This window comes from Andrena cerasifolii, chromosome 8 (genome assembly GCF_050908995.1).
Source record: "Andrena cerasifolii isolate SP2316 chromosome 8, iyAndCera1_principal, whole genome shotgun sequence".
NCBI classification, from domain to species: domain Eukaryota; kingdom Metazoa; phylum Arthropoda; class Insecta; order Hymenoptera; family Andrenidae; genus Andrena; species Andrena cerasifolii.
The window spans coordinates 14,407,174-14,983,889 of record NC_135125.1 but is presented as its reverse complement, the minus strand read 5'-3'; the positions used below and the strand labels follow the sequence as shown (position 1 = coordinate 14,983,889).

The window sequence follows — 576,716 nt, the reverse complement described above, 5'->3', positions numbered from 1 at the left end:
GAACGATAACGGCCCGTTTTCCTACCGATAACGGCGAAACTAAGTAGAGAAAATCATTCACTGACGCGATTGCAAGGGGAATTTACAATATCTGATCCTCTAAGAGAGCGCCGTTCCAATTGGTTCATCGGATCGCCGCCATGTCTGGCCTCGAATGCATCTACTCCGAAAAGGTAGACGATATCTTCGACTCGATGCCCTCGTTCCCTATTTACGGCGATCTACGGATCGGCCGCGTCCATATCCACCGAATTTCAAAGGGGTTCATGGAATCTGGAGACCGAACGATCGCTTCTTCAGATTCCTCGCGAGGCGTACAGAAGATCCAATAGCTTTCACCGTAACTACACAAGATCCTGTCAGATCAACAATAGGTGGCGACATGCGCGGTTGGAAAAACGCGATTCTAACCGCACTTCCGATAGAAACCTTTTTCTCGCTCCTCTCCTCGCTTCGTTCGCCTCGTTTTCCGCACGGCTCCTCGTATTTTAATCTGCCATGCTTTACAGCGGGATCGAGTGCTGCGATTAATCGGCGCGGCCCGATCGAATGAATTTTCACTGTTACCCGCAAGAGAGAAATCTAACCTTAGTTCGAGAGAAGCTTCAACAGAGGACACCACCTTAATTCCAATTTGCAGTACGTCGTTTCGTCGGTACATATTTTTTCAACATGTACCATCGTGTCAATGAGGAATGATCGTTATAAATACAGATGAAAATTATTCAATACCTTTCCCGTGTAATTTATTTAACGATAGATCTCTATTAAGAGAAACATGCGACGAACGCGACATCTTCACAGTTCCAACACTAGAATTCTGTCAAGTTCAAACCCGGGATCTTGCATCGTCTTTTATTATACATCTTGCAATTACCCGTGCCTTTATAAATTCCCAATAACACGCATCTCGCAGGATCCATCGCAAATTCTACAAAAACAATGCTTCTCTAATGTATTTAGCTAGAGAATTGAACACTAGTCGACGTGACTAATCAGGGGATTACACGAGCAACGTCCGCAACGTAAATAAATGTTTTTCCAAAAGACAAATCTACCGAATGATTAAATGAAAACAAAGCTGCCCGTCAAAACTGCAGGAACGCCAGAAACGGTGCGACAAATTTGAAGGATATTTCGATCATCTAAGTTCTCCCGATTATCCCTATACAACTAAAAGGGCCGCTCAATGTCACCCGAATATGTCAATAATTACGCTACTATAATACTCGAGAATATTGCGCTTAAACAATACACCAAAGAGTCTCGTAAATAAACAACAGATGATCCTCGGCATAGTGTAATTTTGCGAATAAGTTATGGCGCCATCTTTGAAACGGATGTCGTATAGCCGGGATATCGGCTGTTGCCGCGGGGCGGGCGGGGGCAGGGTGGATGAATGAAAAATGGCCGTCCAGCGAAAATCGAGAAATACGAGCGACGAACGAGAGTGCGACAATCGAACGTGAGACCGAATTATCGAGTTTTTTTTTCCCTTCACGGATTAATACCGAGGGAACAAGCGAAATGCGCGACGAGATGACGATGTACGCGTTGAAACCGATCGTTTCCCTGCCCGGCGCGTTGGCTCAGACGAAAACCATGTACGAAATGCGAAATATTCACGGTGGACGATCAACGGACGGCGACCATACGGGACCCCTGTGCAAGAACGTGCCTGATATCACTGAGCAGGTTATCAGCTTTTTGAAGGTTCCCATCAATTCTGTTATCCCGACGACGCCTAGGGACGCGTGGCCGCTAAGTTATTGTAGAAAACGACACCCGTACTCACGCGTTTATCGTGCATGGTGTCCGCGAGCCTCTCCTCTGTCCCGGGCTTGTTGTGCATGACTCCTCCCAAAATTTCCACAAGCACTAATCACGATCGACCGGGAATATGGTTCTGCCAGGCTTGATCGATGCCTGCCCCTCCAATTTTTCGTCTAACAGGACACTACGCGGCCAGCACGCGCGTGAAATTCGGCGTGAAACGCAGGATAAGCGGGGAACGCGGCGATAATTATTATAGAGGAAGGGCAAGCTTACTAAATTAGAACTGCAACCCGAAAGCTGCAAAGTACAGTTGTATAACCAAACACACGTAGAACCTAACCCAGTGGGGAGATGTTCTGCACCTTTGTGGCTGTCCACTGTGGCATTGATCAACAATGTTATTGGTCAACTGTCAAATCCGTAATCTATGGCTCTGTTTTTTCCACATTTTTTTCCCATGCTGAATCTGTAATACCTCTGCTCTCCTGTGCAATGGTTATTAATATTTCTCCAGCTTGAATGATAGTTTGCTATTATAAGTAGAGGAATGAATTGTGATGCTTGAGCTGGCAATCGCTCAGGGATTGCGAGTGAGGGAGAGCGGCTCGAATATGGCTCGCAGCAAAATGTATGTTTCTTCTGTAATTTTCTGTGGACAGTATGTGTAACAAAATTATAACTAGATTAGAAGTACGGTAGTACGCGATTGCGCAGAGATCTTCTCCAGAATCTTGTATTCATTTATATGTTTCATTACATCTGCCTTTCTTCTTAATTCATCCGCTTAACGGAAACCATGTTCTACGCTTTATAAAGAAATAAGTAAACGAGTAATTGGAGAGTCGAGCTTCTCTAAGGAGAATTTATATCCAAATAGCTGGGTAAAATAGCTGTTAAAGTATTTTATTCCAGAGTCCGTTACCAGAGTACAACGCATTGGAGGTGAGGCAGGAAAAGATACTAACGCAACTCGCGGAGCTTAAGCAGCAAGTGTCGATGCTCTCCCAGTTCTTGAAAGAGACAAATCAAACTGCAGTCGATGATCAATGCTGCAAAAGTCAGGTAACGTCGATAGGACGCAAGATTTAAGTTGGACGAATAATCTAGGTGCAGTTAATTTACTTACTACTGATTTTTACAGGAGCCAGTTAATGTCAAACTTATTATTAATGCGAACCCAAAGAAACCTCCTTATTCTATATCAGCGATGCAAAAGCTGTGGGAGGATGTTGATATTAAAGTAGAAACTCATGTTCATTCGAGTATTAGTGAAGAAGGGCCTGTGGTCCATCGTTCAGTTTCAAGTTACCCTAACAGCAACATTATAAACCTGTTACTGATCTGGAAAGATGGTAAAGTATATTCATGTTTACAGAAACGCTCGAGTAATAAAGAATATCTACTTATAAAGAATTTTAATTTCAGTCGAAGATCTGGAGCTTGTATCTGGCTTACATAATTACCATGTAACTGGTGAAACAAATTTTTTAAGATACATAAGTAGGTTATTAAGTTCGCGGAATTATGAAAATTCCATCTGCCCCCAAAGAATAAATACTGCCGATTCGATATTAGACTTGTGTCATTCCTTACACTTTCAAGAGTCGTCGGCAAAGAAGCAAGAGATATTGCGGTTAATAGCTAATAAGTTAGACTCGGATTGGTTTGGTAAAGAAAAGCCTAATATAGCAGATATCGCTGCATGGTGTACGATTAAACAAGTCTTCTCAGAGAAATGTCCGCCGAAGCTGCGCAAGTGGTACGAAGCATGCGAGAAACTTTTTGTGTAAATAAACTTCACTTACTACAACAGATTTATTCTTTGTACGAAAACATCTTTTCCTTCTAATGTTCGTAAAAAATTCTTTAAGATCTACTGAACACCATTGGCTATATAGTCGTAGAGAGACATTGCCAATAAAATTGCATAAATTTTATTAAAAGATTAACATGTATTTGAAATGTCTTGTACATGTATATTATAATTTCAAATGCACCTTGATTAAATACATTATTGGTACACAGAAATGCATGTAGAAATAATTGTATTCTTCAACTAAAAAGGTTTATTGGCAGTGTTGCAGAAATGTTTCAGTTCCTCCATTTCTGGGAATAAAAAAGAATGCTTCGCTATGACACAGGGACGACAATGATCGACGAGCCGATGCTAAACATGTAATAAAGTTAGCGCTACGCGATCGATGAAAACTAGAAAGCAAGTTCTTTAATACGAGAGATAACTGGATAGAATAAGACTATAATTGCTTTTAAAAGTAAAACGGGTACCAAACAACTTGCCGTCTAGTTTATGACACATAGTAATCACCGTTTTCCGATTACAATCGTAATGAACCGAAGTCATACAACGCGTACAAATTTCAAGTATAATTCGACGATTTCGTTCGCCGACCAAGCGCAACGAGCTTGATGAAAACGCAGTGGAATTATAGCTGCCATTTTATTTTAATTTCTTAATCATTCTCAACGTATGTAATTTTTAGTAAGAAATTCCTAGATTTTAGCGTATATTGTCAAAGAATATTCTTTACAACTTATTTTACGTCCCCTACGATCTCCAAACACTTTTATTGTTTCTATGGCTTGTTCCTTATGAAATCTGTACTAAAAAAAGAGGGAAACATTTCATATAAGTTCTGTTATCAGTCTGAAATGTTCTTCGCATTTAATACCTGTTTCTTCTACGGAAGAGTAATTACAGCATGTAAATGTTTCGCGGTAAAAAACATAACTGTCCTAAATTGAGTGGATCCGTGTATGAATGTTTTTCAATACTGTAAGTGTGATACATTATATACTACAAATGAATCGATGCTGATAATCGAACAAAAGCCGAATTGCTTTCTCGATGATTTAAAAAAAAGCTGATAAGTATCTATTTAAAAAGAAAGATAAATACATGATGTCTAGAGGTTATTTAGAATAAATTTTTACCTAACGCTGCCTAAGCTGCAGACTAAATGTACAGTATGTATCGCTAACTTGTAGTTAATATAAGTTTTATGTACATTATATATTATAATATTAAGAACAGATCGCTTACAAATAGTTAGAAATGCACGCAGTCGCATTTTATGTAAACACTCCTATGTTCACCATTTACTCAGTATAATAATATTAGATTCAGATATCTTTCGTCTATGCAAGTTATTCAAGATTGATATGATAGGCCTGACTGTGAACTGTTTATACATCTAAATCGACCCCTTATATCTCGTATATTGTTTCTCCTTTTTACAGTACAAATACTTGCAAATTTGAATTAGAGAACCATTAAAAAAACCGTTTCATTCCAATTGTAAAATTAGTTCTTGTTATGCTGTTCGTATTGAAAGTTTTCAACAGAGATAGTATTAAAATATGATTTTCTGATTAACTTCAATAGTTACCTGGTTGTCTCTGGCAGTTCTCGTTACGGCGTTATCTTCTTGTTAATTTAATAAAGTTATGTTACCGCGATGTTTATTATAGGGCGTATCGACAGAACGCTTCGAACGAAGTGTCAAGTCCTTCGAGTTAAAAGAAGAATGCAAGCACTGCATTACTCGAGAGATCCGTGCGACATTCTGATTCAGATTCACTTAATAAAAGTAAAAAATGTTCATTATACACATTAAGTCCTTATCTAAAAGTATAAATAATATGTATCTCAATATATCACAATATGATGGTGCCAGAAGCATTAAAATTACTATAAGGGATGTTAGCGTGCGTGAAACACCTTCGAATACGCGTTTCAACGTAAGTCTTTTAACTCCGTGTACATCAATTTAAGTGCCGAGCTATTAAAACCCTAACGAACTATTCTACGAGGATGATCAAAATTTTATAACAACCAGTCTCTCTTCACGTGTATACCAATTTCAAAATCTCCACCCCGGAGCAATAATTCCCCCAAAGAAAGTCGGGACGTTAAATCCAATTCGTGCTCAGCACAGATTCCTTTAACATAATACTCGCGTAGCGATCTCGAATGTCGCTATGCCGAACCGGCACCCTATCTACTCAATAAAAGCGTCACTCTTTCGTGAAAAAATGCATTATACAAAGGAGGAAAAGCCAGGCAACGGGGCCCTCGACCTTGCCATATTGTTCATAATAATTTGTCCTCCGTTTAAACTGACAACGGCACTGCCCTCGGGCTCCGAGTCAGTGTACGATGAATAATTTCTAACTGGTTTCTGACGCTTCCATGACTGTCTCAACGAGTCGTTCACATTAGCATAATGATTTACAAAGGAATGTGGATCCGAGTGTACACTTTCATTCTCGCTTTCAGACCCCTGCAACATAAAATACCAGAAACAAAGATGTTTAAGATACTTTACACGTTATATACACACCTGCTTGTATTTGTAAAGAGAATGCTTACCTGCGAATCTGTCGAACTAATTTCCGAAGGTTTCTCCGTAACGCTACTGTCATCAGGATTTTCATCGTACCCCTTAAGGCTCTCCTCGTCGCTGTGATAAGCAACTGAAGCCGGCGACGGTCTAGGGGGCGATTTACCTAGCATCGTAGGTGGAGGAGGATGCATGGACTTTCTTCCTAAAGTGCTCCTTTTGCCCAAAGTGCCGCAGGCATTGGCCATATTCATTGCACCACCACCTCCTTGCCTTGACCTATAAAGCTCTAAATCAGATTCCTGCCTGTCGTCGGTGTCCATCGCCATGGACTCCTCGAGTGTCTTTTGCGCTTCTTCTAAAATATATTTCATTAACGTTAATCGCCGCAAAATGGATTATTCGGGCTGTATTTGGAGAGGCTTACGTTTATACTTGTAGCTTTTACTTTTCACGCATAAGACTGCTATGACCATTATGATAATTATAATTGAAGTGGCAGCTAAGGTGACCATGAACCAAGTTTGCCTGTAGAATGGTTTGTGTTGTAAATATGCATACTCCAGATACAATTTCGATGGAGTTAGTATCTGAAGAAAGAAGAATATTTATTACATCGATGTTCAATGGATGAGGATACGCACCATTGTATTATTTACCGTTTCTGTAGAATACGCGGGGTAACTGATCCCGTAACGATTGTACGATATTACTCTAAACAGGTAAGACGTGGATGGAAGCAGATTTTGATACGACACAGAGTATTCTGTGAGTGGCCCATTACTGCTACGCACTATTGTCTGCCAACGACTGTCATCTACAATTACAAATACGTGGCACTTATATTGCTACAATTATAGATATCAAATGCACTCGGAAACTTCCGCAGGTTTTCTTGTATTTTCATTTTACAACAACAAAAAAAAAACGAATAATACACGTCCTACTCTTCTCGCTTCTCAAGAAACAATTGTCTGCGGATAGTTACACTTCGACGGTACTTGCTACAGACACTTCTAACATTGATGGTTTAATAAAATAACAATCGAAAACTTGCGAAGTTACGCTGTACTATGTTACATGATCGAAGGGCATCGATGAGATGTTAGACGCAGGAATTGGTAAGTTAAGACTGTAGGAGTACTGTTATCTAACAAGTCAAACCTCAACTATTCGTTTATTACAGTAAATTAATAGCGGCATTCAAAGAGTTAAGATCCTTTATGTATCTCTAATAGAATCCATGGAAAATGTCATGCTATGACATCATGCAATCGATAGTATAGGTACCACTAAAAAAACAATATAGTCACAGATCGTTACAAACAGGAAGCCATATTTTTAACACTAACAAATCATATTTTACTGTCTGAGAGACCATCTAATACAATATAACTGACGCTCAATATATTTACGTGCATTGACACTTACAATGCTGCCACTCTTCCATCGCTATATCATTACAAAAAAGGCAATATTAGTAATGACAGTCGTACTATTCTGTGTTTTTTTTTCTTTTCATTAATCATATAAAGTTGAAATAATAAAGCAAATATTTTCGTATAGATTCTCAACGTTCCTTTGACCAAACTTTGCGATATTCTGTCAATGACTTATTTCTACCGTTCCCTTTATTAATTCCTCTACTCTATAACATTAAAAATGTTTTACGCCCTCACCTTTTCTGCGCGTTTCGATATAGTATCCCAAAATAGGCCCTTTTCCAGAAGCTCCATTAGCCCACTGTAATTCGACACTGGACACTGTCTTAGTCACAGCAAGATTGCTAGGTGCCATTGGCGAACCTTCTTGCGGGCCAGTCGTGACATTTCCGGATATGGGTGGGCCAAAATCAATGGTCTGTGCTCGAACCATAAAGGTATACGTTTCTTCCTCCTCCAAAGGCTGGATCAACAAGCTCGTTTCATTTACCTTCTGCTTCACTTGCTTACTGAAACCTTGAGCAACGTAAAGATATTACTTACAAGCGATTCATTGCGTACTGTACATTTAAAAAAAACTTTAGAAACATACGATCATTTTGCTCCGCTGTTTCGTAAGTAACAATGTAACCGATTATTTCACCGTTCCGCGATTTCGGCGCTTCCCACGATACACGGAGACTGGTCATTGTAATTTCTGAAAATTGTAGATTATGAGGTGGCCCGGGTATATCCTGCAAGCAAGACGAATGGAATTTTATATACTAATTTAGAGCCATCAGTTAATTTCATTTCATACTGGACCTACCTGCTTAGTTCTGACCGTGATGGGCGGAGATCGCGGACCATCTCCGGCAGGATTGAATGCCAATACTTGGATACGATATTCCGTGTATTTGTCGAGAAAAACTAGGCTGTGCGTTAGGTACGATGCTGGCACCACCTCTATTTCCTCCTCTTGCTTGTTCTCCAATTCTTGAGGAGAGTCAGTGACCAAATAAAAGATCTAGAACGAAGAACAGCAGACTGTATAAGTAACGGGAACTTGCGACGTTTTTATAAATAATAGAAGGATAACGAAAGTTACTTTGTATCCTAATAGATCTCCATTCTGCATGTTAGCTTGGGGCGGTTTCCATCGCAAGTGGACTTCTGTGGAAGAGATTGGTTGCGCTTTTAAATGTTGAGGCTCCCCTGTAGGAACTGCTTCTCCCACGTACACAGTCACAGGTGGGCTTGCTGGGCCTTCCCCTTCGGAGTTGAAGGGCAGCACTACCACTTCGTAATACCTATCTTCCGTCAGGTCGCTCAGAACGATTTTTGTGGCATTTATCCCTAAAACCTCTTCCTTCGGCGTGTCCTGGAGTGCCGTTGGAAAATCAGAAACTGGTTGGTAAATGACGCGATAGCCGCCAGTCTCGTGGTCTCCACTCCAGTATACTTCATCTATCACATTCCAATGAACCTCTATACTGGATGTCGTTATTGGAACAACTTTCAATCCAGCGACACCTCGAGACGGCGCTGCTGGTAAAGTCTGGACCTGAACCGATTCTGTGCTCCAAGCTGAGGGGCCTATATCGTTGGTGGCTTGTATGCGAAATTGATACAACGTAAACGGCTTCAAGTTGTTCGCCGTGTGAGACGTTAAAGTTGGCTCCACCCTTTCAGGAATAGTTTGAAACGGCCCCGAATTTTCTGACTGCTGGACTGTGTAGTAGCGTAGCGGGGCAAATCCGTCGCGACCAGGAGTCCAGGTGAACGTTATCTGTCGACTTTGTACTTGTGACCTGCTCACTTGTGGCATGGATGGCGCCTGTGGGCGTTCCCTGTTATTTGTCGTGAAAACAAGAGCGTAGGCTGTTTTGCCCCAGCCCAGCCTTGTTTGCGCGGTCACAGAGAACATGTAGTACTTCTCGGGCTCCAAGCCAGTGGCCCTGAAAGTTCTATCCGAAGCAGGAAATTCTTTAGAGAACTGATGGTCTTGGCTACTGTTCAGATGAAACATCACTTTGTAGGCGAGAATCTCCCCGTTCGGGTCCTCCGGAGTGTCCCAAATGATGCGGGCAGTGGTCAAGCTGACATCGGGGAATGATACATTCGACGGTGGCCCGGGGGCGTCTTCGAATGTTTGCACTCTGACCGGCGGGGTGCTCAGAGTACCATCGCCGAGCCTCGTATAAGCTAAAACTTGCACGTGGTATTGAACGAACTTTCGAAGCTCTGTCAAAGTTGTCGTGAAAGTAGTGTTACTGGGAATGTTTTTGTACTGGAATGCGGATCTCGCGTTTGCGCCATAATACACCTTGAACCCTTCTATCTGCCCATTCTGATGCTCTATAGGCACATCGCCCCATTTTACTAGTATAGTAGTAGAAGAGGTCGCGTTCGCCTCGACGTTAATGGGCCCCATCGAAGGCACCGATTCGCGAGTTCTTTCGACAGCTTTGGGGCTCAGTGCAGAGGACCCAACGTCGTTGAACGCTTGCATCACGACTTCGTAGAGAGCATACTCCTCTATGTCCTCTAATACGTAAGAGTTCGCAGTGTGGTCCTCTATGCTTATGCTCTTCGATTTATTCGTCCGCACTTCGGTGTACGTGACGTTGTATCCTCTTGGATTGCCGTACCATTCTATCTGCTGCAGCGGAATCCATCTGACGCGCAGTTCCGTCGCGCTCATCGCGCGCACCGTCACGTTCCTGGGAGGATGCGACGGCGGCGCTTGAATGGTCTGGAACTCCTTGGTCGGCTCGGAAGGTTCAGAGGCACCGACCACGTTGTTAGCGATTAATCGTAATTTATACTGCATGAACGGAGTCAGGCCGGCCACGGTGATTGTACTAGCATCAGGATCCGAGACTTCGTATATGTTGTACCAGGTGGTGTTTCGAGTTGTTTGCGCCTGCACCGTCCACTTGGTAATAGACGAGTTGCCGTCGAATCCAGGTGTAAATTGAAGGACGACGGAGAACGCGTCTATATTGGACAGTGCCAATTTAGTGGGCGGCTCTGGGAGAACAGGCTCGACGCCAGATTGTATGACAGCGACTCTGGACTTCCCGGGGCCCACCGAAGTCCAAGCGATCACTTCGAACTTGTAGTGGGTCATTGCCTGCAGGTGCTCGATTTTAACCGAGAGAATGTCCGCCGTGAAATTCATGGTCCTCAAGGATTCCGGCGCGTCTTTGATCATGTAGTTCAGCTGGTAAGAAGTGAGGATCCCGTTCACCTCTTGCGGGGGACTCCACTTGACGGTAAGCGACCGATCGCTTATGTCATCGAACTGCAGATTCTCCACTTCTTCGGGCACATCTTCGCGTGTACGGATTTGAAAATGTGCGCTCCGCTCACCGTCACCAGGATCGGTGAAGCACAGCACGGTTATGTTGTACAGGGTATACTTCTTCAAACCAGTCATAATGGCACTCTGTTCTGCTAGAGGATCGAATAGGCTAGGCGGCACGGTCGTCGACTTGTACTCGCTCGCTTCTGAGAAGTTGTGGCTAATCCAGGCCTGCAGCTTGTAGCCCTGGTTTATCCCATTAATCTTCTGCGGATTCGGTGGCTTCCACCACACCTTTATCGACGTTGAATTAATAGCTTTCGCTCTTACGTTGGTCGGCGGAGCTTCTGGCACCCCTTCTTTCGTTTTGATCTTCAAGCCTTCTGTATACACCCCCACGCCTTTGTCATTGTACGCTGCTATCTGCACGATATAGTCCTTCCATGTGATCAGATCGGTGATGAGGTAATTCCTCTGCGCCTCGTTCGTAATGTTCTGTATCGTCCAGGGGCTGTCGTTGTACCCGTACAATCTATACCTTAAAATGTATCCTAAAATATGGCCATTTCGATACTCCTCCAATGGCAATTGCCACTGTGTTATTATTTCCGACGACGATCGAGCGGAGCCAACGAATCCCACGGGTGGTCCGCTTGGAGCTGAAATACAGATCAATCATTCTTAATTGAAATTATCGAAGGACTAACGAATACCTCGCGCTAGAGCTTGCTCGGTGAAACTTACGTTCTTGAGGGAGGACTACCACGTTACTCGGGTCAGACGGCGGCCCTTCGCCGACGCTGTTCTCTGCGCTTACTCGAAACTGATACGCGGCAGCGGCTTTCAAGTTATTCAGTAATACCCATCGACTCTGCGCGGAGACATTATCACACTCGGTGATCCAATTGAGCGCAGAATCAGGTATAGGTCCTGCACGAATATCATTATACAGTTGTGTGTATTCTTATTGCAATGGAAGCTCTAGTCTCTGCTATAAAGTGAGATTTGGCGTACCAAGATCAGAAACCTCTCGCCTCTGAACAATGAACTTCTTCGTCGGACTGTTTCCATCGAAGCCTGGAACCCAACTAACGTTTATGGTACGGGGAGAAATCCGCTCGACTCGACTGGCCATTACGTTTATCGGGGCGAATGGTATTTCGATTACACTGAGACGCGCCGATCGAGTCTCATTACCCCCAGGAGAAACCACGGAGCACATGTATTCGCCCACGTCGGAGGCCCGAACAGCAACTATTTCCAACGTACCATCGGTGCGCATCTTCACTCTTTGACTAGCTTGCGTGTTTATTACCCTGCAAGGATTTAGAATGCCGCTTTCAGAACAGAAGTGGCTCGAGCGTGGGATATCCTGTGTGTGCTACGTACTGTGTATTGTGAAACCAAGCTATATCGTACAGAACACTTGGGTCATTGGAAACCTTGCACTGCAGCTCCGCGGTGTATCCAAGAAGTACGGATGTGTCAACAGGTGGCTGAACAATCTGTGTCCGCACTGAAATGAATAAAATGTTTCTGGTAACTAGTACAAGTTCTTCTGATAGCCTTTGGCGTTTAAGGGTCTTTCTTACCTAACACAGTCAGATACGCCGAACCGTTCACGGAACCAGCCTCGTTAGCTCTAATGCAAGTGTATTTCCCTGCATCATTTGGCTTCACAGCAGCGATTAGAAGGTCCCCGTTATCTAAGACCTGTACTCTCCCGGCAATCTCCACAGGAATTGTATCTACGAATCAACAGACTTCGTAAGTTCTTGAATAGTCTGTGTGCACCCTGATTGTTCGTTATTTACCATTGTAAATCCACGTGGTGTTGGGTATAGGTGCTGCCACAGCGTTACATGTCAACGTCGCATCTTTTCCATCTAATATCGTTAGATTCTGTGGACCATTTTCCATAACTGGCCCAGATGCTGCAAGTGACAAATAAATGGGTCATCATTTTAATTACCAATAAGTAAAAGTTATCACATGCACAACAAAAAAAAGGAAGGGAGAAACAAACAATTGGTCACAGATGATAAACTTTTCCCAGCTCAGTGCTTTCCAGTATATAATAAAAGTAATTAGAGTATCCAGCTTATCGGTGAAAAGGGTTTGGGTGATTAAAAATGATTGAAGAATTGCTGCATTGCGTGTGATCGTTCTTATGCAATGGAAAGCACTGAATCTACCCATACCTGAATTATTTATTATGCAATAATGAATGTTCTATTGTCGGGACTTTCAATATACTTTCTATCGGAACTACGGAAACAACTAATTCTTAAAAGTTCTGCTTTCTCGAGCTTATCCCTAATATAGGAAAGAATTAATCGTGTCACACAAACGTGCAGAATTTCGGGATGAATGTATGTTAATGTTTCTTTGCGACGACAAGCAGACTATACTATTTTTATGTACTTCCTATTAAAGTAAACTACTCTTTAACTGTGATTAAATCTAACGACACTACAAGGTACTCTATTTCATTCGACAGTTTGGATATTTCTCGTAATTGTTTGAGGAACAACGTGCTTTTGGCACGATCGTGTCCTCGTGCTTGGTGGATGTCACTATAACTACCAGGGAGACAAAGGGAAAAAACAATCGAGTACAGCTGGAAAAAGCAAACATTGTGGTGTGATATGCATTCGTCAAGCTTGTGCCTAGATAATCTCAAAAAGGTGGGTATTTCGTGGCGTCGGAAATCTTACTGTCTGGGTACTGAGAGAACTTAAAACGGCGATCAGATTGGCGAACTCTGACTACATTGTAGCCAGCTGCCCAGCGGACAACTCTGTTTTTCAGTCTGCTTTCTAATCCTTCTGGCCCACAAAAAATTATGTTACTTACAATGTGTACAAATAAATATCGTTCAACGAACACACGAAAGAAAATTATGATATTTCTGAGTGATTTGTTGTGCCACGGGTATACTAACTTTTGGCCTTCAACCAGGTGTAACTAGAGGCTTCGCCAGCTTCGTTGGAAGCGAGACACTGAAACATCCCCGAGTCGCTCATTGTTAACTTTTTAATTGTCAGTGAACCATCCTCTTCCATGGCGTATCTGTGAATATAGAAATATGGTAACATTAAGGAAACTAAAACTTCTGAAACATCTATAAACATTCCACTTGCACCGCAGTCTTTTATATAGTAATTAATTACATAGAAGTTATATATTTGAAGGTACCATACGAAGAGCAAGGAGAAAAGCAGAGAATGTCCATTTTTCATGATTTTGTGATTTATAGCACAAAGTTGAAATACGCGGTAAGTTAACGTGAAAGATTTGGTACACTGCTTAAGAATAGGAAATGTCCACTCTGCACTGGAACAAAATACGGAATGTCCCCTCTCTTTGGCTAAGCATAAGCTTCTGTCGTTAAGGTAAAACAAGGAAATTATTTAACAAGAAAATGAACCTTGTTTCTTTACTGATTTCTTTACTAAAGTATTACAACTTAATTTTCTCGATAAAGCTGCTTTGTGACATTCCCAGTTTTTCCCCATACCCTTCATATATTCCTACTAACTCATCGACTGTTCCTTATTATCATCTGTCACTCATACCTAGACCCAAGGAGATGGTCAACAGGCTCGGCATTGCGGAACCAACTGATCTTAGGGGGAGGAACGCCAACAGCATCGCATGGTAGAGACACAGTTGAACCGTAATCGCTAAGGGTCTCCCGTTTCAATTCTGTTATGAACGTCGGCTTTTCTGAAGAAGCATAATACACATTTGATTAATTAATTAATCATACCACTACCGGTAACATCAAACAGCTAGAGACTTCTCCGGACAATGCCACTGCTCTCACCATGCACGACAACTTTCGCACTAGCGTTCACCGTTGGATACCCTCCACTCCTCAAGTCCACATGACAGGAATACACGCCCGTGTAGGTGATGTTCGCTGATATCAACGCCAACGTTCTGTTCCAGGAGTCATTAAAGCTATAGGATATCCTAGAGTTCTCAATAGGAATCCCATCTTTCGTCCACAAGGTTCGTAGCTCATAAAGCGACCTGAAAGAGCAAACGAAACCCTCTCTTCCTATCACCACTTCTAGAAGTCTAGAAGTTCTTAGCTCCTGGTTCTTCGCTAACAAAGATTACCTAGCATTGGCAATGCAATGTATATACGTAACATCCTGGTCCTTGATTATCTGCGTGTCCTGCGGCTTCACTATTATAGCGGGTGCCACGTCCACGTTCGAGTCTCCACTAACTTGCAGTTTGAAGAACGGGCTGTTCTCCTCCTTGCCCAGCTGGGTGTTAATAGCTCTGGCCCTGCGCAACGTAGAACGTAAAGGAGCATTCCGCGAGGCATTCCTACGCTTAGGCCTGCTACCGTCAAGCTTCGACACCTACCTGTACAGGCCCTGATCACTTTCAGACGCGTTCAAGATGAGCAACGTGTGGTGAGCGGACGCGTACTTTATGCCATACAACAACGAGCCGTTGGGCATGAACCATGTCACGTCAGGTGCAGGGTGGCTTTCAATCGGCGGCAGCGTTAAAACAGCCGCGCTCCCAGATTTCACGGCTACTACCCTCTCTGTCAGGTCCTCGAACACCCCCATATCTGAAGATAATATTACGGCGTTACTTTGATTCCGCGAGCCTGCTCGCGCTACTAGATCTATAGCAACGTCGCTGAAATTATTCATCACGTTAAAAGAGCATTCTGAACGATGGACCATGGGCACACAGAGCATCCAAAGCACCGCCGTAATTAATACGTACACGCTACCGCAAATGTAATTCTTTCGCTAAATATAGATCCTACATCGTTCGTGGCGACACAGTGGTACACCCCTGCATCCTCCCTGCGCGTACTCTGTATTCGAAAGTAATGCTCCGACGTAAGCTCGTTGCTCAGAGGGATCCCGTCCTTGAACCACTTGTACTTCGGCTGAGGGTGCCCTGAGAAACGAAATGCAGCATGAGAATGTAGAAATTCAGCGTAGAGGCGACTTTAGATTTAAGAGCAACCCTTGGTGAAATTGTATTCGCAGGTTCGGGGCGATAATGGTAATCTCAGCCCTCTGGTCGCTCCAAGCCGAAGACTCCGTTTCTGGGGAGTCGGCGTTGCTTCGCACGTTTCGGGGTGCGAATATTTTTCACGGATACCGCGGGCATTCCTTGTTTGGCCGGGGCATATGTATGTTGCACGGAGATCTAATACTATTAGCACAGGGTCAGGCTATCGCGTTACGGCTGCAGGCCGCCGTTGGGAGGCTTCATCTGGTCACCGTCTCATCCGCCCCGATACTCGATATTTCATGAGAACAATGGGCCAACAATTTCGCGAAGGGCGGTTGAAATTTTGCAGATTTTTCATTATTATTATTATTATTCGTAAACGGCTTTAAACGCATTACGTAACAAGAATATATAACACTTTGGGTGTGCATTTATATGTAAGAAAATAAATATACATAAATACATAGTATATAAAAAATATGTGTATAAAAGAAAAATGAAATTGAATCGTAAAAAAATCGAGGGAAGATTCTCTGCCTGTTCCTTTTTTTTAAATACAGTGGTTTTGTCCAGCAGTCAATGGAGGAGGCTTTACAAGTGCTATGCGCTTCAAAGTGCGTGGGTGTAAGTTCAAGGAGAAGCTTCCATAGTTGCTCTACTTCTAACAGTGCTCTCGCGTACTATAGAACTAGAGGTTTCAAAATCTACGAATAAAATAGAGGATAGCGATAAATACTTCTATTTCTGTAATTGCAGGCTAGGCTTGCTCTGCTGCTTGAGAATGTTAAGTAAGCTTAAGGGTGAAATCCACGAGGAGCTCCGTGATCGCGCTAACTAGCAAACTGCGCAGGATTAACATAAAGTTCAATGGGTAAGGGTTCTTATAATCAATTTCGGATCATCTCTTCCGGGTCAGATCTCTTCAAACGTTCGAGCCGAGCGGATTTCGTACTCACCTCTCGCTTGACACTGCAGAAATTTCGTTCGATTTTCGCTAAGAATATTGCCGCTGCTGGAAGGCTGAGTGGTGAAACGTGGCTCCTGGAGGGTCTCTGCAAAAACGAAGCAGGATTTTAGTACGCTGCCCAACCTTGCTGTGCTATTTACATCGGCAACATGTGTCACAGATAAAAAGTATAAGTAACCCCCCTTTAATTACTCCCTAAACAGCAGTAGACTGTAAAGGCCAGGAAAATTGAAGCTGACACTTAATTGTAGAAGAAGATAATTTAATGGGCGACCTGCACACGGAGTTCTGTAATATTTCCTGAATTTATCAAATCGAAATCAATCGTTAATCAGTGCGTAGAAATCTGACCGTGGGTTTTGGGATAAGGGGTCGTCCTTAAATTATGTAAGGCTTTTTAGTGGAGGCAAAGGGTCGCGAATTTCTCACGTTTCCTTACTGGAGAGTTGAGAGGAAGTCAGGTAGCGTCTTACGTAATATTTGTCAATCTAAGTTTCAATATGAGTAGCCTGAATAATAAACTTGAAAAAAATTAAAAAACCAACTTCACAGATGCGCTAAAAAAGATAAATTATTTTTTTAAATCGGTGCCAAAATAGAAACAAAATTAAATCGACTGGACGCGCGACGTCTCTCTAAATTTTTGCGCGCTCTAATTCGGGCGTTAATGTGCTAATGGACTGTAATCGCTAAGGATTTAGAAATTGAATTAATTTTGTTTGTATTTTGGCACCGATTTAAAGAAAAACTGTTTTATCCTTTTTAGCGCACCTTTGAGGTCAGTTTTTTAATTTTTTTAAAAAAAGCTTATTATTTTTTAATTTTTAGTTACCTTTGTTCGAAGTCGGTTAAAAAACATTTCGTCGCATGCACGAAACCGAGTTAAATGCAAAGTAGAAAATTAAGCAGGGAGGGGGTTGGAATATAAAATCTTACGAATTCTTGTACCGGGCAGGGAGGTGGTAAGAAATCGCGAGAATTACCCTTAAATAATTTAAGAATGGCCGTGAAGGAAAGTGCGAAGAAGCACTTCGTTATCTTTAGAAGAACGATCAACGGTGAGACAGGGGGACAATCGAGGGAAACGCGTTATGCTCGGTAAGTCGGCTCGTTTATGGCGTGAAAGTCCATCGGGTTCGCCCCCATCTTAAAAATCGTCAGACCGTGGCAGAAAAGAGGGTGCACGTGTCGGTTTACGTGCATGTGACTCGGCTCCACGGCATCCGGCTGTTCGCATTCTTTTCTCTCCTCTTCATCCTTTTGGTACCGCCGTAAATTACGCACGCCTCAACCTGATGACTCAACAGCCGTTGTCGCGCGGAATTCGAGCATAATGCTCGTATCCACCGTGGACCGTAGCTATCATAGACTCCTCCGTTGGAATCTGCGTAGCTTCTTTGCTACAGGAATAAACCTTGAGGAGCTTCTCCTTCAAGTTCAAGATCTCAACGAGGGCTGGCTCCGCGCGAAGGGAGGAGTGGAGTTTTGTGGGGAACTCGCGGGTTTGAAACAAGAGTTCCTGGTTTCTAAGCGTTTCTCAATAGAGAACCATCTGTACTTCGGTATAATTCTCGTGGAAGGTGATGCGTTGTCTCGTTTATAGATTCCTGAGTTTTAGAGATGAGAGGCAGTTTATGTTTGGGCAAATTTAGTAATTTAATCGACGTAGTTTAATTTCTTTAATCTGAAGCGTTGGCTAGAACTGGAAAGTTTGAAAATCTGGACTCCGATTTCTGGAGGGTAAGCGGATTCTTAGACTTCCTTAAATTTAGTTTATTCCGTAAAGTGGGGGTGGTCTAATTTAGTAATTTAATTTCAGTTAATTGATTAGTCGAATTAATTGATATATAAATGTAGATTTTAAATTGAAGTTATTTAGATAGTGATGTAAATATAATGTTTAGAGATTTAATTTAATAATGAATGAAAGTTTGAATTAGCTATTAATAAGGTAAGTCAATTTAGAGGGATGAAGGAGAGGGCTTGAGGAAATTTATGCGAGAGGGTACTTGCTTTATTCTTTCATTCTTATATCAGCTCGCGAGCATATGCTGGTATTTTTAAATATTGTCAAAATGGGAACTTCTCTGCACTCAAATTTCCCTGGCCCCTTTAATGCCTAAAACTCAATACAACTTTTACTGAAACTTTGACTTCAATTACATCAGTGGCGGCGCAGGTAAAATTAATTAACTATTCGCCCGTGTATCTAATCATTTTAAATTTCTTGGTCCCATCGGTTCTTCAATTTCCTGTTTCGGAACGAGGTAAATGCTCGCGCAGCATCACTGGCAATAGTAGAATAAATAACATCGCACGACCTTAACGCCAGAAATTACAACCGGCCGAGGCAGTTAAACCTGATTAAAAGCTGATTCGACCATCGCCATAATGCAGCCATAATTGAAGCACCCGCGGAACGATTATTTCCTGGCAAAAGTTACTTCCTCCGCAGCTGTACAAATGACGGAGGCTGTTTTATGCTCCGCGATACATCGTTCGTCTCGAGTGTTTGGATTTCACCGACGAGTGGATAATAATTTTTAATCTGGAACGAGCCAGCCAGGGAACATAAACGTTTCGACGAATATACCAACAGCAGGCACTTAAGTGCTCCACATTTCATGCTCTCGCAGCTTTATTTTCATTTTATCGCAATATCTGATCCTACCAAAAGCCCTGGCTTCATAAAGAAGATTCAATGCGAGCTTAAGGGGGGAGCCTGGTGTAGCGGATCGAAGAAATCGATTTTTTTTTTTGCATAAATCAATAGTTGAACATCACGACAATATGTTCCCAAAGTCGCAAAACGAAATTCGAAAAATTAAAGCGGATATAGCCGGTTTTGCTACGGAGCGCCAGACTACCACAAAACTTTAAATGTGTTTTTCTCGAAACGACAGTTTTATACTTTGCGGACAATGTAACTAAATAAATATTCAACCAATCGACTTGGCCTTGTGCACGGATATTTGTGAACATTTTCTTCATAGTACTAAGTTATTAGTATAATGATATTGTTTAAATAAATAACTTTTTTTTAGACATTTAAGGCAAAATTTCGTTGGAAACAGTGAACTTTTTATTCAAGAGGCCGCCATTTGTTCATTTTGCATCTTTTAAGTTTCAAATTTCTTCATTCTGTGCGTACACTCGTAAACTAAAAGAAAATTGTTCGATTTTTGGTTTCAGATGAAACCAAAAGACGCTACGTTGCCCGCAGTGCAATAATTGCGTCGCCAACGGACTGGGCATAACTTTGTTATTTGCCGCTCTTTTTTAATAATTTTTTTTTGTTATATACCTTAACCTGTTAATACAATATCCTGAAAGTTTCAGAAAGATCTATCAAATACTTTCTTTAAAAAAAATTCCCGAAAAATGCCTCGATTTTCATTTAGTTACACCAGGCTCCCCCCTTAAATTGATTAGGGAATTGTATCTATAATTAGAATAAAAATACTTTACGTACATCCAAAAGTCGTCAATTTTATAAAAACATTCTAAATCTCTGATTTCACAGAAATTCCAAGTTTTGCCAATTACTTTTTAAAATTACACCTTTATTAATTAACAAATAACAATTACAGTGCCATCAGAAATTCACCTTCACGCCTGTTCGCTCGATCATAAACTACAACACCCCTGGCGAGCCTAAAATAAGTGAACCACTAATTCCAAATGAATGTAAGAAAAATAGACTTCTCCAAAACCGACGGCGCAATACGAATTCCAACTACGCCTCGGTTGCATTCCGCAGAATTTTCCTGCGGGGAAAATTTCTGTCGACCCGACGGCGATCAAGGCACTCCCTCCTTCTCCTCCCCTCTCAGGATACGCTCTAAAGCACTCTTGTTGAAAGAAAGCGTCTTCGCATTAAATAAGATCCAGCAAAGGGTGACGGGGGTGGGCCGCGGATCGATAAATTCTAACGACCGTTGAAACAATAATCGATGGCTGTTCCACGGTAATAATTCCTCCGATCGGGGTGCTTCAGGAGCGCGCAGTCGTGGAAAAGAAATAACCCGCTATCACTCGCCGCAAGCAGCAGTTTAGACGGACGACGCCGTGTCTAGTCGATGGTTTCCCTCTCGACTGTATAATCAGTCGCATCAGCTTCAACGATGACGATAAATACCCTCGCATTCCAAAAGACATACACTTTTCCCCGCACGACGAGTGAATTACGTGTACCATGCCAGGGGAATCCTCATTTCCATTCTTTCCCACGGAACTGTCGCTCCATGCTTTATCGAAGCAGAAAATTTCGAAGGAAATTCAGTCCCTGCAAATCTGTAAATTAGTTTCATAGCTTGCATTCCGGAAATAGGACCGGGATCGCTCGAGTGGCAAAGTTCTGCTGGTGATAAAATTGAATTTTTTGAAGTCTGCAGGACTAAAATAAAATGTCGAACGAAGTATCTTTTTCTTAAAAGAATTTTTAAACGATTTAAGCTCGATTCGACAGAATTTGCTTTGATACACTTGAACGAAGGAGCCAGAACTGGGGAATTGTTAGATTAGGGAATGATTGTACAAGTGGAAGAAAGAGGGAACAGATTGGCGTTAAAATAACCGCGCGGCACGCTGCTTCCCAAAACGAGACAAATGGATGGAGGATTCATGACCACGTTTTCTTTGGGCGCCGAAATAAGACGGGACTTTAACGCGCCGGGGCTGAAATAAGAAGCAGAACCGTAGCGCGGCAGCCGTCGGCCACTCGAAAAAGCGATGCTCGAAGAGCTTTAATAAGTGGAGCACACGTGAGGGCTGCTTTTCTCCATGGCGCAGGAACTCTCGAATCTTGCATGCCGTGCAACGGACTTAGGGCGGCCGCGTATTTGTTCCTGATATTATGCGGTCTTTTTTAAATTTCCGATTCGATTCTGAAGCATCCTGCCCCATGGAATGATATTCGAGCCATAAAGCACCTCGACGTCTCCGGAGCCAACGAAATCCTTGGAACTTTTTCGGCGGATAGAAATGCGAGGCTACTCTTCGTATAATAAAATCTCGCTGCCTTAAACTTTCGCTGAGAAGTTTCTTTAAGTTTCCACTGCTGAAAATACTATTACGATGCTCGCACGCTCTGGTAACTAGAGTGTAAAATTCATTCGATTCTACACGCAACTTGGAGGCTTGTAGGTTTACGTAAATAATTAAGAAATCTGGTGAAACTCTTTAAAGGGTTAAAAAGGAAGTTAAGAGTGAATTGTCACGTCAGCCTTCCACGCGTCAACCAGCCATGCAGGGTTAATAACGTAGCAACGTGTTTCGACCGTCTGCAACCAGTCTGCAGCCGGTCGATAAGAATAACAGAAATGATTTCTTTCTGGGTGACTGAACTCGTGGCTCTAGGAAGCTAAGATAATTTCGCAGTTATCGTGGAGCAACTATTAGTAGTCTCACGAAGTTAATTTCAATTAAGCTAGTCGACCCTCCCATGCAAAATATCGAAATACACATTGTATGAGGGTAACTGAATTTGTAAAAATGTATTTAATATGAATTGAATATTAGTTAATGGTTTATTAAAAATATTTTGATTAATTGAATTATGGAGGGTAATTGAATTTTTAAAAATGTATTTAATATGAATTGAATATTATTTAATGATTTATTTAAAATATTTTGATTAATTGAATTATTGTGGGGTAATTGAATTTGTAAAAATGTATTTAATATAAATAAAATATCATTTAATGTTTTATTAAAAATATTTAGATTAATTGACTTATTGTGGGGTAATTGAATTTGTAAAAATGTATTTAATATAAATTAAATATTATTTAATGTTTTATTAAAAATATTTTGATTAATTCGACTTATTGTGGGGTAATTGAATTTGTAAAAATGTATTCAATATAAATAAAATATCATTTAATGTTTTATTAAAAATATTTTGATTAATTGAATTATTGGAGGGTAATTGAATTTGTAAAAAATGTATTTAATATGAATTGAATATTATTTAATGGTTTATTAAAAATATTTTGATTAATTCGACTTATTGTGGGGTAATTGAATTTGTAAAAATGTATTTAATATAAATTAAATATTATTTAATGGTTCATTAAAAACTATTACAGCATGCGTACATTATATCAGTGTATGAATTAAATACAGCATGCATAAAAAAAGAAGCAAAATTAATTATCCACGATAACGAAGCTTTTCGATAAATCAGGCTCGCCGTTTGGGAAGCGATGGTGGGGACGACGAGCCACGTAAAACGTAACAGATTTGCCCAATTTTTCTCATTCATCATCGTCGTTGGCCGCGACTCGGGGCCAACAGGCATCATGAATGGGAAGAATCAGGTTTATTCGGTACAACGATCGGCGGGGTGCAACGGTTTACCCGAGGCAGGCCCGCGTTATCGTGGCATAGAAAAGCCTCGGTGCACGTTGCTGAACTACTGAACCCCTATTTTAAGCAGCGCAGCTGTCACCGCCAAGTTCGAGAGAGCATGTGCATTTGCGCGCAGGGGCGGGATACAGGGCGTGGATAATCTGCTTTTACCAACGTTAAGTGAGAAAACCGGATCTCTGCTCGGAAAACGCTTTCCACCCCTCGCAGCGTTCGACACCTTTTCCGGGGCGCTGGGGGCTTTGTAAACGAGCCTGAGAGCATCGTTTACTGGACTGTGCTACTTATCTGTCGTATCACACGTGATCCAAAGACGATATTTTTAGTACACCTAACAAGGAAAACATCCCCACCCGGAAAATTCTCTGTTCAACGAAATCTTACGCGAATGCAGAGCATATGACAGTGTGCAAGAAGCAAGTATTCTTTTCTCTGCGGAAATTCACTCTGGAGGGTGAAATCAGCCCTTAAAATTATCGCGAGTTCACGTTTTTTTTAATATAAAATTATTTTTCTTTAGGCACTGCGATAGAGAAGAAAGAACTCATCAGTTCTTATATTTGAAGTTCAGTTCTATCTCGCACCGTTACAGAGTTATATTAAAAAAGCTTTAAGGGCTGATTAGACCCCTTCGCAGTGAATTTCCGCAGAAAAAATTGCTGCTTGCATGCTCCACAGTATGCTCTACATACCTAAACGCGAAGTTTTATTAAAAATCAGAATTCACGAGTTGGGTGGGTTTCCTTGTAAGGCTGTTTAGATCTACCCCTTGTAGCAGCAAACGTATCACTTAGGTTTTACCCAAATTTTCGCAACCGCGTTCGACAGCCTTGCTCCTCGGGTTAGAAGGAACGGAAGGACGGAACAAGCTTGTATAGCAGGGAAAAGGGAAACGAGGAGAGAAACACGAGGTTGACCACCTGCGCAGTGCAGAGGGGGTTGCCGTGCACCCCCCTGGGTGCAGTGGGGCGGTCGCTATAGCTGCCGCTGCGTGTTGTAAGACGCAATGCGCAACATTTTGCGGAGGCCCTCCGCCGGTTATCGGCCGAGATATCTCGCGTGAAACCGGCCGAATCGAAGATGAAATCCACGCTGAACGAGTTGCCCGTGCATCGACCAAGTCATTCCTCCTAACCAGGAAGCAACATCGCCCCGCGACACCCCACTCGTCGCGCATTCCTTGGGCGCGCAATTTACGAACGTTCGTTACTTCACTCTCCATTTTGCCGTTTCAGGCACCTTCTTTTTTCATGGAGAGGGGGCGAAAGTGGAGGGTACATTCGGTACATTGAAATATTGATTAGATTTCAGGGTACCCCACATTTCTCGCTCTTCCAGTTGCAGTGGAAATATGGGGCACAGTTGGGGTGCAAGCCCATGATTTATATACGAGCGCTCAATTTATTGTGATTTGAATTTCGCAGAGCTAGAAGGTTGGGGGTTGGAGTATGTTTAGTAGATAGATACCTGGGAAGTGATTTTGGACAAAAGGAACTTGAAGTGCTTTCAGCTAACAGATAGACACTTCTTATATGAATGTTCTGTTGATAGAATTGGGAAGCGTGGTTCGAGAAACCTTTGGATTCTGGGAAACATGTTTTGTTTGGTAGGGAAAATTGTACATACAGTGGCGGACGAAAGAAAGTTTACAACCTTTAAAATAGCATAACTTTTTTAGAGTTGGTCCAAACGACATGGGTTTTTTTGAGGAGGTAGAAGGATTAGTTTGCTGAGTGACGTGTTTCGTGGTTTGGAAAAAATGCAAGTGGTCGGAATAGAAAAAAATATAGTAAAACTCGTTTCTTAAACTTTTTTGTGAGCCTGTAATAAAAATTAAAAAAAAAGGTTATAGATTGAAGTAAGTGTTATACTGCGAAAAGTACGGATATAATGATTACTTCGTACCTAAGCAATCCGACACAAAAGAAACCATCATTTGCACGTGTCAATAGTCCTGTATATACCCCCTTAACCCGTTCGAACCCTCGTTAAATGTGTACATTTTGTGGATTTTTTTACAAGTCAACGGCTTCATGAAGATTTCCCGTTTTTTTACTATCTTTATATAGTATTATGAACTACTTAAAACAAAAGTTTCAGTTAAAAAACTATTGTTTTTCGGAAGTTACGCATACATATCCGAAAGTCCCCCGATTTTTGTCTCGAACGTTCATTCTTTGTAGCTTGTAAACAGAGTCACAAAGTTGCTCCTCTGAACCACTTTTAGCAAGAAAATTGGACGCCCAACTGGCAATGAACACTGCACCAAGCTGCGTATATTTCTCAGAGCAGGAAGCTAAATGGTAACGGTTGCCCGTGTAAATTTCAGCGGAGTTACTTGTGTACTCCCCGCGGTACATCCTTAATGTATGTCTGCGGCAGGACTCGACGACAAAATTCCCCGAGGATTTGGCACAGCTTTCGATTTAGCTGCGCCTAGATTTCGAGCTCGGGAGTCAAGGTTCCGGCGAGCAGATTTTCAGCGCGGAACCTTGAGAATTTTTGTTCGAAAGAACGAAAAGGGTAGAAACGATTCCAGACGCAGCGAAAGGGCGGGCGGGGCTCGCGCCGCGGAATGCAGCATCGGCGAAAAATTGCATCGGAATTGGCAAAGCACAGATGTCTCTCCGCGCTTTGCAGGCAGTCAAGAACGATCGAGGCTATCGCGACGCTCCTTTTTTTATCACCCTGAATCGATATCGCCCATCCGCGCGTCCACGGAATGGTTTTACAACGGTGCGAAAATGGTAACAGCGCTAAGGGACAGCGAACTGTTTTACACACTGTTAATTCGCAAATCACAAATTTATTTTGAAAATAAACTCGTGGAATTTGTAGGTACAGAAATGATAACGAGATTCCAGATTGATTCAATTGAATATTTCTTTCGCCTAAATCTCCGCGCGCAACACAGAACTGCACTAATCCCGGTGCAGCGAAAGCACGTGAGCGCGGACCAACATTAAGTGCACTTTCGTCTTCACAATGGTGCTCCTCGTGATTCGTTACGAGGAAAAAGAGCAAAGCACTTGGTGCAAGTGTTGTTTTAGTCGTTCATAAAGACAGCAGGTTGGAGAGTTGAACCGTTTCAAGCTCTGCGTGTCACCTGCTTCAGGACATTATTAACTCTAACGCTGTGTTTAAACTAATACATAAATAATACAGAAATTCATCAATAATAATTGAAGATAATAGAAAACAGAGGAAATGCCAGAATTAATTTTTTTTCTGCCAATGGTAATACTTTAGTATAGATTTTTAATTCCATATGCAATTCCTCTTTGTAAATAAATTACAAATAGTGCTAAAAGATGGTAAGTCCAACGCCACTTCAGTAGAAAATAATGAAAGAGCCAATTAGCTAGGGACAAACAGGACCGGCACTTACGGTGCTTGCAAATTTAAACGAATGACACATTCAGTTTTCCCTACAACTAAGAGGTGGCACGTACAGTGTTTTCTGCAAATATAATTCCTCCTCTCGTGAGTTTGGATTATATTAATGAAAAGAATAGAAAATTTCGTGTTGTATTTCGTTAATTGTATACTTAAGCATATTTAGCAATGAAAAGAAATCAAATTTCGTAAATAATTTGAAGTCTGGGACGTTTTCTCTCTCTCTGCTGAAAATTTTCATTTCTGGCACTTGCAGTGTTTTCTACGAGGACTCTTCAATTATTCCCAACCCCGCAATTCCACAAATCACAGGAAGCAATTGCCTCGAGGAAAATAGGAAGACTGATTCCTTCGAAAAACGAATCAGAAACCGTAATATTACAACTAATAAAAAGACAACCACCGCGACAGCCCCTTCGGCGCACCGACCCCCAAGCACCCGCCCCCTTTAATCTGAAATTCGCAGCAGCGGCGTCTGCAAACTCAATAAAACGACAGCAAACAGCATATCGCAGTGGAAGTTCAGGAACCTAGTGATCAAAGATCAGGGAGCTTCTGCTGCACGCCCCAGCAAGTCCGAGAGCCGCCATTGATCAAGCAGGGAGAAGAGACCGGATGAAGATTCGAGGAAAAACGTAGGAAGGGGAAAAGCGTGGATCGTAATGACGCAATTTCTAGCGGAGCTGGTCGCTTTTCTTTGACGCGCGCGGGCCGTCCCGCCTCTGCACTATCGCGAAACTGGTTTCAAGAATGCAGCGCGCCGCGGCGTGTATTGGCATTGAGACCCTCCTGGTGTAATGCACTTGAACGCGATTGCACTGGCGAGGCGAGGGTACCGCAGCCAGGCTCTCCTCTGCGTCGTCTGCGCGCCCCAGCTGCCCGCCGTTCCGCCGCCGGTACCGAGATATTTGGCTACCCGCCAATGGCCAGCCGAAACGAACGAGGTTCACGGTCGAGACTAGAATTCAGAAAGCCGCCGGTCGAGCCCGAACGAATTCGTGGCCGCGGCGCCCCCTTTTATCAGCCATGCGGGGCACGCAGTTATCGGGGGGCGAGCGGGGACGTTACCTGGGACAGATATCGATGGATTGTTGTTCCTTACTGACTTCCATTCGGGTGCCGCCCGAAAAGGAGTGTTCTAACTCACTTCAACCCTGCTGGAAGATGTGTACCGTCACATAGGGTGACTTTGACCATTAAGGGGGTAACCATATTAATTTTTGAAAATTTTGTTTTGGGATTTTTGTATATTACGTTAGGTACAGCTTTTCTACGCATTTTAAGCGCAACCGGGACCCGAAATTCAACGAATTGAAGGAATTACAGACAAAAATGTACGAGGATAAAATCATATACATCAACATAAAAAATGGAATAATTTGTTTATCCAAATTTTGCTTCCGACACAAGATGGGGCTGTCTTACGTATTGTAAAAATGCCTTTACTTTGTGGTTTAGGTAATTCACATGGCCGGAATCGTGTTCATCATCAAACGGTGCATCGCGCACACGCTCTCAAATTTATATTTATAACTTTTTTTGTGTAAATATATTTAAAATTTTCATTTTGTGTATTAAAGTCAACGTAATGACGATTAAAAATTAAAACAAAAGTTAAATCTAGGTATATTCATTTATTACTTCAGAATATGCGTTTGAAAAAGAGTCTGATTTTGGGCTGTTGAGGGTTACCTACCCTCTTAAACTAGATTTAAAGCAAATTTCTTTAGCGTCTATTATATAAGAGGTATTATTTATTTTCACAGTGCCTTGGATAGCTTTGCCCATTTTTTTTTTCTTATAAAAAAGCGTTATATTTAAAAATCAAGACGTACACCTTTTTGTGTATTAATTAAGCTGTATTCTCTCCAAAAAGAAATTTGATATCTTAAAAAAAAAATCCCTTACCAGCCCTTTTTCCAAGGTCGTCTCTTCATAGTTACAGCATTTGCTGTACCAAAAATATCACAGAGATTAGTGGACCGATTTGAATAAAATTTTGCACGAATATTCTTCAGATTATAATCTAGCACTTCTCGAAGCCTATTTGGAAAAAAATCCATTTTTTTTTAAATAGCAGCTACTCAAAGTCAAGCGTGTGTTTATCGACCTAAGTTTCCATCTTCTTTTGTTAATAAAAAAAAAGCAAAACATGAATCGGTGAAGTTTTTTACTTGGATCTGCTTCAGAGTAAACACTGGAGAACTCCAGGGCAGCCCTTTCGATGCTTGCAGCAAAACACCGACGCGAAAGCACGCCGACGCCAGTGGAAGCGTTGAATTGTAAATTACGAAGTTCACACGAGTTCCCTGTTCCCTCGGCTACTGGCAGCCTCCAACGCCATGGCTGGTCTGACTCAGCGCGGACGGGCGTTAAGACAAAAGAAGGGAGTCAATTCTCCCCATTTCTCCTTTTTTATTTCAGGGGGTTTGTCTTGAAATAACCACCCGTCGGCAGTCAGCAATGAAGTGCACTTATAAGCGGAGTGCAGCGGCCAGGAAGCGGGCGCATATGGTTACGGAGCGGAGGAACACGGTCGAATTTGTGGTGCCACGTGTTCGAGGGTCGATGCACCGCTCGATGTCCCCCCGATTCCCTCGGGATGTGGGGAAGAAAAAAGAAAGAGGAGCCCCCGGCATTGGGCTAGGTTCGGCGCGCCCTGGACTCTATTGAGCGTAAACAATGCGGCAGCGGCGGCGATTTAAATAAACCCTGGCATAACGAGCCCTGAACGAGTGTTTTGACGCTGGTGCGCGATATGGGAGTCGCTAGGGTGCACCGGGGTGCATTAGTGGTGAATTCTAGTGGGATCTAATGCAATCTCTTTAATTAACATCATCGCGATGTAAATCGATAAATAAATAATTGATTGTAGGCTCGTTGGGCTCATAATTCTATTTAGTTTCTTTAGGGACGTTTTTAGTCACATTCTGCGCGAATGCAGGCAAGTTGGATCGTAGAGATCCTAGATGGGGGAAAGGGTGAAGATTCAGCCGTGGGAATGCATGGGTTGTGAGAATGTGCACTGAATGGTCGGTGATTTCCTTGTGTGCTAATTCAAGGCTTTGCTCCGGTGAACGAGTTACTCTTCGATCCTTGAACAACGAACGTAGCTGCGTGCTGGAGCTTGAAAATGCCTAGATTCACTTTTAAAGTCAATATTAAGCTACGTGAAATAATTACAGGAGTATGCAGGAGTACATTCGTCATTCCATAAAAGAATTAAATGGTTTCTGGGCTGATTGTATCGAGACACTTATAGACACATTTTGTAAATATTCAGTGGAATTATTTTGCTATTTTCGTTAACTGTAATCGTTTAATTTTGTTGATTATTCTATTAAAGCTAAATTTTTCTCTGGCTGTTGAATAGAAGTGAATTAATGGGAGGGTATATTTGAAAGTATCGTTATGCAGTTTCTTGCCAAGCTTTTTCAAATGTTCGTTGAAACTCATACGAAGTTTATGAATATACATAGTAGAATAATTACGGATTATGCGTCGTGGAGAAACTAACAGAACTTTCTTCGTTTTAACGGCGCATGCACGCGAGCGAGTGTATAACGGGCCCGAGCGAATTGTTCTTTCGCGAATTAGCCGGAGGCCTCAGCTAAACGAGCGAAGAGAATCAGTGTAACGATAGGTAGTAATTACGTTAAGGGTGGTTAGCGATTTTCGGTTGCGATAACGCGTGGAAGAATGTCTCGCGCTAATGCACGAGTGCGTTTTAATTGCTTCGCGTATTAGAAACTCCAGTATTTTCCTTGAATCCCCCTTCTTTCGTGAAAGTAGCATTAAGGAGGTGTAGGTAATTGTAATTTCTAAAATTGAAAGTTAGTGGGGAATTATAATTCTTGACTTTGGAAAGTAGTAATTTCCTATTATCGAATCTGGAAATCACGGATTCGTATATTTGGAGGTTTTTGATTCCCAAATTTGGAGGTTTCGGATTCCCAAATTTGAAGATCTCTAGTTCCAAAACTTGGAGATAATTAATTTCCAAATTTAGGGATCTTTAGGCCCCACATTTGGAGATCTTTAGTACCCCAAATTGGAGATCTCTAGTTCCCAAATTTAGGGATCTCTACTCCTCAAATTTAGCGATCTCTAGTTCCAAAATTTAGGGATCTCTACTCCTCAAATTTGGAGATCTCTAGTTTTTAAATTTGGGGAGCTCTAGTTTTTAAATTTGGGGAGCTCTAGTTTACAAATTTGGGTATCTCTAGTTCCTAGAAGAACTATAGTTCACAAATTTGGGTATCTCTAGTTCCTAGATGAACTCTAGTTCACAAATTTGGTGAGCTCTAATTTCAAAATTTGGGGATCTCTAGTTCCCAAATTAGGGGAGCTCTAGTTCCCAAATTAGGGGAGCTCTAGTTTCCAAATTTGGGGAGCTCCAATTTCAAAATTTTGAGATCTCTAGTTCCCAAACTAGAGCTCTAGTTTCCAAATTTGGGGATCTCTAGTTCCCAAATTTGGGGAGCTCTATCTCCCAATTTTGAAAATTCCATATTCCCAATTTTTGAGATTCCACTTCCAAATATTTCAGACTCCCAATTTCCAAATCTCTAAATCCTTAACATCCAATTCAGAGATTTCTAATTCCAAAATTTGAAGGCCCCTAGAGTTCGCAAAATCTGAAGAGACCCCTAATCCCAAAATTTAGAGACCCCTAATTACCAAGTCAGAAGATTCCCAATTCCCACTCTAATAAAACCTAATTCCCACGATTAAAAGTCCCCAAATGTGCCGAACAACCCCAATTCCGCGAACCCCCAAACTCAACCATCAAAACCTCCGACCTCAAACATCTCTCTTCCCCCTCTTAAAGCTCCATAAACTCCTACCACCAAGTGGCGCAAACCGAACAACCGTCTCCCAAAATTCACAGGTGGAACGAGCGAGTAAGCCGCGGCGCAAGTGGGGGGATGCAACGCAACGCTAAAGCTCCGCGGCCGGGGGGTTTGGGGTGGGCCCGGCGAGCGGTGCGGATTTCATTATGCACGTGCGAATGCGCGAGGGGGTGGCGGCGCCGCGGCGCGAGAAACGGTGGCTATGCGACGCGGTGCTTAAAGTTCATTGAACAAACGGCCAGAAACGAGGCAGCTGTCGTGCCGCGGCGTTGCAGGGCGACACGTAAATGGGACGTAAATTTGTAAGCATCGCGTGTCCGGCTAGGGTGGGAAGCCGTTTGAAGGGAAATCCTACAGGAGAAGGGAGGAAACGCGGCGCACGCTATCATTTTTGCGCCAGCGAGTCACGAGTACCACTGTGCGTTCTAATGTCGATCGACCGATTCTTTAACCACCTCTGGAACCTGCTTTATCTCACATAAGGATTCGGTGAACCATCTCTACCCTGCTCCTATTCCACGTAACGAAATCAGATTCTTCACTTCCATCTTTGATAACAGAATTGCCTGTTCTTGATCACTGAACCTCAAGATTCGGTCAAGCACTTCTTGAGTAGCTCTTCTTGTGAAATTCCTTTAGTTTCTTTTAACACGGGGGTGGACCCTTCGTGGTCTGGTTTCTGGTAATGAAGTGAATTGATTTACGTTTCTGCTGTACGGTACTCGTAAAGGAGGCATTTGGTTTTCATGTATTACACGGGCAACGTTCAGAATAATTGGAGGACCGTTTACTAAATCGAGATTGGAGATCTTATAATAATAGGGAATAGAATCTGAATTGGAAATACAGTGGCTTAGAGATACGTAATAAAATGATGAATAAGTAAATTATGTGCTTCGATGTTTCTTGTACGCAGCCATTCAGGCTTGGAAACCAAAGTTGAATCGTGTTCAGCGTTGGATAGGGTCGATCGATACGATTAACTCGAGTATCTATATAACGGTTATTGCACTTTGATCGACTGGAATTAGTTCATCGTTCTCTCAGCCTTTGTTACTGTGCGCGACGCAGTGCGTGCAAGTAAAAGGGAAATAAAAGTAGAAGGAACATCAAGTGTAAAGGCAAAGCACCAACCGAGGTGCCCTCGAAACTAAGTTCCTTAAAATATTTACTTCAAACTTCCCGCCTAGGACACGGTGTAATTTTTCAAATTAATAATTCTGAGCGGAGGAAACAAAATAATAAAAAATAAATGGAAACTTAAGTATTCGTCAATCTGAAGAAATAAGTCCCAAATTAACGTCATAAATAATCTCCCAATTTCTTAAAGAATTAATGATCCTACAAAATCATATGGTAGTCAAAATAATTAGGAGACAACTGAATGACATGCGAAAAAAAAAACGAACGCACGATCCTGTTTATTCATCGCAGTACTTTTACCAAACATTCCGTCTGCATAGTGGCTTTCAAAGCACTGGCCACTTTGCTCGAGTAAGTGATCCTCTAATTACACCAAACTGCATTTACATCGTACACGGTTCTTACAGCCGCCTCAAGGACGCACGAGGAATTAAGTGGCGGAAGATTACGCCCTGAATCGAACCGTCCCATTTTATAGCCTTGGGGAGATCCTGCCTTGCCACGTCATGGTGACAGAGGTCTAAGAGCGTGGAAGTTAAAAACCAGCCCACAGAAACTGAAAACCTTGCCCTCAAGTATATCACACTAGTGGACAAACGCAAGTTCAAACTGTGGACGGTGTCGAAAACAATATAGTTCGAATAGAAAGGATTTTATCTTAAAATTCTCATCTAAAACAGTGACAGCACAACGTAATAGGTGAAACCTAGTATTAACTTTATTATACACGTAAAAATATGAGTTTGATATTTTCTTTTTACCACCACTGTACCATTCGGTGCAGGTACCATTCCACTTGGTTGTTTCATCAACTTTTGGCTTAAGGAAATCCCTAGAACCTAGTGAAATAACAGTGAAATGGCGTCACTAGGGGCCAGAAAGCTGGAAGAATCGTGTCAAGAAGTATGAGCTCTCTTATAAATATAGATTGCCTTTTAGCTACGCAAGAATTTCGAGCTTGTAATGGGCATTACGGTACAAGTTCGAGGGGGACTCCAATTTCCAGGCTGAATAATATGAGTGGTTACTGAAAAAAGTCTCCGACGTCGCCATTATCGTTCGACGCGGTGGCCCAGCAAGGTCTTCTTTATTCATCGAATTAATTTCACTTGGTACGGTTAATGGAAAAACGGAAGAGGGAACGTTCAGTATGCCACGGGGACAGTCCACCGACCAAGTCCAATTTGGCACACGACTACCTACTTCCGTGGCTCGTCTCGAGTGTTCTTGCGGTCGCAGAACTCCGGGCGAATTTCCGTGTGGTCAACTCGTTAAATTAAGTTCGAGCCAGGTTATACTTTCCACGGGACAAAGAAGCTGCAAGACCTTCCGCGAAACGGTACTACGAATTCCACTGGCCACTCCAGCTAAATTAACCCGGCTAATCGCGTTCTAGCCTCTAATTGTGTCCCGCAGGCGGGAGCAGGGTAATGTCTTTGGGTCCGAGGCTAACAATGATTATAGATTTTCTTCTCCCTTTGTATATTGAACCTTTGTGTATTGAACCGTTTCCATTTCATCTGGATGCAGGTATAGAAGAGAAGGTTAAATATGGACCGCCTTTGTGTTTCCAGGAAAACACGTTGAAAATGTAAAAATTGCATAAACAAAAGGTGGAAATGGTAGCTCATAGATCTGAGATAATGTATCAATAGCTCTTTAGCGTGAAGGAAATAAGGAAATAAGGAAATAAGGAAATAAGGAAATAAGGAAATAAGGAAATAAGGAAATAAGGAAATAAGGAAATAAGGAAATAAGGAAATAAGGAAATAAGGAAATAAGGAAATAAGGAAATAAGGAAATAAGGAAATAAGGAAATAAGGAAATAAGGAAATAAGGAAATAAGGAAATAAGAAAATAAGAAAATAAGAAAATAAGAAAATAAGAAAATAAGAAAATAAGAAAATAAGAAAATAAGAAAATAAGAAAATAAGAAAATAAGAAAATAAGAAAATAAGAAAATAAGAAAATAAGAAAATAAGAAAATAAGAAAATAAGAAAATAAGAAAATAAGAAAATAAGAAAATAAGAAAATAAGAAAATAAGAAAATAAGAAAATAAGAAAATAAGAAAATAAGAAAATAAGAAAATAAGAAAATAAGAAAATAAGAAAATAAGAAAATAAGAAAATAAGAAAATAAGAAAATAAGAAAATAAGAAAATAAGAAAATAAGAAAATAAGAAAATAAGAAAATAAGAAAATAAGAAAATAAGAAAATAAGAAAATAAGAAAATAAGAAAATAAGAAAATAAGAAAATAAGAAAATAAGAAAATAAGAAAATAAGAAAATAAGAAAATAAGAAAATAAGAAAATAAGAAAATAAGAAAATAAGAAAATAAGAAAATAAGAAAATAAGAAAATAAGAAAATAAGAAAATAAGAAAATAAGAAAATAAGAAAATAAGAAAATAAGAAAATAAGAAAATAAGAAAATAAGAAAATAAGAAAATAAGAAAATAAGAAAATAAGAAAATAAGAAAATAAGAAAATAAGAAAATAAATAATTTTGTACCAACAGCAGTTAATTCCTTCTCCACAAAATAATCCGCAAAAGAATGAACTGAAAACCCACAATACAGTTTCCCCATACGATCCCCCATTCCCAAGAAGTTCAAATCCGAATTTGAAAGCGCGCGTGTTGCGCGCGCACTGGATGCGATCAGAGTGGGCCGAGCGCGCGGGATCTTTCAAATTCGAATTTCTCGAGAAGGTCGACTGGCCCGGGGAAACCACCTAGCGCATTCCCGACAAATTCTTCCCCGATGAATCACGTCCAAGTTTCCAACGTTTCGCGGTGCTTCGAACGGTGACAAGGATCGATCAGAAATTTTCATAGTCCTGCCAGGGAATAACTTTCGAACATTGGCGTCGAGCCGCGTTACTTTGAATCAGCTAAGCGGGGTTTTATAAGCGCGGAGGTATTAAGCGGCGTTCCGGGAACTCTTAATGAACACCTTTTCTCTTCTTGGTCACACACAAGTCGGGCATTTCCTGCCCGTAGCGTGGAATTAGCGTCGGAACGGTGGAGTAGGATCGCCAGGCGTTCTTGACCGAGCAATTTGTAGGATAGAGGCGCGCGCGTACACGCGTGCCTCTGTCTGCGAGTCGAAGAAACCACGTCTAGAGGAAAGGAGGGGAAGGTCAGCGGGGAAGGGCGGGGTAGGGAGGGGGCGAAGCTGCGAGCCAAGTTCGCGAAGGTAGTAAGGTAAAATGTGGAAAGAGAGGTCGAGGCGAGGGTAAAGAGGAGAAATAAAAGGGGGATCCACGACGGTTCCAGGAATCGCGAAGGGAAGGGACGCGAAGGGACCCAAAGGCTTGAGAAACTGCTATCACGACGGTCTTGTGGAGCCTCTTTACGCTCCGCAAAGACATAACCTAACCCAACCTAGCGTCTTGTCGCTCTGGAATCTCCTACGGAGTCCTGCCGTCCCCGACTTCTTTCTGAGCATTCCTTTTTCGTTCCTCGATTTCAGGATCCCTTGCCGCGCAGAAGGCGGCATGGGTCCACGGACAGATTTTAAGTAGAGATTTTAATATTATTCGAAGCTTATGGATCCTATGCCTTAAGCAGCCTTTTGTTCCTGGCTTGATACGGGGGACGAGAGTTGGACCTGCGAAAGTGCCATTTTAGACTCAAGTGGAGACATTGCCGAGGTTCCAATTAAAATTCTAGGAATTGAATCGAAGAGGAGAATGGTACGAATCGATTTGAAAGCGTGAGTCATTTTAGGAGGTTTCATTGAATTCTAGGGCCATTTTTAGGAGGAAAATTTGTTTAGCGGTAAAATATTCTTGTAAACAAGTGCTTTGGAAGTGTGTCGCTAAGTTAAGAAAGAGAATAGAGGAAACCCTTAATCACACATGTGGATATTATTTTTAAAATTAATATGCGAGCTTCGAATTAAGTCCGGCGCCATCGTTAGGTGCGCGTTTGAGCACCGATGATGATCCCACGTGACGTAACAAGTTGACAATGTAAATTAACAATTATCATTTATCCAGAGAAAGTCTTCTTTTTCCGAAAACACTCTTTAAATATTCGTCGATTCGATTGACTTCGCCACTTGCTATTTCCATTCCAAATACCTGCCAAAGAATTTCAATCTAATAATTTAAAAATCACAAGAAATCAATCAAACAAATCAATGAAATAATTAATAGTACTGGTGCAAGGGAACCAGAGTTGTTCCTTCTCAAAATTAAGACTCGTGCGAGAAAGTCTCATTCTACATTTTCCTACTTGTGTTTTTACTTTTTACAAACAATCATCGCCAGCTCGCGGTCGCGCAGTCATGAGATACCCTGCGCGTTGCGAAGTTGCAAGCCCGTACAGGAAACGCCGTGCCGCGGTAAAAGTGAGCACGGTTGAAGTTGTTGCGCGCGGTAATAGCGTCAGAACTCGAGGCGGCTGTTGCGCAATCGACTGCATTCGCGTGGTGAAATTTGCGAAAACGACTCTATAGGCCCGGCATCGGTTCGTGCGCGACGGCTCGCGGTGCATCACTCGAAAATTGATGGGCAAACACCGCTGATTGCAGCTCTCGGTAATGAGCACATCGCCTTGTTGTAATAAGTGACGTACGAATTAGCTGGCTTCGAGAAACATCGCTTCCTCGAATAATGGGTAGCTTCTCCGCACTGCGGACGCAGGGTCAACTTTGACCCATAAATTCTTCTTTCACGAGCACTTGGAAATAAGCTGCCGTTACGGATTCTGAGCTTTTTACCTACAAATGTGTCAGCAATGATAGTCGTAGTGTAACTATATCTATTAATTAACAGATTACGTCTCGATGGAAGTGAAATTTTAGATTACGACAAAATCCAAATCGCGTGTAAAATCTTATTGACTAGTAAGTAACACGTGGGGATTGATATTTAGGATGGATATTTCTAATTTCTCATCTTCAAATTTTCAAACTATTTTTTAAACATAGTTTTTCATCAAATCGACCATGTTTTTGAAAAATAGTTTTTCAAGAAATTCATAAATAAATAATAATTTTTAGTACCAATAAAGACACTAATTTTAACACTAATAAAAACACTGAAAATCGAGAATATACAATAGAAATCCATGAAGGGTAGAATATTATTGCCAGTAGGTAAATATGAAGTAAAATTGAATTCGTCGAAATCGTAAAATAAAGTGTTATTAATGCGTAGGGTGTAACGAGCCAGTGAAATTGTTACGCTTTTATCGGCGTTTCTGAGTCGTGCCCAAGGAACCGAGAATTTCCGTTGCTGATAGAGACCTTGAGCATGTAGGTACGCATTGCGCAACCTGCTAAGGTACCACAGTCCGTTCACCCGGTATTTTCACTTTTCATGCATCACGATGCAACAAAGCCTTCACTGCTTTCGAGTGCGATCGACTATCACGAAAAGTGTACCGTTAGATGTAGATTCGACTGTTTGTCAAACAGACGGCACTATGTTATCCTCCTACTTACTAACAAGGGAACATCCCGAACCCGGAAATTCAAAAAATTCTGAAACTTTGTGAATACGTAGGGAATTTCTCTCTGATTACTACGGAATTTTTGTTTGCTGCCAAAATTCACTTTAAGGGGGTGTAAATTGACACCTGAAAATCCGGTTATTTTCCGATTTTGTGTCATAACTCGTGAACTGTAAAATATTTTTTTTTACCAAATGATAGAACTAATTAAAAGAAGTAACTTTTGTCGTGAAACTTTTTTTCCATCTCTTACAGTTCCCGAGTTATAACGCAAAATCCGAAAATAGGCAGGAAACAAAAATTGCGTTGTAACCAGGAGGAAATCCCCATGTTCACAAAGTTTCAGAATTTTTTGAATTTTCGGGCTCGGGATCTTCCCTTGTAAGTAGTCACGATTCACTTTTGGTGGTCAAAGTTTGAATACCTTGACAGTAACCTGAATTTTATATGATATACTAATATTTTATAGTATTAATATGAGATTCTGTTATTTCCTTAGGTCCCTGTAATTTAAAAAATAACTTGCTAAGTATATAAGTTCGAACACAAACTGGATGGAATTGAATAACTTTTAACATTCAACATTTACGCTCCACGCTTTTATTTTTAGTCATACGAGGGAACTCTTCAAAGACAGCCATTTAAGCCGGCATCGAAATTATTTAAAAAAAAAATTAACAAATTATTTTATTCTTTTTAGTGAAAATACTGTATTGTCATCTGATCTACGTGTGTATGCAAAGTTGCAAGTCGATCGGATATTTCGAGGTGGTTCAAAATTAGCTTACGATATTTCACTCTAACAAACTCACAAATGAAGCTATATAAAAGCTGATAATTATGAAAAAAAAAAAATAGGGAAGCTCCCTATTTGGAGTTTCAACGCGAACATATTGCCAATGTAGGTACGACGAAATTCGAATTGACGCTTGTTAAAATTTCGAAGCTTCCAAAGACCGAGCACACCTACACAAGTGTGACCAATAAATTAGAAATTAAACGTCCCCGACGATAGACGATACGATACCACCGACACCTCGCCGCCACCGCAAAACGGCATCGAATCTCGCAGACGATGCCGTCGATCCGATCCCTTCCCGCACAGAAACCCGCCGTTTCATTATACGCGAACGCGGAAGATTAGCAAACGGACTAGGCGGGCCATCCATGCGCTCTTAAGTCATGAATTTCAGAGCTGTTTAAGACTGTCTTGATAGCCTGGGCTTCGCTCGATGAAAGAAGCTTACAGAGAGAGCCCCGTCTGAAAGAGATCCCCCTCTCACGCTCACTCGCTCCTCTTTTCTGTTTTCCGCGCATCTATTTCACCCTTTGAGAACTTTTCAATACACCGACAACCCGGATACATCCCGGAGACCTGTTTACAGGCGACTCCCGGCGCGAGAGAGAAAAAGTGGGAGCAGAAAAGAGGATGAGAGGCGCAGAGAGAGAAAGGAGAAGATGAAACTGGCGCGTGCACGCGTGTCATCGGCTGAAAGTACCCTAAAACAATAAGGGCCATTTCGCCAGTCGTCCACGTCCAACACAATGTCCACCTGAAGTTGGCAAAAGGGTCACGGCACGACGAGAAACGGAATTTCCTAACGGGACAGCCCCGCCGAACAAACGGGGCCCTAAAAATGCTACGCCGAGTTTCTCGGTCAACTCGTTTCATAACCAGCAACAAACACGCGGGGGACGATCAATCCCAGCCGACGAGATGCGTCGACCAGCCACGATCCATCCTCGCGACTGCTGCTGCATCCTTGCATCGGGTATGCAGCGAGGTGGATCGCGGATGAACGAATACAATTGGCGAGCTACCAAGGGGCAATTTACTGGAAAAGGAGGGGAAACGCTCTGTGGATCCTGCGGGTCTGACGGGGCAGTGTCTTTTTTCGGCTGCGAGGGGGTTTAAGACGAAGGAGCTGATGAGTATTGGAAATTCTTGGAATATTAAGTAATGCTTCGCTGTTTTTATAAAGAACACTTTAGAGTAGTGAATTTCCCAGTTGAATTTAAACAGTTTGTGGATAGTCTGAATGGAAATTGTCAGTCGACTGGGAGATTTCATGCGTGATTCTAGCTGAAACCACTGACTAGGGGAGGACACCATGTGGTAGACACCGATTAATAATAGATAATATCCGATAATAATAGAGATATTTACATGGAAGTTATTAAAAATTTCATAGTGGCCGTGGGGTTTTAGTTGGTAAAAATTCCGCACTACCCTGGCGCCCCGGGGGATTCCCCTCTGAAGGAGTCGGGGTGCCTTTTGAAGATTTCTCCAAGTTAAAAAAAAATTATAGAAACAAATTTTTAGAAAAAAATTTATAAAAAAATTATAATGTTTTTTTTTAACGCGGAGACATCTGCAAAAGGCACCACGACGCCTCCAGAAAGGAATCTCCAGCGGGCGCCAGGGTTGTGTGGGATTTTTACCCACTAAAACCCCACGGCCACTATGAAATTTTTAATAACTTACATGTAAATATCTCTATTATTAAGGCCTATTGGCTGAAACGCTCGGACACCTATTTACTTATTTTCGACATAGATCCATCGTGCCAAGGCTCATCAAAATCAATGTCTACCACATGGTGTCCTCCCCTTGTGAGTAGTTCCCAGTCTCTTGTTCTGTTAAGATAGGTTTTCCGCGAATGAAATTCAAGAAACTCGAAGTCGATTTTCTCGAAAACGAAGCGCACTATCAAAAAATTGTATTCCTTTTTCTCGACTTATTTACTTATTACAAATCGAAAAGCAACAGTAACTTTTCTTGATATCGCGCTTCATTTTCGAGATAATCGGCTTTGAATTCCTTAACGCTGCGTCCGAACGCGTATTGGAAAGCATACCTTAAGAAGACATTGAAATATTATTAAACTAGCTAGTTCCTAATTGAAACCACCAGTCTGTTTCTTTGGAGAATCAGTTTTCTTCGCGTCGATCCTCTTCTAAATTCTCGGTACCGCCCGCCCAGTCGATTTCTTCGCAGGGAAGTCACCTAACCCGGGGCGCCGAGTGCTTGAAAGGATTCCTTTGAATCGAGTCACTGCACGCGTGCGTCCGTGGTTTAGTCATTGCCAGGAAATCTACTCTCTATTTCCCGCTGGTCTCGCAAGCGTCCCAGCTTCGACCTCGAAAGTTTTATCGACTCAGCCGCTGGGACGATGACGAATTAAACGACGCGCGTAATCCTCCGGATCCCCGCGGATATCTTTCTCTTCCCGTTCATCTCCAAGTCAAAGCAGACAGGCCAGCAGCGAGTGCAACATCAGCTGAACCTCGGCCACGGGCTTCTCCGGACTTAACGATCTGCCGAGTGCTCCTTCTCGCGAGAAGATGGCCGTATTATTCGAGCCGCTCCGCGCGAAAAGGTTCGAATTCCTCGCCCTGTATCTCTTTTCCTCGCCGCTAAGACGATCCGTGTACGCGAACCTCGCGTTTACGAACAGCAAGCTAACGCGCTGGGTCCCACAGCGGATTACAGGCAGAGTTGGGCATTATTCGAATAAATAATGAGTTGGAATTTCGACCGTAAATTTTTTTAAAAAATTTAAAACATAAAATTCCGCCGAAATCATATGTTTTAAATTTTTAAAAAAAATTATTCGAGTAAATTTTTAAAGCTGCACTAAAATTCAGGGGTATACCACATGTTCGCCAGGTACCACGAGCTAGCTACTAGCGGATCCATGCACAACGGGACGCGTTAATTGAAAGAGAAAAATGGCAAACACAGTAGGAGCCGCTACTTCCCTCAAAGGGAACCTAAACCCGGTACACCAGACGCTTCCAGCGCAGCCCCCCGATCGATAGCACACAGATGGACCGTGATGAGGCTACCATGAAGAGTGTCGAGTGGCTGCCAAGGTTCATCGTCCATCGTCATAGTCCGTCATTCCAGTTGGTCGTCTATTCTTCCATAAAGGAACTCGTCCCGATCGGGGCCTGCGCCGCGGCCACTTACGTGCCCCGATGCGTCCGGAGGCACGCACACGTGTAACGCTGCCCCCCTCTAGCGGAGCGAACGTGGAACAAAACCGAAAAGAAGAAGACGAAGAAGTGGAAGATGAGAAAGCCTTGCCGGGGGCGGTCAGTGGCCCCTGCACTGGCTACCACGAGACGACGCGACGGAGACCTCTGCCGGGGCCCCGCTCTTTACGCGCGCAGAGACCTCCAAGCGGAATAATAATGGGAATTATGGCAAACGATCGCTGGGACCCTCCCCCTTAATTCCAAAGAAACTATGCTTCTCGCCCGCCCCGCGAGATAAGGTGGTTTCAACTAGTGGCGAACAATGCGGGGACTAGGGAACCACTGTGCGCCCTTTCCCTCCTCCTGTATCACGCCCCGCGAGCCAGGATCTGCCTCCAGGTGAACGGCGAAGTTTCCATTGAGGAAAGGGAACGGTGCGTCCTGGATTCGCGGAGGTGAATCGGCTATTAGTCGACGAATCTGTGAAATTGTATCGATCAGGAGATAGGTACTGTGCGCTGCCGATAGTAATCCTCGCAGCGAGAGCATCGTGGCGATTGTTTCTATAGGCTTAGAGTTCAGCGAGGCTTCGTGTCACAGAAGGGGCATGGGATGGCCTCCCTGCGAAGTCGGCGAGGCACGCGTATCGATTAGAGATCCCTATTTCACGTGTATTTAAATACACGTGTACACGCGTATTAAACGTATCTGTCCCTGAATCCGTGTATCTTTTAGTACACGGGTACCCGTGCACTATTTCACGTGTATTTAAATGCACGTGAATTTAGATACTCGTGTATTTATAAATACACGTATATTAACGTGTCCGTATTTTGATTCGTCTGATTTTTAATATCTATAGATATCCCAGAACTCTGGGGGATCGCGAAATTCGTAAAAGAATTAATGCATTTAAATATATTTACTAGAATAATACGCGGAAAGTATGGTTTTACAAATTTTCAGATCGCAACTAATAACACAGTTATAAAATTAACAAGATTTATTTAATCGATTACCTATTTCGATACGAAAAATTAAGGCATTACTGGTAATAAGCGAGCTTCTTTTTAGACGCAACGATAATCCTTAAAATTGAGAAACATCACTCGGTTTTATTACACTTATCGCTTAAGTGACCGCCATTGCCCATTCTCCCGTAGTTAATGCCCAATTCTGATGAAAATACACAAATACGTTGATACACGTGTATTTAAACGTGTATTTTGATCAGAATTGGGCATTAACTACGGGAGAATGGGCAATGGCGGTCACTTAAGCAATAAGTGTAATAAAACCGAGTGATGTTTCTCAATTTTAAGGATTATCGTTGCGTCTAAAAAGAAGCTTGCTTTTTGTATTTAAATACACGTGTATCCGTGTACACGTGTCTTTTTACTACACGCACCATACCATGGTCTCTAGTATCGATTACTTCGCTGCTTTATCATCCACTTCCTTGCCAAAGCATCTCGAGGGCAGAATAATTATCCAGAGGACTCCGTACCTACGTATCTTCTTCCCAGCCTAGAAAAACCGTCCTCCCCTACTCTAGATTCTAGACCTCCAGTTCCCACGTCCTCGAAAATCCCAGAGGAGCATCCCGTGCTCGTCCACGCAACTTTTCTCGTATCTCTGGCCTCTCGCGGAGGCGACCCAGCGACGGGGAGGCGCGGGGAGGAACTTTCTTCGCCACTTGCGCGGCAATCGGACACACGAAACTGCTCGTCTCGCGTGAAAGAGTCGAGGCCTCCACGGAGGTGGGCGCGGGGAACGACCACGATAATGAAGATGATGCGGTGAAGAAATGAAAGGAAGAGGAGAGGAGGGACATCCGGTGGACGAGTGCGAGCATTCAGACACGTACTCGTCGTCCCCGTGGCAAAGAGCAGCGCGGCGATACCGGTCGGGAAAAGGGCCTGGGGGATCCCGTACAGGTGAGGAGCCTAGCCGAAGCCGGGGACCCGCGTGCTCCTTGAGATGAGACTCCTCGAGTCGATAGGAAGCGGTTTAGCGCGACGAAAGGCGAGACCAAGGGGTGCAATTGACGGGCGACGTCGCGCCAAGTGGATAGACAACGGCAATTTAACTGTTAGAAAATGCAGCCCCCCTGCCTCCCCGCCTCGGGCCAATTGAGGAATGAAAATTGATAGCATTACGCTCATGTGCCCGAGCTACTTCGTTGCAGCTAAGGAGATTTGAGAATCTTCAGCGCTTTGCACACTTTGGGGCTGGCCAGGGGTTTTGTAATGGCGAGGGACGTGGTGATTTGGTATTAACTGGTGCAGGACCCATTTTTGACACAGTCGAGGTATCGAGGCACATGTGCTACTTACCAGTATCGTTTCTTGAAAGAGAGGATATGCATTTAAGTAACAAGACGAGTAGCTAAGGGGGAACACCACTGTGACGGCCGAAAGTTTTTAAGAATTTTTCTCAGGAATAATTTAACGTTTTCATTGAAGATTTTTATTACCTATATTTAGTACAGTGTCTTAAGGGATTATAGAAAAATAAGTAAATAGAAAATCGTGCATAAATTTTAATATATTAATTAATCTTCTAGACTCCTCACACGCGCTGGTCGAATGTGTAGGAATGTTCCTAAGTATGGAACAGCAGGTCCGGAATCAAATTTCATTTTTTTTTATAAACTATATGAGTGTAGTTTCCGTTGCACGTGCCGATTTCTTAAACAAATTATTTTTGTAAAAATGATGCGCTTTAGAAGAAAAGTTTCGAAAATCCGCGAATAAGATGGACGGTTTTTCGGGCGTATTTAAAAAAATTTGTTTTCAATCAAAGAATCCGCACGTGCAACGGAAACTACACTCATAGATATAGTTTATAAATAACAAAAAATGAAATTTGATTTCGAACCTGCTGTTCCATAGTTACACATTCGACCAGCGCGTGTGAGGGGTCTAGAAGATTAATTAATATATTAAAATTTATGCATGTTTTTCTGTTTATTTATTTTCTTATAATCTCTTAAGACATTGTACTAGAGGTAGGTAGTACAAATTTTACATGAAATATAAAATTTCACAGTGGTGTTCCCCCTTAAGAAGCGTAGGTATCCTGAAGTGTGTGCGAATGAAATTGGGGAGCAGAATGGACTCTGCATCCAAGTCGAAAGTGATAATGGCGTTACGAGTGAATTCTTCAGGTGGGAGAGATAGTAAAGGGGCAAATTTATTTAACACGCGAAGGGTTAAGTAGCTGCCTTTCCACTTATGGGGAGGAACCCTAGAAATAAACACGGGGTGGATTCTGATACCCATGTTCCTCCTTTTTCAATTTTGCTCCATGGATCATGCAGAGATGGGCAAAAAATTATTTAAAGAAAAAAATTTGTGTACGAAATTTTTATTTCACACAATTTTTGCCCGTCTCTAGTGTCACGACAGTCACGAAAAATGCCGAACGGTCTCAGAGATCGCAAGAACCAAGTCAGAGTTCAGTTTCGTTCGTAGCCATCGCTCGGCGACGCCGCGACAGAGAAAAAAGGGCCGGGTAGCCGGGGTTAAAGCGAGAGGAACGCTATAGAAAACGGCAGAGTGGAACGCGGAGGCCAATACACGGCGAGGGGGGTGGAGGGGAGGGATCTGCTCGAGGACCAGGTAAAGGCCCTTGTCCTCTATTGTGCCACGGTTCGAGCTGACGTCAGTGATAGATACCTTTCCTGGCATTATGTGCACCCATACCACCGAACCTGGTCACCTTTTACACGGGGTACAGGTTACAGGGGGCGCGGTGCGCGCCATTTCTTTTAACCAAGGGTGGCTCTGCCCACAGCGACCTCGGTATGTACGCGAGGATCGTATCGTCTTCCTGTCGGCCTCAGTGGTGGTGGAAAGAAAGTTTAGAAGCCGACCAATAAAAAGATACGATAATGTTGCAGAAGAAGCTATATCTATATAGCACAAAACCAACTGATACCAACATTATGAATAGAATCTGGTAAAAAAAATTACTTATATATAGGAGTGGATTCGAAGCTAATTCTTAAGGGTGGAACCTGATTTAGGACTCTAAGAGAATTGACTTTTTTTTATATTTTTTTAATCGATAGTAACTCTTATGGAGAATGTATTCCCAAAGTTACAGACAGAAATTTGAAGTAGCTTCACAGGGTGGATGTACCGTTTGTGGCCATTGCACTGTTTTTGGCCATGTGCTTAATTATCTCATTTTTAAATTGCTTGCAAATCATTATTATGTGGAGAATTTCATATCATATTTTGTTTAGTATACCACCAGAAATTTAAGGTTACATTTATTGCTTACGCGGAAAAATATTATATTTTTTAAGAACTGCCAAAACTGGTACAATATCTTAAAGTGGTCACAAGTGGTGCATCCACCCTAGATACAGCCGACGTAACAGATGCATGTCGCGCAGGCATACTACTTAGGTACCGTCGAAAACTTAAAACGCGTTTTTCTCGAAGCCACGTTTCTTAAAATTGTGTACACGATAGAGAAAAATTTAACTTACCGATTGACTTCGCCCGGGGATTTTTAGTTACACACTGACCACCCATCGTCGATGAATGAAAAACATTTATACAGAAATTAAAATAAACCATTTTTTGCATACAAACGTCGAAACTTTTCCGTCAAAATCGTAACTTTATCTTTAAAGTCCATTAACTTTGTCAATTTTAGACTTTTTTCTTATTTTTTTAATTCATCGACGATACCAATTCATGCCAATTAAGAAAAACTTCGTTTTTTTTATTTCTGGGGGAAAAATGGATCCGCTAGGGTGTTTACAATTTGAAAACTCCGGCGGCGCGGCGCTACGAAGATATACCAACAAAACAATGTTAAATGAATTTTTTTTTAATAAAAAAAAGTGTTCTTGTTGTCTGAATATGCAGTAAAACACCCTCAAAGTTTAGGAAAGATTCGCTTTATATTTGTTGGGAAAATAATTCTTAAAAATCACCGCGCTTTTAACCAGATTCCCCCGTTAAATTCTCGAAACATTCGAAATTCGAAGTGCCGATTCTGTTTTGCAAGTGGAATATTTTGCTTCGAGAAACCCATCCCTGCGTATATGCATACGTACCTATACCACAAATCTTGCACTTTCCTACGACCACCCACCATTATATTATGCACAGCCTTCTCCCCCCACATTAGTAATGATAATAATTTAAATCGTTGTTTCCTCCCCGAGGGGGAGGAGACGTGGCAGCGTATTCCTCCTTTCGTATCGCACATCGCGGGTGGGATCGTTTGCATTACGAAAGTCGGGAAGTCGTTACCGGCAGTGGTTTGCGAAACGAGCGTTTTCAGAGCGGAATATGTAGATCGCCCGATAAGACGTTCTCGCCGGTACGATGCCGCGCGAAAATGCTAATTATTATCGATGGCGGCCTTCCCCAACCCCCTGCGAATATTCTCGTAATGGAAAGTGGCGAGATTTCTTTTCCTTTCGATTTTTTTTTCTTCAGTGATTACGTATTTCTGGGTTTGAAAATTTAGGGGATGAAGTTTTTCGATTGATGGGAGAGGGTCGAGGAGCGTCGAGGCGCTGAGGAAGAATTCTGTTTTCATCTTCGGATAGTTTTCATCCAACGAACTACTCGATCGCGTGGATTCTTCGTTGTTCGGAATAAGAAGTTAACAGGGTAAAGTCGATAGACACGATTGAAAAGCGTAGGAGTGTAGCCAGCGCGAGATTCTACCGTGGAAACGCTGCGTACGAAAAATTGGCATGGATCCTAGTGTTCCCGGCCCAGGAAGACGAGCGTTTCCAGGTCGATGATCGACATAATGTATCCGACTAAAGGGCATATGAATGCATTCTGGTGTAAAGGGTAAATTGGCGAACAACGATCCCGCAGGAAAGGACGCGCGGACAATAGAGAAGTTTCAGCTGTGGCACCGGCTTCAAACAGTTCCTCCGAGCATTATGGAAAAGAGGCATGCGGATCGCGAGCAACCCCCTCTGTTCACACTTGATGGATATAGTAATTGCTTCTGCGAGTCTCCTTGGAGAAGGATTCAGTCGCTTTCTAGAAGAAAGGGATAAGGAAACTCGAGTGGGCCGAGAACGGCCCGAGGAAGGTACTAGATACAGAAATTAAAGAAATATTAGAGTTAAAGAATTTTGTTGAAGAAATTTAAAGTTGAAGAAATTAGAATTAAAGAAATTTTAGACTTAATGAATTTAAAGTTAAAGGAATTAGAATTAAAGAAATTTTAGAGCTAAAGAATTTAAAGTTAATGAAATTAGAATAAAATAAATTTCAGAGTTAAAGAATTTAAAGTTAAAGACATTAGAATTAAAGAAATTTTAAGGTAAAAGAATTTAGTTAAAGAAATTTAAAGTTAGAGAAATTAGAGTAAAATAAATTTTAGAGTTAAAGAATTTAAAGTTAAATAAATTAGAATTAAAGAACTTTTAGAGTTAAAGAATTTTGTTGAAGAAATTTAAAGTTGAAGAAATTAGAATTAAAGAAATTTTAGACTTAATGAATTTAAAGTTAATGAAATTAGAATAAAATAAATTTCAGAGTTAAAGAATTTAAAGTTAATGAAATTAGAATAAAATAAATTTTAGAGTTAAAGAATTTAAAGTTAAAGACATTAGAATTAAAGAAATTTTAAGGTAAAAGAATTTAGTTAAAGAAATTTAAAGTTAGAGAAACTATAGTAAAATAAATTTTAGAGTTAAAGAATTTAAAGTTATATAAATTAGAATTAAAGAACTTTTAGAGTTAAAGAATTTTGTTGAAGAAATTTAAAATTGAAGAAATTAGAGTTAAATAAATTATTATAGAACACGATTAGGTAAAAAATAAGCCGGGGACCACAGAGTTCCTAAGACGAAGTATCTAATATGTCTAATAAACAGCAAGCACTTTCCGGATTCTTTCCTCTGCACTTATCTCGATTCGATGGCAAACGCAGCGATTTCCCTGCAATGAAAATAAGCGCACACTCGAGCGATTAAAAGCGAATTTAGACTTTACACTTTGGATGTGCATCGCGGGTGATTCATCCACGGTGATTGTGAATCTATCCAAAATAAAGACTCGCTCTACTTTATTCACTGGTCACTTTGGCTAAAATACAGATAGAAACAATCTTTACACCTCTCACTGCGGACGAATCCGCGGATGCACATCCAAAGAGTATCTACAGTCTGAACTCGCCTTTACGCATTCGCCTCGCGTTGCACGCGTACACGTTCTCCATGCAGAATCGCTTTCGTTGCTGGTCATACCACCGATAATTAGTATTAAACCGCGTGCATCCGTGTGCCATCTTAATTGCATACGTATGTATCAATGCACGTGCGTGACCCTCTCGCGTGCAACGCGCACCCTCGTTGCAAACTCGACGCTCCGCGCTGCACGCGCAAGAAGCAGGACACGTTCATTCGAACGGCGAAATTTCGCTTCCGTTGTAACGCATCCCGCCATGCATTTTTCAAAGCGGAACAGAGGATCGTCGCTTAAACGTTCACGTCGAACAACGCGGACCATTGATGTTAACACCCTGGTAGATAAGAGGAGATAGAGAGAGATTTCGGGGAACTGGGGCAACGTACAAACAGCTGCAAAAGTTTCCACCTGTTTCCACTGCGAGATAAACAACTGGATCCCATTGTCTATTATATACCTTGGTAATTTCTTAAAAGTGTGTTGGATAAATATTCACAAAGAGAAATTGCATTAAGAAAAGAAAGATAGTATTTTGCTCGAATTTTAAAATACCGTGGGAATTATGTATTCTGCTCGTGATACAACAGTGGTCCCCAACATGTGGGTCGCGAACCCCAAGGGGGTCGCGAAGTGTTTTCTGGGGGGTCGCCGCGGTGATTTTTAATTGAAACTACTAAACTAATAACACTTGTTACTTTTAATATAGTTACATTGCCATATTTTGCTAGATTTTTCGTAAATGAAAAAAGTATTTCTAATTAAATATTATTAAGTTAGACTTGTATTCTTAAACACCTATTTTTAATGTGTTTTCATTACCTTATTAAATTTACCTGACCTTATATATAAGGTTTCTAATTAAATATTATTAAGTTAGACTTGTATTCTTAAACACCTATTTTTAATGTGTTTTCTTTGCCTTATTAAATTTACCTGACCTTATATATAAGGTTTCTAATTAAATATTATTAAGTTAGACTTGTATTCTTAAACACCTATTTTTAATGTGTTTTCTTTACCTTATTAAATTTACCTGACCTTATATATAAGGTTTCTAATTAAATATTATTAAGTTAGACTTGTATTCTTAAACGCCTATTTTTAATGTGTTTTCTTTACCTTATTAAATTTACCTGACCTTATAGAAGGTCAGGTAAATTATATTATATAGAAGGTCAGGTAAATTATATTACATATAAGGTCAGGTAAATTATATTATATATAAGGTCAGGTAAATTTAATAAGGTAAAGAAAACACATTAAAAATAGGTGTTTAAGAATACAAGTCTAACTTAATAATATTTAATTAGAAACCTTATATATAAGGTCAGGTAAATTTAATAAGGTAAAGAAAACACATTAAAAATAGGCGTTTAAGAATACAAGTCTAACTTAATAATATTTAATTAGAAACCTTATATATAAGGTCAGGTAAATTTAATAAGGCAAAGAAAACACATTAAAAATAGGTGTTTAAGAATACAAGTCTAACTTAATAATATTTAATTAGAAACCTTATATATAAGGTCAGGTAAATTTAATAAGGTAAAGAAAACACATTAAAAATAGGTGTTTAAGAATACAAGTCTAACTTAATAATATTTAATTGGAAATACTTTTTTCATTTACAGGAAGTCGTAGGTTATGCGAATATCATAAAAGGTGGTCGCGGCTAAAAAAAAAGTTTGGAAAACACTGCGATACAGCGTCAAAGATTCCTATGTTTCCCTGTTTTCAAAGTTTTGGTACGCAGGGGAGGATGCAGATTTTTCTAATATGGCGGCGGCCGCATTATTTATCGCAGTGCATGCAGAGAGGCGACAGCCCGGCACGTGCTCCGTATCCTTTGCAATCGTCAACGAAGAGGTCAACGGTTTAACTTCGTTCGCACAATTGGGCGGATTAACGTCGTAATAAATCTCAATTAGGGTGGCTCCTACGCCACACGCTCCCGGCCTACCAAAGGGGAGATTTCTCAAGATTTTTATTTGCGGTCGTTCAAAGCGGCACGGCAATCTCCGTGTGAATCGCAGCAGGTGCACCGATTCGGGCCCATCGATATCAATATTTTATTCGCCGGGGATCATTCTCAATTTGGTCACTCCGCGCCCTCCTATTCGCGTCGGTTTCGTTGCACGCGTCGCGCGTGTGCTTCGACGCCCTAGTCTCACTAAATACAATAGATACTTAAGGATGTATCGGACCTATCTTCAAAATGGCAACAAGTTGATGATAATTTGTGAGATTGTTCTTTTTAATCTTCCTGACAAGCTTAAAAAAAATTAAACAAATTCACTAAACGGTTGCTGAGTTATAACGATTTTAATTTTCACTGATTTTACGCGTACTCTTATGGAAAGAGATTTTGACAGATAAAATAACTGAAAAAATGTTGAAGAAATCGTACCAATGTTTTCAATTTTTTTAGAAGGTGAATGTCCCAATTTCTGCTCATTTATGAGGTTACTCGTCATAAAGAAGGTGTAAAAAATTCGTTTGTGATGAAAATTTGCAGAGTAATTGATTAATTCTTTAATAATAAAGCAACCAATTCAAAAACTATTTAAGAAAGATATTTCCAGGTGTTTAATTATTAGTAATTTGTAATTAAATATATAATCCTCTAAATGTCCGTATTTCTGCTCATGCAAAATAGCGAAGTATGTATTGAACCAAGCTCGTGCAACACTCGCGTAAATGTTTAAATAATTTAGAATTATTTTGTTGCAACTATAGTACAAACGTAACGCATATAATAATAAGAAAAATACGAAATGATCAGAAATGGGGACATAGCAGAAATTGGGACATTCACCTTACATGCAGTATATGGATAGATGAAAATATCTGTGGAGTTTCAATTGTTTTCACTACACCGTTTTAAAGAAATAAATTACAACTTGAGAAAATTGTGAATTCAGGGCATTTTCACTGCCAAAAGTTTAGCAAATAGTTACAATATATAATTAATTAATAGTTAATACATATAATTAATTAATAGTTAATACATATAATTAATTAATAGTTAATACATATAATTAATTAATAGTTAATACATATAATTAATTAATAGTTAATACATATAATTAATTAATAGTTAATACATATAATTAATTAATAGTTATTACATATAATTAATTAATAGTTAATACATATAATTAATTAATAGTTAATATATATAATTAATTAATTGCAAAATAGTTCTGATGTATTATTTTAATTAATTAAAATAATAAATGTTTTAATCTGATCGATCCAGTGCGCCGATACCATTGTAGTTAAGTTTTACGGTCGAAATTTAGTTTATTCATAATTCTTTTTAGCAAATAGTGCTTGAAAAATCATTTGTAAAGTGAAAAATACCTAGGAATAAAAACAAGGCTCCAGCTGTCGTTCGAGTTCCTTACATCTACATTTACTATGCATAAGACGTAGGTATTCAAGTATTTCAAATTTCATATACTTCTAAAGGGTCCTCGATTTTAGAAGCCCCGAAGCACATGTGTATTTTCAAGAATTTATAGAAACCTCCCCCTGCAATGGAGAAGAACCTGAGCTCCCCGGTAAAGTTCAAAAATCTTTTATAAGGCGTGCTCCACATAATTCGCACCGTCGCAGAACTCTCGCCAAGAAGTGTGCAATTACGAAAACAAAGCGGCACAAATACCGCTGCAATATTTGGCCGTTGCTCCGCCGCATAAAACGACTTACGGTCCATTAACGGGAGGCCACTTAACGTTACAATCTGCCCTTGATACCGTCCATAATGAAGTGCACTGTACACTACCAGCAGCGCTATGAACGCCGACCCATCGATACCGTGCCAGTAAATCACGGGACCGCGGAATTACCGCTATAATTAAGCGTCGCTATACGCGATAACCGGGTAGGTATTTAGGCGAGCAGTCGTCTATATTTCCCTCCCTGATTCAATAACCCTAGAACAACGTGACACGGTCGAAAGTGAATAAAAATCATCCAAAGATTGTACATACCGTAAGCAGCGGAGAAATTTTTTTCCGAGATTCGAGAGGCCGGTAATAAATCGTACGACCTTCGGGCAATTAAATGAAAGCGGAGGTCGAGTGAGGGAGGCACCTGCCTTTGGACAAACGTTCGTACAGTAACCAATCGTACGTATGTAAAAGCAATTTGGCGATGCGCCAGGGGATCGTTGTTTGTTCCACTCAGCAACGTTCCCAATGTTTAAATCGCCGCATATTAGGCTTGACCCGTTTCAGGGAACGCTCAAAACCCTGTCGCTATTCGCGTTCCTACGTTCATCTTTGTCGCGGGTATCGTAACGGCGGGCCTGTATCCTGTTCTCGTGCCAGTTTTCATGACAAAGCGAATACCGCGCGCGTGTAATAACGACGACAATTACCGGCTACCTCTGCGCACAGATTTGTCATGGAAAAATTCCATGCCAACGCGATTCCGCTAATTAACACGTCCACTGCCATGGAGGCGAGGGCAGTCACCATTCATTCGACCTTGGAGTTTTTACTTGGTATCGTTATAATAAATAAACCCTCGTTTTTGCAAGCTTCCGAACTATAGCACTGCCAACAGGATTGATGTAGAATATTAACGCGCTCCGTGGCCCACGATATTTCTGATGAAAGTTTTAGATAAAGGAAACAGGTGTTTGTTGATGCAGTGTCGAAATCAGAATGGAATAAAAAGGAGCTGAAATTATGGAGAACATTAGACTGCTACTTTTCTACTTTAAAGTCCGAGCTTCCACCGTGCCATGGAACGTGTCAAACATGTCACTAAATATTCTTATTTCTGACGATATAGCGATGGGTAAGCTTGGGGCAATCAATTTGGGGTTATAATATTCCGCAATTAGTATTTCTATTTAGACAGTAAGATTTGGAATTTTCCTTCGTAAGAAAGCATCCCAGTCTTTCCAGCACACTAATGCAAATGATGGGAGCAAAATCTTATTCGTAATGAATATAAAAATGCTTGGAACAAACGAGAATCTAAAGCGTCGTTGTAGGCTCCACGAGACTCCGCCGCCTCATTGTCCGCATTGGCGTGTCGTATTATACGAAACCGACGAGAAATGTCGGAAGAAAGCGTGATACGAGAGACCCAAGTACGCGATGGGCGAAAAATTAGAATGGGAAGGGATGAAAACGGGCGCGAAAACTCACCAGTGGCGCAGGCGCTGCCGGCTATCCAGATGAAGTAAACAGCGGCAAACAGAATCCGCGTCCTCGTGCCGAGGAAGGCCGACAGGTCCGCCAGCGCGTTTCCCCACAGCATCTCCATGGCTGGCTTGGCGAATTTCTGGCCTTCTCGATCTCCTCCGCTCGCACTTCCTTCGTGCACTTCACTACGGTGGACGCGCGCCGTGGCAATCGCACGATGGGACAAACAGTCACGCGACCCAACGCCAACGATTCCTGTACGATCTCCGCATTTTCGAGTTCTCACGTGGCGATCCCAGCCGCGATTACGTTTTCCCCCGACAGCCGTGACGGAAGAGCGTTACGACGACCCTGTACACCTGCGAGACGACATTCCTCTTACTTGCACTCGCGCTCCCACCTTCCGTCGTGAAATCGACGAGCATGTAGCTTCCGAGTGCAGTATCCCATTCGTCGATCCTTCCTCCTCTGCCGTCTCACAACACGCCAGCAATGGTCCGAGGACTATGCAATCTATAAGATTACGTTTCACGTGTCGTTGAACGCTTGCTTGTATACGGTTCGTCGTAGCATTCCACACGCCACTTTTCCGTCTCGATTTACGCAGGTGCGCGTGTGCGTCGCGGCGCAAATGTTTTCGGACCGTGTAAACAAGTCTTTTTGATTGTCGCCGTTGCGAAAGTGCATCAAGTCGGTCAATGAGGTATCGAGAGAAAGGTTGGAGATGTTGCGTGGCAGTACACAATGCAACTACTGTCGAAGAGACGAAGGATGCATGTTTTTCGAAACGTTAATGTCCGATTGTTGTGGACTGGAATTTATTATCCGCAGCGATCGCTTGTTTCCTGACGAATGTGTTTTATATGGTGGTATAGGTGGTATAGTTCCTGATGCTTTCCTCCGTGCGCTTGTCCCTTCAGGTGAATGCCAGGTAACGCGCCACAAACGGTCACATTCACCTGGTAACACCTGGCAACATCGTTGAATTCGATGGAAACTCGTTCACACGCTCCCTCGGCGAAACGAAACACGCGTACGGGAAACTTTCGTTAACGGAACTGTGCCCGAACGCAGAAACATTTATGACGCGACGCGCGACCGACCCGTCCGTGGGTTTCTTTCGAATTATAAAGTTTTGTTGACCGACCGTCACCGCCTGCGTTCACAGCAGGTATAAAGTTGAAATTGAGACCACGCGCATGGCTGGAACGTCCCCACTGGCAGCCAGCCAATCGGGCAACAGAGGCGGCCACCAATCAGGCAGGCTCTGCGATTCGGCACGCGTGCATCCTATTCGCCACGAATTATCGCAAGGAAATATTAAATAAATATTGTTTACGTTGAAACAACTTAACCTAATACTGAATTTTCTTTATCTCTAATTGTAAATAGAAGACTTGTGTTGTTTACATTAAGCTCTGCCTTTTCTACGCTTTGAATTATATAACGAGATATAGTTTGTTATATAAAAGTTTAGGAACTTCTCCCGCGGCTTTCATTCATCGAAATAATTTCGTTCTACTATTAAGAGAATGGCAATTACTTTCGTTAAACTTTTTAGTTCTTTTAACCTCGCGTAACAAAAACTATAGAAAAACTGTTGCGTATATATTTCATATTTTGATTAACACGAGTCCCGCGAGATGGTAGACTTATCGACAAAGGATGTAGGGTGTATTTTTTGGTTACGAAATTTTTATTGAATTAAATAAAAATTAAAAGAAGAATCCAAGTATTTTTCCTCCAAGATGTTTTCTCCTAGCCTCTTCGTGATCCATAATTCCTCCGCTTGTGGTTAAGACGACATACCTAGAGAGTAAACAAATTACAAGAATATTATACGAACTGATCGTCCATAGAATAATATGAACCTCTAAATACATACCCGAACTGACGGGATGGCAAAAGATTGTTGGTCCATTTTTCGATATCGTTAATTGGAACGTCAAACCTGGGCGAGATGACACCACATTTGTTTAGCCTTCCACTGAGATTTACTACAACTTTGCCACTGCGGTGGTCATCGACAATCTCGAATTCTCCAATGTACCCTGTACGGAGCGGAAATAATACAATAAAATCATAGAAACAAAAGTACGTAAAACTCGAACGATAACCTTATTGCCGCTATTGTATAGCACGAAAATAATTCTGCGATTTAATATCTTGCGAAAGAGTTTCTTACCTTTCCTCATCATGACGGTCAGAAACTTAATGATCACTTTTGAGCAGGGCCTTAACAGCACCTGTCTCTTTCCACGCTTCTCGGCGTTATTAATGGATTTGAGGGCATCGCTAAGAACGTTCATACGCACCATGGCTGGAAATGAGAAGGTTATAGGTTATTTTACATTCACAAGTGTTTTATATAAAGTGCAACATTGTTTTCCTCCATCTTAAAGTGACATTCGAACATAACCAAAAAGGGCAGGAATGAACTTGACCGATGTAAATCTACCTGTGCACGAATATAGGTGTACGATATTCGTTGTTGAGTGAAATATAACGATCAACTTTAAACAGTTAACATTACACAATTCTACATTGAACGAACAAAACAATGAGAACGAGAAACTTGCGCTGATTCTACCCGCTGGGCACTTTCAGCTGTGTACGGTTTTCAACGACAACGATACGAAATATTGGCACCAAACGATAGATCATTAAAAATACCATGCAATTTATCATTAATTTAGGCTGGATGAAGTTGAAAATATGAGATTACCTGCGATTTATAATTTTGTTTATCACAGCAACCTACACGCTCGATTATCCGAACGAAAAAGAGAATTGGATGTCAGTGCTACCATAGTAAGCACCTAAACTTCCTTGCAACCCATTGGTTGGAATTCTTGGGATTTAAATAGGGCCGCGATACCGTTACTAACCGCTAGTTTTGTCGACAATAATAATTCGCGCTAACAATCTTCTAGAAAAACCTTGAAATTGTGCAATCATGTGTATTAATTTTCTAATAGAACGCATAATACTGAACACAGAACTTACTTGTTCACCGCAGTGCGTATCGCGCGACCCAGTTGGTGACATTTCGTTTTTCACTAAGCGACTTTGAAAACATTGTTACGAGGTTGACTGCCATGTTCTAGTAGGTTATTTCAAATGATTAAAAATGTTTAATCTACAGAGTTATAAACAGGGATAGATATGTACAAAAGTAGATATTGTAATTATTATCATTATAAATAGTCTACGTTATTATATTGTTTTTAATATTCTTTATCATGCGTCATATATTAATCATAGTTAGGACATTGAACACCCGCTTAGAAACAATTGAAGATAATAGACTCCAAGCCACGTTTTTAATATTCTTTAATTCCATCAACTTTGATTTGTCGTCTCCTATATACTGTATTCACGATTGGCACGGCGAACAGTACGAAACCGTGTCACATACCCGATTCACCCGAAGCACTCCTGTGCACGAAATGCGTTCATTGAAAATCAGGATCTGGCACTCTGTCATTGTTCTGTCGATAAGATAGACAAATTCTTGATCCAAGTTGTTTCGCTGTCCAATAAATGCGGATGTGCGTGGCATCGACGGCGATTATTGTACTAGTGCTTGCCGCAGAAAAGGAGAGATGTGGCAAGTTAACGGTCCCCTGATGCTATATCGTCTTGCCGTCAAAATTGATGAGGAAGGAAAAGATGGAGAGAGTTGTGTGTGACGGGACATGATGCCCACTGATATGGAGATTGCCGAGAGAATCCCCTGGGCTCCATGAGCCGCCTCTGACTTGAAAGGTTTCTTCATTGAAGCAGACTATCAGTTTCTTCTAACCCTGTGATTTTAACGTCAATATTCTCCCCTGATCCCGCGTGCAAGAATCGGGATTTTGCCCAGTGTCCACCGAACCTAAAACGGGCCCTGAGGCTTCAAAAACACCTCCCTGCCCCGGAGAGTGAGGGCCAGTTAAGATAGAGGAAAAAAGGGAGGAAGAAGGGCGGAGGAGAAGGAAGAAGGAGGGATCGGAGGGGGAGAGTGAGTATAAGTAGTTTTACTCTCTCTCTCTCCCTCTACTGTATATTATTTTTATTTCCCCGGCGTTCTCTTCCTTTTTCTTTTGTGTCTCGGGGTGTTTTGGAAAAACTCCATGGTTAACCGGGACTTACACACAGCCAAACTCTGCTCCCGACTGCTCCCAACAATGAGGGACGTTCTTTAAAACTTGTATTTATACGGTTCAGTCATCGAAGCAAAGCTTGTGAGAAATTAGTAGGAGTTAAAAGACCTCTGGAGGCGCTACCCCCGCACTAGCGCCACAGACCCAACGGGGGCGCGACGGGAACGTCACACTAGAACACTAGGTTAGGTTAGGTTTATTCTTTCTATGGTACAGCTTACAAAATATAATATTTCTGAATACACTTACCCAAAAGTGGCATTTCAAGAATAGTCATCTTACATCGCCCAACGAACTCTAGACCCTCCACTAGAGCACTAAAGAGGTGAGTATGCGCATCCGCCATATTGGGTCCTCTAGAGAGAGAGAAGATTATTGAGTATCCGCCTTTTTGGGTATTGTCAGATTCACTTTATAAACAAAATATGCGTTGTTGATATTGATGCATAGTAGCACGCCACATTATTAGAGTATTTTACTATATTTAAGTTTATATTTGGTTTATAAAGCGAATTTGACAATACTCGAAAAGGCGGGTACTCAATAATCTTGTTTCTCCAGAGGATCCAATATGGCGGATGCGCATACTCACCTCTTTAGTGCTCTAGTCACACCCGACTTGGCTGGCACGTTTGCCTCTTGTACACTGGTCATCCCCGGAGAGTACCGCAACACGTATCACAACCAGTGACAACCAGTGGTATCCTCGTGCGAGGTCAGGTTCTCAGCGATGGCCTCGACTTCCAGCACTTCGGCCCAAGTATTGATGAACAAGGGCAAACGTGGTGCAGCTGCGTACATCTATGCAGAATGTAGCAATCCAGCCCTCGACACTGGCTGTCCGCAGCACCTTAACGAGTTGTTGGATATACTCTTGAATCCGAGCAAGGCCATCAACGACTGGGAAACCATTGACTGGTGTAAATGGTTGATGGCTGGTGGCTGCACGCCGGACGAGTTTACTAACACAGGTAGAGAATATGGGCCCCGTTTCCTTGGGTTATGAAAGCAAAGGGATTATCGAATTCTGTGTGCCAAAGTAACTCGGAAATTTAGTTGATTCGTTGCTGTTAATGTTATATTTATTACGGGGTTTCTGAATATTTATATCGTTTATGCAATGTGTTTATTATTGTTGCTTGGATTTTATGTCATTTCCAGTGTACTGGGCTAACTGCTTTATGTACAGTCATTTGGAATGTTCCAAAGCATTATTCGAGGTGCTTGTTGTCTTATTCAGTTTCAAATCCATACAAACGAATATCGCCTATAATATCGTGTATATGCAAGTGGTTTACACGTTTAAGAAAAGGTATCACTCGATCCAGCTATATAGTTGAATCGAAGGGAGTGAGAAATATTGACAAACTTATTATTACCGATTACTCAATCATTGCGCAAGATTGTTAAAGGAAAAAGTTTACGATTGAATATTATTATAAAATCTATGATATAAGCCTAAAGTAAATTGCGTATTTGGCATGAATAAGATTATTCAACATACACACGTCGGAATGTGCAGCTATAGACACGAATGTATAGATGCGATAAGTAGCTTGGCAGATAGAACAATGAGATTCATTAAGCGTAACAATTAGTTTGAGCGCAATTACGAAGAATTATCTAAGAAATGAGTGTTCGCTCGGGGAACGTGTACGGCTTAACCAAATTGGAGGGGTTCTTATTAAATATCAACGTACTCTATTAATATCGCTTTGAGTATGTGAAACTTTCATAAATGTCTCATATATAAACATTTCAGTAAGAATGTACGATAATGCTACAATGTGTGGACTTGTGTGGACACCCAATTTTGTAGCATACCGCTGCCGTACTTGTGGTATATCGCCATGTATGTCCTTGTGTACGGAATGCTTTAAAAACGGCAATCACTATCGCCACGACTTTAATATGTTTCTTAGTCAAGCTGGTGGCGCATGTGACTGTGGCGATACGTCTGTTATGAAAGAAACAGGGTAAGGATTTCCATAAACGATTAACAAAAGACCGCCGAGACTATCTACGAAAGTACTATCTCGTCTGATTATTTCCATAGATTTTGCGACAAGCATGACCCGAAAGCTGCTGTTGATAAGACTGCCGCTCCTAAAGATTTATTGTGCGTGGCGGAGGCAATGATGCCTAGAATAATTCTCCGTCTTATTCAACATTTACGTGAAAATTGGTATGTTTGGTACCGCTAGATAAAACGCGTGCAAGTAGTTTATCTAACACGAATTTTCCTCATCTATTTTAGTAAAGTGGGCGCACCAGACTTTAGGGTTGCTATCCAAGACGCAGATGGATATTTAACCATGCTCCACGATCTGAACAAGATGGGCACGTTAATGAGGCATGTCATGACATCGGCGCTGACAAATCCACAGAAATATAGAGGTCTCATGGATCCTGCCGCCTCAACTGGGCAGTCAGAGTATGAGATATATTGTCAGGACAGCAATAGAATATACCAAGATGCAGTTAATTCGTTGCCGAACCCAGAACCGCCCGATGAATATAAAGGTAGGTGCTCGCACAGATTTTATCGGTAGGCGCGGGTGGTTATGTAGAGAGCATTTTACCTGTTGATTCAGAATGTGCGTCGTTGCAAGAACACTTGGAGCATACGACTTTCTTGGAAGAATTAATGTTCTGGACAGTCGCTTACGAGTTTCCGCAAAAGTTGGTTTGCCTACTGCTAAACATGTTACCAGATCCAGATTATAAGGAGGCACTTACTCGCGCGTTTGTGCTACATTATAGTAGAATTTCAATGATGCTCGAACGTTCTACAGATCCTGACACTTTGAGCAACAGAGTGGTTCACGTTAGTGTACAGGTGGGTATTGGTAAAGGAGCTCCTTGCGAATCGAAAGATTGTGTTCCGTGTACTTACCGTGTTACCTTTCAGCTTTTCAGCAACGAAAGTCTGGCCCTGAGAATGGTGGATCAATTAAAGTTATTACACGTTATGGTTATTAGTTTAAAGTACATGATGAGCAAGATCCTAATTCAAAATACCTTGCACGGTAAGTGTATCTATCACAACGTGTAGCACGTTACGCTTTAAAATGTAATGCGAACCCGTCTGTTCAGATCCAGATAAAAATTTTCATTACGTGGTGGACTGTGGGCGACAAGTGATGAAAGAGCACTGTTATTGGCCTCTTGTGTCCGATTTAAATAACGTCCTTTCACATAAGCCCGTAGCTGTGCGATTTATGAGCGACGATACACTTCTCGAGATGTGGTTCGACTTTCTCTCCATGTTCCAAGGTATTACTTATTTTCATTTGCGATCTATAATTAACCGTCGTGGATACAGACACCTCTAAAGTTGTTCGTTGCGTTTGTCACAGGAATGAACGTGAATCAAAGAGAGTTGAATCAGCACGTCGAGTTTGAGCCCAACACATATTATGCAGCGTTCAGCGCCGAATTAGAAGCTAGTGCTTACCCGATGTGGGCTTTGGTATCCCATTTGCGTGGCCCTGAGAGCGCAACTCTCAGTCGGAGAGTGCTCACGTTCTGTCTTATAGCATTGCAAGATTGGCTGGATGCTGTGAACTACACTCATCCGAATGTGGTAAATATTTAAACAATCGCTTAATACCATTTTTCTTCTTTTTCCTTTTTCTACTAGCATTTGCTTTCAATTAGTTTAATGGCACTATCAATTATAAATAGTATCGTAATGTTTCCTTGTGTTTTTTTTTTGTTACAGAGTGATAGCTTACAAGTGTCGTTTCATCTTCCACTACATCGATACTTTGCCGTGTTCATGTGTCAAGCTGTTCGTCAACAAGGAGCTACGCTAAATCACTTGTTACCACCTACGGATATGTTACACCTTCTAATGATGCATCCTCTGCGAGTTCAGGTGAGTACATTTCTCACTTCTCTGCATTCTCTAATTGCGTCGTAAAATGCAAATTCATTTCTCAAATTCGGCTGAAACCGCATTTAAACACCGGAATGGTATCTTTCACCGTTTGAAAAAAAGAACGTAGACTTGCAAAATGCAAATAATACTTTTCCATTACAAAGTTTCTTTTCAATTAAACTCGATCCAGGCGCATGTATATTGGTTTCATTTTTTTATTTATATTTGGTTAATAATAAATCACAGGATCTCGAGGTATCTATTTAAAAGACACCAGTGACAAGAAATCTTACATTATGTTATGCAATACTTGTACCAGTATCCATTAACAACATAACGTTAAAGAAAGTATAGGAATCCATCATTACAATTAAAAACGAGTTTTTAAAAATTTGATGAAAAATATCAGGATATATATACTTATTTTCCATACATCGAGAAATTATAGTTATTCGAGATTCTTAGTGAAGTGAATTGAAAAACAAAAATTTAATCTCAATTAAATGATACTTCGAATGCCTTATGCTAAAATGGCACAAAAAAAAAAAATAAGAAAAAGCTACTCGAAGAGCTACAAAAAGAATTGTTATTGATAATATAAATAGTAACTGTTCGGAAATTCCGTAAACATGTAAAGAAATGAAACATGCCACATTGTTAAACGTAAATCAACGAACCATTTATGCGATTAGAAGTAACATACGAAGAAATGTCACTGAACAGTAAGTCATTGGAATTGCTTGTATAGAAGTGAATTCATACTGCTTTTATTTCACTCGGTTGTGACGGAGTACCGATAATCGGTGTTTCGGGTGATAAATCGACTTGCAAATGGGAGGTGAAATCGTACGTAATCAGTTTTAACGCCACGTATCCTCCCGACCTCTTTCTGCCCTTATGAAAGATCCCAGCGCCCGCTATCGGGACCGGTCGTGTCGTTTCAAGTGGCTGAATGTCCAGGAAGGGTATTGTATTCTGCGCGGCGTCTGTCACGCGATCGCTGGGCGCGAAATTCAAATACTGATTCGCTTTCGAGTCTGGCAATGTTGGTAGAGAAAGACGGGTTGGTATATCAGGAGTCGCCAACACCAATTCGGTTCTGAAACCCAAAAACAACGGTTAAAAAACGTTGACAGGCAGCAATCCTGCTAACCCCGAAAGGATTTCCAGACTTTACCTATCAGTAACGTCATTGCTCAGCCAGAAACTCTTCTCGAGTGGGTGTATCAGTTTCCCCGTGGTGAAGTTGAACGGTGTTACCATTATCTCTAAATTCAAACGAGATCCCACTGTACGAAACTTGACTCCTGGAAAACGTATTAAAAGTTTAGTTGCTCTGCGAGCAAAGTAAAAAGTTTTATCACAACTGTATACCTGTTAGAAGGTGATCCTGGGCTGGCACTAAATCATCCAAATCCAAGCCCCTCTTTTCCCATGCCAGAGTGTGGTAATCGACGTTACTCTTGACATTACTGTCTAATACAGAGAACGCCTCTATTGGTTTCCAGCTGATGCTAGTTTTATTGATATTCCCACGTGCTATCAGCTCCCCTTCCTGTATTTGCATGTGTATGATCTGATTCACTTTCTTCAGCGCGATGCCTGTTATAACTCTGCAAACGAATGACGTGTGGTTATTCAAAGCCTAAATTCTCGAGAATGCTTGATACTTATGACAGAGATTATTTACTTATTGTTCGCCACGTCAGACATGACTTTCCGTAGGCTGAAGTATCGATCAGAGTTCGCACTATGATCATCGCAGTAGCAGAAGCAGTAGCTGCAATGCCAGAACAACCACCGCCACCAGCTATCCACCTTCGTCGTCCCTGCTCGGCAGGTGTCTTTGCTCCCGAATATTTTACCGTTCTCGTATTGTATGTATTCGTACCTTCGGTCACTGTTCTTGGCCTAAAAATTTATATTACGCACAATATGCTTCCTCTGTGCAGCTGAACATGAAAAAGTAGAGGGGGCAGCTTAATTTACCGAGGGACAAATCCACATGTCAGAGTCAATGTATTCGCAGTTCAATATTTTACCATGACACTTGCGCTGTTGCGCGCAGTATTGATTTTGGTAACAACCGTGCACTTTTGAGTATTGGTAATAAGCACAGTTTTCTTTGCAGTTCGAGTCCTTGTTCAGATCCACCTCATTTACGATATAGCCTTGGAATAGTTTGGTCAATTGGGTGTACGTTTCATCTGCAAAAAGTGTTTCGCTTGCACTTGTCGCATAAAACTATGTAAACATGCGAATGTACCTAGCTTTGGTGTCCGTGCGTCGCATCTCCAAAGGTCTCTGGGAGCGAAAGCCATGGCAGTCTTCACAGCCCTCACAGTCTCAGACGTTCTCACTGCATACTGCTCTTTTACCAGTTCCATTTCCTCGGTGAAGTTAGAACCTAGATTAGAGTCGTTACAGGAATGAGGTGCAAAGTCAATGGCAGCGCGCTTAGACTATTCTACCACATCTGCTACCTGGATGATAGAGTCGCAGTAGCATGTAAGAGAACTGGATCATGCTGTAGCCCTTAATCTCAGTAAGGGTAATTGTGCTGTACAGATTGTAGAGTAGTTGCTGAAGTGACTGTTGCTCGCTACATACTTGCATGGCTGCCTCCTGCGAACACAAAAAAAGTACATCCAATGAAGTCACAACTGCAGTTGAATGGAGCTACTGCGATTTTAGCCAATCGCAGAGGAATGTCTCTTGGGCATTATACTTTTAAAATGGCGTTGGTGTACCTGATAAGCTGAAACGAACAATTTGTCATGCACTATAAATTTAGTGACACGAGTCAGCGTGCCCGTAATGGACGTGTTCGGATCGTGCAGAACAATCTCCAAGAAGTCAGACAACTTTTGAAGATCGAGGTACTTGTGTTCGTCGATGATCTCCCGTTGCATTTGCCTGAAAACGTTGTACAGGCTGTCGATCTCCTTCAATTCCTTCTCTGTGCGGGCCCATAGCCAAACGGAACTCAAGGCATTTAAATAGTCGTAACCGCCGCTAGGGAACTTTTCGTCCAGCTCGTTACCGAAGGTCTTGAAACTCTGTATGAGTCGGATATACTTTTCGTCGCCGAGTCCTATCACGTTCAGGCTCGGGTTCAACAATTCCTTTTCCAACGCTTTTTCAAGTTGCAGCAGTTTGTGCCTCATTTCATCGATTTCCGTAGCGTCGTTCCCAAAATCGCCTCTCACTCCTATTATCGCAGAGAGGAAGAGCGAGTATACGAGAACTTTCATTTCCTCCATTTTCTATTTATGCACTCGATATATCGTCGATACTCTTCCCTTGTTCCTTCGTATAAATGAAATCTATTCAGTCTACTGTCGATCCATTTTGATGGTGCCTTACCTACACGCGAATACGCAAGTTGTAAAGATTCCACTAATAATGGTTGTGAATTATTCAGTCCCTCCGGGTTCCAATTCGTGGCTAGGGTTCCGATGTATTTGTTCGCGAGTAATTACGTTCCTCATTTCATATAAATTTTACCAAGAAGTAAGAAAGAAAGAAGTTTTACAGTATCGTAGAAGTGATTAACGTCGGGACATTTGCATTCGTACGCTCGCTAATAGAATAATGGTCCTTGAAACTTGTGGGAACAAAACATTTGAGTATCATTAATTTTGCAACTTGTATGCACGTGTGGCGCGTGTAGATATTCAGGGGGACGTGTGTGCACGTACCGCGCAGACTGCTTGTAAGGGTCTGGACGACCAAAAGACCTCACGACTTCAAAAATTTAATTCTTTTTGCTCGCGAGTTCACCGCCTGCTCTACTCGGCAAATTACCGTCGAGAGAACGATTTAGGAGTTGGATGATGCGAGGAAAAGGTGGTTAACAACAAAAAAAGGGTTTATTGGTATACCGTGTACTGCTTCCCGCTATGGCTCGAGCCCGAATACCCAAGCGATCGTGCAGCGACCGGCTCGCGCTTGCCGTCCATTTCAATTGTTCGTAAATCTTTGGCCCGGCCGAACGCAAATTGCCTTATATGGTCTGGTCTATGCGGTTTGACTTCTGTGTATCCCTGTTGCTTGAACCTTAATTTCGACAACGCAAAAGCATCGCACGTAAAAAAAATCGGATGTGTACAGCGGGCCTTATCGATGCCGTGGAGGTTCTCAATCCTCACCTTGCGTACAAGGGTTCTCATTCGCGAGGCGCGACAGGGTCGAATGTGATGATTACGTTAAAAACTAGATACGCCGCTACTCGTATTAAAATGTTATCGCATGTTTCCATCGCGGAAAGATCATGTGTCACTCGCGCCGCTGGATTTTCATCGCTTAGACTTTCAGTTCTCGATTAATCTTTTTCCAGGGGATCACATTTAATGAATTTAAAGTGAGCCATATCCGTGGGCAATTATTGGCACTTCCGCTGATTTGCATCCATTTAATCAGAGTTACTGTTTCATCCTACTTCATCTCAGTTTCATTGCAAATGTCTGGTTCGTCGCCGGTAAACATACTTTCGCGGAGAAATGCTTGGAAAAACTTTCCTTCCTCGAGAAATTGAAAAAAAAAGAGAATTTTGTTTGGGACAGATCGTTAATGGGAAAAAAAGTTGGCTCGATCGAATTAGACGCAGGCCCGCCAAAGGTTTCTTTGTACGCGTTGAAATCTGATTACACTGTAACATTAAGGTTACCTGAAAAGGGTCGTCTGTTAAATAATTGTTTAGTTTAAGATTTTCACATCTTCCACGACACGAAATTTGTATGTGCCCTTACGATACCAGTTCCAAGTAAGCGCGAGATAAAGAGCAGTATTTGTTTTACTGCGATGTTACACAAAAGATATATTCTCGGTCAAGGTTAAGCGTCTGTGTAAAGTACAGCACGCAAATTCACGCGACTATGGTGCCAAATCGAACATCGTGTTTAAAATAATTACCGTTAATAAGAAAACATTAATGCATCTGGAATGGAATGTTCACTTATCTACCAATTATTCCAATTACTTTCTTATTCTTCGATTATCTCTAAATATATTCCAAACAATCTTCGTGGAACGCAGCTTTCGCATATTCGAACCGTTCGTATTTACAAACAGAGGCCGACTGGACAAGCATGCGCTCGAACGGTGTAAATACACGGAGAAGACGCGAGAAACTTTGAGACGGTACAGTTATAGTCGAGCACAATATCGTAAAGCAACATCTCCGAAGGATTCCCCATAAAATTTTATATACTCTCGAGCGGCTTTACACGCTTTTTAAAAATTAAAAACATCGAGCCAACGTTACCCACGACGATATTCGTTGTAAATAAATGGAAAGTAGTGTTTCCATAGCGTATGGAGGTCACGGAAGGTCAGTGAGATCGATCGCGCAGTGTTTCGAAAGGCGATAAACGAAAATTGGAACCCGAGAGATTTTGTTACAGTTGCCTTACACTGGGTCGCCTCGTGGCTGCAAAGAAATGATTTTAAGCTGCGCGGAGCCTGTGTCTCACGTTACGCACCGTTGCACAAACATTCGTCCGACGAACGTTTCTCGGAAAACAAATTGCCGAGCGTGCTTTTGACGCGACGGGAGAAAGCAGCAAAACGAACACTTTTCACGGTGGGCTCGGGCACGACTGAGAGTTCTGCATCATTCTACTGTCATTTTACTCTGCGCTCCCCCTTTCCGCCGTTCGCCCACCTCGAGAATGCGCATGCCCTTCTTTATTCTAGCTCAGCTCGTCGTTGAGCTCCGTTTATGCAAAGCGCACTGCATCCAGAGTCGTGCTTCCAACTGCTGTCATTTCGAATGAAAGGAATCGACTTATCCGAGAGATGGGAAAAATCTTTTGCCGAGTGAAACATTCTATACCAATGGACTGAGTACATCGATGCTAAAGGCTGTTTTCATGCAGCATTTCGAATCTGATAAAGCTTTTCTGACGAAAAGAGAGAAAAGCTACAGCTACTATATAATAGTTTGATTATCAGATCACGTTTGTTCAAAATACGGTTTCCGTGTTCTCCGTTTCCATTGTTCCTTTTGTCGAGTTCTCACAAAGAGCGGCTTCGCCAGAACAAGTTGCACGAACAAGGCAGACCATTGTGTTTCGATATTGTTTTATTTACTACATCATTTGTACCCTCTACTATTCTCGTTAGATTAGCAGAAAGTATTATGGACTATTTTACTTTATGATCGATACAGGACCACGTATTACTAAAATTTAGTGTACTCAATGTGGCACTATTGGAACGTTCTACGTTTCCAACGAGCGGTAAATTGAACAGTCGGATGTCACTTGATCATCACAATATCCCTACGCACCTAATACCACTCTGTGCTTAACAGTAACGAGATGGGGTTCTAGTTACGCATACCGAGATTACGTATAGCTCTTCGAAATGTATATCTATCAATTATCGACTACGATTCGTAATTTCTAGAATCTTAAAGAACCGTAGCTTTATTTATTCTACGTGTAAATAACGCGTGAGGGGGGGTCAGGTATTAGGAAATGAAATTTATTTTGCGATCGAGGAGGAAGATGCTTTAAAATCTAAAAGTTTCTCACTACTTACTTGCATCTTATTCGCCAGTAAGACGAGAATACTCGCGTTGAAGTCTGCGTCGGGATGTGGAACGAGCAATCGATGGATTCGTTTCAAGAGATCGGGAAGGGCGCCCGATCTGGAAGAGACACACGTCCTGGCGAAATCTTCCAGTGTGTATCTCTCGTATTTCGTGGTCGCCGTAACGTACATTACAAAGTTATAATACAGATCGTTGATTTGGCCGATGTATTGGTCTAGCATACGTAGATTTTGATCCAGTTTCTCTTGCAAAGGCAGATCGGTTAGAAGCTTGGCCACTACCGCGTCCACTCGCATCTCCATTCTATTTTGATAGATCTCGATATTGTCCGACACTCTTGATATACTATTCCTCAGCTCTTTCTCCATTCTGTAAACAAATGGCAAGGTGTTCTCCTCGTCCCCAGGAGATTTGGGACGTATCATCTCCCATGACTCGAGGACGTCCCTCATGGTGTCAACGCCGAATCGTAATATGTCCTTTATGTCCATAATGCTGAGACCGTCGAAACTGTTGGCGTAACCTCCGAAGCTGAGCATCAGGCAGACGCAAACTATTTTCGAATTACTAATCGCCGCCATTTTCCTCGACAGAACTTAAACCTATGACCGAGATAAGAGGATTCCGATAGAAAGTAGCTTCGCGATCCTGTGGCACATGCAATATCACTGATACAAATCCCGTTCGACTTCTGTTCGCCTTTCCCGGCAGAACGGCGAGAATTCCTTTGTCAATGTCGCGAGAGCTACGAACCAGTCATGGTAAAAGTAAGAGGCATTTTAAGGGAATGCTTGAGGAATTAATCACGCGCGAGAGTCTCGGTCGGGCACCTCCAGGACTGAGAGTATCTCCTCGCTCCTCGTCCATTGACGGCTGTTGAGTCGTACCGAACTGACAACACAGCGTTTGGTAATGCCTTCCAGTGAAGGGATTGGTCGGTTTAGTGGGGGCCATACCACGAAATCTACGAATCAGCCACACACAGCCGACAATGGGAACCGCTCAGAAGCATTCCCGCTATATTTTAGGTTTAGATGTTTCGTACACGTTACCCGTTGCTATGCACATGGCATCCAACAGAATATTATGATTCATCTCATTCTTCCCATGAATATATTATCAAAAATTGATGATTCACAAAAGGCGATGCTTTTTCTCGACCTTGTTCACAATGTTCCAGTTTTTTTTAAATAAAGGTTATTGAGAATTTTATATTTTTTTTTATGCGTTGTATGTATGTGGGAATAATTATGAATCAAACGAATGATTCAAATTGGAGGCGGTGAGGGACTGTAATGAGATAGTCATAGCAGCTGATATGAAAGTCTCTCCATCAAGAAACTGTTTAGGCTTCGGAAGTTCCGTTACATATATACTTACTTATCATGCATACGTTATAAGTAGGAATGGGTTTCTCAAGGCGTCGAAATCTCGAAACCCAAGAAAGTTTGGAAGTTCGAATTTTGAAAATTCGAAGCCTTACAAAATTTCGGATTCGAATTTCGAGAATTTAAGAATTAGGTTCGATCCCACTGCTAGTTATAAGACAACGTCTTCACAGATATTAGATCAACTGACACAGTTAGATAATCTTTATGAAAGCAATTTTTATTTCAGCTGTATATTCTTATCCCTCCTAATTAGTTTCCTCCGAAGCAACTACTTCCTATTAAATCCAAAAATTGTTCTGCCCCGTCTCAGCACTATCATCTAAGATCTTTGCAGCATTCAGTCCGATCCACATTTTTGTTACACCTTCATTTCGAATATTTTGGAAATTTGACCGATACGGTGAATTATTATTCAGGTTGCCTTCTATGAAATTTCAAATGGATTGTGGGTGCGCAATGGACTTCAGATTAAGGGTCAAGCTATGACGTACATACAGTGCAATTTCTGCAACTCCATGGTCGACGCAGACCTGTATCTTCTGCAAGTGTGTGCGAGCAAGCTGCAGCCGGGCGTCTTTCTGAAAACTGTCATCGAAAAGTAACTGTTTCATACGCTAATGAATTTACATTCTTAATATTTCTATGCTTAGAGTGGAAAGTAAGCGACAATTATTTGTTTCATTAGGTTCCACATAAAGGAATGGATGAGCCTTTGTTTGTATCGCACGCCTCAGTATAAATACGTAGAAGGAGAGCATGATACTCCTATGTTAGAAAGCTGCTTAACATTTCTAGCTACATTGGTTAATGTTCGTACGAATCTAGGTAAGTCCTTATATTATGGTCTTGCTGTTACGACAATGTGGAAAGCTTAAATCTGAAATCGATTGTAATATAACTGTTTAGGTTTATCCGACCCCGAGATGTCATGCTTAGAAATGGTTACTTTATTATGTATGGGAGATAAGACTCATAGCCAGTTAATGGAGCTGATGCCAGAACGCTGTGGCACCACCCAAAACAGAGACTTCGAATCTGTATTAGCAGATGTACGTTTTATCATTCATACTCTTCAATTCGCCTCATTTGTGCTATTATATAACTACGTAATACCATTTACAGATAGCACATTATAGAGCCCCGAATCTAGAAGCTAGCGGAAACATGCAGCAAGGAATGTATGGCCCTAAACCACACGTTTGGGATGAATTATTTGATCCCCTACATGTTTCATTGAGAGGGGTGCCTAGAAGAGACTTTCAGATATCAATGGATCGTTTCACTGAATAGTAAGTTACAGATTCTCTCTAAATACGCAATCTGTAAGAGCCTTTCGTTAATTTTACCACCATAAACATTTACTTCCCTCTACTGTTTGTTGCTGAAAATATCCGTTCGTTTTAGCGTGAAACAGTCAGGTAAACTAAAAAATAGCGCAACACCGTGGCCACCATTCAGACACCCTGCTCCTGTCTCGCCCGATTATGATGACCCACGGATTGTATTACACACCAGAGTCTTTCACGCCATGATTTTCATAATTCTTTACAAGGCTGTGTATGGACATAACGTATCGGAGTATGGAATGGCACTGACCATTTACTTATTAGAGATGGCAGTAATTACTGCGGAAATACCTGACAAATCTGTAAGTGACTAATAATTTCTGTCTGTGGTTACCGATTAATATTGTATCCCCGTTCGTCTCCTTTACCAGGCGAATCCTTTGTGTCAGTACAATGTAGACGGGTCGTTTCGAGTGATAAAAGATATGGATCTGTCTAGTTGGTATAAAAGTGATAATTTGTCTGAAAATTTGAGGACAGTGATACCTCGGGTTATTCTAGTCGAAGAGTCAGAGCCGAACACCTCGGACAGTAAGTAAAATAATCGATGAATTCCATCATCTCCGCTTGCATCTGTCGAATTCGCTGTCCATATTTTAAATTCAGTTGTTTCTACTGTAGGTGAATTTGAGTGGGAAAGTTCGGACGAGATGCCTGACATTTTGACTCTTCCATCCTTACCTTCTCTACCCGCTTTACCTGGAGCAGATGGTGAGATTTATATCTTCGTATATTAATTATTGAACCGTCCTTGCATTTTCTTTCGAGCAAAGGTAAAGCTTTGTACATAGATATAAGTATTCAGAACAGTCCACTTATATCTTATGTAAGTCCTCGCAAATATCTTGGCTTGCTTCACAGTGCGCTGTAGCGTACATTATACTTTATGCATGAATTAATATACAGCCAAGATATTTTTGTTATAAGATGGTTGTTTTGGTGTCGATCAGAATTTAATATCGTATTGACGTTAGTTTTATTTCTCTCTTTGTTACTTTATAGCCCAATTTCATATGACTATCGCACCTGAAGATGGAATTGTTGCTATATCAGATGGTAATAGCGCGGATGATTTAATACCTCTACAAAGAGCTCTGCCAGCATCCACCGAAGAATCCATGGCCCTTGCTCTAGAACCACCTCCTTCATTAAACAGTACGTTACTCTCATTCTTTTTCACCCAAAATGTAGTATGTCGCATAAACTAAGAGTGCTTCCGAGAAATACCAATCAGAATAAATATTAACGTCTTTTTTTTAGAAAAAATCAGTGTATATCTAAAACACTCGAGAAATACATCACACTGATACTTTACATTTAATTTTCATCATTTTCATTGTACCATAGTTGGTGGTCAACCTGCACTACCACCTACCCCTCAGCGACCCGCCGTTATGGCTGGCAACGAAATAGTTGCTGCCCAGCCAGCGTATTCCAGACTGAGCACTTCTGGAGTAACAACGATCGAAATTGTCCCGTCTACATCCACTTCCCACAAACTCTTCAAGCGGAGAGATCCTCAGGTAACAGCTCTCTTTCATTTATACCGTAGCTCTTGAGCGTATCACGAGATTAAACTCGTTATTCGTCGATCTGTTTCCTGATTCAGGGTGGGCCGTTGCAGCCGCAGACAGTGAAAGTAGAAGAAAGCATAATTTCGTTACTATTGAAGCTGCACTCGCAGCTGTCCGGCGTCCCGGACAGTTACAACCCCAAACAGAGCGCAATATCGGACAACGAAGCTGGCAGTAGCTCAGCTGCGCAGCCGGAAGAATCACGGATCGGCGACGGCCCGTTCTTCATCGCGCAGCTGCTGAATAAAATAGCCAACCTAGACCCGATGTGTAAGGAAGCCATCGTTGAAACTAGAAACAAGCTGTGGCCGCGGATGCAGGAGTGCGAGGATAAGCAGCGGGAGAGGGAGCACCAAGAGAAGGAGGAGAGACGAAGGAAGGCGAAGGAGAGGCAGCAGAAGCTTATGGCCGAGTTCGCCAACAAGCAGAAGCAATTTATGGAGAAAGCGATGAAAACAGGTGAAACAGCCGGTGGGACTTCAACTATCGTTGATAGGGGGTTTCTGAATTATGTGAATTGTAACGCGCCCTTTGGCTTTTCAGACGAAGCAGGGGTGTCTGGTATGGATTGGGATCAAGACGACAATACAACCAAGCTGACTAGCAAAAAGGAATACGATTGCGTGATTTGCAATCAAACTACTCCCAGCAGCGAAGATGTGCCAATGGGTCTCGTTGTATTAGTTCAGGTAATGTCGATGAACGTATTTGAACGGGGGAGCTGGATTCTTATTATAATAGTAATATAATTGCTATTCTTCTCCTTCTAGGCAACAAGTGTTATTGGCCACGAGCGACAGCAGTCAGAGAGACTGGTTCTACCCACATCCGACGAAGATCCTCCTATATTAAAGGGTGACACGCGCGGCGCCTACTTTGATCGCAGAACGGACGAGCTGAATCGTCATTTCGATACTGTAAGCTGTTAAATCTTAAATCGTAATATCCCCTGGCGATGATAACACAGGCTGTGTAACCTCTTATTCGATCACTATAGCTTTCGTGGCTGCTGGCTGTTAATTTGGGCTGGGAAGGCGGAGTTCACGTTCAAACGTGTGGACACCACCTGCATCTAGACTGCTTGAAGTCGTATTTGCAATCTCTCCGTAACCAACAAAGACAGCAAAGTTTCGCTACAGACAGCGGTGAATACCTGTGCCCCCTTTGTCGGCAGTTGGCCAACTCTGTGCTCCCGCTCTCCCCGCAACTGGGAGAATGCGCGGCAGTGGTACGGTCCCGCCACGCGTCCTCTGCTACGATACTTTCCGAGCTGCACAACTTTTTGAAGGAGATACCGCAGAATCCTGTAAGATTTCTTTTTCAAATTCCAACCGATTACTGGCGGCTCTCGACATTATATCCGTAATTTAATGCGCTACTATTTGTGCTGTTTAGATCTCCACGAATTTGGCTGTGGCAATGGGAAAGGCCATGGAGGATATGACCAGTTGCACATACTTGAAATATAAACAAAAGAACTGTTCCCCTAGTCACCAAAGCTTGTTTCTCTTTGTAACTTCCGTAGCTCGAACCAATTTTGAAGTCGAGCTTGTTCAACGTGGTGGGTCACTGTGCGTTACGCAACCCACTACGACACCTTTAACGCCAAAACGTGATTGCATCGGTAAATACGTCTGTTCCGTTTACAGGGATCATTTAATGTCAATCAAGAATGCTACGTTTCATACTGCTTTTCTTACTTTCAGTTGCACTTTTACACGTGCTGGCGGTGCATGCAAGAGTATTGACAGCCTGGCCGGTGCAGCACACCTTGCAGCAATTATCCGGAATACCTGCCGAGTCTGCCCCTCGACTCGCCATAATACCACACGGAAAGGAAGTACCTTTACTCCTCAGAGATCCAACCGCACTGCTGCTACAATTTATATTGTTGCTGCCCTTGCATTTGGATCAAAGTGAGCACAAAGATAATGCCGTCTGTAAACGGTTCTTCGGCGACCCTGGCATACCGTACTAAATGCTCCATTTGTTTTCAGCGTATTTCTCTAGCGTAGTAAAGGTAATCTACAACTTGTTGTACTATCAAGTGATATTACAAATAAGTTGCGGCCTCACCAAAGCAGAGAGGGAGACGATTTTAAGGAGAGAATGCCTCGAACGCAGCCCCACGTCCTCGGAAGCTATACTCTATAGAATTATCAAACTTTTCAATGATTCTCCGCTATATCGTTCAGACGATACCTATAAACCATCTACTTCATCGTCCACCCCGTACGCGAGAGTGAGAATGCACAATATCGAGCAGCAGGTGGGCATAAACGATCTATCACTTATCTGGGCAGCCTCCATTTAATGCATCATGCCGTTTCAGATACAATCCATGTGCTTACCATTTCTGCGAGTGGCCGCGTTGCTCCGTTACCACTTGTACGAGCAACCTCTGCCCTTAGTCAGGATACCGCACATAGAGTTCGTTAGATTAGTTTATTACCTGGAGTTGGTTTCGGAGGGCATGGACTGGAACATCTTCAACTCGACGGTTGCTTTGAACTGGCACGATAACGAAGCGAGCACCTCGGTGCCTCGCCTGTGGTGCTTTCAATTTCTACTTTTCGTGAATCAAAGCGACACGGCAAGGAATTTATTGATAGAACAACACATATCGTGGCACGTACCGAAGCTGCTCCGTCTTCCGAGGGAGTACGAGAAGATATTCACGGTACCAAGCCTGCTATTTTCTAGTTAAATGTTCCTCACCTCTGCTCGAATTTTATTAGATTGTGATACAATCTCTGTCTTCTCTTTAGTATTACCACGAGCGCCAGTGCCACCAGTGCCACTCAGTCCCGCAAGAAACCAGCATCTGCTTGTTGTGCGGTACCATTGTCTGCCTGAAACAAAACTGTTGCAAGCAGATGAATGTCTGCGAAGCTGTCCAGGTAAATGTTACGTTACACCCCCTTCTATTTTCAACTTTATTTAATTATAATTTATATGTAACGCTTTCTTGTAGCACTCGATCGACTGCGGAGGTGGGACCGGTATATACCTGGTAGTTACGTCCACTTACATTATCGTGATTCGCGGTCGACGAGCCTGTTTGTGGGGGTCGTTGTACCTCGATGACTTCGAAGAGGAAGATGGGAATCTGAAGTACGTAATTCGACTTCTCTCAAATAGTTCTTTGGACGAATTTATAATTGAACACATTACTTTAGGAGCCAGCCTTAAATTATGTAAGGCTTTTTTTGCGGGGGGGAGGGTCGCAAATTTCTTACATTGTCTTACACGGGGGGGAGTCAGGTAGCGTCCTACGTAATATTTTTTAGACCTAATTTTCAATAAATACAAATTCTATCATTAATGTTCCGGAAAAGTAGTTTTAGTTTAAATTTCCCGAAACTGAGTTCAATGAATTATATAAACCTTTAAAAGAATTTTAATAACTGAAAAATGAAGTGTAGAAAATATTACGTAAGGAGGGGGTTGGAATATCAAACCTTAGGAATTCTTATACTGGGGTAGGGAGGGGGTAAGAATTCGCCAAAATTACCCTTACGTAATTTAGGGACGGCCCCTTATCATCGACAGATATTAACAGGCTGTTCTGTTTGTTAATGTCCCATTATAGACGCGGCAAACCTTTGTACCTAAGCCAAGACAGATACCAATTGTTGGAACAGCAATGGCTGGCGCACAGGTTCGACCACACGAAGAAGATGTGGGTAGGGCACCGCGACGCGCTGTGACCTACTTCTACGGCGTTACGAAAACCGATTATTTCTCAAACGAGTCGAAGACTTACAGCACGTTTATTTCCCCGTTAAATGCCTCGCCAAGAAGTAACAGCGCTTTAAGAAATTAACACAGATCGCTCGAGTACTTTACGGATATTATATATTTATTACGATGCAAGTAAGTAGGCACGATATTTGAATGAAAGCATGTATTACAAAAAAAAAAACGAAGAAGAAAATGCGGAAAAAAATGAGACCGATAATGAGGTGAGAGCTGAACTAATATCGCTTATAGTCATTTAACATCTGACAGACTATATCTGAGAAGAAAATGTATGTTTTGAATTATATCTTGTACATTTTATTTAAGAACATATACATATATATATATATATATATAGATATATATACATAAATTACGTTCTAAATAAAAAAAAGAAAAGTACTTATCTAGTGTGTAGCATTTGTACTTCGGAGATGGAAAAACGATTGAATTTCTTGGTCAGAATTTCGGTTGCGCTAGGAGACGGAGAAATTGTTGAAAGTGAACGCTTTCATTTTATTATTCTTATCATGATTATTAACGAGATAATTTTTCGATTGTTAAGGAGTATTGAACTCGTGAGTCTTTTTCTTTTCTCTCTCTTTTTTTTTTAATGTGATGAAAAAATACAAAAAGGGAATCCGTTACGTCCTATAATTTATTACTGTAACTGTTCTATCGATAATTAAAGTCTATTTTAAAACCTTGTTTCTGTATTTTGGATCATTCAGAAATAGAAGTTTCTGGTTTGCCGTTGTTGCTCATCATTTGTAAAATTGCGAGGTGCAGAGCGCGTTGTGCTAGATTTGCGAACATGACAAAATCAAAGACTGACGTCTTCATTGTAAGGACTGCTTCTGAATAAGTTCAAATAACGAACCGCGGGGCTCGATTCTCTGTTCGCATCTCGCGAACCGCTTCATTTCAATCGAGCCTGAATCGTTGGGGCAAGAGCAAGCTACGAGATCTGATTGCGGGCGAATCTTTAATTACAAGGTGAAGGGGATGCTATTCTTTGGTATATACGTTAAATTGGCAGGATTATTATTCTAACCAGTTGCAATTCTGTACAGCGAATATTCTCAATTGTAGGCGAGAATGACGTGCAAATTCTGCTCAGACTATTCAAATCAACACCCTCTCGTTACGAAGAGTAACACGATCAGTGTCGACAGTATTGCAACCAGTGAGATTGTTTTTTATTAACGCGACGTAAATGCTGTGTAACGTTCTCGTGTGAGAGAAAACGGGAAATATGACTTTCTTTCTGATTCGATCGAGCAAGCGAACTGCGCAGCAGTCGGTGGGAAACTAGGATATCTGTCACGGATCCGGTGGCAATATTTGATGCATTATTTTTCTGTATGCATATATTATATGGGCTGTGTATAATTAAACTATATAAATTCATTTTATCGAACGAACTATTTATCTACTTGCTGATTTCTTCGCACCGGTGCATAAATGTTAAGACATTAAGCTGTGGCGAATAAGTTGTTGTCGCTTCGGAAGAAGCAATTTACGCGTACACTTATGTAATTAAAGGCGTAGGACTTGAAAACTTCACTCTGTTATGTATAATTTGATACGCAACGAGATGTTGCTTGTAGGGCGCGAAGCTTCCTTCGAGGGTTCTGATCTTTTTGTGATACCACGATTATTCGAGGCAGGAAATTGCTTCTTCTAGACTCTAGACGTAGGATCACTGTAAATATGTAATAATGATAGAACGCCACATACTAGGATTACTAGTTAACGCAAGATAATCTGTATATAGTCAAACTACTTTTAGGAATATCAACTTATATTAAGGATTTACGAATATCACGTTAGAGTGTTAAAAGGAAAAAAAAAACAAAAAAAGCAGTGACTAATAATAATAGTAATTATCGACTCTGTTCTATGTATAAATAAAAACAGTTCTATTAAATTCAAAACCTTCCCTTGTGATCCGCAAACATTATTTCGTCGACTGTTCTCTTAAGCTGCATGTAAAGTAAATGGAGAAAGACGAAGAATTATTTTTATTTTTCCGATAATTATTACAGGTATTTTATGCTACCGACAGATGTAAACATGATTGTGAAATGGTTGAAGCTCAGTAAACGTAAATCTAATCATTATTACAACGTTGTTTATATCAAAATCCATTTTATGCCTTTATTACGAAAAACGAGAATCTAGTTATATGGGAGCGTTCTTATCATTAAATATATTCTAGATTTCGTAAAAGAGAATACTACTAAAGTAATGTTATTACTATATCTTACTTATTTTCTCTAACTATAAACATGTCTATTATTTAAATTGTTTTCATTGCTGTAAAAAAAGAAGATTACGTTGCTTGAGAAAAGCGAGTCGTTCAAATATATAATAGAAGACGAATGCCGATCAGTTTTTAACACGATAGTAATGAAAACAAAAACTATATTACTTATCTGTACAAGAATAAGTTTTATTACAATTTATAGAAATTTTGTTCCGTCGAATCATCGAGTAAGTACCTATTCTGTAATGGGGATGCCCATGGAAGTAATGTTTCTAAATGAAAATTCCAAGCAGTTTTAGGCAGCAATAATCTGCACGTCTCGAGTCTGAAATTCTAATCTCGATGTTACTCAAATCGCGACCTTGAAAATTGTAAGATAAAGCATCCACATTACTTACATCGAATTAGGTACTCCATGATCCTAAAAAGAAAAAAAAGAATCGAAAAGGAAACGAATTGTTTCTGTTTCATTCGTTCAAGTTTCTCGAAGTTAAAAAAGAGCGCTTTCGCTGCTGTTACAAATTACATTGAAAAGGCAGAGGGAAATTATTACAATTACTTCTTTTATTATAGATGTACCTTAAACGCAACAATTTTGTTAAATCATATTCGTATTATATAATAGTTACCTTGCTCCGATAACAAAATTAAAACATTACTCTCGAAAATTCTCGCGATCTAAATCTAAGAATTCAGAAGTTCGTGAAATGCGGATACATTGGCGGATATTACTAATGGACAAAACGCGCGACATTAACGCATAATTCTTCCTTGCTTTCTTTTTTTTTTGCTTTCCTTTTGGCGTGAATGAATGTATAACATCATATGAAACTGACTGTCGATGGTCCTTAAACTTGCCTCGTTACAGGAATGTAGAAGAGTACATCGAAATGTTACGTAAAAAAACCCAAATTACATAATGTTTCTTTTTTAACATACATATACATACTGATAAACTTGTCCATTTCTTTAGGATAGTCACTTTCACTTTAAAAGGTATTAAAACTGAATAATAGATTTAATTTCTTCAGTAGTGACCACCTGTTTGTTCTTGGTACACCTCAATAACATCATCGTTTTCCATTTCCAGCTGAAAGAAGGAGGTCACATATTACAATGTTTGTTAAAGCACAGCTTCGTCTCGCGACGCTTCATTCTGTAGCTAGTAAATAGTTATTAGAATTAGTCTTTTAAACGAGCCCGTTATTACTAACAAGCTTTCTTATTCTAAGAATTATTTTACAGCAGTGTCTGTACGGCTGTACTTCCGAAAGGGACCGGTGGCCGATCGAGATGAAACTTGGTGGGTATTACAAGGGGTGTGGAAAGACCCCAAATATAAAATTTTAGCTTCGGCAATTAATGTGTTCAAAAGATACAGGGGTAATTGTGCATAAAAGGGTAGACCTTACCGATTTTTTTTAATCACTTTACCACGGTCCCCCTCTTAAAAAAAATTGACAATATTTTATTAATATTTCGGAAACTAATAAATACCCGAAGCTACAATTTTAGATTTAGGCTCTACACCCCCTCTCCCTCCCTCCTCCCAAACCTCATCTCGATTGGCCACCGGTCCATTTCAGAATAATATCCGTATGTATTCACGTTACACCTTTTCCACTACTGTACTTAGAGATATGTGAATTTAAATTACCTGCTTCGGTGTTTCATCATCATTAATTCTTTTACCGTCGAAAAGAAACCTGAGCGACGTCATAGGAACACCCTGAATAAAATTTCGTAATTTATAATTCCCCTCCAGACGCACTGGACGTGTTTAACATTTCAAGCTTTACAAATGTACATGTACGATAAATAATTGTCCATTCCGGCATACTTTCGGATCGTCCGATTTCAACTGCTTCCACTCGTTACAAACATTTATGGACATACCTTGCTCGGCGCGTAACGAAATGCAAGCAGTAAGAATCTCTCGATCAATCGTCGTACATTCTATAAAACATAAAGCTACTTTCTACGAATCTTTGGATCCCTAAAGATCACGTCGAGCATTCTGTCCGTTAAGAAAAATCTATCACTACCGTTTCACCTTACTTCTATAAGCGTTTATTCTGAGAAAAAAAAATAGGCAGAGGACTAACCACACGGTCGCTGTAGGATTTCTTCAGTTTGCCCATTTGAGTGGTCATCTTTACCCTAAAGTGAATTTCATTGCTGTCCTAAAAAGAAGAAAAGAAAAGGAAATGAAACGATGAAGCCGGTTCCCGATTATCGCTGGTGGATAGCGCAGATGCGGTTGACCGAAAGGCGTGCTCTTACATTTCCAACGACTTTCAGCTTGATGTATTCGGAATTCGCGTCGCCTGGGCCGGCTTCGGGTTTTTGCTCCTAGTACAGGCAAGGTTAGACCGATTAGACTCAACGTACGATCGCACGCTCGGATCTTACGCCGTATTTATACAGCGGGGCGTTGTCGTTAACGAATCGCTCATTAAAATGGGGAGACCTACCTGGTTATCGGACATGGTAATTAATTAAATATAACAATTCTCGACCACGCGCCAGAACAGTAACCAAACACAAGCACGCAATATGGCGCCGCGCTTTTGTCAGTTTCACAGTCTTCTAAAAATAAAATTTTAACGTATAGCAGGCGGGTTCGTTCGAAAAGGCATCACCTTCTTGCCGTTCGCCGCGATTTCTGCAAATAGGTGCATTCCCTCGAATGCCGGGCGATAGCGTCGGGTTTTGCGTGATTAAATATTAAGTATTAAGTGGAAGGAAGGGGGGGCTCTTCCTCTTCTTTCATTGATTCTCTAACACTCCGTGATTGCTAAATACTTACAATAAAATGTTTCTACACCGGAGCAGAATTCAAATCGTGCAAATTTCGCGTCGTTATGGTGCTACGAGTTTGAATTTTTGAATTTTTTGAATCTGTAGTACATCGAGGGCGGAGATGGTTTCTTATTCTTACGTTACACAAATCACAAGTTGGTGATTCTTGCAATATCAGTTCCCGCTTTCAAATATGCAATATATTTTCTCATTACTACGGAATTATGTTATGTACATCTTCAAAGTTTTCATTAGCATAGTAATTTCAGCCTGATCAAATATATTTCGAAGTGACGATACCGAATCATTCGACGCCAATGCGCATTCATATGTTTTAACCGTTGAAGAACGATTCCCTGAAATGGATCGATTACGATCGCGCGTTCCAAAATGCCCGAATCGGTGATTTTAATGTAAATCCGTTTCCAAGTGCACATTACCGTAAGTGACGTCGTTCGTTACATAAGAATCAGATTTGAGGGGGCAATGCACTAGGAGATGGACGAACCACCTTGCAAATGAAGAGTAAATTACTTATCTCTAATTAAATAGGAAAATGTGCTAACGTATCCCCACCTCCCACTCGACCAATTCAGAGGAAGGCGATGTTGCCATTTTCTAGCGAATGTTATCTTGCTGATTTACAGTTATCTGTGTTATCAACGAAGCAGCTATGTTCATTTGTGGAGGGGATAGGCAAGCCGGTAAAGCACGACTCAAAGAGGATAATCTTATCCTCTTTGGACAAACCGAGCCAAAGCATAGCGTAGAAAAAGCCTGCTTACTATATCAAACTCTTACTCTAAACAAGTCAGACGTATACAAGCACGCAAACACCTTTCAGCATTTCAACTCATTGCAGAGTAGTTGCTGAGTTGGATGATGTTCATGAGCAGATGCCACTACATTTAGTTCTCAAATTATGGGTCGGTAACACAGTTTGGGTGGCGACAGGAACGTCCACAAGGTCATAGGTCTATCTTATATTTCGTCTGTGCCTTTGATTTCTCGCGAAGTCGATATTTCAGTTCGTGTGGCACAAACTCCCGTAAGATGTTTATCCCATACTTTGCCTGTGTCTCTAGTATTTCTATTAATGAACAGTGATCAATTCAAGAAGCATGCAGAAAGTTGCGTGAACTTAGAACTTGTTTGGAAAGGGTTTTAGATAGAGGGCAGGATCTCGCTATGGCGCGAATTATTTAAACCGAGTGTACAAAGCGTATAAATGCACACGCGTCCACATGTTAAAGATATTGATCTTCTGCAATTTAACGTAAATATTTCACAGAAATTGCAACAAACGTTGAAGCAGTAAGAAGGGATAGTCTTTATTAGAGGAATCATCTTGCGATAATTTCAAGTGCGCATTTACAACTTCGAGGGAACTCGCTTATTTTATGAATATACGTTATAAATAGCCACAATCCATTAATCTAAATTTTATTTCGAAAATACTTATCATTACAGTAGGAATTGTAGTTACATTTAAATAATATCAATACCACGAAAATAGTTTTTTCGATTTTCAAAGCCAACTGTGTCAGCACATTTTATGGTCGTCATATTACGGTCATTTAATATAATTATTTGACTTACGCTAGGCACTATAATTGTGCATCTTGTTTATTTAATCCCCACAATAAGTTACTTAACAATTAAAAATACTGTTGAAACTAATCAGAGAAGATATGAGAACCTTTGTTTAATTTTTCGAAATGATTCCAGTAATTTTCATACGAAGCAAATTACAGAAAACATTTTAAGCGGTGAATAATATTAGAATCTAACAACTTGTGCGCGTATTCCGAATTAAGAACAAGTAGGCTCATAGCGTTGCTTTTGTATTTATTGTTAAGATGCGTTAGAATTTCATTCCTTAAATTATTTAACTATAGTGAAAACTACGCGACCCATTATGAGTTAACTATTACATTTACATCCAATAGCTAGTATCAAGTCAGGTACTCTGAGTAATCTAGTTAAAAGCTTCAAATGCAAATGCGAAAACATTATTCCCTCCATTCTTCCGTTCCTGCGAATATTTCCATTACTTTTACATCGATGATCGTGTTATTTTATTTACTCGTTGCACGCTCCAAGTATAATTATTAAATAGGGAAAGACAGAAACAGACACACGATTAGAAATCTGAAATATATATGACGTTTATCAGTATACATTTGAAGATTGTAACGCATTAGCTTATGTATGTGTCGGAATTTGCAAAATTCAACCAATGTAGTTTCTAATTTACAAACTTATCGAACCGGTTAGTATCCGTCAACGGGTTTATTATAACGCATAGCCTCTATGACAATAAAAAGAAAGAGATTAGCAACCATCCCACTTTTATTTCGTTTTGTTTTTCTCGTTTCACGCGCGGCAATGAGGCGCGCGATTACACGCGTGATCCCATAGTAACATATTCCGCGGTATAGTTTTTCTAAATCATCAACAGATATCCTGTGTATTGCCAGAATCTTAACGATTGATACAATCGCTCTCTTCTTTAATCGTAAATAGCGTACTACCAATGCGGTATAGCGGTATAAATTATCTTCTCTGTTAAAAACGTTGAAAAGATATTCGCGTGCTACTTGTTCTCGTCACTGATGCAGTTTATTACAAGACTAATCGGACATCGAGATTCGGGACAGTCAAACTGTACTCATAAACCGAATGCACGATCCTTTTCCCAAACGTTTCCGGTTGCACTTTCTTCACCAAACCAAAATAGAAGAAAAAAAGATGAGAGAAACCGATGTTATTATTATGTTTTCTAAAGCAACTGTCCGTATGCCGATGAGAAATATTATTCACAATGGTCGTAGGTATTATTTAATATGGACAAAGTTAGCGCAACGTGCCTTCCGTCCACAAATTAGCAGAGATACGCTTCAACAAAGATCCTCGTTTCAATGAAGGAATTCTTGCCCTTTGCATTCGTTATGTCCTCTTTAATTTCTAGGGTGTTTACATTAAAATTATCTTGAAACATAAATAAATGAAGGTGAAAGATCCTATGTCTACGAAAACTAGTTACCCTACCCAGCTTTTGTCAACGATCGAAGCTGTCGACGGCAATTGTCTTTTCTTTCGATTTTCTCCATAACTTTATGAAAAAAGAAAGAAAGAAAGAAGTATATACTCGCGACATCCTCTAATTATTCAGTGTTGCTCAACTATCAGTTGGCAATATTTTAAAATTAATATTCAAATAATAAACGAAGAGATGCGAGAGGTAATAGCTTCTTTTCATATGAACTGAATGAAAGATATTAAGGAGCATTTGTACTAAAAACTTGCAACACCGGCGGTTGCCTGTCCCGGGCAGAACACGATGAGAGTCTGAATCCTTTTCTACAGCCAACATCGGACCTTGATTCTTTCTTTTTTTTTTTTAAAGGCCATCGCGTAGAGTTGTATGTAAAGCATAATAGAAAATGGACAATCAAGTCGACCGATCGCACGGAATGATAAAATGATGTGAAAAGAAATGCAATCGGTCGTCTTTCTTGCGCACCGATATCTGTATACACTACGTGTAATGGCCGTTAAGACGATCCAGTTATCGCGGATCTTAGAATTGCGGGGCTAAAATCTCCACCCCCTCCCCCCCTTTATGTACATATTATAGTTAAATTATCCATTACAAAAATTATTCTTCAATTTGCTTCTTCCTCCTGTGGTAGGTGTTTTGCTAACCGATGTCTTCTGTGTCAGAACCAGGACGTAAATGGCTTCTTAAAGGAGAAACATCAAAGACAATCCTTCGCGGACTCATCCTCCCCGTAGATCTCTGGCAGAGCTGTGGTTTGACCGCAAACTAATCCTGAGATACTTTTAGGTTTTACCGCGTGGCCGAAGGATTTCGCGCAAACGCTAAAATCCTTTGCCATTTCACTGATCTCTTTGCTCTCCTGATGGTCACACGTAGGTGGTGGTAATTTAACAGTCGACATTGGATACATATTATCACCGCCTATACTATTCTTACCAAAAGATGCAAGCGAAGTCGTCGACGTGGTCGTGATCATGTTTCGCGATTTATTGATGTCCACGTAATAATCCTAAAATAATACGGAGAAAGGTCATTCGCGACTCTGCGTTTCACACAGGCACAAATAATTATAAGATAACGGTCTCGTGGCGTGTATATACCTTCTCTGTATTCAAAGGACTGGGAATTTGAGTTTGCGGCGAACAAGTCTGGTTGCATTGCGCCACGGCGATTAGCGTCTTCTGGCTTTCTCTAGCATCAACCAGGAATATGCTCTCTTTCACTTCTTTTGCGTTGTACTCGTCTATTCTGTAAATACCATTCAATCGACGTAGTACACAGTTTCGTTGAATGTGAACAGAGTCTGTGTCCGAAGATCTACTTACTTATCATAAATAACCGCGTGCAATCCAAGCTTCTTCAAATGCTGAATTGTAGCTTTGTCGTTATTGTCATCACCCCAGCAAAAGATAATCAGTCCAGCGTCCTTTACAAACTTGACTTGAGACGGGTCCCTGAGAATATCCTCCGTATGGACGTTGATCCCTAGGATATCAGCAGCCAAGGCGTGTCTGACGGCCATTGGTATTGTTTGACACCTAGGGTCGTGGTAAGTGGGATATTTGGAAGTGACACCTTGCGTCAGAAATACTACGGGGTATTTGTTCTGCTTAAGACGAATCATGGCACAAATATCTGGGTTAAAAGATGAAAAAACTATTTTCCTATCCCCTCCGTATTCCAGCACCACTTTCAGTATAATGTCCAAATACAAGTTGAGATCGAAAGGATGATTGAGCTCGAATGTCCCGTCCTACGTGCACAGATTGTTCCAAATTCGACGAATTAGATCACAGCGAAAAGGATAGGATTATTTAATAAAACTGCATTTTTACTATAGTTACCTTCAATTGCATAGTCCATTTAATCTCGATATTACACCCAACGTGTTGCTCTAGTTCTTGAAGCACGGTTTGGAGTGTAGGGAATGGCTGGTGATCTTCCAGGTCTTCGTCGAAGAATCTCGGATTCTTTTCTCGACCTTCGGCCACGTGGTAAACCTGGAATGAAACGTTCGCCCATGTAGAGGACAGGTGAAGCAGAGTGGCGCTTCTCAACGTAATTCTGTTAGGGAGTAAAGTTGGTACCAATCGCATGATGTACGACATAATATATCTGTTAAAGCCATACAAGGCAAACACACTTGGAAGTCATGTGAATATATTTAAATACCATACCCTTCGTGATATTATTCACATGCTGGTGGTAGTGAAATTTATATATTATCCGATCAAGTGCTCCGCACTTTAACTTCACGCGCGGAAGCAGAGATATATAGAAAGCCAGGGGGAGTGGGAGCTGGCGAAGACTATTAAAAATGAGTCTTAGGATCATTGAAGCACTTCTGATTTTGCAGGGACCATTTGGTGGCATTACGTTGGCAAGATATCATCAATCGAATTACTTTGATTACTTACGATACTACGAAGTAAAACCTTCGGCTTTTAATCGAAGCATAGCGTACGCACGAACATGTCGTAGCCCAATGATGTGATTTTTAACAATCGATTTTAGTTGGCTTTAGGAGAAATTTTAAAGGGGCATGCAGCAAGTGGTTCGGACGGCTGACTGGTTACAAATTTCGACGAGAAGTTAGGCGGCGCAAGCGACATGAAAAGCTCACCAGTTGGTTAACCCCCTGTTCGGCGTTATCAACGACATACAGCACCTTACTCAACGAGTCCCCCGGGTAATAAAAATCCTGTTGAATATTAAAAAGACAAATACGAATAGAATAGGCATGGCATCACCTATCGATTCATGATCGTATGCCTGTGTATCTACGTACACGATACAACCCCTGAGGTGAACGATTTTCTCCTTCAATAAAAAAAAAGCACATAAAAAGCGAAATATCACAACGCGTAGAGTTGTTAGAAAGCCGTATTCTATTGATAGATGTTAGATGGCAGAAGTTGCGTTAGTACATTCTAGCGAATGATTATGTAGTTAGAAATAAGGCTCCATGTTCTCCATTAACATTTCCTTATAACGGGCAGTGAAAGTTGCAGTGTACGTTTCACTGTACTGAAATCTTCACGTTAGTCGTTAAGTTTTGAACAGTTGTTCGAGTTTTCTAAAAGACAGATGTTTCACAATAAAATATAAAATAAAATTCACTAAGTCCATTTGGATAATACTCGTGGTCTGTAAGGAAATATGAATATGGAAGTGAGCACATGACGTCGATGAGTATAATATAAATTATTTTCACGTGTAGAGATGTTGAGTGTAATGAAGGTGTAGGTGTGTAGAGTGTACCTTTAGTAAATGTAGCTGCTCTAAAGTAAGGTCCTTGACAGGTATCTCCAGCATATCCATAGCTTCTATCTGCTTCTTGCGTTTCAGCGAAATAGATACGTAGAAATCGTGATAAATAACTGGTATATGGTCTTTGGATAGTTGGACGTCAAATTCGACCATGTCAGCGCCATGATGCGACGCAGTTTTTAGAGAAGCTATTGTGTTCTCTCGCACGTTGGCGCAGCTAGAAAAATTATATACGACCTCATTGCCCGTAGCTTACAATAAGTTTCGAATACATTATATTTCACTGTACTCCGGTCTGCGAACCTACTTTTTTGTGTGGAAGGATGTACCCAGCCCTCTGTGTCCCACGTCCAGACCGGACCACCGTTGTTCCCAATGTTTCGCGTATGAAATACTCATATCCCATGGATAATCCGGGATTGATTTTATTACAACATATTCCACCGTGAGTTGTCCTGAAATCGGTGGAAAAAGAAAATAATAAGTTATAGTTTGAAGCCGGGAGAAAGATGCTTCTTTCTATGCTGTAGAATTTTAAAGTAATATCGTACCGATTGGTCTATGTTTTGTGCTTGTGATTGGTACTGTTAGAAGCCCAACACTAGATTGTAATGTGCTAGGCAAGATGTAGCTGAAACCGATATGACTTGGCGGTTCTCCTGGGTAACACCTCGAGCTGTAGACGTAGTAGTCCACCAGATACGCCTGGAAAAACAGTCTGCTTAATATCCATGTAAAGATACTACTATTTACGACAACACCAAATGCTTGCATCAGTATTTTTTGCTCATCCGTTATATAGAGCTCGCTTCAATATTAATTAAGTCCAATGATCAAGGACATATTACGAAATTTTCTCACAGCTATGAAACAAGAAAATTAGAAACTCTAGTAAATGTGATAGAATTTATGGCACGTTATTAACGATCCTTGATCACTAAAAAGCGTAGGAATTAAACTACATCGTCTGAGACATTGGTACATCTTTTGTTCCGCATAACAAATTTTGTTTCAATTCTCTTTCCCCCTTTCGGCAGTTTCAAATAATTTGTAGGCAAGAGCAACAAATTACTAGCGAACGACACAACAAAGGTACGATAATTTATTTCCTACATAATCTAGCAATGAACCAGACCAATAATTGCCAAATGCTGTAATCTGCCTGGTGACGCGTATCCCGCAACCACCTATTAAATTTCGATATCAAGTATGCAATAGTTTGTGTAATTCGGATTCAGAAGATTCTGACAGCTTAGTCTGGCATTGGCCGCGCAGCGGTGCCACGTACGGTACGGTAGAGTTGGTCAGAGCTAGAAAATATTAGTAGTACACTAAAAGGATATAGGAGTGATGGGAGCCTCACCATTTTCGACGCACACAGATGGATATGAGGTGTGACAGCGTTGATATCTCTAAATTCTTAGGGTTGCTTAGGATGGCTACGGCTCACGTAAACCGGGAAGGGGGGGAGGGATTGTCGCGGTTACAAGACCATCCCGCGTAATAACGTCTGCCTAATGTGTTCAATAAGAATCAATCAATCAATTTCATCGATCGCAAGAGTTGCACCTTTGGTAATTTGTAAAAGATTCGCGGATTTACGAGAGACTAGCCCAGGGATAGGTGCGGTAGGGTGAACGACAATCAAAACCATCATATCTCTGTGTGATGTCATGTGACACAGATGTAAAGTGGTAGACGATGCTTAGCATCGATACATCAGATTGCATGTTAGCATCATCATTTGCACCAGAGGTCTTGCTTTGTACAAAGCTGACGGTTGTCTTCGTTCCAGGCCAGCGCGCGCGTGACATCGCTCCTGGTTCCCAAGGAGGGCAATAGCTGCTGAACAAGTTTAATTATCTTTTACCAAGTAATTTGAACAAGTCGCGAGAGAAGACGTGGCCGGCCTACTCGTGGTCTACTGAAAACTCACATGGTATGGTCAATGCGTATCTTTAGCGTGTCTAAATTCTCACATGAATTACCACTAGTTCGTCATTTATTGCTCTGCCATGCCTACAATTATTCCTTAACTTTTTCCTCCCTTTACATTCATTTATTTTATATACCGTATACGTTAAACAAAGATGTACATTCGTCATCAGTGCCAAAGGTGATAATAGCTGAAAGAAAACACGTCATGTGTTGTCTCTTTCTGTTGTGCCTAGCTGTTATTATATTACTGAAAACAACGCCTGCGATTCCGTTTGTAGAACTGTTCGTGTAAAAGATAGAAGAAATGCTGATCTTGAAATAAAAGTCGAGGATCCACCCTACGTACATGATGCGTGTCGTAACAATTACAAGCAATGCAAGCAATAAATACCAACTAATGGTTATTCACCGAGTTGTGTATTTACTATGATCTCTTGATGGGGCTCTATGCGATTACTTACGACAGTTTCAGGATATCGAACGGCAACATTGAGGATAATAAAGTCGTCGTCATTATAAGCTCGGCCAAATTGCTCCTGAATCTTGAAACGAGCCTCTTCATCGTCCATTACCTAACGGTTATAATAAAAGTGTGCTTTTATATAGAAAACCGAGGCACGAATTATCGATTGTCGCGGAGAAGCGCATGATCAAGTTATACGTACAGCAATTTCTGTAATACTGAATGCAGGTTGATCAATAATATCTTGTGTATCCATAGAAAGACTATCATCTACGCAATCACCTCCGAATTGTTGTAATTCTAAGGAATTGTGCCTAACTAGATTTACAGGTGTCATCTAGAAAATAAACATAACTCTCAGTCTCCCGTTCCCATACATTAATCTACAAACAAACAGTATAGAGTTCCGAATTACATACCTTAATGTGAACTTTCCTATTTTGTAATCGGTTCTTCCATAGTTTAATTGGATTATTAAAAAGCTTAAATTGTATCACAGTTTCGTCGGTTAGCCAGCCTCGTTCGATCTTACAATAGCCATTATGATAACCAAACGTGTCTGGGTCTGGCAATGAATCACTAGTAAAATTACTGGGTGCTGTAACAGATTTCTTTGCTTAAGCATACAGGTGCGGGCAATGGCATCATTTCATAATTCACAAATTCCTATACATCCAACTATGTACCATTTTTCTTAATAAGATGCGGTTTCATGTGGGTCTCCCATCTCCGAATGATGAGAGTCTTGGCCGAGTTCTTAGTACCATTAGACTGACAGATAACAGCTACAAAATATCGGAATTCTATATCAGCGTCCACGGGAAGTGCAACTTTTCTCGAAAATATCTGTCCACCCCTGAAATTCGTAAATGTCGATATGAATATGGTTACACGTTACTACATTAACACATTTCTCATATCTAATACAGAATAAAAGTATCACTGAATTATTCAAAGAAATGGGTTAAACCGTGTTGGAATATTTTACGAGTTAAAGTACTAGTGTATCGTGTAACTGCCAGCAGGACTTAATTAATGTTTACTTACTCGTCAGCTTCATCGCGGAATAAATGGTCTCCCGCATTGTCGTGTCCATCGTCACTATAACCTTCCCCGCTACTGTTACTATCGAAAAACATAGGAGAATCCCGACTGCTGCATTCCTGTGTCATCTGAATCGCTTGGTTGTGATTCCAAGCGCCCAACTCAGGTAAATTGCCCACCACATACAAGACCTCATTTTTCACCAGCTTATGCACCTGAGAAATACCGAGCGTGTGAATTAGAGAAATTTCTGTAAATTAAACAGAGATCGCTAGTAATTACCTGGACTCTGAAAATCCAGTCCCGTTTAGTTCCCCTCATGTCTGATGTTTGTTCAGCCGCCACCTCGATGAAGCTAGTCTTACGTGGCACCTCTTGCTGCTTGAATTCCTCCCCCTCTTTGCTCTCTATAAACCACATCCGCTGCATATTACTACGTTTTCTTTTTCTCACTGTTTTTCTCTTTCAACTTTCTGTATTTCAAGGTGTGTTCAATTCACATCAGCTAATTTTCTGTAATAAGGGTCTTGTTGTAAGGTATGCCGAGAAGTTTTTACAGTAGCAGTGTCAAGTTTATCGGAATATTTATCAAACGAAATTCGAAGTGATTTTTCTTGAAATTTCTTCTCCACACACTTGTATCATAACTGAATGCCTCTTTAATGAAGTTACTATCGCTGGAGTTTATTAAACAGAATCTAAACACCAGTATGTGAAACCAACAAACCAAGCACTTAACCACCTTCCTCCCCCAGCGATCAAAGGTACCGTTTCCGGATTGTTCAACACCCCAACACTGAAGCAGCACACATGCCAGCAGCGTATAAATATTAGCGACCATGCTGCAATTTGTGCTTTACATCGCGGATATACAGGCAGAAACAACTTCGGCACAGAGGGACAGACGGGGGAGCAAGGTTTACCATCAGCTATCGTGACGGTGCAGACATTTTTGTCATTGTATAAGGTAAACGGCAACGTACACGGGAATGCTCGACGGAAGAAAGTTGCGAAGCAACTTTCGAGTAAAATGTCGGTGAAGAGGAAAAGGGAGGAAGTATCGGAGGCTGTGGAATTGGATGGAATCCTTCTCGTTCCCCAGTACCGAATAATTTTGCACACAGAGACGTGTTACTCCTTCAATATGTGGTTTACCTATTGTTGTGTCGATAGAACTCGGCGGGTTTTACTTGTGAAGCTTGGTCGTGGCTGCCTGGTCTTCACCTTGCACGGGGGTGCGTGTTATTTAACGAATGCCCAAGGCAGTCGCCCTATATCTTTCATCGAATTTGTCATAATTCGTTTTTTCACGGAGCAACACGACTATTTTAACTGACGCGAAACGACACACTGACGCGACACTACACCGCAGTAGTTCTTCTCCTTCCTGAGGCGAAACAAACGGTCGATCTGGCAACGCCGTGTAGACGGAAGTGACGACGCCGATGGCTCAGTAGAGACACCAATTCAAACTGATCGAAACTACCGTCGTTTGAAAACTATTAGTCTTGAAATTTCACACGTAAATAATTAAATATACCATACGTCATTAACGACAGTAGCAAACGCAGTTTACATAGCGAACTCGGACAGAATGCGTAAGTATTCGCGTATGAACGATACCATTTCATATTTCGCGCGGTTAATTCCTGCCCGCCATGCTGCGATCAACGCGATAAATGATTCAATGCCGAATACAAGTAGATGATACCTAAATTGTTTCATAGATTTTTCTTCTAAAATTTCAGAGCTGTCTACTCTACTGGATACACAGAAACGTTATTATGTCAGAATCAAGTTAAAAATCTTTAATTATCTTTATCATTATGATTTTAAATATCTTTATCAGTTGAATTTAAAATTGAAATCTCCTGATATACGTTTCTACGTTGCGTTCTAAGAAAGATTGTGTTGCAAGCTAAATATCACTGGGCGAATCGATACTTTATCGTGGAGCGTTGGGCAAAGAGAAATATTGATACATATGTTATTTAATAGGAAGGGTAATGGTAGGTGACAGGAAAGTACTCGTTAAAAAAAAATGTGCGCACTGACCACGGAGGGGGAACCAGAATAAGAGTCGTGACGCATTAAAAAGAGGAAACCACTAAATGCAGGATGATACGTCAGGCACTATGACTACTTGTTTTTTCGCAATTGAAAGCACAACCAGTGGGCACTCTTCCTCGTATTCTGTAATACTCTTCCAACGCAAAAATTGGAAAAATTTTCCACTGTACAATTGATACATTTAAAAACTTTCAATGATATTTATTTAAGTGAATCATCCTAAATAGTCAACGATCTGCACTAATTAATTATCTGCAACGTCGACGCTTTACACTTAAGGGCTTTATTAACATTTTTTTTTATGTACAAGTGGAATCTATTTTCGTCAATAAACTATTATTATCATTATTTCATCCAAGAGATATCGCTGTGGACAAATGCTTGTAATATAATTAATCATCTGGAAATTAGGAGAATATTATATAATGAATTAGGAATAAAATTGATTTTATTAAGAGTGCTGCAGCTAAGTCTCAGAATAGTGTCACCACAATTTCCACACGTCTCTTGAATTACATCTTATATTACACCCTTGGGCCGAGATAACGTTGCGCCATATTAGCATAGGCAGTAATCATGCAACGTTAGAACTCTTGACTTCGATGCAGTGGAACGTGAAAGGTGTGGATACACTATTAAGAAGCGTATAAAAGATACACAGAGTCAGCTGTCACCGAGCTGTCGAGAATTGCAATTTGTCGGCTGTAAATAATTTAGAGCGCATTGCTAACGATCGCGACAAGTTATTGCGCGAATAAAGTCGTTATCCTTATCTCTAATATTTCTTCAGACATTTCCTCGGCCACGAGCAGCTCTTTCGACCGATTCAAAAGGAAGTAATTATACTTTGCAATATTATATTTCGCAGTGCTTTTATATATTCCGGTAGTCAAACATGCAACGGGATTAGAACAAGTCACTCCAAAAGTATGGATTTCCCAAAAGAAATATGGTGATATAAATAAGGAAGTCACAAGTATGTTATTGTTCGCGATAAAAATACCAACTTCGAAAGTCCATTGCGGGCAAAGAAATCGAAGCGAGGAGACCGAAAAAAATTTAGAGTACCGTCGCCCTGTATCGCACGCTAGCGATAAACACGCTGCTCCAGCTGTCACCCTATCGTTATTAAACTTCGAATTTACGATTGCCACGATGAAACCGTTACTCGAGTCGCAAAGTGACTTCGTACATATTTTTCATACATTACCGCTCACGTAAAGCTACGCATCCGGCTAGTGGTACGATGCATATTGCCTCGTGCCACAGTCGTAGTCCCGCGGTTTCTACAATTAATCGTTGGGTACAGGATTGTGCAGTCAAGCGATAAGTAAGCAATTGCGCAACGTTTTGCATCTTCGTATTATTTTTTTTTCTATTCCGAGCGTAGTCCCAATCCGTTCGTTCTGCTTGGTTCCCAACAAAGAGAGGAGTCCCCCGTGCGCACGCTGTATCAAATTGTGCCACGCGATACCTTCTAACGAACATGCAGCACGTTAATCCGGTTAGTTCGGGACCTGCGGTGATTCACTGCATTCGCAGAGACATTAAGATTTACGCAATCGAAAAGGCCTGGTTCAAAGTACATACTTGCGTCACGCTTGAAATTTTTCTTCTTCTACGCGACTCTCCCCGCGGGTATTTATAAACCGGGAGCCGCGGCACGCAACCCTTCTTGCACGGGTGTACCTGGTTTCCCGAGAACCGCGCAATTCGGCAAGCTGTGAAAACGTTTCACGGAGAAGCGAAATATTCTTCTCTTTTCTTTAAGACCCTTCTCGTCGGATTTCATCGTTCTACGGTGGCAGGATTATTAATTGATATTTATATAATTAGAATTAATGATTAGTCGTTAGGTACTGCTACGGGTAATTGAATATGGTAATAGAATATGAGCTACTCGTGCGTGGTAATGAATTGTTTTATGCTACTTGTATTGCGCATCACTTGCAATTGATTAAACTTGATTATATCGTGGTGGTTTCTTTACTTCTCGAATTTATGACCCCTCGAAGTTGGGCTTGTTTATCGGGGCTTTGGGAAAATCATGAATAGGCTTGATTACGTGCGAGATAAAGTATAACATCCCCACGTGTTCAGGCTTTTCTGAAAAGAAAAAGAAAATTCACGGAGCGCGAGTAGGTATTTATAAATGACAAACGTTAAAAAGTGAAGTAATTGCACGAAAATCTATGTAACGTTCTGTACGATAATTTACCTTTAAGTATATTAAAGGGAAAGTATTCTTCCCAGATATTTATTCTATTCCGCAATGCTCTTTGTGGTTGAATATTATAGTCTTTGTTTCCAGAATGATAACTATAATCTCGTATAGAGATAAACATTCAGGCTCTTCGCGGTGCTACATAGTACTCAGCATTTTTCTTATTTCGTCGTATTTTTACGGATCAAACGAAACACTCGGTGCGCGAATCTGCGCATTTCGTCTCTAAAACAGTCGAATGTTTTTTTTTTAAAAATAAGCATTCTGAAATAGAATTGCAATTTGGATGACTGGATATGTGTAGCGTGTCCCATTTGGACAGTGTTCAATGTGTCTACAGTGCTTCTCGATCTTTACATTCTTCACTGCTTACATATTTAAATGTTCCTTTAAGTCGCGTTCTCACACGCGCAGCACGCAGGATAAAAGATATTTCAATACTCGAAACATCCTCCATGTGTCTTCAAAAAGTGACATAACTTTGCTTCTAAAGTTGAAGTGTACTTTACATGTGGGAACGTAGCTTTAAGTCCCCCTTTCACTTCGATCTACTCTGGTGAAATGGATACTCTTCATTAGCAGATTGGCTATTCATAGATTTCAATAAATGTAAGACTATTTCGTTAACAATAGCAGCTAAAGGAATTATCGAGTGCTTTCAAAATGTACCAGTGAATTCATATAGGTTTTAATGTTATTAATAAGATGTATTATAAATTGTAGGTGTGCTTATACGTTCGCGTTTAACTAGTAACACATTCACTTACGAAAATAAATGAGATTTATAATATTATTCCTAGACTTAAGTTTCTCTAGAAATTATAGTTATTTTATAGTATCTAAAAAAAGAAATAAGCAATTATAAAATTTCTCGAGAAAGCATTATCAAGAAGGAACACTACTTATTAGATATGGCACTACTACAAGGACTGACTTGAATATTCGAGTATAATGCAGAACTATGATAGTAGAAGAAGAGCCTACTGTAGAAGAAACCGATTGGAACGATCCCTCTCTTTCCCCACCAGAAATCTATTCAAGTTTCAACTAATCAGATAGCGTTTAGATAAAAAGAAAGATGTACCCTGCACCTTGTTTGCATTCGTATTACCTTGCTTCGATAAAAAAAAAGAATTTCACTAAAAATTACTTAATCCATCACTCACGTTCCATATAAACGCATCCATTGTAAAATGTACCCAGCGTTTGACCATCCAAACAAAAACCAATATTCCGGGGCCAAAAGAAAGGGTACTAATGCAGCAGAGTTTATCTAAAAAAGAAGCGGGCAGAAATATTCGGTTCGAAGCACACTGCATAATAATCAAGCTCTATGAACGTCGTGGCATGTTACTTATCGATCTGTTCATATAGTATATACACCATACTGGGGCATTCTCAACAAAGGTGCAACAAAAAAAAAGACGGCCGTGCATAACAAATTTGCGTCACGTGTCCGTAATAGCCCATTGTTCTATTATTGTTGACGAACATTTACATTCTGCTCGCGTACGTCGATGTTTTCGATCCACTGCAATTATTGCGCGTCATTTAGCCGCATTCGAAATTACTTGCCAACGGTTTTATCTTATTACAGAAGACCTTGTAAATGGCAACTATATTATAACACATCGTTGTAATTATACGCGACAGGAGCGCGAGCTATAATAAACTGCAATTGCAATCTATCACACTTTAGTGTTCCCTTCCCTATCTGTCAGCCAGATTTCTTTCGCGTCACGTGTTGCATTCTTTCAGGGGCACCATCTGCTCACGGGTGCGCATTATCTCCCCGCATTGGCCGCCATGTTTAGGGTCGGGGAATAAAGCGCGTGTTCCTTTCTCGCGATACGCTCTCGCCTCGTTTTCAAACGGTTATATTTTCCTCTCTCTCTCTCTCTCCTCGCACCGCGCAACGTTGCAGCCGCGCTCGCGCAATATCCGCACGTGACGAAACGGCACATTCACTTTGGCGTCGTTCCACGGATAGCGTGGAAATTAGAGAGAATGCCCCTTTCGGAAAGCAGGACGGTAGTGGGCAAGTTTTTATACTCATCGATCCAGTCGGGACGTGACTATAGCTAGTGCGTAACAATCCACGACGCGTGGCGTTTCCTTTTCTTCTTCTTTATTCGGTTCCATAGAAATTCATTAGATGTAAATATTTTCATTCGTCGACCTTGGGGACACTGGCATTCATTGTATTGTACTTTGCGCTAGAATCTTCGAGCGAAACGCTACGTGGCTATCGGATACAAAAGGTATTTACAGTGCGGCGCAAAATAGGACCGCGAGTTAACAATGATGCAATCGATGCCACCGCTTTGAAAATCGGCTTATCGAATGTTCCGACGTTGGGAAGGCATTTTTAATGGACGGCTGGGAAAGACTGACACCATAGAGGAGATAAAATAAGAGGCGTCACTCGACAAGAACAGGCATGAACTAGGGAAATCACTAGACATCCAATTTAAATGCCCATTCGGCAATGATCGGTAAACCACGGTAAAATTCGGCAATAATCAGCAAACTGCGCTAAGGTACATTTAGTCGATTTGAATATCCCGCTCGAATAGACAACCAATTGAAAGCCAAGGGCAAGTAAGGACTTGAAAGGTTCCGCCCGGAGTGACGTCTCTTATTGGGTGCGTTCCACTTGCACCAAAATCGCCCAAATATTTCCATGGAAATATCGTGCGCAGTGGGCGATTTTGGTGGAACGCACCCCTAATCTCCTCTTTGCTGATACAACAGCCGGCACGGGGCGCGAAACTTCGCGCTTGAATTTTTAAACGACCAATTTGAACGCGTGTTACCTAACCGAGTTTGTCGATATCGTCGGTTGACGCAAAGCCAGCAAAAGTTGTTTGCTACAGCTGTGTCTGTATAACAAGCCCGACACGTGTCCCATAAAAACAGAACAACTACCCCCCTTCCCGCGTTTCGAAATTCAACGTTACGAAACCCTCGGTTGCATCACTTGTTTACGCACGTCCACAATGTTGGAGGAAACTAACAATTCACGGAAAGTATTTGGCATCAGTTTCGTGTAGACTCCACTTTCCTTATTTTCCCTCCAAGGATCTAATAGATTTTTTAAACGCTTTCACCCGCGCGGTGCTATATCGATCCCTCGAGTCGCAGCTACTACACCCGCGCAATTCGAACCTCAGCACGCGCGCTGCAATTACTCAATTCACTCGTTCGTTTCGCGCGATGAGCACAGTAACCGTGATAATGAATCCAATCGTAAATGAGATATCGAGCTCGACGACGGTCCTTGGTAAAGTCTCTTCAAATGCACGCACAAAACAACAAAGGTTTTTCTTATCTCGATCCTTTAAACAAAAGAAGCGTGTAATCGCGAGGCGATTAAAGCTGCTCTCACGTCGCTCTGCAATAATCGTAACGCGATAATTCCGTACAACGTGGGGTGATTGTGAGTCAGCCGCGGACTCTCCAGTTAGTTTCAAAGTATTCAAGCGATTTCGCCATCGCACGGTTTCATATACGGTTTTGCGGCGAACAATGGATCCAATAAACGGGGAAAGCCAGGCGCGAGCAGCTGTTTGAGAAACACTGCTACTATTAGAAGCGATAAATCCTTGAATACAAGCCTTAACACCTAATAAAACAGGGGACAGCAACGCTGGCATTTTAAATTCACGAGCAACGGTGCGCCCTCTAAACACGCTGGCCGATAATTCCTTGGAAACTACGACACACGATAAAAACATGGTCGATTCGTCGTTTGCACTCGGCGAGGAATAAGTCGAACGTTTTATTGACGTTCAGCCGCCGCGAACGTGGCGAGTAACGGGAACGAGGGAATAGAAGCACACCTTGAAAAACAGATCGAGGCGAGCGTGCGATCTAAGTAATCGCGAATGTACCCTTGGCTATTGTGGCGGTTATACTGCGAGTGGTATGCGTCATGGTACTCACTGAGTTTCATACGTGCACCCAGATCAGACCCTTCTTCTGGTTGGTATCATAGCAGGTTGATTAATGGCACAGATGCAGGCGTACGGTGTTTCACGAACGGGAACGTAACGCGTGCACACGCATCGCGACGAACGAAACAGAGGCTTGCTGCCGATGTCAGGCGCGCGACTAATTACCAGCAAGCGATACAGAGACACCGAGTCGCCAAAACGCGACGACGCTATCTTCACGGTCGACGAAATACTACTGACTGCGGCGTCCGGTTTCAATCGGGTTATGCAAACCCCCGAACTCCCCACCGCTCCGCTGTTTCTGTGTACGTACCTTCAGCACGTGACTCGCCGATGCGTGCCACATTCACGCAAGCTCGAGCCTATATAGACGCCACACGACTGTGTACTGCACGCGCGCGCCGGTAGGCATTTTTTAATGAATTGACTGTAACAATCTTTTCAGGGAAATTGATTGCGTACTTCTCGTCTCACCGGCGGAAATAATTGTAGTTGTAATTAGTTGCGATAAAGTTGTGATCGAGTTTATTTTCAAGGCTGATATGTTTGTAGTTTTATGCATCGGCGCACTCGGGATTTAATCTTGAGGGAGCCGAGTGGAACGGATAAAAATATTTCTAATGGAAAGTCCATAAAATTCGTCAGGTGATTTTATCAATTTATTTAAAGAATGAAATCCAGTTTCCTTACAAAGCCCCTTCTTTGGGGGCTACCAGGGTCCCTTGGCCCCCTCTGTGTGCGCCACTGATTTTATTTTTATAGTTTAATGTTTAATTTAGGTACTGCAATTTACTGCCTCGGTATTAATAAATGTTTTACTAGTTTTATGTGGCTGGTTGCCAGTATGACAGCTGAAATTGATTAATCACGGCAATGATTTATCACGAAGATATTTCATAAATGTCACGCTTAAAATCTTGTTTCTGAGGTGGTAAAAATCAGAACGTTTTATAAAAGATTAAGGCGTGGCGTTAACGAACGTCTGCATGTCGTTTCGGGATTAAAGTTTATCTAAAAATGCGTCGATACATCAAACTGTTGGTGATAATGGTCGATTGATTATTCGAGTAGGTACTTATATAATTTTAAGTACACCGCGATCAAGCTCCGGGGGTCTATCTACCAAATTTCTTTACTCTCGGAGCGCTGTTATTTAATTAACGATCTTTATTTCGACTCTTCCAAATCTGCATTACCCCTCCTCTCCAACTTTTGAACCTGATCAAGTCCTGCCACCTATTTTAAACAGGAAGCAGCCGCGTTGCCTGCTTCAAACAACACCAGGCATTAAGTTCCTCCATCTCGATCCGCGGAGATTACGGCGAGCCACAAAGAGCCGAGAGAAATTTCTCTTGCACTCTTATCCCTTCTAATCCGTCCCGCCGATTCGGGTAAAAAGAGTCCACGGCGATAGAGAAATAGACGGTTTAATGCTGCCCGACAAATAAGATAATGCTTATCAAGGCCGCCGCGAAGGCATTAGATGGCGGAAAAACAACGATAATAGAACGATATCTTGGGGGGAGGGGGTACGTGTTTGTTAATTTATCGCTGCTACGTTTGAAAAATACACACAGCCGAGCGATGCGATTTGTTCCGGGTCAACGAATCGCGGCACCAATTGACAGAAGCCGTGATTTTGTATTTAATTAGATAATGCTGGTACATTATCATTAGGCATCGCTGTGGATCGTTTTATTTGGTAGGTTCAGGTACAGTGGTCCCTATATGTTATTTTGGTACAAAAATACGTTTCCTCATACTCGTTCATAGGGAGAAGAAGAACCCCATCGTAGACGAAAGTTACATGTATCGTTAAGGGGGTATACCCGTTTGAACCCTCGGAAAATGTATACATTTTGTGGATTTTTTTACAAGTCAACGGTTTGATGCAGATTTCCCGTTTTTTAACTATGTTTACATAGTATTATGAACTACTTATAAAAAAAGTTTCAGTTAAAAAACTATTGTTTTTCGGAAGTTACGGATACATGTCCGAAAGTCTCTCGATTTTAGACGGCTAAACGGTGGCCCTAAAAACTCGCGCTACGTTCAACCAATTTACTTCAAATTTTGCACGCAGAATCATAATAAGATTCCACATCGTCCAACGAAGGCGATTTTGAAAATTTTGAAAAATAAAGAAATGGTGAGAGATCAAAGGTAAAGTTAAATTTTTCTAAGAGAAAAATCCACCTTTTTCCTTTATAAATAATAAGCGGGGAATCGAAATAAAAAAAGCCTTCGTTGGACGATGTGAAATCTTATTATGATTCTGCATGCAAAATTTGAAGTAAATTGGTTGAACGTAGCGCGAGTTTTTAGGGCCACCGTTTAGCCGTCTAAAATCGAGAGACTTTCGGACATGTATCCGTAACTTCCGAAAAACAATAGTTTTATAACTGAAACTTTTTTTATAAGTAGTTCATAATACTATGTAAACATAGTTAAAAAACGGGAAATCTGCATCAAACCGTTGACTTGTAAAAAAATCCACAAAATGTATACATTTTCCGAGGGTTCAAACGGGTATACCCCCTTAAGTCCCTGGTGCCAAGGTGCTCCAAGCATTTCCACCGTTCTAATCAAACGCACACAAATCGGAAGTCCGCCGTTCAGTCGGCGACGATTTAATGAAATGGATCCAACGCCGGGGAAGCGATTTCTCCCCGAAACTATTTTCAAATGGCCTCTAAAGCTCACTGTAAGTAATCCTACGCTCGGTACAAATAGTGCGAGATCCGCGGTGTTTGCCGCTCGAATAGGAATCGCGTATCTCGGACGGACGTTTTAGCTCATAGTTTGGCTTCGCGATAACGTATCCTGATCGCTCGCTACGACTAAACATGCATATTTACGCGCGCATCTCACGTGCGCTTTAGAATATATTACATCGCTTTTATATACAGCATATTTTTTTTTTTTTGTCAAATTCAGAGTCCTCTTAAAATTCTTTTTCGTTTACCACTTCGACGTCACTTAATGTTTACAGTAATATTTACATTCGCGTAATAGCGTTGCGTATTTCATATATTTATATTTAACCGTTTCTCTGCTGACAGGGATAAGCAATAATTTGAGAACCGTTTGGTCCTTTGGCCTCGCGGTTAGGGTTGCCACCTTTTTTTACAGGAAAATAACGCGAATTTGCTTTAGTTGGGTAGAAAAGAAAGCACGCTCGGAGAAACTAAAGGTACATTTTCTTCGTATTAATTTTTATTTCTTCTGTTAGCAATAATGAAGCATCACCTTGTAAAAGGGGCTGCAAAGTTGAGCTTACGCAGATGCGGCCAGCGTGACGCCTACAGCGACGATGGGCCCGACCAGTGCGACACCATAAATATCATAAATTGGCATCGGGGTCCTTAAGAGTTTTTCCCAAAAGGACAAGAGGGGACTTTCCACGGGACGGAAAGGCAGTCGATTACAGACCGGGACTCGGGAAAGGCCTTCTCGACTCTACCGATTTTTAACAACGGAATAAAACTATAACGATTAATTTAGAAAGCGAGTTAATACTCGCAATTTTAAAATATTCTTACACTTCCAAACATATTTTTTATTGCTCTTAGCATTACAGAGCAACTTTTTATAATTTTTAATAACTTCGTGGAATTATTCCACTGAATATTCATATTGAAATATATAAATAATTCGTTCTTTGTTAAATTAAGAGATGCCCTGCTTCTCTCGTCCCGCCGCTTCACATTCGTGACAGAGAAAACATTCTCAGTAAATGCTGAGGTGGCAGGAACCGTCAGAAGATAAGAAATTACTTCGAGATGATGATGATTTGTGTACGTTTGCCAACTATACATGTACGTAGAATATTATTCCGTTACGTTTCACGTAGTATCATTAAACGTGAAACAAAGTGTTTTCGCATACTTTATTGTTGGAAAGTATAGAGCACAAGTACGTATAATAACGTAAGATACTTTATTTTAAAGCACGGGTGGCAACCCCACTTACGGTCCCCATGTTTGTACAGTATTCAGAAATTTATAAGTTAGTTCATAGACACACATTTGGCAGCGATTTTTAACAGCTACGAAAATTTATAAACCCTGACACATGTGATATTCGTATCTCACATACATAACGTACTTACGTCATTAGCGATAGCTTAGTGTTTCCCAACCTTTTTTGAGTCGCGATCTCCATTTACAAAATTCAAATAACCTGCGACCCCCGTGTAAGGCACGGTTTTAACGAGCTAAAGGCTTAGAAATAGGTATTTCAGAATGTAATTCTAACTTAAAGATATTTAAAAAAAGACCCAAAACCGTGTCACAGGTTGGGAACCACTGCGATAGCTCGTTCAGTCACTGGGACTGAGTAATTATACAGTGGAATCGATTTGGTAGCGCGACTGACGAACAACTTTGCGAATAAGCACGATAAGGGGGGATATCTCCGACATAAAATTCATAAAATTCATTTTACGGGGAAACAACCCAATCCGTTCAAAAGTACATTCAACCGAAATTAAGTTTCCGCGCAACCCTTAGATTAGAATACGCCAATGTTACTTTGAAAAAGACTTCACCCGTCATCGTTCCGCGACGGCGAAGCCAAGTAACTCACAAAACGAAGATGTTTATCGTACGACTCGAAAAAAGGCCCGAAGCTGCTTTATCGCGATCAGGCGTATCTCTAGTGTAGCGAACGAATCACGCGCTTCGTCTTATCGATTATACACATATCTCATTAGAATTCACGCGGAGGAACGATATCTTCCATGTTCCTTTGCTAGACAAACAGGGACAAGTGCCTCTGCTGCTGCTTCGTGTCGACCGTTAATACTGATAACTCATACCTTCCAATATGCCTATCACAATTTCAAAATCGACCGCGCTGCGCACCGCATCACAGCTCCGTCGTGGCTACTCCCCAGTATTGCTGCATCCTCGACGCGTCTTGCTCCAAGGAGTCCAGCCCGTTCCTTTCCTGAATCACAGCGAAATCGTACTCGAGATTGTAAGGCATGAGCCTCTGCAGGCTGCCGAAGTAGGCAGCGTTGGGCCCCCCGTTCAGTAGTCTCCTTCCGCTGCCGAATCGCACGATGGGAGACCTGGGAACGGTAGGGTTGAAGGACCTGGCGCTACCGAATCTCTTCGACAGGAATGGCAGGTTGCTTCCCAACTGGGGGGTGGACCTCGATTGACCTCTGCGCAAAGGGGTCCTCGTCAGGGTGTCCAGTTCCTTGTCGAATAGTAGCTGAGTGTTCTGCTCCAGCATGTACTCCCAGCAACGAAACTGCTCCTCGCTGAGGGCGCCAGACCTCTCCGACACGGTGTCTTCCTGCGTCGCCGGGCCAGTCGGTACCTGTTGTAAAATTTGCCTTTCAATCGATCGTGCCTCGTGGATTCAAGCAGGCCGGGGACTGGGTCCGTGGAAGAATCGATTGGGGATGGGGGTAGCTTCGGGTTAAAGATTCTTCGTTTCCTGTTGGCATCCTGGACCTGGGGATCTTAGAAATTATGTTCTTGGAAACTATAGTTCACTAGCTCAAACAAAAATACTCGACGCCTGCTCGAACCCATTACTACGTTCAGGAAATAATAGGGGAAGAGTTGTCTGGGTTATCAATGGAAGTCCTTCGAAATCGATTCTTCCTTCCTAGAGTAGATGAAAATCTTACCTTTCTCGTGCCATTCTCGTGCACGAAGACGCTTTGGCGAGCTTTGTTCGTGACCCTGGAGGCGGCACTTCCAGACCAGACTCTACCGGAAGGGTGTCTGGACTTGAAGGTGCTGTCGCTGGCTTGGTCGGACTGGCCGCTTGGCGAACTCCTGTCGTCCTTGTACGGTGGACTTTCGTTCTCTTGCGCGGGTCGACGGTTCTTGAAGTATCTTCCTGATCCGTTGTGAGGCTTATTGGACCTGGATCATTCGAGAACGCTACGTTACTCGACCCTAGTGCTCTCTTCGGGTCTGGTCGACTTAAAATGACTTGGCTCGAGGACATTTTTCGTTGCATCTATAGTACACCACTATTTCCCGGTAAATAGAGCCAAAGGGAATGACAGAGTTAAAATATCTAAACGACCTAAGGAAGTACCTACGCTCCTAAAAAAATTCCGAAAAGTTGCAACAGACTAAGATAGATCCGTCTGCAATACCAACAGATTTCCTCACCTATTCACGATACTCTTCAGCACCCCGTTCAAGTAGTAGCCATCGTTCGCGTGACAGCAGCAGGGCCCGGGTGGTTTATGCGCAGCAGGCGGCACGCAACAAGGGCAAGGGCAGCCGCCATCGGTCTGCCCTCTATTTTTACCGACAGCGTGCCTCAGCTCTCTCATCAGCTGATCCAAATCGCCCTGGCTAGGCCCCGTCAGTCTTACAACCACGACGCTCAAATTATCCTCCGCCCCGTAAGCCTGAGCCAGGTCCTGGAGTCTCTTGGCAGCTAGAACAGGACTAGCCTCTGCTCTGGCTTCTCGAACAGCCTCCTGGATGCTCAACACTTCCCACACCCTTCTATTAGCGATGACCACGAACTCGTCGTCGTCCTCCAAATCGACCTCCTCGAACGTCGGGTCCGGCACCACCAAGGGGAACATGGCTGCGTTGCCCAGCTGATTCTTCACGGCGACTTTCTTCGGCGGCGCCAGGGTCAGAGGGCCAGCTGCCCTGCAGAGGACCGCTTTGGCGTCCCCGGAAGAAGCTACCTTCAGGGAATACCGCGTGGCTGCCTTTGGGAATCCTTGCTGGGACTGGACGCGGATAATGTGAACCAGGGTCGCGTCGATCCCGTACTTCTGACCTTTCTCCTTCAGTTCCCTGTGAGCCGAGAGTAACGTGTACTTCAAGTACTCTTTTGACGTCTCTCGGACGGTTCGTTCCTCCAGCAAGAGACGGGGTATCATTTCCTGAAGAGCACAGGGCGCCTCTTGGTTAGAGCCGCCGTCGAACAGGCCGAAGAGGCCCTCCACGTTGCAGAACGACGGCATTCTGACTTGGGAAACGTATAACCTGGGCATCGAGAGGTAGCGATTGAGGGTGGCAGTGGCGGGAAATCTTCTTCTTTTGCGAATATTGTATGTTAGAGTCGCCTACGAGAAATAAACTCCAAATGTATTCACCTTTCCCTCGAGCCTGCGGTTTCTGAAAATCCCAGCCGCCACGGTTGGTCCGCGCCCTTCTCAGCGGAAACGATCTCCTGCTGATGGGGGTGAGAGGGTAAGCTCGGCCGATTTTGTCCCGACACATCGACTAACGATATCGGTCGCTGCGATCTGTACACTTGGAATTGCCTCGGGTCCACGTGCAGCCTCGAATTGCAGGATATGTCGAGGAACTGTAGTTGGGGTGGCACCAGAGTAGCCAGATTCACCCTGTCCAATTGGTTGTGTGCTAAATCCAGCACCTATGCGTAGGTTTATATTACAGCATTTATTACAATCGGGAAGTATTTCCCTTTCTGCCTCGATGACATCGATTTTGTCGATAATAACTATTTAGGTTCACATCGATCTCTACATCCCTTAGGGAAAGCAACTTGAGAATCGCTTATGCTTTCACTTTAACCCTTAACCAGTGATGTGAAGTCATTTGAAAGACTCCTGCTGGATTATTTTTCCTATATTTTCCTTCTTTTCATTCGATCTTGTTTTACAATAAGTGGTATCACGAAGATAACTTTCAGTGGCTTTGTAGAAAACATGTAACAGTATCTTTTCAAATATGTGATAAAGTGGCTAATAACTCCAGTATATGTTAAAAGTAAATTTAGACTTGACAGTGTGAAAATTATTAAAGAGGAGTCTGTGAGACTCGCGTCACCGTTTATGTCACAAAGTGGGACGTCGTCGGCTAAGGGTTGAGATAAATAACTTCCATAAAATAATTAATCTGCCACTTCCGTGTCAGAATGTTACCTTCAATGACGTGGTTTTGTTAAACGTTGGGCAAGTTAGAAGCCTGTTGGAATGAACACGTAACACGCGCAAATGCCTCAAATTGGCTACGTTATCTGGCAGGTACTGAAGGCGGTTCCCAGATAGCACTAATTCCTCCAAGTCTTTCCACGAGGCTATGCAGCTGAAAATTCAAATGTCTCGATTGCTGATCATCAGCCTCCGCGTGAAAATAGCAAGCCGAAGGTGCGGCTATCAGTGGGAGCTAATCGGAACAGCTCAGAATTATACCTTTCCGGAAGCGTGTCCAAAGTGTTGTAGGCTATGTGAAGAGCGCGCAGGGACGTTAGCTTCGCGAGGGTGTCCAAAGCGGTGTCCGTTAAACAATTTGCGGTGAGGTACAGTTTCTCCAAACTGTGACCGTTGTGTCGGCCCTTGCTGCCTTCTGCCATGTGAGGAAGCTCCGACAGCCGATTGTTGGAGAGATTCAGAACCTTCATTCTAAGACACAGGCACTTCTCGATAGAACATCTTATTTTCTTTAATTAGCGATGTCGTTTCAAATTATTTCAATAATTTTCAGAACTCTTCCTGTTTCAAATAAGCACAGGATCATTTAAAAATAAATCAGTATCCCCTGTTGTGAACAGTATAGCCATCGCCACTTAAATATATTTCAGATCACAGAGATGGGGGAACGATTTAATAAAATTTTAAATAGTTTTATAAATACTCAAATCGTTCTCAGTGGTATCCATATTTTGGCTTCTCTAATTTTTGTGAAATAAATGTCTCTTCTATCTCCACCGTACTGGAGTTATTTAGGCAGCAATAGTCACCAATGAAGGTGAGAAATAAAAGTTGTTAGTAATAGTTAGTGGACAAGGGTGAAGAACGAAATTCCTGGCATACTTTTCTGTGTTGACGAAGAAACTCGTCGGCAATGCCGTCAGTGCATTGTCTTGCAGCGTCAAGTGAACGATGTTTAGCGGTTTTCTGGGCGGTGGAAGGGCTTGCAGTCTATTGTGGGGTAGGTGAAGAACTTCCAGCCTGGATGGTTGCGTCAGCAGCCTCTCTGGTAGGGCCGTTAAGGCATTGTGCGAGGCAAAAAGGGCACGCAGAACCGGAAGGTCCGGTGTCCATTCCGGAAGGGCGTCTAAATTGTTGCTAAAATTCATTTTCATCCGATGTAACAGATATTTCACTGTACACAGGATATTCCATTTAACTCGATCCCTTCAAATGTCTTTATTAATCTCGATGGTATAAAAGTCTATCATAGGTCTAAATTATACATTTATAGAAAATTTTATTTCGATGGTTTTATAATATAAGAATGATAAATGATGCTTAAATTTCGAACGATAGGATCTTCAAACAGATTTTCTTTTGATAAAGAAAAATTACGTCCACAAAGTGGGTCCTTTTGAAAGGTAATTCTACATACAGGATCAAGGGACTTGAAAAGATCAAGCTGAAGGGAGTATCATATACACTGGCAGTATTCTGAAAAGCAAAATCTAATCTCTTTAAAAATGAAAAGAAGACTTGCTTGCCATATTCATTTACTAATTACTTTGCCGAGTTCCATATTTACTTACTAGGAGACATCCAGGTGCTCGAGGTTCACCGGCACAGGCTCGATAATCAATTTTTTTAGCTCTGTAAAAATTATAGATTGAATTTCGCGTGGACTTTAATTCCCCAAGGTGAAAGAAGGGGGAGGAATCTTACTGTTATTTCCAGCGATAAGGGAAACAAGATTTCTTCCGCAGACAGTCAGCTCTGTTAAAATATTTCGCGCGCACCGTATGCTCCTTAATTCTTGAAGAGCACTGATGTCCAATTTCTCGATGCTATTTTCACTGACGTCTAGATGCGTTAAATTCTTGATTAAAGAAGAAAATGGAAACAGTAACAGGTCAATAATTATCATCACGGAGGGCCCACGCATTAAATTATATTCTTCGTTATGGTATTAAACGCTTACTCCGTAATTTCCGAGAATAATGTTCCCTTTCAGTTGATTGTTCCGTAGGTTCACCTTGTACAAATTATTCTGATTGCTCTTCTCATCCTTGTAGACTTTAGTATGGTCTGTTTTCGACAGAACGTCCTAAAAGTATTACAATATTTTTAGCTATTTGTATAAACAATTTTGAGTACTTTAACAAGACTTTTAGTCTTTGCATATTTCATCAAATTCTGACTAAGATTATTCTTAGTTGTCTTGAGTTTTATCATTATTATTATCATCAATTGTTATTAATTTTTTATTATAGGAGATATTTCTTATTTTTAAGTATTTTTGAAAATTGTAATACTCATTTGCTTGGAATAATCGAAACAACTTAATGCATAGGGTGCCCAAGAGCATATGTACGGCCCTGAGCACCGGAGCTACTGTACTACGCCGCTAGGTGGCTTCTAGTATAACCGTATACTCGAAAGTAAAGTTTGCACGAAGGTACATATAGAGGTGCTCGAAAGATTCTGTCGTTACTCTGGTTTCCCTTCAAATTACGCATAAATCTTTCGCCTTTTACTAAAGATTTCCGTGGAGGGGAACAATTGATGAGTCTATAGACTAATTTTTTTTGCACCTGGCGTAAGCTAGGTCGTAATAAATAAAAAACATAATTTTCAGGAATATTGATATTACCAGTTATCAGAAAAGTTTGTTAACTGGAGATCATTAGAATAAATTAATGGGAGAATAATTTTACTTTTAAGTAAACTGGATAGTACTTTTACGGAAAAAAATCTGAAAAACAATTCTTACGTAAAATCTAACTAATTAAAAAATCACACACGCGCTAATTGTTTATCACCCAATAAGTTACAGATTTTTTAAGACAAGATTGATAAGATTACTCGCTATAAATGTATTTTTTGTCCATATATCACGATCGATCAGAAACCCCCTTTTTTGCGACGAAGATCATTACATATCGATATTTGTTCTACCAATATTTTGTGCCACTTCTCATTTGAGAAATGTGGGACAAACACTTGACCATGTTTGTCGATTATATCAATAAAAAGTGGCAGACATCCGTTATCACTGTTTCCGAAAAAAGAAAATAAATCGTCAGACTTGATTAGGAAGAATTTTGATCAGCAAGAACGGAAGTTTTTTCCATAAACTTCCACTTAAACCCTGATTAATCGAATTTCTGGAACAACACGTCTCAACATTTTTTTTTTTTTTAAATCAGCACATTCGCTGAACTCGTTAGCTTGGAACCGCAATTTCCGCAACGTGGGTTACTCCATTCCACGGCCGCTCACCGTGACGGCTTCTCTTCGCGAATTCGAAATTGCAAAATACTTTAATAATTCCATGAAACGCATCGACGTACCGTTAGCATGAGGGCTCGCATGTTGAAGAAAGACGGCAGGCTGCCGAGGCAATTGCCAGCCAAGGAAATGTTTCTCAAGTTCTTCAGCTCGACGAGCTCGTGCGGCAAATCTTTGATCCCATTACGATCCAAGATCAGTTCTTTCAGGCTGCAAAAAGGAAACGAAAGTGTACGTTGCAAAAGCAATCGAAATGAAATTTCCAAGTTCTCTGATTTACTCTCATAGCTTAACTGTGGAAATAGCGTAGACTTAGCGTTAAGTACATATCACGTACACCTAGTTTTAAAAGTATTCGAGTAGGTACTTTGCTTTTAACGGCACAGCCGTGTTACGGACGTAATGAAATTCAGCTTAAGCAACTAATATCGCCGTGTTACACACAAACTTCCCCCCAAAAGGCTTCATTCACTTTCCGCGAGGGGTTAACAATCCTGCACCTCAAAGGTGCAGCATTTTAATAACTTCCATTCAGATTAATTATTTCCATGTCTCGCTGAAAGTTCCCGCAAGTATTGGTGTGTCAGAATTCCAGATTCCCCTGATCGACGTCGTTCATAAATTGCGCCGCGCCCCCGGCCCACCGCGTATCGATTGATATAAATTAATCGCGACGGATCGACGTCACGGTTGCGCAGTGCAACGTGGTCGGTGTGCACGCGTTGCACCCTCGCTGCACGGACAAACGAGTCGGTGAACCTAAACGAACGGGGCCGCCCACAGGATGTGCACTTGAGTAGAAAGTTTGAAATTATGGTGAAAACCTTCCTGCCGGTAAGCATCTGTGTCATCGGGCGGACTTTCAGTTTTTAAAGTAAAATCGACATCGTCGCGAGGCAACAGGCGTGGACCGAAGTTGAAAGCTGCACGCAAGTGACTTTGAAAGGACAACTAACTTTTTGTCTGAGAGGTGTAAAATCGGCGGTGTACACGAAGAAAATTCTCTCCAATAAATATACTATTTTCTATATTCTATAATCACTATCCGTAGTTGAAGATTTTATAATTTTCGCAAGATCTATACTTCAGCCTTTTAATTATTTGAAACTCTTCGACCACAGTTGTTACCACGATTTTTCGTTGTCACTGATTTCTCAAACGTACATATTCCTCGAGCACGCACTTCGTGTTCCACGACACGCGGTTCCCTTCTCACCTGTTCCGCCATTCCCGTACGCTCCAGCTGCTGTTCGCGCTGTTTAAAAACCAAGTACCCCTCTGAAGACCTGCAGTATCTTCCCTGGCACACCGAGCTGCTTCCTATCCCAGATATTACATTCTCCACGAAACTTTCCACGCATCTTTCAGATCTTCCATAATGGATCCTGCCTTCTGCGAACGTCCGCTCATCCAGTTTTCAGGTGTGCACCTTCGCGAAAGATTCTCTCAGAGCATCGGCGTCCAAGGTCCGTCAGCCACACGCGGATAATGCGAGACTCCTTGACATAGTCATCCGGCGAATCCTTCGTGACTGCCGTACACTTTCCAGGTACGATTCCTCGATGAACGCGGCAAGTAGCCAAGTCTACAGAACCACCGCCGTTTCCACTTTCTTCGACGCGATAAGACGTCGATAAGAGGAGTTCGGAAAGTTGCTAGGTGGTGCACGCCCGTGCGAGCTCTTCAGGGGGACTAACAACTCCTTCGCCAGGCAAAGCATGTCCGAGCTGCACTCCTGCCGCGATGAAGAAAGAGGGAGACCAAGGATCGCTCGGCTGACCACTCTGACGTAACAGAACAGAGAGATTAGCCGGCGGCGGGCGGTGTGCGCCAAGTGGGACTATGGTGATTCTTGGTGTTGTGGTCTAGTTGTGGGCCAGCAATCGGTGACCAGCGACTGGCCGACGACTTGGGCCGTTCGGCGATAGGTCGGCCTAGTTACGGCAAGGAAGCCGACGATTCCGCCGGCAGCTTCCTCGATCGATGGTTGTTAGCGCCTCTGTATAGTAGCGGAACAACAAGGGATGTGCGCTCTTTCTGATCGGACTTTCTGATCGGGAAGTAATTGCATGGTTTCGCTGGTTGGTCTCTGGCATTGTTCCGCGAATGTGGAGCACGCGGCCCGTCCGCAGACGAAATTCACCGATAAGCAGCTTTCAAATGGCGCGCGCCTTGCGAGGGGCCCACGTCCACGGAGTTGGCAAACTCTTCCTGGGTGCTTCCACCTTTGGCGGATGCAGGGCCTGTGTATATCTGCCCTGTATGCTAATTGTCAGATAAACTCAGATATCCTACACCACTTTTCGCTTGAAAATTCCATACCCCGCAATCAAAATCGAGTAAATTATTATTGTTATAATTATTGAAAATTAAACGGGCATTGCCCAATGCAAAGCACAGTTACATCGACGTGATAGGATTTTCCTGACACAGCGAGGGGCCCACGTCCACGGAGTTGGGAAACTCTTCCTGGGTGCTTCCACCTTTGGCGGATGCAGGGCCTGTGTATATCTGCCCTGTATGCTAATGGTCAAAGCTACTTGTTGCGTTGGTGTCACTTCTTTAAGGAAGTAAGAATTTTTTATCATGACGAGCCTCAAATGTGACACGAATGGGTGTTCTGAGCTGTGGATGAAGGGATTTGTATTGTGGGTCGAAATGGACGCCGTAAGTTTTAAATTCTGGTAATATCGAAAGGTGATATAAAAGATTGTTCCGAGCAAAGTGGTCCCCGTGTCCGCCATACAGTCGACTATGAAGATATGTAGCATTCTTCAGGAAAATGAGAATTTTGATAACGATAATATCAAAGTGTGATGTAGAGGCTTGTTCTAAGAGACTACGCAGGGAAGTTGTATATTGTGGGTCAAAATGGACCCCGTCGTCCAACGCTCAAGAATCAAGATCCTCTCGCAGGTTGCAGTCAAGTAGTCCCTCTTTTCTTTTCCCATTGCTCCTTCCGGCAATTTGTTCAGCCACATTTATTTCTCGCATTTGTAACTGGTATTGGTGGGTGTCCATAGCGAGGGTGGGACTGTTGGATGTTCCTCGATCGTCACAAACGGAATTCTTCTTGCTCTGGCAAATAATACACTTGTCGACGAGTAAAAGTTCTGTAAGGGTCACTTGCACATGCAGTTTTCCAAAGACCTTATTAAATGTTTCAAACGATTCTTTTGTCTGCCCAGGGAAGTAAATGGACAGGTGGAGGAGGGTTTCCTCTGCTCTTTGCTTTGACGTTTATGTATGAAGAATGATGCCCGGTGTGTTTGCTGTTTTAAGGAAATGTTGCTGTCTGAAATCGATACGACAAAAGTCGACCAGCTTTGTGGATTATTCGTGGTAGAGATTGCTCTTCCTCGCTGTAAATGATGAAATAGCTGGATTGTGTTTAGCGTTCCTTCTCAAGAGTTCTTTCTCGAGAAATTTTAAATTTTGCTTATTTGAAATACTGTCTTTGTCGAGAAACTTAAGTCTAGGAAATCGCGAAAGTATGAACACATCTACAATTTACAGTTAGTCTTATTAGTAACATTAGAACCTATATGAATTACAATAGAAAATCTCAGTAGAGAAGATTCGACATTTACTGATGAAGGTGGTCTTAAATTCTTATTTAACAATTTAGAAAAATTGTATACCTACTGAATTAAGTAATGAGTTTCTTGGCTAGGAAAGAAAAAATATGGAAAATAGGAGACAAAATTATTGTATCCCTCACAAAATTTTTGCATATGTAATCCAGAATCTCCAAAAAGATTCAAAAGACGCGTTTTTTTAATTTAATATCCAAGACAGATATATATAAAACGGCAAAACAAATTCTAAGTAGCTAGACTTTTCGGAAAATATAACAGTAACAGAAAATACTGAAAAACTTACGGATCCTCAAAATGAAGAATTACCATTAAGAAAACAATTAGAGTTAGAAATCGCAGAGAGCCTCCAAGAATTTAGTATCAACCAAGAAAAATATAAATTCCGGACTTTAACATAGGAATTTCATATTTTTCAGTCCCATGGAAGAAGAACACTCAATTTACCATAACTTTTGCGTGTGCTACATACGATGAACCCAACATCCACTCAAAACGAAAGATATTTTTCTACAGCTACAAATTTTATCACAAGAAAAAGAAAAGAAATAGATTAAAAACCTACTTTAAAACAAAAAAGTAATGTTTCGCTTTGCACAAATTTTGTATTAAATAAATATCGATTCTATTTAATATCTGTTTTTTTCATTTATACAAGTTTTGTGCAAATTGGACAAGAATGAACAATTAGTTACAGTTTTCCTGTGTCCGATAAATCAACATTATTCCATAAATATAAATTTTGTAATATTTTTTTCAACTTCTCGAGAATTCTCGAGAATTCTCAAGAAGTATGATCTAATTTCTTATTTCTCGAGAAAGAAAAACTATCGAGAAATCAGGAACCCTAATTGTGTTCAGAAAGAATCGTTTATATGTGCACATTTTCCAAGTGGCATTCAATTTTTGAGTCCTTAAAGTTTAAAAATCTCATTTGCCCTTTTAAACGAGTAAAAATGCTAATTTAATATTTGACTGCCATTTCACCACTTTTTATTAGACAGAATGCATACCATAATATATAATACAGAAAGTTTATATGTTTGCGTGCTTAAAAAAATATATAAAATCAGAATCTAAATTCCGGGCGGAGCCATGTAGTAGAGTTAATAGATTTATATAACTTACGGAGTATTTCACGTTCAGGATGTTATAATCAGAAGCTGAATTTTTTAATTGCATTAAAAACCTCTTCTTTCTCTCATCCATAATGCAAAAGTCTATTCACATCGAGCAGGAAGTGTCCATTGCGGTAAAAATAGTGTCTTTTCGATGTTCCTGAATTTTCCAGTAGCCTTATGACATTTAACTTTAATGGTCTCTATTTTAATGCTAACTCAATTCAACCATTCGTATCTTCGAAATTAAAGAAAGTAAGTTATTCAAGTCGCATTTCGGTAACGATTCGAAGCGTTTATTATTCGGTAATAGGTAATCAGCGTGGCTAATTATTTTGTCGATGCGTGCTTCTTCCTTATTAACGAGATACGAGATATTTCTAGAATTGATTTGCACTTACAACTTGCTGGGGGCTTAGCGAACTATATCGAGCAACTATTTTCATATCTTAGGACAGCAAAAAATAATTAATATCAGGATATCGACACTTGAACATTCACTTACAACCAGAACCAGAGGTCTAAAGAAATATCTACCCCTCACTTTCCAAATGGAATACCAAGATTCTTTCTTTGTCTTCAACGAACTATAATAAAAATTCATTGAAGGATCACAAAAGGTGGCAACCCACTCTCCAAGGTTCGCAAATTACTGAAGATCGTCAGTTAAATAATTCAGGCATTATATTTGCCGATGTGTATCAAATTTCACCCCCCCCCCTTCCTTATGATCCCTTTACATTTCCTGCACACCACGCAAACACTACACGCGGACGTTATAATTACAGTTAGCAGGAAAAAGTATTCCAACCGCAAGGTCGGATAAGGGAATCAGTAGCTTCGTCCTTAATTAATGGCACGTGCACGTAACGAAGGCAGAACATGTACGCCTCGTAACGTGCAATTTCCACGGACACGTTTCCCGGCAGCGTAATCGTATCAAACCGTTTCGTCATTTATTTTTCAACCCATTCAGCCTCGCCCCTGTCCAATCTTCCACCGCCCCCTGAATCGTACGCGTGTCTATAAACTAAGCTGCGCGTCACAAGTATCCCTAACTCCAAACAAATTCAATTTTCTCCAGGAAGGGTAGTTCCCTCTGGCTCTAGCCTTCGAATCACTTCCTCGCCACTGTGTCGGATATTCAGGGACCCTTCCCTTAAAATTATTATCACGGGGTGCCTTCCAAAGCTGGAGTGGCTGGGAAGCGAAGTTTTTCTTCACGATAATACTTAGGTACGCGTAGTTCGTAGTCGATGGTAACCACTCGCCCCTGAAGGCCACGCGTAGCGTTCGGATTCGTGGACTGGCAATTTACACGAATAGTGCTTTGTGGCAACATGCCACAACAGGGAAGAAATATGCATTTTTTTGTGGCACGAACAGCGAAGGTAAGTGGATGAAAAATTATTACGAGAATAGACAGAGTTCGATGGTAGATATGGGGTCCATTCTGACCCAGAATACAATTTCGCTCATCTCAGAATGAACTTAAACTTTAAAAATTCCTGTCTCTTTAAAAAAAAGTGTAATAACGATAATTAGTAACACCGGGTCAAAATGGACCCCGTATCTAGCGCCATCAAACGAGATCCATAAGCCAAGTCGCAGGGGTATTACATTCTGTCATGGTACAGACAAACGTGGCTCTGATCGCGGCAAGAGAGCCGCGAATTATTGGAAAGTTTCGCATTAATACGCGGCTCTTCTTCCTCCGTTGTTTCTGCGCCACTGCTCCCCGATGTATGACTTCTGTCGAGCGTGTTGCCCAACTCCATTCTACCGGTAAGTGGAGAGTTGCCTTAGGTTCTGCGCGCTGCAGGTGTGCGTGCAACGTCTTTGTACGAGTTCCTTCTTTTTTTTTGTTGTTTCCCTCAGGTGGAGGCTCTCTGTTCGCGATGGTATGCACGCGTGTGTAACCAGTGTTCGTGTATCGGTAGGCCCGTGTTCACAGCGTAGTTCCTCCTTCTGCAGGGCTTCGGGTATCCCCGTTTCTGGCCGGTGGAAAGCGGTTTTCGAGAAACTTTACGTAATCACCGACTTGATTACACGGGCCACTCGCGAGCATCGCGGCAAGACAGCTTGATTTATTTATTTAATAGCTCGTGTACACCTGATTCTTCCCACTCGGAGTGGGAGTTTGGAATCTCTTTTACTAGATTGGTCCCATTTGATAGTACACTAATTTCTTACGCGTTGCGCAAGTGGCAGCGCGGCTTAAGGAGTAACGCCCACACGATGTTAGGTAAAAAATGGTAGGATAACTTTGGAGGTGATTTTAAAGAAATTTGTGAACGTTATTCAATTTGATTATTGGGGAGGTTCCGGTCTAAAAGTCGATTTTTTTTTATTTTATTTTGAGAATGTTCAATCTTTTAGGAATACGCGTTTAAAAGGATTTATTGAAATCCTGAAAATTCCCGAAGTTATAGGCATTTGAGTAGCGGCAAATGCATGGGTAACACCCGGCCACTCGGCACTCGCGTAAAACTTTAAACGCGTTTTTCTCGAAACAGTGTTCTCAAAACGGTGGGACCTGTATTTCCAGAAGTTATTACCCAATTCGACTGAAACTTTTTTTATTTTGAAGAATACACTTCTGGCTAGGGGGATACCAGAAAAAAATACAAAAAATTGAAAATTTACAATTTTCAAAGGCGTTGAAAGGATGAAAACTATAGGGAAAAAGTGATTTCAAACTTCAAGTGTCGTTATTTTCTAAAAAAATGTAATTTTTGTATTTTTCTGGTTTCCTCGCTAGCTAGAAGTATATTCTTCAAAATAAAAAAAGTTTCAGTCGAATCGGGTAATAACTTTTGGAGATACAGCTCCCACCGATTTGGATGAACTTTTTGACGCTTTGACTTTAACGTATCCCCAGTGCCGTCTACAATGATTAATTATAAAACAAAAAATATACTGCTGTAGCTCAAGATATCCTTAATACAATGCCGAAAGTCCTATTAAATTATATATAGTAGTTTTCCTTTAATTAATTCCTAAATATCTCTAGACCGGAAGGTCCCCTTAAGGGGACTAGGCAGTCAGATCGCTCGAAAATCAAATATTTTTTACAAATTAATTACCAGGAGATGAATACAAATTGTGACTAGTACTTTTAAGTAATGTTTGTTAATACTTTAAACAGTAAAAAAAAAATTATTTGAATAATATATACATATGTATGACAACGCTACAGTTGCCTGATATATAGGTGTTTTTTCTGGAGCCGCTGTAATTTTGCAGTGATTCTGGCCGTAAGAAATTGAATTGTGAAATATCCTCTGAAATTGATACTTTGCCCTGACCCCCATTCTACTCTGAACCTATTGAAAAAGAAAAAATATCAAAATTATGAAAATGACGGCTGCAAAACGGCAAATTTTAAAGAAACTTGATTTTTCTCCAGGGAAAAGAGCCATTTTATTTTTTTTTTTGTCAAAACAGAAGTTTTCACAGACTTACGCGTAGGTTCAGGTCGTAACTAGACATGTTTCACGTATTCTGAATTTTTTTCAAATCGACTCGTATCTCCGTTTTTTCGCAATCACTGCAAAACGAAGAGGAAATATGATTAAAAAAAAACGCGTTTAAAGTTTCGAAAGAGGAATTATGACGCGCTCGACCTTTTCGGCTGTAAAATCCTTAATTTTGCGAATTATGACATAATCCAAACGGCATTTTCCTCGGGAAGGGTGGTACTTTCGAAAAATATAAAAAAAAATCGAGTTTCCGACTGCCTAGTCCCCTTAAGGCATGATGCTTTGCGGTGACGCCAGGTCGATTACTTTTTAGAGTTGATATCGGGGAGTTTGATTAAGTTGATTTGCGTATGATGCAGTTCAAGTGCAATTAGGGGAGGGTTTAAGTCATCACTTTGCTGGTTTCGAATTTGTTTAAGAAATATAGGACTTTGAGTGCAATAATTGCAATAAGTGAACAATTTCACGTGGAATGATTCTCTGATTGGGTTGGTATGTTAGTCTACCTTCTTTTTCATCTTCCTGTCCTACATTTTATAATTGATTCTTATTACAAAGTCCATTTTTTACCGTGCTCAGTGTAACATAACTATATTTATATTAGTTCTACTTCTTCTTTAGTTACCGTTATTTCCTCTTTGTTCTTTCCTCCGCCGTGATAAGTATAGCAGAAATACTTTTATATTACATTTCTTACGTCCACCTCTTAGTTTTAATTGCTTCTTCGCTCGCCACTGTTCTAGAACACATTTCTTCGCAATAACGGGCTTAATAGAAATGCTTTCCTATTACCACTACTTTAGCTGAAAAGGGTTATTCCTCTTCTCACTCGTTCTCTGCTTCCTTCTGCCGTGAAAAATTCTTTTTAATTCTGTTCTGTTGCTGGATGATTTTATACAATGGGCGACTGTTAATGCTAGTTACAGGAAATCGATGCAACTCTGTCACAGTGGGGGCAACTCGCAACTCTATATGTTAGCTGAAGGCTTGCATAACTAAGTAGCAAACTTTCAATTTCTAAGTACAACTTCGCTTCGAATACAACTGCTGCAGCTAAACCAACTCTGCGACTACAGCTTCGCGCTGCTACAAGTGCACGTCTGCTCTTCGTTAGCTTACTAATCATGAACAGTTGTATCACTCGTTCGACAGAAAACTTCAAACGCTCGAAAGCTAATCACAGGCACAGAAACTTTGACCGGTCATCGATTCGTTTTTTTCTAAACTATCTCCTTCGTAACCCAAAAATTACCATTGGATATATACCTCTAATCTTGCATTGAAAATAAATAAAAAATCGGGTGATAAAAAGATCACTACCTGCGATAAAAATTAGTACAGTCTTCGGAAACGTTGCAGCAAATTTTCGTGTAAATAATTTGACTGATTTATAAATTCCCTTGCGTCGCGAATTGAAAGAGGACATCGGTAATTGTCCTCGCAAACTGAATGGAACGATCAGAAATTGCTCCGAAATTTGCACGATCAAATTGATCGAAAGAAAGCAATTTAATTTCTCCTTGCGTCCACAGACGTTTCTCTTTAAAGCAACCGCTCGGATCAACGAGCTTCCGGGCGCCATCGTTCGACTCTCGGTATCGATTCCCTGTTCCACGCCAGCTCCAATTATCCATGGCGGGATAGGCAATTTATCTTAATTAGCACACCGCCGACTAGGCAAGGCCGTTGCGGATGCAAGGAAATCGGCGAATAATATATCTGACTCGTCGGCTCGTTCGATTAATTAACGGATAACTTTCTATTATCATCCGACCGGAAGTCCCGCTGATTTATCGCCAGATCGGCGACACGATAAACCGCGATCACCTCTGAAAATTCCAGCCGCGGATATCCCGCATTAACAACCGAGCAGTAGCGAGTATTTTCAGCCGAGGAGCTCGAACGTTTCCTCGATTATTTAACAGAAGTTAGAGAGAATGCAAGTACCGTTTACGTTGCCTCGATTCCGTTCCCTTTCGCAGGGGGATGAAAAGTGGAGTGTTGTATTTACCGTTGGCGCAAACTTTCAGCAGGTTACCATTGCGATTCTTACGTACCTACAAAGTATGCACTTATATTGACGTTGCATAATTCAATTCCCTGCTTGGCGATAGAATTGAATTAGTCACGAGCAAAGTAATTGGATCCGACGAGGTTCGAGTGGAAACACTTTGCTAATCGTTTTTCTTCATTAACGAGTAGCTGATAGTTCTACCGATACGCGGAGCAAATGTTAGATAAACTCAGATATCCTTCACCACTTTTCGCTTGAAAATTCCATACCTCGCAATCAAAATCGAGTAAATTATTATCGTTATAATTATTGAAAATTAAACGGGCATTGCCCAATGCGAAGCACAGTTACATCGACGTGATAGGATTTTCCTGACACAGTAGTCTGAAGAGCTTCTAACCGAAAGAGGAACTACTACCGGAAAAGAAGTCGACATAGTTTAGATACGAGCTAGCACTGAACATTAAGTAAAACCCCACGGCAACTATGAAATTTTTAATAATTTACTTGAATAAATTTCTATTATTTACTTTTATTATTTCACCTATTTACTTATTTCCGACACAGATCCATCGTGCCAAGGCTCAACAAAATCGGCGTCTACCACATGGTGTCCTCCCCTTGTAAGTAAAGTCATTAACTGTCTTTAATTAGGCAATTCGAAACACCAGTATGATTCTACAACGTCAATACTCGTCCCAAGGATGCCATTCTCAACATCCCCCGATTCAGGAAACTTCAAAGACCGAAACTCAGACAGGAAACAGTCGCTGACTTACATTTCCATGGCATTCCTTCGCCATTCAGGTAAATATGCCACGAAAGCTCCGACGATTAGTTTCGGAATATGCGCGCCGGTTTATTACCGGGGTGGGTGTGTTCTACAACTGAACTGCTCGTCAAAATAATACTTTCCTCTGACAAGTTAATCCAGCTTTACGTAATACCGCACTGTCTACGTAATACCGCTCAGGAACGACGTCAGAAGCATTCCAGATTACGGATTCGTCTACGCGATTGAAAACATTTCATTGGAGAAACGTTCTCCGCCAGCCGGGAATATCCTTCAATGTTCCAGGCAAGGGATCTCCCACGTGAAACCGCGCCCGGGAAAGCCTCGTATTTCTCCGTTTCTTTCATAGTTTTCAGCGTTTATTGATAGTCCCGAGGAACACTGGTTCCTCCGGAAACCAATCCGACCCCCAGCGATTTTTCACATATTAAACGCCCGCGCACAGGGGGTGCAGAGCCCGCGCGCACTCGACCCGGTGGATCCACGAGGCGGCGGAATCGTTCCAGGATCGATCCCACACGCTTTCGGACTAAAAACTTCCGGTCGTCGCGGCGCGTTGCTTTTGTTTCCGTTCGCGCGTCACGTTGGAAAAATACGAGCTTCCTGGGAAACTCGCGTAAAAAAAAAATTGGGAGAGAGATATGGGAGATGTTAGCGGGAGGGTTGCGAGTTCAGTGACTCTGCACGAAAACGGCACTGCAAAAGTGATTAAAACTGAATATTCTGATATTTATCAAAAGTCACGCGTTAAATTGAAGTCGTTCGAACGTAGCTTAAAATGTAAAAATTAAAGCAAGCCTCGAAATGAGCGACAGTGCTTTTAGAAGATGCAAAGGTAGTTTTTGTAGTATTGATTTTGTTTTTAGAAGAAAAGTCACCATTCATTTTATGCACTCCTCGTGTTCAGGGATCTTGGAGTTATTTCACGAGTACCTACGTCGGCCGGCATATTTCTCTTTATGGGAGAATGCAGCGACATCGTTCCTCCGAGCAGCCCCGCGCGTGTTTCCGCGTGCAGAATCTGATAAAACTGACTTTACATACTTGATAAGCTGCCTTACGTCCGCTGGAATCTTCTCGATTTTGTTGTCCGAGAGGTTGAGGTGGGTCAGGCCCCTTAGCTCCAATAATTCCAGAGGAATTCGACTCAGCTCGTTGCTCTCCAAGTGGAGGGTACGAAGTTTAGGGAATCTGCGTTGAAATAAACCCGCTCTTAATTAACTTATCTCCGCGCAATGGCTCCAAACAGGCACACACACCGTTCGAGGCTATTTTCTTGTCTAACTTTCGCTGTTAATTGGCCGGAGACGTTAATAAGATGCAGAATGATCAGAGAAGCTCAGTGCCTACCATTTTATGAAACAACATTTACATTGAAGCATTGAAATGCTGTTTTCAGTTGCATCTGTGATTCGAACGTATTTAGTCTGTTAACTGAGTGAGCGAGTTATTAATTCGCCATTTGGAAATTCAGGGGAATTTCCCAAAACGATATAATTTCACGTGGAAACGCGGTGGTAATTGTGTTTGCACAGAAGTAGGAACGCATATGCAGCCTTCACTGGTAGGACGAGTTAATGCGCGTTCAATCATTTTTAAATAAACTGGGGGCACATATTTCTAGCAGATAAACGGTCCAATCAACAAATCGAAACCCATTAGTGGTCGAATAGAATATATCAAACAGTAAAATTATTTTTTAATAAGCTAAAAATTCTATAAAAAATTAATAAAATTTCTCTCCGTTTTGCAACTAGAAGGACTGATTTTGTTCTCAGTGTGCAAATTCTGCTGTCCTAGAACACCGACGATCCCCCGAGCCGAAGACTCGAAAATCCCTATTTCGATTGTCACGTACCTGTGCAGAAGCGTCAGATTGTTGTTGGTGTTCGTCAGTTGATTTTGGCTCAACACCAGCTCTTCTATGGCGGGGAATGCTACAGCACTGTCAGGGATCCTTGACAGGCCACCGTTGCTCAGATCCAATTGCTTCGGGCACGATGACAATTGCACAGCCTGCAACAACACCAGCACCATTTCGGTTAATGAAGGCGTGCCAAAATTCACTTTCTGCGACCTGTCTGTCGAGAATTGGTCTCTCCACCTTCTAACAGCCCTTTCAAAAACCAATTTCGAGCTTAGAGTACGTGTTATTAAATTGTTGCGTTCGTGGCAGACTACGCGTGTGTGTAATAAAGTCGTCGTTATTATTAAATTGGCGAGTAAAGTAGACTTAGGTACTTATTAGGAGTCAACGAAGCAATTTCATCAATGTCGCTGATGTTAAGCCTCTGAACCTGGGGAATTTCGAAAGAAAAAATTTTCAAAAACAATTTCATCGCCCCAAATATTTATATTTTATCGCCTCAATGAATATTTATTAATTTGATATAACTTCAAAATTTAAATTAAAATATACAGAACGTGTGTATACTTAAACGTTTGCCGAAAGTAAAAGTTACCAATGCTTCTCTACTTTCCGGAAATTTAATGGCACTTCGACAACACGATTTTCTATCGACATTTTAATGGTCGAATTGTAAGGAAGCAGTGTTCCTCTGGTTTCCTTGATTTCGAGGTAGGAGCAGGTAGGTTTTGATTACCTCGAACTCCAGAGAGTCCGTGTCGATGGTGTCCCTGTCGAAGTCACGTTCTTCCATAATGGCGATCAAATCCCCGATGTATACCATTTTTCAAGTGCCTCACGAGTCTCTAACGATAATCATCGATCCGCGCACGTACACTCCCGCGCGGACACATATCTCGCATCTGCGATCGCGTGATCGAAGCTGCTGTGGCGTCGATTAATTATTTCGCTAATTCTAATCGCTAGTCTCCTCCCTCGTTCACCTTCCAACGAGAAAGCCGAGTTCCATGGGATTCAACAGCGCTTCGAACGCTAATGGCACCATTTCCTTCTTAATTCCAGCACGACCCACTAATGGCCTTCATATTCTATTTATAGAATCCTGATACCATAAATAAATTCCAATGAACTTTGCGTCAACGTCGCGCAATGCAATAATAATACTAGCCAACCGTTGGAAGGGATTTGGAGAGGTATATTTTCAAAAGATTTTCAGATTAATTGATGCGCTTCCAACTTGCTTTTAATCACCCGCCGATATTATAGTATAGCTAATCATAAATGAAGGGTAAGGGGGGAAACAGGGAATACCGCGGAACAGCATTATCGAGAAAATTAAGTGTTTTGTTCCCGCGCAGAGTGGACATTACCTGCCTGTTTTTAACCAGGGGGCATTTGAACTTTACAACCCTTTGTGATTCGACAGTTCTGTTGTCCCAGTTACCACCAGCAAAATATCCTATAAATCGCAAAAAATGGGCATTCCTCGTCTTTCCCCTTTCCCCGTCGAATGAGTGCAAACATCGAAATCGAGATGAAACGCTAGTACCTCCGTGGTTTATATTCTCCTGTGATTCTACTCGCGCGCGCATTTACGTCTGGCAAACACCAGCCGCGCATTCGTTACGGTGTCTATCGCTATAATAAATGGTAAGGATGATAATTTCCGTAATGGAACGCTGGCTGCCTCTGTACACATTCAATAAACACGAGGACCAAAGAGTAAAGATGCTTCGCTGTGTATTATGCAATGTGTAAGTCTGGCCATAAGTTGGCCAGTTCTACTGTCGCGGCTGATAGTCGTGGAAAGTTTCGCGAAATTGCGGAACACCGGCTCCCGGGCATGAATTACATACGATCAATGATAAACGCAGTTGCCGGCAGTTTCGCGACGTATGCACCTCATGGAAATGCAGTTGCATTCGCGGGAATGCTAAGATTCATCGCGCGAGTTATTCTATGCACTCGTCGGAGGAACTTTGCCCCATCCATTCTGCCTTCAACTAAACTCTTATATTTCAATTTCTGAGGGCCATTATTCTTGTTCGAATAAATGGTAGGATGTTCTCGACGACAGTATAAGTGGTAGACAGAGTTTCTATTGTTTTGGTATTTTTTATATTTACCGAGGAAACATCCGTTTACCTTTCGCCCTACTTTTGGCCAAGGCGAGGTGTAAGGTAATTCAGACACCTCGCGCAGGGCGATTTTAAACAACTGTTTTAGGAATTTATTATAGTAATAATAAGAAGTTGTATTCTATAGTGTTTCTTTGCTTGCTAACACTGGTACTAGTAGTGCTGGTTTAAAATAAGTGGGACACTCTGACGATCCATTGCTCGGTACCAGAGTTGGGCATTAACTGAATAAAAAATTATTTAAATGACGGATCGAATAAAAGTTACTTTAAGTTTAGATTATTCGAGGAATAAAGTTAATTTTTTTTTAAATAATTTTTGTAACTTTATTCGTTATTTCAAATTTTATTTAAATAAAACAGGACATTGAATAACTCGGGACACACGAACCGCAAACAATCAGAATTGAAAAACTGTAACCCTCTGCACCCCGAAGTAAATTGAAGCGAAATATATTGAATCAACTTGGAGCAAGAATTTTCAATTGTAATACAAAAAAGTGACGAGAAAACTAGATTTCGATATTCAGTTACAGGAAAATATAACTTCTGCTCTATTCCTTACGATTCCTTTCACTTTAATTTCGACGCCGAATTAAAAAGCACCGCGCTAAAAAATAACGATAGCAGAGACAACTCGGGCATTCTTGCCGAATGTTCGCCGTTTCTCTTCCGAATGTCCTCACCCCTTCCCAGCCATCAGCAGCGTGCAGCGACGCGAATTCCGCGCGAAGGTTGTCGCGCGAAAAAGTAGAATAGGAAATGGCACACGTGTATCGGCTCGTTGACACACGTCTGCGACGCCGTGAAAACGCGAGGTGGAAACGAGGCGGAACGACGTGTTTCCACCTAACGGGCGCGTTTCGTGCCCTGCCCGCCGTGACGGGGGCACGGGAAAAAGAGAGGAAAAGAGGCGACGGGACGAAGACAAAGAAGCCGGGAAAGGGAGGGCAGCCCCGCGTGTCTGCAGTCCGCGTCTCTTGGATGGGAGCTAACGAGCGAAGTATATACACGGGCAACTTTTCCTTTTGGGTGGGAAAGAAGAGGAACAGGAAAGTTCTGGCCCCTGTGCTGCGCGATAAAGTGCCCTCCGATACAACGAGGGAAACTTCGATGATTCGGGTCGATACTGTCTCGCGGGAGACGCTCGTCTCGTGTAATAAATTCCATTAACGGGGGCCAGGCTACTTTCAACGGGCTTCTCCAGGCGTCACCATTGCTCCCGCGGGGGTTGGCGCAACGCCTCCATGGGGTGCATGCAGGAATTCGTTAGGAATATCAATTTGGGTGCAGGGGAATCTTAGTAGGCCAGTCCCAGGTCACACTCATCCCTCGATTTACGCGGAGCATTAAAAAAAAAACGTGAGAAAGATCTGGCGTGAGCGGGGGGATTATTTACAGAGTAAAAATGGTACCACGAAAAAAAAACACGTTTGGCATTAATTGTATTTTGGGTGGAGAAATTTTTCACACGTTTTTAAGGGTTGTAGTTTGGAGAATGATACTTTGTTGTATTGCTTATGGTGGAAGATATCAGGCTGCATTGAACAGTGCAATAGCTTTCAGCTTTGTATCTGTGAAATGTAATTTTGTTTCGAATTGAACGTTTCGATGTTTTCTAAATATATATATTACTAGCGTCCCCCATCTCGGTTTCGCCCGAGATATTAGCGTGACTAATTCATGTTTATTAGAATTAATATCTTTTAAGGATATTTCGGAGAAGATAACATTCTTGGTATAATGATTTTCTGACATTAGGATGAATTGTTGTTGCGCATCACCTGCCCGGAGCAATGATGGCAAATATCGCTCTATTTGACCTTCTCCTAAGTTAACATACTTAATTAATTCCTGGATCATAATTCAATGCAAACCTTCCGGTAACATTCACTCTTTTATAAGTCCAGGATTTACCAGTGTATCTTAATATATAAAGCAGAAAGTGTTTGTCTCTCGCCTAAAAACACATTCGAACGGTAAACTCAGAGGGGGGTGTCACGAAATTTGTCTCAGCTCATTTTATTACCCTACCTCTAATCCACATGAACGTGGGGGCTATTTTCACAAAAAAAGATAAATAAAAAACAATTTTTTTTATAAAACCAGAATCTAAAAACTTTGGATGACGGCTGAGTAGCACGTAAAGCTTGTAGAGTATTATTGCATACGTCAAAGCAGGAGCGGATCAATTTCGATAAATTTGATCGAGACCCGGGGCAGAATAACATCCACACGGGGTACACATGAATCTGCGACAGTAATTTCTAACCAGACGACCATTCTAACATATATGTCCCCGGTAATCCACTTCCCTAGCGAGAAAGCGCGCGAAAAGCTTTGCCATCTGGTGGTGACATCACGGTACTGCTGCGGGCAATGTATCGCGCGGACCGAATACGCGCATGCGCGTGCGAAGTAGACTATCGTATACACGGGTCACGTGGTCTGCAAAACAGCCGTACACATGAAACGTTTACACATAAAATACATGTTAATAACGCGTTTCTGAGACACGTTACATAGCCTATGTCGATCCTAGAGTATGCAAGAATAACGTGTTAAAATTTGAGGACGATCGGTTGAATAGGTCTTGAGTTTTGCGCGAACATAAAAATCGGCTCTCTCCTTATATAATAGTATAGCTATAAATTTGCAGTAACGAATAAATTTTTTTAAATTATTCGTCATGCGTCGAATACACTTAATCTTTTTATTCTTCGAGCGGATATAGATAGATAGCACGTCAGAACGTGTCTGTCATCTGTACCTCATCTTATATCCGAGAGTATGAAGTCGAATTCGTGGTAAAGTACACAGAAATGAAAACTCTATTTCTACGCGTCTAAAACACCAATCAGCCGCCGCAAAAATATCCCCCCCTAAAAAGTCCCCCAGTTTCGAGGTGCGACATCCACTCCCGCAGCGTTTCTATCGGGTGGCTGACAGCCAAAGACATTCTACGGATTCCATTGCTACCGAACCCTGTTCCCCCCTCCCGAAAGCATCGCAGACCCTTCAAAGCCCGCTCGGGCTCACCCCCTCGCCAGAAGCAACCGGTTATACTTTTTAACGAGCCCAGCCACCCGACGTGGGGATTTTCGCAGACGCGTTAAAGTATTCATAATTAGCGCCCGCTAATTACCCAGCCGTCATGCATGGCAACGATCTATTACAGCAGAGAAGCGACGACGGTGCTGCGGCGGTGCCCCGTTACTTCTCGTTTCTTCGCTCGTGCGGGAGATCTCTGGTCGAACGCGCTTTATCGTTGCATAATTTTCGCGCGGGGCGAACGGCGCGCCGGCCGCATTAATTTGATTAGTAATGGCAACAATAACCGTAATACGTAGCCGAAACGGAGATAACTGTAATTACCAGCGGAGGGGGATGGCACAGGAGGCTGTTTCCCTTAATCACTTTCTTGCACCGACCTCCAAGCTCCCTAATTTCGCAGACGGCGCGCTGTAAAGATCGTTATCGTCGTTGGTTATTTACATAGGCGAACGTACTCCCGTAGCACGCTTCTCGAAACGCGGAACGCTTCGAGCATCGGATAAGATGCAAAACGGTCGGCTAACGGAGAGTCGGATGTTGAGTTGGGTGGAGTCGCTGGCCTTCGGGGGATGATCTTCGAGTTCAAGGATCTTTGTGGGGGATCTTTTAATTTCGGGGGTGTTTCGCTACGTTTCTGGGAGACGGGGTAATTGGCGGTGGCTTGGATTGCAAGGGGTAGGTGCGTGGGTTCGGAATGATTGGTTTGGATCGAATTTTGATTGGTGCTTGTAAATATCTTTTGCGATTGCGGTGTTAGGTAGGGGGGAGTGTGGTAGCGAGCATTGATATGAAAAATCTACCTGGTTGAAATGTGTAGAGTGGAAAGTGGAAGTACTTAATTTTCTGGAGTGTTTCTTTTTTTTATTAGATCAGTACCTGTATGTTAATTGCAAATGGGTGATGAAGGGGATGTCGAGGTGTGATAAGAGGGACCAGAATTTTTGACAGGACAGTGCGATGGTTAAAATTTTGGGAGAAAATGTATTCGATTGAAATATTATCTACTTATGCACGGAGGGTGAAGATAATTTTCTTAAGAATTCCTTTTCCTACTAGGCATACGTTAATTATAAACGGGCGAGACAGTTTCGCGTAATAAAGAAAATGTGATTTCGAATCTCTCGGTGGTAAAATGCAACATACGTTTTCGTTTACACGACGTGTTCCCGAGTACTCTTTGGATGCAAGGCATTATTCATGACTGTCGTCGATCTATCAGATCATTTTTCATGCACGGGTGACAGTGCAGACGCGCTATTTATTCATTCCTAATACGCGGATGATGCTTCCCGTCCCTAGGATACTTTGCCAACGCATTCAGAAATGGTTCCACCATTCAAAGCGTTATTTATTATTCGCACACCGGTATTTTTCCAGCAAACAGGTTATGCATAATAGGAATTCACGCAACCGTGCAGAATTAACATTACCTTAGACGAGCATCTACAATGTTCACGTCTATATAAATACGTGATTCAATTTTTGTTGTTGTGGTAATTAGTAATTAAACATTACTATAACGAAGAAAATTCGAGTTGCGTTCATTACCCTTTCTGACGAACAATTTCCTGCTCCCAAATACAAGTACCGTATAATTCAGTCAATAGCGTATAATCACATCTCAGATTTATGCGAAAGAATTATACGGTCTATATAAAAAAGAGATGCGACTGCACCGTCTAACTGTACCGGTCTACTTTCATTTGAAAATGATAAACACGGTCATAGTCCAGTTTCCGCGATCCCCAAATATATCTCAAATAATCCAATCGGTTTGAAAAATAATGCAAAAGTGACCCAGAACCACCCGAATCAAACACCAAAAACCAAAGTAGATTCACACCGCGCATATCATTCCCACGATATCAAACGTCCCAAAAATTTCGCACAGATTCCTCTTCAAAATCACGAACACTTTGCTCCACTTTGTTAACGCTAATTAACCCAGACCTACCCCATAGCCCTCGACAGTTATCTAAGCTATTCCTCCCTTAATTGAATCATTCCTTACTGAGCACATTACTTGTTTATAAATATTCCTTCACTGCACAATGAAATTCCACAATCCAGCCACTTCGATCACCGAAATTCCACCCTGCTTTTTCACAACCACCCGCCACAGTAACCAGAATCGTCACAACGATACGTCACTCCCGTTCCGTGCAACTATCGCGAGAATTTCTCAACTTCGCTGGGACACCGTTTCGAAAGCACTTGGACGAGATGCCTGAACCGCGTCTTGGGACGTGGACGCGAACCGTCTCGAACAGTCGCCGGATGCAGGGCATTATTCATGGCTGAGGACGGGATCGTCACTGAGGAGTTTTGTCGCGTGTCCTGGCGGCACGTGAGACCGGAAGAACACGCTCAGCTGGCCACCATCGCGCAACCTGCTCGCCGGTTCGGCTGTTCTTTTTCATTTCGACCGTTTTAACGGACGCCTGCTGGGGAAACGGTACCTTTAGTAGGTACTCGAGGCAGGTGTTCCCGTTGGGTCGATCGTGAAATCATTTTTAAATACTGTAATCCATTGCCGAAGCTTTCGAAACTTATCTACCTCTAAAGTACTTAGAAGAGAACGGATAGAGTTCTCGCAGGGGGTTGGAAACGGATTGGTTGGAGAGGAATTTTCATTTAGATCTGTTTTTTGTTGAGGTTCGATGGAAGCGAGGCTTCGCTAGCGAGCGACAGGTGAAAAGTGAGGGAGAATGAAAATTCCGCGTCGAGTTCCGGCAGATTTTAATACACCCCCGAATCCGGTCCCCAATTTCTTCCCCATTTGCATTCAATCTCCGCGGACGCGCGTCCAGCTTGTCACGCTCGTCACCGCCGATAACGTCCTCTTATCTTCGACCCGCACAATTTTCGCGATGCGGCCAGAGGATTGTCTTAACGACCAATTTCAGGATCAATTTCGCGCGGTCGTACCGTTGAAATCCGCGCGACTAACGGGCTCCGTCCCTCAGCTCCTCCTCCGCCCTTCGCCGGCTCCCGTCCTCCCCGAATCGTCTTCAACAAGGCTCCGATGGCGAAAAATTACCGCCAATTTCGACCGCCGCCGTGCCACCTCGCCTCGTCTCGCAAAACTCTATTATTGCCCTGTCATCTGTCCTGTTACGTTGAAAGGCAACGCTTGGAGAACGGAGAGCGCGTGCGGAAATAGCGCCGGGCATTATCAAATTCTCGATCCAGTTAGGTCGCGAACGCTGGTGTGCTTTCCGCTGAGCCTCTCAATTTTCAGAGTAGATACACACTTGTTTTTTGTGCTGAATTATCTGCATCGTTATTGCCGGGGGGTTGAAGAATTTGATTCATCTCTGCGATTAGGAGGAATGGGTACTTGTCGGGTCTGTCGTTTGCAGCGTAATTCTGGAGTTCTGGGATTGGATTTTAATCGAAATATATTCCGAAGCACTCTGCATTCACTTGAAAAAGTGCTTTTGACACTGGAATCACCCTCGTGGCTACAGAAGTCTCAATATTTTTATGAATTTTCATCGCCTCTGTAATTTACTACACTCGGAGCTGTAATTAAGAGTGATCACTCCAAATCTACTCTCCATTCGGGCAAATGTTCTTCACTGTCTAAACTTTATTCACTGAACCCTATGTTAACTGTAGACAGTCAAATCGCTCGGAGATCAAGTATGTTTTTTGCGAATTAATTACAACGAGATGAATGCAAGCACAGACTTTCCCTTTTACCCAATGTTTATTACTATCTCGTAGAGTGATAGAATATTTTTTTTGTCTACGTGTCTACTTTAGAAATAGCGCCACCGCGAGGTTGATTCGACAGTGTTACAGAAAAAGTGTCTTTGATTTTGCCCCGATATTAAAGTTAAAAATGAAGATAAGACGGTTTCCTTGGAATATGTTTCTCCTAGAACCTGCGATTTCGGAGTGGACCTCCGAGTAAAGAATCGAAGCAAAATTATTAAAACAGCGACTAGGAGAAGGCGATTTTCGGGGTGCACAGATGGCTGTTCCTTTTTTTATCTCGGAAATCAGAGCTTTTACAGTTTAATATTCAGGTGCACTCCAGAAAGGAATATATTTTGAATATGCTGTGAAAATGTCAAGTCGATACGAACCTCGGTTTTTTCACAATTAGGGCAAAACCACGGAAAAATGCCTACGCATCAGACGACTATAGCGCCGTCATATACATGTATATATTATAAAAAGAAATATTTTTTTACAGTTTATAGTATTAATAAACATTACTCGAAAGTACTATTCACAATTTGTATTCATCTCCTTGTAATTAATTCGCAAAGAAATACCTGATCTTCGACGAATTTGACTGCCTAGTCCATTTAACCCACCCTCCTCTCCCCCACGCTTCTTAAACATTACTCTACCCTCTCACCTTCTCCAGGAAAATTCTTGACACCCCCTTGCATTTTTTCGCTTTCCCCAATTCCACTCCTCATTTCTAATCGGTGACTAATTCATCTCCCCACGAGCCTTCATAACCCTTCGAATCTTGGTCATGAATCTTGTTCGCAAGCCCATCCTGACCCCTCGATTCAGTAATCCTCAGCCATTGCAGGGCGAGTAAACCCGCCGCTGACCCAAACGGCTCCCTCTAACGCGGAGAACGAGGGGCAGCTCTCGAACGTGCAGAAGACGGTTCCGTTTTCCGTTTCGCCGTGCGTGTCGAGTGGCGTCGGGAAAAACGCGTCTGGCACCGCGCGGGGAATCGTAACAAACAGACGCGGCGTAGCCGCGTATTGCTTGTTCTGGCACTTGTTCGAGCAACTGGAGATTGGATCGACACGCTTCGCTCAGCGTGAAATGCAAACGCGGGGATATAAAACAGCGGCGCGATACGATATGCCGCGTGCTGGCGAACAACGCCCGACCGCGGAAGAAAGGGGAGAAATTACGATTCATCGGCGAGAGCCGGCTGTAAAAACCGTGTACACGGCTGCGAAATCGGGGCGTGGACTTTATGGCTAGATTCTTTGCGGGGGAAGCAAAAAACCATGCAGTTCTGTTGTCTCGCGAAATCACCGCAAGAAACAAGGTGCGCGCTAAAAAGTTTGTTACTGTATTGCTATTAGAAAGTTTGCGACGTGTGTCTTCAAAGTTGTAGTCTACAGAGTATTACCCTAGACTGTTTAACAGTTAATACTCTTTTTTTTTGTGAAAACATGTGTCTCTACTTTGAGTTTTTCTTTTAAAGAGTCCTGCCCCTTAATAAACTGAATGTTAATCCATTCCTTGGAACTTGTAAGTTGGAAGACACCTGACTTGTTCTATAAAAGAATGTAGCTAACAACTTTAGCCCAATTACTAATCCTCCTCATCAAAGAAATCCCCCGGATCAAATGGATTAGTTTACCGTTACACAACCTGAGCCCTAAAACTTGCAAGTTTCAAAGCCACCTAAGCTGTTCTGTAAAAAGATGGCTATCAGCTGTGATCTGAAAGACGTTAACAGCGTTCGATTCGATGGTAACCCCGATCTAACGACAGAGGAAACTGGAGATCCCTTCGGTATATGAAATTAGACGTAACTTGAGGAACTCTCTGAATCGCGGCCAGTTATTCGATTTCATGGTTCGCGAGGAGTCGAAGTCGCCGCCTCGAGCCAGGCTTATTGTTAGAACAACGCCAGGCGTCGCGACTTCCGTCGTCTTTAGGCACGCGCGACTTCGTTAGCCGGTTTAATTAAACTTTATTCGCCGGCCCTTTTCGCCATGCAGCTAGCCTCGAGGCGAATTTTGGCAGCACGGCGAAACGTTCGGCGAGGCTCGCGCTTAAAATGTAAAATCTGCGCCCCGAACTTTCATAATTCCCGCCTCGGGGCCACGGCAGCGAGTTGTCGACGACCCATCGTGGAGACGTCGCGCGGAACGATTTATAACCATCGTTTCGTAAATATTCCAACGTGTTTCCAAAGTTTCTCGGCGCTGTCCCATGTGACCGTTGTTTCAGTCAACTGCAATGACGGATGGCGTAAGGTATTTAAGATTTCAAAAGGTGGTGGCCATTTTTGTGTGAAGGGTTTCGGGGAGTCTGCAGAGACTCACAAGGGGAGGACACTATGTGGTAGACACCGATTTTGATGGATCTGTGTCGAAAATAAGTAAGTAGGTGTCCGAGCGTTTCTGCCAATTGGCCTTAGTAATAGAGATATTTGCATAGAAATTATTAAAAATTTCATAGTGGTCGTGGGGTTTTAGTGGGTAAAAATCCCACACTACCCTGGCGCCCGCGGGGGATTCCCCTCTGAAGGACTCGGAGTGCCTTTTGAACATATCTCCACGTTAAAAAAAAATATAAATTTAAAAATTTTTAATTTTTTAATTTATAAATTTGTTTATAATTTTTTTATAAATTAAAAAATTTAAAATTTTTTGTATAATTTTTGTATAAATTTAAAAATTTAAAAATTTTAATTTATAAATTTTTTTATAATTTTGTTTATAAATTTTAAAATTTTTTAAATTTTAAATTATAATTTTTTTTATAATTTTTTTATAAAATTAAAAATTTATAATTTTTTTATAAAATTAAAAATTTATAAATTTTTTTTATATATTTTTTTAACGTGGAGATATCTTCAAGAGTGTGGGATTTTTACCCACTAAAACCCCACGGCCACTATGAAATTTGTAATAACTTACATGTATATATCTCTATTATTAAGGCCAATTGGCTGAAACGCTCGGACACCTATTTACTTATTTTCCACACAGATCCATCGTGTCAAGGCTCATCAAAATCGGCGTCTACCATATGGTGTCCTCCCCATGTCAGTGGTAATTTTTTAAAAAAAATTCTGTGGTATTTATAAGATGATTTCCGATGTAATTATTGCTAATAATTACACTGTCAAACAAAATTAATTAATGTCCGACCCTATTTAAATACCACCCAAACTCCACACCCAATTTTCCCCTGTATTTTCCCATGCAACCCCTGATGACCAACGTCCCTTCACGTGCCAGCAGATACTCAATAATCTGATGGTAGGCTTGCCACGAAAAATTCCGCCTCTACATAAAGGAAAAAAGTTTTCAGTCGCAGAGGGGGTGGTTGGAGATAAGACCACCCCGTGGATACGGTATCTCGCGTACCGCTGGCAATTTACGGGGGCGAGCAAACGGGGGGATGGAATACGAACAGCGACCCAGAAAATACAGCGAGTATCCGCGGATATATAGCAAGTGTCCCGGGGATACGGCGGGAACTTCGACTCGACGAGGGGGTTGAGTCGACGACCAAGTCTTTTATCGAGGCTGATGGGGAGGGGGTGGGGCTGTAAAGTTTCCGCGCCAAAGAAGGGTTGCGAACGAGTGCAAGGAGAAATACGAAGGCCGTGCAAGATATTTGATACACGCGCCCCATCGTGAGCGCGGCATTTGAATAACGTGATAAGCATTCTTCCGTGTCCTTTGATAAACTCGTTCCTGGTGTTTCGAGTCCCGTTTTCGAGGCAGCTGGCAGATAGAATGCCTGCGACGATGATTCAGCCGAAGGGTGGCTGAGAAAGAAGGGGCTTGTTAGGGTGGCGGAAAGGGGTGGTATTTGCCACGGAAGACTTAGAACGAAATTGCAAGTGGTCTCTAATTACTTGGCATTGGTTAAACTAGTATCTAATAGGTTTCATCCACTTTGTTTGCTTGCGAGCAAATTTATTATGATTACTCCTTCCTTTTGAAGAACTCTTAACTTTTTTAATTCACGGACTCAGGAATAGCATTACTAGAGTTCTTTCCAGTGTTCTTGTAGGAGAAATTTTATTGTTTGTTGTGACGAAAGATTCAATCTAAACACTGCTTTATTATCATTGAAGAACTATTAAGGAAGTATAGTGCAAAGACTTATTTCGATCGGTGAAACTGTGTTGTTACGGTTTATAATTTTTCTCCTAAAAAAGGTAGGTACAATGGAGGTCAAGCCTGGTGAGGGGTTAAATGGCAGAAGAAGAAATTGCAGCGAGCAGGAAATATTATTTAACCTCCTCAAGAGGAAGAGGAAATGGGCGAGACGTAAGTTTCGAGGAGTTACAGGTCTCTGGAGTATCAAGAGAAATTGTATCAAGCATGGGTAATAAAATATACAAGAAATGTACGAGTTGGACCAAATTTTCCGAAATCGGAAACTCTCATAGTTGAGGAAATAAACGAGCTGATGGTGTAGGGGAGTCAGAGATTTTTCTCGAGATGTTTTTACGTACGTATCATGTAAAATGGAGATTTTTCGGTTTAGTAATTTGCAAGTAATGCAATACGTGAATTATAATACTAGAATTACATGTATACTAATATAAAAGAACGATTTTTAAACTTTGTAGCGACTATCATTATATCGTGTCAGTAATCTTGCGACAATTGTTAATTCTCCATAGTAAAATTCAATTCACAAACTAACGTATTCCGATAATATTCTATGCAAATCATTAATTTATTTATTAATTTACTGAACCTTGCAGATCGCTGCTTTTACAGCGAGAAGGAAGACACTTCCTCCTGCTTGCTCCAAGAGCTGCAGATGGCGCCAGCAATCAGAAATTGTTAATTACAAAAATAATTTACGAAATTACGCTCTTACACTTTCTTAAGTTAGTCTAGGAACTTAGAAAACCCCGTGATCGAAATCCCCTTTGCTCTATCATTATAAAACACTAATATTACACATCAGTTTCATTCTTCATTCTTATTTAAATTTTCACAAGAAAGTCACACACGTCCCCTTGGAAAATGTACACCTTCCATTGTTGCCCTAAACAATCGCCGCAAGAAATAAAAAAAAGTTTAACAATAAACCCTACGACACATCTACGCAAAGTTGCAATACCTTGAAGTCAACCAGAAGCAAGTAGTAATAGGCCTGATAGATCAGACGACCTTTTACAGAGAAGATATTGCATACTTTCGCCAAAAGAATTAGAGAAAGTAATTGCAAAATGAGGCATCGTATTATTGTTCAGCCTCGCCTTCGACGACCAAACGAAAAAATTCGCAAAATGCACAATGCAATTAAATAAAAGCGTGGAAACTAATTACCAATTTCCTTGATGTTTTTCAGCAACCGCGACAGATACAGTCGAAACGTCAGCAGTATCTATTAACACACCGCATACTGTTATATGCAATTTAATCGCTACGCCCTCTGTCAAATTCATTCACTTCGGGCGAGCGTTTCGCGTTGTAACGAGGCATTAAAATTTCGTGTCCGCGTAATTGCAGCTCGCGGCGCTACGAGTGTAAAGTGGAAAACACTGCTAAATATTTCATTCGTGCCTCTGTTTTTTTTTTGTTGTTCACGTTGCGTCACGCGCGATTCTACGCGACATAAATCGCCATTCAAATTTACATACACGCTGAGGTTCGAATACGAGCTTTCATTGCACCTCGCTGTTTATGCGTATTATTTATATGTATGTATCTTGTATGTACTCCTGTTTCTGTTGTTTCGGGAACTGCCTTGATAATGGTATTGTATTTGAGCATTTGTAGGAAGCACAAGGCATTGGAGATAGAAGAGTCAGCCTTCTGAGCGTAGTGAAACAGCACTGCCCTAATTTCTCCTAGAAAGGGGGGCAACCCTTAGGGGGCAGTCGCGGTGAAACGAAACGATCAGCCTCGCGAGAGCTGTGGGAATTAAGGCGGGCCATTTTTGGATATTTATTGCTGGACATCCCGGGCTACCAGAAAGCTTTCAGCTATCCCCCTTCATTCTATGTAACTGAACGTTTGGACAGAGATACACTTCCTCCTCATTAAATTTATTTCCATTATAATCCGCCCTTTAAACTCCCTATACTATTACTGTATCAGTTACCACAATCTACCGCGTACCATAATCCCAATGATCTTCCGCGAACACTTGCATTCAAAGTATCAACGATGTAACGATCTCAAATATGTTATTGATTTGACACTCAGGAGTTTCCCTCTGTTTAAACCCAAACTATATACTTCTACTCACTCCGACAGGCTCACCTTTTTTTTTTAATTTCACTTACTTCCTTCGAAGTACAAGCGCGACGAGTCATGATCGCCAACGCGGAGTCTAAATAGCTTCTCATTCATTTGCTTAAAATAATTTGTGAACCTTTGTATATGAAAGGAGTCATCCGTATAATAAAGTAAAAATAAAATACAAATAAAAACTTCGCGGCCTAACAAAGGAGGAGTGTATTAACAATTTCTTCTCATTATAATTCAACATTAGTCCCATTTTAAATCTCTACACTGGGCTCATTGCTGTCGGAATGCAACGATCCTGGTGTGGTAAAAGTTCTCGTTCTGACCTGCAAAATACTTCGTTACGGTCGTTAAAGTGAAGTTTTCAAATGACCCAGGTATATCGTAATTAAAATGTAAATACACTCGGGGAGTTCGAGATGACTGGCAAAACAGCAGAATACTATCCGGAATAAGTGATATTCAGATGACTGTAGGTTTCCATTGAAGAATTACAAGACTAAAGTGATTCAATAATCGTCGAGTCGAGGAAGGTCGTATATCGAGGGACGAGATTTAAACGTCGAGAAAACTAGCACCGATAACGATTCCCTCGCCCCGATACTTGTATAAGCCCCTCCAATTTCGAAGTTGTTCGAGGGAAGATATAAAGTTCAAATGGCGATTTCAGTCGTAAATCTTCGATTGGATCGTCGAGGTCTGCGGCCGCCTTGCGAAATCCACTGTAAATCGCGAAAGTTTCCTCTTAATCGCTGAAAGGCACTTCGCGAAAGTTACTGGTTACAACCGACCGACCACCCTCCCTGCGCGTGCTCTCCAACCCTTCCTCGCGCCCGAGTCTTAACATCTCGGAGTCCCGGATGTAACTGTGGCCGATAAAGCCCTTCGAAACGGGGGCTCGTTTATAATCAGTCGTCAACAAAACAGTCGTCAAACCCGACGCCCGAACTACTGTTCAATAATTCGTGGTGTCGGTTTTAGGGCTGTGATCGAATCGTTTCACGAGTCCTGTCAAACTTTGGTCGTTCGAGTTTCGAGCAGTTGGAAAGGGGCATTTTATGCATTCAATTTTTATGATTTTACGGGGCTGATTACTGCTTCGAGATTTCTTCCAGGTGGAGGGGTCGGAATGGTATTTGCTGAATATTTTCAGAACGACTGTGTGGAACCAGAGGGTATGGGATGCGATATTATTGATACAGATCACTAGTATTAGGTATTGAACATTGAAGACTGTTTTGGTCTTCATTTAAGGGGTCATGCTCAGTCAGGAGGCTGAAAAAGGGTGGTCTTTGGAAATTTTTTACTCAAAAGCTATAACACATTTCTCAAAAAGTCTTTTTTCCTTTTAAGGATTGCATCTAGTACCGTGCATCGTAATTTTTTTATTTAAAACTATTTATCAATAACTAAGTTATTGTCCATCACTCGAAGGCTCTCTAAAAATAAAGGCTTCTGCGGTAACCACTGCTGCTCGAAAGTCGATCATCTAAAATAAAAAATTCAAAAGAATTTACTTATTATATTATATTATCTAGTATTTGAATCAAGGATCTTTCGAAATATTGATGTGGGAAAAAATGGCTGATATTTAAAGTAAAAGTTTCAATTTTTATCATAAGTGGTGCCTGATTTTCGTGAATTAAAAGGAAACTAAGCATGGGATAAGAAAATCCTTCGTTCAAATACTAGATAATATAATATAATAAGTAAATTCTTTTGAATTTTTTATTTTAGATGATCGACTTTCCAGCAGCAGTGGTCACCGCAGAAGCCTTTTTTTAGAGAGAACCTTCGAGTGGTGGACAATAACTTAGTTATTGATAAATTGTTTTAAATAAAAAAAATACGATGCACGGTACTAGATGCAACCCTTAAAAGGAAAAAAGATTTTTTGAGAAATGTGTTATAGCTTTTGAGTAAAAAATTTCCAAAGACCACCCTTTTTCGGCCTCCTGACTGAGCATGACCCCTTAAATGAGGAAAAAATTTCTCTATTTATGTTATATTCTTTATATGTTATTCGCTATGCTTCAGATAATAATTTGCATGTTCTTATATTCGGATTTAGAAAAAGTCTTTGACAGAATTAATAACAGAATTAAATCTAATCGTGGAGATGTGCCTACGATTCATAAGCTGCAGCATTTTTAAATAAATTCCCCCGCACGCGAAAAATATCGTTGGGTGACGAAAGCTTGACAAAGGATGTACAATTGTTCCAGATACAGGGAACCTTCCCTTCCCCACTCGCCTGTTAATTTCAAGTTTCCTTTTAATTTTTCTGCCAACGACGAGGTGTCTGAGAGCTGCAAAAAGTTAGTTACTGCTCGCTTTTTAGAGCGTTACAGCGTTTCCCTGCGTTATTCCAGGTTTAGCTTTCCCACCCTCTCGTCGAGTGACACTCCGCGTTCTGTTTTTATTCTGCTAGAGAATCTTTCCCGGAGGGAGCGAGGGCCGGTTGCGGACGCGAGTTCACATGAATTTTCGCTCGTTAGTCGGGGCACAAAGAGAAGACGTACGCACACTCCGATCTCTCCTCTCTATTTTTCGCCCAGAGAAATCATCTTCGAGGGCGCTTGAAGCGTCCAACAGCCCCTAGGCACGATCAAAGAATGCGTTCTGATTAAAGCGCCGCTTCGGCGAAGTACACAAGCCACTACAAGCCCCGCAGTATCCACATCGCCAATGCGCATCACTCGTTACACAGAGCTGCAGTTCTCGTCGAGGGATCCTCCGATTCGTGTCCAGCGAATTGCAGGAAATCGGATATTAAAATTCTCGAAACCGCGACTTTATCTCGCGATCGCCTTACGCAAGTTATTTTTCATATTAACAGATAGGAATTGTAACGAAGGAGTCGAGGGATATCTAGGGGTCGCGTGAATTTCATGCGAGAGCGAGAGAGGCGGTGGAGGATCGTTGGAAACTGAGTATTTGGCGATCCAGCGGCAAAACACGAGACAAAAGAGGGCGAAGAAATCAGAAACTTAGCATTCGACGAGGACAAAGGGGAAGTTGTGGAAAGAGGAAGACCTGTCTCCCGTTCCAGTGGATTTTCTAAAGCTCTCCATGAGGGCTAAGAGATTTCTTGAGGTTCTGCAAGCACCAGCAAGGTAATGGCGTGATCATTAACGGAGATCTGGTTGTCATCTACAGACGACAATTTCAACAGTTCGTTAATTAATAAACGTGCTTGCAAATACTTGCAATCTCTAATCGCTTATCAATGATCCTTGTGATACTGTCGGTGTAGTAATTGAAAACGAGATTCCAGTTGAATTAAATCTGGGTTAGGTGGATGTCAACTACGCGCCTGGTACATTAATTTTTTTAATTCGACGTTAATGATGGATTTCTTATGAAAATGTGCGACACGCTGGTTTTAGAGCCAGTAATTTCTTAGCCCCATAGTTAGCGTTGAGATTAATTTTCCGAATATCCCAACACAATTCACTGGTTGTGGGTGGCAGCTGTCCCAGCTTAACGTGGTCGAACACATGGACTTCGGTTTCGACACCACACCCCCAATCCCCAGCGGCATGCTGCCCAATGAATACGATTAATTAATGATGCAATGACACAGGAGGCGCGACTGCTCGCAGCTTCTGCGTTTCTGCTGTATTCCGGGCTCGTTGTACACGCGTGATTCAGCATCTACGGTGGTAGTTTTCTTTAAGCTTGTCACTAATTTTTTAAATCTTCCACAGCGAGATTTCCTTAGATTTTTCTGAGGCTGTCTGAGTCGACATTTTTAAATCTACTCTGTCAACTCTCAACCGCTCCTCTCGAACACTCCTTAAATTCCTCACTCCAAAAGTCCCTCTCGGCCTTTGAAACTCACATCTATTGTTCACTCTGTGCGGAGAACGCCCATGGGCGTCCAATCACTGTGCGCAACAGATACGATTTAACGATCCCCGCACGCCACGCACGTCACGTTGCGAGTCCTCGGGAGCAAAATGCTTGCAGATCAAAGAACTCAACCCCCCTCGGCGACATTGTCTTTGAGTAACTATGAGGCAACGTCTAACGAAGTTACAACATTCCTGGTGCGCTAGCTGGCCGGTCCGAAGCGTCCCAAGCATCCGTGACAAAGGATTAATGCGTCGATCCACGGAAGTCCGTTTGCTCTGTCGAAACTGCAACAAACAGGACTTTGTATTCTCGTGGTCGCGCTGGTGGACTGCGGACCACGCCGCCAGGGGAATTCGTTACGAGGATGTCGCGCTCCGATCACGATCGGGGACCGATCGCGCGACCACGCGAACGTGACACGCCGGCCGAAACGCGACATCATGATTCCGGGATAAATTCATCGCTAAATATTCAGCGATCGCCGAAACAAATAGCGGGCGACACGACTGCGTGTGCCACTGGCCCGCTTTGAATAATTCAGCCCCCGTGACGATCATTTTCCTCGCTTCGGCTCCAAGTCTCCACTCGACAAGATGACGCGCCCCCGCGGGCACGCTCAATTTTTAACTTGGTCCTCCGCCACTGCCAGACCACCTTATCTATCGTGGGTCAAGCTTTCTTCAGAGAGAACATATTCCTCGACGTGGGGGTGAAATGGGAGGAGATCGGGTGGAGAATTTAGGGAATACTCCAACTTTTGTTGCCATAGGATATTGCAGATCGGTTCGATTGATTTCTGGTGGCTATGAAAGTTTTGTAGGGCCTTCTTCAGAATTTTATATTCCACTGTGGGGTTGAATGTGTCGATTGGCGAAGGGGTAGCTGAGGTTTCCTCTTTTTTGCCAATACTTTTTGCGAAATTGAGTTACCTTTTTGTTCAATGTGGCTTAGACTGTTATTGGTCTCAGTGCCTCAAATGTATCCTTGATGTTTCAGCCTCCGAAGTAGGAAGCTCTTTTGTAGTGAAGGGTTTTGGTAGGCTTGGTATCTAATGAGGTCGAGACTATCTTCGAATTGTATTCGAATTTACAGTAATTGGAGAATTGTGCAATTGTTTGTCGAGAGGGAATGATATTGGGTTGGCAACTAAGTGATTGCGACTTTTAAATAAGAAGGAAAATTCAAACATTTTACTTGAAAATATAACTTTATTAAATTAGGTATTGTCCATTTTTGTCGATGACTTTTTGTCATTTTTGAGGCAGTCTCATAATTGCGTGTTCATAAAACTTATGATTTTTTCCAGCAAAAAACTGAATTAAATAAGAGTTTACATCATCAGCGTCATTAAAAATTTTACCATTCAAGGAGTTCTGCATGGAACGAAATAAATGGAAATCTGAAGGCGCAAGGTCAGGGCTATATGGTGGATGTGACAACACATCCCAACCTAGCTCCAATAATTTTTGGCGAGTGACCAAAGATGCGTGGGGCGTTGCATTATCATGTTGGAAAACAACAGCCTCCCGATTTGCCAATTCTGGCCGCTTTTCTTGAACTGCATCGCTCAGTTTGGTGAGTTGTTAAACGTAGACGTTTGAATTAACCTTTTGGTTTCTTGGTAAAAGTTCGAAGTGCAGAATTCCTTTATAATCCCACCAAACTGACAGCATAATTTTTTTTTGTTGAATCTCAGCTTCTGCTGTTGTCTGGGCCGGTTCATCCTGCTTCACCCACGATCTTTTTCGATTAACGTTGTTACAAACTATCCACTTATCGTCGCCAGTAATCAGTCGTTTCAGAAATGGATCAATTTCGTTGCGTTTCAGAAGCGAATCGCAAATACTAATGAGTTTCGTCAAATGAATTTCCTTAAGCTGATGAGGGACCCATAAATCGAGTTTCTTAACATAACCAAGCTGTTTTAATTTCTTCTTAATACACGTATGCGATACATCGAGCTTCTCTGCAATCTCACGCGTTGTGCTATGACGATCTGAATCGATAATGGCCTTGATATGGCTCTCATCGACTTTAACTGGACGGCCAGATCGTTGCGCATTCTCGAGTGAAAAATCACCAGAACGAAATTTGGCAAACCAATTTTGACACTGCCTCTCCTTTAAGGCTTCATTTCCATATACAGCACGTAACTTCATGTATGCTTGCGATGCGTTCCTCCCTTTTCGGAAATAATACAATAAAATATGTCTGATATGCGCGTTTTGTTCTTCCATTTTAAATTGGGATAAAAACGAAACTAAATAACTAATCGATACAATTTTCTTACTAATTAAGGGTGGAATTACAAACAACAAGAAAACAATATAGATTAGGTCCTTTGAACACGTTGACAAAACAACAGAATGTGCTAACACCATTTATCGACAAAATCCGCAATCACTTTGTTGCCAACCCAATAGTTAATCCTGTGCCTAGCCTACTACACATAGTCAGACAGCAAAGAATCGAATTGGAATAATAGAATAGATGCACGAGATTGTATTGTAATATTGAAACGCGAATACAGGGGAACTAATTTACAGTCCATTTATAGAGCGTGAATTATCATAAATTCGTGCTGATATCGACGGTGCAGTTTGAACAATTGACGACTGTAAGCTGCAGCGTGAATTGCAACCTCGATATTTGAGACTGTCATAGTTGTTGTTCGACGGGGGGAGGAAGAGGATAAATCTTCCTCCATAATTCACGGTACGTCCAGCATCTAATATCGTTAATGTCGAACGAGCCAATGGGGCACCTGTGCTCGAATACTTCTCCAATTCCACGCGTTCGCATTCATCGATGAAGAAATCTGCCATTCTTACGATACTAAGCCGTTATCCGCTGATAGAAAACTTTTTGCACACTCGAAAAATCCTCTAACATCATTTGCTGCGAAGCAGAATTTTCAATTCCGAATCAAAATTCGGATTAACGTTGAACAGGAAATTCTTGTAGTCGAATCGAAGAGATTTGATCGTGACCCAGGGGAATTATAAATTAACGAAATCGAGTGAAAACCATGGCTTTGACAAAGTAACTATTAAATTATTCACGATCGAAGTTTTACTTCGCAGTCGCGTGTCTCTGCAGCAACTATTTAGAAGCAAGAAATTCTAAAAGAAAGTCAGATAGTTCCGTGAGATACATACGTAAACGCGTGGCTAGATTCGCCAGCCACGAATGGGGAGAAATTATGAAATAAAACTCGTTGCGCTTATCCACGTCGGTGAGGGATACTTTACCGAGAAATATTTTGCCTCGTTGCTCGTGTAAAATGCCTGCGCAAGCTCGTTGAAGTTTCTGTTCCAAGATATCCATTTAAGCTGACCACGATCTGGAAGATGATAAAAGTTACGCCTATCTCGTGCAAACTGTTTAAATATTCCACGATGACGTTCGATATTAATGCTCCATTTGTGTTGAGCTTGGCACTATTTAACTTGCAAGCTGTAGCCGTATCAACATCCACCCTGTTCCAATTCAGTATATAATTTTTTTGGATCTATCGCTAGAGATAAACTGCGTATGACATTCAATTTTAAACTCCGAGCCTCGGATTACTTAACAATCTCGTATAACAAATTAAAACATATGATTTCGGCGCACAGTTTCGGTGAATTAAAAGAATAAAAGCTAATTTGCAAATATAAGAAGTATCAACTTCCGACGTTTCGGTCAATATTTAGATCTTTATCAAGGAAAGTTTGAATAACTAAATACTGCGTATGCTTATATGTGACATGCTTCATAGAAGCGTGCGACGTACGAGTCGGTTGAACAATGACTGAGGCAAACAGTGCACAGAAAGCAAAAACGTCCAGAGGGCAAAACCAATCACGTGGCCAACATCATATCACGGTTGGAACCGTTAAATATTATGAAGTAAATGAAAAGTGCGGAAATCCGAACACCTCGCAACACCACTGCCAATGTACCAAATTTAATAGTTAACGTGGTAAATAATCCGCCACTCAAAGCATTACATAACGTTGACAGTAATATGTATAACCAGTCAACCACAGAAACTGTGAAATCGAAAATTCTAATAGAAAAACACAAGCATACGCAGTATTTAGTTATTCAAACTTTCCTTGATAAAGGTCTAAATACCTACCGAAACGTCGGAAGATGATACTTCTTATATTAGCAAATTAGCTTTTATTCTTTTAATTCACCGAAACTGTGCGCCTAAATCATGTGTTTTAATTTTTTAAAAAAATATTACGGTCGAAATTCCAACTTCATTATTCTCATATAACGTAAAAGAATCTTGCCAAAAAGTGTCACACACCACAAACAACCCCCGAATCCACGAATCGAGCGAATGACAAAGAATGCTCGCGTATCGTTGGACCAAGGGCAAAAGGTATTCCGATTAGCTTCTTATCGTTTCCTCGTGGATCGTCAATACCGTCGCCCGTGATCTACATTTGGATATTAAAGCTTGTTCATCGTGATTTCATATTCAGACGGCGCCTTTAGGCCAATGTTTGCGCCATTCCGAATTCCTCCCATCGCCCACGCGCCTGGCCTCCGACAATCCCTCATCCTTCGGAGCAGTCGCATCAGCCATCGCCCCTCTTCCTCTGAATCGTCGATCTTTTCCACATTACCGGAGGATCTGGCCAGACAGATGGAAAAGCTCCTTTTGATTTCGACCCCGTATTAATCGCGGCGAACGAGTCCTTCTCTTCTATGAACCGATTCTTTGCCTGGGACATCACTAGCCCGGGATTAATCGCCTCTCGTTCCTTCAACCTTCTATTTCGGGCGTGAATAATGCGCCCCGGTTATTGCTTCATCGTTCATCAATTCATTTCTCCACACTGATGAAAGCTGAGTGGAATAATCCAATTTCCAGCGATGGACTCCGAACCACTTGTTAATCTTAGGTTTCAGTGCCGTCATTTATACCACTGTGGCTTGAAAGCGTAACGACACCTCTGTCTCTGCTTTCGCGCTAGTTTTCCCTCATCCACTACTGCTTTATATCCCTTTCGTTCTATCTCCCAACATCCCAGCGTCTAAGGCAGGGCCTGCTGGTTTTGGCGTGCAAATGATCGGCATGGTGTATGACACGCGCGTCAGGAAAACTATTTTTGAGTAAGCCGCTTTCCGTTCCTTTCGTGATTGAATTTTAAGCAAAGCATGTTTTCCTTCGAGACTTTCCTTTACGGCCTCAATAGTTATTGCGGGTATTATAAACCTCGAGTTTCCGAAGGGCCCACGACGCGAGGCCGCGTGGCCTGCACCCGGCCACGTCACGCGCCTCGTTAGCCTGGAGGAAATCCCGCTGCATTGCCAGGAAAATCCGTTATGCTGGAAGTGCGCCGAAGAAATAGGCATCAGTCTTCGCCCACACCTTGGCTAGAGCTAACATCTGGTCCGCAATTTGACTTTGAAATAAAGACTACAACACTGAACTACTGTGTGATTTCTATAAGGGAACTTAGACAGATCATACTCCTTTAAACCCTTACCGATGAGTCCACTAGCGGGCCCGGGGAAAACGCAACTGCTTTTCCCTTCGATCCTACCTTTTACTCGTTCCACAACCCTCGCCCAAAAGAGTCCTCACGATATCAATTGTTTCGAACAGAATCCCAGTATTAGGTCCAATCCACCCACCAAATCAATCTCATTCTTTCATCCACAAAATCCTTCCGTCAGCTTTGCTACCTGCCACAAAAATCCACTCCACACCCCCGCGACCCTATTCCACCCCCTCTGTTCCTCTCGGCAGGCTCGACGCATCCGGTGGCCCGATTAATCCCGAAGCGTTACAACGCCCAAGGTGCTACCCCAGCCGCGATCCAAATCTATCAGCATTTGCGATCCGAGCCACATATTGTTCCCTCTTCTAATCATCGATCGGTACATATCCCGGTTATTGGCCCCCCCAAGTTGCCCAACCACGGGCGCGGGCTTTCGTGCCGCTAATATCGGGAAATATGAGATATTGGGCGGACGATGCCGATTGAATTCTGGAGCGCGAGCGCTTATTGAAGCCCGCGGAGCTTCTTTATTCCTGGCAGGGGCGACGAGAGAATGCAGCCTGGATCCGACGGTATCCTTTTATGGGGTGGACGGCCAGTTGGTTCCGTGGCATATCAAGCTACAAACGAGCGTAATCCCGTGACTCGGGGTCACGTTCACCGGTGTTCAAGCAAATAACACGCGCAAGCGACGCAGGACCACCTCTTCCTCGTGCGCGAAGGGTGGACGACGATCGCTTGCAGGATGCAAACCATCGATCCTAAGCTTCCGGCTGACCACCCTTCGGTCCGGAGTCGGACTTTATTGAATTTCCGCTCCACGAAGCCTGCACGCGTCTGGAGAACTATGGATTTTAAATGAACACGCTCGACGTGCACCGTGCAACCAGCAATATGGCGGTGGTTGATAGGGAATCTGTTGTTCTCCTGTCGAAGAGGGCGGAAGATGGGGTGGGTCCAAGAAGAATCGTTTATGCGAGCTTTTGGTTCGATGCTGTAGCGTGCGTAGCATCGAATTTTCGAGCGGAGTAGAAGGCGACCAGGTAAGGTCGTAAAGTTCAACTGAAGGTTTCGTGACTGTTGAAACCTCCCTTGTTCTCAGAGCCCGGGGTTTTCCCAAATTTGTGAAGGACTCGTGTAGAGCGGTTGTTTTTTTCGTCCGCTCGATATTTTCTCCAAAGCAGATTTTGGTGTTAAAATAAACCATATATCTTTGTTGAGTTTATTAAGAAGTGTAATTTATTACCACCCTCGCGTCTCCCACCTCAATGCTTTAGGCTGTATTTTTAGGGGTACACTTGTTGCGCCGATGCGCCAATCTGCTATGGGTAGGATACTCGTAACCCAGAGGAGATGCATGCTGATTATATTGAAGTAACATAATTGTAGCGCGAGTTGGAATTAAATCGAAATTGGGTCGACGCGAGTCAGAGGTCTTTGAAAGGAAATACGCAACTCTTCGAGATGTATGTACAAGCGTTTGTACATGGGAGGGTTATTAATTCCTCAATTGCAATACAGTCGACCTAACTGTTCTACTGTAGTGGGAAGTGAATACGAGGGCTACCATTGCATTATTGCAAGTGCCTGCTATTTAGACACTTAGAGGTTGGTCCCTTCAGTGGTTCAGAGCCGACAGGACCCTGGGCCTTTCACCATATTACGCAAGCTGCGAAAGAGACGGTTCCAGGACCGGCAATACTTCCTCGAAGCTTAGCAGAAAGTAGCAGTCTAACCACCGGCGGCGATAAAATTCAAGAACCGAAACGATTAAGCGGATCGCGTAATCCCTTTAAAGCCTCGACAGACGTATTAGCGGGTGTTTCCCTTTAGCAGGAAGAGGCAAAGGTTCGCCCTCCAGCGCGACGTTTTCTCAGCAAACAGGAGAGGCTAATGAACCACGGATAAAGACGCACTCTGTCGAGGTTCCCTCGCGCCAAACCTTCCTACGCTCCATTCTCTTACGATCCTCCAGCTGTTCAATATCCTGCCCTGCCCACCCTTGCCTCCCAGCCGCGAAAGACGCCCGATCGTCTTCCCCCGTGGAATAAGAGCTTCATCCCCCGGCGAAATGAAAGTGCTGGAATTTTCTGAAATTTTCCTTATCCTCTCGTCGCTGGGTCATTATTCATGGTCACGTGTAACGTTCAAATTCCAAACGGATGATTCGATAGGAATAAAAAAGGATGGAGGGTCTTCTTCGCGCGGGCGAAGTTTCCGTTCGTAGATTTGCCCTTTGAGACCTGATCGATTCCGGGGGTTACAGGACTCTGAGTAACGGGATATTAACATCTCCAAGGAATTACGCTCTGCGATTGCAGATGGCTATTTTGGTGCTCGCAATACTAATTCAAATATTAACCGCGCCTGTCTTGGGTTTTTTAAATTGTCACTGCTCCGATAGAATAATCATTTTTAATTAAATTTGTGGGACAAAATTGTTTAAATATGTCTCTCTGGCACAGTGATCTTTAATATTTTAATATTATTTTAATCTTTTTTAATCTAAAATATTATATTAATCTTTAATATTATTTTAATATTTTGTAAAAGTGGAAGAATTCGTGATTTGTAGAGCTAAGTAAATTACTTGATCTCCAATCATGTTACTATATTATTCTTCGATTTCAATGTTCGATGTCCTGATCAGTGGAAAATCGAGCAAAATGTTGGAGCGCAAAGAGTGAACATGAAATTAGGGGAAAATAGTTGACACCCTCATAGGGAGGAACTCCCCAGATCTATGCTTCATGTTCGCAACATTTCAACGCTCATTTCCACGATGTCATGGAAAATTCAAACGAGTCACCATCGGGGATAAGGATCGCTCATTCCTCCGCGAGTTACCCAGCAAGCTTTTCCGTAGGAATTGCTTTCAGTCGACGGGGGCTTAAACTTTAAGTCGTTCGCGATTGTCTGGCAAACATTCACTGCCACCCTCTCGAAGATTGATTCCGACTCTGAAACTCCTGACGGAAGCCATCTTACTTTTGACACGTTTTCCCTCTTTTTTCACCCCCCTCCACGCACTCTGCTTTTAAGAGTTCTCTGTGCTTTGTTCCCGATGCACCGTCGGATGCAATCCTATTTGGATACTTTTGTTTTTTATTCAGTGCTGAGCGAGTAAGTGTTTAACCTGACAAGGCTCTGAGATCTCTGATACGGATATTTATTTCAGCTATTTGTATGGTTAGTAACTTTAGTATTTGCAACGATTTTCCAGGCTTGTTAGTGGCTGGATTATTCTTAAAATATGTTTGAAATTAACCAGGATTATTAATGGAGAAACACTGTTGGAGTGTATATTTTGGAAAAAAAGAAATTAGTAGAAGGGAATATACAATAATAGTCTAACCATTGTTTGTTAAAAATGTGTTTATTATTTTAACCGTTAAGAATATCAGCCTCGATTTTTCTAAATCTCACCTCAATCTAGATTGAACATTTATAATTTAATCTAAACGATAAAATAGTAGACTGACCTTTTTAAAACAGAACAAAGGTGCCAGATAAAGTCCTGTAAACTCAAATCACAATCTGACGTGGCCTATAAATAATTCATGCAACAGTAAACACCTATCGAATGCAGAAATTTAACTTCAAGCTCTGCTTTTATTGGTGGGTAGAATATTCTCTGCGGGAAAGCGTTAAAAGTCAGATTGAAAATTAAATTGACCGTGTCCTGAATAGGTTTTCTTCGGAGGAAATGGGGGGAGGTGGTTTCTTCGTAATTGTGCTCTTAATTGAAATTGGCAACTCGTTTAATCCCTCGCCCCTGCTCTCCGTGTACCAGCGATTAAACTATTTGCATTTTGACTAAATACGAAACTAATGGACGGGATATATCGCGATGGCTTTTCGAGCTGCGATAATTAGAACGAATTCAGATCGGAAGGGAATTAAACAAAGTCGATATGTCGGCGTGAATTTTTCATGCACCAGTGGCACTGTTTACTCGAATGTCAGAAATTAAACCATTATATTTCTGAATTATACTTTATATGTATTTTTCATATATTGTATTGTACCCTGAATCTAAAAAAAAAACTCACGAAAAATACCCTCCGAATACCATCGAATGCATTCGTCATTTGAAAAAGCATCCCAGTGGTCTTTTGTAGACGCCGCTGCCATATTTCAACGCGATGAATAGCGCATGATGCACGCACGAGCAATTTGCCACATCTCGTGACGAGAACGTAATTCATCGGGCAATAAAGTTACTGAAAATTTATCGTTTAACGAAGCTAGGTGCGTCATTAGCGCGCGAAAATGCGACAAATTGCCCCGATAAACACGAAATAACAACTTTCGCTTGCGATAATATTTGACATTCATTCAAACTAATGTCTCGCCTGCACTGCTTTATCAGCGAATGTTTCAATTATTCTTGTTTCAGAAAGAACAGTTTATTAAAAATTTAGGAAACTCAGAGCTGATACTCTTAACATTCAATAACTTCCCTCTAAACTGCCGTGCAAGTAATTTAAAATAAATATCCCCATCGGAAATCTAGTCATTCGACAGAATTTTAGACAATATTCAATATGTACTCTAAAATCTAACGAACCACCATTAAAGAAATTTATTAAAACTAATAAAAAAGCATTCATTTTTCGTTCCCTTCTTCTATCCTAATATTTGTATTTACTTTAATAAGTACATAAGATTGGGGGTGGCAATGTTAATATAAAAGCCCAAAGCCCAACAATGCTCCAGAGAATTCCTACTAGGGTACAATTGCATCTACCCTCATTTCCTTGTAATAAACACAATTTACCTTGTTCCATGGACAAGAGGAGAGAAAGATTGAGGCCGGCCCGACATTGTACGGACACGTTGGAAAACGATGTCCCTATCGTAGCTGGGATTGTCTTTGTTTGACTTACTTGTTTAATCCAACTTTTCCACAAGTCCCTGTCCCAGGGGTGGTGAAAGCCGAGATACAAGTGCCTCGTCTCGCGATGGTGACTGTCCTCTTGCTGTTGGGTCTGATGACACTGCTGAGTGACCCTTGGAAATCCAGTGATACGCAGCACCAGTTTGCCCAGACGTGACGGCGCATAACACACCGCACCTCCGCCGCCGCCCAGCTCCATCCATTCTGGTCGGGACTCTGGACAGGCTGGAATCAGGATGATTGATTCCACGCTGTAGTTACTAACAGTTCAGCCCGCTTATTATTGTTCCGCGGCTGGAATTTTGAATTCAACACTGCCGCGTGCCACGCATGGGATGTTTCCGCATGACAGGTCTTTTTAAATTGGACCTCGCAATCGTTTGTACTTAATATTAAGTCTTTATCAAAATTCGAAAATTCGAAAATTGGAAAATTAGAAAATTAGAAAATTAGAAAATTAGAAAATTAGAAAATTAGAAAATTAGAAAATTAGAAAATTAGAAAATTAGAAAATTAGAAAATTAGAAAATTAGAAAATTAGAAAATTAGAAAATTAGAAAATTAGAAAATTAGAAAATTAGAAAATTAGAAAATTAGAAAATTAGAAAATTAGAAAATTAGAAAATTAGAAAATTAGAAAATTAGAAAATTAGAAAATTAGAAAATTAGAAAATTAGAAAATTAGAAAATTAGAAAATTAGAAAATTAGAAAATTAGAAAATTAGAAAATTAGAAAATTAGAAAATTAGAAAATTAGAAAATTAGAAAATTAGAAAATTAGAAAAGTTGAAAAATTCAAAAATTCAAAAATTCAAAAATTCAAAAATTCAAAAATTCAAAAATTCAAAAATTCAAAAATTCAAAAATTCAAAAATTCAAAAATTCAAAAATTCAAAAATTTAAAAATTCAAAAATTCAAAAATTCGAAAATTCAAAAATTCAAAAATTCAAAATTGAGAATTGAAAATTGAAAATTGAAAATTGAAAATTGAAAATTGAAAATTTAAATCCGCTGAAAACGTTCTCGGTCAAGAAGTTACTTAGTTGACGATTAAAGAAAATAGTTGAAAAATATGCGAATACATTTGGAATATCAGTCGCCACTCATAAGTTTCACATTCACTCACTTACCAGTCCATCTACTATCGAAGCATTAATATAGGATGGCTAGCAGCCAGAGGCATTCTACAGATTCCACTATTTCCCTGTTCAACCCTCTTCCCAATTCCTCTTCAAAAGACATCACTATTGCTAGGTCCACCCACGCAGCTTCCCTACAGGAGCCATTCCTGTTCCATTCCTCCCACAGCCACAACACTCGCGGAACGTTATTATTCCAACTAGGATAGCCCTCTGGGAGATTTCATCCAGTGGTTTCGATTCCGCAATTTCAGGGATCACCCCATTCCTCCCCTCCCCTCCCCCCGACCCTCCAACCCCCTCGTTCGCTGCATTTCACGAGCAGGGCGAAATAAATTCCGATTTACATCGGTGTTTTCCCCCTGAAAACCTGTCGGGGAAATTCGATCACGCTGACAAGCGCGTTGTCAAACCGCGGGCTGTTAGGCGTGGCCCGCAGCGCTGCCGTGAAACGAACGCGGGAATTTCAACATCGAATTCCGAGGAGTGGCTGAAATTTCGACGTGGATGGACAGCCATCGCCGCTCGTTTCTCCGTGTAATTAGATGATTGCAGCTCGATTACGTTCGTCAGCGTGAAAAATACCAGGCACTGTTCGATCCTGGAACTTATCGCGCCGGGGATGGACGCTAATTGGTCGATTGGTATCGGTCGGTTCGGCGACGCGTTTCGGGACGTGGGTGGACTGGCAGGAGGCGAACGGTCGGTGATGGCCTCGTTTGACGAACGATGCGCACGGGGCGTTTTATCTCTTGAGGACTTCGGTAATGGAACTCGCGAAGGGGGCAGAATTTTTGGAGCAATGAGAGATTGGCTTTTCAGAGATCGAGGGTTTTTATTTTGTAAATTGAGTCTTTTGTGTAATAGAGCGTGGGCTGAGTGATATCTTGAATAAGTGATGATGGTTTATTGAAAATCTAGACGTATTAGCTGAATGAATTTTTGAATGGGTGGGAGAAGATGCGATGAACTTTTTGACGTTTTTGAGAGGAAAGTACTTTCTGTTGAATCCTGGAGAGAACTTACGAGGAGTTACTGAACCACCGAATACTGAAATTCTAATTGGGAATATTAACTTTTCATCCCAACGAATCAACTAGTAGCGTTTAGTTATTGTTTACTACTATCTGGGATTTGCGTATCAATCCCAATTGCTCGTCCAAAAGTTAACCACACCGTGCCACTGGGAGCGCAGTTTCGTGGTTCCAATTCGAAGCAATCATTTTCGATGCTAGTTGCATGTTGGCCAAAGCACCTCCATTCGGAATACGCGCAACGAACATAAATATTCATTATCATTTTCACGTGAGGCGTGGCACAGTGTCATATTTTAAGGGCAGTCCTTGCGGGATCCTGCTCCCCCTCGCGTACACCCAGGAGAAAATTAATAATTGCCACTGATTCGACCGCCCGCGAAAACAATTGCACGCTAAAATATACATGGGCTTCCGCGAAGCCCTGAGGGGACGATCCCTTCTCTGATTTTTTTTTAGAAAAAAACAAACCCAGGTCGTTTAAAGAATCGCTGCTTCAAAAAGGTACCCTCTTAAATTTAATCTCTCATATTCCCAGAAGTAATATATTTTAATTTTAATTCAAATAAAATAAAATTCCTCTACATTTTTCATTATAAACTAGCTGTTATGCATTCGCGATGCATTTGAACTGCGAATTTTAAATGCCGAAAAGCGAACGAAAAGATATTTAATTAATTTTAAATATAGAAAAGTATAATGTACCACGATACCACGCCGTTCTCTTCTGATTGTATTTTACACTGAGTTCTGTCTGCAAAGAATGGCAATTCGGTAAGAGGAATTTCACGACTTAAAATTTGCCGGGAGGAAATTTCGCGAACAATGGGAAGGCACGGCGAAGGAAAACGGGAAAGTTCATCGAAGGTTTGTTCAGAGGAAGTGCTGTTCGATTGATCGGTAACCTCATCACGACCGGCCAAGAGCAACAAAGAGCGGGGCTAGGAATGCCGGGCAATTAAAAGTTTCCGCGAAGCTTTGGAGTACAGGACCGGCCGACGCTTTAGCTCATTATTAAGCAATCCCCGCAACTTTTCTTTTCTAATGGTAATGACATCGGTTTGGCGCGCTCCGCGGGAGGCGTAGTCGATCGGTGGAATCTGCCTGGATCCAGCAACTTCCCCCATCGGAACTGGGTATATTTCGAGGTAATTAATTAGCATCAATTGAACGATTAATGGAGTGAAACTCGGGGTAATCAGATAATGATGCGGATGAATGGTCGGCAGTTTAGAGATGGGAGAACAGCGGTGGTTCTCTTTGCTGCGAACAAGCGGCGTCATTTCAGCCGCGATTCTTGAGGGATGGAACAAATTAATCTCTGAGGAAATTATTGGGCAAGTTTAATTGGTAGGAAGTTGAGATGGTGTTTGATAACCCTGGGAGGTGGGGGATGTTGATTTAAAACAGATAACGCTGGGAGTGAGTGCAGTAGAAGTGTTGTTGGAAATTGGTAGTGCTCGGTGGTTAAACGATAACTTTGAATTGGAGTAAGCGTGCTTGAATTTTACAGGTGATATCATTAACTGTGTTAATTGCGAGTGGAGGTGAAATATAGAAAGGTTTGAAAATTGTCCCGATATTCAATATATACTGTGAAGAAAATAATACTTTAAGAGACAGATAATTTCGCGTTACAAGTTTAGGAACCTATTCTACGTAAAGTTGCAGCGTAACACGAAACACTGTAGTCTCATTAGCCATAAGTTTCCATCGAGTATAGATGTTTAGCTATAAGAGCCAACTTCTACCACCATCCTATTACGTTAAAACTAGCAAATCCCAATTTTCCCGATCCAAGTTTCCCTGGAACACCTCTGATACACTTAACCTTTCTGCCACTACCCTAGGAGACCGAAACATAGGAGCACCTATTACTAAGTAATAGCAAGTGTTTCGCAATACTTTAATCCTCGCAAATGCTACCGGATCCGATGAGCGATTTAAGCTGCTTCAAGCATGAAATTAGATTCAGACCCGCCAACAGACGTGGGGCTTGATCCCATCGCTAAAAAGGGTGTCGTGTAATCAGAGGAGGACGAGGGTGCACCACGGGATGGTTTGGATCCCCATCGTTTCGCTGATTTAAATTGTGCCCGCGGTCAGTTTCAATTAGGAATTTGCTGGCGGAGAGTCAACCAACCTCGGCCCTTTAACGACATAGAAACAAATTCTGCGGCTTCGCCGGCATCAATGGCAACTACCCTCCCGATTAACGCCGGTTAAAGTTGGCAAAGCCGTTCGATTTTAACGAGTATGTCCCGCTAATCCAGATAGTAAATCGCCGATAAGCTGCTCTATCGACGCCGCGCCGATCGCGGTCTCAAATCTTATGTAACTTTGATATATATTGGAATATATCAAATGACGATCGACAACCACTAATTCTCAATCCCTCGATTAAAAGCTCGAAACGTTTCAAGAAAATCGTGCGACTAAAATTTATGAAATTCCACGCGGCGAAATTAATCCCGAGAACTCCATCGAGACCGATCAATAAGTCGCGTTCAAACAATTCGATAGACAGTTTCGCTCAAAGTGATGGACGATCCAGCTGTATAATTGCGCGGCAAGCCGGCCGATCGAAAATTTCACTTTGAACAACGGTACAGACAGGTGCGTCCGAATCGATCGGCGGTTGATTGCATTCGAGTGCCATTTCGTTGCACTCGCGACCGGTCATTCGCCGGCTGCACTCGAACCGATGCTTAGAGTTACTCTGGAGCTCGGACGCACCCCCTCGTAGATCAAGTTCCATTGTATGCAATCAGAATTTGCGGATCGAACGAATAGTTCACCACCGACGCCAAGAATATTGCGCTCAATCGGGTTCGTAGTGCTGATTGCTGTGGTAGTTTTCGGAACGACCAGCCCCGAACTCTGGCTACGAGATTATCGAGTTACGAATTTCAAATTTCATTATTAAACCTCGCGAATGGATTTCATCCACTAATGTTATTTTTGTAACTCAAGTCGAGTTACAGTGGTTAAGTTCGGTGACAGCTGAGAGATGGACTTCGCCTTTGCACTCTACTTTTATATATGTTATCTAATATATTTTATTTCTACTATTTCACGGATTTCTTTATTATTTTACGGATTTTTATCTCTACTATTTTCCCCTTCTTGTTTTCTAATACGTATTTATGCTTTTTATCTTCTTGTTGTTATTGTTATTAATGTCTACTCTTATTATTGATATTATTATATTATTATTAAGTTTATTATCGTACAGATTGTCGGATAAACATCGCCACTTCTGAATCTACTTTTCCTAGAAAAGTTAGGCGGAGATATTAAATTTATAGAGCGTTGTTAAATTCAAGTAACTACCGGACGAATTTTTAAACGATGCGCGTTCGATGTTCAACGCGTTAATGCCCGATTGGTAGAAAGTTGTTCGCCACCACTGACCAACTATGGAGTTTGCACGGTGCGTGAAAACTGGTGACCAATGGGGATCGCGAGGGATTCGAGGTTGCAGTTAAATGAATTTAAGCGACCCTCTCATTAGAGGATCAAACTTTTCGATGACAGCGGAGAATTCGGCACGTTTAAGCAGAAAACACCCTCGAGAGACCGCGGGAATGCTCGTTTCGATTGGGCGAACTCGTTTTCGCTCTAAACTGACCATTAATGCAATTTGTCCGCCAGCGAAGCTTCCAGCATCGAAGGCTCCTCCCTTGCAAATCGATTTTTATTGCACCACCGATATGGGGATGATCGATCTGGCGGTTAACACGCTCGTCGTACTTGGCCTCGCGTTCTCCAAACTCGTTAATTCAAACGACTTCCTTACGAGCAGCAATCACCGAGAAACTGCGCGTGGAGGCACGAAGAACACGCGGATGACAGTGTAAATATTCACCGATGAGATCGAATTCATAACTCGCTGAACGCAAATCGTCCGAATCGAGCGTTTCCCGCCGCGTGAACGCGACGGCGACAATTAAATCCTCGTAGGAAAATGAGATTTTCCAGTCATCTGACGGAAGCCCTCTCCACTGTTTTCTGACACGAATAATGGCGATGTTTCGCAAATATTGCTCGTTGTAGAATTGGTATTAACTTGGTTGGTTTTGCTTGTAGAGTCTTATAAGTTGCGGGGAAAATTCTGATAGCTATTTTGGTTTGTAAGTAGGAAGAGATCACAGACGATGCAGGAAAGTGGAGGAAATGATAGATAGAAGAATTCCACTTCGATGCAAACCTGTGAACATTGAAGCCTGCGCGTATTTTCGTTCGGTCCTCTCGTGTTGCCAAAGGAAACAGTGAATAAATTGTCTACCCCTAAAACAAAATCAGTTCGTGATTTTGAGTATCTGATCGACCCCCACCTTCCTCGCACGGCGTGAATTTCGCCGAGATACCGATGAACTAGTTTGGAGGTTTGGAATGATCTAGTATCGGGGGATTCCTCTTGGACGCCTGGCGCTTGAACGCTTCTCGCGAACTTTTTCCTTCTACTTCCATCAACTTTTCTTACAGACTCTACTCCTGTTTACATATAGGTGCCACGAGCGAAGCTGAATTGTCTGGGCAACAGGAAAGTAGGTAAGAAAAGTAAATTCCAAATGGCTATTGATTCATTCTCCTCTCTTTCATTTTTTCAAATTCTGTTACTGCAACTACTTATATCTACGTGTGTACCTAATTTTTGCTCTAATTTACCTAATTACTATTTGTGCGCGCCACTATAGCCAGTGGCTAGGGTAAATATCAGTGTTCGGGCCGTTTTCCTAGTCCCAGGGGGAACTAATCGAGGCCAGCGTGATATCAGAGGAAGCCGCGACGTATTTCGATTAATGAACCAGCGAAATACACGAGACCACCTTTCCATCCTTGTATCGCGGGGACGGGCAAGCCCGAAAGTAAATAAGTTGGCAGAAAGTGCTGCCGCGAAAGTCGAACAGCGACGGGATCCCCCGGTGGAGGTTGTTCGCTGTTGATTCAGCGCGCTCGCCGATGGCGAACACCTGTTACCGGCAGCCATCGCGAGTTTAATCAAGCCCCCGAGGAAGCAGCCATCAAAGCATGTCCCCCTTCAAACGACGCGATGCTGCGGAAAAGCTGAATTCAGCAATGGCCACAGCACTCGCAGGGATGCGTCCTTTCTGGAGTCTTCGCGACTGGCGGCTAATGAAAGACTGCGCTTACGATTTGATCGCTGACTGTGGCTTTCGGAGGGTGCGCGGCGGCGGTTATTGGTCGACCGATATCGATATTTCACGGCACACGTTCTTATTTCTTAACGTTTGGCTGATACCTGCCATACACGAGTGGCACGGTTAAACAGGTACAGCTGACGGAGGTGTTACCTTGAGTAATTTTTGTGTGGCCAGAACGAGTCCGTGGGGTAAATAAATATTTATTCAGAAAGGTTAGTTTCTGTTGAATTAAATGAAAAAAGAAGGAAGATCGTGGCGTTGATGGTTTCAGAGGTAAGAATTTAATTACAAAGTCTGCCTTCAACGAGGGAGGTAGAAGTTGTACGTTTTCGACAATCTGTATTTGTTAAACAAATTGAGAGTTGGGAAAATGATGACTTAAACCCTCCCTAATTTTACCTGAGCTATATAATGTTTCAATTTCAACAGAATCCGTAATATCAGGTGGAAGGAGTGAACGATTTAGCGTGGAACGTCCTTGTTACGACTTATTGAATTAAAGGACCGTACAGGAGACGCGATAGATTTTTTTTAGCAGTCCTAAGGCCTGCGAATGGCTCCGAGCGATGTTTACAGAGGCATATCGCGCCCCCTTTTACCCTGTCACAGCCATTTCCCAGGCCATATTGGCCGGTAATTGACGCGAATAGCTCCCGAAATCCATACCAACGTCCATTAATTCAGACATTTTTATCGAACGACAACGAAGCTGAACGTAGCTTTCACGTGTACGTGACCTGAATGAAATCACCGTGCCTCCGCCAGTCCGGAATCCTTTGACATTTTCCAAACCGTGAATGACTCGCAACGCCATGGACAACCACGTAGGACCCCCCAGACCCCCTTCGCCATTGTTCAAAACTGCCTTTTGCCACGATTTTTTCAACGGTACAAACCATTCAGGTCCTCTCTTTTTTCCTCGCTCTTCTCGCAATCGGATCTTAAAATTCATGGGAGTGTTCCCTGTTGTCCCGTCGTTCACAATGTGGCCGTTAACTTCGAAAATGCATCGTGATTCGAGCGCCCGTTTGTTTCGTGTCTCGCCCTCTGCTTCTTTTTTCTATTTTTTTTTTAATTCGAGTTGAGCTGCAAAATACTGGACAAGTTAGCGAGATCGGTTAATTCGAAAAGGGAACAAGATATTTCCCTTTTTCGACAGTTCTGTTTGGCGAATGATGCGCTGATTGGTCTTTTTTCGGGAGGCAATTTAGAATGGATGGGTGGTTCGATCGCCTAGAGCAAAGTGGCGTTATTGGATCGACGTAAAGGGATGTGATTATAAATAGAATAAAATTGGGTGGCTCCTTAAGGTCAGTACAAAGCTATCACTAATTCCTTCCTGAAGGTAGTATTCAAATTTTTAGCAATTACACTTGAATTTTTAAAATTCTAAGACCATTGGGAGAATCTTTTCCACAGTAAAGTTTAAAGAAGGAAAGTCAATCCACTATTGTCACAGTTGCATGCACTATTTAGTTGTAACAGAGTTATCAAAACACCCCCTATAGATAGTACCACTCTTTGAATCAACAAAAGTATGCAATGATTCTGAATATTCAACTAATTACCTAATTCATCTTCCGATCACATTTCCCTGTATTACTGTCCTCATAAAATATGCCTGCATTTTGCACTGCAATGCAATTGATACCATCAGATATTTAAAATCGTTCCTCTAGTCTCAAAGAATTCTGAAAAGAAGTCTCGTTTCGATAAAATAAACGAACATTCCTTTCAAAAATCACGTGCACTCGTGCTATTTTCCTATCCAAATATCGGTCCTTTAAAAACAACCGTAGACAGCGACGTTATCGCCTCGTATAAATCGTTCCCGCGCGGCTGACACTTTTTATAGAATTACAATCGTTTGCCCGTTTACGTAAATGTCCCGAAGCTCTTGGCACCTCTTCGGGAAGATAAAAGCACGTCAGTCCGCGGTAAAGGGAAAACATCCATGCCACGATCTCGCGCGCTACCGACCCACCCTCCCATCCCCACCTCTCCCGATGAAACACCATGATTTATCTACGTCCTGTCCTTTATCCCTCCTGTAGAACGATCCTGTCACCGTACCGAGTGCGTGCCGCGGATCAAGAATTTCTTTCAGCGGGAGGATTTATCGCCGTGACGTGCAATTACGGCATCGAACATCCTGCTGGGGTAGATCAACCGTGGAATATCGTTGATCGAGGAATAATGGTCGCGGGGAAAGGCGCGATTAGAATGGATCTTTGAATACATCAGGGGATGAATTTACATTCTTTAAGGAACAAAGTTATTTTTCACTTTTCACGGCAGATGGAAAGAATCTTTGTAGTATAATTCCTCGTATAATTTGTCAGTATAATTCATTCAAATTCAATGACTGAACTTCGAAGACTTCGCGGTCTACTAAAAAGTTACACGAATGTGTAGATTAAAAATATCAACCGAAATTGTTGCGAATTTTTTTATCTTTCTATAGTCCACATCGATACCGATAACTTTGATTGGAAAGATTCGTGAAAATAACGCATCTGTGATAAGTTACAGAGAGATGTAAGAGCTTCAGTAGTATAGGTCTACTGCACGTCTGACCATGCGCAGGGCTCTTCCACTTGCGCTCCCACACTTTCCCTCTTTCTGACGCCCTAATCGCATGGATCATCGTTTTCTTTTGTACACCATCTGACACATTCGTTCTCCTAAATATTCCCTTGACTAAAACCTGCCTGCACCACTGAAAGCTTTCTACAGCCGCGCGAATTCAGTCAACCTCGTTCAACATCCCTAACGTGTTCGTTCTACGATAAGCAGACCTCTCCGTTTAACGAATTATCTCGCACCGAAAACGGTAATATCTGCTGAAATCGTTTTATACAGTCAACGGAGCATCCCCAGCTCGAAAAGCTTCTCGCCACCGAAACGTGCAGGGAATAAATATTAATATACCCCGGCGCAAATCAGTCGATCCCCTGTCAGTAGAGCGCGCCTGGCCCCTTGCCTCCTGCTGGCCACCCCCGATATCCCGTATCGAGTAGCGGAGAAACGCACGATATCCTCTGTTTGCCTGTCAGAAATAAACGAACTGGCGAAGTTAGCCCGGCTGCCGCAAGAACCGACAGCTGGCCGGACCGTGGAACACGAATCCGCCATTCGAGAGGTTTCCACGGGGGAGCCGCGGCGAAATGGATGTTTTTATTCACGCTGACAGCTTCTTATCTGAGCTGGGCGAAGGCTGGGGCGCCCTCCCCCCCCCCCCCCCGCCGACCGTATTCGCGGCAAAGAAATCCAATTTAAAGTTCACTTATCAGTCACGGAGTTGCTTGTATCGGTAATGTTCCACCTCTTCGACGGGGCAGGCTGCTACCCTCGACAATTCATCGGCTTGGTCGGGGCGCATTCTTCGCTGGGAAGGTGCATCGAAGTTCGAGATGATTCTGGGGGGTGGTCTACAAGGAACGCTGGCGGAGGAAGACGGTGCCTTTTGGTGATACGATTTTACTGGCGAGGGTTGGCTCGATTGAGTGTGGGTTATTAGATGAGTGGAGACTTATGGTGTTTGTCAGGCAGTGAGTTTTGGTGATAGGAGGAATGCTGAGGAGTTGTTAGGGTAAATGGGTGCGAAGGGCAGGGTGTTTGGCAGTCAATGGCTCGTTTTAAGGGTCGGGGTACATCAAGGTTGCAGGTTGCAGGGATCTGAGAGGCGAGGAATATTTGAATGGTTTTCTATTTGCATGGGACTGGAGTTTCACAAAGTATAAGATAATGATTTGTGGGTTGATTAACGTGGAAGTTGCGAGTGCCTGTAGTGGAATAGCTTTTATAATTACGGACACACTTATCCAATTGCAAAAACAGAAGCTTACTGCTAGACTGCTACCGTTTGTCTATATTCATACACCACTTTGTAATGTGACTTTGTAATTTTCATTTGAAAAGTGAAACTTCCACGAACTGGATCCAAGGAAGTTCCAAGCTATAAATCTCGTACCTTTCCACCATCGGCTCTACTTCTTTCGATTGTTTTCCCATCGCCCCCCTCCCCTCCTCCGGTGACTTTTATACCCTCGACTTCTCGCGGGAACATCGTGAGGCGTGTATTCCCGCCGGACGTAAAAACGACGCAGGGAGTAATCGTGATTAGAGAAATCCATTACCTCGTACATCGTGAAAGCAAATCCAGTTTAAAGTTCGTTGCACTATCATCTCGTATTCTGAAAAATTTTAGACTCCTCCTTCAAAAAAGCTCAGAACGTTCCCTGTATCTCGATAAAAATACAATAAGAAGACTAAGTGGCTACTCTACCACCTGCCTTCGTCGACAGCATCCACCCTTTTGCTTCGAGAACAACATAAAACAAGTCAACCGCCACAATTTCCCCTAAATTTCCCATTTCCTATGACAGTGGAATATATACAAGCTCGTCTTAACCGTACCAACTATAATATCTAAAACACCCCCGTAATGATGAAAAGAATCAACCCCTCGATACTCGAGGAACGACCACTTTGAGCGTAACTCGCGAATCCTACATCTCGACTTCCACTTCGATGATATACGTTTCAATAATCGCGAGGACAAGAAACCGTGGCCAGGGGAAGGTAGACAATCCTGGCAGAGGCTTGCGTTCCGTTTCTTGTCAGCTCGACCGGCCCAAGGCTCTATCCTCGTTCCTTGTCCTGGAGGGGGTGGTATGGATTGGCAGAATCTCGAAGTGGAACACTTACCGGGGTAGAGGAAGAGCCTGGATCCGATGACAGCCAAGGGTCGCCGTTTCCATTGGGGAAAAACCAACCCCTTCAACACAAGCGCGTACCCGCAACGGCTGTACCCAGCTAGATCAGACAACGGAGATGCGGGTCCTGCAAGAAAAGGATAAAGAAGTGAGCAACTGCGGTTCTAATCAACGTGTGGAGGGACGGGGTTGCAATATCCCCGTGATTCCAGGGAAACATAAAATGTCCACGATCCTTTTCCTCGCGTAATTTTCTCGTAATGGTACTCGTTCGCACAAATTCATGATCTCTCTTTTGTAGTTTAATGCCCAATGCTAAATGGGGTGGGGAACGTATATGTATACGTAGCGAGGGTTACAGGGGGTGGCAAAGAGAAAGGTGTACGATTTGGAGAGTAAAGGGCGAAGTAAAATGAACGTGGGTCGAGGAATTAATATTACTAGAGTTATAAGGGAATTTTATATATTATTTTTTCACTAAGCAGGAGTCAAATAGAAACTTCATAAATAACAGTTATTTATCGAACTTTTAACTTTTAAATCATTTCTTTTCTGTTTTAGGTAACTTTGTACATTAACAGTTTAAACCTGTTGTAAGAGTTCAGATTTAATAGTTATTTTATGTTCGATTAATAGAGAGTTCTGGAGGGTCGTATACTTTTGAACAGATATTTAAGGGCAGAATATAAAAGTTAGTATTACTTTTTAATTAGTATTACTTAAGGAATTGGAAACAGGATAAATATAGAAGAGAAAGCACAACGTGATTTTTATACAATTATTTTCGCCAAATAGTTTAAGGTTTCAACTTCAGATCTATCTACCTTACATTTTCAGGAAATCTGCTTCCACAACTGTGACTTTTTCACAGCGGAATAAATGTTCCTGTTTAACTAGAACCTTTTCTACCTCGAAGAAAATAAAAGTTGCTTACTTACACAAAAATGTATGGAATAAAAGCTTCAGCTAATACACTGTATTTTATAACAGTTTTCTCGGAACAGAATAGATAATAGTAATAAACTTACAGTTATTTCCTAATTAATTGAACATTTCAACAGTTTCACTCGACTTCTGATTCTCAGTTATTACTGCTTTTGCGGGGAAACGTCAGAATGTTCGTATTTCTCAGGAATACGTAATTAGTTACAAGCAACGTACTTAAGTCGATTCGCGAAAGCTGTTGCTACTTAATGTAAGACGAAGATTTTGTGCAACATTGAAAAATACGAGGTGGAAGGCGGAGTTACCTGGACGAAGCTGTCGGGACGGATTTCAAATTCATGAAATTCTAAGTTCCATCTGGCGCACCGACTGTTGCGAAATATTATGTGCGTGGAATTTAGCAACTCTGTGAAATACGGGGGATGCGGCAAGTTAAGGAAACAACCGACTTTGCGAGTCCTTGGGTCCTCGAGTGTCATTATAATTCTTGTGTAAAATATCGAAGGACGATTTCCTTTGACAAGAGTATTTCAATTTTACAGAAAAACCGAGCACAGTCAAACGACCATTTCATTCAACAGAATTCTGCAAAAAATGAGAAAGGTGTTCCCACAACAATTCGCTCGAAATGAAATTCGTACACGTGGCGCATGCATGCATCTGTATTAATGCAATCCGGTAAAATTCATAGAATTCACTCGCGATCATTGCCGAAATTCACCGCTAAATAACGTTTCATGGCGCGAATCATGCAAATCACCCCCCAGAGACTTCATAGACTGCGTTTCTCTCGAAAGCATCATGTATATTTCATGTGTAAATGCGCATAAACGTTCGTATCGTTCACGAACTATTTCCGATCGTTTTGCGCTCGCTCAGGCTAATTTTTCTCCGTTTCTTTTCGTGCTTAACACTGTCCACTTGGTCAGAATAAATGCACCATTATGTTTGTGAAAACCGTCTGTGATCTACGTTCTGCAACAGCACAACGTAAACCTTAATCCTTAAATGGCGAATGACTATCCACTTATTACGAATACAGGGTAAATTTCAGCCCCTAATATAAGACCTAAAATTCTGATGTTCTAGAAGAACAGCCACTGGAAACCGAGGCATTGAGAGTGACAACGGACCACCCCTTGTAAAAAATAGGATTTCAACAGTGTTTTGTTTTGCCGATTCGAACTTCCTCCTAATGGAAACAGAATTAATTTTCCATTTAATTTTAATAAGTGTTGCACGCGAGTGCCACCGCAGAACTTCAATGCAACAAATGATTGTGTCATACCACACGGTTTTAAATAGAAAAAAATTAATGTTTCCTGTTTTATAAGATTAGTACAGCCTATTGGAATACATTACTGCTACTAACTCAATTTCGAAAAAATTAAGGGTTAGTCCGTTTGTGTTCTCAATGCCTCAACTAATCCCTAGCTTCGCGTGGAAGATGGGTCACGGTAGACCCGGCGGCCGCCGTGCCGAGATTAAATAATTTATTCCCAATTCTGTAATCACAGGGACCTTACAACTTGTTTAGTCGATATCGACGTGGAGGATCCCAGTACTCCCCGTAACCGCGTGTTTGCTCGGCAAGCTAACGTCGGATATATCCGACGGGGTATTAAACGTGGACCTAGCGAATAAATATTGACGTTCCCGCGTCTCCTGACGCAACCTCGCGCTTACTGATAGATGAACAGTGGTTAATTATCGACAACCACGGGTGCACGTAGTATATTATAATCAATCACTATGCGTACGCAAAGTGCCTGCACCTGCGCCACCGAGGGTGATAAAACCAAAGAAACCTCGCGGCAGCTTCGACATTGTGCGTGTTTGCAGGACTTAGCAGGACCTTCCACAGGTGCGAGTAATTACAGGATGCTCTTGGGCTGTGTTACATCGAGGGTGTGCTTTTAACGGCTCGCCAAGCCACGTCGACACCCCCGGAAGGTTAATCACGTTAGTTGAGCACTTCGTCATCCCTCACCCCATTCGTCATCTTACCACCCACTGCGGAAGCATTTGTTGCTACCGTATGCTGCGTCAACTGTCGCAGGCTTTTCGGTAAACATCGACGGTGTCTCGATGATCGATCGACCACGGAATCTTCGGGTAGAAGGGATCGTGCTCTTCTCGTCGTATGCACTGCTTATCCAGCGTTTTGTTAAACATTTGCATCGCGGATTGGGCGATTTATTCGCGACTGGCGAGGATATTGGAGTCGGTGTTTTTGGGGGGACACAATCAAGGGTGGTGTATGAATGTATGGAGGCAGAGATGGGCGAAATTTTTATTTAAATTTTCCGAATAACGAATAAAAGTGATAAAAATTATTCGTCGTGTGTCGAATAAAGTTAACCCGAGGTAGGGTTAAAAAAAACTTTATTCGTCGAATAATCTAAAGTCAAAGTCACTTTTATGCGATCCGTTATTTAAATAATTTAGTCAAAGCCCATCTCTGTATGGAGATAATGCTTCTAGATCACGAAGTAAGCTTTGTATTACATAGCAGGAATTAATTGATCTATTTCGTCGATTATTTCGAGTGCATTTTTTCCCGCATTAAAATGTTTATATTACAATAAGTGCCAGGCGCGGAATCACTTCAAATCCCCATAAACCACCAAAAGCTCGTAATACCAAGAATGTTCTCCTTTTGAAGAGAGACTCGTGACTCAGAGTCGCAGAAGAATTGCGAAACTACACCCCGAAGACTTTTCCTCTAAAAAATTTAATGTACGTCAGAAGCGGAAGCAAAAAGCTCTACCATCTCAGCACAGTGTCCATCGCTCGTTTCAAATGACCGAACTTCTAACGTTATAGCAATTTATCGACTAAGAAATCCTGAAAATGGCGAATAAGGGGTGCTGGCAAACCTCCCTGGCCCAGCAAGTTCGGCAAAGGTTCGATGAATACCAGCGAGGTATCCAGGTGGAATTTCTCCCTGTCAATAAACTATCGGCGAATGTTTACCCGCCGTTACTCGATCTTGTTAAGGCCGGGCCCGTGGAAATTTCGCAGCGACGCAGGAAGTTTCGCAAGTCGTCGGGCGTAATTTTCGAAATGGACGAAGTATCGTTCGCGTCGGCGCGCGTTAGCTCTGTTCCAACTTTCCGCGCCGAGTTCCATTTGTCATTATACTAAAACACCCGTTCCGCAGGGCAACTTTCAGCCCTGGCTGCTCGAAATTGCCCTGTATTAGACGGCGTCGCCACCCCCCGCCCCTCCGATTCGCTAAATATTTATGTCCCTCGTTAATCATTCGCGACCGGCAGACGCAAAGCGTGGCTCGCGTAAGCGCCAATTAATATTTCACCGATTCCAGAAACCCTCCGCTAATCGTCTTACCACGGCGCGCCCATGAAATTTCGCATCGCCCGGCCGAAGTTTCCTGGAATTTTTAATTCCGGCCGAGCGGAGCCTGTCCACCTGGAGGGAAAATTTAGCGGCGGCGCGGGCCGAAATTGAAAGTCTATGGGGGCGGAATCGAGCGATTTCGCGCGGAAGAATTGCCCGGACGGAATATTAATTCAATACTTTGCCCACGGCTCGGGCGGGGGCATTCGGGCCGATATTACAGTCGCCTCGGATTAAGGGAGTAAGTCAGGTAACAGAAGTTTTTAACAGGGCAGTTTCAAGTTTCTGAATTATCGCCGGGGAACGCTTCGCGTTGCGCTGTCGGCCGTCGATTTTCGAGTTCTCAAGAGTAAAGGCGTTTCTCGGCCGTGAAACCTGTATTGGAGGGCGAGGGTGTCGAATTTGGATAAAATGTAGATTTTCAGTAAACTAAGCTGTCGGTATTTAATATCGCAAGTGTGGTGATTTAATTTATGTAAGTCATACGTTATTCGCAGCCTGGAAACCATTCTGTGGGCACAATGTCTCTGCACATTTGAGAGAAATTAATTAACGGAGTGCTTATCATTTTCATTGAGGTACAACTGTTTCTTTAAGTAGGTAATGGTAAAAAAAAAAATATTTGCGAGTCTGATGGCGATACTTCATTTTACCTTTACGTTTCACTGTTTACCCTGTGGAACTATCTTAAATAGAATTGTTTAGAAATTTCTTTGACACGAGGTCCCATAAAATATACATTTTCTAATATTCTTGAATTAATTTTTTCCTAACCTTCTGGTAATCTTTTCCACCACCGCTTCTTTGAATTTGAGCATGTCTTTATTATTTTGCTATTTCTAATTCTTTTTCACGGTTCATACGAGTCTCTGAAATATGTTATGAATAAAATAAGCAAACATAACGAACTCCGTTCAGAAACTTGTATCGACGTTCCAATAGTAATTAGTTCCGAAAACGCGCAAGTGTTAAACTCGCGTAACAGAAGAAAATACAGAGGAATAGAAACTACGCGAATACATTTGAAATAGCAGCAGTCGGCCGCAGAAGTGTCTCATGCGAAAGGGCTATGAATTCCGGCGAGCAATAAGTACCGCCGTCGTTGGTGCTTTTTGAAATTTACCATCACGCCCGCGCGCAGCCACTTTTGGCACGGAGATAACGAAACTATGGCCGAGTTCACGCGTGCCACGGGTAATTATAACGTTATTGCCGCTATTAATGAGCAATTTCAGGGCTTCTGTGCCGTCGCGCGACGCCAGCGTAAACTTCAAGTACATTATACCAAGTTGCCTTATACAATTTGCTGGGCTAATTAAGTTAAAGTGTTATGCTGCGCGTGGTTACGCGATACTGGCCCCTTCTCCGCCGACTGGATCCCCTTTTTCTGGGTTTTAAAGCCTCCGGGAGAAACCCTGTCCCTTCATATATCGCAGGACCTCCGCCGAAGGACAACCAGTTAATTAAATACTTTACTTGGAACGAAGCTGTTGTGCTACCCAACCATTTGAGTCCCTTCGACGGAGCGCTGCTTGGAAGACGAAGGTTCGAGGCAAAGACGAGGCTCGCAGAACTTCTGTACTTTCTATTTCGCGGAGCTGGTTAATTCGAAATATATCCCAACTTCGAAGCAACTTCTATAATCTCGCGCTTCACATTTTCAATTAATCGCGGACGTTGCACACAGGCGTATCGATAACGAGCAAATGAGCAACGTCAATGAATCCCACGGCCGCCGAACGATACATTAATCACGGTAATGGAGAGTCGATCTTCGGCTGGTAGCCACTGCAAAACAATGCATGCCGTCCCGATAACATCGGCAGAGGCTGATTCGTTGTTTGATGATATAGGGAACAATTGACAGCGCGCATGAATGTTGCAACGAACAACCTGGTCGCCGAAGCTGACCGTAAGCCTGCCAATAGCGATGTGAATTACGGCAGCGATAGCGGCGGCCCTAATATGTGGATTTAGTTGGAGGGGGTGGGTTTGCACTATCAGCCGAAAGTGTGAGAGTAGGTTTCGCTGCCTGGCGATGGAAGAAGGGGTCAATTAAGAAGATCGAGTGACGTTGATAGGATAAGTAGTGTGAGACGTTTATGAATTAAATAGAAGATTAAGCATCTATGGATACGAAGAAGTGTTCCGTTCTTAAGGGGTTATTATATAACTTTAAACAAATTAAAAAAATTCTTTTTAATTTTTTTTGTATAATATCAGATTAGCTTAATAAATACCAAAAAGATTTATTTCATTATATGTTGTATTTACTAAGAAAAAAATCTTCAAAAATAGCTTCATTTTTCGGCCCAACAAAGTAGAATGGCCACTTAATATTATAAAATAGTTTAACATTCAATGTTTAGCATAATATTTAGTTAAAATATCGTTTCATTTTTGCGGAGAAAAGAGTATAAGATGCTTGGTACATCAGAGGCAAAATAATAAGATAAATATGATTACGAAGGTGCATGGCGATGAAATATTTAGTACTGATTAAAATGTTCAAGGTTTAATTCCCGCCTGTCTGGCGCAAATGCCAGATTGAAGGTCTAGAGTTTCAGGCAAGACTTGATCGCGGCTTAAAACATTTTATTTTATTTGCAATTTTGTAATTCTCATTACTGCCGAGGAAACGTGCTTGCCAGGGTTCTCGAGACGGACGTTAAAGTAAAGGTTTAGACATGGGGGTTTAACAAATTTTTCAACAGACAGGGAAGAAAATCTGCTCCCTTTTAAAGAAAATTATTGGCTTATCCTACATCCATCTCGGGTTTTTTATCAGAACGAAGTCCAATACAGTTTCAAACCTTCGCTGCTATTATCTCTTCATACAAAGATTCTATCTAGAAGGAGCACTCTCTCTTGCTTAAACGTCCCCTTTTAAAATACGACCGAGGGATGAAACAAAGGAATTCTGTTTTCGCAACTGGACGTTCATACTGCTTTAATAACGAATTAAATGAACTCCTATCAAATACGATTATATTTTAATTACCAAAGGGAAACGATTAAAGCGCGGCAATTGAAAATGGAATCGCCCGTTTGACGAACAAAGGGAGAACAAGGTGGAGCAAGTGAAGCTTGTATCAATTTCAAAGCCCCAAGCGGATTAAACGTCCGACTTGGCGTTTACATCGCTGCAAGCTACAATTTATCTTTATTATTTCAATTCACGCGAACGTTTCAACGTTTATTATGTTAACCTCGCCTGGCCGCGGGGGCGAGGGGAACATGGACGATCGATGGCGCAAAGAAAATAGGTATCGCAATGCTACGGGGAGCTTCGCGAGCTAAGTGAACACTGGCAATGCTCCTCTGCAACTCAGACCAGGTCCACTGCAAGGACGAATACATTTCAGTATCTAATATCTGTAAGCTTTAAACGATAGAGACCTGACCTCGCTTGATTCTTGTTTCCCTAAATGAAAGTGCAACCCCTCCACGTTAATTCGTCCAGCATGGCCACGATAAAACGCACGTACGTACGTTATCAGAATTTATGAAGGTTAAGCTAGCACGGAGTGGTACGTGACCCAGTCAAAACAGATTATGCTAACATCGAAGGGTGCTACACTAATATTGTGCACGCGTGCGCCACACGTTCGACGGCCTTTAAAACAGTAAATTCATCTGGGCGAGGGTCGTGCAGCCACGAGGTCGACCATGTTTAACCATAATAACCGCTAACGACTGAGAGTTTCCACGGCGGAAGTTCCGGGAACGAGGCGTTCGCCTTGCAAGGGAAAACGACCCAGCGGCTGGCTAAGCTGAAACGTTAAATGCCGATTACAGACTGGCTAACAGTTCGGAATTTCTCGGTGAAAGTTTCACCCACTACGAACGGGCCACCCACCATGACTATTCCATCGCCGATGGGTCGTGGGCCTCGAAGCAATCGGACGAGGAATTTTCAATTCGCAAGCATATTCTTAATTATTCGTTTGCAACGTCTGCAGCCCGCTTCATTGAAATTACTGCAAACGCTTCGCGAAACGAATCTCGAGTCTTCTTCCGCTTATTGCGCGTCGCGTTGTGAATCTTGAATTGTCTTACGAGGGAAACATTCCCAACTCGAGAATTCCTGCGAGTGTAGAGAATATTGGAGCATGCGAGGAGCAATCTTTTAATCCGCGGGAATTCACTCTGAAGGGATGAAATCAGCCCCCCAAAAGTTCTCGCGTGTTTTCGTTTCTGTTTAATATAACTTTGTAACGATGCGAGGTAAAAGAAAACTTTAAATATGAGAATTGTTCAGTTTCTTCTGCTCTATCCCACTGCCGAAAGAAGGATAAAGTTATATTAAAAAAAAACGCGGTAACTTTAAGGGCTGATTTCAACCCTGCACAGTGAATTTTCGCGGGAAGAAATTGTTGTTTCATTTAAAAATTTTCAAGTTGCATTAAAATCAGAGTTCAAGGCTGGGGAGCGATTACTTGTTAGCCCCAGAGTCACTGATCACGCTTCGCATACCGAGGAATAAATTTCGGAGCTTCAAAACTCCAGTGGAAAGTACAGTCGGAGATGAGCGGCAAGTTTAATACCAGCTCAGTCGCGGTTCTGATTCAGAGCGGATCTACCGTAATTTTTTATCGATTTTGTGAGCGCACAGGGAACCTCGTATCTTTTTCAATTAGTTGAATAAACGTTGCTTTGAACGAAGCAAGTTTTATTAATTGTCTATAACCTCGCGCGGAATAACATGTCATATTTTGCGTATCGGGGAATTTAGTTCCCATAGTTGGCTCGTGTCGCCACGGAGAAGCCTACGATTCGCGTGTTCCACTTCTGGCATCGATTCCAACACCGTGTCGCGCGCTATAGATTCCTCCCAGGGAGGATCAACTTCGTCGCGAACTGTCATTTAATTACAGCCTCGGAACAGCGTCGATATCCTCTGTGACAACGTGTATCTCTGGGGCGAGAGGCTCGGGGCCGGTCGAATAAGCGTGTATCTAAGGTGGCAGGCAATTAGTGGCGTTATTTGATGGGCAAACAGCGATTAACCATTCCGAAGTGCCAGAGGGAAGGTGGTGGGCAGGGTGAAGAGTAACCGAGGACTTTGTTAAGGTCATAGTCTGGGCCGGAGATTGTGCAGAACTACGGGTTTAGTTCAAACGAGATATTCGGCTACCCACCTCTGCGGGATAATATGTATGAATATTGCCTCGCGCTTCGACATCGAGCCTTTGCTCGACTGTGATAGCGTGACCACCTTTCCGAACGGTTGACACGTCTCGAGTCCCTCCGAATTTGAAGCGTGCAGTGAAATTTTAATAAGGACACAGATGCAATTGCAAAAACTGAAATTTCTTAGCCACCAAAATTTCCTTCTGTCAGAGAAACGAAGAGAAGTTCTAGCCATTAAGCTGTTGTATTCCGTATTTTTCGTATTACTTTTATTTTATTAAATAACTTTATACAAATAACGGAAACTAAGACGATTACAGATAAATACTAGATTATAGATTCAGAACTAGATTCTCGTGTCCAGACTATTCGGACTGAAGTGCTCAAGTGCTTCTGACTGGAAGAATTGCGTGTAATATATATATGTACGGTTTTCGGTAAGCTGAAAAGTGGGGGTTGTCCTGAGTTTAATGGTCGTTAAGGGATGAGGCATAGAGATCGAGGTTCAAGGATGAGTAATAGGGTACGGATAAGGTCATAAAAGAAGGACTTCAGGGTGCTTACTATTGCTATCTGGAAAACTAACGCGCTGACTAATACTTTATATAGATTTAAATGACGTTGGTATACAACAAAGCCTCCGCGTCGCTTGAAACACTGTAGAATTAATCGGACCATTTCTTTCGCGTCTCCTTCCTCGCATTCCCATGAATTTGCCACGATTTACGTCCGAAACGAATACCTACGCGTGGGATAATCATGGACACGCGTTCTTAGTCATGGCGAAAGCACGCGTTGCCTGTGTCATCGTGACGATAGTGTAAAGTTATCACGGACAATGCACATCCGATTTCCGGCGACGGCCATTCACGATGTGGAATTCGGTCGCGTTAAACTGTACGGTTAGTTGGATCGACCGATTAACGTTCAACAATGGTTACGCGGGGAGCCAACGCAGCGAGTTTATCGCCAGTTGATAGTTCATGTGCCGTATATTAGTCGTTTCGATCGGGCCATTCGATCAGCCACAAGTTTCGCGCATTTCAGGGACAGCACACCGATAAAGCGATACGCGTGCACACAGCACCGATCGCAGCGGCGAAGATTGCCCTGATAAAACTTCCTGCTGGTGTTGCAACATGTATGATGACATCCGAACTGCTTAGACTCTATTTTTCAGTACACGTGCTTTTCACTACAAGCCAATTATTCGTGACAGACCTGCTTCATATATACGTGAGCCGAAAAAATTTGCAAGTTTCATACGCTATCCGAACGCAGTGATTTCTGTGGCTTGTGGATTTTCAAATGCATGGTGGTAGCGGACGTGATAAATTATTTCTAAGCGTGAATTGATTGTCCAGAGGAGTTCTGAGAAAGTTATACATAAATGGGGCACGAGGGAAGTTTAAAAAGCAGGCGAATCTCAGAGTCGGTAATTAGCATTACCGCGATAAAGAGATTACATTCATAAGGAAATACAAAAGCTTCTTTAAATTTGAAGGGCTTTCACCTATCTACTTCACTGATTCGCAATATGACACAAAACACATTTATAAGATATTTATTAGGGCCTCGTTAGTAATTTAAGTGGGTACCAGTGGGAACTTGACGTGGAATCTGCGACAAGTGTTTCAAGTATTTCGTCCCTTAAAAATTGATTTTTGAATTTTTAGCTCGCCGAAGCTGACAATTCTAGCAGGGGTAAAAACAGAAGCGATCGTTGTGCTCTTTGTTGATTTCAGAATATGCCAACGAAACGATTGCGATCGTTCAAGCAGATTAATCTGATTAACTTCCCCTTGCAATTTACCAGCCCGTTTGAATTATATACTTTATCGGTATTTTCCGATGCGCATCTAATTAGCATGATTAACGCGTGTAATTATGCACTCGCAAACGATCGATCGGCGAGTCGACTTCAATGGGTTACGCAATTAATGTTTACTACAAAGACGTAATGCTTTCTCATATACTACCATACATTATGCAACGTGTGAGACTGTTTGCCAAATAAAAACTTCTTCCCTCAACTTCCTTGTACCTATGTTTAAACAAATATCCCACCGTGCTGCTCGGAGCATTTTTAATTCAATTACCCTGACCGCGGAACTTTATCTTCCTTATTTACGCTGAAATTAATATTCATATCCCCGATGAAAAAAGATCCTTCGTATGACATTACCCAGTTGCTAGCTTACCCTTCTTTCCGCGAACATTCCAAAAATTCAAGTTTAAAGAATTACCTTAGAATTTAGAATTGAAGCAAATACAGCAAGAAAAATCCCTCATATTATAAATTACATATTATAAATTAACTGTTGTATTATTTCGCACGAAGCCAGATAACGCGATCCCTTTTGCACGCACTAAGATTTCTTTTATACCTAATTAGATGACCTTCCCCTGAGCTTCAGAACTTCCGAAGTCCTAGAAACAGACGTCGAAATGTCGAGTATTCGAAAAGATCCTGAGCCGCGAACGAAATTTAGAATTTCAGCTGAATATTGCTGGGACAAACAATTCGACGCGATCGAAGACGCCTCGAATGGTACAGGCGGACAATATACGCGTATGAATAATTTTCCGAGCCCGACGAGCTTTTCGCCCAGCGTCCCATGGAAACGCCCTTTCCAATAAAGGGGCCAGCCTACGCAATTTCCGTCGGGGTCGTTGGACGCGAAATTTCGTTACACGGCCCGTGTTTTCCCGTCGCGGCTGAGAGTTTGAAAATTTAAAGGGTGCAAATGAGAACTGGCGCGAGGACCAGCGCTGTTCGACGTGGCAGCGCGTTAACCAACGGGGGATGAAGCGAAGCTCGGATTCGCGGCATCCCTTGAGACAACACCGGGATTTTCGAGTTAATTCAACTCATTCCATTCTTTTTTTTATTTTCCTATTGACGCCTCTTTAAGTTACACTCTTGACACACTGTAATAATTATTTTCTCTATATTTTTTATAACCCTTCTGCGAGATTTAAATAAATTTGAATTTTTTAAAAGATTAAAAAATTCATTCTCTGTCCTTTTCTTTGCAGACTGTATATTATTATTAGTTGGGCTCCTTCAATTTTGGGGAAGGAGGATTGATCTACAGGGATAGGGTTGAAAGGTCTCGCAAGGGAAGATCCCGGACCCCGAAAATTTGTAAAAATTCTGAAACTTTGTCAATATGTAGGGGACTTCCTCCTGATTACAACGCAATTTTTGTTTGCTGCCCAAATTCACTCGAAGAGGGTGAAATTAACCCCTGAAAATCGGCTATTTTCAGATGTGGTATAACTCGCGAACTGTAAGAGATAGAAAAAAAGTTTCAAGACAAAAGTTACTTCTTTTAATTAGATCTATCATTTGGTAAAAAAATCATTTTACAGTTCACGAGTTATCACACAAATTTGGAAAATAACCGGATATTCAGGGGTCAATTACACCCGATTAGAGTGCGTTTGGGCAGCAAACAAAAATGGCTTCGTAGTCAGGAGGAAATTCCCTACATATTCGCAAAGGTTCAGAATTTTTTGAATTTCCGGGTTCGGGATATTCCCTTGTCACAAAATTTAGCGGAACATGCTCCTTTGCGAATTTGTTCGTAGGCACGACATTTTTGTGGGTGACTTTGTGAGTAATGCATTTTTGAAGGTACTTCGGCTCTTTTTAAATTAAGTTGAATACGAATATGGAGGTTCTAAGGATTAGAGCATTGGTAATATTTCCCCTACGACGTAGTTATTTAATACCACTTGATATAGTTATCTATCATTAAAAGTTCCAGCCTGCAAGCATCTCGGTTAAAAGAACCCACAGTATATTCTACGTACGCACTATCCACTCGCTTTTTCTCGTACCTCTTATTTTCCAGTCTTTATTTACTCATGTAAAGGCACTCCGTATTACAGTACCTTGCACTTTAGCATTCGACAGATACCTCTATTCTTCTCTCCAGAAGAGAATCGCCCCACGAAGGGATCTGACAAAAAATTCAAGCCAAGGTCGCTCGATGCTAAAGGAACGCTCCCAGAATAAAAGAAATCGCACTCACCCACGTGAAAGGCAATGAGGTGTCGCAATTCAGGATCGACTCCCAGTCGAGATCTTCTTGACACGTCCTGGTAGCCGAGCTTTTGAAGGAATTGGTCCTGTATCTCCAGCGGCTTCTCCTGCGGAGCCAATCTCCTCCCTGCCTCGCCGCCATACTGAAAAATCAACGTAATTTCTTAACGAACCTTATAAAAAAAACCCGACAGATGAAACTCGATTCTTTTCCAACAGATCGATCGTTTTCTCTGCCCCACGGAAATCTAAATTTTATTCTAACACTTCGAGTGGCACAAGGTTTTCAAATACTCTCTTTTAACTTAGTCAACCGAATCCGAGGGGTCACTGACGAATTTCCAGAATTCTTAAATTATTAAAATAAAGTAAGTTGCTCGGTTACAAAGTAAAACGATACTTGGACGATAATTTCGATGTTTCTCAGAAAATATGAACCCGAAAACATGCCAAAAAGGTTCGTGTTGTATAATTCGACTCGGACGTGTGAATGATGCATGTCTCATCTTCATTTCTGCGTGGCAAGGCTGGCGAGAACTGTTCGAGAGCTCGAAAGCTTGTCGAAGCGACAGTGCATCTCTGGGATCGACGCCAGACAGCCGCGCCCCTTTCATCTTCGCTAATTAAAAAACATTCTCTCGCGCGTCGAGCCTGACTTTTCCACCCCACTGCAGCCGCTGCGAGCTATCGTCGCGCCGCGGTTTCCTCTGCAACCGCTGCTTCCGGCTCTACGACGGATTTCTGGCGCGCGTCCGAGCTCTGTCTGCCTGCTCGCGATTTCGTTGGACGTTTCGTGGATCTGGAAATGTACATCCCTCGTTGTTTCACGTTCTTGATGAGCGTACACTGTCTACGATACATCGTAGAGGAACTTTACGATATTAATCGTAGAGACTAGAATTGTAGAGATAGGATCGTTATGAATTTCACCGAATTTCATTTTCTTTTTACCCATTTCTGTTCGCCTCTTTCTTTAGATTCTGGGTAAAGGCAGTTTCATTGCTGACGCTTCGTAATTATTTTCCTAAAATATTTGGGGCTTTCATTATTTGCACTTCTGTTGTTTGAGGTTTCTCAAATCTTCATTGCAGTGGTCTTCGTCGAGGGTTCGAAGGTATATCGATTGCATCAGGTGCGGATTTGGGTATAGGCTAAGAAAGGTGCAGTCTAGGGCGGCAAATTTTGGGACGCGGCACATTTTGCGGAGCATCAAATTTCGGGAAGCGGCAAAGTTTTGAGCGCGACAAATTTTCAGCGCGACAAATTTTCAGCGCAAGAAATTGCAGAAGGTTTAAACACACAAGCTTGAGACAACTGTAAAAACAATTCACTGCTTTTTTTCGTGGAGCGAATTAGCAATGACTCGGATGTGAATTGGCATATTGAATTAATTTTGAAATTGGCTCGACTGTTTTATTTTATTTCGCGGAAAGGGATTTCGCTTGTTAGCCTAAGGACGCAAAATCTTCAAATCCGCCACTGGATAGTATAATGAGACCGAGAATTTTATTGACACTGTGTGACACTGGTGACGTCCGTTTCTAACTCATCACCAGCTTGTAATTCATAGGACACGTTTTACACGCCCGTCGATGTTCGCTGAACAGGGATAAAAGCGAACGCATGGAAATCCTAAAGGATCGAGGGGCTGAAGGGGAAGGAAAAAAGCGATCTCCCGCCTGTACGCGATGCCGGGGGGATCAAAGTTTCCCCCAACCGAGGCTGATTGCACGTAAAAAGGGTGTTTGACCGAACTGCGACTTTTTCCAGCGGAACTTTTCGATTGACGTGACGCTGAAAGCCCCGCTCGATGATCCAGCAGAGCGGTTTCTTATGGGAAACCTGTCTTACAGCGAGGCTGGGCCCTCAAACTTTCCAACTCCCTGGGAAGCTGGGAACACAGCAAAAGTCCATGGGCAGCTTTATCGCTCGTGATATTAAAATCTCGCTGGATCGTGGACGATAACGTGGTTACTGGCAACTGCCACCCCGATCGTCGAACCTCGGATTGCTCGGGCACTTTGCTTTCTCTCAAACCGAAGAAAAGTGCGGGATGGTAGAGGAAACTGGACGGTTTCTGCGAGGCCAATTTTGTGGACCATTGGAAGAAAGGACGATACTAAATTCGCAGAGTGATTTCTGACTAAAAAGTTAGCTTTCGCGAAGACGAATTTTTATGTTGGAAATCAAATAGGAATGCTGTGGATAATGGCCACCGAGTTTGTAGTTTCGAGCATGTGAATAGAAGAGTAGAAGAATTCTTGTTGGTTCTGGTTTCAATAAAGAAAATGTTTCCCGTGGTTGTTGAAGCTCTGCTAGTGATTTGGGTATTTGTGCAATCACAGATGCTTTCTTTAAATTCGAATTCTTTAATTTGAGTGTTTTCTGATATCGATGAAGATATTAGTAACGAACAAGGAAAGGGGAAGTTAACGAGACGATTTCTATGGATTCTGATCTCTGCCTCTGCCCTTCAGAGAATGCCTTGCACGACACAACTAAATTTCTATTAAACTTTGTATTCCTTCTGGAAATAGCTGCAGCTACCCCCAATTGCTAACAATTTAACAGTTACAAATAACCTTCGTACTTTACACTTTTTATTACCCTATACCTAGCATAATTACATGTATTATAATCGACTGAAAATAATTAAAATTGGTCTCAGATCGATATCCACCGCAGCCCTTGTTGTACATGAAAGAACACAGTAAAGTTTTTCCTGCAATGCACGCGCTCCATTTTACAAGCTTCATTTGCGAGCAGTGTCCATTATTGAAATTCCCAGCTTCGTAAAAATCGCGAAGCAATTCAGTCGTGAGTAATCGCGGGCAGGGCAGTCGAAAGTTTTCGCCTCGAATCTTTGTTTATTGGCGCGGAAGCATGTTGCTGGCGGCGACAATAATTAAAAGTTTGTTTCGCGGATTATTAAAAATAATCGGCCGCAAACAACGGGCCCGTGAATTTTACATGGTTTCTCAATCACCGTTTCGATCTCCCGCGTAATTAAAATATTTCGTTTCCGCTCCGAGCGAATACACAGTGCGCGCCGACGAAACCCCGCGTTTTTCCACTGTAATTTTTAAGCATTAGCGTGCGTATATCTGCGACGTCTGTCACGCGAAAATACGCGTTTCGCGGATTACCCTTCCATTGTCAGCCATGCAGAATTACCAGTTTCGCTGTTACTTTAACAAATATGTATCTGTTCACTAACGTGGACGTTTTTTAACAGCAGGATTCTAGAGCGTGATTCAATAGCAAAGCGAATTTAAAGTTCAACCGCAGTAATGAATTGTATAAACTATAAGCTTTAAAAACCTTAGTTGCGCATTCGCCTAAAATATTCATAGCAATTATATCTCTAAAATATTAAATAAATACTCAAAATAGACCAGACTTGTCTGCGCAAAGAATTCCTCGGATACAAAACAGAATTGCTGAAAATATTTAAAAATCGTAAGCTTAAAACTTTCCACGTTCATTCAAACTAGCATCGAAAATATTAAAGCCACTTTCAGCCTCGTGACTGGACTAGTACAACTACGGTAGCTCACCTATAAGTACCCTTAATAATATTCAAAATGGTCGATGAAATATTCCATCGCGTGTACTAAGAGCGGAATTAAACGGTCCGTGCCTCGCGCAGCTAGTGTTTCTGATGCGATGCAGACAAGCCCGTGTTGCAGAGGGGAAATAGTTTCGCTATTACCATTGACCAAATGCCAAAAGTGATGAATGAAACAGTAGTCAATAACGCGGCCAGCGTTGTTCGCGCGACCCTGCTGAAAATGGCTGGACGTATTTACAGAGAGGATGTCTCTAGAGACAGCGGGCTAGCTGCAATACTCTAGAGACGCGAGCGTAGATTATTCCCTTTCTCGTAAGTTCAGCAATTCGACGTAACTGCCTTTGGTACCACTATCATCGTCGACAAAGCTCGTACAGCCATATTCCCAAATTGCCATAAAACGGCGTCCTGGCTGAAGGGAACCGTCTGTCCTTATTGCGTGCAACGGTGAGCCTGAATTAATGAGGACTAGGCGGGAAACACTGTTAAACGACCATTGTGTTTTATATCGACGCATCGATAATAATATTCCCTTTGTTGGTAGCTTCAGCGAGGAATGTGCTTGCAGGGAGAAGCTTTCACTTGATAGCTTTCACTTGGTAGATCGGAAGGTGGATTTGTAAACAGTGGGTGGTGTGAAATAATTGTAGAAGATATGGTTGCTTTGCTGGGACTTAGATTCCTTTAAAATCTCATGGTTTGATGGTGTGTTTCAAAAGTAGAGTGAGATCCTGGTGTTTTTTGTTAAATAGTTGTTCAGGAACAAGTTCAGTTTGAAGTGCATCGATGGAATAAGATTCTTCCAAACATTATGACACTCCTTCATACTATTCTAAACTTTCTCCAAATGCTTTCAAAACTCTTCTAAACTCTTTCAAATTCTACCAATCACTATAAAACTCTTCCAGATACTTGCAGTCACTTCCAGTTGCTTTTTTTCAACATCTTCAAACACTTTCAAACTCTTCTAAATGTTCCTTCTAATTCTTCAAAACATTTTGACACTCCTTCATACTATTCTAAACTTTCTCCAAATGCTTTGAAAACTCTTTTCAACTCTTTCAAATTCTACCAATCACTATAAAACTCTTCCAGATACTTGTAGTCAGTTCCAGTTTCTTTTTCCAACATCTTCAAACACTTTCATACTCTTCTAAATGTTCCTTCAAATTCTTCAAAACATTTTGACACTCCTTCATACTATTCCAAACTTTCTCCAGATGCTTCAAAACTCTTCTGAACTCTTTCAAACTCTACCAATCACTATAAAACTCTTCCAGATACTTGCAGTCACTTCCAGTTGCTTTTCCAGCATCTTCAAACACTTTCAAACTCTTCTAAATGTTCCTTCTAATTCTTCCAAACATTTTGACACTCCTTCATACTATTCCAAACTTTCTCCAAATGCTTTCAAAACTCTTCTCAACTCTTTCAAACTCTACCAATCACTATAAAACTCTTCCAGATACTTGCAGTCACTTCCAGTTGCTTTTTTCAACATCTTCAAACACTTTCAAACACTTCTAAATGTTCCTCCCAATTTTTACAGCTTCCATTTAATTAAAGAATTTTCCAGATCCACCAATCGATCTCTGAACACGTATATGCAGCCCACCACAAGAGGAGACTGAAACGAAACTACCTTTAAAGCAACCTCCCAAAATCCCCCCCGTTTACGAGAACATACAGGGACAAGAAATAAATGGGACAAAGGACAGATAAATCTCTCCCAGCGTCTTTTATTAAACAACCCAGATCGCCGCTGATCCCTCGAGTGAGTTTAGCAATTCGAATCGGACCGCTAGCTCGCAATGGCGACGACGAAAATCCAGATTCAGTGGCCACGAAGCGGAAAGGGCTCCATCGACGTCATTCGGAATAACGATGCTTTTAATTGCGATACCACTATTCATTGAAGTCCCTTCCCCTCGTTCCCAAAGGGAAATTGCTGGCTACGTTTGCTGTCCCCCTATACCACCGCCACAACGACGAACGCGCGCCATCTTCGACGCGAAAGGACGACGCGTTCCGGAATCGATGGATGAAAGATCGTTCGGGCTGATCGAGTCGATGGATCTGGAAAAGGTTGATGAAACAGCGACTCGACTTTTCAAACTCCCAGAGAGGGAGGGCCTCTTCTGTGCTTGGATCGCTACGCGATAGATCTTTCTTCTTTCGGAGATGGTACGTCGGAAGAGGTATTCTTTCAGACGAGGCACGGGTAGTTTTTCCCGCGAGGCAAAACTGATCCCCCAGTGTAACTTAAAGTTAACGAAGGCTATGGATACTAGATGAAAGGACCACTCTAGATTAAACCTATTTCCTCCACGGGGTAACTCGCTCGAAATGTGTTTCCCCCAGTCCCTGTCTCTGATAAAGGAATGAGGAAGTTTATGATAATGTAATGCGGGAGGGGAAGAGCTTTCCAAGTGCGACTGAATCATTTAAAAGGAAGGATTTATTATTTTCTTTTGAGCATGATCTTATAAGAATTTTTGTTGGGGAGTTTTTTTCGAGAATCTGTGGAGGTTAAGTGACTACTTAACTTATTTAAATTTAGATAGTTGTTCTAGGAAATATCTTCCATATTAGTAGTATTAACTTCACGATTCCTAGATTCGCCTCTTTTACTATGACAAAAGGAACGCCACTTCTCCCCTCTGCTTCACAAAGGCGTTGTAATTACTGTCAGCAATGCGAATGCCAGGTCTCCGGCAACAAACTGTTTTATAATCCACAAAATGTCTCTCCCTTCGCAATAATAAATAAGCTCAAATGTTCCCTTACTTTTCCCCTTTGTAATAAAATACCAGAACGGTGACAGTATTATCTCCTGGAAAATTAAACGAATGGTTTATTCTACTCGTCTCATTGCGGGGCAAGATTGTTTTTCACTTCTGCCCTCTTTGCATGTGTAGCTTAATTCCTTTACACAAACAGTAATCGTTTGTTAGAGAGACATGGCTCTCATTTAGCGTGCGCTTCTAAAAAGGGGCATGGAATCGTATCAAAGACTCGGTCGTTTTTACATCCTACTCCCTTCCGCGCGATTGCATATTTCATTTGAAGGAGTCTGGTTCTTTCGAGGGGATCACTAGCGTGCCTCTATATTATTTGCTGTCCCTTTTGCAGCGAGCACGTTATTTTCGTGCCGCTCCAGGATGAATGAAACAGAATATTCCTCCCGGGAGCCCATTGGTTCACCGTTAATGCAGCGAATCCCTGAAAACTTGATTCAATTATGGGCGGAGACCGCGAAGTTTCGATCGTGAATATTGCTCAGAGTTTATCGCCAGTTGCTTTCTGTACCTCATTCGTTTCCACAAGAAGTTGGCCTTTTCGGATTTGCACCGGCGAGCGCGTGCGCGAGTCTCTCGCGATATAATTTCCTCTATTCTCTCCCCGTTTATTCGATCGCGCCATATTAATCGAAATCACGATCGTTATGGGGAGTACCGAGAGGATAAGTTGCAAGTAAAACTGCAATTTCCAAGAAGAAACAATGATGTCTGTTTAATTGATTTTTCTACTTTCTTGTACGTAGGTAATGATAAGGTTGCTCATCGAGTCTCTGCTATTTTTAATTACCGCAACTGTTTAATCACAGTAAAGTGTATGTTGTATTATGAACGTTTAACGTTACTTCAGGTTCGTTGTTTTTTGTTTAAGAATTCGCATTGTTTATGCGGGACAAGCATTGCTTGCGAAAAATGTGGAGAATTAATTTTTCTAGTATTTTAGGAAATTTTGAGATTCTCCTCGGTGGCAAGAATAAATTAAAGATATTTTGTATTTCATTCGTGAATATTTGGAAATGAATTTTTGTACTGTTCCGTGAACGTGTGATAGCCTTATAAAATATGTCCTCGACATGGCAGGACATATATTAATTAACAATTCAGTAGTAATTAATGTGAACCAATACCGCGGCTAATAGTATGTAAACTATTCATTAAAGTAGTAAATGGTACCATTGAATACTGTAATTATCAGGCGCAATTGAAGTATAATTAATGTAACACCGAAATCATTCATTATTGATTTGTTATTATCATCCCTTAAATTCGTTCATTCGACTCAATAAATGCAGCGCGAAGAATCACAGGGTACCCAATGAAATTTCTAAAAATTGCAAAAGAGTACACAAGAAAAACTTTAAACTAATGGAAAGTCTAAGTTAACATCATCGACAAACCAAAAAGAAATATAACATACCTACGTAAATGATTTAAAAGCTACAGAATTCATTGAGAAATCATTATGATAATAAATTGTTTCATACAACAGAGAAACACAAAAACGCGTCCACTCAAAATGAAAATAAAGAAACCTTATATCAGAACGAGACAGATAATAATTCCGAGGCAAACGAGTCACAAAAAAAAGAGAGTGACCAAATCACCTGAATCGAATGGTCGATGGTAAGGAGGGGGATCTTTAAAAAGGGGAGTATCTCTGTTCATCAGCGCCCGTCGCCGGAGCGGGAAAGAAATGAATGGTTACCGATGAAAAGGGAAGAAACCAAGTATCCTTAGAATAAGTGAATTAATAAGGGAGGGGAAAACGAGTAATCGATCGAACGGGGGAAAGAAATGGCGCGAGTAAGTTGGCGAGTTAGCGGACGAATGAGCGAGGCGAAAGGGGGGGTGCAAAGGGGCGATTCCGTGGGTGAAACGGAGGAAAAGAAAGGGCTCGCACAATCCCAACGGTTTTACCTTTAAAATCCTCGTTAAACGTCGTGAAAAGCCTTACTTTCATTCGATAGAAACGACATTATCGATCCACTGGCCAGCGTGCAGGAGAAACTCAGCTAACCTGCCCACCCTGCGGAGGTTCGCACGTAATTAACAAAACTCATTACAGGCGACCAGCACACTCCATGTACCTACCAGATATCGCTGCTCGCCATCGTGATTTCTTTTACTTCGAACATCGAACAAGAAACAAAAAATGCGCTCCATTATTCTCGCCAACGTGACGCGTGATTGTTGAATTTTTTTTCATAAAATCTTGAACGTTTCTTTCTACCTTGCTTCGTAACTCGTTACACTAAACGAATACAGTGGAATGCCGAGATTTTCTATTTTCGCTGGGAATTCTTCGTTCAAGGATCGATCACGAATTCCATTCACGTGTGAACAATTTCACAGAAACGAGTGTTTTGCGCTCAAAGCAAGCTACACTAGAAATAACAACATTTTTCCATTACCGAGGCTGATTGCAGAGAATATTATTAGAGAAACCGTTGGTATGGCGCATTCGAGCGTTAATTCAATTTATAACAGTCTTTGAAACACGCGTCGTCAATAATTTCGCCGGGAACATCTAAAATTTCGTGGAATAATTGCCGCAGTGATAACGGTTTGATATAATTTTAGCACGCCGCTGATTAAATTATATCGTCGATTGATTCCAATTCTAAACGGCAGTTGACTTCCGCCCAATTAGCCGCCAACCAATTAAAACTGCGGAATAGATTGCTGGGCTATTATTAAGGAGAAGAACGATTCGAAAATAGCGAACAGAAATAATGGAGCGTGAATGACAAACTAAGTAGATTCTCGGTCGTGGTATTTTAAGGCAAAACATTTGTTAATCGAAACCAATTATTTAGGTCACCGTTTCCGAAATCAATGAACGATTTCATGCGGGACTGGATGACAATTAACTCTCGTTTTAATTCCACTGCGAAGTTGCCAGCTTGAAACCCGAAGAAGCCGTAAAAAGTGACTTTCAAAACACTAAATTAATCAACCACCCCATCTATTCTATCCAACAGAGTACACTCCGTCTCAAAATATTTTCTTGCCTCGTCAGAAATAATTCATTTCAGATGCTGTATTCGCAGCGACGCGTCGCGCATAATAACGCAATTATTCACCGTCCGCGGTAAAAAGCGCACAAAACCGCCGGATGCGAATAGCATTTAAAGAAATTGCGTCACCGCGCGTGCGAGAAATCCAGCGACTGAAATCCCTCGTTTCTCTCGGGCGCCTGTGGTCGAGTGAAAAAAAAAAGGTTCAATTAGACTTAACAGACCCGATCTAATCTGCCAGCGTTAACCACTTTCCCTTAACGATTGTCATTCTTCACGGCGCGAGGGAAGGTCTCCCCTCCAACGGGGCTGCACTCGGAGGCGGGCGATAAAAGTGCGCGGAGGTTTAGCGTCGATCGAGACGTTTTATATGAAATATAAAGAAGAGGAGACCATCGGCGGAGGGAAATACAACTAAGCCATGAACTCACAGACGTTTCGAATGTAGCGGCCCCTTTTAACAGCCCATTCCGTCACAGTCAACAATTCCCTGTTTACCATCCTAGCCGCTGATCTAAGGAGGCTGTTAAAACGAAGAAAAGCGAGAGGAACAAACGTGCAACAAGTGTTGAAAACTGAGATTCTCTCCCCCAAGAATATATAAGTAGAGGAATGCTCGTAACTTGGTAAATTGAACTGGACGACGCGAACTTTCGCAGGAAATTAGAACACGGGGTTCATAAAGATTCCTGTAGCTTTCAAATATTTAATTATGGGCAATTACTCGCTGTCCTGTTAGCGTTCAAACGACGCTATTCGTCCCTATTACTATTACGATTGTTAGCAATATTGTATTTTTGTTTTTCCTGTGTTTTTACACAGGATGGCGTTTCAAGCATTTTTGCTTAAATTGCCCAACGAACATTAGTCATTAATTTTTCCCTCCTCTCTCCTTCGGGTCCCAGCAGCAGCAGCGCACCGGGAGAAAGGTGGTCACCCATCTTTCCCCAGTACACCGCCCCGTGATGTTTAACTTCGGTGATCTAACGAGAACCGGTGTTTCCATCACGGCTACGGCCGCTGGTTTGTTAGCAATATTGAAACACCACCTTGTAAAAGGGGCTGCAAGGTTGAGCTTAAGGGGAGGTTCTGGTCTAGAGCCCCAAAAAATAGGTGATATTTAGGAATTAATTAAAGGAAAACTACTATATATAATTTAATGGGACTTGTTGCATTGTATTAAGGATGTCTTATGTTATAGAAATATATTTTTTGTTTTATAATTAATCAGTGCAAACAGCCCTGGGGATTCGTTAAAGTTAAGGCGTCAAAAAATTGATCCAAATCGGTGGGACCTGTATCTCTAAAAGTTATTATCCGATTCGACTGAAACCTTTTTTATTTTGAAGATTATTCTTTTTTCTAGGAGGGGGGAACTAAAAAAATTACAAAAATTACATTTTTTTTAGAAAATAACGACACTTCACGTTTGAAATCACTTTTCCCTGTATTTTTCGTCCTTTCAACGCCTTTAAAAATTATAAATTTTCAACTTTTTGTAATTTTTTTTAGTCCCCCCCCTAGCCAAAAGAATAATCTTCAAAATAAAACAAGTTTCAGTCGAATCGGATAATAACTTTTGAAGATACAGGTCCCACCGTTTTGAGAACACTGTTTCGAGAAAAACGCATTTGAAGTTTTACGTGAGCGCCGAGTAGCCGGTTGTGACCCATGTATTTGCCGCGACTCAAATGCCTACAACTTCGGGAATTTTACGAATTTCAACAAATCCTTTCAAACCCGTTTTCCTAAAAGATTGAACATTCGAAAAATGAAATAAAAGAAAAATCGACATTTAGACCAGAACCTCCCCTTAAGCAGATGCGTCCAGCGTGACGCGTACAGCGACGATTTTCGCACCGCTGAGGTCCCAAACTCCCCTGCACCCCCGCGCCAGTCCCCTCGGAAAAACCACCGAGTGCGTAGGGCACTTGGCACTATCGCTCGACTGCCCCGACAATCTCCGAAGCAATACAATAAACGAAAAGGCTCCAACAGTCCTGGCACCCATCCGCTAGTCTAAATGTCCACCCACACCACAATTGTTACGCTGTTGCATCCAGTGTATCGATAACATTCGTTTTCTCCTAATTCAGGTAGAATTTCCGTTTCATCCAGCGGGCAGAGCGAACTTTAAACACCCTCCGAGGTGGACAATAAAAGCGCAAGCTACGACCAGCTGAAATTAAGCCTGAGCTTCGATTTCGACTGTGAAACTTGAAAAAATTCCTTTCTTTACGAAGTAGTAAAATTTTGACACGTCGCTGGGCCGTTCGCGAGCAGCAATTTACGAGCTGTCGCATTTAACGGGTTCGTTTTACGGGTGGACGTTGTTTAACGATTGTTGCTGCTACATAGTGCGACGTTGTCGCCCGATTACTCTCCTCTTCCCTTTTCACAAGCCCGTCCCTTTTTATATTGTTCACTAGGCCAGGGCGAAAGAGAGGGGGAGGCTGGAAGAAATATTCCGTTTAATGGTGCGCGATAAAGCAGCGATCGCTTCGTCAAAAAGCACTTTACGCTTGGCCGGGCCGTCGAGTAACTTTACGATTTTTACGAAAGCGCCAAGCTGCAGCGGCACAGTTTATATTTATTTATGGCGGTAGCCACGCGCGAATTCGACGCTTCTGACTTCGCACTCCGCTCCGCTTTTGCCGAGGGCTCCCCGTACGGGATAGCTGAGGATTGCGGGGCGAGTTTAAGTGCGCGAGGTCTTTGCGCTAAATAGGATGGAAAAGCCTCTTAATGTTTCGCGATCGGAGGCTCCGTTTCCGAAGTACGAGCAGGGGAGGCTCGATGGTCGTCAACTTCCGGCGCGCGATATTCGAAGTGGCGGCTGAGTGATGCATGCGCGCACTTGGGCAACGAGGAATACTAATTTGTGCGTGTTCACGCGCAGGGAATTGTTAAGGGTGGATATTCTAATATTTTGCGAGGTGGTTTTGGCGACTTTAACATTTTTAAAGTTCTTAGTATCCTTTTTATTCCATCCTCTTACTTCTGTGGAAAATTTCTTTCCTTCAGAATTGCAAAGGAACGACGCGAAGCACAGTTAGGAAATTTGTTGAACGTCAGAGGAACATTTATCTAAATTACATCTGCAACGCTTTTCTGGCAACTGGCGCTCGCCGTAAAAGATATTAAGGGCACCCTCTAGGGGGTTGTTTAGGATGATAAAATCAGCCATGATCGTTCGCTTTGATGTCCGTGCTGCCTATCTGAAGCAAGAAATGACGTTCTACGGTAGACTTCACGCCGACGACACGATTAAGGCTAAAAATAAAAGAATAATTGTCTCTTCGATGCGAGAAACCTAGCAGCCTACATATTTTGAAGATCTTTTCATTTTGCAAGTCTATTCATTAAAAATTTGAGAAACTCCGCGATTTCGTAGTGTCTTTAGTAAATACGAAACGGTTTGACTGCGAAGGTCTTCGACGTAACGAGCCCGCAAAAATGACAACAGCTTTTTAGCGGATTAATTAAACAGAATCGTATCCGAACGCGAGCCGTCGATCGCGTGCGATGTAAAATGCTCGCTAATGAAGCCGCCGAGGCAGAGAATGAATTTTGAAGCGGCACGGTTAATTGGAAGACCTGCGATGTTAATTTTCTCGCCGATAAAAAATATTCGTTACGGGATAATCGAGGCGTTCGTTAACCTGAATATTTCTCGCACCTATCCTTCCACTCGACGCGCTCGAGAGGAAACTATGCAGCCAACTGGAGGATCCGTTCGATCTTCAAATATTAATTGACTCGTTGATCTGGGATAATTTCCTATCCCCCATTCTACGCGAAATTAACAACAAGTGCGCGTCGAACAGAGATCTGTTCAGGCGAGGAAAATCTGATTTGTAAGAGAAGAAACGAATTTCGTAAGAAAATCCAAGTAAAACTTAAAGAATTGCAATGTCTGCTTATTTGCTGACTTGTCTTCGCATTTTACTGAGAACTATAACAGATCTGCTAAAATCAGTTAAATTTCATTGACAAAAATGCAAGTGAAGATTTGTACAAAATGGTCGAAATAATGTTTAAAGAATATTCAAATCTAGCTATTATTAATTTCCTATGAAATTTCGTTGATTAATAATTTCCTCGACGTTGATGCCTTGAGTTCTATCGCTGGCGCAGTTTAGTTGCTGTTAACAATGGAAACGTGCAGCCCAGCTGGAACTAAACATTTCCTTCGTATTCCACAAGCAGAATTTAGTCTCTGAACCGTGCGTACAGTTTGCAGTAGAAATTTATCGGAATCGAAGCAGGGTATACCAACGAATTTACTGCGAGGCAGCTGTCGCGTCCGAGAACACCGTTGAAACAGGTGTGTCTCCGACCTGAGAAACTGTGGCAAGGAAGTCAGGTAGTTTGTAACACGTGACTGACCGGTTTACGCCACGGACAGGTGTTTAATTACATAAGGGTGGAACAAGTTCGCATGGGGTTACGCGCCTGATCTCAGGTGCACTTCAGTATCAGGAATTTCACCAAAAAATCATCATTCTCGTACATTCGTTGAATTGCCCAAGTACAAAGTTATTTGTTATAATAATAATAAGTTGTCGGAACAATATTTATCAGACTTGTGCATTATTCGAGTAGAATATTTTAGAAATGGTTATTTAATTTTTCCTTTATTTACAAAAGAAAGGTACTTTTTTATGTTATTTTTAAAACTAATTCATTATTTCAAATATTAGTTTCCATTTCTTTTTTCAAATTATTCTTGCTTCAGCATGCTATCAATAGATTTATTTATCAACTCAACAACGTGGTCTAATTTTCTATACTGTATTGAGCTGCCTATTTCGGGTTTCTATTTTAAAGAATATTAATAGCGTGCAATCAGTTGCACCCTTTCGATGGGCAGCTGATTTTCAAAATTCGATACAATAATTACGATATTACGAATGAAAATTTCGATGCAGCATTATTTTGGATTTATCATGTATCAAATTTATTTTATACTAAGCATATCATCCTCCCAGAGAAAAAAACGTAATTTTTCGTGCGATAGTAATTATCAGAAGCGCGCATCGATCGGTGGGAAATGAAATTAGCGTTTGTCGCAGGGACAGGAACACTTGAGAACGATAAGTGAAACGACCGGTTACCCCAATTTCCGTGGAACAATTTTTCGTCTCCAGCGAGTGGTGAAAATTTTATTTCGAATAAAATTTCAGTTTCACGCATGAATTTCACGGTAAACAAAGAGCTGGTCGACGCCCAAGTGCGTGCGTCCACGGAAATTGATATTTTCTGTTGTTCTTTTGTGCCGCGGCGGTATTTCCATCGAAAACGCCGAAATTTTATTTAATTTCTGCCTGTCGGTGCCGCGAGACAAACGTGTGATCAATACAAACACGCGATTAAACAATATACAATCGAGGGAATCGTGATTTATCGCAGTCGCGCCCCCGCGCGATTTACCTTCGTTCGCTTAAAATCACGTTCCCATCGAAAACTGCTAGCGCAGCTCATCGCTTCGCGCGCTCGAAAAACCCGCTGTTTTTTCCCATATAATTCCCCACCGGTCATTCCTCGAGTCCAGGCAAGAAGCCAGCGAAGATTTCCGAGTCCAGCGCGGGGGAAGTCTTTTTCCACAGATCTTTTTAAAAAAAGGAATTGGTGGAATCGTTGCCTTGCCAAGTGAAAAGGAGGATATTACTGCTTAAATGGCTAAAGATCAGCGCCATTACCTCTGGACATATCAGATAAATTTATCTCGCGTTCCTTTGAAATATAATTCACGTCAAATATCAAATAAAACACAGCAATTCATGTTTGAATAATATTTCAAAGGGCAAAGAAATTCATCTGATATCTCGAGGAGTAACGTTTGCGAATTCCCAGCCGTTAGCAATCAGAGTAGACATATGTACATAGTTCAATCCTCGAGGTAGGAGAAGACAAATAGAAACCTCGACACCTCTGACCACTTTATATGTTAAGTATTCTTTTTGTACCCTAACGAGCAATGCCAATCGAGGCCGATGCACCTTGATCCAGTCGATTCAAGCTGGCAGTTCTTTCATTTCCCCGCGATCGTTGAACCCCAAGCAAAAAGGGTCCTCCCACCAATTTACCATCGAAAAAAGGACCGCCGAGAAAACGCGTCGCTCAGCCCTCGAATGCGTTCCAACGAGCGTAAGAAGGCGGCAGCGTTTCAGCCCTTAAATCCGGATAACAAATGATCTTAAAAATATCCGTCACGTCGTCCCTTTAACGAGGGAGGTGGGCCGCGGCTCGGCAAGTGACTTGAATCGGGGCAAAACGAACGGTGAAAGCTCCATCTAGCTTTGCTGCCACTAAAAGCGGTTCATTTAGTTATCAGCCACATGAATAATACAGATAAATGAAGACCCGTGCCGCGCTTTATTCCGCCGTTCCGCCGGATGGAATTCCGATAATTATTAAATCTTTTCGCGGCAACCCCGCCGCGGGGCCGGCTTATCCGTTCCGCGAAATAAAGCGACGCCGCTGCGAGACGCGGATCGTGCAAAAAGTACCCGACACGAGCAAATGCAGATGAACGAGGAGCAGTCGAATATTGTTTTTCCGAGCTGCCCCAGCGTATCGCTGTTGCAGCTTTTAAAAGCATCTGGGTTTTATTTGGGGGGGGGGGGGTGGGAGTGTTGCGAGAGGGGTGGATGGGAGTGATGGTATCGAATTCACTTTCAGGCCGGTGGAATTAATCTGGGGCCACTGATTCAAGCATTGGGGTTGATGAGATTAAGTTGTATAGGAATTGTATTATCGCGGGGTATTGGAATAATCAAACTGTGGTATTAAAACATTCCATGCCACGATGTTTATTTGCAGTGAAGCTTTCGTTTAATTTAAAGGAAAAACGTATTTCTCAATTCAGAATGAAAAAGCTGGAGCTTAGAAGAATGTAAGACAGTTAATGTTTTTTTTTTTTGCAACTGAATATCGCGATCTAATTTTCCGCATCACTTTTTATAGAAATCTGATTTTCCACCGTGGCATGGAACGTGTTAATAGTGTAATATACTATAGTAAGCTAATATGTAATTCTGTGATCTTTCTGATTAGAGCCCCTGCAATTTGTATCGATGATTCCCATTCGATTTAGAGCGACTGGAGGTTGAATTGGTGACTCCACCGTGCTAATGGATGGGTATTTCGGCGGTGCAGCTATTTGCTACGTGACTTACTATGATAATAATTGATCAGAGATGCGATTGCACTGTAGATTTCGATGTGATAATTATTGCATCGATTCTACTGGCAATGTGGCCGGGACTTTGAGGAATTCCGGCTCTTCGATTATTTACGACGAAACTTGCCACGCTGGTCATGATAAGGGGCGTAGTCCAGCTTGAGAATACGATGCAATAATTATTCCACTCGTTATGGTAATTTGTGCGTTGAACGATACAATGAGGTATAAGGGATGTTGGTCGCGTGAAGTTAATAGTGCAGCAGGGAAATAAACTATAGAGATATGTATAAAATAACAAATGATGGTATAATTTGAGAATATTGTTGCGCCGGTGCGTTTTCACCGCAGGGCAACCCGATGCAAAGGAGTAGAATAATAGACACGGACGCACACACGACATCACTGTATTTGGTACATAGGGCAATATCGGTTATAAAGGCGCGATCCGCATGTCCGAACGCATTGGCGTTCGGTTCAGGACCAGTCTTCTGGTCGGCCTAGCGATCGTCCTCGTGAAGGGAGCCGACCTTCTTCTATCTTCAGCTGCGAGCACCAGCAGCCTATGCACGGGCTTATACCCGGTGCTCGCAACAATATTAAATAAAATTGATGAGAGATAGGTACATTTGTGTGGTGTTTGAGAGTTTCAGCGCGATTATTGCGTCGCCGAGGTGAAGCGATCAGTCGATGGAGAGAGAGAGTGTGATGGAGAGAATGCGTGAGAGAGAGAGAGAGAGAGAGAGAGAGTGCGTTGAGCGATGCGTTGCCACGGTTGCCGAAAAAACGGCGATCGCGATTCGCAAGGAGCGTGACGGGCGAACAGTCGCATGTACGGCGTGATAGACGACACAGTCCAGTCCATTGTTATTCATTTCTTATATTCTTTTAATAAATCTTTTACTTTATTCTCACATTTGTATAATACATACTTCAAAGGAATGTTCATCCTGGAGGATTAGGCAGCATATACGAAGATTCGATTAAATTCGGGTCAGGCATAATAACAGCGATGCTGAGCCTCGCCCTTTCTATACTTTGCGTTTTCTAACCCCACGACGTTGTATTGATTATTTTATAAAGAATAAAGACGATTTATTATCATTATTATTATAATTTGCATGACAAAAGTGTAATAAAAAAATAAAACAAAAAATTCCATGGGATTCGTTCGTGTGCACTTCAAAGTGACTTTCCTCTTTTGCAAAACTTGATTTTACGAAAAGTCTTTTCATTTCACACGGAGGAGAAATTTTCAAAGATTGTTATAATCAGGGAATCTTAAATAGAATTGACAATGAATTCCTACGAATTTATAGAAGGCAAATATAATGGATTTATGCCACTGGAGCGCGGTAGGAAAATAAAATATAGAAGAGCAAGTAGAATAGCCGTGTATGTGGTCAGACGCGCTGGACTAGAAGTATGTATAACTCTCTAGCTTTTCACACACGCGTCACTTTGAAAACTATTTCGAACAGAAGTTATTCAAATCGATAATAACTTTCTAAATCTACACGAAGTTTGCTAGAACTTCATATGAATTCTACATATCATTAAACATCACTTCCAAGCAGCATTTAACATTCTCCCTACGAAAGAATAAACCCCACAGTCTAGAATAATAAAACTTTCACATAATCATCCAATGAACCATAATATTCCCATCGATATACCCCCGGGAAAACTTCTCTATCGTTGAAGAAGCAAGTGAACGAGTTGCATCACCATCGGCATCGATCGCGCGAACAGCTACGACGTAACGAAGCCGTGCCTGGCGAGTTAATACTTAATATTTCCCCGGTAATTGAATAACGACGATAAAGCAGGGAAAGAGGGAAGGCACGAAGTCCATCAGAGTGTCATTATTTTGGCCGTCTGTGCATACACGGGCTGCCAGACTCGAGTACCCGGCAGCAGTTGCAACCAGCAACGAAGAGCTTCTTTTAAGAGGCTGCCCCTGCTATTTAAGTCTTAGCCTCCTTTGATTACTGGCGCGTACCTCGTTATCTTTGAGAAGCCGGGCCACGTCTCTACTCATTATACAACGCCACTCTTGAACCGCCAGCGACAAAACGAGAGGGGAAAGTTTCGGCGGGCTCGTACAGCAAAATCGGTTTGCAGGGGTGGGGGGGAGAAGTAGCGACTCGAAAAAGCAAATCCCCGGAGCTCCGAACGCCCCTTTTCATTTCGATTTCGTACGGCGTCGCTTTCGTTTCGACGCACAAAGGTCGGTTTTGTTAAGAGAACTGAACAAGGGACAGGGAGGCAGACGTTGGGCATCAAAAGATTGAAAGTAAGGAACGTTTTGAAGAGCTGCTGCCTGCGAACCCGTCTTAAGGTGGGTTTTCCTATACGAACTGGACGCAACGTCAAGAAATTCAAAGTCGAGTTTCTCGAAAATCAAGAGGAATATCAAAAAATTTTATTCCTTTTTCTCGGCTCATTTACTTGTTACAAGTCGAAAAGGGACAGTAACTTTTTTTGAGAAAATCGACTTTGAACTTCTTCACGTTGCGTCCAGACGTGTTTAGGAAAACATACCTATAGTTTAGACTGATCGAAAAATGGAATTAGGTTTGCTGCACTTAATGTGGCCTTTGGATGATTTTTTATCGAGGTACTAGAGTTTGGGGTTGAAGGTGTAATACTGGGAAGCGTCAATGAAATTTTAATGAAATTTATCTTTGTTTTATGACTATTGTGTATAATGTTATGAAGAGACTCGAAGATTTTTGTATTATTTACGAGCTCTACTGAATTCTTATTAAGCTGCACGTCGTTGAATTTTTAAGCTCGCCGAATATATGTTTCAGCGTGACCCCAAATGCAGGCAGACGATGTTATTGAACATCGAAAATTCAGAGAACGATCACGTTTCCAACGTAGGTACATATTACCTAGTAACTGTATAAAGGCAAAGTTAATAAAAGCAGCTGGGTTACCGATATTGGTCTACAAATACCACCCCTATATCAAGCACTGCGACTATCTCAAACATGAAATCCGCTAGGACACCGACGTATAAAATGGCCCACTTGTCCTGGTCGTTTTGTTATCGGAATCGAAGCCACTCGGCTAATCTTGAATCGCGAAATGCTTTAAAAGAAACCAAGCCCCGACTAATGGAGTTCTAGAGCCAGAATAGGGGTTGCTTCAAACTTCTCGTTTCGAGGAACTCTGATACACGTGATATCCATTTCCTGCACCCATCAACGCGCGATATCATTCTAACAAAAATATTTTATTCGACAGATTTAGAAAAAGAATTTCAACGCTAATGGGTTAGCTCTGCGTTAGGTGCACCTTGTCAATAAAAGTTTTTCTACCTTGAAACTTAGAACCCCCATAAATTCAAATTTCAGTGCCCTACGATCTGAAATCCCTTTTAATTGAGAACATCAAATTGAAGTGAACAGGGGTTGATAATTTCAATTCTTTCGCGTGTCTAATCTCAACGATGCGCACAGTTCTACCTCGACGCGTGCTTCCTTTCAGCAGGAAGAAGGGGTAGAAAATTACACTTATCCTTTGTTCACCGTGGAAAATGATATTCCCTCCGTATGCTCTCGCGAGAATGACGAAACGCGAAATCGCGAGACTTATCCCCTCGCAGAGGGCTCCTGCGGTTCCCCAGGATTTCCGGTTTGCTCTGTCGCAGACGTCGTTAATGCTCGGCCACGCGATAAAGCCTGCGGCGAGCTATTTCTCTGAAACTCTTCCACCATTTTTTCCCCCACATTTCTCTTCTCTTTCACGTCCCCTCCCTTTCCTCGTGCCCGTTTCCTTTCCATTTCCCCCCCCCCGGCCCGTTTCATTTTTCTTTTCTGCGTTAAATCGCGCTTTCTTATCACGTTTCACTTCGCCTAGCGCCCGTCTCAAGTTTAAACCCGTATCGCCAAAGAAACGTGGCGGCGAGGGTGTGCCAGCTGCCATACTTTTGTTTGGGATGTCAGTCACTGATGCAACGTTGAAAACTGTTCGCTGCTCGGTCTGGGTTACGTCTGATTTCCGAATTTTCATCGTTCCGTCGATACTTTCGGAATAGCACAAAATGGGGAAATGTATTTCTGGAAATGTATTTATGACGAGCCAAAGGGGGATGCATGCTCAGTGCTGTATACTTTAGGCCGCAATTTACGTGCTGTTGAACGCGGAATTGTAGCACTTGTTCGTGACAAATTAAAACTTAAAATCTCTGCTAATTGATACGGGCCGCAGTTTATAAAAATGCCACGAAATTCCATAGGTAAACGCATGGTTCTTCCAACTTTGAAATAAGAAATTACTTCCCGCAAGTAACAACATAAAAAATACGTAGTTAACATGCCCCGCGCGACATCTGTTCAGAGTCAAATTAATCACGAACATCGCCAGCGTCCAAGTTCTAAGACGCCCACCGCGAATGTACATACATCACGAGGACGGTCAGCGGGCACCATTTCGCCCGCCGTTTCTCATTAGTATGTCGGACTCCCCCATTAGATTCAGCACGTAACCTCTGCCCCGTAAATCAGATGAATAATTAGCCGTGGAAGTTGCAGGGGCCGCTTACCTGAATAAACAGAGACAAGTCGTCGCCCAGCAGCATGTCCCTACAGACGTCTTTAGCGGTGGTATCCAGAGTAAGATAGACGAGGCTGCTCTCGATCCCCGTGTGGATCCTGACCCATCCGCTTCCAGTGCCAACATCCACACCAACCCCAGAGTCCCAGGAGGAATTGAAGGTCTCCTGGACCACTTTGGGGCTGCCCGTGCCCGACAAAGGGCTACCGCACTCGATGGAGTCGCTGCTGAAGCTGTCCGCCTTCTGCTTGTCCTGGGGCGCTGCAGCGCTGTCCACCTTCCCATCTGACGTTTCGTTATCGAATCTGTGAATAGTCTCGTCCAGGTCGCCCAGAATCTCCTTCTCTAGCGCTCTCTGATCGATCGATAACCTGCCCCGCTCGCCGGGCCCATCGACGTCTCTCAACTCATCAACACTGTTGTCCAGGTTAATCAGCCTCCTCGACTGACTCCTTCCAGCGTCCTCGTCATCGATTCTAGCTTCGTTAGAGCGACCAGCGTAGGTCTCTGGGTACAATCTGGAGCTCCCCAGGCAATCGGTGTCGTCGTTCACGGCCGCGTCTACGTGACTCCTCGAGGGCTCCTCGTTGGTGTAAAAAACCGAGGAGCCAGTAGTCAGCGGGTCCTTTCTCTCGTTCTTACTCGACTTCGTGCAGTATTCAGCCCCCGTAGCTGGTCGTCGAACTCTGTCCTCTGGCTCGCAGAAGCCAGGCCTGGCCGCCATGATGAAGTTCTCGCTGTCGCAGAGCAGCCTCGACTTCGACATCGTCCTCGTGGATCGTTTCTTATCTAACGTGCCTGGTTGATCCTTGGAGCTAGTTAGCTTGTCGCAGTGCTCCTTGGAGAAGGTGAACTTGTTGATGTCTAGCTTGCGCTGTCCCAGCGAATCCTGGCACCTCTGGACCACGGACTCCGTCTTCGTTTTACCCTTACGCTTCACTTCGGTGTACAGAGGGTCCTCCTTCTTCGACTCCTTTTCATCTTCCGTAACCAGCCGACATCTGCCAGCTGGATCCTTAGCGTCAGGTTTCACTACTTCCTTACCATCCTTCGAGTGATTCCTTTTCGACTTCTGCTGGAACCTCTCGTAGTTCGCCAGGATCTTCTGGTTCAGTTCATGGATCAGCTCTAGCCTCTTTGAAATGGAGTCGTTGGTTTTATCAGCCTTCTTCCGCCCCCACCTGCCATTCGTCCTCTCTTCGTCCTCGTTCTTCGCCGACTTACTGGTCTTCGACGACCCAGACAGCTGTCGCCTCTGCTTAGGCTTCCGCGCCCCCTCGCTGGGCACCCCGATCTCGTACTTGGAGTCGCTCTTGAGCACGTTCTCCTCGCTGGGCCGCTCGATCACGTCGATCTCGATCGACCACGAGCGCCGGCGCTTCTTCTCCGCGTCCTGCTGGAACCCAGACACGTTCATCAGCTCCAGGCGACCCGCCTTAACACCGTTCCTGCTCTCGCGATGCTTGTTCGCGTTATCTCTCGCACCAGCACTGGCTTCGGCCTCGGCCTTCTTCCGATTCCCGCTCAGCTCGATCCCCTTCCTAGCGTCTGGGCGCACCTCCAAGCCAGCGCTGGAGCCGCTGCTCAGGCTGATCCTTTCGTTTAATTCCCAATTGATCGCGGGCCGCCCCTTTGTATCGGCCACGTTCCTGCTAACGATTGGACACAGACCCAGCTTCTGATTGAGATCTTGCCGGGGGATCGCTTGCCCAGCTGTGTTTGCGCTCTCCCTAACCTTCAACCCCCTGGTCGAGGACAATCTGCGGGATCTCCTCAGCTTGCTGGACGCGTTGGACACGGTGCCAGCGGGGGATCCGCTTGCGACCACCATTCTGATTGCGGCTCGTTAGCTCCTGGATGCTTGCTACCCGCGCTGCGGCTCGGCAGCGTGCCTTACCATCGCAGTGCAATCGCTTCCTTTGATTCTTTGCTGGCGCACGTTTCGGAGAATCGCAGGGAGGTTTCGTAGCATCTCTGGGGATGGGTCCAGGATTCTAGGGTACGGTGGTGTGTTCGTTGTTGGGTATCTGTAACAAAGGATGGTCGCTTCTTAGTGATATTGGGGAAGTGCTCACTGTTTGAAAATAATCAGACGCGTAGAATGGGGTATTTTGTTCATGATACATCGTTTATTCTCTGGACACAAGGTTGTTCGAGTTCAAAGTACATTAAAGGAACGGGGTAACAGTTGGAGGGAAGTGTGAAGATTGAAAAGTGAGCACTGAATCCACATACAATTTTCGAAAACAGATATTAGGAAATATTGGATTTGTAATTGCAAGCACTGCGAGTATCGCGGTTACCTTACAGCATTGAAATTTCGCGACTGATATATTACTAGGATTCTGTAGTTATTTTTTAGTAAGAGTACCTAGTAAGTGTGTACAAATACTAATTGCTTTATAAACTAGCTTCAGCTCTTACAATAGAATGTTATTTTCGCGTGGGAGGTATCGAATCGCGATGTATTGATTTCTATCGAAGAAGAACCCCCAGTTCCCTCGAGCCTGAATATTCTATGCTCTCTGGCTAGGGCACAGGGGAAAGGGAGCGATTGTCCTCCCAGCTGGTATAAATTTTGCGGGTGTGGCGATAAACGAATGCTTCTCGTTGACCTGCCGATAGATAAATAGAAAGCAGGGTACGTGATTTGAACGAGCAAGACGCGCTTCCATCTTTCTCGGGTCACGGTGCTCCGTATGCCTTCAACTATTCTTCTTACGATCGTTATAGATGTATCTCCGTCTGATATGTGATCTATAATTCCCCAACGGTATCGGAACACTTCGACAACGTCGATATTCAGGGGAAAAATGAAAGAGCGGTGAAATAAATATTGCCATGTCATTGTGCCCAGTTACGATCATAATGAAATGGTGCGTTATGCATTTCACCTTCAATATGATATCCATTTCTTATGATTACAATAAATGGCAAGTAGGGATTTTTTTTTAAATGGTAATGCGAACAATTTACAGTCTACAATAAATAATATATTTATAGTTTATAGAGAAACATGAGGATTTTAAAATTTGAGAGTATTATTTACCGGAGAACATATAAGTAGAAATAAAATTATTTTATTCCAAAAATACAATAATAATGTGAATTAATTCTGCCAATTGCCAAAGGGCTTGAGAGGAGGAAACGTTCGATAACGTTGCGTTCGAAACACAACGAAGAAACTTGCGTTTAAGTACCTCGAGTAAACTTCTGTCGAGTTGGCTTATTTAGGAAATGAGCAGCTACTAGCTCTAGCAACAACCTCTACTAAAGCGAGGTAATTGTTTCGTTACAATTTAATGAGCAGCTTTGTTTTCTTTGAATGAAAGTACTTCGTTGGTGTATTACGTGCTCCATTTCTGCGAATTCTTTGTTAAGTACGCTTCTTATTACGATTTCGCGCGGTTTTCGACGAAGCACAAAAGGCTGCAACTGCACGTGCTCGGAGTTAGACGTGTAACGTTGTCTATGATTCTTTTGAATGTGATTCTTTGACAAATAAAGTTTGTGCACAGAATACCGTTAAATTGCTCAACTTTCTTGGGAATAGAAATCCTTCGGATACCTCAGGCGAGAATATTTGATCTGCGATTAAGAATTTCTAATTTTTTTTATTCGGTAAGTGTAGAATTAGATATTGGGGAAAAGATACAACTTCGAGTGAAAGTTCTGTTGGATTTAACGTTTCACCGTTGGTATTTTTGAAGAGCATAATTGGAAGTATTATACAAACAAGTAATTGGGTAAGAGGTGTAGTTAAAAATTTAGAGAAAGTAAATAAAGGAAATTAAGAGCTCGAATTTATTTCGTTACTTTCCCATTTTAAAGACAGCACAGTGAATTTGTTACTGCTACTGCGAAAAGCAGCACTGGAAGGCTCAAAGCCAATACTAATATTGAATTGATATACAATTAATAACAGTCCAATCATTGAAATATTCCGGATCCTTTGTTACACATACCTCGTAAAGAATATTAGTTTAGCAGAAATAACACAATTATACGTCGAATGCGAAATAACCATCAATTATAATTACTATACTCTGAAAATAATGTTGAAAGCGCAGTAAATGTTTCGCAAATACCATTATCTCAATTGTTAACAATAACATAGTTGTATCTCAACGACCAAACATTCGCGAACCAGGTTCATATTGCATTTGGAAAATTATTTTCAAAGTGCACGGGAGTATTAAATGTAATTTTCGGCCAATTATTGCAAAGCCACATAGGTGCATCGAATGTTTCCCAAACGAAATAACCACCAGTTGCCAGTTTCTCAGATTTGATAAATCATTCCAAATCCACTCAGCTGCGTGAAATATTCCCTTAACATAAGTATGTCGTTAGAAAGCAACGCGACTGCTTTAAAAATCAAAACAACCATCGACCGAATTAAATATTATATTTCCTCGATGGGATCACCTGATTACAAAGCAACGCGGTTACGTTTGAATTTTAAATGAACAATAAACCGCGGAATACCTAGCAGAACGATTACCAAAGTACTCGAGCGAGTTCGACACTGATCTAATGAAAGTCGAAGGAGAAGCCTGTCATGGACGATCGACGTCTCAGGTAACAATGAAAGCTTCGATTGTCGACGTTTAAAGAGCAACGAGCAAAGCCGAGGTTAGACTGCGCCGATTGGTTCTCTCGTTAATTGGAAAACCGGAAGGTTAAGTGACACCTAAGGAGCTTCGTGTCTTCGCGGATAGACGGGAAGGGGAGAACTTCTTCCACGATTTCTCGACGTTTAACGAGATACCGAGAAAAATTCCCAGCCAGGATGAGAAAGAAACGCGGCCCCCGCCGTTCGGTGGCTCTCGAAAAGGGGAAAAACAACGGAACATTTTCCTTCCGTTTTCCTACTTCCTCGTCGGAGGCTGGGCCGCCTGATAAATACTTGGGAGAGACAATGACGCGAATTACCATTGTCTCTCGAGATATCGAGGGAACGAGTGTCCCTGCTCAAGGCAACTTATAGCGCGAGAAGGGAGCCATTAATCCGGATCCCCTGAATCGCTGATAGCTTGAAATGCTAATACGATGGAAATCATTGTTTCCTCGTCACATCGATTATATAGTATTATCGAGCAGCGTTATGGAATAATTTCCCATTCGATCTCCATGATGGAATAGGAGACTGAGTGATGAATATACATATGCGAATCTTCGACAGACTGAGACATTTGGCTTTGCGAGATAAAAAGTAGATTGAATTAGATTAAAAATTTTTAAAAAAAAGTGGAGTCGTCGACTTCATCCTCGTGGCAATTTTCAATTAGCCCTGCCATTGGAATGTTTCGAATCACTTGGAACATTGCTCGAATTTCAGGAATTGTAAAAGTACAGGTCCTGAAGGTTTTCAGTATCGAAAGCTTTTGTTTGATATTCTAATTGAGCTTCTCACTGTTTGTTGCTCGGATTTCCCCCCTTCAGGAGGATCTTACGCACTTTGTTTTTTGGAATTCTCATTCGATGTGCTTCGTAGTAGATCGGCAAGTCGATCGGTATTAGAACGATGTTGAAGATCACGGCTATACTAACGATGATAAATTCAAAGCGGGCTAGCATCGCGGAGGAAAATGTTTGTTCGATAATATTTGAAACGATATTGCGGTGGCTTTCTAAGCACGTGCAAATACGCCGACAGAGAATTATCGTTCTAGGGGCTTTCGTATTTGTCGAAGCAGAAGTAACACTGTGTATCCAACAGTTTAATAACATTAGGGGATTTTAGTAAGAAGATTTACTGGTTTCCATTTAGCGGCGAAAAATATGAACATTTACACATTGTATCTCCGTTGAGGTATGAATAAAAATTTCGTCCCCGTTGTTACGATAGAAATAATCAAAACGAGCTTAGGGGAATGAGGTCATAAGAGGATGTACCTAATTAAAATATTCTACGCAGGTACACTTGATCCTGTTTTTGCACAATTTTGATTTAACACGGTCTAGAAAAAATTCATTTGCTTTGCTCTAACACGATCCGATAAATTTGCCTTTTTAAAACTCTTCGCTCAATTTTAATTCTAAGGAGATATATTCCTACTTACCTCTGTAGGGGATGGCTCAGAATTAATCCTAATCGATTTATCGTATTATTTTTACTGGTCTTATGATCTGGATGCAATGCTCCGTTTTTTCATATGCGATGTATCTTTTTTACACGGATTTTTCTTGAACGTATCTATTGTGTAAAAACAGAATGAAGTGCACTATTGTATTTGAATTTTAAATAAATGCCACTGTTCAATAAATCCTATCCTTTTTCATATATCCTTATATCCATAGTAACTTCTTTAATCATATGACTCTTGAATATCCTTATTTTCTCTAATTAAATACGTCATTAAAAAATATATTCTTTAATAACATCACACTTGCAACAAAAAGTGTCCATCTATTTCACGCAACAATGAAAGAAATGCCGACTTTCTCAGGAAGTAAACTCCTCAATGGCCACTTTCTTCGACAGCAACGAGTGATCGCAGACTTTTGACTGCTAGTGTACGAGACACGCGAACACGCGTGCAGAATACTAACTTATCGAAGTACTTATACTCATCCAGCCTCGGAGCCTGAAATCTAGCAATGCCTAACAACGGTCATGCACTCCGACGCAAGGCCAGGAATAATCCTTCGCCGCATTCATTCAGACTCGAAACACTTGACATCAATATCGACTAACACTTACTTCTCCCGTCCTCGATAAAACACAAAGGAACGCGACGTTCCTGGCCGCGCTCTCTACCAGCAACAAAAGGCCCTTGAGACACACTTCGTTCCACTTTCGTGGTCACCAAGGATGCTCGAAAAATCTGCCACTTGGCGTTGGATCTTCCGCCGTAACTAATCAGGCCTAAACGTCGCAACAAATCGCACTCGATCAACCGCTAACAATTTCGCTATAGCCTCAACACCGCCGCTCCATTATCTCAACAATCCTAAAGAATAACCCTTGTCTCGAGCAGTTTCAACGACGTCACTTGTTCGAACCATCAGCTACGCGTGTAACACAAAACAATTCTTCCCGATTCCACTGCCTCGAGTCAGACGCAGGTTGCCACTGCAGCAGGGAAGTTCGACTCACTTCCGACCCCTAAATCACTGCAAAGTCGCGGTGAGAGCACGACTGCACTGTGTCAAACACCGCACTTATCGAATCCGCCTGGAAGCTCCAATCATTACTCATGTATCCACTGATCCGAGGAAGCTTCTGCTCCAGCTCACGATCCCCCACTGAACAGACAGACCTCCGCGAGTAACTTTCGTCGAACACGCGTCGAAGCCAACGTAGGAAACGAGAAACCACCGGCACGGGAAGGCTAACATTTCTGTGATCTAGAGCCTATCGATATCCGCCGCGTTAAACAACAGCCTGAAAGTCGCGCGGTCCGATCAGCTCGGGCCGAAACACGCGTACGTTACGAATCATCGCGAGAACTGGCGAAGAGGGCTTGGGGATTGTCGTCCGGCACCCGACACATCATGAATACACATCGGCCAGGCCACCTGTCTCTCTACCTGTTGACCGTGTTGCAACGGACGCGGGGGTCAGACGAGGACGGCGAGAGGGACAATGAAACGCCGAAGGGGGGAGGCGGCAGCGAGAAGAAGAGGGACGATGAATTAAGGGAGTAGGAGGCGAAAAAAGGAGCCACCGGGGGGGGGGAGGGAACATCCGAAAGTGTGCGGGAAGGGGTAGAACACGAGGTGGAAAGGTACAGGGACGAAAGGGAGAGAAATGATAGTGTCTCTGTTCCACGTGCTGGCTTCACGTGGCCGCTACGGGATGGAGCGGGAGGGAAGATTCTCTCTTCCAGCTGTCGACCCTCGTCTGGAGGGGGGAGGCATTGCAGGGGAATGATGCACTTCCGCCCTCTGATACACTCTGCCTCCCGTGCCAATGCCTGGGATTAATATCTCGGGCGTGTTACGCGTGCATGGTTCAGGGGTATTTGCTGTTTGTTCTTTCGAAGAAGAAATTGTGTTTCCAGTTCGTCGCCTCGGAAGAAAGAAGATTCCTCGGGGATCAGCTGCTTGAATTTCGATTGGAGTTTTGGCGGGTATAAAGGAGTTTAAAGTGTATAAAGGAGACTCTGGTGTCTTTATTTTAAAACAGATAATTTTGGGATTCGGTACTAAGAGAAATAGGGGTGTGGGAGAAGTTGGAGGTATAGTGGAGCTTTAGTAGCAAGGTTATTTTAATATTGATGTAGGGCTACGGCGGCATCTTGGGAACGCGAGAGCTTGCAGTAGGATGATTAATGGTGCTCCAGTTAATTAATTGAGTAACTAACGATCTTAATGAACTACACTGTTCACACTGCAGACGATAGTAGGTGCAATGCGAACTGACTAATTTTCTCATGGAGAAACGAATGGAATTGCGGTGCTAAAAATGCAATCGAGCTGGGTACAGTTTCGTTAACACAATAGTTCCGGAAGTTAACGAGCTTCTGGGGCTTTGAAGTTGCGTGGAATTAAATGCAGGCACTCGAAAGTCGATAACTTTAATTGACGAGTACCGTATTTCTGACGGTCGACTGCTTAAAGATTACCTCGTTCTCTCCATTTCTGCTTCTCGAAACTTAAATGAGAGTTCCTTTAAGATGGAGCCTCTTTCGCTTTGGAGCACCTTGGCACTCTATCAAATAAAACGCTATCGATCCGTGGATTTCGTATTCCGAACACAGCCCGTTCCCAGTCTTCCCTTCGCTTTATCATCGGGGGATAATGAAATATAAACGAAGCACCAATATTTCTGCGTCGATCATCGTGCGCTGAATCGAACGCCAGTGATCACGGGGAAATCTCAGGATCTGCGTACCTCCCCCCCGCCTCTGGCAAATGATATCGTCGTAAAGATTAACCTGCATCAGGAAGTCTGATGTTTCAGCTGATTAAAGTAAACCGAAACCTTTATTCGCGTAAGAATTAAATTGAAAGCTATCCCCGCTGGCGACCTACATTTGCAGTTTACTTTCTCTTACATTCCTATTAGCCCGCGCTCGTACAAAAATTCCTACGCTAGGATTATTCTTTGGCATCATTCTCACGAACCGTTTCAATTATATCGCGAACGGAATACTCGTTGCTGCGCTACGTTTTCAAGCTGAAAGACGATTGGTGCGCGGCGAATGGGTTGATTTAGAAATTAATCACTTGCGAATCGATGGTTTCTGAGTGGACGTAAAGTTTTTCGGCTTGCTCGTTGTCTTCTAATGGAAATTTCGATTGCACTCGGTTTTATCAGATTTCAAGCTTTATAAATTGTAATTTAATTATTTCGTGTTTAGAGGTTCAATAAAATATATCATGTACTGTGAAAATTATCGGATAATTAACATCCGCAAGGAATCTAAAAAGATTCTTTCGGGTTTTAGATTAAAGAGATATGCTAATAAATATTTTGAGTAGCCTATTTCTAATTAACTCTTCGACAACAGCTGTTCGAATATGGAGAAGCCTAGCGCAAAATCAATGAGCACGAGGAATTATATTATTTATCTTCCAAATATGCCATAGAATTATATGATAATAGGAAGTACCCCAAGTTCGATTGAAGCAACTAAACGTTCGAGATATTAATTTACATTCTCAATATTTGTGCTCGCGGAGGCAAACATCCGTAGGGATCAAGCGCGTCTGTGAAGGGCCACTCGGCCCACAAATTCCAGCACCTGAGAATTATCCTGCACTTCGCACCGGCCGTCTTCCAGAAATCAACGATACCTATCCGCTTCCTTCCACGCGAATCTGAACCGCCACGCATGCACGACTTTTCCCACGCATCCTGTTCCCGGATTCAACGTGCGTGTCCAACCTCTGCCAGGAAGCGGGCAGAGGTGTGTCGTGGTCACACACGGGAACCTGTGGTTAACGAAAAACCGTGGCTTCTACACCGAGCCACCAGTTCCTCTTTCGCCTCTTCCCGCAAACAGAACAAAAATCGCCTTTGTCCCAATGAAACTGAAGACGACTTTTCACGAACTCAGAGTCAAGTAATTTGGAATTTCTTTCCCAAGAAATTACAAAGATTCTTCCCCCTTTCTCAATAAAACGCACCTGCCACGTTCATCCCCATTTGTTAAATAAACTTCTTCTCCACTCCTGCACGTATCATACCTCGCGGAGGTGCAGTGACTAACCCGAGACCGACTCAAGTGGCGTGTAGAGCAATATTCATGAAGCTACAACCGTCAAGTGTCTCCTCGAGTATTCCTACACCGCCAAGAACTTACAGTGTACACTAATAGTCCAAAAAGCACACGTATACTTGAAACACATCCCTGGGACGTTGACTCGCCTACAAGCCACTTAAGGTTGCTACCAACTCCACCCTCCATCCCTTTTACAACATCTCCATGTCCCTACAATACCGATCTTCATTGTTTCGTACTGCGCAACCAGTCTCTACAGTACAACTACTATCACGAGGCGCAGCTCCCTTCCCTCGACCTATGCTGTCTTCCAACTTACCCTCCACTCTCCTCCGCTTTTTAAACTTCCCTCTGACCACCGATCCGTGCAAACTGGCGTGACGCGAGGAAACTTGCTCGAGTAGGGCCGGCCGTGGACCACGTACAGGGGACTGTCAGCATCGCTCGGTGCGTGTGCGCCAGTTGGAAACTTGTTGCACGAACCCATAGTGTCGGCGTGTGTGTACGTAGCTGCTCGCAGGGGAAATGGGTGGATCGGTTCTTCGGCCAGGATCGGGCTATGAATGCAAAGCGGCGGATTCCACTCGCAGGAAACGCTGCTGATACGCGCAGCCCTCCTCGACCGTCGAGGGGAGCTGTCCCCTCGTCCCTCGCCCCTCTCGATGAGACCGTTGAAATTTCGCTGGAGTTTGCTTGGAATCGGATCGAAGGGTGCGCGATTGCCACCGACTGATTGAAGGGGCGATGCAATGCGGTTTCCCAGACGTGCGGGTTTACCCTTGGTACGCTCCTCGGTTCACGCTTCGACGTGTTCCTGTGGGATACGAGCGGATAGAGCTTAACGGTGACGTTAGGGCTGGTCGAAATTGCTCCGAAACGAACCATTCAGTGTATTTACGGGCGGCTATTGCGTCAAGTTGCAGGGAAATCTCTACTAATTTCGCGGCGAATCTCGGGGACAAGCTGCGACGGTAGAAAAGGGAAGTCTCCCCGTGCTTCTGCCGCCTGGGTACCTCCTGGCATGTTTGTTCTAATGGACGGTATTGATGGCGGAGTTCTCATCCTTTGGGGCACGCTGATCGAGGGAACGAAGGGGGTTAATTTTCTTACTCTGGTTGAGGTGGCTGTTTTCTTTTTTAACACTAGAACTACCGACGATTTTAATGTATACCTATTTCTACCAGACCAGCCAAAATGATTGGTTATTTATGAAATATGATATGCAAGGAAAATAAACCTTAATTCAGAAGTACGCTCTTTTCATACTTAAAAATGGCAAATTGGGTATGTAAAGGAGGGTGGCGTTTTGATGAACTTCAACTAGATCGAGATGTCCATTCATCTAATGAATGAATCGGTCGTACAACTGGTACTTTGACCAACGCATCTGGTTGTCAAAGTACTAACGCTTGTTGAATATTTTGAAAAAGTCCTTGGAGTTCGACCAGGTTTTACACAGATGTACTACCGCAGAGGAAATAAATATCTGTTTGAAAAGCTTGCGTTCCACGTTCAGTAATAACAGTTTTTTCTTGTATACATCGAATAAGCATTGATACAGATTTTTCGAACGCAGCTTCGTCCAGCTATTTATTATGTTTATTAATTCCGTGCAGCCGATATATGGCTGCGGTAAAATCAGCAAAATTCATAAGAGCTGCCGCGTAAAAGTATTACAAGTCTACATTGTACCAATGAATGGAATTAAATTATGAATTTCGCGTGCAACACGATATATCTCCGGTGCAATGTTAATGATTTTAATGTTTGCCCTTTCCCACCGAAATTGAGGGAAATGTAGGCCAGCGGTTTGGTCGAAAAATCTTTTACCATCCCCCACGATACCACAGATTTAAGCCAATCAATGCCCCTCGAAATAATCACAGAATTCTATCTTCAAATAATTCTAGGAAATTAAGTAAATACCGCAGCTGCACAAAACGGTGCACATTTGATACAATAATATTTATATAACTTGAATATAATAATAAAGCACACAATCCTCTAAGCTTATCTGTGCATTCTCTCGTTAATTCCAGTCTTTAATACTAAAAATTATTCACATTTTACGAACAAAACTATAATCCATTCAAAGTCTCCACCACTGTGCACAGCAAGCCCCCTTTATCAAGCAACTCATTAAATACCAAAGAAGAAACCGCATCCTGCCTGAGGGATAGGCACATCGATCCCTGACTAATAACCCAAACGAAGAAGCCCCCCAACTGCATTCACTTCCAAATACCACTGTCTGTCCCCTTGCCTTCCTCATCAAATACCAAGAAAGAAACCACATCGTGTCCGAAGGGTAGGCGCATCAATCCCCTGCTAATAATCCAAACGAAGAAGTCCCCCAACTGCGTGCACTGTCAAATACCACTGCCTTCCTCGATAGGTACCCCCAAACAAAAGATCCACAATGTATCTTGACGACTCGTCAAGAATCCACGACAGTCGACCACGGTCTTCGACTATTCCGTGGTATCTCCGCCATAAGACAATCCTTTAGCCCTGAATACGCGACCACGCGGGAAGAAGGGAAGAAAGAAACTTAGCCACGGCCTTTGTTTCGCCCGACGAACATCTATCGGGTCTTTCCTGGCTGGAAGGACCTCTCTGACAATGGCTGCGCCCTCCTCTAACCCACTTCCACCGTCTCTTCAGGCCGCAATCCACGTCAACCTGCAGCATGCGGGGTATTTCGCGAAGCACAGCCCACCCTCCGCGGCCCCGTTAACCCTTTCTTCTTATTGTCTCCGGCCGTGCCCCACCCACGCCCCTCACCGTCCTCCGCCGCCTCTTCTCCCGTAATTACAAACGAAGCCCAATTAAAGCGGATGAGCCTAAATGGCCTGGCCCCGACGTTTGACTGCGCCCGCCAAAGCTAACACACAATGGGTTTGACAACGATCGTGTCACTTCCGGCCCCGTTTCTCCTTTCGCGGCAATTTGCTCCCCCGGAGACCCGGAGGGGGATGAGTTTCTCGCGGGCTTGCTCGGACAGAGCGCCCCTGTCCACGGTGTTTCCCTTTCTCCCGGTTCGACGGCGGAATTTCAATCGACCAGCTCCGTGGCGAATCTGCTGTTGGCGCGACTGACACGCTTCGGATGACGTCTTCAGGGAGGTTTTTATGATCGACACTTTGACGCGCGCTGTCACGAATGCGTGGAATCAATTTTATTTCATACTTACCACCGATGATTATGCCATTCAAAGGTTTATATCCTATTTACCAGGGATGGACAACATTTTTATTTAAATACAAATTGGAATAACGTATAAAAGTTAAAAAACAGTCATGTGTCGAATGAAGTTAAATTTTTTAGTCGTCGAGCGTTTTAACTTCAGCGCCGAATAAATTTTTCAACTTTACCTCGAACTGACTTTTATTAAGTTACAGTTAAAGTTCAAGTTAAAGTTGGAAAATTTATTCGATGCTGAGTTGAAACGCTCGACGAATAAAATAATTAACTTTATTCGTCAAATAATCTACAGTTAAAGTAACTTTTATATGATCCGTTATTTAAACAATTTTTTATCTGGTTAATACTCAACTCTGCTGTTTACAGTACCTAACTATGCTGTTTCGATAATTTTTAAAGAAATGCGGCGGTCAGAGTGGTAAATTGTTTTCCTGGCAGTTCGAATGAATGCAATTTATGTCGGCGTTTTTTTACGACTATTGTTGATGGAAAAATTCGTAAATAAATTTGTCGAAGGGCTGCGCATTATTTTTGGTATACACTATAATGTTTTGGGGCTTTTAATATTATTTAGCTACACCAATGACGTTAATAATTGCACAGCTACAAACAAGGTTAAAAAGAATCTGTAACGGAGGCTGCCACGATAAGTAGATGATTGTGGGGTCAATAAAAATTTGAAGATTATCAAAGTAAATTGTAGGCAGATGCGCGGAGTGTATCAAAGCCAAGTGGAATGGAGTTCGTTTACGCTGTGTTAATTCGTACGGCCGTGTGGAACATTCCGACGGGTTTGTAATGTTTTCCGCGTGGTGCACGCACGCACCGCAAGCTTTGTGAATTTCTTACTTAATGGAGCGTATCACGAGCCATCCGAAACGTAATTTTGCTCACTTTCTGGCTGTCGTTGCCCGTTAAACGTGCGTAATAACGCCGGCCGGCGAATGCGCGCCCGACCGCGCCACGCGGAAAGATTAATCCCGCAGAGTCGTTTGCAACTCCAGTCAAAGGACTTGTGACTTTGATTAAGCCGCAAACGCGGGAAGGCTCACTTTGTTCCCCGGCTATAGAAAAAGGTCGGCTCGCGTACCAGGGATAATAATATCACGGAGAAAATAAATTTCCATGGATTCCCTGCCAAAGTTTCCAATTACCGTAGTTACTTCGCGTATTAAATTAAATAAAAAAAAAATAATAAATCCGTCTACATCTCTGTTAAAAGAAGGGGGCCAAAACAAGCTTAAACGATGATTATCGATCGTCGCCGTCCTTGCCGTGTCCTTGATTACCGTGGGCGTGAACAATCGAGCGACTCGGAACCCTTTCAACTCACCTAATCCAACTCGACGTCGTCTAATCGCCCCCCTGCCCTCTTCGCGAATGTTACCACCGACCTTCTTTCGGCCAGGGCTTGTAATCCAGCGGAGAGTTCACGGGAGGATGTCTAATCGATCGTGGCACTCGACAACGGCCCCACGGATCTCGCAATTTCACGGCCTGCACGATTTACCTGTTACCGCCGTGAAATATCGGAAAACTTCCTGGGAAGATTACCGACACTGACAATTTATTGGGCTGGCGTTTTTGGAGACACAATGCCTCCCTCTCACCCCCCGCCCCTTCCGTGACCGTCACGGCAATCGACCAATCGAACGGACATTTTCTATCGACACCCGACTCGTTTCCCTTCCTAGCGCAGGTTGCTGACAGGGATGGTTTAATTGGCCTTTCCGGGACGTCGAGTTGCGTATACAGAATATATAATTAATTTAATAAATGAGGAATGTATAAATGTGCGTTTTCGACGCTGTATTATATCGTTAATACGATATCTTTTATTCCAATTTTACGTGTACGTATATTCTAATTTTTAGTGTCCCTTAATGGGCAATTTGTACTTCGAATGTGACGGTGAACAACAATTTATGAGCGGTATATTGATGGTGTGTTTTATTTAAAAATTATCGAGACTGTATACTTGTAACAAGGCTCTAAGCTACCACAGTTATGTACCTTCACAATGGCACAGCTACTTTCGACGAGGTAAATGCTTTAATCTACATTTATGCGGGAATAATATATGAATTCATTCCCCAATTGAATTTGTTTCCATGAATTTCCATGTAATAGCCTATATTTTAGAACGATGCGCCAAGCCCGCTCGCTTATTTGTTCCGATTTAAGAAATCTATTATTTGCAACGCCATTATTTTTAATTCCGCGAGAAGTAATTTTAGAACAGAAAATTTGAAGCAACTCAACACTTTCGTCTGCTCTAAAAAATACTTCTACGTTTGTAAAAAAATCTCCTTCTTACAGAAATGACTTATAAGGATGTTACTGCTCTAGCGAAACAAATAAAAACCGATTTATTTATGGAACCACCATAAATCTGTCATTTTTTTTGTTGCAGACTGCTGCAACGTTTCCTTCGTAAGGAACTTCAGCCTCGATGTGATCGCAATTGAGGCAAAGCACCGCGATAAAGTATCTTCGGAGCCTCCGCGAAACGGTGATTTATTAATCCTCAACCCGCCATACACGTGACAAAGTGTCGTCGCCGTTGTCATTGATTTATGTGGAATTCATTTCTCCAATCCAGCTCTTGTTTTCTCGCTCGTCATTTATCCGCTTCCCAATGAAGCTTCCGCGTTCAAAACTCTTTAATTAAACCTGCCCGCTAAACATTTTTTCCTTCGCTCCTCGGGCGTTTTAATTAAAGTCGAGAATTGACTTTCATTAAGTTAACGCTGTTTATCGTGATCACGTAACGACGATGGTATTTACGACGATCCAGTTTCCCTTTTGCCGCCCCGGGGGTATTTTTTACAGCGTAGAAAGGAAGAGGGGGCGCATTATTATTCCATTTGTGATGATATACGTTCATAAATCGGTCCAATTTAAATACGCAGTTCCTTAATATGCATGGAACGACTGAAAATTGTGGAGGAATCATTTTCGGCCCCACTTTTCACGCGACCCTCGAAGCTGATATTGAAAATCCTGTTATCTTCAACTCGTTACTTTCAAAAGATATACTCGGAAGATCGCGCGTATGTAGTAACAAAGGAACGGAAGAGGAAAATTATGTCTCCGCTTGGAAGCGCGAAGAGCAAGGCGACGTCGTCCATAAATTGGCCGTTTTCAAAATCGTCCTTTCAAGATATCTTCCCTTTCGGATTGTCATAACCCCGGACACACCTCCCTTTCCTTCCTCAGCCCCTCCCCTTCGCCCTTCGTTCCACTCTACTAAGAGCTGACTCACCTCCTCCCTCTTGCGACGGTTCTTAATAAAAGCGGAATTGTTAAGCGGCTCATTATAATTTGAAAAGGAAACTTCCAGCATGGGAAGCTGGCTGAGTTGTCGCGGGCGAGGGGGATTCGGTAAAAATTTGGTTTCGTGATTCGCCGTTCCTTCCTGTTCCCAATCTCGATTCCTGTCAGCCCGTTTAATTCACGGATTTAGGACGCCACTCGCTATAGCGAGCCCTCCCTTTTAACGGATAAGTATTCCCTCCCGTGGCGCAATCGCGAGAGGAAAAGCTTGTAATTCACTGCCAAAAATGTACATCCGTAGCCACGTGACTTCCACACTTTGACCGGCGCAGGCTTTTGAAAAATGCCCCTTTTAAAAACACCACTTATATAATTGCTACAAAACAATTACTTATATTCGTGATTACGTACCATCGGCTTCTAGCTTCGTTACGTTCCGAGCTGAGTAGAAAATGTCACAAAGAATATCGCATAAAAGTTCTTCCTGTCTTCCTCTGGGCAAATACGTTTTATAATAATCCATTTATAAAAATCGCCGCTTTTATTCTCGATCGTGTTAGTTCCGCTATTGTAACACTCCAAGGATCGCGAATCGAGCGTCGACTTTACGGAACAACAAGAGTGGTGTTTCCTTGATGTCGATTTCTCCTCGTTTATTTCGCGCCAGGGGCTTTCGTCGAGCGATATCGATTATAACGCGTAACGGTGGTTCGCCGGGTTGCGAAAAGAGAAGTCGAAAGCATCCGCGTAAAACGAAGTTCGGTCACCGAAATCGCCCCCGCCAATTTTATTTATTCTTTCCCCCGCGGTTACTTCTTTCTCGCCTTTACTGCAATCTGCTTTTCAAAGATTCCTCGAATCCCCCTGTGCGCGCGCAACCCTCTGTTTAATTAACTATTGTGCTTCTATGTCCCTTTGTCCCTTTCAGGAACGCTCCTTCACGTAACAATTTATTTATGCACTACACCCGCTTATTATTCTCCCGCGGATGAAAGCTGCTCTTCTTTCAGGAATATCCCCCACGGGCGGATTACTATGCAAGTAGATCGTGCGTGCACTGGCGCCGAGGTTACGCTAACTGGGATCTACGTAATTTCCAAACACTTGGTCCGAATTAATGTTTTAGTCCCGCTGAAATCCATTCGCCTTTGTCGAGCAACGGGGGTTGCAAACGGATGTCGAGCTCCGTCTTTATCGCCATGAAAAGCAGCCTTGCCGTGAATTAATGCCGAGTTTACACCTGACGAGTGTTCGGCCGAGTGAGCCGGCTGGTCCTAGCGCTCGCCTAGTCTGAACGCATATTCTAGTACTCGGCAGAGTATTACGGCGGGCAAATCGGCCAAGATTTTCACTCGGCCGAGTAGCAGACTTAGTGACTCGACCGAGCCACTCGTCAGGTGTAAACCCAGCTTAATACGCGCGAGCCTCGTCGAGTGGAAGGTGTCGCGGCACCTCGTCGCGAAGTCGCGTTGCGTATGAACCTTGGGGAACCTTGGATATTTTCCAATGATAACACAGTGCGAAGTGTGTTGCGGACGGATGAATTGAAATGTCAGAAATTAGAAGACGAGTGTGCTGCAGGATTATCAAGTGTATACAACGTCGGAAGATCTACTTTTCATCGTGGAATCAACACGAGGGAAGTCGTAAGTGTTCTACTCTCTGAAAATTCCCTTAAGGGGGTATACCCGTTTGAACCCTCGGAAAATGTATACATTTTGTGGATTTTTTTACAAGTCAACGGTTTGATGCAGATTTCCCGTTTTTTAACTATGTTTACATAGTATTATGAACTACTTATAAAAAAAGTTTCAGTTAAAAAACTATTGTTTTTCGGAAGTTACGGATACATGTCCGAAAGTCTCTCGATTTTAGACGGCTAAACGGTGGCCCTAAAAACTCGCGCTACGTTCAACCAATTTACTTCAAATTTTGCATGCAGAATCATAATAAGATTCCACATCGTCCAACAAGCAAACCCAGATGTAGTCCCGAATGTTGGCCGTGCATTTTGGCAAACAACTAAGGCGGAGACCTCCCTTGAGCTCGACACGCTCATCTGGCGAGGGACTAGGCAGTAACCCTTGGGCACAAGAGCAGTCCTCGAAATCGTGAAGCCCAAGGATTTTCAAGGTCTACGCTGTAATGTCTTTCCGCCGATGCCAATGTCTGGACTTCGTCAGCAATGCACTTTGGATTGTGTGTATATTTGGGCCTTCCCTCCATCTTGGCCATTCGAGGGTAGAGGGTGAAAGCCTCTCTACCCAGCATTTTAAAAGGAAGAGTTTTTCGGCGCGGAGCGTCAGTTGATAGTTTGGTCTCAAACAAGAAAGTTCACACGTATAATCTAATTATTCGTGCTACCGAAGTCCCTATCCCAGTGGTAAATGACTTAATTGTCTTGACACAAAAGGAGGGACACCGTTTAATTAATAAATAATTTTATAAACAGAATCTAACTGTTGTAATTCGTAACACCTACAAGAACTCTCCAATTTCAAATCGCAAATAGATCTCTACAACCACCTACCTCGATTCTATCAAAATTCTATGAAATAAAATAAATAAAACTATCAGAAGCTAGTTTTCCTTAAGTGTATCGTCTAAAAGACGAGCAAGCAACCGAGCTGTTCGAGTAAACCGAGAAGGAAACGCGAAGCGAGCTAGGTACGTGGCGTTCCACGACGAAGACAGTGGTCGCAAATAAAGATCGCCGAGTTACATGCGGAAAGTGCTGATCAATTCCGACGACAGAACGAACGGCGGGCTATCGATCGTTGCTTTCTCGCGCGAGTCGTCACGTACGGTAACGAAGACACGCAATAACACCTGTCGCCTGTCCCGCGACCAGTTCAGGCACACACAACACGGGCCAATTCCTTTTCACTCTCAGCATCAGTCGAAACCAGTTTAAGGATTCCGTTCGTCCCGTGTCCCTTGCTATTGCTTTTCGTAGTCCGTCAGCCGCTACGCTCTGTGCATAGTGAGCACCCGATGGTTTAAGAATACCTGAGCGAAGGATCGCCTCTCCGAAAGAGACGTCAGGCATGTCCCCGGTGGGAAAGGGGATAAACGTCCCGCCGCGAGGACGACGCGATGCTGAGCCACGAGACGGAAACACAGATGAACGTAACTTCGAAATGGGGGGTACAGGGTCCCTGTAACGATTTAGGTATGTATGCTGATTTTCGCGACATACGGTAGCCTTCGTGGGGACTCCGTAAAATCTGTATAGAGTAGTGGCTAAGATAGTTGAAGGGTTATGGTCGTGGAGTGTAAAGTGATTGTTGAGTGCGCAGAATCAATGTTGATTTTGATATTAAAAAAAGTATTATTCGGTATTTTCATTGTATAATAAAATTGTTTATATGGATGATGCAGGTTTTAAAGAGTTCCCTACTTCGAGCTGCGTCTAACTTTGAAGACTTCCAAGCAGATCTCGGTTTCGAACACCCTCGAATCTCGAGCGATGCAATTAAAGGATCTCCTGCCCGGCAAGATCGTTTCCTCAACTTGAGACAAAGAGACGCCCCGGTGGTAACGTTTATACCACACGATCGGTTCCTCCTTTTGATCTCACTCGTACCTCTACGCCCAGAAGCGACCAGCCCCTCGCCACACTCGCAATCCGATCTAGGAATCGGAACGAAGCTGTCAAACATGCCATCGATTCCTAAAATTCGACCACTAGTTGGTCGAAGAGTATTGGCGAGTTTTTTGGGCGACGTAGCCGGGCTGGTTGCCAGAATCTGTGCGGCACCCATCCTCGGCGTGATACTGGCCCACTGTTCGATTCCGCCGAGTATCGAGTAGAAAGCAACCCTCCGCTGACTGGTAACATGTCCATGCTGAACTAGATGCGGATTAAATTCGACTCGCCGCCCAGTAAACCAAGCTGGATCGGATTAGGACGATGCTATCAGAGTAGCCATCGAATATACAAGGAATTATAGGCGGGACGGGACCCGGGCGCGGGAGGAAGAGAATTGATTTCTATCGCGCCGCCCAAGTGCCATTTTCTCCACAAATTACTCTTTCGAGAGGGAACCCTCTCTATCGGAAGAAGCGCGGCTTAATTAATATCTGAAATTACTTGTCCTTGCAAGCCCAGCTGTCGATGGTAATAACTGGCCACCGAATGTGGTCAAACTCGTTATCTTCCTGACAATTTCCCGCCGCGATGTCGATACTTTGGTTAATAGTTAATAACCCCGTGTTGGGACAGCGCGGGGGAGGGTTTTGTAGATTGAGCGTTTCACTGGGTAAAGGGTGGAAGCCTTGTCAGATTGCTCCTGAAATATCTCTGACAGAAGTGGTAGGTACTTACCTATTGCGTATAAAAAATGTGTACTGAATTTATATGTATTAGATTAAAATACAGTTTTCAGTGATACTTAGCTTTCAGCAGTGGCAGATTTGACGGGCGGCCGACGAGCAGTTGCCGCTTGGGCCCCTGCCCAGGAAACCCACCCGCGGTCCCAGCTTCCAAAAAAAATTATAATATTACCCAAACACTATTTTTCTTCCGCGCTACTATACTTAGCCCGTTTTTTAGTAAACTACCTCTTTCTCTTTCCGAAAAAATGGGCCCCTTAGAACGTTTGCCACCTGGGCTTTTTTTCTTAAACCCGCCACTGGCTATCAGGGTTTCTAAACAGTTTCTGCGTTGCTCGACCTAGTTTCTACTTTCCAGAAATCCATCAACATTTCAAACTTCGTTACAATACCCCAGCACATAACCCTGCAGAAGAGCAGCTTAATTTTGTACCCCCTGAAAAAAAACATACCCCCTTAAGCGTAAAACAGAGTGATACCTAATGCAACGTAACAAATGGCGCACCTTTCGTCATCGAGCCCCGCCAGCCGTTCTATCGATAAATTAACGTCGCTACATCGACTCTGGCAGGCTGCTTTCCTCCCCCGGTGCCGTGTATCGCGACTACGTCGCGAGCAATAAATAAACGCCCCGAATCCAGGCAGCCGTGGACCCACTCCCGCCACCTCGCCCCCGGCATTCGCTGATATTTCCGCGGAAATAAAACGATTTCACGCATCGACGTGGAATTTTTCGCCCGGATCCCCTGGTCGACGGCGCCATATGGGAAATCAGTTGGGGTATTACCAGAAACGTTATGACCGTACGGTTGCACCGGTTGCACTGGCCAGATCGCCTCGACAGAGGGGCCCAGCCATGCTTACTTCCTACGGCCGCTACGTGTACGCGCGACCCCGTGGGACCACCGTGCGCGCTCCAGCGCGAAAGAGGAAAGAACAGGCGAGAAGAGCGCGCCGGCAGACAGAGAATGGCCTTCCCACGTACAAGAAGCGCCATAAGGCGGTCAGCTTGGGAAGCCTGGCCGCCTTTCCGCGCCACTGGCTCGAACTGTCCCCCTGTTCAATTAATATTCCTCCCACGATGCTAATTGGTGCGTTCAGGTGCTCGCGCAGAACGTGGCCGAGACGCACTGGACTGAACCCCTGTAACCCGAGCGGCTGGGAGAAATACTTCGGGGTGTTGTTGAGAGATGAGTTGTTTGTTTCGTTGAGGGGTGGTTTTTGTTAGTGTCGTCGCTTAGCTCGGTGCTGCGGTAGTAAGGTGCTGGGACTGTCGGGGGTTTGTGATAGTCTGACGATGGTTGGGGTGGATTTCTGTGACGTAAGGAAACGCTGATTAATTTGATGACTTGGAAATCATCGCATCAACTTTCCACGTTTCCCAATTTCTTGTTGCCACCACTTTGTAATTTCTGCTCCAACCACCATCGTATAATTGTTCAATAAGATATCAAGCATATCTATTTAATTCCTCTATGCTGTTTTCGAATAAGCAGCGTTCATAATCGAACGCGATTCTCCAATGAATAGACTGCAGCGAAAAAGAAACCTGTTCCGCCATTGGATTCTTCATAAATTTCCATTAAAAATCCTGCTAAATGGCAAGAATTACTACCGAAGCTTCTGGGCGAAAGAATGCCACGAGCTTAATCGTTCCCGAGCCCCCTCTGTGCTGGGAAGTCCGGATCGAAGACAGTTGTGAAAAATTAAGCCGATACAAATATGTCGGTGGAGAAGGAAGTGGGAGGCTGCGCCACAGGCTCCGCCGTTGATTCGACCGTGAAGAAAAATGAGACTCAAAGAAAATAAGCTGGAGAGAAGAACCTAACGAAGTTTCCGCAACTACGAGCAGCGCCTCCGTGGAAACCGGGGAGGGGGAAAGGAAATTACATTGAAGAATTACTTCAAGAGATTTCCTGTCAAGCTTTTACCCCGCGCCCCGCTCACCCCCTCCTCTCCCGCGAGATATACAGACGGACCTCTCTTTAAAAAAAAAAGAAGAAAAAAAAAGAAAAGGCAGAATCCTGGCTGTCGCAAGAAACTTCAGAAGTAACTTCTCATTTCTGCGGGAACTGTGACCGCAAAGGGATTCAAATTTTTCTAATAAAAATGGTAAAACGCGACGGAACATCCTCATTCTACGCGCGACAAAGGGGAAATTATTCTCGAACAGCGGTCATTGGGAAATTGTGGAAACAACGCGAAGCGATGAAATGATCGCATCGTGGAAGAAATAGTGTTGATCCTCGTTTCACGGTAAAGACTATTTCGAACTGATGTGACTTTTCACAATTAACTCTGCGGTAAGGAATTTTGCGAGTGGTTCAAGGCATTCATACGACGGGAGCACCACCGGTCTTCTCTAAATTGAAGTGTTATATAGATATAAAAGTTTGATATCTACTTCTGAATATTTATGATATAAAATACTACTGTGCGGTAGGATTGTTCGGATATTTATACGATGTGCATCACACGGTCATCATTCTCTTAGTTTCTCTCGCCCCCTCCCCCGCAATAAATGTTCAGGAAACGAGTCGAAGGCAAGGAACAGTTCGCCAACATAAATCACGAGGTATAATAAATTGATAGTAATACCCTGTTACCCGCAATTTGTAACAGTTACGCGACATTATGCTATCGCGTGATATTATCGCATTACTGGGGGCTAAAGCTAGGCACGTGTGCCATAAAAGTCGCCCACGTAAACAAATAAAAAGACCGTAGATTTACGGGACAACAGCTGTTCAATTGTTCGTGATCAATGTGACTGACTTGTGTTCGCAGTGCGCCTCGTTCGAAGTTGCATTTGCATCCAGTGCCGGGAAAAATGAGGGAAATGTTTTCTCGTTACCAGTCGATGGATCGTTAGAAATTAATTGGAACAGACTGCGCCACGCGTCTCCTCGCGTTTAATTTCGTGCGGTTTCCAGCCGTGGAAATCAACGATATCCGGTCTCTGTTCGAGTGTCGCAATCGGGGCCATTATTGCTAACAAATGCGCGACAGAATTGAAATCAATGGGTCCACCGTTTCGCCCACCGTCTCGTCGCAAAACGCTCGACGAAAAGGGAAAAATTATGTCGCGGGATTTCAATTAATGCCTCTAGCGGAGCATGTGCAATTAGAATGTTTGTTCTACCGCGCGCTCCCAATTGCCATTCGAAGGGAAGGTAGACGAACATCGGTTCGGTCATTCTGCTGAGTAAAATTTCGCTTTAATGATAGCCCCGTGTAACGAGGGCCTGTTTTGTCGATAGTCCGCTAACAAATATGCTAGATGACCTACCGAACCTCAAATTATCGAGGCGCAAATTGTGATTTCCAAATTATCAAGTCCCCAGTTGCGAACTCCCACGCTATGGAATTTGAAGGTATCGACCTCCGCGCAGTCGAATACCATGCTGTCAAACTTCAAATTATCGAGTCCCAAATTATGAAATCCCTAGTCGTGGATTCCCAAACTATGGAGCCCCCATAAGCTGTCGAAGCCCAAGCTATCAAATCTGAAATTAGCGAGTCCCAACTTGTGATTTCTAAATCGTAAAGTCCCTAGTTATGGACTTCCACGCCGTGGAGTCCTAAGTTATCGACTCCCAAGCTATCAATCCCCAAACTACTAGGATTTGTTGATTTTTAAAATCCGGGTTTAACAGCTGTTTCTTTTCTTTTTTTATAAATTTGTGAAATTCGGAAATCGGTTTTTAAATTTAAAAAAAAAAACAGTTTTATGTACTAGAATTAATATGTAAACATGAATTAATTATTTAATCCAAAACGTTAACATTTGTACCTGAAATCGGCTCGGACACAAGCATATTGAAGTAGGTAACAGTTTACTGTAAAACTAATCTTCATCAGTTCATATTTTCAGAAGAAAAGTACTACATGAAATAAAGATTTCTAATTTATATTTTGAACGAATTTTAGTTCCTTTAATTTTATTTATTTATTTGGTTTTGTTATAGATGGAGTATGTTTTATTTTCTTATACTTTTGAAATTCCATACATATTAAACGAAATGAAAATTTTAAAAATAAGCACATATATTTATTTTTTATTTTAAATATATTATTTTGCGAAAATTCGAAAACTGGTTTAACCGTTTTTTTGTTGGAATTAGTGGAATTTGAAAACATTTTTTTCATAAGTCGGTTTTTGTATAAACCCTACAAACTACTAATTCCCAAAGCATCGAATCCCAAGCCATTGGGTCCGAAACTATCAAATTCCAATCTATTAAGCCCCAAACTATCAGATTCCAACCTACCGGGCCTCAAACTATAATTCCCCAAGCTACAAAGTCCCAAGCCACTGATGTTCAGCAATATTTTCGAAACCGAATTCCACAATACCTCTTCTCCCGCCAAAGCACCTTACCCTTCAAACTAAAACCACCTTATCAATCCTCCGCAAGGGTAAATTAATCTCAGCACTTAACTTCCAATTGAAAACTCCTGTACCCACGCAAATTTCACGTCTTCCCGCTCTTTCCCCGCGAGTTAACGTGTATTTCAAATGGATGAAATAACAAAAAGAGAGGGGCATTAATCCCGAAGAGAGACAAGTACCATTCCACGGGCCACAGTAACCAAGCTCCAATATCGATTAGCAGTGTCAGCGTGGACGCAGTCACTGCATTTCCATGACACCCTCGTCGAGCATCTCTGTGAACGAGTGGTCCAGTATTTACACGGGTGCGTGGAGTAAAGTCACGCAGTTTAGGGTCGCGCCCCCTACGTGGCAGCAAAATGCCCACTGACGCGTCATACGACCTACAGAGCAACGTAGCCAATCGTTAAATATTCATCTGGACGAGCCACGGTCTTGGCATCCAGCCAGTCGATGACAGTCTGGCATCTGTTACGAGCAATAAATCCCGATAGGGGAAAGACTTCGTTCGACCTGACGACATCACCGGCAACTATCAGCGATTAATCGATGCCTCGTATTATTAATAAATGACAAGCCACTCTCGGAGCACCCGAGTGATACATACACATTCTGCAGCACGTCTGCTACTACATACCAGCTTTTCGACCGAGCAGGAGTGCAGCCGGCAAAGTTAATCTAGCAACAAGTTTCAACACAGCCAGGCGAAGGGTTCATAAAACACTCCAACTATTTCGTTGCAGTGTAACGTACCAAATATTTTTTCGGAGGGTAAACATACATCTGCTCCGCCCAAATGTTTCTGTTCCCTGGACTCTGGGTGCACTCCATGCACCGGGAAATAATCTCCCGAATCCTTCCCTGCCCTACCACCCTCGCGTCCACACAGAAAATCCTCCAAACTCTTTCACGACCACATCGGCGTCAAGGTAGGCATCGATTCTATCTCGATCCCCCATTAAAGCCTCAGCTACCCAGCCTACTAGTCTAATCGTGGCCCGATGCAACTTTGCGGCACCAAATCAAAAGCAAACATTTCCTTCGCGATCCTCTCCCGAGGACCTTCCAACAAAGCCACGCTGCTGAATTGGCGCGATCGCTTAAAACTAGGGGGAAACGGGGGCGGAAAAAGTAAGCGTACCGTCATATTTTTCCGCGGCGATCGAAGCGAACAATTAAGCCCGCGGCGCGCTCCAACACGCCAAGATACGGCCGTGCGTATTGCAATTTGTATGGAAATATGAGCGGGTCTCGAGTTTCGTAGGCAGTGGCTGCGCGTTCAGATATACCCGCGGCGCAGAGTGCATTTCCTGTATCGTATCGTGCCGCCCTCCCGCCCCTCGTTATCGTGCAGGGACCTCCTCCCCGCGTCGCAACGATCCTACACCCTCGTAGCACACGCGGAGTTACGGGGGATGACGAATGCCTTCCCGGTTGCGCCTCCATTCTTGATGCAAATAGCCCTTTTCACGGGGGCCTACGTCGATACCTAATGTATTTACCGTGGCGCGCAACGGCGCAGCCAGGAAAACGTCCCCGGCGCTGTCTGGTCGTTCTCCTGGCTTGTATCTTCAAGCCACCGGGGGGGAAAGTTTGGAAATGGTTGCACCAGGAAATGGGGAATCGCGAGGCGTTCGTGGTGCGGGTGCTGGTGCATCAGGGGCTCTCGTGCTATATTTGAGGGGTAGTGCAGTAGTCGAGGCTATTACCCCTTCATTCTGTGCTTTAAGGGTGACGTGAAAGTACACATTTGATACAGTAGGCTTTGAAGATGGATACGCAAAAGGTTCTCTAACATATTCAATCACCTCCATCGTTAGCGCATGCATCCATAAATATTTAGGGATTATTTATTAGTTTTAATTATAAGCTTGTAATCAGAAGCTGCACGTAGGTTAACAGACCAACCTTTATAAAAACCTTAGCAAATTTTCACAAGTTCTCCAAATTCTCTTTTTCACATTGTCCCTCATTTTTAACCGATTAAAGATATTTTAAAAAACACACACACACACACGTTGGATAGAGATAATGACGAGTGACTATCCACGACCACCTCTGACCAATTAAAAAAGTCAACTGTAGGAGATCTTCGACTACATCGCAGCCGCCACAGTTTGTCATAGACAGCGTGATCGTCGAACGATCCGTGAGGATTCACGTAACGAATTTTGAACGTTATCCCGCGGAGGGCGCGAAACAGATAAATCAATTTCACTTTCGGCTTTAATACTGGATTACTCGCCCGGGCGTGTACGAGCATCGCGCGGAAAAAAAGGTGAAGCAGGGTGGATTCGGTCGCGCGAGGGCGGCGCGAAAGTTTCGGGCCAGCCGGAATAGAGTTTTTCGACTTTCGCAATTTCTCGGCGCAACCGCGTGATATTTTTCGAAAGCGAATACGAGGCTACGCTTTGAGGGAAATTTCACTGGCGGCGGTCCGAGGGGCTAAATATCGCCGTTTCGGCGGGCGCGTGGGATATCGTTTTATCGACAGGCCAGCCAGGATGTCCTTTCATTTCGAGATCCCTCTGTAATTAGCGGTTAAAGGCCAAAAGCGCAATTCGCTGCGGCTCGTCGATCGTACGTAACGATTTTTCCTTCGAGCTATTCAGCCTGGTAACCTTGGTCCGAGCTGGCGCCGATTCAACCAGCAAAATGGACTCCGCGTGACGTCAAATTGTCGCTCGTCATTGTACCGGCTCAAGTATCAGTTCACATTTCGATTTGGAGTGCCGTGGGAAATGTTTTAGAATATTAAGCAACGTTATTTTTGTAATGAGATTGAGATGTAGAGGATTAATGATTTTGAAGCGATGGGGTGTAGACAAATTCGTAGGGGATGTCGAGGGAAGGTAGGTTGAGGAATATAGAATCCATTGAAGGTACTATAGAACTGTATAGGACTAATTATCTAATTATGGTGAAGATTTAGCATCCCACAGGTTGCCTGCACTGTTATTCTACTTTCTTATTTTGCAGAGTTTGCACTTCGAATAGAGGAAGCTATTTTGAATCGTCCATTTTAGTAGCAAGGTTTATTCAAGATAATGAAGGCAATTAAAACTACAAGATCCCCTCCTAACTAAACATTTGGGTTCTACAGTTGTAAGAAAGAGTGGTCTTTGAAAGGGAACTGTTCCTCTCAGGTCAACAGATTAAGGGATTCTTGGAGCTGGTATCTTCAGCTAATAAATATGTAATATGTCAACGAAGTTTACACACAGGGACGCGAAAGTTCCTTGTATTTCTCCACTCGAGGCTGAGAATAAGGGACGACGAGCAATTAAAGAGAATCCGTAAAATTCTCGAAAGGATCACTTCTCCGCGGAACAATAGTCTTGCCGGGAACAATAGCTTTTCGTGTCCAACTCGTCCGAAAGAACGACCCCGCCTTGTTCAGTATACTCTGCGCTACAACCGAGAGTTCCTCGACTTCAAAAAGAAAGTTTTGATCGAGCGGAATACTTTAAAGTACATAGAGCCGCGACCTAAACGCTGCAGATATAACTTCTGCTCGCCGAAACGGCGGTTCATTGAAGAGTACACTGAAAAGAAAAGCACCACCAATGGAGGGGGATAAACCATTTCAATTGATCAATGTTCTCCAAAACAGAGAAAAAGAAATTGGGAAAAATTTACGATCGAATCTTCTCTATTTGAATGATTTTAAAACAGTTATAATAGGACTTGGGTAGATTCGTTAACTTGAAACAGATCATTGGTTTTGGGAATATTGAAAGAGTGTTAAACAGGGTCAAGTTGTAATTTCATCATTTTTAACATAAGATTGCAGGTCTCTTTCAAAAACTATGCTACTCAAAAGTATATTTTCTAACTTCCAGGCCATTCCATTTAGTTTTCGTAATAATTTAAAGACGTCGTACATCTAAAGCAACGTATTCAAAAACTAAAGTCCCCTAGTCGCATCAATATATCAACTACTAAATTTCCCACACGTTCCAACAGACTCCCAAAACAACTAAGATCGAAGAAACGATAGATCAACCCTTTCTGAAATCAGCTTAACCTTCCGAATCCCACAGCCCTTTATACCCAGGTCTTCGAGATTCGGCCCAATCATTTTATCCAAGACAACGTCCCGCTTCATCAACTTCCCCTTCGTTCCATTATCTCTCCGCTGAAAATCTTCTGGTTTCGTTCCCTTTAATCCCGTATCTCCAGCTTTTTCCTCAACTTCGCAAGCTCGACCAGCTTCCTCCGTTGCCCTTCTTTCCCACTTGTTCGCGACTCTTATCCGTCCCTTTCTCCCCGTCTACATAATTCAATTGCCATTTTCGAGGTGCCCGGCCCCGTTCTGGGGCTCTGGCTTCGTCTTTCACCACCACCGGCCATTCACTCTCGAGGCGTTCGGTTGTTTTCCAAGGGAGATCGAGGGAGCTCTTTCCGCGATCCTTCTTCGTCCTCGTGTACTTTCGAGCCTCGCCTCTCTTCCAACGATGTTGTTACCCTTTTCCTCGGGCTTTTCTGCGTGCAATTTCCTTAAGGCTCCCTTCCCTGGCAATTTTTCATCATCCGTCTAGGTCCTCCGGTCCGCTGCGGAACCAACTCCGTGGATAATGTATCGTTCGAGTGTCCACTCGCTCTCACCATCCCGCCTCGTCCGAGCTCCTTGTTGTTGCGATTTTTATCGCGCGACACGGGCGAAATTGCAAGCTTCCGAGGTACCTGATTTAGCATTCACCTATGAGGATGAAGAGAGTCCGCCTCTTTGACGGAGGAAGTTCCATGAAATATCTTTGGAAGAGGTTCGTACATTCATTAAAGTGAAATTCAAGAGCCCCAAGAGGCCCAAATATTTATTCCCAAGCATCCTTATGAATCAGAGTCGAATTCTAAGTTTTCGGATGATGTGTTTGGTATTTCTTTACGAGGAGAGGTAAATACTACCTCGAAGAGCAGAGGAGTTGTTTAAAACAATCTTCGAAAGGGTACCACGTGCATTTTTAATAGTCACAGGAAGTTTTTTTAAAATATTCTTACAGGTCTAAGTACGTGATTCCTAGGGAAAATACCTGTTTCACGTTTAGGAGGAGTAAAACGATGCTGTCCAACGGTTCTGTTAGAACAACTTGAAAGTTGTACGTCGTCCCCGTTGCATCGTGCCCGCCAGCAGCCGATCGGCCTAGTAAAGCTTTATTTCCCACCGCGCTGTTGTTCCAGGCAGCGAACAAGCCGGTGAAATGCAGCGGAAAAGCACTGAAATGTAAGCCTCGCCGGATGACCGCGACTGCATACATAGCCAGGCATTACAGGTCAACGCGGATCGATATAAACGCGATAAAGTTCAACTTCTCGAATGGCCAGGAACTTTGACATTAACCTAAAAGCTTTACGGCGAACAGTCGAGCCTGGTTGAAATCGGCCTTTATAAAGTCACCGTGAAATGATCGAATTATTCTATGGAAATTCCCCTCCCCTTTGTTCAACCGACGGCCGACCGATCGTAAACATCGACAACTAGCAGAATATCGTGAATCGATAAATGGCGTGCTGTTAATCGTGCCAGATATGGGACAGTTACAGGGAATAATGAACCGAGATTTAGTTGGCCTGATTTTACGTACATACGCCTGTTTTACTGCAGAACTGAAGGGGGTGGGGGTTGAATCACTAGAAAGGGGTTCTTGAAATAAAATTGTTCCTTGTACTACAATGTTACATACGATTAGGAAGTATTTTACAGCTTTTCTGAATTTGTTTCGTAGCGACTTTGGCGCTAGCTCGCTTTCTTCTTTAAGGGGGTATACCCGTTTGAACCCTCAGAAAATGTATACATTTTGTGGATTTTTTTACAAGTCAACGGTTTGATGCAGATTTCCCGTTTTTTAACTATGTTTACATAGTATTATGAACTACTTATAAAAAAAGTTTCAGTTAAAAAACTATTGTTTTTCGGAAGTTACGGATACATGTCCGAAAGTCTCTCGATTTTAGACGGCTAAACGGTGGCCCTAAAAACTCGCGCTACGTTCAACCAATTTACTTCAAATTTTGCATGCAGAATCATAATAAGATTCCGCATCGTCCAACGAAGGCTTTTTTTATTTCGATTCCCCGTTTATTATTTATAAAGGAAAAAGGTGGATTTTTCTCTTAGAAAAATTTAACTTTACCTTTGATCTCTCACCATTTCTTTATTTTTCAAAATTTTCAAAATCGCCTTCATTGGACGATGTGGAATCTTATTATGATTCTGCATGCAAAATTTGAAGTAAATTGGTTGAACGTAGCGCGAGTTTTTAGGGCCACCGTTTAGCCGTCTAAAATCGAGAGACTTGCGGACATGTATCCGTAACTTCCGAAAAACAATAGTTTTTTAACTGAAACTTTTTTTATAAGTAGTTCATAATACTATGTAAACATAGTTAAAAAACGGGAAATCTGCATCAAACCGTTGACTTGTAAAAAAATCCACAAAATGTATACATTTTCCGAGGGTTCAAACGGGTATACCCCCTTAAGGGCTGAAATCTACCGTTACGCGTTGGTGGCTTGGGTGAGTCAAGCTATGGCCACGTACGCATCTGACAGCTAGACTCGCCCAGACCTGGGTTCTTCCAGCGTGCGGAAGCGTTTCCCGCCAAATTTTGCCACGCATTATCGGCGTCGCTTGAGGGACGCGACCCTCTGGGAGGACCGTACAAATAGCCCTCCAGGGGTGCCGCTCCCGCTGACTCACTCATTAGGAACCGCCTGTAGAGGCCACGTCTCGCGCTGCGTAGTTTATCCGCGTTCAAACATTTGTGCATAACAGTGTATTGCCTCGTATCGCCTTGTCGCGAATTAAAAGGAGTGTGGTGTAAGAGTCTCTAGTAATACTTTCCTTTTCACCTCTCAGTTTAATAGCAATTTGCCCTAATCCCACGAGAGAAGAATCAAAGGTGTTCGAATTTGCGGTATGACTAATTCTTGTACAGTAATACATATGTAAGAAGTTACTCTATCCAAAGATCACGCAACCGAGTGAAATACCAGAAGTAAAAAAAAACCTTTACGATCAATCTAAAAAGAAGTAGAAATCCCTCCAATCTCCCCACTATTCCCATTCCCTGCTCATTCCCATTTCCTCGTCAAGCTCCCCTGTGCCGTCCGGCCCGCCTCGAAAATCGAAACCGCAACAATATCCATTATTGCCGCTTCATAAATGGATCAGGCTAATTCGAGTGGAACACGTAGCCACCGCAGAGGCTGTGCGAGGGAGTCGCGGTGCATAAGAGACGAGGGCCAGCAATCTCCGAAATTTCGTACATCTTACGATGGGAAACAGTTCCCACGGGGGTCGTCGGACCCACCCGCCATCCCCCATCGGCAGACTATACGGAGAGACGCGCACATTCGCCAGCGACGAAATATCCGGCGATTGGACCCGCCAGCCACGATATCCTGCCGACTGGGTTCTGTGCATTAATCGCGCGTCCAGGACGTTCGACGCATGCCAAAACAGTCGGAAGATCGCGTCTCGCTTGGCGAATTCAGAGATGTTGTACGGGACACGGCGTCACGTTCGCGATTGTCCCCGAGGCTGATAGGGAATGGTTTGCTCGCGAGCGGTACCCGTTGGAAAGAACGGCGATATTGTCGGTTTCGTTGGGATAATCGAGACGACGGCGACGGCTGCGGCAATTTTCCAGCGGGAGGCAGAACGACGGGGGCGCATCCTGGAATCGATTCGCGATGCCGCGTCTAGCTGCGACGTCCCTCTATCCGGCACCGAGCCATCTGTATTCATTCCTGCGCCCTCGTCTGCTTTTGTGACTGCCACAAAGAGGCGCAAAACACGAGCGAGTCGACACGCGCGATTCGACACTGGCCTGATGGATATCCGCCGATGAAGGGCCCGATTGTACTGGGGAAATAATACCCGTCGGCGCGATGCACTGTCGCGGTTTCACGTTTAAGTCCACGCGGAGGGTTTAAAAGAGGGATTATCGAAGAATAAGATGGTGGATGGTGGATGTCTTGGGCATATTTATTTTACTTATTTTTCGTCTTTATTACACTAATTGATCGTATCCTACCTGGGGTAGGTACTAGATACGCGCAGGGTTGGTTATAGTTTCTGTGCATTTGATTTTAAGTGAGAAAGAGTGACCCCCAAATGAGGTCTTTTTTAGCCCCCTTTTGGTCCCGCGATTTTGGAACTGAATTTTGTGCCAAATGATTGCTTATGATGAGACATCAATCCCGACAAATTTTCCAGTTGAGGTGACAATTAGTTTCTGAGATACGAGAGGTGAAAGAAGTGAAAATTCATTAACGCGTCAACCGACTTTTATGTCATTCCGATAATTTAAACAATTATTTCCAGGGGTTTTGCTGACTGCTAATAACGAATTTGAAGTTAAATTTTCAAAATTCACGAAAACACCCAAGAATCACCGCTTCGTAATTTGAAAGAGTTTCTAATCCCGCAACTCGAGCAACGCCACTTTTCAGTCTAACAGTTCCCAAAGCGATGATCATCATTCGTCAATTAGCCAAATTCCTTTCTATATTCAATACCTACATCTCCGCCAATCGACCGCGATCATAATCCGCCAACTTAATCCCTGGGTACAATTAAAAACGGCTTCGGTGCAATCAGGCTCGTCGTGCATGTTCGATTCCGATGCAATTCCGTTTTGAAAGTGGAAGAATCACGGTATCCGCACGTTTCGATATGTGCACGTATTCATGCAGAATCCTCGGTCAAAGATAGAGCTGGAGGGTGGCCGAAATGACGGTCAATATTGTAGCCTGTTCCGTAGACGATTATTCCAACATTGTCGAGGAAATGAACCCCCGGTGTTCTACTTAATAGCGAGCGGATGTTCCCGCAGTTCCCGTTGCGTATCATGCTGAAGCGCAGTCAAAAGCAGCGCTGATGACGATGATTAACCAACAGGGATGCCTCTCGGGGTCTTCCCTGATTCATGCAAAGGCAACCAAAGCCCGTGCAGCACGTAACGATTCGCGATAATAGCTCGATGGAACTTGGCTTCGACGTGAGCTGCCACGTCTTCCCCAGCTACCAAGCTCCTTAGGGAGCCGATTTCTGGGCCCAGATCGTCGTGACTTTTGTATCACATTGTGGGAGGGAGGGATTCGAAAGAAAGAGTGTTATCTAGCTAGTCGGAATGGCTCAGAGGCAGCTCTGAGTCTTTGTGTGTGGGGGAGGCCTTGAGAAAACTCAGTGCACAGTGGCAGTGTGTTTCCAAAAGGTATTTGATAAGTTCAGAAGGTTGGAACGGGTGGTATTTGATATTAAATATTATTAATAACACCCGTTCTTATTAATCGCAGTAATTTAAGGTCTTTGCACTAAGGATTACAAAAATTACTCTCCACAATTTTTCTTTGTTAAAATTTATAGTTTGTATTGGGAAGAGGTGTTATGAAATTGTAGAAATGTGGCATTATCGCCTTATTAACTGAATGAAATTTAGAAAAGCGGGGGCTAAGACCTCTAGTGAATTACTGTGGGAAACCTGCTTCGGTGCGATGTGGGATTAAATTTCGAAATAGGACGAATAACAAATATTACGAGAAAACGTTGGTTGACAGAATTATGTATTTCCACGGAATCATTCTTCTGCAAAATACTCGAGTAATCTGGACACACCTCGAACCGCGTCTCCCAGAACTTTTACCCCCGATCTTTTTACCGCGGCGGGAATCGGGGTAATTCTACGAAGCAGCAATTAGGAAGAACATTAGCTGCACATTTCGTCCGCGATTCATTTAAATCGTAACGCGAGCTTAATACGATCGTTTTTGTTAATAGGAAGGAACGGGGGCGCTTTAAAATACCGCGGGAAATCTAGATAATCACCTTTCCCCCGAGTGTCCATTATAATTAAAACCGTCGTGGGTTATGAAATATTTAACGGGGAGCTCTAAATCGCGGCAGTTCCAAATTCTGTGCGATTTATTTAATAGAAGGAGAAGATATAACGAACCGGCCGATGGAAACTCCACACTGTGACAATTATTGTCGGCACAGCAATTCGGATTCGATATATAAGACGAGCATGCACCTTGATCTCGCTAAGAAGATTTGCCCGGATCGATCAATGATTTAAACCGACCTACGCGACCATAATTGATTTAGGCGGTTAACGGCCGCAAGCTTGGTCCAATTTGCAGTTCACCAGAATCTAATCGGTCTTAATATTCTGTGTCTCTATCAAACGTGGTCCATTAATGATTTTAGAATCCCTAAAAATTATTGTTGGCTTAATTGATTTAAGTACAGCTGAGTATATCGAAGGCGAAGCCGCTGGTATCGATATCATCAATGATATTCCGCGCAGGGAATATCGAGGAATGTTAATACTGCTTTTGGGAGATAACAACAACGACTGCCATCGATTATACACAGCAGATCTACAGTAATAAGTAAAACTGGAAGCTCGATGTTGTCAAGGCAGTTGTACCTTGCTGATTGATGGGGAATCGATTACTGACTAAAGGAGAGCTGGTGTTTTGTGAGTGCTACAACTGTTTACAGCAAGAGTTTACTGGTATTCTTCTGTCGAGGGGGAGCAACCTCGATGCAGATGAGTAAAGTTCGTCCAGTGACGATGAAATTAAGGAACGTACCACTTGCAAATCGCGAAAAAGATTTACTAGTCGCGAAAGAGATTTACTAGTCGCGATTTTAGTTTGCAAAAGAGCGATAGAGATTAGTATTTATAATAAAAGATGCTCGACTATTATGCAACCCACATAAATGTGCGAATATTCACACATTTCAATGATGTCCCTGATTCCTCTAATTCAAAGTCATTTTACCATTTTTTATTCGCCACAATAGGCGGAAAGTGCTTCGCATTCATAACTGTAGGATCGTCAAGCAAAACGTTTGAACAGAATAGAAAGCGAGCCATTTATTTTTGTCGCGGCGCTGTCCAAGCAGTCCGATCAGAAACGGTCCACTTCCACTTCTGCAGTTCCACTGCGTTTCTTGCTCGTTAATCACACTTTTCTTACGACCGTCACGGTTTTGCCTTACAAGCCTGGCGCCCCCCATCCCCTCCGCGGCAATGTAATTTACAGGGGAAATCAGGGTATTGCAGCCGAGAGGGTTATTTCCGCCTCCCTATTTTCTTCGCGTTTTTTACTCGTTTTAATCTCGCGGCGCGTGCAGGACGAATTTAATCATACGCCCAGCAAAAGTTGTTTTGACGAATTTTAAATGCGAGACCATTACTCGGGGCAACAACGACATTAATTAACCAAAGGAATTTCTGTTTTAAAATGGTCGCGTCATTTGCTCGCGATGTATGAGAAAAATTATATTCCAATGGGAATTAAAGTGCATTGAATTTACGCATGTCGTAGGATAACGGTCTGAAATGAAACTGCAGGGAAATTTTGAAAGGCCGTTATTGTGGCTTCGGAAGAAAAGAACATTTGTAGGATTATTTCTTGTGTTTCCTGAAGGGTTGTAAGGACTTTATTAAAGCTTTGCATCGAACTCGAGGCAAATTGGGGGGCTAAATGTTAGTATATTAATATTTAGAAGAGACCTTTTTTTAAGAAATACTTTCATTAAAACGAAACAGTGAAAATAATACCACTTTCATATTATTAACTTATTCAGACTTTTACTCGACTTCCACCAGTAATCCCACAATACCCTTCAACTTCATCCCCGTTCATGCTCCGTTATTGTTTAACTCACAAACTAAAGCCACCGAGCTTCCCGCGTGTAAATAACGTTTAAGTGAAAATGTTGGGCAATAAATTTTAACAGCAGCGATACCGTGCAAATCCCCATGTTCGCGAACAAATTTCCATCCCCTTAACGAACTTCAGTTCCTGACGCAACGTCTAACGTCAAACAAGAAGAGTCCACAAGACACGGAGACTTTAAGATCGCAAGATTTCTATTTCAACATCAACTTGATTCAATATTCAAAGATCTTTTTGAAACCATCGTAAATCTTCCTTCCATCTTTTTTTTCTGCCCTGGAGACAAATGTGTTTTTTGAGAAAGCTGAGCGTGGAATTTGTCGGAAATATTATTCTGTCCCGTCCAGGAGAGTTAAAGGTACGCGTTTTATTATTTTCCCACCGGCTGGGCGGAAGTGCCTATTGCTTGGATAAAAATTACTTCCCCCCCTCGAGGAACAGAGCGTTCTTGCGGAGCTGAGATAATCGCGATCGGAAGAACTTTTGCTCGCGTGTGCCTGGTTAAGTAACCACATTTACCAGCGGTCTACCTTTTCTCTACGCTTTCCTCTGTGTAATTGGGGGGCGTTTGTTTGTCGACTTAAAGGCACGTGCAGATCGTCCACGATAGAAGGAAAGAGTTCATTTTCCACGATCGATAGCCGTACAACAAGGTGAATTACGCTAGACATTACATACTGTCGCGCGAAAAAATGTCCCCGGGGATAATGGGCAAGAAATCTGCGAGCTTGAATGGAGAATTCATTTGTCAACGTTTTATGTCCCACCTGAGAATACAGGGACATTCTAACTTAAAAGTAACTCCATTTCCTTTTAAAATTATAGACTTTTTTGAAAGAATTTTAACGTTTTAGGGGACACTGATATGCATGTTTAAATTAGGTTTAATATTTAATATTAGATCACGAAAACAGTAACCCTGTCGTATGATAACACTTATAATATTTCATTCGACTTGAAATCTCGTGAAAATTCGCGTTAACAACAGCCGAGAATAATTTTCCCTTGGCCCCGTTATTTTTCGAAGTTTCAAAATGAGAAGCAATTTAATTTATCTGCTGAGCTATAAAGAATACATCCAATCTGAAATATTGCAAACTCCGAGCCTTAGTAAATTCAATCTACAGTTTTATTGGATTTCCAAATTCGCCGATCGTTCGAGGTGAAATGATAAAAGCATTCGCGTGATTCAATATTTGTAATAAAAATGAGACTGGCAATGCCAATTGTGAATGGGCGCACGAATATTTGCAATTCATTCATTTGCCCCGCTTTCGTAGTGGAAGTAATTTCAAGTCACACAAACTGGCTAGCGTGCATTAACGTCGACCCCGAAAGATATGCAATGTTTGTAAAAACGAGGGACGAACTGTCAATCGCCGAGTATACAAAGTAATTGTTATTTATTTATTTGCCACGACTAAATGTCAGGCTGTACAAACTGTCGCAGACGCTTTGGTATGAATTTTATAAATAAACACAATGGTCAAATAATTTTAATTCAATATTGGTTTAACTGTCAAACGAATACCTACGTGCCTACCTATGTGGAGGCGAATGTAACGAGAGTTCAAACGATGCTGACGTGCGAAAGCCTCGTCAATATTCCTGTCGTTCTTGTTAACTCGAGTGATAAATAGTCCACGGGCTTGTTCAACTTCGAAACCAACCAGAAGCGGTATTAGTTTCGGGCTTTTCTTATTAACAGAGTCCCGTGTTCGTTTCACCTACTCATTCGCGCCAGTACCGATTAGCAACTGGAAACTGCCTCGTTTTACTAACCACTAGCTTGTATTTCGGTATAAAGTAGAAATTCAATATTCTTTCGTCATTTCTAATCTTCCATTACTTATTCATCGTGGATGGTTTCAATTAACCTAGTCGTTTACCATCAACTAGGTCAGTCCATTGGTCCGCGAGGCATGTTTGATGTTTATTTACAGGCATTGATCGAAGACCGGTTAAAAATAATATTTCCAGTAATACAGAAGTAGGCATCGAAGCTGTGAATAATTGAAAGGCAAATAAATGCAAGTAAAAAGAGGAGATTAAGGTGGTTCGTAGGTTTTGGAAATTATACCCATGCGATCTTGATTGCTCTTGTTTACTTGTTGCAGTTGAAACGTTGAAACTAATATCAGCAGCTAAAGGTCCCAGTAGAAGCTTGTTTAACGTTTAAATTAATCACTTTCACTAACGCGTCGCTTCCAACTTGCTGCAACTTTCTGAAATTTGCCTGGGAACTTCTACTTAATACGACTTCCGTAAACTAAGATTTTCTTTTAAAAGCCACTTCGACAAATTTGCGCGGCAGAACGTTCATTGGAGGTGACAAAAGTGACGAGCTGTTTTGCAAACGAACGTGCAAATAGGGAAACTTGCTAAAGTTACGAGAACACTTCTGTGACGTAGCTGCGTCGTCGCTGCTCTTTGTTCCAACGAATATCAAAATTTTCTGACAATTTTCATTTATCTTTGAATTTCATGCAGGAAGGGTCGCACTAACGTCATTGCGAATAGGGAATCGAGAATGGTGTAATTTTTTGCTGAAAATTGTGGCGAGCCCCGGAACCTTTAGAAACCAATTCTGAAGTTTGGGCTCGTTTACGATAAATGGGCGAAATTTGAATTTGAAATTTCCTAAGTGACTGAAGCGAAATGGATTAAATATGGGAATGAAGGAAATTGCGAAGTGAAGAAGCACTCGGAGTACTGAGTGGTGGAAAGTTCCTTTACCAATTTCAACACTAGATTATATGGAAAATATCTGTAAGACTATCAATATTAACAGCAGAAATATACAGAACACCCAGTCAGAATCATCAAATTAATTAATTCCAATCTCCGAACTACATTATCAGAACACTTTCAAAGCTGAACTTTGGAATACCATGAAGCCCAAAAGAAACACCTTCACTCGCATCCTCGCTTTTTCATTCCCCCCTCCTGGACAGACCAACCACATAATTACCCTAATTATGTATTCGTTAAAACAGCAGTAGGTATAGCGAATGGAGCTTAGATAAACTTTTCAGCTGAAGCTCCAAACGCCCGAGTCACAGTTTCACAAAACAGTTTTTGTAGCTCAAAGACCTCTTTGTTTCCATTTCATCTTGGAGGACAGCCATGGACGAAGGAGTCGACGACATTTGGAGCTTTCCTAGCCTCCCTCGTCGAGCTTTCCCTAGCCCGTAACAAGATCAACGCCAACCCCTCTGGCTCGGCTAAAACTTATCTCTTTCTACTTTATCGCCCGCTCCTCTCGGCCCCGCAAAGTCACCCTCCCGCGAACCCCCGTGCATCGGGATAGAACGCAAAGGGATCCAGCTGCGTCATCTTCGCGGATACGGGATAATCACCAACAAGAAATCACTTCTCGCGTGGTGTATGCTCTCTTCGAGAATTACTCCGTGAACGAGCAGCATTCGGGAGTAACAGACGCGCCTCGGTGTGAATTAAACGGGGCAGGACGTCAACGTGGAACGACGCGGATTTTACGAAACGTCCCCGGCGCCTTTATCGCGCGGAACGTGTTCAACGTGGATGTGCAAGATGAAATTATCTCCCAGAGGCCGCGCGCTGGGTGCTGGGAAAGCTCGCGACGATTTATTCCGCGGCGATGTCTCGGGCTGTTTTAATCCAGAAATGTTACCCCCAGCCGTTCGTCTAGAAAATTGCGCGAGTATCGCCGCGATACTGTGTCACGGAAACTGGGTTCTGGTAAATAATTCTGAGAAGGTTAGAGGAGTAAATGTTCAATTTAGGTGGTCACGGGATGTTTGCTATGGACATTCTTGGGCGCGAAGAGATTTGAGATTCAGAAATCTGGTGGATCTGGCGGTACTTGTAGATACTGCCAGATCAGTGTGCTTTTATAATTTGGTAATTGCGTGGATTAATTGACCTTTCGTTGGGATTGAAAATAATGGATGTTGAAGATAGAAGATGAAATCATTGGCTGGTTACTTTCTGCATAATTAGGCCCAATTGTGGATCATCAAATTGAAGTTGGAAAGTTTAACGAACACAGGTAGGCAGAGTGATGAAAAAGAAAGTTGAAAATTGTATTTGTATTTCTAACTAAGAATATGTTGAGAATATAAGATATACATATTACATAGTATTATATATAATGTATAAATTCCTTAAAACCGAAGCTGAAAATCTGAGCACTGAACTGATTTGTGGCCAATAAAGGAATGTCAAGTATAAAAAGTGACAGAGGAATCAGTGTTCGAACGGAGAACGAGAGTACAATTGGAATTAGCAAAGTTGATTTCACAATCTTTGCGTGAGAAGGTTTTTAATGTTTTTCGCGAATTAAAGGGTTAAAGGTACAATTGGAATTAGCAAAGATGATTTCACAATCTTTGCGTGAGAACTTTTTTCGTGAATTAAAGGGTTAAAGGTACAATTGGAATTAGCAAAGATGATTTCACAATCTTTGCGTGAGAACTATTCGTGAATTAAAGGGAATTAGCTTCTTTCATACATGAATCATGTTTATGGGGGGGGGGGGGGGGGGGTAACTATTAATTCAGAATAAATCTTATATCTTTTAGACAAATAGCTCGATACATTAAGTAAAACGACATATGGGTTCGAAAAAAAAAATGATTCGCTTAATCATGTAAAAACACCGGCGCTATGTCATAAAATAAGATAATAAGGCTAAAATAGCTCCGACGACCTGTCAATTTCGCTATCTTTCGTGTATAGAGACATGGTCAGTGTGCCCATGGGTAGAGGGGAAGGGGGAATTAGCTTCGATTGTGAATTGAAGCTACAGTAAGTAAGAACCTAAGAGGGAAGAAACATATTTGGTGAGACTTTTCTGCGTATTACTGTGTAAAAGTGTTGTAACATACATTGTCGCATATAAATCTTTGAATTTTCTACGAAAACTAGAACGGAGGAAAACGATGAGTTTTTTTAATATTATAATAAATAGCATACCCTCTTCCAAACACTATTCCAAATGGAATATTGAATTATTTCAAGATTCCATTTTACAATTAGTATAATCTCCATATTTTACAGTAACATTTCCGCGGAATATATCCTAACAAAAGCAACATTCCCCAATGCTTTCCTAGCCGAGCACCCTCAGGAAGCCTCTACTTTGTTTCAGCAGTAACGTGAATTACTTTTTCCCTTCTGCCGTTCCATCTTCTTTTTGATACACATCGCCCCATCATCAAGAGCCGGGCATGAAATTAAAATTTCCCTTTGACAGACGAAAGATCTTCAAACCGGCGGCGAACAAAAAAACACCAAACTCTGCGTTCTTCTCCGTGGAACTTCTAAATGAAAAGCGGCATACTTTTCAATTACATTTCTTTGAAGATTGTTAGTAAACAAACGGGGAAACGAGTTTCCCGTATTATACCTTCTCTCCCGGCGGCCGACGCAGCTTTAAACGAATCGAAACGAATCTTCTGCATCGCCACTGAACCTTTAATCTTCGGGTGAAACTCGAATAAACAACCATTAAAATTAAAATCTTCTAATAAACGTAAGACAATAAACAACACGACTGAGCAAATTATCTAATTTCATCGATACGAACACAGTTCGAAGTCGCCATCAGTGGTGCGCCAACTGGCTTCACAAACATCGAGATGAAAGTCGAAAGAAAGCACAGTTGTTATAAGGAACTTTTATAAACACGTTTCGTTCCGATTGTTCGCCGGCTTGAAAAGTCGCAGAGACTCCACTCGGGTCTTCGACCGTGCCCGTTCGATTCGAGCGACGGGATGAGCACGGGGACACGCGGGAAATGCTCGTTAACACGGAGGAAAAGCGCCCTGGGAGGGGAAAAGAGTATCGCGGTTCCTGCGTCGCGGTCGTCGTTAATCTGGCCAGTAATTGCGTCGCGACTAATTAGCGCGTGATTTTCAGTCCCTTTTAGTCACTGTACACCGTCCGCTGGCAAACGGGTGTACTGTTTCTTCGGTTTCGCGTTTGCAAACGATGCAACTCTCTCCCTGCAATCTGTATTTAAAATGCCCCGATAATTAAACGGCCTGATTAATTTACGCGAATGTTCCTCCGCGGGTGCGGTGGAAACGTTACGCGTGTATACTGTGCGCGACTCTTATTCGAATATAATTTTTAATTGGAATCCTAGTTGGAAGTTTAGGGAGGAAGCTCGCCATTTTTCCTGATTAGGAAGCCCGTACGAACTTGTGCGTTCAAGAGTGCTCGAAATGCGAGGATTAATTTCAATTGCTAATTAGTTTGTTTTGCACGAGCAAACGCAGCAAGAAAATTCTTTACTCTAAACGAATGCAAAATAGTATATTAAGGAATGGGCTTTTGATAGATGAATGGGATTTCCATGAATTAAAATTTAAAGATCGAAATATAGCTCGTCAAATTGCCGATAAGGGCGCAACGAAACATTCGGTTTTCGGCCTCGCAATCGGGTCGCTGATTAACGACGCTATTATAGCGATCTATCGGTCCTTTCGCTGCTGCTATTACGTGGTTAATGAAAATTGACAGTAACTACAGAAGACTTTCAACAATGACTACCTGCTAAAGTACTCTACCAAGCCTTGTAATTCACTGTTCTGAAATTGCCTCATCGATTTTTTGCCTCCTTCGCGATTTCCTAACGAGAACCGCCCCGCCCATCTCTTGTAAGCAATAATGGAAGTAAATTACAAACGACGCGGGCTGAAATTTACCTCTCACTTAAAAAGAATTAATGGCTGAACGTTAATCCACCGCTATAAGAATACCGTGTCCCCCATTCTTCTAGCTCTCTTAGCCTTCGACATTTCTTATTTCTTATCATTCTTCGTTTCAGTCTCCAAATTTTCTTCCGACCTTCGCCACACTTTCAGCCGTTCAATTTTCAATTGCCTAAATACCACTTTTCGGACGAGTCTCGAACGTTTGCTAATCACCAAGAATCACTTCGAGTAATGTGGACCGCGAGAGAACACCCTTCGACGTCGCTGATTAACGAATATTGACGGTCATTAATCAACACCGTGATGAATCAATCATCCACGATAATCACGATTAAAAGTGATGAATCACTCCACTCGTAGGTAAAAAACGAAGCTGCCTTGACGATTGTGCCGGGACAAACAAACGGTGGATCGGAAGGCAGAAGCCAGAGAAGGAAAGTCCATGGAGCAGCAAGTTCCGATATGAAAGTGGAGTCGCGAATAATGAGGATCCGCTTTCACGCAATTACCCATATTTCGCCGGGGCATTCTATCGTCCAGGATATTTTCGACTCATCAACGTTAATGGAAAACTCCGGTTTCGCGGTGCATATTTCACTTCTTCTCCTCAACCAGCCAAGTCTCGTTCCTTCGCCGTCGCAAGAACACGTGGCCGTTTTATTTCCAAAGCCAACTGGCCTAGGTATTTTTTTAAACGAATCTCGCTCCCCGTTTCGTGGCCCCGTGATTGCATCCCCCTCCCTCTGTTTCCATCCCCCTCGAAGGTCGAGACTCCACCGCAGAAACGCGGGATTCGCGATTTTTGCAACTGGAAAATCGGCTCGCGAGGTATAACCAGCGTGTTACGTTTATTCTACTAATCTCGCGTTTCATTTGCGACCCAGTTGCCTGGAAATGAATTTCTGGCCGCGTACACGCCGGTAATTATATTCACTGGAAGCGCCGCGGAAACCATCGCGGCTGCTTTACAGCGCGAAGGCAATTTTAAGCGTTCGCGAATTTCTAATGACAAAGGGCTGGCCTTACAGTTAGCTTGTTACGACAATTAAATTTACTCGCGATCGGATAATTGTTCGGTGTGCACGATGATCGTTGCGGCTCGTGGTTGGTGGTAAGTTCCGAGGTGTTTGCCGTTGGATTAACAGATTATTGCGCGAGCGATAAGGCCTTTGATGCTCTAACAAGGGGCGACCATCCATTTTGCTGAAATAATTCGTTTCACTGAGTTCCATATTATTTCAATAGAGTGACGTGGAACTTGGTTTGTGAAAAACTTCTACTTATTCTGTTATCTTTGTTCTGTTATTCTTTAGCCGGGGATCTTAAGTAAATCGAGAATATTCAAGCAGATTTGCTGGAGAGATTGTAGCTAGAATTCTTAGAGGGTCTTTAGAATTTAGCTAGTATTCAGCTTCATTCTCTAGACTTCATCCCTAGTGTTTCGAGAGTAGTAATAGAATTTTGGTTTATCTGCTGTAATCGACTCAAACCTACTTAAGTCCGCGATATTCTTATACTTTCCTAATCAAAGACCGTTTTCTTTAAGGATTACAAAGAATCCCTTCTACAATTATTATAATTATTGCAATCCTAAATGATCGTAGAAAGTACTTGTAGTTAAGCAATCTAGCTAATAAGTAATAAATCATTCGCCTTCGTTTCTTAATTCCTCCTACAAAACACGCTGCGATCGACTTGTTTAACAATTTCTAGGTACCTCAGCCCCTTTCAAATTGGAAACATCTTCCGAAGCCTGCATTACCAACGACAAGCCACGATTTCAATTACGTTCTCGTCGATAGAGCATCGAAATTAATTTCGTCACATCGCGTCGTTTATTATCGAAGAAGCTGCGCCGGAACGCGAGCTTATTCCAGCCTCCTCGAACAAGTCAAATTAAAAGCGTGCCGTAAGCGCCATCCACGTTTGTTTGCACCCGAAATTCGCCAATCAATTATTACGGCTGACGAGCCGGCAAAAATAATTGTCGAGGGGGGAAACCTACGACGATGCTTGTCGATATTAATTTCCACGCTGTCAAATTGGAAACGAGCGCAATATGGGCGAAAGCCCCTCTCTCGTATATTTTGTTTCTGTTTTGTCGAATTGCTCCGCCGGTGATGGAAACATCTCACGTCACCGGCAGTGATTAGTTTTGTGAAATTACACCTTCATCTTCACGCAACTCGCTGGGATTGATACACAAATATAATTTCAATTACATGCCATCCCGGATCTACTAGTGTCAATTTCAAACCGCTGTTAAACAATTTGGTCTCACCACGTATTTCTGTCTCGTTTCTGCTGAGTTCTGCTGAATTCTTTTCTCATAATATTGCATTAACATTTTCCTATCGACCGATCTGTATCACCGAAAACTGTCTATTTTATTCCCAAGATTCAATTGGAAATTTGAAAAAGGTAAATTGAAATATTAACGCTATTTCTTAAAAAATTGTATATTCAATCGAACACGATTCCCTGTTACAGGCTCAGAATATTGTATCCCTTGAATCCACGCGTCTCAGAATTTAAAATAGATAGATAGCTATTGCAAAATGAAATGAAACAACCTTCGTTACCCTCAAATCAACCCCGTCGTTTCAAACCTGACGCACAGAACGAACCCCAAAATCCACAATTCCCTCGTGCAGTTTCGCCAAGAAATGCTGCGCTCTATCCTTCTGTTCGGCACTGTTTACTGTTAGATACCTAGCTTCGCGACTTTCTCTTTTAAGCACATCTGGTCATTGTCACTCTCTTAAGACCCTTAGTCCGTTTCGAGCGTCCGTAACTTAACGGTAAACAGGCGGAATAGGCCGTAAGCCCCAAGGCCCTTCTTTTTCAAACCGTTACAACCGAACTTTCTCCAGACTACCACTTCTACCCTTACCAGTTCCATTTCCCACACCCTCGCAATAGAACAACCAATAGGATTCTCCAACTTGTCGACGTTCATCCCTGAGTACGTCTCTAGGTTCAGAAAGCTTTGACTCTTGGCACTGTGAAGTCATACTCCAACATACTGTATAATAAAGACGTGTTTCGTTTTATGCAAGTATTCGAATTTGTTCTACCCCGGGTTCATGACATTACACTCCTTCGCGACAAACAATTACCGCCAAGCGATCGACCAAGCAGCGTGGTAAAACTTGCTTAGCCAGCTCTGATATTCCGTTTCTTTCCAAAGATCGAGTTAATTACACCGACAGCAGTCGCCGGAGCTTCGAAATTGCGCAGGTGGAGGTGGGACTTATGAAATTCCAGGGCAATTTTACGTGGTCTATGCGTGAAGGGGAGCTCAGAGCCAGCAGGCCAGAAGCTGCTTGTTTCGCAATTAATGCAGCCGTGTAATTTAGTAACCTTCGTCCTCGTAAGCCCGCCGAATGGTCCTCGTAACACGTGCTCGTTCGCCAAACAATAAGGGGGAGGGAGTGGCTCGACTTGCGCGCGTTTAATTCCGAGTCTTAATGCGGCCGGATTACGGGGTGAGACGACACGCGGGAGAATCGAGATTCGGATCGAAGAGACGCGCGCGGTGCGCGCCAGTGACAATCGAACCCTTCCGTGAGAATCCGAGGCCTGCCGGACGAACACCGGCGCGGCGCGGCGACGCGAGGCGTCGCGCGGAGATAATTATGGGCGCGTGCTCGACGATCGATGGATACGATAACCCGTTGATTAAACACGCCGTCGAAATGGTAACGGATAATCGAATGGTTTGGCGGCGATACGATCGATCGACTGGGAACCGATGTTCCCTGGGAATATTGACTTGTGTCGAGCCTCGTTATCGGATTAAGAGGACGCTGCGCCCGTTTCCCCGTTACTTTTAATGGCGATAAGATTACGTAAATGGGATTTAACTGGGGATAGACGTACTGTGAGTTCTTTATGATTGTTGCAGAATTCATTAATTTATGTGTATGTTTCAGTTATTCAATTATATTGGTGGTGGGTTATATTAACAGTTTGAGTGGCGCAAGGCTTTGAAAAGCTTGGCATGTGCTTTAAATATATGATGGTATTAATGAAAACGTAAGATTCTGTATTGCAAGTGAAATTTTCGCGACAGTAGGTACTACCAATAGAGAGGCAAAGTTTTTCTGGTGAAAATGAGTATAAACACAACTATATCTACGTTTGGAATATTTTTAATTATCCTAATTGGAATCACTTTAGAATTAAGTAGACTAAGTATAAATCATGCGTGATTAAAAATACTCCGAATTCGGTCGAGTTTAGACTCAGTTCCATCGGGAGAACCTTGCCAATCTATTGGTGGCACTTCCACGAGGATCTGATAGGGAATATAGAAATTAAAAATTTCATTCTGTACTATATGATTCTGATGAGCGAAGTGCAAAGCGACCTTCGATTTTGATATACTTTGCAAATAAAAATCCAGAGACTTATAGGTACAATACCTTCGATGCTTTCCGGCAAATCCTTCGGCGCGTAAACACGCCGTCACCACTCAATCTTAAATATAGCATACGATAGGATACTAAACGGATAACTGGGTAGTAAAATATGGACACGATATGCCTGCTCGCACAGTCGTAGGTATTGCAAACGTAATTAGATAAAGGCCTCTTTTATTGCCAATGTGAAAAATCCTCCCCCGCAATGGTTGGATAATAGAGGCTCCCTGGTCCCACCTCGAAACTCGACCACCAACATTCTGCCAACGGTCCACCATTAAGAAAGCCCTTCAGCCCTGCATTTGCTTAGATTAGTAGGCACAGTGATAACATAGCCGACGTGCTGGCTGCAGCGCATTACAGGATTGCAAGCTTCGAAGTACAACCTCCAACCCTAATCCTATAACACTCTCGAACCCACGTAATCCTGTATCCTGTTACCTGCGGCTTCGGGATAACGTCGTGGAAGAAATCAACGCAAGGTTCATCGGTCGATATTCGTAGTAGCCTCACGTCTAGGCTACGGAAGAACAAGTATCGCCCGGCAAAACTGTGTCAACTGAATTCTCGGAGGTTTCTCGGGGAACTTGGGGGTTCGACTGATACGAAATTCTTGAATGCGATACCTCGATTCCTTGAGAAACGATTGTGCCCCATTTGTAATTCGAGGAATGGGCACCTCCCTCCAAGGAATTGCGTTAATTCCATCGAAAGTTACTGCTGACTTCTCTCAAAAGACTTTATACTGTAGCGGGAAATAATTTGAAAAGATTTTTGCAGTATCCTGAGGGGGATGTTAGAGCTTCTAAATGAGAGGATCGAACTACTTAGACTAACAGTAGTATTAAGGGCTAAAAGAATAATTCCTTGGCCGTTGCAGCTTTTCAATGTTACGAACGGAATTTTTAATTCGTAGTTGGATATTGAGTATATTCAATGCTTTCGTAACGTGTATCGTGGAAAATCTTTGTCCTCCAGCCTGCTGTTTAAAGAGAAACTAATTATGCCTCGAAGCAACGGAATCTTGAGGCTGTAAACATTGGGTCAGCGGAAAGAAACAGATACTGCTCGCAACAACAGGGATTTTCTCTGTCCCTGTTTTCCCTGGCTACGTACAAAAGAATTCCCTCTTTATCTTCTGTTTTTATCCTTCGTTATAGCAAACACGCGCGGGAGGTGTACAAGTCAACCACACTTCTTTGTGTCCTTACGAAAGAAATGGGTAGCATCCAGATGCAAAACTACGTGGGTCGTTTACTTTGCGCGATGTTATTAACAAGTCTGTTTCAGGATAATTCCCGAGCTCCGTGACGGTTCGCAGAGGCAGTGCGCGAGATTTGGATCACTGATTTGATTCAGATTTTGCGCATACATAATCCGTGCATATCGTAGGTACATAGTAAGATATTAAACGCGCGGGGCGTACTGTTCAATGCCTTTTTACAAAAAGGCACAAAAAAGAGCACCAAGTATATAATCCCATCGAAGAGAATCCCATTTATAAACATTGTCGTAAATTAATATTATATTAATGTTCTATATTAATAACTTCACAAAAATAATGATATACAGCAATTGCGCCAATTATCACAATGGCTATTTAAACAAAGGAAAAATCTCAATGGTACAATGAAAAAAATGTATTAAATAATATTAGGCAGATATATTTTTATGCAAATAAATATTTTAATACGAATAAATATTTTATTCAAAATACTTGGCGCTGCAGTCCGAATTGGTGTTGCTAAACTGAATAAATATGTTTAAATTGCAATAATCTTTTTCTCTCTTTCTTGTGCGTGCGTTCGTGAATGTGTGTATGTGTGCGTGTGCATATGCTACGTATGATATTAGAATTAAATAATAAATATATGTAGAATAAATCTGACTGCGTTTCAAGTATGCATATGCATATTATGCATTTTAGATTGCAAGGGAGTTATTGTAAATTATTAATACTAAGACAATTAGCATTTCTTCGGTTTCGCAGCGCCAAGTATTTTGAATAAAATATTTATTCGTATTAAAACATTTATTTGTATAAAAATATATCTGCTTAATATTATTTAATACATTTTTTCATATAGTAAGATATTAAACGCGTGGGGCGTACTGTTCAATATTTTGTAGGAAATCAAGTTTCAAGCTCTACCTATATGCACTCGTACGTGAACAGGAGTAGGGGAGGCCGGGGCTAAAAGTTCCGATTTCGATAAACCATAAAAATGACTGGAAAATAATGTAGTTATTCTCTTCACTATGGACTAATTTCTTGTTAAATTTATTATATCTTCTGATTTTAAGCTTGTGTTTAATATATTGTAATAGGTTTCCCATAGAAAGTAATTTATTTGTGGCTGATCGAAGCGGAACTTCTTACCCCTATATGGGGCAAGTTGTTATCGCATTGGGGTAAGTTGTTACTATGATATAAGAGTTGCCTTTTAATGAAATATTTCATTTTCTAATGAAATAAAGCAGAATTTTATTAATAATGGTTATTTATGAAGGTTCGGACCAACAAAAATGTAATATCTTTAAAAGAAAACCAAAAGCGACAGTTTTTATTTATCTTTACGCATAACTTCGATCGAAGTCGTGTCCCTTTCCGCCTTTCATTCATATGTTCGCATCTTAAAGCACAGCGGAAACAATTTATACATTTGCGGTAGGTCTGTGACGATAGCACCCCCAAATTCGAATTTTTGGAAAAACTCAACGGCATTCGTTTGTCCATCGTTTGCCCATAAAAAATTTTTTTTGCCCACCCTCCAAAAAAAAGTTATGAATAAAATAAAAAATTTGTCTTCATCACCCATCATGAATGCATTTCAATTTTTTAATAGAAGGATACGAATGTACCCGACCTGGCCACGTTTGCCCACTCTCAGATTTCATTTGCCCACCCTCCAGAATTTAAATAAAAAATAAAAACCGCGAAAACATGGGTATAGATGAAGCGATCGCGTTAAAGTTCGATTATTCTCGAAAATATTATCAAAATCTTTCTTTCAACGGTGCAGTTCGTTAGTTTAGATGTAGAAGAGATTTGCCCATGCATTAATTTCGTACGCCCACCCTCAGAATCGAATTATTAATGAAGATAGCCAAGAAGTGCGGTACCCGTTGAACCGAATACCTTTCCGTTCGTTTTTTCCCGAATGAATTATCAAAATCAATTGTACTTACCGTAAAGGTTGAAGGTGTTTGGTGACATGTTATCCAAAAAATGTTGCACACACTTCTTTCTCACTTTATTGGAACGACACTTAAATTTGTATCGCTCATCGAACACTTCACACTTTTCACACATCTGCAGCATGTGCAGAATAACACCAGAGTGGTTTTCTAGTCATTTTTCACTAATTACCGCAATGATATCGCACAACGGAAAATAATATAATCTCACAGTTACTTCACGAACCGTAAATGAATGCACGGTCTCGCAAGAGTTGCGTCCGAACTCTGTAGACCGACTGACTTTCGTGCGTCGTTGGAAGGAATTCGAGGGTATCGCAGACATCTGTTTACGTTTCGGCACGTTCGATGACGACACGCAGCGTTGATACCCTAAAGGGTAGCAGCGCCGAGTGCCACTGCCGAAACGTAAACAGATGTCTGCGATAGTCTCGAATTCTTTCCAACGACGCACTTCTTGGCTATCTTTATTAATAATTCGATTCTGGAGGGTGGGCATACGAAATTAATGCATGGGCAAATCTCTTTTACATCTAAACTAATGAACTGCATCGTTGAAAGAACGATTTCGATAATATTTTCCAGAAAAATCGAACTTTAACGCGATCGCTTCAACGGGTATCGCACTTCTTGGCTATCTTTATTAATAATTCGATTCTGGAGGGTGGGCATACGAAATTAATGCATGGGCAAATCTCTTTTACATCTAAACTAATGAACTGCATCGTTGAAAGAACGATTTCGATAATATTTTCCAGAAAAATCGACCTTTAACGCGATCGCTTCAACGGGTACCGCACTTCTTGGCTATCTTTATTAATAATTCGATTCTGGAGGGTGGGCATACGAAATTAATGCATGGGCAAATCTCTTCTACATCTAAACTAACGGACTGCATCGTTGAAAGACCGATTTTGATAATATTTTCTAGAAAAATCGAACTTCAACGCGATCGCTTCACCTGTACCCTTCTTTTCGAGGTTTTTATTTTTTATTTAAATTCTGGAGGGTGGGCAAATGAAATCTGAGAGTGGGCAAACGTGGCCAGGTCGGGTATATTCGTATCCTTCTTTTAAAAAATTGAAATGCATTCATGATGGGTGATGAAGACAAATTTTTTATTTTGTTCATAACTTTTTTTGGAGGGTGGGCAAACGAAATTTTTTTATGAGCAAACATGGGCATACGATGAACAAACGAATGCCGTTGAGTTTTTTTAAAAAATCGAATTTGGGGGTGCTATCTTCACAGACCTATTTGCGGCGGGGCAAGTTTTTACGGTACCAACGTGCCCCAAGTCACGGTAACAACTAGCCCCTACCGACAAATGTAGCAATTTCAAAGACTATTCTGCTTATACATGTATTCAAACGATAAACACTATTACACCATGTTCTTAAATGTCATTTGATCCATAAGAACGATTCAATCTATAATATCGACGTTAAATAATTGAAATAGACCAAAAAGTAATGATAGACAAATTTTTACTTATCTGGTACGCGACTAATAGGTCCTTGCTTACAACCACACAATTCGCTGTCGCGGACGCTATTAAAGTGGGCGACAGAGTGGCGTGATCAACTCACACGGAAAAAATAATTTAAAGTACAACGCTCTTTTTATTTTGAAGATAGAGCCGTCGGAACAACTTACCCCCGGAACTTTTAGCCCCGGTCTCCCCTATGTATTCATTTTTACTAGCTTTTAATAATTTCTACTAGAAGTTATTTAAATTGCTAAAATACGAAACTTGGAACTAGGTTTGCTCACAAAATAGGTATCGCAATGAATCATACGTTCACAGATTTTTAAAGGAAATTTTAAATCCTTATCTTTTATCCGACCACGCTCTCGCATGAAAAGAGAAATGGACCAATGCTATCGTGCCATTGAAATATCTGTGACTTATCTCGGAGAAAAGTAACGTAAAAAGTCACTAGGTCCAATGGAAAGTAGATTAACATATTTGGGGAAAGAGGAATTTATGAATCCTATGTATTCTGATTAAAAACTGCTAAAATAAAATACGACTAGAGAGATTACGGGAGCCGTGCACATCGAGGGATGGAAATTCAAGCTTCCCGATCTTTGTCGGGAAACGGCTTTTGCATAAAAAGATGAGTGGACTGGGCTGTCGCGCAATTGAAAAGGGTCCATGAAGTCACGGTGCTTGGAAGAAATATGGACGTAGCTTCACAAAGCACCGATAAAAGCGCAATTGATTCGTCGCTCCGACGAACGATTCCACGTAGACGTCTCGTGTTCCTCGATGCAGCGTACGAAACAACGGATGCATAAAAATAAATACGGAAGACAGTTAGCCAGTTTTGTTTAAATACGATGTAGCCACTTCTGTGATTTTGTAGGAAATTTGATACGAATAAATTCCTATATCGATTTCAGGTAGGTACACTGAAAATCTGCACGCTGGTTATCGGTGTTATCAAATGTTGTACCATAAATTTTTACCACTTCTGCTGTGTCATAATTTGTGGAACACGGTATCAGAAGTGTATTTCAATTGAACGTTTGGAAATCGATTTCGCGGTTACGGTAAAATAATTTTTAAGATAATTTTGTAAAATGTGTTCGTATGAAAAGAGGATAGTATAGACTATAGATAATACAAAATACAGACAATATTCTTCATTACAAAATATATTCCACCAAAGCTTATCGATTTGAAAATTTCCACGATAAATTTCCTTAACAATTAGTTTGAAAAGAGGATCAGCTATTAGTCTACTGGATTTATCAAACTTCAAACATCAGTGTTTGCATCTCTCCAAAGGATTTGAGCAGAATTTATGAATAATCAATTCTATGGAACTTTTCTGCCATAAACAGTAAATTACCATCGTAAACGCTTTTAATTTTTTATTCTAAAACTGTATCAAGACTCGCCAATTCGCCTACTGGCCCTGGCAAAATGAGAAATCTTGAATGGTACATTTCACCGTAGGATTTGAACACAACTCAGGAGGAATTAACTATGTGAGCAGTCTCTACGATAATTGCAAAGGTAAATTATCGTTGTGAATCTTCTTAATTACTCGTTCTGAGGTATTTTATCCCCACTTCGTCTTAAGAGGACCGTGAAAAAGTCCTAGAGTCGGCGTGGAGGCGAAGAAAACAGCTCCTTAAAGCACGATGAGAATCAACTGCGTCTGAAAACACCTTCTAAATGGGTAGAAGATATATCTCGGTGCCTTCTGGGTAGCGATCCCAGCTACGTTCTACTGGAAATGCGACAACATAATCTTTGATAAAGCGAGAAAAACGCAGTGCTGTGGAAATGCATACTCTCCGCCCTGAGGAACTGTTTCCCTTACCTCGAAGTTTAATTAAACTCGAAACACTGCCGCTGTAAAGAGCAGCTGTAGATAATAATCTCATCGAAACGAAGGAAACAGAACAGTCTTCTGCGTCAACTACCTGAACAACAATAATACATGAAGATCAAAAAGAATTGGAGAAGCTTAGCTGAAGGAAGTTCGGGTTTCATAAAAAAATAAATCGAAGCAAAATTAAAATAGGTAATGTGATAAATTACGCTGCAAATCCCTCGCAGAAATTTTGAAACAGACACCAACATAAACAAATCTAAATTACAACCACAGAAATCATCGTTTTCGAACTCTGTTCTATCAAATCTCGACACTAGTTATCTCATCAGACGATAAAAACAACCGAGACAAAACCGTTCGAATCATCTGCGAGTCGAGTTACGAGTCCACCACCAGACTCGCTTAATTGCCAGTCGACTCGAGCAAATTATCAGCGAGTTTAAGGGAGCCGAAAACGAAGGGACGACCCTTTTGTTCGATTACGACAGCACCTCGGCTTCGTGGCAATCAAACTCCTAACCAGCTGCTCCATGGTGCGATCTCCGATGCCCCTTAAAAGTGCAATTTGCACCAGCACGAGAAGCGAGGAGGCCGGACCCCCACCGTCGCAGTATTTTCCTCCCACGAATGGGTAAATAAACGAGCTTCGTTTCCTCCCTCCGAGTGCTTCGGAAGGCATTCGCGCCACCCACAACTTCGACGGCTCCAAATGCAGTTTGCATGCATTTATAGTTATGCAATATATCCCAGCATTTCCGGCTCGCTACGCGCGGCTGTATCTAATGCGAGAGTTGGATTGTCTCCCTGAATCGGGGACATTACTTGGCGCGCGCGTGTGTGTCAAGGGCGGCTTATAAATTCGCGAAGTTCATTTTCTACGATATTCTACACTGAATCCCCAACGCCGATCATTTCTCCGAACCCTTTGGGCGTTAAACTATAACGGCAATTACAAAGTTCGCCTTCGGGTCCTTTCTTTCCAAGGAATACCAGAACCTTCTACTTTACCCGCGCCCCGAGTCCGCAGAAAGTTTACACAACGTAGTCCCCAGATTAAAACTGAACTTTCTAAAAATTCCACCGTCTATGTACTCCCCCCTCGCAAACTTCGAAAACTGCCCACCTCCCCGCCCATATTACCCAGCCGGTAGTGTTTCAAACGGGGAGGGAAAAAAAGGATTTCGGGTTTAAATAAATCCCCCCCCGATCTTCCCGCTATCCATCCATCACCTTTTACGCCCCGCGAGCTCGCCGTCTCCACCTCCCACCTCCCAAAGCACACGCTGCATTAATTCTCATTCTTTCTCAGCAAATTTCAATAAAAACACCCCTCCCGTTATTATCTAAACGTGGCCAGAGCCGGCGGCCGCGGGTTTAAAGTCGTCGAAAGTAGGTCGGGGGACGGGGACTTATTCGATTATGAGGCGAGCGGCGGGGGATGGTCGATTCTGCTGCAACGACCGAGCTTAACTGGCCATTCTACGAGGGCGGCATCTGAAGACTCTTAAAAGTGTAATTCGCATAAGAATGAAGAGCTGCTGCACGCGGGCACACCTATGCAACTCCGTCAGGATGATTTTATGCCGGCCCCCTGACCTCGGTAAATAAAAAGCCTGGTGACCATTATCCGAACTTCATTGACCGTGAGAAGAAATATCGCCCCGGAACCTCGGCCAGAGACCCTTGGACAACGGTTAGGACATAAAATTCCACCGTCCCACCGTCGTTACCAGGCAAATCGGCTGTTTCAGCGTACTGCGCGAGCTTATGGCTGATTTCGCGACCGGCGGCGAACGTCTCCGTGCCCCTCCGTGTCGTGTATTAAAAAAGAAATGCTCGGAGATAGATGTGTAGGGGGGAACTTGGCTGAGGTTGAATTGTTATGGTTGGCAAGCCTCGTTGGAGGCTGATGGTTTGATGTCCAGGTCGATTTCGATGGATTCTTTGTTGCGAGGAGTAGGTTGAAATATTCTGCTCGGGGTTGAGTTAACGGGGGATGAAATTCCAGTCGTGAAAGTGTTCATTTTACTCTTGTTTCTTCCACTGATTTTCGATGCAATAAAATCGAAATGAATAATAGAGTTAATAGTTTCTAATACACGTAGAAAAAGGGAGCCATTTTCTCGAATTATTCGGCTATTACGAATTTAGCCTGTCTTTGACAGAATTTGCAAAACTAGCCAAACTTCTCAGCAAATATCTCTCGGCTTCAAATATCTCCGATGTCGCGTATGAAAAGGAACGAAAATTAAGAAATACATTTAAGTGCAATCACAAATTCTTATCCAGATTTAACCAACACCTGTATCGACTTTTCGTGGTCACAGGATTCCACCTTTCCATCGTCGATTCTCAGTAAATCCACTGTTTCGCCGGCCCACGTTGGCTCACGATCGAGCTCGGTTGCCCCCTGTACCAAACTCCTCGAATCCGCGTATTTATCGACGAGGAAACAAGAGCAACAAGAGCCGTATCCCTATGCAGGCTGCGTCCGAAGTATAATCTGAAGTCGTTACGATTCTCAAACCGCGATTCGAGCTCGCGAGCAGAGCAGACGGATCCAATAAGTTGGCCTTTAACGGTGCAATTCGTGGGCGGAATGTTACGCGGGTCGTAAGAAGAGGGACGCCCGAAAGCGAGGAAGAAAGCCGATACGCGACAGAGAAACTGTGTTCTACATTTTACGAAAGAACTTCCCGGGAAGTTGCCCGCCCGTTCACGGGGTAGGTATTGGACGAATAATGACGGGCCATTAAAGAGCTAACAAACATAAATTCCTACGGCATGCAATAGACTTCTGGGCCTCCGACAAAGAAGAGAAGAATTCTTTATCTTAGAAGTGGGGCAAAGTCGAGGAATTTTCGCAGTGTTACTGGCGATTGCCTTAACTTCCGTTTCCATTTTGGACGAAGGATGAATTAGTGTGCACCAAATTTTTTCACCACGGAAATTTGAAAATAAATCTCAATTTATGGGGAATTTTTAAAAAAGGGAGAATTATTGTTATTAATAGGTTTGACTACTGTGCTAAAGTTGCGTTACCTACGTCCAAATTTGTTTAGAATATTCAAATAGAAGAATCTTCGAACTCAGTATCCCCAAATTCGAAGCTTCCCTCGATAAGTTAAGGGGGTATACCCGTTTGAACCCTCGGAAAATGTATACATTTTGTGGATTTTTTTACAAGTCAACGGTTTGATGCAGATTTCCCGTTTTTTAACTATGTTTACATAGTATTATGAACTACTTATAAAAAAAGTTTCAGTTAAAAAACTATTGTTTTTCGGAAGTTACGGATACATGTCCGAAAGTCTCTCGATTTTAGACGGCTAAACGGTGGCCCTAAAAACTCGCGCTACGTTCAACCAATTTACTTCAAATTTTGCATGCAGAATCATAATAAGATTCCACATCGTCCAACGAAGGCGATTTTGAAAATTTTGAAAAATAAAGAAATGGTGAGAGATCAAAGGTAAAGTTAAATTTTTCTAAGAGAAAAATCCACCTTTTTCCTTGATAAATAATAAACGGGGAATCGAAATAAAAAAAGCCTTCGTTGGACGATGCGGAATCTTATTATGATTCTGCCTGCAAAATTTGAAGTAAATTGGTTGAACGTAGCGCGAGTTTTTAGGGCCACCGTTTAGCCGTCTAAAATCGAGAGACTTTCGGACATGTATCCGTAACTTCCGAAAAACAATAGTTTTTTAACTGAAACTTTTTTTATAAGTAGTTCATAATACTATGTAAACATAGTTAAAAAACGGGAAATCTGCATCAAACCGTTGACTTGTAAAAAAATCCACAAAATGTATACATTTTCCGAGGGTTCAAACGGGTATACCCCCTTAATTCCACTTGCCCGCTTTATACTTCAACAACGAATCACAGCTTCTTCACTCGTACCGCGAAATATAGCGTCCGCTCAAACAGTGATCACCCGGGAAACGTTGATCAACGAAACTGAAGGAGAGCCTCCTCAAAACGGGGACAATTTTCCGCGGCAGAACGTTCCGAGCGGAGAGGAATAATTTAAAGAAACGGGATTCCCGCGAAGTGCCGAGTCCACTCTTTTTTTTTCTCTCCTCTCCGGGCACAACCCCTAAACCAGCTCAGCGCGCGAGGAAGGAAACTTTTTTGGAATTACGGGTTTTCAAAGTACGTACTTGGCCGTCGTAAATCTGCGGCGCGGACGGGGTGGCGGGAAGATTGAAAGAGGTCGGAGAAATCCGTCGAACGAAGAAAGCCGAATCGAAGAAGAATCCCTAGCATCCTCGAAACTTTCCCTTGGTCTGTCGTGCCGCGCCGTTGGTGTGACTGAATAGTAGAGTGGGGTGGGAGCGCGATACAACGGGGAAGAAAAGGGCAACGGGAAGAAGGAAAGTCTTTTAGTAGAACGAGAGAGGCAGGCACGTGAGTATGTACGTGCGTATCGATACGGGGAATACAAAGAGGGGTGTTTCTGGGAAAGATAAAGAAGAAATCAGAGAATCAGAGCGTGTGATTTTCAAAGAGGCAAGACGATATGCGCGTGTAGAACAGCGGCGCGAGTGTGTGGGTGGGTATCGACGCAAGGAACACAGGTAAGTTCGAAGGGGAAGAATTTGGAAATGAAGAAGACGGGGCCGTGAAAGGTGCGCGCCTCGATTGGGGATGGAAAGGAATAGAATAACAGCATAGACACGCGGTGTTTTGTAGAACTGGGTCGGGTAGCATCGCCGAGATGGCTGGAGATAAAAGGTACGATATCAGGCAAAATTGAATGGTTTCGGATGCTCCAACTTTCCGCATTGCCATTATGCATTTATATGCATTTATGCAGCCGAAGAGCGCGGACGCGTCCCGTTGCACTGAATGAAAGTCTAGATTTTTTTTTTCAGTCAGCAATTGTTGCTGCTCTGTATTCCTCGTGGGATGGAAATCGTTGCCTGTCGAATATATAAGAGAGCAGGAAAGGTTGAAAGAGTGTATTACCATAAGAAGATAGATTCCACTAAACAATAGAATTCCCTCCACCGGCCCCTATTTGGGAGACCTACAACCCCCATTTTTAGGGAAGAAGCCGCAACGTCCGGAGCGTCCAGTGAAGGGAAAGGAGAAATCGAAGAACGAAAGTACGTGCCCTTTAAAGGGTATATAGGGAATGTAGGGGGTGATATTTGATTTTTCGAAATAAAGAAGATAGAGAGTTAAGGAGAAGAAAAGAAGTCTCATAAAATTGTCAGAGCTACGTCGTCGAACGCCAGTAGAAAAAGGAATGCGTGAAAGTAAGCGGAGGGGGGAAGGACAGAACGAGAAACGAAGGCAGAAGGGAAGGTCTGTAGGCGAAGATAAACGCGGTAATCTAAGTTTTTCCATCCTGTGGGACGAGCGAGCCTGGCAAGATGACCCAGCCCCGACAAGAGAGGCAGTGTCTGAAAGGATCTGTCCTGAATCTCCTGGCGCACGTGCAGCTGCGCGCAGTGCTACAGCAGCGGAGTATGTGAAACGGAAATCGTTGGGAATTCCTGTTACTGTCGTTGCGAAACACGGGGGAACAGGGCCGCGAATTAAACAGACTTCGAATTACGTAACAGGACGTGTTTGCGCGCTGACACACGAAGACATACGGTCGAAAATTAATTCTGCCGGGGAACGTTCATGGTAAACGTTACGAATGGAACGGTGTCGGGGCCTTCTATGGTGTTACGCGTGGATCTGTCGGTGCACTCGAAGAAAGTCGAGGGATTTACCCTCTTTAACGCGACTCGTAAAATATTATCCCATGCTTTCTGTATATTCGCGTTGAGTTAGACACGTGCAGGCAGGAACGAGAATGTTTCACAGATCATTCATGCACTTTGGAATATTTTTAATTATTATTTGGTTCATTATGAGCGCAGCTTACTTAGTTGTATTGTACAATTAATGTTATTGTTTGTTATAGATAATGACAAGGAGGCCTATTGGAAGCATTGTAAGGAAATAAGTTCATTTTTGGAAGGTAGGAAAATTTGGAAACTTATTTCTGACATATTACGGTGAAATTTAATTCTGATTTTTATTTAATATTCGGATTTTTTTAATATTCCGATTTTTACTTAATATTTCCATTTTTTATTTAATTTTCCGATTTTTAACGGAATAGTATTCGTTTAATTCATTTATATCAGAAATGAGAAAATGTTCATTTGTATTTAAAAACGTTGAAAAACCGTTATAGCCATTTTATAATTGAAGTCGCTGTAATTAGCATGAAATGTTAAACATTTTCCAAATGGTTGGGTTTGCTGCTGCATATAAATGAAACGGCAGAGTAAAAAATAATTTCTATTGGCAGAACGACGTTATTAAACATAATGTTACATTATGGTGCAACAATATTTATTTAAATTAATGAATTTAATTAAATATTATTACATTTAACGATCAATTTAATTATCAATCTATTATACAAATATAAAATAGCTGGTAGTACGATAATATCCTTCTCCCGGGCACATTAAATTACGAAGCAATAAAATCTTTGCAATATTTAAAAGCTTCCATATATATATATATACACACGCGTTAAACTATCATTTTCAAATATACTACAAAAACAAAATAACTAACTTCACTCGACAAATATAAATGAACGAATAGCAAACAGATACACTTTCTTCGGAAAAAAAAGAATTTTAATACTTTCAAGCATCGACAATGTATTATATGTAGGTATAACAACCATTCTACTGTGCCATGATATTTTACTCATATTTCTTCATTAAAGATCATTAAAAACTCACCGCTTGAAAGAACGCGCGAAGAGGCCTTTCAAATTCGCGCCATTTTCCCTCGCCATGACACCTGTTTGCCTCCTGCCCACACAGCGACAGACGCAGTTCGTGCACACATTACCACCGCTCCTGTAGGTGTTTCCCCCTCCATCAATATAGCTCAAGCCCGCCGGTCCCTGGCTCCGTGGGCCCTGGCCGACCCCCACTCTTCGCTTTCGGGACGGGAACACAGCGCTCCCTACAACACGAAGCCCAAAAGGCGCCTTACGCGCGTAAAGTGGTGCGGCGAACTTTGGTCGATAGATTAATCGTTTTAGATTTGCAATATACGTTCTGGTTTAGCAATTATATTGTTTCTATATATTCTTTTATTCTTTTCTGCTGAATATTTAATATTTGAACAATTGCTAATAGTGTTTATTAGTTAGTTTAGAGAATATACTATGTAGAAGATATCTTTTCATGTTCAAATTGTTTTTTAAATGTAAAAAAGTCTAATTAATCTTGGTAGTGATTGATAATTTGAGATACTCAGGGACTGAGTACATCATAGGTGTAAAAGTATTGGAAATATAATGTGGAGGATCACGTTTTTTAAGAAAACAGCCTACAGCTTCCCTTTTCCATTCGTTCTACAAATGATTGCTGATTTTATTCAGCAACTATAAGAATTGAAGTACATTTATTATCACATGCTCACCATCTTTCCAAAATCTACCATAAACGCCGATATTAATACATATATCGCCGTTAATTTTATTAATCTCCTTAATTATCCAAAATACGAAAAAGTGTCTCAACTTTAAACGAATACTGTGAGCAACAATAATTCATGCACCACTACACACCATCAAGCCAATCGTAATTAAGACAAGAGGAAGTGGCCAGTGCCCTAATTACAACAAAACTTTAAACATCCCCCATTGCAAAAACGCGTAAACCAAGGAAAAACTAAACTCAACGCGCGCCAAATTCTAAATCTCGGAAACAACATGGGAATCGCGTCAGCGTAATAAAAAAGCCACCCTCCCCGACGGTGCCCACAACATCCCCCCCTCGCTCTAGGTACAACAGAGCTGCAGGCGACTCGGCGCATGCATCCCCGCGACTCATTACGATAAATTACAGCAATGGAAAAGTGCAGCGCAGAGTGAACAATGCAATTCCAGGAAGGGAGCGCCCCTTGCGTCCCGCTGCTACTCAGCTTCACGTAGGAGCGACGTAAAGGGGTTGCATTCGAGACGTAGCGCGTTCTTAACAGCGTCTCGCGGGGTGCTCGCCCGTAGAATTGCATTTCGTCGTTTAGCGCAAGTGCTCGTAAAATCGCATGCTTTTTTACGGTCAGCCCACCGTAATCTCACCCCTGCAGCTCTTCCCTGTTCGCCGCCCTTTCATCTTTCGCCCCTCGTTCGCCCCCTCTCCGCTTCAGCCGTCCATTTACCCCCGTATAGACACCAGCGACAGTCCATAACGCGGCTGCAATCTTGCGAGCGGAGAACGGACCGAGCCGCCCCTGCGAAACGGGGTTAACAAGATCAGCGTGGCCTGCGCAATGTTATTGGCGAATTTTGCGCGGGCTTTGCGTTTCGACACTTTGAATGTTAATACCGTTCCACGCTGCAAATTAGTCGCCCGACTGACAGCGGCTCCATGAATAAGAAATCGCTTCCCAAGAGTACGGGCGCATCCCTCTTTGAACAAAATAGAGGGTGTTCGGTTAATCGAGTCGCGAACAGAGAAACATGCAAATGAACAGTCAGTTAGGCTGATGGATATTAAATTACCAGGTGCTTTCGAAGAATTTGAATTTCGGGGAGGAACGGGCTCGGGTTCGCAAAGTATGGATGATGGAATATTAAAACATTGGATTAACGAAGAGGACGAGCCAACCGAACGACAGAACGCGACGTTTCGAGAATTTCATGGAACTGGGTGATTCGTTTAGGGTCCAAGGTTCAAGCTCCAACGCGCGCACCGCCGAAAATACAGCTTTTTCACCCCCCTCGACGATCGTAACGTCCTCGACAATCAGGAAAAATTGAATCGTTTGCGACTGGCAAAAAAAAAAGAGAGAGAGACTTCGCGGCGCGAGTAACTGTGAATTTATACGGACAGAGGGGGTGAAAAAAACGCGAGGCTGGGCTCGTCACTGAAGTTCAGCCTGAGCGTGAAATCTGAATTACGGTCCACGTCGATAACACTTTGCATAAGGTATGCGGAAATTTACTTAAGTGGATTCCCATATATTCGTGGAGGCATCCAATATCGGGGGGAAAAAGAAGAGACACAGCGTCCTGCGTCGAGCATTCTTGCAGCGGGCAGAAATAAACAATAACGCGAGCCGAGGCTGGCGCTTGTCCAAGGAAACCTCCATTCATCGTCGCAAAAATACCCCTAAATAGTTGCGGCTCGTTGGAAAAATTTTATAAACGTACGGGGGATGTATTTCCTCCTGGTTGACGCAGTTCGCATGATTCATTTCCCCTCTTTTATTTAATCTACCTAGGGGACGAGGAAATGGAACTTTGATATGAATATAAAGCAGGGGAGCATAAGAGCTAGAACCACTGAAAATAATTGAACAGCTTTTCGATCACTTCTCAAAGTCCCACCTTAAAAATTATCAAGTCCATATTCCACTGTGGCGTTCAACGTGTCCACAAAAATAACGCTACGGTTATAAAGGAGATTAGAAAATAGCGACTTCTGTTCAAGCAGAGCAATGGGATTAATTGTCCAAGAAGATGCTACTCGGTTGATGGAGTAAAATGCGCCACGGAAGTGAGCCCGGGAAGTTTTCCGGACGGTTAACTATAAAGATCACGGAATAACAAACGAGGGAGGAAAGGGGAGACAGGGGAAGAGACCGTACCGTGGAACAATCACGGTGTCTTACATCGTCGAGAAGAAGCCTTGCCCTGGTTTAACTCCCAACTCGGAAACGTACTTAGCCCTGAGCACGGAATCAAGAGAATAAGCGCGATCGCGCCAGATCCAGCTACGCGCATGCACAGGCGCGACGTTAAATCGACTGAGCAACAAATTATCCAAATCTGGGTTGTGCACGGCAAATTGGAACGAGCGCTTTTCTTCCAGGAATACACCCGACCTCATATATTTCCGTCTGAATGGAGGCTGCACCAGTGGCTCTTTCTTATTAAAGCCACCAGACAAGCACCTATCGAAGGGAAGGGAATATGAGTGGCAGCCGTTTTGTATATCGGGCTTCAGGGGGAAAGTTTACATAATTGAATAAAGGAATCGAATTGGACACGAGAGGTTCGCGTCCCAGGTCATTAATTAGACCTCTGCCCTTTTTACGGAGACCATCATATATTCGCAATAAACGAGAGAGAGAGGGAGAATAAAATTTATGAAAATGTGTCGGACGATATCGCAATTACGAGTGAAAGATTACAGTGATCTTCAGAGATCTATAAGTATTCCAGTTGGAGTACTCCGGCACTCTTCCTCTCGAACCTTCTACTTCTAATTCCCCTGCTACTGCATGCCAGACCGAGCACACTAGTCTAAAGTAGAACCCAACAAAAATGAAACTTTCTACCCCCCCGCGATGGCAAGTGCAAGACTGCGAATTACTTGGAGTGGAACAGCAATTTCAAACAGCCGCAGCGTCCCACTCGAAACTGGAGCAAGAACTCGCGTCACTGGATCAAACCGAGAAGCACAGATCTCCCGGCTCCGAAGCCTGACTCTCGATGAACAAGCAGGTCGAATCAAGATAACACCCAGCCAGAACGAAACTTCTTGCCTGGCGTGATCGTCGGTGAGAGATCGACAATTGCATAGCTCGAGGGGGCCTGCGATTTTAAAGCAATCGCGGCGTTTGGTCCCAGGACCAGGATCTGGGTCCTCGCGACCTCCTAAGACCTAACTCGCGATGAACACGGGGGGGAGAAAGCTCGCCTCCGGGCAGCAACACTTATCAGAGTGAAAGACTTTGCTCTGTGACGAGCATTTTCCAGGCAGACAAGGAGGGGAAGAGGAAACGTACGGGCCCGTGAAACTGAGAAGCAGCAGGAACACGAGAATAGAAGATTCAAATGGCCTTTCATCCGCGCGATCCCCGTCTCGAAGCTATCCGAGGCTTTCACGAAAATTCATGGGGCAAAAGCTTCGACTTCAGTAGCGGGAGAATCATGTTCCACCGCACTGCCTTTACCTCTGTACGCTGCTTGCGCTTTCTTTTGCATCGAACTCAACGATTCCTTCCCTCGACTAGTATCAAACGATTCTTTATCCACGGCTTCCCCCCTTCTTGGCGTTTCGTGATGGGAATCGGTGTTAATCGAGCACCGAGCTGCATTTGGTAGCTCTAACGTTATCTCTTTGACGATGGAAGCTGCTGGAGCTCTGATGGAGTTAGTGTGTCTCGGGATTATGAAATTCATGTCGATGGGCTTGGGTATTTTAATGGAGCTAGCACAGAAATTTTTCAGTATATTGCATTTGGGATTTAATTGAATACGATTATAAACCACGCGGTGTTTTGCTTTTGATGAGAATGATTTTATTTATTATTAAGGTGGAGTTTGAGAGGCAGGTGATGCTTTTAGGAGTTAACGAGTTCGAGTATATTCTTTAAAAAATTTTGTGCCTCTAGCTTCGTTAATTTCTTCTATCATTATTTATGTATTCTAGAGATTCGTAGTTATTGCAGTATTTCTTTCGAAGTGCACCGGGTCTGAACGCACTGAAAGCCTGGTATTTTATCTAAGCTTTCTTCTTACCAACCGTTCGTAGCTTTTACGTAAATTCAGGAAATACGTCAATCTCCGAACGCAAATCTCGCATCGACCAGTTCGACCTCTCCTATTTTCGCTGTTTTGCTCTAAAGTGATTTTTGTTTTTCGACGCGTGAAAGATTTACCTCCGCGGAACGTACTTGTTCCCCGTCAATCACACAAAAGCCGACGAAAAAACCATGGAAAAGATAATCTATCCATTCTATTATTCTGTAAAACTCCCGAATTGCCAACCAGTTCCTAATTTCAATTTAAACTCTGCGAAAACAGGGACAAGCAAATATAAAACGTACAGATTATAACAACTCTGTGCTGATATTAAGTTGGAAATATTTCCTAAATAAATCAACTTACAAAAAAGTAGTATAAAAATAAAAAATTAAATTAGAAGAAATACTCTTCGAATGGCATAAATCACAGGTCTAAAACTTTCTGCACAAATTATTTCAGCAATGTGCAATAAAGATGTTTGAAAGAAAGAAACGCAACTATTAACTATAAACGATTATTGATATCTATCTGTTTCTAGGATATTATGGTCGGTTCGTCGAGATTTTAGATCCTATTTGAGAATCTTTCTTTCCGTGCACCCCCAGCCACTTGTGAACCTCAGGTTCGCACAAAAGAAAAAGCGGCAGCGATGGTGGCATCTCGGAGGCGCGTATCAGGAATCGCATTGTTTTCTACCTTTTGTTCTTCGCCGCGGCCTGACGAGCGTGTTTCCCGCTTGCGCGCTTTTAAGTTCTTACCTTCTTTTGAGCGGCGACTTCACTTCCACGAAGGTCCCCATTCTTCTCGCGGAAACGTACATCTTCCTAATTTTCGTATGCCTCCTCTTTCTTCCGGATAAGAAAGAAGGGGAGGAGTTTTCACTTTTACAGCGATAGCGTGCCCCTTTTACGCTGACAAATTAAATGTCGAGGCAAATGGAATTACGAGTTCTGCATTTGACAAGACTCTGGACTGTGTAGATTATGTATGGATGGAAAGCTTTACCGTGGTCCTTTTAATGACAAGTAACGTTCAAGTTTCTGCTTGGCAACTGATTATGTAATTCGATGCGAAGATCATCCCGTGACAAATCGATCATATTTCGCACTCGTCTTGAGGGATTTTGACGAAATTGAAATATGACGTAGTCCATGTGAAACTAGGGGAGGTTTAAGTCATCATTTCACTGATTTCGATTTTTTTTTTAAATACTGTCAAAGATTACAATTTTATTCCTGCCTGTCACATTTCTCGTTAAACTCAGCCACTTCTCTACCTGAAACTTTTTCTACAGCTGCCAAATTTTCTTCAAGAAACCCCAACATCACTCCACAGTCGAAAACGTTCGCAACACAGTATAAGGCACGAACATTTGGCAGGACGAGTAAGTGCACTCGACAGTACACAAATCACCCGAGGTCTCAATTTTCAAAGAAAAAAAAAGGATTTTCATTATTTCACGCCCTATGAATCTCTTTGTTCCCCAGCCCCGTTCGACGTTGCGACGTCACTTGACAAATGTGCAACGCGCCCCTTCCCGCTTTTACCTCTAATAAAAATCTACGACCGTCACTGGCAAAACATTTTTCTCCCTCTACCAGTGCGTATGGAGTTTCTGGTGGCAACTGTACTTGAACTCCGGTCCCTTCATTCACTGAAACTCTTTAAAACGTATTCTACAGGTAGATCTGCAGAGGAGGTCGACGAATATTGAACAATTGGGTAGAGAGTTGGCACATCATAGATCACAGGCCTGCAATATTTACTTAGCTTGTCAATATTCTTCATCTACAGAACATCCACCCTCTGCATTTCTTCTGACCAGGATGGTCGAAAGTTTCAGCTTCGTTGCCCCAAATCCATGGCTTAAAAAATTTACGACGAATATAGAGTGTGTTTGAAATAACCTAATCCAGCCTAGATGTGTTTTAAATCGTACATAATTGTCTACCACGAAGAATTTAAATGTGGATTGGTCTAAAGAAATCTAAATAAAAATTCCAACTTTGCACAAACATCGAACTTAAGGGTGTTTGAAATAACCTAGTCCAGCCTAGATGTGTTTTAAATCGTACATAATTGTCTAACACGAAGAATTTAAATGTGGATTGGTCTAAAGAAATCTAAATAAAAATTCCAACTTTGAACAAACATCGAACTTAAGTGTGTTTGAAATAACCTAGTCCAGCCTAGATGGGTTTTAAATCGCACATAATTGTCTAACACGAAGAATTTAAATGTGGATTGGTCTAAAGAAATCTAAATAAAAATTCCAACTTTGCACAAACATCGAACTTAAGGGTGTTTGAAATAACCTAGTCCAGCCTAGATGTGTTTTAAATCGTACATAATTGTCTAACACGAAGAATTTAAATGTGGATTGGTCTAAAGAAATCTAAATAAAAATTCCAACTTTGAACAAACATCGAACTTAAGTGTGTTTGAAATAACCTAGTCCAGCCTAGATGGGTTTTAAATCGCACATAATTGTCTAACACGAAGAATTTAAATGTGGATTGGTCTAAAGAAATCTAAATAAAAATTCCAGCTTTGAACATACATCGAACTTAATCTTGCGTCATCATTATCAAGGTGAATCTGAAGACCTGTATTAACTAGCTATCCTCTTTGCTCCATTCATAGACCCTCTTCTTCTATCCACTTGGACGTACAATATCGTCAAATCTCGGCGAAAGAATTCTGCTCGATAGATCGACCCTTTCTTCGACAAAATGCACTCGATTTTTTCGCAACTTTCAGCCCCTGCTTGCGTCAAGGGTTTTTGTGCGAAGATAAATGTCCATTCTTCGTCGCGTTTCCGCCATCGCGTCTTCTTCTGAATACCCGCGTTCCTCGGAGAACCTTCCTTTGTCCGTTTTCTTTCTGCATTCCCTTCACTCGCTCGCCTCCCAGAATGCTTCCGTAAATTTTCGTAATTTTCAAAGCTCCCCGAGCAGCCTTTCGCGAGCTTCGTTTAATAATTTATACAACAGCAAAGTAAATGTCGCCCTTGTCGCCGAGTGTCTGTCATTACGCGGCACAATGCCGTGAAAAATTCAAAGCATCCTGTTGGATGTGTCCGAGGAACGTCAGCGATGATAACTGCGCAGCCCGATTTTTCTCCTTTTAATAACGCCCCTCGCGCACACTGGCTTCCAGGCAGCGCCAATGGTCGATACTATTATATATTTTCCAGCTGCAGCATGTACTCGACGCGCGCTATACTTCGATGCAACGCAGTGGAAAGAAAAAGGAGAAAAGACAATACTCCCGACTTCCATGTTTAGTTTAGGGATGAAGGAGAATCGAATATCGATCTCGATTAGTCGTCGAGAAAGACCTACGAGTGGCGATACCATCCGCGACGTCGCGTTTCGAAAAAATATGTATCAAAGGATAAGCGCGGCAGTCGAGCTCGATATTTCCATCGCGACTGTAGACTGTAAAGTAACGATGAAAAGAATTTCAGTTCATCCCCATTTTAAATGCAATCCACTCAGCATTCTTCCTGGATACGACGAGGAATATAACAGCACCGAGAAATTTAGACAAAAGGAAATCCACAGCTCGACGATGCCTCCCCGAATTTCTTACAATTTCACAAGCCATGACATTCTTTCTCATCCCCAATCAGGACGCCTCGCGCGCGCCACTTGGAAACGCTTCTTTCTAAAAAAAAAAAGAGCAAGGCGCATCTCGTGCCTAGAAGGCGACGAGTTAAACGCGACTGCACGTCGGTAACAGTCGCTCAATCTTCCGCTGGGTAAACTGAAAATTACAGCCCCTGAATAATGGCGCGAGCGTCCACGGGCGTTCGCCGTTGATCTACAGGACAGTTTTACTACCTGCTCCCAAATGATTCTTATTTTATCGCCTGAAATTACTATCCCCTATATTTTTCTTCGGGAAACTAACTCTCCAGGGCAGAGTATCCGGCCGTGGAGGCAGGAGGGAGGCGAGGAGACAGGATCGCCCTGATGCACATCCTTCCTCCTTTCCCGCCAGTAATACGCGCTATATACCCTCCTTATCCCGCGGCCACACGTTGCTATCGTTTCGTCTTTATTTCCAGAGAAAATTGAATCCCTTTGTACCAACCGCTCTGCCATCCGCAGATAATATTCACTGTAATTTTCCACCTGCCGGACATCGATTCCCTGGCTCGATAATAATCCCCCAGCCACCGTTCCAACCCCCTGTGTGTCGGACCCGTTCTACACTTTCCACCGTCCATTTTCGGGGTGGTGTGTAATCTTTTATCGATCGACTGGTTTTTACGACGAGAACGGTTGCGATAACAAGCACCGTGTTTCGGGGAACTTGAGGATCAAGGGTATGTTTTTTTTGGGGGAGGGGGACGAAGGAAAAATGTAGTGGGTAATTATTAATATCCTTATCTGCATTCAGAAATTCAGTTTTGCGTATACCGGATAATAAATTTGCAATATTGGTACTTGTAATATCTGTTCATCTTATTTCATTTGCAACTTTGGTACTTGTAATATCTGTTCATCTTATTTCATGCGTTTCTGTTGTTTTCTTTGGTATTTGTTATTTCAAGATTTAATTTTAATTTTACCCCATTTGCCCGTTCTCTATTCATGCTTTTTCACGTTATTATCATGTGCCAGAGGGTTCTTACCCCGTGATAAATAATTAAATTAAAAATTAGACCTTTTCGAATGAGACTGGTGCTTGTGGGTTAATACCGGATTTAATTTGGTGTTTGGAATGGTAGAAATGTTACATACTGATGTGGGTCACATTTTCAGGTAGAATTCTATGTTCGATTAAGAAGAAGCTTATGGAAGTTCGTTCTGAGTCTTTAATTGCAGTTAGAGAATTAGATTGAATCGTACCCCAAGGTGGGGAGTTAAGGCAACGGGATCAAGTTCCCACTTTAGTGGGACACGCGCCGTAAGGACTAGATAAGAATGAAGTAAAACTACCATCGATTTAATTAACTTTAATTTAATCCCTCTTTTAAGTGTCTTCGCGGAGCGTGCCAGTGTAAAGTGCGAGCTTGAATAGCTACTTAGGCTTTAATATCTTGAAAGAGTGTCCCGGAAAGAACGACCCTCTAGTTCTCTGCTTTTAAATTAAAATCAAGCGAGTATTCAATTCCCCAGGCTTTTTCAAACACCGAAATTATCACCACTCAACATTACTTCTTACTCTGCTACACCGGCGTTGCCCCGACCAATTCACCATTAAAATTCTCGCAATTCCAAGTCAAGGGTCTTCTGCACCTCCAGCACGATAAATATTAACAACTCTTCTTCCCAACTTAATCCATTCTCTTCCGCCTGAATTAAAACACACGCACCCCTTCTCCCACTGAAAATATTCCCCATGCCCCGGGCACTCTGTTCATTGTGCCTAACGAACAATGCCATTGCCTGACGGAAAGCCAAACTCCCCAATTCCGAGCAATCGATCTGCAAGGAGTCTTACTTATTCCATTGTTGGAGCTTTCGGGCCGCGATCCGCAACTTCGTTCTACATCGAGTGGGTCCGCGGGGGTGAAACGATTATTCCTGCTTTACGATCCCGAAACACTTCGTCAGCCCGTCGTTGGACGGTCACGTTCCAACGAATTAGGATCGGGGCGGTAAAATCTTTGACGGGGTGCCGCGATCCCGCGCCCGGGGCACGGCCGTCAACTCTGATATTACTGGCGCAGGTCACGATTAAACCGACTTCGTTCCGCAATGATATAAAGCCGCGCGCCGGGGAGCCGGCCCCGTCTTTACGAGCAACGAAAATCCAGCCCGTTTTGTCCACGCGTGGAAGTTGTAAATCGCGGTTTCCTTTTTAATTTCGCTGACGCCGCGTCCGTTCCTCCGCCCGGGCATACATTAAAGTCCCCTGGCTTTTATCACGCCGGAGAATACAACGAATTTGGTGACACTTTTGCGTCCCTGAAACGCCTGCAGGATCTCGGACAGGAAAAAAGAAGAGCGCGCGCCGCTTTGCGCCGTTTATATTTCATTTCGCCTAGAAATGGGATTAAAATAACTTCTCGTTACTCCGGTTCTTCTGTGTTTCAACGACCCGCGCTTCTCTGTTTTAAACTCGCTGTAAGTGGAATTTGCATGGTGGTTAATGTATAAATATTCAGGGGATGCGTTAAATGTCTCGCGGGTTGCTTAAAAATCTGGTTGATTTCTAAACTGCTACGTAGCGGAGCGAAATCCCATGAGCAGCAATCAGCTCGCTCTAATTGTAACTTATTACACCTAGACGCGGCGTTAGCCGTCCGTCTTCGCGCACGCGTGCTCAGCCAGTTGCGCGGTAAATCGTCGCGAGGATACGCGGAGACTTACGGCGCCGATTGCTCGCAATTTTCGGGTCGTTTTGAGCCGTCACGCGATTCCTCGCGCGCCGATGCACGGGAATACGTTTAGCTAACGATCGTCATAAATCAGAGACACATATTGGAGTTACTTTGGCAGATGGGCGAGCTGGTTTCGGATTCTCTCTGCGGCGCTGATAAATGGCGGGATCGATGCGTCGGTTGTCGAAAACAGAATTCGAGTGACACGAATAGGGGACGCATAAAGAATGGAAAGAAAATAGAAGCTGCGGAGATGAGTGCTCCGAAACAAGCATTTTGTGCAAAAGTTTATGAAGATTCGAGGATTTCGTAGATTAATCGAAGTAGGACTGGCATCGAAGGCACTGTTTTCTATTGTCTTTGAAAATGCTGAGAACTAAGTAGTTGTATTTTTTTTTTTTCAGATAAATTGCTCTACCGTGTAACATAGTAGTTTTTCATTTTGATAGAAGATTGATTTATTTCCAGATATTTTCTCTCAAGTGCCTAGACATTTTTGCTTCCATGCTTTTAGAAAAATTGGGATCGCGTCACATTTCACTTGCCTGTCACTGTATATTCTCCGTCTGACATCTCACGAGAAGATAACCATGTAGATCAATATATTCAATCGTGAAATATCACCCTTTTATCCCCTCTGATAAAAGGCAACCAACACTGTCGCGCAATAGTCTCTACCCCTGAATGCAACGTCTAACGTACGAGACAGAAATGACACCACACACTTCACACGAATAAACTGAAACCACCGCAACATTCGTCGCGCTAACTTAAATACACAAATTGTCCCATCACCAGGAAAAACACAAATCTACATATTTTCCTCCTCCTAGACGACGAAATTAAATTCTGGGACCTCGTTGCATCCCCTTAAACATTATTGATTTAGTCATCAAAAATTATTCCACCCTCACAGAAAGGTGCACCCACGTCACCCTCTGCCGCTAGATACAGACCAAGAAAACTTCGTTATCAGTCCTTCACAGCGCCACTCAAGCTTGCCACAAATTCACATCCCAGTCCACGGTAATTACTTGAAATTGCTCCGGTGCCCCCGGCGACGCCCTCGACAGAGTAGCAGCCATAAAATTCGACAGATTGGGCCACGCGATAATTGCGCGAATTTCCACGCTATCAGATCTGCTTCCCAATAACTGGCCGCGAATAAAACACTCGGAGGAGACGGTCCAACGAAAGCAGCTCGTGGCTCGCTCCGCGGATCGTTTCGGCTACTAGCGTGGGACGAAGTGGAGACAAAAAGAATGTAACGAAAGGGTAACTCGATATACGACGCCGAGGATCCGTATGAAATTACTCCACGCTTCCGCAACGAGCCTTGTAATTAGCTACACCCGCAAATTACCCTCTTGCATCTCTGCCACCGTCGCGAGCCCTCCTCCGCCCTTGTTCAGCCATTTTAAAGCCCGCGTGTACCATCGTCGCGGTGAAGCACGGGATAAAAGGACTTGCCCCGAGTGCTAACGAATTCATGGAACGCCTTCGAGCTCGCGGATTTATTATTTCGCACTGCCGTTCAACATTCCCCTGTGAAAGATCGGCGGGGAACATTTATTCGGGGGATGGTTAACCTTTGGAAGGCACTGTTTGGTGTATCCATGCGAGCTAGACTTTGTTCTCGTTCATTCGGAGGGAGGCTGGATGAATTTTGATTGAAAATCTTGAATCACTCGGACCAACCACTTCACAGATTATATATGCTTTTTCTGCCGTTACTGCAGACCCTTAACTTACCGACTCACTGTATTCAGTGGGAAGGTTTAAATCAGTTAAAGGGACACACTCCTTATTTTTAAAGTATATATATATATATATATATATACTTTAAAAATAAGCGAAGGGTTGTAAAAAATATGCAGTAGCTATTCCACAAAAAATTCCCGAAAATCGCGTTCTTCTTCGAAAAATACGCGCAACTTTCACCACCTAAGGCATTAACGAGATGTCCCTTGAAAATAGTTGCAACGGATTCCGTGGAAACCAACGTTGATCTAAAAGTACGGCGTAAGATATCATTTTATCGCGAGCTGCGGAATAAAAGTGGAACGGCGCACAGTGGGCGTTCTCGACATTTTTCTGGCATCCCCGCGGAATGATACACAACCACAGATTCCGGCATTATCGCGGCGAAATATACATGTGTACAGGGCGAGCACCGGAAACAACGACGTCTCTCGCTTGTACGACTGTCAGTTCCAGCTGCTAGCTCAGCCGAGCTAAGGAGGACTGCAGTTGATTAAACAAAAGAAGGAAGGAGGGCGAGGGGGTCGAAGAATGCAGCGAACGAAGCAAACAGTCTGGCAACGGTTCTAATCGAGTTGCCCGTTATCAGCGCCCGGGAAAATAGCGCGAAATCGTTGGATTTTCAGTCGAAATTAAAACAATAATACCAGCTAATGTTTCGATACCGGCAACTCACGGCACTCCACCCTCAAATACAGTAATTAAAAAGAAATCGAAGCTTCGTCGAAGCTCGAAGCACACCATCAATTCCCCCCCTGATCGGTTACTACAATTCTCCATTAATAAAGCGGGCTATTCAAATCCCATGATACACTGCACGCAAACGATACCGTCGGCGGTGCAAAGTATCGTGGAGATCGTTGGAAATCAAACGAAACGCGAGAACCGGGGAAAAATGATCCACGTTGAATCGCTGGGAATCAATGGGGGGAAAAACAGAGTTTCGAGTGACGAATGACATTTTTTGCTTTTAATCGAATGCAACCGAGAGTGTGCGAAGAGGGGGGTGGCGTGCTGGAAACACGTTAATGAGGACAGGGGCTGCGATCTGCAGGATGCGAGGCGACGAGACAAACGCGCGTTACAATTGTGACGCGAAAACAATCGTTACGCGTCGATTGGGCTGCGTGGTAGAATCGGTTGTAAACACCGGGCTGAATTAAATTGTGTAACGGCGACGATATCGGGAATTATCAGCTGCGCTGGCTGTCCGCTGCGACCGATTGGTATCCAACTGCGGGATAAAAGTTGCAAGAGTGGACGTTTTCGTGTCTATTTACGATCGCGCGTTCGTTTGATCGCATTATGCGATGCGGGCGCGAATTAACGCGCCGTGTCGCAATATTTGCAGGTTAAAACGGTTTGCAATTCGCGATGGATTGGATTCGAAGTGCAAAATAAACGGGGCATCTGCGCGAATTGGTGGGGGCTCTCGCGGCGAGCATTTTTTTTGCAAATTTCTGCGCGCGAAGAATGTCGCGTTAATGCGGTGACTGGGTAATATTGAATTCTCAGAATTTTTAGTTAATTAAAGTGATATGCTGTCCGACGAGTATGCACTTTTCATATTCCTGTGAATTGTCACTGGGTGCCCTGATGCGTCGTTATAGGAATGATTTATGTGACAAAATTGCCTGTAATTCGATAGTTATTTGTACGCAGTTTTGTAGATATAAAGAAAAGGATGCAACTTCTGTTTAAGATAGTATAATAATAATATTATGTAAGAAATTAAAGATAGTGGTACTGTAGGGATGTACCTGTTAGGTGATCAGGGCAGGAGTAAACTGCACACTCGTGGAAAAGTAAAAAGCTTATTTATATGTCATTTGGCATATAGATTCATTATATACGAGATTCACACTTACAACACGCACCCTTGACACGCTCTCCGGTCACCCAAACTCTCCACGTGCATTCGACGAAACCATTCGAACCTCACACCCCTGACGCATTCGACACTCTACTATAAACATCCGCTCTCGATCCCAATCGCTCTGGCCCAAACATACTTTGTCAATCGAACAGTCCTCGCACTGCCACAGTACATCCAGCGCAATCTGAATCGAGATGGAGCGAGGAATGTACCAGATATTCAAGAATCTTTCTTTAGCGTGACTATGGAAGCCTGTGTGTGTATTTTCCTACATTCCATCAAACTGTCGCGCAGAGCAGCGTTTCACAATCATCCGGAAGACCCCGGAAATGAAGCGTGAAACCCCTGACTAAGGGCACGAGCGAAATTCCCACGGCAAGATATCGCCAAAGAACAGGATTCTCGACGGTTCCCTGCAGCTCCCTCGATTGCAACCTCTCCGGCGAGTACAGTTCGCCGGAAGAAAGGGCCGTGGAAAAGAAACGCGCCCGAAAGAGATAAATAAACAAAACGGCGAACGCGAAAGAGCTGTGCAAAGCTTGCAGAAGGTCTTGGTACACGGCACGGTCGAGTTGCTCCTCGAGGGTGTCCTCGTTGCTTCGTTTTCGTTTAAAATTGATCGATTCTAATCTTGGAGAATCACGGGAGAAGAGTGGATTCTTGAAAGCTCCCAGGAATATCGTTCTTTAGGCATCGAGCACGAGGAACAAACAAGCACAAAAGAATATCCCACTGACACACAAATTCGAACGAAAGCCTCGCCTGATCTCGAGTTTCAAGTAATCCACAGCAGCCGTTTGTTTCAAAGAAACGAGGAACTATGTGGGCAGATAGAGAATTACTGTTTCGCGAGGTAGGTATACGGATTAACTGCTCTTTTACGTAGCATATTTTCATCCCCGTTGGAGTTCGTCAGCTGCAGCGGCGAAATAATGAATATCCCAAAACCTACGGCGTCACGGTAACAACGGAGCCGGGGAAAATATGGAATTAGACAATGTCAAACGACTCCGGCGCTCGGACGGCGAGGGTGGAAAAAAAATGACGTCGGGGGGTTGGTCGTCGCGCGCGGAGCCCCGACGGAACTCGAAAACAGGAAGCCACCGGAGAATTATTTCGGGGGCGTGAGGGAAAAGCGTAATTACAACGAAAATTGCTTCCCCGATTTATACTCTCCGCCGACGGAACGGTGATGGCGGCGGGAAATGAAAAATGAAATCTCGACGGGCTAGCGAGACGACGCGACGAGGGAGGGAGGGTATCGTTGTCTCGAACGAAAACAAGAGGGATCGGGGGTAGCAGGTGCTAGGGAAATTTCTTACGAGACACCACTTAACCCTTTATCACACTCACGCCTTTGTAGGAGCATTCTGTGCTTTCACTGCGAGAGCATTATTTCAGGGGTGGTTTGTGTTTTTGGTTGGATGTTCTATTAGTAGTCGAATAGTCGGATGATTCTTTGAGCGGAGTAGGATTTGAATGGAGTTACTTGAATTAAGTATATATTTGCGGTTATTGGGGAATGTGCATAGTAAGGGTGCAAGTGTTGTGGCTTGTTAGGAAGGGGTGTTGGGGAAATTGAATGAAAATCAGTTTCCTGCTGTGGAGAATCGTGGTAGAAGTTTTGATGGAATGAATTGGAAGTGTGGAATCAGTATGAAGGTAGCTACGCGTTTGTCTTTTTTCTGTGCGAGTCAGAATAAAGTTTCAGATGAGAACAGAGACATGCGACAGATGCAGGTGTCATCTCTTCCCCATTCATCAATACACTCCCCAAAACCACCCCAATTTCAACTCCACCACACACCACACAATCGTTAATAAGCGTTACTCCACAGACTAATTAATTCAATCTAATTTCTCCCTGATATTGAAAAATGACAGAGTAAAGTTTCTTCTATAGTATTCCATATACACACAACAGACAATAGATTCAACGCTATATAGATCCACGAAGGAAAACTGCGATCACCAGCTGAATTCCCATCTAATCATTCCCCACCGTAATTACGGTAATTGTGATTGATGTTGATCCAGCATCACAGACAATAGAACAGCGATTACAATTACGTTAGAATGATGAATCCCATACGCCAGTAGGTAGGTACACACCAGCACGAGCGCTCACGAGCGCTATCGAACCGATCTCGTGAACGATCGAAATGGAACTCCCACCCCGTAGAAGCTGAAAATCCCCGTTACCTTGTCCCCCTTTCGACACACCTCGGGGGTGAGTAACGCCGTTGCTGGGGATGCAGATATTTTCGAGGCCAGGGTGTGCAGCTCGGCAGCAGAGGTTATTTTCGAAACCACGCTGAAGTCTCCGCCATTCCCGGCTTTACGACGGAACGTTGCTGCGAAACGAGCGTATAAGAACGAGGAGTCTGGAAATTAATTGCCCTGGCCGCGAGAATGAAGCAAGTTGCGAACCCTCTGGTAACAATGCGACGTAATACGACTATAGTTGGTGCAAAATCAACTGGCCACTCGAGGCCACTTCCAGGAACCACCCCTCTCCACAGGTATCAACAACTGTGTACCGCGCCTGATTTCTCACTTCTTTCTTTCCAGTTTAACACATTTTACCTCTTTACCAGTTCAACACATTTAGAGACACTTCGCACACGTCTCCAGCGCTGGCTGCGAAAAGCATACAGGTACTATTTGCGGTGCAACTATTTTTCTAAATTTTTTTCACAGTTTTCAAGGAACACACGTGCCAAAGGAAGACAGTGGATAGCTATAGCAAATCAAATTGGGGTATTATGGGGAATATTCAGTGGATACTCTACTGAAAATAGAAATATGGAGTATTCCAGAATTCACATTGGAGAACTACACGTGTCTTTCTTCTAATTTTAGTTAAAATTCATAGATGCCTGGTGTAGATTCACAGTATTGGGAGTATTCGGAAGAGGACCAGTCGATTTTCCTGTGCCTGTAGTCGCGCAGCTAACTCGGTCACCCTCCCCAGACACAAGCTTCCCTCGTTCCTTGGACATTCTTTCGATATGCCCTTAAGCAAGGGCGTAGGGGCTGGGGGGAGGGGGCTGCACGAAGGTGGCGAAGTAATTTCATAATTCATAGAAGACAAGAAGTTTAATGAACGCCCGAACATATTTAACCGCGCGACGAAGGACGCCGAGATGACTCTGGGCGAAGTTCGACGCGTAAAAACGCTGAAAATGCGAGACTCTGTGCTACGTAGTCGGGCTTCCTAGTTCTATGGCTCGTAAAGTAGCTACCCTCGTTGTAACCACCGCTGGGTTTCGTGGAAAATATTAGAAAGAAGCTTAACGCTTTCGTTCGCCTATTTTTAACGAGTTAGAGAGGATAGGGCCCTGATGAGCACGATGTCGTAAAGTACTCTAAAGAGCAGTGGAGTGCCAATATTGCGTGGAAGACATCTTAAGAAATATAGGAAGAGGCTGTTAGCCTGGAGAAACTATTTTGCAGAACTGTTGGCGCAAATGTAGAGAGCGCAAGAAGAAACCCTTGTTGCTTATGAAATACCTAGTGAATTTTTCTTTTTATTAAAGTAATTCTGAAGAAATACAATTTATTCCACAAAATTATCTCCTTTTCGAACAAAGATGCGCCCGTTCGATTGCTACTCACATTTCCTCAGCACCTCCACGATCTCATCTACTTTCTACGCATTGTTACTGCCCTAATGAATCTTCCTCGGTGACTTCATAAGCGAGTAGAACACAATTCAGTGTTGAAATCAAAATGGAAGAGAAAATGAGCGAAGTTATGAAGAATGCAACGCAGCTAGTATTTTTCTATACTCTTTTCTCATCACTTTTCGTAGTACTACCGAAAATCTGAATTTTCATTTCGAGAGTCCATTTATTCTCGAAATATAAGCAACACTTCTGGTTGCCCGTTACACTGGCAACATATCAATAGAGGCCAGGCATTTTTAATATTCCCCTGGCGCGAAGCAAAAACACGAAACTACAGCGAAATTTCCATACGCGAAGCACGTTTCATATATCAAAGTTTTCTATTGCCGTTGGAGCGCGCGTACGCGTGCTGGTATGTTTCGTAAATCGAACGGTGTTTACTAATTAAAATTATTTTATTAGCGGGAATAAGAGGATTCCATTAATTACAATTTTTACACGCCCCCCTCCAAAGATCGCCCGCTGGGGCGGCAGGTATTAATTAAAATTATTGTACTTGGCGCAATAATACGGGGAGTATTAATTACTTTTTCGCGTACTCGACGGAAAGCTCTCGTTGGAATAATGCCCGGTAATTCCATTTATTTCACATTTATTACTACTCGCAACGAAATACACTCGTAATAACCACTGAGTTCCTACTGGACTCACTTAGTTTTCAGTTTTTTTTTTCTAATTAAAGACGAACACCAGCAATCACAGGAAGGATAAGAGCAATATTTTCGAAATTGTTAAAAATTGATTATTTTCGCGTTAGAGAATTATAGAAGAGATTACTCGTGCGAAAGACTATTATTTATAAAATCACAGAAACGTGAAGCACGGCTACACGTATCCCAGAAATATGCTGCAAACAAGATCAGCGGTAAATTTTCAAAGTTTGGCCTTCCTTTCTCCAGGTCTCTGTACCGGCAGCCAGGAAAGCCAATCTCGGCGTGAAATTCCGTGGAGAATATTGAAAACTGTCGGGCTTCTAAGTACGGGGGACTAGCTGCCTCTCGTTCTGCGTATAACAAGCAGCGAAACCATGCACCTTTCACCATAAATGCCCCACGGTTTTCCCGTGGTGGAGACAAGGGGATAGTGGAATGGAGAAACAAGACGCGAGACCTCTCTCATCTTCCAACGAGCTTAGCATTTTTATCGTACCCGTGCTCGTTCGCCAACAGGAATTCGTGATATCGAAATAGATGGAGGGGGAGGGGGTGAGCTCCCAAGTTAGCCATTCTGCGTGGATACACCTTTTATTCTTGTCTTCGAGATATCCGAAGTCCCCAGAGCGTTCGGATCGAGCGGATTTTTATTCTCTGGAAGGGAGACGAAGCCTTCCTACGAGGCTCCCATTTTCATTTCTTCGGCAGGGAATTGATCGAATACTTTGCAACGCGAATAAGCATTAATATTTACATATCGTTTGCACGAGGTTAGAAGAAAATTCGATAAGAAAGGGAATCCATTTCGAAGACAATTTTTTACAAGGTAGCTTGGAACTTTGGTTTCTGCCGATATTAATTATTGTAATATAAGATACAATGGAAATCCTGAGTGTAGGAACTGTAAACACTTGGGGTACCAATATGAAGTAATTGGTATGCAGAGCTTATTGGTGGTTTGCAAGAGATTCTGTTTCTAAGCTGTTTTTTTTTTTAAATAATTACTCAGGGAACAGATTATTGCACGGAAGACAGTACAGATTCTGAACTAGCACAAACTATTGGCTTCATTTTAGAAGGCTTTGTAGAGTGAAGGTTTGTTTAGTTAGAAATTGAAATAGTATTACTGGATTCCGCTTAGAATTAATAAAGAACTCTTCGCAGCGCAACAATCTTGGACACGAATCGCTCGATGAATGTAACATTGTTCTTCGCGCCAATCGCTAAACACGCTGTAAATTCACGCACCCGTTGTTCATGAATACTATTCATGATAAGGTATTGTCCCGAGGTCAGTGTGGCACCAGCATGCAGGCACTGTCGAATGCAGACAATGTGAATTATCCGTTGGCAATTATATAAACAACAAAACGATAGAGTGCAGGGGGTGCAGATGCGCGCGTTCACATGCTCGTTCCCTAATAAACTATTCATTTTCGCGCAAATGCCGCGCTTCACCGCATCAACTCTCGAATAGTTCCCTAATTTTCGAACAATCTAACGGTAAACTCCCCTAAACAATTCTTTCAAGGTGAAACTGCCGTTTGCACTTCTGCAGCAGCCACTACGCCTTTACTGCAATCCCTTTACCATTAAATTACAATTATAAACTACCCCCTCTGTACAGGCGCAACACTTCTCTGCCTCTCGACTAATATTTCGAATATACATTCACTTTCTGAAGACAGCAGTGGTTTAAAAAAAAGATGCAAACATTTATTTACTATTTTTCCTAACTCAGTCTACTTCTGCATACTAAATACATCTGAGTTACCTGAATTAATCATGAAACACTTCTCCAACTAGAAACTAAGATCTTAAATACCTTCCCACATCTTCCACCTTCAGCAATCACTCAAATCACCATTATCCTCTTTAATCGAACGCAACTAAAATACCAGTTACTTGGTACACAAATGTCACGTGCGAGAACGCCTCAAGATCCCCAAAGGGGACCAAGAGCATCGATAAGAACCGCGGAGCAGTTATCTAGTGGGACGCAGCCGGAGAAAAAGAAGTTCATTCGGGAAATGGCGCTGATACGCGTAAACTTCTCCGGAACGGTTCGCAAGTAACCCAACTTCGTTACACGCAGTTAGCCGCAACGGATACAATCCTCCTCCCTCGATATCCTGCGCTAAACACGTGCCTCGAATGCGACTACGTGCGCAATGTCGCGGAACTTTAAGCACCAGGGCGGAAACTCTCGCCACTCCCGGGCGTTTTCGAATGAAAAGCTTCTCCAGCCCACCAGAAGCGAAGTTCCCCTTTCAGGCGGGTCGTAAGCGAATTTTTTCCCCTGCCCTTTTCTTGCCGCGTTTACCGCTGATTGCCGGGCATTATCCGGCTCCTGCCCACTTTTGTTTGCACCGTCGACACCGTACGGGCACACTTGGCCCGCGACCGTGGGGCAGTTTGCACGGAGACAACGTTAAAATCCGTGGAAATTCACCGGCTCGCCATTAGCCCGCGCGATTCCGAGCCGATAAAACGGGGGAGAACATTTGGAAGAACGGGCGAAATCTCGGATGAATTGAGACACAATTCGCCGGAGGGTGAACCAGTGAAAAGTGTGGAACGAATTTTGTCGATTGCCTGGCTGCTTCTCGAAATATACTTTGGCAAAGTTTAAGGGAGGAGCGATAGGTGTTCTCTGGTCAAGAAACTGTTTCCACTTCATGTTTTTAATGCTATTATTAGGAAAAACGAGGACTGCGGTACTTTTTCTCGTAGAATATAGTTCACCTGTTAGAAATGATGGTGGTAATGAGACAGTACTGTCGTAGGGAGGTGTTAATGGAAAGCTAAATAGTCGAAGTTTGCAAGAATCAGTGGTACGGCTCAACGATTAGTCAGCCTTAGCGTTTGTTCGACTTGGTTTTGTTGTTTCATTATTATCTTGGATGATTATGAGATTTTTCAAGTGATGGGAGATTCGCGAGGATATTGTAGAGATAGTTTTTGAATATTTTTTATAGATTCTTAATGGAATTATCTGTGAAATAGCAAACAATCCTGATGGATGTCATATTGTAATATTATAGAGTGATTGCATTATTCTTTCTAACTACAATTTTGTAGTGATTGAATGTGGGAGACAAAGAAATTTTCTGATAAATCTGATGTTAACTTTGCCAACGTCAATGGAATTATTTTATAACATTTACTCTGTTCGCGCGCGAAAGTATTTTCCAAATGGCAATACTAAAACTAATTGAAGTCGAATAAATGTCTCCACTACTGTATGCATGAAAAGAACTCTCATTAGTGCCCCTTCGCAATTAAAACAGTTAAAAGAAATCACTTTTACAGTTTCCTTTGACAACCACTGCATTGGGACGAGGGATCACGGTGAAGACGCGAGAAAGGCCTGTGTAAAACCGAAGTGGCCCGCGTTTATGCAAACGTGGCTGTATATTGATTTACAGCCACCCACGACCGTATCGAAATCGTGCTGACGTCGCTGCTCTGCAACGGGAAAACTTACCTTATGTCGTCGCGTCCAGGATGGCCGAAACTCCTGCAGGATGGTCAGGGCTCGTCGAATCGGAAGATCTGCGTCAGCTTCGCCTTGCTGGTTTGCGCGAGGTGCTCGGTTGCGCCAATTGTGCAACGATCGATCGAGAATCCCTGGGTGTCTCGAGAACGCCGAAGGAAGGCACTTATCATACTAAACGGAAGGTACCTTGTTAATATCGTTAAGGTTACGATAATATCTGGCGATTTTGCATAACTAACGTCTACGTTCACGATGGAATCAAATCCAAACGTTTCTCTGCAAAATATACTGATAATTAAGTGGTGATTTTTAATTTGCAACGAGGGCTGCGTTACATTTTAAAACGGGGTTGGTCGAGTGTGGGAGCTATCTGTGTGTTGGGTCGCATTATAATTTTAATCATTACTACGTTAATAAATTTAAAAAAAAAATCAAACCCTTTTTGGTGCATTTAATTTTAATTAAACGTGAATTTCGGTTGAGGTGAAATATAGTAATTAAAATCACCACTGAACAATGAATATATTATAGCAAAATGAGCAGTACCCGCAAGTATTTATAGCGTGTAATATAAACCGGAAGAATCTTTAAGAACGCCACATTCGCGGGACAATTACGTCTTATTACAGAATGCAAGCTGTAAATCTTCGCTGCACGGTGCACCGGTTGCTGATTTACAGGAAGAATCCCCGAAGTAAGTAATTCGATGAAAACTGAGAAGGAAACGTTCCAAACATTCCTACGTCGCGATGGAGATAAATTCCTCGTGCGCCGTTCGTAATGACATTCCTAAACAGATGTTAGTTTCGAGTTCACCTGCGCTCGCGCGCAGAGAGCTGCAGCGACGAAGGGAAATTAGCAACAGACACGGGAACGCCCTCGATCGAAGCAAAATTTCATCCACTTCAGGGGAACGTTTCTTCGTTCGTGCGATGGAATTCGTTTGTCGGTCGACGCTGCACAGACCGCCTGACAAATTGCGCCGAAATTAGGGAAGACAAAGGCAAAGCAGCTCTAATTGATGATATCTCATTGGGCCGAACGCTGGATGCAATTACACGGGGAACGGGCGGCTGCTCATTTTCTTTTCCATTAATACACTTCTTCGGCGATGGGTACCGGCCAAGCCCAAATTCAATTCCCCGCGGCAGCGATACAACTTTGATCAAGCGGAATAATGTCTGTCTGTGGCAGAACCAGCCACGACTAAGAGCTGATAAATTTGTTCCCTGTTGAAAGCACTACCTTGTGGCTTGCATACGTTCTTTGAGTTGAAAGGCCGTGCTCTGGCCACCCCAGTCGTTTCAAACACGGCTCCAAGACGAGGGATGTTAATTAATAAATCGGCTTGGCCAGTGGATGCGGCGGCATTAATTTCGCAATTCTCAAATTGGCCATTTTTGGGGGACCCCTGATATGACTTTCTGATATTTAATTATAGATAAATAATACCTAGCGTTATATTTTTCACAACTTCAGCTATTTTTCTTTTATCGCTATACTTTTTCCCTTCGCATCCGATTAATATCGTGTGCACTTCTTTAAGTGCATCAGGGCTCAGTAGTAAGTGGAATATTCATGACAAAAGGCTTTAATATAGAATATTTGTATTAAATTGAGAAGACAATACACGCGATAGGTACTCTGTTTGATTAAGATTGCAAGTATGAAATTGTGGCTTTTAGAAGCCGAATTGGACCAAGAGGAATAACGAACGCCCGTGACAAGAACACAAGCGTCGAAAGGCAGTTTGAGCGCCCGACAAAGCGGACTGGCAAAGACGAGGAAGGTGAAGTTATGTTACACGTCCAATCCTTTGAGAGGGAATCTAAAGGGCGAGTGCCTCGTCTGATCGATCGAATCCCAGGGAATTCTGCGACAATGGACCCACGGTCGATTGAAACCAAGGATTGACACGTGAGTTACCACCCATGGAATCGAGCAGCCGTAAGGAGGTGATAATTCTCCCTATCGTCGGGGAAAATAAAGACCTCGTGGGTTTCCCCTGGCAAGGTTTTGATTAACGAGAACTGTGCACGCGAGCTTGCACTCGTTGTTACTTCCCCGAGGTCTGCTTCTCGCTTGCTTTACTCTGAGCCGCGAATCTGGTGCCCAAAGAGCTATGCTTTGTAAATCACAAAAAATGCTAATTATTGTTTTCCACATGGACGAGCCACTTGTTCGGTTCCATTTTATGTTTGAAATAGGAAGAAATGCAAAGACCCCGTACCACGGTATTGTTCTATTTCTTTGTGACGTGAGATACGTTTTAATAAAATATACTCAAAGTACAAAGAAGCTGACAGCTTCAAAGCCCTGCAAAGTAACGTTTCGCGCGCGGAGATTTTTTCACGTGATTTGACCGGTGCCTCGATATCAATTGGAAATTCACCGGAAAATTTGCCAACACCTAGGGGACGCGTTTTGATTACGCGACGCAAACACTTGGCGATGAAACGCTCGGTGCGTAAACGTTTACCATCGCCGGCGTTGTATGAGCTTCAAAACATACAATGGCGATAGTAGTTCGTGTCGGTTCAACCGCGAGATGCCTGTTGAATTTCAATTAATCGTGATTTCGTTACAATGCTTTCTACCTGCCGCGGAAGGTAACAGGACACTGTAATCTATCTTTGTGATCGGCTTCTAAGGTGCCTGAAAATTCCATTGTGACTTATGTTTCTCAAATATATGTATTATATACTACATTTTTTTGCACTCTGAAAACTTGGGCACAATATTCTGGATTTCGTCTATTCTTACAAAAGAAAAAGAAAAAAAGAAGCTCCAGGAATTTTCATTGAAAATTAAAGATTAACTGGTGAACTAGTATTTGTAGGTGTACCTGATAATAAGAAACTAGATATTCTGGGTAACTAGGAAGACTCAACTGACGATTCAAATTTTTAGTTATCCAGGTACCAGGTATTTAGATATTGCACTGAACATAAAACCGAGGCGTTAGGGGTGCATGAAAAGTGTATCAGAAGTGCAGCAATTCGAGCCCAATTCACTCTCAATAGCGATGCATCGATAATGCCGATGAGCTCGTTGGGAAAGTGGCTTCATTCTTCGTCGAATTGAATAGGAATCACGGTTGATTCGCAAACAAGATTCTATAGCGTTTTAAACAGTAGAACAGAGCAAAGTGGCTGGGCAGCTGATTTATTCTCCAGATTCTCTGCCCTCGTTCCAGGGATTTCGATGGTCATTCCGAGGCTTTCACGTAGGCGCCGACGTTTGCGCATTAATTAGCTACTAGTCCATTGAATTTTATCCAAATTATTGTTAAAATTGCAAAAATATTGCACGCGACTCACCTTTCCTTTAAAATGTTCCCTTCTACCCTTTACCGTCTTTTCGCATTCGGAGACCATTCGCAGATGACATCAATCAATTAATGATTATTCAGGTCGAAAGTAACAAATGGTGGGAAAGTGCTTTATTTCACTGATGGAGCAACGAATTATATTCTAATGGCTCCATGAAATGGGGATTATACTGCAGCGTTATTTAATTACTTGCCAATCCATCAAGAGGAAATAAATATTCCTGTTCACTTAAACCAAGGCATTTTGAATGTTTGATTAATTCGAAGTGCGAGTACATATTAATAGCGCAGTGTTCTAATAACTCCGGAAACGCTGCATCCGGTTTAATCGATAATGTCTATTGACAGAAGCGAAATGCCTCGTGTCTCTGTCGATAGACGTTATCGATTAAATCAGAGACTCGACGTTCGTGTGCAACGTGTGCAGCTTGCATCAAATTTGTATCTAATTATGTGTAAATAACGTGGCTATTATCTGGAGAAAACACATATTTTTGGATGAAATGGCTGTTTGCGGGTAGCTTCCGCTTTAGTTATTTTAAAATCATGCCTGTTTACCATTTCGGAGGGAACGTTGACCCAGTTTCTGGTTTGGTTAGCAAACTCGTGCTTCGATACATTCGTTCGTGGAACGAAGATTAATGGGAAGATAGTCGCTAAAGGAAGCGATAATTTTCAGGCACTGAAGCAAAAGAAGGAAAAAAGAAGCTCCCCCTCGGCTCTTGATGGGTTCCATAGTAGGATTCTTTATCCTCCTACCGCCATTCGAAAGCCAATCGATTTATGCCCCGCAGAATTCCACTTAATCCTTCCCAGTCCCCTGTATAACGAATAAATAGCGTCGAGCGATTAAGCACGTCGGAAAGATAGCAGCTCCCGTATTAATTCCCAGCCAAACCCTCCATAATGGTTAATCTGATTTATTGATAAAGTTGCCATCTCGCGGCGGGAGGCTTAAAATCTCGGTTCGCCTAACTTTCTTCAGTTCTGGAATAAAATATTTAACGAACGATCAAGTATTTGCATGGTTTTTATGCTTGATGTATTGATTGGAACGTTTCACTTTTACATTTTGTTAGGATACATGACTTTCTCAATTTGAATGTTCTGAAACAATGGAATATTGGAATATTCGAGTACTAGAAAAGATGAGAGCGATAGTTCATGCTGAATATTAGCTGCTGAAGAATTCGTGTCAAAGATTTACTGGATTTAATGGTGGCTGCGATAATTATTGTCGAAAAGTGGAGAGGGGTGCTATAAATTTATTCTGGAGAGTAGAAATGAAATTTTAATTCAAATGGAAAGCTGTTTTAATTTCTACAAAGAAGAATTTCTGAGGCCTTCAGTTACTAATTCCGAGATGCCAGCCTTATATCGAGCTGTACTACTCAATTCTTGTCTCGAAGCGCTTCAAGCACGTTCTGAGCAGAAAAAGTGACGATAACAGAAACGTTGCAGTCTGAATAGATTATACGAATTGTTCTCTGACATCACACACCAATATTACAAACAGAAACTTTTTTGTACACATTTGTTCTTCATAAAAACATAAATTCTGAGCAAGCTAATCAACTCCCAAAGTGCAAGCAGTTATAAATTCCCTGTATCTTCAACTTGGCCAACCAATAATTATGCTTGCTAATGGAGGAAAAGACAGCACAATATTTTTGCACTTTCACTAATTCTGACACAGAATTTCCTTGAAATCTTGGTGACGGTACATCTTATAAAGTTACCGTAAATGAAAACCACTAATGGGATCGTAAAGGCAGCTGCATCCAAGCACCGCGAGCTTGCATACAAGCCTAGGTGTAAATATATTTTTTTTACAAAGTATATGGTAGCTCCAGACCCTAGAATCTCGGGCAAATACGAGAAGAGACCGTTGGAGGTACACCCATTTTCAGATGAGCCTATGGAGGAGATGAAGAAAAGCGATAAAAACGACGACGTTGATGGAGGCTGAAGTCACGACCCAGAATGATAGAGTTAAAGTTAAGGATGCAAGGGGCGACAGAATGGGGGTACAGCAGCTCATTGCAAGCATTATTTAGAAATAGGATTTGAAGTGGGACAGTGACAGAGGAAAATTGAAGAACGTACGAGTTTAAGCTGAAAGGTGAAAAGTTGTAATACAAACTATTGATGTTAAGTGATCTACTGGAAATTGAAGTAATAACATTTTTATACTGTACCCATTTTCTTGCACTCCCCTTAAAATTTGTAAATTAAAATACTCGTGAAATCATAAGAATTAGTAGTTATTGAAATTATTACTAAAGCAAACGACACTTTGGATTAGAAATTCCCTTCTATTCCGAAATAGAACACAGGATAATAGAAAGCGAGAGGGGGACCATTACGATCGACTAAAAAAAGAAACGTGGAATTATCCTTGTGGCGTACCAAAGTACTCGTAAGAATGTTAGAAACAGTAATCCCTGCAAAATTTTAGGTGACCCATTTTCTACCCCGAAAAACATTCTATCCTAAATGAAAATAAAACGAAATTCAAGTAGTCGATGCAAACAGCATCGTTGAATTTTACAACAGCAAACCACGGGGGAATTATTATTCGGGTGTTAAATATTGTTAAAAAATTTAAACCTCCATGAAATCCTTACCTTCCCCCATTTCAGTACCTCCCTTAAAACCCTCGAAATTTGAACAACGCTGCCATGATCCCGCACTGTGAAACATAACACCGAAAAAACACGAGCGAAATAAGCTGTGCGTGATTTTTTGGTGGGTCAAAACGAAATTCGGCGATGCATGAATGTCAATCGACGAATAATATGTACAGTATTCTTTATTACGGTAAGTGAACAAAGTATGACAGCTTACAACATCTTGCACGAAGTTGCGTATTATTCAGCTTTCGTATTACATCGTTACGTGTAACATTAACCTCTTAATTAATACTTAACGCGGTTAAGTGTCCCCTATCATCCACAGATTCACGTCTCTTCTTGTTTAACGTTGTTCATTATACGTGTACCTTACGAGCTACTCTATACACTATATGTATACCTTAAGCCGCGCTCCCACGCGTGCAACTTACAACACAGAACACACTTGAGGAAAGAAAATTAATCGACCTAAGCTTAATTAGACTCGAATGAGTCTGAATATCACAAAATTTATTTCCAGTTAGTCGGCCCAATGTTTATTCAACGCAAACTTTATTTATCTTCAGCCAACTCAGGAGAACAGCTGTTCCAACAAGTTCCAGAAAAATTCAAGTGAGTCTAAGCGATGCGACGAATCTTTTTAAACCACCAGAATTGTTTCGACATACTTGACTACCGAGCGTTTGGTTGGGTTTACCGATGCTAGGTTCCCTTCAACCCGAGGGTGCGATTTACTCGAATCTTTGAAACACTCAAGAAGCTTTATTAGAAAAATTACTTTGGAAAATTAGTGAGCACTTAAAACTCGTGACAAGTGTATGCTGAGCCTAGCATCGCACACGTGCGGACGTGGCTTTACGCTCAGCTCTCGTTCCAAACTCGTCACCACGTACATATATATTTCTCTCTCTCTCTCTCTCTCCTCCATTCTCCTTTTAAATACGACTTTGAAAAGTCGATGACTACTCACTATTCCATTCACACTTTGCCTACACTTGCCTCTCTCTCTCGTGTCTCTCACACGCAGATCCCAATTACAGTTATCGATCGAAACACCGTGAAATGCGATGAAAAATATCACCCTCTCGAGGATACCGAATAGCAAATAAACTCTACAAGGATGCTGGGTACGCGTCGACCTATGCAACGATCTCGCACTAGACGATGCGAATAACATGCCACTCCAAAATTCATATTTCTCAGCATTCGGTGAGTGCTTATGAGTGCATCGCCATTTAAAATATACAATGTCCCTCTGACGGAGAAACAATTCTGATCTGTTCAACGATTGAATTTTTGGGGTTACGTTAATCCATGGTTCGCCGGCGAGATTAAAATTCCTATTGGCTAATAATTGTCCGTTTGGATATGTAGCGGGCTGGAATTATTTACAGTTCCCTCCAGGATTATCTAATCGCTTTAGTTTGTTAAAATGAGGTTGTTTTACTTGGGCGTTTGAAATACACGCATCCATAAGCACTCAGGGGGTGTGTTGCGCTTCGGACTCTTGGCAAGGTTAAGTGGCGAACATCGCGAAGAAATTGTACAACGTTGTGCACTCTTCTTCGGTATACACTGACTATATTACGTGAAGCTTACATCGGTAAACACGTTTCAGAGAGAGGTACCACTTATGTTTATACAGTTTAGTCCCACGTTTAGGCGACACGCGAGCCCACCAATAAAAATAATTAATTTACGTATAGATCTTCTGTTCTGATCGGAGGAAAATAATAAAGAATGTAATGAATCTAGGCACCGACATTTGAAAAGATCAGGTTAAATCGAATCGAGTAGTGGAAAGTCACGTAAGCAGACTGAGATATTGAGGAATGCAATTTGTAATTTTAGAGAAATATTTAGCAAACTAGCAGAAAAAGTTTATTCTGTGCAAAAAAGACTTTTATATGACGCAACTAGCACCGCGGTATATGCTTGCATCGAAACTCATACAGTTGTAATCCTTTTCAGCAAATAAAGACTCTGAATTCTTGGACACTGGCTGACTAGATTATATCTTCAATAAAACGGCAATAAAACGAGTGCACGTAGAATTAAAAATCAGACAAATTACTGGATGAGCGAAGAAAATAAAAATCGTGCAACTCGTTACTTAAAAAATCTTACTCCCTCCTGGTGCAAGACCTGTGTAGCGAACGAAACATCACAATTTTCACAATTGCAGTTCAAACTAATTACTTCATCACTGAGGAAACATGGAAGCATTAAAAAAATCGCATTGTAACACAGAATTCTTTTAATTACTCGCGAAATCAATATTACGATTCATAACTCGACCCTTTGAAACTTTAAACATAATTACAAACAACCACATTAATATTCAAAACACCGCGGTATTAAAAACAATTGCAAAAGTAACTCAGGCCAACCTTTGCAAAAATCATGTAACAAAATCTTCCAAAATTTCTAATAACTTTCAACGGAGAACAGCCGAATATTGCGGACAATTCAAAGATTCTAAACACAGCTTTCCAGATTACTGTCGAGTTAATGATTTTTATTGAAGGCTCGCAGGCGACGGGAATGAAACGGCGATGAATACACCACCGAGGTACACCCGACAGAGGTTCACCTACGAGTTTTCGCTTACACATGTATGTACACACCGCATGCACGTCTATATAGACACCCTTATCGTTTACAAATATCAAAAGGATTCGCCTGATTCTCCAGATCGCGCGGGGGCATCTCGATTCATCCCCCAGCGCTTCCTGGAGCCACCCCCCTCCCCGTAGCTCGCCTTTAGACGACCCAGGGCTCGCTTCGACCACCCGAGACAACGGTTCAAAGGCGAGCTACGAGTTTGTTCGCAAAAAATAGAGTAGATTTCCGGGGGCCACGTTGTCGAAAGTGATTATCGAGCAAAGGGAAAGTTTCTTCTTGGTCGCCGAGGCAATCGTGACGGGGGAAAATAGCCAAGTGGCGGAAGAAAATAATACGTAGATCCGAAATTCGATGGAAGGAACTGAACGTAATTAACACGTTAGACTTGAACGGAGTTTAAGTAAATGATAGGATAGAAAGAGAAATGGTGGGCTGTAATTGACAAGAAAACTGGTGAACAGAGGAGGAATTATTAATGGAGGGCGTTCAGTAACTGTTTTGTAAAATAGAGCAGGTTTGATAGTATTCCCGATGAAAGGTAGAGTAAAAACCAGATGCCTGGGAACGAGAACAAGTATGATAAAATATAAAAGCAGCAGGAAGAATCGAAATTGAAGTGTCGGTTCTATCTTGCCATTTCGGTAGGTTTCTACCAAACACAGACCCAAATCCACCGCAATTCAATAAAATCATGTATTAATCCCAACAGATTTCCGAAGCGAAATTTCTCGGGCACGAAACACATCAGCCACTCGATTGCACCTACCTCCTCGTATAACTTCAGGCGTCAAACAAAACAAGTGAAATACCGTTCCGAGCAACTCGGCCCGCTCCGCAGCCGAAGTGTTACCGGAACGATACTTCGCTAGTAGCCGCAACTTCCGCCCAAAATCAGACGTAATCGAACAAATCATAAATCGGTGAACTAAGCGACGTAACTCGTGTAAGCCGTAAGAATACACGTAACACAATTTCACAAAACCATTGAAAACCCACGCAAGCACAACGCGACTGAACCTCGTCACCGAAGTCTCCGGTCGCTCCGAATTTTCCCCAGAAAACGCATTTCCCTTTGTTCATCGATGGACCCGCAACGTACGCGTCGATATTCGACTCGAGGGCAACGATTGACGCGTACACAGGGGTCCGTTTAACGCGGCCGTGATTCACGGGCGGCCATGAATTCTATGTAATTTCTGAAAATGATCTCGTACCTTCTGCAGCTGCCGATACTCGCCCGTACTTGGCCGTGGATACCGCGCGGCGCGATTCAAGACCGACCAGTCGGCGGGCCTGGACACGTCGGTGGTCGTTGTCACTACCCGTGATGGTAGTAGATCTTGCCCTGGCAGTTGCAGGTGGCACCGCAGAACTTTCGCCGTTCCCTGCCCTCTTCGGTGTTCGTCTCGCAGACCCAGGCTCGAAACGTCCTCACCAGTTCGGCGCAATTCGACCACAGATCGGTATAGTAGCAGGCGTTCGTGCAGAGCTTGTTGCGCGTGCAATGGTCCTTGCACGTGCCGCAGGGCTTGCCGGCCACGTACGGATGGCCCAGTCGACCTTTGTAATTGCCGCTGCAACAGGGAAATGACGGATCAGTGGGGGTACCATCTCACGAACAGCTTCGGAGACGTTTGCTGGAATGGGGTAACTTTCGCTAAGAAAATAGATTTTAAAACAAAGGCACAACAGGGGGTTTGGCCAGCGGCAAATTGCTTCTTACAGTAAGCAATCAAAGCAACCCGAGGCACTTTATCTGAGTGTAATACCTGCTACGCGATGGATGCTGGAAGACTTTGTTTGAAAATCTAGCTTTGTGATTAAAGTTACCCCATTGGACGGTATTGCAAAGAGAAGCGTAAAGAGGCACTCGAGGAGCTTTTCAGCGGTGCGTAGAGCAGAGTTCTTGAAAGTATTTTTGGTGGAATGGTTGCGGTGAAGTGGTGTAGGGGTGTGAAGTGTTATCCTTGAATGAGGCTGGGGCTTTGAAGTATTGATGTTCAAAGGGGATGGTAGGAGTGTACCTGAGTTGTAAACAACGAGCAGCCAAGAGGGCTGTTATCTGTTACTCTGCTGGCGGAGGTCGGAATTCTATTTTGCTAGCGTTTAAAAATTCCCGAGTCTTCGTGCCTGAGCGTGTTGCCATCTTCGCTTATCACTTTTACACCAGTCAAATTTGAAAGTACAGTGCTGCTGAGACACGCGACTAGCGTCAAACTCGAGGAACTTAACGTACCACAAAGGTAAACTCAGAGGTAGCTCCGAAACTGAATACCACGCCGAGCAGAACAGGCTGGTTATCCCAGAAGAGTAATTATCACCGTTCGCGAAAATTACTAGCACAATCCACCACTAAAATGAATAATCATCGTTACAAAGTGCCCGCAGGAGCTCCAGCCACGGTTATCTATAATCACGACAAGTCGTTCCGTGCCCGAAAAACGTGGGAAAAAGACGCTACCAAGCTCGTTCGTTCATTCCTCTTAATTTGAGCACGATTTATCGCGAGTCCTCCCCTTCCACTAATAACCTCCTATTCATCTGCCTCCGTTCCTTCTCAATCTTCCCTACAACTCCCAGACAATTAAGCTGCGCGGGCTACGTTTTACGATTCAGCCTGGAAATGTCGTCTAACTTTTACCGATCTCTCGACGCTCCAGTTTCCACCCCCGCGGCGACCCTCCCCCTAAACCCATCGACAAAGTACTCGGGAACTACCTTAAGCCAATTTCCAAACGGGCCGGCTCGCGGCTACAATTAATTTACATTTAGAGTATTTTTCGCGGATCCCGGCCGCGGTTCTGGCCGCAATCATCGCGCCGCGTTTTGAATTCAAATGGCCCGACCGTGGGTGTATTTGCGAAATTAATTACGAGATTGTTCCTGGCAGGCCGCGGAGGGTGGGAACGGAAGGAAAAAATACGGCTGAACAACGCTGCGTGATGTGGTTTATTTATTATTCACCGCGGCGAGATCGTGATTCGAATGGCAGGATTGTACACCGCTGATGAAAGAAGCACTTCTCGCGGTAAAATGTTTCTTATTGCATCGGTTAAAAGAGTAGATAGATCGAAACAAACGTTCGTTCTTGTTGTTTGTAGTTTCTGTGGTAGGTACTTTCACCCTCGAGGAGTGAATCACGTCAGTCGAAACAGTTCGTGAAGTTAGAATAGATTTTCATTTGGTGGATATGTCAATTTTTATGCAATAAAAAGACAGGCAACTAGCACTGTTATTTTTAGATAGATATTGGCATTTCAGTGTCTATGGTGCGGAGGAATGGAGAAATTAAGAATTAAATTCGAGTGAATTCAGGGGTCTTCAATCAAGAAGAGCGAAGTGTTTAATCGATGGGCCACGTGAATTGTTAATACTAACGGCAGGAGGATTTTCAGATATTTAAAATTACATTCATTATTCCTCGGGCCGGTAGCTTGAAAAATATTCTTTGAATGCTTCCAAGGATATCGCGATAGAAACACAAATGTCACTTAGAAGACAAGAACATGAAATTGCTAGGAAGGGGCTTCTACAAAGTGAAACAGTTTCGAGTGATAGGAATCATAATTAAACTCCAGTATCTTGCGGACTGACCACCAACAGACTCGCAGCTGGTAGCCAAACGATAGCTGCATTCATGGAATGCCAGAGGTTGCACGCATTTTCCACGCAAAGTGGGTCAAACGTCAAGCGAAGTCGTGAAAACGTGATTCGTTGGTCGACGAGTAACATTCACCCCTCCTGGCGATGCGTTTCAGAAGAACGCGCGAAACCTCCACCTATCGCAAATCGACCTATTTTTTATGCGTTCCGCATCGCCAGGTCGGAGATGGAAATCGATAATTTCATTAAAAGTGTCTTCGCAACGAATCACCTCAGAATTTCCTGCAAGCGTGACTTCCCTATACTGCGGGATTTGTATAGAGTATGCAGAATATGTGGAACATAGAAAGAGAAATAAAATAAAACAATTACAATCAATAGTTGTATTAAATTGACCTAATTTCTATTCCGAATTAACTGAAAAAAGAAACGAAGAACACAGGAATCTTCATAATTCTATTCCTCCTTCAACCCTCTTCCGCGCCATTAATTCGCCGACAAGGGTGCAAAAACACGCAGAAGAGCGCGCATTACTCCCACTCAATCTCGTTAAGGAAACAGAGAACAGAGAACTTTTGTCCCTCCATTTTTATCTTCGCGGTGAACTCGCCCACAACTCGAGGGACACGCTTTCTAACGATTAAAGCTGGCGATATATCAACATCGATCCTGTGAGCACGCCAGAGATCTCGTAACACAATAAATATCCCCGCGAAATAGTCTGACGTACGAGTTTCCGCGCGATTCATGGAAGCGACCATACGATTTTATGGGACAGCAGTCGCCTTCCTCCCCCTCCAGGCCAACTATCAAATCCATTCGAAAGGATACCATTGTCCTGTGACTGATATTCCCAACGACTTGTTCCGCTCTTTTATCAGCAGCCACCTCCTATTTCTTCCCCCCATTTCATGTTTCCTCCTTCTTCCTTCCTCCTTCTCCCTGCACTCGAAAGACTTTTTTCATCTTCTGTCTTCATTTTTATTTACTATGTACCAATCACTAGATTCCCTTCTCTTGCTCCTTTCTTCCTCGATCCTCGCTGACCAACTTTTCTTCATATTTACATGCTTCGTCATCGTTCCGCCCCTTTTTCTACGCTGTAATACCCTCGTCTATCTGTTTCACACGAATTATACCTCTCCGTTTGTTCCACGTTTCTTCTTCGTATCTGACTGACCCTCCAATCCCCCCCCGCAATTTCGCTGTCCCTCCTTTTTAATACTGTAATTCCCTACGTGCTCTGCGCTTCATTCGCCCATGGATATACTACACACGCTGGCAATTCTTTTCCCAGCGCTTTGAAAAACATACCTCTATTACTTCTCCATTGCAGTACGCTTTTCCATGAAGCTTCTCTGCTCCTACTGTTTTTATTACCAATCTGTTCATTCTCGTGGCGCGCTTGGTTTCATCGGAACGTTCGGTTCTCCAATTCTCCTCCATTATTCGGATTGTATTTCAAAGAGCGCTTTCGAGATTTATTATGAACGTGAAAGCAGCAAATCCTGTTTTTGCCTGTGGAATGTTTCGAGAAGCATTACCCCCAGTAATGCAGTATTAATTTATCAACACTTCATCCCCGGGTTTCGAATACGAGGGCACTTATTTTTTCACTGGTGAATAAAGGGGACTTTTATATTATCTAGAATGTAAACGTAGCTGGTACAAATTGTTCGAATAAATTACTTTTTAAGAAGCAAATAGCTCGTTGCTCATCGCGACTTTTGCGCCAGAAACATGATTACACCTTCCATCCCCCCAGATTTTCATTTTTAATTCCTTCTGTCTACCTTAATTTCCCTATAATTCCATTTCTCCAGTTCTGTCGCCCTTGCCCCTATTTATCTTCCCTCCAACGCGAGCGCGTAATATTTCGTCGACGCGATACCCGCGGCGAAAAAGACGAACGAAGAGAATTTAAATTACGCGCCCGCGCTCCCCCGTCCCTATTTTCCGCGTCGAGAGCCGTCATAAATTTGTCTCGCGGCCGCAATTTTCCGGATTATGCCCGTGGCCTTCCGGTTCGCGCACGCCAGTCCGGCAAACTTTTCGATTACAATGAGCCACTTGCGTGAACTCCCACCAGACAAAACGCGACGATTTCGAGGGGCAACAGTTTCCACTCCCTGTGGCCAATAAGATCAATCGAAAATGGCGATGAGAAATCCTCGGGGAACACCCTGGTGATTTCAATGAGTGGCGCTCGTAATGAGATCGTCGCTCCAAGTATTTTATTCGGAGATAAAAGTGGTACTAACGGCCCTCGAAGAATTCCGGGAATGCTCCGATCGATGAGAATGTTAAACACGTTCCCGAGAATTTTTATAATTGAACATTCAAGAAGGCTGAGAAATCCAAGTAATGGAGACTCTTGGAACGTCTTCGTCCACGGGTATCTGAATTAGGCGAGCGTTTCTATTGAAATATCGATCGTGGAGGGTTTAAGTAATGTTCTAGCTCGTTGGAATGTAAAAAGATATTGTTTTAACAGGTAACTAAAAATGAAAGTGACTCATCTTCACGTGAAATCCACAGATTATCAACTCAATTTCTATAACTTGTTAAATATCGTATGGAATCGATACCACGCGCTATCGATACTCCTGTGGTACGAACACAAGTGACTCTAATACCATCGACCTAATATCTTCCCTTTCCTTGACGGCGATAGCTAAGAGTTGGGCTAATAAAATGGGAAGAGGCGTGAATGCCGCGAACGAAATATTAGGTTATTCCAAAAGTTTTTTCGTATTTTTCTTTGAATTTTATTACGAAGAGGAACATACTACGAAACAAGTTTAATCATGACTGTGATTTCCCGCTTCTTCAATGACTCCTTGACATCGTTTTACTAACTGGTCGGTGCTCCGTTGAACAAATTCAATAAGTTTCGAATGAAAAAATGTACTGCCTGCAGTTTCTATTACTCCTATGTATTAATATTGTCCACCAATAAGCAAACGAATCAGTGAACTGTCAAATGAAACAGCGAACAAAACGAATAAATACAGTTTATTAACGAGAAAGGAGGCAAACGTCGGAATGGCTTGCGCGGAAAACAAACGCACAGAAAGTCGCAACCGCGTCCTACAAAACACGCAAAGACTTTTGAAAAGACCTGATAAAATCCGAAGCAGCCGAGCCGCGAAAGCACCGAAAATAACAGAAGCTTGGAAAATGAAAGTGCGCGTTACCCCGGCTGTGCACGCATAAAAGAACAACCACCGGAGCCTCGAAGGGAATATGTACATACAAGGTGCTTCAACTTCTCATAGACGCGCGTATTGTTGCCCCGCAGTCGCCATTGTATCGCGTTTGCTTTAGCTGTTCGCTTTATGCACGCTTTTTGTTCGCTGACAAGTGGTTCTCCTGCAGCCGGAGCGTGGTGCGTGGAAACGCAGATTTAATAGAACGACACGATTAGTTTCCATTTCGACCCCGGCGAAATCAACGCGGACTCGCAAGCTGCGAGTATACACAATTTTTTATAATCTTCAGTGGGATCGTTTCGGTAGCAACATTCGGGATAACGGTAGATTTAATCTGAAAATGGGTGTGCATGTACCTGGAAGGTACGCGTAATCGACGTTCAAAGAGATTTCAATGATATTTAGAGATTTCCATTTCCAAAGAAAATGTTTTATATAATAGAAATTGGAATGGCGAGTAAAATTGCAAGGGAGAGACGAAATTACTGCCTATTATGAATTTTATATATTGAAGGAACTAGAGCTCACGTTCAGCTGTAATATGAGATATTCTAACGCAACATAGTCAGAAATTTAATACACGGATCAATATTTCCATCAAATGCCTTTATATCCATGTCTACCCCGTTCAGATTAGTTAAACAGAAGCAAACGAATAAAACTTCAAACCCAGGGAGCGCATTCTCCATCACCCAGTGTGTGTCTGACCAGTCATTGAATATTCTACTGCCTAGCCACTCGGAACAGTATGATTTACCCTTTGCACTTCAAGCTTGCCAGCCAGGCACACTAAAGCCTGCATGAACGCCGCGTACTGACTTCCTTAGACACTTTAAACACGGAATGACTTCGTAATTCGAGGAATTATATGAATCACTAGTGAGTAGAGTAAGTCTGCTCTACATATTACTTCATATTGCAAAATCCTGTATTCAATTCGTCGATCAAAGATTATCTCTAATCCATCGATCATCGAGTAAGTTGAAGCGTAAAGGGTTAGACATGCCCTTCAACGGGAACACCAGACTCCACTGAGCAATTTTTGCCCGCGGAAAGCGCACAACGTGTTATTCCACGAAGCGCGCCTTACCTTTCAATTGCAGCGTAATCTTGTAAAAGCTCGCATCGCGATTGTTATTCCCCCAGCGAGGTACTTTTGCAGCGGAGATCTCGCGGCGCATCCCGGCACAGGCGTGAAATGAAGTTTCCCTCCGTGGGGCGTAACAAACATCGATATAATGGAGCGAAGCAAAACGTGGGGTGAAAAAAAAGGGGGGAAAAGAAGCTGGCGTTCCCTGAGTTTTCTGGCTGACACGTTGCTGCTAGATCGTGCGATATTTCTTCTGCGAGAGAGACGCACTCACCTTGGTGCGTAGTTGCAGACGTACATGAAGAAATCCTTGCCGAGAGGACCTTTGCCACCGGTGCAGTGGCTGACACCGCAGCCGACCAAGTGCGTCGATGCCCACGCGATTTGAGTGTAATGGCCGATCTCGTGCAAGTCATTGGTCTCGTCGTCCCCGAACTTGTAGTCCTTGTACTCCATGAACCACATTCTGACGGGGAAGTTCCTGGAAGAAGGGATTCGCGGGGTTCAATGGGGAAATTCTGTGTTGCGCGATTGTTGTGCTTGCGAGCGAATTTTTGCAACTGGAATATGGAGCAAGATGAAAGATTTGGTGTTTGGTGAAACCTAGGGAAAGTGAGCCTGGTACACGGGTTGTTATATTATTTGGAACAAGTGGAATGATCACTGAAACTACCCTTCATTTCATGTAGACCACGTCATATTTTAATCTCGTCAAAATCCCTATCCATTAAGAATTTATGCCACATAAAAACTTTTGTCACACAGTGCAAAAGAAACACAAATGTTCGAAGTGTAAATTAGGCCCTCCTCTGAAATCATCCTTCGCGCTTTGGAACACCCACGACATTTTACAAGAGGTAATACTGAGCAGAGGAACGAATCAGATCAATTAAAAACTGGCACAGAATTACTCGCACAGTTTCAGCTGAATTGTTCCTAGCAAAGGAAGCCGTGGAAATAGCATCGGCGACAATTGTTCCATGAATGTCAACAGGTGGGTCCCTGAGGAGATCAACGAGTACGAAAGCAAGTTATCATTAGACAGGAACAGAACAATGGCAATCTGAATGGCAGCTTCGAATCAATCGGAGCCTTCGTGTCTGAACAATAATAGGCTGTTCCACTGAAACGCCACGGTGTGCATTCAACGTTTGCTCAACCCTGACAGAACTATTTCTAGCCTCGCTTGGGACTTAGATTTTCTTCATTTAATTAGTAACTACCTTGCCTATGCACATATAGATTATTTTACGTTAAAAATTGAAGAAATAAAATATGTGAATATTAGCATACAGTATTTTAGAATTTGATAAATAAATAATAAATAATGAAATAACTGTCTCCTGAGATTAAAGTCTCATTGTGGATTTACACCTTTAAATTCCAGAAGCTAATCGATCATCTGTGAAACTTTTACCCAAGAATGCGTGACACCGCGAAACGTCCAATATCGACGTGGGGTAGCTGAATTTTTTACGCTAAACAACTGGGACGCCGGGGAACGAAAAAATTCAATTAATCGAGGCGCATCGACGGACCGAGTTCTGCGGAAATAAAGGTCTGGTTCCCCTGGTATTTCGCAATACTTGATACTCGGAATTCGGCACCTCGCGCGCCAGAATTCCGCGGTTACTCGAGTACCGCGAAACCGTCATCCCTTGCCGCCAGGGACCTCCCTCCGGGAGACGAAAGCGTTGCTCGCCCAACACCCAAAACTGGATCAGTCGACGTCCATTTAAATGGAAATTCTAACTACAGTAAAGTTTAACCACTCTATCCGATTTATCACTTATTAATTTGTTTATGGAATATCAATTTAGGAAACTGTTTCCTAGAGTTTCTTAAGAACTCATTGAAGAATACATGTACCATAGAATGTTCATGGAATCAATTGGCAGTGGAAATGTGGGATGTATAGATGAACGATTTGAAGTAGAGTATCTTAGAAACCGACGAGGTTTTCAAAATGTAGAATTTATTATGAAATAGATTTATATAAACATACCAGAGTGTTCGACCAGTGGTGATGAAGATATTCTGTCCACTCTGCCCGAAACCATCCAAGTATAAGCCGGTTGCATTGTCGTGGACCAGCCCCAGACACTGATTGGCCCATCTCTGGGCTGCCTTAGCCAAGCTCGGCTGCCATTTCTGAAGCCATAATTGTATTAGAGTTAGTTGTGTGTCATGTAAAAACTCAATGTTTAAATAATAAGGAGCACAGTCGATGGTTATGAGGAGCAATATATTTTTCATTGTGATCGCAGTAAATTTGGACTATTGTAATAATAACTCTAGTATTAACTGTATTTATAAGCTAATTGTATCGTAGATATAATATCGAGGGTATTATAAATAGTAATACTTAATCAATTTGAGTGAAATATATATAAATAAAATTCTCTTACGCCAAACTATCATAATTCTGTATAAAAACAATTAGTAATAATTTTAGAGACAGAAAACTAATATTCTAACTCAAAAAAACTAAAGATTCTCCACTAAATCTACCCCCAAGAATTTTTGCTCAATATTTAATATTAACCTACATTATTATCGACTACAGTTTAAAGACTTTAAAGTAACCCTCATTTGTTCCATAAAATCCGCCATAATCCCACATTTCTGTTAAAAAATCTGGCACAATTAGCTTAGCTATACGACAGCAACTTGGGCGCCTCAACTTGATCTCCATATAAATGCATTGGGAAGCAGACTCGTCCCCAAAAGTCCTCGTAAGCACAGCCCATGAAACCAAAGCAACTGCGTCCAAAGCACTTCTTCCACAGCTCCGTCTCTCCGAACTGGTGTCGTTAATTTCCTCCGGCAATGAGCCACGCTATCATCGTAACAGTTGCGACCCAAGTTCCCTCATAAAAATTTATACCTGCCCCGCGACGCGACGCTACGATATTGCGTCTCGCCGTCTAAAAGGCGTTAAGCTCCCTTACAACGTCGTCTCTGTAGGGACAAGTTTCCCCGAGACCTGTCAATTCGCTAACGGTATCCCCCGTGTGGATTAAAACAGCACGGGAGCAGGGTTTGTGCTTTGGAATATGGTTTCCCTTGGCGAACCCTTATAAACGGACATTTATTAAAATATACAGGATATATCGCGACACGAAAGCGTGAATTCTAGGGGCAACGAAAACTACTTGGGGACATACTTGTGAACTCCCTCTCTGCAGACACGAAATCACGAAACATATTATTTGTTCATTGTATAAGAACAACTTTATTGGTTTATCTATCGCTCTTTACATTATACATTGATTTATCCGTGAAGTCTCTTAATTCTTAATGGTCGTGTCACAAATGACTGCCGGTCTGAAAGAAGCGAAGATAAAACGGAATAACTAGATCACCTTGCCGCTGTCGTTGGTCATGGGTGACTAGCAAAGAGGAAGTCTCGAACCTGAGCGAAACCTATTACTTAAAAGCTGCAGAACAATCGGCTGAATTGCAACAGTTACATTGAGAAATGGAATAAATCACGAAGCAAGAAGAGGGTGGCAACAAACTCCTCGTCGAAGAACAGGACAATCAAACTTCCCTACGCTAATCGGTTTAGAGGAGTTTTACAAAACTGATTAAGCCGCGCGGACCTATCGCAGTCGAAAAATCGTTTAAACCGACTTCGTAACGCGACCGGCGAAGCTGTTCCGCCGACGCTTAAACTGAACGCAATTAGTCTAATTGCCTCAAGCCGGTTTAATTGAAACAATTGCATTACGCTGCGCGGAAAACACGTTAACCAGAACACCATTACGATTAATAGACAAAAGGGAAATTTCATTGTGATAGAAAATAACGCGTTTAATTCGCGCGCAGCTGAAATTTAGAATACGATACGTTGCAGGATTACTCATCTGGCGAGGTTTTATCATACATCTCGATAATCTACGTCCCCTATTTAGTGAAATCAAATGACAAGTAGGTAGCTCGCTACTAGAATGTCATTGAGACAGAGATTCCCATCAACAATCTTAAAAATCTTTACCTACCCCCTCCGTAGCAACGTTTCGAAGGACGCGTAAAACAACGATTCAAGTCGAATCAGGGGAGGTTCGTTACGCGCAGATTAGAGGCAGGTCAACGTGCCACTAATGTGTTTATACCAGGGGCTGCACGCTGGCGTGCGACGAGTTGCATTTTAAACGGTCTCATGAAAATTTATATTCGCATCAGAGCATCGGTGCGCGCGCGAAGAATCCGTCAATTAAATTCATCCTCCGCGGAGGATATACTCACGCATTGAAATTTTGTAATTGCTGAAGCGGCCGTTGAGCGTTAAATATACGGCGCGACAGTTTTGAGAATCCTCGACGTTAATAGGTATTAATTGAGAACGAGAAACGCGAATGGCCGTGAGATCGTGAAATCAGTCGAAAGGGGATCCAAAACGGTACCGGTGATTTGATTTGTCGAAGGTCGTAATTGAAATTTAGGAAGCAGATACGTTAAATTAAAGCGACAAACTGGGGAAAGCTTATGTTTTGAAGGATAATGTATTTCGAGCATGCATCTTTAAAAAGATACGATGTACGAGTACCTATCTTTGGATGAAATATTCTGTTTTAGGTGAAGTGGTGCATTTCGTCATTTTGCTTAATGTTTCATTACCTGCGAATTTTAGTTTATTGAAATTTAAAAGAAATAGTGACTAATCCCCGAGAGATGCTTTGGGCTGTTGTATTTTGTACAATTTTGTTGGTGGTTATTATTTGTACAATGAAATTAGCTTCACGAGTGACATTTATTCGTCATCAGTTGTTTAACTGCACAGAGGATTGATTATAATAAATTTACCGTTGAACGCTACATTTGCTTTTTAAATTAATTTCATTTCAATTGAATGAAAACATGTGATATTAAAGTCCATTCGACTTCATTTGCTTGATCAAGTTAAGTGTAAAAAGAATTTTATTTTACATCACGTTTCACTGTTCCACTCCATTTGGTTGATTAAATCTGCGAATAATTATTGTACTTCTATTTGGCGGTCCAGGTAATTCAATTTGGTTTTCAATGAACCGTTTTATTTGAATTTCCAGTTTGTACAGCTTGCAGTAAAAATGAGTTGCAAGTGCAATCTACTATATTGGACTCCATACCAGCCAAAAATGCACAAGGTCTATTGCCCTCTAGGATTCCCGCCAACCGAAATTGCATTGTAAGAAACGAAAATGTGGAGGCTAAAAATAATCTAAGACAATCTACAAACTCAGCTTCAAATTTCCAACATATTAGCATCTAAAAGAAGAAAAGGACTGCACCTCGAATAAACTAATAATCTTAAATTTTAACTTAATCAATCTTAACCAAGCGTAATTCCTGGCTTCCTAGAAATTTAATTAAGGACCGAATTAGGACTCCATTACTGCTCAACTAAGAATACACACAAAATCATTTCAAATCTTGAATTCACAATGGTCCTTCCATTTCTCAAGGAACACGTATGATGATCAATACCAATGCAGAACTTGCTTGAAAAATAGTGACTTCCCCCCCATCAGCTGGAAAGAATCTCTTCCAGCGAGAGCCACCAACCTTGAAATAAATCCCCTGAGCGTCGATCCTGGTTTAGCCGAGAGAAAAAAAGGGAATTTAAGTGAGAACCCGTGTAACTTACAATATAACCGAGCCAGATCTCGGTAGGACAAAAGAAGCGGCCAGGGGGTGGAAAAGGGGGTCAAGGGTTGCTCTGACCACGTCTCCGGGTATACGTGTGTACATATATTATTCTGTAGTATCATAAGAAACACGGGCAAGCGAGTGATATACAATGCCTTCGGGTTCGCGCATGTATATCTGTGCATCGAATGATAACGCTGACTTCGACGAAAATTGAAATCTCGCTGCGAGATTAACTGCGCACCCAAAGATTGGATTTCTCCATTTAATATTTGAACCGCGAAAAAGCCCATGGAAAAGCAATGTATTGAATTATTACATCGATGAAAATCCACCCCCTCCTATTTCTATTACCCTCTCCAGTTTAATAGAAGAATGAGGATGAAGAGTCTGGAGCTGACGATGCTTTTTGAAGTAATTCGAATAAAGTATATTCAATACATAGGATGTTCCAAGATAGATACGACTCTACACTTCAATTCAGTGTGAGTTCAGTTACAACTTGTACATCCCAAATGTTGGTATCACTGAGCCCCAAACTGTGGGATACAATTTTTAAGATATAATTCTTTGTAGGGGAGGCCGGGGCTAAAAGTTCCGATTTCGATAAAACATAAAAAATGACTGGAAAATAATGTAGTTATTCTCTTCACTATTGACTAATTTCTTGTTAAATTTATTATATCTTCTGATTTTAAGCTTGTGTTTAATATATTGTAATAGGTTTCCCATAGAACGTAATTTATTTGTGGCTGATCGAAGCGGAACTTCTTACCCCTATATGGGGCAAGTTGTTATCGCATTGGGGTAAGTTGTTACTATGATATAAGAGTTGCCTTTTAATGAAATATTTCATTTTCTAATGAAATAAAGCAGAATTTTATTAATAATGGTTATTTATGAAGGTTCGGACCAACAAAAATGTATTATCTTTAAAAGAAAACCAAAAGCGACAGTTTTTATTTATCTTTACGCATATCTTCGATCGAAGTCGTGTCCCTTTCCGCCTTTCATTCATATGTTCGCATTTTAAAGCACAGCGGAAACAATTTATACATTTGCGGCAGGTCTGTGAAGATAGCACCCCCAAATTCGAATTTTTGGAAAAACTCAACGGCATTCGTTTGTCCATCGTTTGCCCACGATTGCCCATCAAAAATTTTCGTTTGACCACCCTCCAAAAAAGAGTTATGAACAAAATAAAAAAATTGTCTTCATCACCCATCATGAATGCATTTCAATTTTTTAATAGAAGGATACGAATGTACCCGACCTGACCACGTTTGCTCACTCTCAGATTTCATTTGCCCACCCTCCAGAATTTAAATAAAAAATAAAAACCGCGAAAAAATGGGTATAGATGAAGCGATCGCGTTAAAGTTCGATTATTCTCGAAAATATTATCAAAATCGTTCTTTCAACGGTCCAGTTCGTTAGTTTAGATGTAGAAGAGATTTGCCCATCCATTAATTTCGTATGCCCACCCTTCAGAATCGAATTATTAATGAAGATATCCAAGAAGTGCGGTACCCGTTGAAGCGATCGCGTTAAAGTTCGATTTTTCTGGAAAATATTATCAAAATCGTTCTTTCAACGATGCAGTCCGTTAGTTTAGATGTAGAAGAGATTTGCCCATGCATTAATTTCGTATGCCCACCCTCCAGAATCGAATTATTAATAAAGATAGCCAAGAAGTGCGGTGCCCGTTGAAGCGATCGCGTTAAAGTTCGATTTTTCTGGAAAATATTATCAAAATCGTTCTTTCAACGATGCAGTCCGTTAGTTTAGATGTAGAAGAGATTTGCCCATGCATTAATTTCGTATGCCCACCCTCCAGAATCGAATTATTAATAAAGATAGCCAAGAAGTGCGGTGCCCGTTGAAGCGATCGCGTTAAAGTTCGATTTTTCTGGAAAATAATATCAAAATCGTTCTTTCAACGATGCAGTCCGTTAGTTTAGATATAGAAGAGATTTGCCCATGCATTAGTTTCGTATGCCCACCCTCCAGAATCGAATTATTAATAAACTTAGCCAAGAAGTGCGGTGCCCGTTGAAGCGATCGCGTTAAAGTTCAATTTTTCTGGAAAATAATATCAAAATCGTTCTTTCAACGATGCAGTCCGTTAGTTTAGACATAGAAGAGATTTGCCCATGCATTAATTTCGTATGTCCACCCTCCAGAATCGAATTATTAATGAAGATAGCCAAGAAGTGCGGTACCCGTTGAACCGAATACCTTTCCGTTTGTTTTTTTTCCGAATGAATTATCAAAATCGATTGTTCTTACCGTAAAGGTTAAGGTGTTTGGTGACATGTTATCCACTTCAATTTGTATCGCTCATCGAACACTTCACACTTTTCACACATCTGCAGCATGTGCAGAATAATACCAGAGTGGTTTTCTAGTCATTTTTCACTAATTACCGCAATGATATCGCACAACGGAAAATAATATAATGTCACAGTTACTTCACAAACCGTAAATGAACGCACGATCTCGCAAGAGTTGCGCCCGAACTCTGTAAACCGACTGACTTTCGTGCGTCGTTGGAAACAATTCGAGAGTGTCGCAGACATCTGTTTACGTTTCGGCACGTTCGATGACGACACGCAGCGCTGCTACCCTAACTAAAGGGGCGCAGCGCCGAGTGCCACTGCCGAAACGTAAACAGATGTCTGGCGATACTCTCGAATTATTTCCAACGACGCACTTCTTGGCTATCTTTGTTAATAATTCGATTCTGGAGGGTGGGCATACGAAATTAATGCATTGGCAAATCTCTTCTACATCTAAACTAACGGACTGCATCGTTGAAAGACCGATTTTGATAATATTTTCTAGAAAAATCGAACTTCAACGCGATCGCTTCACCTGTACCCTTCTTTTCGAGGTTTTTATTTTTTATTTAAATTCTGGAGGGTGGGCAAATGAAATCTGAGAGTGGGCAAACGTGGCCAGGTCGGGTATATTCGTATCCTTCTTTTAAAAAATTGAAATGTATTCATCGTGGGTGCTGAAGACAAATTTTTTATTTTGTTCATAACTTTTTTTGGAGGGTGGGCAAAAAAAAATTTTTTATGGGCAAACGTGGGCAAACGAAGGACAAACGAATGCCGTTGAGTTTTTTTAAAAAATCGAATTTGGGGGTGCTATCTTCACAGACCTATTTGCGGCGGGGCAAGTTTTTACGGTACCAACGTGCCCCAAGTCACGGTAACAACTAGCCCCTACCGACACATGTAGCAATTTCAAAGATTATTCTGCTTATACATGTATTCAAACGATAAACACTATTGCACCATGTTCTTAAATGTCATTTGATCCATAAGAACGATTCAATCTATAATATCTACGTTAAATAATTGAAATAGACCAAAAAGTAATGATAGAAAAATTTTTACTTATCTGGTACGCGACTAATAGGTCCTTGCTTACAACCACACAATTCGCTGTCGCGGACGCTATTAAAGTGGGGGACAGAGTGGCGTGATCAACTCACACGGAAAAAATAATTTAAAGTACAACGCTCTTTTTATTTTCAAGATAGAGCCGTCGGAACAACTTACCCCCGGAACTTTTAGCCCCGGTCTCCCCTAATCGACTTCCTCTAACTATCTCACTTTCGTTACCATTCACAGTTGAAACTTCTCTTTCACCACTACTGTATGTTCGATTTGAAATATGACCCCCCTTTGAATTCATATAGGGACTCGAATGGTGTTCCGTCCGTAGGCGGAATTTGGTATCTGGCCCGTTGAAAGAAGTGTTTATTTCAAGGCGCCAGTATTCTTGAACAAGGCGCGACTTTTCCAAAGCGAGGTGCCAATTTCCCTGGCGTACAAGGGGATTTTCAAAGGCCTCGTTGTACTCAGGGGACAAGGAACTGTTAGGGCCCGATGACGGGTCAGAGGTCCTCGTAGACGCCGGCCTCCCACTGACTTTCCCAAGACGAATTTTCCCTTTCCCTAATTATTAGGGGAAAGGGAATTAGTTTGCCGCCGGAAAGCGTTGTTCTGATACGCACGAAGTGTCAGACGCGCACCTACGTTCGCTAATAGTTTAGTGACACACGGTCGAAAAGAATGGGAACGAATGGAGATTTTTAAATATTTTTCCCGATAACAAGCGCTCACATAACTGATCAGTTAGCTTTAATGAAACTCATGTTGGTTTGCTAGCGATTTCGGCTGACACAGACAGATCACCCATACAAATTGCCATGGCTAACAAGCTGCGGCATTTTTGCCGTTTAATTTTCATCAAAGTCCAATTAACGGCGTGCGGCGGACAGGAAAGTTTTTCTAGCCGACGCCGACGGATTAAACACAGGTTACAGGGTCCGTGAGTGAGCTAGGAATTAAATTACATTGCTTTTACCATTATTAAGCCGCGGCCCGATCCCCCAGCCCACTGGATTGCACCTTTTGTCGTTGCCTTAAGGCTTATATAAGCTTCTGCGGGACTTTTGCTAATAAAAAATTGCGACGCTTGCGGAACTAAGCGGGAACGAGGGACTGCTTTATGAGCTCCTTTCAGAAACCTTTTCCTGCTTGGATTATTAGTACCTTTTGTTAGTGGTGCGGATATATTTCGCGGGGCGGATGGTGCAGGGGGTGAAAGAAGCCGTTGATTTTAAATGAACATGACGCAACATTAATTTGTGCTGTAACATTAGTTAATAGCTTCTAATTAGTGGATAGCGAAATTGAGGAATATTCTGTAACTGTTATGTTAACATTGCGTGTTCTATGATGCTATGGTATTCGACTTAGTAATAATGTGTATTATTATAATTATAATTACAAGCTTTTTAATGAGATGCTATTTAGGAAGCGAAAGCAAAATCCGATGCTTATTAAATATTCATCACTTGAACATCCCTCTTGGGCGTGGGGATGATGAAAATACGTAGAAGATAACGAAACGAGCACGTCATTTTGCAAAATTATTTCTTGCGTCAAGTAGCTGTTATTAAAGCAAGATCGACGACGTACCTGAATCTAATCTGTGAAGTTTCAATTAATTGCGAAGAAACTTGTATCAAGCATGTACTCAAGATAACTTCCACATAGGACAAAGAGTTTAATGCTTACTTAATATTAAATTTTTTAATAGAATTGCCTCTAAATTTTCTAAATTATCATTAAAATATCACTACATATACCATGGATGTCAAATAAGAGACAATGGCCAGAGAGAAGATAAAGAAAATTAATTTTACACGCCTATTAAATATAACCCTAAAGAAAGAAATAACCGTAATTCAGGTATCTATGTACTAAAACAAGCTTTCCTAAGTCCCAATGTGTTAGAACCCCTACACCATTGGAAAAGAGCGCTCAATGTATATTAAAGAAAATAAATGTCACGCCTTCAAAGACATATCGACGAATTCTCCAAGTGGAAATGCATCAGCTGTACATTCCAACGAGCCAAGCGAAATTTGATTATTTCCAGCACTCGACAGAATACGCCAGTTTCCAAGTCGGACGCGTTCCCTTTCGTCCCAAGAGGGAATTTCCAGGGTGTGTTTAAACGCGTTCCAAGCGGATCGCTGCCCGTTTGAGCGAGTGGAAACATTTGTAACGCGGCTGACTAATGACTATCCTCTCCCCCACGGCAGACAACTCCCCCCTCCCCCCTTGATGATGTAATGAGCCGCCCTTTCTTCGAAAAACAAGCCGACCAGTTGCTTTTGTCGCAACAACTAACGAAGCGCAGAAGAAACACAAAGGAACGCACTCTGCCAGCGAGTTAACCCTTTACACGACAATTCCCGAGAATGTAGCTTGAGTACAACTTCCAAATGCAATTTGTACGTCGACCGAGCGAATTTTTATCTTAACATTTGTATACTTTTTTATATTGTTGGGAATACACTGAGACAGTTGACTATAAAATTTAATTTTCTGCTCGATCGTATGTCAATTTCTGGTTTACTTTAGTTCTACTAAATCTAGTTTCTTATGCATGCTCAATATTTTCTGGTGCTCGATGTAAGATAGAGAAAACGGAGATGAAATTTTGAAAAATGTAGTATGTATGATATTTTTTTGTAAGTCAATACTGCAATCTAACTTTTTTAATGTTTGGAAATCGGAACGGTGGCTTGAAATGCAAAATTGATTTTAGTTGGCCTGAAATGCTTCTACCATTTCGTGTGATAAAAAAGAGGTATTGCAAAAATTAGCATTGCAGATTACAGTACCTACAGATATAACTGATATACGATGATTAATTTTTGTTCGTACTGATGAAATTCTGGCTTGTTTAATCCACCGGTGCAAGCCATTTAATGCTGATTGATATCGTAAATCAATTAGCTTTTGACAAAGCTGATCACAATAATCACAGATGGGGTATAATCTCGAGTATTATTGAAAGCCTGGGGTATTTATAAGAGAAACTCTATTGTATAAAAGATTGCCATCACAATCAACACACCTCTGTATATATCTATATCTTTCCACGACATTAGATTCGATTTCACAAATTTTATTGAATGAAAGAAAGAAGATTAAAGCCGTTCATTGTATTCTAATTAATTTGGAGCTCGCACTTACGACTCTGAATAAGTAAATCTTGTATAACAAACTGGTATATTTCCCTTAAAAAAATTTACAGTAACTTTCAAACTTGCATAGTCTCGCTTAAAATTGAGCATCTAATCAAAAATCCAATGATTACACAAACTATATTAGTTAGGTCAAATTATGAATCTCGGACTGATGAAATGCCACAAAGTGAACATTCCATTGTTTCATAGATATTTTGCGTTAAATACGACCAATGCATAATAAACAACGTCATAAGTCATTCCCTGATCCTGATTATTCACCAGTAATACATCAGAGGTGATAAATATCTCCACAGCATTCATTACTGTTGAATAATGCTTGACCAAACAGCAAACCGACACGAGACTTCTGTCTCGTTGTCTACTAACGATAATTCCCTCTTTCGACTCGATTTGTGCATATCAAATAATTATTTAATTCGAACATTATCGTTCGAATTCAAAACCCATATATTACATCTTGTATCTGCAAATACTCATATCCAAGAAGAAGAAAAGAAGAAAAATAGAGACACGAAATAACCAATTTGTAGTTCTCCAAGAAAAATGAGAAAAAATTAACAAGAGTTATTTGAAATTATAAAATATTTACTTCCTAGTACAGAGAATAGATTTTAGGAAGAAACGATAGCGTTCCTTTTAAAGGTTTGAAGAGCATCGACGAATTCAAAATAATTCCTGATGTTTAATATGGCATACACGAATATGGTAAAATAAGGGAGGACTTTTTGATAGTCCTGCTATTACTTCGTATTCCGATTGCTTCTAAGGAGGGAAATGTAAAAGCGTCGAAACGATCTACGTAGGTAGTTTTAAATATTTAAACCCTGGAGCTTCGTTGGCATTCGTAATCTAGTCACGTTACGACTGCAGTTCGACGAAATGTTATTCACCTACCGGAATGTGAATTGGAATGTCGCAATGTGGTGAAAAGTCACATACTTTTCCTCTGGAAAGCAACGTGTTTCGCCCACGAACAAAGGGGTGTTTATTCGAATTCAACGTGCCTCCTAATGATAAGCTCACAATGCAGAGGCTGAGCGAGCTAGTTCGGGAGAAAGTTTGTGAAAAGAGAAGATAAACATGTCCCAGAAGTTAAACTAAAGAAGTTCAACTAAAATTATTCAAACAGAGGTAGGTACTATATTTACATATGATTTCTACTATTGATGTCACACAAGCTAAAAATTTTGAAAAATATTTAGAATTTGTAAAAAAAAGGAATTTTCAAATACACATCTATATTCTTTATTGAATACTTTATTTAAAACTAGGAAGTACCAATTCTGACATTTTATCGACATGGTCACTTTTATTAACATTCAGAATGCAAATAAAACAAGTAACCCATCTACAAAGTGAACTTGAGTTTTATTTCTTCAGCTCTCCGAACGTGCAGACGATTTGTGGTCGCACGTGAATGGTAGCAGAAAATAAACCAACGAACTGCCGGGTGTATCGAGAACACCAGCAATTTTATACAATCCTCAGACAATGCATCGTCCGAACAACACATGATAGCCAAAGATTTCCAGCTGAAACTTCCATTGCATTACCGAAACTGGGCTATAAAATCGAAGGAAGGGAGGTGGGGTTGCGACATTGTTTATAGGTAAAGTAGTTCCAGAGTCCTGATTATGTAAACTGCAGTTCGTGCGTAAAGTTTAATGCCGGTTTTACGGGGATAAACATGATCCGAAAGTAATTTCCATTCTCGCGATAAAACCAACGGGAGATTTCGGTGTGCTCCTCCGTCGACGGAATTTCGGAAATTGTGCACGAAAAACCGATGGGTCCCTTTGCAGAGAATAATCCGGAACGTATTCAGAATGCCAATATAACTCGAGGACTTCTCAAGGCCGAGGGTAGAAATAAAAAAACACTCGTTTACATTTTGAAATCAGTTGTATTATAAGCCGAAGGCGCGATCCCAACTTTCCCCCAAAGAATTTCATATACCGACACGAATAAGCTGGTGCTTCTGTCTCATCCCACCCTCGAACGAAAATCTCGGCGAATCGATCGCGTTAAACGCAATCGAACGTAATTTCCATAGAAAGGAAGCCCAAAGAATCTCGAACACGATCCCATCTAGAGGAGTGCTGGAAAATTACCGACGCTATTCGCGTCGCGGGATTTCGCCCAGGGAATCCGTTGAAATCGATGGAACTTCAAAGCGCTTGGCGCGGCTAAGGGTTGGAAACGGCCCACGAACGCCCCCCACGTCATCCACCTTTCAGGGTTATGAGCCCGTAATGCGTCCGGCAGGCTGAGAAACTATTCTACCGATGCAAAAGCCCGTGTTCAAGAACGGTCAGCGAACCTTGACGCTGAAACACCCTTTCTTTCTGTCGCAAAGCCGATTCTTCTCTGGCAATTCAACCCCCATCCCGAGACGTAATCTGGCACTCTACTGCGAAGGGAGCATTCACGATTTTCGAATAAGCTCTGGGCATTGGGTGGAATTCAGCTAAATTTGTCATTCGGCTGATTTTTATCACTCCACATAGGGCGATAAGAAACCGTGATGCTTTATTAATTTATTATCGAGTGTGAGAACCGTGGTACTAATTATTGGGTTGGCGCATATAAAATTACGAATCGCAGATAGCGTGAAAGAAAATAAAATAAACGAAGTAGTTAAAAGGGAGAAATTATTTGCATTCAAAGTTCCCTACGCGAAACGACAATTTCATGTGGACCAACCTAAGTAATACCTCCTAATTTCAGATAATCAAGGTCCTACCCTACCAACAAAACACAACGGATTCTCAATAATCTTAAGCCTGCTTAAAGCCAGTATTCCTTTAATTCAAGGTGGTACTCCAAAGAAGTTAAGAAGATCTATTCAGTTCAGATTTTGTCCCATTTAGGTGCCTGGAGTTATCGAGACCGCGCCGTAATAGGCCCTTTCACACGAGACACTTCTGTAACTGAGGGCTCGAGTCGCACGCATATTTACGTTCTCCACTTTTCATTAAACGACTGAATCTCTTTCTCCACCCGTGAAACGTGCTCGTGCCTCTGTCGAGTGAATGCATCTGAAACACCACTCGCGGGCCGCACAAGTGTCTCGCGTGAAAAGGAGCCGCGAGTAACGAGCTTAACGAAGCGCTTACCATTATGAGCATGTTAGAGGCGGGAGGCTTGACCTGCGTGCGAAAGTAGTTGTGAATATCGACGATCTTCTGGCGGACCTTGCTGCTGCTCGTCCTGATTAGCTTGACGGGCACCCTCTCCCCGTACAGCCTCGGCGCTGAAAGCAAATGCAAACAGTTGCACTCCCGGCAGAGGACTGCCGCCGATAACTGATATTCGTTGTCAATAAAAGTCCTCGGCTGGTACGCGTTGCTCCATTTCCTTCCCTTCCGCGAGCGGAACAAGTGTCCGCTTTAAAGGGAGAATATCGACTGCATCGGGTACGTCCAAACGGGCAATAACATTCTATTTTCATACCCTTTACCCTTCTGGCCCCGGTGGAGGAGAGCACAGCGGGCGCGGCGTCTCGAGCATCGCGCGCCAGACAGGGCACGGAATATTTCCACGGAAATGCCGCGGGAAATGTGCTTTCCCTAATGCCATATGCGCGAGCATTCGGGGCGGGCGCGGCGGAGCTCTCTTCCGATGCACGCGATAGTCGAAAGCAAATGCACGATATGTAACGATCGGTGTCGCCAACAGGCGAGGTTTGTAGCGAAGGAATCGTCGGGCTCGAAATGGCAGAGGGAGGCTGAGGGAATTTCTTAAATGGTCAAGGAATTATCAGCGTACCCGTGGAAATTATTTATCTGCTTTCTGTTACCTTTTCATTGAATTCTGAAGTAATAACATCCAATATGGTTCCCTAGCATTATTACAATACACGTGAGTTCAATTGCTTCAACTTAATATTCGTGGGGTGGCCCTCGGTCATACTTCAAATGAAATGCCACACACCCTCGAAAATCCCGAATCTTTCTCTTATAATATCCCTTCGAGCTTCACACCCCCCCAACGCACGCGCGTCGCATGAATTTTTATTAGCTCAAGGGTGGCAGTGCCTCTGAGCTCGCGGCAGGACCGATTTATTACAGACGTCATAGTTCGCTAACTTCGCCCCCGAGTAAATACGGACCGCGAGCCCCTTTCACAGACACGACGACAGCTGCGACGTCGAAGATTCCGCCGCGGCGAGGGCAAAACGAACGAGACCCGTTTTTCGACATCAGCAGCAGCATTTTTCGGCGAATCAACGGGCGAACTTCTGTGCCAGAGCCTGCAGGGGCGCGTGGCAAAAAACTTCGCCAGGAAATTATGAGAGTCGTGGTCCGTATTGAATCTCGCGAGCTACAAATAGACACTGCCCTCTGCAGCTTTCACCGACCCCACAAATTGCCATCGCGACCTTCATGAGTTCGCTAAACGAAATTGAATGAATCAGCCCTTAATTCTTCCGCTGCCATGCCAGCCAAAAGTGGCTGACGCTACTATATAGCCTCCTCTGGAACGGCAGAAGGTTTAATCCTCGGATTAAAGTGTCCGAGTCGACTTTAACTCGGACTGTCAAGAATTGACTGACTTAAATCCGTAATTATATGTATTACAACCCACAAGGCGATAGGAAATGGAAATGCATTTCCTGAGCAATTTTCAGAAACACAGATTTAGCTTCTGAAAACAATCTGTAGAGTTCGAAATATCAATCGCTGTAGGGAAAGAACCGCGTTTCTAAGTGATAGAAGAATAAAAAAATAAATGAGTACGAGTGAAAATTAACAAATTGAGAAAATAATGAGACTGTCAAAGAATCTCGAAAGGAATATCTTGATCAGCAGCAGACTCGCTGAACAATCTGCACGTCGATTTTCCTTAAAATTTCCACGTTGTCCCGGCGAAACATTGTCCCAGTTCGCTCTCGAGGAGATAAACGTCGTCTACCGATGAATAATTCTCTGGGAAGTTTGTTTCAACCCCCCCTAAGTACGGATCAAGCATTTGGCCTCCGAAGTTGAGAGGCGAGCTATTCACTTTGGCCAAAGTTGATCCCCTGCCGGACCAAATGTTAAATTAGGGTCAGAGATTGTTTGGGGGCCGTGATTTTATCAAGCTACAAGTGGATAACAATCTGATCCCTCGTATTCGTAGCTTGCTCCGATAAATTAGGGTTGAGAGTAATCTGCAGGGAGATCAAGTTATCGTTGCTTACGCCCGACCGCTTAGCTTCGAATCACGATATAGATGGGTGTAACGTGTAATTCAGGGTGTACTTGTCTAATATCGCCGAAGGACTTTAATCCAGTCAGGAGGACTTGATTGACTCTGCTACAACGTAGGTAGGTACGTGTTCTTTCATTGAAACTTTGCTTGATCGGAGCTCCCAGTTTCTAGAAATTCATTTATAGCACTCGAAGTGTAAGGGAGGATGTGAACTTTAACAAGTGGAAAAATTGGAGAAATTTAATAATGTTTTATTATTCTCTAGAAACGAGCTCAACGTTTAGGAGTATTTCATTTTATGGCAAGCTGAAGGTATGCGAAGCCTTTGGAAAACAAACTTTTTCAAATGTTTTGATGCACTTCTGATTCGTGCTCTTTTTATGACGGCTCTATATCGCGAACAAATTAAATTTAATACAGATACTTTTTATTGCTTTTCTTCTCGAAGCAGACGCAGGATTCAACAATTAGTGAGTGAAATTAGAAACAGAAATATGGAATACTTCAGTTTAATTTAGAGCGATGATTGAAGAAATTACGAGAAATGTTAACATCCATTTGCTAACATGCATTGGAATATGTTTTAGTGAAATTAATTTAAACTCGACGGCAGTGGGAAAATTCTACTTTGGAATTACTTAATTTGGAAAATTGTAATATTCCCTCCGTTCCAGAATAATATCATATGAATTGATAGTAAAAATGAATCTTTTATTATATTGAAACACGTTTTAAATTTCATGAACAAGGCTGTTACGGAGTCATGTTCAAGCTACAAATATAAAGCTATTAAAAAAACAAACTCTTTATGCAGAATATGAAATTCAAAAATTGCATTCTCGCATATTCAACGTTATTCTATCAATAAAAGCAGTACAACTTCCGCCTTTATTCCTTTATTCATGAAATTCTCGAAAACATATTCGACTTTACTTTATCATTTTCACTCTAAACATATTAATGTGACGTGCAGCTCCCTGAAATTTAATAATGCTTCTCATAAGCAGCGGAATGACCAACCCATATAAATAATAATAATTAACAGAGCTCCTCGAAGTCAAATTTTAACTTCAAAGGTAATTAATTCCCTTGTCATTACACAGCTCAGATAACAATGAGCCATAACTAATAATGAAGTGAAACGTAATAATAATACTAATTTAAAATGAAAAAAATTATCTTTGAAAAGCTCGCATGTTTTATCTGACACAAATGAAATAAAAGGTATCACTAATTAAATCCACTGAAATATAAATTTCCAGAAACTTATTTCTAAAATGTGAAACCAATTTGTAGCAATATACTTACATCCCACTTATTACATCTTAAAAATAGAATTTAATACGCCAGTTGGGCCAACAAGCTACCCAGAATTATAATATAATTGAATAAACTATTGTTCTTGCTGCACACGAGATTTCGCGATACCTTTCATATCTCCATGCACGTTTCCCTGCATAAATTTTACTTGCAGATTATGGAACTCTCCGAGTAACCGTGCTCGCGGAACTACTGCTAGTATACCAGCATCCTGGAGCATTGTTTATAGCAACTTTATATTGGTACTCTTTCTCGGACCCAAAATTAGAGGCGATGAAGTTTAGAGCTCGCCGTAACAGCTGCGCATAATGAATGTTCCTGCGATCTCCAAGATACCAGCCTCGCCATTCCTATCGCTTGCCAGAAACCCACGAAAAATCTGAGCAACCCTGCGTTCTTCCATCGCGATCCCTCTTACCCTAACATTCTTCTACTCTATTAACACGTCTCGTGCCACCTGAACCACGATATTGATCGGGAGTGAATTTTTCATTCAAAAGGAGAAGGTACTTCTCAATTCAGTGTCGAAATCAAAATAGAACAAAAACAGGTGAGAGTATGAAGAATATAATACAATTACAATTTTATTATAATTGAATATCACAATCTACTTCTCTTATCGCTTTTTATAGCGCCACTAAAAATTGGAATTCCCACCGCGACACAGAACGTGTTATTCTATTAGTACAGATATCTCTCGTTGCAACTGAAGTTTCAGTTGTATTCACGAGTATATTCATACAGAAATACGTTTTTGTACTACGTAAATACGGAATTGGGAATTTTCTGTTCAGAAATTAGGCGACTGAAAATTTTAAGGACAATAGTGAGTCAGAGTTGTGAAGAATAATGAAAATGGTATAATTCAACTAGAACTGAGTGAAAATAGAGCAATGATACTAACGAGGGAAGATCGGTAAATTTTTCGTTTATGCCCGTTGTCGGTTCTTCGGGGTGAAAGCACCCCTTAAAGGTTAATGTATGATTTCCTACTTCCCTGTGCCTATATCTTGGAAACTGTAGTAAATATAACAAATTATTAAAATGAAAACTTAACGGCTTTTTAAGCTCTATAAAACTGTGTAATCGAATTGTTTAAAATTTGTTGTTTAAATTAAGAAGAAAACCACGTTTTCTTAATCTTTTTAAATATGCATGGTATAATTAACCTTTAAGGGGTGTCTTCACCTCGAAGAACCGAAAACGGTCACAAACGAAAAATTGCCTGATACCTACTTCCATTAAGGTCCTCTAAAAACCTGCACAGTTTAAAAAAATCGGAATTTTCGGGCAACCGTAGTAGTATACAAATAAAATTGCAGAAGTGTAATTTTTATCCACCTTTGTGCACAAAATTGAGTGGGATGAATTTAGCCACGACCAGAAGCGTAAAAAGAGCAGGTACTTTATTTGAATAAGTGCGCATGTGCAGGGAGGGTAGTTCTGCGAGCAATTCCTTTTAAAATGCAAGAAACATCCAGAAAATATCGTAATAGCCCGGCGAAACAGAATTCTCGGGTTGTTCGCGGGCAATCCTCCCGTCTGGTAACCGTTTTCCGAGGGAGGGAAGGAAAAAGGAGAGCGAGAACGATTAAAATAAATGATACTTTACTGGGCTTGCTGCGATGCGTCTTCCGTGGCACGGCGGCTGGCAGCGCCAGAGCTATCAGCACGATAATCCACAGCCACCTCATAATTTCTGATTACAACCTGAAACAAACGAGTAACACAGACGTGTTATTCCATAGAAACGATAGAAATTTTAGCCAGCTTAATTCAGAGTTTCAAGAGACCGTGTAACCTTCGCCCACTGACCCGCCACGAGTCACCGTTCCATTTACGCGATGCTCTAAGCAATTTCTTTTCCCTCTCCCCACTGAATTTAACAAATGAAACCATTCTTTCCATTTATGAAGAGGAAGCACGATGCAATCTTCATTTCCACCCAATACTACGGGCAATTTTGCTTCGTCTTCTGTTGCTCTCGGAAAATTAATTACCTCCTTCGATAAAACCTGTCTCCTCTGTAGAGACGTACCTGGCAAGTACTTTTTCAGCCATTGAAATGTCGCAAACGCGCACCACGACGAAAGACTGGCGCACAGAGGGTTCCTGAAATAATCGCGGAGCAACGATTCCGAGTACTCTGTAGAGCATCCCTCTGTCGGCATCCAGTCCCACCCACGATTATCTCTGGCGTCGAACACATTTCGCATCCCGAAGCGCAAACACGCGACGCGCAAACAGCCGCACAATTCCCGAAAATGCCAAATAGCTCGCGTTTATCCCGCGGAACTGGAAAAACACCATCACAATGGCTCTGCGAATGGAAGCGTGCCGATCGGTTTACCTCATCGACGGCAGCCCGACAAATGAATCGCAATTAAAGAGGCGCGGGCGACTCGATTTGTTGTATTATTATTTAACGATAAAGCGACGGTGCCGTGCTGCCCCAATTTCGGCGGAATAAATATTGAAATTTCAGGCGCAATTCAAATATCGAAACCGGAGCTCGATTACTGGTGGAAGCCTTTTCCTCGCTCGTCAAGAAGACGCGAGATTTTCCCCGTCCGGGGGCGAGATAGCTCGCGCTTCATACTTCGACTACAATATCTGCCAGGGAAACGTTCGTTTTTTTTCTCTTTCTATTCGCGCTGAAATCGGCGTAGGAAGTCCATTTGGTGCTTTTGTTATCAGCCGTGTCGGCGTGGAGGGTGTATCTGGCCCGACTACCCCTAACATGTTTGCATACGATCCTGCAGGGGATCCGCGACCTCGTAAACGAGATATTCATTTTCTAAAAGGCGCACGAACGCGGAGGAATGTCCAGGGACTACTCGTTTCTGCGCAATCGAATTTCTCTTTTCACCAGTGCTTTTCACAGTGGTTTCGCGAAGCAAGTGGAATTGGAAAATGATGGAAACAGCGTGGTGGAGGCTATCCCCTGAAATCGTGCTTTATGTATTTCGATAACAAGCTGTTACAGATTTCTGTAAAATCAGAAGCCTGAATTTAGTGGATTTAGTTACTCGCCTGTTTCATCGCGAAGTTATAATGCATTGAAGAGCACCACGAATGTTAAAGAAAATTTTTCAAGCGTTTCGAGATCGTATTTTTGGGAGAAAGAGGATTAGCTGTAGGTAGAAAAGAAAGTGTATTCTGTGGGTTTCTGTTCCCAGGGAGCGAGGTGGTGGTTTCCAGGGCGATGCGAGCTGGGAAAGCGAAAGAGAGACATTCGGCGCAGAAATGTTCGGTTTTCGTGGGGAGAACGATCAAGCAATTACATCCAGGTCGCGTCTTTCGCTGGGGCGCGCCTCCTTTAGCGCCGCGGCGCCTTTGGATCTCTTATATTTTCATTTCCTGCTCTTTTCTGGCCGACTGCCTCGCTCCTCGTCACGGGCTTTCCATTCCCGCGCACGTACGCGCCCGCCTATCTGAAGCGGATACGAGCACGCGACGTCGTTTCGCCGCGAAAAGAGCGGAGATAAGAGGGGCTGGTAAGAGGCTTTCTTTAACGAATACATAACATAGCCCACTCGCGAAAATAGAAGCCCACCAGACCGAAACCAACCGAAGCCGCGGGGAATCGAAGGAAAGATGCACGCGATATTTAAAAGACTCGTCGCGCGTGATTCTCGGCGAACGATCGAAACCGAGGGGAATAAATTAGAGACACTTCTGCGATATTTCCGGAGTGGTCTGAGAAACAGATTGAAGTGATCAGGGAATATTTATATTCGAGATCTTTTTTATGCCTGTTTCTTACACCTTTTGCACGTTCATGCATTTCTGTGGCTCTGTTTTAATTTAATTTTCTGTGGAGACTAAATGTGATGGAGAATTTTGGAAGATTAAGATACGAAAGATTCGTGGTCGATTTTAGCAGCCTAGTTTTCAATTGGAGAAAAGTGAAATAGTGGTTTTTAGTAATTTAATTTTTTAGAATATAGTGGTTTTTAGTAATTTCAAGTAACCTTCTATGGAATAGGATTCTTGCAGGTATTTGAGATGTCCAAAAAGGTGGGCAAGTTATTTCTGATAGTGTGCGAAAGGAACGTGGAAGTATGAGAAGTTTTACGAGCGAGAGGATATTACCGAAGTGCGCAGAACAGTTTTACCCCATTTTTTGAAAGGCTCGATCTCGTTAGTACGACTGAAAATAAATCGTATCGCGAAAGCGGATTACACGTGGGAGTATTTTTTCCCTCCTCCCGTTTAATAAAGCATGATATTATGCAGCGTATTATACTTGGGGGCGCGCATGAATGTATTCAGTTTCGTTACATTACGTTCCGCTTGAAAATTCATCTGGACTATTTTAATACGACGAAACTGTACCTCTGCTTTAGGGAACGGAGGCTCTCGTTACAGTCGACTCTGGAATAGTCATCGCAATTTATATAGCATTCTAACTTACAAAAACAAACACCACGCAATGGTTAAAAAATAAAAAAATAATATCTTTTCACTCAAATGGAAAAATCCAAATATTTTCAGGCGATCAGAATACCTACTCGGTTGAAAGTACATACATCCTAACACTCCAAGTGAGTTGAAACCTTCCTTAGAAAAATTCTTGAAAATTCTCGTGCGTGGGTGGGGAAGCGATAATATAGCATCACCCTTGATTATTTACACCCAACATAACAATATGTATTTTTTAATCCCTCAATGGACCAAATGCTACACAAATTCTATATAAAATACAATTCTATTCCACTATTTCCTAACAACCAATATCATACCCAAACTTGTCAGCTTTCCACCTCAGAATCCCAAAGGTTCTAGAACTGCACGATGCTCGCAGTGCGCCCTGCACAGCCGTGCGTTATTAACACACAAACAGCCCCGAGGTATTCGCCGTAATTAAATGACCAGTCGAAAAAGCGCCGTGAAATGTGAGAAGTTCGCCACAGTTTCGGCGACAGCGCCGCGGGAACTCGCGTGCACGCGAAAAGTCGTGCGCGAAACGGCCGCGGGGGTGGTTTTTGCGTGCGAGCGCACGTCTCATTAATCACAATTCCCCGCTTCGCCGGGAGATTTGATTATTTTCTCGTGTCCACCGACGCCGCGGCGGGCGTCGATGCCCGTGGAACCGTATCAAAGGCAAGCCTGACAAACGAAGACAGATTGCGTTAAACTTGGATCGCCGTGGGCAAGCTCGTGAATCGAAATCGAATTTCGCGGACAGCCGTTTTTCGCGCGCGAACGCCTCGGCAAGCTGCGCGGAAAATGAGCGAATTAGGGGGACGAGTTAACGGGACACGCTGCTCCCCTGTTAACGAGGACGTACGCGTTCACGTTAACAGGGGATGCGGAGAAATTAATTTTGGCTTCGGGAGAGGCGTGGGGATCCAATAGTCTAATACCGTTTTAATTTTCGTGATTGGTAAGGGGAGAGAAGAGTCCTGAGAAAGCGGGGATTTATTTTTAGTTGTTAGATTCTTAAAGGAAGATTTTTGGTGTTTGTAATACTCGTGGAAAAGGGAATGTGAATTATGTGTCTACAGGATTTTTTGTGGCTTCTCTTCTTCGGTATTTTATGGTCTCCAGGGACACATCGCGTGATCAGGTTAATTCTTCCTAAGTTGAGGAATACAGGTAGTATTATAATGAATATTGTCCCTCTACATAACAACGTATGCGTCTAGATTCTACGTTTGTAGCTCGTGGTTTCACCGGTACAATAACAATGTTTAAAGAAACGGGAATTACTTCCCTTGTGTGCCTCATGAACGGTTCCTCTACTAGATGAGACGAGCAAGTAGTGGCGGTCAGTGTGTGGTCAGACACCGCTCCCACCGTAGATGCATTTAACGTTATACAGCGAATTAAGTTACAAATGCACCACTAGTAAACAGCCCATTTTACTCACTATTTACATACTACACTTTTGGGAATTTCAAACACATTCGACTGCGCGGAAACATTACTTTTTTTTTTAAGCATTTCAAGCCTTAGGCTTACATCTGCTTTATATTAAGAGAATTACATTGCTATTACACCGATCATATTAACATACACCCTCCTAATGTTCCGAATACTTCAAAGAATCAGATATTGAAAATTCCACTGTATCACCCACCTTCGCCTGAACCCCGCTGCCTACCATCGAATCCAGTACCCCCTTTCGCATTTCCTGTTTCGATCGGTCGATACCCCGTTACGATATTTCCCTCCAGCCGCTTGCTCAGCAAACGAACTACCTCCTGGTCTCTGGTCCCCCCTCGTCGGAGTTGGAAAACCTTTGAAATTCTGCCAAATATTCGCCGCTTAAGGTATCGTTACGCGTTCGGCCTCGATACCCCGGGAGCAAACGACGGCTCATAGGCCCGTGTCTTGTCTCGATTTCAGGCTCGACCGATCGGAAGCGGATAAGAAGCAGAAAGACGGAGAGGGACAGAGGAAGAATAGGGCGAGGAGCGTGGATCGGGGGAAGCGGGGAACGTGTATCTGCTCTATATCTTAAACCACTTTGCATGCGCTCCCGTGAACCGTCCTCTTTCTGCTCGATTCCTGAAAGGGCGAAGGATTCCCGGGCGAGCGGCGAGGCGCGGCGCAGCGGGGGAAGGAAAGAGAGAAAATGAAAACGGAAGACATAAAAGCGTCTGCATGGTCGACGGAACAGGGGCGCGTAGACGAAAAATATCTTTGACGTTCGATTTCGAGGGCCCTACGACGCTGACTTTATTGCGCCGAGGATTCACCGTGTATGCACCGAACAGGGATCCTGATCCTTCGCCTTAGCCGAGTATCGAGCTGAAATTGCACGATGTTTACCGACAGGGCGGATAAAGGTATCGGTCGCGTTTACGCGCTCCCCCGTCGATGCCATCTCCTTCGACGGCGAAGAGACGTACATCGAGACCTTTATTCCTTCTTCGCTGTCGTTAATTCGATGCGATCGACGGTTCTTAAATTCAGTTAACAATTATCGGAGACATCTATGCTTCTCCTGTAACAGTTTGTTGAATAATTGTAACCTTTCGAGGCAGAGGGATGTTGTAAAAAAAGCTGTCTCGAATACGAAGAGGTAGAGATTTTGAATCTTTTGCTGTGTAGTAATAGGTACGATTCAATTTTCTTAGAATACTAGCGAATTTCACGAAACGCTGAATAGTAATTAAATAACTATACAGGAAAAGAATCTGCTAGAATATACTGGAAATAGTACAACCCTTTTTTAATTAATCCCGCACATTAAATGTTTGATGTTGTTAGTCCGCAATCATTGTGCACCAGGGCGGACGGGAAATTAATTTTGTGGTATACAATTGAAATGAAAATAATTTCACCTGTGATTCGTATCACCTCCGAAATCAACGTATTTCAACGCGCTATAGAATAACTTCTAACCGCGTTTCGCTCGATTTATTTATACCGCTGCTTATTTACATACGCCCCCCACCACCATTGTCCAATTAAAGAGACGAATCAACGACAGCGCAGCTGGTTATTCGTAAATTCATAATAATCATCGCGCCCTCGTTTCAAGCGACACAAGTGCAAAGGTGCGGTATGCTCGTGACGTGGCTTTCTCGATGGAAACAGATGAAAATGATACGACGCGGACAAATCGTAATATAAAACGAAAATTCAGAGAATTCCTTCGTAAACGTTAACTTCGTCGGAAATTATTTTATCACTATTACGCTAATACATATTGACTTTCGTAACAGACGAATCATGTACGCAGCATACGATTAACTTGAAGTGAAAAACTTCAGTCCCAGCAAACATTAAACAAGTCCCTCAAATTCGACATTTTCAACGTGCAACTTGCTCTCCACTTCACGAAGAATTATGTAGCGTAACGAAGCCGTGGTGCATCAGAGTTTTGCGCTCTAATTTATAAACACTCGGTATATTTACTTGATTTTGTGGCGACGCCGAGAGAGCACCCTCAAAGGTGGATGCTGCGGTCGCGCGCCTCTATGCCAGTAGTAGGAGCAAGGATAGGATCAGCCTGGTCTGACCAGAACCCATCTCCACCACTGAAGCCACCTGCTTGCCATCGGCGAGAGACCGTGTTGTGTTTCGCAAAATGTTACAAGCTTCGTTACAGATCGAATTTACGTGTGAAAGCTGAGTGAATGCTGAGGCTAACGCGGGGCGACCTGACATACCGCAGGAAAAACATTTGCTATTTTCAATCGACCTTGCATTCCACATTGGACTCCAACATCTGTCGCCACATTTGTATTCCCAATTGCAGCCCCCCTTCGCTTGGATAATTACTGCACCCATTTCCCTACGTACCCACTTTGTAACATGTTATGTTTAAATTAATATCAATGTATACAGGGTGTTCGATAATTGGTGGTAAAGATGGGCAGAGAATTGCTCTATACACGAAGGTACAGCTATAGGTACCTATCATTCTCGAGTCCCTTTAATTTTAGCTTCGTAATTTTGGTGCATGATTTTCTGAAACTCTTTAGGCGGACTAAAAGTGTATATTTCAAAGAAATGAATATATTTCTACATTCTATGTTGAATCGGTGGATTAATGAATCTTACTTTTGCTCTACGGCTCAGATTGAACAGCTTTGTCGATATTTTAAGCGAAACATTCCTTTATACAGTCATTTCGTGACTCTCATTAGAGGCGTTCGATCGCGCCCCGTTTCCTATCCAATTTTAAATCGCGGATCAAAGGCGAGGACGGGCGTGCTTTGCAGAGTCCACGGGCATGCTTTTCGGGGGGAAATATTAAAGTAAAAATTTAATTACAACGCGGAGTTCGACGATGAAACGCCTTTGTAGCCGGCCCGATATCAAAGTCCTGTGTAATTAAGAGAAACGCAGACCACGGATATAGGGTGGCCAAAAAGTTCGAAATATACGGGGGATCAAATGAATTTCGGATTGCCCCCTCTGTTTCGTGTAATCACATTGAAAATGCCCTGCTTCGTTATAAACACCTCCGTTCCGACTGTGATCGACGTGGTCGTATCTTCATCTATGAAATCGAACGAAACTACATAAAAAATAGATTTTGCAACGAGTACGTTAATTTACCTATTAATTCTAGCCTCTTCCTCGTGGTTCGATAGGAAAGAAAGTATCGAAACACCCGGATCTCTTGACCCAACCCAACGAGAGCTTAAAACAGCAGAAGAAAGACAAGAAAACCTGGAAGGAAGTCTTCGTGAATGAGTAAAACCGTTTGCCAGCTGCACACACTCAGCTGTAGCTCTACAACCTAAGATACATCCACAAAGAATAATCTTGAATAAAGACAAAGCAGACTCCTGACTTTCCTTTTCTACGGGTCGCAGGAGTACGTCTCCACGAGGCTTCAGAGGAGATCGATGTACCGATGTCACGAATACGTTCGCAGGGACCGTCTTTTAACGAGGTTATCGAAACACCCTCTACGACTCGTTAGCTCTTTAGCGGAGGGGGCTCCGAGGATATTATAAAAAGCTCACAGTTTCGCGAAGCCGCAGCTTAAAGGATGGGGGTACGATCCCCTGAGGAGATCCTCCATCGTCAAAGGGAGCGCTCGGCCAGCCGCCTGACTTCCACTAAGACCTCTGTCGCGTTGCTCGCATTTCTATAACCGAATCGCCGTCCCCCCGCAACGCCGGGCCATTTTTCGTCGACAAAGGGCCAGATACCCACAATCGTCCTCCGATGTGCCCGGACATGGAAGGGACACGTCGCGGGAAACGAGGGGAAACGACACCAGAGACGAGGAAAGGCGTGGGAGGAAAAACGAGGCAAAACTGGAACCACGGCCGACCACGAGGCAGAGAGAAACGTGGGAACAATGAAAGGGAACGGGGGACACGCTCGTTGACGGTTCCTCTTTGCCGCGTTTCGGTAGAGCGGGGCCGGAACCGGGCCAGCCGAAACTTTTTCCAATGTTCGACCGAGTAAAATATCGGCCAAATAACGTCCCTGCCAGCAAATGGCCATTAATTCGCGGAGAGAAAGCTCCTCGTCCCGAGGAACTTTGTCTGTTTCCCGATACCGAGGCCAACCCCGTCACATCACACCCTCGCCTTCCACTCTGGCCAGGAGCTGCGCACTCCGAATTCGGCGTGTCCACCCTGTCTATTCAGACACCGAATTCACGTTCCCTCTGCAGACACGATCGAACGAATACAAGCTGCCAGCTATGAATATGCAACGGTCGATCGAATATCGTGGCGATTCTGGGACGGCGACGAACCACCGCTTTACATCCAGGGGACACGGCGCGGTGTCGGAACTAAGTCGATGCATTTCGTTCGGCGTAATGATTAGTTTCTTATGGTTACCGGGATTTCCTATATTTCTAAACTCTCATCTGCTTTATTCGCAGAACGGTGGTTAGTGGCTCGTTTCGGTATTTTTACTTTGCAGATGTGTGTGCTTATTAAATTATTAAGGAGGCTCCTTTAGATGATTTCTTCGGGACGAGATTCGCTTCTGCCGCATATTCGACTTCGTTTTTCTTAGTTGAAGAGATGGGAGTTGCGGGATAGCTTCGTGATTCGATAATCGCGGTGATTTGTTCGATTTTTCCAACGCTTCAGGCACGAAATCACCGTTAAATGCTAATCTTCTTGCGGGCGTAACTTCCTTTTTAATCTAAACCGTGATATAAATTTACTTTCACCAGTCTGCGCGGCGTTAGAAATTGCGCCATAAATGTCCGCGCGGGCGGCTTAAGTTCGCGAAACGACCGCGAATTCATAATTGAGACATAAAAATAGCTGAACTTCCGAAGTGCAATCACGTTTTACGAGCGTGCAACTTAACGAGCTCGCTGGCTTGATTGGCGATCAGCTTGAAACTTCTTTGTTGCGAACCTGTGATCGCCTGTGATCGGCGCTCGCTGACAGTACTACGTCCTTTTCAAACAATTTCATGAAAAACAAATAATTCCACGCACAGAAGGACTATATAAGAAACCCGCATACTTAATTATTTTTAAGTCAAGATTCTATTAATTAAGTTCCCCGCGATACTTCGCATAAAACAGAGCAGATAATAAACTGCATTCACAAATAATTCGATTCTTATAAACTGGGGTAATAAAAGTGTACTCGGGACATTTTACTGAAAAGAGTTCCAACGTCGACAGCTTTGAATAGCCTGGTCGAGTATAAATAACATAGAAAGCCGAACGAAGTACATGTCGAAGTCTTTCTCAACATTCCATCGACACAATTTGCAAGTTAATGATCAGCCGTGCTCTGGATTCGTGGCATTGTTAGACCACGCGAGGCGCTTACTTCTGTGCTTGACATTTTTAGTCCCAGAGAGAGAGTGGCACGGAATAGCAAAGGGTGTCTATCGGCAATCGATTGTATCCGTCCACCATGACCATACAGGGTGCTTCAAAGTGCCCGATACAGCTCGAATGATTCCTCGTTAAGAAAAGTTCAATGAAACGCACGAACATAAAATTCGTTCGTAGCCAGCTTTCGTTTCAGAGGAAATCAAATATCAAGATGATAATGTTTGGTAGCGATCGACTGAACTTCGATTTAACAAATAACCTTATAGATGTCTAGCGTATTTATAATAGGAGATAATATTGTCTTCTTATAACAAACTATGTAGAAATGGGATAGGAGCACGTAAAATAAATTCGTGAAGTCGAGGCTTACGTTTGGTCGATGAACGTGCTCGTGCATTTCCAAAATCCATTTCCTCGAAAGTAAAGGGTCCTACCAGAATATTGATTACACACTTTTCACCTATTCCTTCGGGAATGGGGACTAACATTTAGTTTCGTTGAACTGTCTGCAAGTTTCTATTATATTTATGTACAACAGATACAATAATAATTTCTGGTGAAAAACATCCGCGGAGATTCGTACAGAATTGTATGATTCTTTAAAATATATCCTCATCAAACACTTCCAAAATCGATTCCCTCGAAAACGAAGTCTCCCGTGGAGCAAACTTTATTTCCCACTGTTCGATTTGTTCCTTCAATAGGAACTGCCTTCCTTCAGGTTGCATCGCGTATTTTGTGACATCCTGCGGAAATGCGCAGAGGAATCCATAAATTCGTGCCTTAGTCAAGCACACGTGTGCACCCCATACCTACATTTACAAAATCGATTCTCTCGCAAACGAAGGCTCGTACAAGAATGCTCCATTCCACGTTTCCGACCTGTGCTTTCGAAAGGAACCTCCAGGCATTTCGAGACACGCTGTATAGAGGGGAACACGCTCAGAAACGTCTGATTGTTATGCAAACACGCACGTCCATCCGGCTGAATCGAAACAAGGCGTACCAGCTTGTTAGCGGGCATAATAATACCCCTGCTTGAATCCCACTGATGGACGAAGTTGCCAAGCAATTTTGAGAAGTTTAAGCCGAATTATAGATTGATCAGTCTGAATTTCCTGAATGGAATTTAAAACCGTAACAAACAAAGTTTGTAGACACTGGGAAATATTAATGTCTTGGTAGCGTAATCTTCGAAAACGAAGGGTAAATTGTGTTTATTGTCGTTTGAAATGAAAATACCTTAGATATTTGGATAGAGGGAAATATAATGGCAAATTTTATTGAAGAAATGGAAAATTTAAGTGCAAGAGAATTTCAGAAGTTTAGAAAGGATAGTACGATTAGTAGAGGATACTTAAGATTTCTTAGAAATTAGAATTTCGTGTAACTATAGTTCCAGTGTAGTAATAGCGATGAATTTTCTTCGAATGAAGCGATGCTTTATATTCATAAAACGTAGAGGAAATAAAGGGAAGACCTGGAAGCAAAGGGACGGTCGCCTTTTCGAAGTGAAGATAAAGTTACGAGGTAATTTTGATGAATCGAAGGTGAATTATGGAGACGGTGATGCAGCAGCAACTTCCATGGTCCTCTTTTTCTACCCGCCATTATCTGTCTGGATGTTCATTCTCGATGATTTATTTTCTGATTCATTGGGAACGTGAACAACACGAGTTTCTCTCGAACACAGGCCATTTGTAAACGAGAATTACGAAGATTTCGAATAAAATGAAGTTATTCCAGAATAACGAATAATTTTTTATTCGAATGATGCGCTGGTACGTGCAACGCGAATCCGTTAAAAATTTATTCGAATAAAAAAATTATTCGTTATTCTCGAACAACTTCATTTTATTCGCAAATCTCATTTGCAATCATTCGCATAAAAATGTATTCGAATAATGCCCAACTCTGATTATAAGAAAGGAAAGATCTAGTACCTGTAAACAGATTGTAGTCTTAAAAATTCGAAGTCCTTTACGGTGTCCCAAATGGAATAGTCTTCTATTAATCTCGGTGAATTATTTTATATCCCCGAGTCGCTAAACAAGCCAAACATCAATTTCAATATTCATCGACTTCACATCATCAACTATAAGCTAAAAGCAGCTGATCGATACCGAAAAAACTTCGACACCTTCTTACACACTTGCGAAACAGTGGCCCCTCGCCGATAAATACATAATCGTTACGAGGTGCAGGTGAGGCACCAAAATGGGAACGTAGCACCCCGTGCATCCCGCGCCCCTACGTTTAACAGTTTATTGAGACGAACTAAAGCACTGTGCGATAAAGTTTCAGCGCGGTTGCGGGAGAAGGATCTCGTTTACGGCCTCGTTTCTGAATCATTGGCGCCCCTCGTAAATCGATCCAGCGGGCAGATCGTAATTCCGCGATGCAACGAAATCACGCGTGGATCGTTCGCGGCTTGACGAGCGAACGCGCCACGGAACAGGGAAAACATTTTGTCGCTTCGCCGGCGAGAAACCTGCAAAAATGCATTTGCATTCCGTGCCTGTGTTTAAAGTACTCCGCCCCTCCCCACCACCTCCCTTTTCCGCGGCGTCTATATGGAAATTCAACGAGAGATGAAGCTCACAAAGGTTCCGGGGGTGGAATTAAATATCGCCGGGCGAAACAGTTCAAAGCGGCGCGCGAGAACGTTCGACGTTCGCCGAAGTTGAATGAAAACATGCCAGCTAGAAGTATCTCCTCCCCTGCTTTTAATTTTCCCCTGTTTTTGTCCGGTTTTCAGCTGCAGTCACTGACGTCTCGTTGGGAGGGTGCCTGGGGGTGTACTTAGCAAGTGTTTTGTGGAATTGTGGGAGATATTGTACGTGTCTTGGAGGACTGATTTTAAAGACGAACAATGGAAGGTTCGTGAGTTACAGGGGTGTAAGTTAGACCAAGCAAGAATTAGTCGAGAATTTGGAGCATGATTGCGTATTTAGACACGAGAAAGAGGTCTCCTCGAAGCCTTGTAACGTCATAAGGAAACCCCTGTTCAAACAACTCACCCACGAGAATGCGAAGAATACATACAGAGTTTAGGAACAGACATTCTCTTCTGAAATTAAGCATCACAATTCTGTCGATTCGTCGGCCAAGTTTCATCCAACAGAAGCGCCCTCAAGTATCAAACACAGCTCCCATTGCCAGCCCAGCCATAAGAAATCCACAAAGCGACCCAGTAAACCACCACTAACCACGCCGACACGGTCCAATTTCCTCCCCCATTTTACCTGCAGTCCGTGCCCGTAAACAAGCCAAAATGCCTTAATGCCATCAAACCGAGCAAATAGACAGGCAAAGGGGTCCCTTTTCTCGCTTCTTCCAGACGCCCTCGCGAAAATATTCCATAAAGGCGACGCTCGGAACAAGCGATCCTGACTCATGGAAATCCTTCTGTTCCTTTCCCACCCCCACCCCCACCCCCCTCGTACCCCCTCGTTAATTAAATTCACAGATTCCTGTTCCCGTTGTCTCTCGTGGACACGAGGCTCGCTATAGAAGCCCTGACTACCTGCATTTGCATGCTGTTTTTCATACGTAACAGTCACGTTCCACTGCGGAGCCATTATCGCGAGACAGACCTGTACACTCGTGCAATTTGCCATTCAGCCCAGGGCCGCTGTTTGCCGAATAGTTCGCCGAATATCGTGCACGGCCGCGCCTGCAGCCTGATTGGGTGCATGTGCAATTCCATCAGCTGCGCCGCGAGGACACGGGCGACAGCAAGGTTCGCGAGGGAGGGAAGGAGGGGGGGGGAGGGAGGAGGATGTTCCACCAGCTCCTTTCGACCGAGATAAAGAGGGTGCATCCAAAGCGACGAACTTTCACGAGATTAAGGCCGACGTGGGCGTACGGCTGGCGATATTCGACGGAGAACGAGAGGTGCTCGGCCCCGGGTAAATAAACATGGTGGCGTCGAGGCTCTATGGTAGGTAACGCCGGGGACAATCGAGGAATTCTTGACGTGACGGAGAAATTGCGAAGGGGAGCGTGTTTTATTGCGATACGTTTTAGAGGGAGTGTGATTGAATTCAGGGTTAGCATGGAGGGATGATTCTTTGCGGGAAGGTAAGTGGGGAGTGGAGTGAAGTTGTTTGGTGTAAGGATGAGTACTGGGAAAAGTAGGGTTGAGGGCTTGATGAGTTGGGGTCTGCTCTTGGGGAGCTGTGCCAGTTGGTGGTGGTCTTGTCGGTGCCATCGTTTGGAGAAATCTGGGGTCCTGAATTCCACGAGGAGAATGGTATTCAACGAAACTCGAGATGAAGAAAAAATTTGTACTTAGAGCCGAGTTAGGATTAAGGAAATAGTAACATTTATATTACTTTCTAATTTTGCTGTTGTCACCTGTATTATCCTTTCCGATGTAAAGAAATATCAGCATGAGGAGACTGATTGTAAGCGTTTTACTATCCGAGAAATTACATCGCCCTATTAATTCAGACACTGCATTTGCAAATTCCTCTAATCACCGCTCAGAGTTTCCTTCGCGAGGCCACTTATCCCCCTCCGATCATGCCTGATATTCGATTAAAATCAGCAAACGCCCCACCCGTTTGACTGCCCTCCCAGAAAGTCGATACTTTCCACCCCGTCGTCAAACCCCGACAGAAATTCCTAAGACGATGGTGCGTGAATTTCACGATGCAAATACCTGCCTCTATCTCTGGTTCCTTGCGCGCTAGGGGAGCGTAATACCTCACCCCATTTACGCCGTTGCTGCGGCGAACCTTCGGGGAGATTCGGGGGTTGTATATGAGGCTTACGGGGCCTCTGTTCAACAGTGGTTTCACGTGCGTGCACCGGCGGAGCATCATTTAAGCGGAAGCGTGTTCGGTCGTCGGCGAAACTTCCCTCGCGCCTTTAAGTTCCGCGGCGTTTTACTGCAGATGAAATGCGATCTAATAAGTCGAGGGAGACCGGGGAATTCGCGGGCTCCGCCGCGGAGCAACCGAATTTATACGAGCGCATTCGGTTCCCCGCGATTCCTCGGGCTTAAAGCACTCTGACGCTCGCCCCTTGTTTGCGCGGATTTTAAAGACGCCGAAGCGCGCTCCTCGAGCAAACACCAGCCCTTTAAATGAATCTTTTGCGCCCTCCGCTTTGTTCTTCGCCTCTAATCGCGAAAAATGAGACGGGGATCCGGAGAATTGCAAGATTTCATTCCACCCACCAATGAAGGGAATTTGGGTCGCTGGAGTTACTCGTAATTTCTGCTAGTTTCGTGGGAAAATTCCGCGAGAATGTATTAAACACTTCAACTGTTATTTCACCGTAAATTGGTTCACTAATCCTGCGGTGCGAGGTTTCAACTAATCTCGACGAATAAAATTCTCCGAATCAAACTTACTCATCTTCGGAATGTTCCTTATTTACTTATTTCCACGTTTCTATGGACAACGAACTCAATCTTGGAACTTAGTTGCCCGAATGTGTATCGCCAATAACAGCCGGCACGTGTCCGAACAATTTTTTCCGTCGATGGTCGCGAGTGTTTAATATTTCGCTGAGTTCCTCGCTAACCCCGCGTCGCGATATTTAATTTGCCGTTCCCTTTGTAACGTTCGCCGTTCTTGTTCGCGAAATTTGCATACAACGTGCCGCCGCGACGTCGCGCCACGGAAATTCAAAGAACGAGAGTCGCGTCACGTATCAGTCCTGCATGCAAAACTTGCGCTCTTTTTTTAATCTTGCGTGAAACTGCACTTCACGATGAAAAGACACCGCGTGACGGTTCGCAACTGAGAATCGCCATTGCTGGTACAAAGGGTGCCTTACAGCCCTGCGTCACAGAATTCTCTTACCCCTCTGCTTTGCTAAAAAAAGATTCACTGATTCTCTGCTGCTTAAGAAGTTCCAATGAAATTCGATGTTCCGATGAATTGATGTTCACTCGATTCCCCCATGTCATCGAACTCCTACAACCCCCAAAACATGCACTGTTCCTTTCATCCCCAAGCGTCCATTCTAAATCGAAGTCAGCCTTTAAGGAATGGAATCAGAAGTGGACGAAACAAAGGAGCGAACGAGAAACTAGGTCGAACGTGAACGGTGAAATTAACGGGGGAGAATTTTTCCCAAACAATATAAATCTCGCGTGACGAGGCCAGAGGGAGGCGAAGGTAAAAGGCAGAGTTGAGTCAACGCGGGATTCAGCTGCAAGTTTAAAGTTGTAACGAACGCTAGAGCAAACTCGCGACTATATTAGCCGAAACGACGATAAACAGTCGCGGATAGAGTTATATTCATGCGTTGGGGGAGCGATAGGGGGCCCTGGGGGGAGAGGGAACATCTTCGCCCGGTTTCCGACGGCAGTATCGATTGCGAAACTTGCCACGAACTACTTAAAAGTTTCCCCGCGGTACTCTTTTACTCGACTCAACCCGTTTACAGTTACAACCTGCCACGTCCAACCCTCTACACAATTACATCGCCCCCGCCCCCTCGCCTGTCGCGGACCTTGCACCATCGAAGAATCCTTTTCCCTCCTGGGAGGTAGGGGACACGGATTACGATTCGTCCGGAATTCTTTTCTCGTTCGCGCGGGACTTAAGCACCCCCCGGACCCTCTGCCACTGCACCCGCGAAATGAAACACTAATGAAACAGCAATTAAGTGGCTTTCTCGTTGATCCGGCGAAGCAAAACATTCTGACGGAAACTCTGGAAATCTGGTTCTTAAAAGTTACGTACCGCTGATGAGGAGTCCCGAAACGACCATCTACTGCGGCTTGTTGAATGAAAGGAAGTGGATAGATAGAATTTGTTTAGTGAAGATTGAAGTAAATACGTAGGACACGCTACATTTTTTCACGAATTTTAAAAAATGGGAAGATTAATATGAATCAAAGATGATGTATTCAATTTTTATTGATTTTCAAGTGTTTATTTGAATCAGATTCTGGAACTCCGTGGCAGTTGAATGGTAAAAAAAATGTGCGATTAAGAATGTCCAACGTAAAATTGATTCACCGTACCACGGCTTAGGGTCTGGGACAGGATCGTTGGACAGGTTTATGGCCCATTCCAAGTAGTATAAATCAAGCATGTGGCGTACGAACGCGGACATCCCATTAAATCGAAACAACCCTAAAACGACGTACAAGAAATAGATGTACGTGGCGTGATATTGAAACAAAATACCGTCGCTACCTTTATACACACGACGATCAAATTCAGATTAGGATTGATTGTTATCTGAATCAATTTTCCGAGATGTAAGAGATTCGATATTTTCGTGGATGAATTATGAAGGGAATCTTTGCCTATGCCTCTGAAATTATGATTACAAACACTACAAAATATGAAAATTAAATATACCTCGAACTGTAAGTCTCGAAAAGATCTAAATTAAATGTAAAGCTAAATCGTCCCGCGCCTGCAACACCTTCCAAGAAATCATTGTGAAAAAGCCTGCCAAAGTAAGTACACCCTTCTATCTACTACACCAATCGCGATAAAATGAAACCCAAACTCCTGACCCGAAAGTATGAACAACAGTCTCCATCAAACGAAAAAGTTGAACCCATTGAAACCAAATCTATTAGGTCGGTGCATAAGATCGTCCGTTTTACTGAACCGAAGTCTGCTAAAATTAAAAATATATTACATATCTCTATAATCAAACTAAGAATGTTCCTCGACTGTCTAAGACCTTCTGCCACTTTTCTGGTAAAAGTACAAGTGGGTGTGGTAAAAAAAAAAGTCATTTCCGTACACCTAACATTACCTAACAGTGAGCGAACGAACTTTTCCACAGAAGCCACCAGCACTGGCATCTACCCCCATAATCCAACAAAATCAAGGCTCCTCGTCCTTCCACCCCGCACGCGCTCGAAGCTATTCGAGGGACACTCGTCTAACGTTACGATTAACCAGTCGCTAGATGGCTAAACAGAACGCACGGCCCTCGAAAGCTCCCCGAGCAACAAGGCCAGCGATGAACGGCGAACTATGAAACGCCTCGGTCGGCTCTGCGCCCTTTGGCGCTGGAATTCACTTGGAATGGATAAAATCTCTTATAAAATCCCGCCCTCGACGTGTCCCAGGGCATGCATGCATGGATAAAAGTGGTTCCCTCGTGCAACAGAGCTGGGCGTGCTCGCGAACATCAGAATGTGAGCACAGGTCTGGCCCCCGCGACTCAGAGATACCACTTCAAATTGCTCGCGCGCCGCATCTCAAACGAGCCCGCGGCTCCGCGAATCCCCCGGGGATAAACGTTTTCGTTTCCTTCATTTGCGCGAGAAACGTATCCAGCTGCGGGGGAGCCGGCTTTACGAAGCAGCACGCACACCCCGCCACTTGAGGAATTTCAGGGTGAATTTTTCAGGGCCCCCGCTCCTCCTCGATCCGCCGAAACGACGCGTCGCCTCACCTGGGGACTTGGCCCTATTGCGATCCATTGTGCAAGCCGAGGGGAAGATGTTGGCATCGGGGTGAGAATTGCGTGTGCTGCTGGTGGTAATTTAGTGGCTGCTTGTTTGAGGGATTTGATAACGGGGCCATTGACGATTTGGAAATAGGGACACGCGATTTCGACCTATCACTCGTTACGCGGAAACAATTCTCTTCGTGCCAGTAATGCACTGGGCTATGGCTTCATTTGCCTGTGCCAGTCCATTGTATGGTTAAATTTACGGCATCCTTCCCCTATGTATCTCCCTCCTATTATAATTCTATCCCCTTGGAAATTCGTTCATTGTCATGCCCATCCTCTTTTAAACGCGCTGCCCGCTCCTTTATTCTTACCCACTTTCCTTAACTTTCTTATACTTCCTGTCCGCTTGACCTAGATCCGTATGCCCCTATGCTAACTTCAAGTCTATCGTTATGTTTTAAACCAGCAGGAATGCTGAACCTCGCACATTCGTCACTCGATTAACTGTGATTGGTGATGTAACGAAGTCGTTATTATTTCAAAGTCGAAGAGGAAATGGCGTGCTAAGACTTCTATTAACTCTGTTCACAGGTCGCGCAGATTGAATTTTCATCTGGAGGCGTGAGAAAGTAGAAGCTGGCTGGAAAAAGTATCTATTACTTCTCACAGCTCCTTTTCTTCCTAATTACGAAACCGTCGACTACTCCCTCGTTCCTAAGTCACCCTGAACACATCCAATTCCCTCCTTTTGCCACTTTTCGCACGTTACTACTAATAACGAACCACGGAACACTCCAGAGATGAATAGAAGAAGACCAGTCCAATTCGAAAACATTCCAGGAGCCATTCATCGCGAGGGACGTAAAAGCACACCCTGATACTTTAATCTCCCTCGGGCGATACGATGTTACGTGATCAGGATCCCCGTTATTGATGAGCAAACGGTGAAATAAACGGTTTCCATCACCGCGTGAAATATTCCCAATTAACGGGGGAGGGTTGCGCGCGCGAGAATTCGTAAACAACGCCGTTAGTTTTTCGCCAGCGAGAGATCGCCGAGGGTGAAAGGGAAGGTAACAGTGAAACTTACTCGCAATCAGCAAACCGATTCGCTTCCGCGCCCCTGCACGCGCGCCCGCGAAGGTGGCTGGAACAGAAGACCGAGGACAGGTTGATCGATCCGCGGAGGCAAATTTCGTGACGATTCGAAGGGTGTCGTGGGTGCTAATTGTCATCGGTGCGTTAATTAAATTTATAGAATTTCGGCGCGCTAATGAGGGTAAATGGCATTAATTGCCTTGTGCAGGCGCATCTCCACGGTGACGTCCGCGAGAAACTGTGTAAACACGTGTATATTATGTATCGGCATCCGTGTGCCATTCACCAGCCGGAAATTCAGCTCGGCGCGCGAACTTGCTGTAATTAATTAGCGTGGCAATTATAACGGCTGATGAAGCAGCGCGAACAAATCCGTGGGACCAGTGCGACGCGTCGAAATGAGCAATCGTGATTTCGCGGCTAATAAGGATAGGGGTACACAATTGGGCAACTGCTTTTGGGTGTCAGGCTTCTGGAGAATAAGAAATGGATTAGTAAACTTATTTTATTACGTGTTTTTAGCGTGACTTTTATGTGGGGAATGTTTGGATGCAGAAAGTTACTCATTATTGCTTTGGCCTTTAGTAGGGAAGTTTAAAATGTCGAGGTTTTAGTTCGAAGCTCGTGGAGAAAGTGTAATTTGTAATTTTTAATTAGCAAGTATGTGTGATCAAGGAATTATGATGGATAGGTTTTTTGGAAGGGAAGACAGAGGAAATATTGTACTCCTTGGTAAGTTCTAAAATTCTTTTCTCAGTATCTGTTTTAATTAGTGCATCGACGCATCAAGATGCAACTGCATTTTTCTTTTTTAATAAAAATATCTATATCGATTCTCCTTACCGTTCCACATATAAAAGTACTAAATATATAAGTATCAAAACTTAATACCAACACACTTCATCTCAGAGAAATACTTCATTACAGTAATAACTGTACATTCAAATGCACTAGAATTACATTTGAAACATTTCCCAACACACTTTCTTCGCATTCCTAATTCAACTCCGCATGCATCAATACCTCTTCCAGCATCTACTAACCCATAATTAACATTTAAGAACAGTTAAACGAGTAGTGAACTATATAAAAATATTTTTAAAACTCCCATTAAGTTCCTGTTCCCGCGTTCCAATGAGATATTATTTAATTCCTGGTCCAAGACTTACGGGCGCATAGTTTCGCCAATTTATCAACGCCACGGGAAACAAGAAGCGCGGAAAGTGTGAAGGAACCTATCTGCGGCTTAATTAGGAGCATTAATATGGATAAACTGAGAATCTCAGTGCGAAGGATTTGCATGTTGGCCGGCTGCCGGCGAAGACACCTTCGGATTTCCAGCCGTTTTCCCTTCCTTTTCGACAAGGCCAGGATTTGCTATAAGACCCCGTGGATTATGGACCAGGAACCTGGGATTTCTGGCTACGCATATTGCCTGACGATGGAGCCACCCGGACGTAAAGGCGACGAGCTGGTCGTCGAAAATGATACACTCGTGAATACATTATAAAGTATCGAGAGAAAGAGAGAGAGCAATGAACAACTTTTATTCCTTTAATTCGGGCTCACGAAAAATGATGGTGCACCTCCCGAGGGCGTGAAAAATGTGATGAAAAAATTATCATAATATAATGCAAATATGATTTAGAAAATTGGAATCACAGAAGGTGATGGAAGGCGGAAAAAGCAAGGGATATTGAGCCAAGTTCGTTGAAAATAAATGCAAAATAAATTGATTAATTTCAGTCCGTGCAGACAGTATGCTTATGTAGCGTTAACAAAGAAATTCTGCCAGTGATACGCGCTATCCACAAGTACCATTACACCTCAATTAAATCGCTTGGAAACCAGCCTAGTCGTAATATATTACACTTAAAACGATACAATCATCCCACCCCGCATGTAGAATCGGAATATAACAACCGCAAACAGAGTCAAAATCAATCGAAAGCATTTTACACGAGTATAACTAAAATACTCCCCATATTCTAATTTCAATAAAAAATATTCAGTCTTGAAATATAATATTTACTACGAGTTCCAGGTTTGCTACAAAATACACTAGGGTAAACGCACCAATAAATGAACACTTAAGGCTAATGAATGAACACTATTATAAAATTATGTTTGCAGCGCGATTGACTCCACGTGCTGCAAAAATTGTTTGGATCTGAAGCAAGAAATTACAAGAAGTCTCTAATTAATTAGTTGCTTCTTTTAATAACTTATTTTACTCATTTTAATAAAAAAATGTCCATTCACTGGTACGTGTTCATTTACTGGTACATCCACCCTATCTTGTTTTTACTTTTTAAAATCCAAGTTGACTTAAATAATCCGAGATTTTCCGATGAAGAATAAGACTGCACGTGTAATGCGGTCGTAGTAAATTGACAGTCGTTCGTGAACAAATATCTGAGTGACTATACATATATCTCAGGGCTATTCCGTTAAAGTAGCCCCGTGGAATTCGCACAAATCACGCATATACCCAAAACAGGGCTTGGACATGGCAGATTACATGGTCTGAGACCGCCCGCGATCCATCGTTTAAAGGAAATCGATCACACCACCTACCCGTCGAACGATCGATGCCTGGAGGAGGCCCCGCAGTTCCAGTCACATTCAACAGACGTCTAATTGATCCCAGGGGAATCGGGGTCGCCGATGGGAACGCATCTGCGCCGCGATCTACGTAGCCAATTAACTAAGTCGCTGAATCCCGACCGTAAATACGTACAAATGGCCCCTCGCGATTGTACGTCAAACGCAGGATGGAATGCGCTGTCACAATTCCTCCTGGAAAACCGCCACTGCCGTTCGAACGACAATTCCAGCTGCTCGAAACGACTTCGCCAGCCTTCGGACGGAAATCCAACGAAAGGCAATGCGGGGGCTGTGGCCCCTGCTTAAGAAGCGACATTCCTCCATCTGGGGTTCATTTACTTATATCTTAGACAGTATTCGGGGAGTATCAATGAGAATTCATTACTTAAATCTGGAGGGATAAATCTATGAAGTATTCGGGGAGTACCAATGGGAATTCGTTACTTAAACATCCAGGAATTAATCGGTGGATGAGTTCAAGAAGGGCCAATGACAACGTTAATAATTAACGTTCCAAAATTGCCAAAAGAACAAAAGGAAATGTGCTATAAAGTTTATGCAAAATTTTTAACGCCAATTAGTCGAAACTGTCAATTCCATCCCTATCGCACATCGCTAACTATGGAGAAGTAGTTGTGTTACTAGAAATTGGGGATTTGTAAGATTCTTATTCAACCTTGACTGCGGCTGTACTAATTATACTGAGAAACCGGGAACGAGCTCTTTCAGATAAAAGAGAGAAGTAGGTTCCACAGGATCGTAGCTACCAGAAGCACCCCAGCTATCGAGATTGTCTCCACGTTAGTATTACGTCCGATCGAGTGGTGACTGATAAAAGAACGTGATACGACCGAGAAACAGCTAGAGCGCGGATAACAGAGTCGGGAATTGCGATCAGTTGCTGGCGGAATCGACATGACGTCGTAGCTACTTCAGATTTATCGAAAGGGCCGTCCATCAAGGGAAGCGGAGCGATAACGACGGAATCGACGAGCCCCGAGAGATAACAACACTCCCGAGGACTTTCACGGACTCGCCTAATGATTGGCTGCTGCAGTTACCCGACCCGTTCCTTCTTCCTCGCGCTGCTCCGACGCATCTTATTCTGCCAGCAACAGCAAACGAAAGAAAATGCGAAGGGATCTCGAACACCGCCAGGATCGTGCCAGCCAATCGAATCGCCCCGCTCCTGGCGCTTTGCGCTATCTCGCGTGCTCTTTGTTTCCCCTTTCTGTTCGGTCGGTACGTTTGTCTCTGCTGGGGCAGATCTTCGCGCGGGGGAGGAATTTTTGATGAGGCGACAGCTGCGGCGAACAGAACGATCGTTCGATGGGAAAGATGGGCGAGAATTGGCTTCGCAATTAAATTGCGAGTGGCGAAGGTGGTGGTCAATCATGGTGAAATAATAGGGGAGTAAAAGACACCAGTAGATTAATTAAATTACCCGTGCATACGTTTATTAAATTGGTGTGGAATAATAAAAAGCTACTTCAAGGAATAAAACCTCTGCACAGAAAGTTATTTCACAAGTTCGGAAATTCCGTCTGCAAGTCAACCAGCGCGCGCGATTTGAATACAAATCCACGAGCAACCCGAGTCAACGAATCATTTATTAAGGGTCAAGCAGCGGTCTGGGCAGGTTATCGAGGACGCTGCACATGCGCTTAACAATTAACTCTGTCTAATTGCTTGATCTCGTTTCCAGGAGACATTTCCCTACACCTAACTCGAGGGACGTTCAACTGAGTAGAAGGAAGAAGAAAGCGACTGTTGAGGTGATCGTGCGAAACGAAACTGAGGGAGTCAATCAATCACAAAGCTGTTTAAGCAAGATTTCCTCTGACACGCCTCTTTTCCACTCGATTTTCCTGCAAACGCGCTGTCCCATGACGTGCATTTCAATGCTCGGAACGTGTGTCACGGGATTCCTAAGCGGTGCGGCGACCATCTTATAAATCATCGAACCACCTTGTTCCCCGTGCAGGCAATCCCCGGGTCTTCAGTTTCCTTCCAGAAAACGCAGTTTCGCGGGAGCACGGGATAGATACGCTGCGCGCTTTCGAATGGCTGGCACATGCCATGGAAATTGCGAGAGGAAACGTTTAAAAAGAGTATAAAGTTAACAACTCTTGCGTTCACTGTTTTGTATCCAGTTGAAGGTGGTATATTCAAAGGAGGAAACGCCACGCGTCTCGGCAGGGTCGATGGGAAGGAAGTCGCTCGATAAATCGAACATCCCGAAGCAGCTTCTGTATTGGTTTATTAAAAATAATGAGCCAGTGACAAGTTGGTGCTTCGCAGGGAAATCTTTCCAAACGATGTCTTAGGAACTCTCGCGAAGACTATTTGTAGAGCCTGACACTGATTTTCTCGCACAAGACACATGTCCTTTTATGGTCTTTTTACTTACGTGACTTTTTATACATTACTCTGATTATATCCAAAGTACCGTTCACTTGGGATAGAAGTGTAAAGCCACGAAGACATGTACAACACAAACAGCTGAACTACTCTTGCGAATGTACGGATCAATCACTGCGCGAAGAAATCCGCAGGAGTTGCTGCAGGAACTTCAACATTTTACCACGTACCTCCAGGAATCCTAATGATATTCAGACGTTTCGAGGATCTGTCGAGAGGATCAACGTACACAACAGACCCTCCCGAGCATGCACGAGAGTCTTCCAGACAACTACAATCGTACCAATCAATCAGATAGCCTCTCGACTCTATGTACAATCAGGACATGCCTCTTCCCTCGCTCTTCTTCTTCCCTCTTCCCCTTATTCCCTCCTCTCGACGATTCCTTCGATCCTCGAGAAATCTCGCCCAAGATTTCAGCAACGAAACTCGAACGTCAGATCGCGTCGCAACTGGCCAACGTGTCGAAACTGCAAAGCGCCGGTTCGACGCGAAAATCTCTTCATTGGTAAACAGCTCGTCCGCCGGACACGACATCCCAGCAACGAAATTTGGGAGCATCGGCTCGTCCGCTCTCGTTATCCTTTTTCCCACCCCAAACGCGATAATTCGTGGCACGCGCCGACTAAATATCGCGGATTAATATTTGCATCTTGCGCGCCTAATGGCCTTCAGCAGCGCAAAACCGTTTCATTTGTTTCTGCGTTCCAGTGTATCGAGTGCAGCTGGCCAGGATCGTGACGGGAATTTTTCATGAAATATTAGAAATAAACGGGGCCATCGCGAGACACTCGAGCTGAAATATTTATGGCGACATATTTGTGGAAAGTTTTCGACGAAATTTTACGGTTCTCCTACTTTTTCTATTTTTTTTCCCCCTGTTTTTGCGTTTCTAGTTTTACAGTCGCGTCGACCGCAGAGGTCATTGGAGACTGCACACAATTTCGCGGTAGTTTACCTATACACATATTTCTTACACGCGATTCAAAATTCTGGTGCTCAGATAGTTCTATCCTGCTATTCGCTCTACTTTTAATAACTATTGTAAATTTTTGTATAGTTCATTATGAGCCCCCATTTTATGGTTCGATTATCTTAGAATTTGCCAGCTTTGGTTTTAAGTAATATTGAGAAATTCTTTTGGACGAGTATTCGATTTTTCTACGAACACCTACTGTACCGAAAACGAGCCATATTTTACTAACTACTTAATTTATGACAACAAATTCTCGTCTACGCTTCGACGCTCCGATAAATATTTACAATTAACTACTGGTAAGTAAGTACTATAAACGTTTCTTAATACTCCAACACGAATGGACACATTCGTCCCTCGATTTCTATCCAAAGTATCGACCACAAGCACGCCCACGCGTCCCGTTCGCAGCACACCCCGTACAGTCCGGTCCCAATTAAAAGAAACGTGGAAAATAATTCGACGATGTGGTGCCCGCTCTAATTGGAAACGCCGACAAATTATTTCGGAATAATCGGAGAATTTTCCCGTCAGCCGCCCAACGAAAGGATCAGGAACATTCTTTAATTACAGCTCGACTAGGCCGATTCCGCCGGGGGTGGGGGAGGAGTCGGGGAGAAGTAAAAAAGAATAAAGAATAGTGGGATGGGAAGAAAGTGTTATATGAAAATCTTCATCGTCCTACTGCATCGACGGAATTTCATTAACGAGTTCCAAAGCAGACACGCCGCCGAGTGGATTAATTCCAGCAGACACCTGGGGGGAGGAGGGGGGGGGTTGAGGAGGCGAAAGTTTCGCGTCCCTGCCTGATATTATGGGAAAAAGAAGAGGAGGTGGATCAGGGTTGGATCGATCCGAATACAAATTGACATTTCGATGCAAATTCTAGGCCGATATGATTATAATGAGTTCTAGGCAGGGGCAGCGGGGTGGGCGAAGTGGAAAGGCCAGGGGCTCTTTTACAAGAGCGGATGGAACAAATAATAATAGTGGAAATAAAGCACGCCCGGGACGATAATGACTTCGCCGTCCGCGAAGAAAATAACGCGAGAACCTCGTGAAATACAGCAGGGGCGGTGAAGGGGTGGCGAGAAGGGGGGGGCGCGGTGAACAGGTTGGTCTGGCTAGGTGCTTTAATTTTCATTATTCGTGTTCAGACGTCTGTGGTGCATTCCGCGAAACAACAAGCCACGGGGAACGAATGAAAACACGAGGGCTTGATGATCCCGATGGAAATGTAACTGTACGCGGGGGGGGAGGCGGGGGCGTTTTCGTTTGTTCCTTGGAAAGATCGAGGAACGGCACGAGGAATGTTCCTCGGTTGCACTATATTGTTCGGTCGAAAGTACAGCGAAATTGTGGGAGCATGTTCTGCCGCGCGAGACCTGGTTTTCGGGGACAATTCGCCTATGAAAGTGTTGGGCGCCTGTGGATCTTAACAAGTGCTCTGCCATTTCAATGAAACGCACGCTGCATCGTCCGCGCGAACGTCGTTTAACGCGGTCTGATGCGGTGCTTGTGTCTTTGGTTCAATTATAAATGGAATTTAATTTGGTTTAAAATATAAATTAAATTCTGTGTGATATAATGGAGCAAACAACTCCCTTAACAGTGTAATTAACAACATTAAGAGAATATGAAATGTTATACATTATATGTTCTGAAAGTGATTGCTATGAAACGAGTACACCATTCTGGCCATTATCAGTATCGGTAATGAGGCTGTATTTAATAAAGAAAATAAATGTTATTAATTAAGCAATCCGAACGTGGAATATTCCTTGCACGAAGATATATTCGCGAAACAGGGCCCTGGTGGTTACAGACAGCGATGGAAGAAATTTTATTCCACGTTTTTCACTTAGTTTCTTTTTCTTTGGACTGCGGTTTAATTGACACTTATTCAATGCGTATATCTAAAAGGATTTCGATAACGAAGATGTAGATATATAGTGGCGTGATGCTTGAGTAAACAGTGAAGTAACGACATCAATTCCACGCATGAGCGACCGACCACTCTAGATTTTACAATCGACTCGCTGGAATTGTAGAAAGTAGATGACCATGTTGGGCCAGTTGCTATTGCCTACGGTTCTGGTTGGCCGACCGAAACAATCCATAGACCGATATGGTTAACCGGGCAATAAAGTTAACCGAGCTGGTTAAGGTGCCGATATTCTGTGCCAGAATATAGAAGCAACAGTACATTCGCAATGTACGTATTGGTAATTGTGTAGAACGCAGCATGAACTTCGATGCCAAATGCTCCATGCGCAATCTGCTGAAATACGATTTTACAAAGTCCACATGGGGCATCTATCCACTCTTCGCATTTACGTTTCGTCAAACAAGCTCCCTATACTGTCAATTTCCTAACTGAGGAGCATAAACGTGCAGAACTTTAGCAACGAATCAAGTGCACCAGAATAATAAAAAAAACTATCATAAGAACATCTATCAAAAAAATGGTCGTTTCGGATTTTAAGATTTAAACATAGACTTATTCTGACCCTCCGCAAATATCTAACTGCATATATTACTTTATTAGCATTAATTCTTCAAGATACATATTTTACTTCATAACAGGATTGTAGTCTAATATAAAAGCTTATTCTGAGGTGTGTATGAACGAAATCGTGGGTCAAAATGGACCCTGCATCCGATGTGTCCAAGTAGCCGTTTTCCAAGGGTTAATACATTCCTTATTAGTGGTATTCATTTAAAGGCAGACTAAGTGTAAGCTTAAGAATTACCTTAATAAGCAATTCACAGAAAAGATGTCCATGGCCATCGCTTTTCATGGAACACTGCTCCGTGAATACTTTCAAACTTTGCCCATCGAGAGATATTCGAAAACTTGACTCAAGAGACGCGAGGGTGGGCGATCGATAGAGTCCTCGAAGGACTCAGCTGGGCATTTAGTATCCCGGAGGGCCTGCTTCTCTTTTCTACAGGGAGCTAGACTTCCAAGGAAAGCCTGTATTTTTCATGCACGGAGAGAGGAAGAGAGACAGCCACCCCTTTGGTATATTCATACGACCACTTTACTTTCAATTAACTTTCCCTAAATTGTTAAACAGAGCAGCGCGCCACCGTCAGCACCGTTTCTGCGCGCGTTCCTTTCAGAACGTGGACACGCAGAAACACACTATCCCAGCTTCCATGCCTCCCTCTTCCGTTCAAAAGTATCAGCCCTTCTGTCGGTTTAATTTCAATTAACTTTGCCCCGACGCTTCGCGGGCTTTTCGTTGGAATTATTGCGCGTGCTTTTGAAACGCGGAGCAGGCCGCATTCACACGGCAACGTCCACTTTTCAATCCTCGCGCCTCTTTTAACCGTGAGTCAAAGGTATCGATTCGAATCGATGTGCCAGCCCATAAAGCAGGCTCCAGAAAGCTGATACGATATTTACTACTCACTTCAGCACTAAACAAATTTAATAATTGTAATAAATGTAATTTACAATCGCTGTCTACTACAATTGCTTCCTTTATGACACCATAACAGTATTCTCGTTCCGCTGAGGAAACACACGAATCAATTGAAGCTGTCAGTCACGATTGAAAATAGTTTCTAACACCGGGAGGCGATTATTGTTTCGTTGTGTATCGAGCATGTACTTTACACTCCCTTTAATCAGTACTGAATACACTCTCCAAGCCTCGAGTTCTTTTTTTTTAGAATAAAGTATGTAGACAAGTGATTGCTCTGCTTGGCGGTGCACTTAATTTAAACGAACGTATCGCAGGAAACGGGGTGGTGGAAAGAAACTAAGGGAAGTAAGACGCCCTTAGCGCGGGCGCTTTTGCGAACGCGTGCATCGTTAATTAAATCAGCCACTCTATCGAATTCACTCCGCGCTGCGTGTGTGGGGAAGCAATTTTCGGATAAGCTACACAACGTCGCCCTCGGATCCAGGTCAACGAAGCAACGCGGCCTAATCGCGCGATAATTAGACGAGATTAAAGCTGAAGTGTTAAAGGGAAAAAGAGCGAGCCCCTTAACGAGACCTTACGAGCGACTACATTACCATTCTCAGAAACAACTATCCCACCAAATTACCATTTTTCATCGTTAACCATTACTCGGCTCCCTCCACGCCTGAACTCTGTTTCCGTGGCCACCGCTCTGCTGAATGCACAATGATGAGTAATTCCAACTTCAAATATACCTGCGTCATAAAATTTATTACCTCGAGTACCCGTTCCCTTGGGCAATATCTCGGTGACGCAATGTTCATTTTGACCCGAAACATAATTCCGTTCATAAAGTAACCACATCCTGGATCCAACTTTTCTATCAACTCTGTAATCATCTGGTGATCTAAATCTTCAATACCGCAAGCCTAATAATTCCCATAAATCTTTATCTTCCTAACGAAGCAAAAACGGACTAACAGACATTGAAAGAAAATTAACTTCTCCTGTTTTATATGATTAGTACAGCCTATTGGAATACATTGTTGCTACTAACTCAATTTCGCAAAAATGTGGGTTAGTCCGTGTTTGCTCTCAATGCCCCATATATAAGATGGCCGCAAACGAAACCCCTGTCCGCGCAAACACACCCTCCTGACCAAGAAAGTAATAAGATGCCACCACGTTTGCCAACCCTTTCGTTAGGAGACGACCAGATAACGAATCCCTTTTAATTACAGACTGCTCGATACGAAGGAAATTAACTCCCCGTACAATCAGTTCCACTGGCCTCCTCCATCCCATTCGCTCGACCTTCGAGGACGACCAAACGGAAGGGGGGAGGGAAGGATCGAAATCTTCGAGAAATTAAATGCGGAATTAGTTTCCTACCGGAGCCGCGATGTTGCTTCTGTTCCACGTGAACTCGGCGAGACTCGCGTAACATTACCGAGGGGTGGGGAAGGGAGGGGGGTGGAGGAATTAAAAGTAATGGCCTCTGTAGAAATCAAGAGGAACGCGTTTCAATCACCAACGACAGACTCGGTAGCTGCTTCGCAGCCGGCTATTTATTTGATGCGGATATTAGAGCGGGAACTCGCTGCCTTTAATTAAAAGTACATTCCTTGAGAGGCCAGAACTCCGCGGAAGGAACGGGCGAACGTTACGAGCACCAAAAGTACAGGACTTTGGAGTTGCCGCTGGTCTTTGGTATTTGCCGTCGGGAATTACTTTTTTCGATCGCCGGTCCGACTACTTCGACTACTTAGCCGCCTATAATTAAGCTTTACGGCTGAAAAGCGTACGCGTCGTACTGCGCGAGTGGTGGAAAGTAGTTTCTGCATCAAAGTTTCACGGGGAATCTTGAGCCCGACTGATCGATTCTTGGGCGAAATAAGTATATACTGCTCCTACGTTGGCAATCTTTTTCAAGTTTGTTGAGAACAGATGAAATATTGAAGTTTGAATATAATTTTTGTGAAGGGGCAATCGGTGAATGGGTTCTGTTTAAAATAGTGGCAGGACAGAATACAACTGTCCTACTGTAGCCTGTATTACGTACCTTTTATAAGATATACAATAGTTGGTAAATGGAAGCAAAGAAATGTTTAACGTTTCTTTATTCACTTTTATATTTTTTTAGGGTAAGGGCAGGATACGGTGTATGAACTTGCTGAGCTTGTTTTAATGTTAGGCGGTGTGTGTGTTCACTAACTCTGTTACACAGAGTTTGTCGAGAATGCATTAATAATGTCAGCATAATTTCCTTACTAAACTTCATGATACAGAGAGGCTTTCCGCAGTATGTAAAGAAGAAAGCATAGTGCGCCCCATAGGGAATGTTGTAAATGAGGAATTTCCAATGAAATTACTGTAAATTTTGTATAGACTTCTAAAGTTCCCATCAATTTGCATAACTTTCAGTGGAAACACTGTTTTAAATATTAAAAGTTTGAAAAATTATAGAGTGAAATTCGTGGTTTCAGTAATACTGCTGGAAGGCGTGTCTGACCACGGACGGTCCATTTCCCCTTAATCAGTTATACTCTGATTCCCCTTAACACCTTAGTTATACAGATGAATCACACCTTCTAGTATACTGTTGCATGATCTAAGGTTGCATTATTTTCAACACTGAATGGAATAAAACATGCTCAGATTAGCTGGCTTTAATTCCTTCTGGCACTTCAGTAGTACGACTCAATTATACCTGCGTCCCTTTTCTACTGCTTTTAAGATTATATTACTTTGAAAACTGTATAGCGGAGAAGATTCACAGATTAATAAAATCTTCGTAAGGATGCACAAATTTGTCCGCAATTTCATTAAAAATTCTTCGCGTAAAGGAAAAAGCGGTTCTGAAAGGAATAGAGGAAGAAATTTTATTTCAATAAAAGTTCCATTTCGATGGAATTAATGAAACAACTTGCACGTACCTCCATTTAAAAGAGAATTCCCCGTTACCTACGTAATACTGCCAATGATCCAGAAAAAATAATACATCGATTCCTCCCTATATTTTCCAATCTAAGGGAAGTAATTGATTTTCTAAGCTTTCCACTTACTAAAACATTCGAGCCATCACCTTCAAGTACCCATACATTTTACCTCGACATTAAGAACTATTTCATTTTCAGGGAAATGCCCATGCAATGGTAGGTATTGTATAATTAAGCGCATAAACAACTAGTTTCATCGCCCGCCATTTTCTTCGACTTTGACAAGCACCGAGGGAGAATCGAATACAGCATGCTGCTAAATAAGCGTCGTGAAAAGTTGTCGTTGAATATTCACGAGTTCGCTATACAATGGGGCCTTAATGCGCGGGAACGTCGAAGGCACGGGAACGTAGGTCGCGTGGAAACAGAGGGAAACCCTGTGAAGAACCGATCCGACTACGTGTAAGTGTGTTAACGACGGTAAGAAACGACGTCGTGGAACGGCGTGGAAACGAGGCACGTTTTTCCGTAACGAACCGACGGTCCAGAATTTAATTCCAAAAGGACTGGCTGCTAAGAGACCTCCCCCTCTGTCGGCTTTACATAATCTGGCGTCTGGTGTACACTACCGACCATAAGTTCCAAGCCACCCCTTGGACCGGCGACGAGTTCTGTCATGAAAATTCAGCGACTCGCTTGTATAAGCCTCCCCACGAACCTCTCAAGTTTTGCTATCCGTTTAGGAAGAAATCCATTGTTCCGATTCTATTTACGAGAATCTGGCATATCACTTTGCAGCAACAGCGCCTTCGATGTGGGATTTTACGGCGTCATCTTTTCTTCCAAATCACCTCAGAGCGATCGTGGAATCCACCGCATCAATTTTGTTTCTTCATTTCCATCATCCTATTTAACTATCATCCGGTTTCCATCATTTTAATGCGGGGTCTTTCTTCACTTCTTGGAGCGTACGCTTATCATCACCCTGGCTCAGTACCAACAATGTCCCCAGCAGAAGACAAAATGCTTCGCGGATTGCTATGAAAACTTCTCAAGTCTCTATAGCCTCTCTCTGTTTTCATCTGACCACCATAACAAATCGTACTGAAAAAAATTCAAGGAGTCATCTCTGCGCCGTATAAGCTTCGTAATTTTTTTCCTTAGAAATAGAAAGAAAGGAAAGCAGCGGAGGGAATGATTCGCGGATTAGTCGAAGGCCCCGCCGAGGACAGAACAAGGAGCAATGAGACTGCCGCGGGATTGTAAAAGTCAGGGGGTGAAAAATCGTGGCACCTTCTGCTCGACCGAGTTAAACAACCCAGGGACGACATAATCTAAGATAAAGCTGCACGGATCCGTGGCCTCGAGATTATAAAGCCGCGAAGCCGAGGAGGCATTCTCGCGAGACAGGCCTCGCGGAATTAAATTTCACGTTTGTTGGCAGGAAGCCGTGTTGTCTTCCTCCTTTTCCGTTCCGCTCCTCCCTGCCTTTATTTTCCTCACGATCCCCTTCATCAGGCCACCCTCTATCTCGCAATTAAGCTAACTCGGTGATCGAAACTGTTCTTGACTATAAAGCCTACGATTCTTCCACGTTTCTCTTTAATATAGCGATAGCAGTTGCTCACCGTTTACGTGTCCGTTGAAACGGTACGCGATGAGAAGGATGAATAATATATTTAATAATAAGGACCAGCAGAATGTGATTTATGGAAAATATTCCATTTACTAAAATTGAGAAACTTTTAACACGGAATAAGGAATTTACTGATATTTGTGACTGGAAGGAGGATTTCTGAAGCGAGCCTTCTGTTTTAGGGGTACCCTGTGTAATATTAAGAATTATTTCTTGAAAGTACCGATCTTCTCGTCCCACCCTTTTACTCTCCACCCTAAGACAAAATTACGAAAGTTCCATCGAACCAAGGCACTCTGTTGGATTCACCGAAGACACGAGAATATTTCTTCCCTTAATCGATATTAAAAGTAATGAATTTTTGTCCGTCGCAAACTCTTCGTGGTTATAAATGCGGGGGCTATAGCGCGAGCTTGACCTACATTATACACCGAGTAGATATTAATTAAAGAACTAAATCCACGAGAAATCAAGACCAAGGTGAGACTCAATTCTAATCGAAATTCATTTTGTGTAATTAATTGTACAATTTTTTAAATAAATAATTCTACTGTAACGTGAATACTTTATCTCGTAAATGGAGCAGGGAATTAAAGATAAGCTGTGTGCACAGAGGTGTCACTTCGAAATCGTTTTACGAAAATAGTTCCTCTAAAATATTTATAGGGAACTGTGTTAAGGGGTGGGAGAAGCGGTGTAAATATTCAGAACTGGATAATTTTAGGCAGTTAACAAAAACTGTCCCATTTAGCGCGCCAAAAGAAAGAAAACAAATTAAACCTGCACTGCGGACTTTCTTCAACTCTACGCGACACGAAACTCCGTCCATCGTTAAAATTCAAATTCTTGCTTTATACACAGTCTTTTCAGTTAGCCTTGACCCGTCGATTTATTCCTCCGATTATATACATGTATACTACTACATTTGTAGACATGTTTATTTATCGCCCTCTGTGCACCTCCACATCTCTTAATACATTTTTAAATCCCTATACATCAACCTACATCATCCCCCGAATATATATGTATATATATATATACCTAGCTACAATTTACCAATAATTACAGAGTTGCAGACAATGTAAATACGTCTCTGAAGCAGATGGAAATTGCTCGTCCCCCTGTTATTGTTTTTCTTCCCCAGACCGTGTGTATCACGCCCACATTGCGGTATTTTCCTTAAGAAACACTGAACAAAGGATACCCCTAAGAGCTAATTAACGTCTCGCGTGTACTAAGACTGCTAGGATCACCCTAGTAGCTAATGGAATTGGGAAATGTATAAGACGAAACGTCAGAAAGCTAAGTTCCCTCTAACTCTAAGAATCATATATTAATTCGCCACTGCAAGTGCCCAAAAATTTGAATAATATGAATCAATAACACGCACACAACGAAGAATAATTTTCACAGAGTATCTACACACAAGGAAGCTGTTACTACTTTTTATCCACTCTGAATTTACTTGCGGTGAGAAGTGCTGGTTATTCGAGAAGTTTCTTTCGAGAATTCTTCTACGGCGACCGAAATATACTCGACGCAGTTCCGCGCGTACTTAAAAAGGACGAAGACTGGTCGTTTGCGAATTCATGTCTCGAGAGGAACGTCGAAAACTATCTGCGGTGCATGACGGGAATTGCAAACCGCGGTTGCGGCAACAATATTCATAAAATTCAATGGGCCCACATGCAAACACGGCGCAACCAATTCACACGTTCGCGCAACGAGGGAGGAAGGAAGCCGGAAATGCGGCCCGAAACCTCGAGATCAACATTTTATGGAAAAGAATTGCTTCGCGTGCATACACCAGCGGTCCCAGAAAAAGGAAGTACGTGATCTTCTTGCCCCGGCGAGCTAACCCCCTTCGAAGTAACCTATATAATATTTCGTGTCCGTGTAAATGCGTGTCAACGTGTAGAGTGTTGGACTATAAGCAGAAACGGTCCGTGCATGTTCACAGCGAAGTACCCTTTATTTGGCTCGAACAGGCGAATATATGCATATGTACGTAAACAGTGACGTTAATGTAGGCGAAGAAAGACATTTCTATACTTGTAGTCCGTACGGTGGAATACCACGTTTCACACCATTTTCTAATCTGCCAAATGCTCTAATGTTTATTATGTGATTAATATTGTCACTGGATATCTCGCTTCCTTGCAAATACATAGATTTACTCTGTATCTCTGTTTACTCATGTTTCTACATCCCTCTATATCTTTATAGTATATCTATCTTCCCTACAAGTATATTTCTATACTTCTTCATATCTGCCTCTGCATATAACTGTTGGAATGTGTACAACGATGGACTGTTCCTGGAGTTGGAGTGTCAGGGACTTTGGGGACCCGGTGACTTGTGAATTTTCCTTTCTTTCGCTACAGAAGACCCAAAAGAGGGGAAAACGGTCTTCTCGACCCCTGCGCTTCTCAGTCCGAGAAAACCCTCCGAACGGTTAACTTGTATCGCGCTAAAGACTATTCTTTCTATTACTTTTAGTTTAAGTTTTGCACAGTTCTTATTATTATTATACTGACGATCGACTGTGTAACTTTTATTTTCTTAAATAAATAAACATTATATTCTAACAATAACTATATTTTAACCTAAACATATTTCCCAGCAAACATAACATCAATTCAGGCAAAAAAAAAACACCCGCAGCGTGCCGTTTCGTATGATTTTGTCCCCTGACTAATCCATCCTTCATCACCCCCATCCCTCGAAAACAAAGTCCTCCACTCAAGCGCAACCGCTGATACCCACCCCCGGAAACACACTTTGAACGCTCCCGGAATAAAAGTACCTCCCCCTATCATTATCATTACCGCAAACGCGAAAACGCATAAAAGCATTGCGCGCCGAACGCGCGCATTAATTCGATCCCGTGAACGTAGACGTTAATCCAAAGAAATTTATTGCTCAGTGCACCGCGCAACGCACGGCAAAAAAAGGGAAGAAAGGCAGAAAAAACTGCAGTCTAATCCTCCCTAAACGTGTACCCTTTAAACCCGATACGATCGAATGAAAATTTAACAGCCGGTTTTGAAGCGAACACGGCGAGGCTGGGTGCATCGCGACGCGCATTCCGCGAACGAGCAGCGCGCGCGGATTTAAAGTGGATTTAAACGAGCCGGTATACGCTGGCGAAAATTCGGCCACGGACGCCGGAAATTTCCATCTTTATTCCCTTTTAATTGGAATTTCGTCCCTTCGTATTTTACACCCTCCCTCCCACCCCACGCCCGTGGGAACCGGGCAGATGCACAGCAATTTACACGCACCTAACGTAACGCGGAACACGGGCCAACGCGTAACAAGGGCTCTCGATGCTACGGATCACACCCTCCCTAAACGTGTCTCGTCGAAAACTTGCGCGGGATCCCGGTGTTACCAGCAGCACACAGCGACAGTGGGTTGGAAAGTTGCGAGGCGACGATGTTCTGCGTGATCTGCACACGGGGTTCACACCGTTCCGCGTCACGATACCCGGAAATTATGGGGCTGCTGACGGTGGATGGCGAGTACCCGATGTCAGACAGTGCCGGAGCTCGATGGGAAATTGTTTCACGTAAAGTGGGCATGAATTTATGGAACAGGGGGTGCGTGGAAGTGGAAGGTGTGTCTTGGGTAGGCTACGTGTCGCTGTGTAAGTACTTCCGTGGACACCGCTGATGAATAGCAGGTTTGATGGAGGTTTCGAGGTAAAGAATCTCTAATGCCAAAGTGTCGTTGATACAGCCGTTAAGGAAGTTGGAGGTTAAGAAGTCTACTCGAAGGGTCAGGGTCTCTTCAGGGGTACTCTGTGGCTCGCGACAGGTATTTTAGATTCACCCGCGATGGTTTATAAGGATAGAGGAAAGGCTCTCGGAGTTACACAGTAATTTTCAATGCCACACTTTTAGTTACCTAGCTAAGTAGTCACATTCCCTCCTCGTCCACGCAATATCCAAACAGTCTCACAAGTTGTAAAGCACGCGGGTCCAGAAACCGCTAAGAAAATTAGAGCATTCCTCCGATTAGCACGGCTATAAATAAAAGTCCAATTGGATACACCCCCCGGTGCCTCGGGAATTCGGTGTCGCGTGGTTGCAATCCACCATAGGCGTTTTGCGCGAGGGCCAATAAAGACGCGTGCGAACACGGCGCGGGATATCAGCCCGGGAAGGGTACGAGGAGGGAAACGAGTGTAGCTGCGAGGTCCTTCCGCAGCCCCTAACACGAAACCGCACTCCACCAGCATTTGCGTTTTAACGCGCAACGCTTTTACTACGGCCAAATCGCCCCCCTGTTCGTCGCCGCCCCCTACCCGGCCGATTATTCGATTTATTTCAACTTGTTTTCAGCTGCTTTCCCACCCCGTTCACCCTCTAGTGCGCCACACGTCGAACGACCCCCGTCCCGTTCAGCGCAAGTCCACCGTTTAATCGTCCGCAACTTATTTCGTAATTAGGCGCCCAGCGCGACTCAACACCGTTTTGCTAACGAAGGGACGGAAAAGTGCAATCGACATGGCGTTCTTTCGCTGAACAAATACGCGGAATGCAATGCTACGTGTGAGGTATAATAGAGGATGAGTCGCTGTTTGCCTGGCACCCCGAATAACTCCTTCGTTTTTAATATCGCGAGAAATGTGACTCAGGGCACGTTGTGTACTTGAAAGCAGCGTTCTGCGTGTCTCATAGCTTTTAGAATTTTGTAGGTCATTCTACCTTGTTCGAATAGAACGTGGTATGTTTTTCACGTGGTCTCGCGGATGAAGGAAAGAAGAATACGATGATCTTTATTGATCAGTGCTGGTGTTAGAGTATTAGAAACGGGGGACGTAATTGTTTAGGGCTTTTAAACATGATGCGGGTATTTACGTTTCTAAACGGGTGGCTATAGCTACTTGTAATTTTTATGAGCAGTATTATTTTTTTATCGTTACTGTACGTTACAGATAAGTATTGGAATATCAATGATAAAGGAAGCGCTACATACTTAACATAAGACTTAAGCCAAACGTTTAATGTTCACAGCGCGAGTACCTTCCGAAATATTGATTGCTCTATTATACTACATGATCCCTTAATTACTTCCAGCAGTGTATTACAATATTAACACGCCCCGTGCCACGATACTTATCGGAAGTGAAGCTTTCATTCGATGGAAGACTGTATTTCTCGGGTTAGTGTCGAAATGAAAATAGAACGAGAAAGCTGAAGTTACGAGAAGTGCAGCACAGCTACTATTTTTCTATAATCGAATATGCACGGTGCCAAGGAAAGTGTTAAAGCGATATCAGAGACAATGGTAGATGAAATCACTATCCAAACGACCACTGTCTATGTGTTCCACTCACATATATTTTTTTAGCTCGTTTCGCAGCACTGCAAGACTTCATATATCGTAGCGTGTCGTGCTATTAGAAATCGGGATGTGAGTGAGTAGGGACGTATTATTTTCACGAATTTAAGGGTTCTCCACCAAAATTACGACTCAGGAGAGGGCTTCGCGTTTATCTACGCCCGCTTGATTGCCTCCAAGTCAGAGGGGAAGAAAATGCGCTCCTGCGCCCGAGACTGCTGTTAAAATAATTTCCCAAGCCTGGAAGAGAGAGGCTGAGTTCGCTTCTTAGGATAAAAATATTGCTAAGCTACTTTCCCTGGCCGCTGTTAGAGGCCTTTAGCGAAACGCCGCGAAGCAAATTATCGCCCGGAACTTTCTACCATCCTCCCCGTGGTTTCTCGAAACGACTCCGGCCATTCAACTGAAAGCTGCGCCGTAATTCTCAATTTCAGCGTCGACCGTACATCGTTATTATTTCAGAAATATTTGCCATTATCGCTAGGCCCGGATTATGTAGATTCGTATTCGGGGAATACTTTTAGGGCGCTCGGGAATACAATTTAGTAATTATATTCTTGATGAGGTGATTCAGGGAATTGTGAACTGGCCAAGCCGATAGAACTTTATGTAGATCAAGGTAGAAGAGTACAGACTTGAAAGGAGTACAGTTTACGTAATTTCTATACAATTCCCAGATATACTACACTTTTTTTGCCCTAAACTGTATGAAAGAGTGCTGTATGAACTTGTTCATAAGTATCCCTTTATTGAGGGTCAAGTGGGAACTACTTAAAGGGAGGAAGCTAAGGTGGGAAGAGGTTGAGAACGTTGGACAAACCACCCCTTCGATTCTACCCTACAACTCCTGTCAATATTTAGTTTATCCAACCCTTTCAAGACCTTTGAACCTTCTTCGACATCGGACACCTGTGTATGCACTTTGAAACCGAGTAGATCATTAATGAGCCTAGGGTATACAAAGAAATAAATTCTTCAAGTACTCTCTCCTACTTCAGTTTTAATTAATATTTATATCCCCATTCTACTGAACAATTCGACGATTCATTTTCTATCTATCCAAAAGTACCACGAATTCCACCAAGCACACATTTTCTATGGGATTTCAACTTTCTTTCTCTCCTAATGTTTAAGTAACCGCAATAAATTGAATGGTAAAACGGACCATGAGTTTATTTTATTCACGTCTATAACGATCCCCCAAAGTTTGCAGACTTTTTCGACTTCATCCCTTGAAGACACAGTGAAGTGACAAATTTCTTCGTACGAAATCCTCAAATGATAAAGCTCCCACGAGTTCACATAAATCAGGCAAACCGAGGAGCCCCGCGAACCTTTAAAAGGAACAATGCCTCGATGAATACCGAATCAAGATACAAGCGAAAGGACGAATATCTCTCGGAACAGACGAATATTCAAACGGGGTGATGCACTGACCACAACAATGGCGAATTTCGCGTTTAAAAACCGTTTGTGGGGGTATTTTGATATTTGGACTCCCATTAGGGTGGGAGCAGTGGAGGACCACACAATGGAAGTCGATACGAGTGACTCTAATGCGTTGTATAAAGAGAGAAGTTATGGCAAGTTATCCATCCGTTTTTGGCGCGCATATAAATGTAAATGCAGATGTAAACGGGTTTCCAAGCGAGCATGGCCGCTCGATCCGAACACCAGATGCAGCTCGTAGACTCGTAGTTAACTGCTGAATCGCAATAGGAGCTTTTTACATTTGACCCGAATCGAGGCCAGCATACAGATACGAACGGTGCACATAATATTTTCATGGAACATCTAATACGACCTACTCCGCCTATGAGTTATATCTCCTCTCATATATTATTCCGTCGCTGTTTGCGCGCTTTATTGCTTCAATTATCATTTAACCCGTTCGATCGGAGTGTCCTCCTTTGGGAACGGGGCGAAGGACCTCCGTTTATCGCCTGGACAAACAGTTTATTTCCAACATCGTCGAAGATTCTCAATTGGGAACGAATAGATTAAAATTTCCCGGATCGGGCAATTTATTGTTTTAATAGGTTTCGTGGCATGTGGGTTAGCAGCGACCCGCGATGTTTATTGAAAATTAAACCTCCATCGAACAACACGGAAGAAGGTACTAAAATTACGAAACATATTTCCATGATTAAAGATTACTGTTGAATTCTAATTATCCCTTTTTAACGTTCTATCGAAAATCTATTTCGCGGCAACACAGGAGTTAACTATGTACTGAGAAATTAATGAATAATCTTTGTTGAACTGTAAACGCTGACGTTTTTGTATAATTCAAAACTGATGAATAATCGGAATTACTGTGGTAGGTATCCTTTTTCTCCTGTTTACAAGTTAGCAGGTAAATTGTGTTTCTTTCCTTTCGTATTATTCCATCGCTGTTTGGACGCTTTATTGATCAAATTAGCATTTAATCCGTTCAATCTGAGTGTCCTTGTTCAAGAACAGATCAAAGGATCTCTGTTCATTGTTTTGATGAAGAATTTTTTTATTAGTCGCCTATAGTGACTTGGGTGTTGGTAAGTCGGAATTTACAAGGTCTGACACTTGAGCTTAGCTAAAAGACTAACTTAGAATAAATTTTATTACGCTATTGTAGAATCGATAGACAATTTCTATTGCGTTATGAATACGCAGTGTCGTGCGTAGACTTTTTCAAATGCTGATTGTTCAGTAATTTCAGAAATTGCTACAGATTTATATCGAAGTAGTTAATATTCATTAGTGCACAAATTCGTGGAAATCAACGGTACATATGAACTTTCGTATGAATTTCGGGCAGAATATTGAATATGAACCAACTTCCACTGCTTTCCCTCTGATTGGCGAAAAATTAAGAAAGAATTGCAAGGTAAATCTGTATTCCCGATTCGGTCACGAATTTAACGGTCACGTAATCGCTTTATGTTATACATCACAGCGAAAACCAACAGGCAAAACCAATATTCACAGTGTTTGACAGGCATCAATATATCACGTCAGTGTTAAAGCACACATTCTTCTGGATATTTATATCAATCGTAAATGAGAATAAAGCACCAAGTTCCAGTGGAAATGAATCAAGCCAAATGAAAGGTGACACGACACTGAAGCAAGAAGAATTTCTGTGCAAAATTTCATTGAAAATATACAGTTTCGTCCATATTTTACCAGGACAATTGAATAAAAGAAAGGTGAGAAACACAGTTGAAGAGTCCTTGTAGAAAAGAAGCTGCCTAAGCAGCTTCAAATATATCCCACTGCTCTCAATGGAATAATATATTTATTGGAGATATAGAATCAAGCTGATACCTACTTACATGAAAATAAAAATCACAAAAATTCGAATAATTATTCGCAACAAATAACATTCGAACTTCTCATTTCCTCCATTTCCATTTACGCGCATAACAAATGTATTATTCAAGGTAGCATTTAAGAATTTAGATACCGCGGTGCAACTTCTTGGATAACAGTGACCAATCTCAATCTCAATTTAAGCCCAATATATTTCACGCGACAGCAACGCGATTCCCCGCCAGAGATACAAATCGTTCCACCGCAGTGCCTCGCTGACAAAAAGGAAGCATATTTCTCCTACACCGTAGACACTCAGATTGACTCACCGCAAATCTCGTCAAAGAAGTTGAAAGGTGTCCGTCGCCCGCGAAACCAGAGGCGCGGGATGTCGCAGTGATTAACTAGGAACAATCGTTGCGGTTCTGGGACAATTACTGTTGTTCAGCCGCGTATTAAGCCGCCGGATCCCATTGTCACCAGTCCCGAACTGTTTTCTATCGACACTCGACGAACTCCCGTTTCACACTCCACAGACCCCCTAACAATGTGCTTGCCAACTGGGAGCCCACAGTTCTTCGATATAACGGACCTTCATCGATCGTTCCCAACGTTCTTCCCGACGAAACGATTTCCTCGGATCATCACCTCACCGCGAGAAAGTACGGTCCCAAGTAAATTCGTCCAAGTGCCCTTGACTCGTTGAAAACGGTACCCCGCTGTACGCAGCCACAGAATCGTGACACAAACTCGACACAAACAACCGCGACCTAACGTCACGATCCCCGTTACCTGGAATCCCAACGGGTCGAAGAACGTTAACACCGAGCCAGTCCTTCTACACGTCGGATCGGCGGCTCTGAAGACACATCGAACGGTGCGCACGTGTTTGATGGAAACCACCGGACCGAGGAATATCCTCCTCTAGCATAACTTGCGCGATCTCTGGCGCGACCGTTCACCACCCCTACCAATCGAAGAACTCGAGGAACCGTCGTAACTGGGACTCTTCCTCACCGATGACACTGTGTCGCGTCGATCGTTGGCCAATGATCTCTGCGCGGAACATGTCCTCTGCGTCGAGTGTACTCCGCGGACAAAAAGTCTGAAGATCTCCTCGGATGTTTCCAAGTGCACTGTGTACAAAGGTAAAGTGCTTGGCGGTATTCAGCGACCCGCGATGCCACTGTGCCCGAGCTTGGTCACCCTCATGAATGTAACATGCAAAGCCGCGAGATTAGGATCGTTCCGTGGCCAAAGCCGATCAGCCTCCGATAATCCGTGGCGGTGGTAAGGTACTCGCGTCCTATCGATTGTCAAGCAGGATGGTAGCGTGCTCGGAACGGGCGATGATCGGCCATGATCCGCGGCGAGATGATACTTCTTCCAACAGTTGAACGAAACTGGCACCGGGTGCTCGCGCGCCACTACGAAAAGGGTCACCTGGCCCGAAGAAGCGGCGCGGCGCGGCGCGGCGCGCGTCTCTCTGTGCGACGCAAACCGAACTGGCGCAAGCTCTTCTCTCGACTGTCGGGGCGAAAACTCGCGTACGCCCCCCACGCGATCTTCACGAGCGCGCCAAGACCCCTGTGCCCTTGGTTCGATCGAGGATTTTATCAGATATCGCGGACCTGTGATCGATTAATCATTCAGCGAGGATCTTTGCACGCGGGGATCACCTGTTTCTCGGCGTAGGCGATTAGGAAGGTGGGTAACTGCCCACAGACGCGGGATATTAACTCCAGCTGTTCAAGTGGTTTGAAAATACAAGCTAAGCTAAACTCAGGTGGAATATTGTTCTTAAGCTGAGTGTTATTTATTGAATAAGTATTGTTTTCATTGGGGTACTGATACTCGGATTTTGAAACTCGTGATAGTATGAGCGTGGAACTTTAGTGGGTGTAAGGTGAATCGTTGAGACTCGCAATTCTTCAGGATCTATTGTGCTTCGTCTACTGACGCCAAGTTTTTGGAGGTTTATGTGTTACGTGCACGGTGAAGTTTCCTTGGATAATTGAGTTATAAAGATACGTGCTAGGAGGAATGTGGAACGCAAGAAGTAATGTTGCTAACAGAAGTATCGGGGAGTACAAGGAAATGGAGGCCCAGCATCAAGCTAGGGTGAAAAGTGGAATAAAAATTCTCGAGGAACCCGTGAAGCAGGTGTCCATGAAACACTGCCGCGGCTACGAATTATACAAGAATAAATTGAAAGAAGTACTCGGCGCAGAAGGTGAAAACCTTTGACTACGGTGCTTTAAACTTTTCCTATCTAGCCGCGTGAAAGCTGCTAAATGACCTTTTACGCCGCGCGGGACATTTATGCGAATAAGACGGAACAGCTGGTCCATAATGTTGCGAAAATTACTTCGTGGACAATAGTGAGTGAAAACTGGCAAACCATTCTTAATGCATCCTTTTCCAGTCACATATCCAGATACCTGCGAGTTGTTTCTTTATTATTATACGAGTTCCTAAGAATATACTCGTGAGAATTTATTTTACATTTGAATATTATTCAAAGCAATTGGAGAATCACGTGTCTAAATCTTTTTGATCAATCTCTGAACTATAGTGGTCTAAATACAATCCCTGTAGAATAAATATTTAAAACATACTGCGTACTATAACCTTGACAAGTCCACTGACAGAATTTTTTAATTCTACCGTGAAGGTGCCTAAAAGTAATCCGTTAAGTAATCCGCAAAGGGATGGGTCAGTGCTTCTACGTAATCCTTTGAATTTATAATTGAAGCGAATACATGATACAGCTACCTTTTGTCCTCTGCACTATGTAAGGGAATATTGCAAAATAAATATGTACTGCCAGAGCAAGGATTTTAATTAATTAAAACAGAAGAATTAGAAGGAACCATTTGCGATTGTGATATTATAAATTTTTCCATAATTCCACGATGCTAACTAAGGCAAAGCATTATTCGCCAGTAAACTACAACCCTACATCGGTTCTCAGTAATTTCACCCCCTGGAACCCTGAAAGATTGAACAAACGAAGCGCCAATCGCGTCCCCCATCAAATACAAACGCCGAAATCGTATCCACTCGATATCAGACCGCATACTCAAAGTGCGAAGTCTTTCGCGAAATGTTACGCGTACCGTATCAAAATCCTGAAGCATCTCCGACTTGAATTATAACACTTGTCAGTGGGAATGCTTTTCCATCCGAGAATCCCTTCTGGCGGTAACAAAACTTCGAAAATGACAGTCGCCTGGTGCATCAGCGAAACGAACATACCCCGACGTACTGCATACGTCATCGTTACAAACTCGATATGCCCGGGAGGCACATAGGTTCGATATATCCGGACGATCAACGTCATCGAATAACGTGCACGTATTGCTCTCTTTCGAAATCCGCTTTCTGCGCGCTACCTTCGCGGAAAAAGAATCTTCAATCCTCCCCCTTCTGCCGCGCACCTGCCGCAAATTATGCGCATAATTCGCGTCGGAATAATATTAAACAGGGAATGAAAATATTTTTAATTTACTCCTGTTGCTTTTACATTTAAAATCATTCTGCGGGGAGCTACTTGCGAGACACTATAATTTTATGAAGTATTCACTTTAAAATTATCAATATTCCCATTATCGGAATTGACTGTGCTTGATCAAACAATTTCCACGTAAAGTGAATATATTGGTTATACACCGCGTTGTTTGATTAATCTATAGGTGGAGAACAAAAATTCTGCTTGCCTGGGGGGATTAAAATGTCCTGCAGCGAACGTGTTAAATGTGACAATATTTTGCTGCTTTGTGGGGGGGCTTCGTGTAACTTTTTACGTGACATACGTACTAATTCCATCGACAGAGAATCATCCTGGTTTTTTTTATGAATTATAGAATAGTGGAGGTAATATATTTCTAAATTTCCTCGACGGAGTCACAGTCGAAGGGGACTTGCTGCCCGTGCCATTCTTGGTGGTACGATGTTGCTGGCGCTATTTGTACAGTGTTTGAGGAGGCCAATAAGCAAATGTTGAAGCTCTCGGTGTCGAGCATAACGGAACGAGGCAGAAACCTAATTAGCGCGAAAGAGAGATATTCCAGACGCTCATTAACGGGCAAATACGACTCCGCCGCGAATGGTTGTCACGTGGGATGAAAGTTTAATAAAATAAATGACGAAACTCTAGCTGTGCCTCGTACCCTAATTGTCGACCTTGACCGTTTCACTCTCCAAGCGAAAAACTAGACTCTCATTCGACCTTTTTCATGCCAGTCTGAAAAATAAATTCAAGCTCCTAAAACACTCGTGAAACGGTAGGACAGTTTTTTACCTTCTTCGTCATTACGAAGAATAATTAATTAACCTAAATGAAAATGATGACAGGTGAGACTAATTCAGGTACGAAAAGGCTTAGGACTTTTTCAATAAAAATATCCCACCGCTAACGAGCGTACATAAGACAACAGTTACAACAGTATACGCGTCAAGTACACTACTGAAACTAATTAGAGTATCTCATGTCTGGAGAATTAATCAAATACCATACTCCAAAGCGCGAAACAGGTAGGTACCAAGGATAAAACCCGAACACTGTGTACTTAACACAGCAATCACGAGTAGCTTCCCCAATATCGATCACCCCGCCAAACTACACGATCCCCTATTTCCACTGAACAGTGCATGTACCAAAAACAACCGAGCAATACTGTACAAACTCGAAATTGAAACGTCTGAAACGCCAACCCTCTCGTGAATGCTCCCCGGTGCTTCCTTGTGAGCGCTGGAAAACTCCATCCACTGTTGCATTGAAAAACACGGAGATTTACCTCCCATTAAAAAAAAGAGAAAAACAGAGGAGACAAAAAATGTGCCTGCACTCTGCAGCGGCAGAACGGATGCCGCAGGAAGATGGAACATCGAAAAACATTCAATTTAGCTTTATCACTGCTTGCCCGTGTTTCTTGCCCCTCGTATCACGCAGGATTTTCACCCCCGGCGGACAAAAGAAGAAATCCAGGCTCCATTAGAATTTTTGGCGGTATCGGGGCGCAGGGTAGCAAAGCCTGCGACACGTTTCCCTCCCCTGTTGCATGTAGCTTCGATGGAAACTCCATCAGTCGACCTGCTCAACCCCCCGTGCGATTTAGGGGGCGGCGGGCCACCCCCCCGGGGAACAGTCTCGCCCACGCTACGTACAGAAACGTTTTTGCACGCGATTCTTCGCGCTGTGACGTGTCCACGTCCCCTCGTCTCCCTTTCGAACCACCTCGTTAAAACCATTTCCGGACGGAGACGGGCTTTCGAACCGGTCGTCCGGTTCCCATTAAAACCGGAAATCCACTTTTTCTCCCCGATTTCGCTGGGGAAGCTCGATGGCCGCGCAGCGGCGTTAATTTCGTCGTAATTACGAAAACCATCGGCCGCTTTCGAACGAAGCCATTCGCTCCCGCGAAAATGAAGCTGTGAATATTGTAGCACCTTCTGTGTCCTTGCGCGTGGATTATGAGGTGGCTACGGTGGGTAGTGGGAGTTTTCGAAGGGTTGAGGGTTCGGATGATTTTGGTGGGTAATATGTGGGATGGGAAGTGGGGATTAGAAGAAGATAGTTGTTAATATTTGAGGGGGGCGAATATGATGTGGGTTATAAAGAATTTTTCAAAAGGTGATTTACTGCTCGAAGAAGGATCATATGGAATGCAATTATATATTTTAATTTTTAGGATGAGATTAGAATGCTTCCACGATCCCTGTATCCCAATTTCTTAAAATTTGAAGGGAAACAATATTTTGTAAATTGCGATAGCTCTCATGTAATGCTTCGTTGAGTTCCATCAGAAATGTATTGGAAGATGTTAATAATAATTGAATGTTTTGCATGTTAAACGAAAAATATTTAGTTTTCGTCATTTTGTCACAAATGCACAGTTCAGTATATAATTTACTATTCCCAATAACAGAATTCTCTCCACCGTGTTTTCCTAAACGATTTGACCATTGCAGATCGATATCAATTCTTCTTTATTACACCGAATACTCGTATAGTTGCAATGAAACGTGCGTTATTGTTTACACAAGCAAAATATTTAAAACGGTCGAGGAAATATGAAATTATAAAAAACATTTTCAAAGTGGCGGCACTAAATATTTGTTGGTACTTTGTAGAATTAAACAGTGAAAGGTAACTCGTGCATAAAACGAGCTCATGTGTAATATTTTCCAACGCTTTTCGTAATTTGACGAATTAACAATATTTTCGAAACTTGGGATTTTTTCGAGTTGCCTGGAACCTCGTTTAATTCTAATAGAAACGTGAAGACGAGTACTCACCAGAATAGAAGTGAGACTGCAGTTGGCGAACTGCGATGCACACCCACTGTTCCCCTTCCTGTGAAAAACATAATATTTTTTTGTGAACACAGGACACCTATTCTTAAAAACCAGGGCAAACTAAAGGTTTCTTTGAAATACAAATACACAATATTTGCACGAAATGCAATTGGATTTTTTTAGTAGCAACAAATATTAAAGTAAAGAGATAGAAAAGTAAATATTTTGCTGTGCATGTATATCAATCTAAAAATGGTATTCAGTTAATGAAAGATACATTTAATTTTCGTGAAAGCTGCACAATGTGTAAATGTTGAAACTCGCACTTTTTTTTTAAATACGACATAAAATATCTCCTGATTTATGTACTTTCCATTGTTTTTGTCGCGTCACTTTAATACGCAGAATACTGAGAAGAATCAATTTATGTTAGAAAATTCCAAGTTACCGATTAAAAAAGAAACATTTGTTATTGCATCTACCATCTACACAAAGAATGCAGCCAAAGGTAAGCGGATCCCTCTTCACCTGGCTTCTCCATTTTCTTCTACATTTACTTGCATTTTAAAGGAATACGTGAATACCTTATAGCATATTTCACAACGAGAACAGCAATACAAGCACGACAAACAGTTGTCTCTTTCCTTTCTCAGACCAAGCAGAGCATTTCAAGTTTTAGAACACCGAGAGCGACGAAGTTCAAGGAGCGGAGCACCCGCACTGGCGATTTTATGGTAACTCGGAAGACGACTCTATGGAGACTGCGGGAAGTCTGTGAAAATACTGACAATTGGTCGAGCCTGGCGTATCTTTTATAGCCTTTGGAAACGTTCGCGATTCCTTCTACTGATGGACAATAATCAGTCAGGAACCTTGGGCTAATAATGCCTTGGTTAAATGGCCGACCTGCACCGCGCGAGAACAAAATAAGTTTTCCCCGTGTGATCTACGACGTGGCGATCGTCTGACTGAAAACTGACTTGTCTACGCGGCTGCGTGATGAATTACGTGTAATTCATACACACTCTTCTTTTCTAATGAAATACATGAACGTGGGTTCTAATGAATTTTAATTATCAGTCTCAGGATCACTTTACATGATGAATGGATGCAGTGCGTGTTAATTAACCACCATATATAAAAGAAAATTTGGAGTGTACCTACTACCATTAGCAGAAAGAAATTCGAATTCCAAAATAGCCTCGCATCGACCATCAAGATTATACTCATTAAGTCTACAATAAATAATTAAAATAATCGCCCCCTGTTCCACAAATACCAAATGAAAATTCCAATTGTATAATATAAATTGACACACAACACAGTGCAAACGTGTCTCCCCCGTCAGCTCCAGTTTCCTTGGCTGACTATAATCGGCTCTCTCCACTAACCGCCTTACGGTCCCCTTTAAGTTATGGTTACAGTTAACCATTGGAAGTGCTTAGTGCGCGCCCTGTAGCAAATTACAGTCACGTAATTTTCCGAAACTAACGTTGAAACTTGTAAATACGTTGCGAACACCGACGACAACGACGACCCCCAAGGCGAAACGGGGTTGCCAATTACAACTGTCGTGCCCCACTGTCCTAGGAGAGGGGGGCGGAGGCGCGAGTGGATAAAGGGCGCGAGGAAAGAAGAGGAAAATGTTAAAGCACGGAACAGGTTAGAAGGAACCTCGGGAGTAGAAGATCCCGATACCTGCTATCTTAACTAATCTTAACTTGGTTGAAACTTCGGGACCAATCCCATAGGAACTCGGCCGCCTGACTTTGCTAACATGGGGGAACCGTTGCGAACCTGTACAAGACTTTCAGTTCAATCAGTAATCAAACTAGCGGCCAATACAATACTCTGCCGTGTGATAAAGTGAAACAATCGAACGTGGCCTCGATTGAAATACAAATTTAATCGCTTGTCATGGGCACGCTGTATGAGTGGGGTGGGTGAAACAGTTTTAAACGAATTATACATTCCAGTGAGATAATATGTATACAGAGAAGGATGGGAAGATGACAGTAATAGATAAAGTGGTAAAATAGTGCGTGGAAGAAGAGGAGGAGGGTTTATGAGGTCAGAATTAAATGATGAGGTTTCAATGAAGTTCTCGACATGCCAATTGAGTTTGGTTAATTTGTATATAGAAAATTTCAAAACACCTCTGCCTTTGGAAATTCATGTTATTATTGCTAATAAGCTAATCCAACCGGGAGGTAATTTCGTCGCTGTTCGACGTTGCATAATCAACTGTTGCAACTTTCGAGCGAGTAATGATAATATGGTATCGAATTATGTTATGGCAATCATGCGGGTGATTTAAATGGAACTGAAACGGATACTCCGATGAATTGGAGTAAGGTAGCGTAAGAATTCAATTGGTCGAATTGAAATGAAAGGGGATTTATTGGATTGATGCTTTTAAGACATAAATCTTACTTTGGACACGTAATTATTCTGTGCATGCCCGAAAGCCCCGACACGTTTACCAGCTAGGAACGTGTATTTATCGCAAATGCGAGCCTTGATAGAAATATATTCGGATCAACTCATCTGGGACACATAAATCAACGCGTACACTGGTTACAAACCCCAAAGCTGGCTGGCAAAAGTTTGGAACACGAACCAGACGGGTCCCGGTTATATCGACTTCATATCTCCATGACGTTTTTCGTGGAAAACGTAAAATCGAGATGGTTACAAACTCATACACTCGTCAGGCGGCCGCAGAAAATTTAAATAAACTTTTCTCCAATCTATTCTCACAATCAGTCGAACCTCTCTATAAATCGAAGAAATTCAGGATCACTTCGGAGATATCTCGAACCCTCATTTTCAAAATATTTCAATCACTTTCTCTTGAAATATTCTCTAATACCTGGAACATCCCGCGCAAAGCGCTCCTCACACGTCTGCAATTCGAAGTATTTGCAGATATCAACTGCTGTTGACTTGAACTCGTTTCCAGACCAAATAGAATCAACGGTGTTGACTTTGCCCGAAATTCTGTGTCAAAGTAAGTGGGGATAGCGTTGAAAGAAGCAAAGGTTTTTCAACGAATCATCTACGAATCACGTACGGGCAAGTAGGCGAAGTGCACATTCGACGATGGGCTGGGTATGCAAATTGGAAATGGCCGTAACTCGGATCCAGGTGAAACGTGCGACGTATATAAATGCGTAATGTATCCACGCGCGCATATTTTCCAATACCTATTACGCGGGGGATACCTAATCGAAATGGAAGAGGAAAGAAAGAGAGTGACATATAATTTAAAAACGAGACCAGGTTCGAATGATGTATCCCAACTATTAATTGCACGTGTCTAAGTTTAAATTTCACGAAGATCCATCTGCACTTTCCTACGCCGAAGAAGCAACTAATTGCAAGGCCTCTTTGGAAGCAATAGTTACAGTAAACACGTTATCTCTAACGAGGATCTTGACAGAGATGTTACAATAAACTTTGAATTATTATAAACCTTCATATTTTAATTTCTAATTCCCCCTAATTTCACTTTGGAACTGTGTCAATTGCGAACGCGCGAATGAATTCCACAGGAAGTTCATTAAATTTTTCGTCAGTAATTACTCGGTCAGTAATTATTGTGTCCCGTCTGTTTGATAAAATTAAATTCCAATTTGAGGCTTCGAGGGAAATAATTGATTGGAATTTACGAAAACAGCGAAATGTGTACTTCATTTCCAAGTGACGACATTATAGGAGAACACTGACACTGTAGAACTTTCAGCCCTGATTCCGAGACGGATAAGAGAGTATAGTATCATTTTCGAGCGGAAACTTTTTCCCCCGGCGGGCTATTAATTTGGTTGATTAACAACAGAAACTTCGCGGTCCATTCATTTAGCGCGACACTCGCCAGTTTTCTATCTTTGATCACTCTTGAAGGCACTTCCTTTTTACGTAACTGGATCCCTTATTTAACATAACAAAAGCGATAAACGCGTCGTTAGTTTGCCGTGGGATAATTAAGCAATCAATATACGACGGCTGATTACTCTAGAAAGGAAAAAATGGCCGTGTTGTATAGAGTAGCGGACGAAGTGATAAATTGCACAACACGAGCGAGGAAGCAGGTAGATCGCACCCCAGCATTCCATTTGTGAAACGTAAATAATAATCCTCCGCAATGGAATTATGTAAGGTGCCTTAAGACTTAAACTTGCTACGGAAGAGAAGATGTATGATTTCATTGAAATACCTTCACTTTTATTTGAAATATCTTCTGATATCGTAAACAACATCCACGGTATTCGCAAGGATTGAGTAAAATTAAGCACCCTATGTGCTTCACTGCAGCTTTTCAAAAAATTTACACGCGCGATCTTTGCACTCACTTTTGAATGAACCAGTGTTAAATAACAGTAACCCTGCGCAAAACAACATACATTCTCCTTCGTGGTCAAACTGTGCCACCTTCGCAATCCGTCACCTCCCGAAAGCTTTCCTTCAACCACCCTTGTACATATAAACCAACTGAAACGCTGAATTTCTCTCATCGCGTTGCTATATTTAGTCTGTCCAACGAAATCCCGTCTCCGAGTACAGAGATACTCCGTACACAAACAGCAAACCCTTTGCACCAACCTAACTCAACTATTTAACCCCTTCCAGTGTTTCCCAAAACAGCCAAACGTGATAAAAATATTACTTATATCCAGTGCAAGCGGTATGGAAATATATGTTCCGCACGTACAGTAGATACTGAAAATATTTATTGCATCGCTTAATTGTATCCAACTTACTTTGGCCAAGATAGTGAGCTACGCATTTCTGCAATAAATATTGTCTCCCTGCAATAAATTTTTCAAGTGACGCGATAAATGTTTCCAGTATCGCGCATACAGATTTCAATATTTTTACCTAATCCTTAAGTGGGGTTGCTCGTACGATGCACCTGACCCGGACCAAACGCTCTGGCACTTATCGCGTGACTCGCGCGGCGTACGGATTAAACACTGAAAGGGTTAAAGAAACAGGGGTCGTGGGCTGTGCCAGGAGAACGAGACCTCCTTCGTCCTCATTACGTGTCGTTACGGCGGCGTGATTTCGGAAGCGGCACGTGTCGCACCTTGATGCCGGCCCACGAGCGTTTCTGCATGGAGGGCGATAACACGTACGCGGAACAATGGTCGGCGCAGTGAAACGGTCTATCTGGGACGAGGATCGCGTGGAAGAAGCTGCAAGAATGGGACAGAGGTCCTAGATCACTTCTGTTACACGCCGCTGCCGTGGAAGAAGCCATCCGTTAAAGTTTATATTCCACACTCGACGCTTCCTACGCCAGCGGAACTGCGGCGTTCTTGACGATATACGTACGGCTGCCATAAGTCACGCGTCTCACGGCTGCTATTTTCTTGCCCACCTTTCCGCGTATTTCAACGCCGCTGCGGGCTACCCCGAAAGAAACGGGCAACTGGGGTAGTTAGTATACATTAACCTGTCACGTTGCCGATGCACAGATAATTGTACCTGCCGGATTATCTATCGTCCTGAAATCACGAGTACGACAGCGTGTACTTTGGAGGAATACGAATGTCAAAGGGGTGGTCTATTGGGAACGGGACCCTTAATTCTGGAAGGAAAAATTCCATTGCTTTCGAACGAAATTTCAAGTTGTCTGTTACGATCGTACTCTATAAAGAATTTCTATGAGCTCATCCCATATAAGTAACGCGATTTTTCTTGCACAATGCAACTCGTCGCGATCGTCACTTGACGACTTTAAAATACTTTTTAATTAGCAAGTATTAACTTGCTGTATGAAACTATGTTTCAAACAGAAGTTGCGTGGTATCAAGGGGGACATACTATAAAAAAATAGTTCGTTTAGCCCAGAAATCGAAATTATTTTCAGCTAATATACATCCCTGAAGAAACCACCCTAATTAAATAACGTCGAAAGGATAACACGTGAGTTACAGAAGGGTTTACTGATAATCTCATATTCTCATCATACGAATGAAGCAATTAGCGTTCGTTTGATCTCCCTTTGTGCGTCCGACAACCGTCGTTCCGTGCACACTGCTCGCGGATAAATACGGGTAAATGGCGATCGATATCGAGTCGTTGATCGACAAGTGCGCCGTGAAAGCACTCCCGGCCGGTTGAACGGTATCGTTTCGAGGGAAAGTTGAGAACGAGGATCTCGGTTAACAATCGTTCAACAGTTTTCTCTCCTTTCCCAGCCCGTCGAGCCTTCTGGCAATTAATAGTACGATGATCATTCAGCCCTCTCATTTACAATGACGCGCAGAGATATTTGGAGCCGTTTATTTTCCACGGACAAGCGGCGCGGGGGCCGAGTTAACGCGAAAATTATTTACGACTTCAGATCCTCCAGCGGTGGCAACGAACCGATGTAGAACATAAAGTACACGGCTGTGTCGTTCGTTGCTTTCTCGAAAAGCCCGCTTACCATCGCCTCCTCGCTGTATCTCCCAGGGAACTCCCCGGTGTATTATTTCCTCGAGTCATAATTCTGCTCTGAGGCGTGTTATTTCGAACGAAACCCGAGGAGCTACAGCGTGCCACTTCGCTCTTTAACGGACTAGTTTTCAGCTCTTGCGTGCACCTCCACCGCTGTAAGCCCCGCCGACACGATGCACGACACGATAAACCCATAACGAAAGGAAACGTCGAATCGTGCGATCGTTTCGGATACCTCCAAACAGCCTGGCTGTACTGTATTACTGCTTCTCCTCACCCTCTGCATGCTCGCGACTCGGATTTGATCTCGTTTGCTGTGCTCGGGGGGGACTTAAAATGGCTCTGACTTGTGATTGAATTAGAAGGAATTAATGATTTCTGTGATAGAGGTGTGAGTAATGTAGGAGTGGAAACGATTTGCACGAATTTTAAGAATTACAAAAGTGTTGATATATCTAATTCTATACTACACCATAGAGGGAACTCCAATTCTTAAAATTGACGTACCAATGGGATTCCATTAGCATCGAAGCACCAAGGCATTTGCACGGAGACTAATCAGAATAGTGTTTCCGCATCAGGCCCAGGAAAAAGGTTGTCGCAACTTCGCTTTGCCATAGAAAATTCAGTCTGCAGTGTAGCTTCTCTTTAGCTAAAATGGAGTATCACGAAGCTCTCGGAAAACATCAAAGCCTGGCTAGTTTAACGCCGCCCCGCTGGTTCCTAGATAATCCTAATAAAACAGTGTACGTACACGAAATTGTTGAAGTCTGTGCCGGCAAACCTGTTCACCTCGAACCCCGAAAATACTTCAAATAATTCTTCAGCAGATATCGCACATATGTATTAGGTTGGTGCATATTGAATTGCCAGTTCGAGTAGAGAAGTTTGAAGGAAAATATTGTTTCCCATTTAACTATTTTATTTATTTGCATTTGATGCAATTTCATATGCGCCAACCCAATACGTTAAGAACCAAATGCACAAATATCCAATGAAAGTTTCTTGGGAAACATGCTGCCTTTAAGAAGTAAAGTAGCAGTACCGAAACTCGGTAGTAAGACTCCGAACTTAATCCCCAAAATCGGTGGACACGAATAATCCCAATTACAGGATAACATAACGTCCCAAAGATCCCAAAGGAATTAATTATGCCATAGAAAGAAAAATGGCGAAATTTTTCTAAGCTCCGCTGTAATCTTTTTTTTTTTTGCTCGAAATAGACTATCCTGGAGCTTTAGGGGAACATCAAAGCTTAGCTAGTTTAACATCCTATCGCCGGCTCCTCGATAATCCCGACAGAAGAGGGTACATGCACGAAATAGCTGGCCTCGTGGACGGAGGGCAAGGAAATTCCCGCAGCAGTCCGTGTGTGGTGTCTCGGGCCGATAATTAGGTATCGATTTCCACGTGCCTGCGAGAATGCCTGCAATAATCGACTTCGCACGTTCCGCTATCTCCGCTGTTGACCCTGCCACTCGGGAACGGGGCTATTCCCTGCATTTTTCGATACAGCTCCCTCCTCTGCTCGTCGCTACTCGAGGAACTCCTACATCCATTAATCATGGAACACGAGCAGAGCGGAGCAAGGGATGCCGGCATCACGGAAATGAGGCAAAAATACCCGTGAAAGAGCCGCGCATAATTCACCGACAGAACACCCATGCTGGGGCGGTATCCACGAAGGAAACGATTTGCACCGCAATCCCGGATTATTGAGATGGTACTGGACGATTAAAGTCGCACTTTGATATCGTCTACGCTTTAGGGGTTTTAAGAACAGCGGCGATTTTCTGTTCTATTGTGCCTTATGGCAGATGAAATTTGATTACTGGGAGGCATAAGAAGATGGGGAATAAAATATGTGATGGTGAACGCAAAATGTTTCGGGGAATGTTTACCGCAGCTCGGTATTAGATTTATCTACCAGTTTTTACATTTCACTATGGTGGTGCTTCTAAAAATTGTAATATAGTTTTTACTTTGCCGTTTTATATGAGAAGATATTGCTGGTTTAGATGAAGAAACCGTAACGTATGAATAAGATTATTACAACTCGAGCCTCATCACCGTGCACGAGCTCTGACGCGCAAGTAGAAATAGTAGGTAGTAGACAGACACATTAGTCAAGTCGTATCCCATTGCACGCGCACGAGGCGAATCTTCAGAATCGATCCCTCGAGCACGGAACCATGTACTACGAAATCTTATTCAAAACCTTCGATTTACTTTTACACAAAGAGCCACCTCCTTCTCTATTATTATTAACATTATTGTTTTGTTAGCGAGTAATACCTAGCAAACATACTACCAAGTATATTTTTTTTTAAATTCACCCAAAGTCGACAGAGTTACACAAAACGATTAATTTATATGAAATATATAAAAACATCACTAAAATTCATGAATAATCATTTTGTAGGTGCACGGAGGCCTTAATTATACCCCCAAGCTGGTTTGAATTTATTATGAATAGCTGCTGCCTAATTACGGAGCTTATGATTATTGACAACTATTTTTAAGCGCATTGTGTGGATCATCGTAGGCTTCGAACCCAGCTGAATGCAATTAAGAGTGCTATTCTTTTTCCACGCCACTCTATAGATTTCCAACGACACCAGTCGGTTCTAATGAACGAGCCATATGGCGGTAAATTGATCGGTCCTCCTATCCCGTTATAATTTACCAATGACCCTCAATTATGTAGTTCTCTGTACCGTTGTTAGGTCCAATCCGGTGATCTGTTTCGTGAGGTTGCGGAACACTCTTGTTACGCATGTAACAGCAAACACACTTGACCATGCAATTAATCCAAACTGTTATCGTCATCTACTACGTTGTATGACATTCCCACTCTCGCCGCGTCGATTTAGGCCCGGTAATGGAGTAAATACGCCTCCACCAGAGGGTATATCATATCTGCCCCGTGATTTGCCCAACAATTAATTTACTACCTGAAACAATACCGCTCGGACGAGTTAACAAGTAGGAATATGAGCATCGTCGTATTCTATCGAGTAAAATAAAGGCTAATATGAACAGTAACATTGATAGTAACTTATAGTATTTACACATATGACTGATAAAGTAATTGATACGCATTATTAAAGAACTTTCAATGCAGCAAATGTTTAAAGAAGGAGAGGAATCGTCGAAAGCCCGAAATACATTCAGGAAACGGCGAGATGGGAATTTCTACGACGGCATATAATAGAGCGTAGCCCAGGCTTAATTAAATGCTAATTAGTTCGCGATCGTGCATTCGGCATTCAGAGCGAGAAAACCTTTTAAGGTGGAAGTGATAAAGGCGAAACGGCAAAGAACTTGACGTGACGTCCGATCATTTTTGCGTTCTGAAAAGTTGCTGCACTCTACAGGCTGGCATACATTTGTCTTATCGTGGAATGCTACTTAAGTAGGACCGACTCCCTTTAACATTTACTTGCGAGTGTTCGAAAGAAACGGGAATTATGTCAGCTCACGACAAGCGATTATACAGACGTAGAGAAGAATTTAAAGTTCTGAAAACCTTCATAAAAGAAAGAGACTTGCTCGGCATACTTATTCACATCTGGTATACTAATATATTAAAAATATCTTCTGTGTTCTATCTATTGTATGCATTTAAGGAAATATCCAACACGTGGTAAGCCGAGGAGATATTTCAACTGTAAATTTCACCTATACAAAGGTCTTAATTAAATATTCTACGACTAAAGTAGAAAATACTAATTTAAGAAGATTATGTGGTACTTTAGAAAGTTAAAGTTATAAATTTATTGTGCTAACATTTTATGAAATAGGGGATGCGAACACAAGACAATATTCCCTGCTCTGCGCACCTGAACGTTTTAATAAAATATTTCATGCTCCATCTATTCTGCACACTTAAAAAAAGATTATAAGCGCATCTATCATAACAATCTTAGAAAGTATTCTATACTCTAGCCACTAAAATTTTAGTAATATATTCTCACTGCGAACTCCACTTATTCTACCATTCTGGTGAAGTATTCTAAGTTGGGGTACAATTAAACAACTCGTGTAAGTTTCATGTGCCAGGCTACACCACAAGCCGCAGAACGTTTGAACAATTTGCAAACTGCTTCCTGCATTCGAAGAATTAAATTGTAATTGAATCTTTCTCGTAATGAAGAAGCACAATTCCCACAGCGAATGCGAACAGGAATAAATTAGCCAATTAACTCAAATATCGAACAACATGCTTCTTTGGATCCTAATCTTCACAACTGTATGAAATAATTACTAACGCGTTCAATAAGCTTCAAATAAATAATCTACTGCATCATTTATTCATTGGTGCAATATCTCTATTCGAACTCAAGGATCACATTTTCAGCATTTTGGAATTATAAAGTTTAACTGTGTTGTAAATAATATAGTATTTTATATTATTCTGTTGCGTTTTCAATCTCAAAGGTTCCCATATACCAAACTTGTAATTTTACTATAGCAGTAGAAAAATTCCAATCTGTTGCAAGTAAGTACATAAGCATTAAATACAGGATCTATTTGTGAATAACGCAACCAAGCTTTTCACATTCGTTCTGAAACCCCCGTATTCCTCCCGGCCCAATAATGGAGCTATTTGCTCATTCTGCTGTATCGAAACAGACATGCACCTCGTTTCATACGATTATCAAACCGCCATCCGCGACGTTATCAGTCTCCTTCCTCGCGATCCAGCCGCGCAGCAACTTCGCCCAACTCCTATTATTTCCACTGAAACTACGGAACTTCCGTATTCCCGACCCTCCTGCGAAGGAAAATTCGCATTCGAAACACCTGCCCCCGCTTTTTCTGACCGACATTGCAATTAACTTTTAAGACTGACGCCATCTGTACGTTCCTCGACGCGGAAGACGACAGACGTCGGAGGATCTCACGGATGTCGATTAGCAACCGGGATTTTCAAACCAACAAGGCAACGGTTTCGCTTTTTAATACCTCGAAGTGATGTCGAGTCGTACAAGAAGATCATTTTGCGACGGACACGTTGCCGAAATTGAGATAACTACGAAAACAACGCTCTATGCTTGCTGAGTGTCTTTTAGTGGGAATGGGAAATAGTGTGGAAAATTTAAAAATTGCGACTACACACTGTTGCGGAGTTAATAGAGAAAAGAGGGAACTGTTTATATAGAATTTTTTTGGATTATATTATGTAACATGCGTAGCTCGTTATTTTGAAGTGTAAATAAAGATTATGGTACTTTGCAAGTTGGGAATATTCTTCTAATTGACACCCATGACATTAGAAACTGAAATGAGTCGGTCTATCAACTTATTTTTATCTCACTATAGTCGCGATAAAATGCAATCAAAGTATGTTGTATATCGTGAGGAACACGGAGCTTTGAACGTGTACAGAAGAGAGTGTAGAAAAATTACGAGTATATTTCGTAATAATCATTCACCGAAGTGGTACCCTTAAATAGAATTATCAAAACGGAGAGAATAAAAGTATCTGAAATCACAGAACCGATAGGAAACGTCAACAGAAAGTATGGGATTTCCATCCGCCATTCCTTATTCCTGATCGCCAGCCAAGATAACAGTTTAATTTGCATAAGAGGTTCCTTTCGTTACGCTTTAAGACCCTGTCAGAAACCAGCTTTTCATTCCAAATGTTTTCGTTTACGAAATACAAGTGGAAAAGGTGAGTTCAGAAATTCGAGCCGAGCAAAAGTTTCAAACAATTCATGCGACGCGAATTTCTAATCGATAAAGTATGAGGCACGAGGCAAGGACCTCGAGTTTTCAGAACAAGTTAACTTTCGGTACAATGACCTTTCAATTACCCAATCACGATATCCACTGAACGTTTGTTTCAAGAATGACGAAGGAAATTGTTAGAATACCTGCAGCACCTACTGCAAACAGCGTGAAAATATTAAAAGTATAACTGTTGGACTGCTGTGATTCTTAAAACAAAAAACTTCGTCGAAAAATAAATCATTGGAAATAATGCGATATCAATGCGAAATTAGAAGATCTGAAAATGCGAATTTCGATCTACTCCACGGAGGAAATTAATCGCAAGGGGGGGAATGAAATTTACAGTGCGAATATTCCATGAAAAAAGTGTATAACGTTGAGAAGATAAGGGGTTCTGTCCTGGACATACCCAGTCATGCAAAATAAAAAAAAACTCCAACAGCCTCCATAGCTCAGGGGTTAGAGCACTGGTCTTGTAAACCAGGGGCCGAGAGTTCAAATCTCTCTGGAGGCAATTTTTTTCTGCTGTGCCTTCTCATAATTTTGGCGATGTTATCAGCGAGATAGGAGTCGCGATAAGAGAGCCGTGTAAACGGAAATTGTGCATGAAAGTGGAATAAAACGGCGCTACGCCGTAATCCACCGACTACATAAATTTAATTTCAACACAGACGTTCCGCTTTCGTAAATCAACCACTTTTTACTACGATAATATTAATAAAAATTCCCTCTGTCCACATTCTTAGGCATTCATCGCATTTTTATTAAAAATCTGGTCGCTTGGTACTGCAATTTCCTTTACGGGGTAACTCTAAATGAATTTTCACAATAATAATGTCAAAGTATCGTTAGTAATATTAGCGGTATTATTAATAATATAAATCTCACAGACTATGAAGATTCAATCAATTGCCGATTACCTTCTTAAGCATTCAAATTCTTAGCTTCGTTGATAGCTGTGTTTGAATTACTTAACGACACGTAAATAAAGAATAATTTCTCCTGCTCGGGTAGCAGAAGTATCCAGCAAAGAATCGATAAATTCAAGCAACAAGAGCTACGAAAGTGGAATTGCAAGTTACTTTGACACAAAGTGCTTTAGCATTGTTACAAAACCCTTGTCAAGGTAGCCCAGTTTGCTCGATAATATAAAGGCACCGTCGCCGATACGTGCTGGAAATTATAGGGAATTTCCAAATACATTGTTCAGTTGAAGCAGGCTCGCTCCTCACAGCACCGCCCGGTATTACCATCTTGTATATTTAACGAGCAATGATATTATATCCACTTCCCTCCCACGTTGGCAAGCCCTTCGGCGATGCATCTTACTGTCTGATTACGTATTTAAATGATCAATGACAGAGAATTTACTTTTCTTCGCCAAAACAGATCGATCAAATGTGTACGAAGTTATAGCCTCCCTTGGTATAGTTATCAGAGTACGCAAGAAACAAAGTTTCTAGCAGGAAATAATAAAAGACGACGTTGCTGGCGGCAAGACAGTTTAGTAGACCGTACAAACGATTATTTATTAGCAAATATTCAAAAACCTTTACCATTTCAATGAACTCAATCGAAGTGTGTGTACAGTTTATAATTTCTGCTAATTTAAACTAACAAATAAGCTCGTCGCTGCGGGACAAAGCGATCGACGAGACCTTTGATTGCATGGACAAAGTTGTTCCTTGCGGAGGAGCAATAATTAATATCGGAGGCGGGCCGAAACGTTTCCGAACTCATTTATTGGTGCGCGGGAATTCCAGGGCCGCGAGGGTTAATTTAATACGAAGTATGTAACGCAGTTTCTGGAGAATCGTGGACTGGCTCGGTCCAGTTTCCTCGACCCGATGCCCGCATGCCGCGGTCTCTGATACGTGGCTGGAAATTAAAGTGAAATTCGCGTTAGTTTGCTTTCCACGCCGGTGAAAACGAAAGGCCCCCCTCGCGCCGCGCCCCCGATATTAGTCTAACGAAGCTGTAGTCGCCGCGGCCGGGGGATTCTCCCTCGGTGACGTGCTCCGGAGGAAGCTGGGAACCACGATTTCGGTGAACTGCATCGTTTGCATTCCAAAATTTCGGGGATGGACGAATTAAAGCGATAGGGTGCGTTTAAAGGAAAGGAAAAAGTTTGGAATGCTGAAATCAGAATTTGGATCCCGTGGGAACCGGGTCGCGTGTCTTGCGTGTTACAGCATCGAGGGACTTGAATGGAGATTTCAAAGTATTTCGGATCTGTGCTTCGAATTGAAATAAGAAAGGATCACTTTCTTCCAATGAAGAAAACGACGTTCTGCATTCCTCCTATAAAGGGACAAACTAACAATATAGGTAACAACTCGGATTCGTAGCTGCCGAAGATTACGTAAGAACAGTCTCTAACTACTAAGATAACGTTGCATCGAGCACAACGAGCGTTAGATGAAACGCGATTAGATAAGTTACTCGGAGTGACACGTATGAAGGCCTCTTCGTTTCCCTCTACCAACTATCCTGGACGCTCATATGACAAGTACCTTGCCACGCGCAAAGTAAATATTAATTACGCGAAAGAATAAAATAATTACCAAGGCGGCACTACCCACCTCATCCTCATCTTCGAATCAATACCCCATCGAACCCTGAAAAATCTTCAACGTCCACCATCGGTGAAGCAGTTCAGGGGACTCCTCCCTCGCAAACGTACACACGTACATACACTTTGCGCCATCGAAGGGGACGATTTCCACTAGGAAAATGCCTGACGTAACGGAGGAATCCTTTCGAGGCAGGGCCATCCTATACCCTCCACGCATTCGCTCCCCGAATTCTCCGAGCGGCGCGACAAAGCTCGCAGAGGGGAATGGATACACGTCGTATCCTTGGACGTGTACCCAGACAATGTCCATGGATCCTACGATGGCCCGAACGGAGGTGGACGTGTGCCCTGCGCGTGCGGAACGATTTCCACCGGGCCCGGGCGGGGTGGATTAGGGGCGAGCCAGAAACGGTTTGTTGATTTTCCACCGTCGAAAACGACGACGATTTGTCCGCAAACATTTGGTTTCCCAAGCCATGCCACTCCACAGATCCCGTTCGTTCCCATTTTTCCTTCCCCAGCCCTGCCCTGCCCCCTTGCCTTCCGCGACCCCCGTCCTTCGCCGCAAGGCAGCCCTCGGCTCCGCGCGGGCCGATTAAACACGCCCGGAAATGGGAACACAGGCAGCCTCCTGGACCTTCCCGATTTGTCAGACATTGTGCGGCGCCCCCTCCAGCCGGCTGTTTGTACGGGAAACGGAAACACTTATTTCACCGGCGCTTCGTGCCGCGTTCGCCGCCGCGTTTATCAAATTAAACATTCAGCGCGCAAAAGGCCGCCAGCTGGGCACCCGTTCCTTTCCTCCCTCTGACAAGCCGCCCGTCTGACGCGCGGGCGGCCCCGAATTTTTTGAGGATTAAATAAATCATAAGGAAGGGAGCAAGCTTGAGAAGTTTGCGTTGGCTTTTCTAGATTCTCTGGTCGACGAGGGAGTGAGGCAAAGGGGAGGTTTTGAGAAGCTGCGATAATTTAGTCGGTGAAAAGTCAATTCTGAAGCTCGACGATGTTATTAAGCTGCTAAGCGCGCGTTATCAACTGCACCGAACGAGAGCGCGAGGTTAAATTGATGCGAGGCTAAGGGGAGATTGAGAAATGTGAGTGGAAATAATAGAAAGGGTAAGAAATATCGAAGAAGTGAATATCGAGTGTCAAAGTATACACGTTGATGCGTTGATGTAGATAAAGCGATACTGCTGTGCCAGATTCGCATTTGGAATTAGATTTGATTGGAGCGCTAGCGAAAAATGAATTTTCCATCGAGTCGACCGAATTGTCGAACTCCAGCGTTGGTTAAATATTTGTCAGGGGAATATGAAGATTACCTACAGTGTTTTGCACGTCCCGAAGGCTGCAACGAGGCGGGGCTGTCGTAATTGACTTCCTTTCCAACAAGGAATCGAAATATCAAAAAATCCACCGCCAGCGAGAGGAGAGTGAATGGAGGATGACGCATAGTGTATGCATAATAGATCGACCGCGTCGCTGGAATTTGCTTAGATAACATTGTTATCACCGAGTGCCGTAATTACCATGTAATAATGTAATTAGGTAATCGCCGGCACGATCTATGCACATACAATTCGCCAGGCACGAACCCTATCCGTCCACTTACGATTTAATTGTTACAAATTGTCTCCACGTTTCTCGAACGAAATTAACGTTCAAATGTTCGACGCTCGTGACACCATAAATATTCATCATCCAGCTATAACAGCTGACGCTTAATTAAATCTAAAACACGCTCCAACACCAAGCCGTGCCTCGCTTATCATTCTAATCGATAATTCGGGGCAACAGTAATAACATGAAAGTGTAAAAAAAATGTTGAAATTTCAAAGCGACGGAAATATACTCGGGGGATAAAAAATGTTACCATTACAAGGAAATATTAGACATCGAAATAGACGATTACGAATGAATATGGATAAATAAAGCGGACAGCTATTTAAAATATTGCGTCTATTAAAACACACGAGCTCCTTGATTTATTATTCGGCAGTAAAGTTTATTCCCTCGTGCCGCAATAATACACTCCGACCTTTACTAAAATTGTTTTATCTTCAAAAGCTTGCAAACCACATATTTCCATTTAAAACGAGAATATTGTTTATTCGCGTGGAATATTAATAAATGTGCGCTCAATATAAATATTTTACAGGTACTCGAGTTCACACTTGAAACATGCATAATCAGATGAAATGAGTACCTATGCGAACGTACACCTTTTTATATATCCTGTAGAAATACTCAAGGAATTATCGGGCGGTTTATATCAAACTGATTATAGAGGGAATACGTACTCCACTCTTCTAATGCCTTTCGGAAGAGGAAATCCGTAAGCCTCCATAGCTCAGGGGTTAGAGCACTGGTCTTGTAAACCAGGGGTCGAGAGTTCAAATCTCTCTGGGGGCAACAATTTTTTTCCACCCTCAAACGTCCCTTTGGAAACCACGCCAACCAACAAAATATATTCCCAACATCGAAGCTAAGAAATCTGTATTTTTACAGCGCACAAAACAGATGAAAAGTAATCTCGTAGCAGCCAGCCAGGAAATAAACTTAATGATAACCCTTGCTATCTCCACCAACGGCAGCGCATTTCAATATTCGCGAAACTAACAATATTTGAAAAGACCAGAAGCGTGAATTAATACGTATATTAATAGCCGCGGTATGGAAATTGCGATGCACATATAAACTAGCCGCAGCAACACATATCCAACTGAAAACTGAATTCCTACAAGTTTGCGCTGCGATTTCGTACGAAATTAATGCCCTTCCCTCCTCCCCCTTGCCGCCCCCCGAATAAGGACAATCGCGTGTACAAATATTTGCGACAGTTTACTGAATTTCTCGCTGTCCCCACAGAAATCCTTCACCCGCGGAACCACCGATGGATGCACGGCTATGGATCATGACGATAAAACGTGCGCAATCCATCCGCGGGCAATATTTCTCCCAGTACACTTGCCTCGTCGCTATTGTAAATAACGGAGAAGACGCGTGGTTGAATGGGAAAAATCTTGTCGGCCCACCGCAGATGTAAAACCAAATACCATCGCACATCACCAGGGCGAGTCCCGTTTCGCCGCCATCTGCAAATAAGGGTACCGCTCCCTTCGAAACCGGCGGCCCTGTATTATCTAACTGGCGCATACATAAAATAACAACGAAAGAAGATTGCACGCGGGCTGACATTTGTTCAGCCGCGAACGACGGGCACGAAATTCCCGTGTCTCGGCCGAGAAGACAGAAAATTTTAATGAGGCGCGTGTTCTTTTGTTTCCCACGCGTCCCCGACCTCGGTTTTTTCATGAATTAATGTTCGCCGGGAATGCAAAGCAAGCAGGCCACCTTCCACGAACGTTCCTCGAACGTGGACCAAAGCAGCTGCCGAAATGAACCCGTCTTGTCGTGTAACGACGAGTGAACGAGGGTATTCTCGTTGCTTTCGAGAAGCTGGGTGGACGGGAGAAGCTTCATCAGCTGGAGTAGAGGACTTCAGTGGGTTTTCGGGTCTTTTAGAGCAGAAGTGAAGAGATATAGGAGGGTTCAAAAAACAGTCCTTACATCTAACTGTGGTTCAGTTACTTCAAGTTCAATCGATCGAGACTACGAGCTGGAATAGAAGATTTCAATAGGCTTCTTTCGGAGACTTTTGGAGCAGAAGCTGGGATAACAGTTATGCAAAACTTTAGGAGGGAACCTGACAGCTATTGTCAAATACTTTCAACTTGCGAGAAGAAAACCAAAGCTGCACGCATAATTTCGACGAGCGAACGTGTAATTGTTGTTTACGAACAAACTAGCGAGTGGCTGCGCGTATATTGGCTTCGTCTCGTTCCCATTTCACGAGCAGAACGCGCAATACACTTTGACTATAGGAATGACTGTCGCAGATGAGTGCGTCCAGTTTAAGAGTTCACCGAGGCATTGCGCTTCTATAAATCTAAATAAACGACGACAGAGAAGTGGGACGGTTAATGCAACGAAATTGATGCGTGACTTCATTGCGTTTCAATTTCGCGTCGTTCGCGCGACCATATTTTCGTTCGACTTTTATAAACATTCGCGCCGACGCGATCCTCTTCAGCGAATAACAGCAACGATGGGATCGAACGTCCCACGAGCAGGATCAAGAGACGAAATATTTTAATTCAAGGTTGCGCCACGTACGTGTTGCAATCGTGAAAGATTCGAAGAGAAGCTGAACCGATGGAATAATCTTTTTAGATCTTTCAGCTTCGGTTTAGAGAAAGTGAACTTTGAAGATAAATAGGATATACGTTGATTGAATCTTGATTATTCTTGTGATTTCAACAAAAGCGTCTAAACCTTTTCCTGTATCAAATTATAGTTTACAATAAATGAATTGTTTTACAGAAAATCAAATCTGCTCGACTTCCTTAAATGTTCAATTAAATATCCTAAAAGTTTCAAAAAGATCTACTGAACATTTCTTTGAAAAAATTCACAAAGAGACGCCGCATTGTCGTCGAGTTACACAAGTCTCCCCCCCCCCCCTTAAGTAGCGTACTATCAATCTGATTATAAGCTGCATCTTTTAAATATCATACTCCAGTTCCACATCATAAGTACTCAAGACAAGTTATCAAGCTATCCTCACGTGTTTACAAAAAAGTCTCCAAAACTGCAATTTTTCTGAGCCAGCATTCAGTACCAATTCAGTACCAATTGCCAACTGGAATTCTGTGCAAGAATAAAATTCTATCTATCTATCTAGTCAGTTGCAATTTGCGACCACAATGCCAACGAAATAAAATGTTCCCCATCGTTTATCCTACTAGAGAACTTTTATATGGTACTTATCCATTAAAAGCATACGCTGCGAAAGAACCGTCTGTTACTCGAATAAACGACGAATCATTTGTCAGATTTTATGTTGAATGACCCAATGATAGCTCACCTTTCGTTTGATCTTTCCAACAAGAGATAGATATGGCCCATAATATCATGGGATTGTGAAAAGTTTAACTATCACAACGTTGCTGATCTACTAATTTTATGCGCAGAGTGTGCATACGCTGTTTTATGAGGTTTGCAAGTCGCATGTCGCGCGAACGTGAAACAGAAATTGGAGCAACATTAATCGCGGTCAAGTCATTTTGCGGCTGCTGGGGAGTTTATCTTTATGTGCGATCGAGTGCACATAGTGGCAAATGTTGTGGCACAGATATTAAGTAGGGAATTAGTCGGTTCGAGTGTGAAATAATAGGGAATTATTAGATGGCATTAAACGCAGCCGACGATAACGTGGGAGCGTGAACAATTTTAAAAATTCACAACCACCCAAGCCTACTTAAATCAACTTAGGCGAAAATGACGGTATTTATTTCGAGTCAAATTTTTGCTTTAATTTTTCGCGACGCGTATTTTTTATACGTGTTCTCCGGGAAGAAACTTGAAAGATTTATTGCGACATCCAGAAACCACGAAGGACTGAATTATTATGGAAATGTTGCTTTAAATATTTTTCAACGCTGTGAATAAGATAAGGAGTGACTTTGCATACCTGAACTGTAGTTTTAATTTAAATCGAAAAATTTTAATTGCATTTGAAATTCTATCAAGATTAACTTACACGGTGGAAATATAGAAAAAAAACAGCAAAGTAGATTCGGAAATCAAGAAACATTCATTTAGAATTGGGTTAAATTAAAGTTATATCTACGACAGTATTACAGCGACCCAAATTTCTGATCCGAGATCACTTTCAACCCCAGACATTTTAACCCTCCGAATCCTCCAATTTCAAACACGAATTCAGAATAAAAGAGAACCCTTGCAAGCTTTCAACAAAATATACATGCAATCAGTGGAGCTGCCCTGAAGTTTAATTCTCAATACTGAATCAATTAAATAGCCCCATTAAAATGAATCAGTAATTACAGTTGCTGCCTGCAACACCTACAAGCGTCCGGCATACATAGATAGTAATCAAACTCAACCAAAGCACCTATCTCCACACGTTCAAATCTCAAGTCTAGAACAATGAAGCATCTCCACCAGACCTCAGCAAGCTTCAAATAAGACTGCTGACATCCAGCGAAGCAGCGCCTGCGTAAATGATTAATCCCGCGACAGCCGATTTCATCGGAGTGCGCGTGATCGAGCGCCGTTAAGGAATCGACGTGCAATCTCTAAATTAAACGGCGAGGAATAAATACACTTGCGCAACGGCGGCATTAGTCACGGCCAAGTCGGCGGGAAATTAACACGGATGAATTACTGGCCAGGAACAACGAATGCAGCTGACGAACAACGCCGCATCGCCGTTCACGTCTGTCCGTGTGCATTATCTGCCCGGTTAATTTATCGATTCGCGGCTCGGAGGAGGCATCAGGCTTCCAGCAGGAAATGCGTCGAAGCAATTTCACCATATCCGACCGGCTGTCCGACAATTTATCGAAATGCACGGAATCTCGTCGCGAATAATTGATCGCTGCCCGACGCTGATTTATCTTTCGCCGATCTGATTCACTGTTCCGAGCGGCGCCACGCTAAAACAGTAATTATCGCGGCTGAATGGGGACTGAACGCGTAATCAGGCTGATAGAATCGGATCGCTACGGCCACGCTGCGCGCAAGAGAAGAAACGGAAAGATGTCGACCAGTCGCGAAATAGGGGAAGGCGAATCCGATCAGGGGGAGGAATTCTTGCATTCGCTGGCAGATCGCTTTTAAATAAATAAAAATTGTGTTTTTCCCTTAACGCTAAAGACTAGAACTACCAGACCAGTCGAAACGACTGGTTTTAAATTTGATAATAAATTTACCATTTTTTAGTGTGAAGAGAGTAATTCTAAGTAGTATAAATATGTATAATATTATGTATATATTTATTGACAATATGAAAATTTAAAAAAAGGACTAAAGGACTGATAGAATTTGAAAGTGTGTTGATTTATTTTTAATGCTAATAGTTTTCGATATTGCAGCTACCTTAATAGGAAGTTTCAACTGTACCTGCACGTGTTTTTATCACGTTCATCGATCTTTTTTTATCTATTCTCCGATATAAACAACTCGCGTAGTCTCCTTGAGCTAGATGTGAAATTTCCATTCAGTTGGTTTTGAAAGTCGCCGGAAGTCCCTCGTATAAAATGCCTCTCTTATGACAGCGTGTAAAACACAGGCCACGCTGTTCTGACCTGTCCTTCACCGCTAGAGAATGCATAAAATTGTTATTTTTTTTTTTGTGCATGCAACGAACGTAATCCGTTCTCCGTCACCTGGGGTTATAACGCGTAGAAAGAAAAAAGTGGGCGAAATAAAAGTCACTGTTTCCAGAGACGAATTGAAAGGGAGAAATTGACGTTGCGCACGAAGAAATACATCTAACTTTAAATATGATATGGGAAAGTGGAGGACAAATCTCATTTCCTTGGTGGAATCACCTGTGCTGAATATAATAAACAAGAACAACGTGAGATCGTAATAAACCACCGCTTTGTTTTAACGAATCACGCAAGTGAAACACAACTAACAAGGAGTCATATATTTATTACCTGGCATTAAAACCCCGCCGTATATTTACTCCTCAAAGAAACATGTTAACAAAAACTTCCTATATTTTTTTCATAATTAAAAGTCCCATGAAACACAGTAGGGTTAAAGAAATGGAATTTTATTGGGTCCAGAAGAACCCAAGAAGCGTAGAAGAGAAAGTGAAATGCATTTTCGACGAGCCATAAATTATTATTATGTCATTTAGACAGCAATATCCCATTGCTTCTCTTTTAGCACAACCTAATTACAATCCTGAATATGTACACAGTACCTACTTTACCCAAATTTATTCCTCAAATGGGGACAGGACTTCACGCGCGATTTTAAAGCGTTTCCTTCAAGCAAGCCCTGCAAGCTGTGTGCATAATAATGAAAATATTTAATCAACTAATGTAATTCGAGCGACTCACGGCGCGCCGGTCGAGATCCCATTCCCCTTGATTGGCCGTTTTAATTAATAAACGAGAGACACGGTGAAAAAAACCGCTCGCGAAACTTTGCAGACGGACCCACGATCGCCGCGTAACGACTATCGAAACTTTTACATTCGTTCTTCCCGGAACAGCTGCCACTGAATCCACGAGTCCGCCGGATCCACCGAAACGGGCAGCTTCTGCGAATATCGCATTCGTTAAAAACACTCGTGCCTCTGGACTCGCGAAGGAAACGCGGGCTTTTCAAGGTTACCAGCAACAGGGGACAGAGCCGCCCAATGGGCGAGCCAGCATTACGTAAACATAGAATTTTTTAGAATAAATGAATGCCAAACGCAATCTGGCGCGTGCATTTTCAAATGGAGGGCGCTCCGCGACTCCCGGTTCCTTTCAGTTAATTTTCTCCTTTCTCCGTCCTTTAATAAATCCAATGGAATGTTTGAGCGCGCGCTAGTTCGTTAAAGCCACTAAGTAATATTAAAGCGGAAGCTTTTGTAAATAATTAATAAATAGTGGGACTGTCTTAATTCCGGTAGGAAGGGGATACGAATAACAGGCGAAAAAGGGGAGGCTCCGAGGTCTAAGGTATTTTCGTGAGAAATTCGCTTCGCAGGGTATGCGAAATGTGCCTTAACAGCACGCTAAACGACCCGTGACGGGAAAATTCATAACAGCCGACGAAGAAAAATAATCAACCGTCCCCTCGTAAGTCTGCCCGCGAAATCGTTTCTGTAAATTCTGCTCGCAACTGCGCGAATTTCCGTGAAACGCTCTGTATCCGATCTACTAGCTTCGCGTCAGAATAATAAATTTATCGTTTGAGGTGCGGCCGTCTCTAACGATATAAATTGAAATCAAAGTAATTCCAGCATAGATTTTAATGGGAAATGTGGTTCTCGTGTTGCCTCAGACTACCTTCGGTATGAAGTTTAATCGATCGTTTAGATCATCGCGAAGTCAGTTGCTATAATTTACTTGAAGCACATACTACTTTGCAAATTCAAAGGCAAAGTTTGTTCGCTATTTAAATACTTTTGCTCCCATTTAAACGGAACCCGTTAATGGATATCGCTGAATTAAACGAGAGATCTAATGTTTAAAAAGTGCAGTTACTATAGGAGTTGAAAATTAACTTCATTCATCTATACAACTATCCACGTTTGAAACTTCACATGATTTTCACATTTTGTACTAAATACATATTCCTTAGTTGCTGCCTGCACCCTCGATATAAACGAATCATGTCGGAATAAGGAGAAATACCCGCGAAAATATTCACGTATTGTAATATCAAGATTTAAATTCGACGATACTATCTCCAGCGTTAAAAAGGAAAATTGATCGCGTCTTAAAACAGGAACACACGACACAGTGAATAATTCACAGACAGCGGCGCACCACCCTCCCACTGATACCATCGAATCATAGCCAGTAACTTTTCCCCCGTGGTCCTTAAACAAATTACCGATGCCGTATTTCCTCGATAACAAGCGTATCGATGCTGGAAATCTCGAAACACGGTCTACACGAACCTTACCTAGTAGCCGAGAAACGGTCGAGCTGAACGAGCGTGAGACCGCGCTCAAGGATATTCGGCATCCAACCCCTCGATCCCAGCCCCCTTTTTCCCCTGCCTGTCGGTCGAGAACGATTGGCAGTCGACTCGACCCGGCCAAGAATCCAGTAACTTAGTGGAGTGTATGCCAAAAGGGAGTACACTTTTTAAGTATTTGAACGATCCGCATTATTCGTTACCTTGATTTTTCTCCCCCTTTTGATCGGTGCCATCTTCGAGGCAACGCGACGAGGAGGAATCATCTTTCCGCGATCGATCTGAGTAATTCTGCAGTCAGGAGAGGAGGGCAACGCGGGTCCAACTGTGAAACAAATATGTGAATCTTTCTTTTTTCCACGTTAGGGAGAATAAGTAATCGACGAAACATGCAACTGATTAAATTTAATTAAATACTGATATCTTATAGAAAAAAGATTCGATTATAACGTACTCGCTGTCATTAAGTTTGCTGTTGAAGGATAATGAATTTGAGGCAAGGAGACAGTTGGTGATTTGTTATTTGGTAGACTTAGAAGCGTCCCTGTCGAATCTTAATTTGCTGTTGCAGGGTGGAGGAGTACTAGGCATCTAGATAGTTACAAAAAAATTTAAACTGTCATTGAGCTGTAGGCAGTAAGCCTTCTATTCTTATAACTCGGAATGAGGGAAGTGAAATTTTCTACTAACCAATTCGATTTATTAGCATCTACCACGATGTGCAAGTTCGCTTTTAATTCAGTGTACAGAAGCCCCTCCCTTCCTACGCCCGAACCCAGTGTTTTACACATTACAACAACTAGAAATGGGAAAACACAAGATATTACCAAAATCCAAACCCAAAGCGACAATAACCAACCCCGATCTAACACATTCAGTAGCAGATATTACTCGTAAGAAATTTCGCTGCACGTTTCACAGAAGCACAAATATATTTAACCCTTCGGAGGATGTACAGAATGAGGAACACCGTCCCCCGATTGTTGCTTAAAAGTTAATCCCGTCCAGCTCGCGTACAAGTTTCAGCGTGATCTCCAGTGTGGACGTGTCGCTGTGCCACTTGGCGGAAGATGTATTTGGATCGACCGGATGTGGCGTCGCGAGGTGCAGCCGATATCTGGAAAATCGTGACTGGCTTTACGCCCCGACAGATTTACAGCCTCGTAAAATTGTCAAAGAAATTCCAGCCCCCTCCCCCCCTCCCAATTCCCGAGTCAAAGCAATGAAACTTGGCGAAATCGCCGATAAATCCTGCTCCACAGCGGGAACACCGCGGTTCTCTCACCTCGGGCTGCGCACGTCGATCGCCTCAGATTCCACGGAGAGGTCAACTTTGTCGCGCGACTCCTGGGGCAACCTCACAAAGATGGACAGCCACTCGCAGGACGCGGTGCCTGGCGTTTTCAAGCCCATCTAATTCGCCAAGAATCGAAACGGTTTACATTATGCCTCCTGCGCGTCGACTACGAAGCAAAACTGAGGGGATGCAGCACACAATTGGGCATTAGTCGAATAAATTTTTATTCGACTACATTTTTATTCGAATGAACTCGAATAAAAATTTCGAATATAGTGAAGTTATTCGAGAATAACGAATAAATTTTTATTTGGGTCCCGAGGCCCTCGGCCTCCGGCCGGGCCGAGAGGGGTATCATGAGGCAAGGGGAACACTTTTCGAGTGTAACTACTCGAGCCAAAGCGGCTTATTCGTGACGCTTAGACGGCGGTCCTTCGAATAACTTCACTGTATTCGAAATTTTTATTGGAAGGTTAGTCGAAGAACAATGTAATCGAATAATGCCCAACTCTGATGCAGTATCGATGCACTACAGTAATTATTCTAATCGTTTCTTAGGTATGATTTAACGTTGCACTTTGAGGTGTTCATTCCTAGGATCTCTGGATTTGATAATCCGAATTTGTGCATCGATGCTTACTACTATCTACTAGGATAAAAGCTGTGAAGAGTGGAGGCTAGAGAAAAATGCTTCGAACAGTGATTGCTGTGTAATCAAGGAGGATAGCAGGAAGCGAGTGATGCGTGGAAAATTGCAATTCTCATGGAGCAAAGCGATAGACTGTGACCTATCTGGTTTGACGAGCACAGTTGATGATTAATAGATCCTCTGTGTAATTTCTAGGAATACAGGGAATGGATTAGAATAGAATTGAAGGATATCTGAGCTTCTAAACCCACGATCCCACATATGAATGTTATTCAGAGCTCGAATTGAAGAGAGGACGGTGTTCTGTGCATTTGGTGCATACTCCTCGCATGCTAATACATTATTAAAGCCTCTTTCATAGAGAGTATTCATTATTCATTGGAATACCATGAGCTAGGGGCGTTCGAAAGCAATGCGACGACAGCCATTTTACTAAAATAAGAAGATAATTGCTTCTCATGCAAACGAAGGTGGATGATTCCGTCTGAATCTATAAGCGATCGCGCCGTTTAATATACGGTGAATTATTCGAGTCCATATTAGCTGTAGTCTGAACAGAATCAACTGGCCATTAAAAGATACTAGAGGATGGCTGCCCCGACCATATTATTTGGCAATCCCTACTATTCACACGCAACTATAACATGTGCTCTGTTAAAAGATTATGATTCATAACGGGGAAAATATGCTTCACAGTTTATTTGATTCTGTTCTGACTCGAGAAGCGTTTATGCAACACTGACGCCTAAGAAGACGTCTTCCGCTGTCACCGCTTGTTTAAACTTCATCTCGTACTCCGGCACTATCCTCGGATCGTAGACTTCCGAATTTTGCACGGCTACAGCCTCAGACGGATGCCAGATGTCGCCAGCCTCGCCTTTCAGAGGTGCGTGTGGGCCCAAATGCTCCCCAGATATTGCATTTTTAGCTCCAATATCGCCAGGTCCTTAAAAATATCAATCTTCCGTCAAGTGCACCGTGGCTGTACTTCCAAAAACTGGTCAAACCCGATTGGGCTGAAATTTTGAAAACAGCTTCATTTTTCATAAAAATAACGTTTGCGAGAAGGAGTTTTGGCGACTCGAAATTTTGTTTTTACATTCTCCTTATTAATCTCCTAAAATCTATAAAACAGAGATCAACTTAGAAAGAGATATCAGCTTGATACTGATCGGTCGTTCAGGGGGATATTTTATTATTGTTGGAGCCTTACACACGGGGCGAAGCACGTAAGGCGTCTACCTAGAAGAGAGATCAGTCGCGGTCGGTAAGGTAGGGAACGACATTGAAATGGTAAAAAAAAAATTTTCGAGTCGCCAAAAATCCTTCTCGCAAAAGTTATTTTTATGCAAAGTAAAGCTATTTTCAAAATTTCAGCCCAATCGGGTTCGACCGGTTTTCGGAAGTATCGCTTTATCATAGATTAATAAATTTATACCAGCATCACTATGATACCGACAGATTCCACAGCCATTAGCCCGCGCCATTTTACGCAGCTATTATTTGAAGTGGCAAAAATTGAAAATATGGAAATAATAAAAATCGTGTGCTTTCTTTGATACTACTTCCACATTATTTCAGTTTTATCACACTGCATTACGGGAAATCAATGCTCTAGATTTCATTTAATGTAGGTATATTAAAAACCAGTATACTGAAAACAAACATGCGTCCTTATAGCATCTATGCTACTGTATGCATGTTCAATAGCAAGCTCTTTAGCAACAATACATCAACAATAAAAGAAAATGAACGCTCACTGTTATTGAAAAGAACGTACTATTCCTCGGTATTTATATTTAAATTTTGTATTTACACTTAAATGAAAGGTTGGAAATTCAAATATTTAATGCTACTTCCCAAGAAGGAAAGCGCAATAAACTGTTATGGCGGTGTAAGGTGGAGAGAACGCAATGGGAAAATAGAGATAGGTAGCTGTGTCTCGAAAACTCTTTAATTTACCAATTTTCCGTGCTCCAGCTTGTGGTAAGTCATCCTCTGGATCCGAATTACCCTGCGATGCACTAATTAATTCCTCCAACGCCTTTAATTCACGATAACCGAAACAACCGTCCATATCTTCGACAAACCCGAAACACTTCACCGAAACCGATTGATTTTAAAAGCGAGAGTCAACAGATGTGGTTGTCAAGGAAACGGATTTGAAATATTTTACCGCCAAAAGTTAGTATCGAATCCAGAAAGAATTAAAGTTTTTATACGCGTTTCAACATTCTTTTAACATCGCAATCGAAACAAGGAAGTCCAATATAAATATAACGAAAGAGAATGTTTCGAGAAAAACAAGGTTAAACCAGCGAGTTAATTAAAAATTAGAATAATGCGCGAGCGAACCACAGCCGTTCAACGTCAATAATTTATTTGAGAGACTAACCTGCACTTTGCATGTTTACCAACCGACACGAAAGAATCCTTACCACTGAACTGTACCAACATGGCCGACACTACGAGTGAAAAATTATCGAAAAAGTGAGTAAAATAACAGTAGCGAAGGAAAATTAGATGTTTGAGCTTGTTTTTTTATGTCTACGCGAAGTTATCTCTTATCTGTGGTCATAGTTCTAACATAACCTACATAGATCAGTAACGGATGTCACGGTCTGGCCATCCACGTTGTTTTGTGGACCGCTGCTCACGTGGATGCGCTTTTCTCCATCTACTAGATAGTAATACGTTGTCAAAATCTATGATTAAATGCATTCATTGTATACAAATATACATAAATAATTTATATAATAGCGACGATAGTTTTAATGAAATATGCTGTGCAACATAACCAAAACTTTTGTTGGCGTGGTACCGTCGGTAGTTTTTAACACAAAGCCAGTAAAATTGCATCAGATATCCGTACGTCGTTTTCACACGAAGTGCGTACGACTTAAGGATTACGTTTGTTTACGTAAAAGATAAAACCTACCCCATGCTCCAATCATGATTCCAGTGAATTAAAACGACGTCTGAAGGCGGAACAGAAGTTAAAAGAGAAGGCTGAGAAAGAAGCTAAGGTGCTAACTGAAGTGGCAGCTAAACCAGAAGTCAAATCTCCAGAGAAAAATGTTAAGGAAGAGGAGATTAGTCCAAATGTGAATATTTATGTTACAATATGAATATAATATTCTTAAGTTGATCATTCTTTAAAATCCCGCTGTCTCTCCAGGAATATATCAAGCTCAGGACAGAAGCAGTTAACCACCTCAAAAGTACGAGCGACAACCCATATCCACATAAGTTTCACGTATCGATATCATTGGAGAACTTTATTGAGAAGTTCAGCAATATCTTGAAAGATGGAGAAGTATTAGGGAACGAAGTACATAGTGTTGCTGGTCGTGTGTACGCAATTAGGGAGTCTGGTGTGAAACTTATTTTTTATGACCTCAGAGGAGAAAGCCTCAAAATCCAAGTGATGGCCAATGCTAGGCTTTATGCCGACGAAGAGAAGTTTATCCCCGATATTTCTAAAATAAGAAGGGGTGATATTATCGGCATTGTTGGAAATCCCGGTAAAACTAAGAAGGGCGAATTTTCTATCATGGCGCACAGTATTACTCTTTTAAGTCCCTGTCTGCATATGTTGCCAACCCTTTACTTTGGATTGAAAGATAAGGTACGAAAGAACGAAAAGATTTTCGTTCTCAGATACGCATGATTCACGAGCGATAACAATTATATTACTTTAATAAATTAGGAAACAAGATTCCGCCAGCGTTACTTGGATCTGATATTAAACGATAAAGTAAGGAAAACGTTCCATGTGCGAGCAAAAATAATCGCCTATGTCCGTAAATTTCTTGATGAACTTGGGTTTTTGGAAGTTGAAACACCAATGATGAATATGATCGCTGGTGGTGCCACAGCTAAACCTTTTGTTACGCATCACAATGAATTAAATATGGACTTGTACATGCGTATTGCTCCAGAATTGTATCTGAAAGTAATAAATACTTTTATATAATCGTTATTACTAACTATTGCGCATAGAAATTGTCCTAACGCATCACTGCTTCTGGTTTTAGATGCTGGTTGTCGGCGGGTTGGATAGAGTGTATGAGATTGGAAGACAATTCAGAAACGAGGGGATAGATTTAACACATAATCCAGAATTTACTACTTGCGAATTCTATATGGCTTACGCGGACTATAACGATTTGATGTCTATTACGGAGGATATGATATCTGGAATGGTGAAAACTATACACGGTAGTTATAAAATAATGTACCATCCAGATGGGCCAGAGGGAAAAGAAGTAGAAATTGATTTTACTCCACCTTTTAAACGTATATCAATGATGAAAGCGCTGGAAGAAGTTTTAAAGGTCAAATTACCTCCGGCGAATAAATTGAACACGCCGGAAGCGATTCAAATGCTTAGCGAACTTTGCGCTGCACATGAAGTTGAGTGTTCTCCACCGAAAACGGCAGCTAGGCTGCTGGATAAGGTAAGGTTACATCGAAGCTTCAACATCAGGAGTTATTACATAACATGTATTCACCAAATATGTACATAAGCGTATGTTTAACAGCTCGTTGGAGAGTTTATAGAAGAAGCCTGCATCAATCCTACGTTCATCTTGGATCACCCACAAATTATGTCTCCACTAGCGAAGTGGCATCGTTCTGAGGCAGGTCTTACGGAACGATTTGAATTATTTGTTATGACAAAAGAAGTTTGTAATGCCTACACAGAGTTGAACGATCCTATAGTACAAAGAGAGAGGTAGTTGATTTCATTAAAAAATTTACGTTCATCGTGATTTGTCTTCTTAAATAAAACCAATTTGTTCGACGTCTGTACAGATTTGAGCAGCAAGCTAAAGATAAAGCAGCTGGAGATGACGAGGCACAGTTAATTGACGAGAACTTCTGTACTTCGTTAGAATATGGTTTACCACCAACTGCTGGCTGGGGGCTGGGTATCGATCGAGTCACTATGTTTCTTACAGATTCGAATAACATCAAGGTAACTATTTTTATATAAAAATGAAGAGCGTGCCGTTGAATGTGTATATGTTTCTAGGAAGTGCTATTATTCCCACAAATGAAACCAGATGATCCGAATAAAAACAGAGAAACGAATGATGATAAAACACCAAACGATAGTAATGCAACGGACGTGGATAAATGAAACAAGATCTGATACCGCGATCTTAACTTATATATCAGTGTGGAAACTGTTGGATATGAGTTTAAAAAGTAAATAAATTTCACTTCCAGAAACTAATAATAAGCCTCAACATTTTACCATTTTTATTTCGTTTCGTGTACATCGCTTACCATCAAAATGGTATAAATTTACTAAGAACACATCAGATAAGTGGTAAGAGTATATTCACGCATACATACAATCTTAATATATCTTCTGTAACAAATTCTCTTTAAATACTTCATTTGTATTTAAAATAAAAATTTCATTATAAAAACGTAAACCATTATTAGAAATAAATTAATATATACATTAGAACTTTGGAACAAGCAAGCACTGAATAATAATGTGTACTTGCAATTCGCTGGCAGCTTCTTTATATTGTCAAATATTATCAGTGTAAATAAATGACAATTATTGCGGTGTGCAATAATCGTTTAAAAAAAACAAAGGAAGACCCATCGATTTATATTACATTGATATATTCGGTCTAACTTGGTATTGATAGAAATTACTGACTTCTTTTTTAATTATGCAATTAGTCAATGTTACCAGAGAAAAGTTCAAGTATTAATTTAATGTGTCATTGATATGTATCCTAGACACTTGAATTCTGGCAGCTCTTTGAATGATTGGTACATTTTATGTTAGCAAAAAGGCTTAAGAAATTGCATGCTGAATTTCTTCCTTACGTATATTAATGAAGCGTAATATCCAGTTTTATCAGCTTTCCTCCTCTGTGACATAGTTTGTAACAGAATTGTAATGAGCACCCAACTCGTACATATGACGATGATAGGTCAATATCATCTTTTTATCATTATTGTAGTCGCTTCCAACAACATATGGAGCCCCCGATGCTTGAATAACTTCTATCGGACATTTCAGTACATGGGACAGAACCTGTAGCTGTTGTAGGCGAAAGTGATTTTATAAGTATGATTGTTATGAGCTTTGTAACATGCGGCATTTAATGTTTGCTCACCTCAATGGCACCGCCCCAAGCGCTTGTATCCGCCACATCATTGCAATATTTCTCATACTGTTCAGGGGAAAGAATATCATCAGAGTCTGGATTGGAAATGAATGGTAAAAATTCATTCATATTTTCTTTTAAGTACACAGCAGTCTTTGTTCTAAGCTCGTGAAGAGTCAATGGAGTCTCTCGAATGATTTTCAGCTGGTGCGCGATTGCGTTATACAGACTGTAAAAATTGTAAAATTAATATAAACATATAAAGGTTGAACGAACAATTTATGGACAAGCATCTTACCAATGGCCATCGCTTGGAATTTCATAAATCATTAGACCACGTTTTTGTAGGATTTTTTTTATGGTTTGTATTTCTACGTTTCTCTTCCCAAAAACATTTAACGCTTCCTGTTCTATTATTTTTTGATTGCGCTCCCTCTCCGCACTTGCTTTTTTATCCCTTCTCTTCTGCGCTTTTGAAACTCTGTGCATCGGTTGCTCGCACTGTTTGTCATTCTTTGTCTCTTCGTTACTATTATTCGCCGAATTTTCATTCTCGGTATTATTAATGTTAAGATGCGCAACTTTCCATCTGTCCGACTCCTCTTCCTGCTTTTTTTCTAAAGCTTCTTCTAGATGGCTGATTTCCTCGGTAACTTCCTTCTTCTTCTTCTTGTCACCCTTACAAATCGACTTCTTCAAAATTTGTATTTGTGCTACAATTTAAAATATAAGAATCGAGGAAACATATTTTATAAGGTAATACTATAAGAATTTGTATTTATTTAATATAGGGAAATGAAAAGGAAAAAAGAACTAAAGTTTAGAAATACTTGATTCAATTACCTTGTAGATCTTTTCGTTCTTTCTTATGTTTCTGTAATAATTCGTCCTCTTTTAACATCAACGCTGCCATTTTAAATTTAGAGGTTATTTAGAAAATCATACATCTGTTTTAAGGTTAAAGAGGGATAAGGCATTCTCATGAACGATTCTCCATATTTTATGTAAAGTTAGGTAAGCCTCAAATCCTGCCCTTTTGACTTAAGCCGAATATGTAAGACACTAATTTCGCAAAAGATTTTATATTATATTAATCATATGAAATTAATTACTTAACTGCTTTTAAGGCCGGTATTCATAGTCGCTACTTATTCTTAAGCAAATGCTTAAGCATTCGGCATCCTTTACAAGCTACTAGGTTAGTAGAGGATGCTGCATGCTTAAGCATTTGCTTAAGAATAAGTAGCGACTATGAATACCGGCCTAACGTTGCTGATTTTTAATTCGTAACTTTTTGCGCAATGTTTTTTTAATACAAAACTATAGCCTATATCGCATTAAACGATATCTACCGCCATAAAACAATGAAACAAGTATCGTTTTCATAGAAACCTGATTACGGAGAGACTATTTACATTTAAATATATCTTTATATATCGTAAACCGTGCCGTAAAGAAAGAACAACCTACAGTTGCGTTGCTTCAAGTTGCTTGTAGGTGTAGTTTACTGCATACTTGTTTATAGTCATTTAGTTACTTCAATAAAGGAGAGTTGCGAGTTGATTTTTACTGTTGGGTTCGTTATTAAACATTAAAAATGGCAACAGACGAGAATTCTTGGAGAACACAGAGCTTTCGACAGAGCGTAATTGCAAAAATGTAAGTTTATCTGCATTAATAAAGTGTAGATGGTGAAACACTGTCATCATTAGCATAATGATCCTGTTAATACAAAGAGATAATGATAAGGATTCATACAAAAATCATCTTTACATGAAAATCAAAGGTATACAGTAATTGGATAAAGGTTTTGTATCTTCTACACAGAGATGAAGCTGTTCAGATGTCTGGAATGCCCACAACAAAAAATAGTATTGACATGGAAAATCATGTTTTCCAAAAAGCAAAAACTAAGGTTTGTTATAATCCTTTTTTATCCTTCTTCATAATGTCTTAGAAGAAATTTATAATATGTCGAATTTCTTGAGGAAAAAAAGATCCAGCGGTGTATACTTTTTGACAAACCACTAAATTAACATCTTAATTTTCTGTATTGGGAGAACTTATTGTTGCGTAACTTCATCTAAAACTTGTTCTAATCTTTTGTTGCAGGAGGAATATCTAGGTTTTGTAGCCAGGCTGATCCTACACGTCAGAGAACTAAGTAATATATATGTTTAAGTATACGTGCATAGAACTGGAACTATTAATTCCTTGTAATGTATGGCTTATTTTTAGATAATAAGAAAGGTGCAGGGGGTGCTGCTTCAGGCACACCCGGCTCTGGGAATCAAGGAATGCCGGATCCGATCGGTGCGTTACAAACATTGGCGCGTCAAGGAACTGGCAACAATCAGATGATGGGTATGAATGGACCAGGACCTAATCCTCAAGGAATAATCCAACAACCACCTTCAAATACGGCTACAAATCGTGAGTCTATGAATTCACAATAGCACTGGATGTTTTTTAAGAAATGATTACATTTTTGTATATCAATAAGTAACAATATAACTGTCAGCGGAAAAGAAACCACTTTAAGAAATAAGAGGAAGTACATATTACATATTACATATACACTGCACTTTGTGCATGCAATGAAGGGTGCCTTAAACTCTATTTTTGTTATTTTTATATACATATATATATATATATATCTGTAGATAGATTAAAAAATCAGAATATTTGACATACTTTGTCTCTATATTGCCTTTCCAGTGCAATAATGACATGGCTGCAAATTTGCAAATTTTCAGATAAATACGTTACTAGTCTCAGATGTATCTAATCTTTCCACAATCTTCGTCTCTTAAAAAATCACTTTTTTGCGGTTACGTCATTGTTGCACTGGAACGGCGATATATTTGTATAAGTTTGCTTCACATTTTCAATGAGGAAATGCATGTATCTTTAAGTATAATACTGAATTTATCATTTTGTATATTACAACATATATCATTATTTCTAATGGCATTTTATACAGTGTCTGAGAGCACTGCCCAGGGTAGGACCCCTCGCGCCTGCTTCCCTTTCCAACCGTTCCGTCCCGTCACAATGTTCGCGAGGAATATGCAGCAGTACTTCGCAATTAGTAGCATTGGCTCGCTGCGGCGACGTGTGTCACTAATACGCACGTCATGTGCAGCTTCATAGATGTCTCTTTAACGTCGCACCCGCGCGTATCTCGGACGACGCAAACGCGAGTGGGAGAAGCCCACAGAGCACGCGTACTCTCGCTTGGACAGCGCTAAGAAGTATTTCACAACAATAATATGTTTTCACATTTCCAACACTTGAATGTCAACAATACATAAAGAGGTTACATACACGTTAAGAAACTAAGCAACATAGTAGAATAATACTTAAGGTCAGACATTTATTTTTTGGAAAGAACTGTCTCAAAGGTATAAGATTTAAAGAATCTATTATGTGCAATATTGTGAATTAACAATTCTAATGGATACTTTTATTTCATAGAGGAAAGAAACTCAACCTAATTATTATTACTGGAAAAATTGAAGAATTGTCTTAAAAATTTCACGCGTGCCAAATTTATAAGAAAATTACAAGGATGTCAAAGTTTACTAATTTGTATTACTCACACTACGAGAGTTCCACAGAAAGTGAAGTTCTTTACGATTCAGATAATTCTGATACACGTAACAGATTGCATCAATCACCATCTCATGCTGCATTTTACCAGTACATTCATGATAGAAATGATGCAGAAGAATTGCATAAGGCATGGCAACATGAATTACGCGAACATGCAGATCTTGCGCAAGAGGTCAAAGAGCAGTGTGGCATGGCAGTCAAATTACAAGATAATCGTGTATGTTATATTTATAAACCTACCATTAATGAAACTCATATACCAGGCATCAAATTCAAGATAACGCTTGAATATATTAAATTATTGCGCAAATGGTACGTCAGTTCAGGGCATAGCCGATTGCCAGACTTAGCGCAGTTTCATATCAAGATGGAAAGGGGTGTCTACAATCCTATTGAAACATGGGTCCTTAGAAAAGTACGCAAGATCAAGTTTTTACTGGAGATTTTTGTACACAGATTAACATTTATATACCAAGCTATCGATAAAGTGAAAGAAACTTATAATGATATAGAATTTCAAATAAATGAATCTTTGAACAACGTAAAAGTATTGCTAAAAGAAAAGGGATGGCCGAAAAGCTTGGAACAAATGAACTCTGAAGATATTATTGTTGTGGAGCTGGCATTGGATGAAAATATAGAAGTTGAGAATCTTGAATATGAAATACTATACAATGCAGTAGTATCGAAAGAAGCAAAGAAAATGTACATAAATACGCTAGAAGAGAAATTGAGAACGTTTTTTGATTTGCCTTTAATGGAAGCATTTCAGGTATTTCTGAATGGAGGAACTACCATTGAAAACGAGAGTTTTGACGAATAAACATTATTACCTTAATATTGTAACTTATCAAGATATATTAAGAGATTATAGATAATGTCTATTGCAACTTTATACTTGAATTTAGGCAGCAGGAAGATATTTTCTTTATTTATGATGCATTTATGTAATTCCAAATTATATCTTTCAAAGTATTATTTACCTTTTAGTTATACAAATGAATTATATATTAAAATGAACATATAGATATATATGTATATATTTTGTGAAAAATGTACTTGTATCTTTTTGTATGTATAAGATGAGGTGTACAATTGAGGAAGGGGTAATCTTCTATTGCAATAGAATTTATTTGCAAACGTTGACAGCAGCGGTATGGTCCAAGTAATAATATTATGGACAAACTGTTTGAGAAAGTTGAACACGATCACGTGTGTATTCAACAAGTACTTGCTAAGATGAAGATTCACTGCTTTCTGGGTTGTACCTCGAATTACAATTGACCCTGCACGAATACTCTACTGCAATTACATTAAAACTTAAAATAAATTTTTGTAGAATGATATAACTAAACGTTTATGGACAATGAATAATTTATTTTGTACTATAATTTCATCTTTTAGTATTACAAAGTTTAAACCAACGTCCTGGACAACCTATGACCATGCAAAGTATGCAAAATAAAATGCAAGGGATGGGTATGATGCCTGCCCAAGCTAATGGTCCAATGAGTCATATGGGTCCAATTCAGACGATGCAGAATAATGCAATGTTGACACAGATGAATCAAATGGGACAGGGAAATATTCCTCAACAAATGAATCAAGTAGTACCCAATCAAATGGGACAAATCACTACTGGACAAATGCAGCAAAACATGCAGGTATGTATTTATTTTGGTAAAGCGTGTACTTCTAATTTATCATACTAAATTTAGAAGTAACTAAGAAATTATGTTCTCTTTCAGACTCAAATGCAAAATCAATTGTCCAATCAAATGGGTAATCAAATTGGCGGATCTATAAGCGGAATTCCAACCAGCATGCCGCAGCAGATGAGCCAAATTGCTCCAGGGCAATTAGGTCCTGCTCAAATGCAGCAACAATTAAGTCATATGCAAAGAAAGGTACACAGGAATGAAAGATTGATGCATCAACACCAGCGTTTTAAGGCGCTAACAAGTGTTTATTCTATTTTAGCCAGGTGAAATGATAAACACTGGATTCCCAGGTTCTCGGAACGTTACAGCAAATCAGTTTTTACGACAAAGCCCATCACCATCGGCTCCAAGTCCAGCTGGCTTAGGTGCACCGTCAAGGTTATTATCTTAGAACACTTGTTGCAAACATGTTAATGCATTCTCATATAAGTATTTCGGCATGTATCGAAAATTGAAATTATAGTTAAAAAATTTACTTTGCAGTAATCAGATGGTAGCATCTCCTGCGTTAGTTCCATCGCCAAGTCCACAACATGCTATAATGGCAGTGCCACAACGATCTGTGGGTATGTTGAAATTATTTGCAACATAAGGATTACCAATACCAAATTGATTATCGCGAATGAAAATTCTAACAACGAATTCGTGTTAAATAAGGCATGGCACCGTCTCCTAGCAGTTCTTTAAACACACCTGGAGGCGTAGGAGCTACCCCAAGTCCACAGCAGGAAGATCATGCATATAGAGATAAAGTTAGACAATTGAGTAAATACATCGAACCTTTACGGAGAATGATTGCAAAAATGGGTAACGATGGAAGTAAGTAATTCCGACACTGGCATTGATATTAACACACGCACGCACGCACGCACACACACACACACACAACCATTTACATATTTCTTTATTTCACAGATGTCGAGAAATTAAGTAAAATGAAGAAACTGCTAGAGATTTTATCAAATCCTAGTAAACGTATGCCGATGGAAACACTACTGAAGTGCGAGGCAGTTCTCGAAAAAGTGGACTTCAAACGTAGTGACGCTAGTGTAGGACCACCTGTAACTACTCTGAAAGAACATCACTTCTTCAGTCCACTCTTGGAAGCAGTAAGCACGCACCTCCAAAGTCCAGTTGTAAATCACACGTTACAGCGTACTTTTGGTCCATGCTTAGAAGCTTTATTTGGTCCAGAAATAAAGTAAGTAATATTTATGTTCGTTTACAAATAATTATATTACAAGGTGTTATTAATAAAACATTACCTATGCAAATAGGAGTTTACCGCCGCCACTAAAGAAGCAAAAAATAGAAGAGTCCTCTAGCGACATACCGGACGTATTACAAGGAGAAATAGCTCGGTTAGATCAACGGTTTAAGGTAATTTATTTGCCTTCAAGCTGTCATTTTATCTAACGCACAAAACTGTAATTACATTTTTATATTTATTTACAGGTCAGTCTTGATCCAGCACAACAAAATGGGTCAAAGTGTATTCAGTTGATATGCTGGCTGGATGATCGTCATCTTCCGTGCGTTCCGCCAGTATCAGTCACGGTTCCCGCGGATTATCCCTTAACACCTCCGCGCTGTGTCATGGCACCCCACGAATATGCCACGACATTCCTCTGTGCTGTTCAAAAAGCGTTGAACGCGCGTATAACAAAGCTTCCGCGCCGTTTCTCTGTATCTCAATTGTTGGACACTTGGGAAATGAGCGTGCGACAAGCTAGCGCACCCTCGCAAAGCCCTGTTGCCGCTAGCACTGTATTAATGGGTTTATAGTACGTTCTTATTTGCTAAATATTTTATAACCATGCAGTAGTTATAGATGAATATAGATGACATATACATGCGTCTGTTATTTCTACATTTAATCCGCCCTGATCGAGTAACTATATCTGTAATATTTACATTTTTTCGTGTACAATTATAATCATGATTTCAATTATGTGTTTATTTCTGTTTATGTATATACGGAGAACAGCGGAAGACTAACATCGTACGTCAGCCAGCTGCAATAATTTTCAGAAAAAAAGTGCTTTGCAAATTAATAATTTTCAAGTGTTTATTCTACTGAGAAGTTAGAACCGCCGCACTGGGATTTGAACTCCCGACCACAGCAAAGTGGGAAACGGTACGTCATGGTGGGGGTATGCATTTGTCCCACGTACCACGATGCTGGCATTTCTGGCATCACTGTGCATTTCCGCATCAGTGTTCATGACTGTTCATGACCATGACGCACATTTCGAGAGGGGAGTTTAGTTCACGAGTGGCATCGCTAGGTGCCAGTAGCGAGACATGTTGAATATCAGAAAGAAGCGATAAATCCTAAACACTAAATAAGGAAAAATACAAAAATTCATAGAAATATGAGGATAAATATTGAATAACAGCTGTTTAACAACAATTAATTTATTTTTACTAACAATAAATATAAGTTATTGTCAACAATAAATTCGCAATAAATATTAAATTCGACGAAGGAACACTTTTTTACATACGTTCATGATTTCCATTTTCTTTTCATGATTGCATCGCGTCATTAATTTTATACTCTATCTACTACAATATACAGACACATATTGCACACATGTACGTACACTTGTGTTTTTCAACTCATCTTGCACTGCAAAGGACAGGCACTTGAATTGACCTTCTCATGCAGCATAATAGATTTTATGTACAATTCAATAAATTCAGCTAAAAATATTCCCTAAGAACGTTCATTCTATAACAGGTACTCGTTTACTTTGATCTTCTATTTGTACAAGGGTTTCAACACTCAGACTATCTTCATGATCTTTGTGTTTCGTATTACTGTCATTTTTTAATGCTTCTATTCGCTTCTGTTCCAATGCTTTCATGTAGGACAAAAAAGACGTCCAAATTAAACTACAAAAACTTACATAAACTACGCGATTGTGTTCTGGGATTAGGAAGAAGTTGATAGTTTGTAGTACAGGCCACACGCAGACACCAATCTGAAAATGAATTATTTTTACATCGTTTACTATATAGATATGTATTATATATATATTGCATGTATAGCGCATAAAGTTTACTTTGTAGGTGGGCCAAAACTTTTGTTTAACTTCTTCCACACATTCTGCTACTGGTTTCAGTTCGAGTAAGTTCATACCGAAGAAGAAACAGCACATCGCAGTAGGACTATACGTGACTTGTTCGATTAAAGCCTAAAAAATCAATTTCACCGATTATTCATATAATCCACCTTATATAGAGAAACGGCTGTAACGAATAATATTATACTTTGGTAATAGCAGATTTGAGATCCGATTTTGGCCAGAAATGCGAGGAGCATCTTATCCAACAATACAATGTCGGGGCCACAAAAAATCCACCATACAAGCTGAATCTCAACGCTTGTATGTAATTCAATTCCTCATTTCCAGCAAGCTTCTGTTGCAGTAGACTTCCTGTTGGCCATATGATAGTGTAAGAAGCCATCCCTCTTACAATCGGATACTTTTGCGATACCTCGCGGAATTTTACAAAAATAACACGCATTTCTAATGTCGTCACTGAAATGCAAGCAAGTTTATTTATACATAAAATACATGTCCGAGAAAACTCATTGCAGGATTTCTCTAGAAGATTTGCGACAGAAACCACAAACGGATCGAGCGAAACTTAAAATTTTAATAGACAATCAAGACTATGGTTTCGTTTCAAAGATTTATTTGTCTCAGCATATGTATTACATCATTATATAGCTTCATTCGGAAATATTTTACAAACTGCACGCAAGCTTTTCCCGTGGCGCGTGACAGATCGGTTCGGACTGAGCGATGTAGCGCGCCAAACAAGAGAGCGCGTGTGAGCGCGTGCAATCGATGTTTCAGAAATAGAGATGCGCTTGCCTATGTATACGCTACAGTAGTATACACGATCGAGAAACATCACTCAAACTTTTTGTCAACCGAATTGTCATGCATTTTTGTGGCCGTTCTATTTATCGATTTCGCGTATTGATGAATTATCGAGGGGGGGCATGAACTCGTTAAGATTCATGATGTAATACCTTCGTTGGGACGTGTACAGTGCTCGTTTCTTTCGTTCCCTGCATTTTACTCGCTCAGCGTACCTTTTTTCGATCGGTGGGCGAAACGTCGATCTCGTTAGCTCGTTACCGCGGTCTGTTCGAACGTGACGCGAGGAAGCTCGCTGCACCGCGGATTCGTATCGTATGAGATGTCGGCCCCGCACACTTGACACATCTGGAAATGATTCACTACTCCGGAAACACGCGCATACTGGCAAATGGCTGAGGTGAGACTCGCGGGACTCGCGGGACGACGCGCGCAAATCCACCAATGATGACGAAACTAGTCGATCCATTCTTATCTGTCCTTGATAATTTCGCGTCTTTCGAGTGCAGTTTTTCCGCCAGTTTGATATATCATGCGAGTCACCACGCGTCGCCGTTCGATTACGTATGAAACGGTATCGATAACGATAGGTAACGAGAGGACAAAAACATTGTTGGAATGTGTTAGATGTCGGTGAAATTGAACAAGGTGCAGACCGCTGTTGAATGTATAATCCGTGAAGCTTAAATGGGTCGCGATAAGGTTTAAAACAAAACGTTTGCCGATTAAAATAATCTGTATTTGTATTTGTACAGCGAGTCAAACTTTCTAGAAATGTGGTCTTCTCTTTCGAGTGAACTATGGCAGTCTTAGTCTTTTCGCTTGTACCATATTCTCCGTTTAAACTTTATTTCTCTTAAATAACTACAGTATTCACAAACTTAATTAAATGTCATTGAATGCAGTAACGAACGTATAATGTATATAGAAAGTGGATTGTAAACAGCATCCAAGTACACGCGTACTTGTATATCACCCTATCGTGCAGTTACGATGGCTCGAATGATTTTTATCTGAATTTGTGTACATAAAAGAATTATGTAGTTCAATGAGAAATCTGTGAACGTCTATAGAAGCAATGTTAATTATAAACACAATATTCATAAAAATATTTAATTCTTTATTATCATCCTTATATGCGATTGTTATAAATAAAAGACCTGATGCTTTTGTTTCGTATGCATATAAGGCTCGAATTTGTAAGCAAACCTACAGAAATAAATCACATCGTAGATTACAAAGAATCTGTCAAAATTACCTATTATTATATCAAATAAAGATCCAACAAAATCGACTGTGTAAACAATTCTCCTTTTTTCTTTCTATAGTTCTGCACTATTTTTTCTATTTCTAACAATAAAAAAATACTGCATGTATCCAATGATCATTATCCACATCCATTCTTTAAAATTATATACACAGAACAGCCTTCAGAAATTGTCAACAAATTTTTTTTCTGCGATCTTGCACATTATTGGCACAGTCTGATCTATAAACCATCCAATCGTTTAGCTCATAGCATATTACTCATTTTGCTGTAATATCGAACAAGTCAGAAATCCCTTCGTTTTCGCTAAGATTAAAGTGATAATCCTTCTCGTTGGGCGGCGGGCTTAATCTAACTAATGGTCCGTAAACTGAAAGCAAAGTTTGCAAGATGGCAAAGGTTATTATTACCGTACGTTTGTCGAAAGATCGTAATGTTCTTACTTACTGTCGGAATAAAATTGATCGAATAGTTCTAAATCCTTTTGGACGATATCTGAAATCACACAGTGTAATTAAAAATATGATATTTATTATACTTACACCATAAGAGCGTATGTTATTTACCTGACGTGCTAACATCGCGAAGCACAATCTTCGCTTCTATTAGTTCGGCGTCATCTTCTTCTTCCTCGTCAGATATGACAGGATCAGGTTTGCTAGCTCCTTTTGGTGGCCTGAAATTCAAAGAGGACTATGCAACATATCGATAGCACCACAAGATACGCGTGCAAGATAACGCTGTATTGTATGATCTATACCAAGCAAATAGATTTCTCCTTAACATCTATTTATCCCCTTAACAAGATCAATTATTAATTTATTACTATATGCTCTGTGCAGGTCAAAAATATTATCTTACTATCTCTGATGCGAATAGAGCAAGTCGCTTTATTTCTCTATACCCTTCTTTCTTTACCTTCCGACTCTTCTCTTTGGTTTAATATTACTCTCTTCTTTCTTCTCCTCGTCTTCCTCTTTGCCCCTCTTTGTGCCCTTTGCTTCCTCTTGCAGTCGCATCTCTAGTATCTTATTATCGTACGTTTTAGCTAAGTCTGGTTGAATCATGTAGACCTTAATCTCTCCGGAATTACTTTTAAGAAACATTTCATAATTTATTTCTTTTTCGTCTTCCTCCGAGGTCTAACAGCGGAAACATAAATATGATGAAATGTATATAAAGCCACGTGCATCTTTCCAGCTTTAAGAAGACACGATACCTGTGATATATTTGGTACGCTTAATTCTGTATCAGGAGGAGCTTGAATTCCTAGTACAAAATCATCGGGAAAGTTTTCTTTCACATCTTCGTACGTAATGTACGCGTACTTTCTATTAATTAAATCATTCTCTATATTCTTTATACTCTGTTGAATCCATTGAGTGTGCATATCCAACAACTGTTCATGGTCTTCCAACTTTTTAATTTCATCTTTTAGGTCAGTCAACTTCTCACCAACTTCTTGGGTGTTACAACCTGGGCCTGCCCCTCTAGTGGAGTATTTAAAACACCATGTTACATCAGGAACGTAGGAATTAATTTTAAAATAAATACAAACGGTGCAAAAAGAAGATATATAACAAATGATGAATACGAAAAAACGTACTTCCATTGGATGCTATTTTTACTTTTCTTCTCAATGAGTCCGATACCTTCTAGAACGTTGGTAATGTCATAAATTCGTCTTTTCTGCCGTACTTCTAAAATATCGGCAGCCTAGAATACCATAAATTCTATATTGCATATTATCTGATATAATCGCGTCTGATCGTTCTATCCTCTTTTTAGGTTATGTAGGATAGCACGTTGAGATGCGAAAGCTCGCAGCATATCAGCCCTGTGACTTTGAATTGGGACGATCTGCAGGGTAGAAGCGATCTTTTCAAAGGAAATATTAGCAAAGTTGTGGGAATATTGATTTTAGCGTAACTTATTTCAAAATTCCCGCAAGCTAGAAATGGCGTGTACGCCCGCGACAACTTAACCTAGCAGCCAGGTTAACTTTTTATATCAAACGATTTCACGATGGCACTTACTACTTTTAAATCGAGGACGCCGTCCTTCGCTTTCTGCAGTAAAGTGACGAAACGCGTAGTTAGCAGGCCGAGAGACTTTTCAAATCTGCTCTGTTGATTATCTGCCATTCTCGAGGTCGTTGTCAAAATTTTCAAAACTCACTACTCCCTTCGAAATTGCCGCAACACCACGGACGCCATCCTAGTTAATGCGCCGCAAGTATTTAAATATGAGCGCGTGTCTCTAGTGTCGATGCAGCGTCGAGATTCAACGTATACAGTATTTGCGTGTGGTTACCGTTGCATCCTTATCCAATTACATTCCTCTTTCAGGTATCTGGATAATTGCGAGTGAAGCGGAATTAAAATAAAATCATATATTTCATATCTTCCAGTCGTTCGAAATTAATTCACTATATTTTATTTTACATATGACTTTTTCATATTTCTCGATTTCTCAATGTGGTCTTTCATATAAAATGTTTATACAACTTGTGGGACGATGTTTATGAAATCAAAATGTTTGGTCTACAGTGGTGTGTCTTCCTCAACAGACAGATTAATAGAAAAAGATATCTTATATCAATATTACTTAAAAAAGACTGTGTATTTACAGCTGTTGATGATCAACATTTTGATTCGTGATATATTAGAATATAGATCTTTAATTATATAAAAATTATATAAGATATCAACAGCGTTAGCCGTAAAAGACTATACAATATAGAATGATGATGATGATATATTACGGAAAAATAAATTCGTTAGTAACAGTCGTTGCATCTGGACTAAGGCTGGAACTCGCTGAGCTTAATGTTTCTTCTTTAATCTTTACATTAGACGAATCTTTACTCTTTTCTTTCTCCTTCTCTTTCTCCTTCCCTTTATCTTTGTCCTTATCTTTTTTCTCTTTATCCTTACCATGTTTATGATCATGCTTGTGTTTGTGTTTATGCTTGTGCTTCTTCTTGTCTTTCTTCTTCTTCTTATTCTACAAAGTGCAATTATAGACGTAAACTACAAATAAAAATTACTGAGGAAAGCTTTCAGCGGCATCATTTACCTTATTAACAGAATCGCTTTTCTGCTTGTGCTCGTCTGTTTCTTTTTTAAACATTCCTGGCTCAAAACCTATTGGTCCCGGAACTCCCATGATACCCGGCAGCGAAGCAGAATTATCGCTGTAGTACTCCGACTTTACTTTCCCTTCGCCCGGTGCGGGAGGGGCGCGTTCGTCCTTTCCAACGCGCAAGCACAAATTAGTAATGGGAAAGCGAAATGTACACACATTTTACGACAATATGCCTCACATTAGGTGCCTGCTTTTGCCGTTTCGCTTCGGGAACATACTCTACTGGATTCGAAGGTCCTGGAACGTCCCTACTAGGAGAGGACTTTCTTTTAGCCGGCCCGCTAGTATTATCCACTTCCACCACTGGGGTTTCGTGTTTGATATGCGGTACAGTCGGCTTCATCTGAAATATACACGATTCGTGCTGTACTTAATTAAGATCTCCGCTTCAGTTTCTCCGTGATTATAACGTACATCTTGTTCGGGGCTTTGTGGCCCCACTTTCTTCGGTTTAGTTATAGCAGCAAGCTCGGGGATAGGAAGGCAGAGCGGTCGTTTCGGGCCATACAGAGTGTAATACAAATCGACTAAATCGCACCGAATTTTCGGATCGTGGGACAGCATACCGCTGAAACGACGAATATGTTCAATACTCTTACGGAGGAAATTGAATTGCAGAACAGAATTGAGTTGGTCAACGTACTTAGCTAAATTCCATATACGGTCCACTAATTCACAACGATCCAAACGGTGCTTGTGCGCTCTTTCGAACGGCGGATTCTCAACCATCAGTCTCACTAGTCTGTGTCGCACCCCAGGATGTGGATCGACTTCGATCATGTCTAACAAGAACTCCATGTCTTCCCACTTGCCATCCACCCTTGTGAAGTCGACTAATGCGTCCAACGCTGCAATTCTGACATCTAACGTAATATGAGAAAGGTGTGTGAATAACATTAGTGTTTACAGGTGCACGCGTCGCAGGTGTATACCTATAAATTGCCCATACGCAGCGTACGCTCTGAAAAGGTGAGGATTGCTCGGAAGGTGACCAAACTTTTGTAAAATTCGTATAACTTTAAGGCAGGCGACACTAACTGTATACTTGTAGCAGGGCAGTAATTTCTCCAAATTTAAATTTCTAGTGACCTCCTCTAATATCGCTTTGGTGTCAACCGATAAGGATTCAGCAGTAATAGCTGTCCTAAAAGAAAACACGTTAAACATACAATTTCGAAAATGCAAAATCTTCATCCTTGGTATTTATCATACCCCTGCTGTATACTTATTACTGGCGTGACAGTAGCTCCGAGTGCCTCAATTAAAGCCGCTCTGTAATAATTGTCCGAGTATCGGTTTTTACTATTATCGTTGTACTTAAATAAATCCATTAAAAAGGCTAAAACTTCCGGCGGACATATACCATGAGTATTGCGCAAGCCTGCCATTGCTACGGGTATAGTCTGTAACCATGAAGCGCAAAGAAAATATAGAATATAGATCGCGAAGTATTAGTTTGCTTTAGAAGATCTTATTTCAACCTTCTGCAAGAAGTAATGCTGGAAATTCGAAAAGTTGTTCTGTCTAATTATTCGTCTACACGACGCCGATCCAAATAATTTTCGAAATATGGCTAACATTGCCGGTGGACCTGCCCACGTTGCTACCATTGCATTTGCTACCTAAAACGTCATATCTAGCATAAGTATAATTCAAATAACTGTGAAGTATATGTAAATGGGGAAAATTTAACCGACCTTTGTTAAACAATGTGCGGCCCGTAATCTAACTTTGTAATAGCAGTGCTCATTCTCGATGGTATCAGTCAACGCTAGGCGAGTAGCAGGTGTTGCATGGTTTTGTAAAGCTTGTATAGCTTCCAATTGCGCAGTCACGTCCCTTTCGTGCCTTAATTGATATTGCCACTGGTAATCCGGTTGTTCAATTTGAACAGCGCGCATAAGCGTCATTTCGGGATCTAATCTTATCCACAGCACAGGAGAATCGCTGTAAAATAAAAGGAGAACTCGTAGCGAAAGGTATTTTTGTTAAGTAAACATAGGCAGTCTGGTAACGAAATAACGCTCACTCCATAGCAGATAGATCCATGTCTACTTCTTCCCCGGTGCACAGAGGAATCTTTTTCTTTTTATTCCTCCGACTTTTACTATGACACGTTATGTCCGCTTTCGCCACCGTGCCTTCAATTTGCAAAGTGTGCTTGAAAGTACCATCTAATTCCTGGATGTTCACCAAAAGTGGACCCACATATTTCCTAATTCCCCTTTGATGTGTAATATCTTGCCTAATTTCCAGCTCCACGGTATTCCTATATAACGTATTTCATATTACGTAAATGATTTGAGTCGAGCTTAATGATCATTTCAAAATTCTTAGTGTAAATACCTTTTTCTATTAAATACAAAACTTAAACTAAATTTTGCGTGCCCACCAGTTCTGACCCATTGGTCTATAAAAACTGCCATGTCTTTACCCGTGACGGTAAAGATCGCTTTCGTAAATACATTTGTACTAATTAACATATGGGACCACAGTCCGGAATCAATTTTCTGTTGCGCAGCGTTCGAAGCAAGGGACAATTGTTTATTGAAAACCTGAAAGACGGTGGAATAAATTTTAATCCGCCCAACGAGAATGGAATGGAAGTTATTTAGTATCCTGTACCTGCAGGAGCAATTCTAGACCAATTCGATGCTCTAACATTCTAATCACTAAATGCGCCTTTTTACGCAGCACTTCGATATACTTTGGAGACATTGTGTGTAGATTTCTTATCGGGAAATAGAAACCAGGATCTGGAGCTCTTGGTGCAGGTGTCGGCGTGTTTGCTGCGATAGGTAATGGAGCTGGCGGCTGAGAAGGGTCTAATATTATGCCTCCAAACTGCTCCTCGTACTTTACAACCCCTTGTAATTCCTATCAACATCGATAATGTTACGCCACAACGAAGCCACGTGATATATGGAAATGATAAATCTTACTGACCGATTGAACCCATTCTCGGTATTCGTTATTTCCGAAACATTTTTTGGCATATAAACCAGTTAGATATGTCGATATACCTTTAGGCAACCACATATCAGACCAATTCTGCATGGATATAAAACAACCAAAGAATTGTTCTGCTACAGCTTGTGCCATAGCTTTTTTCGTAATGTAAACTTGGTCGATAATTGCAGTAGAATGTAAAAGATTTGTACTAGAAGTGAAAAATGTGATTTGTACAAATAATCGTTTAGACACCGATATTACTCGGTAATCGTACTTACTTTAGGATACTCATAGTGGCATAAACATTGATATCTTCGTCTAGTTCATCCACAAACACTTGCTTATAACAAGAATAAGGATATCTGTTTGATAATGTTTCTTCATAGAATTCGAATGCCTCGTGCATGTACTTCGCGGATACTTTCAACGATGGTAGCAATTGCGGTAAACAGAAATGCGTTACTTCGTGCATATATGGATCCACAAATATTTCAAATGGTCTGAGAAGTGTAACAACGGCGGTTGTTAAAGTTTATATTAATAGAAAACTTCTTGTTTATCGTGAGTAGAAGATTATTAATCGAAACAGCTTACCCAACTGCAAGTGCAATGTTTGGGGCGCATGCTGGTGTGTTAAGAACATAATGAAACGTTTTCCTTCTTAAATCCGGGGTATATACAACCTCTACAAGATCACCACAAGATATAGCAGTCATGGAATCATCGACAGTGAATTCTAGTCTCCAAGTACATGGCTCGGCGAAGCTATCCACGCATGGAAACCATAGTCTCGATGAATTTTCATAACTGTATGTGTACATATGCGCGCCTCTCTGAAGAAAGAATACAAATATTAAAGTTACAAGATTTTATAACGCAATCTGATATAGTGGATTTCTGTAAAACTTATTGTACCTCAGCCAAAGTTCCTTCACAATTTGGTACAACAAAATGTACGCCACCTTGAGGCTGTTCTAAAGAAAATTCGATGCTAATTCTCAAACTTCTACCTTCGGCAACTAAATGGGCTGCATCCGATGGAATTTGCACAACCAATTCTCCTGCATTATTATCTGGATCGACCCTTTGTGCAGCTGCTAAATGCATATTTGAAAAGAATTCCAACGATCGTCTACAAGAATAGGTATCGTTATATATAAATGCTCTTATCCATTAAAAATGTTACATGTATTTGTAAATAACTACTTACTGTTTGCCATCTCCTTGGCAAATGTCTAAAAATGGATCAAAGTATTGGAAAGGCGCCTCGTAAGTATCGTTTAAGCATACTCTGTAAATTCTACATTGCTTCGCGTTAAGTTTCACGAGCCTTAATGTCTCCCTAAGGGGAACAATTGTCAATTCCACAAATCCCTGCGCAAAGAGGAGATATTTGTGATACAAAAGATTGCGAACATTCCAGTGAAGAACAATTATTACACTTACGATAATGCTCTTCCTTTGAAAACTTATGCCTGTGAGACTCACTATTTGGTGAGCCGTAAAATAAAATGAAAGCGTTCAGTAACAATTGATATCATCGATGAACAAGACAGAAAGTTACATAAATGCTTTTATTGTTACGAAGAAATTACATTTAATGTCATAGAATAATAGAAATTGCAAATATGGAGGTGTTTGTAAATATAACCTCAATACAGAAATTGGGAAATGAAATTTAAACGATACACTTGTACATTTTCTTACAAATACTTCGTGATCTACTATATAAATAATCGGGTACATCTACGTGAAACTTTCTTTGGTAAAATGTCAATTATAATTAACGTCTCTGTTTACGGATTCTTGAAAATACTTATAATTTATACGGTCGGCTATTATCGGCCGTTCTTTCTTTCTTCATGGTTCCATTTATGCACTTTCACTGGTTCGGCTTGGAAAACTTGTGACTCATTTTTTATTCCGCTCAAAGTTAATCGCACAAGTAAATATTCGTGACATTTCTAACATACTAAAAGATACTTTTCATGTGAGTACTATTGGAAATGAGTGTGAGGACGCGGTAGTTGATCCCTGAGAGTCGAGGGATCATCCCTCCATTTTCCTCCATTTAGTCATTGGTTACTAATAGTTAAGAGCGGTGGCTTCGTGGGAAGAGAGCTCTGTTATTCGTTACAGCTGAGGTTAGGTAGAGCCAGGTAAGGTTGACACAATGAAAGAACAGCCAATGGCCTCTTGTTTATAATTGTTTTTGATGGTATTGTGTTGTATTCAACTTTCTCCACTACACAAGTAGTACTTACGGCAAACGAAGTTTATTGTATATTGTAAATAGTCGACCAATTTCAAACACGAGAAAAGGATCGTGAATACTGATTATGATTTAAGTGAATGATACCTTTGAGTAACTTACGATAAGACCCGTTAATATTTCAGTTCTACAAATGGATGGAACGGTATCTGAAACGACGTAAGTTTTTTTTGGGAAATTCTAGGATTTAGACGTTTTTAATAAATAGATATTGTGTGAATATTTGTATATTGTAGGGCCTATAGTTAATGTTTGTCTTTTGATAAGTGGATTGGAAAAGAAATTTCGTATCAAGGATATTCAAATTGTTGCAGGCAATGCATATGGATATTTTTCAATTGTGCAACTTTGAAAGATCTAATTTATTATTAACGCACGTCATCTATCTCTTTCAGGAAAGTAAAGAACGATGGAGCAGACACTAGTTTACCCGCAGTAGTGGCTAGTCTAGAAATGCTGACGGTGAATACAAATTTAACACCTTTTGAACATAAAAAAGTAAAGAGGAGAAGAATGTTTCCAAATGTTGCGAGTGAAATTCTGAATAGAAGGTACAATAATGTTTGTGATAATACGTCGTACGTAAAATAATGATAATTTCATCGTACGATATATTTATTTATGTGGACTATTAGATGCAGTTTGAGACCAAGGAAGAGAACATGTTCAGAAATGGAGACTGATAGCAATACAAAAGCACAAGGGGCGGAAAAAGAAGTAAATGTTAAGGAATATTATTTGAATAAGAATTTAAAGAAACGTTTAAATAACTTAGAAACGATTTATGAAGAAAAGGACGAGGGCAGTGATAGCGCCATGTACATGAGCGTGAAAAAATATAAAAGAATGATACAGTTCGATGCGAAACCTTCGGACATTAAGATAAAAAAGAGGAGAAGAAGAATTAAGAAAGTATTTGGATCAAAGATTAGCTTTAAACGAAGATGCGCATCTATGCTACTGTTGGTTGATAAACTAAATAGTATAAGAGCAGAATCTCCTTCAAAAATGGAAAACGAAGTAAAAATAGAGGATATGAAAAATGTTGAAATTACAACATAAAATATTATATAAAATGGCAGACTACTCAAGGATACCATTTCTTTTTCTAATGAAATTTCGTGGTTTATTTAGGATACTGTTTTCCAATCTCTTGTATGGCTATTTGAAATTCGCACAAAGAAGTACTTATGATAGTAGCGATTGTGCATCGAGGGGACACGAGTCCTACAATATATTCTATAGTACATTGCGCCATTAGAAAATACACGAAAGAGAAACGTGAAAATAGGATACAAACTGTGCTACGAGTTCACTGATATTTGAATGTGTACTTCACGACTTACACAGTAAGACCAGCAATTCCTTGAGAAGAATTTTCATACTGGAATAGTATTAAATCTATGAAGATTTAAACTTATTCCGCTTACTCGTGTACACATTTACTTACCCATTTTACTTTAAGGGCATTTATATCGTATTCTATTTATATAACATCGCATATTATTTGCATATAGTACATTTATTTTTGCTGTATTTTTTAAGAACGTTAAAACGCGCATTCGTATTGCACTGTAACGCAGGCTGATAAATTTTGAAAACCGCAAGAACTGGATAAAATTTGTTCCACGGGATTCTTTTCTATAAATATACTATATTTTGTATCACAAATTATGTACAATATTTGTTGTATCAAAATATATAAAGAATTATTAACTTTCAAGTCGAGACGGTAGTTTCATAAATGCACGTTACGAAAGATAAAGTCAAGTATTTACACGAAATTGTGTAAACATTGCTTCCGCTATAGATTATCTGTTCTTATAGCACATTTTATAGAAGTCTTTGGGCATCCGGCGTATTCTCTCAGCATACCTTTGCTCTCCTCGTATTCTTTACTGTCAAGCTTGACGCATGCGCACCTACGTTGTTCAGAATTTGGGGATTCGAATAACAGTCTTGGTACGCCTATCCAATCCCTTTCTATTCCTCCGCTAGCGAAAGGAAATTTTAATAGCACCATCCAAGTGAAATATGTTTGTACAGCGTGTTACCTTTTTTCTGTACACCATACTACAGTTCCGGAGTCTGGTTTCCATTCTACGTTACAGGGTGGGAGCATCCTTTTTCTGTGTTCCTCTTCAGATTGCTTTTCCTTAGCCATTATCAAAATTCTTTGTACATTATGAGATTCCTCGGTGGGAGTACCATCTTCGTTATAATATCTACCATTTAATTTTCCTACGTGTAAAGGAACATGTAGAGTCAGAAACAAGATGGCCATTGACGATATTTTATTATGTGCTAATTATTTTCAGATACGTTTGTATGTTTTTTTCTACGAAATATCATCTTATGCCAAATGGTGTTAAAAGTACCCTTATAAATATAGTTTTCATTATAGAATTGTACCCAGTCGTTCAGTGCTTTAACTTGGTATACAGATAACGAAGAGATGTCATCCGTTAAGCCTTTATCATCAAATTCTCCTGTGATAAAAGCCAAGGATGCATCACGACCTAGAAACATACATAGTTCGTACAGGGTACAGACATCATAGGCGATATAATGTTATCGCAAGCTTTACCAATAAAAGCATGATAAGTTGCACCAGGCCCGTAATGCTTTGCACCCTTTGTGACGTCAAATACTTGGCCCAGTATTGAAATGTATAAACCATCTTCCAAATTTGTATATTTTCCAAGCTCAGTCCGTGTAAATACTCTCTGCTCCACCTTATCTTTTGCAATCGAATCTGGCTTTCCATTTAGACCGTGATAAATACTATCAATAAAGTTTAATCCCTTTCGCATGTATTTAAGCTTTATTTCGTTCAAATAATCGTTTGAGTATAACAAACATATAGACGCGAATAGAGGGAATAGCCAAACATACTTAGAGAACATATTTCTGATAATAAAATTATTACGTTTGCAATACGGATATTCTCTGTAGCAATAAAACAGTTTAATAACAAAGAGATTCGGAAACTATATAAATAATATAATTGCTTAAACTGTCATATCATGAATTCTTGAAATACATTTAAGGCAACGATCACGACATGAATGCAGTGAATATTCTCAACTATCAGATCTATTTATATGTAAGTATACTCTTAAACTTTTTAATAAAACTTCTTTGCGAAAGGAAAATCTAATGAAGAACAGAAAATGAAAAAAGCTGTCATTTAGACAGGTGTAAGAATACTTTCGGAATAACTTGTTGCGACATACGGAGCGTTGTGGGGAAACCGCTCAGGCTTGTTTTCAGTGGGGGAAGTTACGCACGTCCACGCATGCGCGTGATAACACCGCAACGTCAAACCAATCAACACCAAGATGGAAAACGATGGGAAACGATACGGAGCCACCGTCAAGTCAAATCAACTAGCCAAGGGAATCGGTTGTCGACGCTGGTTGGCTGCGGCCTCACTTGACTTGGCTAGTTGACTGGGCTTGGCGCTGGCGTCGTTTCGTTTCCCATCATTTGCCATTTTGGCGTTAATTGGTGTGACGTCACGGCGTAATCATGCGCATGTTCAGGCGCTACTTAAGCACTACGATCAGAGCGCCACCTCGACCGAGTTTCATTTGCGATACATACTCATTATGTGCTTTATTATAAAACATTTATTTTAGATTATTTATTGATGACCTTACTCCAAATTTTTATTCGTAGTTTAAAACAGTTGCAGTACAATTTGTAGTATTTCATTTAAAAGTTTATTTTTACGAATTTACGCAATTTAACAAGTTCGCCTAGGGCGCAAAAAAAACTTAAGCCAGGCCTGCGTCAAGATTTTGCGAAAGTGGTTTCTTGCTCACGGTAAGCGCTCGCGACCATCGCGTCGTCTGTCTCGTACCGTCCTCGCTCGCTTTCAGTGCCTCTCACTCGCTTTCGCTCCATCTCGCTCTCGCCTTCGCCGGACAAGAGTGAGACAGAAGTGGTGGGGATAGCGAAAAGTCCACAACGTGTACACCGAGCTCTCAACAAGAAAATACTGTAGAGAATTAACTTTGTAATGTAAGACCGAGTATTATATATTTCTTAATAGTAGACATGTGCTGAGATTGCATATTACTGAATTAATGGCAACCATTAAGTTAATGATATTCGAAATAATAAAAGTTGCAAAATGAAATAGAAATTACATAGAGCAAGAGATTCAAACATACGAGCGTAACCGCCTTACGATTCTATTACGTTATCTCCGCACCTAACTTAGAATTTGCTATGCTCTTTCTTGTTTAAAGTAGTCAATGCGCACCTTCGATTTATCAAATTTTGGAAGACGAGTGGACCTTGTAAATAATGCGTATCGGATACGAATATTTAGCCACGCGCCCTTAATTCTCGTTCCAGATTCAATAAATACAAAAGTCAATTGAAATCGGCGATCCTATTATTATGACTCGTTGGTGAATGAGCGTATCAAGCCCCTTTAAGAAGACAGTAGATTTTAATTATAATAGCGGCGGTCGATCAAAGCTTTTATCTGGCACGGCAGACGGATCGTTCCGTGGGACTTTGGATCGGAGAGGAGTTCGTAAGGAAATAGATTAGGAGCAGGTACGTGCAATTAGAATAAGGATAGGAGGATGACGCGCAGAGGGGGAAGCGGGACAATGCACGCAGGACGGAAGTGAGAAACCACTCGTTGCAAATGGCAGGCGTATGATACCGTCTACTTATTTTTCTGGTGTAGCCGTGGCAGTGGATTACGATTATTCGTGACCGTGTATCGTAACGCTTAAGAGGATCGAACGTCGTTGCGCATATAACCATCGTTAACCAAGGAATTAAACGGCGATGGCGAAATTAGTGAACGTTTGGCGGGACGATGACCCGGTCGATTTGACGCGAAGACAAATGCCGTTGATTGTCGATGAAAATCTCACGGTGAGCACGATCCTCGCTTGTCATTTCTCTCGGACACGGTTCCTGTCTATCAGAAGCTAATAGCCGAATGGGGCTTACGTAACGGCATCCTTCGATATTTCTGACTTAACCTAAACGTGGCAATGAATGCATGCCTATGGCATAACTAATTAGGTGTACCGTGCTTTATACCTATATCCTACTTAATAATATGCTGATTACCGATACCCGGCGTGATTCCAGTTCTTAATAACGGATTACGACTGCTTTCCCCTTCAGTCTATTATTATAATTTCAGAGTCACTTGTTTTCTTCGGAAAATAAAGAATGTCAAAATCATTTGTTTTTTTTCACATTGTGATTAGATACTAATGAGCCAGTTGAAGCTCGAACAACAAGTTATTGATAATTTTCATGCAATAAACTTTCGTTTTATGTTAAGAGTGTGTGAAATAGAGACGTATATGATTTTATTTAAACCTATATATATATATATATATATATATATATATGTGTGTGTGTGTATATATGTACTTTTTAAATATATATTAGTTTGCTTATTTCGTGATTGCATCTATACGTATCGCTATGTATAATATCTATACACAAGTCAGCACTTAATATTCTAATATAAATTAGATACTTAGGATAATATATTTTTAGAAAAAGTACAAGCAAATTTAATTGGGCGTTGAGTTTACATTGGGTTAATTTCATGTCTCCGATAGATGATTATGGATATAAACGGTTTGGGTGCAATCTGTGATAGTCCATTAGTCCGGGGAAAACAGCTGGATGAATTCACTAAGAAACTTGATATGCTTACAAAAGATGAGATTAAAGCATCATTTGAAGTTACATGCAAGGATATGCTGGCAATTTTAGGCCAAGCCGTACCTTGTGTTGGTTGCAGGAGGAGGTAAGAAGTCGTATAACACATATATATATACATAGCGAGCATTATTGGTTTTTAATTTTTAAGATTTTATGTATTTAGTGTTGAAAGATTGTTCTACGACCTCATGAAGTCAGGGCATCCAGCATTAGATCCTCTGGTGATTACGCCCGAAGGTTTATTGTCGATCAAAGATGACATTCTGGAGTCACCACAACTACTTTGTACGATGTTGCAAGGGCATAGGTAATGAGATAGATATTGTTATATATTTGCGACCTGTACATATGACATATAAAAAATTTTTCATTCTCATAGCACTAGGTTAAACAGTTTAGTCGAGAGGCAACCTAGAAACAAAAAGTCACGAAGGTGTGTACTGCACTCGTTAGAAATTCAGCGTATGAGACTTCTTCCAAGCGCGTGGAGAGAAGTGTGGGATTGTATGGAACTTCCTTGCCGCCGGGAGCTAGCCCTGATAGAAACCGATACTCTTGACGCCACTTTGGATACATATTTACGTAAACATCGGTGAGTTCGTCGATACACACGTTCGTACGTGAAAATTTTATATTGTGTATACCGTTACAGATTCTGTGGCGAATGCCGTACAAAGGTATTGTTGGCATCGTCTCTTTTGACTACAGAACCTGAACCAACAAAAGAGAAGGGCTATGTTGCCGCCCTGTATTCTGGGATCAAGCGTTGCATTCGCGATAGGCATGTACATTTACCTACTAGCACAATTTATATTAGTACTCTAATTGGGCGTGCTCAACCAGAACTCATGGGAAGGTATGAAATTACAAACTCTTCTTATTTACAATTTTAGTATCGGCATTTAGTGATAAAATAAACTTCTGAATCTCAGGGAGCGACATGCAAAGACGTTGGAAATTGCTCAGGAAGAGGTACTTACTTGTTTAGGATTATGCGTTGCTGAGCGTTTGCACAGGGTTCATCGACGGTTGAGGGAAGAGGAAACTGTATGCAAAGTACTAGCTGCTGTTGCGGTAGATGCGTTATCCAGAAACTTTCAAGTATGATAAATAGGGTTATTAATTAAATTGCTATTGTGTTCTTAAATTGGCCCGTGCGTGATGAAATGTTTTTTTACAGATGGCTGTAGAAGTTAAGCAAGGTATTTCTCAACTAGAACTCCTCTATGAGGAGTTAACAAGGGAAGAAATAGCAAAGCAACAACGACGAGAAAAGTTACGTCTGAAACGCAAGAAGAAGAAAGAACGTCGGTACGAGACGGAAGAGAAAGAAAATACGTGTGATGTACGCTACCGTCTGTAAACTCGAGCTTCTTAAACTAACTAATGTAATTAATGACCCAATTTAATTTTATTCTCAGTGTTCAAGCAAAAGGCAAAGTGGTAACAATGAAACACCTTGTGTTTGTGCGGACACGAAGCCCACGACACAAAATATAGATCGACATAAGGTGAGTAGATCAGTATTATTTATTCATGTGTATGCACATCCAACTGTATGTACATACGGTATTCATTCTCTTTTAGTTACAAGTATTAGATCCAAAAAATAAGGGACCACCCACGTGTAAATGTCCGGACTGCATAAAGAAATCAAAAACTAGTATATCGCAATCACAAAGTCAAATTCAGTTAGCATTCCCTAAAAAGTCGTCAAGTTTGCAAAAGAATGCAGTTAAGAAGGGCACTCTCGAATCGAAAGCAAAAATCGTTACAAATCAAACGAAAAAATGTAATACCTCGGTGAAGAATCTTTCCGAAGAGGAACTATTTGAAACGTGCGAGTCGTGTAAGGTAATAATTGAGTGTATCGATCTACATATCCCTTAATGTGCGCTTTAAGATTTACACATGGTTTAATGTATAGGATTTTTCCGAGAAAATTGAAAACGATCACTGGCACAGTTTAGAAGAGTGTAAAGATCCAACGACTAAAGAAATAGTGAATGCTTGGATAGGGAAACCAAGCAAGAGTTACAACATGTGGATTGAAATGAAGAAACGATTTGAATTATCAATCTCAGAGAGGAAGAGTCGTTCTTCGAGCGAACAATCGTCGCAGGATTGCGGTTACTCCTCGGAACATAATATTAGCAGTTCTTCCCTTCCTAGTACACCAGAAGGATCTGAAGTAGCCTGCAGTGACGGATGTTGTAACCATGAAAGAGATTGTCACGATATGCGACCATCCGAAAAACTTGTTCATTCCAATTCTAGCATCTCGTCGTTAAAAGAAAGGGGCGGTGGTCTAACACTTACACAGATGTTAGAAGTAAGTGAGCGCGATTTAGATTTCATCCAATGTGTCGTTTTCATTCCTTTCACGCCGCTTATTTGCCCTCAGGATTCCTACTTGTCAGATGACGAAGAAAAAGAGAGTTATATTCCAGCAGAGGAAGTATTGGAGTTTAAATCTCGAATGTGCCAAGTTCTTGAGAAACGACAAGAACTTCGTCAGACACTTAGAAAACGTTTCGCTATTCTATGCAGTCATCACAAGCCCTTTACCATTCCTAATTAAAAATTCCTACTAGGTACAGTTACTTAATAGGATACAATCTTTCTTTTTTTTTTTTACATTGATTTACTGCCAGTAGAGAACACAAATGCAATAGATGTATTTTGGATAACTGTTATCATTGGAGGTCAGCCTTCCTGTGTGAATAAAAATATCGTTGGAGATATACATCATAAGAACACCGTATGGTATGGTTTATCCGCAAGCAGAAAACTGCATCTAATAAACTAGAGGTACCGAGAAACAATTTTGCCTTGAATTTTGTTTTTTATGCAGCTCAATTCATGAAAATAAAAAGACGAGTTTGTAGATGAAACTGTAACTATAAATGAACGAAATTCAGAATATGAAGTCGAAATTTAACTCTGAACTGAAGAAAATATAAATTATCGGATATGCGGGCAGGAAGAACGTTGTGTGTCGGTGTTCAGAGTTAAGTGAGACTATGTACATGCTTGAGTAATTGAATATAATGATTTGTATGAGCACGCATTAGCCGGAACTGTGGCAAATCAGAAACGACTGCACGTTGTATAGAACAATAGCAATTGTTGTATAGAAGATTAACTTCATTAATTACTACATACTTTTAAGAGAGTTTTATTTTTTTGAAAGTAGCAGTTTCGACTTGCTTCTCCGCAAAATGAATATAAATGTTGTAATAATAATATTATCATGAAATATTAAAAAAAAAATGAATACAAAATAAACATTGCATTCCACGATATATTATTCCAAATTACGTTCTCTCTGTAGTTCTGATACAACAGACTCGATATAAAAGTTTCTCTTTCGTTTTTACAGAATATATTACATGAGTTTCGTGCTTTATATTACATGAAAATGTTGAAAGTATTGAAGGCATCTCGTCGCAGCCTCAGGTCTCTCGATAGTCGATATGGCTCGTCATAAGACCATATTTTCTTTTAATCTAAATGAAAGAAGTCGTGCATATACTTATTCTGTAGACGCGATGTATGTATTAATTAATGTATATGCTAAGGAATGACTAGGTCGTATTATATTGCCTACCATTCAGTTTCTTTTCCAGTCCGTGTTAGTTTGACAATTGGCTTATTCGTCGTACTCCGCGAAACATAAGCATGCATTTGTCCCTCCAAAGCCGAACGCGTTTTTCAAAGCTACGTGTCTAGATGTAGCATTCCAAGTTTTCTTTACATTTGGAGCAAAATGCAAGCTTGTTTCTCCATCTAAATTATGCAAGTTCAATGTCGGTGGGATTATACTCTCTTTTATTGCTAAAATAGTGAAAGCAGATTCCAAGTTCCCTGCTGCTCCCAGCAAGTGGCCATGAGCTCCTTTCGTACTAGAAACAGTTACATTTCGCTTGTGCTGCCCCATGAACGATTCTATGGCTTTTATTTCAATAGCATCGCCCAGGGGTGTCGAAGTTGCATGCGCGCTAACAAAGGTAATTTCTACGGAGTCTATACCAGCGTCTTTCACCGCTCTGTCCATAGCCAATATAGCACCAGTGCCGTCCTCACTGGGTGCAGTTAAATGCGCTGCGTCACCGGACAGACCGTATCCTAATACTTCTGCATAAATGTTTGCATTCCTCTCAAGTGCATGATTCAATTCTTCCAGAACCAGTATAGCAGAACCTTCTCCCATCACAAACCCGTCTCTGTCTTTATCGAATGGACGTGATGCTTCGCATGGAAACTCATTTTTACATGTACTTAATGCTCTAAGTCTACAGAAAGCAGCTATAGAAAGAGGACTAATGCACGCTTCTGCTCCGCCGCATACCATTACGCTTGTTTCTCCACCACGGATAAAGCGAAAAGCGTCGCCTGAAAATCAAGTAGCCTTAATTAAGCAAAGAACATGTATCCCCTGTCTTTCGTTTAAATTTATTATACCAATGGCATGCGCTCCAGTCGCGCATGCTGTTGATACGGAGTGATTCGGTCCACGAAAGCCATATTTAATACTAATTTGCCCTGCAGCCATGTTCGGCAGAATCCTTGGTACAAAATATGGGCTGACTTTGTTATATCCATTCTTTAAAGCTTCGTGCGTTGTACATACATCGACCAAATCTATCATTCCTATTCCCACCGCTACTCCTGTATCTTGTTTGTCGATTTCATCTTTCGGTTTCCAGTCTGCGTCGTTCAACGCCTCTTCTGTAGCTATCAAAGCATAAGCAGTGGCGGGGCACATTGTGCGCAGTTCACTTTTTGAAAAGTGTGAGTTGATATCTAATTCGTTAGAGCCATCCCCCTTAGGTATCAGCGCACCTATTACGGTACAATTATTCAGTCTGTTAATCATACTGGAGACTGGTATCATTCAAATTACTTAAGAAATATCGATGTGCAGACATCTCACCAATTTTACAAGGCAGTTTATCGTAGTCCGGTTCGGTCAATCTGGTAACACCTGACTTAGAGTTAATGAGAGCTTGCCAGGCATTTTGTGCGCCAACTCCAAGGGGGCATACTACTCCCATTCCCGTAATAACAACCCGCCGTTTGCATCTTGCGGCGGTTGTTACTGTGCGATTAATAGAAACAAGCGGAGTAAACATCTGACCGGTAAGTGAAAGTTTCGGAGGGAAATAATGCTTTAAGGTTATGCGACATTAAATTTCTACTCTGCGTGAAAAAATTTTCTGCATTTTATGTTCAGCGGACATGCCTTTTACTTTCATTTCGGATATATTAATCAACGATAAACACACATTCTCAGGTTCTATTCGAGAATCTGCAATGGAAACACTTTGCTTCACGTGGTAATACATGTGTACGCTACTCAAGTAGCATGGCGCTGTCTCACGGTCCCCAGAACACATCGAATCCCAATTTTTCAAACTTGATTTGAAATACTCAAAAGCAAGGTGAAATTACTTATTGCTATCCGTATTTAATATATAATAAGATAATAAATATCGTAAATTATATACATCAGTGTAGCAAGTTGGTCCATAATACTCTTTATATTAAAAAATTATCTTCCGTGAAATTTTCATATTGGCGCCACAAAATTTAATTATCGTATATCGCAGTATTGTTGATTTAATTATAGGAAATTTCGAGTAAGGAACACCATTTATTTAATTATTTTAAGTAGATGGTTGTGTAAAAATTGACTCGTTTTACTTGAATTACTCGTTTCTGTAAAAATTAAAATATTTCTGGAATATCAATTGTGTATCCCATTATCGAGCAGTACGGACTTTTCGTCGAAAAGTGTTCGATTAAAAGTTTATTTTAAAATTAAATGATGTAAGTTTGGATTAAATTTCCCATCATTTTTAAAAATAAGACATTTAAATTCTACTATCTCAATACCTCGTTTTGAAGTAGCGTTAAAAGGCACTTTATATACATGTAATATTTATAGAAAATTATTACAAGAAACTTCACTGTAATTATCCGTTCATAGGGCTGTTGGTACTAACTATTTGTTTATGGGCTGAATACGGGATGGATGATTAAATAGAAGCAATTCGTGTTCCCTGATTTTATAAAAATTTCGATATGATTGTACTTCAATATGGCGAACCGCGACAAAGGACGCAGAAAGTGGGGAGGATTTTTACAAGGTATCTTGGAAAAACGATATTATTGAATAATACGAGAATCTTAATTTACAATTCCCCGATTATATTTTGTGTGTGCATAATAAGCAGAAGTGTACGTTCCCTCGTAATTATATTCAGTGCCTTCGCGGAACTAACCTCACCAAACAAGCTAACCTAAAAATACAACAGGAATCATTACGCTTTGATATGTTGTGAAATTTTGCCAGAGTAAAAAGCAAATTCGTCGCATACTATAATCCCCGTCAGGCTTCCCCAAAGAATGTGAATTCGTTTCAAACGTCTGTAGATTATATAACTATTATATTTAATTCTTGTGGATTGATAGTAACTGTAGTTACTGTCAAGAGTGTCAACAACCACTATTGAATTATTATACTTAATAAAGAATCACAGTTCGTTAATTGTATAACTTGAGAATCGTATGCAAGCAAAGTAACGTTATTTTGCATCTGAAATACCGTAACTAATATATAAAGAAAATATTAAAAGTACGGACTTCCCTCATGATTACTTTAATCACTTTTTGGTGGTTATTGTGATAGAAACTGCTAAATGATCGATGTATGCGATGCATTTACAAAATTCTTATGCTTTCATTTCAATGAGAAGATATGCGTCGATTTCATACATAAATTATCTTTTTGTGTAAACCATTGTCACATAATGCCCAATAATGTTTTATTGTGAATGTTTTTGTAGAAACCTCTTGTATATTAAACATTAATATGTTAACAATTTATTTCTTAAATACGGTGTTACTAAAGTATTACTCTAATAAATACTTGGGAATTTATAATAAAATTTTTTAATTATTTTTGTTTCTCGCGATATGTCTTTAACTTGTTACATATTAATATTTAAAATAAATTCAAGTTCATTTGAACTATTGGATTGTTCCACTTTATATGCTCTATGATAAAAAGGAGAAATTAAAAAAATTTCAGATAATACAAAGTTAGACAGGGATAGATCAATGGGAATGCGTGGCGGCGGGAACAGAGCGACTCAAGCTTTGTACAGACCAGGAAGTGGACCCCTTCGCAAGTCGGGTAGATCCACAGATGATTTAGACAATGAGAACATCTCGCAGGAGAGACCTAAATCGAGCTCCGTCCAACACCGTTTGAAGCAGCCACACTTTAACAGATCGAACCAAACGCAAAGCAATCCACCGTTGTCCCAAGCTGACTCTGTAACAGAAAAATTGAACAATCTAAATATTAACTATAGGACTACTACAAACATTGAACAGGCGCAAGGTTCTTCTCAAAGCAGTAACTCAGGAGACTCGAGAAAGAAATCTAAGAAGCCGGAACAGCTGTTATATGTACCTAAAAAAGTGAAGGAAGCATTGGCGGAGCAGGATATATCAAATAGGTGAATTCTGTGAAATTTGTCTTTGTCTCATTACTAATGACAACCTATGCATCGAATATGAGTATTGACGAGTTTGTTCTTTTAGATCTCCTAATCAAGGAGGTTGGGATCGGGATCAGGAACGAGAGCACAGTGAAGATCGCGATTCTCATTCCAATCGTAGCCATAAAAGTGACAGCCATCGTAACCGATCAGGCGGGCACAGCGGGCGAGATAGCGAGAGTGGAAGTAAAAGCAGAGATGATCACGGTAGAAGATATTCGGGTAATCAACGAAATCGTCATGGCAATGAGAACGAGGAGCGTTGGCGATCCGATTCTCCTCTGTCCAGCAGAAGTTACGGAAATCGCAAAGATAACTCTCGAGAAGTTAGACAGGTTGGCGATAATTCTAATAGAATATCTGAAATTATACGATTCAAATCTGTTTCTAATTAACTTGAAGTATTCCTTTCGTTTAGGGTTCGGAACCTCTTTTTGTACCAACGAACCATATTAATGATTTTAATCGCACCAGAGATACACGTAGCGTAGAGCCTTCTGGCCATCCAGATAGATTTCAAGGCAAACCACCTTCGGGCAAATGGGGCAGTGCGAAAGATAGTTTGCCAAAAAATATAAAAATAGAACATTTACCACCTAGATTGCAGAAGAAATACCTTATCGATAATGGTTTTATTCCACCTTCCACCCAAACCTCTTTACCTTCAGAGGATGTATGGAATGGTAGTAGTGTCACATTTCAGGTAAATTAAATGATTCTCTATTGACACCGATGTGAAAAGTTCGTTGCACTCTTTAAATATAAATTCTTCTTTTAAAGGGATCATCAAATTATAATTACTCACCCATCATACAACATTCTCAAACCATGCAAAATTTACCTCCATCTGGGCCTTTACCTCCACAACCCAGCTGGTCCAATACAGTGCCAGCACGAAGTAAAGGCAGAGGTAGACTTAGACCTGAAGAGATAGAGAGTTCGACAAATATTTTCAGATCCGTTACACCTGATCAGTATTCAGCTCCAAGTTCCAGGTCTCACACTCCAAGTCAAGAGTACATGCAAAGGTATATCTCTTTTATGTCTCGTAACATCTATCGTTTGTTGTATTATGTTATATAAAAGTTAGCAGTGTAGCGTATAATATTAAATAATACATTTTCATGGGAAACAGGTCTTACGATCGTCGCGGTAGTAATAGTACGATGTACACTAGCATGGAAAGTTTAAGTCGTGCTGACAGTTCATTGATGCCACCACCATCATCGGTGTCACCAGTTACTTCAGTATCCAGTACAAACAAACTTCAAGCGTCACCCGATGGTCATCGTCGAGGAGTATCTCCGCCTTCTGCTTTTCACCGCACTCACACGTAATAGTTCATTTACGACGAGTGCTCTACGTTTCAACATTTTCATTAATATTTTTGTCTTTTTTAAGGCAACGGCTAAGTAACCACGCACCCGAGCATAATGCAGCACAGGAAAAGAAAAGTAACCAGCAAAGTTCGGGTGTTATTCCACCAAAGAATGAGTCGCTTAACAGTGGCTCGAATACACCGGCCGATCATCCATTCGTAAGTGCCCTATTTTGCGGAATCTCCGTGATTTATGTTAACGCGTGCCACATTTTAATCATATTTAAATCGCGATAGGATTGGAACGAAGAAGTCGAATTGAGTGAAAAAATGGAAGCTGAGCGTGTGAGTCGCAGCTCTTCTGTATTAAGCTTACGTGAGAATGTTAACGTATCGGGAAATGAAACTACGAGTGGGGGTTTGGGTCGACGTAGAAAAAAAAAGCGTGAAAAGAAACACCCAGCAGACCGGTAAGAGTACATTGAGATTTACATTTGGTATATGCGAACGGTGTGCATTAACTGTTTGTGTTATTTATTTTTCCTACTGTTCAAGGAGCAACAGCAGAGATAAAGCACGAGTCAACAGTCGTGACCGGCAGAACAATCAACAAAATAGGGAAAATGATAATTACAATAACAATCAAAAGAACAATAATAGCGGTAGGAGATATGATCATAGAAGGCACCGCAATATTATACAACGTAGCCGAGAGTCTAGTAAAGACAGGAATTACCGAGGTAGCAGTCGAAACTTCGATGACCTCCATAGACATAGGTAGGAATTGTTTTGTCAACCGATTTTTTCGATTAGTTGAATATAAGTAAAATTATTTTTATTATATGTGCATTCTTCAGAACGTCTGATCGGTACTTGGATGAAAATTGGAGAACAGGAAGGAAAATGTCTGTTTGTGATTCAGACGATGGACGTCAAACACCTAACGTTTCCACTCATTCTGCTCAGTTATCAAATACAACATCGACGACGCACCAAACGTCGCCTAGTAGCTACAGTAACTCCCAACCACCGGGTGTTTTAGTGTTACCCGATACTAGCCAATCTCCGCCTAATCATCCAGTTTCGTCTAGACAGCAAGGATTGCAACAGCAGAGAACATTGTTCGACCCCTACAATCCTAATAGACCTATCGTTGTTACTTCACCGAGCAGTAGAGCTGCACTGCAAAGGTATAAATAAGACTCTATCTCTCATTCACTCGTCTGCTTCATGTAAACGAAGTTAATCAATTTGTTATTTATTTCTCAGAGAAAATGATGCCGCAGCCCAAAGTTCGAGCGTGCCAGTGTTTCAGTCCTACGGCGGCATCACTTCTGCTGCACACCATAGCTTCCAAGGAGCACATTTGGACGGCGTGCCACCGCCATATATGACGAATGACCAATTTGGAAATACAAGGCCATCGTGGTACGATCCTTACTCCGATAGGTATGTAAAAATTGTATCCACGCTTACAAATCAGGCATAGAAATGACTGTGTTATCGCGATTTCTCGTTCGGCAGTTTGCGATCAGCCAAAAATCCATACCTGCTCTTGGACATAGAGCGTGCCGATTTAGAGCTACAGTGGATATTAAGCTCCGGCGGTTTTACAACAAATTGGGAGAGGGTTCTGTATATAAGACACTTCCTGCAAGAAAGCTTGAAGACTTTGCTCGAGACTGATATCAAATTTTGCCAAGCCGAGAATGTTGAGCAGCACTTTTGGAAAATACTTTTTTACAATATGATCGAGATGCTGCGAAAAGGCATGCCCAAGGAAAGTTCTGAGGGACGGGAGCATTACAAGAAGATAATGTTGAAAATCATCGACGAGGGTACCATATACTTAGAAAGTCTGTTAACCATCCTTGAAACCAAATACGAATTTAAATTGGATACGTTCCTTTCATCGTCAACATTGCCGAAGGGCCTTGGCATCTTAGGCTTAGCTTTAGTGAGCGCGCAGAAGATATATTTATTTTTGGGCGACCTGGCGAGATACAGAGAGCAGGCGAATGAAACTAACAATTATGGGAAATCTAGGCAGTAAGTGTCAGCAGATGTTCAGTATTTTCGCGCTCTTTGAACGCGATTTGCTTTTACTCAGAGGTGACATTCTTCTCAGGTGGTATTTGAAAGCGCAACAACTTAATCCAAAGAATGGGAGACCGTACAATCAGCTTGCATTACTGGCACACTATGCTGTACGTATTATTACGCTGAGGCTTAATTATTTAGAGTAGAGGATAATGGAATTTATGGAGGATTGAAAAGTGAATTTTGTTCCCAGAGACGGAAATTGGATGCGGTTTACTACTATATGCGATCACTCATGTCATCCAATCCTTTCCATTCCGCAAGGGAGAGTTTAATAGCTCTGTTTGACGAAAACAGGAAGAAGGTACGTTCATAATTTGTTAAGATATTACCAGTGATACGTTTGTATTAATACTAACTTTAATAATATTTGAATTTTGTTTTGCCGCCAGTATCTACATTATGTAAGTAAATTTCGATACTTGGTGTGATTTCTTTAGATAACAGTCAGTTACCTTAATTCAGGCTTGAATTAGTTTCTTCATCTTTGTGCTGTCTAACGTCTTTTATTTGGCGTGCATTCAATTTTTCTTATAAATATTTATGCGCATCATAGGCCTCTTCGCACGCTTACGACTAGTTCAATGTGCCAAATTTATATTTCCCGCACAGTTATGTATGATCGTTCATAGGCAAATTATTCTATGCTTGAATAAAACTGATTGGATAATTAGTGATTTCAAATTCAAATAGTTGTTCCATTGGCGTCATTCGATTTATTCGATTCGATTCTATTGTCTCGAAAGTCAAGTGTATCGCGAAGAATGTTCCAACTTCACGCGGTTAGTGTTCGGTCACTTCCGTTTCGCGAGTACAGTTCTACATCACAATTTTTGCTAATTATATAGACCTGCCGAGGATTTTTCGTTTCTCATACGTTTTCTTCCTTTGCTTCGTATAAATAGAGCCGAAAGAATTTCAGTAAATTACGCCGTAATAACCTTACGTCAACCGCGAAAAGTTGCTGCTGATGCATCACGAATAAATAATCTAATCAATGAACTTGAATATTCCATCACACAGGTAAAAAGTTAACGCTTTTTATCAATTCGTTGCGTGAGCATAAAATTTTACAATGGTTAGCTCGCGATTGAGTTCTGCTGTGTCCTGATATGTATGTTCGTAAAAGGGCGGGAAAGTACCAGCCGCGTGAAGTCAGTCATTATTCGCGGTACGTTTGTAGCGAGCTGAGATTCGAATTAGCCGCCAGTGCATTATTGTTCATCAAGAAGTATAGAAGCAAATAATTGAAGATATACTTCAAGTATAGTTCGCTGCATTTCACTAGATCACTTTTGATAAAGCAGTGCACAGTCTTTATTAGTTACCAGCACCATTTTACACACAACGTGAGCATGCATTTTCTATAGTCGCAACCGAGAGATGCAAATGTTGTAAGAGCCTCTTGTAGCCAGGGTAGACAATGTTTGTATCTTTCCGCAGTATTTGAGAGACTTTAGGGACAGCAGAGTACGAGCACTGGAATTTCCGTGAGAAGTTAATAGAACGAACTCTCATTTACGTTATGCACTATGCTGTCGTCGATAAATACATGCCTATAACTTTGCAAAGATTTAGCATGTAATGAATTCTAACAGTATGAATCAACGGAGCGAAAGCGGAAAGAAGAGAGAGAATGGAAAGAGAGAGCTAGGATGAAGGAGAAAGAAGGAGCGAATAATATCGGGGGTGGATTGAGGAGGGAAATTTGGGTTCATCCTGGTGGGAGACGCGTCCGTCGTACAACTACTGCAGCCACTGCCAATGAAACGAGATTGTCTCATAGTGATTTAGAAGACTTGGCGCAGTTAAGCAGCGTCGAGGTAAGGGAACCTTTATTTTACAAGTAAAAGGCGTATCGAGTCATGTTCGTGCGATTGTTTTCTCTCTTACCATTAATTTTCCTTTAATAAATCACAGTATCACGATTCGCTGTGTAGAATATCGTTCTAATAGGCTTTCTGAATCTTGTTCCAGGTGAATAAACGATTTGTCACATCTTACCTTCATGTCCATGGAAAGCTGATCACCAAAATAGGGTGAGTGACTTTACAAATGGTTTGTTATCATGCAGTTGCACAGTTGCAAAACCATTCGAACAGAACACAGTTGATACCCAATTTCACTGCGTTAAGACGTGTTCCGAACACAAACGTGTACACTGCAGGTATTTCTGTTGGAAAAGAATTCCTTTCTTTCTGTTTAAATGCAATTGTTAAGTCTCACTAAGATGATCACGGTCCCGCACGTGACATCCGGGTGATAAACTTCTGAATAGGGACTCTGGAAATGCAAAGACGTTGAGGAAATGAAATATTCTTCTTTGTCGATGTTTAAGTGTACACACAATAGGCTAATATAACCAGAGGAAACGATGTGTAACTTCTCAGTCGTGTTTTCGCATATTCGTGCGGAGACCAATGAATCGCTGGCAACTGTTATGTTTTCCTATGCAAATATCTGTAGAGAGTTAACCGTGCACTGTTGGTTTTAACGCGTTCTCGTAAAGTATCCGTATTCCTTTATGCCTTGTCCGTTTTTAGTCTCGAAGTCCCATTAATAGATAGGACTAAAATTGATGACACAATGAAAAAGGAAATGATTTCTCGTGAAAGAATAATTTCTGCGCGAGCAAAATTCTTTTATTAACAAATTTCACGTTGCAGTTTAGGCCTATTTTTTCGCAATCATATCCTTTTGATGTGAATCGCGAGCCGCGATCTATCAAGTACTCCGTTAGTACTTTCGTTTCATTAGATTTAGATAATTTAACGGGCTCAAGTTCGTTTAAGAAAACATATGGGCCATACGTTCTCATTAGGCCATGATACTACCGTGTGCCATCATTTATTATGTAGGCAAAGTTCTAATGGGTCCCAGTGGGGCTATAACGGGGAATTTCTACCTCAGAGGGCTTGCTGCGAGTAACTTCGGATACCGTACAAGCGTGTCTTGGTCCATTATTAATTGCACCATGGAGCTTTCGATTCTGCCGATGGGTTGCTGTTCAGAATAATTACGACAGAATTATTGATCTCCTTTTAACGATCATTAAATTACTAGAATAATTCTTCCACGACTCGATACCCCTTGGTTAAGCTATAGGCCTAAGTGTTCTAACACCGACGGTGAAAAGATAGTTCTCATCTTGGATTATAACTATCATTATTACCTCGGCCCACTTTGAATCGAAGCATAGCCCGATTTTCTAAAATTAGCCCCGCAATTAATCATCCCTGTACACCACAGAAGGAACGCTTGTTGCGTCTTCATCAATTCTCTTTCCTGTTCCAGACCCTTCAGTGTGCTTTAACGTGCTTTTCTTATAAGGCGAAAGGTCATTCGTAGACAAGGTGAACTGCTCGGGAAATATCCCCCGGTAATTAGTACTGACCAATCAGCAGTCGTATAATTACAACCAGTGGAAGTAACTATGGCCGCATTGCTATATCAACGCGCGATTCTTTTCTAATCGTATCCATACGATTACTGTTTCTCTCGAACAACTTATTTGGCTCGTAGGTAACTATTATCCTCAACTATTAAACCTAGGTCTTTCTCATAGAACCTAGGACTCGATCTTTCATTCAATTCATTATTTATTCTTCGGCAACTGTGCCGAAAGCTATCAGTGTGCGTGGCAATCCCAAGCGCGGTTGTCTTCTCGAAGACATCATCCTCCCTCTTCGATCCCCTTTCGAGCAGCCGGAGAGCGCTCCAGCTGTCCGTTCCCAGAGATCGATCTCGCTCGCGCAAGTTTACGGCGTCGAGATCGCCGATCGACAACCCGCCACCGACATTGTCACGGGTGAAGGAGCGAGAAGCTTGTCGCGGCAACTGGCCCGCGATATTTACACCCCGCTGCGGATCGGCCCCTCGTACCTTGGTGCTGCGGTTTCGAAGCTTCTGCGCATTCCTTGCGTGCTTGGGCGAGTCGAGGATGAAGAGGGCTACGCGCCCGGTCGAGTTTGATGGTGCGGTCGACTGGCTGTCCGACTGCCCGACATTTACATCTCGTAAAGCGTCTGTACACCTTCGCCTGCCCCTCCAGAGTATCGCGTGTCAGAGTATCTCGGCTTTGTAACTTTCGCATCTCGTTCTGAAATCCTCGTGTCACGTGTACACATAATTGAGAGCTCCTTCACTCTTGATAATACGACCTCCATCTGCAATCGGAGATAAAATCGACCTGTTGGCGACCGGAAGTAGAACCCTCTATTTCATGCACACCGTCTCTGGCGTCCGATTAGTTGAAACGCGTAAACGCCGAGCATTCTAAACGTTCGCGGTGGAGATCGCTTGTAAGCTCGGCGCTCGTACCGTTAGAGGCAGCAACCAGAAAAGAAAAGGACCGTGAGGAGGTTTCATCATATATTCCGCGTAATGGAGAGCGAAGCCGATACTAGATTATTAAATGTAATATTCGAAGCTATCGCAGCCTCTCGCAACGTGATATTACGAGCGCCATAAGAGCGTCGTGGAATGTAATAAAGAGCGAGTAATCTGGAAATATCACCCCATTTCCAGCAGCGCGGACCGGCCAGCGAGTCCGTCCAGCGTCGGAGCAGTAACAGAGGGTCGAGGCTTGCCTTCAGCGAGAGAACGAAAAAGGAGAAGAGGGGAAAAGCTGCGGAGAAAAGAACGGCGTGATGTATGCTAATAGTACTAATAGACTCGACGGTTGCGGTGTGTAGGAACGTCGTAGAAAAAGTCACGTTCCCACGTGTGAAAAACGAGGCTCGCAGAGGGCCCCGTCGGCGGAGGAGCCCCTGGACGCGGCGCGGTCAGGAGGCGCTTACGATTAGCAATCCATTGCGCACATAATCATAATGAAATGTATCCTCTCGATTCTTTTTACGCCCTTTTTCTCGTCTCCTCTCGCTCCGCGATCGCGGCGTCCTCCGCCCGGGCCCCGTCCACTTCGCTCGAGAGAGATCTCTCTCTCTCTTCGTTGCTCGCGCTGGCCGGGGCCTACGCTCGTGATCCCTGGAACCCTGTCGGGAGAGCTCACCCGTGGGTCGAGCCGGTGGCCACGTACGCCGGCACGTAACTTCGTGTTTTCTTGCACGGCGGTAAAAATGTTAATTGACAATTGCGTGGCGCCACCGGCCGACCGTCCCGCCCCGTCCTCGGCCCAGGGTCCAGCGCCTACCCGCGTGCCATCCTCCCCTCGAGCTGGTACACCTTGTGTACCCAGTGTCCCGGTCGTAACGACCTTGCCGGTACCTTGCAGGCCGTTTAATTGTGGCGACGGTCCTGGACGGTGACTCCGCGAGTCCCGGCCCCGTCATACGCGATAGCCGTAAAATCGCTGCGGAATACGTGCACGTATATGCCGGCCGATGGACGAATCGTCGCTGGCGCGATTTATGTCGCGGCCGACGGGCAAAAAGGTGTTCCTTTTATACTTGAAGCCGCGGTGATTTATTCGCGCCACTCGGCCGCTTCTTAATGGAATTTATCGACGAGTGATAGTTCTTTCCCCGTTGCTCCGCCGTCCGGGGTTTCTGGGAGGGATCTTTCGGTTACTGTTGCTGCTTGTTTGTTGAAACTTCGCAAGATAGCCTATTCTATTCTTGCTGATGTTAGGGTTGAATTTTGATCGTAGCTCGCGCAGGACTTAGGACCAGGGGTTTCGGTTCTCGAAACAGTGATGAGAACCGAAATAATCTTGAAACAGTTACAAGTGAAAATTAATTGATAAAACCGATGTATAACCGTTACGGAAGCGATATAATATCGGTTCTGTAGAACCGTAAAAAATCGATACAGCCAGAAATTTCGGTTGCTTATAACAGTTATTTAGAACATCGGTTCTTCATAACTGTTTCAGTCAGAACCGATATATAACAGTTTGAAACAGTTATTCTCGGAACCGTTTCAACCCCTGCTTAGGACTTAATTTCCACGGAGTTGGAGGCGACCGATTCAATCGTTCCGCGGGTCGTTCAGAAATCGTGCTCGGCGTCGCATCGACACGGTGGCTCTCTGTCTCGTTAGCAAGCCTCTCGGCGGCACGAGATCATAGCTAGCTGGATCCTCGCGGGCTAGCCTGGGACTTTTCAATTTAACGCGTAGTTCCGCGCGCATAATTGGTTTCCGCGATCAGGAAGCGAGAAAGGGTGAGTGCAGCGATGGGTGGAGCGGGAAGGGTTGTCAGTTCGGCTGGCTGGAATATACTTACGATCTATAATTGGAATTGGTAGCGAACTGGTGCCATTGGCTAGGTAGTTGTTACCGCGCGCGATACGTGCCTGGCATAGACTTCTTTCATGGGGAGAAAGAGCGAGAGAGAGAGAGAGAGATAAGGGAGGGGAAAGAAGAGAAAAGAAGCAACGCGAGGGTAGAAGGGCGAAGGCATTGCAGTTAGACTTCTTCTGGGCTGTCTTACGGGTGTTGCTGTGTTGCGTTGTTGCTGCGAGTGTGCCGTAATGGATTTGGCTCATTACTGGCCGAGCATCGTCCCGTGCTCCCTTGAGTTATACGCCCTCAAGGACGATTCGCGATGCAACATGCCCTTTCTCGAACTGTTCCCTCCGCGCCGAGATACAGCCCCGACCCCCGTCATATCGCCGGGCCGCATTTATCATTAAGCCTGATGCGTCTTTATCCGTCGCGTTAGAACGCTGAAGATATTAAGTGGACGGCTGCGACGGGCGGACAGTCTCTCGACCGTTCGGTAAATTTATGGCCGGAGCGAGTCGCGAGCCGGCCGAACGAAATCTCGCGGCGTGCCGGTAGGCATCTTTTAATACCCCGCTCGATTCCTTGCCCCCGCCGATAGCGCTCGAACCTAGACGCAGCGTGTTAACAAGCTTGCGTCCGGAGACGAAGCTCTGTGACCGAGACGGGGTCCCTTGGCAATTTTCGAATAACCGTCGACGCGCATAATGACGCGGTAATTAAACCCATAAATCGGTGGCCCGAGGAGGGGCGGAGGGAGGGCTCGTCGTTTCGTAACACTTGCAAGAGAAGAAGCCGGTAGCCTCTTTTATACGGCGATCATTGGTGCAGAAAGGGAGGCGGAAACAGTGGACGAGGGGGGGTAAGGAGCGAAAGAAGGAAAGAGGCAGAACAACGTCACATATACAGATGCAGAAAGTTAAGTAGTACGAGTGTAAGATACGCTATAAGGCCGCGGACGCCAACACACATGGATTCTGATGGTCGTTTACCTGCGGGGCCCTCGTGTGACGACCCCGCCCGCTTCAAGGACACCCTTGGACACCGCAGCCTCGGACCAGAACCCAAGCATCTTCAACGACCGACTGCACGTATGCATCCTGCCATGACTATCTGGATTCCTGTTGCCTGTCGATAGGCTACGATAGCCGTTTCAAGCTCCACACTCGACTGATGAACCTGTGACGAATCTTCGCGCGATCTTCCCTCCGCATCCCCTTATTCGTGGTTTTTTTTTTCCTTTCTCTTTTTCTTTTACAACCTAGGGACAGGTGGCGTCTACGAATTTATTTTCTCGTCCTGTGCGTTTCGGAAAGAGGAAGTAAAAGAGTTGACGCTCGGTTGATGTCGACGAGTCTCCTTTCTGCTCGTAGGAGTTGGGAGTTTCGTTACTCTCTCCATTGTCGAGTAAGAGATTAGGGTGTTGCGTTCAAAAAGGGGAAAATAGAACAGGACCGGAGGTATATAATAAAAAGTATTCGAAACTAACCATGCCTGAAGCCTTGATTTATCGCCCCGCGTTCAGGACTCCAGAAACTAATTATGATAAATTTCCGGACCCTGAACCCTTCCGAGGATTAGGAGACACTGATCCTTTTTAGTCAAAAGAATTCGCCGGGAGTGCTCGGACCCCTCGAGCTCGCCTTCCTCTGCTTTCGCCAAAATAGAATGCGCATTTTGATAGAACGGCGTCATTCCCCTTTCCTAGACAGCCCTGCTCGCCGAATCCATAATGGATGTCGATGCTCCTTAGTCCCTGAAGGGAATATTTGTCTTGCCTTAATTGAAAAATCCCTCTTCCACTCTGTAGGGAGAAGCCTCTTAAACCCGAGCGGCTATTTTCGCCCAGAGATGTGTCGGGCTATCTTCTCCGCGGATATTTATTCCTCGAGCTAACAAAGTAATATTAACAGCTTCTAGATTAATATTAACATTAACGACGCTAGAATATAGTCCCTACCGCGAACAAAAATACTCGCGGTGCGTTCGAACCCGTCGCTACTTGCGCCAAATAATGCCCAGCTCTGTGCACGCGAGTTATCGTCCAAGGAAAGTGTCTGCACAGGACGACAGGTCGCCGAAGTCGTTTCCATCTCCGACTCTGACATAGAAACCTTGGCGCAGGCTCCTTTCCAATTCGTCCAACTTTTTTCTCCTCCAGCCGCGTTCATTTGTTTCCTACGCCGGTCCCAGGGCTCGAGTTACCTGTTGTGCACCGTTCGGCTCGTCCAGAGGTGTCTTTGGCGAAGCGGGGCCCCACTCTATCACCGGTTCTTGACGTACTGGATAATGCACTCGGTAGTAATAATGCCTGCTCTTAACTCTGATTTATGGCGGTCAATAAAGAGATCATCCATAATACCGTGGGCTGCTTATTAAGTCCGCTGCCCCGTGGCCGTTGATGTGTTTACGAACTCTGTTTGCTCGTTCAGGCTCCCGTTCGCCTCTCGCTCCACCCTCGCCGAATCCCCGAACTCCACTTTTCCAACGTGTATCTGCTTTCTGGTTCACGCACGGTATCGTTGCAACCCAGGGGCCCCGGGGTTCCCTGGTAGCGAAGCAACGCATTGATCGGACCTTGGGGCAGACCATTCTCGAGTGCGTCCACTTTTAACCCCGCGATCTCGGTTCTTAACTTCGGATAGAAATTGCACGAGCGCCGGCGGGAAATGTTGCGCAGGTGAAGAAGGCTATTTTTCGTGGTTGTTTGAAGTAGAGAAACCCGAGAGTGGGATTGTTGAGGTAAGAAGTAGCGACTATTGATTTCTGGAAATTGATAAAATTGTAGTTGGCCTCTCGAAGGGAGGGATTCGATTGGATGTAAGGCTGGCCTTAAGGGGTAACTGTCTGCTTGATGTATCAATCGAGGAGCACCCATACCGAGTCCGTGGCTCATGATAACGAGCCTCCGGGGCTTGACACCTTATTACAGACCTCATGGATCTCCTCGAGTTGATGACAAGATAGATTTGGACGTAATGTGCGTGATTCGGAACGGACTTCCTACTATTTCCAACTACTTTCAATCCATCGGCTTGATGTTACGCGGCTGTGGGCGGGAGTGGTTGAGCTAACGGTATTCTCGAAATATCAATTTTTCCTTCGCTCTGCTTTGATACCATCACCTGTGGTCGGTGTATCTTAGGCTTAGACTTTCGGACCTCGGAAATGGATTTCATATCGTACAATGTTCCTTAAAATTTTAAGCAAACTTTAATTCGAATGCTCGAGGGATCTTAAGTAGAATGTGGCGTCACTAGACAACGATTGTTGGGTGCAAGAAGGGACTCAGTGTCACAAGTTAGTTTTGAGAAAAGTATCTCTAAACATTACAAAGTCAGATATTTTTTATACATAGCGAAGTTGTTGTGGAACTGTCTATAATATTTTAAAATTTTATATGTCTCCTTTGCAGTTGCATTATTAAAATCGGAATTCTGTAATAAATTAATCAGTGAAATTATTTTTAATTATAGCCCCCTCTCAGGCCCTGACTTAAATATTAATACAAAACAATATTGTTATTTTAGCATTACTTTTTATTTACTTAATATTTGAAAAAATATAGGATATTGAAAAAATATGGTCATAAAAATAGTCATAGATCGTGTTATGTAGAGTTTGAGGTATCTTTCGCTTAGATACGAGTTTTGCACAAAATTTGCCATAGCTATGTCAATTTTAACGACACGGCAATGAAATTTAGAGGGTATATGTAGAAAAGAATGTGGAATCTAATTATGGCCTTTATGCAAAAAGTGCCCGAGTATCCCGAGGCCGTGCTTGCATCCACCAGTACAATTTTCTTTCAACTATAGTGCTTAGCATTCAATAACATACCTACACTTTTGAACATAAAGAGAGAGAGTAGATCTACTTTCCATAATCTCTCTAAAATTTCAAAGCACGCAAACTCGATCATAGTCACTTCTCTCACGTACGCCACATCGATGTCCCGCGCTCTGAGTAATCGTCGCCCTATCAAAATATCATCTAAAGCACCCAGCTCGGGTTGAAGGAAACGAGGACCGTGCAAAAAGCCGCGTTAAAGCGAACACTGTGCCTCTCTCAGCCACGCGTCGCGCTGTACCTTTTCACAGTGCAAAGTAGCGCGTGTGACGCGAATGCACGCGAAGATAAAACCACCATAGAAGGCATAAATTGAATGATGAGACACTTACGGCGCCCGATACGCAGGGTCTTATCCCTTACTCGCGATTTCAATACCGTCCCCGCGTCCATTCTTCACTGCCCGGCTATTATCCCCGCTATCCTCGCCAAGGATCTACGCTGACGGTTAATCTCGATCCGCGTAAAGTTCTTAATTAGAGCGAGTCGCTTGTCGCCGATATCAATTTACACGGTCTGTGATTAGTCGCGATTGATTGGACGGGCCGAAAGCATCGCGGTATCGGGCATCCCATTAGAGATCGTTATCTCGACGGGCGCCCACATGGCGAAACGGGAACACGCTCGTCGATTTAATAATGGGAACAATATCGACGATAACGACGGCGATAAAGACGGTGCGCGCCCGATCGATGTCGTCCGCGGTGGCGACCGAGTCATTTAGATCATGTAATCGAGATAAAATCCAGTCGCGCCATATATATCTGTCACGGGAGGGTGGGTTGGCTTCGATAGCCAATTAATCTTCTCGTGTAATCACGCCGCATCGATCGATCACCCATCGCGGGCGCTGGTGACGATGGGACATCGAGGAAAGTGAAGGTAACTCTGGTTTCGAAGCAGCTTGCACCAGCGTCTAAAGTTTAGAGTCTATACTCTCGTCCTTGCCACCAGAGTGCTGTATCCCCATGATAGAATCCTACGAATTCCCCTGACAGTACAAAGCTGCCCCCAAACTTCGCCAGTGGCGACCCAGGAACCACTTGCCCCTTTGACAAGACGAGAATCCTCTCCGAGAAGAATCGCGAGGGCTCGCGAATTACCGCGATGAATCCCGGAGCGGGCTCGCCGAGTGGAAGGAAAGAGATAGAGCCTTGGAAGGTGAGGCCCCGGCAGAGGCTGAGGAAGAAGGGGAATTGCACTTTAGGGCATAACGGCATAGCGCGAGGGAAACGGCCCCGGACGGTGGTAGAGGAGAGCGTGACGGCTTCACCTTCGCGAGCTTTCTTCGGGTCGGAGGCTTGCGCTCGATGCTGCAGAGCCCCCCTTCGGCCCCGCTGTTGTCCCATCGACGTCGGGCCAGGCTCTATGACTAACAAGTTTGCACTTTAGCGCATAACGGGGCATTCCGCCGTGTTCCATAGATCATGGTCCATGACCCGCGGATTGCGTGGGCCGGGCACCATAACCATTCCTCCGCGATGCAGCGACGGCGTGGCCGCCTCGGTACCACGAGCATTAAGTTTCCAGCTTCTTCGTCTTCGTTCCACCCCCCCTCCGCCGTCTTCTATCTTCTCCGTCACGCGCAGCCGGGGCTTCCCCCATCGCCATGCCAGACCGACTTCGCCGCTTTTGATCCTCGGATAATCGCGCTAACGGTCCATCCACGAACTTTCCTCTGCCCGGCCGCCGAGTGCCTCTTCGCGTTAATCGATCCCGCGGGTCTTCGCGATACTTCGCGTTCATTTCAATTTGAAAGTGCTGTTCTCGGTACCTTTTGGGGAGTTTGCAGTAATTTGCTAGTAATTCCCCGATCCTTCGAACTGCTAGTGGGTATTCAAGATCGTTAGCTTGGAACTTCGCGCGCCAGGGACACTCAAGTTTATCGATAGGAGAATGCACTAAATCGTGCGCTGTCTCTCATTGCCAAGTTCTCATCAGGAAATCAGCTGAGCGCGGCAAAAAGTGCTTGTACGGGGTTTGAGGTCAGGATGCCACCGTTAACGAGGACCTGCTTGCGTCATTGGCACTCAGCAAGTCGAACTACCTAGTCCTCGGTCATTCCCATTCTCCCCAAGCAGACTTTGACCCATTACACCTCGCTCCTGAGGAGTACAGTAGCTCGCGGGCGTTCAGTAGCTTCAATATTCAAGTATCGTGTAATCCACGTCACTGGTGTAACTTCCTTGTACAACGGATCACCGTGGCAGTGATTTTAGAAAGCAGCGACAAGCTATCAGAGCAATAGATTCACTCTTAAACCTCTTCTGAAACATCCGAGACCACTCTCCGTAGACGCGAATTAACGCCTCGGCGTCGTTACTTCATTAATACGAAGCGAAGCGAAGGACATCGCGATATCCTGCTATCCGTACGCTTCCTTCACCCGGGGAAAGTAAATCCTACGCCCCGTGGACGTGCCGGGCAGCCGAGGGGTCTTATCGCGGACAGCAGCTCGAGAGTGCCAATCGCGACACCTCGGACGGATCCCCATTGCGCCTCGTATCTTCCAGAACTAATAGAATTGCGAGGCAAGCCCATAAAACTGGGATACTCGTGTCGGTCCCGTCCGTGACCGACAGTTTGACTGTCGCGGGAATGGGCTTGCCATTCGCGGCGAATGCGCCCCGAAGTGGTCGTTGACGATCGAATGGCGTCTCGAACGCGAAAGGAGCGCTCATTTATCGCGACTGGGTACGGTTCAACGATGGCCACCTTATTAGCTGGCGTATCTCCCTCGCGACGTATGGTAATCGTGTCTTCAGCGCCCGTCGAGGCGCACCTACTCGATATGCTAGTTCCATAGACGAACCATAGTCTGGTTTCAAGACCTGATGAACTCTGAGAAGATCAGTGAGTTGTGAGCTTGAGAGGGGGAATAGGGAAATATTTTCAGCGTAAGAGTTACCTTCGAGGGTAGCCTAATTTCAGGATAAAATAGAAAGTTCGCTTCTGTCGTCCTAGACGAAACCAAAGATCAAATATCGACCCCCAAAAGTTTTCACTCGCCGGTTCACCAAGACCCAGACCTCTAGCAAAGGGATTCTCGTCCATTACCCGGCGAACGAGGAGCAGCCCGACAAAAGCGCTTCGTAATGAACGGCCCCTACACGCGCGATGAAGAACACCGTCCGGTGTTAATAATTACAGCATGTTTACAGCCTAGTCAGTGGAAAAGCAGAGTAGAGGGTTGCACGCAAACGCGCCCGGGGCGTCTTTAAGTAGCGAGAACAAGCAGCCGGCGCGCCGCGTACCGCTATGCACGCCTGCGTAATTACAACTTGTGGAGGTGCACGGTTGCGTAGAAGCTGCCTTCCAAGTACGTTGAAAATCGAGGGGCAGTCAGTGGTCAGCAGTCATAGTCGACGATAAAATCGATCGAAGTAGAGGATAAAATCGATCGAAGCCGACGGGAAGATCCCGAGAAAGCGATGAAGGACGCGTGCCTTCCATCTGTAACGAAGTAACGAGACGCCGCGCAGTGTTCCTCGGGAGTCGCTGTGAGAAACAGCGAAGAGGACGTTACCACCTCGTGAATTTGCCACCTTGTAACCGATTCAACGAAGTTATCACCGCGGAGGCCCGCAGATGCGTAATTGGATCCCCCAAAGGATTCTCATCGAAGCGACTCGATGCTGAAATAAATTAGGGAGCTGACGAGGCGAGGGATCTCGCGATCCCGCTCCAGCCTTCGTGAAATTGGAATATCGCCAGCATAGGCGCGGATCCTTAATAAAGAAGCGAGCTTTACGGCACGAGCCCAAGTGAACTTCCTTTTCGCTCGTTCGCGGCAAGATACTCCTCGTCCCGTGACTAACTCGTGAACGTTTCCCCACGTTCGTTGTCATTTTTAAGGGAGACTCGAAGGTTTTTGTTCGCCGTGGGCCTCGAATTGAGCACAGACAGATACGCGAGGCGTCCTAGGCGCACTTCAAGTGCGCAGAGGCAGGTTTTAATGACTCGCGCAATGACATAGTAGCGTACCTACGTTTCCGCCGTTCAAACCGCTCTTGTCGAATGAATCTTCGTTACGCGTACTTCCTGGCAAGCCTCTTCACCGCCTTCGATGAGAGTTAAATTGCCTGACATTAATGCTGGCTTCGAATGAGGGATATTATAATTACGAGAGTGTTGACGGTTTTATTATCCGTAAAATACCGAGGGCTATCATCGCCGTAACAACGAATATTAATGAAACTGCTAAGTAATTACAATAGTTAGGGTAACGAAGAACCGCGGGGTCTTGCGGTTCGGACGTTCCCTCGCAATTAACATTGCTCGTCGTTGAAATTTCATTAGCATCTGTTTTGCAGACTTTGACATTCCCTATTCTAAAATAACAGTGCTCGTAAAGACCTTGAAGGGTTGTTATATGTTCTTGGTTATTGCAGAAGCAAGATCCCATTTCCCGTGGAAGTAATTAAGTAGCCGAATGATACGCGATATACCTGCCACTAAAGCGTCAGTGAAGCCCTATCGAATAGGGTGCACAAGAGGCGTATATAAATCAATCCCCGTATCGATTTCTGCGAGTATTCTCGGGGCAGGCGGTCGGCCTGAGAGACAGGTCGTGTCAGGAATTCGCCAGATCGCGCACCCAGGGGAGGTCGACCGAGACGTCGGATATATCCACGAAGGCGCCACGAAGGAGGGAACGAGGTTGTGGGAAAGATAGCGCCTGGCTACGTGAGATCCCGCCGCTGTTTCTACCGCTGTGTTTACGAGGATGCCTGCTTAGTAGGTCTCGCGGGAGCACCGGCGTTCCCCTTTATCATTCGAATTCACCGGAGCGAGATTAACGCTGCCTTAGAGATGATCAGTTGCATGCCTCGCATCGCCGTTTAATTCCTCTCCCCTCGCGTGACTATCCACTCGCGCCTGGCACAGGCCGCGTCGAAAACCGCCGAGCCCCCAGTGCTCTCGCTTCGTTTCTTTCCATTGGACTTGGCGCTGCACTCCCCGGTATGCTAATTCAAAGGCCCGGCGTGATTTTTCAGGCTGAACGTGAATTCAAACCCTTCTCGTTCTTTGCACGCCGCCAGCCAAGCCCCGGGAACTTGTGATTCGTTTAGTCGAGCAGTAGTAAGATCGACGATTTCGCCTACACTGTGGATATGTAATTCTGATCCACTTCAGTTTCCCATTCACGTTTCATCGATCCTCGCCATAAAATACAGATCAGCAAAGCACTCTGGATGAAGCAGAGGAAATAGGCCGCGCAGCACGCAGCTTAAGGGAACCATCTGAAATCTGTTGCTCAGTTACGCAGGCCATTGCACAGTGGGGAAGTTTTGCGATTTTATGGCCAAAAATACAGAAATGAAAATTTTTAATTTTACAAATTTAATACAAATGTCAATTGAAAAACTATATCCATTGTCGTGGTCAAAACCTCGAAACTTATTTTTAATATATAAAATTCGGCACTTTTACGTTCTAATATATGAGAAACTAAATTATCCGAGAAACAGCACTAACAAAAATTACGAACGATAATGATTTTTTTATTATTTACATTTATACACTTTTTTCTTTGTCAGAGCATGCCTCTGACAAAGAAAAGCAGGGCATAGCAGAAGGGTTATCGCTTCTGACGACAAACAAACATACATAATACAAACAATCAAACAGAGGATCCAAGCTGAATAAAATCGTATAAAAAAGAATAAAAAGATTTGTAATATATAACATGTGGACCAGTCTCGGCCACAGTTATGTCGTATGTTAGACAAGACACACTAGATCGTGATTAAAAAAATGCAAATTAACAATTAATAATTGCATTTAAAGAATCAAGATAGTCCAACGTAAAATAGAAATAAAAATCATTGCAGGATATTATGGGATTGATAACTATTTTATTATTGAAAATTGATTCTTATATGAAAAGGTTATTTATAAAAAACTACTTTAAAAATTGTATAAATTACGTATTAAAAACTGAAACATAATTATTTTGAGGACAAAAAGGTATCTTACGCACCACCAGGAATTGAATCCATGCCTTGAAATTATTTTCAGATCTTTGGATAACACGATATAAGTGTTTGAAGCAACTTGAAAATCTGGTTTAATTCTTTGCGATCGGTCTAACCTCAGATGAACATAAACATTTGCGAGTCTATACGAGCTTCGTATTAAAACAATTAACAGTAAAATTGATGGCATCTGACACTCATATTAGTTCTTCAATTGACATTTGCATTTATTTTGTCGAATTGAAAAATTTATTTTTGCGGTTTCGGCCATAAAATCGCGAAATTTCCCCACTGCGCATTGGTCCAATTAAGCGAGGATCTTGACCGTCAAGCTGCGCATCTACTTACGACCGGTGTGTCTCGTAATATCGGGCGTATCGGTTAATTAGTTGGGTTTACGAAGTTCCCGTGCAGGGTGCCGTTAGCGGCGAAATACATTTTCCGCTGCCGGAAAACCGGCCAGATGGTTAATTAAATCGGGCGTTCGCTCGTCCCCGGCGACGGTGCACGTGGTTGTACGCGGATATTTTCGCTCGTCGCGCCTCTTATCGCGGAATTCGCAAATAAATAATTGGATACTCTAATTAAAGTGGGCTGATTCTGCCGTTGGCATTCGTTACCGCGGGCCGGGGACGCGACTGCCTGGAATTTATTAGGCTCGTCGATCGGAGGTGAACGATGGCGTTATTGGGCGGAACCCTGATAAGTTAGGGAGCCGACGATAAGGCGAGTAATGGCTAATTACTGGAACACGGGCTGCGCCGGGGAGGTGTCCCCCGCGATACACGATATTTTAAAAGCGCGAGCAATTATGGCTAGTGATTAGCAAGGGGGGGACTGCTTCGCGTGGGTGTGACTCGAGATAAGGTGGTTCCAGAGTTTCGAATGGGGCAAGTGCCTCTTCTTCTCGCGAACGTGATGGAGAAGAGAAGGACGAAGGCACGAACGTGCTCTTGATAAATCGTAACGTCTGATATATCTCGAACCGGAAATGGCGAGAACGAGCGGTGAGAATCTTTACGATGGCCACTGGAAGGGGATCAAAAGAACCGACAATAGTGGGTTCGTCTTTTCGGGGAGATTAAGCTCGAGACTGGTTCTTGTACGTTAGTAGTAAGGACTGGAGGTGGTGATGGTTATTAGGCGCTGGTATTTTTTTAAATGGTCAGATTTAGAGTCGAAGATTTATGGATTAGAAGGGGATAGAGAATAAGAATGGAGAAGGACAATGCAAATTAAATAATGTAAATTAAAAGATTAGGAATATCCTCAGCCCTCGTGAAATTGTTAGAACACGATGTCAGGAATATCCCAACAGGCTTCCGCAGAGGGTTGATTACTAGCAACGCATGAATCCTGTAAGACGCGCAAGATTTGTTTGCCCGCGATCATTTTAAACTGGGCAAGCTAGAGGTCGATGTCCTTGCCAGACCAAAATCCTTGAAATATGTACGATCCTGGCGAGTGAGTGATGCGCGGCATGGCTCGCTTTTCACTTATTCATTCTCCCTTCCCATCGCAGTCAATCGTCTGTCGGTCGTGACAGAGTTAGCGGCGCTATTTTAGAGACCGAACGAGCAGTGTACCGAGTCGTTCCACGTCGTTACTCTATTCTCTTCACTTTTAACCACGAAAGATAACGCAAGCCCTGCCATCTGATAAAACGAACGCTCGAAACTTTGTCGCAGAATGGAGACCTTCCAAGAAGCTGGCGTTCAGATGTTGAAAGAGTTCAGGGCGCTTCTCCAGCACTCGCCACTGCCTCTTCCCGGGACACGGCTCCTTCAGCTTCTGGCCCTCAACATGTTCGCCATCGAGTCGACGCAGCTGAAGGGTAAGTCACCATCCAATACTCATTCTTATACTTTTTGAAAATTCTTGGTCATCGTTCGCAGCACAGTAAACAACAAACTATTAGGTCGGTGCTAAAGTTTTATTAAACCACTGTGCCTCAAGCTAACGGAGTCCTGGTGGGCTTTCCTACTATCCACCCCCGCTTTAATTCATAATAATAATAATAATAATAAAGTTTTATTAACCAAAGCCTTTATTAAAAGTATAAATATGCTACAAATTTTTGTAATCCTAGTATTTTCCACATCTTCCGACTTTTCCGATGAAAGCATCAGTAGGTGTACTAGATAAAGGCATTTCCGTACACCTAACAGTGAGCCTGCGAACTTTTGCACCGACCTAATATAATACCACAAAATGTTCCCATTTCCACTACAAATTTACAAGAAACTAAGGGTATTAATGATATTATTCTAAAGTGGTCCATGGCGAAAAAAAGATTTCACGAATGAAAGTTTGCTTCCACCCGCGCGATGATTCGCGATTATCATAAACCTTTACAATACCCCGTGCCACATCATCCGTGCCGCGCAACGTTCGCCCGCGTGGTATCGCGGCTTAACGTTGGTCCCAGGAGCGCGCACCTGTTTCGATATTATGGCGAAACGGTTCCCCCCCAAAGCGGTTAGCCCTTCGGCCCCGGCTGCACCGTCGTCAATTATCGATGGATAGGAAAGATTCTCGCGGTAAGAGGCGATCGGAGACGAAGAAAAACGGCGCGGCGGCCGCGAACGGTCGCGCGCTCGCTCGCGAGCCGTGGCGGCCGCGGCGATAGATCGATAAAAGGCCCAGGCATCGTGTGCGTTTCGAGCGGACACCGCGGTGGAAGGAGACGAAGAAAGTTGTTACGACAACGTTGTAACCGGCACTTTAGATCGAATCTCTTTCACGGCCACGGCCGTCTCGTTATTTAATGTTACTACGCGGCCCTCGCTCCTCCGCGTCCAGCCTTTATTGTTTCACGTCGTTCTGTCGGCGCTGGCACCGCGAACGGCCGCAATAAATCAGAATAACGACCACGCCTGCTGCCAAAAGCCATTCGAATTCAATCCAACGTATCGTCCGCGGGGATCTGCTCGTTTCCAGACGCAGAAACCCGGCGGATACAAACTGCCCGGTCGCGTCCACCGCTCGCCTGACAGATCCTCGTCGATTTATTCACGAGGAACTTGCCTCCTTTGCAGTTCCTCTGCTACTCCGCCGCGTTACCGCCCTTTTATATTCGCTGATTCTATGCTTTGGGCTTTCCGAAGGCTTATTCCTGCTGGGATCTCTTTTGGGGGTTGAATTTCCTCTTAAGGGGACCCTGCGGTCAACACGCTCGCAAAATAGCTGATTTTTATCAACTTTTTACAAGAAGAAGTTATTACGTATCTTAAAAAATGTTTTTGGTTTTTATTAATTTACTCGTTGGGGTACAAAAAAATTTAATAATAAGAGTAAAGGCGAGGCTGCAGTGACAACACTGTTGGGAAGCCTAACCGTGAAACTAAAATAGAGACAAACACAAACAAACGTAAGAAATGTTAAAAATCGATCACCAACGATTCCTCTTTATCAATCGAGCGTAGAGAAGCGCGCGGAGAGCGAAGCACGCGATCAGTCGTGGCTTCTTAAGTGAAATCAGTAGAACAGACGTATATATCCGCCAACCGTGATATTTTCAATCTTCGTCCGTTTCTTTGCGCATCCTGCAATTTCGCGTGAGTTTAAGCAGATTACCCGTACGCACAGGCAACTTTTGCCTAATGCTCTTCCCCTGAGTCATCGTCTACCGTGACTCAACAACGGTCTCGGACGAGCCTTGGGGAAAAAGCAGCAGGGCGTCCCGGGTTTTTGCAGGTGCGTGCAGGTGCTAGCCCCATATAATTATCGCTAATTCCTATACGAGAGCGAAACACTGGCCGAGGACTTGCTTCTCCTCTCCAGGACGGGATCCGCACTGAGTCATCAGCGGCAGCAGACTCTTGCTGCTCTATTTCCAATGTAAAACTGTCTGCGCGGATCCTTTGCACCTGCTACGACGCTCCTTTCCTCCGGGTTAGAGCGATTTAACTGCGCCGTTTAACTCGCTTCCCCGCAGATCCTTCGCTAATCGCGAGCAATTACGTTTGGGGGAGGGTTGCGGGCACCCCGACGACGAATTCTTCTTGTCCCACGTAATCCTCTTAATACCAATCGCAAACAGCGAGGTGCCAAGTGAGAAAGTGAGTCTTTAGGTAGCAAGAATGCCTTCGCTTAGCTTTGCAGATTTACTTATATCGATAGTCGTATTTAGAGGTACACGGTGCGCAAGTTCAGCCCTCTGTCCTGCTGAAAGCAGCGGATACCTCTAAACCGTATCTAATTCATGCCGTATCGTTAATATTTTTCTCGGCGTGCGCGGTTGGTATAGTACGGTTAGCTCTAATCAGCAGGACGATCTCACTCCCGCTAACGAACCAGTTTACTCCGCCCTTCGCGGTACGCTTTAATTATCCAGCACCAGGCTGATCGAGCGTTCGGGATACTTCCTGATCGTTCCTCCCGATAGGGGAACGATCGAGAGTGGTCGGCCGAGCACCACGCGACAGCCCCCCAACACTTGACCAACGCATAACCTTATCCGCGACACAGTGATGACCGGCTATCAGGCACAGCCAGTAATTGAAATCGTAAACACCGCTGGTAATGGCCCATTGAGCTTATGCATCCACGTCGACACCGTCTGCGGTCGATGTCGTGGCACGTCACCGGCTCGCCTTCATCATCCTTTAAACCGCGGGCCACGTATGTCTCTGCGGTTTCCTCTATCGATTATCAATCGCGCCTTCTTCTTCGCCGAGGCTCCACCGCAGCTGGGCAATTCTCCTATTCCCGCACGTGGCTGCATGGTTAGGTTTTGGGTGGAATACAGGTGATCCGAGAAACGGGGAAGCTTCTTACGCCGACTTTCACTAGACCGAGTGTAACAATTACCAGTAGATAGACGTTTCGAGCCTCCGCGCTGAGACTTAAACAGTATCCAGACGCGCGAAGCATAACGAAAGAAGGACGTGTAGGGTGCAGCGCGTTACGAAGAAATAAGAGGAGTGTTAAGTGAAAGAGCGCGTTATATTCACGGCGGTACTTTTCGATGGCTCTAATCCCTTACCGAGGTCTCGGGCATTGGACGATCCCGACTCTCCCTCTTGGCGCGTGTAATTTATTTCGCGTTTTCTTCCCTCTCCCTCGCTCTGCCCTTCTCTTTCTCTCTCACCCTGGAAGCGTCGAGTCATCCTTGAGACATCCATCAGATCCACTTTGTCGACGATCGAATTGAAAGCACTCGAGCCGCCGGCTAGTGGTAGCCGAAGATATTGCACACGGGGCAAGATAATCCACGTCCTGCTGGCTACTTGACGATGAAGAGATTCCTCCGCGGAAAGGGTAAACGACCTTCCTCACCATCCATGGCCGCGGATACACGTCTCGAACCACGGGTTCGGTTCTTACCAATCAACCCGAGGATCCGAGAAACCAGCGGCAGATTACAGGATAGGGGCAGCCCCTAGATTTGTAGCCTGCGATCCTCGATTCGTCTTTTGATTCCGCGTCGAACAACGGCCCAGGCTCTACTTTGTCTAATGGCGCGGTTTCACGCGGCCATTTTCCACCGATACGTAATTCGCGGATGCGCTCCCTGCAAAGCTTATCAGCCAGAATTTATGGGGCTGTTATTCCTGAGGAATCATCGTGCCGAGCTTTTACGATCCCCGGTAGACGTAGCAAGTATCTTCTATTCGAGACCCGTTCTGCCTGGCGAATTAGTGGAAAATTACACGAGTCCCGAGACACTTGATGTGCCAGTAACAGCGGTATTTTTGGTCGATAAAGACTGGTTCTACTCGCGTTTGAACGAGAGAAGGACTTATTTTTATTATTATTATTACGTGTTTATTACTCATAGGAAATAAATGCTGTAATACATATAGGATCAGTAACTGTAAAAGTAAATAACTAGAGTAAAGGCGAGGCTGCAGTAGGAATACTGTTGACAAGCCCAACATTTTGTACCTGAAACTAAGAACTAAAGTAAAGCTAGAACTAAAGTTACCTAAACACAGTTAACGTAAACAGTACTTTCGATTTAGGATGTGAATAATATCCAGTGACTCGATCCACCCTGCTGTTTTAACTCGACGTTATTAAAGCTGCGCCTGAAACAACTCCAAGGGTGTAATTGTAGCACGAATTCACGATATTCCATGGAAAATCATCCACCTCATCGAACCGTTCGCAACCATTCGCGTTATTCCCCACCTTCTCTGTGCCTCGAGAGGAAATCTGTTCCCGTTTCTCGTCGTCGGTCGAGCATGTATCAGTGCTTTGCGCAAGTTACCGAAGCACCCGTAACTAACGCGCGCGCCCTTTGCACCTCGCCGTCTCCTTGCATCGCCCTGTGCCTCTTCCTCCGCTGTCATTCGGCCAGGGGCACCTTGCGCCCGTCCCTCGAAATACCAGCTGGTAATCGGATCCTCAAAGCGGACAACTTGACCGGTCGAAAAAGAAGCGTTCCCTCGCGGGACCAAAACGTGATCGCGAGTGAAATTCAATCGTGGCGCAGCCTGTTCTCGTTTCGAGAGGACGACCCTCGTCAGTCGAACAGAGGAGGTGGAACAGAAGAAAAAAAAGGAAAATCGCGAGCTGGGATCGATATCGCGTGGACTTGGATTCGAAACGAACGAGGTGGGTAGGGGTTCCGTTTGAATGGAGGAGATAAAATAAAAGGAATGATCCGAGTCCACGTGGATGCTCGTCTAATTACATCTAACTGTACAGCGGATATCAGACGAGTATTATTTGCGATAATAGGATAGACAGAGCCGGCTAATTCCCTCGTCATTTTGTAGGTAATTCCCTCTCAACCCCCTCCTCGTTATCTTCATCATATTCTTATTCCCGTCCCTCGAGCGTGGAGATCCACCGCGGGCTTCCTGCGCCGCAACTTTATTCTCATGTATCCGAGGGATTGGAGGTCCCTTCCGATTGACTGATAGAAACAGAGGAAGATGCTGCGAAGACAGGGAGGCGCGGGCGGGCGGGCGGGCGTTTGCAGGAAGGCGAATTCAGTTATTCAATTACTGTTTCGGTGCCGAGTACCGTACATTCGCGGCGGAGGATGTGTTTTCCTTGGATCCGCGCACTCCGGCTGCTTGGAGGAGGAAGTTGGAGAGTGTTTAGAGGGTAATGGAAGGGAACGGCTTTACGGGGTCGTACATCCTCCACGGAGTCCTTTTAATTAACTATCAGGGGCACGAAGGTATATTTCCTTTTCCTCTCCTTTGTGTCTATGTAGAATACTTATTACCTCCTCATTCGTACGTTCTACTCTTGATATGGTTTTGGATCACCATTGGGAGGCCGAAAGTTCAAGCTGTATTCTCAAAATTTCCATTAAGGGGGTATACCCGTTTGAACCCTCGGAAAATGTGTACATTTTGTGGATTTTTTTACAAGTCAACGGCTTAGTGAAGATTTCCCGTTTTTTTACTATCTTTGCATAGTATTATGAACTACTTAAAAAAAAAGTTTCAGTTATAAAACTATCGTTTTTCGGAAGTTATGCATACATATCCGAAGTCCGACCTAATAATCGGTACCTATACTTGAACGGCTCCCTTGTGCACCGCGCATCTAACGGGGAGAACTGAAAACCACGCACTCCGCAATTACAATCTTTGAAAGCTGAAAAGATGAGTCCTCCGGTATCCTTCGCGGAGAGAGTCTGAAAGCAAAAGCTGCGACGGTGGAGGACCAAGGACCTCGCCCAAAAAAGAGGCCAGCCTTCCTCGGGGGTTCGGTTGGAGGCCGATGGAGGAGCCGTGCAAGGGCGTCGCGGTCCATTAATAACCGCGACAGCGGGCCCCGTGACTTACTCCTGAGTGAAATTCGCAAATTACGCCGCTCGGAATCACTTACTCGCCGGGGAGGGTGCGTATTAAGCGGCGACGATGTTCCCCACGGCGCGAAGGTGCAGCCTCGGAGATGCACGCGCGTGAGGTACGGACGCGACCGCGGGGCAGCGCAGAGATCCGTACACCGCCGAAGCAAATGTCCCTAATGTCTATAATCTCGGATCATCTGCATCCAGACTGCGGCGGGAGGAGAGCCCCGGATAGCCCTCCTCGCGCGCACCTCGGCTTTGACGTCGGCCCATGCTGTTATTCGACGCAACGTTCAACTAACCTAAGTACAGGTAACACTGGCGCTCTCTCTTTTCGCTTTTTCCCCCCGAAGTGCGCCACGCATCTGCGTCAGAGGTGGACGCCGAGAAGGCGCGCTTGCCTGAAAACGTTTCGTGGCTAACCGCACCGCATCGCTGTTATTAAATCGCCTCCATTGTTTTTACCTCTGCTCCGTCACGGTCGCTCCCGTTTTCATCGGGGATGCGCCGAACTCTCCGGCGATCGCTGCGCGTCCTGCTCGCGCCGAGCACGTTTTTCTCCCGGCTGAGTCGTTGAACAGGGCTTCCTGTGGGGAGCGTAAAAAATGGGGTCAGGGAGTCGCGTTGAAATAGGTGGCTGGAGGAACAGGATCGAACCTTCTTCGAAGGTTTATAAATTTTTCTGTTTAACGCACCTGGGAGTTCTCTCTACACATCCTAAGATGAATGTCCTAATTTCTCATGCCTCCATTTCTGCTCATTTCGTATTTTTCTTATTATTATAAGCGTCACGTTTGTACTACAATTGCAACAAAATAAATCTAAATTATTTGAACATTTACGCGAGTGTTGCACGAGCTTGGGGTTAATCAAAGTGCAGCATAAGCAAGGAGAAACTTTTAAAATCAGAGACTCATGATTTTTCGACCGCGAAGTTGGTTGTGCTAGGAACATTGTCGCTATTGCTATTCGATAATTGGGCAGAACATAGTTTTTGCAGCAAAAGTTCTTATTCGATAACAAAAACAGATACGGTATTGTGCTCTGGGTGTAGATTTTTTACTATTCTTGATTATTTTAACTAGAAAACAGGTGATTAGGTTTAGGGTCAAGTGAATCACCGTCGTGCCCGAATTTCTACTCACCGAAATTTTAGCAACGTAACATCACAATTCAATATATGCTGTAACCTCTATTTCTATCCGAAGGCATTTTATTTTTTGTTTATCATTATTCAAGTTTTAATGTTGTGTTATAAAGCATCTCCATAAAAGATGTAACTTATTTTAATCTGAAAAGGCAACAAAATATGTGAGCACAAATTAGTACAAATGGTGAGTAGAAATACGTGCATCGCTATTTTTCGCGAGCAGAAATACGGACATTTAAAGCATTATATTTAATTACAAATTACTAGTAGTTAAACATCTCGAAATATCTTTCTTAAATAGTTTTCGACTGGTTGATTTATTATTAAAGAATTAATCAATTACTCTGCAAATTTTCATCACAAACAAATTTTTTACACCTTCTTTCCGACGAGTAGCCTCTTAAATGAGCAGAAATTGGGAGATTCACCTTGTGCATTTCTCTCTTGAACTTATCTGAATCGTCATTGGTGTCTCGCAAAGTTTAAAATGTTTCCAAGTAGCCTTCGCAATTGAATCGAAATTAAAAGCAAATAGCGTCAGAATGTTTGCACGATCGGTATCCACAGGCAACTCCCCAAAAAATCCTCAACCTCCATCGCGACCAGGCGGATCTGAGACGAGCCTCGAATTCCGTGGATCCGCCGAGTTTTTCAGCGAAATTTCGTTCACGAACGTCGTCCCTTGTTTCTTGATTCCGCGGGGGCCGCGTTGCGCGTCGAACCGTGCTTTATATGCCGGGCGGAAGCGTAACGTCGGGCACGGTAAGATTGAAAGCCGTTCGAACGCTCGGCCCGCTTGCTCGCGCTCGGAAATTTCGCCGTGGCGTACCCTTCTCACGTAGCCCCCTCAAAAAGTCGGAAACGCCGTATTACCGTGCGGCGAGATTTTTTGCTCGCCCGGCCGCGGAAAGTCCGTGCGATGATAGCGAGGCGCGGAGGGCAGCTTTTGGGGCCGCAATACCGAATGAACGTTACGGGTTCCGGCCCCCGTGGCTCGGATGAACGGCCGTTGGCCGCCGAAGATCACGCTTGGGCCCTCCGCGAGATCTCTCGCAAAAAAAAGGAACGTGTCTCCTATATGCTGCTCACGTACGCGAGTCCCAAGTTATATTACCGATCGCAGCGGAGGGCCACCGAGGCGAATCGGTTCCCAGAAAGCCCCGCGCGTCCGAGGCCTCGTTGGCGTAAATTATCGAAAAGTACAGCCCACGAAAATCCACTGGTCGGCGCGCGCGAGCGGCCGCGCGTACTCCGCTCGAAATTGCCCCTCTAAAACACGAGAATTATTGCCGCCCGCCTCGCCCCGTCCCTGTCGAACAACCATCCCCCTGGGCCCCGTGCCGTTTCGCGCGGGTCCGTCTCGCGCGGCGCTCCCACACCCGCCGCGTACCGAACGTGGATCCTGGCTTACCGCAATTTCGTCTCGCGACACACCTCGCTGAGCAAACGAAAACGGAGGAGCCGGCGAGATTTAATCCTTTGGTTGTATGGTAAAAAGTGCGGGGCTTGGGCGGCGTGGCAGTTCCGAGGGAATAATACGTCCGATTCCGAGTGATTTAGGTGGCTGCGGTGGATTTTGCGAAGGGAATTTAGAATTGTGCTGGAATTAATTCAGAGTTGTAAATTTTGCTGAATGGAAATGTCCCTCGATGATCTTCTCAAAGTAGGAGATTTGGTAGAGGCTCTCGCCTGCGTTTCTCGAGTGCATTTCCCAGCTTCTCCCTCGTTCGTTCTCTCCTGTTCGTTCGGAGTGTCCAGACCCGCGCGTTGTCCATCTATACGCGTGACCGTCCGCATGATTGCGGTACAGTGACCTTTGAACTTCGCATCCGCCCAGACGGGGCTACATCCGAATATTATCGCGTCATTAGAAGGGATGCGAGTCCTGCTGGATCACCGACAGATTAAATTAATCCATTCTGTCTCTCGGTACCGTTGCCCATTATCCATCTTTCAACCTGACGCTCGCAATGCGGCGGTGTGCAATCGAACAATGCGTCAATCGTCGTTAAAATTTGTTCACTCTCCAATACTATCTATACTTGTTAAATCTCTCGTGGAAAGGTAGAAAAGAAAAGAAAAATGGGCGAATTGTAAAAATGTTTAGATTCAAGTGATTCTGAGTAAATCTTAAAAGAAATAGCACACTAGCTGCCGAAAGTTTCCTCAATTTTGTATTCCGAAGTTTCGAAGGGACACCGAGTACCTCCGCGTGACGAAGTGTCGTTGAAGTAGTTGGAATCTCTTCACTTCTCCGAGGACATGTATCTCCGGATGCACCGTCGCGACTGAAAGGCCTGGAAGATCGTATCAAAGTGTTGTACGGGGTCACGAGCAGGTTTTCGCAGATAACGAGAGGGAATTTCGCAAGGGACAGTCTCTGCGACACTTTGCGTGGCGAAACGCTTCTGCGAGGGTCATTAACACCTTTGTGGCGGGGCTTAAATGAATCTGAAGCTCGCGGGTACAAAAGTGGAGGACGTTTCACGCGGAGAAAAGAATAGGCTTTCGAGATTCACCGTGGATAAGGTTTTAAGCGAACAAATTGGTGGCAGGAGTCTGTATTCTCCTCATTAAATTGATTTATGTGTTTAATTATTCTTTACTCGTTTTGTCGCTTCAGACTCGTCGGCATTTAGTGAGTTAGTCCATTGAGAAACTTTGCAGAATCTTTCAAATAATTCTGATCACTGAATGCCAGTTAAGGGGTTACCCACCAGCAGGAGGTAGAAAAAGAATCGATTCTTTGGTAATTTATTTCAGAAAGTACATGCATATTTTTATGCAATGGTTTTTGTATTCAATTGAAGGACACTTTAACAGGTTATTATATTATGTTTTGGTATAAAAATATTTAGTTATTGCAAAATTACAACTGATTTCCCTGAAGCTGTTTTTAGACCGGTGACCACGATTTCTCCAAAACCGCTTCACCAATCTTTCTGAAACTTTGTAGGTTTCTTTTAGACATTCAAATCTTTAATCGAAGCATTTGTTTTTCCAATGCATAGTTTTTATTTTATGGATGAAAAATGAGTGTTTTTTCTACGAAAGTCGATCATTTCACTTTAAACACCTGCCATTTTGTCCCAGATTAATATTTTATAAAACGGAACGATTAACGACTAGATAAACTATTGCACTAACTAAATCTTCTTCGTTTTTTTTATTTGAGATAACCCAATTCCGAATAATGTTGGTCACCGCAAAATATGTATCTAAAAACAGCTTCCAGGAAATGAGTTGTAATTGTGCAATAACTAAATATTTTTATACCAAAACATAATATAATAACCTGTTAAAGTGTCATTCATCTAAATACAAAAGCCATTGCATACAAATATGCATGTACTTTCTGAAATAAATTCCCAAAGATTCCACTCTTTTTCTACCTTCTAACGGTAGGTAACCCCTTAAGCTAAATTCAATATATATTACATATACATTACCAGATTTCAAGTAGGTATATACATTAGAGTAATTCTATCTATCTTCCATCCTATGAATAATATATGACGCTGTGGATAAATTAGCGTTCGATATATCGGTGGCAAAGTAGGAAGAGCGAAGCAAACCGTGGCACGCGATAAATTCTGACGGCCATGGACGGTGTCAAGCCGTTGATGGTGATTTTTGCTGCTGGCTGGTAGCGATTCCGAGAAGATGTCAGCCTTGGCAAGGCCGCTAAAAACCGACTCCAGCTTCTTTCGCGGATTCTTGCCGCGGATGGGACTGCAGGCGATAACGCCAGGACGATTCGCGTCGCGTTGGTGCGCGAAGGATGCTCCAAACGCGATCCTTTGCCCCGGTTTTTGCGATTCCATTTCCCGCGAATAATTCGCGGTTGGCAAGGGACAATTAGGGTGGCGTTTAGTGCCCTCCACCGTGGAAGAAACGCAGAGGAAACGCACCGGCTACTTTCATATGCCTGGGCACACACTTCTGATCCACCCGAGGGCGAAGTGGTTGTTAAATTAATCGCTCTTCCTATGATCATCCTGCGTGCTCCATTCAATTCGAAGACATCGGCGTTTAATCCAATTACTCGATTATTCTAAGAAGAGACTCCTAGGTGGATGCTACTTTCTTGCATCGCTGTTAATTATGTATGCATACTCGATGCTCTAATTCAACGTGAAAGCTATCTCTGTCCGCGATATTCATAGCAACTTTGAATTATTACGTAGCAAGAAGTTCCGCGAAGCTTTCAATCATCCTATCGAGTGAATCAGTGTTTCCTCTCAGTTCTCTAGAGCGTGGTACGGTAGTATCCTATTTTCAATCCCTCTGCGTTACAATTTTTACACCGTTGATTATCGATTACCAGTAGCGGAGTTAACACGGGCCCCTGACCAAAAGACTCTGCCATCTTCCATAAAACAATTTCATATGATATTATCCAAACACTATATTTTTTTGTTTCCCATAATTTCCATGCCAAACGTGCTTAAATTTCTTTGTAATTCCGTTACGTATACAGAGTGTCCCAGAACGTTCATCACCCGGGCCTTTTTCCTTAAATCCGCCACCGTGGATTGCCAATTAATATCCCAGATGTTTTTCAATTAAACCCTCCTCACTCTAAGCAATCTACCACCAAAAAGTCTCCTCTAGATCCCAGCTTATCACGTTTCAGAGAAACCTGACCCCCTCCTGCTCCTCTCCTGCCCCCGTTATTTATCCGACTTACCTCGTGTTTCCATCGGTTTCCACTTCTCCGAAGTGGATGCGACCTGGCGGAGGATGAAAAACACCGTCCTGTACCGTCACGGTATAGTAGTCAGCCTCCGCTCGAGATCACGTAATCCGTTGTGTGTTGTACGGGGCGCCGTGCCTAATGCAGTGACATTCGTCATTTTCCCACTCGCCGTTCCCCGGGGCCCTGTTCCCACAGGCGGCGCGCTACCCACACCAGGGCACAGGGCACAGGATGAAGAGGTTGCGCACCTCTGCTCGCCCGTGTTCCCGCTCCCCGTGTCGCGGGAGATAGATGAGGGACTCTATCTTCGGCGCGGAACCAGTTACGGCTTGACGAGCTGTGTGTTTCGCGTAATGCCTCGTGATCTTATCATCCTATTAATAATAAACCGCGAACGACGCAACACGCTGCCCTCTCGCGAGAGGGAAGTGCCCGAGGCCGCTGCCGCCGCAGACGTTAGCTCCTTTCCGTCTCTCGAACGGGCAACATCCTAGCACGCGCCCAAAATTACGTCCCCAGCGTCGACTGGCCCTCCCCTTCCGTTCAGCTATCGTTCAGTGTTCCGTTCAGCTCTTTGAAGGGCGATCAGAAGCTGCTCGACTGCCCTGATCTCCCTTGAGGAGACGCCGAGGTTCTGAGCGAGGGTATTCGGTGCGAGTTCGATGCGTATTTTTAGGGACTGTAAGGAATCAGAAGCTTCGAGTAATTTGAGCAAAGTGAAGTGACAAAGTCTCCCTTATTTGAATACACTTTCTTACAGGAAGCTTTACTTCCGGATAAGTGTCAAGTAAGTCTTTAGTAGTACAGATCATCATCGATACCTCTTCCTGTGTAATTTCTCATCCCTTCTCCGCAGTATTAAAAAGCGCCAGAAAATATATCAGTTTCTCGCGGTTCCTCGAACGGTCAGACAGCAAGATCGGTTTGCACTCGCGTTAGCGTCCAGCGCCGCCGCGGTTGCGTGAAAATTGGGCCGCGTTAGACCGTTTAAAGGGTGGCTGCGCACCGTGACCGGGCAGCTGGCGTAAATCAAGCCTAATTAAGCTTAACGCGGTAATAAACGAGCCGCCACTGCTGCCCGTGCATCCAGCAATTTTTCCAAGTAGAAGCGCCTCGCGCAAGTCAGCCACGGCTGTTTCCCAGGGGCTCGCGGAGTCGTTGCGTCGTGGTAGCCGTCCAGGTCCCGTTGGACCGTTCTATCGTCTCACCCGGGGGAATATTCGTCTTCGAGGCAGACCCGAGGCTTTTTACGCGGCGGTCGTACGACTCTGATTGAGTGAACGCATACCGGCGTAACCGAGGTGTAAACTCTGGGTCACGGGATACCCTAATGACGGTGGCTCGCCAGGAATGCCGGGCCTGGGAGTCGAAAGCGACGCCCGGAATAAAAGGTATCATCAACGGTTATTAGTACGAGCCGCGAAAACGCTCCTCGTCACGATCCATCCAATGCGAGGTCCCTCGTTCTCTGGTTTCTTCGTTTCCCCCGTGTAATTCCGTTGGCCTGGCGAGGCACCGAGATCACCGACGATTATGCACCGTTCGAGCTCGCGCAGCTCCTCGCAGTGGCCGAGATTTAATTGTTCCCCGGGCAAAAAGCCGGGCCCCCCTCGGATCGTTACAAATGAACCGGGCCGAAGTTTTCGGGGCTGCAAATATTGCTGCTGAGTACACAGCCGGGGGTAGGGGGGCAGGAGGCTCGCCTCTGTAGTGTTTGAAGAATAATTCGAAGAGGCGAGCCAGCCCCGCGTTCGGCTGTATCGAGATTATTGACTTTCGAGTACGCCCTCGAGAGCAAATAATCGCGCTCCGAGCGGAGAGCCGCTTGAAAAAGATTTGTTGGTACAAACTCGTCTGTATATACGCCGTGGGTGAATTTCAATCGAACCCCTTCCAATAGCGAGTAGACGATTCAAGAAGTCCTCCGCTATTCGAAGCCACGCGTCCTCGCCAGCGGATGGTACACTTTGAGCCAGCATCTGCAAGTCCAGATGCGAGGTTTCCCGTTGTTCCCAGGCTCGTTTCATCCACAATTAAACGATAAGTTAACTGTATGCCCATCGACTATCCTCCTTCTCGGTACCGGAGTCCTAGTCATTAAACGATGAATGCCTCGGCTCCCGTTGCGCCTGGGGCCAGCAGCGGTCGAAACGATTCTACGAATGAGTCCGATGATCGATGCACTTTACCGCGGTGGCAAAAGTCAATACCAGGCCGTTGCTTCTGATTTTTTTTTCCCGTCGCTCCCCTGCGAGGGAGCTGCGGCGTCGCTCTCGTAACGCTCCGCACGCGATAGGAGCGTTAATAGTCGCGAATCGATACACGATCTTAACCGCCGAGTGCCACTAAATACCCGGAGATAGTTATCCTCTCCGGGGCCTTCGGCTCGGCTGCCTATCGCGGCAGCTCTCGAATTAAGCGCAGTTTATACGCCAGTTTATCGCGCCGCGCTAATTTAACGTTGTCACACAAGTGAAGGCTTATACAGAGGTGTACCGCTCGCGCTCGGCCGGCTTCCGGTTGCCGTTGAACGGTCAGAGACAAGCTCGCGTGGGCCATTACCCGCACATAAATTGATTCCACGGTCTATGATCCCCGTCTCTGTACACTTCCTCCTTTGTACCCTGATTATTGCCCACTTATCGCGGCTATTAATTATTCAGTATAACCCGAACCACTACCGACGCTGTTCTCATCAATATTAAACGAGCCCCGCGTGCTTTGCTCCTCCTTCCTTCGATTCCGCCGCCTCGAACGCGTGATCCGCTGACGGATAAGGGGGTCGGCAGTCGGGAACGATTGGTAAACACTCTAAATTTCTCTTTATCGGGGAAATCATACCGCGTCGTTGCTCGCGCGCATCCAGCGTCCAGCCGCACCTGCCTCGCCACGGTTGAGGGGGTATACCCGTTTCAAACCTCGGAGAATGTGTACATTTTGTGGATTTTTTTACAAGTCAACGGCTTCATGAAGATTTCTCGTCTTTTTACTATCTTTACATAGTATTATGAACTACTTAAAAAAAAAGTCTCAGTTATAAAACTATCGTTTTTCGGAAGTTATGCATACATATCCGAAAGTCTCTCGATTTTAGACGGCTAAACGGTGGGCCTGAAAACAGCTGTATGTCGTGTCCGAAATCAAAAACAATAAAAATCTTCTTATAAAGTATGTCAATAGCCATCGTCCAACGGGGCCGATTTTGAAAATTTTGAAAATATAAAGAAATGGTGAGAGATTAAGGGTAAAGTTACATTTTTCTAAGAGAAAAGGACACCTTTTTTCTTTAAAAATAATAAACGGGGGATCGGAATAAAAAAGCCCTCGTTGGACGATGTGGAATCTTATTACGATCCTGCGTGCAAAATTGGAAGTGAATTGGTTGAACGTAGCGCGAGTTTTTAGATCCACCGTTTAGTCGTCTAAAATAGAGAGACTTTCGGATATGTATGCATAACTTCCGGAAAACAATAGTTTTTTAACTGAAACTTTTTTTTTAAGTAGTTCATAATACTATGTAAAGATAGTAAAAAGACGAGAAATCTTCACGAAGCCGTTGACTTGTAAAAAAATCCACAAAATGTACACATTTTCCGAGGGTTCAAACGGGTATACCCCCTTAATAAGTGCGTAGCCGAGTTTACGCGCCTCTTCGAGGGCCACGGAATTGCCGAGGACTCTCTTCTGCGGGACACATTCCTCGCGATGATAGACGCGTTCGTGGGCACCGGCCCGAGGACGCTTATAGCCGCTTATGACTTCTCTATAGAAGTTCATCTCGGGCGTGTACGCGTGTGAGGGATGGCAGGGGGACCCGGCCGCGCAAGGGCCCCAGCGTCGCGGATTAATACGATAGTAGATCGCGCGGGCAGGGAGAAATTGCATGTTATAGGTAATTGGCAATTTCTGTAACGCGATCCCGCTTCCATCTGTCCGCGAACGGGGCCCAGCGGAGGTGGTGCGCACCGTCGGGGCCCCTGCCGTCCGCGGAAGACGCGCTACGACGCTGGAAAATAGTGTCGGCCCGGAATCGGTATTCCCCCGACACACGTAATAATGCTAACACGTCCTGACGTGCCAGCAAATTTATGTAGGCATGCAGAGTGGCCGGCCCCGCAAAGCTCTCGTGTACCTACAAGCTCAGGGATATACGGCGGAGTGTTCTCTTGCGCGGACGGTGAAAGGCACGTAAGAATGCTTTTTTTCCGCCGGTGCGTGCGGGGCGTGTCTGCGAAATCAATGTTTCAGCCGAAACCTTGCTGCCAGAGACGCGTCCCTGGGAGGGCAGATTTTGCCGCTTGCGCTTCTATTTGGTGAGAGTGCTTGGAGAGGAGGTTGAAGAAATTGGATATTAATTTTAATAGCCGCGCGGGCAGCGTAGGTTAACTAAGTCCATATTGGAGACGAAGATGCGCAAGCTTGATAAGGAACGCCACTACGCTTCCAATTTTATTTGGAATTCTAATCTGCCGCGACTTCTACTGCTATATTATTGCTGTACTAATATTAGAATATTCGTAAGCGGGTATGTTATTGCAGTAACGGTAGCGACGATTCTAACGAGCACCGTGGGCAAGGGCGGCAGAGAAGCTGACGCTGGTAATGTTCTCGCTAATGACGTTGTCGCGAAGCACGTTTAATATTTAGCATTAAAGGAGCCAGCTGGGATGCTCTGGACGCGGTCGCAATTTATTCGGTCGCTCGCTCGACTTCCCTCCGATAAATAAAGCGCGAACGCCAGCCAGAGAGCGAGCGAACGGAACGGAACGGTCACCATTCTTTCCAGCCTTCTAAGGCAGCCGCGATTTTTCAGGATCCGCCGTCGATTTATGTACGGCTGTTGGTACTCGCGTAATCGTCGTGCAATTGGCGTACCATAGGGGAGGACACGCCGGCGCATCGCGATGCACAGGCTTAATGCACCGATATAAATGCACGTCCGGTATCTGGTTCTCCGCTCTTGCTCTCCGTCTCGAGCATCGCGTAATTTAACGTTCCTGCTCGTCCCGTCGATATCGCAATCCCAGGAAACTCTCGGAGCGACCTTAATGAACGGCTCTTGCTCCATTTCCGGCTGAGGCGCCCCGCGAGCTGTCCCTCGGCGGGGAAAAAATCCGCCTGGACCCTGACACGGGGACCCCGCGCTGCAAAATAACTCTGCTTTCCCGTGGTGCTGGCGTTTAATCCAGTCTTGCTCGTGGGACGATTAACTCGGCCGGTTCTGGGCCTCTTTCTCCTATCTCTCGCGGTTGCTTCTTAAAATTTTCAGGCTGTCAGTACAGGTTCCATAAAGAGCTAACTTCGTATATAGTAAACCTGGGCATGCCTAATTTAAGGCTACACTCCTAGCTACCTCTTTTCAAACGGAATCTCGTATCGGTTCATAACCAGTGGGTGCAAGTTTCTTTTCCTCCAATTCGAATACAGCAGGAAAAGTATCACCGATCGTTACCACGGAGCAGCCAGCCACCTGGAAGTTAAGCTAAGCGAAGCTATGCTGTGCTAAGTTCGAAACAATTAGCTGCAATACATCCCGGGAATGTAAAAGTTTCCACCAAAAGCTAAGCTAAGCCATGCTACTTTTTTCGGAAGCTGTGGCTTGATATGTTTCCGAAAAATCGCTCGCCAGGGAATCTCGTGTCACGTCGAGATCACTTAGCTTCTGAAAAAACATAGCACAGCTTATTGAAGCCAAATATTTAAAAACATAGCACAGCTTATTGAAGCCAAATGTTTAAAAACATAGCACAGCATAGCTTACCTTTGAGATGGATTCCCGGCTTGAGAAAGAAACGTTCGGGCACGTAGCGCGAAGACGAAGTGTGCTCCTACGATTATAAGGAACGACGAACGCGGCGGAGACTAAAGAAACCGATAGAAAACGTCGTTAGTTGCCGCGACAAAACGTAATGCAACGTTTTAGGGATGCTATTAGCGCCGGTAATATCGAACGCCGTGGACACGGGTTGCTGCAGGGGTACAGGAAACTCCGCGGCATGCGCTGCGCACGGATAGCCGCGAGAGAGGGATAGGGTGTCGGGAGTATCTCAGCGAGAGAGGGCTATTATTAAAATTGATGTTGCAATGGTAATAAGCGGAATTGCCGGGTATTAAATTAAATTATTTTAATGCCGCGATACGGGCAGTCGGCGGGGGTATGGTCGATGAGAGTCGTCGGAGGCGCGGCTTGTAATATCCACCGCGGATACCGAGATTCATCGTACCACCTCTGCTTTCTGTCCAACAATTTTGTACATTTTGATACGGAATGACCCTCGCGACCCGCGTTCCCTGGCCGGTGTTTTACAATTTTTACACGACGGTTCGCGCGTGCCACTCGGATTTTCATTAGCGATGTGCGGATTCTTCTTGGCTTCAGATTTATCTTCAGGAACGTGTAATTGCTGGTAAAGAACTATGGGGAGGGGAAAAGCTCGCTTCCACTGAAACGGATGAGAAAAGTAGTCGAGCGCTTCTAAACGATATTTTCTTTCAGTTTCCAGACTAGATATATACCTACTTATTTGCAATTCCAGACTGACGCTACGAACGTCCAAGTATCCGTTTCCATGTATTATTTCCTAAGTAGCAGTTTTCTCTCTGTAAGGATCAACAACGAATGCGTTTCACACGGAAGAGTACCCAACGGTTCCCACTCCCATACAGAATGGAGTTCCATATACAATACTTAAAAAGACCCTTGAATTTAATATTCTACCGCCAATAGCCTCCGGCCACAAAGAACTTGAATCAGCGAAATTAAAATTAAAATCCGCGGAGAAGCCTCGCAGAGTATCCTGCAAGTGCAGTTATTAAACTTCACGGACGAGCAGATTTAACGAGAATCACAAAGTCTCCATATCCCCGGGACAAAGGAGCTCCCATAACGCCTGAGAAACACTTTACCCGTTGGATTCTTCGTTTATCTATTTCCCAGACGAAGGTCGCGGCTAAATGGCCACGTATCGTCGAGGTGCTCTCGTTGATGGCTGGGGCAATAGCGTTCTCTCGTTGGTTAATCTTAATTGCGGCCATCATCGTCGTGCGCGATCGCTAACGTATCTCGTCGCACGCACTATCGGTCCCCATCATCTCTGGCCTCTAATTATTCGCGAACTTTCCGAGGACTCTATTAACGCGGCCAGAAGAAGTTAATTAGCCTCGCCGTGGATTTTTCCGATAGCCGGGCTCGCCTCCGTATTCTTTCCCAGCGGAGGGGGCTTATCTTAACGCCGCTCTTACGGCCTCATTATCGCCGAAGCATTTAGTCGCGGCATGTAACCCCTGGCGGGCGCGTATTCAACGGGGAACACGTTCTCCTATCCGCGCCGCGACCCGCAGGCGGCTCCCTCCCGGGCTGCTGCGGGGCAATCTTAAGCCCAATGTATGTCACGTGTAGTAATTACTTCTAATTAGTAACGTATACAAGGTTTTAACAAGACGCTGGCGCTTGTACCGCGCTGGTACGCGATAGCCGTCCCCCCGCGGATAACAGTTTTTAATCGCTCCAGCGGCATAATTACCCGGCCTGTGTGCGTAACCCTTAATCCAGCGCCAGTTCTGCTCGTTACACGAGCATTCAGTCGTTTCCCTCTCTTCTCAGGCAATTCTGCCGGCGGCTCGAATTATACCCGTTCTCTCTCTCTTGTCACCAGTCCACGCGCAGCTCTGTATCCCTGTTTCTGTTGCGTCAGTGCTTCGTGCTGCAACTTCCTCTTCGAGGGCACGATTCGAAATCGAATTCCCGAGACGCGTCCCGAATGTTCGATCCACGCGTCGTCAGAAAAGTCTCGCGGAGAAGAATCGGACCTAAAAATGTGGTCGAAGGGGCGGCAGGGTCCGGTGCTGGACGAGTGACGGGCCCGTTTCTCTGGTCTCGCGGTATTTGCACCGGCTCTTTGCACACTTCTCCAGGCGAAACGGATCGCCCTTGACGAGGGATCGTTTCACGACCAGCCGCCAGCCCTCTGTTTGTCCGCGAGGCGCGAATTACGACTCTCCTGTGTCAATATGTCAGCACGGATATTTCGTGTCGGTGTCTGCTTCCTCCTCGCTTCCTTCGGCCTCGCGCGCCACTTTCTGCTCGCTACACGTCCGCTACTTTTATCGGAGCCGAGGCTGGTCGCCTCGCATAAACTTTATTTGCTGACGGGGCCGAGCACGCGGAATACCGATGTGCTTTTTCGTGCTTTCCCCGGCACTTCGGCTCGCGTTGCCGCACGCCCCGTTGCCCTCTTCCTGCCCAACCACGGCAAACAGCGGAATTCACTCTTCGACATGCACGGTGCACGACCACGGCAGACGCTTCTTCCTCGCGATCCTTCTCACGTCTCCGCCAGAATCGACAGCTCGAACGTGGACGGTGCACTCGGTTGCCGAGGGGCAGTGCTTCGATTAGCCCGTCTAATAGAGAAGCTCGAGGATAGACGGGATTACGGGGCTGGTGTCGCCGAAGGGACGGGGGGTTGTTTTCCGCGGAATTCGTTGCGAACCTGTTGTCGAATGAAATCGAAACTGAATTGCAGTTCGCCCACAAATCACCCTGGGGATTTAACTTTGTCCAACGCGAGTCCGCCAAACGCTCGTACATCGGTGATTAGGGTGTAGCGTTGACTTATGCGCGTAGGATTTATAGTTTGCGCGAGGGGCGGCCGCAGAAATGTACCAGCGGCGGCGCGATATTTATCGCGTGTATTCGCATGGAAAGCGACAAGCGATCGGCCATCTTTAGTTATTTATCAGCCGTCGTCGTTATCGCATCGTTACCACCGACATCGGCGAGAGGCTCTCTCTGTGCCGCGCCGGCAACATCCTCGCAATCGCGATTTCCTCGTTCGCGCCGAATGTTACGACGCGAGCCCGCATGGACTCGGGCCGATCGACAAATCATTTTATCCCTTGGGATCGTGTACCTGCCGACTGTCAGCGTGCTCGCGTGGCTGGCCGCCGATTAATATGGATCGTTTCGCGGCCGATTTATAGCGGGACGCTGCGAAAGGCGTATCCCGGTTGACGCAGCAACGAGTCACGAATGAATCGTGATACCTTTATCGAACGCTCACTAATGGATTCGACACGATTCCATTTGCTTCTTCTTGTCCATTGGATCTGCGTCTGCAACCAGCGAGTGATTTACACTCCGGGACAAAAACATAGCGCACCTTGACAATTACTTAATTTCTGTGTGTTAAACATTACAAATTAAATGAACTTAAATTTTAACAACGGATTCATTTTTATTAGAAAGAACAGAAATATTAAGGAAATATAGTGGGGCAAAATGATAGCACATTTTTTTCATATGTACACAGTTTTCTGCAAATTGTAAACGGTGAAGTTTATGCAGCTCTGTTAGACACGGTTTCTTTTACATTTTCCTTCTTATTAAATGGTTACAGTTTTGTAAAACAGGTCGAACGTTCTTGACATTAGTATTTACTCCAACATTTTCAGCAATTTGCCTTGCAGTCATCTTTGAATTGGACGCAGCTCTTAATATTGCACGTTTTTCTCGAGCTGTTAAACTTTGTGGACGTCCACAACTTTTTTTCCCTGTAGTTATCAGGATTTTTTAATAAATTCGTAACTGCCTTCCGACTTTTATTCATAACTTTGGATATTTGTGCAATTGAATACTGTTCTTCTTTTAATTTTAATATGGTATGTACATATTTCATTGACATTCAATCTCTTTGCACGGCCCATTTCTAATATTTTATTGTATTTTCTTAATAAATAGACACCACTAATTGTTAGTGCACACTTCGCTAACCTTCTTTCACAATGAATCTTAGTCGTTCAATAGCTTACGTACAACCGAGGAGTGTAGATTTGCTGTTTGTGCTATCATTTTGTGCGGCTTGCGACCTACGGTGTTTGTCGAAATGTGTATTGTGGACGACATTCAACACATTACACTTACTGATATAAAAAAGTATGTACGTATTTTTTTCAGTTTATAGTACGGAATATTAAAAAATATGAGACGTGCTATCTTTTTGTCCCGCAATGTAAGTTTTGGCGATCTCTTAGTTAGGTAGGTACACTCTTCGGATTCGTCTTGTCCAATTCGTCAAACTTCTGATGAGTGCACACTTAACAGTTAGCTTCAACTTCTCTTACAGGAGGAATGCAAGTGACAATAAAGGATACTATGAATTATTTTCTATCTCTCAGATGTTTATATGAAATCCGGTGAAGTTAATTTCCCTGACCATAATCGCCTTCGAAAGCTTCCACCTACCAACTCGAGCGGCGACAACGTTCGAGGAGCCTCGAACCTCCCCGTGGCACGAAGTGGACGTTAAACGCGGTTAGCGGAAAAAAGGACGAGACAGCCGTCAGCGTACAACAGCTCGCGGTGTGGTCGGCGTCGTTCGATTCTCGTTCTCATCCCTCCTCGTGGCTATTGAGCGCGCTTTTCTATGCCCGCCACCCCCGCGAGAAAAGTCTCCGCGGGCCCGTGTTATCGGCACGTGAATCGATTTCCGATCGGGGGTCTCCGCCCGGCCAGCCCCCCTGCTCCTCCTCCAGCGTCCGTACCCCGGCGATAAACTATTCTCGTGCGCAAGATCGCGACGTCATGAATTATTCCAACGACTTCTGGAGCCGGGCACAAGTCTCAGGGACGATCTCGTTGTCTCGCTGGAAGGAGGACAGAGGGGGCCTGGGCGAGGGGTCGGCCGACGCGGGGAGATCGCCATTCCGCTAGACAAAAGGCCTCGACTACAAAGAAGATACTGATCCACCGAGATATCGATTGTCCTCGCCCTCCGCGTCTCCCCCGATAACTCGAGCCGTCCGGTCGCGCAAGAAATGTGCATTTCAATGTGGCTCGGTGATCGGTGCGTCGGGATCGGGCAGCTGGAGCCTGCCCCGATTCATCGTGCGCCCGGTCGACGGGTTAATCGGCGATTGATGATTATGCAACGAGAAGGTTTCTCCCGAACGATCACCCCGTGGTTGATCGGAATTCCTCTGCGTAGCTCCTGGGAACCTTGGGCCACTTTATCGTTCCGTCGGGTATCGCGTGTCCTCTAGGACCTAAAGTGGCTCCTCCCCGTTCGAGACGGGGCTTTTCCACTTGTATACGAGTATCCTCGGAGCTGCGCGCGATTCAGAAACACGGCTCGAGGCCCGGTCTGCCGCGTCGGCCGATGAGTTACACAATCGGGCGCGCCGGCCGGCATAATCTCGCCATAAGGGTGGGCAGCGGTACGCGAAACGGCCGCGAACGTGGCCCTGACTCCGATAGCCTGGTAGTCGTGCTCTGGAGCCCGTAATAGGGAGCTTCGAAGTTATATACGTGAACTTATGGACGGGCGCGGTTGCAGGGCCGGGTATCGTCGCCGCGGACGACGCTGCCGCGCGGGCAGCTTGGCAGGGAATAAAAAGAGAGGATTTCCCTTGGGCGGTCGTCCTTGCCCTCGCCGGTCGGCCCACGTCAAGGCCACCTCGCTCCAGGCGCAATGCACCCGTTTCTCTTTCCCCTCTCCGTCCGTCGGCCGGCCCGGGGTCTCCCTGTCCCTTCGCTCCGTCTCCTTCTTCGGCCTCCTCCCGTTCGTCTAATATACTGCATCGCTCCACTTGAACTACCCTGCGCTTGGCTGCGAGGCTTGCCTCCCCCCTCCGTCGATGATCGTCGCAGCGCAGGTTGCACAGTTACAGGCGTCCCTTTTTATTCCTCCTCCTCTGCCCCCCCCCCCTCCCTTCTCCCAAGTCCTACTTGCTTCATCCTCGATGTACCCTCTCGTTCTGCCGCTGCTGGGTCCCTTCTGGGCGACAGATATCGCCTCTGATCTGCGCGATCCACCTCTCCTTCTTGCGCCGCATCCTCCGCTCCCTCCTCTTCTTCTTCTTTTGCAACTGCATCCCACTACCTTCTCCACCTCCTCCTTCGCCTCCTCTACCCCCCTTCTCCTGGGTTGCTATAAATATCCAGCGAGATGTTATTTTTAACCTGGCATCGCGCGACACGCACCAGCACGGTGGAAGCACCGCGACGAGGAGGGCCGGGGAGGAGGTCGAAGGGTTCGATACTACTTGGCGGATCGACGAAAACGGGTTTCACCGGATGCTGCGCGTAATACCGATCGCCGCACCTAAGCGAGCCTCGCATGCGCAGGGTTTGTGACAATAACGTAACGCGATCGAGTTCTTTCGCTCGCTGTTTCGAGTGTCCCGACGTCACGCGCAAGGGACAGCTCTCTTCTGGGACGTTTCATGCGAACTGGGACAGATTTCGTAGTAAGTTCTCGTAGATTGCTGAAATTTGAACATATTGTAGTCTTCAGTGATATTTCAACGTACCTCAAAGGATATTTCGAAATTTTCAAAAATATCGATTTTACAGCTATTTGAAGTTAAGTGCTAACTTTTTTCCAATACATTATAGCTATGCAAGTATTAAACGGATGGAGAAGAGCTTTACGGTGCTTATAGAGAAGACATTGAAGTTTTAAGGAAAAATTATTTCAGTTTAAAAAAAAATTGAAACATTTTTGTGCAATTATTTTAAACAAATGCAGGTTTTTAACATCGGGTGTGATTTTAAAAATCAGAAAAAATCGCCAAGCGATTGGAAGACGGTTAGCACGAAGCTTCGAAGGCCAATCGAGTCTACGATCTCCCTGAAGCACGCCAACATCCCCGCGGAGCAGTAAAAGTCAGAAAGTTTGCAAGCCGAAGCCCGTAATCGCGCCGCGACGCTTAATCCAAGCGGATCGCGGGTCGGGCGCGAGTAGGCTCCGTACCACGAGCCTTGACTGATCTACTTGTTCCTCTTCCTGGCTTTCCGGCGCGGAGGACACGGCGCAGGGGTAAAGTGTTTTCCCAACGGAGAGGGACAAGACGAATGTTGCTCGGTGACGAGGATAATGGGGCCGAAAGTGCCATCCGAGTTTAATGCTCGGCAATTTCCAAGCCGTGGTTACGGTGGCTTTCAGCTGCTGCGCTAGGGTCCTCTTTCTCTCTCGCTTTATCCGCCGGCAATCGCGCCCTCGCGCACAGTGCCCGTGTCTTCTTCGTAGCTGCCGCTTGAATCTCTTTTTCTCGCGCACCTCCACCCCCCCGCCCCCTTTCCGCCTTTCCTTCCTGCAGTGTTCTCTGGAGCATGACTCCGGGCGTTGATTAGACCCTGCCTCTTCCTCGACACGGCTAAACCTCTCTCTGCAGCTCGCCATCCTGCTCTTTTCTTTTTTCCCGCCCCAGCTCCGTGACCTTGCGAAGGTCGGGTGAACGAACAGTTAGGACGGCAGCGCGGCGTTCGAGCCCGTTGATGGTGCGTCTCGGCGCGGGCCGCGGGTGCACCGGGGATAAGGAACCGCCCGCCGACGGCAGTACGCGATACGTGTAATAATAAGCTGCGTGGGCCAGGCGAACTATCATTATTCGCGGTAGCTTTACGCCAGAGCGGGTTGGAGTCATTTGGTTATCCGTCGGATCAGCCGCCGTCGAGATACCACGTCCATGCTTGACGCGGGTCGCGCGGTGGCCGGGTCCTGTCCAACGATACCGTCCGGGTGGGTTGCTAGTAAACGGCGCGATTTCTCATACCGGAGATTGTGGCCAGGCATGGGGAACAGTGCCCGAATTGTCTTGAGAGAATAGAGCTGGAGGTTCTGTCTCATCCACAGCTTAAGCCTCCGTCCCTAATTAATCTATTCTGACTCCAGCTTCGGATATAGATTTAGGTGTGGAAGGAAATTCCATTTGCGCGAGGATATTTAAATTTCTGATAGCGGAGGGGTTTAACTTTACGGTAAGAGGGGTGCAGCTCCATCTTTACAAACTTTGAATAAATTAGAAAAAACTGTTTATAAAATTACTGCTTTGACTTAACATTAAAAAGAGAACACTATTTGAAAAATATATATTTTAACGCAATGAGAAGTTGTTATTGAGTTGATAAGTTTTTATTTCTATTTTTGGTGAATTCTTCAAATCTGGAGCATTCGCATTGCGCGAAGCAGTAAATTTACAGGTTTAAAATTTGCAATAAATTGCAATAACTACCTATCACTTGTTATCAGATTTGTATCAAACGTGATTCAAACGATCTAGAATTTTGTTTTACGTATATTACACGTCACGATTCAAAAACTGTCAAAAGTGGAGTTGCACTCTCGCTGCAAGACCTTCGATTAATTATCATCAGAGGTTCGATCGACCAATCCTCGCACTCTGCGCAATCGTTGCACCGAAGGGACCGGTCTCAAAGGGCGACAGGACGCTGAAAGCACGCGAGCGATTAAAAGACGGAAATGAGAGGGAGAATCGAATCTACCTTCCATCCAGCAGCCATCGTCGGAGGACACAGATTGAAAACTCGGGGATCCCTCGCGTGCACGGTTGTTCGCATGGAAGTTCCATTGCTGAAGAAGAACCACGAGAACCAGGCCCCCGTAAAATGGCTACAGTGCGGTCGATTCTAAGCAACCTCGGCTATTAGCTTACTCCACACCGCTGAGACTAATGATGTATCCCTTTGCTCGTCGATGGTGCACGGGATTAGTATTTGCACGATATTTTCCGGCGATGGACGCCCGTGTTCCTCCGTACAGCGCGCTCGAGAGCGGCGTATCGATTCATTAACGTAGCGCTAATGAATCGCTTAGCGGGCGAGGCGCGCAAAAGCAGAAGCGCCCGAGTTCAGGTGTGCTCCATTTGTGGAGGCACCGCGATATCCTTGGTTCATCGATCTGCCTCAGATTTCCCTTATAGCTAGCGAACACCATGTGCAAGAATGTGGTGAAAATTCAGGGAGCAGAGATGAAAGTTCCGCGAGTTGGAGTTTGACGTTATAAGTACCTTGTTTTGCGGGGAGATGCTCGGCGATGAAGTTAATTTTCTTTGGGAGGGTTTCGTATCGTCTGTACACTTTTACCTGGACCAAAATTAACTTGGCCTTTTTACGTCCTCTTTGATATCTCCGTGCCTGAAAAGGATTTTATACCTCCGGAGAGTGCAGAAGTTTTAACTCAATCTTCCCCTGAAACATTAAACAGATTGCTCTATGTGTTCCATACATTACTGTAGAGGTTTCTATTTCAGGTAACTGATACTCTTTACGAGAGGCATTGAAAAATTTATGAGAAACCTGGAACTACAGTTTCCTATCCTGTAATTGAAGGGTCGGATGCAATAAGGGGACTAGCGCTCGAAAATGGGAAAAATTATTGTCTAAAAGCTAAAGATTGGAAAATTAAATGTTATTAAAACTGAATTTTTAATTTGAAATTTATAATTTTCAAAGGCGTTGGAAGGACGAAAAATATAGGGGAAAAGTGTCTTCAAACTTCAAGTGTCGTTATTTTCTAAAAAAATGTCATTTTTGTATTTTTTTCCCTCCTAGCCAGAAGTATATTCTTCAAAATAAAAAAAGTTTCAGTCGAATCGGATAATAACTTTTGGAGATACACGTTCCACCGATTTGGATCAATTTTTTGACGCCTTGACTTTAACGACTCCCCAGTGCCGACTGCAATGATTAATTATAAATCAAAAAATATATTTCTATACAAAAATGTGTGCCCTGACGAGCTTTACAGCACTATATTTTTTAAAATTCAGTTTAACAACATTTCATTTTCCAATCTTTCTTAGCGATTGGACAATAATTTTTCCCATTTTCGAGCGCTGGTCCCCTTATTGCATCCGACCCTTCAATTAAACACGGCAGTTCCATCTACTTTTACTCGTTACTTCGACGAAGATTATTCTCTTCTCTTTGATGAAAGTTTCGCCTGCGATAAATATCGTGGACCACCGATGATCCACACAGCGCGGAGCGTGTTAAACCGACCGGTACCACCGTTTACGTGTATAATAACCAAGGCTGGGTATAACTCTGCTCAATCGCGAAACGTACGACCGTTTGCAAATTAATGACAGCGTTATTAAACGGTCACCGTCGTAAATCAGCCCTCGGTGCGTGCGCGGAATAATAACGCATCGCGGGCTCTCGGCCCGTAAGGAAATTCCTTTTCAAGGAGCACGCCGCGACGTGTTACGTTTAGCAACCGGGTGAGCCTCCCGAGATTGCCCTCGAGGGTCATTTGGGTCATCTTTAAGGGTAGATCGCCAGCTTCTTGGCGGCGGTTCCATAAACGCCCGCGGCACGTGCGCGTGGACATGCTTCGCGAATGTTGGTCGCATTTACCCTTTGAATAAGGCATCTGGATTCACTCTCCAGGAATATCATTTAATTAGTAATCAGCCGAGAGTCCTCTACGTTTCGAATTAGCAAAGCGTTGGGACCGAAATTAAAATTCAGTCTAAAATTCAGAATGCGCTCCGTAGGTTCAACTTTCAATTCTAAATGGGAATAACATACGTAGCTATTAAATAGCCGTCTATACGGAAGGAGCGTAAAAAGGAGATAGACACGAGACTCTGTTACACTTATCACAGCAAATTGCTAAGGCGCGTCCATGCCAGTTTACCTTCCATTTAGTGGCCAGCTCATTAAACCTCAGCCACCGTGCGTCATTACGACTGCATCTCGATACACTCTGTGATCATCCGGTGGACCGCGCGTATTAATCACGAACCGATCGTCTGTTAAACATGGACGAATGGACTAATGACGACGGACGTGTTGTGTCTCTCTCTGGCGAAGCCACCGTGCACCTGTTACGTTCCACCGTGACCGCATCGCGATGGTCGTCATGCATCGCGCGGTCTTAATACAGTCTGGCAAGCGATTCCATCGGCCTCCTCTTCCCCTTTCTCCTTTCCAGCGATACATTCCGCTCACCATTATCTGAAATCGCGCTATCCGCGTTCTGACAGTCATTGTAGCCTCGAGGGCCGCCTGACGCACGGCCGCGGGTACGCGAGAGGTGAGAACGGATTCCAGGAATCTGAGAAACAAGCCGAACGTCCTGTCGAACAGGAGCCCGGGGGCATCGAGCATTACAACAGACGTCACATATATTAGCGTCGAGACGAGCCTGGAGAACGAGGCAGAAAGAATTACGCCCATTGCCGCGCGTGTTCCCGGGAAGAACGGAAGTACTGACGGGCAGCGTCTACTTTCGTCCCGTTTCATCTAGCCTTCCCTCGGCAGGCGGAATTCCCGCGACAAAATAAACGAGCTGCCGCCATGGGGATAAGTCGTAACTCATTCCGCTAAAAATAATCGCCACGAGTACCCAGAACCTGGAGCGTAAATCTTTTTCCTTCCCCCTCATCAGGGCCATCGAAGTTCCTTTACCTCTCTATCGAGCGCCAAGATTGAACCATCTCCGTACCCCAGCCGCGTAAAACCACGAATCTTCCATCGGAGTCCCTTTCATTGCCTCGAATCGCACTAAACTCTGGGGCACCCCTGGTCGCGGCTGATGATAGAAGCACGCTGGTCCCTATTTATTCAGCCAAGCTTCGGCATCTCAATCACGGTACGCGAGAGAGAAAGAGGGGAAAAGAGAGAACGAGAGTGTCGCCGTGATCATCCCTCTGGTATCACCGGGACTCTGTACCTTTCCAGGCTCGTACACGGTGATAGGCGTATCTAAACGTTCGCTTCTTATTACGCCAATACTGTTCGAGGTGGTATCTCGCCCGTTAATTTTCCCTGCCAGGGGGAGAGAGGACGTGATTTTCACGTGGCCGTTGGACGTGCCTCCCCGCGGCCCCTGTCACGGCGAATTGCCCCATAAATTAATCGACCGACTCGGTCCCGGGCCCGTAGACGCTAGAAGAGACGTCGGTTCTCGCGGTTATCCTTGGGAGAGCTTCTGCGGCGTCTTCCCCGGTGACATTTGCTCGCGGACGCCGCGCGGATGCCGCCCGGCGAGGCGTGTACACGCGCGGACTCGCAGAAAGACGCGTTTACCTTTGTATTTGCATGAGCGCTTATACCCTCCAGCAAACAGCCGTCGCGAGGCATCTCGCCAGCCGGGGCCTTTACGACCGTTAAAATATAACTTCCTGCGAAGACGCGGATAATAACTATGAATGCCAGCCATAAGGACTTGATCCGCCGCGGTGCCATGGCCGAAGCATTAATGACGCATACCATCCACCAGGGTTTACAACCTCCGCCTATCCTGACCCTCCTACTCTCGAGCTGCACCCGCGGGCACCCGTGCCGCGTCTTCCTACGGTTTGGCCTTCGCGGTCCCACCCGTGTCCTTCGATGATGGATCGCGGCGGTGCTAGCGGATTTGCCACCCTCGCGAGAAGTGACGCGGCTCTTGGTGTCAGGCGGATGGGATATTCGTCGCGTTGGTTCTTTGGAGCTATATGGAAGTAGCTTCGAGTACTGACAATGAGCTACTAAAAGCTCCACGATCCTTCCGATTTCCCATTTCGAATCGATGAATCTAAGATAGCTTTGAACTTGAAAGTCAAGGTTTAAGGGGAGGTTCTGGTCTAAATGTCGATTTTTTTTTTATTTCATTTTTCGAATGTTCAACCTTTTAGGAAAACGTGTTTAAAAGGATTGGTTGAAATTCGTAAAATTCCCGAAGTTATAGGCATTTGAATCGCGGCAAATGCATGGGTCACAACCGGCCACTCGACGCTTACGTAAAACTTTAAGGGGAGGTTCTGGTCTAAATGTCGATTTTTTTTTATTTCATTTTTCGAATGTTCAATCTTTTAGGAATACGTGTTTAAAAGGATTTGTTGAAATTCGTAAAATTCCCCAAGTTATAGGCATTTGAATAGCGGCAAACGCATGGGCAACAACTGTCCACTCCGGCGCTCACGTAAAACTTCAAATGCGTTTTTCTCGAAACAGTGTTCTCAAAACGGTGGGACATGTATCTTCAAAAGTTATTATCCGATACGACTGAAACTTTTTTTATTTTGAAGAATATACTTCTGGCTAGGGGGGGGGGACTAAAAAAAATTACAAAAAGTTGAAAATTTATAATTTTTAAAGGCGTTGAAAGGACGAAAAATACAGGGAAAAGTGATTTCAAACGTGAAGTGTCGTTATTTTCTAAAAAAATGTAATTTTTGTAATTTTTTTTAGTCCCCCCCCCCCCTAGAAAAAAGAATAATCTTCAAAATAAAAAAGGTTTCAGTCGAATCGGATAATAACTTTTAGAGATACAGGTCCCACCGATTTGGATCAATTTTTTGACGCCTTAACTTTAACGACTCCCCAGGGCTGTTTGCACTGATTAATTATAAAACAAAAAATATATTTCTATAACATAAGACATCCTTAATACAATGCAACAAGTCCCATTAAATTATATATAGTAGTTTTCCTTTAATTAATTCCTAAATATCACCTATTTTTTGGGGCTCTAGACCAGAACCTCCCCTTAAGGTCTAAGGTAGAGCTGTAATTATTCGAATATTCGAATCGCAAATTCGAGTACTTAGATTATTCGAATATTCGTTACAGCCCTAGTCTAAGATCTAAGGTCTTCCACCTAAGTTGATGAAATCGCAAGGATCATCCTCCCGTCGCTGGCATGGACGGCTCTGGTAGATTAAGAGGTCTCGTCGCGTGCTCCATATCGACACCACGCAACTGATTCTGTCGTCGACTGCTGATAAATCGAATCGAAGATTCGTGGTATCGCGTTTCAGCGCGACTTAAGCTCCGCGCGAAAATGGACCGTGCTCGGTGAAGTAGCCTGACAAGGCGTTCGAGCGATCCCCGTTCAGCTTCTTAGACCCTGGAACGAACGTCAAAACGAACACACGGCGGAGTACTACTATCGAGGACGACGGCGAGATTATTAGACATGCAGATTACCTGTCTGTTCATCGGCCGTAGACTGGACTGTCCCTTATCCACTCAGCTCCTCCTTTTGCTCCTTCTTCCTCGATCCATTGGATTATTCACGAACTGGTTTGTAAATACTGCTACTGACGCCGGCTGGGTGCATTAGGAAGTGCGTGTTTTTTACACGATCCTGCGGAGATTGGCGGGAGAGAAATTGGATTCGGTTTCGCGCGCACGGTTGGCGAGGTTTTTCGTCGCGATTCAAACGAGAATGGTGCAAGTCAGGTTTAGGAAATTTTTAGAAGTCAGTGTTCAACTTCGTAAAGGATGAGGGAAATATGAGCTTTAGTTAAATAACTTGGGAGTGAGGAAGAACCAGAAGTGGACGTAAAATATTTATTTTATTGTAGAAGTTTACAGATGAATAGATTGCCACTGATTAAGTGGAGCAGCATCTGATTGAACACCGCAGCAAGACTTTTCCATCAATTGAGCTTTATGTCAAAGGAGCATCCAATTTTTAGACTAATCCTATGCCAATACATTTCCTCAATCCCCTCGATGCATCTCCAACTACCTACCATCAGTTTCTGTTCCCTCGTACTGCGAGCAGCTTTCGCCTCCCTTCTGTGGCGCAGGTTACATTCAACTTGTCGATGGGAGTCGATAACCTTATCATCAGCGACCCCCTGATCGATAGAGGAAGACAGGTATCGGAAGAACCGTCCGCGAATCGGCTTAAGTACCGAATCCTGTAGCCAACGGGCTGCTGGTGGAGGGTGTTTCGGATGAATATGCATGAGGCGACGGCCTGTTCATAATATCACTCCGCCATACATCAACGGCAGACCACCAATTTACTTTAGCCACGTACCACGGTCGTACGTATCGGCCGTCCTCTTTCTTCATCCGCCGTCCTCTGTCTCGCTCTCGTACCAGCGAAACGCGTGTATTTACATAACGCGCGTTTAAGGCACGTGGATATATCTTCCACGGCATCGCCCACTTTTGCGCGAATATAGTTTATGGAGGTATTTTTGCACGCGGAGGAAAATACGAAAACGACGGTTCAAATCGCCATTCCTCGTCGATCATCTTTGGCTAGCGTATCTGCAAAGACAATGACTGGACGATGAACATATTGCTTCCTTATTGTTTGCCTTATGACGGGGCTAGTTCTTCAGGTGTTTGGTTTGCTTGGACGCGTCCCATTTGGTGGCTACCTTTCAATTCTCTTCGAATTTGGCAGCTTCTATTTCCGTGTTCACTAAATTCGTAAACTCTTCGCTTCAAAGGATTTTGAAAGTTTTCAGGCAGACCATCTTCTAAACTTTTCCCGGACCTATTTTTACTCGTACACCCGGTGTGTCGGGCTGAACACGAATTTAATGTAAGTGATAAGCTGCCGATAAAAATTTATTTCCTGATGCTATAAATCTATATATTACAATGATGATCATCTGGTAAGCAATTTATTTCCCTCGTTTTCTCTTTGTTTAGAGTATTATTTACCATTCTGTTGCTTCGATCGCGTCGACTGTATTAGCCCCCGATCGTTAGCGAAGCTCGTTAACTTCGATGAAAACGCTTGACGAAAAATCGCCGCGATCCATCGATCTCAGTCCAGATGCAATTAATCTTTTCCATCGAAATGCACGTCGCGACCGTGACACTGATAGCAACGAACGCGAGCCACGTTCTAATAAGCTCGTCGCCTTTGGCCAGGCTCGAGATCGTCTTTTTCTCGAGAGATCGCTTCTTCGTCCCATCCACGATACGATCATAATCCGCGGTATCATGATCGTCATTGTTTTTCACGTTCATCCTGAATCGTGCCATTACAAACTTCAAATAACTATTGAATGAGGTGTATATTAGAATAACTGCAGCATTGAAACAAACCTGTTATCATTAACATTCTGAATAACAAAACATTGATGGAATTGAATTGCTCATTTCGTCCTCTCACATCAGTTATTTCCTAAAAGCACGGAGAGTGTTTGCCAAAGAGTCCCCGAATGTGTGCTCCGAAATCAAACCCAGTAAGAATTTCTCTATCTGCGCTTTGTACAAAACTTTCTGCGCAGAGGTGTTCGCTTGAATAAAACCCACCGCCACTCGATGTGTTAATGCTTCCACTCGGGTTGCCAACTCTTTTTCGGGAAAATATAGTACTTCACGGCCAAATGTGTGAAAAAATATAGTACATTTCAGAGGCTAGTGATACGAAATCAAAGTACATTAAAACAGTATCTTATTTTTTAAATGTATTTTGCATTATTAATTAATTTATTGATTCTAACAAATATGTCAAAGGCTTGCTTGCCCTGAAAATACAAATTAACATATGTAAGGAGCTTAGTTTTTTATGAGGGATAAAGTTTCTGCGTTAAAATTTAAATTCATAAATTAAAGTTTTGATGGAGCCATAGAAGAAAGAAATAAGCAAATATTGTAGAATTTATCGGAAATATAGTAGTTTTGCGCTCTATATCTTTTTTAACAGTATATAGTACACTAAACAAAAGTATAATACAATACTATATATTACTAGCTTTACTACTCGGGTTCGCCCGAAATTTAGATTCTGATTTTATAAAAAAAAATTATTTTATTTTCTGAAAATAGTCGCATTCATTTGGATTAGCTAGGCATAACGAGCAGCTAGGACACATGTTGCGACCCCAAAGTTTACCGTTCGAAAGTGTTTAGGCGACAGACAAACGCCCAAACACTTTCTGCTTTATATATTAAGATTACAGTGCGATTGGCAACTCTGGTTTCCACCCAAATTCCTTCAGTGCTCCAATATCAAAACTCCATTGCCACAAGTTCCACACATTCAGCCACTTCAATGCTCTACCTGAGCAAAAATCCTGCATCCCATCCCCAAGAAAACACACAAACCGAACGTTCTCTCCGAGAAGCCCGATCGTCGACAGTGTATCGATCAACGTTCGCAAGCGACCGCCGATATCATGCAACTCTTTGCCAGGGAATCGTAGTCACGCTGTCACGTAAAAAGACTCATCGACGACAATGTTTCCGCGTGATGGTTGTTATCCACTTGCGGCGCAGCAATGGCTGGATCGTGATTCGTGCGAAAAGAGTCCAGCGCGGCCGGGGCAATCGTCCGTTCGATCTTCATCCAGCGATTTCTCTTTCTTTCGCCCCCGCTAGGACACGGGGGCCACGAGCGGCTCGGGAGTTCGGCGAATCGCAGATCGTGTGCGTGAGATAGTCTCTGGTGGTCACGTCGCCTCATCATGGTTTCCGCTCGTGCAGAAATCCCGGGGATCGACGAAAGCCTGTCCCGCGGGAGGAGAAACAAGACGGCGAGGGGGGTGAACCGCGGGGGACCATTTTCCTCGATTCCACTTCGTAGCTCGCGTTTCGCCATTTTTCACGATCGCCGCGATCGAGGAGCTCCTTTCGAAGCGGAGGGAGGCTTAATAGGATTCCCACGAGTAGCGACGTTGTTGGATCGACGCAACGATGATCTCTGGGTTGTTCTCGCGATGGGTGCATCGTAAAAGTCGCGTGTGCCTGCGCGTATCCTCCCGGAAGACGAACGGCCGTAGACACAAAGGAATTCGACGAACGTCCCCGCGTGTCGTAGCCAGTAATATGTTGCTCGGTTCGGCCCGCTCCTCCACGCGCCTAGCGTAGCAATAATCGGCGCTGCTGAATGGATGGAGCTATTAAGTTTATCTATCTGCGACACGACGCGTTTAGTCGCCCTGGTGGGCGATTACTTACACCAGCCGCGAGCATTCTTGTTGCTGCAGCGCAGAGGGCTCCGGGGCAATCGATGCGCGAGTTAAATAAAGCTCGAGCAACCTCTGTCCACCCGTTATTCTTTCCCTTCCCGGAACAAGAGCTTCCTCGTTGGCGGCTAGAATCGTGGTAATTGCCGATGGTCGTTCGGTGAGCGTTTCCTCCTTTCATCGCGAGCGACGACTTCGTCCGTCGAGGGTATTTGCGCGAGAGAGTTTGAGGTGGCTTGTTAGAATCGGGCGATAGGGAGATAAATTAGAATCTGATATTCGGGACACCTAGTGTACATCAATTCATTGGTCCTTTTCGAGATCGACGTCCATTGTCTATTGATTGCGCGGCGTTCGCGTAAACCTAATATGAGTTATTGCTCTGCCAGGATATCCGAGCGAACTTATCCGTGAACCGAATAAAAAGAACCAAAATGACGTCGCGTTTCTGTCCGCTGTCGTCGATGATTTATCCCTCTCGTTACCGGCTCACGGGATTTTGTTTGTTTTATACCGTGACATTTGCCACCGTCTATGATGAATAATGCGCCCGAGCCCCTTTTGAAGAATACACAGCCCCGTTTGAAGGATCTATGTGTCTGGATGTAAATGCCCTTCGATCAGTCAGGTGCTAGTAGATACAAGTGCTGGGAAGAAGGGTATCATTGACTTCTTGCGCTCGACAGATCATCGTACTCTTAGGGTTCAACGGTTCGATCGTTCTCTATAGTGTTCGGCTTGCGTATACAGTGCCTGATGTTGGTGAACAAGTCCCATTAGGGTCGAACCTTTTTTTTCCCTCGTTGAAACGACCGCAGGATTCTGAGGGATCTTCACCCGTGGAAATTAGCTCTTCTTTCTCGATACAGGTCTTGCCTCTTTCCCAGAATCTCGCTCCTAACCTTCTTGGCTCAGTGGATACGTACGGCCTACAGTCGCTGGGAACACGATAGTGCGCATAATTAGAGGCTTGTACTGCAATCACTTCAGATACAATTGAATGATCGTTACAGTCTCTGATTATACGTTGTAGGAAATGCATCCATGCCGAGGACTGTCAGTTATAGATAGATAGAGCTGTAGATAGAATCGACTAGTTTGACAACGAAATACATCTGCATCGTGGGCCACTAGATCGATCTTGACCTGAACTGGTAGCTCGAGATACTTGTTACACGAAACTAACGAGCCTCGGTGCATTTGATAAAACAAAGCAGCAGGTGGCGTGTATCGGCGGTGATGCTGGGCACGATTCTCGTGGACCTGAAAATTCCAGTATTATATCTAATCGAACATGACACCGCGATAGATCAATATGAATCGTTTCAGCTTCTCCTTAGCAGTTGAGAGTTAATAGATCCTCTAAATCTATCTAAATTAAAGGCACATATATACATAGTTGTTTATGCAGCCTCATCTTTAATTCCTCCTTCGATAACAGAACTTTAGAAAGAAGGAAGCAAAAACCAAATGTAATTGAAAAAGTAAAATTCTATCAACAACTTCATCCAAGTCGTTACAAAAAATTTACACGTAACGCGATTAAAGTTTACAGAAAAGCTTCCCAAAGCAATATAAAAGCAATGTAAACTGGCGTATCTCATATCTTCAGACACACTTTCTGCGGGTCCACGTTTTTCCCCCGATTTCTAACATCCTTCCCAACTCGCTGGAGATTTGAACCCCAGCAATGATTCCGTGGATGCCGAGAACGGTGTCAAGGAAGAGAGTTGATGCTGGCTAGTCGATCTCGATCCGGAAGGATCGACGTTAGCTGGAGCCCTAGGTCGTTAGTTGCAGCGTAATATCCAGGATCATTACCATGCATCGCAGTATCATTTCCAACGATGATTATAGGAAGCTCGGCTTCTTCCTGCTCCCGCTGCGTATCTGCGCGAATTAAAAGGGGAAAATTACGATGCGACAGAAGAGGCACAAGGGAGGAAAGGAGCGAGCTTTGCGTGCCCTGATGCCGTGCCGCGATGCAGAACCGCTTCCTTTTATTTTTCGACGACGTTAAGCGTGTCCCGGCTGTATAATTAAAGTCAAAATGAGATTGTTCGCGACACGGGAGAGGAGCTCCAGGCTTTTCTTTTGTCGGCGCTCGGTCGTGGAACGACGCGGACGCGTCTCCTCCTGTTTTTCTCGTGTCTGTGACTCTCGCTTCGGCTCGATTTCTAATCACTCGGTCGAAGTTTATTAATTGGTGAGAGAGGAGAGGCTCCTCTTCTTTGCCTAAGGTATCATTAAAAGGTATCCCAAAGATCTCGAGCCTTTCAAAGACTTAGGATCCAAGCGAGATCAACCTCCCCCTGTTATTTAAAATACACACACTCGGCCGAAGCAGGGGTAAAAACGCAGCTTCCCGGAAGCCTGCTCGGGCAACCGTATAATATCTGAAAATCAAGTCCGCCGTATCACCATTCAGCCTGATCACACCTCCTCCTCGTCTCACGCCAGCTGGAATGAAACGCGCCGGAGCGTCCGTGGACAATCAATTACTATCCGAGTTCGCGGGAATCGATAATCCCGGCGTGCCGCGGGGAGATGCGCATCGAGTTCAGCGGGGAAGGATCCCCCGGTGGACGTGGAGCGTCAGCCAACGTCCACGCAAACAGGATTTCACGGAGCTCGTTAGAGCCCACCGGCGACCTTAGGATCCGTGTAAATTACGTATTTGCACGGTGAGAGGGGTGCTGCGGGGATGGTTCAGCTAGTCGCAGAAAGGACTGGATAAAAGTGCAGGCCCTGTCAGAGGACGCGCAGGATGATAAGAGGTGGCATCTTGAACCGTTCTCCTCCTCTCCCGGCCTCCCCTTTCTCCCTGCTCCTTCCCTCCTAATCCCGGCGATCTCTCGAGTCCGCGGACAGGACGGAATCATGTCAGCGACCTCGCAAGGCCTCGCCAAGGTCGTACGTTGAGCTCGGCCTGCCAGCAGAAGCTATTCACCACCACCATCGTTCGTGGCAGCGCCACCACTATCCCCGGCTCCTCCATTGCCACCGCGATCCGCCGACTTCGTGACTAATTTCCAGACGAATAAACGTAGTCCTCTTTCGCCCTCTCTCTCCCCTTTTTCTCCTACGGACTCTTCTTCTTCTTCGTCCGCCTGCCGGGGATAAAAGGCGACTTCCATCGCTGGCAAGGTAAAAGCGAGTGCCCACGACGTTCGCCGTCGTTGGGAGCAGGTGGCCTGGACCCTTATTTGCTACCCAGATATCGAAATCCGAGACTAAATTGTAAGTGCTAGCAGCTAATTGCTTCACATTTCTAGTGACATGGGTAGCGACCACTTGGAAAGGAGGAATGTTCCGCGAATCCAGGTTCTTATGTACTTTCCAATCTCGAGGATGAATATTGAATGTTTCATCAGCCTGCTGGAGGCTGTTGAGACAATAACGGTCGGTCCATCAGTCATCGACACCGTGCGCGTCATCTACGGTGTTCACAATCGATTTACACCTCTCGAAAGCGGTTCGATTAGCAGTAGCCCCCGCTCTGTTAGTCAGCCGCTTCTAGTCGGGTTATCGACACGACCCACCGTTCCTTACGGAATTTATCAGCGGCCGCGGGGAGAGGGATATTGTAATCGGATATCCAGCTAGCTAGACTGGCGCCATTTTATTAAATCGTGCACCCAGGCCCGCGCCATTCCGACTGGCAAACCAGTTTACGATAACTTCACTCGCGATGCTCTTCCTCCCTTTCATTTCCATCGCGTATCCCCATTCCGAGCCGTGTTCGGTTTATCATCATCCTGCGGGCGAAAAACGCCCGTCGCCAAGGACGGCTGCGCGCCCCTGCGTTGTGAACGGGGCTGTATGGTTCGTCGAGGGTTCGACGAACGTCTTGCAGAGCAGGCTGTTGGCGCCAGGCGCCTTCCAGAGGCGGGCTTCTTTGCGTGCCACGGCTCTGCTACCGGGCAACCAGATCCCTCGACGGCTTCCCTCAGCCTGAATGGATGTTACCTCGTTCCTTTATCGGTAACTTAAAATATATAGATCACGAGGGACGACATTAAGTTCGTAGAGGACCTTTACGATGAAGAGCGTGGCCTCGATTGTTAATAGTTTTCACTCGCTATCGTCGAGTGGGTGTCCAATGCTACCGAATGGTTTTCGGTGAGGTATGTACCTAGAAGGGATAGCGCGAGGTGGTAAAGGTTCCAGGATTCGAAAGTGCCCAAGTTTACAGCTTTGAGGTTTTTGAAGAAGAGGTCTGGAAATTTTACTTTCCCCGAGGAAAATGCTAGACCACTTGTTCCGAAAGCTGGAAACTGTAAACTTTGGGACTCCAGCAGACTTTACGACCTCGATGTGTCTCTTCTAGGTATTATGCTCGAGAAGTTGCTCCTTCCACAGATGTTGTGACCATACGAGTAGTAAGGGTCGAAGATGGCTTCCTTCAGTGAGATGACTTTTCCTTCTGTCTATTCTTCTGTCGATAATAATTATTACAAGTGGCGAGGAAGGGTTCGCGGGATGATCTCGAGAGGGACGAGCGTCGAATCGTAAACCCAGAGAGTTGCCCGCGGGTCGCGGCGTAAAGTGTTCACACCTACGTCCGCTCGCTGACGACGTGTAACGCGGGAACATGCGGAATTTCGTCACGGTCTTCGCTGGATCTTCACGCATGAACGCGTTGCGTCTTTGCTGTCCGATGGCTGACAGTTACCACGATGCGGCTGTCATCCACAGCGGCTACTCTTCCAAGGGCTTCCTGTCCACAGAAGGACAGGTCGATTTGGTTAATGAACCTCATAGTGGTTTCGCTGCTGGCAGCCACGGTGCCGTTAACCCCGATCGTCGGGGTGCGAACTTGTTCTTGGCGAGGTATGCAAGCACGCGCAAGAGGGTGAAGCCTCTGGGATATAGGTATTCCAGATTTCGAATTTTTTGAAATTTGGAAATGCTTCGTGAGTGTTCCTTGTTTTAGTAATGCATCGAAAGGAAGCCACGTTGGAAACACACAGTAATTTGTAGGCATTCGGCGTTTGGGTATACATATGTAGTTTGGAGAAGGCTAACCTTCGAGAGTCGGTGTTGGTGGAGTTGGTTAGGCGGCTGTCCAGTACGCAGAGGATCCCCGAACATTTTGGGTTCGAGTCCCATCGCCCGAGGTTCTCTGTTTCCGCCTAATAATTCAAGTTGCTTCTTTTAACCTGCTTCAAGCTTGAAGAAACATCCCATAGCCACCACTAGTTTCATCAGTGGCATCAAGAAAAGCCAGAATTAGTTTCCAGGCCCACGAAGTTAATAACAGGAAGGGCACATCGTTGCAACGCAAATATTTCACGGTCCACTTAACCATTTCATTCACCCCGAGTGTTTGATCGTTTCCAAGAGTATCCGTGCAGAGTGGTCTCTCGAAATATCCACTCGAAGCCCCATATTGCACTCGAAACGTTTTCATAGGCACCCAAAGCCAATCGAAAATACCTTTGCAGAACATTCGCCCCCTCTCGCTACTAGCGACTTATCAATCTTGTTCAACCAGGCGAATCACGTGGAAGGATGACACTCGATGTCATTAAAGTCGCCGCGCGCGCGACTTTGCTCTCCACGCGTTCAACTCTCTTTCGCGCTCATTACGGTTACCCTTAACGTATCGGGCAATGCTCCTCCATTGGCCATTAACGGTGCGATTAGTTTCGAACAAAAGGGTCTCTCGCGCTCTCCGCGCTTGCTACAAAACAAGCCCGGGTAATAACTGAATTAACGAGCCGAGGGAACGCCGCGAATTTGCCAGCGTTACTCTGAAATATATCGCTCGTTAACAAGCAAAACGGTGCGCCAATATTTGATGCCAATAATGAAGATGCGCGCCGGTAATTGTATTTCCCGCGGTACTCGCCGCACTTGACGCTAATAGCGGGGAAGCTTGAAATAAATTGTAGCCGAGCGCAGGCGAATCGAGCGTGCCTATGAATTATCCGAGAGGAAATTCGACTTTGACGCGAATAACTGACGAATTTAGGAGCTTTTAGGCTGGCACGCTGGGGACTTATCTACTGCCATCGTTATCGACGTTTCCATTAATTAGCTGACTCTGGTTGTTATTATTAGCCCCCAGTTAACTTCCGCGTCGCACGAGTACCGAATCGAAGAAAGTGTTAAAAAATTAAAAAGTTTAAAAACAGTCTTCCCTGGAGGTAAGTGAATGAAACTCTCGCACAATGACGAGCCAGCGAAACGGTTGAATGATGCCCCATTAATCAATGACGCTCAGACGGTCGATTTTCGGTCTTAAGTCAGGTTAATGTCTATCAGCGATGGCCGCGGAACGGGCAAACGTTATTTCCGTTGATTTCGCGTCCGCGATCTGCGGGCCATTAATTTGACAACGAAAGGCTTGCAGTGCCGATACGATGCGCGTCGAGTTAAGCGTCTCGCGGAAATTCATTACCGCCGTCGCGTGCGCGCACCAGCAAGCCCGACGAGAATTGAAGGCTCTCGGGGCCGCCGGAATCGATGCTAATGGAATTAGCCGCGCAGCTGGCTAACTCGATTCCCGGTCCGTTTTCGCGAGAGGTAATCTCGTTAGTATCGGTTCTGGAAACTGGGAAGGCTGACCTCGCCCCCTTCGCGGCCCTCCCCCACGAATTTCATTAAACGGCACACGTTCCACGGAGTTTTCACTTCGACGGCGGGGGAGCCCCGTCGCCGGTTCTCGCGCTCGGTTCGTTAGGGAAGACGGGAGCCCAGCCGAGTTGCCTTTTCAGACTTCATTCACGGCGTTGTTGCCTCCTGGTGCACGACCATCAATCGAATTACCCCTGGCTCTCTGCAAACTGTTTGCGACTTCTGTTTAATGCCCTGCACCCCTGCGCCCCGTCGGGAGACCAGTTTATAATTGATGCCTCGGCGAATGTAATTGCTCCGGAGACGGGCTCTCGGCTCGCGGGAACAGAGGCGGAATGGATGCTTCTGTTTGGAGCTTGACTATAGCCAAGACACTTCAGTGAAACGCGGAGTATATCTTTTCAAAAATCCGGCTCCTTCAGATCTGATGCGCAGGGTGACACGGTCCGTACAAAGTACTCTTTGCATCCTCACCCGGGGATGTCCACTTTCATTCCCTCAGCTTAATTGCTTCACATCGATTTCGCAATTAAACGCTCGACAGTCGCGAACCAATAGCTCCCTGCAATTAGTGCTTCGCCAGGAAGGAAATTGGTCTTGATAAGATCAAGAGGAATACCTCGGCACCGATGCAGCCGATAACGAAACACGCCGGTTGCAACTTTGACAGGCGAGCGTAACCCGGCGCAACTTTGACGCTCGTCGTTGGGATGGAGGTGTGCGGAGGGGGAGAATCCAAGGAGGAAGTCGACAGGCGATACGCGTAATTTTCGCTAATGACCGTATTGGCAATTAGTTAGGGGCCTTTCTATAAATCTTCCCTAACTAATTGCCCCTTGCACACCCAGCCCCTCGAAGAAGACCACACGGGCTTTCCAGCGAAGCTCGCAGTTAAACGCTAATTATTATCCTCGTCCGCGATAAATTAAACTGCCAGACACCATGGCATCGTCGAGTGGCCATGCGTGCGTCGGCCTGGCCTGTGGAATATTCGTTCGCCTGCCCCTGGCTTATTCAATTCGCGGCTATCCCTGCGCGCACCTATGCTCCCTATTAGACGCCGCGCTGGCGCGAACTCTTGTTCTCGCGCGCCACTACTCGAGTCCAATCCCTTTAACAACCTTTAAAGGATTAGAAGCACTCTATGAAATTTAAGGGAAGAGGACACTGAAATTTTGAAATCCGAAAATATATGTCAGACATGCTGAATTCCTTTTCAGGGAAGGAAGTAGGTTTGAAGTAAAGCCCTTATGCTAGTCTGAACTCAATTTTAATCATTGCTTTTCATAGAATTTACATTACGTTACAAAACTCAAGCATAACTTCAAAAATGTTCTTGCGGAAAGTGTGCGATGCCACAGCCTCCAGGTTTTGCAGCGAAGAAGGGTTCATAGTAAAGTAAAAAATTGTGTATCGAGAAGTTTCTACGTCTCATGCTTTTTAAGCTAAAAATTATTGAATTTATTAAATGTCAAAAATGCAAAATTTGATCAAAACTTTGAGAAAAGCAAGCACAGCTCAAAGAGTTTTGCAGATTTCTTCATTTCTTCAATTTTTTTTGGTCTCATGTTGCTCTTGATGCATGCCCAACTGCAAGAGAATCAGACCAACAGTTTCGCGCAAGGAACATTAAATATATTAAAAAAAGAAGTTTTGAGATAAATGCATTTTAAATCTACAGAGTAACATTGTAATAATAAATGGGAAAAAATGTTTATAATTCAGGATAAAATGAAAATGGTGAAAAGGGTGATATGTTTGAGAAAGATGATCACTTTACCTGTGCGTCACTATCCAGAATAATCATTTTTGAGTGGCAAACACTGCGGGTCCAGTTTTTGATCAACTCTTGAATTATAGATCTGTGCACTATATAAAATTCATCCTGCACTTCAGAAACTGGCTTTTCTTCATTATTTCTGAAGTATTCCAGTTTCTTGGTACTAGTGGCCTTCTCTTTTCCATTATCGAAACGAGCACTAGATGAAGAATCATCTATTGCAGGCTCGTTTCTCTTCAATTTAGCAGCTACCGCCGCTTGCTTTGCTAAACGAATAGCACGCTTCACTCTACTCTTACTCTTGCGATATTTTCGGCTAATGAGGTCCATTTCCCTCGTTTCATACAAGCTAATTTTCAGTGTCCTCTTCCCTTAATAGCGATCGCTATCACCCCCATCGTTACGATTCCGAGGCACCCAAGGCGTCGGCCAGTAAGTTGCAAGGAAGTGGAGGTCATCTAACTTCTCCCTTCGAAATTCCCCTTTATTACGCTGGAAATGCCGATTGGAGGGGGCAGGGGCACGCGCTCGATCAATAACGAGCTCTCGCGGTCGATAGACGTTCGCGGTGCTCACCGAGCAATGGGCCAAGGATCGCGGTACCCTAGATGAAAGGTACCGCACAATGTCGCCGTCGTGAAGTAGTTAGGTGCCCCCTCCTCTTTCTCCCCCGTGCACGGTTTTCTGTTAGCCTCCCGTCCCAACCCCGTCCGCTGGAAACGCAGCTGAAATGTTGGCTATGCCGATTGCCCGCGATGGATATACGAGATAATGAAAAGCCCCGTCTTCCCCCTTGCTGGGATGCTCTTCCGCGTCCCTTCTCTCCCCCGACGGCGTTCTTGACGCTCCTTCGTGCCCTCTCCGCCCCGTTCTTTCCGGTTTTCGCGAGGGGGGGTCAACGATTTCCACGGTCGGACGGTCAATCGCAGGAAGAATGGATCGATCGATTTCTCTCAACGCCTTCGCCGTCGCGTTGTCTGCCCGTGGCGGGGCCATTCTTCGTTTCCACGATTGCACGGAACCGCGCAAGTGTAATTGTACGCGCCCGTGCCGCGAACGCTTTCTCGGACGCTTCTTCGCCTGTAATTCCGTTGAGCGCAACCCGGAACAGGAATCGGTTTCGCGCCCCCTTTTCACGATCGCCGCTTAATGCTCGGAAGGGTCGCGGGGTGACAATTAACGTTGCCAGGCGATCGATGGAGATGGGTGCCCGTGGACCGTGTGGCTTCTGATGTTTTTCTTGTTTCGTTGGAAGACTGCTTCGTAAGTGGGCTGCTCTGTGCTGTTCTAGCCGTAATCCGTTATGATCTGAATAAATTGTGGGCGAAAAAAGGATTCCTCGAGCGGTGGGTGCAGTCTTTACTCCAATGTTACTCTTCTCCGAACGCTACAAATACCTATGAATGCCTACGAAATGATGAAGCTTCTAAGTGACTGTGCCTTCCATTGATACCATGCACGTCTTGCCGCCCTGCTTATTTCGTAGCCGAAGCGTGGGTGGAAGCAACAGCGGTATAACCGTTAATAGGAAGATGTGAAATGCTGTATTCGTGTCGCTAACGGTTCGATTTTTCCTATCTGTTGTTTCAGACTCCCAAATGGAGCAGGGGTACCGGTCTGAGGTCCAAGAAAGGGCACTGGTGGTATCCTTGCAGATGTTCAATCTGATTTTAGAACGCGGCGTGTCCTTGCTCAAGTCTCAGTTGGACAGCAGCGAAGAGCCGAGGATGGTTGTTAGCGAGGACATGCAAGTCCTTTTACCAGCTATCAAGGTATTTCCGTTATCTACAGCATATCTAATGGGGGCCTCTATCAAGATCTCTTTTTCCAAGAAACTTTCGCCGTACCGAGAGAATCGCGTCATTCTAATTGCATTTGACTCGCTCGGGAAAGGTATGCTGAAAAAAAAAAGGACATGGAGCTAAACGCGCGCACATATTCAGTCATTCTTCGACTCTTTCGCCGCGCGATGCAAGCAAATGAGAATCCTTCCACGCGTTATCGTGCGCGCCAGTGATCGATCACTGAATCCGCGGACGTAATCTTGTAATCGAAGAATCGTGAAGCCTACTTAAGACAGTCAAGTCTGTCGAGTATGACGAGTTCTTCGTTTTCATGACTCACAGTTCGTGTCTTCTTTTATTCTCTCTCAAGAATTACACTCTAAAGATCCATACCAATTTAAGCCATTAAGTGGTTAAATACCTTTGACAGTTCGGAAAATAGGGTTATCTTACATACACCTCTTTCTGTACATATTCAGGTGTATTCTCTTCAAAAGAAATTTGATATCCTAAGAAATGATGCCCTAGCAGGCCCTTCTCTCGAGTCCGCTTCATACTTGCGGTACCAAAAATATCTTAGAGATTACTGGACCGATTTGAATAAAATTTTGCACGAACATTCTTAACGGTATAATCTAGTACTTGTCGCCGCCGATTTTGAAAAGATTTATTTGTTGAAAAATGGCAGCTATTCAAAGTCAAGCACGTGATTTTCGACTTAAGTTTCCATCTTCTTTTGTTAATAAAAAACAAAACAAGACACTAATCGAAAAATCGTGTCAAGACGTACTAAATTATAGTCTTAAGAAAATTCCTGCAAAATTTTATTCAAATATGAAGCGGGCTTGAGAGGAGGGCCTGCTAGGGCATTATTTCTTAAGATATCAAATTTCTTTTTGAAGAGAATACAGCTTAATTTATACACAAAAAGGTGTATGCCTTGATTTCGTAGATAACAGGGTCGTTGCATAAACTCAACATTAAATTCTATTTCTTTTTAGTTACCTAGGGCAAATGCGATGAAAATTCTAGAGTTTTTATTTTAATACTTGGACGGTAATAGTCTCGACTCGATGAAGGAGCACAGTCTATTAAAAGTAACGAGGATTTCGGCGCCATGCGTCGCCCCGCTAATTACCATCTCTGAGCGACGTGGAAATAAGCGGCGTCACGGTGATTTTTCACCGGAACCTGATCAGAGATCGGTCATCGTGTCGGTGTTCTTGTCATCGCCCGCAATCCCGCGTGGCTAGCGCGCTTAAGCGGCCGAGAATTTATGAAGCGACGGGCGGTTCGCACCCACGCAAGGCCCGCCGGTGGCCGTTGTCAGGGCCCTGGACCTGGTTCGTTCGTGTCTCGACTTATTATGCAACCCACCGTTCGCGATTAATGCACCTATCGCACGTAAGCCATGCACGCACGCTCCATCGATAAAGGTCAGGCCTATGACAAGCCATTGGAATCGCGGCGTCACTGCTTGTTCTTCCTGGTTCAGACTGGTGCAGCCTTCAAGGATGCTCGTCCGCGGCGTCTCGCTCTCTATCGTCGCGCGTTCATAGAAATTGCTCTAGAAATTTTCTCGCACGGGTAACAAGGGAGTTAAACTATAGCACCGTAATGGGATTCGTTGCAACTGCGAGAGGATCTCCCGGTGCTCGACAGAGACTCGTCTTGAGGGGAGGCGCAATAAATTTGGTGGAGTATTTTTTACCCCGATTTAAAGAGAGACTTATACAATTCTATTGGAGAAGTGGAATGTCTCGTTTGCGAAAGAGTCGTATAATTAAAAACGATTTGTCGAAAGGGTGAGGATCACTATCGATACGCGACTCAGTACGCGGAATAATGGGTGGGTTTGGCTCTTGCCCCAAGTAAGACCATTAATATTGCCGATAAAGTAGACGCGATACAAGACTACTGGAATACGATTCACTTTCTGAGGATGGATGATCGTTGGCGGATGAAATAAAATGTCTCCTAGCCTCTCTATAAATAGGAACCCTTCCCTCTGCTCCCTTCATGGCGCTATCGTTCAGCGTTGGGACTCTTTGTTCTAGATTTGGTGCGATTGGATGCTCTGCCACAGCACCGTTTGGAATCCACCGCCATCTTGCACGGACTACAGAGTTGGGTGAGTCCTTCAGACAATTGTACAGTAGTTTTTACCGTCGACGAAGGGTCCAGCCGTTTTAGAGCAATATTCATTTGGAGCAACAAGATTTAATCCACTTCTTCCCTTCTCTTCCGTTTACTAAAATTTAAGCCTCAAATTATCGCGTATATTATAAAGAATGAACAAGAATATCAGGGTCGGATACCATTCTCGAAATCTCGCACGGTTACTCGAGGCTCTCTATAATAGTTAGCCCGTAGCGTTTCTGGAGCCGCTAAATTGTCAAGTAGCAGAAATAAATTCTCCTCGGGCTGCGGATCTGCGCGCGGTCGTGTGTATTAGGATCACAAAGAGCCCTATCGGGGAAGCGAGGATGCTCGATATCTCGAGCTCGCCCCCTGATCCTGTGGTTTGTGGGTTTGCGGTTTGAATCTGGCTCTTAACTCCAGAGACCAGTCGGTAACTGCGCGCGATGCATACGTTCGCCAGCAGATTACGCCACGACCACAAATTATTCATTGCAAGAAGGCGCCTTTTTAATGATACATTCAGAATTTTCAACTTCATTCAACCTCTCGATCCTTGACTTAGCGCTACACCATACTGTGCAATTATTTGTTAGAATTGGCAGCTTTAATGCCACGTTCTTTCCTCTACAATTTCAAGGGTCGGAACCAGGATAACATTCATTTCTTTATTACTGGTCCTTCTTTGAAAAACGTATCAAATGCTATCCCCACACGCTGTTGCTCCTTTTCCCTTCAACTTCTCACATTACAACTTAGACACTATTCATTTTCTAATTCCCCGTCGTTCCTTCAGCCTCTACTCCTATTTGCATGTCACCGCAATGGCCACCCCCTCACGCTCCACGCACTTCCAAGTCTAATAAATTTCGCGCCTCTATCCCTACTCGGATAAAACCTGGTGCGTGGAGATTTTTCCATCCTGAAGCGTATCATCCGATACCCTAAAGAGTTCCGAAACAAAAGGGTCCGGGAGAACTTGAATTTCGCCGAAGTGTGATGACCAAGGACAGGCAGGCGCGCGCTCTTGGCGCTGGAAGTGTGACGCGGGTCACGGTCAACCGCTGTATCGTATCAAAACTCGATCTGCAGTCACGCAGAGAGCTTCGCAGAGATTCCAACGGCGTTCGCTCGTACCTTTCTTCCTTTCCTCCGTAGGAAGGACCGCTCCTCTAATTCGACGGGGAACGTGCGTGCAACGTGTCGCGATCCCTTCGCCGCGATCTGCAACCCGCTTTTGTCAAACAGATTAATCTCCAAAGTCCTCGGTCGAGCGACGGAGAGAAAGAAGGGGGAGAGAGAGAGAGAGAGAGAGATTTGTGGGGTGGGTTTCTCACGAGGCCGCAGATCGACCAAGAGGGAACGTTCGGTTCCGTCGCAGCTGCGCGCGCGCGACTATTAATTCAGGTTGACACTTCAGGTGTCTTGAATTATGACTGTTGTGTTGGACTATTAATTCTCCCTCGCGGACATCAATTTCTCAGGGTGGGAAAGTTCGGCGAGGCTGCTAGAGACATCACCGACCGACGACCAACATCTTCCCGGCGTCTGTTCGCGATCCATCCGCGCGATAACGCGCGAAATTTTCCCCGGGGATCGTCTAATTGATGCAGCCATCTGGATCTGATCCTCGTGGCGTTGCGTCTGTCTTCTGGGATGTTTCTCTTCGGCATCGCGGGGGTGGTTTGGGTAGAGAATACTGTTGTAATATTCTTTAACTTCTTAGCGGTGAATTCTCTTATCAGCTGGAACTCCGATCCAACTAAGAAGACTCCTCGACTGCGTTTAATGGCGGGCCCGACTATGCGGCCCGTTGAAACGAAACGTCTTTTCGTCGAATATTCGAGCGCGATCGGAGACAAGGGACTTTTATTCTGGATCACAGGTTCGAAGCCAGCCGAATATCGATCCCCTGGATCTTTCTAACGAGACGGGGGGAAAAAGACGAGGCAAGAGTGGTCGGTGGTTGGCCGACTGATGCAATCTGTCGTCCATTAAACGAGTTTCAAGGCCCCCCTTAGTCCCGTATAACTGCGGGAACGCGTGCGCTCGATCGAACACCTCTTTTGCGCAACCAACGGGGGCCCCCTATCCGGCTGGATGAGTTAATTATTGTTGCTCGTTAGCGATTAACAATTATGCGATTGAAGCGTTTCCTTGGCAAGGACGCGGCCGCGAACGGCGACCGTCGCCTATCCAAACCGATCCAGCATCCGCTTAATCCTGCTCGCCGCGGATAGAGAACGGTCTTATTTATAGAGCCACGGGAATCGCAATTAATCTGCCGTCTGATCGCGACTTCGTTTCCCCCCTCCGCCGCTGATTTTTCTCGCCACTCCGCGAGGATAGCTACTTTGTTTTTCACGGCGCTCGTGCCTGAGACCGTGTAATTGCGATCAATCAATCACTATTCAGCATCTTTCTTCTTTTCTCCGTTTAGCTACCACGGCGTCTATTATTAAACTCGTGGCGGTCGTTTAGCGAGGGAAAAGTATTGGGGCGTTGCGAGTCGGCGTACCGCCGCGGATTCCTCGACCTCCGTGGAAGTTTGATCGCCCGTAGTCGTCGATCTCGTTCCCCAGCTCGCGACGCCTTTTCGAATAGTCCTCGCGGCTCGCGTGGGAAACGGAAGACAGTCGGCGTAGCCAGTGCAATTCGTTTTGCAAACTGGTTTCCCCGCGATCTGTCGTGAAAAGGGTTAGCAGTCCCCCCGCGGAAACGCGCGCTCCCCGACTCGCACCGTTCAGAATTCCCCATCGATATTCAATAAGGCGTCTGAAACGTCCAGTGATAATTTACGGATAAAGAGGTCCGTCGCTTAGACGAATGGGAACGTGTGCAGCATGCGGCCCGCCGGCGCAATTAACGAATGACCTTTCATGACGCCGATCGATTAATCCACGCTGGAGCCGCGTCTCGCGGGGCTTTTCCTTGCAGCTGTGCCTCTTCTTCGGTTCTTTATCGCCGCCTTCGGGGGCTGCGTACGATACCATCGAATGATCGATAGCTTGGAAAACGATCCCCCGCGCGGTGCCATTCATCGCGCTGAAAATAATTAAACGGACGACTTTGGATTTACAGTAATACGGAAGTGGCCGATGGATACGCGCGCCGCGCCGCCGCCGCGTCATATATTTAATGATGTCACCGATACGCGCCGTTCGACGTGCGCGGGAACCGTGAAACTCGCGATCTATCGCTGATTTTCAGGGAAACGAATGGACGATAACTCCGCCGCGGTCGGAATAGAATTAGTAACGCGATCGCGGATGCGACGTGGTCGCTGGTGATTCACCGAGGTTCAGCATTGTCATTGTTGCACCTGATGTTAATGCACCAGATATTATTACAAAGTAGGATTGCCGGGGTTGAAGTGATTTTCCGTGAAACAAAGATAGGCTGCCTTGTTTCTAGGCGGTTCAGTACAGGAATCAAGCGTTAAGGGCGACAGGAAGGCGTATTTTCATGTGAGATATGAAACAGGGAGGTGGAAAGGTACGAATCCACGATGAGACAAAAATATCGTGTCTCGCGTGAGACTTCAACCTAACGAGACAATTATTTCATTATTTTATTACTCTTCAATTATTTTGTCATTAGTTTCATGAAACTAGACTCTCGCGAGACAAGTTGTTGTTAGCTGAATTCGCAGCTTTATACAAAATTCTTTTCGCGATGGTTAGTCGTTGGACTGGCCACGAATCCACCCATCGAATTCATGATTGTGCCCTGAAACAATGAAATAGGCTACGGCGCGCGATTCTTCTTCTCGAGGTATCTGGCTCGTCCGTTCTGGCAGCTTCGTGAATCACGGAGGAATATCTATTGCAACCGGGAAGAAGCATCTGCGGCTGGATCCTTCCGGTTTCTTGTTACGCGATCTCGGCCGATAGCGCGACGGCGAAGACGATGGGAATTTAATTCGTTCGCTTAGACAGCCTCTTGGTCTTGTTGCAGCCCACCTGGAGACGCCTGGAGCAGGCTGGCCATGATGGTGAACCTGCTGGAAAAATTGAATTACTCCAGAACGATCCTGATCCAGGCCAAGGACGCGGAGGGTCGGGAGGATGGTGAGTGAACTTTTAAACCGATCATCAAGGGGCACTTCTCGGCAAATTGGATGGATCGACTTTTTCATCCTGTTGCGTACCATGAACTTTTCTTCGACGCTCCTTCTTTTCATATCTGAATAACACTTAATCCCACTGCGAATGCGTGCAAAATTTCGCCCAATTCTCCCGAGGCTGATGCGATCCCAGGTACGACTAGGCCTCGATCGCTGGTCGATCTTCGTAGACAGAGGCTCATCCAAGGGACAGCGGACGAAGCCCCACTCGTGGCCAGTTGGTAATCGAATATAAGTCGATTAGTAATCACAGTGATTCGCCTGGTGGCTGGTTCGGTCGTTCGATTTGACGTTCGGCGGAGTATCGGCGCGGCGCGATCTATTCCGCCACGAGACAGGCGCGCCGACATCGCGGCGATCTGTACAAGGTGGACTGGATAATCATAGTAATCTGCGACCGGGACCGATCGATCTGCCGTTAGTCCGCGGCCCTGGACATAAAATCGGAATGGTAGCGCGAACAGGCTTGCCCGAGTCACAATCGCCTATTCATTAATGCCATAATCGGGACGGCTGGGCCCGGGAACACGCCCGAAGGTACGAAGATCGAGGCGTGCGCCTCGCCGCGTAATGCCCGTTCCGCGGCGGTGCTCTTATTTCGATTCCACGATTTTAATGGGACGTTGCCCGTAGTTTACCGTAACTACATAATGACACGCCGCACACGACATTATAAATATAACTCGGGGAGTAATGGGCGTCGCGTAACCGTATTATAATTGCGCGATGTTGCGACACGCGGCGATCGATCTCCGAGCTGACGTCCCGTAATCAATTATAACGCGCTCGCTGACGGGACCTTGGAGAACGTCATAGATCACGGTGCGGAGTTTTCATTCAGCGTTTATAGACGCGAATCGTGGATTTTGCGCTCGTTGGAACGCTCGAAGCGGGTGCATTCTAGTTGCCCGAGGTGTTCGAGTAGTGGAAGAGAGTAGTCTGGTTTTTCTCGCCGCACCGATGCCGCGTATCTTTATCTGTAACTCCCAGCCTAACTATATCGTCGGAGGCTAAGGGACGCTGATTACACGGGCAGGCAGCAGCCGGCTGCTGGTAATTCCTGAGCAAATATCCCGACCTGCGCGACGATCCCCCGCGATAAACGGCTCTCCTGGATCCTCTGCTCCCCACCTCGGAGGTGCTGGACCAGTCCTTAATCGAAAAACTTAAGTTCCTCGAACGGTGAAGGCTCCTCTGGCCGTCTGTTGACCCGTGGATAGCCGCCGGTTACGTAACGGTGAATCCGTTCGATGTGACCACTGCAGTGCCATACACTCCGCCGTGGCCGTTTACAAGTCGCCAGCCAATGGTGTTTGAGCGTGCACCATGAGCCACACCGCGGTGCTCGCGCTACTGTGTGCCCTCTGCGCTCCTTTTCCCTCCTTTTTGCCCCTTTTCCATGCGCATCTTATGAATACACAAATTGCAGTGGCCCCCGTATCCGGCCTCTCTCATTTACGCCGGCGGACCCTGCGAGAATTCGCGGCCAGTCGACGACGATGCTTATCCCGTCCAATGGAATTTCGCTGGCTATAGGCTGCTGCCCTCCAGCACTCTTCAAGTTTCGATGGGAATCGTGAAGGCAAACCGCTGCATTGTGGCTGCAGGAAATTTATTAGGAGGATGCCTTGGCAACCGGAGATTTCACCAGGTCTCGGGGCTGAGAATAGTACCTACCCGATGCGTTCTTCGTGTCTAAAAAAAAAATTAAAGCGGCGGACTGGGTCTAAAAATGGCCCATCCACGACTATAAGGCTACCATTTAATTTTTATAATAAGCAAACAAAAGTTTCAAAAAATACACAACTGGCAGAAAAGTACAATTACATGCTTGTATATTTTTTAGTAATATTGTCTGATGTTTAAGGGGGCCCACTTGCCATCGTGCAAGCTGACACCCTAGCCAGTCCGCCACCGGTAGCAGTTGATACGAGGATGCACAATCCCGGGACTATTAAAAGATCAAATGCCCCTTGCTCGGTTGTGGTATTTTTGGGTATGATAGATCCCTCTTCGAAGGAACCTCGAAATCATTCTCTGCGTCTACGACTTACTCGAACGTCCACGTGGATGCATAAAGCACGAACACAATCAGCGAGGATGAATTCATTGAACCGCCAGGCCGTAATCGCCGATTAACCCGAGGGTAATTATGATCGACGCGCGGGCAATTAATATTACGGCGGTTAATGAATTCGCGTGCTTCGACCAGCATCCATTACCGTTCGATCCCGACGATATTTCGTCGTCCATGTGTTTCCGTGTGGGGACAGGTAGCAAGGCGCGTACGACACGAGCAAGTGATTATTTATGCGATCGTAACTAGTATTTATCGATATCGGCGCAGGGGAAACCGTTCTCTTCCTTATTCTGGCGCGAACTATTCTCGATCCAGTTCGCGAAACCGTTCTTGACGACATCGTACCACCATTTCGACAATTCCCGCTTATTGTTCCAACGCTGTCGCTTCTTCATAATTCTAAACTCCTGACAGAAGGAAGCGGACGTTCAGCGCGCATATTTAGCCGGCTACTTAGCATTTTATACGAGTATGAAGGAAACAGTTAGCTCGCCATGAATTAGCCATCTGTTTAGGCTGCTCCGCCGCGATTCATTCCCCGTGGAATCATGTTTCACGTGTCACCGAGTCCGTCCACTGGAACTGGGTCTGTCCTAACGGATCTAGGCGGCTGGGAAAGACCGTTCTAGTTTCGAGGCGCGTCCTTGCTCGTGTTATACTTTACTGTTCAGACAGGTTTTATATACGATAACAGTACATGATTCATTGTACGATTTATGTATCGAAGATACACGGCTGATCGCCGCGGATCCATTAAATCACAGGTGGTTCCCTTTTGAGGCTAGAAAACTGGACAATTCTCCTTTTACCTTATATATTACTGCAGAATACTCGTCGCGGCATCGCTAACGTAATAGCAACATTGCCACCGCGGATCCCTGGTAATTTCAATGCCAGCATAGGCAGTAGAGTAGAGAGCGTTAAATCAGCGCCACTGGTAAATTAAATTTCGAATTTGAATCTCAAAAGTGGCCAGCGAACCTTACTAAAAGGTTCGATGAAGGTTATTTTAATCGTGGAAAGGCAGATAAGCATCTGATTTGCACACTCCAAGCAAGGCGCCAGCGTTCAGAATTCTTGCCAGCGAACCTAGTTTCCCCGATAGACGTCTTTCAAACAAGAAAACGTCCCGCCGAAGATCATAAGCGGAATAAGACGGTCTATGATCAGACGTCTACAGGCCTGCATCAAGGCGCAGGTGGTCATTTCGAGCACTCGATGTAAAGATAAGCAGGTACAAGTTGGTTGAGCACAGAAATGAGGAAAACTCGAACGCAGAGTCAAATCACACGTTTCTAGGAACCTCTTTTTCTCGTTATTCGACGAAGCCGATCTTATTATGGGTCCCACCCATAAAGAAGCATCTTCTGGAGAAGTGCTCCGTTCCTCCATTGAGAAGCAGTGATTCTTCGCGAGAGCGAACATTTCGCGCGACGTACCGAAATGCCGAACGGGAATACGCTTCGGTCGATCGGCGCGGGCACGCGAGAACGCAGCCCAGCGATACGATTCGAAAAAGGAACTGAGACAGTAACGGTACCCGCGGCTAACGTGTGCCGTAATGCCAATTTGTTGGCTCTCCATTGCTGGCTCTCGCGCTCGCTCCTCTCTCACGTTGTCCGCGTCGATGGGGACCTTTCATTCTCTTCGATTTACCTGCGAACGTTGCACTTCCGAGGCAACAGCGGATAAATCGAGCAATTCGACGATAGCGGGGGTGAAAGAGCCTCTTCTATCGGCGACTGACCCAAGTAAAAATGTAATTAAGAACGGACCACCAAACAGTCTCTCCTTCTTCATCCTATCTTTCAACTCTGATCGTCCAACATCTGACCGTCTCTAGGTAATTATGAGAGAGGCGCCGCACTTTCGGTATTTCAAGGTTGTCGGGAATAAAATACAGCTCTGTCGATTGTATTTGTTTTAGGCTGTTGGTTTGGGTTAGATCAATAAGCGAGAACGTGTTTTCCTTATTACTTTGAAATATTTTGCTGTTTCTTTTTTAAGCCTACCGTACTTTGCCTCAATAGACATACGGCGTGTTTACTTTCGCTATCAGGATAGTTAAAAATTCACAATTCTTCATGATATAACTTTTGTAACAGGAGGTTTATAATTTTAATTATTTAAGGTGATAAATATTAAAATTTCGAGTATTACCACCAGATGTTCAACTAATAATATGCGTCCTTGGAAAAAGTTTCCATTGCAAAATTTAGATGCGATGACGATGTTGCGTAAGGTGCGGTAACTCTCCCGTAGCTACCCTATAAGAGTCATTCTCTGTGGGAAATCGGAAAACAGTTGCTGAGCCATTATCATCCAGCCAACGACCCCTTCGTCGCCCAATCAACTCCCCTGCAGGGTAATTGGGATTTTCATCGGGCAGTATGGAAAATTACAGTGCCGCTTGGTAATCGCGTATTCCGCTGGAAGAGCTGCTCGGGGCCGCCCCCGAACGATATATAGACGTATCGGTTTCGCTCGGAGCCGGATGATTTAACAGCCGGTTCACGCGCCGATCGATCCTGTCCAATTAAAAACGACTATGTTGCGCCCGCTTCCTAGGCCGTCCGTGCCGATTTAGTATCGCGTCGGGGACGGTCCGGTTCGCTTGGGATCGGGGGGACTCGGGGGGAGGGGGGAATTACAGATCGGGCTGGTCCACCGGTTTCGAATCTATGCCAGGGTCATTAATATCCGCGCACGGAGCAGAGCGTGGCATCGCTCGAATCGTTTTACACCGGCAGGATGCATTTATCGCGAATATTACACGAAGTTCAGGGTCAGTATCGCCTGGGCACTCGCGCGGAACGTGAGGAGGATCGAGTTAGGAGGATCAGGCCTGGCAGCCTCTCGCAATTGATCATCCGGGAGGACCTCGCATGAGGTAGATTAAGCCCGGGCTTCCCCTTCCCCCGTTCCCCTCCCGCGCCTGGCCGGGAAAAGAAATCTATAGAAACCTAATCGCGCTCTCTATTTCGCGTGCAACGTTGTTAATGCGCATTCCGAATCGGTGTCGTGGCGTTAAGTGGTGTATCGTTGCTCCGGCCGGCTAACGACGCGATGGATCGCGCCGTTCGTGACGCGATACCCGAGATGCTTTCTGGGGGATAAGTGCCCATGCTCGTTTCACTGTTTCCTGTGTTAATTATTGCATGAACATCCTCGTCCTGCATGAAACACTACGCGGCTCCCCATCCTACAGGCCGCTGAAAGAAGGCGGGGCTGGGCCTTCAGCTATTACTCATCGGGGGAACAGAAGTTCTTCTTTCGAAGTTCATTTTCTGGCGGCACGGCGAATAAAATTCGAGATGCGGCTCGCTTTAGCCTCCATTTATTAATTACTAGTGATTTGCGCTACGCTTCTGGCGTGGCTAAAGTCGCGAAGACACGTAACTAGTGGTACTTATGGATAACGCTTAACACTAGAATTATTGCGGGATAGAGCAGTTGTGGGGAACTTTCTTATCAGCGCGTGCCAAAAATTTATAAATAATATTTATCGAATTTCTAACGCGCCGAGCGGTTTTCCAGAGGAGAAAACAATTAATAAAAAATTTATCACTGCGGAATTTTATCGAGTCAAGTTTAAAAATTAACATAGAATTTCATAAGATCGAACTCGTAAATTTACATACACATTGTCGTTTAGTAAAAGCTGGCCAACAATGTTTTAGTATGTATATCTAACCATATGATAAGTATTTTAGATTAATATACAGATATTACTGATATCACCTGTAAATCATTGACGCAGGTTTGCTGTGCCTGTGATAGGGGATAGCACCCTCGCCCCGTAGCACCTAGTTGACTCTCTTCCGACCATAGTCAGCTCCTCTTGACTAATATCTCCAAAGGTATCCGCCTGTTTCCCTCCAAGCAAAACGAACCCGCGAAAGAAGTCGAATCGTCGTCGCAGATATTTCATACGAGAGAAATCTCGTCCTGTCCCACGTGTTACATTGTTCCATTATCGGCGATCGACGGGGGGAGGTATGCACGCTGCAGAGTGACTCGACGAAACTCATCGATCGCGCAAGTGTGTCATTCGACAGGTTGAATATCCTTAAGCCTTCTTAAGTTGAATCAACCGGAACGCCCTGCCACTCCCTGCTAGTTGCTGCTGAGTGCTTGTCGCCGATGCACTCCGCTGACATTTGCATGATAACGGGCTGTGTGTCTCATTATGCGGCTCTTTCATCCAACGTTCGCTGGGAGCGCAATTTTCGGGAAGTTGTTGAGCGTAGAGAAATCCATGATACTGCGATTATGGTTAAAAATGATTTCCACCAAATGCGATGGAAATTGACGATCTGACAGAGGATCTCGAAGCACTTCGAAACGATCCATCTAATTTTCTGAGTTAAACACCTGCAGTTATAGATACTTACCTTCCACCTAGGAACTCACGAAGTTTCTAGTCACAGAAAGAGTCGCGCTAGTTTCGCAATTTAAATTGACAATTTCTAAAAAGTCGTGCTTAATTTTGTTTCAGAACTAGAACTGGTCAAACTGCCAGAAGACACTACCCTGGCGGGATTCACGCCTCTGATGTCGAATCCTCAGGACCCCTGCTACGCCGAGAAGACTGAAGACATGGTTAGCATTAATTTTATTATGACACAGATACCATAAGCAAGTATTTGAATACTGCGCCCAAAACATTCATCGAACTACGTCCAAACTTTTCCAAGTCCCACTGAAATCTATACCTTCACCTCCACTAACAACATCAAGAACACCTGCCCCGTCTGCCGCTTCTCACTTTGATATATACATGAAAAAAGTTCCTCCCAGTGGAGCAGTTTAATTAAAAGCGTCGGCTGCAAGTTGGAGCGCAGTTGCAATTGAAGTTTTAACAGACTCCTGTCCCCTTTACTTTGGCGCGCCCTCCACTAAGTTCTGGCCCCCGCGATGTGTTCCAGGAAGTCGCTCAAGTGTGCCTCAGGATAAACAAGATTCTGTTTTTCGGGCAAGTGTTCCTCTGCGGCCTCGAGACGCCGGTATTGAAGTTGCAGAAGAGCGAGACAGGTGTCAGCGAGTACGTCTCGGTGGTGGAAGCCTCCAGCACCAGTTCGCCGAGTTCACCCCCGGAGCAGGTAACTAAACTCCTCCAGGGGAAAACTTGGAGTAAATTAAACGCCCCGGCTCCGGTCCCTAAGTCAGACATCACAGATTTTCCTCGCCAAGTCTGGTCAACGAAGAGTTTCATTCAGGACCCCAGGAATAATTCTCAGAGAAACACATACATAGTACACGCCGGTAATCGAATGAAATGCATAAAGCAAGGGAGTATAAGGGAGGGATGGAACATTTAGTTGGAAATTGCTAGCAGTCCCAGCTGCCCCATACGCCTGCCGCGACTAATTGGCTGAAACGAAACTCTTGATTCGCTTTCCAGAGCGACTCGGAGCTTCTGGTAGAAAGTTACAGCGAGGACGAGGACGAGCCCGTTTCCACCCTGAGGAGATTACCCTCGTGCGCGGACGTGCCTGAGGATACCACCGCGCCCGTGGCCGCCGTCGAGATAAGGTCGCTGATCGAGAGAAAAGAGGAACTGGAGAGGCGGCAGCGGAAGCAGGATCGTCATCGACAGCGAGTACAGGTGAGCAGCGTGCACGTTATACATCCCCCCGGGCCTGTACGGCTCGCTCGTTAAACGCGCAGCGAGATGATCTATCGAGCCCGCTGATCGATACAGCGCGCCGATGGATCGCCACTTGCTGCGTCGCTGTGCAAAGATTTTTGGCCAGCGAACGAGGCCGAGTCGAGAATAACGGGATGCGAAATAAGGAAATGTTAATCAACTTTATTCTTTCTCACTGGCATCGAAATTTCAATGGTTTCCGGACGCATTAATCGTGCCCCTTATTCGAGACTACAGTGAGTGTTATTCAAGTTTGAAGGTCCCACAGTTATCGCAGCACTCGCTTTTTCATATTAGTTGCGACACTTGCGACTGGGGTTTTAGTTGAGACTAGGAGTCCCCTAGTTGTTTTTTAACGCGTATTTCAAGAAAGGCTGGGGTCCAGGAAGAACCTACTTACCACCGTACCAAATTGGACCACCCCGAGTTGTACTAACATGAGCCAAACTGGAAATTTAAGCTAAAGAACTATACTTTTCAGTAACATTAACCACACTAATGAAAATTTGTGCAAAGATGCGTTCGTCTAAATATTGTAAAAGAAAGTAATGTTTTGAAACCTGCAAGAATTGCAAAAGCAGTCACTAGTTACGTAGGTTGAAAGTAAAAATAGTATGTTAAGAGTTCTTGAAATATTGGGTTTACAGCAGAGAAGCTCAGTTTCTGTTTTTGTAACAATGACCACAAATTTGAAATCAGTATCCTCAAAAGCTATTATATATCCTGGAAAAATTAGTCCATTTCGATATCAAATTCTGCCACCATATAGGTCCCTAAGCCGGTTGAGGAAGTCATTAACGAAGAATGAAATAATCGCTAGTTATAAAGTCAGAGAAGTTCTCCAAGCTCCTTGTTTCTCCCTTCTTCACTCAGCCTCGTCCCTTCGGCAGGGACTCACCTGGCAGACCGCCGAACGGAATCGACACTTCCAAATTTAGCCCGGCCCGGGTCGAAGCTTCTATAAATAAAGACGTCCGTCGGTGCGATATCGCGGCTCGATGATTCTCCAGCCGTTTCCTCGCGTTTCTTCTCTCGCCCCGTATCTTCATCGCCCTCGCCACTCCGAAAGGGCCGACAAAGTGACCCGGCCAAACATGTTTCGCAGCCCTAAGTCGAACTAAATCAAGAGATTACCGGGACACATCCCCCCGGCTGCGTACTGTTCCTCCATCGCCCCCTCTTTCTCGCTGTCCGTTCCTTCTTTCCTCCCTGGTTCCTTTCTCAGCTGCGCCCCTGGCCCCTGTTCGTCCTTTTATTTCACGGGCCCTGATTCTTCCTCGGAGAGATGGCGGCACGCAAGCCTGCCGTTTTTATTTACGGCATCACCGCTCCTCCTTTTTGCATATTTATTATCGACCCCCTCGCTTGAGGGCCGGATTTTCTGCGTACTACGTGGTCGTCGCCCCTTCGTCCACCTCCCCCGCCTCGCCGAGGGATATTTTTCTCTCAAATCAGACACAAAAGGACGAAGGCGATCCCTGAGAACGTCTGCATTGCTTCTTTCTTTTCTTCAACTTCATTTAAGTTGCCCAGCATTTTTCTGGCCGTCGGTACTAAGTCGCTGGAGGAGACGTGTGCCGAGATTTTTCGTTCCCTTTTCAGGACACCGGAATTTCCAACTTTCGAAGATAATGTAAAACACTCTGCGTATTATCGCCGGTTGACGTCTAAATTCAAGTCCCCGAACTTCATCGATGTCCTCCGTCCCATTCATTGCAATCCCCTTCACGATCTTCCCCCGGTACTATTTCCATTATCTTCCTACGGTCCGTCGACTCGTTTCCTCCTCTTCTTTTTTTTGTTTCTGGGCAAGGGAGGCAGAATAAATTCACCTCTATCTGCTGAACTTTTGCCAGGCAGCTTTATCAGGTCGGGGTTTCGGGGAGGAGGGAATATCATCCCGTGTATAAAGTTACCCCGACGGAGGAGCCGCGATAGAAGAGGGTCCTGCTGACAACCGTGGCGTGTCCCGGTGCCGAAATAAAGGACACTTTTGATACCCTACCGCTGCACACCTCGGTAGTCCGTGTTCGATCCGGTCGAAGCTGTTGTATCGCGGCTCGTTCCTCTTTTCGGAGGTGTCCCACTCCCTTGTCTCCACGCCCTTCCAGCCCGAAATGTTTCCTTCTTTTTATGAACACCGCGACCTGATAAGCTGGCGTTGCTTCCACCTTGTAACACGATATCGGTAATAGTCGCCGCGCGGAAATTTGCAAGGCGAAATTCTGCCTCAATGTATGGACGATTCGTGTAGTTTAAAGGATCCAAGGGCCTGGCTGAGTTAGGGGTGTTTCTGGTGCATTTTATGGGGCGTTGTAGTAATATACTTTCCACGGGATACGTCTGTTCAGGTGTTCAGGGTCTAACGCGTAACACGATCGGTTTTAGCACTTATCACTGGGTCCTTTCGGTTCTTCTTTATTGAACTGTTTGGCTCAACGAAGCCTACAACTCCTCCCGCAGTTGTGTCGTTTCGACCACGAAGTGACAGTTTCGAAATAAATTTCAAAGCATATCGAATTTCGATTTAATTACTATATTAATTACTATATTTAATTATTATATATGGGATCGGGAGTCCCCATAACAAACAAGTTTTGACGTGAAAAATCTATGTCAAAATATCGCGAAGAGCAAGACAAATTCTGTGGCCAGATTTGAATCCAGCACGTCAAAATCTGTAGGAAATGATGTATAACAAGTTAAAGAAACATTTCTAACGGGAAAACCACAATTTTCTTCGAAAATATCAACTTCGGCATAGATTTTTAAGGTTACAACTTGTTTGTCATACTTTTTCATTTTTTTTTTAAAAAAAGTGCAGTTCGTCCCACTGTGCAGTGTGGTGGAGTTGATTAGGCATCTGGTCAGTACGAAGGAGATCCGCAAGGTCCTGGGTTCAAGCCCTATCGGTCGAGGTCCTTTTTCCGTGGTTTCTGAAACATATAGGAATTACGAAACCTATTCCTACAATATATGCATACAGTAACACCCATTCATCCCCTAAATCAGCCTATACTCTTCCTCATAAAGGAAATCAGTGAATAAAGAAGCTGTCAGGCCAGAACAGTTCGGATCCTCCACTTCAATCAATTCAACCTCGTGTTTCTAGCTCAAGTTCACGGTCGTGGCCTCGCGAAACCGTGGCCACCGGATTAAAAACAGCGTCGTAACTGTAAAGAAAAATTAACGACCCGCGGCACGGGACGAATAATTAGTCCGTTCCATATCCTCGAGTGTCGCTCGTGCGTTTAATTTCTTCGCCTGCCTGACGGGAAAACGGTACTTGCCGCTGCTCCGCGAAATTCGCACGGATAAGTGTCTCCACGGCCATTATGCCGCGCGTTCTGACCCCTCCGGGTCCGCGGTCGTCGGGTCAGCGGGGCCTCGAATTAAAAGGGAATTAGGAGGACGTCGAGACCAGCCTGGTCGAAGCCGGTTTCGCCTTTCGTGGCGCGCTAACTCGGCACGATTTAAGACGCAAAACTTACGCGAGCTGATTAAAGTTAAAAGGCGCAACGCCTGTGCCGACGAGCCGTTTTTGCGGGCCGAAGGGGGGATTTGGGACGTCGACGAGTGACATAATTGAACTGGTCGAGAAAATTGGCCCAGATTCGCGCGGACAGGTTGTCGTTGCGTGATAATTGACACGAGAATTCGTCGCGAAGCGTTGAGCCCAGCGGGGAAGGTTCGCGAGAGGTGGTTACGGTTCTTGCTCGAACACTTCGACTGGGTTCAATTTATCCGGTGAATGGGGACACTGGCGGAGGTACGTTTCCATCATACTTTCGCGTGGCATTCAACGTATAAAGACACGTGACTCGTGCAACGATTATTACGCTACAAAGGATTCAATTTATCTGTCACCTATCTAACTGACGCACAATTTATGCATCGTGTATGGGCACATGCTACGTCGAAAATAGAAGCTACTCGGAAGCCCGCGTAACCGTAATCCGCGCCTGGAAATTACCATATATCCGCGAAACGGCTGGCTCGGGTCAGAGTTTCACACGGACGCGAGTCAGGCCTCGTAAGGAACGAGTAGCGCTCATCCGAATTAACGGTTCCGCGGGCGTCGTTTTCATCCCGGCCGTCCTAAATGACGCTGGCGCGCGCTTAATCCTCGCGACCGCACTTACGCGGAACTGTTTTTTTCCCCCGGGCACATCTCCTTCCCGGCGAATCAAATTTGCATTTCCAGCAATCTCCCAATCTCTCTTACGCATCGCTTGCATCTGGGTCTGGCGACCACGGCGACGTGTATTCGTGCCGTTCGAGGCGAGTGGAAGAGAATCCTATCACGGGCGAGGCGTAAGGAAGGTTCCCCGAATTCTGAGAGTCGACGATGGCTCGCCAGATACGCGTACACTGGGATCTTGAACCGTGACTAATTAATCCGTCGCCTAGAATATATTCCCCGTATCGCTCCACACATTCCTCGCCCTGAAGGAATTTTTTTATCCAACAACCCGTCATGCTCGGTCGATGCTCTTTAGTCTAGAACGTAGGAGGTCCCTTGACGAGGATCTTTGGCTCGTGGAAATATTTCGAGCAGTGACAGTAATCGATTCTATTTACCGTTTCTTTTATTGATCAGTCGTTGACTGCGGACGCTTCTTGTTTCTATTCAAAGCTCCCCATATTCCCTTTGATCCAGAGACATACTTCGCTCTATCAACAGTAGATTCTCTAATTATTCCCCTGCAACGCGCACTTTCCAATTTCCTTGAAACAAGAATAATTCGCGTAGATTTAATCTGGCCATCGGATAGCGGCAACAATATTTCGCCCCTCCGCTTCGGCGTTTCGCTGCAACAATCGATTCCGCGTGTTGGATGATAGGATTGACGGTCGTGCCACGCGAAAAAGGTAAAAGAATCTAAACCAGAGATGGGAACGTGACCGAGCCGCCGGACGGTGGTGAATAATCCTCGGACTCTAGGCGGCCGCGAAAAGGGGGAGAGAAAAAAGAACGGAGGGATGGGAGAAATATAAATTGCTTCTCGTGGCTACGTCCTTCGTATCATAGCGTGTATTACCGTTAACTCGGCCCTTGCGATTGCCCGCCGAGGCGGAATTCATTCGTTTCTTTTCCGCCCCGTCCGAGGATCGCGCGCTTGGTCACCTTCGTCGTTCAACCGCGACGAGGAGAGAACCCGTTCCGATATTTCAATGCATCCGCGAACAGAACCACCTCTAAATATCATTAGAACCGAGACCAGAATCTCCAACGGATGCTGTTCTACCCCTCCTCGGATCACTTCGCCTCTGTCTTTGTTCCATCGCGGAGTAGCTGCGGACACTTGTACCTCTGGCAAAAAGGCTCCTTCTGGGTTCGTACAGGGTAATTTGGAAGCGATGTAAAATTTCGTGGGGTATTCTATAGGTTGTTTGGAGAAAGAGAATGATACTACTTAAGGGGTTACACGTCCTTGGCAGGTGGGAAAATAGGGCCATTTTTATAATTTTTTTTTTTTCATATAAAGAAACGCGATATTTAAAAATCAAAATATACACCTTGCTGTGTATAAATCAAGTTGTATTTTTTTCGAAGATAATACAGCTTAACTTATACGCAAAAACGTGTGTGTCTTGATTTTTAAATACTTATCACGTTTGTTTATATGAAAAAAGAAAATCATAAAAGTGACACTATTTTCCTACCTGAAAAGGGTGTAGAAGCCGTTAAAGTGATATGAATCTAGTTGGTGTTCTGTATGTCTCATGGTAGTCAGGATATTCGAACTCGATACTATGATTCGAGAAACTCCTTCCATCGCACAAATCGATTCTTCCTCCATTCAATGGCAAACAATCATTCCACAAGAACAATCGCGCCAAAAGTGTGTTCCAATCTCCCTTCAGTCACATGCAGACACTTACCACACGTAGCAGAACCACGTGTTTCTTCTGCAGACGAAAGTTAGCGACACCCACATTGACATAGCCAACCGAGGAATAGCACCGTAGACCTTTCGGTGCGCCATTTTTTTGGCACATCCGTGAGATTTCTATTTAAACTTACATTATGCCAATTAAAGTCGCCGCTGCTCGTATCTCCCAAGTTCAAGGCAAAAAGGAAGCTTTGCTATAGGTTCAGCATCGACCCCTGCATTACCCCACGTTATCACGTTGCGAGACTACTTCTCGGATATCGTATTCATGCTGCCTTCTATAATAGGAAATGCACGTTCAATTAACGTAATGGGACGATAACGTGGCGCGTGTGTGCGCTCGTTTAATGCGATTTGATGCGTGCACGCGTGCAAATTATCGCCATAGAACGGCTGAAAACCCAATTACGTCCCCCCCGAGGTTCGATTCGTGGTTTCGGCGCGATCGTAAACGAGCATGGAAAGCTTCGCTTTCTGGAATTAGAGTAGCATCGGACGTCGTTCGCCGCGTTTAATGCACCTCGGGGACCAGATAAGGGGTCCGGGCGAGTCAGCCCACTTTCATGGGCCCCGTAAAACCTCGCGGATAAAATGGTCGCCGCTGAGACGGTCGAGTTGAATCGATAGTAGATGCACGTAGAACCAGCTGGCTTTGATCAAAGTGTTTGGGGTGAGAGACGCGAGGGTGACAATAAATTGTTTATTCGCAAGAATGTTTATTTGTACGTGTAACGCGACTTGCTCTGCGTTAGAACAGCGCGCGGATAATTCTGTACGTGACGAGGACTCAGGAAAATGCCTGGTCGTTGGTCGCATTCATTAACGTCCCGAAATAAGTGCGTGCCGAGTGGAAAACAGGGAAAACCCCTAGTGAAGAGAGGAAAGGTCTTCCCGCCAGTTAATTGAAAGATGAAGGCCTTTTCTAAAATTTAAAGAAAATTGCTGCTCTCTGCCAGCTTCTTCGTTTCCACGATCACGTCGATGCCCAGAAAGAACGGTCCAATTACACCGATCCAAGTTCCGCGGTGCTCCTGAATCCCTGATATTTCTGTCGTCGGGGAAAACGGGAGAGTAGATTTGACCCCGCCTCTCCGGGGCAAGTCGGGTTGGGCGAAAGGGGATGCCTCTAAAGTGTCTGGCGGGGGGAAATGTTATAGGGAAAAGGGCACCGGAATGCAAACAAGGGCGAAGGTTCGCGAAATGTATGCATAAAACATTTTCTCAAAGTTCCTCCTCCCGTCTGAATATTTTACACGCAGAGAGAGAGTATTATCGGGGCGCTGTATTGAAATCGTTTTTTCGCGAGGCAATCGCTTCTAAATGAATTCCCGGTGGGAGGATACCAGCGAAGGTGGTGCCCGCTGAAGAATGAAAGTGGCCTTTTCCTCTCGAACGAGCGACGTCGCTCATTTTCGACGTCGTGCTAACTAATTCCGCTCGCTGTACTTGAAATTATAAAGCGCGGTCGCTGGAGCCGAGCGAGCCACTGGCGGTGAACGACCTATCCGCGCTAATTAGAAATAATAGTTAGGATAAAGAGTGTCGCCGCGCTGTCTTACGATCGCCTGCTAGCTGCTTGCGTATCGATTAGAGCCGTTCCCATTACGTCATCCCGTCTAGTCACGTACAAAGTTGCTCCACTGACTTGTGCCCACGATCCGCGCGGAATCCGCGCCGATAATCACAGGCGTCTCTTCCGCTTGCATTTAACCACTTCTGCAAGATCACTGGGCACTAGGTTCATACGACTCTTCTAGAAAGAGGACACCGTGAATTATTGCCCTTAGTCGCGCGGAGGTAGACGCGTTCTAGATTTACCTCGTAGACGGGGGACACAGCCCGTTTCAGGGAATAATGGACGCCAGCTTTAATTAACGCCTTTATTCCCGGACGTTTAATTAAATACAGTGTCTCGGGTTAAGTTACAGCCTCGGCGAAGGCTTCTTTTAAGTGGCACCGGTGTTGTTTTATGTAAATAGGGTCCTCGACTCTTTCTTCTCGACAGTCGCTCGTTTCATGCCAAAAATTCGCCACGTCAGGATGAAATTATTCTGCGAATAAAGGAAACTTGGGGATAGCTCTGGAAACCTTCTGACATTCAAATTTTCCAACGCCCCAAGGCTTTTAAATTCCATTTTAAATATGCAATTTAAAAAAGGAAATGGTACAAAATCTGAGTCCGAGGCGCAGTAGCTAGTATCGTAAACTTCTCTCCCCGTGTTTTTCGTGGCGTGTAGAGCAGATTCGCCGTAGTCTCATTAAAGGACAAAAAGCATGGCGCAATTGCGTTTCACAGGCGAGTGTTTTACAGGCGCTCGGTTTTCACGGTGAGAAGGCCGCGGCACGGCGGAATCGGTATGGGAGGAGGAGCAGCGGCAAAGGGATGAGGTCGAGCAGCTAATTACTCTAAACTAATTACCTTTTGTTAGCGCCGGTGTGCCCGCGGGCGAGCGCCTGCCGTCTTAACACCGCGAGCCTTGAGGAACGCCAGAAGAACGCCCCGGCGAACCCGTGTTTCTGGCCAGCAATAAACAAAGATCGCGTACGAAGGAATCGTTATCTTTCGAGCAATTATGCCAGCGGTGATTTTTAAAGGATGATCTGTCCACGAGGAGGGTTTGCACGTGCGCGAGAAAAACCAGAAACGCTCACGCAGATGGACGAAAAAGCCACACTTGCGTGCGTGCCATTTTAATGAAGGCATGTTTTTATGGGGGGTGAACCAGTGGCGTCCTCTTTCTATCATTACAATTAACATTGGGACATTCCATGCGAACTCGGACAGACTTCGGAGTAAGTTTTCGTAGATTGCTGAAATTTGAATACGTTATGCTTACTGAAATAATTTTTTCTTAAAACTTCAATGTCGTCTCTATAAGCACCGTAAAGCTCATCTCCATCCGTTTACTGTTTCCATAGCTATAATGTATTGAAAAAAAATTAGCACTTAACTTCAAACAGCTGTAAAATCGACATTTTTCAAAATTTCGAAAAATTCTTTGAGGTACGTTTGAATATCACTAAAGACTACAACATATTCAAATTTCATCAATCTACGAAAACTTACTGACCATGAAATCTGCGCACTCTCAATCGTGCGTAAGGGAAGAACATTTATGCGCTAATGAAGTCCAATATTTACGGATTAAATAATAAGTGGCATTACTGTGGCAAGCTATACACATCTTTGGAACATCACTCGTAAAAGAAGCTCTACGTATTCCCGAATATCTCCGAGACTAAAGAGTAGAACGGATAAAGAAGAATATAAATCCAGGCTGCGGAATAATTTATAATTTATCTTCCGCGCGTAAATAGTTCGGAACCCCCAAGATCGTGTCGTCCCATGACGCAGGCGGCTCTGAAATGAACGAACTTTCGTCGCATCCGCTCGTATGTGCCCCGTCAACGACGGCGTATAACGCGGGCACGACCGGCATAAATCACAATAAAGCGTATCGTTTATTAACGATCTCGTTTGGCCACGGCGAAATAACGCGTCCGGGACTGTCGGGGGTGCGCGCGTTCTGCATGGGAATCACGCGGCGCCATTTATATTCCGTGCGGTGGTTCTGGCCCCCCCTCTGGCCTAAACGATCGCCGCGGAAACGTACGCCGGCCGATAAATTATTTTCGACCATCGATATTGACTGCGGGCCCGCCGGCACGATCTCGTTGCAACGTGCACCGACAGCCGCTGGCTACTGGCCGCTAACACTGGTAATAATAACAACGGCCACCCTCGCCCTGCCCGATAACACTGGGAATGCCGACGGCGGGTAATTATCGCGTGGACACACGCTGATTACGATTAATTTTCATTTTGCGCGCGGAAACACGCGGGATTTTCATTGTGAGTTATGCTGGGGAGAGGGCGGTGTGGAGTGCATTTATTCTAACGAGGGGAGACTATACGAAACAGTGGAAATTTCTGTGGCATATTCAGTTTAAGGTATTTTTAATGACTCGTGGGAAATTAGGGTTAAAATTAGGTCTGGGTTAGATAAGAATTGAGTGAAGGGATTTCAAATGGTATCACTAATCGCTTTAGGTACCCACTGGTGTCAGGAATAGTCTTTGGTTTTCAGTTTCTAATATTTTCTGATATTAATACCTTTAGACAGGGGTGGATTTGGAGATGTGGCGCCCATAGGCTTAAAATTAATTCAACTTACAGATGAGTTATTGTTAATTTGCTAGATCTAAGAAAAGTGAATTGTATTTAAAGTTGTCTCAAAGCCTCTGTGTTTATACGATTTTCATTTTTTTTTCGCCCAAAACTTGCAGCTCTAGCCTACTTAGCCTATAATAGAAGAATCCACCCCTGCCTTAGGGTACCATTAGGAAACTAAATAGTCCGAAGGCTTCAAACGTGCTAGAGATCACTGCTTTTTCATTTATGCTACGATTCCTACCGATTCCCTGTGAAACTTTAAGCTATAATAATCCCCGTGCGATGTCGGCGACGCGAGATGCTGCGTGAATAAATGACAAGCAGCAGGCATGAAACGGCAGAAAGACGGACACCTGTCGCGATGCTTCAGAGGATACCTCTTTTCAGAACGCGCGCCACCCTCTCTTTCGGCCCCGCTTTTCGCGTTGGTCTTTTAGCGTAGCCGACAGGCACGGCGTGTGACGGGTTCCTTGGTGCTCATTTTGCTGCACCGTCTTTGGCCTCGGGGTTCCTGAATGAGAAGTTTCGTTGGGGAGGTCGGCGGGGAGCCTGCCGGGTCAAGATGGCAAGGTGAAAAATTCTGACGCGGGAGATTGGGTTCACGGTCTTGAAAAAAGGGTTGCGAGCTCTCGTAATTGCACCGTGACCCACGCGTAGTCCGCTCCATTGCACCGCAATGCTCCGACGATTATCGGAATCCTGTAACGAACCGGGTAGCTTTCTGTTCTCACTTGTCGCAAGTCGAATACGGATACTCCTCTCTCTCTCTCCTCGCGTGCGCAATCACGGACAATATACACCTGCTTTGACTGCCACTGCGTCAAGTGAAATGTCCATTCTATCGCCTCCGCCAAGCGAACGAGCCCGCAAACAGTGCACTCTGCTGGAAAAACGAAACGCGTCCCACTCGAGACTCCGCTCACCGCGATTCCTCGAACAATGAATGGAAACCCCCATCGTTGTCAGAAAAGCAACCATTGTATACGATTTCCCCATTATTTCGCGGGGAATTCAGCCGCGTATCGCAATTGCTGCCACCGCTAAATGCTCGCCAGCGTCAGCCGTTTCGAACGAAATGGTAGCACCGAGGCTTCAGCATCTGGACGGCAGCTTTGCGGCGCGTCCTGCAGCATTAGAATAAAATGATCGTATAAATACGCGACAAATATATGCACTAGGCCAGTCCTTCCATCACCCACCCAGTTATCACCTTCGCGTTTACGCTCGCGAGCAAAAAGACGCCCCGACGAGTGTCGAGTTCGCGCGGAAAATCGAAGCGATTAGCTCCGAAGCACTCGAAAGACCTGCGAATTGTTAGCGGACACGCGTGTAATGCTAGGACGATCCCCATTCCGTCGCGCGGATCTCGTTAACTTTATCGTCAAACCAGCCATTCGCGGCAAGATCGAGCGGATAAGGTTGCTACAGCTGCCAACTCGGAAATCACTGGCACTTTGGTTTCGTAAAAGACACGCGCGCGGGGGGTGAGAGCTGGCGGGATGGCAGAGTTGCTACTCTGATGGAACGGAATGATTCCCGCGGCGATCAAAGTTGTAATCCCAGTTAATGAACACCCTGCTCGGCCGCTCTGCATTGCTCTCCCCCACTGCTGCAACCTGTTGTGTCGGCCGATTCAGTTGTCCGAGATAATTTTATCGTCGCCGCCAGCAGCGAACATCGTTGCGACGCCGGTTTTCCACTTGAATCGACCACCCCGTCCCGTGGCCAGATGGTAACGCATGTCGGGGCCTTATCGCGGCCCGTTTCTGCTACCCGATCGCGCGGTTACGTTTCCATTTGCGCCGCGATGGCAATATTATTAGCGGCGTGCTCGCTCGTTCGGCGAATGAGATATGCCACCGGTGCACCGTGCCGAGTGTTCGGTGGCCGAGCCGGGCAACGTTTAATGTCCCACTGGGCTTTTCGATAACGAAGTTGCAAGGTGAATTTATTGGCGATGTAGTTGGGGTGTTCACATGCGTGCAGATGATTGTATTTGATCTTTGAAGTCTTGGATACGAGCCGCTACGTAGGGAATGCGAAGTATCATTAACGTTTCCAATCGTGGAAACGTATGTACGTTTGATTCCAAAGTCAAAGCGAAACGAAGGTGGATAATACAGGGTTTCATAATGCTCCACCAAAAACCGTTGCTGTTACTGTTCCCATTTTAAGCCTCCCTTTCACCACCCCCGCGCGACCAAATCCGATCCCCTATGGGGTCCAGAGAGGGACCTTCCAACGGGCAAAATACTCGTGGAAAGAGTCATTCAATCTCCGTCTTCCGTCCAGCTTACGCCCCCTCGTAATAACATCTTGGACGTTTCTCTCTGTAAAACCGAGTAATCCGCCAGTTAATTCCGTTCCGCCCTGTCCTTTCGTCTCCCCGATCGACCTGTCACTCTATTCATTTTTCCACGGTCAACCCCCTTTAAGGATCCCATCCTCTGAGAACCCTGTAGACGCGGCTGCACCCACGCTCACAATCCCCGCGTATTCACCCCACAGGCTGTGCACCACCCTCGTTCCCTGTGCTCCACATCGCGTGCACGGTGCGGAACCCCACCCCCGGTGGAGCACTGGAGGCCGTCATATTCAAACATTTATAGTCGAAATATTACGAGGATCCCGCGGGAGGCGCAAGTGGTCGAGGCTCACCCTCGCATCATCTGCAGAGCCGAGATAACGTTTCCGTCGTGTCAACCCCTGTAGTAACATGGGGTAGGTGGTCTGTCGGCGACGAGAAGGACATTGTCCCCATTGTCCCAGCGATGGTGGCACGGGTAATGGGCCGGGAGCGAGGCTGCCTCGGAGAAATCTTTAATTTCCACCGATATTAAGAGACACTCGGCGTCCCAGGGGCCTCGTACCCGGCGAGCAATCTGCTCCGGGCTTGATTCATCGCGGCGCGTTGGGGTACGCGCGGCAAAGGTCGTGCCTCGGCCTTTTCTTCTCGCAGATTGCGTAACGTTTCCAGGGCCAGGGTGATCAACGGGGTCCCGTTATGCCCGTGGCGGCGCACAGTGGGGAAATTTTGCGATTTTATGGCCTAAACTACAAAAATGAACGTTTTGAATTTTACAAATTTAATACAGATGTCAATTGAAGAACTATATCCATTCTCGTGGTCAAAACCTCGAAACTTATTTTTAATATATAAAATTCGGCACTTTTGCGTTCTAATATATGAGAAATTAAATTATCCGAGAAACAGCACTAACAAAAATTACAAACGATAAAGATTTTTTTATTATTTACATTTATACACTTTTTTCTTTGTCAGAGCATGCCTCTGCTACAATCCAGCAGGGCATAGCAGAAGGGTTATCGCTTCTGACGACAAACAAACATACGCAATACAAATAATCAAACAGAGGATCGAAGCTAAATAAAATCGTTTAAAAAGGAATAAAATGTTTGTAATGTATAACATGTGAATCAGTCTCGGTCACAGTGTTTAAAAAAAAGTGCATATAATTACAAGATTAGCAACTATTAGCAATTATTAATTGCATTTATGGAATGAAAATCATTGCAGTATATTATGGGATTGATAACTATTTTATGTATTGAAAATTGATTCTTATATGAAAAGGTTATTTCTAAAACACTACTTTAAAAATTGTAGGTATAAATTACATATTAAAAACCGAAACATAATTATTTTGAGGACAAAACGATGTCTTACGCACCCCCAGGAATTGAATCCATGCCTTGAAATTATTCCCTTAGTCTAAATGAGTCGTTAATGAATGGGAATTGCTTTACCACGCAAGCAGTAGGGCCCAGAGGAAGGACTAGCTTCATCTGTTTTCTACTTTCAACGTAAATTACGAAACTCCAATTGAATTTATTCGTCTAAATTCATCTAAATTCATATTTTATTAACATTAGTAAGATCCGTTCAAGGTAGATATTTAAATGTACCTCATAGATTTAAACAACCCCCTTTATTGATGGCATATATGTATCGAGCTTATGAATTTTGAGAATTAAAAAGCCTCGTCTTGAAACGAAGCGTCCCCGTTCGAATAAACAGAAACTATCCATCCTGAAAGTCGCCCAGGATCTCCTGCGTTCGAAGTCACCTTTCCTTCAGAATTTTCCCCTCTGGTCCTTCTGAAGTGTCCTTCACCCGTCTCGCCATCTGGTCGCTTCCTGGTCCGTGTACATAGGTGACGATTTACTTTATCCCCGCGCGTCGCTAGAGGAGAGGTCCAGAGACGTGACGTTCTTTCCAATTCGACGGATGCCCTCGTGGGTCAATATTCTTCTGCTCAAAGGGTCGAACGCCCCACTCCCCCGTGCAGCTCTCTATTCTCTGTCTCGGCGTTCGATTTTGCCCCGCGATTTCCATGACCTGCCCCCGTAGGCGGCGGAGAAATATGTCTGGATGGAATGCGTCGTCTAGCTGGGTGGAAATCCAAGGGGCCGGCACTCGCCGACACCTGGAATTCCTCTTGGCTCGACGCTGAGGGATCGTTCCGCGTCGTTTCTATTAGTTCAGTCATTGACAGTGCAAACACTCTTTTGTGGTCTCCTTCTCGGCACGCACTCGAGACCCCGACGATATTCGACGACGCGGCGGCTGGATAGCGGAAGAGAGACACAGGAGGAGGGAGAGAGGAGGGCTAGTGGTACGGCTCGTGACAATGTCAATGTTTGCGTCGTTGCACCGAAGCACTCTCAGAACAGCCGGAGACTGAGTGTCTTCAGGTTGTACAGGAAGAATGGATTCGTGTCGAGGGTACGCAGAACTAGTCGCTCTTTGCCGGGGACTACCTCAATGAACCTCCATTAATTTCCAAGCTTTCCCCGAGACTCAGCCTCTCTCTCTCTCTCTCTCTCTCTCTCTCTCTCTGCTCCTCTCTCGTCTCCGTCCTGTCACAGCGAACATGTCAACTGTGTCTGCTACGCTCACCCATCTCTGATCCTTCTAGCTGCCTCCACTCGGGCTGTCGTTCCTGTCCATTGAATCCTCGTCGCTTGTCTCGCCCCGGAGGGCGTGAAGCTCGAGTGACCGTTAGCTTCCTTTGTATTTTATACGGAAACAGGACGGCCTGGTGTTGGCTTGTGACGTTGAAGTTTCGACGGAGATAATCGTCCCAAGCGACTTTGCGTTCAACCCTTTGCTTCCTTAGTTCCCATCGGAAATAATCTCCCAAACTCTAATATCCTGTGCAATTCCTATTTCTCGTAGCAACCGTAGATTATCACCTGTGAGAGCTTCTTGCTCTAACCTCCTCGAAAGCCGCGACTAAAAAGCCTGGATCTAAACCACAGATTGGACGTTTAACTACATAAATTAGTCGCGATCTATGCGATAGGTTGGAGCTTTCCGCGATATCAGCGCCGGCGAATGTACGGCCAGGGGGATTACACTTTGACACGACGGGATACTTGTTCATCGTGTAACAGGTCCTCGCGAAGGTGGCGTCGGCCATCACCGGGGCCCTCCAGGTGTTCCGGTATTTTGTCGTCCTCGGGTCGATCCTCATGTGGGTGTACTTTATGGTCCGGGGAGGGGGTTCGCAGGCCTCCCCTTCCCTCCCGATCTGATTTGCGAGAGCCATTACACGCGGTGGGATCGTTGCAGCCGCAACTGTTGCATTTATGAATGCGATTACCCTTAATATATCGTCCGTGTAAGTCCGCTCGCTAATTCCATCGGGGTGGAGGAGCAATAAAATCAGGACGGAGTTACGAGTGGTAATTTCTTCCCCCCCCTTTGCTCTTTTTATCCTTTCCTTTTCTCTCTTTACTCTTCCTCGTGGGCTGCGGTTCGTTCGATTTTTATTCTTCTTCTTCGCCGGTTTCGTGTTTTTGTTCCGAGCTGTTACTCGTGTAAGCGTTTCTGAAGAATGTTTGCGTTCAACCCTTTGCTCGCTCGAGATTAATGGCGTAGTAAAAATACGTTCTCTCTGCGGTGTAAGCGATACGCGTGGATTATAGAAGATTCTCAAAATCGGGCTTCGCGTGGGAATATTCAATTCAGATTTCTTTCTAACAAACCTCCGTCGAGTTTCTCTGCCTTTGAATAAACCCAGTATTTCCCAGCTTCGACGTGTGCCCGCGCCGTGGAGCAGCCCTCGTGTGAATTCAGAAAAATGGAGAGGTACTGGATGGACGAGAAGTCGGGCGTGTAAATTCGAGAAAGGTCTTCTTCCTTGTATCTATCCGCGGTGCACTTCCGGTCGGTGATTTATCATCCCGAGACAGCCGTAAATGTGCCGTGACTCCGGGCATCCATCCTCTTCGCGGTCTCGTGTCCGATAATCGTGGCACGGTTTCGCCGGTAAGCTTTATATTATTCGCGACCCGCGAGCGGAAGTGTTGCTTGTCCGTCGATTCTGACCCAGTTGCCCGGGCCATCGTTCGCTTCGTGCCCGCCGCTACGTGGACATAATCTCAATTATGATATCTTATCGTGTCGCTATTGCCCGGAATGCGATATACCGTTAATTGATTCTCATCCCGTGGCAGTTGAATGAAATTTCTCGCTGGCGCGGGAATACGCCGCGGACGCGTTCCCATCGCGCGATGCTAATTCCATACGAACAAGTTTAAGGTGTCGTGTATAATGTTGAAAAAAAGAACAGGGTGGAAAAAGAACTGCGATGTTTCTGCGATTATACGGCCAATAACCGCTGGCAGAGGCTTTTGAAATATTATTTCCAGTGGGTAACACGATGTTTTAATTCACGGTTGGTTTGCTCTTAAAATATAGTTCTGTTACGATACCATCGAGCATAACAGTTGCGTATTCAAGGCGATTATTAAACGACGAAGTAAATATCATTTGAAAGGTAAAGGGGCAATAGCGAGGAATTTCCATTTTTCGCGATTTTGCGATTTAGCGATTTATAGCATATTTATCGCAAAGGGTTATAAAAAGAGTTATCAGATAATGTTAAATATTTGGTATAGGTACCTACTGATTAAAAACAGTAGGTCCCCACTCTTTGTCTAAGTATAAGCTTCTGTCGTCAAGGGAACACCAGAAATTATTAAAGAAGAAAATTATATAAGAAAATTAAATTCATTGAACCTTGTTTCTTTACTGATGGCCTAAGTATTAAAACTTAATTTTCTCGATGAAGCTGTCTTGTGACACTCCCTGGTTTCTCCTTACCCTTCATTTATCTCCTATTTAGATATCAAAGAAAGTATCCTCGATTTTGATCAGTTTTTAATGATTCAAGTTCAGATCCGAAAAACTAGTCTCCGTCGAAATCTATCTTAAAAGTTTTCACTATCGTTCTCAAGCAGTCCTCCGTGGCCGTATCGCGACGAGTTAAAATGCGCGACACACGAGTGTATGGCGAAATTCGGTGTAGGTATGCGCGACAGTGCAAAACTCGGCGCGTATCGGCCTGCGTCAAGGTGTTCGAACACGCGGTCTGCCGAGCTGCGAAGCTGTCCTTACCGCGACGCCAGTTAGGTTTCGCGTCAGTCCCGGCCCGAAAGCGTTTATACAATGTTGCTAGAGGCGCGCGCGCTCTTTGCACGTGTTCCTGCCAGGCCGTTTTAATATGCGTGGGCGTTTGGAGCCGCAGTGCGTGATTCAAGGCGGGTTCTCACGGGGCGAGAGGCACTCGTTGCTCGAAACACGTCGTCTAAGGGATACGAGGCGGGGGAGGACGAGCTAGAGCGGGAAGAAAGAGTGGCGAGGGTTACACCCGCGCCAACGGTACGTGGCCACGACCGTTTAGGAATTCGCGGATACTCTAAACGGGAGTAAAGCAGGCGAGGCGTTCTCCCCGGCGCGGCGCGGCGTCTTGTCGCCTTCGTGATAGCACGCGACACGCCAGACCTGGGGGAAGGCGAGGCGCTTGGTGCTCGAGAGGAAACGGGAAGGAGCCTGTAGATTGTAGAAGTTGGCGGGTGGCGAGTATGTTTTCATGTTCTTTCCCGGTTCCTTCGGTTAGGTATCAGACCTCTTTGTCTCGCTTGGTTCCAGTTGTTCGGACACTTTGGTTGGTTCTCGAAGCAGTCGGGAATACATTTAGGTGTGCTGGAATTTGTAACAGATTACTCGGTCCTTTCCAGCCGAATTTAGTGCAGAGTTGGGCATTGTTCGAATCAATTTTTATTCCTTATTCTCGAATAACTTCATTTTATTCGAAGATTAATAAAATTAATAAAAATTGATGAGAATAATGCTGAACTCCGATTGGGCGAAGTGTTCGGTTAACGTTTACTTTGCTCTGAAGTGGTGTCCCAGGGGAGGAACACAGCACTTGAGGATGCATAATGCTGTAGTGGTAGCTTCCTAGAGAGGAAAAGGTTTCTTATTGCAACACCCGAGAGTATTCCAGGTTCTTGTTACAGAAAATGTGCATCGTTATCACAGATGCATAAGTAGCGTAAGATAGGGGATTGCAGATAGCGCGAAACAGAAACGATTTGCTTTCCACGAAAAACGAACGACTTCCCGAGATTTCGTTCGTTCGTTCCAGCTATTACTTCTAGCTTGCATTAGCATATTATCGTGGATGCCTGTCAAGATCATTGGCGGAGATACCGTTTCGATGTAATCATTATATCGGCAGAAATCGCTAAACAGGCAAGTCACCGTTGCTTCTTCGCTGCTTCCTACGCGCTCAGTTTCGATAAAACGTCTTCTTCCTCTGCCTAATTATCATGTATCGTGTGTGCGTCGCGAGCTCAAAGAAAGGTAGCATTCCAGAATTCACCGCCGCTCGAAATGCCTACGAATCCGTAATACGGTTGTCGCGCGACGATTTTTAACGACGTTCATTATCGATCGTCGTACAAACTCCATTTTTACTCCCAGTAAATAATTCTAAGTAATCTTCGCGATGCCTCGAAGCAACACCTGATCAGTATTTTCCGTGCTTATCGTAGTTCACGAGTAAAGGGAAAAAATATTCTTTGTAGGTTTTTTTGAAGAATTATTCCTTTGTTAATTTTTTTAATAAATACACACGTGGACTCGACGATACTTGGAGCATTTTCCCTTTCGATGGTTCTCTGTCTCCTCGTGTCTGCCATCCTCTGTCATATGGCATCATTGTCTCTAAGTAGAACAGACTACTCGCGTACGTGATTATGGATATCCTCGACGTGTCCACCTGCATATCGAAGCAGGTGTCCCCATTCATTCAGCAAAGTGGCTGTCTAATCGAGCGAACGGTTTCTAGCGAGGTATTCAAATGTCTTCCGAGTGCATTCGATAGCACAATATCGGTAAAAATAAATCTACTTCGAAGCATTAATGTCTACACGCAACGTGCGATTGACTTGCGTCACTGCAGTTCTCAGAGGCGCGCAAAAATGAATTCATTGTAAACGAAACGCACGTCTATACATTTCTCAATCGATTAAAATTGCCCGCGATTCCAATAAACATCGAAAGCAGCGAATCCCAATCTGAACACCCCATATCTCACAACTCTGAAACTTTCTATGAACGCATAGTGAATTAAACCTGTTTCCAATTTACCACATTCCACTTCTACCACTAAATACGAATCGTGCGTGACCATACACCTACTTCATCTACTCCGTCGAGAGAACCACGGCGTGGCTATCGCACCCGCGGAGTAGCGTTAGTTACGTGTGTACATTTGCACGATGACGTGACCGAACGACGGGCCACGGCCCTGCAGATGTCCCCGTCTTATTTGTGCATTCCCCTTGTGTACTCCCACGAACAATTAGGCTCGCCGTCGAATTCTTCGCGCGCTCCCCGTCCAGCCCGAGCCCACGATGCGCGAACAATGAACGATATTCTCGTCGTTCTCGGAATTTGAATAATCGTCCGCCAAGATACCGTTGCCGGCGGAATACCGGCGTTGAGTCATCGCGCGAATTTTCCCTCGTTCGCACTGTGCGTCGATCGAGCGCACGCGGATAAATGAGAAGTCAGCGTGACGATTTTAATTACCCGCGGCGGACGTGGACGCGCTTCTTTCTATCACTCGCGCGATCCATGGGAATCCTGCTCCATGAAAAACAGTGACTAATGACTCTAATTATTATCGACAGCTCCATTTACGCGGAGATTGGCGTAACTTCTCTCCCCACTTCTTCGCGAACTTGTCGTTGGAAGCTTCTCTTCCTGCACCGGTTGTAATTCAAACTAACTTCGTATGCGTCAGGATTTTGATAGATACTCTGTGGGTAATTTAATTGCGAGCGGGAAAGTTTGGACGGAAGATGCATTGGCGATCCAAGATTCCGAGTAGCTTGAAATTAGAAGTGGTCTTCGATTTTCTTGGTCCCTGAAAATTGCTCTGGTTTCTGCACTGTTAGTACAGTGGGCAGGAATTCTAGAAAGATAGTTGCCTCCTTCCCTGCGTTTTTAAGCCTGGTGTTTCCACGAACGCCCCGCGAGTCCGATTTGCTGGAGGATCAACCTGCGAGCAGGCCGCGAGATGCAACGGAAGACGCATTATCCTCCAATTGAATCCCACGTGTGCTCGCGGTGCCTCGTGGAACGGTCGCGCACACCGCGGAGAACAATGTCGAGCCGACGGCATAACGCGAATGCCAAGTAGCCATTGTTGTAACAAAGGATACGAACGTAATGAGCCCTCTAATGTTACCCTCGGCTCGTGGGACGATGATCGATACGCGCTGGTAAATACCACGAGACGCGTTGCCCCGTTGTGGCCTAACAGCGATAGCTGCCTCTTCAGAAGACGAAAAAGTAGAATTAGTCGTGAAAGTGATTGGTCCAATTTACTTTTTCCCCCCTAAATAAAACAATGAAAATGGAATAGGGTTTAAGCTTAATCGTTAAACTAACGCGAGCCTTTGAATGTTTCAGCAAATCCTACAAAAGTCTTCGGTGTCGGTGGAAATCGAAGTGAGACCCAGACAGCTCGTACCAGACACGAATTGTTTCATTGACTACCTGCCGCAGCTGCAACATATCGCGAAGGCGATTTCTGGTGCGCAACCGATCTACACGCTTATGGTGCCGCTCGTGGGTGAGTGAACTTTTACGATTCTTGCGAATTTCCTTTTCTCTCCCTTTCACCCTCCATAGCTGTAGAAATATAGATACCACTTGAATTATAAAACACGTAGGTATAATTGCAACTGTCCTCTGTATTCCTATTACTGAAATTTAATTATGCAATTTTAATCGCGTCAAATAATAGTCTATGAAAAACACATTCGAGGGCGTTAATTCTCCGCGTGGCTGAACTAAGGGACCAGTTCGTTTCCTCTTCTCTCCTAGCGCGAGCAGCGCGGCAGAAATACAAGGAAGAGATTAAATAATTCTGTTGTACGGTTGCCAGAAGCGTCTCTGAACCGGTTGACCCCACGTCCCTCTCTCTGTCTCTCGATTTCTCTCCCTCAACGCGGGTATTTCTTTCGGCCGAAGGTCGTCGATTATCCCGGCCAGGGGAAGAGGTGGGTAACGCCGTCCGAAATAATACCTCGTTGCGGCCGGAAAAAAGTAAAACGTATGAAATAATCGCCGATAAATAACGACGAAGAGGCCGTGATTCTCTCGTGCATCCCGAGACCTCTCCTGCCTCGCTCTGTCCCTCTCCGCAGCGCCGAGGGTCTCGGGCAGAAATAAAGGAGAGGCGATGCGAATCGATCGAGCTGAATATCGTAAACCCGCCTCCGCGCGGCCCTCCTCTGCCTTCCTCTCTTCCCATCGCGAAGATTCGGCGATTCTGAGAAACCATTGCCAAATCACGCACGGCGTTGTCAATGGAACGTTGTTCCTTGGACGATGCACAGGCTAGCTTCCCGGGAACTTACGTGGAACTTATGCAGAACCTTCGCCACGCTGAAAGTTGCGACAAAACACTGCTGTGCTCGTCGTGATTATAAATTGAACGGTAGTGGCCATGGTTGAGATAACAAATCGGGTATCTTGGGAGAAGCAAAATGGCAGGGGGGTTAAATGTGGATAAGGAGTGGTCGAGATAGTGGGGTTTATGGTGGTGTACAAACGTCGAAGCAATATTCCATGTTCGATAATTAAGTATACGCTACAATGTACAACAGTTTTCAACGTGTCCTTTATCCTTGCGTCGGCATTAAAATTATCGCCGGAGGGTGATCGTGTCATCGGGAGGATATCATCAGCAGGTCACGGCGTGGGTCAAAACGATACGCAAATATCCAACTCACCTTGCGATGACGATAACCATCGTCATCGAGTTGGTCATCGTCCGTCCGTTGTCTGTAAGATCATGGATGTTCCTTTCGCTCCTGCGAGGATCCAAATCCTGATGATACACCGCGTGATTAGTATTCTGGTAAAATAACGAGCGATCTTCGATATCATTCGCGTCGGCAGCGGCAGCAATTTCATCTGAATCGTCGCTTTCCTCCTCGCCAACTTACTCCAACCTATCCATACGTCACTTCTCAGACTCGCACGCAGTTCCTCGAAAATCTACTCCCCAAGTGTCCTGGCACAAAAAATTCGGAGGCCCGCGGTTCCACCAGCTCTTGCTCCTTCGAAGGAGCCTCCTCTATACAAGGCTTGGGCGGAAGAAGCTCGCGATACTCACGATTACATCATCGGTGTATGATTACGTTAAGAGGTAGCAGCGGAGCGTTCAGCATGCAGAGTCGATTCCGAAAATAATCCGCTCGCTCGCCGTGCTCAGGGGTTTCGCTTTTTACCGGCAAAAGCGACAGTCCGTTAGCTGGAACATGAACGTGAACAGTAATTACCCGTACGCACGAGCGTACTTTAGCATAGCAATTACCCAATTACCGTGCCGCGGTGTAACCATCGAACCTGGCGTGTTGGTAGTGCAGCCAGAGGCGATCGTAAATGTGTTCCAGTCGACGCCAACGACCCCGATGCTCCTTGTCGATCGACGAGTCGTCGAAACAGGTCCTCGAGAGTGAAGCCTGACGCGTCATGTCCCCGTTGGAGATCGCCGGACAGGCTTATTTTCGAACGGGGAAAAAATGGGAAGCGTTGGACGATGTAGTAGGCCGTGACGTCGCGGTACGATTGGGGTCTCTCCGTTTTTCACCCAACGGGACACACTTCTTCCGTTCGAAGCCACTTTATCCGTATGACATAACGCGGCATTCATATCCGCGGGTTGGTTCTCACAGTCAGCGGAGATTTATGCGAAATGGAATTAAAATTTCTGATGTGGGAGGTTTAATCTTGGAATGTCAGCTTTGAGAATATTATGGCGATTATCTTGGCCGGATCAGTGATCATTCTATAAGTTATACTGTTTATTATTGGACTTCGGTAAATTTATGCATTGTAATTTTCAGAAGTAATTTTACGTGGATTAGTGACTGCGCGGAACCTCGTGTTTTTAAATTTCAAGCCCATGAATGTCCCATGAGTGTACGGCGTCTTGTTAAGCCTTCGGTAATTGTCTCTGTGAATGGTAATTCCGTGTCAATGAGGGTACCGTTTCCGTCAATCGAGACGCGAAATACGACGGGCACGATGGTCTTCTGGTTAATGGAGAGGCTCTTCGCGAGCGATCGGCCGCGATCGACGATAAACTTGGATTCTTTTTTATGGCGGGTGTGTTCGATGGTTTGCGCGAGAATTTTACGATAATGCGACCAGATTTACAGGCGTTACCGCGAGACATGTTTCGCAGGCTGCTGGAGCATGCCTCAAGTTGTTTATTAGTTTTCTTGCACGCCTTCTTTCTCCGCGGGCAATCGTAAATATTCGATATTATCTTGCGCGCGCCACGTCTTCCGCGTGGCGCGCTTTTAGCCGCGTAACGAGAACGTCTGATTTGTGACGGATGAATCTACTGCGTTGCCTCGCTGCGCTCTCGTGGCGCAAGTTTACCTTAGCATATCCAGTCACTGCCGTGACAAATGAATTCTCATGGCTTTAAAAACGAATTTGTGCCTTCTATTTATTCTTTCGCTTATCTACGGCATATAGCAGTAGCTGTTTTACACGGAGAAAGGAGGATAATAGAAGGTTTTCACGGAACTGTCCCACGAGTGGCTACGAGGGTGAAATTGAATTATTTTTCACTTCTCCAGTGGTACTTAAAGTATCTTCTCGTATCATACTCTCTGCGTAGGGATAATAATTCATTTACACGGAAATATACTTCGTTCCACGTTTTTATAAAAAGCAAAGAAAATACCAAAAATATCTCTTCCACCGTTCGAACAAGAAACCAGGATGTTCGAGATGTTCCCGTAAAGAGGTTGCCTGAGTCGAGTCGAGGGTTCAAGGCCGTTCGAAACGGAGAGGCCCATCAATCACTGTTACGTGATCTGAAATTAATGGCTACCCCATAATTTAGGCAAATCCATTCCAAAGAATCAAGCTTCCATTAACAGATGATCTACAGTGTTGAAACAGAGTTGAATTTAATATTCACTTGTACGAGCTATCCACTTGCCATGACCTAGGTCAGGTCCACCGCGATCATTCGGCCTTGGGAATTTCACTGGAGGAAGAACACACCGATACATTTATTACTCTCACGTATTTTATTTTACCTCGCACTTTGAAACACACAGAAGAAGGAAAGACTTTGTCCAAAATTTTCATCAAAGATTTCCAGCTCCCCAAAGACTTTGATTTCGTATTCATTTCGCGTCGAAGCACTTCTTTACGGACACTTTCCAGGATACTCTCCTTGTTTCTAGTCGAGTTTTCTTCGCCCGTGCCACTATTTACATTTCTCCCCTATTTACGCGCCTCCCGCACGGCGGTCGAAGATAAATGGCATCGTCGCACACGAATACAACCCTTGCTCGGCTACCCCGCGATCGGAATCGCCAATCGCCGGTCGATTCTTCCGGATTAAAGCTTAGGCGCGGAGGCACACGCGCCAGGAATCGAAGATGCATCTCCCATCGGGCAAGCGGACGGCCGGCCGGGTTCGCTAGCGATTCGTCGGTTATTCCACGCGCGGCCCCGAATACCATTTAACGCGGAATAGCAAATTTCATCGGGCTACAGGCGCGCAGTTCCTACCGAAATTCGCGTGCACCGTGTGTATGGTAAGCAGGGGGAGGGAGGATTTATGGTGCGCGCGAAGGAATGTCGCTACGAATGCACGCTTCCGCGATAGAACGGAGCAGGGTTACTATTTTAGAACGAGGCTATGGTCGAGGCGAAATGGTGTGGCTTCGAGGCGCCACTTGCCTTCGCTAAACATCGCGGGATACCAGATTCCATTGAAATTCGGTGCTTGGGGAATGGGATTGTGTGGTGTATGATTGCTCGGTGAGTTCACAGCGCTCTTTCCTCAGGAATATATTTATTATAACAACCCATCTCCATTCTCGGAATCGACACACATCTCCCGGTTCTCCCAAGAAGTTTCAAATAATTGTACCGGGGACATCGAATATTTCGGCGGTACCGTGAACGAGAATTCGGCGGAACTCACTTTCTTCCCTCCGTGGCCAGATAAATTAACCCACTGTCAGAGTTGGCTGGCGCGAGGAAAGAAAGCGAAGTTTGTGGCGGGGCGGAGATACATACACACTCGTGGGGGTGAACGTTCCTCCCCGACTTCGTCGAATAAATTGTAGCCGCTGACGGTCGACCGCCCGAAGTTCCGAAGAATCCACGGGCAGACGTGTTTTTCTGCCTCGACCGGCTGCCTACGTGTCGTTTTTTCCTCGTTTCCTTTCCACCCTCTTCCGTGCCATCCTCGAAATCCGATAATCGACTCGGCTGTACACGATGCCTGGGGTCCAGGACCAGTCGAACCCACGGTCCCACCGACAAACACACCGAGACCGACGCCGAGGCACTCTCCGATTGGAGATTCAACGACATTTGGTATGCATTAGCCTACCCCGCGACCCACCCCCAATTTCGTAATCATAGGCGCAGCATCCAATACGGCTTTGCGACGATTTACTCGAACCCCTGCGTCTGCGTTGGATTAGGGCGTAGTAAATAGAAAAGGGAAGCGCTTGCTCGCGAACCAACGGAAAGATACGCTCTCATCTGTAATGGAATCCATTATTGGTGCATATCTCCGAGAAGACGACGAAACACTGGGCAATTGGAAGTTGGGACTTTGCACGAGCATCTTCGAAGCCTACTTAACTGGGGATTCTCGTGCAACAGCCCCAAAATTAACCGATATTTACGAATTTCTTTTGAAGAAACTATTGTTAATATTGGATTAAACTCTTCTGGGATATAAGGAGGCATCTTTAAACTTGCGGAATTTTTTCCGTTTATGACGTTGCTTGTTATTATTTATTAATTATTGTGGAATCTTGCCAACCTCTTCGACGATGTAACTCCTGTTGACTGTACGTGTAGCACCAGTCAAAGTTATCTGATTGAAAAAAAGGAGAAGTTTCTTAATATTAGATGGTTTACGCGGGGATTGACCCTAATTTGAAGAAAAGAAATTCGAAATTGAAAAAGTTGTAGCGTTCGAAGGAAAAGTAACTTCGTTTCCATCGATAAATTTACTTTATTTCGATGAAAAAAGTATTATGAATAAAAGCTAAAATTAAAATTCTAAGTTCAGTTTCAGCGTAAATTATTCTAGTTTAAGAAAATTTTCTTCGTTTTGCAATCAGATGACCGTGACAGGTGCTACACGTTATAAGATCAGTTTATACAGCCAACGAGGACGGGCCGGGCCTAGGACGAGCTCCAGACGGAGCCCGAGGAGCTACCGAGTTTCCACCGAGCTCGGTGGCTCCTCGCCGTCCATAAGCTTACCATAGGCTCGGCTCGTCCTGGCCCGTCCTCGTTGGCTGTATAAACCAACCTATACACGTTACGCTAACATCGTCGCAGGTTTTAACACGATTCCACAATAATTAATACATAATAAGAAGATTCGTCTTAAAAAAAATGAGTTCAATCCAATATTAACAATATTTTTTTTTTAAAAAAATCGTAAATATCAGTTACGTTTGGGGGCTGTTACCCGAGAATCCTCCTCGAAAAAAAACCTGGAAATCTCAAGACTTCTTATAAGAGCCTCAGCAAGAGGAAAATTCGAAGACCAATCTACGGAACGAGGCCTACCACTCCAGCCCTTCGTCTCTCAACTTTCGCTCTCCAACCAGAAGAAAAGGGAGCCCACGAAATAACGAAAGTACTTAAGAAATATTTATATCCTCGTGCTGTTGCAGTTAGGTGGGCCAGCGTAAGCGTCGTTGCTCTTTTGTCTCCAGGACCTTTCTCGCCCCTTTAGTGCCCCGTCCAGCTCCTTTTGTCATTCGTGGCACCGAAAAACGAAAGTGTGCAGGCGTGCGCGCGCGCGCGTTGATGCAAAATGGACTGGCGCTGCCCTTTGATCCCGTGGCGGACAGCCACGGTCCGTCTGGCCCCGACAACGGGCTACGTTCACAGTTAGGTTCTCACGGCTCATACATGAATGCATGTGTATATACGGTCTGGAACGGCGGGCGATTGGCCCCGACGACCACGCCGCCGTTGTCCAGGCACGATCGGTACGTGGGCGATGCCCGTGGTGGTCACCCAGCGACCTGGGGAATGGCTTTCGAGTGGCTGTTCTCTGACTCCTTTGCAGCTCTCCTGCCACCAACATCAACCGACACCCCATTTCCATCGTTAGAGACGCTCGATAGCGTGCGTGCATCAGCTTCGTCACTACTCTACGTGTGATATCTGCTTCGCATCGGGATTCAGTTGTAGTCGAAGAATGTCACTTGAATTTTAAGATTTTTCAAAATATTCAAGCTGGGAATCCACCTGAAAGCTAAGCGAAGCTATGCTATGGGAAGTTTTAAAAAATTCGCGGCAATACCCCTTAGATGGTACCCTAAAATTAGCTTCAAAAGCTAAGCTAAGCTGTGCTACGTTTTTTAAAATGTTTTATAGAATAGCATAGTATAGGTTATATTCAGATATTATATTCATAGTTTATATAAGTCTAGCAGATGGAAAGAACGTTGGTTCTACTTTGGTCTTCTATTTCTCTTGGCTGCACAGTTTTTCGTTGCTTCTACAGTCATCCGAAGGATGGACATTGTAGTTTCACTTAGCATTGTTGAATTTGGAGATAGAGATTATAGGAAAGTTAGTTGCAGTGCCAATAGTTCCACGTTATATTAAAGATCTGCCACTTCTGAAGTGCGTAAATCCAGCCGCTTCTAGAAACGGGAATGTGTTGGATCGCAGCTACGCGTTTGATGTCTGGGGAATCGTGTGGCATCGCGCGGCTTTTAATAAAATTCGCGATGTCGAATAGAAATGCGGGGATTATTTAAAATCTGGCCGCGAACAGTGCCAGGGAAATGCATGGAATTCTGTCACGTACTCTCGTCGACAGTCCAATTACCGCTTGTCAGAGACACTCTGAAATTGTTTCTCTGTGCATTCGCGACCCCGCTTCCTGATTATTATTAAACGTCGGCACCGCGACGTGAAATACGCTGCTCGAAATCGAAAGGGGGGAATAAGAAATAAATCTAATAAATCAGATAGAAACTTTCATAAGAGTCTGTATCGAATTCCATTAACCAAATCCAGGATCCTCTTCTGCCAGATGAATCGTCATTTGGAACTTACGTGAACTTCTTGCGTAATTTAATTCTTCGTCCATGAACCCCTCGATCAATAACCAAAAATATCCGCGAATAGTATCGCGACAAGTCGCCAACGTGCCAGAAATTCCGCCGTCATTACTTATTCACTGTTCACTTCTGAGGACTTGTCGCGGCAGTCTTCAGAGAATCCCTCTCCATTTAGAACGGCCGAAATCGTGGCCTCGTGGCTTCATATATAATTCGCGAAGCCGGTCGATCTCCGCGCGAACCTGGGCTCTATTTCGAGAAGGAGCTGGAAAATCCTCCCTGGATTTATAGATCCACGGAGAGAGGATGGGCCATCCGAGCTTGTACTAAAGTGGAACTCCAGTAAACCCTGGGAAACACTCCGGAGATACTAAGTTTTCTTTTCGAATACCCACGAGACTTGAAGGGGAGAAAATAGGATGTAACGGAAAGTAAATGCTTGGAAATCGTATTTATACTTGATACTCTCGAACTTTGCTGATAGGAATTAAAACTTCGGGCATAGAAGTTCTTTTTTATGGCGACTGACTTTAAGACAGACTTGAACGTCGATGATCGTAATCACTTCCAAGGTTTATTGGAAGATCTGCAGTCTTATCAAAGATATATCGGGTGTTTCAGGATCACATGTTTCTCAGAACACTGTAAGCCCATCTGCACCGCCAGTTTCCTTGCTTGTACTTCCGTGGCTCGATAGAAAATTCATTGGTTGTGCTTTCGTGCTGGGGGGTTGACCAGCAAAGTTCGAGTAAACACCATTAAGGCTCCTTCGTTAGAATTCGGAGTTAACGTTTCTCCCCCCGAGGACAGTGGCGTCGATGAAAAAACTTTTTCTCCCTCCAGTCGCTGGGCAAACGAGTTCGCTGGAGATTGCCATATTTTCCAGTGGGAAAAGGGTTTCACTTATTCAAAACTTACCTGCACAATTCGATGCGAATGGATCTATTTTATACACGACGATTATATATTTGTAAGTGTTCGCGAGTGGAGCAGGTATCTCACGGAGCACTCGAATTTTTGTTTCAGTTCTAAACGAACTGGAGGGCCTAGCTAGGGGCGCGGACGCCAGAGACTGCCCCCCAGCCTCGAGGGCTGCTTTGGACCCAGAACACGTGGCCAGGGTGGCTGAAAGCGCGAAGACGGCACTGGCCTTCGCCAGGAGCAGAAATCCAGGGATTCGGTGCTTAACCACGAGAGGAACTGTCCTCACGTCCAGCGTCTTCACGATGGAGGAGGATGTCGATAAGGTGAGCAGATTGCTTTCCAGTCAGTACTGTCCGACATTTAGGGGTTAATACTACTGACGAGGCTGTGGCGGTCAGCCGCGTTGAATGCGTCAAGTTATCGTCGCTCGTCTTCTCTTTTACATACATGTAATTTTCGTTTTCACAATACGTGTTAGTTGTTTTCTCCACGTGGTATGCTAGCTTCTACTGTCTGACGTTTAGGGGTTAATACTACTAGCGAGTCTGCAATCGGAGTCAAGCAGATTTGATTTGAAGTATCAACGGTTACAAACACCATTTCTAATCTTTTATTCGTCCATTTTAACAAAATATGCAAGGTAGTATTCTGAAGTTGCCCAAGTGCTTCTAAAGAGGACCCTTAGTCCTTGCACCACTTATCATTTATAGTAAGAAAGAAGATCCTATTCCCCTTGTGGACACGCAGAATCCTGATCTTCATGACAATAATTTGAACACACATAATCCTTGAAATTGGGAGATTTAGAGTGCGAGTCCGTGCACTGGTCAGAGGTATAGAGTAGGCCATGGAAAAGAAGGTGGATAAGACTAGGTTGAGAGACGGAGCACGCGAGTAGGGATTGATCGGTGTTCATTGAAGCGCGAATGTTATGATAAGGGGTCGGGTATCCAAGGGAACCCCCACGTGGTGCGCAGATAAACTCTTCTCACGGCGTGGTAACTTCTGGCGCAGCACGCATCTCGGCCTCCCGCTTATCTCGTAGGTAACATGCAGGATACATGGGTAGGATAGGATCGTAACAGGAACCTTGATCTGTCAAACGATAGATAACGCGCGCTGCGAGCTCGTTAGATTTTATTCTGCGCGCCTTTACCACCCTGCGCCTCTCGTACTTTGTCTCTTCCTCTTCCTTGTCGCTGTTCCCTTCCATCCCGCAGCATTCCTCCACTTCTTCCTCCAATCCCCGCTCGACTTTTCGAGGCAATCCTTCGAAACTCTCCGGCGTTCGATACTGGTTCACAGTGACTTAGGGCATGGTGCTTGAGTCAAGGAAGCTTTCGAGGTGATTAGAAAAATGCGCCACCTTCGGTGTATTGATTCTAGGTAGTAGAATAATATTCACACCCCCACGTACAAGTTGCCCCAATTTCGTATTAACTTCGAGCGAATCGCCACCCCCATTTTTTCAAGAGAAATCTTAGCAAGACAAAGTGGTCGGGCATTAAGGTCCACGCGAGACTTTGGAGTAAATGTGATTTTGTAAACGAATGAACGAGCACCCACGATATTCTGTCGCAGGATGGGCTGACGAGGAACGATGACAGAATACTGGCTACGTGCTTGAGCCTCTGCAAAACGGGTAACAAAGATCAGGCAAACGCAGGTACGTACACGAGCACCTTCGCCTTCTTCCTCGGGCGTATCCTGACCACGTTCCATCGTTTCCTGTATCTTTGATAGCGATTAATACCGAGCTGATTGTGGCTCTAGTTTACATAGCGATTAACAGTTATCTGCGCAACGCTGCACCGCGATAGAATCGACATGTGCAACTTTTACCGTCCGCTATCGAGGCAGAATTTATCACCGAGCACGCTACTAACTATTACTCCTCTTCCTGATCGCCAACAATAACACTTAATGAAATCGGTGTGATTAAAAGCTGGGGCGCGCTAATTGAAACCGCGCTACCCGCTGATCTGCTGCGATTTCAGCTGTGCCTGCTATAAACGTTGATTATTGCACCCTATCTATCTTAACAGTTAATAAATCACGAATATCGGTCGTCCCAATTAAATCCCAAATCCTCTGCCCTTCCTGCAAAATCAAGCCACACTGTCGAGTAAAAATCGACAATAGGGGAAAAAGCAAAGTACACTGGAGGGGGGTGGTTGTTGTCCCCACAGAAGAGGGCCAACCGAGACGCCTGAGAAGGGAGGTGGTCCTGCTGACGGAGGACAGGAACCTGAGGGTGAAGGCTCTGGCGAGGGACGTGCCCGTTAGAGAAGTGCCCGACTTCATGCAGTGGGCAGGCCTCGGCTGAGACGTTTTACCCACCAGACACATCCGCTAACGAAAAATCTCCCGTTACCCCCGCCGAGCAGACTTGACCAGCCGCAGCAACACCAGCAACCGCAGCAAGACCAGAAGGAGAGCGTGGATGATGAGATAGAGGAGAGGACGTCTCGTCGGTGGATGGTTCGTCCATCCTGTTACTCCTCCACCCCCACGTACACAGCAGTCGTGACCGATCAGCCGTCGATCGCGCGTGCTACGGAGCTTCCGTTCACGTAAGTTCAGCCCTGATTGTCGAGGTCGCGGATCTCCCCGTGGTCGCGCGTCCTCCTCACGGCGCGGACGGCGGAGTCGCGAGGCGATGCGCTTCTCCCTCGGGCGTCGGGTTTACTCCATGGCGAAAGATGGACGTTCGGCGGTGGAGGAACGGAGGCTTAGGGGCGGTTTAAGGGAACAGAGCGAATGGGGACGCGAGAGACGGTAGGTGACTGAGGAGGCGAGGGGAAACGGAGCAGGGAACGCGAGGGCCACTGCCAAGTAAGGGGAAGGATCGTGATTCTTCCGATGCGCGCGCCCTCTCGAACTTGATGCGCGAAATGATCAGGCGTGGTGATTGCAGTAGTCGCGCGAACGTTTTGGAAGCATCTCTCGCGAGGGATCCGAAGAGGTGTGTGAGATCGAAAGTGGGACAAAGGGGATGTGAGGGGAAATGTTGTATATATGAGTCGAAAGATAGAGCGATAGAGCGTCGCAGGAAGCGGAGAGAAAGGTCTCCTCGTCCGTCGGAGGAGAAAATGGGAAAACGGTGACCTAAAGTAGAGGGGAAGCGAAACAGAGAGGGAGAGGCAGATATAGATGAAGCGTCGGTATTTTTACACGTGCGAGATATTTTTTGGTTGATTTTTATCGATGACGACCGCCCAACGTGGCTGGCTTTTTTTGTGTACCTTCCTTTTATCATGTTTGTAACGATCTATACACATTTACATTTATCTCTACATGTACATATATATATTTGTATACGCACTTTTGAATATTGTATACGCCGTATGCGGTCGTTGGAGGATGCGCTCGGAATCCACGTACATCCGTATCTGTGTCTTTTGCCTTTTACTTCTCTTCTCTTCTCTCTTCTCTCTTCTCTTCTTTTCTCTTCTTTTCTCTTCTTTTCTCTTCTTTTTGTATGCCGTCCTTAGCCGAGCCCCGTACCGAACGGTTCTACAATGAATTTTCTCTTTTCTCTTCCGTTTCCTTCTTTTCTTTTTCTGTTTCTGGTTGGTTACGTAAACGGGCGACCCTCGCACGGCGAGCCTCCTCTTTCGAGCTTTTCGAAGCGATTTTCGTTGTCCTTCCTGGTATTTGCGTTTTTTAATCATTCTATACCTTTCGATTCTCACGATGCCTTTATTTCACGTCGGTCTTCTTTTAGTAGACGTTTCGTAACAACCTCGCAGATCGCAGGTTGCGGGGGTGTCTCGGGCAGAGGTGTATTTTATCGAATCTTTCAATTTTCAGAACTGTATTTTATATTTAATTAATTGGGGTGGCGCGTGGGTGAGTTTGGTCAGTATGGTGCCACGCGCGATTACGCAGAAGCTCGTTGAGAAGAATAATGACAGTTGTATTCTTTAATTTCCATAGTTTATGTATCATAAAGCTATGCACCGCTATCCCTTGAATTACTCCTGTCTGCCAACAGTTTTTAATGCAAGGAAAGCAGCGTAAGCTTCAGAGGTGAACCTCTCATGCTACATAAAACGAATACACGCCCTATTATTAGAACTCATTAGAAGTTACCATAAAAAATGGTCAAATTTCACTCATACCTAGCGCGACCTGCATCTAATCTAAATCTTACAAAGTTAATTCAACATTCTAGTAGTTACCTATATTAATATGGCAATATGTTACACATATTAATATAAATAATTAACAAGAGCTACTGCCAATCGCAACTGACGTCGTACTCTCAATACACAACTATACCACCACATTTTTATTTTTTTAAAAAAAAAAAGAACACGTCTAATAGTCACTCCAACGCGGCTCCGATCCGTAAGCTGTCACAAGCAGTGTTTCAATTTGCCTCCTCTTTATAGCGCGTCAGACGCTCGGTATTAGCGCGTGTAAGCAGGATGCACTTTTACAGCACAAAGAGTGACCATTTTAAACGAGCACGAACATCCGGAAGCATTTTAAATGCTCGCATTCCGAGCAACGTGTTAAACTTTTACGAGCCATACCGTACGAGCTCCCAAATCCTCGTCGTTTCCCAGCGACTGCGCGCGTGTCCTTGCCGAGCACGCTGGCGACCGCGTGAATTTGTAATCGCGACACTTGAACGCGTCAACTCACTAACGGCGGAAGAATTGAAATCGTAACACTGCTAATTTACTCATGCCCACCGCGCGACAAAGCCGAGCTCTTTTTTTTTTGTTGGCGCACTCGAGTGAAGCCGTTTCGCCAAACCTGCCGTCGGTTAGCCTGACAAGTTGGTAGCAATTTGTTAATCATTGTGTTTGAATTAATTGGCGCTCGTTTATCAATCAAAATCCCTGTTGCTGGTTCAGATGGTTTAATTAATGCCACTGTAATGATCAGTCGAAATCATTTCCGTCAACAGAGTTAGGCCATTCTGTCAATTAAGCCGATCAAGGCAGCTCGGATTTGAGTTGGTTCCAAAATGACAGTGCTCCATGAGTAAATGGCACCACGTTGGCGGAATTTTATGAGCAAAATCGACCCCATTTAATCGATCCAGTTAATTAGAATGAATTCAAGTGTACATTATCCAAGTGAAACATCGCAATTGTTGCACAACTGTCCCTTCGCGGAGCAGAAGATACTTATCGTTAGAAACGCTTCATCGTAAAACTTTAAACGTAGATCGTTCGAAAAAAGGCAATTAGTAGATTCTAAAGGTCTGATATCAGGAGGCCTTTGCACTATTCCCACGAAGCTCTTTCCCTTTCATTTCTTCGCCCTCTGCGACCTGCATCTTTACCACCTCTCTTTAGAATCTTTAACATTGGGAACTGCTGCGGCACTTAAGCTCTCCAAAGTTACACAGTAAATTCGATTAAAAGGACGAAGTTCTAAAAAACAGTGTGGGTCAGAGAGGGTCGCCATAGTTAGCACCGCTATCGCGAACAGTAAGAAAGCAACGAATCAAATCGCCAATGGAAAGTGACTCGACGAATGTTGGATGACTCCGATAGAGAAAGCAGTCGCGCCATGAGTGATCGAACGACCGTCGATCGGAAGGTTTGCAGTGCGATCTGTTACGAGGCGAATATCGATGAATCGCAGAGCGGAAAGAGATCCGTCGTGTGCGCAAAACGAATGCTAAATCGAATATCACGCGCGCGTCAGAAACTGCCCCTTCTTGTTGCCTGCGATCTGCGCCGGCTCTCCAGCGCCAGCTGTTCAATTAGGAAGTAACAGAGATCAATAGATCTCGAACCCGCTGATCTTTTAGGATCCACAGCGGTCAGCAAAGGGTTAACCTTCTGCGGAGGATGAAACCTGCGGAACAAATTCGTCGTTTCTTCTGGGGGCAGGCAAACTAACAAATTTTATTTTACTACACCGCTAGCACACCCTTTAGAGACACATGCTCTATTCATTTATTCTGGAACATCGTCGACTAGAGCGCGCAAGTATATTAGAGACGGAAGTGATGGAAGTAAACGGTTGTGTCAGCCGCAGGGGGTTAAAAGTTTATCGTCGAATCGGAACAGGTTCGATACGATCCAAATGACGAGCATTCCGAGTAGAAGGGCATGGAACCGGCGACGAGTACGTCATGTGGAGGCTTTTGCAATCAATTTTCCTTGGAGCTTTCGATCGCACCAGACGAATCGCGAATCGAGAAACGTCAGAGTGATTTTTTTTTTAGACGAACCGTTCATTCATAGTGGAGGAGTTTCTCATTATTTTTTTATTTCCTTAAATCGGTTTGGGATTTCCACCCTAACACATCTACCCCTCGACCACGATTAACATATGAATTGCTGAGGAATCTGTGCTGCTGAATTTGGCCACCGAGACAAGGTAATCGAGACATTTCTCAATTAATAAGGAACGTCAATGTTGTCTTAGTTTTAGATGGTTACTTGGGAGCTACCGTATAATCGAACCTCTAAATTTATCAGTATCGGTACAATCGTGGTCCAGGATTCGCTAGATAATTGCGATTGTATCTATTACATTTGGTGTTTTCACTGCTGCACTTTGCATCTACACAGGGTGATGCGTAGTTCGTAGTACAATCGAGAGGGAAATGATTCTTTTTTTACAAATGTGAGTCGAAAGTATGAGACGAAACTTTCTTAAATTAAGTGTATCTCGATATTCTAAAAAAAAAAAATAGAGGCTCCCACGAAAGAGCATCGTTTCACATTTTCAATCGATTTCTGATGAAACAATCGTCAAAAAAATGGGAGGGCGAAGATGAGAAAGGAGGGACCGAGGGGGACGGAAACGCGACACGTCCTATTTTTCGATGGAGATATAGTTACTTAACGATCCCTAGCGATTAATCGATACGCGGGCGCGCGTGAGGATACGGTAAAAGTGTATGCGAGATAGAGAGATAGAGAGAGAGAGAGTGAATCGATGAACGAGAGTAGAGAAAGCGCGGGAAGAGGGAACGATTACTCGCGTGAGAAAGATGTATAGTTTAACTTAACGTTCTTCTTGATCGTGCCCCTTTCATTCTTTTTTTTTTTATTAATTTCATAATTAATTACTGCTATGATTAATATTATCTTTTATCCTATAAAGCGTATACATTTAATACAGAATTAGCACGGTGCTACGCGCGAAAATACGCGACGGCGTTTCCTGTGCGCTGACATTCGAAGCTCCCTTACGAAAACTCGAACGTTTCGCGCGCGGATCGGAAGAAAAAGTGTTAAACAGAACAGAGTGGAGTGACGCGAGCGGGGCTTGGCGATGGTTGGCACACGAAACACTCAAGAAATCGACGAATAATTACTTTGCCTCTTTATTACAATTTTTCCAGCCCATCGTGGCCCATTGTCAGCGAATTCCTCGAAATTGTCGAGCCCCTAGGTGCGTTTACTTTGACCAGCGTCAGTGCTTTCGCTGCCACTTTTCAAGCGTTTCTCCGCAGGCTTGTTTAGAGAATGGACGTGCTCGCCGCAGCAGGCAACAGAGCGTGAGTTGTTTAGATCGATTGCACGTGCGAGAGAGATCGAGGGATAAAACAGGAGAGAATGGGAGAGGAGGGAGCCAGAGAGAGAATCAGTCGCGCCGGGCACTCGATGGAAGCGATCGCGATCGACGCTACGAAGCAATAAATAACGCCCGATCATTGAATATACACTCCACGAATCACGTCGCATTGGCCTTTTTCCCAGCAGCAGCCCCAATAGTGCAATAACGTGGCGAACATCGCGACGCTCCCAAACGATCCCTCCTCCTCCCGCCTCCGATTCGACGGGATCGACGCGTCGAATGGGATCTTCTGGCTTCTTATTCCATCGACGGAGATGGGACCGGCCGTCGCGCGATTTCGAAAGCCTTTCGCGAACTGTCATTCTGTATCCTTTAGGTATGTTCCGTGGTATGTACTTGTTAAATCGTGTATTTTATAAATTCGGCGGATAGTAGGGTATCTTTAGAAGGCGACGTGTTAACCCCCCGCAACCCAATTGGGGATCTCGGTGGAACGTACTTTGGGAAGAATGATGCACAAGTTTCGATTCTTAGTATCTGTTTTTATTCGTCACAGGGAAGATACAACGTTGTTCTTCAGGCACGGAAGTGTCTGAAGTGGGTTGCGGAGGGGTGTGAAGGAGCTCCCGCTCTTTCGATTGATTTTACGCTGGCTATGTGGAACAAGAATGAGAAAACGATAAAAAAAAAAATGGATCGCCTGATGGTAGATAGACAAATGATGTAGATTTAAGGGCGTCGACGGGCAGAAGCGAACGATTCGTCGACGTCGACGTCGAAATTTTTAGGGCGCGATTTACACGTCTCGGGGGAAGGAGCCAACCCTCTGGTCGCCGCTTCCGGGGCGAGACTTACACCGTAAGTGTACCTATAAAGAAAAGCATATAAAATATACATTATATAAAGATACGAGCACGCATCTCGTCACCGATTTTATTCAAGATTCTCGCAATACCAATGTACGCGTGTAGAATTAATGATGTGCCGACGGATGGAACGGTTCGTTTGTACTTCGCCCGAGGACACAGTGTTTCATCTGTCGCGACGACGATATAAAAATAATTATGGTGATGATGATGATGATGGTGGAGACGACGACGCGGCGGTAGAATTTTTAGGCTAATCATTTATTACACTTATGAGGAATGTCGCTACTATAGTGTTACCACTTTGATTATTCAATAAAACGTGACGTTTACGGAATCGCTGTTGAATCCACGTGTTCTCTGTGTTCTCGTCACGCGTGCAGCTCCTTTACTAACAGTCTTCTATATTTCCAGCGTGCAGAAGGAGAGCTGAAAAGTGACGCGGCAAAATATACATTAACTTCGAACTTCTTATAGCTGGAACAGGATCAATTTTATCACGCTAATTTCTGTACATTAACGTGTCTATCGAGTAGCATTCCAGACAGCGAAAATTACACTGCACTTTATTCCCCTCATTACGCTCAAATTACACACGTCCAATATTACAGAAGATCACGTCGTTACACTATTCGGAAATGGAAGCTCATCGCGGAGGCGCCGCGTTACAATGCCAATAATTGGCAGAACAGTTAGGTCATAACGCATCGAGCGGGTCGCATTCCTAGCTACTGAAATCTCCCAAAAGAAAATCGATCCATGTTTGAACGCACGGTTGTACCGTTACAGCGGCTTATTGGCGACTTATCAATCGGTGGATTCGCCTGGTTCGTGCATCGCTTGTCTAGCATCAGCTCCGCTAAGATCGCCCCGCTCCGCCCGTAACGTTAACCAACCAGTTCAAGGCCCAGCATCGTTATCAGGCGTCAGTCGAGAAAAACCATACACACCTTGATGCATCAGGAGATGCAATTTTCCCAGCTATCCGCATGGAAAGCTACTCGCTAGACCGTTCGGGTCAGCTGCAGTCGATCGCATCAACATACCCGTCGGTTCCACGACGATGAAGCCTTGATTAGTTTCCGTGGGAAGTGGTGAATCGAATTCAGAGGGCTGGTGATCGAGGAGTATCAGCCGTCCAGAGACGGCGAGAGGCCTGTCGATTGTACGACGGTAGATTTCCGGTGGAGTTGAGCTAGCGAAGGGAACTGCAAGAGGAGTCCTCCAGCGAGCGAGAGTCCACCAAGCTGGTTATTTTTAACCAGCCAACCTTGAACTTGCTGCCGCCAGCCACTGCTCCTACTGCTGCTCCTGCTGCTCCTGCTGCTGCTGCTGTGATCCGATCACCAATAAAGGGACTTATCTAATTCTGAGAAAGGCGATCGGCTCTCTCGGCTAAAGGTAAGTACCCACGCTGTATTCCCACCAGCTGCCTGCCTCGTACGTACGTTTATACTACATCTTGGGCCCGGGTACCGTGGCCGGGGACACGGCCAGGCTACGCTTGAAAGGGACCTCTTAACATTCGCCAGTATATGTCCCACGACGTCGCTGCCTGGCTGGGGTTATGTTTAAAGATGTCCCCCCGCTGCTCGAACAATCGAACGGGGATATTTGTTCGACCCTCTCTTTCTCCCGTCGATATTTTGATTTACTTCTTTTTCTGAAAGTAGGTGGGTGGGAAGGCAAGCGTTGGAGTGGGCGGAAGAAACCTGGCAGGACACCCGAGGCGCCTTGACGGTTCAGCGCCGTCACTGTGTAACAGAGATGTATGACGAGAGAGTACCCACGCGTGTGCCCGGGCCGTCAAGCTAGAAGTCACCAAATGGCCCTACCACTCGCTCCATAGTCACTTCTATAAAAAGCGTTTACTCCACCAATCTCCACGCAACAGATTACCGCAGAGCGCCCCCTTAACTGCCACTCTGCCGCGCCACCGTGTCCATTTCCTCCGCGCTTGCTTTTACAACCTTGCCTGGCTCCTTGGATCCGCGGTGCTATAATTCAGAGGCGTCGTACGCCTAGGGGCCGGCGGAAAAGCGGATGTACCGTTTCGCTGAGCCCGTGTCAGGCTTTCCCGACGGGCAGATCTAAGGCCTCCGCTAATCGCGGTTATCTGGCGGTGGAACGAGCCCACGTAGCTGCACGTGTCGCTCCTCTCCCTCTCTAACCCCCTCCCAGCACCGCGCCGTTTTTCACGGGGCTGATCGCGCAACAGAAGTGCCTCCGCCGCGGGTCGTCCTTACAGAACTGCGTGAGGAACGTCGGCATGTCCGTCTATGGTTCACCGGGATGCTCTCGTGATAACTGCCGCGAGAGTTATGCGGTAGCCGCCGTGAGATAACATAAACTCGCGCGTTATCTGATCAGACAATGCGTCCGGTGATTTGTGGACTCACGAATGGGGTGACCTGCATACCGAGATACACCGTACCCCCGGCGTGCCTGTTGCTCTCGTCCCCCACGGCGCGGATTCCCGGGAACGGCCGAATCAGGACCACCACTGGCTCATTTCGCGCGTTAATCCTCCCGATCTGCATGGTCGCGTGACTCGTTCCATTTTGCCAGCCGAAACGAGACGAGCTGTGCGCCCGGTTAGGCGGACGCGTTACGAAATCATCTGTTACGGAGGATCCGCGGACCGGTTGCTCCACACCCGATCGCTGGAATTCCATGCGGTGCGCCAGTCTACTGGACTTTAGCGATTATGGCAGCCGTGAGCGCGAGGGTGATACTTTTGAGCAGCGACGAGCAACCTTTGGCCTGTAGCGAGCCAAAAGTGGGAACCTAATACTCTACGCAGGTCGCAATATTAAATACTTCAATATGCTAACCAAAGAATTTTAATTTATAGGGAGGATTTGTTATTTCCGATAGAGATTTACAATTGAAACAATCGCGGGCCGCGGGTCAGTGCCTGCAGGGCGAAATGCGGGCCACGGGTTGCTCATCGCTGATTTCGAGGGCACTAGCAGTTGTGTTTCCATAATTACTGTTTGGTGGTACGTGAGACGCGTTCCTGGAGTCAGTTTCCAGAATCTGCATTAGGGAACAGCGTTGCGTTACACCGTAGAGCTGCTTTCTATGATGCAGCATCGTCTCGCACCCCCTATATTCCTTCCGCCCGGAAACATCTGGCTCGCGGCCAGCTGACTCCGCGATGGAGCGGAGCTGCGCCTCCACCAGTCGCCCTTCCACGCGCCACAACCCTGTGACGTTGAACTTGTCGCAAATCTCCCGGAAACGCTGGCTGGTTGCTGACGGGAATAGAAAGTCGGCAGATGAATAGGAAAGGGGGTGAAAGGAATTAAGGAGAAGGACGAAGGGGACTGTCCTCCGTGGAAATGCCAAGGGGAGGAAAGGGAGAATTGCGTGAGCGCGCGATTTTAATTGCTACCAAGAAACCAGCGGCGCGCTGTCGGACCGGGCCGCGCATGCGGCGGTCCTTCATGCGTGTCAGGGATCTGACCGGATCTACGCGCGAGTGCTTTGCCTTGGTGGTTCGCCTAGCTTCTCGAAACTAGCCGCGCAGGCTAGATTTCAGATTCACGGGAGGACGCGTGCGCGATCCTTTATACGCCGCTTCTCTCTCTCTCTCTCTCTCTCTCTTTCTCTCTCTCCTCCGGGGCTTTATACTCCCGTCGTGCAAGTGCAGCCGCTTGCGAATGCGATTACGTGCTCCTATAAACGTAATGCCCGAAGACAACACGCGGCTGATACGAAAGGCCACCGCCACAGGCCGCGAGAAGTCGGAACGAGCCGCTCGGTCGTTGCACGAACCAACTGTCGTCCAGTTTGAAGGGTTACGGACGGCTAGACGGGCTGAAGTGAACGGACTTTTGCGTTTTCTTAGAGTAGGAAACTTGGAGTACGTGTCTCTGAAGTATTGCTTTGAAATTCGCCTGATTAGCGAAGCTAGAATTATTCAAAGCGGTCGTACGGGGGAGGAGGGTGTACGATCCTTCGCAGAAGAATTTTTTAAAGCGATAGAATAGAGACGAGATTGTTAAGCGACTCGTGTGACCGCGAATTCGAAACCACTTGCTTGAAGCTGCCCTCGGAAGCTGCTGTCGACTGTAGGGTATTTTTAATTGAGCACCGGTTGCTCTTCTTTACTTGTTCTTGTTCGGATGGTAATCGGTCGTACGAGTTCCATTTCCGAAGTGTTGCGTAAGAGTCGGGCGACGGGGGCACGCATCGCGACGCACAGCGATTCCCGTACGAGGTTCCTAACCCTCCGGTCATTCTCGGATGCGCTTTCTGTATTCGTCGGAGCGCTCCAGCCTCGTCTGGGTTACGAAATGCAGAAGACGTACTGCGCGAATGCGGTAATCGCATTCCCCCTCGCCGATTCGTGCTGAAAGCTCCGCTCTTTCGGGGAACATGCCTCTTCGCAGAGACGACCAGTCGTTCGATGCACGGGGTGGCCGTGAAGTGGCGGAGGGACGTCTGGAAGGGGCCTTAAGCCGCGATCCCACGTGTTCAAAGTGCAGCTCGCTTCGATTTTTCAAAGATGCAGTTACTGGCTGATCGATCACTGAACTAATCAAACGCACTGTTAAATTCACTGTTTTATTCCACGTGCAACTGAAACTTATAACGACAATTCATAGGAGGGAGAGCTTCTGGATCGCAGTAGCCAAACATGCAACAGAGGAAAAATTTTTATTTTTAGTTTATTCCGTTGACTGCTCCAGCTAGACCGCGAGATCAGAGCTTTCTCTCTTCGCTTCTTCCCGCGTGCCTTTTGCGCCGTGCGATCCAAGCCTTAAGGGGGTAGACACGGGTAATGCAGCGCTCTGTATACCGACATAATCTGGCCCGAAACACGGGTTTGCGCGCTGACGTTGTTTGTCCATATATGAGCAAATTTTGGGCTGGGCGAGGTCTCATTCGAAAGACGAAGGTTGAACGCAGCCCGCTCTGCTCATGGTTCAAAGAGATTGTGTTGATATGTAATAATATGAGTGTCCAAAGTAGAGAAAAAGTGGGCGAAATTCACTCGCAGATTCCAAGCATTTGTGCGTCACTAAAAGAGTTTTGTGACTCAAACGATGAGCAGAGCGGGCTGTACTGAACCTTCCTCTTTCGAACGAGACCTCACCCAGCTCAAAATTTGCTCATATAACGACAAACAACGTAAGCCCGTGATTGCATTCCCAAAAACGAGTTCCGCCATGTTGGCGAAAATACAGAGCAAGTCCTAACAAATTTCATTTTCTGGGGACATTCCCTCATCTATTTTCCCTTTTCACTTAGAATTCCTTACTGCTAACGTAGAATATCGTAGCATAAGCACACTTCAAGTAATTAAAATGTACAATGAATTTTCTACGTTTACAGTACCAGCCGACTTTCCGTTTAAATTTTTATAAGTATAACGGAACAGCTGAGAATTTCAATCCTTATTCAGAATAGAATACAGCAAATAGCAAACAGCTCCCTCTCGCGTTCACCGGGTAATCGTCGATCTATCGTTACTACCATTTCTGTGCAGAAAAAAAATGCTGTAACACCGACCTGCCGAATCGGCCAGGTCGCGTGACGTGTCTACCCCCTTAGAGCTAACTAGCTGCTGCGACCGAGGGTCAAACCAGGACCACACAGTCGCGGTCGTAACTCAGACCTATTATATTTCGTAGTTCGTTGCGCTATCCGTCTCTATTTTTCCCGTCGGTGCGTCTCGCTTCCTCTCTCATCCCTCATCGCAGCTCTGACGCCGGTTCGCCTCTCCTCTACGTGCATTACCATGGAGTCGCCTGTTCGCGGCACGGGATCAGCCTTTCCTGTCCCGCCGCCTGGACAGATTTATACCGCGGTAACGTTATTTTCCGATAGTCGATGTATTTATACAGAAACGCACGCGGAAACCGATATACGCTGCCCTGGCTGACGAACGATGGCTGGCGCATACTCCTGTAAGTCAGAATGGCCGCTTCCACCCGTTTCGATGGGGTTGAGGAGGATTCTTTACAGGAAACATTGTTTCCGAGCGCTGCTTACCGCTCGTTGGACGAATTAACGTCGAGCAGGAAGAAGGCGACAGGGTGTGATGGAGGAAACACGGCGTCGTGGTAGCCTTCGTGTTCTCCGGTCCCACCCTTCGCGCCTCCGCACACACCTCCATCCATCCCGCCGGGTCTCCGCGCTCTTTCGAAATGTAAGTGTCGTCGAAAACTCTATCCCGCGTACTTAATCCCCTGTAATCCCATCGATCTTAGCTTGAGGCGCACCTCTGTCGCAGATAAGGCCCATTCACGCAGGCCGGGCCGGTGTCGACAGATCTAAGAAGCTCTCTCCATGTCCCGTTGCGCTCGTTCGGAACTGTTCACGAGCGATTGACGAGCGTCTCGCGGGGCACGGCCACGGGACGGCAGGTACAACACCGATACGGCCGCGAAAGACGAGCAGGACATCGATATACGTCCGGATGAATTCACGGAATTGCATAATGGCGGGTATAGAGAACCGGCGACCTCGTCGCTTAAAGAGGATACTCGTCCGTGGTGATCGTTATCTATGTAGGAAGTCATCCAGCGCGTCCTCTCTTCTCTGTCTGCGTAAGGAGATCCAATCTCGCGGCGTGTGTTAGGTAATACTCCGCCGGCCGCGGCTAAATGCATATTGTCGTGCCGTTGACTTCTTCCTTCGCGTATGGTGGGTTTACCAAGCCGACGGAAGTCGGGCTACGGGTTTCTCGTCAACGGGAAACAGGGTACGCTGGCCTTCCGCTCGAAGTCTCTCGACGCGCGCCCGGGCGACGATCGTGCGCGACGCTTCACGCGCGTCCCCTGGGCAGACGTGCAGAAGCGTGAAGAGTAAAGAGGAGATTCGAGGATTCAAGGTCGCATAGTACCTACTCGCGAGAGGGGAAGTAAAGCGTAAGTCGAAATAAAGGGTGATACAAAAATCCATTAGAAAGTTATCGTCCGCTAAGTAGCAGTTCAAAGCGAGTTCCCTTAAACCTAAGACGGCGGGTAGGTTGGTTTCTATTTTGGTCAATAATTGTCTGTATGCGCATCGCGGAATAAGCTTTGATAGTGGCGCACTCAGGATTTGATCTAGGGGGGCTGAGATAAGAAAATTCGTTAGGTGATTATAAACATTTAGTTAAAGAATGAAATCCAGTTTTCTGGTATTTTTACACAGTCCGTTCTTTGGGGGTGAGTAAGCTAAACTTCGATGACGTTACGATCTAAAATTCCTATTTCCTTGAAGAAATAATACTGATAAGAAGTGACATACCTAAGTAAATAGTTTGACACGTAGCACGGGTCCAAGTGGACCCTGTATCCACTTTCGATTGAGTTCCTTTTTCTACTTAACTTTAATTGGTTTATTAAGGAATGCATTCGGTTATCCCTGAATTGGGGAAAACGATGGGCCTCTCACCACCGAATAAAACAGACTGCAGGTGTCCAGATTCCAAGTCCCGTTTCGCGAAAGAAACTCGAGCGAACTTTCCGCTGAGCGCAACGCCAAGTGACTTTATTCGTCAAGTGTTGGGTTCCACGAACCTTGGAGGGGACGAACATCGAATAATTAACCAAGTTCCGTTTGAAAGCGACGCGCGACCGGAAGAACGACGTCCGCCGGCCCTCCGGTTGGTAGGCCTGCGCGAGGAGGGCCTAGGCCCCCCCCTCCCCTCGATCGAGTCGGAAGAAAACGAAAAACGCGCGCGCCGCGGCACATTGTTCATTCAGGAGGCGAGCGCCGCGGCCATAAGTCATAGATTAGATTCAGATCGCTTTGAGCCATTGTATGCGTATCGCACGGGAGACAATGCCCCACTGAATCAAGCCTACGATCGCTAAAGCCCGGGGAATCCCTCTGTCGTCGTGGTCGAGCCACGGCTTCGCAAGTAATTGTCCGAGGGACGCATAGGAGGGCCAAGGGGGCGAAAGCTTTGAAAGAGACGGCAGGAATTCCAGCGTCCATCTTCGAGATACGCGTATCCAGGGGAACGGAGGCGATTCTATTACAGTGGGCTCTCGATAAACCGAGTTTCCTCAGACCCCATCGCTACTGGACATCCACTTAATTCAAAGTTGTGCTTTCAGCGTAGTTAATTCTAAATAGTTTTAACAGCAATAATGATTTCCCATTTCTGTTGGATTTCAAGTTCTATAAAGCAAATGTAATGGAAAAAGTGAACCTCGGGCGATGGGACTCGAACCCAAGATGTTCGGGGATTCTCTGCATACTGGGCAGCCGCGTAACCTACTTCTTTCCGAACTCTAGAAATGCCCAAACTGAGGCAAATGTACCAATGACTAGCCATGTACCAATGCATGGCCACTGATGCAGATATTAATTATTATTAAGCTATGTATATCAATCAGCCACAATATATTGATTAATTTGTGTTATATAATCAATACTATATATAAAACAAAATTATATTACTTGTAAGATAAACAAAATGTTTTTAATATTATTTCCTAATCTGTTTATTATGGTTACTTATACAATAATTTTATATATCTGTACTTCTTAATTTTCCTTAACGGATTTTTCCATTTGAGACAAAGAATCAGTTTTTAAAATAATTTTTACGCCATTATAAAACCTATGGCTAGGTACTGGGACATGAAAATTGGGATGCTAGGTCAATCGCGCGAGGTTGGCTATGTATTGGTACATTTACACGTACAAATATTCTTGTTCATTTTACGTTAAATATAAAAAAAAATTGTTATGTAAATACTGATGAGAAACAACAAAATCTTTATGAATGAAAAAAAGTTCCATTTAATTTGTTAATTTTACACGCAATATTCATTATACTTTGCCACCGTTTCCTTAAAAGGCTAGTTACTGGTACATTTACCTTAATGTACCATTGTACCAATCGCGCCAGAGGCCAGAAATTTCTTGTCGATGCCCGAAACTCATCGAATTAAGAGCGACATAGCTGACGTCCGTTGGTACAGTTGAATGGTTGTTTTACGGTGGTGAGGATGGACGTGATTGAAGCCGGATCCGGCTGAATCGACGTTGACGTAATCTATCGGAACGCAGCCGAAGATCCGACAGACTCGCTTCTCTGCGCCAGGCACGCGTGCCTCGTTTTCCAAATGAGTCGCGCGAATGGAAACGATCGATTCGGTGGCTGGATTAATTTCACCGCCGCTTGTCACCGGCGAGCCTCGTCCATTTTAAATCGTATTTACACGGACCGGTGTTTACCGCGTCTCTGGGAACGCGGCGCGTGTTTGCTTGCAGCCGGAAATGAGGAACGTGCGCCCCCGTCGGCGTACCGAGAGGAACGGCGACGGCTCTTGAATGAAGCCTTCTGTCGCGAGCGGATGCACGATTTTCGAGGATCGGCTGTGCGGCAGTTCGCATCGGCCGATCGTACAGGGGGAATGAGGAATGAGAGACGGAGGTTGAACGGCGCGAAGATACGCGCGGTGGTACGTGAAGGGAAAGAGCAATAAATAAATGGAACAACAGCGCAGCGGGCGTTTTCCGTTCCCCGGGAACACCCGGTATAGGTCCCTTCGTTATCTCCGATTCCTCGTTGTCTCAGCGCCGAGCGAAATTCCTCGCCGCTTCTTCGGTTCGTCCGCTCGGACGCGGTGGACGTCGCGCCGCGACGAAACGAGCGGGGCAGCGGGGAAAGGGGTGGGAAGAGGCGAGGAACAATTGAAGCAGGTGCTCGCGATTCCCATGGCCCCGGCAGACGATTACAGCCGATTACCGCCTACACGTAGAGCGACGCCCGATCGATCACGTAAGCGGCCGGCTCGCGTCCAGCATACCAACCGGCATTATTTATTTATATTGACCAGCTGGTCAATTCGTTCACACGTGATGGAATTGGCCGCGCGAGGACTGAATGCTCGACCACTCCGCGGAGGAGACCTGGCTCGCTCCGCGGGCCCGTCCGCGCGGCCCGCCGTGTTACGCGCATATTAGATCGGGAGCGCCGCGCCGCGTCGTCGCATGCCCGACTATCGCTATTTAACGGCTGCGGCTGGCCCCGTCTCCCGGCGTCCATTCAGCCCGCGCCGCTTATAGAGACGGATGCAGCTACTTTACATCCATCGAAACGCGCGCACGAACGGACCCCGGTTGTGTCGGAGCTTTGTCGTACACCGCTTAGCAACGCTCTCTCGACGAACGCGTCGGGGGTCCCGGGCGACGTGTTTAATGGCTGTAGCCAGGCGTCGACGCGCGTGTTGGCGGCGCTCGTTTTCAAGCTATGACACGGCCGGAGGTAATATCGGGAGCGCGACACGAGGAGGTGGGTGGAATACGATCGCGGACAGAGGAATGCGCTCGGACGATTATCGGAGGGGCGAGCGGACGACGGGGGTGCTTTGGAACTAAGCAGTCCCCTGGTCTCTCGGGACTAATATTTTCCAGAAGGCCCCAGATACTTAGCTTCATAAAACTCTTCGGGTCGTCGAAGCGTCGCGGTAAATCAGGCCGGTGAGCATCGACCCGAAACGTATCTCGATTTCCTCGGCCCTCTCGATGTCGCCAGCACACAGAGGGACTCGCCCGGCGCGTGTTTTACAAACGTCCCCTCGCCCGCGGAGGAGCCGCACGCCGCTATCCAGTTACGCGGGCATAAATCCGCGCCGGGATTACGGTATATCAACTGCCGTTGAACTTATCAATAATCCTGGGCCGACGCGTTCGTTCGTTAGACGCGTCGGACGCCCTCGGTCCGGGAAACCGATCGGCGGAACAGAAAAGCCACCGTTATCTGCCAGCCCTTATCGCGACGTCGAATCGACTTTATCGGCGCTGATCGACGATTCGCCGACACTCGTCCTTTGCCGGGCGCGTAATCTAACCGCTCGATTCGAGACGCCATTTATACAATATTCCGTGCTCCTTCTTATCGCGAGATTCGCGGGGACGGATTTATGCGCGTATTAGCCTGATTGGACGTTATTTGCATAAATTTCTAGTAATTTATATCGAAAGGATTTATTCGTTATTCTTGAATAACTTCATTTTATTCGCAATTCTTATTCGAGATCGTTCGAATAAAAATTCATTCAAATAATGCCCAACTCGAATCCTTGGTTTATATAAAAAACAATGCACAGGATCGGCGAGCGATTTTGCGAAGCCGAGGTAAGCTGGCAAAGCCAAAGAAATTCCCAAAATTGCCCACGTAACGGTCACGTCGTCGCACAGGATTTACAGTTTGGATCGATCGGTGAATCGATCGCGGAACAGAATTTCCCCGTATTCCCATGCATTCAGGTCCCCGGCTCGGCTGGTATCCTTGGACAATGCGCGACGAGCAGCACGGAAATTTGTCGCGTTCCTTCTCCCCCTCCCTCTCCCCTCCTCCGGAGTTTACCGTCTTCTTGCACGCACACCAAGTTCGCGGCGTGGCGCCAATAGAATCGGGAGAACGCACGAGCGCCGTTCTCACGAGGCGTGCGTGCGTGCGCGGCTGTGTAAGCGTGCGTGAGCGTGTCCCGCGAGAGGAGCTCGCGACAGAGGGGAGAGGATTACCGTGAGCGATGGGCATTCAACTCTTTCCCCGTCGAGTTTTCGAGCAATTTGAGCGTACAAAGTTTCGAATCGCTTCGAGTGTTATTTAAATTCAGGAATGCTTGGCAGAGCGAGCGGGACCGAGCGGTGTCAATGGACTTTGGAGAGTTTCGGAATTGTAGGAAAATTTGGGGAAACCTTGGGAGGGATTTGGAGAGAGGCTCGGCTTCGGAATTATCTCTGTCGACACTTGCGGAGGTAGACGTAAGGCTTCCATCTCAGCTCTATTGCAACAGCTTCGAAACTTTTAAGCTTCTCCAAGGCAGAGATGGGTAAAATTTTGATTTAAATAAAATTTCGAGTATCGAATAAAAGTTACAAAAATGTGTCAAAATTCGTCATGTGTCGAATAAAGTTATCTCGGGTTAACGAACGAATGACGAATAATTTGTTTAACTTTTATTCTTTATTCGAAATATTATTTAAGTAAAAATTTTGCCCACCTCTGCTCCGATGGAAAATGTGACCAAGTGTTGGGTGCGGATTGTACTCAACCCTGAACCACTGTAATCTTCTAACGACTGGCATTCGAAAGTTAATATTTGAACAGACTCGATAGTTTCGTTGCATGTCTAAAGCAACTCGAAGCGCGTTCGTCCCATCGCTGGCTACAGGGCGGACACGCGTGGAGTTAAGGGCCCACGGGGTCTGCATGTCAACGGGCACGGAGTCTACACTCGTTTAGATCGTGCAGCCACGCCGATTCGAAAGTCCTCGTTCGTTCGGTGTTTACTCGAACGGAATTAGGAAGGAGATGACGAGGGAGACCGTTGCAGTGGATTGGGAGGTGCGACGAGGCTGGACTCCGGGTTGAAACCCTGTCTGCTTCGATGTACGGGATTACGTGTTTGCCACTGTCTCGCTAGGAATAGTAAAAGGAATCCTCCAGATCACTTCTCCGTGCAGGACGGAGAGGAATTCTCGTGGGAGTACTTCGTTCGACTTGCTGCTACTCTAATTGCGCGTCGAGAGGGAGGAAGTATAGGGGATATTTGGCTAGAACCGTTTCCCAAAACAGGACAAGCAATGGGGAATGTTTAATGAACTGCTTGGGGAGGTCTGTATTTGCATCCTGCTAAGTAGTTATACCGAACGCAAGATCGAAAGTGTGGTAGATCGAAAATGTCACTTTGGAGCCTAAAAAAAAGCAGCTAAGGTGAATGTCCCAATTTCTGCTCATTTCGTATTTTTCTTATTATTATATGCGTTACGTTTGCACTATAGTTGCAACAAAATAATTCTAAATTATTTAAACACTTACGCGAGTGTTATTTTTCATGAGCAGAAATACAGACATTTAGAGGATTATATATTTAATTACAAATTACTAATAGTTCAACATCTTGAAATATCTTTCTTAAATAATTTTCGACTGGTTGATTTATTATTAAAGAATTAATCAATAACTCTGCAAATTTTCATCACAAACAAATTTTTTACACCTTTATGACGAGTTACCTCTTAAATCAGCAGAATTTCGGACATTCGCCTTATCTCTAAGGTTTAAAAAAAAATGGTAAAGAGAATGAAATATTTATAAGAAAGTATTTATTGTACAACTATTGAAGTACGCGAAATTTTTTTTTTGTTTCTTTCCTTCGAAAAAAATGGCGTTGCTGGGACCGGTCCACGTAAGCTTCTCCGTGCAAAATAACTGCGAAGCAGTTGGACCTAAAGCAAGAAACACAAAAATTTTATTTTCTACACGATTTTCACTAAAGAAATATGTAGCCGTTTTGAGATGTATTGTAAACTGACCTTGTTCCGGACACTTTTATACTCGATACTTAGTTAAAAAATGACATCTTTTCCAAATATTCACCATTTTCCCAAAAACCGTACTTTGGGTATAAAATCTCCACATATTTAGTACCTTTCACTTTTCTGATCATTTTCTAAAGAAAAATCTTAAAGATAGCTGCTTTGTTTAGGCTCCAGAGCGGTGCAACCTCTTAAGAAAAGCCTCTTTCACGTTTCGAATAAATAATTATTGTTCTTTAGCCTTCTCTTCTCTTCTTCAATCTGAAATCTCTACAGTCCACATCGTGGAACCTATCAGACTCTCCACGGTCCCCTCTCCAGCCCCGGTCTCAGAACCGCCCGTGCCCATTCTCTTCTAACACACATTCGCGGGAATATCGGTCGCAGCTCCTCTGCGTCGTCTCGAGCCATCAGCCACGCATAGGTCCGCATAAATCGCGGCGGCGTAAGTATCCTTGGTGATGCAGTTTCTGTCGGCGGGCGAATATCTTCCGGGCCATTCGCAAGGCCGCCATTCTCCCACAGCGATCCGCGGTACCGTTAAGCCCGACGAGCTTTGCCGCTCGAGGACGAGACACTTCTATTAACATCAAAGGAGACGAAGAAGGAGCGACCGTAGGTGGTCCTGCGGCGGTCAGGATCCTCCGCGGATCCTGATGGACGTCCGCAGAGCGCGTTTGGAGTGTCATTGCGCTGGCGTAAAAGGAGCCACCGCGGGCAAGAACACCTCGAACCGTCGCGCTGCGACGCTACGTCGTAGGCCGAGGTCTCTACCCGCGATGCCGGACGGCACTTGATGCGCCACCCCGATGAATATCAATAATGAACGAAGTGAACGGTGAAGTGAGCCGAGTAACTTGACTGGGTCTTCGTCGTGACTTCGCAGCCCTTATGAACTCCAGCTTCACGACGAATGAATAATCGGGAGGGGGGAGACAAGGATCTCTCTCGGAGCGTAAATTATACACCCGAGGCTCTGCCGAGGGAGAAGGGCTGCTGTTGGTTTTCGATTATTCTGCGTTACGAGGCCCGACGCGTGGTGTGCCATCGATGCTCCTCTTTGTCAGCGGTTGCGACTCGGCTGAAAATGGAACGACGCGTCGATGCAAGGTTCGTCGGATGATTTCTGATCGCCGGTTAATGGAACGCGCGGATTCGGATGGACGCGGATAAATGTACCAGGCGTCCCCTTCGGTAATCCCGCTCGTAACTAAAACACAGGGAGTACCAGTCGCGCGCGGCGTAGACAGTAAATTTTTGACCGGCGACTTTATGGTTACGAGCTCTCGCGTTTCCTGCGGGTAAGCAAAGACGGGGCTCGTTGCCTATCGCGCGCGCATGGGAACGGTAGTGATTCTAAAAATCCCGATGGTAACGAGTTTTCATATTTATGGATTTATGGTAACCAGTTTGCGTATTTCCTCTCGTGGAACCAAACCGCGTGTACCGCAGAACCTGAAGCCAAGCGAGTGTCCTGAAAAGAAGTCGGGGAACACGGAGAGCGCGGTCGTTAACGTACCTACTATATCTGCCGCGATTTAGTTATGCGTTTATTTAACGCCATTCGAGGGAAGACAATCTGCGCTCCTCTACGAAAAACCAATCCCCGATCAACAAACAGAAGAGTTCTTTCTCTAACTAATTTCTCTAAAATCTGAAAACCACGAAGCGTCTCGATTCCACCGGTTACGTCCACGTATCAACGCCTGAGGCGTCGGCTCCGCTAACCCCGGTGCCGATTATCTCGTTAGGGGCGACGTCCCTTATTTCCTGATGGATAAGACGCTCCTCGATTGAAGATGGATCAGAGGCGAGAGGCTGGCTGCGCGAAGATTCAATTTGACAGGCATGAGACTTGGAGGATATAGAAGCTTCCCGGTCCCAGGCGAGGGTTAGACGCGCCCTGTATCATTCATAAATGGCCACCAGACGGAATGGATATTTATTCCCCTGCTGCGACGTCGTCGGATCGATCCGGGGTCCACAATCCCCGGAGCACGGGCAGGCACGTCTTGGGAGGGGTTGCCACGGCCAGATAACGTCGAGGGTGCAACCGTCTCCAAAGGGGCGAGCCTGTTCTCGTTCGGCTACCCTTCGAAACCCCTGCAAGGTCCTTCCTGCCGATTTACTCCCGCGTTGCCAGCGAAATCTTTAACGTCCCGAACTCTGTCCCGGGGAAAATATCGAGCCCGCGATTTAACGGCGCGTAAACAGCCTGGTTACCCAGGCGCAAACAGTTCTTGATTTATTCGCGATGGAACGGAGTTATTTGCTCCCGTTTTAGTGGATTATTTGGGGGAGGAAGGAGGGCGGAGGTAGAGTACAGGGACGTTTATTGCATTCCGACGGGATTTATATCGAATCGCTCTTGTTCGACGAGAACTGTTGCCGTCGAGAACTTATTCAATTTCGTTTTTATCAATTTTCGTGCGCGGAGGGATGGGGTTATTTATTTGGAGCAGCTTTCGGTGGATCACTGTGGGCAGAGTGGAGGGACAATTGTCTTTATGGGGCTAGTACGCTCTTGTCCTGTAAGGAGTATTATTCTCGAGAACCAATAACCAGGATCTTAACTTTTGATAGAATAAGTTCTTCCTGGTAGGGGGAGGCAGGCTTACTCGGGAAATTGAGAAGTCAGATTCCCGTTTGCAGTCATTTTATTCGTTGTGAATGGAAACCACTGTGTAGAAAGCTGTGCCGATGAATATTACATTCGCGTTAGAATCATGATACAAAGAGGAAGCATCCTTGGGGACCTTCCTGTATGGTTACAGTATTTCCTGAAGGGAGTGCGATACTCCTTTGAATTCTCCAGCGATTTACGCAAAAGGGCTCCAAAAGTGTCGCCGATACACTAAATTAGAAAATGTTTAATCTGCAAGTCCTAAATTGAATCTGAAATATTCTTCATTTCTGAATCAGGCTAATCTTCGAGCTTTCTTCGGATTAAATTTCTTAGTCCCGCGATGCTTCTTCGGCTTCGAGGTGCAAATCCTTCTTGCTCCTCCTTTTCAATATCTTCGAAACTGAGACTTTATTCTCGTACAAGAATTTAGGGCGTCTTGCACAGCGATAGCCAGTTGATAGTCCATCGATGCGTTCGATTGACGGTGATCACGCAGACAGGGGGCCCATCGATCATGCAAATTGGGCGGGGGGAGGGGAAACGTCAGCGTGGCATCTCTCTGGAAAACGTCTGACCGCAGCTTCCCATGTACCACATAAGATAATGACCCGTGATTTGTGGTATTGTAAACCAATAACCGTCTTATATACAGGGTGTGTGCCACGCAATATGCGGGCGCCCACTTCAGCAACGGATTCAGCACTTAGGGATAATGAAACAAGGCCACGCAAACACACGTCCATTATCCCCAAGTTTCCTAGTTACAAGCAGCTTTGCACCCTAGTAACACTTTCGATTATTACATACTAGCTTAAAGTACACGGCGTTTACTGGCCCCAGGCTAAGGTGTAATACAAAATCTTAGAAAGATCCGTTGCGTAGTTGCGACGGGATTGGGTAACAAACATCCAAACACACCTTCGCGTTTATTGTATTATACTATAAGTAGGATTTTCCTTGGGTCATCTCAACTAATCACAAACTACTGTAGGGATGTTAGGTGATCAGGGCAGGAGTAAACTGCACACTCGTGGAAAAGTAAAAAAGGCTTATTTATTGTAAAGAATAGGTTCAGGCGATGATGCCTCTCGTTCGACGGACTCTGCAGGACTGACTTCATCCATTCTTATCTTGCGCTCCCCGAGATTCACACTTACAACACACACACTCTTGACACGCACTCGGGTCACCCAAACTCTCCGCGTGCATTCGACGAAACCATTCAAACCTCACACCCCTGACACATTCGATATCCTACTATAAACATCCGCTCTCGATCCCAATCGCTCTGGCCCAAACATACTTTGTCAATCGAACAGTCTTCGCACTCCCACACTACCTACGATTCAGTAGCAAGTTTTTTATGGATCCTTCTTCGATCTTACTCATCATAATCAAAGTCTTACTCATCATAATCTTCCACTCGTAAACTCTTCAACTGCCTAAGATTCAGCGACGCGTTCAAGTGTACCTGCTTCGAGCGATTCCTTAAAAACCACCGCTCGACGGTAACTACCTTTGTCAGCGTGCTCAAGGGTTGAATCATCCCTGAAGCAGGTGGCACACGCAACGAACCCTGCGCGCATCGCACGGCTCGTTCGCCAGGCGGTTTTCCAGGCCAGCCAGTGGCGGTGTGTACGTGGCAGCGCGGGAGGAGTTCGCCAGTCGATTCCTCCTCGAACGAGGATTTTCGAGCGGGAAGAAGAGAGGAAGAGACATAGAGTGAGAGAAAGAGGGGGGGGGCGGAGAGCGAGGGAGAAAAAATCAATGGGAATAACGGTGACACGCATGGGTCAGTGCGTTTGTAACCTTTAAGCCTCTCTCTTAGGGAGATACAGAGAGAAGAGGAGGCGGCCGGTCGAACGCGAAACGGTAAACGCGCCAAGAGTAGGATATCTCCCTTGACGTAATTCCATTCGACATTCTCGCGCGGTGATACCGACGCTGCGCACCTTTGCCTTAAAGGGTCGACGACCTCCCCCCTCGAGGGAAAAATCCGCCTGCCCCGGCAATTTTCGTGTCATTAGTCGATTAATTGCCCAGCGACCAGCTTCCAGGCGAGATCCTCCTTCGCGAGCCGTGGGGCCGCGCACCGATGCTCGACGATAACGCCGGTGCGTCTTCGTGGGGCAGAATCGCTTTGGGGAACGTAGGGTGGGACTCAAAATCGAGAGAGATTTGGATGTTGTTTGGCAATGCTACTTTGGGGAATCTTTCTGTTATGGTGGAATTAATTGAAGTGGACGTGGAGTTTTAGGAATAGTTGGTATTAAAGATGTCACAAGGTTTGGGAAAATAATTGAAGAAATAAGGGGTCGTTCTTAAGGGGGTATACCCGTTTGAACCCTCGGAAAATGTATACATTTTGTGGATTTTTTTACAAGTCAACGGTTTGATGCAGATTTCCCGTTTTTTAACTATGTTTACATAGTATTATGAACTACTTATAAAAAAAGTTTCAGTTAAAAAACTATTGTTTTTCGGAAGTTACGGATACATGTCTGAAAGTCTCTCGATTTTAGGCGGCTAAACGGTGGCCCTAAAAACTCGCGCTACGTTCAACCAATTTACTTCAAATTTTGCATGCAGAATCATAATAAGATTCCACATCGTCCAACGAAGGCGATTTTGAAAATTTTGAAAAATAAAGAAATGGTGAGAGATCAAAGGTAAAGTTAAATTTTTCTAAGAGAAAAATCCACCTTTTTCCTTTATAAATAATAAACGGGGAATCGAAATAAAAAAAGCCTTCGTTGGACGATGCGGAATCTTATTATGATTCTGCATGCAAAATTTGAAGTAAATTGGTTGAACGTAGCGCGAGTTTTTAGGGCCACCGTTTAGCCGCCTAAAATCGAGAGACTTTCGGACATGTATCCGTAACTTCCGAAAAACAATAGTTTTTTAACTGAAACTTTTTTTATAAGTAGTTCATAATACTATGTAAACATAGTTAAAAAACGGGAAATCTGCATCAAACCGTTGACTTGTAAAAAAATCCACAAAATGTATACATTTTCCGAGGGTGAAAACGGGTATACCCCCTTAAATTACGTAGGAAGGGTAATTTTAGCGACTTCTTACACCCCTTCTCAAGTATAAGAAATTATATTCCACCTCCCCTTTGCTTTCGTAATATTTTTTACATTGCATTTCTGCAGTCGATAAAATTCTTTCGAAGGTTATTCATATTGAAAATTATGTTTAAAAAATATTACGTAAGACGCTACCTGACTCCCTCTTCCATCTTAGAAGAAAACGTAAGAAATTCGCGACTCCCTTCCCCACGGAAAGCCTTGCGTAATTCAAGGACGACCCCCAAGTGTAATTTATAAAGTCACCAGCTGTTGAGTGTCCAATATCGAGAGACTGCTGAAGCTCGTGGTATTCACCGGTTGTTACAAAACACTCTGCCCACCGAAAGCAGCGCGAAATTGAGGATCGCCGAACCGGAAAGCACGCGAAACGAAAGAAATCGACGGATCGTGACAGAACTTCGATTCGCGTATTCACGGAGAATATTCGACCGCGGAGTGGTCGTTCATTCTCAGCGATTCCTTTCATTAAGTATGTGCAGGGGGATACGTTATGTGATCACGGGGAAAGAGAGAGAGAGAGAGAAGAAGGAGAGAGAGAAGGAGAGGAAGAGTGTCCTGTGACATCGATGTTTCGTGGGAGATCAGGTTCGACACACTGCTCACCTCGTTTCGCGAATTCGCTCGCCGATCACGATCGACGACACGTCTCTGTCGAATTATCGAAATACCTCGCACGATCGCCGGCTGGAATGTTAATCCGCGCTATCGTTCAACCGCCGCGATCCCGCTATTTCTGGTCACTCCGTTGAAATTTGAATCTTCTAACCAAAAAAGCGTCGTGCCGTCGACGTGCCGCGATTTTCCAACGGGGAGAAAAGGAATTTGGCCTCGACGCGTAGTGTCATCTCTCCCCGAGAAACGATCTTAGAATTAAACCAAAAATGTTAGACACCTTTCAGCGGTCAACACATCCTGTTCCAAGCACGTCTATCATTGACGTTTCAAATCCCTTCCACTCGGACAATAATCTAGAGTAGATCTCGGGGTCCTGAGCCGAGACTCCTCGCCCCCCGAAACCGATTATCCTCCGCGACGCATGTTCCCGCGTCATCTGGGGAACGGAAGAGATTAACCTGGCCTGTCCGCGGCGTCCGCGCAGTCCCATATAATTAAACGGAAGATTTCAGCCGATCTCGAGTTTCGTCCCCGCAATCATCCTTATCGGCCTTCGTGATCTGCTCGCGCGGAACGGTCCTCGCCGACGCGTTTTATTACGATTAATAAATTGCTGGCGAGCGTTTAATAGCACCGCGCCGGAGAGGGGAGGGCCATTTTTCCCGAGCTCGCACACGCTCTCCTCCCGGCCAGGATCGTTTCCACCCCATACGTCTTCGTTACGGGGGCCTCGATGAATAATCTACGGAATCGCGAGCGCGCTGGAATCCGTTCGACTCGGCGGCTGGGCTCGTTCGTTAGCGGCGCGGATGGGCCAGTTTTTCATTTTCGCGTGAGGCGACGAAATAACCCTGCCACCCCCCTCCGCCAACCTCTGATTGCACGGTGCCCCGTCTTCTGCTCGTTGCGCGCCGGCGGAATCGACGCCACGCATTATCGGCGCGCGTCTGGGTGTAATATAGAGGCTCCTAAACGGCCACGTCCGAAACACCTTGGCTGGATCTCGGAGCCCCGTCCATTTTTCACGTGGATCCAATTTAGCACGGCACTGGAAGGGGGTTGGCGGGATGCAACCGCGAGCAGGCCTGAGCACCCCCCGTCATTACGCGTCGAACGGCGCGGAGGCTCGGGCGTGCATCAATTATTTGGCGAATCGAGGGGGGACCGAGCCGAGCCGCTCCTCCTTCCTCCATCGTGGTCGTTTTCTGTCGCTGCCTCGCTCGCGTTCCACGTCCAACGAGCAATTGCGCCTATAGATCACGCTCCAGCCGCGATATTCGCCATTATAATGCCGAGGGGGCAAGGACGGGGTGGTTCGCGCGGTGGTTAGACGGATCGAAGTCGCGGCGTTCCTTCTTTCGTTCCTTCCGCTGCTCCTCTTTCTTCCTTCGCCGATCGCCGCGCTTTTACAGCCTTTTCACCGGGGACGGTTAAGCAGGAATGTTTTAATTGCCGCTGCAGAAGCTGCTGTGGACAGAGACGGGGGAGCGAGAATGTATTGGATGCTTGGGTGTATGCGCAAAGCTGGCGAAGTTGCCGTTGTGGTTGGGGGTACCATTTGGGGACACTTCTTCCTTTCTGTTTTTGCGTTTCAGTAATTTAAAAGCAAGATCGCTGATGTTTCTTTAATTAAGTCCTGAATTCGACGTTTCTACATCGACCATTCCCACGTTCCTCACGAGTGTGAGCGATTGTAACATTCAGTTATCTAGAGACGCGGTGGCGTCTTATATATGTAGATTAAATCTGACTGCGTTTCTAGTATGTATATGTATATTAGGTATTTTAGATTGTAAGGGAGTTATTGCAAATTATTAATAATAAGACAATTAGCATTTTTTCGGTTTCGCAGCGCCAAGTATTTTCAATAAAATATTTATTCGTATTAAAATATTTATATGTATAAAAATATATCTGCTTAATATTATTTGTATAAACATATATCTGCTTAATATTATTTAATACATTTTTTTTCTTTGTATAAATAGCCATTGTGATAATTGGCGCCATTTTTGTATATCATTAGTTTTGTAAAGATATTAATTTTCGACAATGTTTTTAAATGGGACTCTTTTTTATGGGATTAAAATATCCGCGTTATGAGTAATGGAATGCACGATTAATATGTACTTGCATCTCATTTTGATTTCACATCTTTTTTTATATCGTAATTATTATTACCTTCTATTTTTTTTGTGATACTCTTTTTCGTCCTCGACTTTTTCATGTGCTTGGCGTAATTTTTTTACTTTTTTCAAGTTTTTTATGGAGATTAGCTATACCGTCCAGACAGTAGCTCGCCCGGCATACGATATAAGCGTCGGTTAGGATAGCGATTCGCGTTCCACCACGACGAACGAGCCGTGGGCAGGGCGTTACCCAGGAAGGCCGCTTCGTGCCCCATTAAACGTACGCGTCGAATGAATCGCGAAGCGAAAACTCTGTGCTCGGGCCTCGTGGACGACGAATACCGAGGCGGAGCGACGAGAACGGCAATTTAGATACTAAAAGGAGAAAGTGACTGTAATCAGTAACGTGAAAGGTAAGTCACTGCGCAAAAGGTCGCGCAATGTCCCTTTTGGGGTTCAATAAGTTCCTTGGCGAATAGAGAGGAAGTATGAAATAATTTTATATAAATTTTGACAAACGGATCTTAGACAACACATTTTTCAAGTCGTGTTCAGAAGTTTAAAGTTTAAATTCACAAATGAAAGTTACGATTCTGCCATAGAATATAAAAATAAGTAAAAATAACTATAAATAGTACAATGGACCAAAATATACTACAATACTATAATAATACAGTTTGGCAACCCTAATGCGATACCTTGTGCAGCGTAAGCACACAGTGTTGCAGATGAATTTTTAAGCGTCGAGTTCCTGAAAAGTTGTGATCGTCCCTGTACGCAAAAGTGATAGGAATGATCGGTAATCAATCGTCGGAATAGTTGGTCGTTGGTAAGAAATCCTCAGGCATTTCCAGAGCTGCAAAATATTCATGGAAGAATACCAAGGTCCCGTTTTGGTAGCGAGACAAGTCGCTTCACAGGAAACTCAACGAACTCGCGTATGACTCGAGGGTACTTTACTCTGGCGCTGGGATGCATCGAGTTAATGCAAAAGCAAACGAGCATGGGTTCGGCGCATGATGCGCCTGGTTGCGACGTCGCGCGGGAATGAATGACACCAGTGTCTCCTTCGGGGCGACGCCGTTCACGCAGCGCTCCGTTCGTTTGCCAGAAATATTTGCGCTACTTGCGAGCTTGCGAATAAATGCTTGTTGCGGAAGTTGCGCGGCGAGGTGGCAATTGTTTCTTCGCGGCCAGAGCCGCGGAAAGAGTTTCAAGTGGTTCGCTGAGTTGAGCCATTGTTTTAATTCAAGTAACTCGGGGATTTGATATACCGCGCTGCTTTTCAGGTTCGCAGTTTCTAAGCAGAAGATACGCTTCCTCGCGCCACGGCTCCAGCGTACTTAAAACCACTCGAAATTCGTTAATACTCTGCTGGAGCATTCGCTTAGCAGCGCTTTATGAATAACACTTACGGTTGTTGCTAGCATTCTGCCACGGGTACTTAATTAACAGCAATCACAGGCCTTTCGCGATAACTCTTATCTCAAAAGCAGGTAGTTTCTTTTTCCAAGTCAATATCATCGCATGCTACATTTAACGAGTGGTTTATGGATACTTTCTGTCCGTTATAGATAATTCCAATTATTATTACATTAATCAGGAAAAGAAACCCTCTCTACGGGGTTTTCTCGGTTTAAAATTACTGAACGTTCTATTTGTAATTCACTGTGAAATGTTTATCTCTGTAATTGCCTCTCCACTTAGATACTTACCAACGACAGCGCTGTTACCACATTAGTTCTCAATTTAATACCACTCAACTCTACCGATTTTACATCTCCACTCTCAACTTAACTCTTCCTGGACTGTTCCTTAACACACAGCCACGGGAGCGCGTTATAATTAGCCTTGACTTCGCGAATCCTTGCTCCTCGGACGTTTCTGAGCGTCCGCGACAATCCACGCGAGGTTACGGCGCTGGGCGCAGCTCGAGCGGATCAGTATCGACGCCCGCGGTTGCAGCAACGCCGGTGATTTCGATGCTCCGCTCGTTGCATAGAACATGACGCGGCGCGTCACTTAAAATACCTCCGCGAGGCTAAAGAACATATCCGTTAAGCGGAGGCGCGCGGTGGAATAAATTTCAAGGTCGCCGAAACCATAACGGATATAGGTGAAAATAAAGCACGCTATTATGCAAATGTCTCTCTCGGCCCGGCGAGCGCGCTCGGTCAAGGAAGCGCGTCGCGAAATAAATTGCAAATGATCGCCTTTCTGATTCAATGCATTTTAATGGAGCCTGCGCGCCGCGGAGCCGTGGGTACGCGTAACGGGGGGCCTCTTCGATTAAAAACACCGTCGGAATCGCGCGAACGGTACACCGCGCGCGAGGAAACTCGCGCGGAAACAGTTCGCGCACGGCGGACGCCCAGCGGAAAGCGCGATGCGAGATACTTTTACGACACCGATGATTCCTTGAGGGAGGAAGCTAGTGTAATCGGCAAAATTCAAGGTTCTTTTGGGGAAGTTTTTGTAAGGAAACTATATATATAATTTTTTTAAAAACTTTCACGCACCTCTACACCTGCTGCCAACATCGTCGAAGAGGTTTACAGTAATTAATAATTAATAAGAAGGATCGACAAAAAATACTTTCTGCAAGTTTAAAGATGCCTCCTTATTCCCCAAAGAGTTTAATGCAATATTAACAATAGTTTAAAAAAAAAATCATAAATTTCAGTAATTCTTTATTCTTTACAGTAATTGATAATTAATAAGAAGGATCGACAAAATATATTTTCTGCAAGTTTAAAGATG

The 576,716-nt window shown here is 43.5% G+C and overlaps 22 protein-coding genes, 1 long non-coding RNA gene and 3 other non-coding genes across 65 annotated transcripts in view; 11 read left to right on the top strand and 15 right to left on the bottom strand.

Annotated features, from left to right (window-relative positions):
- E(bx) (nucleosome-remodeling factor subunit NURF301 E(bx)) overlaps positions 1 to 2,143 on the bottom strand; it is a 12,970-nt gene extending 10,827 nt beyond the window's left edge. For 2 of the 7 annotated variants that reach the window (XM_076818733.1, XM_076818740.1), the window contains exon 1: positions 1 to 413. This exon is cut by the window's left edge and continues 1,282 nt beyond it. The gene's annotated coding sequence lies outside the window, so the exon portion shown is untranslated. The other 5 variants (XM_076818734.1, XM_076818738.1, XM_076818736.1 and 2 more) reach the window with 5 other exon arrangements.
- LOC143372520 (putative aminoacyl tRNA synthase complex-interacting multifunctional protein 2) lies at positions 1,378 to 3,590 on the top strand. Of its 3 annotated transcripts, none has more exons than XM_076818750.1 (4): positions 1,378 to 1,713; positions 2,689 to 2,838; positions 2,921 to 3,128; positions 3,202 to 3,590. In XM_076818750.1, the coding sequence occupies exons 1-4, from the start codon at positions 1,396 to 1,398 to the stop codon at positions 3,564 to 3,566; spliced, it is 1,041 nt and encodes a 346-aa protein (XP_076674865.1). In that variant the 5' UTR covers positions 1,378 to 1,395; the 3' UTR covers positions 3,567 to 3,590. The 3 variants fall into 3 exon arrangements, with proteins under 3 accessions (XP_076674865.1, XP_076674866.1, XP_076674864.1); XM_076818751.1 differs by having other exon boundaries at positions 1,381 to 1,695; positions 2,918 to 3,128; XM_076818749.1 differs by having other exon boundaries at positions 1,381 to 1,713; positions 2,918 to 3,128.
- A 695-nt stretch (positions 3,591 to 4,285) lies between these two features.
- On the bottom strand, positions 4,286 to 55,540 carry Sdk (sidekick cell adhesion molecule). 6 transcript variants are annotated; one of them, XM_076818741.1, is made up of 23 exons: positions 54,384 to 55,540; positions 16,820 to 16,915; positions 15,624 to 15,803; positions 15,249 to 15,462; positions 14,994 to 15,167; positions 14,695 to 14,903; positions 14,444 to 14,594; positions 13,810 to 13,937; positions 13,583 to 13,693; positions 12,680 to 12,799; positions 12,458 to 12,613; positions 12,255 to 12,381; positions 11,880 to 12,181; positions 11,610 to 11,795; positions 8,667 to 11,524; positions 8,388 to 8,585; positions 8,172 to 8,313; positions 7,817 to 8,095; positions 7,569 to 7,589; positions 6,797 to 6,954; positions 6,565 to 6,727; positions 6,167 to 6,495; positions 4,286 to 6,077 (listed from the first exon to the last, which is right to left on the bottom strand). In XM_076818741.1, the coding sequence occupies exons 1-23, from the start codon at positions 54,499 to 54,501 to the stop codon at positions 5,835 to 5,837; spliced, it is 6,663 nt and encodes a 2,220-aa protein (XP_076674856.1). In that variant the 5' UTR covers positions 54,502 to 55,540; the 3' UTR covers positions 4,286 to 5,834. The 6 variants fall into 6 exon arrangements, with proteins under 6 accessions (XP_076674856.1, XP_076674858.1, XP_076674857.1 ...); XM_076818743.1 differs by having other exon boundaries at positions 6,167 to 6,492; XM_076818742.1 differs by having other exon boundaries at positions 13,583 to 13,690.
- A 517-nt stretch (positions 55,541 to 56,057) lies between these two features.
- LOC143372163 (small ribosomal subunit protein uS8A) lies at positions 56,058 to 57,262 on the bottom strand. The gene is made up of 4 exons (XM_076818113.1): positions 57,106 to 57,262; positions 56,566 to 56,700; positions 56,266 to 56,431; positions 56,058 to 56,189 (listed from the first exon to the last, which is right to left on the bottom strand). The coding sequence occupies exons 2-4, from the start codon at positions 56,696 to 56,698 to the stop codon at positions 56,096 to 56,098; spliced, it is 393 nt and encodes a 130-aa protein (XP_076674228.1). The 5' UTR covers positions 56,699 to 56,700; positions 57,106 to 57,262; the 3' UTR covers positions 56,058 to 56,095.
- A 1,889-nt stretch (positions 57,263 to 59,151) lies between these two features.
- Ubr3 (Ubr3 ubiquitin ligase) lies at positions 59,152 to 79,355 on the top strand. Of its 3 annotated transcripts, none has more exons than XM_076818939.1 (29): positions 59,152 to 59,499; positions 60,291 to 60,504; positions 60,585 to 60,713; positions 60,786 to 61,051; positions 61,123 to 61,367; positions 61,440 to 61,557; positions 61,625 to 61,804; positions 61,888 to 62,114; positions 62,253 to 62,408; positions 70,778 to 70,959; positions 71,047 to 71,186; positions 71,268 to 71,410; positions 71,484 to 71,650; positions 71,766 to 72,009; positions 72,097 to 72,238; positions 72,314 to 72,418; positions 72,710 to 72,862; positions 73,055 to 73,230; positions 73,317 to 73,740; positions 73,825 to 73,970; positions 74,052 to 74,198; positions 74,279 to 74,587; positions 74,677 to 74,905; positions 74,988 to 75,197; positions 75,279 to 75,550; positions 75,614 to 75,961; positions 76,050 to 76,181; positions 76,256 to 76,395; positions 76,874 to 79,355. In XM_076818939.1, exons 1-29 carry the CDS (start codon positions 59,259 to 59,261, stop codon positions 76,989 to 76,991), a joined length of 5,703 nt encoding a protein of 1,900 aa, XP_076675054.1. In that variant the 5' UTR covers positions 59,152 to 59,258; the 3' UTR covers positions 76,992 to 79,355. The 3 variants fall into 3 exon arrangements, with proteins under 3 accessions (XP_076675054.1, XP_076675052.1, XP_076675053.1); XM_076818937.1 differs by having other exon boundaries at positions 72,079 to 72,238; XM_076818938.1 differs by having other exon boundaries at positions 59,153 to 59,499; positions 72,079 to 72,238; positions 72,329 to 72,418.
- On the bottom strand, positions 62,609 to 69,858 carry Orion (chemokine-like protein orion). Of its 3 annotated transcripts, none has more exons than XM_076818941.1 (9): positions 67,826 to 68,055; positions 65,162 to 65,777; positions 64,895 to 65,036; positions 64,678 to 64,818; positions 64,401 to 64,618; positions 64,102 to 64,322; positions 63,786 to 64,024; positions 63,589 to 63,718; positions 62,609 to 63,510 (listed from the first exon to the last, which is right to left on the bottom strand). In XM_076818941.1, exons 2-9 carry the CDS (start codon positions 65,672 to 65,674, stop codon positions 63,168 to 63,170), a joined length of 1,947 nt encoding a protein of 648 aa, XP_076675056.1. In that variant the 5' UTR covers positions 65,675 to 65,777; positions 67,826 to 68,055; the 3' UTR covers positions 62,609 to 63,167. The 3 variants fall into 3 exon arrangements, with proteins under 3 accessions (XP_076675056.1, XP_076675058.1, XP_076675055.1); XM_076818943.1 differs by having other exon boundaries at positions 67,895 to 68,053; XM_076818940.1 differs by lacking the exons at positions 65,162 to 65,777; positions 67,826 to 68,055 and adding an exon at positions 68,958 to 69,858.
- Positions 79,356 to 79,837: 482 nt separating the features above from the next.
- On the bottom strand, positions 79,838 to 81,921 carry LOC143372598 (small ubiquitin-related modifier). Its single transcript, XM_076818944.1, has 5 exons — positions 81,766 to 81,921; positions 81,575 to 81,643; positions 81,397 to 81,474; positions 80,949 to 81,020; positions 79,838 to 80,381 (listed from the first exon to the last, which is right to left on the bottom strand). Exons 1-5 carry the CDS (start codon positions 81,778 to 81,780, stop codon positions 80,319 to 80,321), a joined length of 297 nt encoding a protein of 98 aa, XP_076675059.1. The 5' UTR covers positions 81,781 to 81,921; the 3' UTR covers positions 79,838 to 80,318.
- Positions 81,922 to 83,519: 1,598 nt separating this feature from the next.
- LOC143372609 (glycerophosphocholine phosphodiesterase GPCPD1) lies at positions 83,520 to 100,364 on the bottom strand. Of its 6 annotated transcripts, XM_076818977.1 has the most exons (16): positions 100,060 to 100,364; positions 92,155 to 92,279; positions 91,876 to 92,087; positions 91,515 to 91,684; positions 91,248 to 91,426; positions 91,031 to 91,165; positions 90,827 to 90,937; positions 88,979 to 89,132; positions 88,735 to 88,882; positions 88,419 to 88,644; positions 87,781 to 87,858; positions 87,002 to 87,157; positions 86,483 to 86,910; positions 86,258 to 86,405; positions 86,094 to 86,166; positions 85,852 to 86,016 (listed from the first exon to the last, which is right to left on the bottom strand). In XM_076818977.1, the coding sequence occupies exons 1-16, from the start codon at positions 100,100 to 100,102 to the stop codon at positions 85,997 to 85,999; spliced, it is 2,406 nt and encodes an 801-aa protein (XP_076675092.1). In that variant the 5' UTR covers positions 100,103 to 100,364; the 3' UTR covers positions 85,852 to 85,996. The 6 variants fall into 6 exon arrangements, with proteins under 6 accessions (XP_076675086.1, XP_076675088.1, XP_076675087.1 ...); XM_076818971.1 differs by having other exon boundaries at positions 83,520 to 86,166; XM_076818973.1 differs by having other exon boundaries at positions 83,520 to 86,166; positions 100,112 to 100,364.
- Positions 100,365 to 103,370: 3,006 nt separating this feature from the next.
- Positions 103,371 to 238,973, bottom strand: Phlpp (PH domain leucine-rich repeat protein phosphatase). Of its 4 annotated transcripts, none has more exons than XM_076818967.1 (18): positions 238,867 to 238,973; positions 200,233 to 202,270; positions 179,095 to 179,248; positions 165,609 to 165,743; positions 153,546 to 153,781; positions 124,148 to 124,305; positions 123,334 to 123,480; positions 111,349 to 111,496; positions 109,977 to 110,102; positions 109,721 to 109,874; positions 109,588 to 109,648; positions 108,899 to 109,153; positions 108,278 to 108,487; positions 108,008 to 108,170; positions 107,213 to 107,496; positions 106,263 to 107,102; positions 105,767 to 106,007; positions 103,371 to 105,450 (listed from the first exon to the last, which is right to left on the bottom strand). In XM_076818967.1, the coding sequence occupies exons 2-18, from the start codon at positions 202,072 to 202,074 to the stop codon at positions 104,992 to 104,994; spliced, it is 5,613 nt and encodes a 1,870-aa protein (XP_076675082.1). In that variant the 5' UTR covers positions 202,075 to 202,270; positions 238,867 to 238,973; the 3' UTR covers positions 103,371 to 104,991. The 4 variants fall into 4 exon arrangements, with proteins under 4 accessions (XP_076675082.1, XP_076675083.1, XP_076675084.1 ...); XM_076818968.1 differs by lacking the exon at positions 238,867 to 238,973 and adding an exon at positions 206,950 to 207,366; XM_076818969.1 differs by lacking the exon at positions 238,867 to 238,973 and adding an exon at positions 202,668 to 202,744.
- LOC143372762 (U5 spliceosomal RNA) lies at positions 110,486 to 110,606 on the top strand. The gene has a single exon (XR_013086356.1). It is a non-coding gene; the product is annotated as a U5 spliceosomal RNA (small nuclear RNA).
- Positions 238,974 to 290,451: 51,478 nt separating the features above from the next.
- On the bottom strand, positions 290,452 to 370,003 carry LOC143372348 (cysteine-rich secretory protein 3). 5 transcript variants are annotated; one of them, XM_076818468.1, is made up of 8 exons: positions 369,795 to 370,003; positions 369,211 to 369,268; positions 340,268 to 340,324; positions 321,163 to 321,260; positions 316,154 to 316,290; positions 302,826 to 302,971; positions 301,095 to 301,301; positions 290,452 to 294,489 (listed from the first exon to the last, which is right to left on the bottom strand). In XM_076818468.1, the coding sequence occupies exons 4-8, from the start codon at positions 321,242 to 321,244 to the stop codon at positions 294,234 to 294,236; spliced, it is 828 nt and encodes a 275-aa protein (XP_076674583.1). In that variant the 5' UTR covers positions 321,245 to 321,260; positions 340,268 to 340,324; positions 369,211 to 369,268; positions 369,795 to 370,003; the 3' UTR covers positions 290,452 to 294,233. The 5 variants fall into 5 exon arrangements, with proteins under 5 accessions (XP_076674583.1, XP_076674584.1, XP_076674581.1 ...); XM_076818469.1 differs by lacking the exon at positions 340,268 to 340,324; XM_076818466.1 differs by lacking the exons at positions 369,211 to 369,268; positions 369,795 to 370,003 and adding an exon at positions 363,240 to 364,406.
- Positions 370,004 to 381,834: 11,831 nt separating this feature from the next.
- On the top strand, positions 381,835 to 381,907 carry Trnat-ugu (transfer RNA threonine (anticodon UGU)). Its single transcript has one exon. It is a non-coding gene; the product is annotated as a tRNA-Thr (tRNA).
- Positions 381,908 to 386,307: 4,400 nt separating this feature from the next.
- Trnat-ugu (transfer RNA threonine (anticodon UGU)) lies at positions 386,308 to 386,380 on the top strand. Its single transcript has one exon. It is a non-coding gene; the product is annotated as a tRNA-Thr (tRNA).
- Positions 386,381 to 395,962: 9,582 nt separating this feature from the next.
- On the bottom strand, positions 395,963 to 397,633 carry Dnaaf6 (Dynein axonemal assembly factor 6). The gene is made up of 2 exons (XM_076818471.1): positions 397,393 to 397,633; positions 395,963 to 396,376 (listed from the first exon to the last, which is right to left on the bottom strand). The coding sequence occupies exons 1-2, from the start codon at positions 397,505 to 397,507 to the stop codon at positions 396,159 to 396,161; spliced, it is 333 nt and encodes a 110-aa protein (XP_076674586.1). The 5' UTR covers positions 397,508 to 397,633; the 3' UTR covers positions 395,963 to 396,158.
- Positions 397,634 to 397,768: 135 nt separating this feature from the next.
- Lysrs (Lysyl-tRNA synthetase) lies at positions 397,769 to 401,045 on the top strand. Of its 2 annotated transcripts, none has more exons than XM_076818457.1 (8): positions 397,769 to 397,920; positions 398,393 to 398,534; positions 398,609 to 399,058; positions 399,140 to 399,385; positions 399,468 to 399,890; positions 399,975 to 400,168; positions 400,249 to 400,411; positions 400,469 to 401,045. In XM_076818457.1, the coding sequence occupies exons 1-8, from the start codon at positions 397,886 to 397,888 to the stop codon at positions 400,574 to 400,576; spliced, it is 1,761 nt and encodes a 586-aa protein (XP_076674572.1). In that variant the 5' UTR covers positions 397,769 to 397,885; the 3' UTR covers positions 400,577 to 401,045. The 2 variants fall into 2 exon arrangements, with proteins under 2 accessions (XP_076674572.1, XP_076674571.1); XM_076818456.1 differs by lacking the exon at positions 397,769 to 397,920 and adding an exon at positions 398,050 to 398,318.
- Positions 400,678 to 402,708, bottom strand: LOC143372347 (deubiquitinase OTUD6B). Its single transcript, XM_076818464.1, has 4 exons — positions 402,414 to 402,708; positions 401,869 to 402,283; positions 401,580 to 401,799; positions 400,678 to 401,503 (listed from the first exon to the last, which is right to left on the bottom strand). The coding sequence occupies exons 1-4, from the start codon at positions 402,481 to 402,483 to the stop codon at positions 401,318 to 401,320; spliced, it is 891 nt and encodes a 296-aa protein (XP_076674579.1). The 5' UTR covers positions 402,484 to 402,708; the 3' UTR covers positions 400,678 to 401,317.
- A 312-nt stretch (positions 402,709 to 403,020) lies between these two features.
- Med15 (mediator complex subunit 15) lies at positions 403,021 to 408,755 on the top strand. The gene is made up of 12 exons (XM_076818455.1): positions 403,021 to 403,229; positions 403,398 to 403,485; positions 403,683 to 403,734; positions 403,809 to 404,003; positions 406,590 to 406,849; positions 406,934 to 407,092; positions 407,166 to 407,284; positions 407,390 to 407,472; positions 407,564 to 407,725; positions 407,822 to 408,107; positions 408,184 to 408,286; positions 408,362 to 408,755. Exons 1-12 carry the CDS (start codon positions 403,168 to 403,170, stop codon positions 408,689 to 408,691), a joined length of 1,899 nt encoding a protein of 632 aa, XP_076674570.1. The 5' UTR covers positions 403,021 to 403,167; the 3' UTR covers positions 408,692 to 408,755.
- Positions 408,756 to 409,308: 553 nt separating this feature from the next.
- On the bottom strand, positions 409,309 to 410,440 carry LOC143372349 (mpv17-like protein). The gene is made up of 3 exons (XM_076818470.1): positions 410,183 to 410,440; positions 409,975 to 410,106; positions 409,309 to 409,893 (listed from the first exon to the last, which is right to left on the bottom strand). Exons 1-3 carry the CDS (start codon positions 410,438 to 410,440, stop codon positions 409,636 to 409,638), a joined length of 648 nt encoding a protein of 215 aa, XP_076674585.1. The 3' UTR covers positions 409,309 to 409,635.
- On the top strand, positions 410,317 to 412,108 carry LOC143372351 (uncharacterized). Its single transcript, XR_013086287.1, has 2 exons — positions 410,317 to 410,450; positions 411,013 to 412,108. It is a non-coding gene; the product is annotated as an uncharacterized LOC143372351 (long non-coding RNA).
- Positions 411,902 to 414,363, bottom strand: LOC143372346 (transcription factor E2F5). Of its 2 annotated transcripts, none has more exons than XM_076818462.1 (7): positions 414,106 to 414,363; positions 413,676 to 413,785; positions 413,289 to 413,559; positions 412,988 to 413,211; positions 412,636 to 412,745; positions 412,517 to 412,564; positions 411,902 to 412,439 (listed from the first exon to the last, which is right to left on the bottom strand). In XM_076818462.1, exons 1-7 carry the CDS (start codon positions 414,211 to 414,213, stop codon positions 412,330 to 412,332), a joined length of 981 nt encoding a protein of 326 aa, XP_076674577.1. In that variant the 5' UTR covers positions 414,214 to 414,363; the 3' UTR covers positions 411,902 to 412,329. The 2 variants fall into 2 exon arrangements, with proteins under 2 accessions (XP_076674577.1, XP_076674578.1); XM_076818463.1 differs by having other exon boundaries at positions 414,109 to 414,363.
- A 110-nt stretch (positions 414,364 to 414,473) lies between these two features.
- Positions 414,474 to 420,217, bottom strand: Taf2 (TATA-box binding protein associated factor 2). Of its 2 annotated transcripts, none has more exons than XM_076818449.1 (19): positions 419,989 to 420,217; positions 419,615 to 419,669; positions 419,379 to 419,542; positions 419,084 to 419,300; positions 418,763 to 419,001; positions 418,447 to 418,668; positions 418,163 to 418,376; positions 417,842 to 418,093; positions 417,563 to 417,771; positions 417,246 to 417,485; positions 416,914 to 417,163; positions 416,698 to 416,838; positions 416,429 to 416,619; positions 416,149 to 416,360; positions 415,860 to 416,079; positions 415,631 to 415,784; positions 415,395 to 415,559; positions 415,148 to 415,321; positions 414,474 to 415,075 (listed from the first exon to the last, which is right to left on the bottom strand). In XM_076818449.1, exons 1-19 carry the CDS (start codon positions 420,030 to 420,032, stop codon positions 414,830 to 414,832), a joined length of 3,609 nt encoding a protein of 1,202 aa, XP_076674564.1. In that variant the 5' UTR covers positions 420,033 to 420,217; the 3' UTR covers positions 414,474 to 414,829. The 2 variants fall into 2 exon arrangements, with proteins under 2 accessions (XP_076674564.1, XP_076674565.1); XM_076818450.1 differs by having other exon boundaries at positions 416,149 to 416,355; positions 416,442 to 416,619.
- A 124-nt stretch (positions 420,218 to 420,341) lies between these two features.
- Positions 420,342 to 422,041, top strand: LOC143372063 (uncharacterized). Its single transcript, XM_076817894.1, has 3 exons — positions 420,342 to 420,599; positions 420,836 to 420,991; positions 421,076 to 422,041. Exons 1-3 carry the CDS (start codon positions 420,574 to 420,576, stop codon positions 421,500 to 421,502), a joined length of 609 nt encoding a protein of 202 aa, XP_076674009.1. The 5' UTR covers positions 420,342 to 420,573; the 3' UTR covers positions 421,503 to 422,041.
- A 33-nt stretch (positions 422,042 to 422,074) lies between these two features.
- On the bottom strand, positions 422,075 to 423,683 carry LOC143372062 (neuferricin). Its single transcript, XM_076817892.1, has 4 exons — positions 423,028 to 423,683; positions 422,819 to 422,959; positions 422,495 to 422,681; positions 422,075 to 422,434 (listed from the first exon to the last, which is right to left on the bottom strand). Exons 1-4 carry the CDS (start codon positions 423,344 to 423,346, stop codon positions 422,245 to 422,247), a joined length of 837 nt encoding a protein of 278 aa, XP_076674007.1. The 5' UTR covers positions 423,347 to 423,683; the 3' UTR covers positions 422,075 to 422,244.
- Positions 423,684 to 424,728: 1,045 nt separating this feature from the next.
- Positions 424,729 to 429,460, top strand: LOC143372341 (gametogenetin-binding protein 2-like). 4 transcript variants are annotated; one of them, XM_076818452.1, is made up of 12 exons: positions 424,730 to 425,012; positions 425,149 to 425,342; positions 426,050 to 426,240; positions 426,319 to 426,462; positions 426,535 to 426,747; positions 426,808 to 427,011; positions 427,088 to 427,256; positions 427,336 to 427,500; positions 427,577 to 427,666; positions 427,743 to 428,009; positions 428,083 to 428,487; positions 428,560 to 429,460. In XM_076818452.1, exons 2-12 carry the CDS (start codon positions 425,253 to 425,255, stop codon positions 428,734 to 428,736), a joined length of 2,115 nt encoding a protein of 704 aa, XP_076674567.1. In that variant the 5' UTR covers positions 424,730 to 425,012; positions 425,149 to 425,252; the 3' UTR covers positions 428,737 to 429,460. The 4 variants fall into 4 exon arrangements, with proteins under 4 accessions (XP_076674569.1, XP_076674567.1, XP_076674568.1 ...); XM_076818453.1 differs by lacking the exon at positions 424,730 to 425,012 and having other exon boundaries at positions 425,051 to 425,342; positions 428,560 to 428,749; positions 428,813 to 429,460; XM_076818454.1 differs by lacking the exon at positions 425,149 to 425,342 and having other exon boundaries at positions 424,729 to 425,012.
- On the bottom strand, positions 428,776 to 431,535 carry LOC143372345 (3-oxoacyl-[acyl-carrier-protein] synthase, mitochondrial). 4 transcript variants are annotated; one of them, XR_013086285.1, is made up of 4 exons: positions 431,092 to 431,535; positions 430,620 to 431,000; positions 429,747 to 430,550; positions 428,776 to 429,677 (listed from the first exon to the last, which is right to left on the bottom strand). XR_013086285.1 is itself a non-coding variant. In XM_076818460.1 (4 exons), exons 1-3 carry the CDS (start codon positions 431,288 to 431,290, stop codon positions 429,808 to 429,810), a joined length of 1,323 nt encoding a protein of 440 aa, XP_076674575.1. In that variant the 5' UTR covers positions 431,291 to 431,535; the 3' UTR covers positions 428,776 to 429,695; positions 429,766 to 429,807. The 4 variants fall into 4 exon arrangements, 3 of the variants coding, with proteins under 3 accessions (XP_076674575.1, XP_076674574.1, XP_076674573.1); XM_076818460.1 differs by having other exon boundaries at positions 428,776 to 429,695; positions 429,766 to 430,550; XM_076818459.1 differs by having other exon boundaries at positions 428,776 to 429,664; positions 429,766 to 430,550.
- Positions 431,536 to 432,117: 582 nt separating this feature from the next.
- Positions 432,118 to 552,541, top strand: LOC143372339 (uncharacterized). 2 transcript variants are annotated; one of them, XM_076818446.1, is made up of 27 exons: positions 432,124 to 432,307; positions 433,252 to 433,684; positions 433,770 to 434,061; positions 434,145 to 434,429; positions 434,507 to 434,754; positions 434,862 to 435,059; positions 435,128 to 435,263; positions 435,342 to 435,514; positions 435,600 to 435,821; positions 435,902 to 436,234; positions 436,314 to 436,493; positions 436,569 to 437,093; positions 437,173 to 437,251; positions 437,338 to 437,448; positions 438,743 to 438,967; positions 439,122 to 439,183; positions 454,843 to 454,988; positions 500,172 to 500,353; positions 502,423 to 502,496; positions 506,462 to 506,574; positions 513,209 to 513,312; positions 513,639 to 513,812; positions 514,115 to 514,318; positions 535,227 to 535,389; positions 543,941 to 544,161; positions 545,420 to 545,504; positions 546,028 to 552,541. In XM_076818446.1, the coding sequence occupies exons 1-27, from the start codon at positions 432,259 to 432,261 to the stop codon at positions 546,162 to 546,164; spliced, it is 5,154 nt and encodes a 1,717-aa protein (XP_076674561.1). In that variant the 5' UTR covers positions 432,124 to 432,258; the 3' UTR covers positions 546,165 to 552,541. The 2 variants fall into 2 exon arrangements, with proteins under 2 accessions (XP_076674563.1, XP_076674561.1); XM_076818448.1 differs by lacking the exons at positions 514,115 to 514,318; positions 535,227 to 535,389; positions 543,941 to 544,161; positions 545,420 to 545,504; positions 546,028 to 552,541 and having other exon boundaries at positions 432,118 to 432,307; positions 513,209 to 513,352; positions 513,643 to 513,777.
- The last annotated feature ends 24,175 nt before the right edge of the window (positions 552,542 to 576,716 follow it).

What these genes read in the sequence shown, in the direction of transcription:
- LOC143372520 (XM_076818749.1), top strand. Translation starts at nt 1,396, where the DNA reads ATGAATGAAAAATGGCCGTCCAGCGAAAATCGAGAAATACGAGCGACG. An exon ending in ATCAATGCTGCAAAAGTCAG is followed by an intron (nt 2,839 to 2,917) that starts GTAACGTCGATA and finishes TGATTTTTACAG; the next exon opens with GAGCCAGTTAATGTCAAACT. An exon ending in GTTACTGATCTGGAAAGATG is followed by an intron (nt 3,129 to 3,201) that starts GTAAAGTATATT and finishes TTTTAATTTCAG; the next exon opens with TCGAAGATCTGGAGCTTGTA.
- Sdk (XM_076818741.1), bottom strand. Translation starts at nt 54,501, where the DNA reads ATGGAGATGCTGTGGGGAAACGCGCTGGCGGACCTGTCGGCCTTCCTC. An exon ending in GACCATCTCCTTGGGTCTAG is followed by an intron (nt 13,938 to 14,443) that starts GTATGAGTGACA and finishes CTATATTCACAG; the next exon opens with ATACGCCATGGAAGAGGATG. An exon ending in GGCGTATCTGACTGTGTTAG is followed by an intron (nt 12,382 to 12,457) that starts GTAAGAAAGACC and finishes TATTCATTTCAG; the next exon opens with TGCGGACACAGATTGTTCAG.
- LOC143372163 (XM_076818113.1), bottom strand. Translation starts at nt 56,698, where the DNA reads ATGGTGCGTATGAACGTTCTTAGCGATGCCCTCAAATCCATTAATAAC. An exon ending in GACCGTCATGATGAGGAAAG is followed by an intron (nt 56,432 to 56,565) that starts GTAAGAAACTCT and finishes CGCTCCGTACAG; the next exon opens with GGTACATTGGAGAATTCGAG. An exon ending in TTGCCATCCCGTCAGTTCGG is followed by an intron (nt 56,190 to 56,265) that starts GTATGTATTTAG and finishes TTTACTCTCTAG; the next exon opens with GTATGTCGTCTTAACCACAA.
- Ubr3 (XM_076818937.1), top strand. Translation starts at nt 59,259, where the DNA reads ATGGCCTCGACTTCCAGCACTTCGGCCCAAGTATTGATGAACAAGGGC. An exon ending in CAACATTTACGTGAAAATTG is followed by an intron (nt 60,714 to 60,785) that starts GTATGTTTGGTA and finishes CATCTATTTTAG; the next exon opens with TAAAGTGGGCGCACCAGACT. An exon ending in ACTACACTCATCCGAATGTG is followed by an intron (nt 62,115 to 62,252) that starts GTAAATATTTAA and finishes TTTTTGTTACAG; the next exon opens with AGTGATAGCTTACAAGTGTC.
- Orion (XM_076818940.1), bottom strand. Translation starts at nt 69,551, where the DNA reads ATGGCGGCGATTAGTAATTCGAAAATAGTTTGCGTCTGCCTGATGCTC. An exon ending in ACATGTGGATTTGTCCCTCG is followed by an intron (nt 64,323 to 64,400) that starts GTAAATTAAGCT and finishes ATAAATTTTTAG; the next exon opens with GCCAAGAACAGTGACCGAAG. An exon ending in TCTGACGTGGCGAACAATAA is followed by an intron (nt 64,025 to 64,101) that starts GTAAATAATCTC and finishes ATTCGTTTGCAG; the next exon opens with AGTTATAACAGGCATCGCGC.
- LOC143372598 (XM_076818944.1), bottom strand. An exon ending in AATCCTACAGCGACCGTGTG is followed by an intron (nt 81,021 to 81,396) that starts GTTAGTCCTCTG and finishes AATTTTATTCAG; the next exon opens with GGTGTTCCTATGACGTCGCT. An exon ending in ATGATGAAACACCGAAGCAG is followed by an intron (nt 80,382 to 80,948) that starts GTAATTTAAATT and finishes TCCTTCTTTCAG; the next exon opens with CTGGAAATGGAAAACGATGA.
- LOC143372609 (XM_076818971.1), bottom strand. Translation starts at nt 100,102, where the DNA reads ATGACGCATACCACTCGCAGTATAACCGCCACAATAGCCAAGG. An exon ending in ATAGGAAAGTTCACATTAAG is followed by an intron (nt 91,166 to 91,247) that starts GTATGTAATTCG and finishes TTTATTTTCTAG; the next exon opens with ATGACACCTGTAAATCTAGT. An exon ending in AACAGGGGGTTAACCAACTG is followed by an intron (nt 87,158 to 87,780) that starts GTGAGCTTTTCA and finishes GTTTCATTCCAG; the next exon opens with GTTTACCACGTGGCCGAAGG.
- Phlpp (XM_076818967.1), bottom strand. Translation starts at nt 202,074, where the DNA reads ATGGTGGTCGCAAGCGGATCCCCCGCTGGCACCGTGTCCAACGCGTCC. An exon ending in CCTCATTGCCTTTCACGTGG is followed by an intron (nt 165,744 to 179,094) that starts GTGAGTGCGATT and finishes CTTTTCTTGCAG; the next exon opens with GACCCGCATCTCCGTTGTCT. An exon ending in TTATTCTCGGAAATTACGGA is followed by an intron (nt 109,875 to 109,976) that starts GTAAGCGTTTAA and finishes TCTTTAATCAAG; the next exon opens with AATTTAACGCATCTAGACGT.
- LOC143372348 (XM_076818468.1), bottom strand. Translation starts at nt 321,244, where the DNA reads ATGAGGTGGCTGTGGATTATCGTGCTGATAGCTCTGGCGCTGCCAGCC. An exon ending in GACGCATCGCAGCAAGCCCA is followed by an intron (nt 316,291 to 321,162) that starts GTAAAGTATCAT and finishes ATTTGCTTTCAG; the next exon opens with CGCCGAGGCTGTACGGGGAG. An exon ending in GTCTGCAACTACGCACCAAG is followed by an intron (nt 294,490 to 301,094) that starts GTGAGTGCGTCT and finishes TCCCTGTTGCAG; the next exon opens with CGGCAATTACAAAGGTCGAC.
- Dnaaf6 (XM_076818471.1), bottom strand. Translation starts at nt 397,507, where the DNA reads ATGGACGGTTGTTTCGGTTATCGTGAATTAAAGGCGTTGGAGGAATTA. An exon ending in AGCTGGAGCACGGAAAATTG is followed by an intron (nt 396,377 to 397,392) that starts GTAAATTAAAGA and finishes GATATTTTTAAG; the next exon opens with GACCTGGCGATATTGGAGCT.
- Lysrs (XM_076818456.1), top strand. Translation starts at nt 398,212, where the DNA reads ATGCTGTGCAACATAACCAAAACTTTTGTTGGCGTGGTACCGTCGGTA. An exon ending in CCTATAGTACAAAGAGAGAG is followed by an intron (nt 400,169 to 400,248) that starts GTAGTTGATTTC and finishes ACGTCTGTACAG; the next exon opens with ATTTGAGCAGCAAGCTAAAG. An exon ending in CAGATTCGAATAACATCAAG is followed by an intron (nt 400,412 to 400,468) that starts GTAACTATTTTT and finishes ATATGTTTCTAG; the next exon opens with GAAGTGCTATTATTCCCACA.
- LOC143372347 (XM_076818464.1), bottom strand. Translation starts at nt 402,483, where the DNA reads ATGGCAGCGTTGATGTTAAAAGAGGACGAATTATTACAGAAACATAAG. An exon ending in AGAACGAAAAGATCTACAAG is followed by an intron (nt 402,284 to 402,413) that starts GTAATTGAATCA and finishes TTTAAATTGTAG; the next exon opens with CACAAATACAAATTTTGAAG. An exon ending in CTTGGGGCGGTGCCATTGAG is followed by an intron (nt 401,504 to 401,579) that starts GTGAGCAAACAT and finishes CGCCTACAACAG; the next exon opens with CTACAGGTTCTGTCCCATGT.
- Med15 (XM_076818455.1), top strand. Translation starts at nt 403,168, where the DNA reads ATGGCAACAGACGAGAATTCTTGGAGAACACAGAGCTTTCGACAGAGC. An exon ending in CCTACACGTCAGAGAACTAA is followed by an intron (nt 403,735 to 403,808) that starts GTAATATATATG and finishes GCTTATTTTTAG; the next exon opens with ATAATAAGAAAGGTGCAGGG. An exon ending in GGTTAGATCAACGGTTTAAG is followed by an intron (nt 408,287 to 408,361) that starts GTAATTTATTTG and finishes ATTTATTTACAG; the next exon opens with GTCAGTCTTGATCCAGCACA.
- LOC143372349 (XM_076818470.1), bottom strand. Translation starts at nt 410,440, where the DNA reads ATGCGTGTTATTTTTGTAAAATTCCGCGAGGTATCGCAAAAGTATCCG. An exon ending in TCAAATCTGCTATTACCAAA is followed by an intron (nt 410,107 to 410,182) that starts GTATAATATTAT and finishes TTGATTTTTTAG; the next exon opens with GCTTTAATCGAACAAGTCAC. An exon ending in AGTTTTGGCCCACCTACAAA is followed by an intron (nt 409,894 to 409,974) that starts GTAAACTTTATG and finishes ATTCATTTTCAG; the next exon opens with ATTGGTGTCTGCGTGTGGCC.
- LOC143372346 (XM_076818462.1), bottom strand. Translation starts at nt 414,213, where the DNA reads ATGGCAGATAATCAACAGAGCAGATTTGAAAAGTCTCTCGGCCTGCTA. An exon ending in CCAAAGAGAAGAGTCGGAAG is followed by an intron (nt 412,746 to 412,987) that starts GTAAAGAAAGAA and finishes TTTGAATTTCAG; the next exon opens with GCCACCAAAAGGAGCTAGCA. An exon ending in TCGCGATGTTAGCACGTCAG is followed by an intron (nt 412,565 to 412,635) that starts GTAAATAACATA and finishes GTGTGATTTCAG; the next exon opens with ATATCGTCCAAAAGGATTTA.
- Taf2 (XM_076818449.1), bottom strand. Translation starts at nt 420,032, where the DNA reads ATGAAGAAAGAAAGAACGGCCGATAATAGCCGACCGTATAAATT. An exon ending in TTTGTATTTAATAGAAAAAG is followed by an intron (nt 417,486 to 417,562) that starts GTATTTACACTA and finishes TACGTTATATAG; the next exon opens with GAATACCGTGGAGCTGGAAA. An exon ending in CACAAAGCCCCGAACAAGAT is followed by an intron (nt 415,560 to 415,630) that starts GTACGTTATAAT and finishes TGTATATTTCAG; the next exon opens with ATGAAGCCGACTGTACCGCA.
- LOC143372063 (XM_076817894.1), top strand. Translation starts at nt 420,574, where the DNA reads ATGGATGGAACGGTATCTGAAACGAC. An exon ending in GGAACGGTATCTGAAACGAC is followed by an intron (nt 420,600 to 420,835) that starts GTAAGTTTTTTT and finishes TATCTCTTTCAG; the next exon opens with GAAAGTAAAGAACGATGGAG. An exon ending in AGTGAAATTCTGAATAGAAG is followed by an intron (nt 420,992 to 421,075) that starts GTACAATAATGT and finishes GTGGACTATTAG; the next exon opens with ATGCAGTTTGAGACCAAGGA.
- LOC143372062 (XM_076817892.1), bottom strand. Translation starts at nt 423,346, where the DNA reads ATGTTCTCTAAGTATGTTTGGCTATTCCCTCTATTCGCGTCTATATGT. An exon ending in TGAAAACTATATTTATAAGG is followed by an intron (nt 422,682 to 422,818) that starts GTACTTTTAACA and finishes CTTTACACGTAG; the next exon opens with GAAAATTAAATGGTAGATAT. An exon ending in GTATGGTGTACAGAAAAAAG is followed by an intron (nt 422,435 to 422,494) that starts GTAACACGCTGT and finishes TCCTTTCGCTAG; the next exon opens with CGGAGGAATAGAAAGGGATT.
- LOC143372341 (XM_076818452.1), top strand. Translation starts at nt 425,253, where the DNA reads ATGGCGAAATTAGTGAACGTTTGGCGGGACGATGACCCGGTCGATTTG. An exon ending in ACGATGTTGCAAGGGCATAG is followed by an intron (nt 426,463 to 426,534) that starts GTAATGAGATAG and finishes TCATTCTCATAG; the next exon opens with CACTAGGTTAAACAGTTTAG. An exon ending in AAAATATAGATCGACATAAG is followed by an intron (nt 427,667 to 427,742) that starts GTGAGTAGATCA and finishes ATTCTCTTTTAG; the next exon opens with TTACAAGTATTAGATCCAAA.
- LOC143372345 (XM_076818458.1), bottom strand. Translation starts at nt 431,290, where the DNA reads ATGTTTACTCCGCTTGTTTCTATTAATCGCACAGTAACAACCGCCGCA. An exon ending in TAAACTGCCTTGTAAAATTG is followed by an intron (nt 431,001 to 431,091) that starts GTGAGATGTCTG and finishes GTACCGTAATAG; the next exon opens with GTGCGCTGATACCTAAGGGG. An exon ending in GACTGGAGCGCATGCCATTG is followed by an intron (nt 430,551 to 430,619) that starts GTATAATAAATT and finishes CTTGATTTTCAG; the next exon opens with GCGACGCTTTTCGCTTTATC.
- LOC143372339 (XM_076818446.1), top strand. Translation starts at nt 432,259, where the DNA reads ATGGCGAACCGCGACAAAGGACGCAGAAAGTGGGGAGGATTTTTACAA. An exon ending in AGTCAAGAGTACATGCAAAG is followed by an intron (nt 434,755 to 434,861) that starts GTATATCTCTTT and finishes CATGGGAAACAG; the next exon opens with GTCTTACGATCGTCGCGGTA. An exon ending in CACCGGCCGATCATCCATTC is followed by an intron (nt 435,264 to 435,341) that starts GTAAGTGCCCTA and finishes AAATCGCGATAG; the next exon opens with GATTGGAACGAAGAAGTCGA.